Source organism: Hyla sarda, chromosome 1, assembly GCF_029499605.1.
Source record: "Hyla sarda isolate aHylSar1 chromosome 1, aHylSar1.hap1, whole genome shotgun sequence".
NCBI classification, from domain to species: Eukaryota; Metazoa; Chordata; class Amphibia; order Anura; family Hylidae; genus Hyla; species Hyla sarda.
The window spans coordinates 202,400,977-202,977,692 of record NC_079189.1 but is presented as its reverse complement, the minus strand read 5'-3'; the positions used below and the strand labels follow the sequence as shown (position 1 = coordinate 202,977,692).

The following is a 576,716-nucleotide window of genomic DNA, read 5'->3' as shown; positions in this document are numbered from 1 at the left end:
GTTAGGCAGACCCATACACTATTTAGGAAAATCGCAAATTTGCAACAATTATAACTGCACCTCCTGCACTTACAACCAATGCGGTCTGCTGCATATCTGCTCAGTTTGCTTTAGGGCTCATCCTAAGACTGCATGCAGCCAAAAAACTGAGAAGTCCTGACTAGCGGTGGTGGATTCGGATCTCTTGGGGCATTTTCCTGTTAAAGTCCTCCGTGAATTGTTGAATACCTGTGCTAACTTGTCGACTGACGATCCTTTACTCCTTTTCAGATCCAACCCACTAACTACTTCTCAATTCATCAAATATTTACGCATTTTGGTCAGGTCACTGGGAGGAGACCCGACTTCGTTATCCGGTCATTCCTTCCGTATTGGCGCAGCAACAGCCGCTTCTAAGAACGGAGTCCCAGCCCATGTGATCAAGAAATTAGGACGTTGGAAGTCCGGATGTTACATTCAGTATATTCCTAACCCTCGCAAAGAAATGGCTCTCGCATTCCAGTCTTTAGTTCTGTAATATTGCAATAAACAAATGTTTGTTTAAATCTGGGTTTTGCCCTCTTTTTTCAGGCATATTCTTTACGCCGCAGTTATGGCACATTTCAGACTGCTTAGTTAAGGTAAGAGTTGGTAGATAGGTTATTGCTAGGGTCATTACGTATATCAGTCATGTAGCATCGACCACAAATGTTCATTAAAGTGGGATGTGAAAAGGAACATTTTTATTTTTTTACACTAAAATACTGGGGTTACCCCACATTTTTCATTTTCACAAGTGGTAACAGGAGAAAATGTCACCGTAAATTTGTAAATACATTTCTTTGGAGTAAGGACATACAGTCATGGCCGTAAATGGTGGCACCCTGAAGTTTTTCAAGAAAATGAAGTGTTTCTCACAGAAAAGGATTGCACTAACACATGTTTTGCTATACAGTACACATGTTTATTCCCTTTGTGTGTAATGTCACACCAAACTCCAAAAATGGTCTGGAAAAAATTATTGGCACCCTTTCAAAATTGTGGATAAATAAAATTGTTTCAAGCATGTGATACTACTTCAAACTCACTTGGGGCAAGTAACAGGTGTGGACAATATAAAAAAAAAAATTAAAGCAGATAAAAAGGAGAGAAGTTCACATAGTATTTGAATTATTTGTCTGTGTGTGCCACACTAAGCATGGACAACAGAAAGAGGAGAAGTGAACTGTCTGAGGACTTGAGAACCAAAATTGTGGAAAAATATCAACAATATCAAGGTTACAAGTCCATCTCCAGAGATCTAGATTTGCCTTTGTCCACAATGCGCAACATTATCAAGAAGTTTGCAACCCATGGCACTGTAACTAATCTCACTGGGCATGGACAGAAGAGGAAAATTGATGAAAGGTGTCAACGCAGGATAGTTGGGATGGTGGATAAGCAGCCCCAAACAAGTTCCAAAGATATTCAAGCTGTCCTGCAGGCTCAGGGAGCATCAGTGTCAGTGCAAACTATCCGTTGACATTTAAATTAAATGAAACGCCTTGGCAGGAGACCCAGGAGGACCCCATTGCTGACACAGAGACATAAAAAAGCAAGACTACATTTTGCCAAAATGAACTTGAGTAAGCCTTCTGTGAAAATGTCTTGTTGACAGATGAGACCAAGATAGAGCTGTTTGGTAAAGCATATCATTCTAATGTTTACCAAAACGACAAGAGGCCTAGAGAGAAAAAAACACAGTACCTACAGTGAAATACGGTGGAGGTTCAATGATGTTTTGGGGTTGTTTTGCTGCCTCTGGCACTGGGTGCCTTGAATGTGTGCAAGGCATCATGAAATCTGAGGATTACCAATGGATTTTGGGTTGCACTGTGCAGCACAGTGTCAGAAAGCTGGGTTTGCGTCCAAGATCTTGGGTCTTCCAGCAGGTCAATGACCCCAAACATACATAAAAAAGCACCCAGAAATGATGCCAACAAAGCGCTGGAGAGCTCTGAAGTGGCCAGCAATGAGTCAAGATCTAAATCCCATTGAACACCTTTGGAAATTTGGTCCAACATTCCAGCTGAGATGTGTAAGAAGCTTATTGATGGTTATAGGAAGCAACTGATTTCAGTAATTTTTTCCAAAGGGTGTGCAACCAAATATTAACCTCTTAAGGACCGGGTTTTTTTCAGTTTTTGCACTTTCGTTTTTTGCTCCTTTCCTTTAAAATATCATAACTCTTTCAATTTTGCACATAAAAATCCATATGATTGCTTATTTTTTGCGCCACCAATTCTACTTTGTAATGACGTCAGTCATTTAGCCCAAAAATCGACTTCATTTTCTTGAAAAATTTAGGGGTGCCAACATTTGCGGCCATGACTGTACCTCATATTGGGATGTAAACAGCTCTGCAGGTGCACACTAGGTCTCGGAAGAGCAGGAGCACAGTCAGGGGCCTTGAGCATTTACATAGCTGGAGCCAGAACAGCGGGACCCCTCCTCAAGGAGCGTAACATGGGGTACACTAAGTTACTAAAGTGGGGTGTAGGGGGCCGTAAAATAATGAAATAGGTTATGTTCCCAGAATGATGACCCAGAGCATAGCTAAAACAGAAAAATATGCCCACCACAAACCCTATGCTCTGAATCATCATTCTGGGAATGTGATGTGTGTGGTCATCCCTAACCTGTTGCCTCAAATGTGCACCCCGCATAGGTGGAAAGAGAGCGCTGTGCAATTGAGGCAACATAAAAAAGTCCACAACTCGGTGACCCATGACCCATTTTTGGAAAAAATACCCCCAAAGGTATTATCATTTTTTTTTTTTTTTTTTTATGAAACATTTTTTTCGGGCAATTTAGAGGTTAAAATTTGGTATGTACTCTGGACTTGGTACATTGGGGTCAAATTATGGGAAATTAAAATAAATAGGGAAAATTTAGTACTGCATGGAAGTGTAATTCTCCCTGAAGCAGTTTTCAATGCAGAGGCCTGGATGATCGGGGCAATTGTTACATTGAGTGGTGGTGTCTTCCTTATCTTCCTCTTGTGACACACTCTGCATTTTTTCGGGGATTGTCCTTTCTTTTCAGTGTGGGGGACCTCGCTTGGAAAGTGCTGGCCTGGGATGATCCTGGCACCTATAACTCCAGTTTCTTGGGAAGTGCTGTCTGCTCTTTCCTGGTCGCCAAAGATCAGGGCCCTTAGGACTTCTTCTTGGAACTGCAGGAATGTCCCTGTGTTGCCAGCTTATTGGGACAGTACATAAGAGTTGTACATGGCAACCTGTACCAAGTAGAACTCAACTTTTTTGTACCATACCCATGTTTTCCTCATGGCCATTGTTACGCCGAGCGCTCCGGGTCCCAGCTCCTCCCCGGAGCGCTCGCGGCATTCCTCTCTCTGCAGCGCCCCGGTCAGACCCGCTGACTGGGAGCGCTGCACTGACACTGCTGGCGGGGATGCGATTTGCATAGCGGGACACGCCCGCTCGCGAATCGCATCCCAAGTCACTCACCTGTCCCGTTCCACCGACACGGTCCACGCCAATCCCTCGCTGACACAGAGGATCCACATCCAGCCTGCCGAATCCTAACACTATATCCGGCCATGGATCCTGCTGAGGTCCCGCTGCCAGTTTTCGCTGACCTTACCACGGTGGTCGCCCAGCAGTCTCAACAGATGGAGCAACTTGGACAACAGTTCGCCCAACAAGGACAGCAGCTGTCGCAGTTGACCGCCATGCTACAGCAACTTCTGCCACAGCTACAGCAGCAACCATCTCCTCCGCCAGCTCCTGCACCTCCTCCGCAGCGAGTGCCCGCTCCTGGCCTCCGCTTGTCCCTGCCGGACAAATTTGATGGGGACTCTAGACTTTGCCGTGGTTTCCTGTCACAATGTTCCCTACATTTGGAGATGCTGTCGGACCAATTTCCTACAGAACGGTCGAAGGTGGCTTTCGTGGTTAGTCTCCTGTCTGGGAAGGCCCTGTCATGGGACCGCAATGATCCTATCACTGCCACTGTACAGTCCTTCTTCACTGAGGTTCGTAGTGTCTTCGAGGAACCAGCCCGAGCTTCTTCTGCCGAAACTGCCTTGCTGAACCTGGTCCAGGGAAATTCTTCTGTAGGAGAATACGCCATCCAATTTCGTACCCTCGCCTTTGAATTATCTTGGAACAATGAGGCCCTCTGCGCGACCTTTAAAAAAGGCCTATCCAGTAACATCAAGGATGTGCTTGCCGCACGAGAAATTCCTGCCAACCTGCATGAACTTATCCATTTGGCCACCTGCATTGACATGCGTTTTTCTGAAATACACCAGGAGCTCCGCCAGGAAAAAGACCTTGATCTCTGGGCACCTCTCTCACGGTATCCTTTGCAATCTACCCCTGTGCCTCCCGCCGAGGAGGCTATGCAAGTGGATCGGTCTCGCCTGACCCATGAAGAGAGGGCTCGCCATAGAGATGAAAATTTATGTCTGTACTGCGCTAATACCGAACATTTCTTGGTGGATTGCCCTATTTGTCCTCCGCGTCTGGGAAACACACGCACCCAGCTCACGTGGGTGTGGCGTCTCTTGGCCTCACTGTGCCCGTGCGGATTTCTCCTTCTGCCAACTCTTCCTTCTCAGCTATGGCCTTCTTGGACTCTGGTTCTGCGGGAAATTTTATTTTGGCCTCTTTTGTTAATAAGTTCAACATCCCTGTGACCCGTCTCGTCAAGCCGCTCTACATTTCCTCGGTCAACGGAGTAAAGTTGGACTGCACTGTGCGTTACCGCACAGAACCCCTGCTCATGAGCATTGGACGGCATCACGAAAAAATTGAATTTTTTGTTTTGCCCAACTGCACATCTGAAGTCCTCCTCGGTCTGCCATGGCTCCAACGCCACTCTCCTACCCTTGACTGGACCACCGAGGAGATCAAGAGCTGGGGTGCTTCTTGCCACAAATAATGCCTCACGTCTGCTCCCAGTCCCGTCAGTTAAACCTCAGTGTCTCCTCCTCATAGCCCCCGTCCTGGTAACACTCTGCCCCGTGCCAAGCTTCACCCTCTGCCCCCCTCCCCATTCCCACTCCTTCTGAACTGCCTGCCGTTGATGTGTATACCCAGGACTTCTCTGTCCTCCAGAAGGAGACTCTACAATCGCTCCCAATGTCCTCGTCCCTTGTGGAGCGACAACCAGACAAAAAGAGGGGGAGACCTAAGGGGGGGGGGTACTGTTATGCCGAGCCCTCCGGGTCCCTGCTCCTCCCGGGAGCGCTCGCGGCGTTCCTCTCTCTGCAGCGCCCTGGTCAGACCCGCTGACCGGGAGCACTGCACTGACACTGCCGGCGGGGATGAGATTCGCATAGCGGGATGCGCCCGCTCACGAATTGCATCCCAAGTCACTCACCTGTCCTGGTCCCCGGCTGTCACGTCCTGGCGCGTGCGGCTCCGCTCCTTAGAGCGCGCGCGCGCCAGCTCTCTAAGATTTAAAGGGCCAGTGCACCAATGATTGGTGCCTGGCCCAATCAGTCTAATTAGCCTCCACCTGCTCCCTGCTCATATAACCTCACTTCCCCTTCACTTCCTTGCCGGATCTTGTTGCCTTGTGCCAGAGAAAGCGTTTATAGTGTTTGCCTTACCAGTGTTCCTGACCTCTTGCTATCGCCATTGACTACGAACCTTGCCGCCTGCCCCGACCTTCTGCTACGTCTGACCTTGCCTCTGTCTAGTCCTTCTGTCCCACGCCTTCTCAGCAGTCAGCGAGGTTGAGCCGTTGCCGGTGGATACGACCTGATTGCTACCGCCGCAGCAAGACCATCCCGCTTTGCGGCGGGCTCTGGTGAATACCAGTAGCAACCTAGAACCGGTCCACCGACACGGTCCACGCCAATCCATCGCTGACACAGAGGATCCACATCCAGCCTGCCGATTCCTAACAGCCATGTATGGCTTGATAACTTGATCAGAGAGATCAAGTCCCCCCATATACTGATTGTAGTCCAGAATACAATCAGGCTTGAGGACTGTTGTTGTGGTACCTCGCACAGGGACAGGTGAGCTGCCATTACCATGAATTCTGGACAGCATAATGACATCCTTCTTATCCTTATACCTGACCAGCAACAGGTTTTCATCGGTAAGGGCACGGGACTCACCCTTGGGCATAGGTGTCTGAACAAAATTTGGAGGGAGTCCTCTCTGGTTCTTCTGCAAGGTCCCATAAGTGGACGTGGATCTGGCGTCAAGGGATGCTGGTATAAAAGTTGTCCATGTACACGTGGTAACCCTTATACAGCAATGGATGCACCAGGTCCCACCAACACCCAGAATATGGGGACATTCTGTAGGTTCAATACGGGAATCCCCTCCCTCATATACTCTAAACTTGTAAGTGTACCCGGAGGTACTCTCACAAAGTTTGTGGAGTTTCACGCCATACTGCGCCCGTTTCGAGGGAATATACTGGTGGAAGATGGGTCTCCCCTTAAAACTGATAAGAGACTCATATACTGAGAGCTCCCTGAGCGGTACGTAGGCCTCCAAAAATTTGGCCCCAAAATGATCTATGACCGGCCTCACTTTGTAAAGCCGGTCATAGGCCAGTTTGTCCAGTTTCGGGTTGTACGTCCTCGCCGGAGTCGGCGTAGGCAGAACCATAAACCATTGACTGCTGCTAATAAGTGCCTTAAGTTAATTGCTTACAAGTTATTTAAGAAAAGCTGTGGCCTGCTCAACTCACTTTAAGTTATTTTGTTATTTGGTGTATTTATTAAGGGAAGGGGGGGGATTGTGCACATCAATAATGCTGGTAATCTCTGCAGTCTGCACGTCTTCTGTGATTTGTGCCCTAAAGTTAAGTTTTTTACAGCATGCAAAATTAGTGTCATCTCAGGTTTTCCCAGGTTGCAGTGTGGCCCAAGACATTACATCACTAGTCAGGTGATGACAGGGAGCCTGTCCTGCTTCAATGGGTTGTTGCAACCGCTGGGTGGGAGGGAGATCATTCTGCAGCTGGAAGCACCTGGTTAGAAAATACTGGTCTTTTGCATGGAATGCAGTACATTTGTGCTTCAATGGGTGTGGTGGCTGATGTGTGGGAGGGAGAAAAGTGACCTCACGGTTACAAAGAAGAACTCATGGGACTTGTAGTTGAAGGAAGGAAACTTCAATGGGAAATAGCAAGTTCACAAAAAGATAACCAAAGCAATATAGTAATCTCACAACATAGCCATTTAGCTCCAAGACAAGCATGGATCCTTCCTAAAAATATCCATCACTGTCTGGCATGTACGAAAATCACCTTATGGTGGATAACCCCTTTAATCATGCCCTAGAACAGGCATAGGTGACCTTTTTTTAGTCTACATGTTTTGGACTACATCTCTCATGATGCCTTTGCAGCATTTTGGGTGTAAGAGCATCAAGGAAATTTAGTCCAAAACATCTGCAGTGTCAAAGGTTGCCTATATCTGCGCTAGAGACTTACACTGCCAGTGGCTTACTTGTAGCAGACATACCAGCTATTTTGATCATACTATCATTTCCCAGCCTTCACCCATTCTCAGTCTTCTAGTCCCCCCTGTGATCTTTTACTCTTTTACAGTCTTTCAATGGCTCACCAGAACAAGTCCTAGATCCAATGTTGCATTAGGTCTTACTGTCTTTAATGTGCTTATGTTACTTGGTAAACCAAACACATGCTTACATGAAGGCATCTCAGCTGCAACAGGACAGAAAAGGTGTCACCACTGACACTTTGGTACTCTGCCCCTAGACATCATATCCCCTATCCAAAGGATAGGCCTCCTCCCATAGACTTGCATTGAGGGGGTGGGGCGTGACATCACGATACTCTGGCCCGTGTATCATGGCTAATCAGACACGGAGCAAACGTAGCTCTGTGCTGCTGATGACTGGGGCGGCTGCAGGAGAGATTGCGGAGGTTCCCAGCGGCAGGACCCCCCTATCAGACATCTTATCTCCTATTCTTTGGATAGGGGATAAGATGTCTAGGGATGGAGTAGCTAACAGTTTATCAAAGTATTTACACTCATATAGCAATGGTATTTATCAACACTAAGCATCAGCAGATGCCCTGCCAAGTGAAATAAAGACCCCTTGGAGTAGCAGGAAGGAGTGAAGACATGTTATGTTGTGACTTGTAACACAAAAGATAGGAGCAAAGAGTATTGTATTTAAAGAGAGAGGGGAAAGGGAGAGAGGACAAGGAGGTGTAATAGAGCTGGAAGTGGATCCTCTACCTATGTGGCTGATGACTTGGCACGGCTCGACCACACAGGTAACTGGTGAGGTACCAAAGGAAGAGGAAGTAGCATAATTAACGTAGCAGAAGGTCAAGGCAGGCGGCAAAGGTTCGTAGTCAAAAAATGTAGGAGGAAGGTCTGGAAACATGGGTATGGCAACAGGCAATAGGAATGCTTTATCTCAGGCAATAGGCACTGAAGATCTGGCATGGAAGTGTGGGAGGTGCAAACAACTTATAATGTGGTGTCAGGTGTATTCACTAATTATGGGCGTACTGGCTCTTTAAATTTCAGAGCTCCGGCACGCGCGCGCCATAAAGGACTGAGACGCACGCGCCGAAGCTGAGAGAGAGAAGGAGCTGCAGGACGGGAGTGTGGTGAGAGACGGGCCGGGATTCGCATCGCGGGACGAGCCCGCATGCGAATCCCGGCCCCGCCGGCGGTCGTGGACACGGATAGTGCGCTCACGGACGGTGCTTGCAGACGGAGCACAGTGTGTAACAGGAAGGTTGATGGCAAAAGCAACAATGCTACAGTACCTATACCCTGTGAGACAATCTAAATCTAAAACAGCCTTTTCAGAAGAGATACATACAGTACAACACCGTAGAAAAGAACTTAATGTAAATTTGCAGGTTTAGCATACTTTTCTGTTGCTCAGGATTGAACAATATGGTTTGTGCCAATTGGCTGTCATTAGCTCCCATGCTGAAGAGGAAATAATTCAATTATTACTAATAATTATTAGTCATCGAAGCTGAGAGACTGTCATTATCTCCCATGCTGAAGAGGAAATAATTCAATTATTACTAATAATTATTAGTTGCCGAAGCTGAGAGACAGAAGGAGCTGCAGGATGGGAGTATGGTGAGAGACGGGCCGGGACTTGCATGGGGGAGCATCCCGCGATGCGAATCCTGGACCAGCCGGCTGTCGTGGACTAATAATTATTAGTCATCGTCAACTAATAATTAGTCAACTAATAATTATTAGTCATCGAAGCTGAGAGACTGTCATTATCTCCCATGCTGAAGAGGAAATAATTCAATTATTACTAATAATTATTGGCAAAAGCAACAATGCTACAGTAACTATACCCTGTGAGACAATCTAAATCTAAAACAGCCTTTTCAGAAGAGATACATACAGTACAACACCGTAGAAAAGAACTTAATGTAAATTTGCAAGTTTAGCATACTTTTCTGTTGCTCAGGATTCAGCAATATGATTTGTGTCTGTTGGCTGTCATTATCTCCCATGCTGAAGAGGAAATAATTCAATTATTACTAATAATTATTAGTCATCAATAATTATTAGACTCAATTATTAGGGCAATCTGTCACAAAGACCGGGATCGCCAAACAGTGTGTTGTCTTACTGGTGCTCGAGTTTGGCACATTGCAGATCGGGTTGACAGGTTGCTGGGTGGGGCTGGAGAGGATCCAGCAGTCATGGTACAGTACATATTGGCACCAATGACAAAGTAAGAGGTAGGTGGAGTGTCCTTAAAAATGATTTCAGGGACTTAGGCCGCAAGTTTAAGGCACGGACCTCCAAGGTAGTATTTTCTGAAATATTACCTGTACCACGAGCCACACCAGAGATGCAGCGGGAGATTGGGGAGGTAAACAAGTGGCTCAGAAGCTGGAGTAGGAAGGAGGGGTTTGGGTTCTTGGAGAACTGGGCTGACTTCGCTGTCGGTTACCGGCTCTACCGTAGGGACGGGCTGCACCTCAATGGGGAGGGTGCAGCTGTGCTTGGGGAGAAGATGGCTAGAAGGGTGGAGGAGTGTTTAAACTAGGCACTAGGGGGGAGGGAACCTACAACATAGAGGGGGAATATAGTGTAGATAGAGAGGGGGAACTAAGTAATATACCTGGGGGTGGAGTGGTGGGATGGGGTTAGAATAATTAATAGGCTTCATAGGAAGAAAAAACAAACACCATTGAATTGCATGATGACAAATGCCAGAAGTCTGACCAATAAAACTGACGAACTGGAGTGGTTGATGTCTGAGGAGAATTATGACATAGTGGGTATAACAGAGACTTGGTTGGACGATACCTGTGACTGGGCAGTCAACATACAGGGTTATAGTCTATTCAGGAAGGATCGGACAAAACAGAAAGGGGGAGGAGTTTGTCTGTATGTGAAATCGAGTCTGAAGGCCACACTATGGGAGGATATAGGGGAGGGAAACGATAATGTAGAGTCATTATGGGTAGAAATATATGGAGATAAAAATAAAAAAATCCTGATAGGGGTTTGCTATAAGCCACCAAACATAATGGAAGAGGCAGAAGATCAATTACTGAGGCAAATAAACAAGGCAGCAAATCAAAATGACATAATAATAATGGGGGACTTTAACTATCCTGATATAAATTGGGAAACTGAGACCTGTCAATCTCATAAAGGAATTAGGTTTCTGACTATAGCTAATGACAATTATCTGGCCCAAATGGTGCAGGGCCCGACCAGAGGGGGCGCCCTACTAGACTTAATATTAACCAGCAGACCTGATAGAGTAATTAATGTGCAAGTAGAAGGATACCTAGGAAATAGTGACCATAATATAATAAATTATAACTTGTTCTTCAATAAGGGAATCTCTCGAGGGGCCACAAAAACAATGAACTTCAGGAAGGCAAAGTTCGATCAACTCAGAGAAGCCCTTAACAATATGAAATGGGATAGTGTCCTCAAAAACAAGAATACTGACACTAAATAGGAGACTTTTAAAAATATTTTAAATTTCCACTGCAAGATGTATATACCTTATGGGAATAAAAGGGTCAGAAATAAAAGAAAACCAATATGGATGAACAAAAATGTTAAGGGGGCAATAAATGACAAAAAATAATGCATGTAAACTACTAAAACAGGACGGCAGTGAGGAAGCATTAAAAAGCTATAGAGAAAGAAGTAAAATATGTAAAAAACTGATAAAAACCACAAAAATAGAGACAGAAAGGCTCATTGCCAAAGAGGGTAAAACTAACCCCAAAATGTTCTTTAACTATATAAACAGCAAAAAGATCAAAAATGAAAATGTGGGCCCTTTAAAAAATGATGAGGAAGAAATTATAAACATGGATCAGGAAAAAGCAAATATATTAAACAAATTCTTCTCCACTGTGTTCACCGAGGAAAATGAAATGCCAGGTCAAATACAGCAAGATAAGGTAAACTCCACAGTACAGATCACCTGTCTAACCCAGGAAGAAGTACAGTCCCGCCTACAAAAAATCTAAATAGACAAATCCCCAGGTCCAGATGGCATTCACCCCTGTGTTCTAAAGGAATTAAGTATATTAAGTGATAGACAGACCCCTATTTTTAATATTCAGGGACTCTTTAGTAACAGGGACTGTTCCCCAGGACTGGCGCAAGGCAAATGTGGTACAAATATTCAAAAGGTGACCCCGGAATTAAAGACCTGTTAGTTTGACCTTCGTTGTATGTAAATAGTTTGAGGGTTTTCTAAGGGATGCAATTCTGGAGTATCTTAATAAAAATAAATGCATGACTCCATATTAGCATGGCTATATGAGGGATCGGTCCTGTCAGACTAACCTGATCAGCTTTTATGAGGAGGTGAGCTCCAGACTGGACCAGGGTGAATCACTGGATGTCGTATATCTGGATTTTTCCAAAGCATTTGATACAGTTCCACATAAAAGGTTGGTGCATAAAATCAGAAGGATGGGGCTGGGGGAGAATGTGTGTAAGTGGGTAAGTAACCTCGCTCAGTGATAGGAAACAGAGGGTGGTTATTAATTAAATCCGGGCTGGGATTATGTATTAAATGGGAGAATGCTTGGGACAACTGATGTGGAAAAGGACTTAGGGGTCTTAGTTAATAGAAAATTTAGCTGTAGTGACCAGTGTCGGGCATCTGCTGCCAAGGCAAATATATTCATGGGGTGCATCAATAGGGGCATAGATGCCGGCGACAAGGAAATAATTCTACCGCTGTACAAATCACTAGTCAGACCACACATGGAATACTGTGTACAGTACTGGGCACCAGTGTACAAGAAAGATATAGTGGAGCTGGAGAGGGTTCAAAGACGGGCGACCAGAGTAATTCGGGGAATGGGAGGACTACATTACAGGTTATGGATTTTAGATTTATAGGGACAGAATGTTGATCCAAGGATTTATTCTGACTGCCTTATTTGGAGTCGGGAAGGAATTTTTACCTCTAGTATGAGTTTTTTTTTTGCCTTCCTCTGGATCAATTCAGTAGGGACTCATTAGGGATATAGGTTGAACTTGATGGACTTTGGTCTTTTTTCAACCTTATGAACTATGAACTATGCAGGAGTCAATTTATGCAGGAGTCATATTCAGTCTGGGGTCTGATTGTTTAAGGGGTCTGGTGTATGGCCTATTAAATTCAGAGTCTGAAGTCTATTAAAGGGGTACTCCGCCCCTAGACATCTTATCCCCTATCCAAAGGATAGGGGATAAGATGACAGATCGCCGGGGTCCCGCTGCTGGGGACCCCGGGATCGCTGCTGCGGCACCCCGCTATCATTACTGAGCAGAACGAGATCGCTCTGCACTTAATGACGGGCAATACAGGGGCCGGAGCATCGTTACCTCACGGCTCCACCCCTTGTGACATCACGGCCCGCCCCCGTCAATACAAGTCTATGGGAAGGGGGCATGGCGGTCGTCACGCCCCCTGCCATAGACTTTCATTAAGGGGACGGGCCGTGATGTCATGAGGGACGGAGCCATGACGTCACGCTGCTCCGGCCCCTGTATCGCCCCTCATTACGCACAGAGCGAACTCGCTCTGTGCAGTAATGATGGCGGGGTGCCGCAGTGGCGATCCCCGGGGTCCCCAACAGCGGGACCCCGGCGATCTGACATTTTATCCCCTATCCTTTGGATAGGGGATAAGATGCCAGGGGTTGAGTACCCATTTAACCCCTTAAGGACCAAGGACGTACCGGTACGTCCTTGGTCCTGCTCTCCCGATATAACGAGGGGTTACACAGTAACCCCGCGTCATATCACGGCGGGCCCGGCGTCATAGTGAAGCCGGGACCCGCCTCTAATAGCGCGCAGCGCCGATCGCCAATCAACCCTTTAGCCGCGCGCTCAGAGCTGAGCCGCACGGCTAAAAGTGAAAGTGAAAGTTGCCAGCTAGCTCAGTCGGGCTGTTCGGGATAGCCGCGGCTAATCGCGGCATCCCGAACAGCTGACAGGACAGCGGGAGGGCCCCTACCTGCCTCCTTGCTGTCCGATCGCCTAATTACTGCTCAGTGCCTGATATCCAGGCATGAGCAGTCATGTGGCAGAATCGTTGATCTCTGGTTTCTTATGAGAAACCAGTGATCAGCATAGAAGATCAGTGTGTGCAGTGTTATAGGTCCCTATGGGACCTATAACACTGCAAAAAAAAAAGTGAAAAAAAAGTGAATAAAGATCATTTAACTCCTCCCCTATTAAAAGTTTGAATCACCCCCCTTTTCCAATAAAAAAAAAAACACAGTGTAAATAAAAATAAAAATAAACATATATGGTATCACAGCGTGCGGAAATGTCCGAATTATAAAAATATATCATTAATTAAACCGCTCGGTCAATGGCGTGCGCGCAAAAAAATTCCAAAGTCCAAAATAGTGCATTTTTGGTAACTTTTTATATCATTTAAAAATGAATAAAAAGCGATCAATAAGTCCTATCAATGCAAAAATGGTACCATTAAAAACTTCAGATCACGGCGCAAAAAATGAGCCCTCACCCCATACACGGAAAAAAAATAAAGTTATAGGGGTCAGAAGATGACAATTTTAAACGTATTCGTATTAATTTTCCTGCACGTAGTTATGATTTTTTCCAGAAGTCCGACAAAATCAAACCTATATAAGTAGGGTATCATTTTAATCGTATGGACCTACAGAATAAAGATAAGGTGTCATTTTTACCGAAAAATGTACTACGTAGAAACGGAAACCCCCAAAATTTACTAAATGGCGTTTTTTTTTCAATTTTGTCACACAATGATTTTTTTTTCCGTTTCACCGTAGATTTTTGGGTAAAATGACTGATGTCATTACAAAGTAGAATTGGTGGCGCAAAAAATAAGCCATCATATGGATTTTTAGGTGCAAAATTTAAAGAGTTATGATTTTTTAAAGGCAAGGAGCAAAAAATGAAAATGCAAAAACGGAAAAAACCCCGGTCCTTAAGGGGTTAAAGTTAAGGGGTCTTATTAATTTAGAAGGCCTGGTCTGAAGTCTGATTTAATACAGGATCCATTTCTAGGGTCTGAATAAATTTTGAGGACTGGTCTGGGTTCTGGTCTGAATTTTTTGTTCTGTTATAGTTCACAAAAATGTAATGGGCCTGGTCTAATTTATTGAATCTGGTCATAAATTGAAATTATATTTAGGATCTATATCTGGGTGCCTAAACTAGCTTTATAGTGTGGGTCATTAAATTAATTCAGGGGTTTGAATTAATGTCTGGTGTCTGGTCTGAAGTCTAAATTTCTATAGTTGTCTGATCCAGGGTCTTATTTAATTCTGAGGTCTTCTTTGAAGTCTGAATACATTTTGAAGTCTGGGCTGAAGTCTAAATAAATTGAGAGGTTTGGGCTGGAGCCTGAATTAATTTAGGGGTCTGGGGGTTTGAAAATGTTTGCTATAGAGGACGGAGTTGGCTGTAGAAGTAAGCAGCAAACTCAGCAGTTTTGGAAGAAGCTATCATGCCAGTCTAGACTAAATAGAGAAAAAAGTAAAAATAATTCCATTCAGAGAAGAGCTCCAATTTTTTTTTTTTTAAGGATTCAAAAGCAGAGCCATCTGTGCTTTTAAATCTAACAATGGCAACATGTATAATGGATATACTGTATGCAGGTACATAACAGAAAAGAAAGGTTAAGCTTTTTCGATTGCAATCTTGGTATTTTACTTCAATCCAAGAGAGATGTCACATGGTATGGTAAAGTTGACATGGTCGACTGAAACGCATCACTCTTTTGTCTCCACTTGTGTCCGTGTCTTTTGGATTAAAATAAAATAACAAGCTTTTAATTGATCAAGCCGCACTGGACCTTTTCTCCTATATTGCAGGATCATTATTGGTATTTGTCTACACCAGTTCGGGTGCTGCTACGACAATCAGGGGGTGAGCTGCATATCTTTTGCTACAGTATGCAGGTGCATGTCAGAAAAAACCTACTTTATGGTTCTTAAAAATATACTGTATTAACTATGCTATCAATGGTATCAATGGCCATATACTGCACTGTACATTATATATTATTTTCACTTAGATTTTTTGCTCTCATCTTAATCAATTGGAGTATGTAGTAATTAGGAATTCTTTAAATTGTTTATGGAATTTGGCACATTTTATAGCTTTTCCTGCCAAAATAAAGCTGGAAAGTGACTTCTCTGCTAAAGCGTAATTGAAAGGTAGAATGCTCATCTTATTACAGAGATATGAATGACATTGAATCTCAAGGATCTGTGAGGTGTCAGAGACTTCACAGTAGGGTTTGAAGTGAGGTGTTTCTGTAATCTTAGTATCAGGGGTTCATTATAATGGCACGACAAACCTCAGGAAAGTTTAAAAGCCATTTCTGTATAATGGTCGGGATTTTATATATTTCAGGTCCAGGTAGTAATGAGGATATAAGTGAATAATGGGATTTTAGAAACCATATAAAACATATCTTAAGAGACTCACCAAAGAAACAGCAAAAGAAGGCTAACTCTGTATAGCAGAAATTCAGTAGCTAAAAATATCAGCCATATGATTTTAGGAGCATGAATATAATCTATAGCATATGTATTTTATTGGTATATAGAATAAAAAATTATAATATTTAATATACCCAGCATAATAGCAGTTTTCCACTGCCCTGATTTTCTTAGGGTCAAAGACATTGGTCCAGAATTTCTATTGTTCTATTTTTTTTTTCTTCCCTATTCGTATTTTATATGACTGGGTTTTTTTCCGCCAGGTTTACTAATTTGGTACATGTCTCAGGAAACTTGTGGTGCATTAAGTGGCTCACTGCTCTCCAGTTTGGTTTAACCACATAGGGACCCAGGGCGTACGCCTTCAGTCCCTGGTACTTAAGGACCCAAGGCGTACCTGTACGCCCATGGGAATTTCGGTCCCCGCTGCGCGCCAGGCGGGGACTGGACCGGGGTGACTGCTGATATCGATCAGCAGGCACCCTGCGCAAATGCCCAGGGGGGGTCATCAGACCCCCCCATGTCGGCAATCGGCGCAAATCGCAAAAGTTTGGGGGCGGGGGGGGGGGGGGGATGGGGGTTAACTTTAGTTTTCCCCGTCCTGCCCACCCACAATAGGCTGGGCAGGATGGGGAAACCGACAGGGACGGGGTGCCAAAGTCCACTTACCCATCAGCGACGGCTGCGGGCTGCGATCGGGATGGGGAATGGCGGAAGAAGAGGACGGCTATGCGACTCATTGCATTCTACGGAAGCCGGTGAGTTGCCTAGCAACATCCGGAGGGCTACAGTCTGAGACCACTTTACAGTATAGTGGTCTCAGACTGTAGCCCTCCAGATGTTGCAAAACTGCAAATCCCAGCATGCCCAGACAGCAAACAGCTGTCTCGGCATGCTGGGAGTTGTAGTTGAGTACCTCCAGCTGTTGCATAACTACATCTCCCAGCATACCCTTCGGCGATCAGTACATGCTGGGAGTTGAAGTTTTGCAACAGCTGGAGGCACACTGGTTGGAAAATACTGAGTTAGATAACTGAAGGTTTTCCAACCAGTGTGCCTCCAGCTGTTGTAAAAGTACAACTCCCAGCATGCACGATCTGTCAGTAATGCTGGGAGTTGTTGTTTTGAAATAGCTGGAGGTTTGCCCCCCCCCCATTTGAATGTATAGGGTACATTCACACAGGCGGGTTTACAGTAAGTTCTCTGCTTCAAATTTGGGCTGCAGCCAATTTTTCGCCACAGCGCAAACTCCTAGCGGGAAACTCACCGTAAACGCCCGCCATTGTGAATGTACCCTAAAAACACTACACTACCACATAATAAAGGGTAAAACACTACATATACACCCCCTTACACTGTCCCCCCCAATAAAAATGGAAAACGTATCGTACGGCAGTGTTTCCAAAACAGAGCCTCCAGCTGTTGCAAAATAACAACTCCCAGCATTTCCGGACGGCCACTGACTGTCCAGGCATGCTGGGAATTTAGCAACAGCTGGAGGCACCCTGTTTGGGAATCACTGGTGTAGAATACCCCTATGTCCACCCCTATGCAATCCCTATGTAGTCCTCAAATGGGCATGGCGCTCTCTCACTTCGGAGCCCTGTCATATTTCAAGGAAACAGTTTAGGGTTACATGTGTGGTATTTCCGTACTCGGGAGAAATTGCACTTCAAATTTTGGGGAGCTTTTTTCCTCTTACCCCTTATGAAAAGGAAAAGTTGGGGGCTACACCAGCCTGTTAGTGTACAAAAAATAAAAAAATTTACACTAACATGCTGGTGTTGCCCGATACTTTTTGGTAAAAGGAAAAAAAGACCCCCAAAATTTGTAATGCAATTTCTCCTGAGTACGGAAATACCCCATTTGTGGGCATAAAATGATCTGCGCACGCACAACAAGGTTCAGAAGTGAGAGTGCACTATGTACATTTGAGGCCTAAATTGGTGATTTGCACAGGGGTGGATTTTACAGCGGTTCTGAAATGCAAAAAAATAAATACCCACATGTGACCCCATTTTGGAAAGTACACCCCTCTTGGAACGTAACATGGGGTATAGTGAGCCTTAACACCCCACAGGTGTTTGACGAATTTTCATTAAAGTTGGATGGGAAAATGAAAAAAAAATGTTTTTTCACTAAAATGCTGGTGTTACCCTTAATTTTTCATTTTCACAAGGGAAAATAGGAAAAAAGCCCCCAAAATTTGTAACCCCATTTCTTCTGAGTAAGAAAATACCCCATATGTGAATGTAAAGTGCTCTGCGGGCGAACTACAATGCTCAGAAGAGAGTGAGCGCCATTGGGATTTTGAAGAGAAAATTTGTCTGGAATTGAAGGCCACGTGTGTTTACAAAGCCACCATAGGGCCAGAAAAATGGACCCCCCCCCACATGTGACCCCATTTTGGAAACTACACCCCTCACAGAATGTAATAAGGGGTACTATGAGCATTTACACCCCACAGGTGTCTGACAGATTTTTGGAACAGTGATCCGTGAAAATGAAAAATAATTTTTTTCATTTGCACAGCCCACTGTTCCAAAGGTCTGTTAAACGCCAGTGGGGTGTAAATACTCACTGCACCCCTTATTAAATTCTGTGAGGGGTGTAGCTTCCAAAATGGGGTCCCATGTGGGGGGGGGGGGGGGGTCCACTGTTCTGGCACCACGGGGGGCTTTGTAAACGCACATGGCCCCCGACTTCCATTCCAAACAAATTCTCTTTCAAAAAGCTCAATGGTGCTCCTCCTCTTCTGAGCATTGTAGTGCGCCAGCAGAGAACTTAACGTCCACACATGGGGTATTTCCATACTCAGAAGAAATGGGGTTACAAATTTGGGGGGTCATTTTCTCCTATTACACCTTGTAAAAATGTAAAATTTGGGGAATTTTTTTTTTTCATTTACACATCCAAATTTCACAAAAAGTCGTCAAACACCTGTGGGGTGTTAAGGATCACTGTACCCCTTGTTACGTTCCTTGAGGGATGTAGTTTCCAAAATAGTATGCCATGTGTTTTTTTCGCTGTTCTGGCACCACAGGGACTTCCTAAATGTGACATGCCCCCCAAAAACCATTTCAGCAAAATTTGCTTTCCAAAAGCTAAATGTGACTCCTCTTCTGAGCATTGTAGTTCGCCCGCAGAGCATTTTACGTCCTAACATGGGGTATTTATATACTCAGAAGAGATGGGGTTACAAATTGTGAGGGGCATTTTCTCCCATTACCCTTTGTAAAAATGATAAATTTGGGGGGGAAAATGCACTTTATTAAAAAAAAAAATTTTCATTTACACATCCGACTTTAATGAAAAGTCGTCAAACACCTGTGGGGTGTTAAGGCTCACTGGACCCCTTGTTACGTGCCTTGAGGGGTGTAGTTTCCAAAATGGTATGCCAGGTGAGGGTTTTCTGCTTTTCTGGCACCATAGGGGCTTCCCAAATATAACATGCCCCCCCAAAAACCATTTCAGCAAAATTCACTCTCCAAAATCCCATTGTCGCTCCTTCCCTTCTGAGCCCTCTACTGCGCCCGCCAAACATCCGCATCCGCATATGAGGTATTTCCTTACTCAAGAGAAAATGGGTTACAAATTTAGTTTTTTTCTTCTTCTATTACCCCTTGTAAAAATTCAAAAACTGGGTCTACAACAACATGAGAGTGTAAAAAATGAAGATTTAGAATTTTCTCCTTCACTTTGCTGCTATTCCTGTGAAACAGCTAAAGGGTTAACATACTTTCTGAATATCATTTTGAATACTTTGAGGGGTGGAGTTTTTATAATGGGGTCATTTATGGGGTATTTCTAATAAGAATCCCTTCAAATCTACTTCAAAGCTTAACTAATCCCTGAATAATTCGATTATGAAAATGTTGTGAAAAATTGGAAAATTGCTGCTGAACTTTGAAGCCCTCTGATGTCTTCCAAAAGTAAAAACATGTCAACTTTATGATGAAAATATAAAGTAGACATATTGTATTTGTGAATCAAAATATAATTTATTTAGAATGTCTGGTTTCCTTACAAGCAGAGAGCTCCAAAGTTAAAAAAGTGCAAAATGTTCTATTTTTTCATAAAATTTTGGAATTTTTCACCAAGAAATTATTCAAGTATCGGCGAAAATTTACCACTAACATAAAGTAGAATATGTCACGAAAAAACAATCTCGGAATCAGAATGAAAGGTAAAAGCATCCCAGAGTTATTAATGCTTAAAGTGACAGTGGTCAGATGTTCAAAAAATGACCAGGTCCTTAAGGTATAAATGGCCTGGGTCCTTAAGGGGTTAAACAAACCAATAAAGTGGTATTCCAGATTTTTTTTTAAATTTGACTATGCTACAGTGGCTGTAAAGTTAGTGTATTTCACAATATAGTGTCTGTACCTGTGTGTGATGGTTTTTTCTCAATTCTCCTTTGATTTTCGCCCCAATATTTATTTTTAAAAGCATAAAGAATTACTCAGGTCTCGAGTTTTTCCAGGTTGCAATGTATCGAGACAGGACATCACTAGTAAGGTGTGCAAAAAAGGAGCATGTCCTGCTTCAATGGGTTGAGCAACCGCTGGAAGGGAGAGAGATAATTTTGCAACAGCTGCAGGCACCCTGGTTAGAAAAACACTAGTCTTTTAAATGCAATGCAACTCATTTGTGATTAATTGGGTGGGGTGGCTGATTTGTGGGAGGGAAGAATGTGACCTCACACTTACAAACAAGGAACTATGGGATGTGTAGTTTGAGGGAATGAACTCCAACAGGAAATACCCAGTTCACAAAAGATCCTTAATGTTATGGTAATCTCACAATATAGAAATTTAGCCCCAAGACAAGCACAGATCCAGCCCATTACTGTCTGGCAGGTACGTACTAACATCACCTTATGGTGGATGACCCCTTTAAAGTTAGGTTTCCACACAGGTTAAACAGGCATTTTTTGGAATACTGTCACAGTAGTTTTGGAGTAAAAGCCAGAAGTGTATTCAAAAGAAATAGAAAATATAAAGGAAGGACATATACTTTTTCTTCCTACTGAATTCACTTCTAACTTTGTCTCAAAAACTGCAGAGGCAGTTTTTAAGAAAACATCAGAAAAAAACCTGTAAGGAAACCTGGCCTTACAGAATAATTAAAATATAAAAGAAGAGAAAAACAAAATGTCCATTTTCCCTACCTACACAATTCTGTTGGATTGTTCTGACCCCATAAAGATTTGTAAAATTACCCCAGCATTTTTGTGTAGGTTTAAATAATAAATCTGCATGGTTTTATGAAAAACCTGTGGACACATCTATTTTATTGAGTAAAAAAATACAATTTGTGGTCTTGTTCAGTGTTGCAATTTGCTAAAATTTTGTGCGCCTAAATTGTGTTGCAAAAGCCGACACTACACTAGGAACAGGAATAGTACATTTGGGCCATTGTGGGGAATTTACTATTGATTTATGAGGGACCAACCTGCTTTATTTTTTGAGGTATTTACTATTTTCAGTCGACCTTTGTCGATACATTTGGGACTCTTCATATGTCCATATGCACAAGTACATCCCTCTAGCCATGACTCCTTTTATATGCCCCTTTTTTGGACCCTGTGGAAAAGTTGAAAATGTAAAACTCATGAAAAATATGATGCAAAGTCATGTGTGCCAGTTTTTGCTGCAAGTTGGCTATAGTTCTGTATACTCTGTAAATAGTAAATCTGGCCCATTTCCTTCTCATTTTTAACCCCTTAAGGAGTGGGGGGTTTTCCGTTTTTGCATTTTCGTTTTTTGCTCCTTGCCTTTAAAAAATCATAACTCTTTCAATTTTGCACCTAAAAATCCATATGATGGCTTATTTTTTGCGCCACCAATTCTACTTTGTAATGCCATCAGTCATTTTGCCCAAAAAGCTACGGTGAAACGAAAAAAAAAATCATTGTGTGACAAAATTGAAAAAAAAAACGCAGTTTTGTAACTTTTGGGGGCTTCCGTTTCTACGTAGTAAATTTTTCGGTAAAAATGACACCTTATCTTTATTCTGTAGGTCCATACAATTAAAATGATACCCTACTTATATAGGTTTGATTTTGTCGTACTTCTGGAAAACAATCATAACTACATGCAGGAAAATTAATACGTTTAAAATTGTCATGTTCTGACCCCTATAACTTTTTTATTTTTCCGTGTATGGGGCGGTATAAGGGCCCATTTTTTTGCGCCTTGATCTGAAGTTTTTAACGGTACCATTTTTGCATTGATAGGACTTATTGATCACTTTTTATTCATTTTTAAATCATATAAAAAGTGACCAAAAATGCTCTATTTTGGACTTTGGAATTTTTTTGCGCGCACGCTATTGACTGAGCGGTTTAATTAATGATATATTTTTATAATTCGGACATTTCCGCACGCGGTGATACCATATATGTTTATTTTTATTTTTATTTACACTGTGTTTTTTTTTTATGGGAAAAGGGGGGGTGATTCAAACTTTTAATAGGGGAGGGGTTAAATGATATTCATTCACTTTTTTTTGCAGTGTTATAGCTCCCATAGGGACCTATAACACTGCACACACTGATCTTTATCATTGATCACTGGTGTCTCATAGGAAATCAGTGATCGACGATTCTGCCGCATGACTGCTCATGCCTGGATCTCAGGCACTGAGCAGTCATTCGGCGATCAGACAGCGAGGAGGCAGGTAGGGGCCCTCCCGCTGTCCTGTAAGCTGTTCGGGATGCCGCGATTTCGCCGCGGCTATCCCGAACAGCCCACTGAGTTAACCGGCAGCTTTCACTTTCGGTTTTAGCCGCGCGGCTCAGCTCTGGGTTAATAGCGTGCGGCGCCGCGATCGGCACTGCGCGCTATTAGCGGCGGGTCCTGGCTTCACTATGACGCCGGGCCTGCCGTGATATGATGCGGGGTTACCGTGTAACCCCGCGTTATATCACGAGAGCAGGACCAAGGACATACCAGTACATCCTTGGTCCTTAAGGGGTTAAATCCTTTAAGGGATTTTTTTTTATCACAAAATGTTATGGAATATCGCTAGAGTATGCCATAACATTTTAATCATTTAGGGTCTATCCACTAGCATCCCTATCCGATCCTGAAAATAACACATTATAGTAATGACTGCACCTATACATTCATTTCATTTTGACTGAAGGTGTTGATCAACTTTGTAATGTGAAAATGTGTGTGTGTCTGTAATGTGTATATTTGTGTGAAAGGCTACATTATAAGTTGTTTAATACTTCCATCGGAGGTTTATGTCAGGAGCAGGGGCGGACACAGACAGCATAGGGCCCCTGTGCAAAGAACGTGCCTGCCCCCCCCATACATCAATTGTTCAGGTAGGAGATAAATATGAGATATGAGATAGATAGATATGCGATAGATATGAGATAGATAGATAGATATGAGATAGATAGATAGATTTGCGATAGATATGAGATAGATAAGAGATAGATAGATATGAGATCGATAGATAGATATGCGATAGATATGAGATAGATAAGAGATAGATAGATAAGAGATAGATGGATAGATAGATATGAGATAGATAGATAGATAGATATGAGATAGATATTAGATAGATATGAGATAGATAGATAGATAGATAGATAGAAAGTTCATATAAATCCGCAGCACACAGGTCCAATATGGTGAAAAAGAAAAAACTTTATTCCATCATGTGAATGTCATACAGCGACGTTTCTGCTGGCTCTCCCAGCCTTTCTCAAGCTCATACAAGTGTTCCAAATCACCCATTTTATAATGGCAACAATTACAAAGTCAATTACAAAAAAATCAGTGAAAAACATAAAATACACAAAGTAAGGTATACATCATACAATCCATAGTATACATAAACACGTGCTCATTATAACCATATATAATATTCACCTACATAGTGAAGTGATAACACACCGTTCTACTATATCCTTAATAAGGTTCTGATTGCAGTCTCAGAACATATGTGCACGTGTATTAAAAACAATTAAAATCGATACTTGCAGGCTATAAGGGAATCCCCACTCACCGCTATGTATATGTAAATCAGAGTGGAGGTATTCTACAGCGCATATGCGCCGGAAATGTGTAGTTTCAGAACGAGGGTTGGGAGTGCGGAAGTTGCCATAGGTATACCAGACGCTGGGTTCCACTCATGGACGTCACGCTGTGCACGCGCACAGTCGGCCCGGCCGTGATTTTCATGCGGACAGCGCCGGCATCACCGTGGCAACTCAACTTCACCAATATACAAAAGGTAATTCTTAACAAAAAATAGATAAAGACAATAAAGAGTGAGAAATAATAAAAGAAAAAAAGAAAAATAATAAAAAAGAAATAAAATCAAATCAGGACTGCCTGGATTTGAACTCACAGTACTTGTGGTGGCACCATATTCATTCACTCCTCTCCTTCTGCTCTGTGCTATTCAGGAAACCCCAGTCAGGCACAATGAAGTTTCCGGCCTTGGTTCTCATGTGGTCCTGTCCATGCCGAAATCCATAGTCTGAGGACTTCAGCAAGTCCTGGCCACTAGTGTGCACAGAGCCCTACAGAGAATTGGAGCTTTAACCCATAACCAGGGATAATATTGCACTCAGTACACCGGCTTATGTCCACAAATCAAATAAAGTCATAATGAATAAATGATGTAAAAGTAAAATGAAAAATTAAAAATGAAATAACAAAAAAAAAAAAACATGAAAAATTATTTTTAAAGAATAAGATTGAAGGTGAGAAAAAAGAAAGTAATCCAATAGTCAGAGGCTACTGATGATAGTCGTGATGTGCACTCCCATATCCCCTCTGAAACATATACACATGCAAAAAATATGAATAATAATCATAATTTATTAGATCAAAGCAAAACAATATGTCTTGTGTTCAGTGAGTGATGAAGTATTCCCATATGGCCTCTGCAAGACAAAGGAAGAGAGAAATATTATTAGTTATTATGTCTTTAACAGTAAAGATGTATATAGCACACTTGTAATAACCACTCTGATGCTAGTTAGTCCCCACCCTCAGGCTGAAGCATAGGGTATCTCATCTCCCAACCACCCTCTGTGGTGTTTTAAATTCAACGTTCAATCCAGAAGGTTTTAAGGTGTTCAGATCATAGATCCATTTCAGTTCCAGTCTCTTGAGTTGGCCCTGTCTATCCCCACCTCGTCTCATGGGTGGCACAGAGGGAACAAAAACAAGGAGCCGCACAAACAGGAGTGTACAACACAAGGGATCACAAAAGAAGTAACCAATATTGTGAATATTTCTTCAAAAGAGCTGTCTATGGAACAAAAGCAAGTATTAAGTAAAGGGTTAACTTTTTGCCAACCTTTCTTCAGCCCCTTGGTGCTTTACAAAATTGTTAAAACCAGTGGTGGCAATTTTAAGATCTCAAGGCATACGCTTGATAATTTATCTGGACGATATCCTGATCATGGTGTCCTCAATTCATCTAGCTCATTTACACATGGAATGGAGTCTTTCTCTTTTAATGAACCTTGGGTTCATTATCAATTAGGACAAATCCATTCTGATTCCTTCTCAAGAAGTGGAATTCTTAGGATTCCTGATCAATACCAACTCAACCTTACTGAGTCTTCCTTCAAAGAAATTGAAGATCATCAGAAAGGAAATTTGTTCCCTACTCAACAAAGATCTTATATCTCTTCGAGCTATAGCTCAAATCGTGGGGCTTCTCTCAGCCTCTATTCAGGCTCTACTCCACTACAGAGCTCTCTAACGGTTGAAGATTCAACACTTCAGAGAGGGTCTGAGATACTCAGATCAAATCCAACTCTCTTCCGGAGTGAAAGAAGAGCTTCTTTGGTTGTCCACCATATCCGAGACTGGAATGGCAAAAAAATGTTCATTCCAATCCGGATCTGATTCTGGAATCAGATGCGAGCCTCATCGGTTGGGGCATTCGATGTGGCTCCCATTGTACAGGAGGCAAATAGTCCCCTTCGGTATCGTCTCTTCACATCAACTGTTTAGAGCTTTTAGCAGGATTTTTTTGCCTTGAATAGTTTTGCAAAAAATATTTTGAATTCCTGCATCTTGATTCCCATGGACAATTCCTGCAGTACAATATATAAATCGTTTGGGAGGCACAAAATCAGAACTCCTATCCAATATCGCCAAAGATCTTTGGCACTTTTGTCTAAAAAGGAATATTATGTTGAAAACACAGTAGCTTCCAGATCTATCCAACATGGTTGCAGATTGGAACTCTCATCTAATCAATGCCAGTGATTGGAAACTAGACCCATTGATTTTTGGTCAGATCAATCTCCTTTGGGGTCCTCTTCAACTGGACCTCTTTGCTTCCCGCCTCAGTCATCAGCTTCCTCTATTCTTCAGCTGGTATTTGGATCCGATAGCCTTAGGAGTGGATGATCTCCTTTAATTTTGGCCTCTTCAAAGACTTTATGCATTTCCACCATTCATCCTCATTCCCAGAGTCTTGTTTCAAGTGTCCATTCAGAAATCAACTATAGTTCTAATAACTCCTTACTGGCCAACTCATTCCTGGTTTACCCAAGTTTTGAGTATGTCCATAAATTATCTGAGAATACTTCCATCCCTTCCACGTCTTCTATTGAATCCCTTGGCGAATCAGCATCTTCTCATCCTATCACGTCAACTTCTTCTAGTTGCATGGTTAATATCGGGTCACTCAATCCTGAGTCAGAATTTTCTCACTCATCTAGAAATAGAAATAACCTCACAGAGGCCTGGGCTCCAGGCACCAGGACTGCCTACCGCTCAGCATGGAAACTCTGGTCTGATTGGTGCATACAGCTGGGTTTGGATCCCATACATGCATCTATCTCTCACATATTAAACAATTTATCGGCTTCTTTCAATTCAGGTAAAGCTTACTGAACTTTGGCCATCTCATTCTATTATTCCCCTACCGACTCTATCCCTATTGGCAAACACACTCTGGTTTGCAAACTTCTTAGAGGTATACATTTAAATTGTCCTCCTCTTCCCAAATATCACTCAACTTTGGATGTTAATTTACTTCTTCAACTTTTCTCATCCTGGGAAGATGATGATGATCTTACTCCTAAACTTTTATCTTTCAAACTCACCACCTTACTATGTCTTATATCTATTAAGAGGGTTTCTGATGTCAGAGCTCTGGATATATCCCGTAGGTGCTATTCTCCTCAAGGTGTTATATTCGACATTCATAGACGAAAAAAAGATTTACAAATAATCTTTTATCCTTCCTTCCCTCACCATGATAAACTATGCGTGGTCAGATGTCTTAAATCTTAGGAAGATAAAACTAAATCTCTTTGTCATCCTTCTCATTCTCAACTCCTCATTTCCTACTGTAAATCTCACTTACCTGCTTCCTCTACTACTCTTGCAAGATGGGTCAGACAAGGTATGATTTTTGCTAATATTGATGTATCTATATTTGGATCTCACTCTACTAGAGGTGCCGTTTCTACAAAAATTGCTCAATCCGGTGTTTCCTTGTCAGGTCTTCTTAAAGCGGCTGATTGGTCATCTGATTCCACCTTCAAGACCTTTTACTATACACTTGAAACTAATTTCTCTATGTCTCTTCTTGATTATGCCTAATTATTTAAATTTATATACTTTATTGTGTACAGTTATAACTTTAAACCTGCATAATGCGAGGCCTCCTGTCTTGCAATAAAATTGGAGATTTTCCTACTGTAGGTGATGGAAAATATGGATTTTATAAAAGACAGGAGGCAAGCATTATCCCTCCCATTACCCACCCTTATGTTTCTTGTTTTCTTTTTCAGCATATTGATTCTCTTCAGATACGACCTCATCTAATGATTCAGTTCCTGTCGTTCCTGGTTTGTGACTACAACTCTACTCACCTGCTGGATACCGGAGAAAGTTATGATTTCTTCTTTGTTCCTGGACCTTCTTCTGTGGACTTCAGGAAATAATTATATTTTGAGACTTTAATACGTTATACAGTGGTCCCTCAACATACGATGGTAATTCGTTCCAAACGAGTCATCGTTTGTCGAATCCATCGTATGTTGAGGGATTCGTGCAATGATAAGTATAGGAAGCTGTACTCGCCTGTCCCTGCTCCCGATGGTGACCCTGGGCCTCTGCTGGGCTCTCCTGGTCTTCTCCGGTCCTCTGCTGGGCTCTCCTGGTCTTCTCCGGTCCTCCGCTATCTTCTGCAAGGCCTTATTGGGCCTGCGTAGCGATATCATTATGCCGCTGAGTACGCCGTTCCTATTGGATGACGGGATGGCGTGCGCAACAGCGTATTGACATCACCGGAGAGGGCTGAGAAGACAACGGGGGACCAGCGCTGGACCTGGAGGGCACCCCGGAGCATCGTGGAGGGGTAAGTAATACTCACCGCACCACACGGGGAACAATAAGCTGCTATCCGGCAGCAGCTTAAGCATTTTGCGCTGCCGGATAGCACAACATAAAAAAACATCGTATGTCGATGCTGACATCGACATGCGATGGCCTCTGAGAGGCCATCGTATGTCGATTTGATCATATGTCGGGGCCATCGTAGGTCGGGGGGTCACTGTATTTTATTGTAAATAAAGAGGAAGTTACCTCAGTTACAGCTCCTTTAATGACATGGGAGATGCTTTCATTTGTTGTCAACAGTACATTGCATGTTTGATTACACCTTTGTACCTAAGTTTTTTCTTATTATTATTGTAAAAAACTTTTCAAATATTAACTACCAATTTTCTGCAGTAAAGAAAGTTCTGCATAATACTCGCCTCCTGTCTTTTATGAAATCCATATTTTCCGTCACCTAGGGTAGGAAAATCTCCAATGATAAGACACATTGCTCTTTACTTGCTGTTAAAATTCTCAAGCTTTATAGGTTTTTAACCCCTTCAGGACCAAGCCCATTTTGGCCTTAAGGACCAGAGCGTTTTTTGCACATCTGACCACTGTCACTTTAAACATTAATAACTCTGGAATGCTTTCAGTTATCATTCTGATTCCGAGATAGTTTTTTCGTGACATATTCTACTTTAACATGGTGGTAAATTTTTGTGGTAACTTGCATCCTTTCCTTGTGAAAAATCCTAAAATTTTATGAAAAATTTGAAAATTTTGCATTTTTCTAACTTTGAAGCTCTCTGCTTGTAAGGAAAATGGATATTACAAATAAAAAATTTTTTTATTCACATATACAATATGTCTACTTTATGTCTGCATCATAAAAGTGACGAGTTTTTACTTTTGGAAGACACCAGAGGGCTTCAAAGTTCAGCAGCAATTTTCCAATTTTTCACAAAATTTTCAAACTCACTATTTTTCAGGGACCAGTTCAGGTTTGAAGTGGATTTGAAGGGTCTTCTTATTAGAAATACCCCACAAAAGACCCCATTATAAAAACTTCACCCCCAAAGTATTCAAAATGACATTCAGTCATCATTTTAACCCTTTAGGTGTTTCACAGGAATAGAAGCAAAGTGAAGGAGAAAATTCACAATCTTCATTTTTTACACTCGCATGTTGTTTGTAGACCCAATTTTTGAATTTTTACAAGGGGTAAAAGGAGAAAATGTATACTTCTATTTGTAGCCTGATTTCTCTTGAGTAAGCACATACCTCATATGTCTATGTAAATTGTTCGGCGGGCGCAGTAGAGGGCTCAGAAGGGAAAGAGCGATAAGGGGATTTTGGAGAGTACGTTTTTCTGAAATGGTTTTTGGTTGCATTTAGGAAGCCCCTATGGTGCCAGAACAGCAAAAATAACCCACATGGCATACCATTTTGGAAACTAGACCCCTTGAGGAACATAACAAGGAATAAAGTGAGCCTTAATACCCCACAGGTGTTTCACGACTTTTGCATATGTAAAAAAAAAATTTTTTTTTTTCACTAAAATGTGTGTTTCCCCCCAAATTTCACATTTTTCCAAGGGTTAATAGCAGGAAATACCCCCCAATATTTGTAACCCCTTCTCTTCTGAGTATGGAGGCACCCCATAAGTTGACCTGAAGTGCACTATGGGCGAACTACAATGCTCAGAAGAGAAGGAGTCATATTTGGCTTTTTGAGAGCAAATTTTGCTCGGGGGGCCTGTCACATTTAGGAAGCCCCTATGGTGCCAGAACAGCAAAAAAAAACACATGGCATACCATTTTGGAAACTAGACCCCTTGAGGAATGTAATAAGGAATAAAGTGAGCCTTATTACCCCACAGGTGTTTCACGACTTTTGCATATGTAAAAATAAAATAAAAAATTTTCCACTAAAATGTGTGTTTCCCCCCTAATTTCACCTTTTTGCAAGGGTTAATAGCAGAAAATACCCCCCAAAATTTGTAACCCCATCTCTTCTGAGTATGGAGGTACCCCATAAGTTGACCTGAAGTACACTATGGGCGAACTACAATGCTCAGAAGAGAAGGAGTCATATTTGGCTTTTTGAGAGCAAATTTTGCTCGGGGAGCATGTCGCATTTAGGAAGCCCCTAAGGTGCTAGAACAGCAAAAAAAAAAAAAAAACCATGGCATACCATTTTGGAGACTAGACCCCTTGAGGAACGTAACAAGGGGTACAGTGAGCATTTGCCCCCCACTAGTGTCTGACAGATCTTTGGAACAGTGGGCTGTACAAGTTTTCATTTTCACGGACCACTGTTCCAAAGATCCGTCAGACACCTGTGGGGGCTAAATTCTCACTGCACCCCTCATTACATTCCATGAGGGGTGTCGTTTCCGAAATGGGGTCACATGTGGGGTTTTGTTTTTTTTGCGTTTGTCAAAACCGCTGTAAAAATCAGCCACCCCTGTGCAAATCACCTCAAATGTACATGGTGCACTCTCCCCTCTGGGCCTTGTTGTGCGCCCCCAGAGCACTTTGCGCCCACATATGGGGTATCTCTGTAGTCGGGAGAAATTGCGTTACAAATTTTGGGGGGCTTTTTTCCCTTTTACCTCTTGTGAAAATGTAAAGTATAGGGCAACATCAGCATGTTAGTGTAAAAAATAAAACATTTTTACACTAACATTCTGGTGTAGACCCCAACATTTCCTTTTCATGAAGGGTTAAAGAAGAAAAAGCCCCCTAAACCTTGTAACGCAATTTCTCCCGAGTACAGCGATACCCCATATGTGACCCTAAACTGTTGCCCTGAAATACGACAGGGCTCCAAATTAAGAGCGCCATGTGCATTTGAGGATTAGGGATTAGGGATTTGCATAGGGGTGGACATAGGGGTATTCTACGCCAGTGATTCCCAAACAGGGTGCCTCCAGCTGTTGCAAAACTCCCAGCATGCGTGGACAGTCAACGGCTGTCCGGCAATACTGGGAGTTGTTGTTTTTCAACAGCTGGAGGCTCTGCTTTGGAAACAGTGGTGTACCGGACGTTCTTATTGGGGGAGGGGGGCTGTGTAGGGGTATGTGTATATGTAGTGTTTTTAACTTTTTATTTTATTTTGTGTTAGTGTAGTGTAGTGTTTTTAGGGTACAGTCACATGGGCGGGGGATTACAGCGAGTTTCCCAGCGCAAAATTTGCTGCATCTCAAGATGCGAGAAACCCACTGTAAAAGCCTCGCCCATGTGAATGTACCCTCGCCCATGTGAATGTACCCTGTAATCCTCAAATGCACCAGCTGTTGCAAAACCACAACTCCCAGCATGCATGGTCTGTTAGTGCATGCTGGGAGTCATAGTTTTGCAACAGCTGGAGGCACACAGGTTAGGAAACACTGAGTTAGAAACAGACAATGTTTCCCAACCAGTGTGTCTCCAGTTGTTGCAAAACTACAACTCCCAGCATGCCCAGACAGCTGAAGGGCATGCTGGGAGTTGTAGTTCGGCAACATCTGAAGGGCCAGATGTTGCTGAACTAAAACTCCCAGCATGCCTAGACAGTCAGTGCATACTGGGAGTTGCAGTTTTGCAACAGCTGGAAGAGCACAGATTGGAGACCATTATACAATGGTCTCCAAACTGGGGCCCTCCAGATGTTGCAAAACTACAACTCCCAGCATGCATGGTGTTTTAGTGCATGCTGGGAGTTATAGTTTTGCAACAGCTGGAGGCACACAGGTTAGGAAACACTGAGTTTCCCAACCAGTGTGTCTCCAGTTGTTGCAAAACTACAACTCCCAGCATGCCCAGACAGCTGAAGGGCATGCTGGGAGTTGTAGTTCGGCAACATCTGAAGGGCCAGATGTTGCTGAACTAAAACTCCCAGCATGCCTAGACAGTCAGTGCATGCTGGGAGTTGTAGTTTTGCAACAGCTGGAAGAGCACAGATTGGAGACCATTATACAATGGTCTCCAAACTGGGGCCCTCCAGATGTTGCAAAACTACAACTCCCAGCATGCCCAGACAGCCAAAGGCTGTCTAGGCATGCTGGGAGTTGTAGTTTTCAGACTCCTAGAAGCAGCAGTGAAGATCTTCACTGCTGCCTCTGAGGACTACATACTTACCTGCCGGTCCCGTCGCTGCTCGTCCACGTGGCCGGTCCTGCCGCTGCTCCAGGTAAGTCCGCCGGTCCCCACGTGTTCCCCCCGTGTGCCGCAGGTCCCCGCGAGCCCCCGCAGCCATCGTCCCCCGTTCTGTCCGACTTCCAGGGGCGGGCAGTGCGGGGGATCTGAACTTTCACCCCAGATCACTGTGATTGGTCCACAGGGACCAATCACAGTGATCGCTGACCAGGACCATCAATGGATGGTCCTGGGGGGTGAAGCAGAAGTTGTCCCCTGCTGGAAACAGCGGGACTTCTGCCAGTTAACCCGTGCAATGCTGCGCATCGCCGGGTTAACTGAATGTCATTTATAAACGCCGGGATGCGCGAACGCACTGCCCAACCCGGCGTTTATATATGACATTCTGCGGGAAGGGGTTAATGTAATTGAAAAAATGGCCACTATGTGGCTCTGTTCTGTTCCCTGCCACTAGTCAAACAGTTAGTTTGGTGTCCTCCCAGCCTGGAAGGAAACCAAACTCAGGAATGCACATGGGGGCATGGCTACACTTCAGTAGGTTTCCCAAGACACAATGGTTTACAAATTACCATTTTAATATTTTTCATTATTTTTGCAATCTTAATACCTACCACAGTTTGCTTACTTCACATGAATATTGACATGATGTAAACATTGCAGCCTCTAGTCTTATAATATCTTTAGATACGTTTTCTACCCACAGGAATCTAATACATGACATTGCCAACAACAAATTTATGAAGTGTTACAACAATGCAATATCTAAAGTGTTGTAACAGAAATTCTTACTTTACAGTTATTATTTACAAACGGCTAGTAACCCATCAATGTTGTTAAGCTACAACAATTATGTAAATCTACATCATAGGGTTTCAAAATAGTAAAGTAATACAGCACTCCTAAATAGATATGATGCTGACAAACTTGACCTTGATCAGAGTTCACATATTCAATTAGAAAAGCACTAGAATAATGGTACAATGTATTCACTCAAATTTCCACAGCAACATTTCAACCCTACATTAGGACTTTTCTTACATATCTGGATATACATATGCTATCATAGAAATTGGCTAAAACTGACTTTATACGTACCTTTATGTAAGGTGCAGAAGTTATTATGATGTTGTAGCCCCCTTATTCTTTTTGTGACACTTTATCATAACAACAGTGTATAATGTTGTTTTATTTACCAATTTACCATTTCATTATATATATATATATATATATATATATATATATATATATATATATATATATAGAATTGTTCAGAATTGTTGCAGCACTCCTGACAAAGGTATCTAGGGCCAGCTAGCTAGCGTCTGTGGTATCCACGGTAATGTGTCATGTGATTGCTGCCGATCACTTGACTGAGTCACGTGACCTGGAGTTCAGGATATTGGCGCAAGCGCACTGCAGAATTACACAAGCTGTTGGCGCCATGTTAGTATACAGAGCTGGTGAGTTCGGAATGAGGCTAGATCATAGCCAATAGTAAAACAGCCTTGTGGATGCCATGGATACTCAGATCACGTGTTCTTGCGCAGACTCAGAGGTGAATCTCTGTCATCACAGCGCCAATTTTGAACCGGGAACAGTTCATAGAGGTCAATAATGTTCTGCCCATCACATAGATCATCGGGCGAAGGATGAACTGGTGTACCATACAGCATTCATATAATCAAGCAGACTCATCGGGGTTCCTCCGTAAGTCCACAATCGGGCAACTTACTCAGGTCCTGTGCTTTCCCCAAATGGGGGGTTAGCGCAGCCAAAATCAGCAAAGCGTAAAGGCGCATAATTTCACACCGATCCATTATACTGACAAGCATGTACCTGTTAGGACCCCAGTGCAGGGGAGGAATTTGCCCTATAAACACATCATATTGATATTCATTCATCCATCACAAGTTTAGTAGAAACAGAAAAAGCACTGTTAGGCATCACAACATAGATATCAATATTCAATACATAAACATTCTCGACTCCTGATCCTGATACAGTATTAAGTGTAAATAATTACACTGTTCAGTCAGAGGGGGTGTACTTCCCATGGTCAAAAATCCAATCTAATAGGGGGGGCGGAGCCTGATTGCAGAGCTGGATGGCAGCTTGAGACAGCAGCTCTCCACGACTGAACCCTGACTTGCTTCATAATCCCTACCCACCCTCCTCAAAATAGGCAATAAGGACAGACAAAAGACCCTCGGAGAACCCTCGGGCCTGGTGAAACCCATTAAAAGCCGAGCGGATACTTCGGCAAAAGATCTACGCAGAGTCCGTCATGCGCTTCCAAGATGGCGCCTGCACCTATGACTGCAGCAGGCAGAGGACTCGGATGCTGACAGCCTCCATAGCAGCCGGGTAGACTCCGGAGGTGAAGAGACTTGTGCCCTCCTCTCCCGCTCTGCCACAAAGAAGACGGTGCATCAGGCGGTGGCGAAAGCGCTGCAAGTACTTCAGGAGCTGGCGGAGATCAAGACAGACGTCCGACAGATAGGCCACCGCACCAAATTTTTGGAGGGGGCCATAATGGAGACGGTGTCTTTTTTGTGATGAAACGGCCCATCAGCTACGGCACCAGGAGGACCAGCTCAATAGAGCTTTCCTACTTCTAGAAGATCAAGAAAACCGCAGCCGCAGAAAGAATGTCCGCATTAAAGGCTTACCTGAATCCTATGCTGCAGAGACCTTGCCGTCGGTGTCGCAGCAGATCTTTGCTTCACTCTTGGGTGAGGATAGGGCGGCCTCCATCGTGGTGGAGAGGGTGCACCGGAATATGCGGCCAAAGCCCCCGCCTAAAGAACCGCCGAGGGACGTGATTTGCGGCCTACTCAGCTATGTGGACACTGCCGCTGTGATGTCCGCTAACATAGATGCCAGAGAGGTAAGCTTTGAAGGCCACACTCTCCCCTGCGACCCTTACCAAGCGCAGGATTCTGAACCCGTTGCTGCAGCAGCTGCGAGACATGAAGGTGCTGTATACCTGGCTCTATCCTTTTGGCCTTTCAGTGGTGCGGGAGGGCAAACGCCTGGCTGTCCGCTCCCAGGAAGACCTGGATAAACTTTGGATTCTGCTGGGAATGCCTCCGATGGATATCCCGTCCTGGCTGCCGGTGCAGCTGAGCCACCGCTTACCTCGCTTGTCATCCTTGTCGACAGTAGAGAAACAGAAGTCGCCCAAACCACGCAAGTCGTCTCAGAAGGACCATGGTCCAGTGGTGAAGGACCCGACATGAGGTGACTTTTTGCATCCATCTCTACATCTTCCTATGCGGATGCTGAGCGCACCGTCTTCACTTTGACCGGAAGGTCCTGAGTTGTGCTCCCTGTGCACCACCTGTTTGTTTTTTCATTTCTCCTTTTTGACTGTTTTTTTGGTTCCTGCCCATATTGAGCATGTGTATGGCCCTCTCTCCCCTCTCATAGGCTGGACCTTCATCCTCCCCCTACTTCCTCATGCCCTCTCCCCTCATACTCATGTTGCTACCATCCCTCCTCCACTCCGGGGACCCCGTGCAGCTCGACGTTCAGGAACTGATTTTGGCATCTCTTGGACTGTCGGAGGGCACCTGCTTGGCTTGACAGCTCACGCCTCCATGATCCTTTCACCTGCAGGACTATTGACCTAGTCCACGGCTGATGCATGCAGGACTCGTCCACACTTGGGGACCTTTTGGATATTAATTCGCTCCTAGGTTCTAGATGCTGCTGTTTGGCCGGTGCTGAGCAATGTTTTACGTCACTGCACTGGACTGGATGGGACTCTTTTGGCATGTTGAGATGGTTTGGTATCTGGGGATGTGATATGTTGTATGGGAGTTGTTTTCAGTTGCCTCTCTTTTTGTTATCCCCCACATATTCTGCCTTCTAGTCCCAAGACCGCTGTCTTGCATCCCTCCCCCAGTGCTATATTCTTTGCCTTTTGCATTTAATGGTGGGGAGGTCGGGAATATGGCATGGCTTTATAATGTATTGATGGTGCAGCCTCAAGGGATACGTATTGCTTGATTACCACTGTCATTATCTCCTGTAGGGGTCCCCCCCTCTCTCCCTCCCACATCGCCCATGCCCTTCCCTCCTTCCCTTCCTCCCCTTCCCCCCCCCCTCTCCTTCCCTTTCCCCACCATACACTCCCTACCAATTTGGGTATTGGGTTCCATTTAGTTTCCTTACGCCTAAATGAGATTTCATAGTGAAATTTTGTTCCTTATTGCAAGTCTGGGCCGGCTGTCTGTTCAGGATCAATACCGTACCCCATTGAGTGCATCTCCCATAGCTGCACTTATTGACTCATTGTTTTCTATTTGATCTTCCTCTCTTCTGGTTTCCTTTTACACCTGCTACTCTTCCTTTCCTTAGTCTGTTCTTACGCTATTCTTCTTCTGTTCCTTCTTGCTAGTCCTCCTTTGCTGTCACTTTTTCTCTGTTTCCTTCCGTCTTGCCCCCCCCCCCTCTCCTCTCTCGTCTTTCTTTACTCTTATGCTCTTTATCTGTACTCAGGTCTGGTTCTTCTTTCTTATGATATTTGTTATTTGTGTCTCCCTCCCCCCCCTTTCCCCCCTCCTCTTCTACCCTCCTATATAGTTGATTATGGCCTCCTTGAAATTTCTAACCTACAATGTGAAGGGTCTTAATTCACCAGCCAAAAGGCATAGCATTTTTCCCTTCTACAGAAAGCTAAAGTATCAGTGGCCTTCTTGCAGGAAACTCATTTTAACTCAGGTCGTATTCCAAAACTGCCTACTAACGATTTCTCTCTTTGGTATCACAGTGGAAGTGGGAATTCATCCTCCAAAGGCATCTCCATTGCTCTTCAAAAGGATGTCCCTTTCCAGCTCCTGGCTCAACACCATTCAGGGGACGGCAGAGCCTTGTTCTTGAAAGGTAGGATTGGCTCCCGGACATACACACTGGCTTCGCTTTACCCCCCTAATAAACGGCAGGTTTGCTGGCTGCTGAGGATCCTAGAGGAGCTAACAGGTTTTGCGGAAGGCCCTATCATATTGGGAGCCGACCTCAATGTGGCACTTAATCCCAAGTGGGATACGTCTTCTAGGCGCTCTGCCATCTCCTCGGTGGCCCTCAGCACCCTGAGAAATAAACTTCAATCCTTGGAACTAGCAGACATCTGGCGCTGTGTGCATCCGGGCGACCGCTTGTATACTTTTTTCTCTGCTCCACACCAGTCGGCACAACATCTGGACTATCTCCTTTGCCATGACAGTATCCTTTCCTTGGTCACCTCGGCAGACATAGGCCCCCATACTCTGTCAGACCACGCTCCTGTTCATGCCTCTGTCTCCTTCTTGCATTTGCCCCTTAGAGAGTGGACATAGAGGCTGAACGACTCGCTACTAGACAATCCACAAGAGGTCACTACGCTGACTGACCGCCTGAGATCCTTTTCTGACATCAACACCACACCAGATGTATCCCTCACGACAGTATGGGAGGCGCACAAATGTTACATGAGAAACCTTTTAATAGCGCTAGGAGCTAGGGTCAAGAGAGATAGGGCTAGGGCCATTGACACACTTTTGAAACAAATTGCTCTCCTGGAAAATAGGGATCACACTCACCTCGATGGGGCCACTGAGAGTTCGCTGGTGTCGTTGAGGGAAGAGTTGAGGCAGTTGCTCCATAGCAAGTATGCTGTGAATGTAGTTCATTTCAAACAGAAACTCTTTCTCCACGGAGATAAAGGGGGCAGGCTAATGTCTGCCATGATCAAGAAGCGGAGAACTCCGTCTTACATGCACTCTGTCAGGACACCGGAAGGCCGCCATTATACTGATACTGCTTCTATTGCCTCAGCTTTCTCAGCCTATCACACCTCTTAATGTAACATACCTATTGCTGATGGGTCGTTACCTGACATCTGCTATACATTCCTTTCTAGATAAACTGGACCTCCTGGGTCTTTTCGGGGGAGGAGGGCGAAGCGTTGTTGGCTCCCTGCATGGAGGTGGAGGTCGAGAAGGTCCTTTCCTCCTTTCTCATGGGGAAGAGCCCGGGGCCAGATGGCCTCAGCCTCTCTTACTTTAGGACATTTAAGGACACCCTCCTTCCACGTCTGACTATGTTGTGTAACGCACTGCTATCAGCGGTGCCCTTGCCACCTCAGGCCCTAGAGGCACACATCACTGTCCTCACTAAAGAGGGCATGGATGCTGTGCTCTGCTCCAATTACAGGACCATCTCTTTGTTAAATTTAGACGTGAAAATCTGGGCCAAGTTGCTTTCAATGAGAATTGGGCAGTTCCTACCGAGGCTTATCCCCATTGACCAGACGGGATTTGTTAAGGGAAGGGAGGGTAGAGACAATGCCCATGGGGTGCTTCACTTGATTCACCAGGTGAGACACACCAACACTCCCCTACTTTTGTTGGGGACAGACACCGAGAAGGCTTTCGATAGGGTAGCCTGGGATTATTTGCAGTGTACTATGCTGAGATTTCATTTTCCCCAACCTTTTGTCCAAGCTATTATGCCCCTTTACTCTGACCCAAGGGCTCGCATCAAGATCAATGGCACTCTGTCTCCCTCTTTTCTGATTAGAAATGGGACTAGGCAGGGTTGCCCCCTGCCCCCGACTCTGTACATCCTTGTGATGGAGACGCTTTTACAGGCCCTACATAATGGATACATGGGTAGGGGGTCGGACACATTTCGTGGCAGCCTTTGCAGACTTACTGATTATGACCACCAATCCCCAACACTCACTTCCTAAAATACAAGCCCTCATAGAACAGTATGGTGTCTTGTCCAATTTTAAAGTAAACTATACTAAATCTGAAATTTTGAATATTACTCTTCCCTTGTCTTTGGTTGCTTCTTTGCGTGCCTCCTCCCTTTACTGCTGGCCACAGACTGGAGTGAAATATTTAGGTATTATTATCCCCTGCTCCTTAGACAATTTGTTTACAGCTAGCTACGCCCCCCTACTCACCAAATTGAGGACATAGATAGAACAGTTTAAGCTACCTTATCTTTCCTGGATTGGTAGGCAGAACCTACTGCAAGCATACATTGTTCCGTCGGTGTTGTACATTTTGAGGATGGTGCCTCTTGCTTTAACGCAGGGCTACCTTCACCAGTGAAAGCGGCTGTTTCACACATTCTTGTGGTCTGGTAAAAAGCTGCATCTGCCCTACACCCTCCTCATACGGGACAGGGGCTCCGGTGGCTTAGGAGTCCCGGATGTTTCCCGCTTATACACTGCAGTTCACTTGCAGAGGTGGGCAGAGTTGGTGGCTGAATTGAAGCTTCCCTTTCAGGACAGGTCTATAGAACACTACCAGCTGACACAGATTACGGGACTGGCCTCCCCTCCGCTCATTTTATTAGGCAAGTGGCTAACCCATTGACGAGGGCAACCATGTCGGTTAAACAGATTTATGATAGGAGACGCCCTGACAGTTACTTGACCCACAAGCTTTTATCTCCGGCGATGCCAGGCTCCTTAGTTCCCATTCTCACTCACCCGCAGACGAACATGGTCGATGACATTTGGTTGCAGTTAGATCAAGTCACTATCCGGGACTTATGCCCTGATAATACGCCCCCATCCCATGGACATGTCCACACGTTGCTGCCGACCACCAAGTTGAATTTCTTTCATGGCTATCTGATCAGGCGGGCGTGTGCTGCGATGCTTAAGGTGTATGTCCTTGGAGTCGATCTTGACTGGCTGGAGGGAGTGGCTTTAGCTACCTCCCCATTGAAACTTACTTTGCATTTGCTACGCTCTAACCTGGCGCAGGAGGTTGAATCCATAACCTCGCTGTTCTTACTCTCCTGGGAGAAGGAGCTAGGGGTGTCCTTAACGAAGGAGGAACATGGAGAGGTTCTTAGGCATTCTCATGGCTTTTCTAGGTGCGTTAAACTGCAAGAGGGTCACTACAAACTCCTTACCAGATGGTACCACACACCTGATTTACTGTATCACAGGGGTCTGGCTACTAGCCATACATGCTGGCTTTGCAGGAACGACAGGGGCACCTTCTTAGATATCAGGTGGTCATGCTTGGCCATAGTGCCATTCTGGGAAGATATTGGCAGGCTTTTCTCCACCGTTGTTCGGAAACAAATTAAGCTGACACCTGCTCTAGTACTTCTGGGACTCTCTAAAGCTGATTGTAACCTTCACAAAATATCGTTAGTTGCTCATCTGCTCTCTGAGGCAAAGGCCTTAATACCTCTACACTACCTACAGTGGCACAGTGGCGACAAAAAGTGTGTGATTTATGTAGAATGGAGGAGTTGGTGGGCTAGAGCATGGACACCCATGGTAAATTTCTGAATGTTTGGTCACCGTGGTTACCATACTCTGAGACACAACTCCGAAACCAAGCCCTTGCCTTGCCTCCCTCCCCTCTGACTCCTCCTCATGCACTTCCTTCCCCATGCTCTCCTGATGTCTGTTGATTTACGCTTCCCCCCTTTTTCCATCTTTCCGAGTTGTCCCTTCATTCCCTGGCTTTTTCCCTTAGACCAGACCTCTCCTCTCCTCCCCCCTCCCTTCCTCCTTCTCCTTCCCCTTCCCTCTCTCCCTCTATCCTTCCCTTCCCTCTCACACTCCCTTCCTTCCCCCCTCCTTTCATCTCTGTTTCTTCTTTCTTCTGCTCTCTCTCCCTGACTCCCTTTTTCCCACCTTGCCTTTCCTTCCTCTCTACCCCCCCTACTTTCCCCCGCTTAGTTTGTTTTATTTTCTTGTTTAGTCTCTCTTAGTTCTATACTCCTCTGATCCCCCCCCCCCTTCCCCTATCTTCCTGTCTGCTTCCCCCTCTCTTTCTGATCTTGATTCTGGTTTACCTGGTAATAGAGTATTGAGCTTTTGTGGTGTAGGACTGTATTCATGCCTTTTGACCGCCTGCCGGCAATGGTCCAGTGGGTGCACCCAGTTTTAATGCAGTCTAATTCCAGGATGAATGCTTACTACCCATTCTGTGGAACATGGAGCTCAATGTGAGTTAGAGCCCTGCAAAGCTCTCTTTATGTTCTATTGTTTATTATGAAAAATTTCTTGAAAATAAAGAATTGAAAAAAAAAATCCAATGTATAAAAGAGTAGAAAAATGTATTAAAATAAATTCACTAAAAAGCATCCTCATCCCTGATTGAAGGTTAGTCCAGAACAATCAGAAATATAACAGCAATTAGTAGTATAGAATAGAATAATTCACCTGGTGGACATTTTATTATATGTCTTGAATTCTATTCTATGCCCCTGATGAAGTGACAAGCAAAAACGCGTTTGGGGTAGATGAGATATCCCCTGATAGGGTGCATGACTGGGCTACGTGTTACCATTTACTGTTTATTATTCTGTCAGTCTCTCCCTTCCAAGCAACTGCATTTGTATTTAAGATGTTTATGTTTCTTTGTTGCCTCTATCTGTCCATGCACTTTATTGGAGACAATCTCCTTATACTAATTCATGCATAGTGATATTGAGTTGTACTACTGTTCCTAAACTATTGGTCATGCAATGCAGTCTTTCTAGATATACTTGGATATACTCCCCTCATTTTTCAGTATGTGTATTCTGACCACCTACTCATTTCTTTTGTGATTTTATGTATGTCATTTTTCATATGTTTTTTCAATAAAAATTTATATATTTATTTTTGCCTTATTTTGGCCTCAGTTTTTTGTGAGAGTAGTTACACACTTCTCTCAAGAGTTAGTACCCCAGGGTAAAAAAAAGTCAGGCATCTGTATGAGGTGAGTCGTACTTAACTGCCCTAACATTGGACATGTGGGACAACCTAGAACAGTGTTTCCAACTAGGGTTCCTCCAGATGTTGCAAAACTACAACTCCCAGCATGCCTGGACAGTCTTTGGCTGTCCAGGCATGCTGGGAGTTATAATTTTGCAACACCTGTAGGCACCCTGTTTGGGAAACACTGACCTAGAAGCTTGTGTGTCTGAGGTGAGAGGAGAGAGAGCTGCCTGCATGGTGCACCAAGTGAAAAAGCCTCTTTTTTGAGTCCCTCACATACAGCATATGTTCATAAAATAGACTGAACATAGTCACAATTAGACTATATTCGACCCATTAAATTCTATGGGCCCATTAGCTACGGTTAGGGCCTCCCATCAGAATTACATTTTTTGACAGGATGTCCACGTACATCCTGGCAGAGCCATGAAAACACAATGTGAGTGTAGCCTAAGGGACAAGCAGCAGCTTTTGTTAGGAATTCTAAAGTGAGTGCGTTAAAGAGGTACTCCGGTGAAAACCTTTTTTCTTTTAAATCAACTGGTGGCAGAAAGTTAAACATATTTGTAAATTACTTCTATTAAAAAATCTTAATCCTTCTAGTACTTATTAGCTGCTGAATGCTACAGAGAAAATTCCTTTCCTTTTGGAACACTGATGACATCACGAGCACAGTGCTCTCTGCTGACATCTCTGTCCATTTTTAGCAACCATGCATAGGAGATGTATGCTAAGGGCTGCATGATGGCTCAGTGGTTAGTACTGCTGCCTTGCAGTGCTGGGGACTTGGGTTCAAATCCCACTAAGGACAACAATAAATAAAGCATTATTGTTATAATAATGTCAGCATAGAGAACTGTGCTCGTGATGTCATCAGAGAGCATTCCAAAAAGAAAAGAATTTCCTCTATAGTATTCAGCAGCTAATAAGTACAGGAAGGATTAAGAATTTTTAATAGAAGTAATTTACAAATATGTTTAACTTTCTGCCACCAGTTGATTTAAAAGAAAAAAGGTTTTCACCGGAGTACCCCTTTAAGGTTGGCTGCTGGTTAGGCCTTAAAATGTGAGTTACTGCCGCTGTATACTGCTGAGTGTCGACACAAGAAAGAAATACCAGACAAAATGTTGGTATATATCTCCTTCTCAGCATACTGGCTAAGGAGCTGTCCCAAGGAGTTATGTTTATTATACGGAAGAACAGGGTTGGCCATTTATATGGATACACCTTAATAAAATGGGAATGGTTGGTGATATTAACTTCCTGTTTGTGGCACATTAGTATATGTGAGGGGGGAACATTTTCAAGATGGGTGGTGACCATGGCGGTCATTTTGAAGTTGGTCATTTTGAATCAAACTTTTGTTTTTTCAATAGGAGGAGGGTCAAGTGACACATCAAACTTATTGGGAATTTCACAAGAAAAACAATGATTTGCTTAGTTTTAACTGAACTTTATTCTTTCATTAGTTATTTACAAGTTTCTGGCCACTTATAAAATGTGTTCAATGTGCTGCCCATTGTGTTGCATTGTCAATGCCACCCTCTTCTCCCACTCGTCACACACTGATAGCAACAAATGCTAGCACAGGCTTCCAGTATCCGTAGTTTCAGGTGCTGCACATCTCGTGTCTTCACAGTATAGACAATTGCCTTCAGATGACCCCAAAGATAAAAGTCTAAGGGGGTCAGATCGGGAGACCTTGGGGGCCATTCAACTGGCCCACGACAACCAATCCACTTTCCAGGAAACTCTTAATCTAGGAATGCATAAAGAGGGAAACACTTAATGCATAAAGAAGGAAACACATAATCATGTAGCAATATCCAGTGGCCTTGAGGTTTCCATTGATAAAGAATGGCCCCACTATCTTTGTACCCCATATACCACACCATACCATCAATCTTTGTGTTCCAACAGTTTTTGCGGGATCTTTCCAATGTGAGTTAGTGTCAGACCAATAGCGGTGGTTTTGTTTGTTAACTTCAGCATTCACATAAAAGTTTGCCTCATCACTGAACAAAATCTTCTGCGTAAACTGAGGGTCCTGTTCCAATATTTGTTTTTCCCATTCTGCAAATTCAGTGCGCTGATCTGGATCATCCTCGTTGAGATGCTGCAGTAGCTGGAGTTTGTAAGGGTGCCATTTGTGAGTAGCTACGAGTGCTACGCTGTGGGCTCTTGCTGAATGAAGCTAGGACAGCCACTGATGTTTCTTCATTAGTGACAAATTTCATGCGTCCACATTTTGGCAAATCCAACACTGTACCAGTTTCAAGAAACTTAGCAAGCAGTTTGCTAACTGTTGTATGGGAGATGGGTGGTCTCGTAGGGTTTCTTGCATTGAAATCTGCTGCAATGACCTGGTTGCTGCGTTCATCAGACATCAACACAATTTCTATCCGCTCCTCACGTGTTAACCTCAACGACATGTCAATGGCTGTAAACAAAGAGAAACTTGTAAATAACTCATAAAAGAATAAAGTTACGTTAAAACCAAGCACATCATAGTTTTTCTTGTGAAATTCCCAATAAGTTTGATGTGTCACATGACCCTCTTCCTACTGAAGAAACATACGTTCGATTCAAAATGGCCGACTTCAAAATGGCCACCATGGTCACCACCCATCTTGAAAAGCTTCCCCCTCACATATACTAATGTGCCACAAACAGGAAGTTAATATCACCAACCATTCCCAGTTTATTAAGGTGTATCCATATAAACGGCCCACCCTGTACATTGTTTTTTTACAGTTGACAAAAAGGGGAGGTATTGTTATATTTTGATTGGTTATTTGAGTATTGCATCTGTATATATTAGCATTTTAAGAATTCATTTGTTTCTCAACCATAGGTCACTTTTATTGCCATTTCCCTATTATACCAGAAAATTCCGGATGTATCTGTCCTTCTGCACAGTCTATATGTTTTGTCTCTAGCTTCCAACTTCTTCTTTATCTTGCGTCTTTTGGCCTCGTCCCAAGGTCCTCATCTTAGTTACAAGCAAATAGCAAGCTGATATATAGGTTAAGGGTAACAAATATCTTTCTTTAGCATTGGCAAAGGCATATAAGTATTAATATATATTGATCAACAATCAGAATCATTATAATTTATTTCAACAATTCCCCCCTAAAGATATTTGTTGAACGAATAATAGTCTCAATTTCAGGTGGAAAAAGGGGTATGGGATGCTTCACTTGTTTGAGATGAGTGGCTCCTTATGAACCACCCCCCTTTGTACCCAGACTGAGGTAAAAGTCAGGGTGTTACAGTGTTAGACAGAGTCATTAGCAAGACCACTTGTACCAGAGACCTTAACTTACATAATTAGAGTCAAGGCAGTTTACATGCAAGGCAGTCCAGCCACGGCCCCAAACTCTCAAAAACTTATTATGACAACGTTCTGATCTACTGGACATCTCCTCGAACCTGCACAGCTGACGGACCTTACCCAGCCAGTCCGCTATAGAGGGCGGAGAGGGATTGAGCCACTTCACAGGGATTAGAGACTTTACGGCAGTCAGTAGTATGCGATCAATGTGTCCTTATGAGGGCGGAAAGTTAAGGAGGGCCTTCCCAGAAGGACCAGGTCGGGGGTGAGAGAAATCTGATCAGGGAGAATGGAGTTAATAAGCGACTCCACTTCTCTCCAAAATTCCTGGATGACCGGGCAAGTCCACCAGATGTGTAGGTGCCCACCCACCTGGGTCCCGCATCGCCAAGAGGAAGCGCTAGAGGATAGACCATGAGCATATAGGAATTCAGGAGTCCTGTACCAACGAGATAACAGTTTAAAATGGGATTCGTGAAGGCGAACGCAACGGGAGTAACCATGGAATGGCTTAGGATATAGTCGATCTCCGAATCAGAGAATTTGAGGTCCAGCTCCTGTTCCCATGAGGCTATGTAACCCGGATGGGAAGAGTGTGTTGGCCCAAGCCATAAATTCTTGATAAAGGACAACTTGCGAGCGTTACTAGGAGGTGACACCAGCTTAGATTCGAAGTTTGTTAAGTCACGTAACTGGCTCAGGTGTTTGAGAAATGGAGAACAACAATGTTGGATGTGGCTGACATGGAGAAAGGACAACGGCACATTGGGGAGGAGTGTATGTAGCACATCAGCTGTCGGAACCCCTGCACCCAGTAACAGTTGGCGGATAGGTATGTGAGCCAGCTTGGACCAAAGGGAGGTATATGCAGGGGAGATGCAATGAACAATCTCAGGGACAAGAGCCGAAGGTAGGAGAGGAGAAATGGGAGGGGACAGGGAAGCCAAGTGTGTAGACCTCACTGAGAAGTTGCCCAGAAAAAGTAGAGAGGGGTCCGAGTGGGAGTAACGCCTCCTTTTGGGTATCCAGAGTTCTCTCAAAAAGTGAGGACCAAACGCCCACTGGGACCACGAGAGTTAAGAGAAAGGGGACCAAGACATAGTGGAGGGGAAGGAAAGGAGCATAAGAACCACCTGCGGAGCTGAACCGACTTGTATATAGTTAGTACATCAGGGACACCAAGTCCTCCACTGGCTGCTGGCCTAGTCAAAAGGGAGTGTGCCATCCTGGGTCTCTTATGCCTCCAAAGGTACGATGAGAGGAGCCCTCTGACCAATGAGAAAAAAGGATGAGGGAAGTGCAATGGGGAGCATCTGAATCTTGTATACAACCTTGGGGCCAACATAAAATTGGAGCACGTTACGTCTACCCAGCCACGAGATAAGGAGGTTATCATAATCTGCAAGAAGGGTTCGAATTTCATTAAGAAAGGGATGGAAATTTGCTTTATAGAGTGCCTGAATGGTGCTAGTGATGTTAACCCCCAGGTACTTCAAGGACAACTGCGCCCACGGGAAAGGGGACAGGTCCTTCAGTTTAGTGACACGATCAGAGGAGAGAGTAACGTTAAGCAATTCCGACTTGGTAACATTGACCTTGAAATTGGAAAGATGGCCAAACTCCTCAAACAAAGATATCAGGCAGGGCAAGCCCAACTCGGGGTTGGTGAGAAGGAACAGCAGGTCATCTGTGAATGCTAACATTTTCAATTCACCTGAGGGAGTATGAACCCCACTCAGCGATGGATGTTGACGCACTTTCTGGAGGAGGGACTCCATCACTAGCACAAAAAGAGTCGGGGAGAGCGGGCTGCCCTGCCTGGTACCATTGGTGATGAGAAACGGAGGTGAGAGTGTGTTATGGATCTGAAGGGATGCATAAGGGTGGGAATAAAGGGAGAATATAGCATATTGATTAACTTTTATCCCATGAAATTATCTATTTTGTCACTCATTAAAACATTATTTATAAAAAAAATGAAAAAAAAAAATCTATCAGGAACATGGTGTAGGAACCCTCTTGCAGTGCAAGGCTGTATCCATGTTAATTTTCCTTCCAGCTTCACTGATGTGGGTGTAATATGCACCCACATCTTGTCTCTTCCTTGTCTCTTCCATAGCTTCTCTCAGTTTGCTTTTTAGTATACCATTATGTCTTTCTACAAACCCTGCTGACTGGGGGTGGTATGCACAATGATTTTTTATTTCTATACCCATTACTTCTATTAGGTGTTTGGAAAGGATCTTTCACCATACATACTAATTGGTATAATTTTCATCCATATTGTAAAATGATCACAATCAAATAAGAACTAGTACATTACCAGATATATGTGAGGCCTCTATCTTTAAGTAATGGGAAAGAGAAGCTAAATGTGACATATAAAAAAATAAGAGGATAATTTGACCTTGTTACAACTAACAACACAATATTGTTTATAGCTAACGTCTGACTATGAAGGGCATATGTAGCTAGGACCTTAACCCTTTAAGGACCAGGCCAATTTTCACTGTAGGACCAGAGCGTTTTTTGCATATCTGACCACTGTAACTTTAAGCATTAATAACTCTGGGATGCTTTTACCTTTCATTCTAATTCCGAGATTGTTTTTTCGTGACATATTCTACTTTATTTTAGTGGTAACATTTTGTCGATACTTTGATCATTTCTTGGTGAAAAATTCCAAAATTTGATGAAAAAATTTAAAATTTTTAATTTTTCTAACTTTGAAGCTCTCTGCTTGTCAGGAAAATAGACATTCCAAATAAATTATATTTTGATTAAAAAATACAATATGTCTACTTTATGTTTGCATCATGCATTTGACATGTTTTTACTTTTGGAAGACATCAGAGGGCTTCAAAGTTCAGCAGCAATTTTCCAATTTTTCACAAAATTTTCAAAAACAGAATTTTCCATGGACCAGTTCAGGTTTTAAGTGGAATTCAAGCGCCTTCCTATTAGAAATTCCCCATGGGATTTTGGAGAGTGAGTTGTTCTGAAATGTTTTTTGAGGGGCATGTCGCATTTAGGAAGCCCCTATGGTGCCAGAACAGCAGAAAAAAATCCACATGGCATACCATTTTGTAAATTACATCCCTCAAGGCACGTAACAAGGGGTCCAGTGAGCCTTAACACCCCACAGGTGTTTGATGACTTTTCGTTAAAGTCGGATGTGTAAATGAAAAAAAAAAAAAAATTTCACTAAAGTACAGTTTTTTTTCCCAAATTTACAATTTTTATAAAGGGTAATGGGAGAAAATGCCCCCCAAAATTTGTAACTCCATCTCTTCTGAGTATGGAAACACCCCATGTTGGGACGTAAAATGCTCTGTGGGCGAACTACAATGACAGAGTCATATTTGGCTTTTTGAAAGCAAATTTTGCTGAAATGGTTCTTGGGGGGCATGTCGCATTTAGGAAGCCCCTATGGTGCCAGAGCAGCAAAAAAAACACATGGCATACTATTTTGGAAACTATACCCCTCAAGGAACGTAACAAGGGGTACAGTAAGACATAACACTTCACAGGTATTTCACGACTTTTTGTTAAAGTTGGATGTGTAAATCCCCACATGTGACCCCATTTTGGAAACTACACCCCTCACAGAATTGAATAAGGGGTGCAGTGAGTATTTACACTCCACTGGCGTTTGACAGATCTTTGGAACAGTGGGCTGAGCAAATGCTAAATTACATTTTTCATTTTCACGGACCACTGTTCCAGAAAACTGTCAGACACCTGTGGGACGTAAATGCTCACTGTACCCCTTATTACATTATGTGAGGGATGTAGTTTCCAAAATGTGGTCACATGTGGGAGGGGTCTATTGTTCTGGCACTATGGGGCTTCGTAAATACACGTGGCCTTCAATTCCGGACAAATTTTCTCTTCAAAATCCCAATGGCACTCCTTCTCTTCTGAGCATTGCAGTTCGCCCGCAGAGCACTTTACATCCACATATGGGGTATGTTCTTACTCAGAAAAAATGGGGTTACAAATTTTGGAGGGCTTTTTTCCTATTTTCCCTTGTGAAAAAAAATTTTAGGGTAACACCAGCATTTTAGTGAAAATGTTTTTTTTTTTTTTTTTAATTTTCCCATCCAACTTTAACCCCTTCAGGACCAAGGCCATTTTGGCCTTAAGGACCAGAGCGTTTTTTGCACATCTAACCACTGTCACTTTAAACATTAATAACTCTGGAATGCTTTTAGTTATCATTCTGATTCCAAGATAGTTTTTTCGTGACATATTCTACTTTAACATGGTGGTAAATTTTTGTGGTAACTTGCATCCTTTCCTTGTGAAAAATCCTAAAATTTTATGAAAAATTTGAAAATTTAGCATTTTTCTAACTTTGAAGCTCTCTGCTTGTAAGGAAAATGGATATTACAAATAAAAAATTTTTTTATTCACATATACAATATGTCTACTTTATGTTTGCATCATAAAAGTGATGAGTTTTTACTTTTGGAAGACACCAGAGGGCTTCAAAGTTCAGCAGCAATTTTCCAATTTTTCACAAAATTTTCAAACTCACTATTTTTCAGGGACCAGTTCAGGTTTGAAGTGGATTTGAAGGGTCTTCATATTAGAAATACCCCATAAAGACCCCATTATAAAAACTGCACCCCCCAAAGTATTCAAAATGACATTCATTCATCATTTTAACCCTTTAGGTGTTTCACAGGAATAGAAGCAAAGTGAAGGAGAAAATTCACAATCTTCATTTTTTACACTCGCATGTTCTTTTAGACCCAATTTTTGAATTTTTACAAGGGGTAAAAGGAGAAAATGTATACTTATATTTGTAGCCCAATTTCTCTCGAGTAAGCACATACCTCATATGTCTATGTAAATTGTTCGGCGGGCGCAGTAGAGGGCTCAGAAGGGAAAGAGCGACAAGGGGATTTTGGAGAGTACGTTTTTCTGAAATGGTTTTTGGGTGGCATGTTGCATTTAGGAAGCCCCTATGGTGCCAGAACAGCAAAAACCCCTCACATGGCATACCATTTTGGAAACTAGACCCCTTGAGGAACATAACAAGGAATAAAGTGAGCCTTAATACCCCACAGGTGTTTCACGACTTTGGCATATGTAAAAAAAAAAATATTTTTTTTCACTAAAATGTGTGTTTCCCCCCAAATTTCACATTTTTCCAAGGGTTAATAGCAGGAAATACCCCCCAATATTTGTAACCCCTTCTCTTCTGAGTATGGAGGTACCCCATAAGTTGACCTGAAGTGCACTATGGGCGAACTACAATGCTCAGAAGAGAAGGAGTCATATTTGGCTTTTTGAGAGCAAATTTTGCTCGGGGGGGCATGTCGCATTTAGGAAGCCCCTATGGTGCCAGAACAGCAAAAAAAAAAACACATGGCATACCATTTTGGAAACGAGACCCCTTGAGGAACGTAACAAGGGATACAGTGAGCATTTGCCCCCCACTGGTGTCTGACAGATCTTTGGAACAGTGGGCTGTACAAGTTTTCATTTTCACGGACCACTGTTCCAAAGATCCGTCAGACACCTGTGGGGGGTAAATTCTCACTGCACCCCTCATTACATTCCGTGAGGGGTGTCGTTTCCGAAATGGGGTCACATGTGGGGTTTTGTTTTTTTTGCGTTTGTCAAAACCGCTGTAACAATCAGCCACCCCTGTGCAAATCACCTCAAATGTACATGGCGCACTCTCCCTTCTGGGCCTTGTTGTGCGCCCCCAGAGCACTTTGCGCTCACATATGGGGTATCTCTGTAGTCGGGAGAAATTTTGTTACAAATTTTGGGGGGCTTTTTTCCCTTTTACCTCTTGTGAAAATGTAAAGTATAGGGCAACATCAGCATGTTAGTGTAAAAAATTTAATTTTTTTACACTAACATTCTGGTGTAGACCCCAACATTTCCTTTTCATGAAGGGTTAAAGAAGAAAAAGCCCCCCAAACCTTGTAACTTAATTTCTCCCGAGTACGGCGATACCCCATATGTCGCCCTAAACTGTTTCCTTGAAATACGACAGGGCTCCAAAGTGAGAGCGCCGTGCGCATTTGAGGCCTAAATTAGGGATTTGCATAGGGGTGGACATAGGGGTATTCTACGCCAGTGATTCCCAAACAGGGTGCCTCCAGCTGTTGCAAAACTCCCAGCATGCGTGGACAGTCAACGGCTGTCCGGCAATACTGGGAGTTGTTGTTTTTCAACAGCTGGAGGCTCTGCTTTGGAAACAGTGGTGTACCGGACGTTCTTATTGGGGGAGGGGGGCTGTGTAGGGGTATGTGTATATGTAGTGTTTTTAACTTTTTATTTTATTTTGTGTTAGTGTAGTGTAGTGTTTTTAGGGTACAGTCACATGGGCGGGGGATTACAGCGAGTTTCCCAGCGCAAAATTTGCTGCATCTCAAGATGCGAGAAACCCACTGTAAAAGCCTCGCCCATGTGAATGTACCCTGTACATTCACAGGGGGGGGGGGGTGCACCAGCTGTTGCAAAACCACAACTCCCAGCATGCATGGTCTGTTAGTGCATGCTTGGAGTCATAGTTTTGCAACAGCTGGAGGCGCACAGGTTAGGAAACACTGAGTTAGAAACAGACAATGTTTCCTAACCAGTGTGTCTCCAGTTGTTGCAAAACTACAACTCCCAGCATGCCCAGACAGCTGAAGGGCATGCTGGGAGTTGTAGTTCGGCAACATCTGAAGGGCCAGATGTTGCTGAACTAAAACTCCCAGCATGCCTGGACAGTCAGTGCATACTGGGAGTTGTAGTTTTGCAACAGCTGGAAGAGCACAGATTGGAGACCATTATACAATGGTCTCCAAACTGGGGCCCTCCAGATGTTGCAAAACTACAACTCCCAGCATGCATGGTCTGTTAGTGCATGCTGGGAGTTATAGTTTTGCAACAGCTGGAGGCACACAGGTTAGGAAACACTGAGTTAGAAACAATGTTTCCCAACCAGTGTGTCTCCAGTTGTTGCAAAACTACAACTCCCAGCATGCCCAGACAGCTGAAGGGCATGCTGGGAGTTGTAGTTCGGCAACATCTGAAGGGCCAGATGTTGCTGAACTAAAACTCCCAGCATGCCTGGACAGTCAGTGCATGCTGGGAGTTGTAGTTTTGCAACAGCTGGAAGAGCACAGATTGGAGACCATTATACAATGGTCTCCAAACGGGGCCCCTCCAGATGTTGCAAAACTACAACTCCCAGCATGCCCAGACAGCCAAAGGCTGTCTAGGCATGCTGGGAGTTGTAGTTTTCAGACTCCTAGAAGCAGCAGTGAAGATCTTCACTGCTGCCTCTGAGGACCACATACTTACCCGTCGCTGCTCGTCCACGTGGCCGGTCCCGCGCTGCTCCTCGTTCCCGCCGCTGGATCAGGTAAGTCCGCCGGTCCCCACGTGTTCCCCCCGAATGCCGCAGGTCCCCGCGAGCCCCTGCAGCCTTCGTCCCCCGTTCTGCCCGACTTCCAGGGGCGGGCAGTGCGGGGGATCTGAACTTTCACCCCAGATCACTGTGATTGGTCCACAGTGACCAATCACAGTGATCGCTGACCAAGACCATCAATGGATGGTCCTGGGGGTGAAGCAGAAGTTGTCCCCTGCTGGAAACAGCGGGACTTCTGCCAGTTAACCCGTGCGATGCTGCGCATCGCCGGGTTAACTGAATGTCATTTATAAACGCCGGGATGCGCGAACGCACTGCACAACCCGGCGTTTATATATGACATTCTGCGGGAAGGGGTTAATGAAAATTCGTCAAAGACCTGTGGGGTGTTAAGGCTCACTATACCCCTTGTTACATTCCGTGAGTGGTGTCATTTCCAAAATGGGGTCACATGTGGGTATTTTTTTTTAGTTTATGTCAGAATCGCTGTAAAATCTGCCACCCCTGTGCAAATCACCAATTTAAGGCCTTAAATGTACATAGTGCGCTCTCACTCCTGAGCCTTGTTATGCGCCCACATAAGGGGTAATTCCGTACTCAGGAGAAATTGTGTTACAAATTTTGAGGGTCGTTTTTTCCTTTTACCTTTTAAAAGGTAAAGGACAACACCAGCATGTTAGTGTAAACATTTTTTTTTACACTAACAGGCTGGTGTAGACCCCAACTTTTCCTTTTCATAGGGGGTAAAAGGAGAAAAAGCCCCCCAAAATTTGTAGTGCAATTTCTCCCAAGAACGGAAATACCCCATATGTGGCCCTAAACTGTTTCCTTGAAATACGACAGGGCTCCGAAGTGAGAGAGCTCCATGCGCATTTGAGGACTAAATTAGGGATTGCACAGGGGTGGACATAGGGGTATTCTACGCCAGTGATTCCCAAACTGGGTGCCTCCAGCTGTTGCTAAACTCCCAGCATGTCTGGACAGTCAGTGACTGTCCGGAAATGCTGGGAGTTGTTGTTTTGCAACAACTGGAGGCTTCGTTTTGGAAACACTGCCATACAATACGTTTTTCATTTTTATTGGGGGGGAGGGGGGACAGTGTAAGGGGGTGTATATGTAGTGTTTTACCCTTTATTATGTGTTAGTGTAGTGTAGTGTTTTTAGGGTACATTTGAACTGGTGGTTACAGTGAGCTTACCGCTTGGAGTTTGTGCTGCAGCTCATACTTGAAGCAGGAAACTTACTGGAAACCTGCCTGTGTGAATGTACCCTGTACATTCACATGGGGGGAGGGGGGGCGGACCACCAGCAGTTTCAAGACTACAACTCCCAGCATGCACTGACAGACCGTGTATGCTGGGAGTTGTACTTTTGCAACAGCTGGAGGCACACTGGTTGGAAAACCTTTAGTTAGATTCTGTTACCTAACTTAGTATTTTCCAACCAGTGTGCCTCCAGCTGTTGCAAAACTACAAATCCCAGCATGTACTGATCGCCAAAGTGCATGCTGGGAGATGTAGTTATGCAACAGCTGGAGGTACGTAACTATAACTCCCAGCATGCTGAGACAGCTGTTTGGGCATGCTGGGATTTGCAGTTTTGCAACATCTGGAGGTCTACAGTTTAGAGAACACTGCACAGTGATTTCCAAACTGTGGACCTCCAGATGTTGCAAAACTACAAATCCCAGCATGCCCTGACAGAAAACTGCTATGTGGGCATGCTGGTAGTTGTAGTTTTGCAAGATCTAGAGGGCCACAGTTCAGTGTACAGTGATCTCCAAACTGTGACCCTCCAGCTGTTGTAAAACTACAAATCCCAGCATGACAGCTGTCTGGACATGCTGGGAGTTGTAGTTTTGCAACATCTGGATGGCAACAGTGTAGAGACCACTGTATAGTGGTCTCAAACTGTAGCCCTCTAGATGTTGCTAAGCAACTTACCGGCTTCCATCGGATCGTCGCCCGCAGCCAACATATCCTTGATCATTTCCCCTAGTGGCTACCAAAAAGTGTTTCCTTGTCATGAACAATATCAAGCTTTCCCTATTTTATGATGACCATTCCAGCAAAGAGTTTGACTGCTGTGGCACCACCTGTAACCGATTTCCAATTATTCAAAAGGGAGAAATGCAACACCTTCACCCCTCTGCCTTAGGGACAACTTACATCCACTTTAAGCTTTAACATTTGCCAAAATGCATTAGACATACAGGCATGATGATGATGATGACAAAATTGTTGGTACCCTTCTGTTAGAGACAGAAAAACCCACAATGCTCCTTGAAATGACTTGAAACTCACAAAAGTAATAATGAATAAAAGATTTACTGAAAATTCACAGATAAAATCAGATATTGCTTTTGAATTGTGGACAAAAATGATGGTACCCTAAACCTAATACTTTATTGTACAACCTTTTGAGGCAGTCACTGCAACCATGCGTTTTTGGTAACTCTCAGGCTACATTTCTACTTGTTTTTATTTTTTTTTTTGTGTGCGTTTGGCCCCCCAAAAAATGCCAAATGGCCCAATGGCATTTTTTTTCAGTGACAAAACGCTGTGGCAAGATGTTAGCTGTAAATCATTGAGACAAGACAAAATTCCTATTCCACTTTACGTTTTTCAGTTTGGTGATTTTTAAATTCTTTTGGCGTTTTTTTCACTCCTTTTTGGTGTTTTCTTGCTCCTTGGCAGCTTTTCAAAATAGCAGCATGTTGAGCCTATGGTGTTTTGCCCCTGAAATTGTGGCCCAAAAAATGCCAAGTGGGTTTGAACTTTAGCATTTTTGCAGCCGGTGCATTGCCGTGGAATGAGATTTGCCATAGAATGAGATGGTCCGCCTCCATCACATCCTATTGGCTCACTCTTGTCACGTGACATATTTAAACGTCACGCATCGATGCGCACAGTAGTGTCAGTTTGGCTATCACAGGGAGAGGGTCTCCTCTCCCTGTGATAGCTGAAGCTGTACGGAGCTCTCATGGCCTCTGTGGCTCGACAGAAGTTCACACATGTACGCAGCTCATACGGCTGCCTCATATACACTTACTCTATTATTACATGTACTGTTGATCCACAGCGCTATCGGGATCCCTATGCCCGATGGCGCTGTCATCAGTGTGCGTCCCCGCGAGCGCCCCACGCCCGCAGCTCTACTCCCCGTCCCCCGCAGCTGTACTCCCCGTCCCCCGCCCCCCGCAGCTCTACTCCCCATCCCCCGCAGCTCTTCTCCCCGTCCTATGCAGCTCTACACCCCGTCCCCCCCATCTCTACTCCCCGTCCCCCGCAGCTCTACTCCCCGTCCCCCGCAGCTCTTCTCCCCGTCCTACGCAGCTCTACACCCCGTCCCCCACAGCTCTACTCCCCGTCCCCTGTGAACGCTCAGGGAGCGATCCACAGCGCTATGGGGATTCCTACGCCCGATGGCGCTGTCATCCGTGTGCGTCCCCGCGAGCGCCCCACGCCCGCAGCTGTACTCCCCGTCCCCCGCAGCTCTACTCCCCGTCCCGTTAACGCTCAGGGAGCGGGGAACAGAAAGTAGAGCATCTGGCGCAGGTAAAGTAGTACTGCGCATGCGCAGCACTACGCGAATAACTTGACCTGCGCCCGATGCTCTACTTTCTGTTCCCCGCTCCCTGAGCGTTAACGGGACGGGGAGTAGAGCTGCGGGGGGCGGAGGACGGGGAGTAGAGCTGCGGGCGTGGGGCGCTCGCGGGGACGCACACTGATGACAGCGCCATCGGGCATCGGGATCCCGATAGCGCTGTGGATCAACAGTAAATGTATATGAGGCAGCTGTATGAGCTGCGTACATGTGTGAACTTCTGTCGGGCCACAGAGGCCATGAGAGCTCCGTACAGCTTCAGCTATCACAGGGTGAGGAGATCCTCTCCCTGTGATAGCCAAACTGACACTGCTGTGCGCTTCGATGCGTGACGTTTAAATATGTCACGTGACAAGAGAGAGCCAATAGGATGTGATGGAGGCGGACCATCTCATTCTATGGCAAATCTCATTCTACGGCAATGCACCGGTTTTAGCGATCCAAAAAAGGGATGGAGATACCAGTTTAAAAAAAATATAGTATTTAACAAAATTTATATTTTTTACAACAAAATTTTTATAAATTTTTAAACAGGGATCAATTTATGTGGGTGGTCAGGGAACTAAAAATGTAGCCGGCAATATAAAAAAATGTAGAAAAGGGACATTTAAATGTAAAAATAATATATTTTTTGTAATTCATTTTGCTAAACTTTTTGTTAGTAATGTATTTTAATAATGTGTTTAATAAAGTGTGTGTTTTTAACTTTTTTCTTAATTTTTTAAATTTTTTAGGTGGTACTACTGCTCCCAACATGGAACAGACTGTTCCATGATGGGAGTAGTAGTTCCTGTACTAATAGACAGATCGCCCTTGGTGTCACTTCTGACACCCATTGGGATCCTCCTATGTATAGAAGAGGGCGGCACAGCCGCTCTTCTCTGGTCCCCGGCATTGTATTCTGCAATGTGAAGTTCTTCACATCACAGATTCAAATTTCCTGTAGAGAGCTATGATTGGCCAGATGGTTCCAGCCAATCACAACTCTCTGTGGGAAATATGAATAGGTGTATATATATACACGGCATATACTACAGTGCAGGATACCAGAGAAGAGAGGCTGTGCTGCCCGCATCTATACATTATACAGGATAATCGCAGCGGGTGTCAGGAGTGACACCTGCTGTGATCTGTCCGTAACTGCAGGCACTACTGCTCCCAACATGGAGAACACTCTGCTCCATGCTGGGAGCTGTAGTACCTGCATTAATAGACAGATCACAGTGGGTGTCACTTCTGAAACCTGTTGCGATCTGTCTATTAATCCTTCTAAGGCTTTTTCCTACGCTCCACATCCTCACTATACTCTGGTGGGCCAGTGATGTTAATCTAAATTCACATCACTGATTCATATTTCCTGCTCAGAGTGGTGATTGGCTGCCACCATCCGGCCAATCCCCACTCTGGGCAGAAAATATGAATCAGTGATATGAATTCTATTCAAATCACTGGCCGGCCTGAAGTACAGAGCAGAGATGCGAGTGCAGGAGAAAGCCGCTCCACATCTCTTCAATATAAAGGACGATTGCATCGGGTGTCAGTAGTGACACCCGGGCGATCTTTCTATTTGTACTGGTACCACTAATACCAGCATGGAATTTGAAAAACAAAGAAAAAAAAGGAAAAAAAAGTTCACACACACACACACACACTTTATTAAACACATTATTAAAATATGAATTCAGGTAGAGAAAACAGACATGATCGCACATCTACATATTGTATTTTGATCTACTTGCTTCTCAGCATAAATTCAAAAACTAACAGGTTGTTAGTATACATTTTGATCAAAAGGTACAAGCCCACTCGCCACGTCAAGGCCACCTATTTAGAGTGGGCCCCTAACATCCCTAGCATAAAATGGCGTAGCACTGGGCGGTGACCACCACCACCGCAACACCAGTGCCCACAGGGGGAATGACCCACTGGCAAAGCGGCCCTAATGCCACTCAAACCAGTCCTAGGGCCGCGCCTCCCCACAGACACGGTGCCACGGCAGCAATGGACGCCGCACAGCACCCCACCTGTGTGAACAAGGTGTAAAAGCTCACTTACCATGTGCTCCAAGTCAGACTAGGAGGCTGCCAGAAATGAAAGGGCCCTGTGTAGCTACCTGTTACTTTATATAGGGTTGTGCTGAGGGGGTGGGGTAGAGTGCAGACCAGGTGAAACCAACAAAAAAAAGAGGGGATAGAAAACACAATGTGAATTCGCATGTCTACATTTTGTATTTTGATCTACCTGCTTCTCAGCATAAATTCAAAAACGAACAGGTTGTTAGTATACATTTTGATCAAAAGGTACAAGCCCACTCGCCACGTCAAGGCCCCCTATTTAGAGTGGATCCCTAACGTCCCCAGCATAAAATGGCATTAAATTACAAAATGTAGAAATGCGACCATATCTGATTTCTCCACCTGAATTCACATTGTGTTTTCTATCCCCTCCTTTTTTTGATGTTGCTTTCACTTGGTCTGCACTCTGCCCCACCCCCTCAGCCCAACCCTATATAAGTAGCAGGTAGCTACACAGGGCCCTTTAATTTCTGGCAGCCTCCAAGTCTGACTTGGAGCACATGGTAAGTGAGCTTTTGCACCTTGTTCCCACTGGTGTGGTGCTGTGCGGCATCCATTGCTGCAGTGGCACTGTGTATGTGGGGAGGTGCGGCCCAGGGACTGGTTTGAGTGGCATTGGGGCCACTCTGCCAGTGGGTCGTTCTCCCTGTGGGCACTGGTGTTGCAGCGGTGGTTGCCACCCAGTGCTACGCCATTATATGCTAGAGATGTTAGGGCCCACTCTAAATCGGTGGCCTTAACGTGGCGAGTGGGCTTGTACCTTTTGATCAAAATGTATACTAACAACATGTTAGTTTTGGAATTTAAGCTGAGAAGCAATTAGATCAATATACAAAATGTAGATGTGCAATCATGTCTGTTTTCTCCGCTTAAAATCCATTACTAAAAAAAGTTTAACAAAATTAGTTATAAAAAATATCTTATTTTTACATTTAAATGGCCCCTTTCTACATTTTTATTATTGTCGGCTACATTTTTAGGTCCCTGCCCGCCCACATAAATTGATCTCTGTGTAAAAATTAATAAAAATGTTGTTATAAAAAAATATAAATTTTGTTAAATACAATTTTTTCCATCCCTACTGCATCTTTTTTTTTTTTTTTTTGGTACCGTACAAAGAGACCAAAAATGCAATTTCGCCTCAAAGGCATTTTTATGGGCCAGAAAAAAAAGTCGATACTTAACCTGAGTGAGACTTCTACTCAAAAAAGCTCCAGTTTTGTGTCATCTCCCAAAGAACATCCTGCCAGAAGCTTTGTGGCTTGTCCTTTGGACAGATGAGACAAAAGTGGAGCTATTTGACAAGTCATATCAGCTCTATGTACGCAGATGCAGAAATTAAGCACTGTACCTACTGTGAAACATAGAGAAGGAGGCTCAGTTATGTTTTGGGGCTGCTTTGCTGCATTTGGCACAGAGTGTCCTAATACTGTACAGGGTACAATGACTATAAAAGCATTCTGCAGTGAAATATGCTGCCCAGTGTCAGGAAGCTTGGTCTCAGTAGCAAGTCCTCCAACAGGATAATGAATCCTATTGAACATCTGGAGAAGACACCTTCACACCCGAGACAGCTGAAGCAGTATCTTATGAGGAGTGAGCCAAGATACCGGGAGACAAGAGTAGAAGTCTCAATGAGAGTTACAGAAATCACTTGACTGCAGCGACTGCCACAAATATTAAGCTTAGGGTACCATAATTTTTGTCCAGAACAGTTCAATTATTTTGTTTTTCAACATGATTCTGTTGAACCACAATTTAAAGGCAATGTCTGATCTTCATCAATTAATTTTAAGTTAAAGGCGATCTGTAGCCCTAGACACTTATCCCATAGTGTCTTAGCACCGGCTCTGCCACAGCACAATGCCACAGCCAACACGTCCACTTCATGTATCTTTATGGGAGGGGGAGATGCAGCGTTCCTGCATACATGCCTCCCCCATAGAGCTGTATGAAGAGAGCATGACTTCGACAACAGTGAAGTCGATGACTTTTTGTTTTCACCAGAAGAGTATCAACAATTGTATCCATATCTGTATAGCATATATGGTTTCTGAGCAAAACAATTGCATTTTTTACTGATATTTTACTGATATGAATGCATTTCTTATTTAAGTAAGGGATTAAAGGGGTTCTCCCTTGTTTATACTGTTTTTTGTTATTATAATTGTGTGTTATGTGTGTATAAGTATGTGTTTTTTTTTATGTGTGTTGTGATTATGGATATATGTATTTTCTTACCTTTTGTGAAGATCCGGAAGCTGGCCCCTTTTTCTTCCAGTGGCTTGCTGTGTAACCTCAGCCTCCGCCATGTTGTGTTCGGTAAGTGGGATGTCGGGGGGTGTGTTCTTACTTCTGTCCTTCCTATCCTCTGACGTCCGAGGCAAATATTTTCTTCCTGTTTCTTCCGTGGCTCAGCGACAAATCTGCGGCCTCTTCCGGCGCATGTGCAGGTAGGCAATTAAATATACAGTATGTCAAATTGATTGAATAGACCTGCAAAGACATAGAATATATTAAGATAAAAGTAAACCAAAGATGAGTTTAAAAAGTCTGTCAAAGTATATCTGACAGCCAACTATATATATATATATATATATATATATATATTTAACCTGTCAAGGACACAGGGCGTACAGGTACACCTTGATGTCCCGGTACTTAAAGGGGTACTCCGCTGCTCAGCGCTTGAAACAAACTGTTCCGAACCCTGGAGCCGGTACCGGGAGCTTGTGACGTCATCGCCCCACCCCCCTCTTGAATTCACGCCCCAGCCCCTCAATGCAAGTCTATGGGAGGGGATCAATAAATGTAACATACAGTTCATACAAAGTGGCTCTCTGTAAGAAAGAATCAATTATGAAACACAAATATTTATCAAATTAATTACATAGAACTCCTGTGGAGAAATCCATTGCAAGGGGGTGGGGGATACTGGCATCGGCTGGTATTAACAAAGATGAGCTAGTTGGATCTTTTTGGGTTGAAAAGGGACGCAAAAACAACTCCCAAACCTACTGACAGTTCTTAAAAGATTCTTTCTCAAAGCAATAGTACAGAAAAAAGTCTGTATCTTTTATGATTTTTAATGAAGGACAGTGCTCCATCACATCCTTCTGAATCATTCAGATGTTCATTGGCAGACTTCAGACAGTGCTGTACATGTGATTTCTTAAGTGGGGGGGACCTTGTGGGAACTACAGGAATTCATTCCTTAATGGCATATTGTGTTACCAATTGTTTTCTTGGTGACTATGGTCTTTAGATCATTGACAAGATCTTCCTGTGTAGTTCTGGGTTGATTTCCCAATGTTCTCATGGTCACTGAAACTCCATGAGATGAGATCTTATATGGAGCCCCTGTGTCAGGGAGATTGACAGTTACTTTGTATTTCTTCCATTTGTGAATATTATCACTAACTGTTGTATACTTCTCACCAAGCTCCTTGGTGATGGTCTTGTAGCCCATTCCAGCCTTGTGTAGGTCTACAATCTTGTCCCTGATATTATTTGACAGCTCTTTGGTCTTGGCAATAGTGTAGTTTGAAATCTATTTAATTGGCTGCTTTTGTTGACAGGTGTCTTTTACATAGGTAATAAACTGAGATTAGGAGCACTCCCTTTAAGAGAGTGATCCTAATCTGAGCCCATTACCTGTATAAAAGACAACTCGGAACCAGAAATATTGCAGATTGATCAATTCATGACTTATTTGAAAAGGGTTTTCAGGATTTGTTGTTATTCTGTCTCTCATTGTTCAAATTAACACCTTAAAGAGGCATTATTTTATTTGACTATGCTACAGGAGCTGTAAAGTTAGTGTAGTTCATAATATAGTGTCTGTACCTGTGTGTGATGTTGGACTCACAATTCTTATGTGATTTTCACCCCAATACTTATTTTTAACAGCATACAAAATGACTTTGGTCTCAGATTTTTCCCAGGTTGCAATGTGGCCGAGACCTGACATCACTAGTCAGCTGATGACAGGGAGCCTGTCTGCTTCAATGGGTGGAGCGATTGCTTGGTGGGAGAGAGATCAATCTGCAACTAATTGTATTTTTGCAACAGCTGTAGGCTCCCTGATTGACAGTTTCAATAGGTGGAGTGGCTGATGTGTGGGAGGGAGGAAAATGGAATTATGGGATGTGTAGGCAAAGAAGGAAACTCAAACAGGAAATACCAGTTCACATTAAGATAGCCACAGTGTTATGGTAATCTCACAACATAGCCATTTAGCCCCAAGACAAGTGCAGATCCTTCCTATGCATACCTGGCAGGTACGCACTAAATCAACTTATGGTGGATAACCCCTTTAAGGTTGAAGGGCGTACCTGTACGCCCTCGTCCCGCTCCCCTTCTATGACGAGGGAACTGACCCGTAGCTAATACCGGTCATCACCACTCATGGTGATGCCTGGAATTAACCCCTTTAAAGCTGTGATTGAAGTTGATTGCAATGTCAAAAAAAAAAAAAAAAAACTGTCCCGGCAGCTCAGCAGAGTTGTTCGGGACCATTGCGGTAAAACTGTCCCTTACCTGCCTCCTCGCCATCCGATTGTTGCTAGGATGCTCCAGGAGGCCTCAGCAGCCTGGAGCTATCGAGCACCGATAACACTGATCAACACTATGCTATGGCATAGCGTTGAACAGTGTATGCAATCCAAGGATTGCTTGTAATAGTCCCCTATGGAGACTATAAAATAGTGTAAAAAGAGTTAAAAAAAAAGTTAATAAATGTGAATTAACCCCATTCCTAATAAAAGTTTGAATCACCCCCTTTTCCCATAAAAAAAATGTAAACAAAAATAAACATATGTGGTATCACTGAATTCCTAAACGTCTGAACTATAAAAATATGATGTTAATTAAACTGCATGGTCAATGGCGTTTATGTAAAATAAAAACTATCAAAATCCCAAATTGCGTATTTTTGTTCACTTTGTGTACCCTAAAAAAATTATAAAAAACGATCAAAAAGTCCCATCAAAACATAAATGATACCAATAAAAACTACAGATCACAGTGCAAAAAAAGAGCCCTCATACATACCCATATACCGAAAAATAAAAAAAATTATAGAGGACAGAAGAGGACATATTAAACTTACTAATTTTGGTGCAAAAAGTTTTTTGACAGAAGTAAAACAAAATCAAAATCGAACCTATATAAGTTGGGTATCAATTTAATCTTATTGACCTACAGAATAAAAATAAGGTGTCATCCTTTTACCGAAAAGTGCATTGCATAGAATCGGAAGCCCCCAAAAGTTACAAAATGGCTTTTTTTTTTTTTTCAATTTTGCCCCACAAACATTTTTTTTCTGGTTTTGCCATAGATTTGTGGTGAAATAATTGATGGTATTACAAAGTACAATTGGTGGTGCAAAAAAAAAAAAAAGCCCTCATGTGGGTCTGTTGGTGGAAAATTGAAAGGGTTATGAATTATAGAAGGTGAGGAGGAAAAAATGAAAGTGCAAAAATGAACAAAACCGTGATCCTTAAGGGTTTAAACCTATCATTAAAATTATAGACTGAGCATTTCTTGTCAGCATTATAAATATTTTTTTCCATCACAGAATATATTAATGGAGCACCAAATCCAACTCCATTTGAATATAGAAATTTGACTAAAGAATAGGTTTGGCATGTTTCACTAAGCGACACACTGTGCAATTGTTTGAATTTTATATGGATACTGATTTGATGAACTCTAATTTGATGAATGTTAATTTTGACTTTTTATGAGTTTATATATAGACTGTATTTGATGGACTAGGATTTATGAATTGATCACATACAATGAATAGCTCCGCAGGAGTTCTATGCAATCGATTTGATGAATTCTTGTGTTTCTTACTTGCGTCTCTCACAGGGAGCCACTTTGTATCAACTAGATGACAGATTTATTGACTTATTTACTAATATGTGTTTTCACCTTTAACTGTAAGAACTATTGTTTTATTAACCCCTACTTCCAGTTTGGATAATATAGCGCAATGGGCCCTGCGGTTGTAAGATCTCTTTCTTTAATTTGCTTTTATCACAATAATTCCATTCAAAAATACATTGATTCCTAGCATCCTTTTCCTCTATGTTATACACAACATACATTTAATTTATATGAACACCTTGAGGATGGCCTACTTTTTGAAAAATTTGATTCTGCCCATTCTCCAAATCTTCGCTATTAAAAAAGGCTATTTCTGGCCCACAAAGAGCCTTAATAGAGGTGTAGAACACTTTGCCTTTAACTGTAAGAACTATTGTTTTATTAACCCCTACTTCCAGTTTGGATAATATAGCCCGATGGGCCCTGCGGTTGTAAGATCTCTTTCTTTAATTTGCTTTTATCATAATAATTCCATTCAAAAATACATTGATTCCTTGCATCACATTCCTCCATGCTATACACAACATACATTTAATTTGTATAAACACCTTGAGGATGGCCTACTTTTTGAAAATTTTTATTCTGCCCATTCACCGAATCTTCGCTATTGAAAACGGCTATTTCTAGCCTACAGAGAGCCTTAATAGGGGTGTAGAACACTTTGCCTTGCTGTAACACGCATATGTTGTGTGCTGGGTTAGTGAAATAATACTGTTATTCATTATAACATGCAGATCAGAGGAATCACTAATAGAATCACTGTAGCAGAGCAGCACAATGACAGAGCCTGGAGGTGTCATCAGTATGAGAAGACCATATAGTGGCTGAATGACACAGCCTGGAGTTTGCGGCAGCATGAGGAGAATATATAGTGGCTGAATGACACAGCCTGGAGTTTGCGGCAGCATGAGGAGAATATATAGTGGCTGAATGACACAGCTTGGAGGTGGTGGAAGCATGGGGAGACCATATAGTGGCTAAATGACACAGTGGGGAGGTGGTGGCAGCATGAGGAGACCATATAGTGGCTGAATGACACAGCCTGGATGTGTGGCAGCATATAGTGGCTGAATGACGCAGCCTGGAGTTTGCGGCAGCATGAGGAGAACATATAGTGGCTGAATGATACAGCGTAGAGGTGGCGGCAGCATGAGGAGACCATATAGTGGCTGAATGACACAGCCTGGAGGTGGTGGAAGTATGAGGTGACCATATAGTGGCTGAATGACACAGTGTGGAGGTGGCGGACGCATAAGGAGATCATATAGTGGTTGAATGACACAGCATGGAGGTGGCAGCAGCATGAGGAGACCATGTAGTGGCTGAATGACACAACCTGGATGTGGCGAAAGTGTGAGGAGACCATATAGTGGCTGAATGACGCAGCCTGGAGTTGGCGACAGCATGAGGAGACCACATAGTGGCTGAATGACATAGCCTGGAGTTGGCAGCAGCATTTAGTGGCTGAATGACACAGCCTGGAGTTTGCAGAAGCATGAGGAGAACATATAGTGGCTGAATGACACAGTCTGGAGGTGGCAGCAGCATGAGGAGAACATATGGTGGCAGTACGAGAGATGTTTGAGCTGGCATCAGCATGAGGAGAACACATGATGGCTTTTCTCTGTTCGTATAGTCGATCCAACATATGGAGGGTGGAATTCCAATGTGTGGAAACATCGCAAATCAGACTATGTTGGGGAGTGCCGTTCCTACGCTGCAGCTCAAGGAGGGTGTGCTTTGTGGTGTACGAGTGGCTGAAGTACATGCAAAGTTTCCTTCCCATTGTTAGGTTGTCTTGCAGATGGGGGAAACACTTCAGGAACCGCTTGACAACCAGATTGAACTCGTGTGCCATACAGGGCACATGTCTCAGGCTTCCTTTTTGCAGCGCAGACAAGATGTTCTCGCCATTGTCAGTCACCATGGTTCACATTTCCAGTTTTCATGGAGTAAGCCATGATTCGATTTCTTGATGAATGACTCTTAGCAGTTCCTCCCCTGTATGACACCGTTCGCCAAGGCAAACCAAGTGAAGAACAGTGTAGTGCCCTGCACACATGGTATGCTGGAGGGGCACTGAAACTTGTCCATGCAGTGGAGGCTGAGGACACGGTGGAGGATGAGGAGGCGGAGTTCCTAACTGTCACAGTACCAATGGCCTGAGACCATGGAGGCGGAAGTGGCGTGGCCTATCCAAGTTGCTGTTCTGGCTGTGCAGGAACCACATTCACCCAGTGGGCCATAAAGGACATGTATTGTCCCTGACCGTAGTTACAGCTCCACACGTCGGTGCTGCCGTGCACTTTGGTACACGCCGACAGGCTGAAGGACTGGTCCACCTTCTGTTCCACAAAACTGTGCAGGGCTGGTACTGCCTTCTTCACAAAGAAATGATGCCTTGGGACTCTCCACCTCGGCTCGGCACAAGCCATCAGTTCTCTGAAAGGTGCAGAGTCCACCCCTTGTAAAGGGAGGGACTGCAGCACCTGCAACTTGGACAGGAGCACATTCAGCTTCTGCGCCGTAGGATGAGCGGGTGCACACTGTTGTGGGCGCATACTGTTGGACATGGCTTCGCTGATGGATTGCTGGCGGAATCACTGACTCAAAGTAGGAGGAGCAAGAGTATCTGGAGCGACAAAAGATGGGTATGACACACAGCTTCCTTCGGCTGAGGTGGTGGAGCCTTGGCTGGCTGAGACTGGGAGCGGCATGCCACTGGGTGATGCAGCAGCCTGGACCACCACATCAGAGCCACGGTTCTCCCAGGCCGCTTTATGGTGATGCTGCAAATGTTGACCCAGAACCGTGGTGCCAACATTGGGACCCTGGCCACGCTTCACCTTCTGCCAACACATCTTGCTTGTGGCCAGGTTAACATCCTCCGGATGCTTGATGAAAAACTGCCGCTGAGTAGCTGATTTTCCAACCAACAGTCCACTCTAATTGACTGCTACTGCCACCGACTCCAGGAACCCCTCTTTCCACTACCATTCCAGGGAAGGTAGGCTGCTGTGAAGCAGGTGGTCTACGCTGGGCACGTTTGGCTTCAGACTTTCCACTTTTGCCTCCATGCTGAATGCCAACCATGCTACCACCTTCCTGGCTCAGCTGCTGCCTCACTGGCAACCTGCAACCCTTTTCTCCTGATGATGATGAAGCCCCTTCTGCACCGGCTCCCAAGTGTAATCATCGAGTTGTGTCTTCACGTCACTGATGTCCTTCTCAGGTTCCTCAAAAGTGTCTGCTTCAGGAGCCTAAATGCTCGCAATACCACCTCCCACAGCACTCTCCTCAACACTACTTGCCCGCCTAGCAGAGGAAGCGGCAGATGTCTCCTCCACTTCTTGGCTGGGCAGTAGCTGCTGACTGTCCTCTAGTAGATCGCCCTCACTAATAGTGGAGCTGAACCCACAGAATAAGAAACTTCTGTGGGGACGGAACAGCATAGGACAGAGGCAATGGGAGGACAGAGACTGCTCCCGGGCCATGACGACTGAGGTTTGTGTCTGAGGAACCCGTTGACTGGGGGTGTGAGATGTCACGTGTGATGAAGTGATTGAACGTGTTAACCAATCAATGATGGCAGATGGGTTGCTGGTCGAGATACGACCGCTAGCTGCTACCGGGAGCTCAGGCCTCTCGCTGCAACTCATGCTGCCACTCGCCCCTAGTATGCTGCGACCCCTGCCTGATGAATTTCGGCCTCTGCCACTCCTCTGTGCACGTCCTGGCACTTCTCTGCTTGACATACTTAGTGCGTATATGAGGGGAGTACAATGCACTTCACTACGCTTAAAACAATATTTGTCTACAACACCAGCAGGTGTGTACTTTTGGCTGGCCTTTCACAGTATCTAGGCCCTTAACACTTTAACCCCTTAAGGACTCAGGGTTTTTCCGTTTTTGCACTTTTGTTTTTTCCTCCTTACCTTTTAAAAATCATAACCCTTTCAATTTTCCACCTAAAAATCCATATTATGGCTTATTTTTTGCGTCGCCAATTCTACTTTGCAGTGACATTAGTCATTTTACCCAAAAATGCACGGCGAAACGGAAAAAAAAATCATTGTGCGACAAAATCGAAAAAAAAACGCCATTTTGTAACTTTTGGGGGCTTTCGTTTCTACGCAGTGCATATTTCGGTAAAAATTACACCTTATAATTATTCTGTAGGTCCATACGGTTAAAATGATACCCTACTTATATAGGTTTGATTTTGTCGCACTTCTGGAAAAAATCATAACTACATGCAGGAAAATTTATACGTTTAAAAATGTCATATTCTGACCCCTATAACTTTTTTATTTTTCAACGTATGGGGTGGTATGAGGACTCATTTTTTGCGCCATGATCTGAAGTTTTTATCGGTATGATTTTTGTTTTGATCGGACTTTTTGATCACTTTTTATTCATTTTTTAATGATATAAAAAGTGACCAAAATACGCTTTTTTGGACTTTGGAATTTTTTTGCGCGTACGCCATTGACCGTACTGCTTAATTAATGATATATTTTTATAGTTCGGACATTTACGCACGCGGCGATACCACATATGTTTATTTTTTATTTTTTTTACACTGTTTTATTTTTTTTATGGGAAAAGGGGGGTGATTCAAACTTTTATTAGGGAAGGGGTTAAATGACCTTTATTAACACTTTTTTTTTACATTTTTTTTGCAGTGTTATAGGTCCCATAGGGACCTATAACACTGCACACACTGATCTCTAATGCTGATCACTGGCGTGCATTAACACGCCTGTGATCAGCATTATCGGCGCTTGACTGCTCCTGCCTGGATCTCAGGCACGGAGCAGTCATTCGTCGATCGGACACCGGGGAGGCAGGTAAGAGCCCTCCCGGTGTCCGATCAGCTGTTCGGGACGCCGCGATTTCACCGCGGCGGTCCCGAACAGCCCGACTGAGCAGCCGGGTCACTTTCACTTTCACTTTAGAAGCGGCGGTCAGCTTTGACCGCCGCTTCTAAAGGGTTAATACCGCACATCGCCACGATCGGCGATGTGTGGTATTAGCCGCGGGTCCCGGCCGTTGATTAGCGCCGGGACCGATGCGATATGATGCGGGATCGCGGCGCGATCCCGCTTCATATCGCGGGAGCCCGCGCAGGACGTAAATATACGTCCTGCGTCGTTAAGGGGTTAATAGGAACAAAATGGTACGCCACTTAGATGTACGTATGTGGTATGCACTTATGAGGGGAGGACAATATGCTTTTAGTGCTCTGCTCACCCTAACTGGCTGGCTCCTATTAGCTTTTCAGTTGTTGTACACACCAGTGCTGTATACTACACCAAAAATTGCACTTCTCTCTATCAATCTCATTCCCTTTCCTATCTGTGCTTCTAGGCTGGATTTGGGCTTGAGGTAAATCATTGCTGTAAAAAAGCTTTTCTGTGCAACACACTGCTCTCTGTCCCTCTACAAAAGAACGCTGATGTGACTGGGAGGTAAATCGCTGCTGTAAAAATGCTTTTCTGTGCAACACACACTGCTGTCTGTCCCCCTTTCTCTCTCTCTCTCTCTGCAATAAAAGGCTGACGTGACTGACCACAAGATGGCTGCCGATTATATGGGGCTGTGACATCATAAGAGTGGCTGGCTGCTGATAGGCTGCATGCTGCATGTTGTTAAGGGTCATCTTGCCTACCCGCCTTCCCAGGATTCCTTGCCCCATGTCCTCACATGTGTATCCACCATTTTAGATGCCTTGGAGCCTGGACAGCACTAAATGGAGTTTAATGAAGCGATATTCGCATTCGTTGCAAATCAAATTTTTCCTGAAATTCTTAACAAATTCAGATTCGTCAGATTCAATTCGCTCATCCCCACCTACTTTATTGGATACCAGTATGCTAATGCAACAAGGCAATAAAAACTTATACACATGGCAAGAAAGCAAATCCAGGCTGGGATTACACACTAAATGGGAAAACACTGGGTACAACTGACATGGAAAAAGGCTTAAAGGGGTACTCCAGTGGGGAAAAAAATCAAATCAACTGGTGCCAGAAAGTTATACAGAATTTAAATGACTTCTATCCAAAAATCTTAACCCTTCCAGTACTTATCAGCTACTATTTACTACAGAAAAAGTTGTGTAGTTCTTTGCAGTCTGACAACAGTGCTCTTTGCTGACACCTCTGTCCATGTCAGGAACTTTCCAGAGTAGGAGAGGTTTGCTATGGGTATTTGCTTCAACTCTGGATAGTTCCTGACATGGACACAGCCACATGCATCTGTTGCCGATAGCGCAGCAGGGAGGAGTGCAATTAATTTACTAATTCAGTAGACTACGTTCATGACTGGTGGGTTCTCGCCCCAATAAAATGGTCAACAAGGGATGTGCCACCATAATGGCAGAAAAGTTGTCCCGGCATTTGTTGTAGTTTTGCAACGGCTGAATGTAGAGTGTTTGTAAAACACTGTGTTAAAGCACTGTTGCCTCCAGCTGTTGCTAAAATACTGCTGCCAACATGCCATTCATGCAATACACACTGTTCTCGTTACATGATTCTATTTCAATTTTTTATTACAGAAGAAAGGAAAGAACAGCACATCCAAGAAACATGAAAATCATCAGTCGGTGCACACCATCATCTGGGCCTTGGTTAGAGATCCCCAAACAAGCTTGAGGAAGATGATGTGAGATCGTTGAAACGTAGCACCTTTGAATTGTGCCTGGGGATGAAATAAACTTCACCTGGATTGATATACTTTTGTGTGCTGCCGTCTTTTCCTACGGATATTTTTTATTACAACCGTATAATATCTCAACCATTCATCCTTTCATCCTTTCATATGTTATTTTGTGGGACAGTTCAGCCGAATTTTTTTTTACACCCTGCAAAGGCAAAATATCTAGGTGGTGTTTATTATGATGCACAGCACACTGTCACTGCTTCAAATGTCTCAGGGCCTGGAATCATTGATTAAAGTTATTGATCTCAACATAACTGTATGAATGATTCCAAAGTCAGTCCTACTAGTATCAGATATGTGGAATTCCATTGTCAAAGCTTTTCTCTTTGGCACAGTTGTTATCTTCTACCAGAATTCTAATGTGCACAGGGATGTCAAAATAATGCCACAATATAGTATTATTATTGCACACAGTGAGAACAGAATAGTATGATAATTCACAGAGTAATGTCATAGCATAGAGATGCCAGAAAAACTACTTTTTGTTAAATCCACCTCTAAAAAAAAAGAAATAAAAAATCCTCACATATATCCAAAAGTAGTAACACTAAAAACGTCAACTCTTCCACAAAAAATTAGCCCACACACAATTCTGTTGGTTTAAAAAGAAAAATACAGCCCTCAGAATATATTGATGCACAAACACACTTTTTTTAATAATAGTTTTTAAACTATAAATATAATAAACTATTGAAAAAAGGACAAAAGTTAGGTATCACTAAAATCATACGAAACTGCAGGATAAAAAGGACATGTCAATTATATAATATGGTGAACACCCTAAATAATAGTAAATAAAAAACTAGTCAAAACTACATTTTTTTTTCTTTTAGTTAATGCTTCCTCCCTAAAATATTAATAAAAAGAAAGCCATATCAACCCAAAATGTTACCAGAACAAACGTTAACTGATTCCCTCAAAATTAAAGACTACCCCCCCTTACCTTTGCTGTCTGGTCTGATCAGCGCTCCAACACTGCTGGCAGCCTGTAGTAATAGAGTGCAGATAACACTGATCAATGCCATGCACAATGCACAACATTGTTCAGTGTATGCAATTGACTGTGTAACCACACAGTCAATAGAATATATGGAGTGAAGTTCAGAGTATTCCACTCACTTGTTAGGATCGCGATCTGGTGCCTAGGAGGAGCTGTCCTATTATAGATGCACAGAGGGCAGCAGATGTAAGTCCAAATAAGTTTATTGATAGAAATACAATAAAAACATGTGCAATAAAAAGCGTTTCGCGAGGGAGGCCCTTGCTTTGTCAGGTCTGGGGTGTCGTACTGTTGCAGAGCCTTAAGTATTTTGAAAAAGCGTGGGAGTGTTCACAGAAGAATGACGTCACATTCAGGCCGGAAACATACAGAGCTGTCATTCAAACATATACATTTACATCTTGTAATTAGAATAATAGCAAGCCGACTTAAAGCAGTGAAAGTTCTGATTGAAATGACCATTACAACCATAAGTAACAATAGTAATGTTATTAGACAGTATATTTTGTATATTCAGTAGGATTGAATGGTGCTTGGCATTAATGCAGACCGAGTCCTCCAGCGCAGCTGTAGTTAGGGAGAGAACCTGTCAATCCAGATGTTGCCCTGGCCGCGGACAGCATTGGGGGACACATTGGGATAACTCAGGAGGCCTGGACAGCACCAAGCCACCACAGTGAATATTATATTATATTGGCAATAAGAATCACAATATGTACAGTATATTATAGTGTAAGCTGGAGCTCTGGCTCGGCACGGAGCGCTCCTTGTACATAGTTTCTGAGTGTACATTCACAGCGCAGAAAATGAGCCCTCATATAACCCTGTTTATGTAAAAATAAAAGCATTATAGGAGTCAGAAGAGGACAGTTTTAAGCATACTAATTTTCGTAGAAAAATTTATAATTTTTTAAACTGGTAAAATAAAAAAAACTATATAAATAAGGTATCCTTTTAACTGCATGGACCTACAGAATAAATAATAATAAAAAGAATGTGTAATTTTTACTAAAAAGTGCACTAAGTAGAAACGGAAGTTGCAAAATGGCATTTTTTTTTCAATTTTGCCTTACAAATAATTTTTTTTGTTTCAGTTTGTGGTAAAATTAGTAAAGTCCTTGCAAAGTACTATTGGTGTCACAAAAAAACAAGCCCTCATAAGGGTCTGTAGGTGAAAAACTAAAAGAACAATAGCTATTAGACGACGAGGAGTAAAAAATTATGTAAAATCCTGATGTCCTTAACAAGTTAGGAAAAATAAATTAGAAAAACATCACAATACCTATTTTTCATTTGTACCTTCTCACCTGTACCCCAGAACAGTACCAATGAGTCAACTTGTCTCACAAAAATGTTTGGCATGCCAAGGCATCTGCAACTTGATGTGATGTCCGCAAAATATCGCAAATAAAAGGAGGCCCCAAAATCCACTAGGTACTCCTTTATATCTGAGACCTATGGTTACAAAACTTTTTAGTTTTTCCCCAAAAATTGCTGAATGTATAAAAAAATTTACAACTTACAAAGAGTCACAAAAAACATTCTTAGAATCACTTGTTTCTGGTACTTAAAGGGGTACTCCGGTGGTCAACGTGTTTTTCCGTTTTTGACTTACCCTATTTGTTTTGTTTCATTTCTATTCTTGTTGTTTAGCCTACTCTATTTTCGTTCTTTGTTGTCTTTTTATCCCCACTTTGTTTTCCTATCTTTGCTTCTATTTCCTGTTTCTTGCTGTGCTTACTGGTTTGGGGCGGCCCCTTTTTTTTTTGTTTGTTTGTTCCGCCCTTTACCCACCCTACTATGTTCCCGGGTCAGCCCCCTTATACACAGCACACTAATATAATCAGCCTTGGTTGGGATACACTGTCATACACACACAAAAGGGACTACAACTCCCAGCATGTGTCATTCAGGAGTCTTCAGTCTGTGGTATAACACCAGCATGCTGCCTCTGTAGTCTCTGTGGGTTGTAGTTCACCACACCTCTGTAGGGCATACACCAGTGTTTCCCAACCAGGGTGCCTCCAGGTGTTGCAAAACTACAACTCCCAGCATGCCCGAACAGCCTTTGGGCATGCTAGAAGTTGTAGTTTTGCAACAGCTAGAGGCACACTGGTTGGTAAACACTGGTGTAACATGATGTGTATGCTGAATAGGCTAGAACAGTGTTTCCCAACCAGTGTACCTCCAGCTGTTGCAAATCTACAACTCCCAGCATGCCCAAAGTCTGTTTGCATACACACACACACACACACACACACAACAGGGACTACAACTCCCAGCATGTGTCATTCAGGAGTCCCCCCCCTCCCCCTTCACATATAGGGGGAGATTTATCAAAACCTGTGGAGAGGAAAACTTGCCCATTTGCCCATAGCAACCAATCAGCTTGCTGCTTTCATTTTTATGAAGGCCTGTGAAAAATGAAAGAAGCAATCTGATTGGTTGCTATGGGCATCTGGGCAAGTTTTCCTCTGCACAGGTTTTGATAAATCTCCCCCATAGAGATCATTCCCAGTATGAGATTTATTCCCCTGCAGTCCATACATCCCCAGCCCGTGCACCTTCTCATCCTCCCCTTCAGATAACACTTATCTTCTCTGTGAGGTCCTTCTCCTGTGCAGACCTGCGTCCTTAGAATACAGAACAGGGGGGAGGGGAGGTTAGGAGCTGTGTACTCAGCTGGATGAGATGAGGGGGCGTGGCTTATTTTTCTCATGCAGACAGAGAAAAAAAAAAAGCTGTGACATCTTGTCCACAACAGACTCAGAACTGTGGACAACAGTAAAAGAAAACCCTCTGAACTACAGAACTTCCTGCCCAACTAACAGGTAAGAAAAACACACACATGCTGCCAAAACATATAACACATGTATATTGCAAAAAAACTAAACTTACAAAGAAGATGCCATATAGTCAAAAAAATTTAACACCGGAGTACCCCTTTAAGGATCCGGCATTTCTGTTCAGTGAATAGAATGGGATGCCTGCTGAAATTGTTCAGAAGGCATCCTGTGACAACGACTGGGGGAGTCCTGAGACCCTCCATATCGGCGGCGGAGAAGGTCTCTTACCTGTCTGATGGGCGGCAGGGATCCATTGGCGGCAGTGGCGGGGTCCATTGGCTGAGGCATAGGAAGAATACAGCAGGAAGTGAGTCCTGTCTGCCTCTTGCTGTTGCTGTTGTACAACTTCTAACTAAGGGTTTCTGCACCAGTGTGCCTCCAGCTGTTGCAAAATGCAACTACCAGCATGTTTTAGTTTTGCAACCGCTGGAGGTTTGCACCCCCCCCCCCCCTTCCCTATGTAAATGTACAGGGTAGATTCACACAGACGGGGGTTTAAAGTTTCCAGCTTCAAGTTTGAGCTGCAGCAATTTTTCCGCCACAGCTCAAACTCCCAGCGGGAAACTTGCTGTAAACCCCTGCCCGTGTGAATGTATCCTAAAAACACTACATTGCACTACACCTACACAAAATAAAGAGTAAATCACTACATATATACAAACCCTTACACAGTTACCCCTCCCCCCATAAAAAGGTAAAACGTCTCGTACGGCACTGTTTCCTATACGGAGCTACCAGCTGTTGCAAAACAACAACTCCCAGTATTGCAAAAGAACCATTGACTGTCCAGGCATGCTGGGAGTTATGCAACAGCTGGAGGCACCCTGTTTGGGTAACACTGCTCAGTAGTGAGAGCGCACCATGTACATTTCAGGTCTAAATTGGTGATTTGCACAGGGGTGGCTGATTGCAGTTGCAGTGGTTCTGATTTAAACGCAAAAAAATTTATAAATAAATAAACTACACCCCTGAAGGAACATAATAACGGGTGTAGTATGACTTAACACCCACAGGTGTTTGACAATTTCCGTTAAATTTGGATGTGAAAATGCAAAAATTATTTTTGGAGAGATAATTTGGCTGGAGTTGAAGGCCATGTGCGTTTACAAAGCCCCCATGCTACCAGAACAGTGGACCCCCCCATATGTGACCCCATTTTGGGAACTACTTTGAATACTTTGAGGGGTGCATTATGGGGGATTTCTAACATAAAGACCCTCAACTTCCCTTTAAAACTGAACTGGTCCCTGAAAAATTCAGATTTTGAAATTTCTGTGAAAAATTTAAAAATTGCTGCTAAACTTCGAAACCCTCTAATGTTTTCAAAAAGTAAAAACATGCCAACTTTATGATAACAACTAGAGATGAGCAAACTTACAGTAAATTTGATTCGTCACGAACTTCTTGGCTCGGCAGTTGATGACTTATCCTGCGTAAATTAGTTCAGCCTTCAGGTGCTCCGGTGGGCTGGAAAAGGTGGATACATTCCTAGGAAAGAGTCTACTAGGACTGTATCCACCTTTTCCAGCCCACCGGAGCACCTGAAAGCTGAACTAATTTATGCAGGAAATATATCAACTGCCGAGCCGAGAAGTTCGTGATGAATCGAATTTACTGTAAGTTCGCTCATCTCTAATGCCAACATAAAGTAGACATATTGTTTATGTGAATCAATATATAATTTATTTGGCATGTCTATTTTCCTTACAAGCAGAGAGTTTCAAAGTAAAAAAAATGCAACATTTTCTAATTTTTCATGAAATTTTGGAATTTTTCACCAGGAAATGATGCAAGTATCAATGAAAATTTACCACTAACATTAAGTACAATATGTCATGAAAAAACATTCTCAGGATCAAATTCATAAGTAAAAGCATCCCAGAATTAGTAATGCATAAAGTGACAGAGGTCCAAATTTCCATAAAAGGCTCTGGTCCTTAAAAAAAACCTGTCACCAAATAAACTTTTCTAAACTAACTCAGGCTATGCTTATCTATGCTTCCCTAACTACTCCTAACACTCCTCCCTCCCTTAAAAAATTTTCAGAGCTTTAACAAGCTTTGTATCATACCTTTATTCTCAGCAGGCATGATTGAAGCCTGCCAGGGGACCACATCCGCCCTCACATGGTTGCAGTGCTGTGATGAATACAAGACCTTAGGCTCTATTCATATGTCAGTGAGGCCCTATGCATGTTTCAGTGAGGCTCTGTGCAGCTGTCAATTAAGCTCAAGCAGTTCCTGAGTTTGGTCTCCTGCCTGGCTGGGAGGAGACCAAACTCACTGTATTAATTGTGGCAGGGAACAGTTTTTTCTATTACACTTTAAACATATTTATGTTGATAATTTTAAAAACAAGTGTGGTGTCCTGGTACCGTATTGCATACCGTACCTAGTGTGGACGTCCCCAAAGTCAGAGTAACTACGTTCAGGTAGGGTTCCTCAGGTGAGACAGCGCCTAGTCACCTCTCCTCAAGTCTATCTTTAATAATAATAAATGTATATGTTTAATAATTATATATATTCTATAGTAATGTATAGTACTTACCTTGTTCAGCGTCGCAGGACCTTCGGTCATGTGACCATGCTAGTAACTGCTATGGTATGTTGTAGGAGCTTAGGAGGTCCTTGGGTCATATGTTACCTACAAATCTCTGTAATGGTGATTGACATCAGTATGGACCAATTATCATTAGTCCAGCCCCTGCCCATGTAAGGGAACTGCGTCCAATTATCGTTCTCTTGGGTTTCTGCTCTTTTGGATGCCGGACTAACAGGACGGTGCTATGCAACTTTCAAAGATGCGCTAGGCCTAAAAAACCTGCCGGCCTCAGCGGAACCAAAACCGTGAGTTCACATTTAAATCCCCGCTAATGCTAGCGTGACTGCTGGACCGCAACTAACCCCTAAATCCAGTGGAACAACGCATAGTACTAAAAGACTCTAAATGCTAAAGTCCCAACCTTTGACAATCTCCAAGGAAAGCCGTTGTTATGCTGAGAGACTGTTATGTTATTGAAGCTTGCAGAAAACCTTCAGTAAAAGTTAATACTGTTTCAGAAACTCTCCGGTTGTGGACAATCTATTCTTATTATCTACCTCCCTATTGCTCTTGGGAAGGGTGGTGGTAGGAAAATCATTATTGAGGAGCCCTCACCCTGGCGTCATGAATAGCAAGGGTTAACAAGCACCCTTTAATTACTGCACAGCTACACTCCCCATACCCTACATCCTCCAGGCTATCACACAAGTGAATGGGAATGTGTCTGCTAATTACACAAGGGACACTATATTAAAAGTTTTATTTGGTGACAGGTACTCTAAGGTCAAAATGGGCTTCGTCCTTAAGAGGTTAAGGTAGGGTCACATGTAGCGCATCAGCAACATGTTTCATAGCAGATTCTGCTACGAGCAGACATATAGGGCTGCCCTGCTGAAGCCCTCTATGTACAGAAAGGTTTGGAGGCTAGTCCCAGCACACCATTAGGACTTGGGGGCCCACTTTCAAACCTTAGGTTTGTGGCCGGGTAGCCCTGTGTGTTTGCTCATAGCAGAATCTGCAGCATAAAATATGCTGTTCCTGATGACTGCCATTTCTTAATTACATTCCGAACAAAGGATATTGACATCTGAAAACATTTTGCTATCTTCTTATAGCCTTTTCCAGCTTTGTGAGTGTCAATTATTTTCAGTTTCAGATTTCTAGACAACTGCTTAGAAGAACCCATGGTGCTGATTGTCGGGGAAAGGTCAGATGAGTCTGGGCATTTTAAACCTTTGAAATTGACATCACCTGGTCTTCCCAGATGATGATTGAGAACAATCCATGACACTGGCAGGTCTCAGCTTTGCAAAGGGGGCAGTGCATGCTATAAATTCTGCAGGGTGCCCAAACTTTTGCAGACGCCATTTTTTTTGTTTTCTGTTATTTTGAAAGTGTAAATGATGGAAATAAAATCTAACTTTTGTTGACATATTATAAGAATGTCTAATCAGTAATTTGATGCCTTTTGGAGATTTTTCCATCTTTCCTTGGCTTCTTTATGCACATTCATACAAATTTTTACCTGGGGTGCCCAAACTTTTGATCCCCACTGTAGGTAAGTATGTATTTTTTAACTGTCATTGCTGCTCTAGCAACATTTAAAAACTGTTCTAGGAACTAGAATACCCCTCTAATCTAATAATTGACCAGTTTTAAAGGGGATAAAGGTTAAGTTTTAAGTAAATTATTTTCATTTTTAATAAATGTTGAACAGGGGGCTGCCATCTATGATGGCATCTGTGTAGTGTATGACTGCATGAGAGGTGCACAGATGCTGTTCAATGTCTAACAGTGCATAGAAGAGTGGAGTCAGCTGCTGGTCCTATTTCTTATGCTAAAGCCCTGTCAGCTGTGAACTGCACATATTATATGACATACCCAAGAAGACTAGAGAGAGGCTGTAATCTCTGCCAAAGGTGCTTTGGTTAAGTACTGAGTAAAGTGTCTGAAACCCTCTTCTATAAATTAATAAATATTTATAACATTCTCTTTTCACTTTGTCCATATGGGTACTGAGTGCAGAATGATGGGGGAAGCTTACAAAATGTGAAAAAGGTAAAAGGGTCTGAAAACCTTTCGAATGCAAGATATCCTATTCTCATGTCCTACCCTCTTATCTAGTCTTCATATCCCGACCTCATATTTTGACCTCATACACCCAAACTCATGTCCCGTTTTCATATCTCATCCAACACACTAATTATTATATGCACCTGCCTGCCAGAGAGTGGAATGTTTAAAAATCCCAGCCAGTCTCTGGAGAGTAACGCGATCAGGAGATGTACCATAAGTCCTGAAGACTTGCATGGGACTTCGGACAAAAAACTCCACTCTCACAAGGGGGGTGTCTTAGGGTTGATTTAACTCTCTTATATGTTAATTTGCCATATAAGTAGCATGTGTACAAAATGTTATTGAAACATCTCCAGCCATTTGGAAGTGATGTTGGAACATACATTTCCCATAGACTTTACATTTTAGTAACGTGTACTAAGTTGAATAAAGGCTCAGAAGCATTGTAGTGTACAGTACTCCACATGGGTAAATAGTTCATGCATTAAAAGTGATTTCATGTTGTAGGAGGGGCGTGGCTTTTCCTATCCAATTTACATATTCATTGTCTGTGACTCCACATCCTAGCGCACGATTCACTGAATTTAGCAGAGGACCTTCTGGAGGACAAATCTCAGGACCTACTGGATATATTTAATTAAGTGACCCCTCGTTGGACTACTGTTCCCCCACACCATAACTCAGTGTTTTGGGTTTAGTGTGGGTGAACAGGCTGACAGTTTTCCTTTAAATTTTATATATTTCTGCATAAATTTGACATAACCAATTCAGTCAAAAGAGTAAAAAATATCAGACTTTGTAATTGATTATTGAGGAAAATTATCTAATATCACATATCTGTGAGTGGTAAAAGTATGTGAACCGTTGCTTTCAGTAGTATGACTTAAGTATGACCTCCTCGTGCAGAAATAACTGAATCAAGTGCATCAAACTGATCAGTGCTATGCATAGGCATGGCACTGAGCAGTGTTATCTGTGATAACATGATGACGGCAGGTGAGGAGACCTCTGTATACCACCAAAACGTCATTTTGCCTTACGTGCTGTGATCAACATTGATCATGGCATCTAGTTGGTTAAAGAAGGACATCAGTGTGAGCTTGGAAGAAAGACGAGGCAGAGGGATTATGATAAAAAGGTATAAAAACAGTCTACTCCTTTACCACGTTGATTCAGTTTATGTATTTAAAAGAAGAAAAACAACCACAAGAGGGCATTGTTTTAAATGATAGGTGAAAGTTTAAAGTGATATTCTGGTGAAAAGCATTTTTTTTTAAATCAAATGGTGCCAGAACGTTAAACAGATTTGTAAATTACTTCTATTTAAAAATCCTAATCCTTCCAGTACTTATCAGCTGCTGTATGCTGCACAGGAATTTCTTTTCTTTTTAAATGTATTTTCTGTCTGACCACAGTGCTCTCTGCTGACACCTCTGCCTGTCTCAGGAACTGTCAAGAGCAGGAGCAAATCCCCATAGCAAACCTATCCTGCTTTGGACAGTTCCTGACAAGGACAGAGGTATCAGCAGAGAGCACTATGGTCAGAAAATAAATTTAAAAAAGAAAAGAGCATACAGCAGCTGATAAGTACTGGAAAGATTACGATTTTTAAATAGAAGTAATTTACAAATCTGTTTAACTTTCCGACAACAGTTGATTTAAAGTACCCCTTTAATGCAGTAATATCAGGAAGTATTACTTTACTGAGATAGTAGTGGATGCATGGAATATCCTTCCTGCAGAAGTGGTAGCTGCAAATACAGTGAAGGAATTTAAGCATGCATGGGATAGGAATAAGACTATCCTTCGTGTAAGATAGGACCAGGAACTTTTGATAGTGCGTAGAATATTGGGCGAAGGAGAGCACAGGCTAGTCAATTGTTCCCACCACAGTAATGCTGAATGTCTGCTTAACTTCATATTGGACGTGGGAACAGTGAATAGTAATAACCTTGTGAGAGTGATTTATGGTTTTATTTAACTAGGACATCCCATAACTAATAATTGTAAATCATTTTGAAAGGGTACAATGATAGAATACGCATATCACTAGGGATTAGTGTAGACACTGTTAAGAGTCACTTCTTTGGTGCATGTGTTCAGGGATGTTAATTTCTTATGCATTATAGAAAAAAATCATACTAAATTGCAAACATCTGCATAAGTGTGAAATATTTTCTATGTGCCAATATTTTTTTGGGATTATACATTCAGGAAAATTCTTGGAAAGCCATTTTATTCTAAATTGGAGGTTACACTGAGGGTGGAGGTCATTCTGAGTGCACGTATAAAACCATTTAGCTCATGTGTCTTATACTGAGTTAATAAAATGACTACATTTATGTGTTACCTGTACCTGTAATCAAACCATATTTTCCAAACTAACTAAGATTATATTCCCTAACTACTTCTAATACCCCTTCGCTTAAAAATGTTTTCTGAGCTTTAAAAAGCTCCCAGCAGGAAAAAGTGGCCGTTCCCCAGCAGGCACAATGTCACTGAAGCCTGCGAGAGCTGTGCCTTGCCTTGCCCCCCATGTACTGCCAGGTCGGGAAGAGACCAAACTAACTGTTTGACAGAGACATCTAGTGGCTGTTTTTTCAATCATATTAAAATCATATAATGGTTGAGAATTTTAACAGCAAGTAATTAGCAAAGTGTCTTATAATTACATAAGGAACAATATATTAAAAGTTTAGTTTGGTGACAGGTACTCTTCATGGTAAGCTCCATACTGAAAAGGTAGAAAGTAATTTATTCACAGCCCAAAAACACATTGTATGTTTAATAAATTAATTTGTAGCAATCAAGTACGAGCTTACCTAATTTCTGGCAGCGTGGAAAATACTTTCACAATTTGCTTGCTCTCTCCTTTCTAATATGAGAGATAGCCTGTGTGGAAGATGCAGATAAATCTCATTTATTGAGCATAAAAGTCAAAGACACAAAGACAGTGCTCACAGTCACATGTTTCAGGTGTTACTACCATAATCCGTATGACTATGGAGGTAACACCTGAAACATAGGACTGTGAGCACCGTCTGTGTATCTTTGACTTTTATGCTCACTAAATGAGATTTATCTGCATCTTCCACGCTGGCTATCTCTCATCTTGGAATTCACATATTGGTGTGGCCCAGCACCTGCTGTGACATGGATTGAGTTATGGAGTGAGCTGAATAAACTCTCTTCTCCTTTCTAATACTACAAATATGTCAGAAAGGCTATCAGGCAATGAATGGGTTAACACCGCCCAGAAATGCAATGCTTTTCCATCCTAATCCTTGTTGGGGAGGAAAATCAACAAAGGAGGAAGCTTTTAACTTTATATCCCATCCTAACATATTGTTGTCATATCCCAACCCCATATCTTGTCCCCATATCCCATCCTCATATCTCAACCTCATATCCCATCCTCATATCCCAACCTCATATCCCGCCCTTATATCCTGTCCTCATATTTCAACCTCATATCCCGACCTCATATCTCTTCCTCATATCCTGTCCTCATATCCTATCCTTATATCCAATCCTCATATCCCGACCTCCTATCCCGACCTCCTATCCCGACCTCCTATCTCGACCTCATTTCCCGTCCTCATATCCTGTCCTCATATCCCATCCTCATATCACGACCTTATATCCTGTTCTCATATGCCGACCTCATATCCCGTCCTCATATCCTGTCCTTATATCCCGTCCTCATATCCCGTCCTCATATCTTGACCTCGTATCCCATCCTCATATCCCGTCCCCATATCCAGTCCTCATATCCCGTCCTCCAATCCCATCCTCTTATCTCAACCTCATATCCCGTCTTCATATCCTGACCTCATGTCCCATCCTCATTTCCCAACCTCATGTCCCATCCTCAAATCCCGACCTCATATCCTGTCCTCATATCCTGTCCTCTTATCCCGACCTCATATCCCATCCTCATATGCTGTCCTTATGTCCCATCCTCATATCCCATCCTCATATCCCATCCTCATATCCCATCCTCAGGTGGGACTGATTTGTGATGAAGATATTGTAATCTGAAAATAGAAGGGGATGATGCTTTGTGGAACTGGGCATGATTTGCAAGCCAGATCGATGCACCAAAAGGGTAGATAATAAAAGGGGTGGGGTTTAAACAGTGGGTGTGTCTTTGTGAGATGAGGTGTGGCTTGCAAGCCGGACTGACATATTCACCAGGAGATGCAGAGCGGAGCTTGTGGAGTAAGGTACTGGAAGTCCCATATACTTGCACTTTAACTATCATATATTTTTATTTGACATATAAGTAATATGTCTACCAGGTATTATTGAAATATCTCCAGCCGTACAGAAGTTATGTGGGAACATATATTTCCCATAGATTTGCATGGGACTTTAAACAAAAACCCCGACCCTTGCAAATGGGGGTAGTTAAGGGTGAAATTTACTATCATATATTTTTAGTGGACATATAAGTAACATGTGACCAAGTATTATCAAAATATCTCCATCCGTTTGGAAGTTATGCAGTAACATATATTTCCCCTAGACTTGTATGGGACTTTAAAAAAATAAAAAATAAATAAAAAACGACCCTAGCAAATGGGGGTGAGTAAGGGTTAAATCACCTATCCTATGTTTGTTGTTGAAATATAGTTAACATGTGTGCCAAGTTTCATGTTAATATCTTTAGCCATATGGACGTGATGCTGGAACATACATACACACACACATTGAGCAAGCAGGGTTTTTTGCGCCTTTTTTGCGCCTTTTTGTTTACACATTTCTGCTGATTTTGAGTTGCAATCCACTGATTTTGGCAATACACATGATATTGAAGGGTTTTATCAACTGCGTCTTTTTGTGAAAAGGAGCAAAAAAGGCGCAAAGCCACTAAAAAGTCTCTAAAATTATCAAGGGGTTTAGTCAGGTTTTCTTTACTATAATTGACGCAAAATTGTCGCAACTGCGACTACGTGTGTTTTCGTGCGACAATTTGCGTGAAGAACAAGAAAAGCAAGAAAATTCAAACTTGCTTACGTAGTAAATTTTTCAAAATGGATTTGCTTTAGTCAGGTATTTATTAACTGCGACAGTCGCAGCTGCGCAATAAAATGGCGCAACGGCTGTAAAAATTGACTATATTTACTCCAGCTCCAACATGGAGCAGGAAAAGCTACTGCCGCCCGGGCTCCGACATACTTTCTCCCTGCTACCCTCACTTCGCTACAGGGACACTGCAGTGATTTACATCCCCCCTCTCAACTGCCAGCGCCACACAACTCCCATCTGTCTGCTAACTGTTGCAAGACTACAAGTCCCAGCATGCCCTTACAGTGAGGACATGCTGGGAGTTGTAGTCTTGTAGCAGCGGGAGCTGAGTGGTACGGGCAAGGGGGGGTGTATATCAGAGTCCCCATCATTATTAAAGGGGTATTCCAGGCCCAAACTTTCTTTTTATATATCAACTGGCTCCGGAAAGTTAAACAGATTTGTAAATTACTTCTATTAAAAAAATCTTAATCCTTTCAATAGTTATTAGATTCTGAAGTTGAATTGTTGTTATTAGATTCTGAAGTTGAATTGTCCGTCAGCACCCCCCAACCCCCCCCCCCCCCGGCTTTCACCTCCGCTGGGCCTGTCATTAACAGCCAAATCCCCCCCAGCCTTCACCTGCACTGTGCCCGGCCTCCGCTCCCACGTCTTCGGTTGCGCCGGCCTGACGTCCCTCCGTCAGTGATGTCACTCGCAGGGCACCCGGAGAGAAGGAGTGCTGCGCTGGATGGGTGAGTGTGTGTGTCTGTCTCTCTGTCTGTCTCTTTCTCTGTCTGTGTGTCTCTGACTGTGTGTGTGTGACTCTGTGTGTGTGACTATGTATGTGTGACTCTGTGTGTGACTCTATGTGTGTGTGTGTGTGACTGTGTGTGACTGTCTGTGTGTGTGTCTGTGTGTCTGTCTGTAAGTGTGTTGTGTGTCTCTCTGACTGTGTGTGTGTTTGTGTGTGTGTCTCTCTGTGTGTCTCTCTTTGCAGGACTACAACTCCCAGCATGCCATTACTGTAAGGACATGCTCGGAGTTGTAGTTGTGAAGTGCAGGCAAATGACAAGCTTGTCCCCTGCCCCCAGCTGCAGGACTAAAACTCCCAGCATGTCCTTACTGTAAGGGCATGCTGGGAGTTGTAGTCTTGCAGCTGGGGGCTGGGGACAAGCTTGTCACTTGTCCACACATCTCCTGCACCACACAACTACAACTCCCAGCATGTCCTTGCTGTAAGGGCATGCTGGCAGTTGTAGTTGTGCAAGGCGGGAGATGTGCGAGCAGGTGATAATAAATGTACTAACCCATTTTTTGTGGTTTTTTTTTCTCTTCTCATTTCAGATCGGTGTATCCTGTGGACTCCTTCCGATTCGGTGGACTACTTCGATGACCAGCGTTTTTCTTTGTTTGATTTTAATAAAATGGTTAACGAGGGCTTGTGGGGGAGTGTTTTTTGTAATCATTTTTTTTTAAACCTGTTGTGTTTTTTCCTTACTTTACTTGACAGGCTTAGTAGTGGAAGCTGTCTTATAGACAGAGTCCATTACTAAGCCGGGCTTAGCATTAGCCACAAAAACAGCTAGCGCTAACACCCAATTATTACCCCGGTACCCAACGCCACAGGGGTGCCGGGAAGAGTCGGTACCAACAGGCCCGGAGCGTCAAAAATGGCGCTCCTGGGCCTAGGCGGTAACAGGCTGGCGTTATTTAGGCTGTGGAAGGCCAGTAACAATGGTCCTCTCCCACCTTGGTAACGTCAGGCTGTTGCTGTTTGGTTGGTATTTGGTTGGCATAGGGGACCCTATGCATTTTTTTTAAATAAATAATTAAATATAAAAAAACAACGCATAGGGTCCCCCCTATTTTTATTCTCAGCCAAATACCAACCAAACAGCAACAGCCTGATGTTACCAGGGTGGGCGAGGACCATTGTTACTGGCCCTCCTCAGCCTAAATAACGCCAGCCTGTTACCGCCTAGGCCCAGGAGCGCCATTTTTGACGCTCTGGGCCTGTTGGTACCGACTCTTCCCGGCACCCCTGTGGCCATGGGTACCGGGGTAATAATTGGGGGTTAGTGCTAGTTTTTTTTTGTGGCTAACGCTAAGCCCGGCTTAGTAATGGACTTCGTCTTTAAAACAAATTCCACTACTAATCCTGTCAAGTAAAGTTAGAAAAAAAACACAACAGGTTTTAAAAAACTTTTTATTACAAAAAAAACTCTCCTCCACAAGCCCTCGTTAACCATTTTATTAATATTGAGCAAAGAAAAACGCTGGTCATCCCATTAGTCCACCGAATCCGAAGGAGTCCACAGGATACACGGATCTGAAATAAGAAGTAACAAAAAATAAAATAAAATGAGTAAGTACATTTAGGTAGAAAAATCAGTGGTAACAAAATGTAATAAATACACACACGTGTAAATATATATATATATATATATATATATATATATATATATATATATATATATTGCTGCAAAGTGGTGTTCTGTAGTCATTATTTGGTTTTTGCTTATGTGTGCTAAAAAAATGATATTTAAAAGTGATTTATTGGTTTTTGCTCATGTAAGCCAAATTTAACCCCTTAACCCCTTAAGGACCCAGGACGTACGGGGACTTCCCCGCACCCTGTGCTTTAAGGACCCAGGAAGTCCCCGTACGTCCTGGCATTTTCCGGTCTCTGCCGCACACCTGGCAGAGATCGGAACGGCATGTCTGCTGTAATCGTTCAGCAGGCATGCCGTGCAAATGCCGAGGGGGGTCCCGGGACCCCCACATGTCGGCGATCGCCGGAGATTGCTTGCGAAATCACGTCACTTGTGACCCGATGATTTGAAAATAAATGGTGATCGGCGGTGTACAGTACACCGCCAATCACCTGCCGTTGCTGGGGAGCGGTGACAATACTGTCACCGCCCAAGCAACGCTACTATTGGCTGGCGATCGTCCAGCCAATAGCAGAGAGGCAGAGGAGGGGTTAACTGTCCCTTCCCGCTGCTGCACCCGCTCTCTTCGTTCAGTCAGCGGGTGCAGCAGTGAGAAGAAGCCAGTGATCCCCCCTCGGAGCTCCGAAGCCCCCTCAGGAGCCTTAGAATAGGGAAAGTGGATTGCAGGGACAGGTAGGAGTAAATAAGTAAAAAAATGAAATAAAAGTAAAAAAAAAGTTTAAAAAAGTACCCCCCCTCCCCCCTAATAGGTCCCCAAGGGTCCTATTAGGGTCTGATCCCTGACCCCGGGTCCTATTAGGGGTTCAGGGAGCTGCATGTGCAATCCCCCTTTTTTTTTTTGGCCGCAGCATTTTATTATATTTTTTTAATAAAAAAAATCCCCCCCCTGACCCCGTAATAGGTCCCCCAGGGTCCTATTGGGGTCTGAACCCTTACCCCGGGTCCTATTAGGGGTTCAGGGAGCTGCGCGCGCCACCCCTTTTTTTTTGGCCGCAGCTTTTTTTTTTCTATTACTGTTATTACACTTTTTACACCAAGCACCACACACTACATACTTCCCCCCCCCCTCCCGCCACCGTAGAAAGATCATACTTTTTTGTGTTCTTCCTCGCCCCCCTCATCATCTAGTAGTGATGATGAGTACCCTGTACGTCGGCAGAGACGCCGCCAGGCGAGGCCACGCACCCCCCATGAGAGTTACCCAGTGGCCGACACTAGTACGAGTGGCAATGCCGCTCGTAATAGGAGTCTGGCCCCCCAGACAAGTGCACCAGAGCCCCCTTCCGTTGACCCTGTCTGGAGCCCCCCAGAAGGTTATCAGCCACAGATTCCTGAGTTTGTTGGCGACTCAGGAATCCAGATTGACACGGCTGGCTTCACTGATCTGGACTTTTTAAAGTTTTTTTTCAGTGTCAGCCTGGTCAATCACATGGTGGAGCAAACGAACTTGTATGCCCACCAGTTCATTGCCCACCACCCCGATTCCTTTTTGGCCAGGTCCAATGAATGGTGCGCCATTGATGCAGCGGAAATGAGGACATTTTGGGGCCTCACGCTGCATATGGGCCTGGAAAAAAAAACAAGTGCTCGTCATTACTGGAGTGGGGACGTCCTCTACCAGACCCCGCTTTACAGTATGGCGATGACACGGAAGCGGTATGAGGCAATTCGGAAATGCCTGCATTATGCAGATAATGAGGCATTTCCGCCCCGAGGTGATTCCGCCCATGACCGGCTTTACAAAGTGAGGCCGGTCATCGATCACTTTTGGGCCAAATTTTTGGAGGCCTACGTACCGCTCAGGGACCTCTCGGTAGATGAGTCTCTCATCAGTTTTAAGGGGAGACTCATCTTCCGCCAATATATTCCCTCGAAACGGGCGCGGTATGGCGTGAAGCTCTATAAACTCTGCGAGAGTACCTCCGGGTACACTTGCAGGTTTAGAATATATGAGGGACGGGATTCCCGTTTTGAACCCCCAGATTGTTCCCCCACTCTGTGTGTTAGCGGGAAACTCGTTTGGGACCTTGTGCACCCATTGCTGGATAAGGGTTTCCACGTGTACGTGGATAACTTTTACACCAGCATCCCTCTGTTCAAATCCCTTTCCGCCAAATTCACATCCGCTTGTGGGACCGTGCGGAAGAACCAGAGAGGCCTCCCTCTAAATTTTGTTAAGACGCCTATCCCCAAGGGTGAGTCCCGTGCCCTCACCCATGATAACCTGTTGTTGGTGAAGTATAATAATAAGAGGGATGTCCTTATGCTGACCACTATTCATGGGAACAGCAGCACCCCTGTCCCTGTGCGAGGTACCGTGGGAACGGTCCTCAAGCCCGATTGTAATTTGGACTACAATCGGTATATGGGGGGAGTTGATCTCTCAGATCAAGTCCTTAAGCCATATAACGCCATGCGGAAAACACAGGCATGGTACAAAAAAGTTGCGGTCTACTTGGTACAGGTTGCCATGTACAACGCTTTTGTACTATCCCAGTATCCTGGCAACACAGGGACATTCCTCCAGTACCAAGAAGAAGTCCTAAGGTTCCTGATGTTTGCTGACCGGGAAAGATCAGGGCGGAATTCCCAAGGGTCTGGAGTTATAGGCGCCAGGATCGTCCCAGGCCAACACTTTCAAGGTGAGGTCCCCCACAGTGGAAAGAAGGGGCGATCCCAGAAAAATTGCGGAGTGTGTTACAGGAAGGGGATGCGGAAGGACACCAGGTATCAATGTGACACTTGCCCAGATAATCCGGGCCTCTGCATAGGCTGCTTCAGGGAGTATCACACTTCCATGGAGCACTAAATTTTCCCTTTTCATTAGAATTTTCCATAATTTGACCAATGTACCAAGTCCAGAGTACATTCCAAAATATAACCCCCATAAATCACTAAATTGCCCAAAAAAACCTGAAAAAAAAAACCTGATAAGACCTCTGGGGGTGTTTTTTCAAAAATGGGTCATAGGTCACTGAGTCACTATCATCGGGGACTTTTTTATGTTGCCTCAAATGTGCAGCGCTCTATCTCCACCTGAGCGGTGCGCATTTGAGGCAACAGGTTACGAACGGCCACACACATCACATTCCCAAAATGATGACTCAGAGCATAGGGTTTGGGGCGGGTATTTATTTTTTTATTTTTAGTTTTGGCTTTGCTCTGGGTCATCATTCTGGGAACATATCCTGTTTTATTATTTTATGATTTATAGTTTTCTGGCCCACTGTACTCCATATTACGGGCCTCTGTACCCCACCTGTCTACCCCAGTTACGGCCCATTGTCTCCCATAGTGTTTCCCTATTTTAGGGCTCAGTGCTCCCCCCATTAATGCTCCTTGAGGGGGGGTCCCACATCCTGGCTGCTATAATAAGCTCAAGGTCCCTGACTGACCTCCCACTCCAAGACGTGGTGTGTATCCGCGGAGCGAAAATCATCAAAAATTAAGGTATGTCCTTATTCCAAAGAAATGTATTTACAAATTTTGTGGGGTCTTTTCTGCTATTAACCCTGGTAAAAATGTAAAATTTTGGGGAAAACCCACATTTTATTGACATTTTTTTAACCCCTTGGGGACGGAGCCCATTATGACCCTAAGGACGGGAGCATTTTTTGCAAATCTGACAACTGTCACTTTAAGCATTAATAACTCTGGGATGCTTTTACTTATAAATTTGATTCCGAGATTGTTTTTTCGTGACATATTCTAATTTATGTTAGTGGTAAATTTTCGGCGATACTTGCATCCTTTCTTGGTGAAAAATTCAAAAATGTCATGAAAAATTTGAAAATTTTGCATTTTTCTAACTTTGAAGCTCTCTGCTTATAAGTAATATGGATATTCCAAATAAATTATATATTGATTCACATATACAATATGTATACTTTATGTTTGCATCATAAAATTGATGAGTTTTTACTTTTAGAAAACATCAGAGGGCTTCAAAGTTCAGCAACAATTTTCCAATTTTTCGCAAAATTTTCAAAATCGGAATTTTTCAGGGACCAGTTCAGGTTTGAAGTGGATTTGAAGGGTCTTCTGGTTAGAAATACCCGATAAATGACCCCATTATAAAAACTGCACCCCTCAAAGTATTCAAAATGACATTCAGTAAGTGTGTTAACCCTTTAGGTGTTTCACAGGAATAGCAGCAAAGTGAAGGAGAAAATTCAAAATCTTCCATTTTTTACACTGGCATGTTCTTGTAGACCCAGTTTTTGAATTTTTACAAGGGGTAAAAGGAAAAAAATCCTCTCAAAATTTGTAACCCAATTTCTCTCGAGTAAGAAAATACCTCATGTGTGTATGTCAAGTGTTCGGCGGGTGCACTAGAGGGCTTAGAAAGCGAAGGAGCAACAATGGGATTTAGGAGAGTGAGTTTTTCTGAAATGGTTTTTGGGGGGCATGTCCCATTTAGGAAGCCCCTATGGTGCCAGGACAGCAAAAAAAAAAAACACATCGCACACTATTATGGAAACGACACCCCTCAAGGAACGTAACAAGGGGTACGGTGAGCCTTAACACCCCTTAACACAGGTGTTTGACAACTTTTTGTTAAAGTCGGATGTATAAATGAAAAAAAAAAATTTCCACTAAAATGCTGGTTTTTCCCCAAATTTTACTTTTTTACAAAGGGTAATAGGAGAAAATGCCCCCCAAAATTTGTAACCCCATTTCTTCTGAGTTTGGAAATACCCCATGTTTGGACGTCAAGTGCACTGCGAGCGAACTACAACGCTCAGATGAGAAGGAGCGCCATTGAGCTTTTAGAGAGATAATTTGTTTGGCATGGAAGTCGGGGGCCATGTGCATTTACAAAGCCCCCCGTGGTGCCAGAACAGTGGACCCCCCACATGTGACCCCATTTTGGAAACTACACCCCTCACGGAATGTAATAAGGGGTACAGTGAGCATTTACACCCCACTGGCGTTTGACAGATCTTTGGAACAGTGGGCTGTGCAAACAAAAAAATTTAATTTTTCATTTTCACGTACCACTGTTCCGAAAATCTGTCAGACCCCTGTGGGGCGTAAATGCTCACTGTAACCCTTATTACATTCTGTGAGGGGTGTAGTTTCCAAAATGGGGTCACATGTGGGTATTTATTTTTTTGCGTTTATGTCAGAACCGCTGTAAAATCAGCCACCCCTGTGCAAATCACCAATTTAGGCCTCAAATGTACATAGTGCGCTCTCACTCTTGAGCCTTGTTATGCGCCCGCAGTGCATTTTAAGCCCACATATGGGGTATTTCTGTACTCAGGAGAAATTGCGTTACAAATTTTGGGGCTCTTTTTTTCCTTTTACCTCTTGTGAAAATAAAAAGTAAAGGGCAACACCAGCATGTTAGTGTAAACATTTTTTTTTTTTACACTAACAGGCTGGTGTAGACCCCAACTTTTCCTTTTCATAAGGGGTAAAAGGAGAAAAAGCCCCCCAAAATTTGTAGTGCAATTTCTCCCGAGTACGGCGATACCCCATATGTGGCCCTAAACTGTTTCCTTGAAATACGACAGGGCTCCAAAGTGAGAGAGCACCATGCGCATTGCATTTGAGGACTAAATTAGGGATTGCATAGGGGTAGACATAGGGGTATTCTACGCCAGTGATTCCCAAACAGGGTGCCTCCTGCTGTTGCTAAACTCCCAGCATGCCTGGACAGTCAGTGGCTGTCCAGAAATGCTGGGAGTTGTTGTTTTGCAACAGCTGGAGGCTCCGTTTTGGAAACACTACCATACAATACGTTTTTCATTTTTATTGGGGGGGACAGTGTAAGAGGGTGTTTATGTAGTGTTTTACTCTTTATTAGGTGTTAGTGTAGTGTAGTGTTTTTAGGGTACATTCACACTGGCGGGTTACGGTGAGTTTCCCACTAGGAATTTGTGCTGCGGCGAAAAATTTGCCGCAGCTCATACTTGAAGCAGGGAACTTGCTGTAAACCCGCCCCTGTGAATGTACCCTGTACGTTCACATGGGGGGGGGGGGGGGGGGGGGGGCAAACCTCCAGCTGTTTCAAAACTACAACTCCCAGCATGCACGGTCTGTCAGTACATGCTGGAAGTTGTAGTTTTGCAACAGCTGGAGGCACACTGGTTGGAAAACCTTCAGTTAGGTTCTGTTACCTAACTCAGTATTTTCCAACCAGTGAGCCTCCAGCTGTTGCAAAACTACAACTCCCAGCATGCACGGTCTGTCAGTACATGCTGGGATTTGTAGTTTTGAAACAGCTGGAGGCACACTGGTTGGAAAATACTGAGTTAGGATCTGTTACCTAACTCAGTATTTTCCAACCAGTGTGCCTCCAGCTGTTGCAAAACTACAATTCCCAGCATGACTGATCACAGAAGGGCATGCTGGGAGATGTAGTTATGCAACAGCTGGAGGTATGCAACTACAACTCCCAGCATGCCGAGAAAGCTGTTTGCTGTGTGGGCATGCTGGAATTTGTAGTTTTGCAACATCTGGAGTGCTACAATTTAGAGACCACTGAACAGTGATCTCCAAACTGTGGACCCCCAGATGTTGCAAAACTACAACTCCCAGCATGCCCAGACAGCAAACAGCTGTGTGGGCATGCTAGGAGTTGTAGTTTTGCAAGATCTAGAGGGCAATATAGAGATCACTGTGCAGTGGTCTCTAAACTGCAGACCTCCAGCTGTTGCAAAACTACAAATTCCAGCATGCCCACACAGCAAACAGCTGTCTGGGCATGCTGGGAGTTGTAGTTTTGCAACATCTGGAGGGCTACAGTCTAGAGACCACTATAGTGGTCTCAGACTGTAGCCCTCTAGATGTTGCTAGGCAACTACTCACCGGCTTCCATCACATCCGGGAGCCGTCTCTTCTGCCGCACGCCGCCGCAGATCTCCGTCGCCGCCCGCCGATCCCCGTCGCTCCGCTGCCTCTGGAGGGGTAAGTGGACTCCGGCGCCGCTCCTCTTCGTTTTCCCCGTTCTGGCCCGCCTATTGTGGGAGGGCAGGACTGGGAAAACGAAAGTAACCCCTCCCCCCGCCCCAGATCTGCTATTGGTGGTCGCGTCTAGACCACCAATAGCAGAGATAGAAGGGGTGGCAACTCTGCCACCTCACTCCTATCGCTTTAGGGGAATCGCGGGTGTCTTAGACACCCGCGATCCCCCTTCTATTCCGGGTCACCATAGACCCGTAATGACCCTGAATCGGAGCAAATCGCAAGTGTGAATTCACTTGCGATTTGCGCCGATCGCCGACATGGGGGGGGTCTAATATAGATATCAGCAGTCACCCCGGCCCGGTCCCCGCCCGGTGTGCGGCGGGGGCCAAAATTCCTACGGGCGTATGGATACGCCCTTCGTCCTTAAGTACCAGGACGCAAGGGCCTATGCACACACCCAACAGGTTAATTTATTTTACATATGCAAAAGTCGTGAAACCCCTGTGGGGTATTAAGGCTTACTTTACCCCTTGTTACGTTCCTCAAGGGGTCTAGTTTCCAAAATGGTATGCCATGTTTTTTTTTTTTTTGCTGTCCTGGCACTATAGGGGCTTCCTAAATGCGACATGTCCCCCCCATTTCAGCAAAGTGCAAATGTGACTCCTTCTCTTCTGAGCATTGTGGCGCTCCAGCAGTGCACTTGACGTCCACTTATGGGGTACCTCCATACTCAGAAGAGATGGGGTACAAATTTTGGGGGGTATTTTCCGCTATTAACCCTTGCAAAAATGTGAAATTTGGGGGGAAACACACATTTTAGTGAAAAATTTTTTTTTTTTTACATATGCAAAAGTCGTGAAACCCCTGTGGGGTATTAAGGCTCACTTAATTCCTTGTTACGTTCCTCAAGGGGTCTAGTTTCCAAAATGGTATGCCATGTGTGTTACACCGAGCGCTCCGGGTCCCCGCTCCTCCCCGGAGCGCTCACGGCGTCTCTCTCCCTGCAGCGCCCCTGTCAGTCCCGCTGACCGGGAGCGCTGCACTGACATGGCCGTCGGGGATGCGATTCGCACAGCGGGACGCGCCCGCTCGTGAATCGCATCCCAAGTCACTTACCCGTCCCGGTCCCCTGCTGTCATGTGCTGGCGCGCGCGGCTCCGCTCTCTAGGGCGCGCGCGCGCCAGCTCTCTGAGACTTAAAGGGCCAGTGCACCAATGATTGGTGCCTGGCCCAATTAGCTTAATTGGCTTCCACCTGCTCCCTGGCTATATCACATCACTTCCCCTGCACTCCCTTGCCGGATCTTGTTGCCTTGTGCCAGTGAAAGCGTTTAGTGTTGTCCAAAGCCTGTGTTACCTGAACTCCTGCTATCCATCTTGACTACGAACCTTGCCGCCTGCCCCGACCTTCTGCTACGTCTGACCTTGCCTCTGCCTAGTCCTTCTGTCCCACGCCTTCTCAGCAGTCAGCGAGGTTGAGCCATTGCTAGTGGATACGACCTGGTTGCTACTGCCGCAGCAAGACCATCCCGCTTTGCGGCGGGCTCTGGTGAACACCAGTAGCCTCTTAGAACCGGTCCACCAGCACGATCCACGCCAATCCCTCGCTGACACAGTGGATCCACAACCTGTAAGCCGAATCGTGACAGTAGATCCGGCCATGGATCCCGCTGAGGTGCCGCTGCCAAGTCTCGCTGACCTTACCACGGTGGTCGCTCAGCAATCGCAGCAAATTGCCCAACAAGGACAGCAGCTGTCGCAGTTGACCGCCACGTTACAGCAACTTCTGCCTCTGCTACAGCAGCAACCATCTCCTCCGCCAGCTCCTGCACCTCCTCCGCAGCGAGTGGCCGCTCCTAACCTCCGCTTGTCCCTGCCGGACAAATTTGATAGGGACTCTAGACTCTGCCGTGGATTTCTGTCTCAATGTTCCCTGCATATGGAGATGTTGTCGGACTTGTTTCCTACAGAACGGTCTAAGGTGGCGTTCGTAGTGAGCCTTCTTTCAGGAAAGGCCTTGTCTTGGGCCACACCGCTCTGGGACCGCAATGATCCTGCCACAGCCACAGTCCAGTCCTTCTTCGCTGAAGTCCGTAGTGTCTTCGAGGAACCAGCCCGAGCTTCTTCTGCCGAGACTGCCCTGCTGAACCTGGTCCAGGGTAATTCTTCAGTGGGCGAGTACGCCATCCAATTTCGTACTCTTGCTTCCGAATTATCATGGAATAACGAGGCTCTCTGCACGACCTTTAAAAAAGGCCTATCCAGTAGCATCAAGGATGTGCTGGCCGCACGAGAGATTCCTGCCAACCTGCAAGAACTTATCCATTTGGCCACCCGCATTGACATGCGTTTTTCTGAGAGACATCAGGAGCTCCGCCAGGAAAAAGACTTAGATCTCTGGGAACCTCTCCCACAGCATCCTTTGCAATCTACGCCTGGGCCTCCCGCCGAGTAGGCCATGCAAGTGGATCGGTCTCGCCTGACCCAGGAAGAGAGGAATCGCCGTAGGGAAGAAAATCTTTGTCTGTACTGTGCCAGTACCGAGCATTTCTTGGTGGATTGCCCTATTCTTCCTTCACGTCTGGGAAACGCACGCACGCACCCAGCTCACGTGGGTGTGGCGTCTCTTGGTTCAAAGTCTGCTTCTCCACGTCTCACGGTGCCCGTGCGGATTTCTCCTTCAGCCAACTCCTCCCTCTCAGCCGTGGCCTGCTTGGACTCTGGTGCCTCTGGGAATTTCATTTTGGAGTCTTTGGTGAATAAGTTCTGCATCCCGGTGACCCGTCTCGTCAAGCCGCTCTACATTTCCGCGGTCAACGGAGTTAGATTGGATTGCACCGTGCGTTATCGCACAAAACCCCTCTTAATGTGCATTGGACCCCACCACGAAAGGATTGAATTTTTCGTCCTTCCCAACTGCACCTCTGAGGTCCTCCTCGGTCTGCCATGGCTCCAGCTTCATTCTCCCACCCTTGACTGGACCACCGGGGAGATCAAGAACTGGGACTCTGCTTGCCACAAGAAATGCCTCTCCCCCCCCTCCCAGTCCCGTCAGGCAAGCCTCAGTGCCTCCTCATGGCCCCCGTCCTGGTGTCACCCTGCCCCGTGCCAAGCTTCACCCTCTGCCCTCCCTCCCCATTCCCACTCCTGCTGTACGGCCTGCCTTTGAGGAAACCCTTCAATCACTCCCGGTGTCCTCATCCCATGGGAAGCAGTTACCGGACAAAGAAAGGGGGAGACCTAAGGGGGGGTACTGTTACGCCGAGCCCTCCGGGTCCCCGCTCCTCCCCGGAGCGCTCACGGCGTCTCTCTCCCTGCAGCGCCCCGGTCAGTCCCGCTGACCGGGAGCGCTGCACTGACATGGCCGTCGGGGATGTGATTCGCACAGCGGGACGCGCCCGCTCGCGAATCGCATCCCAAGTCACTTACCCGTCCCGGTCCCCTGCTGTCATGTGCTGGCGCGCGCGGCTCCGCTCTCTAGGGCGCGCGCGCGCCAGCTCTCCGAGACTTAAAGGGCCAGTGCACCAATGATTGGTGCCTGGCCCAATTAGCTTAATTGGCTTCCACCTTCTCCCTGGCTATATCACATCACTTCCCCTGCACTCCCTTGCCGGATCTTGTTGCCTTGTGCCAGTGAAAGCGTTTAGTGTTGTCCAAAGCCTGTGTTACCTGAACTCCTGCTATCCATCTTGACTACGAACCTTGCCGCCTGCCCCGACCTTCTGCTACGTCTGACCTTGCCTCTGCCTAGTCCTTCTGTCCCACGCCTTCTCAGCAGTCAGCGAGGTTGAGCCGTTGCTAGTGGATACGACCTGGTTGCTACTGCCGCAGCAAGACCATCCCGCTTTGCGGCGGGCTCTGGTGAACACCAGTAGCCTCTTAGAACCGGTCCACCAGCACGATCCACGCCAATCCCTCGCTGACAGAGTGGATCCACAACCTGTAAGCCGAATCGTGACAATGTGTTTGTTTTTTGCTGTTCTGGCACCATAGGGACCTCCTAAATGCGACATGCCCCCCGAGCAAAATTTGCTCTAAAAAAAACAAATATGACTCCTTCTCTTCTGAGCATTGTAGTTCGCCCGTAGTGCACTTCAGGTCAACTTATGGGGTACCTCCATACTTAGAAGAGATGGGGTTACAATTTTTGGGGGGTATTTTCTGCTATTAACCCTTGCAAAAATGTGAAATTTGGGGGGAAACACACATTTTAGTTAAAAAAAATTTTTGTTTTACATATGCAAAAGTCGTGAAACACCTGTGGGGTATCAAGGCTCACTTAATTCCTTGTTACATTCCCCGAGGGGTCTAGTTTCCAAAATGATATGTCATGTGTTTTTTTTTTGCTGTTCGGGCACCATAGCGGCTTCCTAAATGCAAAATGCCCCCCAAAAACCATTTCAGAAAAACGTACTCTCCAAAATCCCCTTGTCGCTCCTTCGCTTCTGAGCCCTCTACTGCGCCCGCCGAACACTTTACATAGACATATGAGGTATGTGCTTACTCGAGAGAAATTGGGCTACAAATATAACTATACATTTTCTCCTTTTACCCCTTGTAAAAATTCAAAAATTTGGTCTACAAGAACATGCGAGTGTAAAAAATGAAGATTGTGAATTTTCTCCTTCACTTTGCTGCTATTCCTGTGAAACACCTAAAGGGTTAAAATGCTGACTGAATGTAATTTTGAATACTTTGGGGGGTGCAGTTTTTATAATGGGGTCATTTGTGGGATATTTCTAAGATGAAGACCCTTCAAATCCACTTCAAACCTGAACTGGTCCCTGAAAAATTGTGAGTTTGGAAATTTTGTGAAAAATTGGAAAATTGCTGCTGAACTTTGAAGCCCTCTGGTGTCTTCTAAAAGTAAAAACTCGTCAATTTTATGATGCAAACATAAAGTAGACATATTGTATATGTGAATAAAAAAAAATATTTGGAATATCCATTTTCCTTAAAAGCAGAGAGCTTCAAAGTTAGAAAAATGCAAAATTTTCAAATTTTTCATCAAATTTTGGGATTTTTCACCAAGAAAGGATGTAAGTTACCACAACATTTTACCACTATGTTAAAGTGGAATATGTCACGAAAAGAGCAATCTCGGAATCAGAATGATAACTAAAAGCATTCCAGAGTTATTAATGTTTAAAGTGACAGTGGTCAGATGTGCAAAAAATGGCAGGGTCCTAAGGTGTAAAATGGCTGGGTCCTTAAGGGGTTAAAGGGGTACTCCCGTGGAAAACTTTTGTTTTTAAATCAACTGGTGCCAGAAAGCTAAACAGATTTGTAAATCACTTCTATTAAAAAATCTTAATCCTTCCAGTATTTTTTAGGGGCTGTATACTAAAGAGAAATCCAAAAAGGAAATGCATTTCCATTTATGTCATGACCACAGTGCTCTCTGCTGACCTCTGCTGTCCATTTTAGGGACTGTCCAGAGCAGGATAAAATCTCCATAGCAAACATATGCTGCTCTGGACAGTTCCTAAAATGGTCAGCAGAGAGCACTGTGGTCATGACATCAGAGGAAAGGCATTTCTTTTTTGGATTTCTCTTTTGTTTACAGCCCCTAAAAAGTTCTGGAAGGGTTAAGATTTTTTTAATAGAAATGATTTACAAATCTGTAACTTTCTGCCACCAGTTGATTTAAAAAAAAAAGTTTTCCACGGGAGTACCCCTTTAGGGGCTTAAATAACACGTGATCTACTAACCATAGAATTATGTAACCAATAGGAACAACGAAATATAGTTAAAACCATCTCTAAAAAGTGATCAGAGAAAGAACTGACAATAGTAATGCATTTCATAGTGATCATTGAGGCCAAGAGGTCGGATGGCATCAAGTCGCAGGATTCACCTGGCCTCTTTTTTCCTTAGAAGATGATGCCAATCCATACCATTATTTGAGTATTCTACTCTCTCCAGGGCTGTGAATTGGAAAGCATTTTTCGCCTGGGCATGTGTTTCATTTATGTTGTGACCCATTTTATTCAAAAATGAATGAAACACATGCTTAGGGGGGTAAATGCTTTCCAATTCACAGCCCTGGAGAGAGTGGAATACTCTTGTGGCTCTCATTGCACAACATTCTTAGGCTTCTTTGACACTATGAGCATTCATCCGTTATTAAATGTCAGTTTTCTGTGTGAAAACGGATGTATAATAACGGATTAAATAACGGGTGCTAATGGATGAATAAATATTCATCCGTTAAGACCTGTTATAACAACCCTCATGTATGGCCATAACACCTCTGTCTACAGACTCCCACAGCCGGGACTACTACTGCTCCCATTTTGGAACAGACTTGTTTCCATGATGAGAGTAGTAATTCCCTGGCTGCGGGAGTCTGCAGACTGCTGGGGAGGCTACATTAGTGTTTGTACTACTACCCCCTTCATGGAACAGGGTCTGTTCCATGATGGGGGTTGTAGTACAGGGGCTGAGGGAGTGATCAGAAGATATTAAGCAGGGGAGCGGGCGGCATGCTCCACAACCCTACGATGTATGATGTGTTTTAACTTTCATTTTTAAATCCCCAGCTGGGAGCCCTGAATGGCCGGTATCGAGGAACCAATCAGGGCTCCCACGGAAGATTTATAAATGAAAATTGTGAGTAGCAGGGAGCTATGTGTATATTAAAAGCACTGTGGGGGGTAAGATATATAGTGCTGCTGGGGGGGGGGGGGGCAGACATATAGCCTATATATCTAGCCCCCAAACAGCGCATTAATAAAGTTATGACCCCCGCCAGTTCATTTATAAATATATATCCCCCGCCAGCGAATTAAATATATGTCCCCTGCCAGCGCATTAATAAATGTATACTCCCGCCGGCGCAAGTAACCCCCCGCAGGGCATGTATAATGTACTGTCGCAGGCTGCCATCTATATGTCGGGCTACGCTATAAATGAAAAGCATTCTAGCAGCACCATCGGCTGGCCGATGCTGCTGATAGAAATACTTTTCATTCATAGCACAGCGCCAGCAAATGTATATAGAAGCGCTGTGGGGGGCAGACAACGCTATATGTCTGCACCCCCCAACACTTCTATATAAATTTGCCAGGTGCTGCGCTATGAATGAAAGGTATATTAAAATTATCAGCACATATAGTGCCGGAAGCCGGCACTATGCACTGCTAATAGAAATACCTTTCATTTATAGCTCAGCGCCGGCAAATGTATTTAGAAGCATTGGGGGGGGGGGTGCAGACATATAGCGTTATCTGCCCCCCACAGCGCTTCTATATGCATATGCTGGCGCTGTGTCATGAATGAAAGGTATTTCTATTAGCAGCGCATAGTGCCGCATAGTACCTTTCATTCATAGCGCAGCCCGGCAAATGTATATAGATGGCAGCCTGCGACAGTACATTATACATGCACTGTGGGGGGTTACTTGCGCCGGCAGGGGGTATACATTTATTAATGCGCCGTCGGGGGGTATACATTTATTATTGTGCCGGCGGGGGATATATATTTATAAATGCGCTGGCAGTGGTCATATCTTTATTAATGCGCTATGGGGGTGCTAGATGTATAGGTTATATGTCTCCCCCCCCCCCGCTATATATCTTGCCCCCCACATTGCTTTTAATATACATATGGCCCCCCGCTACACACAATTTTCATTTTTAAATCTTCCGCTGGGATCCCTGATTGGCTCCTCGGTACCGGCCATTCAGGGCTCCCGCGGGTATTTAAAAATAAAAGTTAAAACACACTGATACATCGCAGGGTTGCGCAGCATGCCGCCCGCTCCCGTGCTTAATATCTTCTGATCGCATCTGGTCTCAGAAGTGAAACCCGGTGCGATCAATCCCTCAGCCCCTGTACCACAACCCCCATCATGGAACAGACTCTGTTCCATTATGGAGGTAGTAGTACAAACACTAATGTAGTCTCCCCAGCTGTCTGCAGACTCCCGAAGCCGGGAAATACTACTCCCATCATGGAATCAAGTCTGTTCCATGATAGAAGTAGTAGTAGTCCCTCAGCACTGCAGGAGTCTGCTGATGTTACTTCTTCTGAGCATGCTCAGAGGTAATAACAGATTAATAAACCAGGTGCAAACGGATGACATAAAGGCTCATCCGTTTGCCACAGACTTCAATGTTAAAAATAACGGCAGTTAATTTACCCGTATCTTGTGACGGAAAAAAAATTTGTGCATGTGCAGTTTTTTCTTCCGTCACAAATAACGTCCGTTATTCATGATCTGCTATAACGGGTCATAACGGATAATCAAAAGATCCCATAGACTTGAATGGGATTTTGTAACTGAAGTTTAACATCCATTATTAAGGCTTTTCTAACGGATGTTTCTAATGGATGTTTTAACGGATGAATTTTATAGTGTGAAAGGGGCCTTACGTGAGTGCATACGTACCCACCCCTACACCATCAGTAACACCTTGATTTCAACACAGGGGAGTGCTCTGTGTTTCTTGTGCTCTTCGTTTCTTACACTAGTTTGTTCTGAGCAGCTTGCTATTTGCCCTGGATAGGGAATAGTTAATGCTCTGAGCCAATGAGAATGGTTTGTGCAATACACTTCCATGTCTACTTGAGCATGCACCTTGTCTTCATCTTGTGATATTATCTGAGTTTTAGCCAAGGTTACATAGTCTTGTTTATATAGCTTTTAGTCTGCTTGGTTTTATAGGACCTCTGTCGGTTTTTAGGATTTTGGGGTTAATAACTAATTTATGAAATATGAATCATTGTTACAGTGGCGCTCCGGCCGGACTCTCCGGCTGTGAGTGCTCCCTGTCCCCGCTGCCGGCAGGGCTGAGATTCGCATTGCGGGACGCGCCCGCATGCGAGTCTCAGCCCGTCACTCACTTTCTTTTGTCTCTGCTCCCTGGTGTCCCCGCAGCTCCGGCGTGCGTGTCCCCACCACCTAGGGCACGCGCACGCTGGAGTTCTGTTTCTTAAAGGGTCAGTACCAATTAATTAAAGTGTCTGCACCTCTGTCCCTTGTCCATAAGTATCTGCTCCTCCCTGTTCCCTGTGCCAGATCTTTGGTAGTCTATGCCATTGTGAAATCCTGTGTCCCTGTGCTCCTGTTACTGTGAATCTGTTCCTTGCTATTATATATTATTATATATTATTTATTATATGTATATTATATGCTTTATATTATATATATAATGACATTATATAATGAATACCTACCTTCCCTTTACCTGTTTACCTGTATTACCTGCCTGACCTTCTGCCATCTTGCCACATCCTGCCAGTTACCTTCTGTGCCACGCCACCCCCCCCAGCTACCTGTGTGGACGAGTCGTGCCAGGGGTAGCGAAATTGGTGCCACCTGCCGCAGCAAGACCATCCCGCTTTGCGGCGGGCTTTGGTGAAAACCAGTGGCACCTCAGACTCTGCTCCCTGGCATGGCTCAAGTCTCCATCCACACAGGCCCAGAGGATCCACCACCTGCTGTTCACCTGCCGTGATTCCTAACAATTATTAATTATGGACAACAAAAATATGAAAAATATTATGACCGTTATGAATTGACAAAAATATACATACAATGCAATTCACCATATCTGGGCGCAACTATTTTCCCAGATATGAGTTCTTTGAAGTGGTGTTAGAAGTAACTTTTGCAATATAATACAATGATAACGCAGTTATTATAAAAATGATATGTACATTTATTGGTTACAATTGATCAACATTAAAGAGTAATAAAAACAGACCGGGATAATAAATGAAATTATATAAACAATATCAATGACATTATGTCAGATATAAACGAATGAGGTATTAGTAAGTTATTTAACCACTTAAGGATGCAGGGCATACCTGTACACCCTGCGCCCAGTCCCGGTATAAAACGCGAGGTCACACAGTGACCGCGCGTCATACCGGGTCGGTCCCAGTGGCTAATGACAGCCAGGACCTGGGTTAATAGCACGCGGCACCGAACGTTGTGCCCTGTGCAATTAACCCTTTAGACATTCAAAGTTGAACGCCGCTTCTAAAATGAAAGTAAAAGCTTCCCAGCAGCTCAGTTGGGCTGATCGGGACCATCGCAGTGAAATCCCGATGTCTCGATCAGCTAGAACGCGAGCGGAGGTCCCCTCCCCTGCCTCCATCGCGTCCGATCAGCGATTGCTCCAAGCCTGAAATTCAGGCTTGAGAAATCGACCGCCGATTACACTGATCTTTGCCGTGTCAATGCACGGCAATGATCTGTGTATGAGATCGGTATGTGCAGTGAAATAGCCACCAGGGGGGGCTATAACACTGTAAAAAAAAGTGAAAAAAAAAAAAAAGTTAATAAAGATCATTTAACACCTTCCCTAATAAAAGTAATTATAAAAAAAACCTGTGTAAATAAAAATAAACATATGTGGTATCGCCATGTGCGGAAATGTCCGAACTATAAAAATATATTGTTAATTAAACCGTTCGGTCAATGGTGTACACGCAAAAAATTCAAAAGTCCAAAATAGCGTATTTTGGGTCATTTTTTATATCATGAAAAAATTAATAAAAAGTGATCAAAAAGTCTGATCAATATAAAAATGGTACCAATAAAAGCTTCAGATCACGTCGCAAAAAATTAGCCCTCATACCGGCCCGTAGGGGTCAGAAGAAGACAATTTTAAACGTATACATTTTCCTGCATATAGTTATGATTTTTTATACAAGTAATACAAGATCAAACCTACATAAGTAGGGTATCATTTTAACCGTATGAACCTACAGAATAAAGATAAGATTGTCATGTTTACCGAAAAATGCACTGCGTAGAAGCAGAAGCCCCCAAAAGTTACAAAATGGCCTTTTTTCTTTAATTTTGTCGCACAAGGATTTTTTTTTTCCGCTTTGCCGTGGATATTTTGGTAAAATGACTGATGTCACTGCAAAGTAAAATTGGTGGCGCAAAAAGTAAGTCATAATATGGAATTTTAGGTGCAAAATTTAAAGCGTTATGATTTTTACAAGTTGGTGAGGAAAAAATGAAAATGCAAAAACAGAAAAACCCTGCGACCTTAAGGGGTTAATAATTAAAATTTGTCACAGAAGTAGGTTAGTTCAGATATCAATTATATACATGATATCTAATGGGCATTTTACATGCATAAAATAGGAGTAAACCCCCCCCCCCCAGTTCTAACCACAACTATCTCTGGTAAGATATACGGTATTAACTATATCATTTACAGTATGCTACTAATTAGGAAGACTTCAATTAAGTTTCCTTGTGGGTATTATTATATCATGGGGGGGAGCAGAGGAAAATCCCATTAGACTATGTCAATATTCGATATGATCATTGCATTGATGCCCATAAGACAAACCCCATTCATCTGCAGTAGAAGGGTGTGTGGCTTATAAACTACTATTACCATCTCATAATTGAGGTTATATATAAGCCAGGTCTGCTCCTCCCCATAAGATAATTATGTCCACATTAAAATGAGGTAACTTAATCAAATAAGAAACCTGTCTATCTTACCGAGAGTACTTCTGGATGAAAGAAAGATGGCTGCCTGCTCCATGGGAACGCCTGTAGTCATAACCGGTTAGCATAGAAGAATGGGCTTATTGAATCAGGTTTTCCCCCTGACTCTTCATGACTCAGCCCCTTCAGGTAGCCTCTAGGAACTTCAGTAATGAGGATCTGTGATGCTTCCTCTTCCTATGTCTTGCAGTTCCCTCTTTCTGTGTTCTGCAGTCTTCTCCTGATGCCTCTCTCACCCAAGTTTTAACCTATTTTCTATACTTAGTATCCACCCAAACAATATGATGTCATCCAATGATGACTGGTGGGTGTTAACTATGTAGGTTCAGAGTCTAGTTACACAACATCACAGCTAAACAATAATTTACTATAATTTTGTTAGAGATGCAAAAGATTATTGTGGCCACCTTATCACCTATATACACATAAGACAATGCCACTGATACTTCTCAGGCATCTCAAATAGATGGCCAGAGATATAGAAAAATAGAATGCAAATATAACCCATTGTTAAACACACACACACACACACACACACAAGGTATCCAGGTGTACAGAGCAGGCCCCCCCCCTTATTGGAGTAAAAAATGACAGACAATGAGTATCACTCTCCAGGACTTTCCTTGGAGACTTGGTAAAAATTCATTAAATTGAATCATTTTGATTCAATATGGATGCTTTGGCCATGTTGTATCTTTCATATATCTTTCATATTATAACATCTTATTATATCAGTACCAAAAAGCCTGACAAGGATTATGTATGTTCATTCTTCTTATTCTGTGTTCACACTGTGTTAGTCTTTCTGTACCTGTGCTCTGTTTGTTATAATTCCTGTTTGGTATCCTGGAGTCTATTCAGACTAATCCGCTTCTGGTCAAGTGTTCCATGTTTTCTATTTCTGTTTTCTACTAGGTCAGCATCCTGATCACATGGTGGAGTGTGCCCGCTGGCTAGTAGTCTATTTGGCTTTATTATGCTGTCTACTCCTTTTGTGGAGTGGGGTGTCCAGTTTGTTTCTGTTCTGTGTCCCAGTGTGAACAGTGTCCTATGTTCCTAATCAGTTTAGTGTGTTTCATTCAGTTCTCCCGTTCCTCCCCTACATCTCCTGGATTCCTCTGCATACCTGTTCCATACCTAGTCTTGTTCATTGTATCATTTCTGCTGTTTATCTGGATTCCAGTTTATGAACTGTTTGTTAGTACACTATATTCTGCCCTTTTAGTATTTGTATCCTGTCTTGTTTATCTGTTCTGGTTTTTTGTATTCCTACTCTGTTTCTGTCCTATGACCGACTATGTATATTATCTGTTTTTACGCCACTGCACTTTAGCGCAGGGTGGGACTGGCTCCAAGTTGCCGATCCACCATTTAAAGTGGATGGGCAAGTAGGCAGGGAGAGTGTATATAGGGACAGCTTGGGGCTCACTCTCCCTGTCCACCTCTGGTCATGACAGAATATCCAGCCTACCCACTTTCTCTGGTGACTCTTTTTTTGTTTTTGTTTCTGAATCCTGTTGAAGTGGACCAGATGCAATAACCTATTTGGCCTGTCTGCTGCAGTGTTGGGAATATCAATTTTTTCACTTATAACCATCAAAAGAAAGGTACCACAAAAGTAGCCCCCGAATATGCTAATCTATTCATGGGAGCTTTTGAAACCCAGTATATATGGGATAATACCGCCCTCAAGGAACACATTGTCTGTTATTGCCGGTATATAGATGATCTGTTCTTGTTTGGAGAGGCCCTGACTCCTTAACCAACTTACTGTCAGAACATCTTAATGATAACGACTGAGGGATCTCCTTCACTATCCATACCAGCCATGAATCCATAGATTTTTTGGATCTGGTGATTTCCTACGATCAAGAACTGTTCCTAACATACCCATTTTTTTTTCAAAAAATTTGACACAAACAGCTATATAGATTTTTCCAGCAGCCACCATAAGAAATGGCTACAAAATGTTCCTTACTCTCAACACAAGAGAGTGAGGAAGAACTGTACTGATTAGAGATGAGCAAACTTTTGAAAAATTAGATTTGGCCTATCCAGTGAATTTTTCAAAAATATTCGGTTTGATCTGAATTTATTTGCGATGAATGTATATTAAAAATGGCTATTTCTGGCCTACAGAGAGCTTCAATAGGGGGTGTAGAACACTTTGTTGTGTTCTAACACGCATGTGGAGTGTGCTGAAATAAAACAGTATGACATGCAGATAACCGGCATCGCTTTTAGAATCACTGCCGCAGAGCGGCACAATGACAGAGCCTGGAGGTAGCATCAGTATGAGGAAACCGTATAGTGGCTGAATGAAACAGCATGGAGGTGTTGGCAGCATGAGGAGACCATATAGTGGCTGAATGACACAGTGTGGAGGTGTTGGCAGCATGAGGAAACCATATAGTGGCTGAATGACACATCCTGGAGCTGGCAGCAGCATGAGTAGACACTAGGGTTTCCCAATCCCTAAGATTAAAAGATTAATTTTGAAATTTAAATTAAAGATTTAAGGTAGCTAGTGCTACACCCAGACCCAGGCCCAGCAGCATCAGTAAACCATATATTGGCTGAATGACACAGCCTGGAGGTGGCTGAAGCATGAGGAGACCAAATAGTGTCTGAATGGCACAGCCTGGAGTTGGCAGCAGCATGAGTAGACACAAGGGCTTCACTATCCCTAAGAAAATAAGACGCATTTTGAAATTAAAATTTAAGATTTAGGGTAGCTAGTGCTACCTTAAAAAAGTTTTAGGCCCAGACCTAGGCCCAGCAGCAACAGTAAACCATATATTGCCTGAATTACACAGCCTGGAGTTGGTTGAAGCCTGAGGAGAACATATAGTGTCTGACTGGCACAGCCTGGAGTTGGCAGCATCATGAGTAGACACTAGGGCTTTACAATCCCTAAAATTAAAATATGAATTCTGAAATTCAAACTGAAGATTTTGGGTAGCTAGTGCCAATCAAACAACATTTTTGTTCCCAGACCAGGCCCAGGCGCCTCAAAAAAACATATATTGGCTGAATGGCACAGCCTGGAGTTGGCAGCAACATGAGGCTTCACAATCCCTAAGAGTAAAAGACAAATTTTGAAATTTTAATTGGAGATTTAGGGTAGCTAGTGCTACCATCAAAAAAATTTAGGCCCAGACCCAGCAGCATCAGTAAACCATATATTAGCTGAATGGCACAGCCTGGAGTTGGCAGCAGCATGAGGAGACCATTGAAATTTATGATTTTTAAATTTAAGATTTTGAAATTGAAATTAAGGATTTTGTAATTGAGATTTCACTACTCTGCCTGACATACTTATTGCGTATATGAGGGGAGTACAATAAGCTTCACTTCGCTTAAAACAGTATTTGTCTAGAACAACAGCAGGTGTGCACTATTGGCTGTCCTTTCCCAGTGTATAGACCCTTGACAGATTAACAGGTGCAAAATAGTACACTACTTAGATGTAGGTAAGTGGTATGCACTTATGAGGGCACAAAAATGTGCTGTAGTACGCTTATCCTCTTAAGGATGCAGGGTGTACTTGTAAGCCCTGCGCCCAATCCCGGTAAATAACGCGGGGTCACGCCAATCGTTGTGCCGGGAGTTATTCACCCTTTAGACGCAACGTTCAAAGTTGATTGCCGAGTCTAAAATGAATGTAAAAGCTTCCCGGCAGCTCAGTCGGGTTGATCGGGACCATCACAGTGAAATTGCGATATCCCGATCAGCTAGAACGCGAGCGGAGGTCCCCTTACCTGCCTCCGTCGCATCCGATCGGTGATTGCTCCAAGCCTGAAATCCAGGCTTGAGTAATCGACCGCCGATAACACTGATCTATGCCGTGTCAAGGCACGGCAATGATCTGTGTGTGAGATCAGTATGTTCAGTGTAATAGCCACTATTACACTGCAAAAAAAAAGTGTGAAAAAAAGTGAATAAAGATAATTTAACCCCTTCCCTCATAAAACTAAGAATCACCCCACTTTTCCTATTTAGAAATTAAACTGTGTAAATAAAAATAAACATATGTGGTATCGCCAGGTGTGGAAATGTCCGAATTTTAAAAATATATCGTTAATTAAACACACGGTCAATGGTGTACGCACAAAAAAAATTCCAAAGTCCAAAATAGCGTATTTTTGGTCACTTTTTATATATTGAAAGAATTTATAAAAAATGATCAAAAAGTCTGATCAGTATAAAAATGGTACCAATAAAAACTTCAGATCACAGGGCTAAAAATTAGCCCTATATCGTCCCGTACGCGGGAGTTATAGAGGTTAGAAGATGACAATTTGTAAAGTATAAATTTTCTTGCATGTAGTTATGGTTTTTTTTTTAGAAGTAATTCAAAATCAAGCCTATATAAGTAGGGTATCATTTTAACCATATGTACCTACAGAATAAAGATAATAATAATAACCACACCAAAGAATGAATGACTTAAAGCCTACTGGAACTGAGGAACTTCAAAATGGTAAATCTACCACCTGGGAAAGTCAATTACAACAGCCTGTGGTCAGTATCCCCAGTTCCCTGTTTATGCTAGTCCTTGGCAATATTCCTTTTATTACTGGCATCACCATGGCAATAATGCTGGGAGAGTGACTCAAGGATACCCACATGTTTCTTACAATACACAGTCAACATATGGAGACCATATAGTGTCTGAATGGCACAGCCTGGAGTTGGCAAAAAGCATGAGGAGACCATTGAAACTTAAAAATTTTTAAATAGAAATGTAAGATTTTGAAATTGAAATTGAGGATTTTGAAATTGAACTTTTAACTCCCGAGTTTTAGTGTCCTGGGCCCTGACATGTGGGTACAAAGGACCAAATCTAACAAGGAGTCACATGTCACATGGCAGGACAATGACAGAGCCTGGAGGTGGCATCAGTATGAGGAGACCATATAGTGGCTGAAAGACTGCCTGGAGTTTGTGGCAGCATAGGGAGACAATATAGTGTCTGAATGGCACAGCCTGGAGGTGGCTGAAGCATGACAATACCATATAGTGGCTGAATGGCACAGTCGGAAGGTGGCATCAGGAAACCTGAAAGTGACCTTAATGCAAGGAATTTCAGAAACTGGGGACCAGCACCTTAATTATGTTTTGCACTATCCATGGCAGCACAATGAGGGAGCCTGGAGGTGGTAGCATCAGTATGAGAAGACCATGGAGCAGCACAATTAGAGAGCCTGGAGTTGGTAGCATAAGCATGAGGAGACTATAGAGCAGCACAATTAAAGAGCCTGGAGGTGGCAGCATCAGCATTAGGAGACCATAAGGCAGCACAATGCCAGTGCCTGGATGTGGTAGCATCAGCATGAGGAGACCATAGAGCAGCACAATGAGAGAGCCTGGAGGTGGCAGCATCAGCATGAGGAGACTGTAGAGCAGCACAATTAGAGATCCTGGAAGTGGCAGCATCAGCATGAGGAGACCATATGGCGGCACAATGACAGATCCTGAAGGTAGTAGCATTAGCATGAGGAGACCATATGGTGGCACAATGGCAAAGCGTGGTGGTGGTAGCATTAACATGAGGAGACCATAGAGCAGCAGAATGAGAGAGCCTGGAGGTGGCAGCATCTGCATGAGGAGACCATATGGTGGCACAATGACAGAGCCTGTAGGTGGTAGCATTAGCATGAGGAGACCAAAGAGCAGCACAATGACAGTGCCTGGAGGTGGTAACATTGGCATGAGGAGACCATAGAGCAGCACAATGACAGAGCCTGGAGGTGGTAGCAGCAGCAGGAGGGCCATGCCAACTGAGGGTTGAGTCTGAGGAACCCACCGACTGTTGACTGGGTAGTCCAATGTCACTTGGGATGAAGTGGATGACCGAGTGAACCTCACTTGGGATGAAGTGGATGACCGAGTGAACCGATCAATCACAGCTGCTGTGTTACTGGTCGTGACACTACTGCTAGCTGACACCGGGAGCTCAGACCTCTTGATGCGACTCCAGCTGCCACACACCCATACTCTGCTCCGACCTCTACCTGCGCCTGATGAATTTAGGCCTCTCCCACTCCTCTCTGCACATCCTGGCACTACTCTGCCTGACATACTTATTGCATATATGAGGGAAGTACAATGCACTTCACTACGCTTAAAACAGTATTTGTCTAGAACAGCAGCAGGTGTGTACTATTGGCTGTCCTTTCACAGTATCTAGGCCCTTGACATATTAACAAGTACAAAATAGTACACTACTTAGATGTAGGTGTGTGGTATGCATTTATGAGGGCAGAAAAATGCGCTTTAGTAAACTTAAAAAAAGTATCTGAGAACAACACCAGCCGGTGAGTACTTTTGTCTGTCCTTTCACAGTATGTAGGCCCTTGGCAGATCAACAGGTACAAAATAGTACACTAGTTAGATGTACGTATGTGGTATGCACTGATGAGGGCAGAAAAATGCGGTACAGTATGCCTAAAAACTCTGTATTTTTGTAAAACACCAGACGATTATTAATTTTGTCTGTCCTTTCACAGTATGTAGGCCCTTGATAGATTAACAGGTATAAAATAGTACACTACTTAGATGTACGTATGCGGTATGCACTTATGAGGGCAGAATAATGCGCTACATTACCCTTAAAGGGGTAGTCCAGTGCTGAAAAACGTATCCCCTATCCTAAGGATAGGGGATAAGTTTCAGATCGCGCAGGGCCCCCTCAATACATCGCTATGGCAGAGCCGGAGATTTCCGGATGCAGCGCTCCAGCTCTGCCATAGAGTTGTATTGAGGGTGTGTGTCAGCCACCGATTCGTGCGGTGGTCAACATGCCCCCTTCCCACGGGCTACCGGGGCCCCGTACAGGAGATCTTGAGGGGCCCCAGCGGTCAGACCCCCCGCGATTTGAAACTTATCTCCTATCCTTAGGATAGAGGATACATTTTTCAGCACCGGATATCTCCTTTAAAAAAAACTTATTTTTGTAAAACACCAGCAGTACACAACAGTGCTGCAGCCAAAATAAACTGTGTACTAAACACAAAATTGCACTCTGTCACAGACTATTAGGAATGGACTGCTGTGTATCATACCGTCTACAGACTAGTATAACCAGCAGATGTTTTTTTGTGGAACAAAGACACAGAATTGTGCTGAAAAATTATTCCTGCCTCCTCTACTAAGGTTCATGAAGTTGAGGCAGCTTGATGAAATGTATGGGGCAACTGCCCCTTTCTGTAATACTATGCCGAAGAAAGTGACTGGGAGGTTAATGCCTGCAGCTGCAGTAAAAATCCTTTTCAGTGAAAAAAACAATGCTCTCCGTCCACCAGAACGCTGATGTGACTAGGAGGATGTTAAACGCTGTTGGAATGCACTTTTCTCTGCTGTAACACACACAGGCTCTGCGTCCTATGAGCCTTCTGTAGTGTATTGTAATGAAGTGAGGAGCCCGAATTATGGCTGCCGATTATAGGGCTGTGACATCACAGGGGTGACTGGCTGCTGATAGGCTGCATCCTGCATGTGATTCAGGGTCATCCTGCCTACTTCCCTTCCCGCCTTTCCTTCCCCCCTTCCCAGCATTCCTTGCCCCCTGTACTGACATGTAGATCTGCCATTCTGGATACCCTGGAGCCTGCACCGCAGTAAATGGAGTTTAATTAAGCAATTCGCGCAATTGAATCGTGGCGATATTCATTCGTTGCAAATCGAATATTTCCTGAAATTCGTAACGAATTCGGGTTCGTCAGCTTCGATTCGCTCATCTCAAGAACTGATAACAAAGTCTTCCTGGAACAAGCAGGTATCCTGAAAATGAGATTCATGGCTAAGAAATATCCCCCTTAATTGTTTGTTAATGCCTTTAAAAGAACGAAAGACCTTTCTGAGGAGGAGTACCTAAAACCCTGTTTAAAATGTAGTAACACTATGGATAAATAGGATTGCAATTTTGTGACAACATACAGTTCATCTTCACAGGCAATTAAGAAGATTCTCAAAAAGAATTGGTATATTTTGGAAGACGACAACTTCCTAAAAGAAACATTGCCTCAACAGCCTTTAGTTACCTTTTGGAAGACTCCGTCTCTGAAGAACTTGCTAGCTCCCAGTCAGCTGAAGCAACATCAAATTAAAGAAACAGGGGCTACAAGACTAGGGAGCTTCCGATGCAGAAAAAAAACATTGTTTAAGTTGTCATAAAATTCTGCATAATTGTCAATCCTTTCAGTCACAAGTAACAGGGGAAACCTTTGAAATCAAATACCATCTCACCTGCGAATCTGAATTTGTTATATACCTGATCCAGTGTTGTTGTGGTTTGCATTATATAGGCAGGACTACACAGAAACTAAGAAACAGAATAAATAAACATTGTTTTAATATAAAAACTGGATTTCTCCTGCATAGCTTGTCTAGGCATTGTGCCACCAGCCATAAAGAAGTAAAAAATCCATTTATGATGGTTTCCATTGACTTTGTCTCTAAGCAAAAGTCCAATCGTTTTGAGCTCCTCAAAAGGTTGGAAGTTTTTTGGGATTTTTAAATATAGCTCTTTACACCCCCAAGGTCTTAATGAAGTGTCAGAAACAATTTTAATGTAGTAAAACAAGAGCCACCACTCTGGCACAAATGAATAGTCCTTAAAGGGGTACTCCAGTGAAAAACTTATTTTTTTTAAATCAACTGGTGCCAGAAAGTTAAACAGATTTGTAAATTAGCCTAAAACCACTGGAGGAGGAGAGAGCACACCGTGCAGCTGAACATGCAGATATACGATACTGCTGGTGTACACTGGCAGCCTCCGGACCCGATAAATTACAAGGCAGCACCTGCGGGGTGCACACACTAGATAAAATATCTAATAATACAATGAAAAAGAGGTAGCGTGCACTCACCGCGGGTAAACAGCTGCAGGCCCAAGGTCCAGGATCACCGCGGCATAGACGGAGACGGTAAGGGGCGCTCAGAGGCTACGCCAGCTGTTTCGGACGTAGGAACGTCCTTCTTCCGGCCTCAGATTTGTAAATTACTTCTATTAAAAAATCTTAATCCTTCCAGTACTTATTAGCTGCTGAATACTACAGTGGAAATTATTTTCCGTTTGAAACACAGAGCTGTCTGCTGACATCATGAGCACAGTGCTCTCTGCTGACATCTCTGTCCATTTTAGAAACTGTCCAGAGTAGGAGAAAATCCCCATAGCAAATATATGCTGCTCTGGAAAGTTCCTGAAATGGACAGAGGTGTCAGCAGAGAGCACTGTGCTCGTGATGTCAGCAGACAGCTCTGTGTTTCAAAAAGAAAATAATTTCCGCTGTAGTATTCAGCAGCTAATAAGTACTGGAAGGATTAAGATTTTTTTAATAGAAGTAATTTACAAATATGTTTAACTTTCTGGCACCAATTAATAAAAAAAAAAAGTTTTCCACCAGAGTACCCAGAGTAATCCTGCCCAGATCATAATTTTTAACAAATGCTCGAAAAATTTTAGCAACTAATAAGATTCACTTACTGTGATCTATGTGTAATTTTATCAGACTAAACTCATTTTAACTCCATATTCCAGACTAAAATGTTAAAGGGCCTTATATGCCCTCCACTGAATCCCTAGGGGTTTCGTACCTAACTAGAGCATATTTAGGTTGTCATGCATATAATGTGTATCTGAAAAGATCTCTTGTTTTTAATCATTTCTGCCATTTTTTAATCATCCAATTCTTTTTTTAAACTTGGGTCTGTTATACTAGCAAGAATACCGAGAGTCCCACCAACTAACCCCCCCCCCCCCCCCCCAAGCTTCTCTCTATGGCATGACAGTGCTATTGGTATAACTAGCCACTGAATGGTTCTTCAATGGCCCTTTTAGTCACCAATAAGTTTTTTGCCCCCTCTCATTTAAATAAGGTGACAATTGTCCCATGTACCATAGTGTTCCCATGTTTTAATTGCAATATCTCTCAAGTTCGCCATATTTTTTTACTGCCATACACTGTCAGTTTTAAATTCAATACTAGACCATTTCTCTCCTCTAAATAACATTAATCAATATTTCTCATTAGGGATCATTACTTTTTAGAGATATCGGAAATTCCTTATGTTCCGTTGTAACTCAGTTATAAAGATACTGGCGCTTGTAGGTACTTAATAGCTTTGCTCTCCTTGAGTCCGCCCCTTTTGAACTTCGCCACTGCACTATAGCGCTGATAACGTTCCAGTCAAGTGCAGCGCTCCATACAAAGCATGAAGAAAGGGTAAGGATCCGGCTACTACTAGTGAGTGGTAAACACGGGGAAAATATAGCAGGAGGCAGTATGTATGTGCTTCCTGGAGGTGCTCTGCTTGTTACATGTAGAGACAATGGGGTCCTAGGTGTGATCCTAGATCCATGTAAAACTTCAATCTTAAGAAAGGTTATATGAAAGGGGCACTCACCGGGTCTTGCTGGTTAAAATCTTGAATGTTTCATTAGTTCATATTAAAATCCATTCCATAGATGCAAGGTGGGTAGAGAAACAGACAGGCGGGGACGGCGGTAGATACTTCACGCGTGTCATGCTCTTCATGACGTTCATCCCGGGATTCCGAGCGGTGAATACCCTTCTTCTTAGGCGAATCCAGCTAAGTAATAAGGAAAAACTGGAATGGCACAGTTACTGAAAGTGATAGATGAAGCTAGAGAATATATGTACTATATCAAAAAGAGAGGACAGATACATAAAGAAAATACATTAAAATACAAATAGGTGAGTAAGTGTGGATTATGTCAATATCAATGTAGTTCATCTGATAAAAACACTAAGGTCATTCTTGTCATTAATCCCTAAGCCTCTCTGAGCCAGGGTTGGGATAATCCATTTGGCTTCTTGTCTGTATAGCATAGTCTATTTGTCAATGCCTGGTATTGACTCTTTATATGCCAGTAATCAAATTTGATTTTAGCATCTAAAATGCAAGTAACAATGTCACGGCAGCTCTGTGAAAGTAAGTAAAAACACCTAACCTGCAGAATTCATGACCCGGAAAAGTGTCTACTTCCCTCCCTCACAAGCATCTAGAAAAATATATGTAGTAGAGCTTTTCCCACCACAGCAGAGCTGCACAAAATTCATCATCCTGCTGCACCTTCTTGATTAATAAGATGCACGCTAGTCAAACCCACCACCCAAATAAACGTGGCAAAATAGCTCTACCGTGGACATTCTTTGATAAATCTGGGCCCATATGTATATTTTTTTGTCTGTAAAGGGGTCTTGAGGGGTCTTGAGGGGTCTGGCCTCCAATTGAGGGGTCTTCATATTAGAAATAACTAGAGGTGCACCGAAATGGAAATTTCAGAACCGAAACGAAACCGAAATAAAAAAAAAATGTCCGTCCGAAACTGATCCCGAAACCGAAAATGACTTCTCCCCGTCTTCTGGTAAAATGCAGCGCTCCGCTCATTAGATTAGATTCCCCCACCTTAGATTGCCAGCTCCCCCACATTAGGTCGGGAGTTCCCCCACATTAATAGGCAGCTCCCCCACATTAATAGGCAGCTCCCCCACAATAGTAGGCAGCTCCCCCACATTAATAGGCAGCTCCCCCACAATAGTAGGCAGCTCCCCCACAATAGTAGGCAGCTCCCCCACATTAGGTCAGCATTCCCCCCACATTTGTAGGCAGCTCCTCCACAATATTAGGCATCTCCCCCCTCCCCAACAATATTAGGCAGCTCCCCCCAACAATATTAGGCAGCTCCCCCCCACAATATTAGGCAGCTCCCCCCCACAATATTAGGCAGCTCCCCCCCACAATATTAGGCAGCTCCCCCCCACAATATTAGGCAGCTCCCCCCCAAATTTGTAGGCAGCTCCCCCAACATTTGTAGGCAGCTCCCCCCAACAATATTAGGCAGCTCCCCCCACATTTGTAGGCAGCTCCCCCCCAACAATATTAGGCAGCTCCCCCCCAACAATATTAAGCAGCTCACCCCCACAATATTAGGCAGCTCCCCCCCACATTAGGTCAGCAGTTCCCCCACAATAGTAGGCATCTTCCCCCCACCCCACAGACATACAGCTTCCAGCCATATACAGTGTATGGCTGGAGGCTGTATTTCTGTACTGCTGCCCCCACAGTGATCCGGTCACCGCTCCTCCAGCCCGGGGTCACATCTACTGCTATGGCCTATGGACCATAGCAGTAGGTGCCGGGACTAGAGGAGCGGTGACCGGAACACTCAAGAAGATGACGCGGACACTTACCAGGCCCCGGCCAGCGCACGTTCTCCTGCGACAATCCTGCGGTCCTCCTGCGTCTCTATGGTTGTATGCACGGGACGTCAGTGACGTCCCGTGCATACGACCATCGAGGCGGAGAAGAGAGGGACCGAAGGAGGATCGCAGGAGGACGCCGGGGAATGGTGAGTGACCGGCGGACATCCTTATGTCCCGAAAAGGGACACAGGGATGTCCGGGATAGGATTAGGAATACTTCTTTTTATGTGCCCGGGCCGACTCCCGTGTGTGGCTGCAGGCGGGGGCCGACCAGAGCATATAAAAACTAATACTGTATACTAAAAACCAGGGGGCCTACAGCTGTTGTGAAACTACAACTCCCAGCATGCCCGGACAGACTTTGCCGGTCCGGGCATGCTGGGAGTTGTAGTTTCACAACAGCTGGAGGCCCCCTGGTTTTTAGTATACAGTATTAGGTTTTATATGCTGTGGTCGGCCACCGCCTGCAGCCACACACGGGAGCCGGCCCGGGCACATAAAAAGAAGTATTCCTATCCCGGAGAGCGCGCCCCCCCCCCCCCCAGATGTTGCGGCCGGCCCCCCCTGCACCGCCCACGAGTGCCTCTGCCACTGGCAGTGTTTGCAACTTGTGCTGTGGGCGGGCAGGGGAGGTGGGTCATTATCGGCACATTTTTTGTTGTTTCGGCATTTCCCCGAAACAGCTATTTTCGGCCGATATGTATCGCCTGCCGATATATCGGTGCATCCCTAGAAATAACCCATAAATTACCCCATTATAAAAACTGCAACCCCAATAGTATTCAAAATGACATTCAGAAAGTGTGTTAACCCTTTAGGTGTTTCACAGGAATAGCAGCAAGGTAAAGGAGAAAATTCAAGATCTTAATTTTTTTACACTAGTTCTTGTAGATCCAGTTTTTGAAAATTTACCAGGTGTAAAAGGAGAAAAAGCCTCCAAAATGTGTAACCCAATGTCTCTTGAGTAAGGAAATACCTCATATGTGGATGTCAAGTGCTCTGTGGGTGCACTACAGGCCTCAGAAGGGAAGGAGCGACAATGGGATTTTGGAGAGTGAGTTTTTCTGAAATAGCTTTTAGGGGGGCATGACACATTTAGGAAGGTCCTTTGGTGCCAGAACAGCAAAAAAACAAAACAACATGGCAACTATTTTGGAAACTACACCCCTCAAAGAACGTAACAATGGGTCCACTAAGCCTTAACACCCCACAGGTGTTTGACGACATTTCGTTAAAGTTGGATGTGTAAATTTTTTTTTCCACAAAAATGCTGGTTTTCCCCAAAATTTTACATTTTTACAAAGGGTTATAGGAGAAAATGCACCCCAAAATTTGTAACCCCATGTCTTCTGAGTATGGAAATACCCCATGTGTGGACGTAAAGTGCACTACGGGCGTACTACAATGCTCAGAAGAGAAGTCACATTTGGCTTTTGGAAAGCAAATTTTGCTGAAATGGTTTTTGGGGGGCATGTCGCATTTAGGAAGCCCGTATGGTGCCATAACAGCAAAAAAACAACAACATGGCATACTATTTTGGAAACTACACCCCTCAAGGAACCTAACAAGGGTTAAAAGTGAGCCTTAACACCCCACAGGTCCTTGACAAATGTCCGCTAGTTGGACCCGAAAATGAAAAAATTGATTTTTTTTTCACTAAAATGCTTGTTTTACCCCTCATTTTCACAAGAGGTAATTGGAGAAAAAGCCTCCCAAGCCTCTCCAGAAGTCCAAAGGCGCTCCTTCTCTTCTGAGCATTGTAGTTCGCCCACAGAGCACTTTACATCCACATATGGGGTATGTTCTTACTCAGAGGAAATGGGGCTACATATTTTGGGGGGCTTTTTTTCCTGTTCTCACTTGTGAAAATGAAAAATGTAGGGTAACACCAGCATTTTAGTGAATTTTTTTTTTCATTTTCACATCCAACTTTAACGGAAATTAGTCAAACACCTGTAGGGTGTTAAGGCTCACTATACCCCTTGTTACATTCCGTGAGGGATTTAGTTTCCAAAATGGGGTCACATCTGGTTACAGAACCACTGTAAAATCAGCCACCCCTGTGCAAATCACCAGTTTAGACCTCAAATGTACATGGCACGCTCTCACTTCTGAGCCATGTTGTACGCCCGCAGAGCACTTAACGCCCACATATGGGGTATTTCCGTACTCAGGAGAAATTGTGTTACAAATTTTGGGGGTCTTTTTTTCTTCTAACTGCATGAAAATTAAAAGTATGGGGCAACACCAGCATGTTAGTGCAAAAATATTTTTTTTTACACTGACTTGCTGGTGTAGACCCCAACTTTACCTTTTCATAAGGGGTAAAAGCAGAAAAAGCCTCCCAAAATTTACGGAGATACCCCATTTGTGTCCCTAAACTGTTTCCTTGAAATACGACAGTGCTCCGAAGTTAGAGAGCACCATGCGCATTTGAGGACTAAATTGGGGATTTGAATCCATCACAAAAATACCCTACGACAGTGTTTCCCAAACAGGGTGCCTCCAGCTGTTGCAAAACTCCCAGCATGCCTTGACAGTGTGTTATACGGCAATACTGTGAGTTGTTGCTTTTCAACAGCTGGAGGCTCCGTTTTGCATTTTGGAAACAGTGCCGTACAAGACTTTTTTTTTTTTATTGGGGGGGGGGGGATGTGTAGGGGTATGTGTATATGTAGTGTTTTACTTTTTATTTTGTGTAGGTGTAGTGTAGTGTTTTTAGGGTGCATTTACATGGTTGGATTTACAGTGAGTTTCTCGCTGGGAGTTTGAGCTGCGGCGGAAAATTTGCCGCATCTCAAACTTGCAGCAGAACATGGGGGGCAAACCTCCAGCTGTTGCAAAACTACAACTCCCAGCATTCCCAGCATGCACTGACAGACCATACATGCTGAGATTTGTAGTTATGCAACACGTCGAGGCACATTGGTTGCAAAACACTGAGTTAGGTAACAAACTCGGTTTCACAACCAATGTGTTTCCAGCTGTTGCAAAACTGCAACAATCAGCAATCATTGACAGTCGAAGGGCATGCTGAGAGTTGTAGTTTTGCAACAGCTGGAGGCACACTGCTACAACTCCCAGCATGCCCTTTGGTAGTCTGTGCATGTTGGGAGTTGTAGTTATGCAACAGCTGGATGCACACTTTTTCATAGAAAAATGTGCCTCCAGCTGTTGCATAACTACAACCCCTAACATGCACAGACCACCAAAGGGCATGCTGGGAGTTGTAGTTGGAACTCCAGCTGTTGCAAAACTACAACTCCCAGCATGCCCTTTGGCTGTGCATGCTGCGAGTTGTTGCTTAGCAACAGCAGGAGGTGAACAGGCCGCCGGGACCGCCGCCGCTGCCGCCAATCCTGCTGCTTCTGCCGCCACCACCGATCACGAGGGAACCCCCGCCAGACCCGGCCAAGGTAGGAGACCCCTGCTGGCCCCGAACACCGCCATCTTCGCCACCCAGCAGGGTCGTGATTGGTCGGTCGTTCCGACCGATCAATCACGTGATCGTGAGGCGGCACCTGTGCCACCTCACTCCTGCTGGGTAAGGGTGAATGGGGCTGTTTCGGACAGCCCCATTCACCCCTTTTTTCCGGGTCACCAGAGATCTGATTAACCCGGAATAGCTGCAAATCAATGGTCTGAATTGACCGGCAATTTGCATTGATCGCCGACAGCAGCCATCCCTGGGCGATATGCCGGGATGGCTGCTGATAGATTTACGGCGCAGCTTTCCTGGATCACTGCATCTCCAGACGCGGTGATCCAGGAAAGCTGCGCTGTAAATGTACTGCTTAGCAGCACCGTACATTTACGGCACATGTCCTTAAGGGGTTAATGATCATTGTGGATGTGTTTGATTATTTAGATGCGTTCCTTGTCTTTCTGAATAGCCTAATGCACGTAACCTTTACAAACACATATGGAGCATATTTAAGTTGGCCTTTTGTTTTAGTATGCATGTACTTGCCTGACGAAGAGTTCATTACGGACGGGAAACGTGTTGTTTTGTGCTAATAAAGTTCATTCCATGGGGAGAGCCAAACTTCCACCTGTCGAACTACAGCAGCAGGTCTATTTGTGATATTGAAGGCCCTTCAAGGTGTTGTGCTCTGAGCACAACACAACTTGGTAAGTGCAAGTCTATGCACTTTATCTTCTGCATGTTTATGAATGTAATACACTAGGGGTGCATATTCCCATTTTTTTTCTCCTTTTTATGTCCTCTTCTATAGACCTTTTGGGAGCACCATCAATTGAGCTTGGCTGGCCTAATGCTGAATTATGCTTTCTTAATTAATTTGGGCTATAGGGCTGTTGTTTTTATAAGGTACCCCTTTATGTCAGCCTCTATATGCAGGGTCTCGTAGTTTTCCTTCACTTAGGTGCAGTGCTTCCATAAAAATTTCACTGCAAGGACTCTAGGAATGTAAGAGGTTCTTTTTTTTTTTTTTTTTTACTGTCTGGGGTCAAATCACGATACCCCCCCCCCCCCCCCCATCTAAGCCCCAAAGCATGAAAAAGAATATTGCTTGACTTTATAAATTATCAATTTCTAAAATTTGCTGATATGTTTTGTAAAGTAACTGGAAAACAGAGTAAAAGAAAAACAGCTGAAAAGATTCTGGGGGAGATTTACTGCAGTTGCTAATAGCAAGTTTTAGAGGCCTTTTTGAATTTACTGTATTTTTCGCTCCAAATGACGCACCTTACCATAAGATGAACCTAGGTTTTAGAGGAGGAGAACAAGAAAAAGAATATTCTGAACCAAACCCCCCTTGTGGCCAGCAGGACCCCCCTTGTGGCCAGCAGGACCCCCCCCCCCCCTTGTAGTTGCTTACTGGTATATCACAACTGCTGCCCTGTTCTTCTGTCCGCATAATGGAGTCTATGGAGAAGCATGTGACACACACGTCACTCCCCTGCGCCCAGCGTAACGTTACGCTGGGCGCAGGGGAGTGACGTGTGTGTCACATGCTCCTCCATAAGAATGGGACAGCGGCAGTGGTATGAATCAGATGCAGCGGAGCAGCAGAGCACTACAGACCCAGGAGCATGTAAGCTTAGCAGCCTTCCCTGCACTTCATTCGCACACACACTTCATTCGCACACACACTTCATTCGCACACACACTTCATTTGCACACACACTTCATTCGCACACACATTCGCTCCATAAGACGCGCAGACATTTCCGTCCCACTTTTGGGGGAGAACAAGAGTGTCTTATGGAGCAAAAAATACGGTAATTTGAAAAAGAGATCTGATTGGTTGCTAGCCTCAAATAATAAGCCTTAGCGAATGTGATATAATTTGTGGGTGATAAAAATTGTGATATGAAGGTTTTAGAAGCCTACCCAGGAGTTACTGTGAATAAAAAATGTCACCCAAGGTATATCGTATATGACATACAAAACCTACAGATACACATTCTCGTTCAACTCTTCAGCGATGGCCCCATTTCAGTGCTCCTCTTCTGGTCCCAGGCAGCTGTCTTTCAGCAATTGCCCCTACACAGGCAGTTCATCAGCTAAGCAAACTCCTTCTCTGTTTTTAATAAACCCACTGTTACAAAGAAGGGAGTTGGCTTAGCTCTTATGGCAGATATGCTGCACATTTCTTGCAGTGACATTGTGCAGCACATATTGCAGTATGTATTACAGCAGCAAACATGTAACTGGAGTTTGTAGAAATCCTGCCTACACACATCATAAATAGAAAATCTGTACATAAATGGACCTGTGGTGCGAAAATAAAATCCACAGCATGTCAATTCTAGCTGTGGATACACTTCAGATTTATTGCAGATTTTTTCAAAGTTAAAGGGGTACTCTGGCCCTAAGACATTTTATCCCCTATTCAAAGGATAGGGGATACGTTGTCTGATTATGGGGCTCCCGACGCTTGGGACCCCCGCAATCTAGCATGCAGCACCCACCTGTTAGCACTGCAGGAATCACTGGAGGCTCCAAGTTTTATGCCTCCCGACCACAGGGACAGAGTATCATGATGTCACGACTCTGCCCCTGTGTGACGTCATGCACCGCCCCCCTCACAGCAGCTCCTGTGCTCGCTTCATAGATTGTAAATGCTTCATGGTGTAAATATACACCCCCAGTGCATTAGGCCCTGCATCCCAGGACGAAGGACAACCCGAAACGTACGTTGGGGTGGCGTCTCTCCAGCGGTCCCTCTTGTATTTGCACCTTGATTCTATTTATTGGTATGTATACTGTCTCTAGGCACTTTATAGTTGTTGAGGTAATTCCTCTATGGGATTGTGCAATAGAATGAGCAGTAGTACAACTTATGAAATGTATTTAATACTATAGTTTACATTGTGGACTTTCTGGAGTGATGCCCTCTTTTCCACCACAAGTTATTTTCTCCCTTTTTATGATGTCTTCTTTTGTTTTTAATATGTAATGAATTATTAATAAAGTCATATTTTTATCCATTTATTACTCCATCCGATTCCTTTGTATTTATTCTATAGGGGTTAAAAAGTGAGGATTGAAAAATTAAAATGCAAAAAGAAAAAGAAAAATTTGAAATAAAACCACAGGATTTGATGGCTTTATGGAGAAAGGTTGCAGATCTTCAGTAAAATACACTACTGTAGATTTCAAAAACATAGATTTTTTTCTAAATCTAAGGTGTCAAATATGCAACAGATCCACACCCAAATCCACATGATTTGGTGCAGTTTTGATTATTACTGTTTTTGGTGCAGCTTTTCTACTAATAAAATTCTGCTGCATGTAGGTCCTATGTAAACATAACCTAAAGCTAAGCCTAACAGCACATCAGTACCAACAGAGAAAGGAATATCTCTATGTGTATCAGAATGAAGGTGGAAGTTACCAGGACTGGAAAAGTGGTACTGGAACTAGGTTATTGCTGCAAGGCCTAACAATAATGTATATTGATTTTACATGACATAACATACACTCATTGACTAAAAATTATTAAAAAATAATGCACTCAGATAAAAATGTTGGATTGCTGCTAAAGGCCGAGTTCACACAGGCGAAAAATGTACTGAATGTGCAAAAACAAGTGCGGACATTTCACACATTTGACTAAGCGTCAGGCACTTGGACTGCTCAGCAATGCGCTGTCTCATAGAAAGCAACACCTTTTCTTGCTTTATTCACAGAAATTCTGCCCCAGAAACATCTGGCACAGAAATTCTTCCATATGAGCCAAACTCGGCATGCAATTATGTCTCAGGCAGATATGTAAATGATTACAGGTCTGGTGATGATTATACACTGGCCAAGTCTTGCCAAAAGGGTGTAGAAATTCTTTCCCTGCTGCCCTGTATAAAGGCTCACAGAGACTACTGTGGCCTGGGGCCTGACGAAGCACCAAAGGGTGCAATACAGCTGTGGCCCTGACGTCTGATTCCCACTGTAACACCTCAGCCTCCCCGTCCTTCTGTCACCTGACCGCGATGTCACAGACCTGATCCCTTGGAATTGGTGAGCTGCTCCGCAAATTTTTTTTCTTATGTGTGTAGATATTAAAATATATCGTTAATTAAACCGCACAATCAATTGTGTACGCGCCAAAAAATTCCAAAGTCCAAAATAGCATATTTTTGTTCACTTTTTATATTATGAAAAAAGGAATAAAAAGCGATTAAAAAGTCTGATCAATATAAAAATAGTACCGATAAAAACTTCAGATCACGGCACGAAAATAAGCCCTCAAACTGGCCTGCGATAAAAAAAATTAAAAAGTTATGGGGTCAGAAGATGACAATTTTAAACGTATACATTTTCCAGCATGTAGTTATGATTTCTTTTAGAAGTAATACAAAATCAAACCAATATAAGTAGGGTATCATTTTAACCGTATGGATCTACAGAATAAGTATAAGATGTCATTTTTAACGTAAAATGCACTGCGTAGAAACAGAAGCCCCCAAAATTTACTAAATGGCATTTTTTCTCCAATTTTGTCACACAATTAATTTTTTTCCCGTTTTGCCGTGGATATTTTGGTAAAATGACTAAAGTCACTTCAAAGTAGAATAGGTGGCGTAAAAAATAAGCCATAATATGGAATTTTAGGTGCAAAATTAAAAGCGTTATGATTTTTAGAAGGTGATGAGGTGAGGAAAAAGTGAAAATGCAAAAAGGAAAAAAAAAACTTAAGGGGTTAACTTTCTGTCCCCAGTTAATAAAAAAATATATATATTTTCCACCGGAGTACTCCTTCAAGACAGGTTGTAAGCAGAGGGAATGTATGCACTGTGAAGGTTCCCTATGGCTAAAACAGACCACCTGTAGGCAGGATCTTTCGATCCCCTGACAGCTCTCACATCCAAACACACATCCATCCATTACTGCCCAGACCATTTCCAGGGGCTTAGCAGAAGGAAATATGTGGTTACAGTGCCTATTATCTGTCATGCCATTGAAAGTTATCCACTAGAGATGAGCGAATCGAAGCTGACGAACCCAAATTCGTTACAAATTTCATGAAATATCCAATTGGCAACAAATGTGAATATCACCGCGATTCTATTGTGCAAATCACTTCATTAAACTCCATTTACTTCCGTCAAGGCTCGCGGGCATCTAAAATGGCGGATCCACATGTCAGTGCATGGGGCAAGGAATGCATGGAAGGCAAAGTGGGAAGGGAAATAGGCGGGATGACCCTGAATTACATGCAAGATACAGCCTATCAGCAGCCAGTCACCCCTGTGATGTCACAACCCTATATATTCGGCAGCCATTTTGCGGCTAGTCATATCATTCTTTACACTGCATAGCAATAGGACGGACATCGCTGTATGTGTGTTACACAGAAAAGCTCATTCCAGCAGTGTTTCACATCCTAGTCACATCACCTCCATAAACCTCCCATTCTCTTTCTTCAGCATTGTATTACAGAGAGGGGCAGATAGCTTTGTGTTGCCTCATACATTTCAACAAGCTGCCTCAACTTCATAAACCTTAGCAGAGTAATAATCTTTCAGCACAATTCAGTGTCTTTGTTCCACAACAAATCATCTGCTGGTTATTTTAGTCTGTAGAAGGTATAATACCCAGCAGTCCATTCCTAATAGTCTGTGACAGAGTGCAATTTTGTGTTTAGTACACAGCTTTTTTGTGCTTGCACTGTTGTGTTCTGTAAGTGCAAATTACTGTGAAAGTCCAGGCAAAAGTAATCATCGGCTGGTGTTTTACTAAAATACGTTTTTATAAGCGTACTGTACCGCATTTTTCTGCCCTCATAAGTGCATAACTGCATACCACATACCTACATCTAAGTGGTGTACTATTTTGTACCTGTTAATCTGTCAAGGGCCTAGATACTGTGAAAGTCCAGGCAAAAGTAATCACTGGCTGGTGTTTTAAAAAATTACAGAGTTTTTAAGCGTACAGTAGTGCATTTTTCCATCCAGGAGTCCAAAGTCTGAAAAAGTCTGAAAAAGTCTTGTAGGGAGAAATATGAAATTTAACAAGATCATGACAGGCACTCTTTAATGCAAGATGACCAAAGACAATACAAATTACATAGCTTGGAGTCATTTTGTCAAAACAAAAGGAGAGCTGTAACACCTGCAAGAATTCTCGGCTTCATAGACAACTTTTAAGACTGTACAGTGTCCTTCATGCTAGAGGGGGCAATATACAATATTAAAGGAGTACTCCGCTGCTCAGCATTTGGAACAAACTGTTCCGAATGCTGGAGCCGGCGCCGGGAGCTCGTGACGTCCTATCCCCGCCCCCTCATGACATGACGTCCCGCCACCTCAATGCAAGTCTATGGGAGAAGGCTTGACGGCTGTCACGCCCCCTCCCATAGACTTGCATTGAGGGGGCAGGGCTATTTCATCACGAGCTCCCGGCTCGCGCATTCGGAACAGTTTGCACCAAATGCTGAGCAGCGGAGAACCCCTTTAAGAACTAAAGATATGCAGTCTTTAGAACAGCTGTTATTTCATTTTATACTTTGATAACATTTTTTTTATGATTGTGTCATCCTCCTTTAACCTAAAGTTGAATATGAATTCCATAAGAAATAAAAGAAACGTGTTTTGCCCGCTCACTCTATTCTTTAAAAAATTGTTTGTATGCAAACCTTTGACCACAACTGTGTCTAATTTACATTCTTGGTCTTATTTGTAGACATTCTTTGTACCCCTATCTCCCTGCAACCCCCATGCTACTCCATTCCTCCTGCCACTGGGTAGGTCACCAGTGGTCAAGGTGAAAAATGACCTCTCACGCTGGTGCCATGTAAACAGTCCAGCCACATAGTCAAATGCTAAATACTGTATAATTAGTGTTGAACACAGCATATAACATTTCACACTTAAATGAACAAATAACAATATGCATAACAAAACATTACACATAATATCCATGACTTTGTAAGCTGACCCAAACTACCTTCTACCACCTTACAGAAGTGTGCTGTACTTGTTATATAACACATTTTTCATTGTGTTCTTTTAATGAAAAAGTGTTATTACAGCAAAAGGCATTTTGCGTCTACATTGTCCTATTTTAATGCAGCTATATTTATTCTATTTCCCAATTTCATGTCTCTTTTTTGTGTGTGCTTTTAATTCACATTCTGTAAATGTGTCACAAGGTTAGTGTAAATTATTCATTTTTGAGATTATGTATGTTTCTTGAGGCTGATATACAGTATATTCAAAGACTTCGAAGTGTCCAAGCTTTTAAGCCCTTAGTGTTGAGGTTTATTTATGTGTAAAAATGACTTATTTAACATGCAGAAAGGCCCTTAGCAAGTCCAGACAGAAATTTTGCATTCAGGATGTCATATACCTAGTTATGTTATAGGTGATATGTGTTATTACTCCAGACAAATGAATTAGTGTGCATATCATATACATTCTCACTGACAGTCCTGACAATAGTATGCTGACGCCTCATAAAGGAATGTAAGTCATCTCAGAAGAAAGACAGAGATCAGATATTTTACACCATATTGCTTAAACATACATGCAGGATTCCTGTAGCTATGCCACATAAAATTCCTTTTGACTGTGCAAAAGAAAAAGTGAGTAAAAGACTATGGTTTTAGTCTCCATTTAGTGTGCACAGGGCACTTTTACCATGAAGTGAATTGAGTTATGAGTCCCAAGTGGTGCCATCTTATGTCAGAAGGAAGTGGCATGGAAGTTGACATACAAATCCCAGGCCAGAACATGGTACCAAGACTGAGCACAACCCATCATGGGCTGGTTTTTCACAGTGAACAGGCCCAGGGGCAGTGGGGAGCTGAAGATGTAATAAATCCATTCATTAAATGTGCATCACAGTCAACCATGAAGGCTGGCTGGACCATGAGTATGGCACATATCACAGCATCACCCACTGCATGCAGATAGCAGGGTGGCACACAGCAGTGTGAGAATAACTTTTCCTCCTTCTGCCTGTGAGAGCTTCTGAGCATACTTCCTTTCTTGTGTGGTAGAGAGAGAGAGAGAGAGAGAGAGAGAGAGAGAGAGAGAGAGAGCATGCTCATAGGTTAAGGAACTGACTATGCCTCCACATACTTCAACTCTCCCTAGTCTCAGACATGACATTAGGACTCATTGTCTAAAGGTTACCCATGTACTGATCTAGACATGCAGCATCAGTTTGAAGAACCAAACAAATGCAGCTTTATTCCAAAACTCAGTGACACAGGTAAAATAAACTACTCCAGCATCAAACACGTTTTGAGTGCTTGCGCGCTCTTCCTCGTGATGTCCAGAAATTCTCAGGTGCTGGTTAAAATACCAGTAAGCAATGCAAAGCTTAAGTGAACTCTGTTACCTAACCCTAACCAGTTAATATAGTATAATTGCATAATTGCACGTATGGCAAATTATACGTCCACATCTAAAAAAAAAAAACTCTCTGCGCTAGCCAATTGCCTTCAGATATTGTTTGGGTTAAAACTACACTAGGTGATAATCGATCGCCCAACATAGGGGCCCTCTTGGATATTATATGACCCCCATTTTGTAATACCCTAGAAAGAATCTCAAAAAATGTAATGTCACAAAATAATGCTTTTAATACGAATAAAATGAGGGGAATACATAAGGGCAAGAGAGGGTCTGTCAATAAATTATCTGCTATTAGGTAACGAGTTAATTAACATACTCAAGTTTTTGTTGGCTACGATCTTATAAGCTCTAAGTAAGGTGTGGAATGAATAACCTCTATTTTTAAATCTGCACATCAAATATTAAAAACCTCAGGATCGGAACAGTTCCTTTTTCATTAAGCTTTCAAACTGGTATAGCCCGGGTTGTGTGAGGGGGATGGTTGCTGTTGGCCCTCAGTATTGTGTTCCCTGAAATGGGTTTTCAATGAGTGGCCACAGCAATGATGTTATGAGCAACCCGATAACTACAAAACCAAGAAGACCATGGAGGTGATATTAACTTGGTAAGTAAATCTCAAATTATAAAGATTAGTATGAAGATATTCAGCAAACATTGGTGTGGAAGCAAGATTCCCCCGCCCCTAGCCCCCCCCCCCCCCTGCTGCAAAAAAGGAGGAGGTCATCCACAAATCTTCATCATACCACTGTACAGTATGTTGTCTCAAAAGGGGTTCAAAGATAAAAAATAAATAAATTGGTATTCCCAGAATGAAATCAAATCAAATTTGCAAGCGATGGGGAATGCCTCGCCTTCATAGAAACTCTACTTGTTTGAACGTAATAGACTCTGTCAAAGGTGAAATAGTTATGAAACATAAGGAACCAAACAGCCATTCTAACAACTTCACAGAGATTGAGGGAATAATTACTGTGGTTTTTAAGATTTTTTGGAAGGTGAGCTGGACTTTGTGTTTGCTTATTACCTGGATGGTGTTACCGGCCAGTTCATGCTCCTTCCCTAGCAGCTGGAATCCAATTAGTCACAGAGTTTGCTTACTCCTATACACACAGTGTTTTCAAGTCGGCTACTATTGGAATTGATCTCATTGCATGTTTTGTTATCAACATGGATCGCACACAGAAAGCTGTCAATTTATTCTCTGGTTCAGGTGTGTAGGAAACAAACTCAGTTAATCTGAGGATCTTAATGCACCATCTGGAAAAGCTTCAATCCCAGGAAATGAAAATTTGGTGGGATTGTACAACCTTGACTAATTACATTTCCAAAGACATTATTCCTTGGGGTTTAAGAATTAAAGGGGTACTCCGGCCCTAATACATCTTATCCCCTATCCAAAGGAGCTGGAGGCTCCAAATGTGTAGCATGACGACCATGGGGCCGGAGTATCGTGATGTCACGACTCCGCCCCAGTGTGAAATCACACCCCGGCCCCTATAGGAGGGGGCATGACGACATTGAATTGAGGGGACTGGCATTGAGGGGGCGGGGCATGACATCACATGGGGCGGAGTCGTGATGTCACGGGCTCCAGCCCTGTGGTCGTCATGCTACAATTTGGAGCCTCCCATCGCTGCGGAGAGTTCACAAAGGTGGGTGCACAATGACAGATTGCGGGGGTCCCCAGCGGCAGGACCCCGTGACCAGACATCTTATCCCCTATCCTTTGGATAGGGGATAAGATGTATTAGGGCCGGAGTACCCCATTTAAAAAAAAAATTCTTTGAGGAAATGGTCACAGAATGGAATGAAGCTATTACGGACTGTTCCATGAGCTTTTTGAAAATAATTGTCAAGTATGAAACTATTAACCCCTTAACGACGCAGGACGTATATTTATGTCCTGCGCCGGCTCCCGCGATATGAAGTGGGATCGCGCCGCGATCCCGCATCATATCGCGTGGGTCCCGGCGCTAATCAACGGCCGGGACCCGCGGCTAATACCACACATCGCCGATCGCGGCGATGTGCGGTATTAACCCTTTAGAAGCGGCGGTCAAAGCTGACCGCCGCTTCTAAAGTGAAAGTGAAAGTGACCCGGCTGCTCAGTCGGGCTGTTCGGGACCGCCGCGGTGAAATCGCGGCGTCCCGAACAGCTGATCGGACACCGGGAGGGCTCTTACCTGCCTCCCCGGTGTCCGATCGACGAATGACTGCTCCGTGCCTGAGATCCAGGCAGGAGCAGTCAAGCGCCGATAATGCTGATCACAGGCGTGTTAATGCACGCCAGTGATCAGCATTAGAGATCAGTGTGTGCAGTGTTATAGGTCCCTATGGGACCTATAACACTGCAAAAAAAATGTAAAAAAAAAGTGTTAATAAAGGTCATTTAACCCCTTCCCTAATAAAAGTTTGAATCACCCCCCTTTTCCCATAAAAAAAATAAAACAGTGTAAAAAAAATAAAAAATAAACATATGTGGTATCGCCGCGTGCGTAAATGTCCGAACTATAAAAATATATCATTAATTAAGCCGTACGGTCAATGGCGTACGCGCAAAAAAATTCCAAAGTCCAAAAAAGCGTATTTTGGTCACTTTTTATATCATTAAAAAATGAATAAAAAGTGATCAAAAAGTCCGATCAAAACAAAAATCATACCGATAAAAACTTCAGATCACGGCGCAAAAAATGAGTCCTCATACCACCCCATACATGGAAAAATAAAAAAGTTATAGGGGTCAGAAGATGACATTTTTAAACGTATACATTTTCCTGCATGTAGTTATGATTTTTTCCAGAAGTGCGACAAAATCAAACCTATATAAGTAGGGTATCATTTTAACCGTATGGACCTACAGAATAATGATAAGGTGTAATTTTTACCGAAATATGCACTGCGTAGAAACGAAAGCCCCCAAAAGTTACAAAATGGCGTTTTTTTTTCGATTTTGTCGCACAATGATTTTTTTTTCGTTTCGCCGTGCATTTTTGGGTAAAATGACTAATGTCACTGCAAAGTAGAATTGTCGACGCAAAAAATAAGCCATAATATGGATTTTTAGGTGGAAAATTGAAAGGGTTATGATTTTTAAAAGGTAAGGAGGAAAAAACGAAAGTGCAAAAACGGAAAAACCCTGAGTCCTTAAGGGGTTAAATTGGAGTCTCTCAGTATGGACATTGCAACATGAATTGGAACTGTTTAAAGGCTTGTCTGATTAGATAGAAAGGACTTTAACTTTTGATCAATTTCTTTGCTTTCTTAAGGATTGAATTTTGCCCCCATGAACAGGTTATATGTGTTTGGACTTTGTGTGAAATAAATTGTTTTGTTTGCAAACTTACTGTGAAACGGCACTTTTTTTATGTCAATAGCAGTGATGTTGGTGATAGGGGTTATGCAACACGGGTACAGCAGAATATTTTTAATGAATTCCATAATTTGACATTTCCTGAACAACTCGCTGTGTGTAATCTACAGGAATTGAGTGGAGATGTGGAGGTATCGAATGACACTACTTATGTTAATAAGTTGCACACAAATAAAACCCCACACTTCTACCCATTACCCTCTAAAACTGAAGGTATTGAATTGTTTCAAAATACTGTTGAACGAGATTTGGTTGCCATGGGTGACAGCATTCCTTGTATTGTCCAAGCATCTGACAATTTGTCCAATAGGGAAGAAGGGGTCTGATGGAGCTTTCCTCTTAAGGGACATTATAATCGGAATTTCTGTGGCATGGTAACTGTTATGAACAAAGACATGTACATCACACAAATTCGGGACATGTAATGTGACATGTCAGTGTACAAAAAACTGAGCTCTGATCCTACTTCTAAATTTAGATAGGAATTGTCAGATCTTTTGGCTGAAGGTTTGGCCTTGGGCGTGATCACTGAAAGGAACAGGGATTTTCTCTTTGTGGAGGAACCTGTCATTCCGATGATGTACGCCCTCCTTAAAACTTATAAAGGGGTCTTGCCCCCACCCATGAGACAGATAGTATCCAGCAACGGTCCTCTATTAGAGCGCTTGTCTAAATGTGTGGACCAATTGCTCCAACCATTGGTCCAGCGAGCACAAGGATATTTTAAGGATTCCAGAGATGTGTTGAGAGCATTTGAACCATGTCGGTAGGATCTGGAACTTGCATGGCTATTATGTGCACACAAGGTATGGCACCTCCCTCTTAGTTGGTGTCCAAGTAGGAATCTCAATCCTCTTAACCACTCTGAATTTGATGCAAGGGTTTTTATTATCACAGTCCATAAATCAATTGACTTTTCGGTCCCACCAGGACCTTCCTCAGAATAATACTAGAAGTATCAAAAAGAAAAACACAATAAATACACAAATAGATGTGATGTCACAGCAAAAAATATACAGAAAAATCAACAAAATAAAATGAAGAAAAACAAAATAAAAAACAACATAAAAATTCCACGTATTACACATGTCCTCTGATACAGAAACATAAGTTACATTCAGTTGTATCTTAAAGAAGAAGTATCATGGACCAAGTCACAATTTTTTTTTTCTATCATGTGAAAGTGCATCAGCTCACCATTCTGACAATCTGCTCCTCATGTATCTCACCCTCTCCCTTCTCCTGCAATCCCCTCTGAAAGATCGGTACTTCCTGGTCCATGGAGGTCCCTGACTTCCTGTCTCCCATAATGCCTTTCAGTTCATCATAGAAGTAGCCCAGCCTAGACCAGTGCTTCCTAACCAGGGTGCCTCCAGCTGTTGTGAAACTACAACTCCCAGCATGCCTGGGAGTTTTAGTTTTGCAACAGCTGAAGGCACCCTGGTTGGGATACACTGACCTAGACACTGATCACTTTCCTAACAGCAGGCTCAGTGTTTCCCCTCCCCCTGCCTCTATTCTCAGGACATTGTTCTTTCAGACTGACCTGCTGTCAGATTGTGATCAGTGCAGGGCAAAGCAGGGATCTCCCCCTCCCCCTCTGCTTCTTCTCGGGACATCGTTCTTGCTCTTATAAACACTGAGCTGGCTGTCAGATGCTTCCCTGCCGAGGAGATGAAGACACGTGCTCAGCTAACTGGGGCTTCTATGATTGGCTGAAGCTGCACATGGGAGGTTCCCTTGCCGTGCACAGAGCTGGCTAAGCTGCAGAACTATGGGAAATTGTGACATCACGACCCCCAGCATAATGCAGCTCAATGGGGGGTCGCAAGTCATCAGAACAGGGAGCTGCTGACCTTCCTCTCTGAACAAAGAAGCTAGAAAAACAGGTTTTATATACAAGATGGGTAAAGTCAGTGATTTACAAAGTGATATAACTTTTGCTTCTGCATTTAAAACACAATACTTTTTCTACATGGGACTTCTCCTTTAAATAAAACAAAAGTACTTTATGTGTTAGAACAGGATATAATATATTCATAGTATATAAAGATCCCGCTGTAGTTGGGCCTGAAAGTAAGGGGTCAAGCAGTGACTAAGGAACAAAATAGTAGGTAATAGGAGCATATATGAAACCCAGATAAATAGTGATAATGCAAACCTAAAAAAAGGAGGGGGTACATGAGATATGTGTAGACATTACACTATAAGAATGAAATGAATTGGATATATGGCAGAGCTGCAGAATGCACAGTATATGGCATATATTTCAACCAACAGTTGTAGTAAGTAATTGCAGATGTTGTTCAGTAAACCAGGGTAGTTCTGAGCAGAAATGAAGGCTTATACACAAATCCAATAGGTTAAAGAAAAGGTTAAAAAAGAACAGTGATATGAATCACAATATTATGCTTACCAGGACTGGTGCGGAGGAGTATATAGTGATAAACGGCCAGGTGCCTTGCAGGTAGGACAATATGTAGCGTGACCGAAGCCACAGAAGCGGTATGAGGTAGAAGGAAAGTGACTGGTGTAAGTATCCAGCCGGAGCGAGGCTGTTGTCTGCGGGCGGAAGTGACGAGACGGACTTGCGCCAGGCCTGAAATTACGTCAGGTAGAACGCAGATGCGTCTCCCGCCTAGAGCTCCGGGTTGCAATCCAGAAGAGAGCTAGTGGAATGCAAGTTGCATTTAATAGAAGCATAGAAAGTGGGGAATTATAGAACAGATATGTAGATAAAAAATATAATGTACAGCGGCATACATGAAAAGGTGGATGACTGATACATAATAAACATATGGGCAGAGAAAGGAGAATATAAAAGGAGGGAAAACAGGAAAATAAAGTAAAGGGAAGAAATAGAAAATAGAGAGGAGAATTAGCGTGATGAAAAGGATACTATGAAATAGTAAACCTCTGTCAATCCTGGGTTAGTTAGCCTGTGTGAAATAAAACATGTATCATAAGATAGAAATCACATGTATAATTGAACAAACATTATATAATTTATAAACCCAATTGAAGAATTTCGTATTCCCTTTTGAGACCTTTAGGTTCTAGGGACTGCAAAGAGTGGATCTAAAAGGCCTCCCTGTTTTTCAGTAATTTAATACGATCTCCACCACGTCTAGGTTTGGGGACTTGTTCCAAAACCTGGAAACAAAGTTGGGCTACAGAATGTCCTGCTGTGTGGAAGTAGTGTGGAATGGGTAGCAGGAGGCTTTTCCTCCTAATTCTCGATTTGTGCTGTGAGATTCTGTCACGTATATGTTGTGTGGTTTCACCCACATATGCCAGGCTACAAGGACATTTTATCAGATAAGCCACAAATGAAGAGTTACATGTGAATGATTTGCCCTAGAGGGGATGTGTGGATTTCCCGCCCTTTGTGACACTGTTGCATTGGGCACAGTGTAGACAAAGGAAGGTACCTCTTCTTGGTGTTTGTAGTGTAAATTGGCGCATTTAGGGGGTCTTTTAAAACATGGTAGAAATGGATTTTGGAACTCCCATACATTGGGGTAAGCTTGTCTCAGTAGGGGTCAGTGCTTACGTATAATTCCATGTATTTTGAAGGCAAATGGATGATATGTGTGTGCCAAGGGATTCTGTTTTGATTAGTATGTTTCTGTCTTTGTGGGCGTGTCTGTTTCAGGACCTCAAAATACAATCGGGATAGCCCCTGTTTTGGAATTTCATGGACATGTCTTGCAAGCGTTTCTCCCATTGTGTGTCATCAAATACTATCCTGTTAAAGGGGTACTCCGGTGGAAAACTTGTGCCAGAAAGTTAAACAGATTTGTAAATTACTTCCATTTAAAAATCTTAATCCTTCCAGTACTTATTAGCTGCTGAATACTACAGAGGAGGATTTTCTCCTATTTTGGACAGCTCTTAAATGGACAGAGATGTCAGCAGAAAGAACTGTGCTCATGATGTCAGCAGAGAGCTCTTTTGTTCCAAATAGAAAAGAATTTCCTCTGTAGTATTCAGCAGCTAATAAGTACTGGAAGGATTAAGATTTTTTAATAAAAGTAATTTACAAATCTGTTTAACCTTCTGGCACCAGTTGAGTTAAAACTAAAGTTTTTCACTGGAGTACCCCTTTAACTCTGTCGAATTGTGAGATTGATAGTGACCGTAATGTGGCTGGGGGATGAAAACTGGAGAAATGTAGGAGGTTATTTCGATCAGTGGCTTTAGTATAGAGATCAGTGTGGATGTAACCCAAAGTGTCAATCTGGACAGTGGTGTCGAGAAAGTTGACCGATGTTTGACTGTAATGGGTTGTAAACTGAAGGTCTGGCCATCCTGCATTGAGTTGATTGTAAAAGGTGAGTAGGCAATCCAATGGGCCACCCCATATGCAGAACATGTCATCTATGTACCTCTTCCATATCATGGCATGGTTTCTAAATAGTGCATTAGTATAGACAAAGCGTTCCCTGAAATTTGCCATGTACATGTTCGCATATGGTGGTGCCACATTGGACCCCATAGCTGTGCCCTGAGTCTGAAGGTAAAATATGTCTTGGAAAAAAGAAGAAAGTATTTTGTTATTGAGTACAATGTCGAGTAAAGATAGACAAAAATCAATATACTGTGGTTCCAGCTTTAATGTAAAGAGTTGTTGTGAAACTGCAAATAGACCCTTATCGTATTGGATTGACATATACAGACTGTTGACATCTAACGTGACAATATAGGTGGATTGAGGGACCTGTTTGATGTCTCTAATTAGTTACAAAAAGGTGCCAGTGTCCAGTAGAAAAGATTTGGTGTTGCATACAAGAGGTGTCAATATTATTTCTAGACAAATGGACAGAGGGGAGGAAATTAATTGGTAGATTCCACAATTGGCCTAACGGGTGGTTTATTGAGGTTTTTGAGAATTATTGGTAGCGTGTATAGGACCGGTATGATGGGGTTGGGGTTGAAGAGGAATTCTCTCATTTTAGTACCTATCACTAGTGTTGAGCGGCATAGGCCATATTCGAATTCGCGAATATTCGCGAATATATGGACGAATATTCGTCATATTCGCGAATATTCGCATATTCGCAATGTTCTCGTTTTATTTTCGCATATGCGAATATCCGCGTGCGCGAAAATTAACATATGCGAAAATTTGCATATACAAAAATCAACTTAAGCGAAAATACGCATATGCGAAAATTAGCATATGTAAATTTTCGCATATGCGAAAATTCGCACGCCAGTCTCACACAGTAGTATTAGAGCCTTCTTACACCACATATGCTGGAAGCAGAGAGGGATTATCACTGTGATGTGTACTGTGAAAAAAAAAATTACAAAAAAAAAAAAAAAAGAATATTCGTAATTACGAATATATAGCGCTATATTCGCGAATATTCGCGAATTCGCGAATATGCGATATTCGCGAATAAAATTCGAATTGCGAATATTCGCGAGCAACACTACCTATCACCCCTACAGTCATGAATCGGTCAACAACTTCAGTGATTTTTTTGGCTATAGTACTTGTAGGGTCAATATCAAATTGTCTATAAATCCCAGTATCTGATAGTTGAGACTGGATTTCCATGATGTAGTCACTCCTGTTTTGCACAACTATCGCTCCCCCTTTGTCTGTAGGTTTTATAATGATGGATATATCCCTTTGTAGGTCTTGAATGGCTTTTGACTCGTTTAGGCTGAGGCTATGGGGAAAGTGTAACATGCCCTTTTCAACATTTATTCTCAGGCTAGCTACTTCTTGGGTCACCAGATTCACAAAGGTTTCTAGGGGTGGAGATCCTCTTGGTGGCATAAGTTTGCTTTTAAGTCTGAGACCCAATCATTTAAATTAATCAAACTGGGGTTAGCAGTAGTGTGCTCAACAGGTGTGTGTTCATCAAAAAACACTTTTAAGTGGACATTTCTGAAAAACCTCTGTAAATCCAGGACCAAGTGAAAAAGGTCATATTTACTTGATGGGCAGAATGAGAGCTCTTTTTGGAGGACATTCATTTGAACTGGACTTAGATTTTTGGAAGAAATATTAACAACTAGTGGCGATGATGCCTGTGTTGAATTCTCCATACCTGAGAACGGGTCATCATGGGCATTCTGTCTTTACCGGAAACATTGTCCACCCCCTCCTCCTCATCTTCGAAGGTTTCTGTGTTTTCCTAACAAAAGGAACCCCTGTACTATTATGTGATGTAGTATATTTGTATATGTGCATACCCTGGACGGTTTCCATGCAGGCTCTGGATCAAAATCTTAAAAAAAATTCCCTCAATCTCTGTGAATTTATTAGAATGGCTGTTTGGTTTCCTATGTAGGTAACTATTTAACCTTTGACAGAGTCTATTAGGTCCAAACAAGTGGAGTTTCTATGGAGTGAGGCATTCCCCATCACTTGCAAATTTGATGGTATCATTCTGAGAATCCCAATTTATTTTTTCATCTTTGAACCCCTTTGGAGATTTATGGGAGATTTTTTGATGACCTCCTCCTTAATTGAAGATGGGTCTTGGTTCCGTACCACTGTTCACTGAATATCTTAATACTAATCTTTATAATTTGAGATTATCCTAACAAATTAACATCACTTCCATTGTCTTCTTGGATTTGGAGTTAACAGGGGTTGATCATAACATCATTGCTGTGGCCACTCATCAAAAAACATTTCAGGGAAGACAATACTGAGAGCCAAAAGCAATCATCCTCCTCACACTACCTGGGCTATACCAGTGGGAGAGCATACCCAATTAAAAAAATAACTGCACCGATCATGAAGTTTTTAACACACAGGCTAATGATTTGATGTGCAGACTTAAAAATAGAGGTTATTCCTCCCACACCTTACTTAGAGCTAAGAAGATCGTAGCCAACAAAAAACAGAATATGTTAATTAACACGTTATCTAATAGCAGAGAACTAATTGACAGACCCACTCTTGCCCTTACATATTCCCCTCATTTTAATTGTATTAAAAACATTATTTTGAGATTTACATTTTTTGAGACAAGATGAGATTCTTCCTAGGAAATTACAAAATGGGTGTCATATCATATCCAAGAGGGCCCCTACGTTGGGCGATTGGTTATCACCTAGTGTAGTTTTAACCCAAACAATATATGAGGGCAATTGGCTAGCAGAAAAAGATTTTTTAGATGTGGGCATGGAATTTGCCATACATGAAGTCATTCAATGCCTACCAAACAGTTTGAAAATGCTGATGGCACAACCTTTACATTAAACAGTATATTAATTGTAATTGCAACAATGCTATTTATTTTCTAAAATGTATATTTAATTTAAAATACGTTGGTTGCACAACGCGTAAATTGAAGGTTTGTGCCTTAGAGCATTTGAACAATAGCAGTACTACTGTGCTACAAAATACGTCTGCTGCATCACTATATTTTCAAACTGTTCATGGCGGCAGTGTACAGGGTTTTAAAATCTATGTTATCAAGTGCATCCATGGATACTCCGTTATCAGAAATAGTAGATTCACCCCTGAGTATGCAATGGTGGTATCCAGCAAAAAAAAGGACAATGTGCAGAATTTGTTTGTTGACACGGGGACTGTATGCACTTACATCAAACAGAAACCTAGAAGCCAAAATATCTGTATAAAGCCAATATATCCCTAAAAATAAAGAATAAAGAAGGGGATATTCAGGGGGGAACACAATTTGTTACCGATATAACTGTTTTGCATTTACATTGTGTAAGAATATTTATGCATGTTAGTAATTTAATTGCCAACAATGTGCACTTTGTTTATATGCGTATATATGATGAATAGTTTTTGTATGTGCACACTTTGGTGTTCATATTATATATTAAAATATATGTATGTTTTTGTTTCATGTGGGATCGTATTTACAAATTTACATGAGATGACTATGTAACCTATTATAATAAAGGGAAATTACTTTACATTTTACAGGTGAAACTCAAAAAATTAGAATATCGTGCAAAAGTTCATTACTTTCGGTAATGCAACTTAAAGGTTACTCCACTCCCCAGCACCCGGAACATTGAGTTCCGAATGCTGTGTGCGGGCTTCCGTGTTTACGCCTGCCCCCCCGTGATGTCACGACCTGCCCCCTCAATGAAAGTCTATGGGAAGGGGGCGCGACGGCCGTCACCCCCCCCCCGCCCATAGACTTGCATTGAGGGGTCGGGACGTGACGTCACATGACGTGGTGTGATGTCACGAGGGGGCGGGCGTGAACACGGAAGCCTGCACACAGCAATCGGAAGTTAATGTTCCGGACGCTGGGTAGCGGAGTAACGCTTTAGCTAAAGGTGAAACTAACATATGACAGACACTCAATACATGGAAAGCAAGATTTGTCTTAATTGTGATGATTGTGGCTTAAATTACTATGATTTGGGGAGCCGTGTCATCTGCCGGTGTTGGTCCACTGTGCTTAATTAAGTCCAGGGGAGATTTTGTAGCACTTCATGCTTCCTTTCTTTTAAAGTTGCATTAAGGAAATACAATGGACTTTTGCACGATATTCAAATTTTTCATCTTAACAAATAACATATTAAACCAAGGGTATGTTCATGCTATCGAATTGCTGTTACATGTTGTAACATTGGCAGAAAGGTATGTTAAGATAATATACTAGTGACTACCAAAACTTTTTCTCTCTCTTTTGTTAGCTCTGGCCAGAGCAAATACTCAGGAACAGGCATCAGGAACAGGCCCTGAACTTAACTCCACCCTCCTTGCTCTCCTTAAGAGGCCAATAACCATGCCAGGTCTAGGATCACATCACGAGTGATGACAGAGTGATAGGGAAGATTGCAGAAAAACACATCACCCACTCCTGCCACAAGGTATACAGCTCTCAATGAGCTGTTGTCATATACTATTATCCTAAATAATATAGTATAAAACAAATAAATAAAAATAAAAACACATGTATGACTATGTGTAGAATAAACATCTAAACACATTCCACTAAGGTTGTGTGTTATATGTTTTATTTTATTATAGTACTAGCTGAGTACCCGGCGTTGCCCGGTTTTTCCTTCCTAATCCTTGTTGGGGAGGAAAAGCAACAAGGAGGAAGATTTTGACCTCATATCCCGTCCTCATATATGCTCCTCATATATTGTCCTCATATCCCGTCCTCATATCCTGACTTCATATTCAGTCTTCATATTTTGTCCTCATATCCTGACCTCATATCCCATCTTTACATTTCTATTTCATATGCCGTCCTCCTCTCCTGTCCTCATATCTCATCCTTATATCCCGACCTCATGTCTCATCCTCATGTCCTGTCCTCATTTCCCATCCTAATATGTTCTCATATTCTGACTTCCTGTTCAGTCCTCATATCCCAATCTTTTATCCTGTACTTATATCCTTACCTCATATCCTGTTCTCATATTCAGTCCTCAGGTGGGACTGAGTTGTGATAAGGATATTGTAAGCCGAAAATAGAAGGAGATGTGGCTTTGTGGGTGTGGGTGTGATTTGCAAGCCAGACCGGTGCAAAAAAAGGGTAGAACATAAAAAGGGTGTGGCTTAAAGGGTGGGTTTGTCTTTGTGGGATGGGACATGGCATTTGTGGAAGAGTGGCTTGCAAGCAGGACTGTTGCATTCACCAGGCGGTGCAGAGTGGAGATTGTGGAGTATGGTCCATATATATAGCAAAAAACTTCACACCACACCATATTTCTTTTTCGTTATGCCATTTTTAATATTATTTCTTCATATAAATAGACAGTCCAGAGCCGCACCTAGAGGAATGGGCAGATCGCAGAAGCTAAATGAATAGCCAAGATGCCGGTCCCTGATGACTGATGGCAAAGGAAACGCGTAGGACCCCTGCTCTGGACATGCAAATGATATGTAACTATGCTGTTTGACAATGCATGTGTTATTGGACTAGATGAAGGACAGCTGCTGCACATAGGGCAAAGTGCAATGACTATGCAAGTGCAATGACTATGATATCACTTTGGTGCCAGTCGCTTGTACTGCCGCTCACTGCAAGAAACCTGCAGCTATTGGGATAAGTGCAATATTTAACTGCTGCAGAACTGAAGGGCAAAGTGCAATGACATTAATCTCGTTTTGGTGCTAATTCAATATACTGCTGCCCTTTGTAAGATATTTGCTGCTATGTTGGAAAGTGCTAAATTTATTGCTGCAGAACTGAGTACATTAATGGTATGCTGCTAAGACTTGTTTCATATATTGCTGACTACTGGAAGAGATATAGTGCAATATATTTATGCTGCTATTGAGATACATTATATGAGCAGTGTCACTACTGCATGATGGCAAATATGAATTCTGTTGGAATATGCACCTTACATGAATGAACTGTGGTAATATGCACCTTCGCGGAAGGAGGATCAGTTGATGTTGATATAGTGAATACTTATCTACGTAAGCCCTGTGACAACAGTATACATAAAAAATATAAGGACTGCCCATTAGCAGATATTTATGCTTCTACTAGCGATATCTATAGCAAATGGTGGCAGTCCGTAAATATTTTGTGCACTACCTATTTTTTGTTTGTTTTTGTTTGTTTATTTTATAAGCTACAATTAAAAGTGAAGTTTTAATCATATTTCCATTATAAGGTTCCCTTTCGCTTTGATGATAAATAGACAGTCCATATATCAAAAATTAAGTATAAAATACATTAACTTCTCCCAGGGTGCTCAACTAAGGGAATCAACTAAGGGCATTTTTCACCCGCTTCTGGGCATAGCACAGCCGAGGTTCCTTCCTTTCACGAAGGAGACAGCAGCTAAGACAGCGTTGAACACTGTCGATTCAAGTTACATTACTGGCCGGCCCGAAGTATAGTGCAGAAATGCTAGTGCTGTATAGAGCTGCTCCGCATCTCTGCTATATTAGGGATGATCACATCGGGTGTCAGGAGTGACACCCAGGGTGATCTGTCTATTAGTATAGGAACTACTACTCCCATCATGGAACAGTGTGTTCCATGCTGGCAGTAGTAGTACTACCTAAAAAATATAAAAAATAATGAAAAAAAAGTTAAAAAAAAAAACACACACACACACACTATATTTTTATTATTATTGGCTACATTTTTAGGTCCCTGCCCAACCCACATAAATTGAACCCTGTTTAAAAATGACCAATAACTTTCAATTTTCGGGAACGGGCAGGGACCAGAAAATTCAGTGCTCAATATTAAAAATGGGGCTAAGGGTACGTTTACACGTGCAGATTTTTTAGCGGGTTTTCCACTGCGTATTTGAAAGTGGGCGGGCTCTTCTCGGCTGTTAGCAGCAGATTTTCCGTGGCGGAATTTACGCTGCAGAAAATCCGTCACAGTCCCTACTGACTTCAATGGGGCTTGCGGCAGATTTTCCGCAGTGTACATTCCGCCACGGAAAATTGGCTGCGGACAGCCGAGAAGAGCCCGCCCACTTTCAAATACGCAGCGGAAAACCCGCTGAAAAATCCACGTGTGTGAATGTACCCTTAAATAGTAAAGTGAAAATAAAAAAATTATGATTTAGAATGTAAACTAGAAAAAAAAATTATGAAATGCGCTCCTCATTTATTTTTTATATTGAGTGCTGAATTTTCTAGTCCTAGACCTAAAAATGTAGCTAACAATAAAATAAATGTAGAAAGGGGCCATTTAAATGTAAAAAAAATATATATATTTTTTTTATAATGAATTTAATTTTTTTTTATATCAGTAATGTATTTTAATATTGGGTTTAATAAAGTGTGTGTGTTTAACTTTTTTGTCTCTATTTTTTACATTTTATAGGTAGTACTACTACTCCCAGCATGGAACAGACTGTTCCAGGATGGGAGCTGCATTACCTGTACTAATACGGGGCACTGATATTACTAGATATGTAAATTAGGTCTCACGGAAAAAGTAATAGAAAAATTGTGACTGTTCAGGGAACCTTAAAACTTAGCTTTTATTATGCTAGTATAAAAATAGCAATATTGTGTCAAAAATCAAGACAAAATAGCAAAAAACATAAACAAATATTCAGATTAGGTTACCTGAAGCATTCTGAGGTCATAGAAGTATTCACAATTAGTGTTGAGCGGCATAGGCCATATTCGAATTCGCGAATATTCGCGAATATATGGACGAATATTCGTCATATATTCGCGGATATTCGCATATTCGTTATATTCTCGTTTTATTTTCGCATATGCGAATATTCACGTATGCGAAAATTATCATGTGTGGATATTCGCATATGCGAAAATTAGCATATGCTAATTTTCGTATATGTGAATTTACGCGCGCCAGTCTCACACAGTAGTATTAGAGCCTTCTTTACACCATACAAGCTGGAAGCAGAGAGGGATGATCACTGTGATGTGTACTGTGAAGAAAAAAAAACAAAAAAAAACGAATATTCGTAATTACAAATATATACGCTATATTCGCGAAATTCGCGAATTCGCGAATATGCGATATTCGCGAATAATATTCGAATTGCGAATATTCGCGAGCAACACTATTCACAATTAGTGTTGAGCGGCATAGGCCATATTCGAATTCGCGGATATTCGCGAATATATGGACGAATATTCGTCATATATTCGCGAATATTCGCATATTCGTTATAGTCTCGTTTTATTTTCGCGTATGCGAAAATACGTGCATGCGAAAATTAGCATATGTGGAAATTCGCATATACGGAAATTAGCATATGCTAATTTTCGCATATGCGAATTTTCGCACGCCAGTCTCACACAGTAGTATTACAGCCTTCTTTACACCACACAAGCTGGAAGCAGAGAGGGGTGATCACTGTGATGTGTACTGTGAAGGAAAAAACAAACAAAAAAAAAAAAACGGATATTCGTAATTACGAATATATAGCGCTATATTCGCGAAATTCGCGAATTCGCGAATATGCGATATTCGCGAATAATATTCGAATTGCGAATATTCGCGAGCAACACTATTCACAATCACTGTTGGTGAATTTTACATACTGTAAGATGCGAGAAAGCTGGCCGCATGTATACATTATACAGGACAATTGCAGCAGGTAACACTCGGGGCGATCTGTCTATTAGCACAGGCACTACTAGTCCCATCATGGAACAGTCTGTTCCATGCTGGGAGTAGTAGTACTACCTAAATAATAAATAAAAAATAGAGAGAAAAAAGTGAAACACACACACACACACACTTTATTAAACAATTATTAAAATAAATTACTAATAAAAATTTGCCAAGAATTTATTCGGATCAAATCAATTTTTTAATTTTTTATTCAGCGAATCGGCCAAATCAAATTTTTCAAAATTCGCTCATCTCGAATTCTTAGCATTGATTGCACACGGCACTTTACCTTTTTGAGACTTTCATCTATTTATTTGTTCTACATGCCGTTTTCTGCACATCTTAGTTTACTACATCAGCATTAGTATTACCCCTTGATTACCATCACGCTTTATGCAGGATGTCCGGTGATGCCGCATTTTCTTGATGCTTTAAGCCTCCTTTTTATTATGCAACTTGGTTTTCATGTAAACTAATAAAATATATTTTTTTACCATGATCTAAGTGACTCCATTGTAGTTTTTTGGTTTTGCAGTTAATTGGGAGTTTATCTTATACTAGAGGCTTATTGTATATAGGGGGTATTACAGTGGGTTTAAATGACCACGTACCTACATCTCTGTCTTTTATTTGGTTAACCCCTTAAGGACGGACCCATTTTTTTACCTCAATGACCAGGCTCTTTTTTTTTTTATTTGACATGTATCTCTTTAAATGGTAATAACTTTAAAATGCTTTTACTAAGCAGAGCGATTCTGAGATAGTTTTTTTTGTGACATATTGTACTTTATATAAGTGGTGCATTTTTGTTGACACTTGCAGCATTTTTTGTGAAAATTTTTTTTTTTATGGTGTACTCTGTGCGGTAAAAGTGAATTCTATATTTATTTTTTTTGGATAGGGGATAAGATGTTTAGGCACTGGAGTACCCCTTTAATTCCCTCAAAAAAAAAAAAAATTCCACGGTATTTACTAAGGTTTCCCTACATTTTGCACTTTTCTCTACATTTAGCTTTTTTTTTCACATGCTCTGATCTGTGGGGTTTTCCTCAGTTCAAATCCACCACATTTTCTGTGGAAACCTTAGTAAATATGTAGTTTTTTTTTGTGAAAATGTAAGGGACATACCCCCTTTTTGGCAAGCACACCCACTTTTCTTGAAGGTCACACCCCCTTTTCAGGTTTTCTCAGTAAAATGGAGAGTTAGTAATTTTTATTTTATTTTGGTGCAAATTCTGGTGCACATTCTGTTGCAGACAGAATTTCTGGCGCAATGTGCACAACCCGACAAAACATATTATTGAGGGCCATTGAGTTTTATATATATATATATATATATATATATATATATATATATATATATATATAGATATATATATAGATATGGTTATTCTACAGCATACCTGCCTATTGAATTCAGTGGACTGAAAAAGTCAACTAGTGCCTATATTCAGTCCATTTCCAAAAGAATAATTTTAATTTGCAGGACTTAAAAGCATACAATTTCATGATTTGTGTCATTAAAAATAAAAATACATGTTTGGAAATGGATCAGCGTTAGTCTTTAATAAATTGTGTTCAGTCTATTCAGTATGCTGTGGTATACGTCAGCATATCTTGCTGCTGGTATGGTGACATATACTTAACATGTACTGTATAGCACTTTAATGGGGTGAAGAAAATAGGAGTTGAAACTAAAGATACCATTGTCTCCTCCTATTGTATGAGAATGTATGTTGAAGTTATTCACCACCCACAGAGAATGCTCGGCACATAACCTTGCGAAATAAGAGCCCAAGAACTAATTGACTAATTTGTAGTGAACTATTTATTCTTCCAGAGAGCTACCAATTAGTGACATGTTCTATTGAAAGTTCAATACAAATATAATGGATGTTTGCTCATCCCCTGCTCCTATAGTCATTGTTTCTCACATACCCAGTCAATTAACTGAACTTGATGTAAGTGACCTGGACACACAGCATGCATTCTTCTAGCATAGGTTTGTGGAATGCTTTTCATTTGAATACAGATGTAAAATTAGACATAGAGAGATAAAATGCTGCTAATGCTGTGTATTTTGCTTGTTAATTAATTCTCAAATGAGTATCTAATGGCACCTAATTCCAAACCAGTTATAGCCCTTTAGGCTTTAAATTGGCATTGTCAGATAGAAAAAATTTTTATGTGTTGTACATCTTGGCAAAACATTAACCTTTCTAATACTTGATAAGAAAATGTTATCTCCTTTTTATAGAATTCATGGCTTATAAAATCATGGCTTTGTCCAAGCTGAAGCACAGGTAAGGGTGGGGTTGCACTCCTCTGTCTGATAGGGCATGAGAGAGCACAGGGAAGTCCTATCAGACAAGAGAGAACTCAGAGGAGTGCTATCAGACATGAGAGAGCACAAAGGAGTACTATCAGACAGAAGAGAGCACAGAGGAGTGCTATCAGACAGGAGAGAGCAAAGAGGAGTGCTATCAGACAGGAGAGAGCACAAAGGAGTACTATCAGACAGGAGAGAGCAAAGAGGAGTGCTTTCAGACAGGAGAGAGCACAGAGGAGTACTATCAGACAGGAGAGAGCAAAGAGGAGTGCTATCAGACAGGACAGAGCACAGAGGAGTACCATCAGACAGGAGAGAGCACACAGGTGACTGTCAGACAGGAGAGAACACAGAGGAGTACTATCAGACAGGAGAGAGCGCAGAGGAGTGCTATCAGATAGGAGAGAGCCCAGAGGAGTGCTATCAGACAGGAGAGAGCACAGAGGAGTGCTATCAGACAGGAGAGAGCACAGAGGAGTACCATCAGACAGGAGAGAGCACACAGGTGTACTGGCCAGACAGGAGAGAACACAGAGGAGTACTATCAGACAGGAGAGAGCGCAGAGGAGTGCTATCAGACAGGAGAGAGCACAAAGGAATGCTATCAGACAGGAGAGAGAACAGAGGAGTCCTATCAGACAGGAGAGAGCACAGAGGAGTCCTGTCAGACAGGAGAGAGCACAGAGGAGTACTATCAAACAGGAGAGAGCACAGAGGAGTCCTATGAGAAAGGAGAGAGCACAGAGGATTCCTATTAGACAAAAGAGAGCACAGAGGAGTACTATAAGACAGGAGAGGGCACAGAGGAGTGCTATCAGACAAGAGAGAGCACGGAGGAGTACTATCAGACAGGAGAGAGCACAGAGGAGTCCAATCACACAGGAGAGAGCACAGAGGAGTACTATCAGACAGGAGAGAGCACAGAGGAGTCCTATCAGACATGAGAGATCACAGAGGAGTCCTTTCAGATAGAAGAGAGCACAGAGGAGTACTATTAAATAGGAGAGAGCACAGAGGATTGCTATCAGACATGAGAGAGCACAGAGGAGTACTATCAGACAGGAGAGAGCAAAGAGGAGTGCTATCAGACAGTAGAGAGCACAAAGGAGTACTATCAGACAGGAGAGAGCAAAGAGGAGTGCTATCAGACAGGAGAGAGCACAGAGGAGTACTATCAGACAGGAGAGAGCACAGAGGAGTGCTATCAGACAGGAGAGAGCAAAGAGGAGTGCTATCAGACAGTAGAGAGCACAAAGGAGTACTATCAGACAGGAGAGAGCAAAGAGGAGTGCTATCAGACAGGAGAGAGCACAAAGGAGTACTATCAGACAGGAGAGAGCAAAGAGGAGTGCTATCAGACAGGAGAGAGCACAGAGGAGTCCTATCAGACTGGAGAGAGCACAGAAGAGTCTTATCAGACAGGAGAGAGCACAGAGGAGTACTATCAGACAGGTGGAGCACAGAGGAGTACTGTCACACAGAAGAGAGCATAGAGGAGTCCTACCAGACAGGAGAGAGCACAGAGGAGTACTATCAGACAGGAGAGAGCACAGAGGAGTACTATGAGACAGGGGGAGCACAGAGGAGTACTGTCAGACAGGAGAGAGCACAGATGAGTGTTATCATACAGGAGAGAGCTTAGAGGAGTACTATCAGACAGGAAACAGCTTAGAAGAGTACTATCAGACAGGAGAGAGAACAGAGGAGTCCTATCAGACAGGAAAGAGCACAGGGGAGTACTATCAGACAGGAGAAATCCCAGAGGAGTACTATCAGACAGGAGAGAGCACAGAGGAGTACTATTAGACAGAGGAGTGCAAGCCCACCCTCACTTACTGGACTTTGTCCATGCCTGTGCTTCAGCTTAGACAAAGCCATGATTTTATAAACCATGATTTCTATAAAAAGGAAATAACATTTTCTTTTGCGGTATATTAGAAAGGTTAATGTTTTGCCAAGATGTACAACAAATATATAGAGTTTTTTAATTTGACATTCAGTGCCCATTTAAGTTCTAAAAGAAGTAAGGGAATCCTGGCACTCAAGAATGCTGAAGAAGTATTTCTTTATTCAAGCATAAACTTTAAATAACATGGCAGCGCGCTTTCCGGCTAGCATAGCGTTTATCAACTTTGTATCATTATAACAGAAACGGGCGCTGTTTATATGCGCTAGATCCATACAATATTCATCATCACGTTCCCAGAAACACCCCCCCCCCCCGTATGTGCACATTCAAAACACACAAGATACATTTTATGAATGGGAATAAGACCGCAGTGCTGGAGGCGGTATCTCAAGTTGGTCGCTTCAGCTACGAAGTAAAGGAGAGATAGGTAAGTAAAACATCATGACACTGTTATCCAATAGAGCAATTTGGACAATTTATACTTACCTGTCATGATGTTTTACTTACCTATCTTTCTTTTACTTTGTAGTTGCAGCAACAGACTTGAGATACTGCCTCCAGCACTACGGTCTTATTCCCATTCATAAAATGTATATTGTGTGTTTTGAATGTGCACATACGGGGGGGGGGGGGGGGGGAGGGGGTGTTTCTGGGAACGTGATGATGAATATTGTATGGATCTGGTGCATATAAACAGCGCCCGTTTCTGTTATAATGATACAAAGTTGATAAACGCTATGCTAGCCGGAAAGCGCGCTGCCATGTTATTTGAAGTTTATGCTTGAATAAAGAAATACTTCTTCAGCATTCTTGAGTGCCAGGATCCCTTAACTTCTATTGGATGTTCCTGATCCCTGGGCACCTACTTCTACAGTGCAGACCTATCTACATTCTGCCCATTTAAGTTCTAACCGCATGATTGACAAAGCTGTCAATGTACATCTTGCTTTAAGTATTCACTTCTATTGAAGGTTATGTTCTTTCGGTGTAATTTCTGTGCGGATATACGCTGGTAATTCAGCCAGAATTTACTTCACTTTGGCCCAGATTTATCAAACTGTGTGAGAGAAAAAGTGAAGTGACTTTTCTACAGCAACCTATCACAGCTCAGCTTTCACTTTATCAGAGCTCAATAGTTGAGCTTTGGTTGCTGGGGGAAAATAACATTATTGTCACAACCAACTGCAAGGACAGGGAGAGTGAGCCCTAAACTGACCCTTAAAACACTCTCCCTGCCTACTTGCCCATCCATCCTAAGCGGTGGTATCAATAATAAAGAGGATAAATCTAAAATAATAATAAATCCCTGGGGAGGTGCATATAGTACTTAACTTTTAATAAGTAAAGTTAAAATAATCACCAAATAATAGTGCTCAAATAACCCAAAATAATGAATATAAATGTTCTAGTGGTGATTTGGATCTCACCCCAGATACAAAATCAAGCATACAGGGTGTCGCTCTCAACGCATTTCTGCCATCGATAAGATTGCGTCCTCAGGAGAGACAAAGGCCAAAGCTTGAAATACCTTAATTAAATCGTGGTACTATGAGCACCCTATAAGTAAACAAGTATGGCTAAAAGATCATGGCAAGAACTGTCTGTATCAGGCCACCTGCAAAGAAAGCACAACAAAAAAGGTACCGGTATCAGTTATATGCTCCAGGCATGATATAGCATATGGACAATTGGTACGGTGCATACACTCACTGTGCCGTGGATATTTTCCAGTAAACCTAAAAAGGAAAAGCACACAGAGAAAAGCCCCTATCAGTAGATGTCCAGCCAGTACCTGAAAGAGAAATACACTCTCCGTAATATGCGGCAACTCACAGTTCCAGTCTGCCGGTTTTGTGATCCCAGGACAGAGCGCTATAACCCAGTTTTGGGCACCTGTCCATAAAAGGGACACTGCGGAGTTGGAAAGGGTGCAGAGACGCGCGACTAAACTAATATGGGGAATGGAACATCTTAGCTATGAGGAGCGATTAAAGGAGTTACAATTGTTTAGTCTTGAGAAGAGACGTTTAAGGGGGGATATGATAAACGTATATAAGTATATTAATGGCCCATACAAAAAATATGGAGAAAAACTGTTCCAGGTTAAACCCCCCCAAAGGACGAGGGGGCACTCCCTCCGTCTGGAGAAGAAAAAGTTTAGTCTCAAGGGGCGACACGCCTTCTTTACCATGAGAACTGTGAACTTATGGAACAGTCTACCTCAGGAACTGGTCACAGCAGGAACAATTAACAGCTTTAAAACAGGATTAGATACATTCCTGGAACAAAATAAGATTAATGCTTATGAAGAAATATAAAATCTCATCCCTTCCCCAATATCGCGCCACACCCCTACCCCTTAATTCCCTGGTTGAACTTGATGGACATATGTCTTTTTTCGACCGTACTAACTATGTAACTATGTAACTATGTAACTATGTAACCCGCTATGGCGGGTAGCCTTGCAGCAATTGCCGGCTGCTAATGCGCTTCTGTACCTGGGATCCCGGCGTGTGACGTCTTATGTGCTGGCCGAGCCGCTCGTCACTTCCGCCCCTAAATGACGTCACAGGGGGCCGGCGATAGTATTGCAGCGTGCGGTCAGGTGACGGCCGCGATGTTAGTAAACACAGAGTCAAGTGGGGGGTCCACTGTTTTGGCAGCACGGGGAACTTTTTAAAAGCACATGGCCCCTGACTTCCATTACAAACAATTTTTTCCCCCAAAAGCTTAATGGTGCTCCTTCTCTTCTGAGCATTGTAGTGCGCCAGTAGAGCACTTGACGTCCACACATGGGGTATTTGCATACTCAGAAGAGATGGGGTTACAAATGTTGGGGGGCATTTTGTCCTATTATCCCTTGTAAAAAATTTTACTTTGAGGGAAAACTAGCATTTTAGTGAAATTTTTTTTAATTTACACATCTTTAACGAAAAGTCGTCAAACACCAAGTCAATCAAGATCAATCCACTTTGAAGGGTTAATAGCTATTAGCCCAGGGTCACAGCACCGGCATCGGGCGCAGGGCATACAGGTATGCTCTGCGTCCTTAAGAGGTTAATAATACTGCCCTGTTACCACCCTAGCCTCAGAGTGCAATATGGGGGCCTAAACCCGGCTCTACCCAGTAACCTTGTGGTCGGTGGGTAGTAGGGTAATAGGCAGAGGTTAGTGTTGACCGTTTTCTATCAAATTACTCCACCACTAAGTCTGTATTGATAAGTGAATAAAAAAGTGATAAAAAAAGAAACCCATAAAAATGTCTAAATTAAAATAAAAACACTTCCACACCCCTTGCTGACCATTTTGTAAATAAATAAATAAAAGTCAAAGTCAATCAAATTCATAGTTCTCTGCATGCCGAATCTGAAAAAAAAAGATATATTTTTTTTTCACTAGTCAAATTACTTATGCTACAAGCTGAAGGACATAGTACATGGAGCAGGTCAGCCAAGGAAGTTCATATTCTTTAATTACTTTTAGAGCTCATTTTATTCATTACTTACTCATGGACTCCTATTTAGCTCATTGTTTCATTTTCTTACAAGGAACAAGCAAGAAAAAGATAAATTTAGCTATTGAACATTAGGGAATTGGATATGCTACATTGCAGCCCCCTTGTCATTTATATAGGATGCCTTCTAGTTATAGAATCAGTTAATAGCATAAATAATACATAAATAAATCGCAATTTTACATTTCATACATACATAGATATACAAAAAGTTGCATTCATGCATACAAGACATTTGCAACACTTCCATAGAACCGAGAGAGTTACATCAACAAAAGAGTATAAAATACATATGCCTAAAAGAACATTATTAATACATATTTTCCTTTTTTATTCCCCTACCCCCTTTTTCCACTTTCCCCACAAGACAGGGGGGGGGGGGGGGGGGGGGAAACAACTCACTTAATAGATCACCCTATTCATTCTCCCCATATTTTCCATATTTAGCTCTTTTTATGTTACTTCCTCCACCTTTATCATTCATTAAAGTGATCTCATACTTTTTCATTCTTTCTAGCAATTGCTCCCATGCCTGAATAGGGGGAATCTTGCTAGAAAACAAACCAATTCCTAGCTATTAATAACACTCCTATAAAGACAAGTTTAGACACCAATTTGCATTTTGAGTCTTCTCTCCCTTCCAAATACCCCAAATGACCATAATTAAATTACCTTCCAGGTTTACATTTATCCGATCGCTAATTTTTTCAACAATTGCATATTGGAGGGCCTTTGCATGTGAACATTTCCATAAAAGATGTTCAAATCCTGCATCACTTATTCCACATCGAGAACATTCAGCAGAGGCTCTCACACCACATTTAAATAGACTCTTAGGTGTATAATATAGCCTGTGAATGATTTAAAATTGAATTATTTTATTGTTCTCATTGAGTGAAAATTTTCGGGTTTTTTACCTTAGTGTTCCTTTCCCTTTCCTATTTCTTCTTACTCCGAAACTCAATTTGAGAAAATATTGCTGAAAATTTTATAAAAAAGAATTTACTTCTAATTATACTTCCCATGAGTGTTTTAAAAAAATTATGTGACTTTACTAATAACCTATCTTTATTAATAGGGGCACTAAAAGTGTGTTGAATTTGATACTCTTTGCTTGTTTTAATCCTGTGTATTCTTACCTCAGCTTTTGACATTACTATTCTCTGCTTACTGATTTGGTACCTTTGCTGCTATCTCAGGTTGAATATTTTTAGACCTTGTTACTCCCCTGCACTTATGACCGGGAATGCCTTTCAGTTGAGGATTCAATATTTAGGAAGGATACTTTAATAGACAGGGAAAAGTGGCTGTGTTTGAACTAAGGGCTGCACGTATTCCTGCCCGACATGACATGTAGCATATGAGTTATTGTAAAAGGCAGGGAACATGAGACTTCCATATTAATCAGAAATGTTTACTATATCCTATGGAATAATCTCTTCTAACTCTTAAATGATCCAAGCTGTTTGGTCTTAAAGTGTTGTTGCCATTAAAAACAACTTTTGACATGTTGATCAGACAAGTTGTTTTTAATGACAATAATGCTTTAATGACTGAGCCAATTTAATTTTTTGTGTTTTGTTTAAATATTATTTTTCTACAGTGAGGCCCAAAAAAAATCTTATTGCGGGGCAAAATTGAAGAATGACTATTTTGCAACTTTTGACTGGTTTTGTTTCAACGCAGTGCACTTAACGGTTAAAATGGCATGTTGTGTTTATTCTGTAGGTCTAAAATACAAAATTTATATAGGTTGTTTTTTATTTTATTTAATGAGCATGCTTAACCACGAGGATGGGGCCATTTTTCATTTTTGCACTTTCATTTTTTTTCCACCTACAGACACATATGAGGGCTTATTTTTTGCGCCACCAATTTTACTTTGTAATACCATCAATCATTTTACCACCAAATCTATGGTGAACCCAGAAAACATATTTGTGAGGCAAAATTGAAGAAAAACAAAAACGCCATTTTGTAAATTTTGTGGGCTTCGGATTCTACGCAGTGAACTTTTAAGTAAAAAAAGACACCTTATATTATATGTATGAAAATCTCAATGTTTAAAATTGTCCTCTTCTGACCCCTATAACTTTAAAAAAATTTAGTATACGGGGTTTCAGACATTTACGCACTTGGCGATACCACATATGTTTATTTATTTGTGTTAAAAAAAATGTTAAATATGAAAAGGGGTGATTCTAACTTTTGTTAGGGAAGGGGTTAATTGACATTTATTCACTTTTTTACACTACTTTAGTCACCAATAGGAGACTATAACATGCAATCCTTGGATTGCATACACTGTTCAATGCTATGCCATAGCATAGCATTGATCAGTGTTATATGTGCTTAATTGCTTCAGACTGCTGTCAAGAATGGGCAGGGAAAGAGTTCAACACTATTCTCACCCACTCCCCCTTTCCCTGCCTACTTGTTTATCCACCCTAGGCAGCGGATCGACAACCACATTGATGGACCCTATCCTAAATAAGTGAGGGGAGTAAGGGTGAACAAAACAAACTATAATACAGTCCAAGTTAGGATACTGTAAAGACTATCAGAAATAATATCTCAACACACACAATAAGTCACAGTCCACAAGCCTAGGCAATACCAAGAGATCACAGAAGTGCCAAGTCACAGAAACAGGAGAAGGGTGTGAGAGCGGAGCCAATGGGTCAGATATCCCAGAAATACAGGATACAATATACACGCTAGCTAGGAGATGCAGCTCTTTCGCAGGCAGGGTGTGAGAGCAGACTGTAAGCTTAGGCTGCTTTCACACTATAAAATTCATCCATTTTAAAGATCCGTTTGAGGTTCTGTTATGAAAACCCTGAAAATCGGCCATTAAACGTCCGTTAGAAAATCCCATACGTCCGTTAGAAAATCCCATTATAGTCTATGGGATTTTTAAATTATCGGTTTTAATCCGTTACAGTCCATTATTAATAACGGACGTTATTTTGTGATGGAAGATAGTAACAGGAGAAATAGTACATGCACTATTTCTTCCGTTCATCCGTTATTAATAACGGACTATAACAGATTAAAACGGATAATGTAAAAATACCATAGACTATAATGGGATTTTCTAACAGACGTATGGGATTTTCTAACGGACGTTTAATGGCTGATTTTCAGGGTTTTCATAACGGAACATCAAACGGATCTTTAAAATGGATGAATTTTATAGTGTGAAAGCACTATTTATTTAGAAGCCAGAACAGGTGCTCCAATCAAGGTCAGCTGACGAGTCCAAACAGCTGGGTGTAACCCAGCAACAAAAAGTAAACAAAAGAATGGATTAACCCTATGGGTACTGACAGTACACCCCTTTTAGGGTGGCCACTGGAACCCTAAATTGGGATTTGGGTTTGTCCGGATGAGAATCGTGGAATATCTTGACCAAGATGGAAGCATGAATGAAAGAAGCTGGAATCCATGATCTTTCCTCCGTTCCATACCTTTTCTAGTGAACCAAATATTGGACAGAGTTTTCTACCCAACGACTGTCTTATATTTTGGAGACCTCATACTCCAGTTCTCCATTGATTTCAACAGGAGGAGGCACAGGGACAGGGGATTGTGTAGGAACATACAATTTTAGAAAAGAACTATGAAAAACATTATGGACCTTAAATGAAGTAGGCAATTTTAATCTGTAACAGACTGGATTAATAACTTCAATTATCTCATAAGGCCCAATAAACCAAGAAGCTAGCTTTTTAGATGGAACCTTGAGACACAATTTTTTTGTAGACAGCCACACTTTATCACCTTTTTTTAAATTTAATGCCATAAGTATGTCTCTTGTAGGCAAATTTACTTTGTACCTCTTGGGCATTTCTTAGATTCTTTTGAACCTGGGCCCAAACTTTGCACAGTTTAATCAAAGTAGTTTAAACCTCAAGATTATCACTAACGGTATTCGTACAGGAAGAAAACCATGGATGAAATCCATATACACAGAAGAATGGTGACATACCAGTAGAAGAATTCTCTCGATTATTCAAAGCAAACTCAGCAAGAGACAAAAAAGAAACCCATTATTCCTGTCTATCTGACACGTAGCATCTTAGGTATTGTTCAACATTCTGATTCATTCTTTCTGTTTGACCATAAGATATTGGATGAAAAACAGATGAAAAAGACAATCCAACCCCCAACTGTTTACAAAAAGCTTGCCAAAATTTTGAAACAAATTCTACACCTCGATCAGACACAATTTCCATAACCCCATGGTACCTAACAACATGTCAATTCCATAACCCCATGGTACCTAACAACAAATTAATTAGAAACAAAGAAATTTGGCCAAAGGGAGATTTTTCAGATGAACAAGATAACACTGTTTACTGAACCTGTCTACCACTGCCCAAAGAACAGTCTTTCCTTCAGATGGAGGCAAATCATAGAAATATGAGTCCAGGGCCTATTGGGAATAGACAACGGACATAACTCCCCTGCGGGACATTTCCGAGGAGTCTTTGCTGAAGCAAAAATTTCACATGCAACAACAAAAGTACCCAAACGATAAGTAATGACAAAATTAAATTGCATGAAAAAAAAAAGGCCCAGCGGACTTGACGAGGATTGAGACATTTGGCAGAATCAACGAAGGTAACATTTTTGTGATCAGTTATTACTGTAACCTGATGAACTGACCCTTCGAGAAAATGTCTCCATTACTCAAAAGCCCACTTAATTGCCAAAAGCTCTCGATTACCAACATCATAGTTCTTTTCTGCAGCAGAAAATTTTCGAGAGAAAAAGACACACGGCCATAATTTAGTCAAAGAAGCCGTTCCCTGCGACAATACTGCTCCAGCACCAACTTCAGAAGCATCAACTTCAACAATAAAGGGCTTGGTCTTATATGGTGAAGTGGAGATAAAACAACCTTTGAAATGTTCAAAAGCTGCCTCTGCCTCTGTAGACTAGTTAACCAGATCTGCCACTTTGCGAGTTAAATCAGTCAATTGGCCAATTTTAAGCCTCTTGACAACACTGTTGTTATGGCGAAACATGTTGAGGGTGGCAAGGTGTTGAATTTTTAACCAGCACACTGTAACGGCACTAGTGTAAGGTGTCTGCAGCACCATCACTAAACAAAGAATAAAGGGTATATCCCAATACAAATATCATATTATCACTACAGTGCTGTCACAGACTATTTTAACTCACTGTTATTAGGGTTTTCTTTAAACAAATAAAAGTAACATTTTATATAGGGGCCACACTAATTAGGGGTGTTAGTTCTCCGGGCTTCGGCTCAGGAGTTGGTGTCATTGTCCTTGATGACCCCTTACCCTCTTTTGGGTGCTTCTTTGTTTTCTTGGAGTTAGGATATACCCCAAAAATTGTACTTTTCTTGTTTAACGAATAATTTGTTTTGAAGAAGTACCTGGAGGACAGAATGTACATGATTTACATGAGGGGACCAATCTTGAGAGAAAATTAGAATGTCATCTAGATAAACCTCTAGGAATTTTCCCAAAAATTCACAAAAAATATCGTTGACCAAATTCTGAAAAACTGCTGGTGCATTACTGAGACCAAAAGGCATTACCAGATATTCCAACTGACCTTCAGGATTATTGAATGCAGTTTTCCATTCATCTGATTAGGTTATAAGCCCCTTGAAGTACAAGTTTAGAAAACCAACATGCACCCTGTATTTGATTAAACAAATCTGAAGTAAGAGGCAATGGATATTGATTTTTAACAGTAATCTTGTTCAGATCCCAATAATCAATACACGGCCTTAACCCTCCATCCTTCTTTTCCACAAAGAAGAAACCTGCTCACATAGGAGATACAGGAGGACGAATATGGCCCTTTTGCAAACTTGACTAAATATAATCCTTCATAGCTCCCCTTTCAGGACCAGACAAATTATAAATTTGCAATTTAGGATACTTGGCATCAGGTACAAGTTCAATAGCACAGTCATAATCTCGGTGTGGGGGCAAAGCAGAGGTCTCCTCAAAATAAAACTTCATAAAAATCAGAAATAAATTCGGGTAGATTACTTTGGGCCAAACTGAATGTTGCAACACAAGTGGAAATACATTTGTTAATACAATCAGAACCCCACTTGATGAGTTCCCCGGAGGACCAATCAAAGACAGGATTATGTTTTCTTAACCAAGGTGAACCCAAAATCACATTCACTGACAAATTTTCCAAAACTAAAACTATGATTTTTTTCAAAATGCAATGGCCCCATGAGTAATCCCACCTCTGGAGTGGAAGAATAAACACAACCCCCAGACAACTGTGTGTAATCCACTCCAGCAGTAGAGAAGATTCAAAGACAATAACATTCAGATCTCTAAAATTTGCAGCAGAACCTGAATCAACAAAGGCATTACCAGAAAAAAAAATTCAAGAAAAAATATTTGGACTGATAACAAGAGTTTAGAACACAATTTCGGAGATACCTGAGCGCCTAAATGATCTCCCCGATTATCATTTAGGCGCTGGCGTTTCCCGGCTGCTGACATTTGGAACAATTCTGTATCCGATGTCCCATCTCTCCACAAAAGAAGCATGAGTTGTTCTTCTTCCGGATCGATTTTCTCTCCTGGGACGACAATTTCCCTATCTGCATGGGTTCCTCAGAAGAGACATGAAAGATAGGTGAACCCCTTAAGGACCTAGGGCGTATGGATACTCCCTGGCTTCCTGGTACTTAAGGACCCAGGACGTATCCATACGCCCGGGGGAATTTCATTCCCCGCCGTGCCGGGGGTGGGGGGGGGGTTCGGGGGACCAGAGCGGGGTGACTGCTGATATCTATCAGCAGGCACCCCGCGCAAATGCTGATTGCGTCGGCGATCAACGCAAATCGTTGCTGAATTCAAACCGGCGATTTGCGCCGATTCGGGGTCATTACGGGTCTATGGGGACCCGGTGACCCGGAATATAAAGGGGATTGCGGTTGTTCAAGACACCTACGATCCCCCTGGAGGGATAGGAGTGAGGAGGCAGGGGTGCCACCCCTCCTATCCCTGCTACTGGTCGTCAAGGAGCGACGACCAATAGCAAATCAGGGACGTGGGGGGCTTACTTTTGGTTTCCCCGTTCTGCCCACCCACAATAGGCAGGACTGGAAGGGGAAACTGACAGAGGACCGGCGGCAGAAGATCCACTTACCCACCCGGAGGCTGCGGGCGACGGTGATCGGCGGGCGGCGATGTCATGCGGCTGGCTCCCTGGATCCTACAGAGGCCGGTGAGTTGCCTAGCAACATCTGGAGGGCTACAGTTTGAGACCACTATACAGTGGTCTTTAAACGGTAGCCCTCTAGATGTTGCAAAACTGCCCAAACAGCAAACAGCTGTCTCGGCATGCTGGGAGTAGTAGTTGCGTACCTCCAGCTGTTGCATAACTACGTCTCACAGCATGTGCTTCGGCGATCAGTACATGCTGGGAGTTCTAGTTTTGCATCAGCTGGAGGCACACTGGTTACTTAGTTAGGTAATAGAACCCAACTGAAGGTTTTCCAACCAGTGTGCCTCCAGGTGTTGCAAAAGTACAACTCCCAGCATGCACGGTCTGTCAGTGCATGCTGGGAGTTGTAGTTTTGAAACAGCTGGAGGTTTGCCCCCCCCCATGTGAATGTACAGGGTACATTCACATGGGTAGGTTTACAGTGAGTTTTCTGCTTCAGCCGCAGCGCAAACTCCTAGCGAGAAACTAACCATAACCTGCCAGTGCGAATGTACCCTAACAACACTACACTAACACAAAATAAAAGGTATAACACAACATATACACCCCTTACACTGTCCCCCCCCCCCTCCAATAAAAATGAAAACGTATTGTATGGCAGTGCTTCCAAAACGGAGCCTCCAGCTGTTGCAAAACAACAACTCCCAGCATTTCCGAACAGCCACTGACTGTCCAGGCATGCTGGGAGTTTAGCAACAGCTGGAGGCACCCTGTTTTGGAATCACTGGCATAGAATACCCCTATGTCCACCCCTTTGCAATCCCTAATGTATTCCTCAAATGCGCTCTCTCCCTTCGGAGCCCTGTCGTATTTCAAAAAAACAGTTTAGGGCCACATATGGGATATTTCCATACTCTGGAGAAATTGCACTACAAATTTTGGGGGGCTTTTTCTCCTTTTACCCCTTATGAAAGGGAACAGTTGGGGGCTACACCAGCCTATTAGTGTAAAAAATTTTACACTAACATGCTGCTGTTGCCCATTACTTTTTATTTTCACATGAGGTAAAAGCAAAAAAAGACCACCAAAATTTGTAACGCAATTTCTCCTGATTACGTAAATACCGCATCTGCGGGCGCACAAAAAGGCTCAGGAGTGAGAGTGCACCATGCACATTTGAGACCTAAATTGGTGATTTGCACAGGGGTGGCTGATTTGACAGCGGTTCTGACATAAACGCAAAAAAATAAATACCCACATGTGACCCCATTTTGGAAACTACACCCCTCACGGAACGTAACAAGGGGTAAAGTGAGCCTTAACACCCCACAGGTGTTTGAAGAATTTTCATTAAAGTTGGATGGGAAAATGAAAAAAAATGTTTTCACAAAAATGCTGGTGTTACCCTAAATTTTTCATTTTTACAAGGGAAAATAGGAAAAAAGCCCCCCCAAAATTTGTAACCCCATTTCTTCTGAGTGAGAAAATACCCCATATATGAATGTAAAGTGCTCTACGGGCGCACTACAATGCTCAGAAGGTGTGCCATTGGGATTTTGAAGAGAAAATTTGTCCGGAAATGAAGGCCACGTGTGTTTACAAAGCCCCCCCCCAACATGACCCCATTTTGGAAACTACACCCCTCATGTAATGTAATAAGGGGTGCAGTGAGCATTTACCCCCCCCCCCACAGGTGTCTGACAGAATTTTGGAACAGTGGTCCGTGAAAATGAAAAATGTAATTTTTAATTTGCACAGCCCACTGTTCCAAAGATCTGTCAGATGCCAGTGGGGTGTAAATACTCACTGCACCCCTTATTAAATTCTGGTGGGTGTAGTTTCCAAAATGGGGTCACATGTGGGGTGGTCCACTGTTCTGGCACCATGGGGGGCTTTGTAAACGCACATGGCCCCTGACTTCCATTCCAAACAAATTCTCTTTCCAAACGCTCAATGGTGTTCCTTCTCTTCTGAGCATTGTATTGCGCCAGCAGAGCACTTGACGTTCACACATGGGGTATTTCCATACACAGAAGAAATGGGGTTACAACTTTTGGGGGTCATTTTCTCCTATTATCCCTTGTAAAAATGTAAAATTTGGGGAAAAACAGCATTTTTGTGAAATTTTTTTTTTCATTTACACATCCAACTTTAAGAAAACGTTGTCAAACACCTGTAGGGTGTTAAGGCTCACTGGACCCCTTGTTACGTGCCATGAGGGGTGTAGTTTCCAAAATGGTATGCCGTGTGGGGGTTTTCTGCTGTTCTGGCACCATAGGGGCCTCCTAAATATGACATGCCCCCTAAAAACCATTTCAGAAAAATTCACTCTCCAAAATCACATTGTTGCTCCTTCCCTTCTCAGCCCTCTAATGTGCCCGCTGAACACTTGACATACACATATGAGGTATTTCCTTACTCAAGAGAAATTGGGTTACAAATTTTTGGGGACTTTTTCTCCTATTACTATTTTCTCCTTCACTTTGCTGCTATTCCTGTGAAACCCCTAAAGGGTTAACACACTTACTGAATGTCATTTTGGATACTTTGAGGGGTGCAGTTTTCATAATGGGGTCATTTATGGGGTATTTCTAATATGAAGTCCCTTTAAATCCACTTCAAAACTGAAGTGGTCCCTGAAAAATTCCGATTTTGAAAATTTCGTGAAAAATTTGAAAATTGCTGCTGAACTTTGAAGCCCTATGATGTCTTAAAAAAGTAAAAACATGTCAACTTTATGATGCAAACATAAAGTAGACATATTGGATTTGTGAATCAATATATCATCTTTTTGGAATGTCTGATTTCCTTACAAGCAGAGAGCTTCAAAGTTAGAAAAATGCTAAACTTTTTTTCATCAAATTTTGGAATTTTTCTGCAATAAATGATGCAAGTATCGACAAAAATTTACCACTAAAATGAAGTAGAATATGTCAAGAAAAAACAGTCTCGGAATCAGAATGAAAAGTAAAAGCATCCCAGAGTTATTAATGCTTAAAGTGAAAATGGGCTGGGTGAAAATGGGCTGGGTCCTTAAGGGGTTAATGCAGGAGCAGAGGGAGGTAAAGAGAATACCCATTCCTGGGGATCCCCTTGCAGCAAAGACATGACAATTCCTACTCTCTGAACTTCTGTGCTAGTTGACTGGGGTCTTAGGCAAAAATACAGCTTACACCTCTCCCTGAACACAACAAACTTCTTTCGGTCACCAGAAAAGCAGTCAGGAAGACTTTTTTTTTGTTAACTCAAAACAGCAGGAGGACTGACCACTGCCTGAACTTTAGCTGATTCCTGAGCTTCAACCCTTTCGGCAAGAGATTGTACTAAATGTGTTAAACCCTACATTTGCTCTACTAGAGCAGTCATTTCTTTCATCTTGTTGCAATGCAGGTATTTAGGCCTGTGAAAATGTCACGTATGGGCAGGGAAGGAGTGCAACACTGTTCTCCCCCACTCCCCATTTCCCTGCCTACTTGCTTATCTGCCCTAGGCAGCAGATCAACTACAACGTTGGCGGACCCTATCCTAAATAAGTGAGGGGAGTAAGGGTCAACAAAACAAACTATAATACAGTCTAAGTCAGGATACTGTAAGGGAGCACACAGACTAACAGAAATAATAACTAAACACACACACACAATAAGTCACAGTCCACAAGACAAGTCAGTACCCAGAGATCACAGGAGTGCCAAGTCGCAGATACAGGAGAAGGGTCAGAGAGCAGAGCCAATGGGTCAGATATGCCAGAAATACAGGATACAATATACACGCCAGCTATGAGATAAAGCTCTTTCGCAGGCAGGGTGTGAGAGCAGACTGCCAGCTTATATAGGAGCCAGAACAGGTGCTCCAATCAAGGCTGTCCAGACAGCCGGACATAACTCAGCAAAAGTAAACTAAAGAAACTGTCAGAACCTTTTAACCCTATGGGTTCTGACTGCTGCTGAGGCTTCCTGGAGCATCGAGCAACAGATCGGACATTACTGCAATGGTCCCGATCAGCTCTGTGATCAATTTAGTTTCTTTGTAGATGCATTAATGCTGGGCATTAGACTCCTGAGCGTGCGTAATAGGAGCGTACAGGTAGGCTCTTCCTCCCCAATAGCTTAAAATTGTCCTTTTACTCCATATAACCCTTTTTTTTCTGTCCATAGGGCTGTCTGCCATTTTTTTATGTTTACACCATTCACCATGAGGTTTCTTTCACATTATATTCTAATAGTTCTGACATTTGCACACCAGCTATACCAAGTATGTTTATTTTTTTATTTACAGTATTTTATGGAAAAACAATGGAAAAAGGTGGGTGATTTTAACTTTTATTAGAAGTACTATTACTATTTAGTCCCCATAGTTGACTGTTACCTACAATTTTTTGATTACAAACACTGTTCAATGCCACAGCATAATGAGATTATCTATCAACTGGCATGAAGACAGGTAAAGACCCTCTGGTCCTCATCTCAACTGATCCGGGCCCAACGTTTACCTTGTGGAGGTCCCGATCAGCCCTACTGAATCCATCAGCATCGGAAATTTAGACTTTTAGATCCTTGTGATTAGCAGGATCTAAAGGGTTAATGCTGGGCATTGTCATGATCGCCGAAGCCCAACATGAGTCCTTGCTGTTAATAGCAGCCATTACTTACTGTCTATGAAGCGATCTCAGCCCCTGCACTCGCTTTATAGACCGTTAAAGCTTCTTGGCATAAACATACACCATTTTGCGTTAACACATTCCCGCCCATGATTCAACTACAGGTCATAGGGCAGGTAGGGGTTAAATAATGATGTAATTTTTTTTTTTTTTTTAAAGACAAACCATTTTGTTTCTTAATTATTAGTCTGAATCTGTTCCCATTCTGTTTATGCTTAATCAGAACATCACAGAACCAAATGCCTGCACTTAATATAATTCCTATAAAAAGTCCAAGCAGGCAGCGGGAAGACAAGATATAGTATAATGTAGAAAACACAGTAATTTCTTCTATTGTAAAATTTGATAAGATAGTTGTAATTGAATGTTACAATTATCTTTTTTCAAGCGTGGTGACCCTTTGATCCATGCTTGTACATCACAATGAAGTATTTTAGAATGATTTGTTTTTTGTGAGCAACAGAGCACAATGTATCTCTTAATCAGGAGTTACACTAATACATATGCTAAGCAATAAAGCTTGGATTATTTCCATAGCTTCAATCCCCAGAATAATTCAATCAATCTTTTTGGCTTTTATTAATTAGCATTGCTGTTTTATTGTTGACGATTATGAGAAAAATATCAGGATTCTATTTGTGTTGTTCTCTTTAAAAGAAGCCATTGCTGTGGAATATAAATGTGCCTAGACAGATATTAGATACTTTACAATTGACAGAAGAGCCCTACTAGACAATTTTAATAAATGGAGAGCTCAGGGGCTAGAGGTCTTAAGAGGGAAGGGATTACATCTGTTTAATGCTGGTGCCATCAACTTAAGATGGTTCTTCTCAGTGTACCACAACTGTATAGAACAAACAGATAAATACCCATTGCTTAGGGGGTTATCTAATTCTCTATAATGAAATTGCACAAATATGTCTGTCTCAGGTTATCCAAACTGGTAATAGACCAGGTTATATAAAAGTGATCATTTTCACATATATTGAAGAATGTTAATAGTAAACGTAAAAGTACACAAACAGGCCGAGTCAATGCATTAAAGGGTGTCACTTGTAATCTTGTCTCTGCAGACCTTGTAGCACTACAATCCATTTTTGGTATTGTTTATGACGCACTTATTCATGTTAAACAGTCCAAACATATAAATCATGCTTAAAATTTCCTGCACATCATCTTCACAGATTAGAGGACATTATAAAATATAGAATATAACTGAAATAAAAAATACACAATCATGAACAAAATGGCAGGCTAACATTACTGCTAACTCAGCTTCCAACCAATATATCCCCAGTGCCAGAATAGCAGGACATTGAAGAGTGATCAGAATAAAAAATGATTGCTGTTTTACAACAATATCAGAGCATCATGACATACTGCTCCATCATGCTGAAAAAGAAATGTTTATTACTAAATTGCTCATAAAATGTTGGCCCATGGCCAGAAGATTCCCCAGATTTCAATCCCATTGAGAAACTGTGGTCAACCCCAGGGACGTGCACAGACATTTTGAAGGGCAGGGGCTCAAGTAAAAAAAGAGGGCACTTTTCATAATTTAAAAAACATCTGCCAGACTTAATGGGCAGATGTGCTACGGCCCAGGGACACAGTGGACTCCCGCCAGGCCTCCTCGACATTCCTATCCCCATAAAAGTTGGTGTTTTTGTAAAATAAAGTCAAGAACAGTTTCTCTGAGGTCTGCCATGTGTATATGCACTTTGGCTGTGCTGTCAGTCTTATTTACAGAAAACATGTGACAATGACAGGGTAAGTGGTGCCCCCTTGCTGCAGGGAGGGCACAGCATCCTCCATTAAACCACATACAAATCTCCACAGCAATGGATCCTTTTTACTGAACCTGTCACCCTGAGTCTGCAGCTCCTTTTGTGAGGGCACTAGAGGGGCAGGTGAGGAAAAGGGCAGGGGCTCCAGCCCCGTGTCACTCCTATGTGGGCACGTTCCTGGTCAACCATCAAAAAGCAGGTGGATAAACAAAAACACAGAAATTGTAACATACGGTAGTTCATAAAGCTGAAAAAAGTCCATCAAGTTCAACTTACATGCCTACTGTGTCCCTTCCGTGTTGATCCAGAGGAAGGCAAAACATCTTTATTAGGCTGATGCCAATTGCCCCATACCAGGGGGAAAAATTCCTTCCCGACTCTGAATCAACATTCTCTCCATATAAATCTAGTATTCATAACCTGCAATGTTATTATTCTCCAGACACATGTCCAGGCCCCTTTTAAACTCTTTTGTTCACCATAACCACTTCCTCTATCAGAATGTTCCATAGTTTTACTGCTTTTGCAGAAAATAACCCCCATCTGTGCTGGTATAGAAACATTGAGACATTTGGGACGCCTACGTGTTGTAGATACTGTATCTCACATAAGTAAGTATACCTCTCCCATTTTTATTAATATGTTCTTATATCTTCTCATGTGACCACACTGAAGAAATGACATGAGTACACAGCTTGTATAAAGCCCCTTTCACACTACAGGTATCATCCTACTTTTTTACTGCCGTTATTTTACAATAACAGATGAAAAAAAAAAGATGCAATAACTGGTAATAATGGATGATAACTGATGACCATCATCCATTATTTTAATGGCTTTTTTCTTAAAAAACTTGATGTTGGTCATCCGTTATCCTCCGTTATCATCCGTTATTACCAGTTACAACCGTTTTTTAATCATGTTTTTAACCATTTTATAACCTCTTCCTATCTGTCACAAACTTGTTTTAGTCCTCCAACTCCACCTCCCACAAACATCCAAAGGTATAAAAGGCTTCCACCGCTAAGGACCTACACCAGTCTGATTGCAAGCATTGAGAAGGAGAGTGCTGTTGGTAATTTTTGGCTTCCAGACTTTTATCATTGCGATTTTTAACCATGTTGCCTACCCATTTTTGTTACAGTTTCGCCATCCTGGTGATGCGTGCCAGAAAAATAAGAAGACACCTAGTAGAGGAGAGACGTCACCGTGGATTCTGGATCCACCCGATTACAGCGGCCCGCATGACTCGTGGGGTACATAGTCAACTGTATGTTAAGCTCTGTCAGCACCCTGCAAAGTTTGTCAACTATTTGCGAATGTCGGTGGCCAGTTTTGATGAGTTTCTTCAGCGAGCAGCAGGAAGAATTCAACACCAGGACACCTATCTCCGTTGAATCATCTCTCCAGAGGAACGCCTCATTGTTACCTTGAAGTATGTCGCCATGTTCCTTTGTTGTACTATTTTCAGCTAAGGTTTTGCATGAAAAACTAAATCTGTGTTTTGTTATTACAGGTTCCTGGCCACTGGAGAGAGTTTTTCATTACTCCACTTGAAGTGGTTCTAAAAGGAAAAAAGGAAAAAAAAATTGATTAAACATTTATGATTAAAAAAAAACGAGTACCCTACAAAAATGTACTTACAGACGCATGTCAGCACACTTTTTAAGAAAGTCCAGTAGTCTTGCATACTTGCATTTCTTTTTCTTTTTTCCACCAGAGCCACTGGGTAAGGACCCCTCCTTCTTCAGGTCCTTCATATGTATGTTTCTGATACTATGCCACTTAGTTTTCATTTGTTCTGCTGGGGAAAAAAAAGGAAAAAAATATATACACACACCACAAATCTTGTGAATAATGATTTGAAAATAAATAAAAATCTACTTACTGCTTCCTTTAGATAAACAGGTGGGACACATGCTGGCATACAATTCATCCCATAGAGCGTTGCCGTAGGTCTTCTCGGCATGGAGGGGGTCAGATGCATCCCAAAGAGCAGGGCATTCCTGGGTCATGATATTAAAGGGGTATCCAAAGGATAGGGGATAAGATGTCAGATCGCGGGGGGCCCGCCGCTGGGACCTCCCTGCTATCTACCTGCAGCACCCGCATTCTATGCGGGAGCTGTGTCTCCAGTTTCAGAAACCTCCGGGTTTCCAGGACTGGGGACGTGACGTCACGCCCCCTCCATTCATGTCTATGGGAGGGGGCATGACGGCTATCACACCACCTCCCATAGACATTAATGGAGGGGGCATGGCGTGACATCACATCCCCAGTCCCGGAAACCCAGAGGTTTCCGAAACTAAAGACACAGCTCCCGCATAGAATGCGGGTGCAGCAGGGAGATCATGGGGTTCCCAGCGGCAGGCACCCTTTGATCAGACATCTTATCCCCTATCCTTTGGATAGGGGATAAAATGTTTTTGCTCGGGATACCCCTTTAACTTCTCGTTATCCATGACGAGGATTGGTTCGCCCTGCTCATCAGTAACTGGCATCCGATACCCTTTGGAACCCTGAAATCATAATAAAAATGTATACGTACAAAACATTCTGTTGTCATAACAAATTGTCTCTCACAAAAAATTTTGAATGTAAATTTGAAAAAAAAAATCTGATTGGTTGCTATGGGCAACAACAAAATGAAACATAAGTACATCAATCTACATTTTCAGATATTAACCAACCAAAAACAAAATATACAAATACTCACATGACCATGTCCTGCAGATTTCTTAGAGGCTGCTGCAATTCCTCTTGGCTGTCTAAAAAAAATTGGAAGGTTACAGAAGATATACTATAATATAAGGGAAGCTACAAAGGTTTGGACAGTGTCTAATAGAGGTAACAATACTTACTGGTTCAGGCTCCATGGGTGGTGTATCCTGGGAGGCCTCTGGAAAATTACTTAATTCCTCCTCTACCTCCACCATTTGGATGCTCACCGACTCTTCAGACTGGTTGGAAAGAAAAAAGTTTTAGAAAAAAGTAATACTGACAGATGAACTTTGGCTAGACGTCTCCTCTTCCTCCTCCATCTCGTAATGAACGATTGGCTGAAAAAAATACATTATGATATTAAAACATGTTCAGCAGGATCAACGGGTAAACAGCACCCCACCTACTATAGCATTCCAGTTCTAAGATAGTGGAAGGGTACCATCTCTTGGTACTGAACAGATAGCAAGGGGGGGGGGGTTGTTTACAATTTGAGGACATTTTCACAAGCGTTTGCAATGTACACATCAAAACTCACCTGCTTCTTCTGTTTCTTCTTTTGGGCAGGAGCTTTTTTTCCTTTTGAAGACATGTTAGTCAATCGATAAATGAGAAAATGCAGAAATCCACATAGTTTGCAAAGTGGCAGCCACATGCGGTGGAGACACTTGCACAAAGTGGCAGTACGTGGCCCAGCATGACCCAAAACACATGCCTGTTACCCCCCTCACCCACATATATGACCTCATTGCAAAAATTTGCCATAAATATTAAATAAGCCCACAATCACTACACACATTTCCCCAACCAACATGCAATAAGTTCACAATCCAGCGTTAATCACAGCCATCACTGTACCTACATTTAATTAAACACGATGGGATGAAGGATTACTTCTCTTTGCTTTTTCGGCACGGAGGTGCTCAGGTTCTGCCCTTGTATTAGGAAACGAAGTGGCAGAAAAGACCTCCCCTCCTTTTTATTTGTGACATTCTGTTTGTAAAGCTGTACTGAGCATGCTCAGTAAAAAAAAAAACGGATGTTAAAAAAACTGACAAAAACAGATGATAATGGATGTTTTTTTTATCATCTGGTTCTGATTTTTTGACGCCCGTTTTCAGGAATTTTTGCCGTAAGTAACAACTGAGAAAGCATGCCTGTATATTGCCTTGCCGTGTATCATACCCTTGCTCTGTGACCTGACCTTGCTCCTTTGCCGTCTGCCTACTGACCATTTGCTACATTCCTGACTACACTACTGTGCTGCCTGCCCTGACCTCCTGCTATCCAGACCATGAGTTTCCTAATCCCACCTGTGCCTCGAATCTCCTTGGCCACCTGTGTGGTCGAGCTGTGCCAGGGGTAGCGACCTAGGTGCAGCCTTCATACTTCTAATGCTTCAGACAGTTCCTGAGACAAGCAGAAGTATCAGCAGAGAGCACTGTTGTCAGAAAGAAAAGAACAACTCAACTTCAGCAGCTGATAACTACTGGAATGATTAATATTTTTTAATAGAAGTAATTTACAATTCTGTGAATTCAGGTAGAAAACAGACATGGTGCACATCTACAATCTTGTATAATGATCTGATTGCTTCTCAGCATAATATCAAAAACTAACAGGTTGTTAGTATACATTTTTGATCAAAAAGTACAAACCCACTCGCCACATCAAGGCCACGTATTTAGAGTGGGTCCCTAACATCCCTAGCATAAAATGGCATAGCACTGGGCGGCGACCACCACCACCGCGACACCAGTGCCCAGGGGAGGGGAAACGACCCACTGGTAGAGCAGCCCCAATGCCACTCAAACCAGTCTATGGGTCGCACCTCCCCGCAGACACGGCGCTACGGCAGCAACGGACGCCGCACAGCACCACACCAGTGTGAACAAGGTGTAATAGCACACTTACCCTGCTCTCCCAGTCAGACTGGGAGGCTGCTAGGAAAGAAATGGCCCTTGTGTAGCTAACTACTACTTATATAGGGTTGGGCTGAGGGGGTGGGGAAGAGTGCAGCACATATTCAAACAAAAAAAAGGAGGGGATAGAAAACACAGTGTGAATTCGGGTAGAAAACAGACATGGTGCACATCTACAATCTTGTATAATGATCTGATTGCTTCTCAGCATAATATCAAAAACTAACAGGTTGTTAGTATACATTTTTGATAAAAAAGTACAAGCCCACTCGCCACATCAAGGCCACCTATTTAGAGTGGGTCCCTAACGTCCCTAGCATAAAATGGCGTAGCACTGGGCGGCGACCACCACCGCCGTGACAATATCCCCTCCTTTTTTTTTGTTTGAACATGTGTCTGCACTCTTCCCCACCCCCTCAGCCCAACCCTATATAAGTAGTAGTTAGCTACACAAGGGCCATTTCTTTCCTAGCAGCCTCCCAGTCTGACTGGGAGAGCTTGGTAAGTGTGCTAATACACCTTGTTCACACTGGTGTGGTGCTGTGCGGCATCCGTTGCTGCCGTGGCGCCATGTCTGCGGGGAGGTGCAACCCATAGACTGGTTTGAGTGGCATTGGGGCCGCTCTGCCAGTGGGTCGTTTCCCCCCCGTGGGCACTGGTGTCGAGGCGGTGGTGGTTGCCGCCCGATGCTACGCCATTTTATGCTAGGGACATTAGGGACCCACTCTAAATAGGTGGCCTTGTCGTGGCGAGTGGGCTTGTACTTTTTGATCAAAAATGTATACTAACAACCTGTTAGTTTTTGATATGCTGAGAAGCAATCAGATCATTATACAAGATTGTAGATGTGCACCATGTCTGTTTTCTACCCGAATTCACACTGTGTTTTCTATCCCCTTCTTTTTTTTTGTTTGAACATGTGTCTGCAATCTTCCCCACCCCCTCAGCCCAACCCTATATAAGTAGTAGTTAGCTACACAAGGGCCATTTCTTTCCTAGTAGCCTCCCAGTCTGACTGGGAGAGCTTGGTAAGTGTGCTATTACACCTTGTTCACACTGGTGTGGTGCTGTGCGGCGTCCGTTGCTGCCATGTCTGCGGGGGGGGGGGGGGGGGGGGGGGGGTGCGATGCATAGACTGGTTTGAGTGGCACTGGGGCCGCTCTGCCGGTGGGTCGTCCCCCCCCCCCCCCCCCCCCGTGGGCACTGGTGTCGTGGCGGTGGTGGTCGCCACCCGATGCTACGCCATTTTATGCTAGGGACGTTAGGGACCCACTCTAAATAGGTGGCCTTGGTGTGGCGAGTGGGCTTGTACTTTTTGATCAAAAATGTATACTAACAACCTGTTAGTTTTTGATATTATGCTGAGAAGCAATCAGATCATTATACAAGATTGTAGATGTGCACCATGTCTGTTTTCTACCCGAATTCACACTGTGTTTTCTATCCCCTCCTTTTTTTTTTTTTTTTTATATGTGTCTGCACTCTTCCCCACCCCCTCAGCCCAACCCTATATAAGTAGTAGTTAGCTACACAAGGGCCATTTCTTTCCCAGCAGCCTCCCAGTCTTACTGGGAGAGCTTGGTAAGTGTGCTATTACACCTTGTTCACACTCGTGTGGTGCTGTGCAAGATTGTAGATGTGCACCATGTCTGTTTTCTACCCTAATTTACAATTCTGTTTAACTTACTAGAGCCGGTTGATATAAAAGAAAAAAAAAAGTTTTCCCTGGAATACCCCTTTTAAAATGCATATATAAACAGTGGCCATAAGGATGACAACCAGAAGAGGCATGTGAAACTGATGGTAAAAAAAAGACTGTTTCATGCTCCAATAATTGAGATTTTCATCACATTAGTTTGTCTATTATGCTGGGACATGCACTGCACATTTACATTACACTTTTTATCCAATTTTCAAATACAACATGAAATGTTTCTGCTGCTCATGAAAAAGGCTGCATTGGCAGCTGAAATGTTGCCTGTTATATTTGAAAATCAAATAAAAGCACCTGCTTTTTGCATTTTGGCTGCAGCTGCCTTTGTTCTTGGATATATATATATATATATATATATATATATATATACATATATAAATATGTATATATACAAAGAGGTTCCGCAGCACTCCAAGTGAATTCAAAAAGGTGATTTATTTATTCCATGCAAAAAAAGGTTGATACAATTCACTTGGAGTGCTACGGACCCTCTTTGTATGCATCGATAGACAGACTGTGACCAAGTCTGCTCTGACGACACCCACCTCACCTCTTCACCTTTGGGTTGTGCTGCTTTCCACTGGTGTATATATATATATATATATATATATATATATATATATATATATACAAATAAATAAATGGACCATAAGAATGCCAGAGGTTAAAATCATTGCAATTTTGGCACTTGCAGCAGCAGTTTGATACATTTGTGTCAATATTTTGCCTTGCACTTATCCAGTTATAACTTTGACCCAGTTGACATTGTCCAAGGGAAGATGATTGCTAATGCTGACATTTTGCACAACTAGTGCAAAAGAGTTTTAATTGTGAGACTGATAATTTTACCAATATATTATCTTTATTATGAATTTATTGTGTTTCCTGAAGAGTTTGATGAACAGTTTTTAATATACTAGATATAAGACCTATGACTAATTTTATATATTGTTTACATTGCATCTATGTGTCAATCAAAATACAATATTGATCTTAATAATATGACTGGTTCAATTGGTAAATAGTTCAAATAGCTCTTTCTGGACTCTTTTTATGTTATACAAATTATATAATTCCAAAAGTGATATTTTTAAACCAGGCGGTGATGACACAAAGAGGCCACTATGTGCAGGGTAATGTGACTTTCGAGGTAAATGTTGTTTTTCACAACATACTGAATATTACAAATCATCCAGTTGCAGCTGTGGGATTAAACAAGTAAAGAAGGCATTGTCTCGTTGGCAATACACCTATTAGAGGTGTTGATTCAGGACAGGATGTGAATGTGCAAAAAGAGGTGAGATGTCTCCCACATGCCACAATAAGGTAATGTGTCATTGTTTTTGAAAACCTGGTTGTTGATATGGTGGAGGCAGTTGATGTTGGTTTTAAAGGGGTACTCCGCTGGAAAACTTTTTATTTTTAAATAAACTGGTGCCAGAAAGTTAAACAGATTTATAAATGTATTCTATTTAAAAATCTTAATCCTTCCAGTACTTATTAGCTGCTGAATACTACAGAGGACATTCTATTCTTTTTGGAACACAGAGCTCTATGCTGACATCATGACCACAGTGCTCACTGCTGACATCTCTGTTCATTTTAGGAACTGCCCAGAGCAGCATATGTTTGCTATGGGGATTTTCTCCTACTCTGGAAAGTTCTTAAAATGGACAGAGATGTCAGCAGGGAGCACTGTGCTCATGATGAAGTCATCATCTCCAAGAAGAAGTTATCTTTTAGTCAGAGGAAAATAACAATGATCATGGTTCCTCCTGAGTTCACTTTTCTATTCAATGACCTATTGTTGGTGTTAATGTTGGATTGCATGCCATTGAAAGTTTCCTGCATACGTCCCTCCGGGTGTTGTGCTGCAACCAGAGTTTGTAAGTAAAAGTGCAAGTATTGCACCGCAAGTATTACAACCTATGTAGATCCTCATCAGTAGATAACAAGCTAATTGTGTAAGAATTGTGTAACATTTGTGAAACATCAGCAAATAATTTAGTTACTACACTTGTACATGCTAACTGAGCCTTTAGAGACGTTTCCATTCACTAAGTCTGCTGCAAAATCAACCTTAATAGGGACTGTGACCAAATGCACTTTCATTTGCAGCAAAGCAATAGAGCAGAAAAAGAGGGCAGCTCACCATGGAATTCAACGCAAGCTTCTTTATTGACCAGCGAGTGCAGGTTACAAAACTTGAAGTGCAGGTGCTCTACCCGTTTCGCACTAACTGTGCTTCTTCCGGTTCGTTGTCGTACTATCCCCCCTCCCCTTATATAGTTCCCCCCAATTAGGATTTCAGACAGGGTAGGAGCGTCATACAATTGCGACCATCTCAACTACATCACATCCGTTATAACATCATATCAGTGTGCGGTCAGATGACGCCGTTGCCGTAGATACAGTCAGGACGCGGCCGCCTATGCCGGAAGTTGCATTGATGTAAACTTCTTCAGCTGGTCCGCTCAAACTTCCTACGTATCCAAAGCAACCCGGCATCACGTGACTCTCTCCACACTGTTGGGGAAGAAACAAAGCGAAAAGTAAGTACAACTATGTGAATGAGTGATTAAAACAAAGTACAAATCAATGATTAAAAACAATATAAGCTGCCTTACAGAAAAATGCTCATATCTATTTTTTCATTTAAACCACCTGCGCCCATAGCTCCTGTTCTTAGAATCCACCTACTTTCTCGTTGTATGAGGAGCTTATTTATGTCTCCACCATTGACGGCATTATCCACTATTTCCAACCCAGAAAATTTCAGGACCGACTGATCCCCTTTATGTACCTCCTGAACGTGCTGGATTAGTCTGGGACAGCCCACTCCGGTGGAGACAGATCTAAGATGCTCTCTAATGCGGGTGTTCAGGTTCCGTATCATTCTCCTGATATAAAAAAGTCCGCAATCGCAGACAATCACGTATACCACATACCTAGATTTGCAGGTAATGAAATCACATATTGACCAAAACATCCCCCCGAGGTTGATGCTCTTATTCTCTGCATTAAAAGGGCATAGTTGGCATTGCCTGCATTTAAAATTACCCTGGGGTCTCGATTTTTGCAGCCAGTTGTCAGATTTCTCTCTAAACTGATTCGGGCCCAGCACATTTCCTATGGTCTTAGTTTTTCTGTATGAAAAGAGGGGACAGTTGACAGCAGTATCCCCCAAGTCACAGTCCTCCTAAATAAGCCGTTTGCACGGCCTGGTCCATGGGACTGTGCTTGAAGGAGAATACAAATCTCTCAGACGTCCCCTTCCTTTTCTTTTTCCTGGAATATCTGGCTGCTGCATATCCTACCTTACGGGCTTTGTTCAGGGCCAGTTGGACAATGTCTCCAGGGTACCCCCTATTAATGAATCTCCTTGCCAGTTCCTCTGCCTTTTTCTCGAAGGATTCATCTGTATTGTTTAGTCTCCTAAGCCGGAGGAACTGGCTGAATGGGATGGACTTCTTGACGTGAGGGGGATGGAAGCTTTCATAATGAAGTAACGCATTCACTGCCGTGGGTTTGCGAAACCCGCTCATTACGAAACACTCCTCAGAAATCTCTGCCCTCCCGTCAAGAAAGTCCAATGACTTACCCACAAAGACATAAGTAAATCTCATGTTCATGTCACCCTTATTGTTAAGATAGTTAACAAATTGGATGAACTCTTCTTCATCCCCCGTCCACACGATGAACACGTCGTCCTTATATCTCAATATGTACCGAGTGAACGGGTTCCTTTCCGTGAAGATGAAGCGCTTTTCGAAGATGGCAAGGTACAGGTTTGCCAGGGAACATGCGACGGGGGTCCCCATCGCTGTCCTACTGACCTGCCTGTACCATTGCTCTCCGAACCTAAAGGCATTATGCTCTAATACAATTCTGAGGGAATCACAGATGAAGTTCACTAGGTCTGCCTCCAACTTTATTTCCACCAGGAATTCTCTAATTACCCGGACCCCCACATCTTGGGGGATCCGGGTATAGAGACTTTCCACCTCTACTGATGCCAAGCTGGCTCCTGGTAGACAATGGACATTATCCAGAGCTGTCAGAAATTCTCCGGAGTCCCCAAGGTACGTGGGTATCTCAGATAAAAGAGGGCGCAACAACCAATCAAGGTACTTACTCAGGCCCTCCGTCACCGAGCCGATCCCCGAGACTATAGGACGCCCCGGGGGTCGACTCAGTGACTTGTGCACCTTCGGGAGATAGTACCAGTAGGGCTTCCTGGGGAATTTGGGCAGTAGTCTAGAGGCGGTATTTTCGGACAACACTTTTTTCTCCACATAACCCCTTAATAATGTCTGCAATCTAGATACATAACCATTGGTAGGGTCACTGGGCAATTTTGCATAGGTGGAAACATCGCTAAGCTGTCTCAGGGCCTCCTCCCTATATTGTTCTCTAGACAGCACGACAATGTTTCCACCCTTATCTGCTTTCCGGAATATCAATTCCTTTCTATCTCTTAACTACTTCAGTGCCCTCTGTTCTTTACTGGATACATTTTCTTCATCTTTAGGATATAATAACATTTTGACATCCTTAGTAACCAGTGAGGTAAATAGATCTAGGGTGCCACCCGGTTGTACTGGTGGACAAAAAGTGGAGCTCTTACCCCCAGAAAAAAACGTTGGCTCTATCTCTTCAACTAGGCCACTACTTTCTAAATCGATAAGCACTTGAGCCCCCCTCAACACATCATCCCCCATATCGGTCATGACACTGAACCCCAAAGGGCCAATCTGGATGGGTGTTTCCCCACTTAATGTGTTGGGTACTGGCATAACATTTTTACTGAAAAATTTCTTTAAGCCCATTTTTCTGACAGCTTTAAAAAAGTCTATCTGGAATTCTACCTCATCAAAAGGTTCTACTATGCTAAAGTTCAGTCCCCTAGACAGGAGCTTCACACAGTCTTCCGGTATGGTAACATCAGTCAGATTTATAATGTTAATAGGGTCTGTCTTACCCATGTCCGTTATCGCCAGGAGACTTGCTCCCTTTTCTGGCTCTTCTGCCTGTGATTTGGACCCCCTGCCCCGCCCCCGCCTTGTCCTCCTTCCATTGGTCCCCCCGTTTTTTGGGACTCCTGCGGGGAGGGTGTTGGCATTTCCACTGGCAGGGTCATCCGAACGGCTCGAATCAGAGTCAGTAGTCCATTGATCATTATTCTTGTTTCTAGGACGACTTCTTCTTCTAGATGGCTGCTTGCGATTCCCCCAGTCGTGAATGCGGCCGGTTTCAAAGTCCAACTTATCCCTGAGGAATTTGTCCCTCTTGCGATCCTTAGTCTCGGCTTGGGTGGTCAGCAATTTCTTTTCAAGCTTCTTCATGAATGCTGTGAACTGTTCCTCGAAATGACGTGATCTCAACTCTAGCCTTGCACTGCACAGTTCCTGTGCCACTAGATTATATTCCACCTCATTCCTTTTTAAGACAATTCTCATTAGTCGAAGCGAATGTTCAAGATGTGCTTGCTTCCATTCATCCAAGAAGCTGTCGTCTTCTAGGACTTGGGACGGTTCCTTGTACATCCGCAAACCCCTCGGTGCTCTATTACATTCGTCATACGAGCGCAGGGAATTAGCCGTCCAGAATAGACGGACCTCATTTTCAGAGAGTGACATAACTCTTTGCGCTTAAAGTGCAACTGTAACCATTTTTGTACCCCCCATGCCTAAGCTATCATAGTATTGTTGATAATAACTGCAATGCAGCCATGCCTTTGGCTGCACATTCCCATGTTTTATTAGCCAGAAAATCCTTTTTTCGTCAGCAACAGTTGGATAGGTATGGCCGGGGGTTTTCAATGCCCCACCTCCATCACGTCTATCCCCTGTATGTGAGTGTTGGGACTGCTGTGTGAGTGACACACAGGTCTTCAGGGCATGGGCCCCTGATCTGCTCCTCAGGTTTTACGGTGTGAATCCATAGAGCCAGGGCTCGTTCCCTCCGTGAGTGAGCTCTATGCTTCTAGTGACTGGAATACCATCCAGTGAGTTTCCGGCTTGCACTGAGGATTCACGCCGGTGATGTAAAGCTGCCGCGCACATCAAGAAGATCAGGGGCACATGCGCTGAGGACCTGTGTGTCAATTGCACAGCGGTCCCAGCGCTCACATACAAGGGATAGGCGCGGCGGAGTCGGGGCATTTCAAACCCTTGGCCATATATATATATATGTGTGTAAATATATATAACCTACACTTAATCTTTTATGTAATGGAATAGAAAACCAACAACCAATATGGTTCATATAATTCAATTTTATTATTTCCAAAATTATATTTGCAAAATATAAAAATTACACAAGGACATAATTCACCCTCCCCATAAAAACATTTGCCCCAATAAGGCTCCCTGTCACGATCACACCCTATCGGTCCAGCCAAGACGCTAGAGAGAGTGTGATGGTGCAAGGGTTAAAGCCGCCAGACCTCTGGGTATCCACTATTAGTCCCAGCAAGTCACCAAATTACCCCTGAGATAAACGGGTTTCCACCAGAGCTGCCTTCAGAAAGGTGAGCTCATATATTTAGAGATCAAAGACCAGAGCTGATTAATTAAACATTTAATCTGATAAAAGGGTATCACAGTGCTGACTATATAAAAATACAGAAACAAATGACATACAGGTATAAATATATATAAAAGAGTTTTGCAAGGCAAGTTCAGAAAACAAAAGATGAAGTTCTCTTGTCAGTGAGAGTCCAGCTCTTGTCAGCTTTTGCCACAGCCTTGAACAACAGTTGAGTCCAGCATTTTAAATCTTATCTCTGCTTCTTTGGAGGGAAACTCCATTCCCCCCCTCCCCTCTGATCCCACCAGGTGGGGCATCTCTCTTCCTGACCCCTTATCTGTTTGATTATATGATGGGACCAGAGTGCATGACTTCAAAGGAGATACCAGATCCCCAATAAAATGCAATACACAAACACACAGTCTGAATGACCCTCACCCCCAGATACAATTATAAAACACTTGCATGTTTCCATAATCAGGCCTTGGGCCTGACACCTCCCCCTTAAGATGGAGACAGAGAGATCTAGCCTCTCCAGGATGATAGATCTGTCTCCCTTAACCATCTATTTATTTTCTTGACACCACAGGCCCTGCATTCAAAAATGGCACTGAAGGGGCCTATTTCCTCATTTAGCTGCCTTTTCTTTGCAGCTAAGAGCTGTGGATTGATCTCCACATCCTGAAGGGACCCCTGTCTCTTAGCTTCCTCCACTAGGTCCAGTAGGGGATCACTACCCAGCCCTTCCTCTGGTGCACTGCATACACTGATCACCACCTCCTCAGGGTCATAGTATCCCATATTAATGTGGTATTGTCTCTGCCTCTGACCTTTCTCATCAAGGGCAACTACATATGTGGTGGGTTCTAGGCACTGCAGAATGGGGAAGGGACCCTCCCAGGCGGCCTGCAACTTATTCTGCCTGATGGGGTTCAGAACCATTACCTTCTGTCCCACTTCATAGACCCGGTCCCTTGCATTGTGATCATACCAGTACTTCTGCCTGGACTGTGCTGCTGTGAGGTTGTCCTGTACCAGCCCAGTCAATGCCTGCATCCTGTCCCTGAACTTCAGAACATACTCCACCACAGAAGTCTCAGGGGCAGGTAGCCCCCCTTCCCATTCTTGCGTAACTAAATCTCGTCTAAATCTCTTTGTGACCATATAATAACTCAAAGGGAGAGAAACCTGTAGGCTCTTGGTGTACCTCCCTGTAAGCAAATAACAGATGGGGTAAATACTTTTCCCAGTCTCTGCCCTCCGATTCTACAAATGTTTTTAGCATTTGTTTAAAATTTCAAACCTTTAATGCTTCGAACAGATCCGGAAACAAGCAGAGGTGTCAGCAGAGAGCACTGTTGTCAGAAAAGAACAACTCAACTTCATTCTACTGGAATTATTAACCCCTTAAGGACAATGGACATACTCCTACGCCCCCGTTTCCGAGTCCGTAAGGACCGAGGACGTATGAGTACGTCCTGTCCCTTCCCGGCCCCCCGCCGCTAGCTGAGGTGAGCGGGTGCCCGATACCTGCTAATATCGATCAGCAGGCATCGTGGCATATCGTCCAGGGGTCTCATGATGACCCCCCATGTCGGTGATGGCCGCAGATCGCTGAAGAATTCAGGCCAGCGATCTGCGGCGGATTCCGCGTCAATCGGGTCTCCAGTGACCCTGTGACCCGGAATTACTGGCTGATAAGGGCCGTCTCTGAACAGCCATAGCCAGCAGGGGTGAGGTGGCACTGGTGCCACCTCACGATCACCCTGATTCGTCGGCCAGTTTACTGGCTGACCAATCAGGGCACCTGCTGCGGGTGTCACTCCTGCAACCCGCTCCGCCCCTCTTCCTGAGGACGTGATCGGGTGCGGGAAGAGGACCCTGGCAGCTGGGGACCACGATCCCTGGCGTCCCTGTTGGGATCGGGGCCCCAGGAGTGGCGGCGGCGGCGGCGAGGGACTGACCTGAAGCGGCGTGGATCAGCAGTTGGACGTGAGTGACAGCCTCCTGCTGTTGCTTAGCAACAGCTCCCAGCATGCAAAAAGGGCATGCTGGGAGCTGTAGTTATGCAACAGCAGGAGGCAGACCACCACAACTCCCAGCATTCCCTTATGGGCATTTTTAACAGCTGGAGGCACATTTTTTCTATGGAAAAGTGTACCTTCAGCTGTTGTATAACTACAACTCCCAGCTTGCACAATCAGCTAAAGTGCATACTGGGAGTTGTAGTGGTGCATCTGCTGGTTGCATAACTACAACTCCCAGCATGCCCGTTGGCTGTTGGTGACTTCTGAGAGTTGTAGTTTTTCAACAGTTGAAGGCACACTGGTTGTAAAACACTGAGATAAGTAGCAAACCAGTGTGTCTCCAACTGTTGCATAACTACAATCCCCAGCCAAAGTAGTATGCCTCCAGCTGTTGCATAACTACAAGTCCCAGCATGCCCTTCCACTGTCCTTACATGCTGAGGGTTGTAGCTTTTGCAACAGCTGAAGGCACACTGGTTGCAAAACACTGAGTTTGTTACCAAACTCAGTGTTTCACAACCAGTGTGCCTCCAGCTGTTGCAAAACTACAACTCCCAGCATGCACTGATAGACCATAAATTCTGGGAGTTGTAGTTTTGCAACAGCTGGATGTTTCTCCCCCTCCCCCCCCCCCCAATGTTAATGTACAGGGTACACTCACATGGGCGGAGGTTTACAGTAAGTATCCGGCTGCAAGTTTGAGCTGCGGCAGAAACTACTGTGAACCCCCGCCCGTGCGACTGTACTCTAAAAACACTACACTACACTACACTAACACACAATAAAATAAAAAGTAAAAAACACTACATATACACATACCCCCACACAGCCCCCCCTCCCCAATAAAAATGAAAAGCGTCTGGTACGCCACTGTTTCCAAAACAGAGCCTCCAGATGTTGCAAAACAACTACTCCCAGTCATGCCAGATAGCCACTGACTGTCCAGGCATGCTGGGAGTTTTACAACAGCTGGAGGCACCCTGTTTGGGAATCACTGGCGTAGAATACCCCTATGTCCACCCCTATGCAAGTCCCTAATGTAGGCCTCAAATGCGCATGGCGCTCTTTCGCTTTGGAGCCCTGTCATATTTCAAGGCAACAGTTTAGGGTCACATATGGGGTATCGCCGTACTCGGGAGAAATATTATTTTTTTTTATATATATATGCAAAAGTCGTGAAACACCTGTGGGGTATTAAGGTTCACATTACCCCTTGTTACGTTCCCCGAGGGGTCTAGTTTCCAAAATGGTATGCCATGTGGGGGGTTGCTGTTCTGGCACCATAAGGGCTTCCTTAATGTAGCATGCCCCCAGAGCAAAATTTGCTTTCAAAAATCCAAATGGGACTCCTCTTCTGAGACCTGTAGTGCGCCAGCAGAGCACTTATAACCCCCATATGGGGTGTTTTCTGAATCGGGAGAAATTGGGCTTCAAATTTTGGGGGGTATTTTCTGCTATTACCCTTTTTAAAAATGTAAAATTTTGGGGAAACCAAGCATTTTAGCCAAAATGTATTTATTTATTTTTTATATATGCAAAAGTCATGAAACACCTGTGGGGTATTAAGGTTCACATTACCCCTTGTTATGTTCCCCGAGGGGTCTAGTTTCCAAAATGGTATGCTATGTGGGGGGGGGGGTTGCTGTTCTTGCACCATAGGGGCTTCCTAAATGCAACATGCCCCCAGAGCAAAATTTGCTTTCAAAAAGCCAAATGTGACTCCTTCTCTTCTGAGACCTGTAGTGCGTCAGCAGAGCACTTTTCACCCCCATATGGGGTGTTTTCTGAATCGGGAGAAATTGGGCTTCAAATTTTAGGGGGGTATTTTCTGCTATTTCCCTTTTTAAAAATGTAAAATTTTAGGGAAACCAAGCATTTTAGGTAAAAAATCTTCTTCTTTTTTTTTTTTACATATGCAAAAGTCGTAAATCACCAGTGGGGTATTAAGGTTCACTTTACCCCTTGTTATGTTCCCTGAGGGGTCTAGTTCCCAAGAAGGTATGCCATGTGTTTTTTATTGCTGTTCTGGCACCATAGGGGCTTCCTAAAGGTGACATGCCCCCCAAAAACCATTTGTCGCTCCTTTCCTTCTGAGCACTCTACTGCGCCTGCCGAACAATTTACATAGACATATCAGGTATGTGCTTACTCGAGAGAAATTGGGTTTCAAATAAAAGTTAAATTTTCTCATTTTTACCCCTTGTAAAAAGTAAAAAATTGGGTCTACAAGAACATGTGAGTGTAAAAAAATGAAGATTTTGAATTTTCTCCTTCACTTTGCTGCTATTCCTGTGAAACACCTAAAGGGTAAAACACTTGCTGAATGTCATTTTGAATACTTGGGGGGGGGGGGGGGGGGGTGCAGTTTTTATAATGATGGGGTCATTTGTGGGGTATTTCTAAGATGAAGACCCTTCAAATAAACTTCAAAACTGAACTGGTCCCTGAAAAATTGTGAGTTGGAAATTTTTTTTTAAAATAAATAAATTGCTGCTGAACTTTGAAGCCCTCTGGTGTCTTCCAAAAGTAAAAATTCATACATTTTATGATGCAAACATAAAGTAGACATATTGTATATGTGAATTAAAAAAAATTTATTTTCAATATCCATTTTCCTTACAAGCAGAGAGCTTCAAAGCTAGAAAAATACAATAATTTTCATTTTTTTCATCAAATTTGGGGATTTTCACAGAGAAAGGATGCAAGTTATCACAAAAATTTACCACTATGTTAAAGTAGAATATGTCACGAAAAAACAATCTCGGAATCAGAATGATAAGTAAAAGCATTCCAGAGTTATTAATGTTTAAAGTGACAGTGGTCAGAATTGCAAAAAATGCTCTGGTCCTTAAGGTGTAAAATGGCCAGGTCCTTAAGGGGTTAAAGAGGTATTCCAGGCCAAAACTTTTTTTATATATCAACTGGCTCTGGAAAGTTAAACAGATTTGTAAATTACTTCTATTAAAAAATCTTAATCCTTCCAATAGCTATTAGCTTCTGAAGTTGAGTTGTTATTTCTGTCTAACTGCTCTCTGATGACTCACGTCCCAGGAGCTGTGAAGTTCCTATGGGGATATTCTGCCGGGATGTGACATCATCATTGAGCAGTTAGACAGAAAACTTCAGAAGCTAATAACTATTGGAAGGATTAAGATTTTTTAATAGAAGTAATTTACAAATCTGTTTAACTTTCCGGAGCCAGTTGATATATATAAAAAAAGGTTTTGCTTGGAATACCCCTTTAACATAATAAAAATAAACATATTTGATATTGCCATGTGCTAAAATGTCCAAACTATAAAAATATAGCAATATTTATCCCATACAGTGAATGGCATGAACCTTAAAAATACAAAAATCCAGAATTGTAATTTTTTTAAAAAAATGTGCCTAGCCTGCCCTTGTATCAGTAAGTGTGGCCTTTTTCCTGTGATTTTTTTTAAATATATATATTGGTTTGAGTCTCATGGTTATGATTGCTGGATAAGGGGCTTCATTTTCGGCTAGGCCTGTCACGTCCACAGGTCAATTACGGTTACAACCTGACATGGCTTCAGGTTAGCGATAATGTTATTATATATCTATGCTTGGTCTCAGGGTCATGATTGCTGGATATGTTGCCCCGTTCTCAGCTAGGCCTGTCATGTCTACAGGTCGATTATGATTACAACTTGACACGGCTTCAGGTTGGCGACAATGTTTAGTTATATATAAAAAAAAATAAAAAAAAGAGATCATGCCAGTAGCCGATGAGGCAGTGGTCCCAGCTCCACCCTTTTGGGCTCTTATCATGTATGAAATCTGCATTTAACGGTAGCCAGGGAACTGATTTACAGTTCTTTATCTGTTAACACACAGAGAATGTACAAGACAGCCTGTTGTACATAAAAACAATTAAAAAAATGTGTGTATATATATATATATATATATATATATATATATATATCCGGATATCCAGTGGGAGACCCATTTTCCATCTCTTTCCTATTAACTTTTATCAGGTTTTGCCACTCTTCACTTTATTTAGCTTTTAATACTATAAAGATTTACTTATTGGGTATACAACATTTTCTGGTTTTGTCGCATCCCGATCTCCCCTATTTAATCTCCGCTATTACGAATCCCCATGAACCTCAATTCTATGTGTAATATCCATAATAAAATATATATTGCATTTGTGTCACACCACTGCCAACCCTACCCCTGTGACATAATAAATGTTTGCTTTCAGTTATATTCTAGTTATATTCTAGTTCATTGCCTCTCAACAGAAAGAATAAATGGCTCAGATTTCCATAAGAAAAAGCAGTAATAACAGCTGAGGCATGCTGAATGAATGACTGAATTGTATATGTGATGCTTTTAGTCTTGGTTTTCCTCAAAGCTTACTGCTTCATGATCACCATAATGGCTTTTGCATAACACCAGTCTTATAAAAAAATAATAATAATAATGATAAGATTAAATGGCAAGATTTTAAGAATGTTATTATGCATTCTGTACCTGCAGTGGAAACATATTTCTTGTTGGTATGGCTGCACCATTTATTAAAAGAAAGTACTGCACGTGACAGGTGCAATTCTCCAAGGCCATTTCCTGGGTATGACACACCCCAGGACGATTTACAGGGCTATCCTCTAATGAGATATAAGGGAAATCGAGAATAAGAATAATAAAAAAATAATCACTTTCAATTTTGCACCACTCCAATATTAAATCTTGGCAGAAATTATTTTGAAGCAGCAGGGACATCCATTAAGGACACATCTAGATGAGGTGCACTATAAAAGGTATGTTATACCAAAATGTATGCACCACGTAAGAAAAAAAGCAATGAGTAATAAGAAAAGGTGAAAGGTATCGTGGTGGATGGGCGATATGTGTCACCAAGGCTCCTGACTTTGGGGAAGTAAAAGCAGGTATTCATTCAGTGTCTATGCTGCAATGCAGTCTGACACTGTGGCCGTAGTATGGCTGTAAGGCCAATCCGGGATGGCTCTTACTGGGAATGACCAAGTGCAGGGTGGAGGTCATTCCCCACAATCCAGGCCGCCTTTTGTTCGCCTTAAAGGCAACCTGTTTCAACAGCTGAGGGGGATTTGCTAGTTGCAGCTCACACAGCCAGAGAGAGCTGAGAGTGGAGAAAAAAGTAAAAGTAACACTATGTGTGGACAGCTCTCTCCCTCATGTTTCCAGCACCAGCGCATGGGCTAGCCGGCAGCATTCCCGGACCAGATCAATGATATAACAAAGGAACAAAGGAATGTCCAGCGCCAAGTGCGGTAAAACGACAGGTATTTTATTGTAGGATCAGCGGATACAAACTTGCATCAGGCAGGAGCCTGTTGCAGGGCCTTAGCCAAAAGTAAAGGCAGTGGTAGACTCCCTTAGGAAGGCCGGGTTAACTGCTAACCCCAAAAAGTGTGCCATAGGGTTGGAAGAGACCAAATACCATGGATATTTCATTAGGCTTGGAGTTGTCAAACCCCAGGTAAACAAACTAGAGGCCATTCGGAATAGGCCCCGACCTGTCACTACCCGACAGGTGAGGTCGTTCTTAGGAATGGCGGGTTACTATATGAGTTTTATCCCCCATTTTGCGATGGTGGCTGTGTCCTTAACAAACCTCCCGAAGGGACGCAAGTCCGTCATGGTGCGTTGGAACAAACAGGCAGAGCAAGCGTTTTCCGCTGTGAAGTCGGCCCTATGTGTGTCTCCGGTGTTGGTGACACCCGACTTAAAAAGGTGCAGACCGATGCCTCTGAGGTAGGTATTGGTGCTATACTCTCCCAGGAAGTCAACGGGGAAGAGCAGAGAGTGCCTGGCCATTAAGTGGGCACTCGAGTCTCTCCGGTATTATCTGTTGGGTAGGAAATAACGTCTCATCACTTAAGTGGATGTGTCAAGCTAAGGACAAAAATGCCAGGGTCACTAGGTGGTTTCTGTCATTACAGAACTTCAAGTTTAGGGTTGAACACAGAGCGGGTCATTTGCTAGGCAACGCTGATGCCCTATCACAAGTCCACTGCTGTACAAGTGTTCACCACCTCAGGCTTAAACAAAGGGGGGCGGGTATGTGAGAAGGTGAAATGTATCGTGGTGGATAGGCGATACATTACCAAGGCTCCTGGCTTTGGTGAAGTAAGAACCGATATTAATTCAGTGTCTGTGCTGCAATGCAGACTGACACTATGGCCATAGTATGGCTGGAAGGCTAATCCGAGATGGCTATTACTGGGAATGACCAAGTGCAGGGTGGGGGTCATTCCCCACAATCCAGGCCACCTTTTGTTGGCCTTAAAGGAAACCTTTTTAACCAGCTGAGGGGGATTTGCTAGTTTCAGCTCACACTGCCAGAGAGACCTGGGAGTGGAGTTCTTCCCTGTGTTTGCTCCAAGGTTGGAAGCTGGTGAACAGTCTGCCTGGAGGCTTGGAAAAGACTTGCTTGATGCCGCTTTACATGGTCTGGGGTGTGAACAAACACCTAACGAATACAGGTTGACTTTTTTTTACATTTTCCTTTGTTCTGCATTTAAAGACTGTTTGCTGTGTGACAAGTGTGAATAATATACTGAACTTTGATTTGGAAAATACTGCTTCCTTGCCTCTATACTGCAACCTCACCTATTTGCAAGAGCGAGTCATCACATTAAATACAAATTGACAGTATGAAGCATTTAAGTAAACAGAATTTATTGCTAAGCGTAGGTTCACATCCTGATTTAACCATCCGATTATCAGACCATAAAATTGGACTAAATCGGATTGCAAAAAATCGGATACAATCGTATGTAAAAATTTCTTTGCTATCTGATTTAAAATGGTATCCAAATATCGTACAGATGAAAATTCCATACGATTTTAAATAAAAATCTGATCCTGTTTTTAAAAATAATATGTATGCCAATGGCAATAAAGTTTAATATATTTGACATGTATGTGTTTTGAAGTCTACTGCGCATGCGTACAAAAAAATCATGTGTGATTAATCTGATAGAATGGCACAGTCACACGATTCCATGCAATTTACATAAACATCAATAATAAAAAAAATCAGACACGACTTCGATCTGATTTTGAATCCGGATGAAAAATCATGGTCAACTAAGATTTTACCTCCTATCTTAAATCGTGCAAAATCGGATGCGGACAAAACTGATGCATTTATTGTCTATCATTAATGAACGGAAGTCAATGGATATGACTTGGCATGCAGATTGGTATGATTTCCAAGTTAAAAATCGTGAGAAAAAGTAGGATGTTAAAATCATGATGTGAATGCACCCTAAGTATTTTCTTCTCCTTCTGTAACAGTAACAAAATAAATAGTGCAGATAATGCATTCGGTCACATCTGTCCCAGTCCTGCTGAAGGTTTAAATCTATTTTGCCTACCATGGTCACATGTGCATTTGGAAGTTGAGAGGAAATGGTACTAAATACATAAGAATAATACATTTTAAGACAAGTGAGCTCAAGAGCCAATTGTACATATTGTACATTAAAGTAAATAACCAACCTTAACCCCTTAAAGGAGAACTCCAGAATATAAAAATTGGCCTCCATACTGCCGGCAGTAAAAAAATAAAGATGTACATACCTTCCTTCGCTCGCCCGGGGCCTCCGGTAACTGGCTTCAGTCTCCTCCGCTATCCTCTTCCTGGTTACCGGTGGTCGGCGAGTCATACTGCACTCAGCCAATCACCGGCTGCAGCGAAGTCCCAACTCGGCCGGCGATAGGCTGAGCGTCAGTGTGAGAACACTTCAAGACACAAAATTCTTCACTACACCGGCACATGCTGCCGGGGCCGAAAACGTCACACTGCCGCTCAGACTATCGCCAGCCGAGTTGGAACTTCGCTGCGGCTGGTGATTGGTTGAGCGCAATATGACTCGCCGACCACCGGCAACCAGGAAGAGGATCATGGCGGAGACAAGAGCCGGTTACAGGAGACCCTGGTTGAGCGAAGGAAGGTATGTACATCTTTATTTTTTTTACTGCCGGCAGTATGGAGGACAATTTTTATACTCTGGAGTTCTCCTTCAAGGACCCAGCCCATTTTGACCTTAAGGACCCGGACAATATTCATTTTTGCACTTTTGTTTCTTTCACCTTCTCTACTAAAAATCATAACACTTTTGATTTTGCACCTGGGCTTGTTTTTTGTGTCAACAATTGCACTTTGTAATGACATCACTTATTTATAACATAATCTGAGGCAAAACAAAAATAAACTGTGTAGGTTAATGGTGTATCTTTAGCAGTCAGAGCTTTATTTTTCTCATACAAATTACAAATACATAGGCAGATTTTAAATATAAATTTTGCATTATGTCCTAGAAAGATGGATTCTCTAAGCTGTAATCCAGTTGATGCTGGCTAAAAAGGGATGTGTGGTCTAAAGATTCTTCTGGTCTTTACCCATAAAGGCTATATACACCTTTACACATTTTGTTATTGTTCATTTGAATCCTGAAAAATTAAGCAACTTTTTATTGGTCTTCATTAAAGATTTCCTACAATTTATCTGCTACTCAGAGAAATATATACTAAATCCATCAGACAGAATTTCTGCTCTGTTAGTGTCAGGGGAGGATCCTTGGAGGACAGCTCACAAAGGTTGTACATAGGAAGAAAAGCAGATACAGATGTAACTGTACACTGAGTAGCTATGTATACAGTACTGTATTACTGCAATCCTATCACTGGAATGGTTGATTTCACACTTGGCACAACACATTAGGGCAGAGAGCAGTAATGTAAACATTATGTACTCTACACTTTGTGAATATGTTTAGTGGCCTGCATCACCTTTCATCACTGGGCTGCCTTAGGCATTCACTGGGCTGAGTGCAAAGTGAGCAGCCCAGCAAAAGTAGTGAGCAGTGATGCACACAGTACGCATCACCGCTTAGAGCACAGGAGCAGTGCGGTCTCCTGCCTTTGACAGGAATTCCTTTTTCTGTCCTGTATGTACTTTCTGCAGTTCCCTACACAATTGTAGAGGGAACAGAGACCCCTATCAAAGGAGTCCCTGTTCCGGCATACTGAGTAGTACTGTAGACAGCGTTATGCTCATCTATGGATGGCCATATACTCACTGTGTAGGGTGCAGTGAATGTAGTACAAGATACAGATACAAGGACTATAAACAAATTAATCAAGAACCAACTGAACTGACTTATAACAAAAGTAGGATAGAAAAAGGCAATATAGAAATAAAAGGAAAACTTTGATTAAAAGCACGGGGCATATGCTATAGTGATGCCACTGTAATCTGCACCACACTGCTCAAGCCAGGAATATTTGAAGAAAGGGTAACCAATCAAATAATCCTATTCTAAATGATCACTAAGGTGAGCAGTCATGATTAGCTGATGCACACTAATAGATCAGCTGTAAGGCAGCTGTAACAGGAAAATATGAATGATGATCCCTGATATTTGTAAAGTTCTATTTTTCATTCAGATTTTTTTCCAATATAACATTTATAAAGCTTTAAATTTAAACATTATACATACATTCAACATGCAAAGAAAATAAGAGTGGCAAGCACTCATTTGATAGTAACAGTCGTGATACTAAACAAAAAACAAATCTGTACATAATATTCCGCATTAGTGGGAGGGAAGTCATGTGATCAGTGACACGTTCAAAGAGCAGGAAAGAAAAAAGTGTGGCATCTAGTTTCGGACATTGTCGCCAGGAATGCGTCATCAGGCGCCTGCAGATGCAGGACAATGAAGATTAACATGAAGATTTTGTGTCTTGACTGGCACAGTGAATGGCCTGAGGGCCGTGATGTGGTGAGAGGGGCTGAGGAAGAAAGAAGAGAGGAGGGGAGAGAGGAAAGATGAGAAAGTAAGGGTAAAAGAAGGTGGAGAATGGTAGGAAAGAGGGAAGGACCTAAATCATAGAACATAGAACTTACCAAGCGGCTCGAACCAATCCAGGAGCCCCACCGATACCCAGCAGCGTTTCATCGAGTGGTGGGAGATGGGGAAGTAGTCAGGTCAATAGAGAGTATAAGGTCTGGGACGATGGGATAGCCGAGGGAGGGGAGGTGTTAGGGTAGTATGGGTCAGCTGGTAAGGTATTGACGGTCATAGTCTGTGGAGGACACAAAGGTCTCCCAGGGCAACCATACAAGGCTATATTTGGCTATTTGTCTGGGAGATTCAACTCCATCCTGTGGAACCGGGAGACCTCTTGAAGCCAAGCTGACATAGAGGGAGAAGTCTGCGTCTTCCAGAGTCTTGAAATCACAGTCCTAGCAGCTAGGAGCATAAACAAAATGAGGCGAGTGGAGGCTCTGGGGATCGATGAGGGGAGTATTGAGAGCAATAGGGAACGTGTTTAATTATATCAATCATTCTGGACCAAAAGGCCGACAGGGATGAGCAGGTAAGCCAGATGTGTAGCATTGTGCCCCTTTCAGTAGAACATCTCCAACATTGGTGCGAGGTCCCCGGATAAATGGTGGCCAGCAGAGCTGGGACTCTATACCCCCTTGATAATATTTTCTAATTAACTTCCTGGGCTCTGCAAGAGACTGAGGTAGTGTGGCATCGGGTGAGTGCAGTCGTCCAGTCCGTCTCTGAGTTTGGGTGTTCAATGTCCCTCTCCCATCCAGCTCTAAAGGGGAGGGGTTTGTTCATCTGTGCTTCCAGGGCTAAGGGGTAGAACACGCTGATAGTGTGGGGTATCAGCGACATTGACACACACAGCTTTTCGAACACAGTGAGTGGGCGATGAAGATGTAGTTTGTGTTTAGAAGACAAATAGAAATGTTGTAGTTGGGCATGTTGAAAGAGCTGGGTGGGAGAGGGACGAGTGGTACAGTGGTACCTAAGTAGTGAGGTTCCAGCAGCTGCGAGTGAAAAAAAAAATATTTGTTGGTAAATATATGTGAAAGTTCATATGCAGGTGATCTAATAGTATTGGGGTATACAGCAATGCAAAACGCGTTTCGGGGGGTCCCCTTTCTTAGTAGTGGACGGGGAGGAAGGGGATCCCCCCCCCCAAAAAAAAAATGCATCACACATATTCAGCAACAATTTTTTTTTCATTCGCAACTGCTGGAACCTACAAGGAGGAGTAGGGAGCTGGAGAGTGCCCAAGTGATGGGGGTAGCTCCGGCCCCTGCTCCTGAAGCTGGCCCTGAAATTACTGAAGCCCTGGAGGAGGACGTGCTGGATGAGGAGATCAGGAGACTGGGCAAAGAGGAAGCCAATATGGCCGACTCTTCCGATTCCTCCCACTATGAAAATGTGGATGAGGAGAGTGTAGAGAAGGCCAAAAAGAAAGACAAGGGCAAAAGGAAAGGGAGAAAGAAGAGGTCCAAGCCCTCTCTCCCTTGTACTGCGTGCCAGGTCCAAAACGAAAGCTTGACTGCCCCCCCTCTGGTTGACCTGTCAAACCGGTACCTCGTCCTTGATAACATCTCCTCCCCCTCCATGGAGGGGTAAGGTGAGGGCGAGGTGCCTAGGGGGAAAGAGCCTCTGGGGGAACTGGGCCCTGTCCGGTTGAGGCACCTTCCTCGGAGGGCAGGGCTAGACTGGGGTCGGACGGAGATGGGGACCATATGGACCAAAGCGAGTCCAAAAAAAGGTGTAAAAGCGGTCCTGCCCTTTCTTCTTCTTCTGGGGATGAGGGGACAAAGAAGAAGAAAAAATATAGGTGTGGCCGTCTAACTCAATCACCCATGATGGCGGCACTCACCCCATTGACGCTGGCATCCATTAACTGTGCCAGTATAAAGTCGGAAATGGCTAGATTCGCAGCCTTTGATTTTCTCGGCCGTGATTAAGCCGACATTTTCTTTTTACAGGAGACCAGGTTATCAGATCTACCCTCTCTGGTTAAAGCCAGAAGAGAGTGGAGGCGTGGGGCCTCCCACTGGTCTCTTGCGTCTGAGCCGTATAGTGGGGTGGAGGTCCTTTTTACCACTCCGGTTGAATGCTGATGGGTTATTGAGTTAGAAATGGGGAGGTGCCTGATCTTAGATGTCATCATGAAGGGGCAAGAGCTCCGGCTCATTAACATCTACGCCCCACAAACCAAGTGCAGACACAAAGATCTCTTTATGAGGATTAAGCCCTTCCTTTTTACTAGCCGGCAAGTGATTTTTGGAGGGGACTTCAATAATGTCACGAGGTCCCAAAATAGAAGAGGTTCCAATGGTCCGCTGGCTTACGATAGCATGGCCCTCAATAATATAGTTAGGGAAGCTCGCCTAGAGGACGCCCACATCCGGAGCCCCTCGGGCCACGTGGGTTTCACCTATCATCGAGGTAGCTGCAGGTCTAGGATAGACAGGTTTTATTTAAAGGAGGAAGCAGTCTCTTCTGCAGTGTCCGTGGTTGAGGTGGAAATCTCTGATCACTGTATGATTTTGTTTTCCTTGAATGTTTCAGAGACCCCCCGGATGGGTAATGGTTATTGGAAGCTGAATTCGTCCCTCCTGGAGGAAGCGGAGATAAGACAGTCCTTTGAGGATTTTCTTCAGAGTCAGGTACCTTTACTGGACCTTTGTAGTAGTAAGTCAGTGGTGGGAGATATTCAAGCAGCGGGTTGCGGGGTTCTTCCACCAGCTCTCGAGCCTCAGGTCCCTGAATAGGTACCGCCTGTATCAGGGTCTGAGGAGGAAACTCGAGCTCCTTGTCTCGACTGGAGGTAGCCGAGAGGATATCTCCAGAGTGAAGTCCTTGCTGATGAGGTGTCAGTACGATAGACACGCATCTTTGGTTTTACGGGTGGTACCGCTCACCCGACCATTACAGGAACTGTAAGATGTCAGTGAGTAGTAAAGTGGTCTCAGGACTGATTGATAGTACGGGATCTCTGAATCGGTCCAGATCAGGGATCCTGGAGGTTGTCAGATCCTTCTACTCGCACCTCTTGGGAAGGAAGGATCTAGATCGAGACGGGATGTCGGCTTTCCTGGCTAAAACTATTCCTGAGCCAGGGGTAGACCCCTCTCTTGATGTTTTGGCAGAAGAAATCCGGGAAGAGGAAGTGAGACTGGCGATCAAGGGGCTCGCCCCCAAGAAGTCGCCAGGTCCGGATGGCTTAACATCCAAGTAGTACAGGACCTTTAACCTCCTGAGTGGTATTCCCGAGCGTGACTCGGGGTTAATTTTCCCTGCCAGGATCGGTAACCCCGAGTCACGCTCGGGGTAGAATTGCAGAGTTCCCGGCCGGGCTGCACGATATATCGCAAAAGCAATGCAATATAGCGATGCGGCCCCCGGGAAAACATGCGATTATCTGCTCTGGTTGGCTCCCGTTGCGGGGGCCGGCCAGAGCAGGGAAAGAAAAATACTAAAAGTCAGTGTTTCCCTACCAGGGGGCCTCCAGCTGTTGCAAAACTACAACTCTCAGCATGCCCGAACAGCCAAAGGCTGTCCGGGCATGCTGGGAGTAGTAGTTTCACAACAGCTGGAGGCACCCTGTTAGAAAAACACTAAGCTAAATGTAAAAGGAAAAAGTAGTAAAATAAAAAAAACTTTTGCTCACCTAGTCCCGGTCTCTGCAGCTGTCGTTCCCCTCCGTGCGCTCTGGTCCCTGCTCTCTTCACTATTCATCTTACAGGACCTTTCCCTTTTCAGCCAATCACAGGCCGCAGTGGTGTAAAGCCTGTGATTGGCTGAAGGGGAAAGGGCTTGTTCTGCAGCAAATACACTAGGTTTGAAATCTGCCCGGCAAACCTAGTGTATGCTGCTGCAGAACAAGGTGACAAGGGGGGGGGGGAATGTGACAAAGGGGGGAATGTGACAGGGGGGGGATGTAACAAGGGGGGGGATGTGACAAGGGGGGGGATGTGACAAGGGGGAGGTGAATGTAACATGAAGGGGGAGAATGTGAAAGGGGGGGATGTGACAAGGGGGGAATGTGACACGGGGGGATGTGACAAGGGGGGAATGTGACAGGGGGGGATGTGACAGGGGGGGATGTGACATGAAGGGGGGGATGTGACAGGGGGAGGGGAATGTAATATGAAGGGGGAGAATGTGACAAGGGGGGGAATGTGACAAGGGGGGAAGAATGTGACAAGGAGGGGGGAGAATGTGACGGGGGGATGTGACAAGGGAGAGGGGGAATGTGACAAGGGAGGGGGAATGTGACGGGGGAGATGTGAAATGGGCAGGGGGGGGTTTGTGAAATGGGCGGGGGGGGGGAGATGTGAAATTCAGTGCAAAAAATTGTACCGCTTTTGGTACAAATTTCCAGACAGAATCATACCACCAGGGAGGTTAAGGAGTCTTTAGCTCCCCTCTTGACTGAGGTATTCAATGAGTGTCTCTCCTCGGGCACTCTACAAAAGTCAATGAGGCGGTCAGCCCTGATACTTCTGCCAAAGGGTAAAGATCCTAGTCGGATTGAGAATTGGAGGCCCATAGCTCTTCTCAATACAGACACGAAGCTTCTGGCTAAGATACTGTTTAATCAGTTGGTGAAGTTTGCACCCCGGCTCCTTTCGGGGGCCCAGCACTGCTCTGTTCCTGGCCGAAACACCTTAAGTGCTGTCCTCAGTGTCAGGGAGGCAGTGGAGCGGAGTAGTGCGGGTCTCTGGAAGGGGTACATGCTGCCCTTGGATCAGGCCAAAGCATTTGATCGGGTGAACCACGAGTACCTCTTGTCCGTCCTCCTGAGATATGGCTTACCGAGTACTTTTGTGAATTGGCTTGTCACCTTATATGCAGGGCAGAGAGTTTCCCGCTGGTGAACGGTTGGTCTGGCCGCTCTTTTGAGGTGGGGTCTGGAGTCCGTCAGTGTTGTCTTTTGAGCCCGCTGTTATACGTGTTCGCAATCGATCCCATCGTCAGGAGGGTAGATTGTGGGCAGTTGGTAGGAGTCGGGATGACTCTGGCGGAGCCGGATGTCGCCCAGAGAGTGGTGTGTGGTGGTGGCGTACGCTGACGATGTCACTATTTTCGTCTCCTCACGGGAGGAGGTCGATGTGGTAATGTCAGAGGTGGACCACTACTCGGAGGCATCCGGGTCCAAGATCAACTGGGATAAGTGTGAAAGTTTCTGGCTGGGAGGGGGAGATCCCACGTTTGATCTCCCGGATACCCTTCCAGGGCACCAAAAGTCAGCAAAAATTCTGGGCATCACATTCGGCCAGGATGATTATCCCACCAAAAACTGGGATGGTAAGCTCTGGGATGCCACTCAGAGGGTGAGCCAGTGGAAGGGTTGGTCTATGACTCTCAGGGATAGGGTACACCTGATCAAATCGTACCTGCTCCCCTTGTTTATCTATCTGGGCAGTGTATGTATCTTACCAGAGGCTTACTACACTAGGGTCTACAGCCTGTTTTTCCAACTGTTATGGGGGAACAGGTTGAACCTAGTCAAGAGGGAGGTTACGTACCACACGAGGAGACTAGGGGGTTTATCTATGGAACACCTTCTTGAAAGCCAACATTGCAAACCTCTGGAAAGAGAGGGCTCCTCCGTGGGTACTCTCCTGCAGGGAATGGTTTTGCCCTTTCTTCCAGGAATGGGAGACAGGAGGGCAAGTGAAGGACCTCCGTACGCCCCATGGATATCTTCCGGCTCACGCTACCCCGACTCTGAAGGCGATACGTCGGTGGGGTCTGGGAGTGCGGGAGATCAGGACCCAGTCAAGGCGTTTCCTTGACAAACAGGTTCTGTTGACCCACTTCCAGAAGCCTCTGGCGTTCAGGGACTGCCCAGGTCGGGATCTGAGGGTGGGGTTGTATCTTTCAAACATGAAAAGGATCCCCCAGAAGTTTTGGGACTTGGCCTGGCGCTGCTTTCAGGGGAAGCTATGTGTGAGGGACAACCTGAAGTGCAGGAACTCTGATGACCGGGGATGTCCCCGAGAAGAGTGCGGGGACGCGCTGGAAAGCATGGACCACTTCCTGCTTCATTGTCCATTTAACATAGGGGTCTACAACAGGGTGGGCGCTTCCATCGGCTGGAGTCAACTTGCCGGCCTTGCCTACCCGGAATGGGCTTATGGGGCATTCAGGAACCTGGGTGGCCGAGATCGGGGCACTTTATTCTTAGTCAGTTTAGTGGTTAGGTACTACACGTGGAACGCACGGTGCTTAGTGTCGACCCAACAGAAAATCCGCTCCGAGGTGGAGGTCTGTAGAAACATCACCAGTGACCTCGGGAAGATCAGGTCTCTGGAGTATGGCAGTCTTGGTACCAGTAGGGCTTCTCTCCTGTGGAGAGGTTTCTCATTTCATGTGCACTAGGTACTAAACCTTTTGGGTAGGGTACCTTTTATTTTGGTTAGGGGCAGTGTTACAGGGGTAGAGATAGGGTGAGGGCAGGGTCAGATTTATTGTAGGGATAGAATTAGGGAGAATTGTAGGGGGAGTTAGGGAAAGAGTACAAAATTATTTATGTATCAGGTCTGCCATCCTTATCCCTGGTGGTGGGCTGCTGCATGTGCACATTAGCTTTTTGTTTTGTTTTCAGTTGACATGGTATGAAGGGCTTACAGGCAACCAAACTTGGGCCTAAAGGGTGTTGTGGTTCAGAGTGTATAAGTATGTAAATAAGTTGGTTGGGAGGAGTGTTAGGTGGGGAGGGTGTATTTGAGGGTGGTGTTTTTTTTTTGAGTGGTATTTTGGGGACCTGACATGGGTCAGTTAAGGACTGGACTTTGAGAACTGTATGGACGGTATGGACTCTGACCCATGTACAGGAGGGGTGGTGTGGGTGAGGGGACAGTTTTAGTGTAGGTGTTTTCTGTTGTTTGCTTTAGTGTATTTATTATATTTTTGTATATTGTCTGTGATTTTTGTATATATTGTGCTTTGTATTTATATTGTTTTATATTATATAGTTTATAGTGGCAGTCGGGCCAGTAGTAAAGTGGTGTCATATGTTTGTGTATATGCATGTATACATGTTTGTGTATTCATAAATTATTATTTTTTTTTTCTCCTTGGGGGGGCATTGCAGCCGTGTGGGGCAGTGCGTGGGGCTGGGCTCTTTGGGCCCTCTCTCCGGCTGCATCTCCGCGCTGCTTTTCCTTGCCCTTCTTTCACCTGTGGATCTCTGGCTGGGAGGCAGAGCGTTATTTTGTAGCGAGTTGTGCTGAGCAATTTATTATTATTCTTATAATTTTTTTTTTCTCCCCTGGGTAAGGATAATTTTTGAGTTATAGCCAAGTTGTGCTACTTTTATGTTCTTTTTCTTTTTGTTTTGTTTTTATAGCCAAGTCGTACTGAATTTTATGTTTATATATATTTTTTTTTTATAAGCCAAGTTGAGCTATTTTTATGTTCATTTATTTTGGAATGCGTGTTTGTGTGAGTTATTTTGATATGGGGAAAAGTGTATTTTAGTAAATTTGGGCTGGCCGGTTAGGCAGAGTTTGTTTTTGTAATTTTATTTTTGTTATGTTTGTTATAGCTGGTTAAGCTTGCTTTTGTTTTATGTTTTGTATTGGATGTGTTTTATATTTTATAATAAAAAGAGTTACAGGATATAACCCAGGATCAGTACAGGATAAGTAATGTAATGTATGTACATAATGACCTCACCAGCAGAATAGTGAGTACAGCTCTGGAGTATAATGCAGGATATAACTCAGAATCAGTACAGGATAAGTAATGTAATGAATGTACACAGTGAAAACAGAGTGGTCAAGGATGGACAGTGGGGTCTGGAGGAGAATAGAGGGTCAGGAGTGGACAGAGGGGTCTGGAGGTGAACAGAGGGGTTTGAAGGAGTACAGAGGGGTCAGGGATGAAAGAGAGGTCTTGTGAATTACAGAGAGGTCAGGAATGGATAGAGGAGTCTGAAGGAGTACAGAGGGATCGGGGAGGGACAGAGGGGTCAGTGATGGACAGGGGGTTATGGTGGATTACAAAGGGATCAAGGATGGACAAAGGGGTCTGGTAGAGTACAGAGGGGTCAGGGATGGACGGAGAAGTCTGGAGGAGTACAGGAGGGGCAGGGATAGACAAAGGGTTTGAAGGGGAAACAGTGAGCTTGGTAAAGGGGAACTAAAGGGTTTGGAAGGTACATAGGGTCTATCATATAAATAGCACTATAAGTTTCCCCTCTCCATTCTCTGGCTGCTCCTGTCAAGCTGTTTAGGGGTTAAACTTGATGGAATAAACATACCTTACTGATGAGACAGAAGCAGCTAGGGAAGGGATTCTGCTAGGCCCTGATGATGATGATTACATCTCACAGCTGAGGTCAGGATGACAAGACACTAACTCTATGAAGGAAGATAATGTGACAGTTAAAACTTACAGCCTTGTTACTTCTTCAGTGGCGGGCTCTGTTGGCTCTGTGCTCACTGACAAGGGAGGAGATTAGCCGGCCTCTCTCCCTCACTCACTTTGCTGTACGGTCCACAGCTCTTAAAGCAGCATCAGGCAACTGATGCAGGCAGGGCAGGCAGGGGTGTGGCCCCCGTGCCAGGGGTGGACGGACAACTCATGGGGCCCCCATGTGCCTTACATTATAGTATATACTGTCCACCACGTATGAATTTATACTTTATATCAGGGGTAGGCAACTTTTTGGTAGTGCCATGTCCCCAAAAATGTTTAAGTCACTTGGTGTGACTGAAATAGGAGTGTAGTCTCTTGTTGGTGGGGGTTGTGGCAGTGCGGCTTGTCACTGGGTAGGGTTTTTTTTTTCCAGAATCTTCGCTATATATTGTCCTTGCTGTAAGGACCTTAACTCCTTAACGACAAAGGACGTATATTTACGTCCTGTGTCGGCTCCCACGATATGCCACGGGGTCACGCGGTGACCCCGCATCATATCAGGTTAGTCCCGGTGGCCATCAACGGCCGGGACCTGCAGCTAATACAGGACATCACCGATCGCGGTGATGCCCTGTATTAACCCTTCAGACGCGACAATTAAAGCTGAACGCTGCGTCTGAAGGGAAAGTGAAACTATTGCGGCTGCTCAGTCGGGCTGTTCTGGACCGCCGTGGTGAAATCGCATCGTCCAGAACAGCTTACAGGACACTGGGAGGGACCCTACCTGCCTCCTCGGTGTCCGATCGGTGAATGACTGCTCTGTGCCTGAGATCCTATCCTATAACATTGCAAAAAAAACTGTTAATAAAGATAATTTAACCCCTTCCCTAATAAAAGTTTGAATCACCCCCCTTTTCCCATTAAAAAAATTAAACAGTGTAAATAAATATAAAAGTAAAAATATGTGGTATCGCCGCGTGTGTAAATGTCCGAACTATAAAAATATATTGTTAATTAAACCGTACGGTCAATGGCTTACACGTAAAAAATTTGGTCACTTTTTATACCATTAAAAAATGTATAAAAAGTGATCAAAAAGTCCGATCAAAACAAAAATGGTACCGATAAAAACTTCAGATCACGACGCAAAAAATGAGCCCTCACACCAACCTGTACGTGGAAAAATAAAAAAAGTTATAGGGGTTAGAAGAGGGCATTTTTAAACATATAAATTTTCCTGCATGTAGTTATGATTTTTTCCAGAAGTACGACAAAATGAAACCTATATATGTAGGGTACCATTTTAACCGTATAGACCTACAGAATAATGAAAAGTTGTCATTTTTACCGAAATATGCACTGTGTAGAAACAAGAAGCTCCCAAAAGTTACAAAATGGCGTCTTTTCTTAAATTTTGTCGCACAATGATTTTTTTTCCGTTTCGCCGTGGATTTTTGGGTAAAATTACTAATGTCACTGCAAAGTAGAATTGGTGACGCAAAAAATAAGCCATAATATGGATTTTTAGGTGGAAAAGTGAAAGGGTTATGATTTTTAAAAGGTAAGGAGGAAAAAACGAAAATGCAAAAACTGAAAAACCCTGCGTCCTTAAGGGGTTAAAGGGGTACTCTGGTGGAAAACTTTTTTTTTTTTTTTAATCAACTGATGCCAGAAAGTTAAACAGATTTGTAAATTAGAAAAGAAAAGGAAATGTATAAGTGCAGCTCACAATTAATAGTTGACACGATCCGAGGTCAAACAGGGCATGCAACTACCGTATATGCCAGCGTATAAGACGACTGGGCGTATAAGACGACCCCCAACTTTTACAGTTAAAATATAGAGTTTGGGATATACTCGCCATATAAGTCTACCCCTCCTACAGCGATGTATGGTACCTTGTATTTCCCCCCACATTAGGTAGGCAGCATGTTCCCCCACATTAGGTAGGAATATAGTTCCCCCCACATTAAGTTGGCAGTTCCCCCACATTAGGTTGCCAGCTCCCTCACATTAGGTTGCCAGCTCCCCCACATTAGGTCGGCAGCTCCCTCACATTAGGTCGGCAGCTCCCCCACATTAGGTCGGCAGTTCCCCCACAATAGTAGGCAGCTCCCCCACATTAGGTCAGGAGTTCCCCCACATTAGGTCAGCAGTTCCCCCACATTAGGTCGGCAACTCCCTCACATTAGGTCGGCAGCTCCCCCACATTAGGTTGGCAGTTCCTCCACAATAGTAGGCAGCTCCCCCACATTAGGTCGGGAGCTACCACATATTAGTAGGCAGCTCCCCCACATTAGTAGGCAGCTCCCCCACATTAGTAGGCAGCTCCCCCACATTAGTAGCAGTTCCCCCACATTAGTAGGCAGCTCCCCCACATTAGTAGGCAATTCCCCCACATTAGGTCAGCATTTCCCCACATTAGGTCAGCATTTCCCCCACATTTGTAGGCAGCTCCCCCCACATTTGTAGGCAGCTCCCCCCACATTTGTAGGCAGCTCCTCCCACATTTGTAGGCAGTTCCCCCCACATTAGGTCAGCAGTTCCCCCACAATAGTAGGCAGCTCCCCCCACATTTGTAGGCAGTTCCCCCACATTAGATTGGCAGCTCCCCCAAACAAACAGATTCCAGCCATATACAGTGTATGGCTGGAGGCTGTATGTCTGTACTGCCCCCACAGTGTTCCGATCACCCCTCCTCCGGCCCGGGTCACCATCTACTGCTATGGCCTATGGACCATAGCAGTAGGTGCCGGGACCGGGGAGCGGTGACCGGATCACTTAAGATAGCACGGCTAGTCACTCACCAGGCTCCTCTGCCTCTATGGTTGTACACACAGAAAGTCACTGACGTCCCGTGCTTACAACCATAGAGACGGACGACCGGACCGCAGGAGGACCGAAGGAGGATCGCAGGAGGACGCCAGGGAATGCTAAGTGACCGGTGGACATCCTTTTGTCCCGAAAAGATTTTTCGGGACACAGGGATGTCCGGGATAGGAATACCTATGATTATCTGCCTGGGCCGGCTCCCGTGTGTGGCTGCAGGCGGGTGCCAGCCAGAGCAGGTAAAAACTAATACTGTATACTAAAAACCAGGGGGCCTTCAGCTGTTGTGAAACTACAACTACCAGCATGCCCGGACAGCCTTTGCCGTGCTGGGAGTTGTAGTTTCACAACAGCTGGAGGCCCCCTGGTTTTTAGTATACAGTATTAGTTTTTACTTGCTTTGGCCGGCCCCCGCCTGCAGCTGCACACGAGAGCCGGCCTGGGCAGATGATCAGAAGTTTTCCTACCCCGGACCTCAATACCCGGTGTATAAGACGACCCCCGACTTTTCAGAAGAAAATTCGGGGTTAAAAAGTCGTCTTATATGCCGGGATATATGGTATACCTCAGTTGCAGATATAACATGGAGAAAAATGTAGAAAATTTGCCCGGACCTTCCAGGAAAGTGTAAATAATTAAAATTGTATACTCTATATCAGAATCGATCACTAAGGTCGTGCTTCAATGATAATTCAATTGTTTTATTAAAATAGCACAGTATAAAATAAGTTACTCCTCACAGGGCCCTTGTGAGAAGAACACATATAATGAAGGCAATCAAATAGTAAAATATAAATAAATATATAACACTGGTATAGCTCTAAACGTGGAGGTAGAAATAGACAATACTCGTCTTGTTATATGTTTAGATAAAATGTATCAATAATAAACAGTTCGTAGCGTGTGTGATACAATATTACTGGTGTTGACTCCGCCTGTTCAAGGTACCAGCAGTACCCTGCACCGCTCCACAAAGGACTTTGTGCCACTCATAATCTCAGCACCCAATCAACGGCATTTATTTTCCAGCGCAAGCTGGTTGAGCTGAGTGAACTGCTGCCAAATCATACAGGACCGGTAATATTGTATCACACACGCAACGAACTGTTTATTATTGATACATTTTATCTAAACATATAACAAGACGAGTATTGTCTATTTCTACCTCCACGTTTAGAGCTATACCAGTGTTATATATTTATTTATATTTTACTATTTGATTGCCTTCATTATATGTGTTCTTCTCACAAGGGCCCTGTGAGGAGTAACTTATTTTATACTGTGCTATTTTAATAAAACAATTGAATTATCATTGAAGCACGACCTTAGTGATCGATTCTGATATAAAGTATACAACTTTAATTATTTACACTTTCCTGGAAGGTCCGGGCACATTTTTTAAATTTTTCTCCGGATTTGTACATTACTTCTTTTAAAAAATCTTAATCCTTCCAGTACTTATCGGCTGTATACTACAGAGGAAGTTCTTTTCTTTTTGGACTTCCTCTGTAGTATACAGCCGCTAATAAGTATTGGAAGGATTTAGTAGAATAGAATAGTTTTTAATAGAAGTAATTTACAAATCTGTTTAAGTTTCTGGCACCAGTTGATTTAAAAAAAAAATGTTTTCCACCAGAGTACCCCTTTGAAGTAAGTACAATACAGAGGGAACAGATAAAACACAAAATTAAGTTAAAGTTTTTTTTTTTTCATGAATAGCCATTTTAGTCCACACCTGCATAATACAGACCCAAGTATTATCCTCCTCCCCCACATAATACAGACCCAGAATTACCCCCTATACAGACTCCATGATTACCCTCCCTCGAAAAATAAAGATTCCAGTATTACCCCCCCTCACCCTCCACATAATACAGACCCCAGAATCACCCTCCCCATGCATATTACCGACCCCAGTGTTACCCTCCTAGATAATACCCATACCAGAATCACTCCCACCGCATCATACAGGCCACATAATGGTGTCTTCTCTAATCAGAGTCGTTCACTCTTTCTTTTCTTCTCCATCTGACCTGGACTTCCATGGAGAGTTCTCCCAGCCATGGCTTGTCTCTGCAGAATCTGACGGACAAACATTTTAGGCTCCTTTCTCCAGCACCATCCCCACCTCAATACAAACTCCCCATCAATAGTGCCCACTTTCTGCCCCCCCACACATGCGCGCGCACAGCATCCATATCCCCTTAAAGGGGTACTCCGCCCCTAAACATCTTATCCCCTATCCAAAGGATAGGGGATAAGATGTCAGATCGCCGGGGTCCCGCTGCTGGGGACCCCGGGGATCGCTGCTGCAGCACCCCGCTATCATTACTGCGCAGAGCGAGATGGCTCTGCACGTAATGACGGGCAATACAGCGGCCGGAGCATCGTTACATCACGGCTCGGCCCCTCGTGACGTCACGGCCCGCCCCCGTCAATACAAGTCTATGGGAGGGGGTGTGGCGGTTGTCACGCCCCCTGCCATAGACTTGCATTAAGGGAACGGGCCGTGATGTCATGAGGGGCGGAGCCATGACAGCACGCTGCTCCGGCCCCTGTATCGCCCGTCATTACGCACAGAGCGAAATCGCTCTGTGGAGTAATGATGGCGGGGTGCTGCAGCGGCGATCCCCGGGGTCCCCAGCAGCGGGACCGCGGCGATCTAAAATCTTATCCCCTATCCTTTGGATAGGGGATAAGATGCCAGGGGCGGAGTACCCCTTTAAGGACACAGTTTTTTATTTTATTTTTGCACTTTTGTTTTTTTCCACCTCACCTAAAAGCAATAACGCTTTCAACTTTCCACCTACAGACCCATATGATGGCTTGTTTTATGCTTCACCAATTGTACTTTGCAATTGCATCAATCATTTCACCAACAAATCTACGGTGAAACAAAAAAAAATATTTGTGTAGCAAAATATTTTTTTTTTTTATGTATTGCAAGCAAATGGGAAACTAGTATTATGGTACTATTAGGTAGAGGGCTTATTCACATTAACTTAATTTTTATTTATTTATTTTTACACATTTTTAGACTATGTTTTAGGAGACTATTACATGCCATCTCAAGATTGCATATACTGAACAATGTTGTACATAGCACAGCATTAATTAGTGATATTGGCGCACCATTAGTGCAGGCTGCCATGGCTTACTACACTATTTGAGCATCGTCAAACAAGCCGGATGGACCCTCCACCTGTTCGCTAAGCAAGATACCGCGATTTCATCAGCTCCCCTCAGCTAACCGGCAACCCATTTTTACACTTGTAGACACTGCAATCAATTTTGATTACAGTATCTAAAGGGTTTTTGCTGGACATCACTCTAGCCCATGATGTCTTGCATTAGCCACGGGTTCTGGCTCTGCTGAACTACTGGCTATGAAGTGAGCTCAGCTCCTGAGCGCACTTCATAGTTTGGGAGCAGGCATAGGGTGTACATTTACACTGTGTCCCTAAGGTGATACACATACATAGCCCCATATACAGATACGCAGGTTGGAGACCACTGGCGTACAGAGAGTTCCATCGCCGGCTGTCCGGGAATGCTGGGAGTTGTAGTTTTGCAACATCTGGAGGTGTGCAGGTTGGAGACTACTGGCGTACAGTATAGAGTTCCGGCGCCCGGCGGCCCCCAACAAAGAGGAGGAGGGCAGTGCTTGACGGAGGAGGGCAGTGCTTGACATATGTGAGTAGTACCCCGCTGGGCTGATCATTAATTGGGGGAAGCAGAACAGTGCTGGCGGGTAACATAGGATTAGTTCCCCGATGTGGGGACAGCGCTGTGCTAGGCTGATAATACATTCCCGAGGGGGAGGGGCCCTACCGGTATTGCGGTATGGGGGAAAATCCATATCGTGCAGCCCAAAAAATTTGGTATTCGGTATGAACCGGTATACCGCCCAGCCCTAAATATACCTATGGGAAAGAGGGGGGGGGGGGTGTAGCTCTGCATATACCTATTGGAGAGAGGGGGGGTGTAGCTCTACATATACCTACAGGAAAGAGGGGGGTGTAACTCTGCATATACCTATAGGAAAGAGGGGGGGGGTGTAACTCTGCATACACCTATGGGAAAGAGGGGGTTACCTGGCTACCTACCTACCTGCCCTTTTACTGTGCAGGACACCAAGGAGGGCATTATTACAGTTTGTGGGCCTATAGATGGGAAGATTGTGTAGAGGAGGGCACTGAATATATGCAGAGTCTGACATGTTTTTCCTGCAGATGTTAAGAGATCCACATGGCGGTCTTATCCGGACAGAGAAGAAAAGGAAAGAGGACGCCACTGATCAGAAAAGATGTAATTGTGAGTCCAAAAATGTAACTGTAATCACTTATATGGTATATACATCCTGTGTACAGCTGATATCTACCGCCATATGGTCCTGTATATAATCACTTATATTGTATACAGATCCTTTATAGTATACTGGTCTGTGTATAGTGGTATTATTCAGTACATTATGGCGGTATTATCCAGTTATTGTGTGGTGGTATATATTTACTCCTTGTATACCAGTATTATTGGTCATGGAAATTTACCTACGTTAAAGTGTTTCTTATATATATAAATTTTAGTTTATTGTGTGTGGGATTTGGGTGGAATAGGAGCATGGCAGGGGCCCTTGCCTTTTTTTGGTCCGGGGGCCCCGAGTGTTGTCAGTCCGCTCCTGGGGGGAGGGGAGGGAGGGGATGTAATTAAGGGGGGGGGGGTGCGTGTGTGTGTGTGTGTGTGGGGGGGCCAAACAAAGGGTCCGCCCCGGGTGCCAAATGCTCTAGGTACGCCCCTGTCTACCAACTATCTCCCATTTTTGGGGAAGATGCAACAAGAGCTGGAGGGATTTGGGAAAGTAGAGGTATCATGGCTGGGCAGAGTTGCTAGTTTTAAGATGATGGTGCTTCCCATACTCCTATACCTATTTCGAGTACTGCCTATACAGATCCCCCTTTCTTTTTTCCGTGCAGTAAGGACTATCATAGCATGATATATTTGGCAAGACTCTAAACCTAGAGTCTCGCACTCGCTGATGACAAAAATGTGCCAAGCTGGGGGTCTCGGCCTACCGGATTTTTTCCATTACTATATTGCTTCCGGGGTTGTCCAACTAAAAATGTGGTGGAAGGGAGAATATAATATACATTGGGTTTTTACTTTTGATGCAATTTTGGAATATTAGTAAACCAGTAGAGTTGCTACCATTAACGATAGCTAGTCTACATTGCTGGGAGCTTTACCATAAGTTTAGTAATACAACCCTGGTAGATATAAGACAATATACACCAATATAATTTATCTCCTGCAATGTCTCTGATTTGGACCTACATAGATGGGCGGAGTGTGGTATTACTAGAATTGAACAATTATACAGGGATGAGGGTCTAGTGGACTTCCCTGTTTTACAAGAACAATATTCCCTTCCCCTTCGAGAAATTTTTAATTATATAAGAATACGACATTTCCTACAATCATTAACAAAAGATGTGATTACTTTAGAACAACAACCTTGAAGGGCCTTGCCCCCATATATAAAAATATGGAGAGTAAGCTTGTGTTCAATAGCCTCGGTCCATATAACACATGGGAAATAGATTTAGGCCAAAACTTCCTCAGGGAGGATTGGGAATATTCTTTTCAAATGATGCACTCCTCCCTAAAGGGGGTTTCTCACATAGAAAGTAGTATGAAGATATTTTTACGTTGGTACTATAGCCCAGATAAAGTACATAGAATGTATAACACAAATACGGATCTTTGCTGGCGAGAGTGTGGAGAGCGGGGGACCCTACTACATATGCTATGGTCATGTCACAAGATACGAGTATACTGGATAACGGTGGTGGGCCTGTTGAGTGAGTTGACTCAGGTAGAATTAAATCTAAAACCATACATGGCACTATTATTGTTGGGAATAAAAGATTATCCAATACAGTTTAGAGGGTTAGTTTGTAAGGTATTAACAGCGGCCAAATTAGTACTGACTAGGTATTGGAAACAAAGGTCCCAGGGATACAGGAAATAATCCATACATTACGACACTGCTATAAGATGGAAGAAGTAATCGCTATAGGGTCAGGAACATTGAGGGTGTTCCATCATAAGTGGAAAAATTGGGGGAAATACATATCGTTAAAAGAAAGCATTAATGGATAAAATGATTAATGTATGGTTCAGCCTGACTACCCAATGATATCTTAATAGAGAAATTACATCATATTATAACTAATGAAGATACCTGTATATAATTTGAAATAATTGTTATTTATCCACCTAAATAATCGATACACTATACATATATAACTTTTTTTTATTTTATTTTTTACCTTATATTTTCTTCTTCTATATTTTCATTTTTTTTCTTTATGAGGACGGGATATGAGGACAGGATATGGGGATGGGATATGAGGTCGGGATATGAGGACAGGATATGAGGTCGGGATATGAGGACAGGATATGAGGACGGGATATGAGGTTGGGATAAGAGGTCGGGATATGGGGTCAGGATTTAAGGATGGGATATGAGGACAAAAGCTTCCTCCTTTGTTGCTTTTCCTCCCCCACATGGATTAGGGGGGAAAAAATGGGCAGTGCTGGTTACTCAGCTAGTACTTTAATAAAGCTTAGAACTATTGCTTTTGCTTTAATTTCTATAAGAACACATTTATGTTTTGAGGTAAATTTCACATTTAAAGCAATGTATTTTAAACAAGAAACAGTTAAAACAGCACTTTTTTTACTGACTTGTCACCAAGTTTATTTTTCTCTATTAATTTATTTGCTTTTCAGCTGTTAACATTGAGGGCTTAAAAGTATTTTAAATGTATTTAGTTCAATTCCCATGCTTTTTCTTTTCAATGTTTTATTGATTATTTTGGAAGTCATGCTTTTTCTGTAGGCTTCAACACACTGCATTGTATCGCTAACAAGCGTTCATGCGTGAATATACAATTCGCCACATTCAGAATTCCAAATACAAAGACGTAATTACAGTAATGAGAATTTCCACATGGGCGTGAAGGAAAACAAATTAATAAAACTACTGTGGACAACAATAAGGGCATACTGGAGAAAAAGAGGGGCCCTCTGGTTGGTATCCAACCAAAAAGCAAGAGCCAGGGGCTATATTAGCTACAGCTCTCTGCTCTCTAGGATTGCTGTGAGTACATATTGATATTACTTGGAAGCATACAGTACTGAAATTTTGCTATAGGCAACATGGGCACTCATACTACAATTCTGGTGACACTACCAGCTTCTTTCAGCTATACACCAGATCCCTACATTTAGGTTATAGTTGAGTGTGGCAAATTTTTTGTGCCATAACCTGTATCCAAATGCAATGTATGTTTAAAGGGGTACTCCACCCCTAGATATCTTAGCCCCTATCCAAAGGATAGGGGATAAGATGTCTGATCTACCCCTGTTCTCGGCATTCGGCACCCCAGACATCCGGTGCACGGAGCAAAGTTGTCCGTGCCCGATGACTGGCGATGCGGGGTGGAGGCTCGTGGCGTCACGGTCATGACCCGCTCGTGATGTCACGGCCCCGCCCTGCTCATGATGTCACGGCCATACCCCCTCAAGGCAAGTCTATGGGAGGGGGCGTGTGCCTTCACACCCCCACCCATAGACTTGCATTGAGGGTGCATAGTCATGACATAACAAGCCTCTGGTGTTGCACCCAACGCTCTAAACGAATGTCAGGAACAGCAGGGAGATTGTGGGGTTCCCCAGCGGCGGGACCCCGGTGATCAAACATCTCATCCCCTATCCTTTGCATAGGGGAAAAGATGTCTAGGGGTTGGAGTACTTCTTTAAGGGAAAGCTTTATACCACGCTTTCAGCTTGATTCTCATCCTTATTTTCATCTAAAAGAAATGTTGAAAAAGTAAAGACAGCACTGAGGTTCTTTTTCACGGTGGGGCTTCTAATCCTACAAATTTCAAATACTGAAGCAGATCACAGCATCACATCATCTTGGGGTTTATTTATTCACGTACATCCACAAAACTGATGCAGACTCAACTGTATTTCTCATGCACAAAGTGCATATATAAATGCTTCTTTCCTAATTGTTCATTGGATAAAGTGCATGTATGCAGAATACATAATCCCTTGTCATGGTAACTACTGTCAACGATAGTATAATATACCTGCCAAAAAATGGTATACTAAACATCAATCAATTAAAAATTCATAACAATTAAATGTGAAAACCATAACCTACTGGTCAATTATGCTTTAGATTTCATACAAAGAACTTTTAAATAACCTGTCAATGCAGGCAGTATAAGTGAACCAAGAAACAGCACGTGTTCCACATCCAAAGCATCACAGCTGCAATCTGCCCACATCCAGCATGGTGCCATGTATACCACAGTGCCTACGCTTATTATATGCTGGTAACTGCAGCACTATGCCACAGACAGGGTGGCCTACAGATGTCACCATGCATCACATTCACATGGCCTTTTTCTCAAGCACTGAGAAACAGCATGGGTAATGCCAATGAACAAGCAGTGCCCTAGGCAACAAGAATAGCACTCAATGACTAATTAATAATATAATAGCATAATGTAATCCTTCTTTTTAAAGCTACAGAAGCATAAGAGGATCCCTATGATTGCAATTACATTTGTAAGAGCAGCAAGCATATTATGCCCCAAAAAAAGCAATGCTAAGAAATTGTTGTTGTGCAGAATCACCTAAGAAAAATTGTTGGGGAAATAAAAGGAAAACCAATAACTAGAAAAAGTTGGGTAAAAGAAAGAAAAGTTAAAGTAAAAAAATTGTGCACAAGGTGTGATCTGGTGAACTGAATAAAGAAGACGGAAGAACTTACTTTCATACTTTGTGCATACAGTTTGTTTTTGTTTAGTTTAGTTTTTTGGGGTTTTTTTGGAGGGGGGACAACGGACATTAATGTACGTCCTGACGTACCAGGTCGTACATTTACGTCCTGTACATGAAGAGAGCGCAGGAGCTGCGTTCGCTACAGGCACAACAGGACCCGGCTGCTATCAACAACCAGGGACCCGCCAGTGATGGCAAACATCAGTGATTGTGCTGATGCCCACCATTAACTCCTCTGATACCGTGATCAATACTGGCATCTGCATAAATAATTGTGGGGGTTCGAAGAGTCAGGAGTTCCCCTCACCTGACTCTAGCTGGCTCTTACGATCTGCTGCTCTGGTTTGCCTTGTAGCAGACCAGAGCAATAGAACGCCGATATTACTGATCAGTACTATTCATATGCATAGCACTGAACAGTAATAGCAATCTAAGGATTGCTATGTATAGTCCCCTATGGGGACATAAAAATAAGTAAAGTAAAAAAAATGAACTGTGAATAAGCCCCTCCCACAATAAAAATTTTTCCTTTTCCCATTTTACAAAAAAATTTACAAAATGAATAAAATATACATATTTTTTATCGCTGCGTGTGTAAATGTTCAAATTATCAAAATATAATGCCTGAAATTATTGCTTTTTGGTCAAATCACGTATTAGAAAAATGAAATAACAAGAAATGAAAAAGTCACATATATGTAAAAGTGTTACTGGTAAAAACCACAGATCACATTGCAAAAATGAGCCTTCATATAGCCCCGTATACAGAAAAAATAAAAAGTTATAGGGGTCAAAATGGAGCAATATTAACCCCTTAAGGGCGTTTTTCTGTTTTTGCATTTTCATTTTTTCCTCATCACCTCCTAAAAATCATAACGCTTTCAATTTTGCACATAAAATTCCATATGATGGCTTATTTTTTTGTGCCACCAATTCTACTTTGCAGTGACATTAGTCATTTTACCAAAAAATCCACGGCAAAACGTAAAAAAAAAATTCATTGTGCGACAAAATTGAATAAAAAATTTCATTTTGTATTTTTGGGGGCTTCCGTTTCTACGCAGTGCATTTTTTGGTAAAAAAAAATAACACCATTTTTGCATTGAGCAGACTTTTTGATCGCTTTTTATTCATTTTTTTATGATATATAAAGTGACTAGAGATGAGCAAACTTACAGTAAATTTGATTCGTCACGAACTTCTCGGCTCGGCAGTTGATGTCTTATCCTGCATAAATTAGTTCAGCCTTCAGGTGCTCCGGTGGGCTGGAAAAGGTGGATACAGTCCTAGGAAAGAGTCTCCTAGGACTGTATCCACCTTATCCAGCCCATGGGAGCACCTGAAAGCTGAACTAATTTAGGCAGGATAAGTCATCAACTGTCGAGCAGAGAAGTTCGTGACAAATCGAATTTACTGTAAGTTCGCTCATCTCTAAAAGTGACCAAAAATACGCTATTTTGGACTTTGGAATTTTTTTGCATGCACGTATGCCATTGGCTGTGCGGTTTAATTAACTATATATTTTTATAGTTTGGACATTTACGCACACGATGATACCACATATTTTTATATTTATTTACACAGGTTTTTTTTATGGGAAAAGGGGGGTGATTCAAACTTTTATTAGGGAAGGGGTGAAATGACCTTTTTTAACTATTTTTTTCACTTTTTTTTGCAGTGTTATAGCTCCCATAGGAGCTATAGCACTGCACACACTGAACTTTTACCCTGATCCCTGCAAAGCCATAGCTTTGCATGGATCAGCAAGATAGGGGCTCGATTGCTCAAGCCTGTAGCTCATGCTTGGAGCAATCAAACGCCGATCGGATGCGACGGAGTCCTAGATGATCGGTTAGTCCCGATCAGCCCGACTGAGCTGCCGGGAAGCGTTTACTTTCATTTTCAGCGATCAACTTTGATTGCCGCGTCTGAAGGGTTAATAGCACGTGGCGCAACGATTGGTGCAGCGCTATTAGCCCAGGGTACCGGCTATGAACAGCAGCTGGGACCGACCCGGTGTGATGCAGGGTCATGGCGTGACCCCGTTTTAAACACCGGGACCGGGTGCAGGGGGCGTACAGGTCCTTAAGAGGTAAAACATACTAGTTTTAATATATCATTTTTTTTTATAGTAATATAATAGAAAAGCATGTAAACATGGGTATCATTTTACTGACCCACAGAACTAATAAAACATTTCAGTTTGATGAAAAGTGCACTGCTGAAGAACTAAACCCTCCAAAATTTGCAACATTGCATTTTTTTTTTCTTTTCAATTTACCCACAAATTAATATTTTTTAGGTTGTGCCATATATTTTAGGGTAAAATGAAAGGTGTCATTACAAGTTACATTTGGTTACGCAAAAAAACAAGCCTTCATATGGGTCTGTGGAAGGAAAAATAACAGAGTTAAGGTGAGGAGGAAAAAACGAAAATGCAAAAAAATGAAATTGGCTCAGTCCTTAAAGGGGTACTCCGGTGGAAAACTTTTTATTTTTTTAATCAACTGGTGCCAGAAAGTTAAACAGATGTGTAAATTACTTCTTTTAAAAAATCTTTATCCTTCCAGTACTTATTAGTTGCTGAATACTACAGAGGAAATTCTTTTCCTTTTGGAACACAGAGCTCTCTGCTGACATCATGACCACAGTGCTCTCTGCTGACACCTCTGTCCATTTTAAGAACTGTCCAGAGTAGTAGAAAATCCCCATAGAAAACATATGCTGCTCTGGACAGTTCCTAAAATGGACAGAGATATCAGCAGAGAGAACTGTGGTCATGACGTCAGCAGAGAGCACTGTGTTCCAAAAAGAAAATAATTTCCTTTGTAGTATTCAGCAGCTAATAAGTATTGGAAGGATTAAGATTTTTTTTTATAGAAGTAATCTACAAATCTGTTTAACTTTCTGGCACCAGTTGATTTAAAAAAAAAAAAAAAAAATTTGCCACCGGAGTACCCCTTTAAGGGGTTAAAGTGAGTAGCAGAACCTAGGAGAAAAAAATAGTTATCAATAAGCAAGAGTGACAATCAATAAAATACAATTGTTGTGTACAGTTCCCAAATGAGTTGCTCTGCTTTCCCATATGCCATATCTGTCTAGTAATGTAGTAATACATCTCCTGTTCTTTTATTACTTAATTAAGCAGATTGGGGAAAAAATAATAATCTAATTGACTACTGGAATATTTAAAAGAAAAATACCACTTAACTCCAATTCCAAAAACAGATATAAAGAGAAAACAATATAGAATTTTGGACATGAGATGATAATTTAAGGACAAAATTTATATTATTTTACACTATATACATCAACAATGTATTTAGTAAATATACAATGCGTATGCTAATGTGTCTTTGAACTAAGTAGTCATGTGCTCTTTGTTGTTTGGTCTACATTTTTTTTTTTTAAGCCTAAGAATATAGGATTATGTTTGTTTCTAAGAGGCGACACAAAATATTGTGAACCATGAAAGATGGCACATGCCTAGAATACAAGATCTATCCAATACTCCACCTGTCTATGTAGCCCACTCCTCCTCCAGCTCTTTGAGGACCAGATGTGTCTCCCAGTAGTCAGAAGTCTGTGTTCATACTGACATGAGGGGGGAGCAAGGAGAGCTGTGCTGCTGCTGCTGCTGCTACTGTTGCTACTGCTGTTGAGTACCATGTGCTGAGCCAGATAGAAATATACAGCTCTCAACTCATTGCTGAAAGAGACCCCCCTGGTTCTCCTAGGGGCCAACCTGCCATATCCGCACCACATCTACGATTCTCATAGACAGAGCATGGCAGAGCTGGAGGTAAGGAACTGCTGTACTTTTTTTGACCATGGAATACATCAATTGTTTAATACTTTCCATAAGGATACTAACAGTATTTTACCGTCAGCTATCAATGACATAATGTAGTCTTGTGAAGGGGAACAATGTCAGGTGATGTGGAATCTGGTGACAGTTTTATAGCATCTGTCTGCTCTAGTGAGTAGAACCTGATTGTACATTATCATGATGGACAATTATCTACAATTTAGAACCTCTCTGCTATGTTGTTTGTAATCCTGAACTTTAGAAGCTAGTAATGCAATGTCTATGATAGCACTCTGCACAGGTATCTGTTTTATGATTCCAACCATTTAGATTGTTTTGGTAAGCAATATTTATATATTTACTTTAAATATAATGCTAGGTTTAGTTATTGCTGTTTGGCCGTTATGTTTGGGACACCAGGGACTCATGATGACCGGTTATACTTGTTACTTATGTATGTAATTCTATCTTTACTATGGTTATTGACAGTTGTATGCCTGCTGTGTTTCTGTGATTATGCCCACACTATTCTTGGTGGTTGTTTATTGTTTTTGCTTCTAATAAATGAAATACATTTTAAACCATAAATATAATGCTCTGCAAATCCAAATCCATTTTTACTTACAAGGAAAAGATGAAATGCATTGTGCCTTTAACGTTGTCTGCGCAAAGTCTATGTGAATAGGGTCACATTAAATAGAACCTTTACATGCATAGATTTTATTCTCAAAGGCACAGCAGGGAAAAAATATAATGAAAATGGGGTCATGTATTAAAATTCATATTGATTGTCTTTGTCCTGAAGTGAATTGTTTGGTTCTGGCTTCTAGTTGGGTAGTGTTCATATGTTTAGCAGATCTATACAGTCTTCAGTATTTCTATATACAGCCTAAGCAATAGCTCTGTTGCACACTTATTGTTGCCCACACTGATTTTAGTGAAGTTCTCAGCATAACTGGGTAATCATGTATAGATCTATCTACTTTATGTGCTTAATAAAAGCCACAGTTTTTTTTCACATTCCATTGGAGGTGCTGCTGAATCTTTTTTCCAGGACTGTGACCTGGATTTCATCAGCAGCATCTTCTACCGAGGTTGTGCTGCTTTCTTGGAGTTTTTGTATCTATCTATCTATCTATCTATCTATCATCTATCTATCTATCTATCTATCTATCTATCTATCTACCTATCATCTATCTATTATATATCATCTATCTATCTAACATCTAACATCTATCTATCTATCTATCTATCTATCTACCTATCATCTATCTATTATCTATCATCTATCTATCTAACATCTATCTATCTATCTATCTATCTATCTATCTATCTATCTATCCATCTAGCAATCCATCAATAGCAAACTCCTATATATTAGGGATAGCTGGCAAGTGTTGTAGGGCAATGATACACAGAAAAAAATGGACCTTGGGGTCACAATCTCTAACTCTAGGGGTCATTTATGAAAGTTTTGTTTTTACATTAACAATCGTGGCTGAAAACTAGCCAATAATATATGCTATAACTGGGGTCTTTTTTTTTTGCCATGACCCCTATATCTCATACATAAAGATGAAGCTCTGCATGAAACGATTTTTTAAGCCTCATGGCAGTGTGTGGTTAGCAAGAGACTGTAAGATCTACAGCAAGGCTTCAGTGAATGTTACTTGGCAAATATGGACAGTCGCAAGTGAGTATTGTCTAGGGCAGTGTTTCTCAACATTTTAACCTCTTAAGGACTCAGGACATACCTGTACGCCCTGAGCCCGGACCCGGTGTTTAAAACGGGGTCACGCCATGACTCTACATCACACCAAGTCGGTCCCGGCTGCTAGTCATAGCCGGGACCCTGGGCTAAGAGCGCGCGGCACCGATCGTTGTGCCACGTGCTATAAACCCTTCAGACGCGGCGATCAAGGTTGAGCACCGCGTCTGAAAGTGAAAGTAAACGCTTCCTGGCAGCTCAGTCGGGCTGATCGGGACATCGCGATAAAATTGCTGCAATCAAGCCCCTATCTCGCTGATTCATGCAAAGCCATAGCATAAGAGATCAGTGTGTGCAGTGTTCTAGCCCCCTATGAGAGCTAGAACACTGCAAAAAAAAAAGTGAAAAAAAAAGTTAACAAAGGACATTTAACCCCTTCCCTAATAAAAGTTTGAATCACCCCCCTTTTCCCATAAAAAAAACCTGTGTAAATAAAAATAAACATATGTGGTATCGCCGCATGTGTAAAAGCCCAAACTATAAAAATATATCGTTAATTAAACCACACGGTCAATGGCGTACGCGCAAAAAAATTCCAAGGTCCAACATAGTGTATTTTTGGTCACTTTTTCTGTCATAAAAAAATGAATAAAAGTGATAAAAAAAAAGTCAGATCAATGCAAAAATGGTACAGATAAAAACTTCAGAACATGGCGCAAAAAATGAGCCCTCATACCGGCCCGCATGCAGAAAAATAAAAAAGTTATAGGGGTCAGAAGAGGACAATTTTAAACGTCTAAATTTTCCTGCATGTAGTTATGATTTTTTTCAGAAGTACGACAAAATCAAACCTATATAAGTAGGGTAAAATTTTAACCGTATGGACCTACAGAATAAAGATGAGGTGTTATTTTTACCAAAAAATGCACTGCGTAGAAACGGGAGCCCCCAAAATTTACAAAATGACGTTTTTTCTTCAATTTTGTCGGACAATGAATTGTTTTTCCATTTCGCCTCTTTTTTTTTGTTTTTTTGTAAAATGACTAATGTCACTGCAAAGTAGAATTGGTGGTGCAAAAAATAAGCCATCATATGGAATTTTATGTGCAAAATTGAAAGCTTTATGATTTTTAAAATGTGATGAGGAAAAAATGAAAATGCAAAAACGGAAAAATGCTGAGTCCTTAAGGGGTTAAGCTAAGTACCCCCCTGGGTGCCAAAGAAGTTCAAATCACCACCCCAGGAAGAAATCAGATTTTAATACAATAAGGCATCTCTCACACTGTCAGGAGAGGCTATGGGGGGAGATTCTTCAAAACCTGTGTAGAGGAAAAGTTGACCAGTTGCCCATAGCAACCAATCAGATTGCTTTTATTTATCAGCGGCCGTTTATTAAAATAAATTAAGCAATCTGATTGGTTGCTATGGGCAACTGGCCAACTTTTTCTCTGCATGGGCTTGCATAAATATCCCCCTATGTGCAGAGTCTCTTTCAGCAGGGCTGAACATGTGCTGCCCTAGGCACCAAGTCAGAATACTCCCTGTTATGTGGGTAGCTGGCTGTCTGGACAAAAAAAATGCTGAAAAGGTTGAATATATATTATACAGATGTGTCCTGCCTTACCTTTTCTCTTGACATGCAATACACTGAGAGTTATGAAAACTCTGCCAGTTTGACTGTTTTCAGCCACTAACTCACGACTGATGATTTAGAGGCCAGAGAAGTCCTCTTTTCAATGAAATTTTGGGTGGTCTTCCTAAAGCCATTTCATTGTAGTTGTAGAGAAGTAGGTGCACAAGAAGTGGACTAAGTAAAATAAAAAAAATAAAAAATATAGAGAACTTATCAACATGACATTAATTCATTAATTAATTTGTTTTTTTTATTTTTGGGGACTGTTTATTTGCTGTTACTCTAATTACAAGTATAACTTTATTATGGTATCAAACTTTTGCCTTTATTTTCACTGTGACTGCCAGCACTGTTTTGTCTAAACTGTGAGCTCTGGAAACAGAAGAGTTAAAATAACATTTTAATGGGGTGAAGGAGTCTACTTATAACCTGCAGACTTCATCAGTTCCAGAGCTCTCCAGAGTGAACTGTGGCTGTGCATCATTAAACCCTAGAGGATGCAGGATGTACCTCTATGTCCGGGTGCCTGGTACTTGGCGCACCAGCATGTACATGTACCTGTTGAGTCTCATCCGGGCTATAAGTGAGCACAAGACCTGCACTTGTTTTATAGACTGTGGGTCCATCTGCTATCAGCAGAGTCCCGTTGGTAAAGGAAGACATCAGTGATCACACTGATGCCCCTCTTAATCCTTCAGATGCCATGATCAATACTGATCACTGCATCTGAAGTATTAGGGGGCCTTTTAGGGATTCATTGGTCCAAGCACATCAAAATTTGTATGATGTGTCAAGATGGTAGTTTGAGCTCTGCTGTCTGCTGTGCTGTTCGTGATTTCTTCATCCAATCACTACAGTATGCTCTCTAACCCCCTTCTCTCTGTTTTCATGCTGCAGTCTAACAGGACAGGATTGAGCACAGAGGAGTCCCAATCCCGCCTTTTAACTTACTGGACTTTGTCCCTGCCTGTGTTTCAGTTTGGACAAAAATGATGCTGCAGCCAGACAGATTATGTTCTGGATGGTATGGGGACCCATAGTGGTGTATTTTTTTTGTTTTTTTTTATAAACCATGATTTCTATAAAATGGAAATAACATTTTCTTATGAAATATGTTAGAAATGTTAATATTTTGAAAAGATGTACAACATATAAGAGTTTTTTTCTTTTATCTGACAGCCCTCAATATGGACTTTTGGTGTTTTTTTTATAGATATCATGACCCTATTAGGAAGGGTATTTTTATTGCAGAAAAATATGATTAATATAGTGAAATCTCCCTTAGCGGACACCATCTGCCTTACCCCTTACCCCTTGTGCCACATCCTATTTTTTTCTTCCCTCCTCCCCCTTTTGTTCTTACTTGGTCAGCAGGCTCAGGTGCAGGGGCTCTCAGTGGGTTTGATGTTCTCCTGACATCCTCTGCTCTGCACTCACTAAGAACAGTGGCTGTTGGCCGGTTGCGAATGCAGGCACTGATGAGTGACTTCAGAATAGTCAATCGTCACTGCTGGCACTGCGCTGCTTACAGCCCCTCAGTGAGTGCAGCGCAGAGGACACCAGAAGAAAATCAAACTCGCAGAGAGCCCCTGCACCTGAGCCTGCTGGCCAGGTAAGAAGACCTATAGGGGGGGGGCAGGGAAGAGGAAAAGTTCTGTGGCTCAAGGGGTCAGGATGATTTTGCACTGGGCACAGGGGGAATAAAGCGGCACTGGGGGATAAAGTGGGTGATGAATTTGCACAGAGGATAATAAAGGGGGAATGAAATAGCATGGGGGGATTAAATGGCACTGGGAGATTCTACTGTAATATTGCTTTTTATGGTGTTTTATAGGTAATTACACTCTGGAGTGAGTACTGTACAGTATTTGGTCATTTATAAAGATTTTTGAGCCTATTTCCCAATAGGTGACAGCTCTCAATAGCAGACACTTTTTTCTTCCCTGTGAGTGTCCCTCATTGGGAGATTATAATATAGTACTTTTTACTGTGCCATATAACATTTAGAAAAAAATACTTCTTACTAATGTCAACAGCCCCAATGTCATCTAGGAGTGTCAGACTTAGTGCTTATATATATGCGACAGCCAAAATGCCGGGTAACCATCTGCTCAAAAAATACTGTATGTATTTATCTCCACCACTTTTCTACACCATTCTTTCATTAGCAGGTTGCTCACAAGTTATATACTCTTTACAATCCCAAAAAAGCAAAAACGTTTTATTCAAACCATTAAGCTGTTAGGAAACAAAAATGTACAGGTGTGTACTCCTTAACTATTTATAAATCTAGGTAATGACTCCAATAACTAATGATAAAATTTCAATATAAAATCAAGACAGTCAAGCAAAACCCTCAACAGGCAGAATTTCACATCACACCTACTGCGTGGGCACACATAGACACATGGGGGGGAGATTTATCAAAACCTGTCCAGAGGAAAAGTTGCTGAGTTGCCCATAGCAACCAATCAGATCGCTTCTTTCATTTTTAAAAGCCCTGAGAAAAATGAAAGAAGAGATCTGATCGGTTGCTATGGGCAACTCAGCAACTATTCCTCTGGACAGGTTTTGATAAATCTCCCCCATGTAGTATATACTATAACTATGTATCCATTAGAGCAGGGGTCCTCAAACTTTTTAAACGGGGGGCCAGTTCACGGTCCCTCAGACCGTTGGAGGGCCGGACTATAGATAACAAAACATGAATAAATTCCTATGAACACTTATATATCTTATTAGTGGACTACCACTTTAAGTACACAGCACAGTTCCCCCCACATTAGGTTGGCAGTATAGACCCCCCCACATTAGGTTGTAGTTCCCCCACATTAAGGTTGGCAGTACAGTTCCCCCACATTAGGTGCAGTACAATTCCCCCACATTAGGTGCAGTATACTTCCCCCATATTAGGTTGGCAGTATAGTTCCCCCACATTAGGTAGTAGTTCCCCTACATTAGGTTGTAGTTCTCCCCCACATTAGGTGCAGTATAGTTCACCCACATTAGGTTGTAGTTCCCCCACATTAGGTGCAATATAGTCCCCCACATTAGGCTTGCAGTATAATCCCCCACATTAGGTGCAATATAGTCCCCCACATTAGGCTGGCAGTATAGTTCCCCCACATTAGGTGCAATATAGTCCCCCACATTAGGCTGGCAGTATAGTCCCCCACATTAGGCTTGCAGTATGTTCCCCCACATTAGGTGCAATATAGTCCCCCCCACATTAGGCTGGCAGTATAGTCCCCCACATTAGGTGCAATATAGTCCCCCACATTAGGCTGGCAGTATAGTCCCCCACATTAGGCTTGCAGTATGTTCCCTCACATTAGGTGCAATATAGTCCCCCACATTAGGCTGGCAGTATAGTTCCCCCACATTAGGTGCATTATAGTCCCCCACATTAGGCTTGCAGTATGTTCCCCCACATAAGGTGCAATATAGTCCCCCACATTAGGTGCAATATAGTCCCCCACATTAGGTGCAATATAGTCCCCCACATTAGGCTGGCAGTATAGTTCCCCCCACATTAGGTGCAATATAGTCCCCCACATTAGGTTTGCAGTATGTTCCCCCACATTAGGTGCAATATAGTCCCCCACATTAGGTGCAATATAGTCCCCCACATTACGTTGGCAGTATGTTCCCCCACATTAGGTGCAATATAGTCCCCCACATTAGGCTTGCAGTATGTTCCCCCACATTAGGTGCAATATAGTCCCCCACATTAGGCTGGCAGTATAGTTCCCCCACATTAGGTGCATTATAGTCCCCCACATTAGGCTTGCAGTATGTTCCCCCACATAAGGTGCAATATAGTCCCCCACATTAGGTGCAATATAGTCCCCCACATTAGGTGCAATATAGTCCCCCACATTAGGCTGGCAGTATAGTTCCCCCCACATTAGGTGCAATATAGTCCCCCACATTAGGTTTGCAGTATGTTCCCCCACATTAGGTGCAATATAGTCCCCCACATTAGGTGCAATATAGTCCCCCACATTACGTTGGCAGTATGTTCCCCCACATTAGGTGCAATATAGTCCCCCACATTAGGCTGGCAGTATAGTTCCCCCACATTAGGTGCAATATAGTCCCCCACATTAGGCTGGCAGTATAGTTCCCCCACATTAGGTGCAATATAGTCCCCCACATTAGGCTTGCAGTATGTTCCCCCACATTAGGTGCAATATAGCCCCCCCCCCCACATTAGGCTGGCAGTATAGTCCCCCACATTAGGTGCAATATAGTCCCCCACATTAGGCTGGCAGTATAGTCCCCCACATTAGGCTTGCAGTATGTTCCCCCACACTAGGTGCAATATAGTCCCCCACATTAGGCTTGCAGTATGTTCCCCCACATTAGGTGCAATATAGTCCCCCACATTAGGTGCAATATAGTCCCCCACATTAGGCTGGCAGTATAGTCCCCCACATTAGGCTGGCAGTATAGTTCCCCCACATTAGGTGCAATATAGTCCCCCACATTAGGTTTGCAGTATGTTACCCCACATTAGGTGCAATATAGTCCCCCACATTACGTTGGCAGTATGTTCCCCCACATTAGGTGCAATATAGTCCCCCACATTAGGCTTGCAGTATGTTCCCCCACATTAGGTGCAATATAGTCCCCCACATTAGGTGCAATATAATCCCCCACATTAGGTGCAATATAGTCCCCCACATTAGGCTGGCAGTATAGTTCCCCCCACATTAGGTGCAATATAGTCCCCCACATTAGGTTTGCAGTATGTTCCCCCACATTAGGTGCAATATAGTCCCCCACATTAGGTGCAATATAGTCCCCCACATTACGTTGGCAGTATGTTCCCCCACATTAGGTGAAATATAGTCCCCCACATCAGCTGGCAGTATAGTTCCCCCACATTAGGTGCAATATAGTCCTCCACATTAGGCTAGCAGTATAGTTCCCCCACATTAGGTGCAATATGGTCCCCCACATTAGGCTTGCAGTATGTTCCCCCACATTTGGCTGGCAGTATAGTCCCCCACATTAGGCTTGCAGTATGTTCCCCCACATTTGGCTGGCAGTATAGTCCCCCACATTATGTTGGGAGTATAGTTCCCCCACATTAGGTGCAGTATAGTTCCCCACATTAGGTGCAGTATAGTTCCCCCACATTAAGCTGGCAGTATGTTCCCCCACATTATGTGCAGTATGTTCCCTCACATTAGGCTGGCAGTATAGTCCCCCTAATTACGTTGGCAGTATGTTCCCCCACAGGCATACAGCCTCCAGCCATAAAGTATGGCTGGAGACTGTATACCTGTGTTCTGCCCCATTTCAGTGTTCCGACCACCGCTCCGGCCATAGTAGGACCGGAGGATCGGTGGTCAGAACACCGAAGGGACGCGCCGCTGGTAAACACTTACCTACTACCAGCACGCGCGTCCTTGCTTCTTCTCTTCCGCTCCGCGCTCGGTTGCCATGTGCGCACGCATGGGACGTCAGTGACATCGCTGCGTGCGCCTGCTCCCGGCGGTCCCCGCGTTTTTAAAGTTAACGCGGGCCGCAGGGATTTCAGAGGCATCCTTGTGTTCCGAAAGCATCTTTCGGAACACAGGGATGTCCTAAGGCAAAAACACTCGGCGGGCAGGGTAAATGCGCTCTGCGGGCCACATGTGGCCCATGGGCCGTAGTTTGAGGACCCCTGCATTAGAGTAACGATAACTATATCTCTATCAGAGTATCACATATTTTTTTTAAGCTTGTTACCTTGTGACATACATGTTGAAATATGTTGAACCATCAGGAAAGGTAAGAAATTACGCATCTGTATTTGCTCTAAACATTTCTCAAGCCTCAAGGGTGCTGATTCCTTGCATATATATGTGGATGCTTAATGAGGTATATGACAATTTGTCCATTAAGACCTGCACCTTTAAAAAAAAACATGTTCTTCTATTAACTTGTACAATTAAAATGAACCTATAAAGGTACCTGCTGCAGAGGCGGCTCTAGACTTTGTGAGCCCTTAGGTGAAATTCAAATCACAGGCCCTAATTGACGAGATGTTGCGACGTAGTGTGAGTTAGCAACACCTGGGGCAAGGCAAAGTATTGTGCGCCCACACCCATGTAACTGAATGGCGATACAGTGGCATACAGTGTATATATTTCCACTTACCAGGTGCACATGCAAGATTTTCTCAAGGGTTAGGATAAAGAAACCCCAATGTACCCCTCATATAGAGCCAGAATCCTCTGCTGTAAGCCCCTATATAAAGTCCTCTGCTGTCCCCCTTATAAAGAGTCCTCTTCAACCTCTTTAGCCCCTTATTTAGTACCCTCTTCCCCTCCTGTCCCTCTCAAATACCGGCCCTCCTCTCCCCCTTACCGACTTTTCCTACCCTCCACCCCATTGGATTCCCACAGCTTCTCGTATCCCTCTTTCCCACCTCCCCCCCTCTATTAGATACCTTTACTTTCCCCACAGCTTCTCCTTTCCCTCTTCTTCCCCCCCATTAGTTCCCTTTACTTTCCCCACAGCTTCTCCTATCCCCTTCTCCCCCCCCCATTAGTGGCATACAGTGAATAAATTTCGACTTACCAGGTGCGCATGCAGGATTTTCTCAAGGGTTATGATAAAGAAACCCCCATTTACCCCTCATATAGAGCCAGGTTCCTCTGCTGTACCCCCCTATATAAAGTCCTCTGCTGTCGCCCTTATATAGAGTCCTCTTTGTCCTCTGTATCCCCTTATTTAGTACCCTCATCCCCTCCTGTCCCTCTCAAATACCTGCTCTCCTCTCCCCCTTACAGACTTTTCCTACCCCTCCCCCCCCACCATTGGATTCCCACAGCATCTCCTATCCCTCTCCCCCCAATTAGATCCCTTTACTTTGCCCACAGCTTTTCCTTTCCCTCTCCTTCCCCCCCATTAGATCCCTTTACTTTCCCCACAGCTTCTCCTATCCCTCTTCTCCCCCCCCATTAGATCCTTTTACTTTCCCCACAGCTTCTCCTATCCCACTTCTGTCCCTCCCCCATTAGATCCCTTTACTTTCCCCACAGCTTCTCCTATCCCTCTTCTGCCCCCATAAGATCTCTTTACTTTCCCAACAGCTTTTCCCTTTCCCTCTTCTACTCCCCCATTAGATCCCTTTACTTTCCCCACAGCTTCTCCTATCTCTCTTCTGCCCCCCCGTATAATCATTTTACTTTCCCCACAGCTTCTCCTACCCCTTTTCTGCACCCCCCATTAGATCCCTTTACTTTCCCCACAGCTTCCCCTTTCCCTCTTCTGCCCCCCTCCCCCATTACCTTACATCTCCCTTTTACATTCCCCCCCTGCCTCCCCTACTTCCTCCCCTTTCTTCAGCCCCGATGTTAGTGGCCTCTTGCCTGCAGTCTGGTACCTGTGCTGAACTGCAGTGCTGAGTGTAACCGCTGAAGCCGCCGATTCTCCTCCTTCCGGGCTCCTGTCTATTGCAGCGCAGGGCTTCTAATGTAACTACATCAAAGAGCAGAATCACTGTAAAGAGTGCACACCACAAAATTATAGAATTTATAGCAAAACATTTTTTTATTGGTAGCACAATAAACAAACACAAGACAAAGAGGGCTAAAATCAATTAAAAAGCTCAAAACAGAGCATACCTCTACAACATGGGAGAGGGGCCATGAACCCCCTTCTCACCTAAGTCCCGTCCCTCAGATGGTTAATAATGTGGCTACTACCTAGTGGTGCTCAATAATGCATAAATAGACATGCGGGTAATGAACCTCTGCAACCTACAACCAATATAAACATAACACCAAATAATAGTATGAAAGTAGGCAAATGTGCAAAAAGGGTAAATGAATTCATATCACCAGTGCATAGCGACCACAAACTGGATGAGCCAAAATAGTATGTGGTGGGATGGGACCCCAAAGCCCCACGCGTTCCGTCACCGTTTGTGACTTCCTCAGGAGTGTTGTAGTCCGAATGCCCTCAAAGTCTTATATATACATCACATAATTAACCAAATAATACCTGTCAGGTGAGTGTATCCCGGGTCTATCACACTATGAGCAAGGAAACCGGCGTGGACTTCCGCCCACGACATCAGCTTCCGCTGATGCATAACGTCGCGCGAGAAGTGCATGTCATGTGACCATCTGATGGTCACATGATATCATTCCTTTCTCCTAGTAATACTGTCATGCGCGATATCGCCGCGCCTGGCAGTATGAGCGTCTCACATGACCACTCTGGTCACGTGAGACGTCATGTGATCACATGCTGTCAAAAAACTTTATTGTAAACTTCCAATCAACTCCATTATGCATGCGTACCTTCATATCACGATACCAGGTAAGTATATCAATATTATAAGTGCAAACATATTTTTTGCTATACATTCTATAATTTTGTGGTGTGCACTCTTTACAGTGATTCTGCTCTTTGATGTAGTTACAGTTTTAACTTTACTGAGTAGTAGCACCCACGTTATTGCCTGGTGAGCCCCCCTTTATTGTATCGGGATTCTAATGTAGGCCATGCGCGGTGATGTCATCTTATCGCGTGCAGCCTGCATAGAACCCCTGAGCCACGATAGAGGAGGAAAAGCAGCGGTAAAGTACTGGAGCAGGGATTCATGTTCCCTACTCCTGTACATTAAGTGTCATGTTACTTAATCAGTGGGGGGTGAAATAGGCGACCGCGAGGCCCTCGCGAGGCCCTTGCCACCTATCTCGCCTAATGCTGGAGCCGCCTCTGACCTGCTCCATCTTCATAGAACTTATAGCCAGTTCAAGACTCAGTGTCATGTGATTCTACACAAAAGAAGTACAGTCGGCACTGCCTCTCTATCTCTATGACACGCAGGATGGACGCAGGCTTGCCAGTGCTTATAAATTCCTTGCTCCTGTCGATGCTCAGTGGTAAAAAGACATAGCTTCAAGTAATTACCTTGTGTAGAAAGACGGCACTCAATCCGGATGCAATTAAAAGTCTTCATTCCCGCTGGAGGTACATAGACATGTCAGGAGGGGGAGAAGAGACATCTCTTCTCCCCCTCCTGACAGGTCTATGTACCTCCAGTGGGAATAAAGACTTTTAATTGAATCCGGATCGAGTGCTGTGGTTTCTTTCTACACAAGGTCATGTGATCATACGTTGCTGGGTTTTGCGCTGGCCATGGCTGCTATGGAGCAGAAGGCCCCCTTATGCAGAGTTATGAGTGGCCCGGAGCACAGATATTTCACACAGGTATTTAGATTCAGATTATTGAGCACAATGCTGCACTATAATCATTTTTCATATACAGGTACACTTTAAAGTAACAGTGGGCCAAAACGGCAACAATATTGTTATAGCAACACCAGCAAATGTTATTGTTGTCTGATACTCCAGATTGTGTATTCACCTATCTTCTCATTATGCTACAGTGCTGGAAATTATGTGCTGAGTACAAAAGCAGTGTTGTCGTATGATGATGTTGCATCCCTTTGACTGTGGATTGTTATCAGATTGTTAAAGAGCAATGGCTTCTTGTAAGGTATCTCATGCTTTTCCCCTCATGCCTTTCTTTGTTTATATAATGCATTGTTAGGGCACATCTGTACTGGGTTACACTGTTTGTGCACTTGATTGGCCTCTGGTTGTTAACAACTGGCAGACTGCTGTACACAGTAGAGCTGCCATATCCTGCCAAAGTACCTAATCACCAGGAAACATGGTTTCATGACTTTTAGCTCGCAGGAGGAGTTGCTGGCATCAGCATGGGCCAAGATAAAAGTCAGACACTGACAAAATAATAAGAACTTTACCACTGAACACCACTGAGTGTGGGAGATTCTCAAAGAATTTTGCTCCCCAAAAAATCATTTTGGTGCCAAAATTTGGGCGCAGAATGTATCTACCACATTTTCAAAGAGCTTTGTGCCGCGGTTTACACTGTTCACGTCAGTTTTGTAAAAGTGGGCGTGTCCACGTATATTGTCTGCTTTACAAGATATTTTCAAAGGGGTGAGAGTCCAGTTTACATAAAAAATTTCACACCAGCTTTTTGATAGTGTAGAAATCACAGAAATGGTTTTAGTTTTATTGTTTTTTTTTGGGTTTTTTTTTCTGTTTTTTTGGGGAAAAGGTGTTATTTAAGTAATTATTTAAAAAATGAAATAATTATTATTGAAACATGTTGTTAAGCTCAGAAATGTTTTACTTATACAGTTATTGCTTGTCTGGGCACTAGTAACCATGGAATATTTTGTTAGAGATTTCCACCAGAATTTTCTGGGATGTACAGTTTGGCGCAAAAATCGCCAATTTTGGTGCAAAAAAATCGGGTGTGAAAATAAAACAAAGGTGGCACAAAAATTAATTTTCACATATTTTCATATTTTCAAAGCAGCACAAGAGACCTTTGAAAATGTAAGGAGAAAAAAAAGGAGGTGTGAATAATATCGCTGGAACAGTAGTTTTTGAGAATCTCCTCCAGTGAGTCTGCAATGAGACTGAAATAGAGACCAGAGAGACCTGCCAGTGTTTAGAATGTAGTGTGGGAGCCATAGCTGATAGAGCAGACAAGGGGAAAAAGGAAAATAATATTGACATAAGTATTCAGATCCTTTACTCAGTACTAAGTTGAAGCACATTTGGCAGCAATTATGGCCTCCAATCTTTTTGAGGGGTGAGGCCACAAGGTTTACACACCTGGATGTGGGGATTTTGTGCCATTCTTATCTGCAGATCCTCTCAAGCTCTGTCAGGTTGGATGGGGACTGTCGGTGGAAGCCATTTTCAGGTCTGTCCAGAGATTTTCACTTTGTTTTAAGTCTGGTCTCTGGCTGGGCTACTCAAAGACATTTACAGAGTTGTCCCTAAGCCACTCCTGTGTTGTCTTGGCTGCGTGCTTGAGTCATTGTCTTGTTGGGAGGCAAATCCTGGGATTATATGAGGTTTTAATCGAGCATTGATTCAAAGTTATATTTTAGGGGTATTCTAATAGGGGTGTATTACCGCGGGCTATGGTCCTGGGGTTTGGTGAATACGCAATATATTGGGCTTGTGGCACATGTGCAGTGAGATTACCAGCTTTAGTGGCAGCTTCACTGCCTCACCCTACCGTCACTGTGTGTGCACTACAGCTCAGGTCTAGGACAGCAGGAAAAGGCACTTACAGCACAGGGCACTTACCTTGGTACTGTTTTAAGGTGTACTGGCAGTGATAAAGGAGTATTCCCATTTATGGCATGTATTGTGAATGAGAACGCCATATAAAGAAGGTAAAAGTTGCTTACTTAATTTAGTCATTGAGAAAAACTGGCAAAAGGTCCTGAAGGTCTACAGCTGTTAGGGCAAATTGAAAGTGATATATCTTCTTGCTTGTCCTTTACCTCTTAGTCTGTTTGTGAGCTCAGTGATCTGTGAGTGGACGTTAGGAACATAGGCTCATACAGGGCACAGGAAGAAACTGCAGCATTATCAGGGGCAGTTAAGAGATTTGGTTGAAACCTGTGAGCCATCTGCCACAGCAGATATTATACTTAGATGCCATCTCTGCCAGTAAGTAAGAGGACACACTGAATGAGTACAACAAGCTGTGTACTGCTAGACCTGCTTATCCAGAAATCTTTGTTAAAAATGAATAATTATTTAACACCTTAATGACTCAGCTAGTTTTGGCCTTTATGACCCAGTCCGTTTATTTCAAATCTGACACGTGTCTCTTTAAACGGTTTTAAAATTGGACTGCTTTTACTTGGCAAAGTGATTCCGATATTGTTTTTTTTTTTTTTTTTTTACACATATTGTATATTAGTGGTAAATTTTTGTTGATACATGAAGCGATTTTTCTGAAAAACTCTAAAATATTGTGGAAAAAATTGGAAACATTTTCATTTCTCTATGTTTGAAACTCTCTACTTGTAAGAGAAATAGTCATGCCAAATAAATTTAGTTATTAATTCACATACACAACATGTCTACTTTATGTTGGCATCATTTGTTAAACATTTACTTTTTTACGACATTAGAAGGCTTATAATAATATGAAATGACTTTTTTTTGGGGACTAGTTGAATTCTGAATATATGTGTGTGTGTAATATATATATATATATATATATATTTATATATAACTCAATGTGTGTGTGTGTATATGTGTGTATGTATGTTCCACAATCACGTCCAAACGGCGCACATGTTGCTTATATGTCAGCAACAAACATAGAATAGGTGATTTAACCCTTACTGACACCCATTTGCCAGGGTCGGGTTTTTGTTTAAAGTCCCATACAAGTCTATAAGAAATATATGTTACTGCATAACTTCCAAACGGCTGGAGATATTTCAATAATACTTGGTCACATGTTACTTATATGTCCACTTAAAATATAGGATAGTTATTTTAACCCTTAACTACCCCTATTTGTGAGGGTCGGGGTTTTTGTTTAAAGTCGGGATGGGAGGTCGGGATAGGAGGTCAAGATAGGAGGTCGAGTTAGGAGGTCAGGATGGTCGGGATAGGAGGTTGAGATAGGAGGTCGAGATAGGAGGACGGGATAGGAGGACGGGATAGGAGGTTGAGAAAGGAGGTCGAGATAGGAGGACGGGATAGGAGGTCGGGATAGGAGGTCGGGATAGGAGGTTGAGATAGGAGGTGAAGATAGGAGGACGGGATATGAGGACGGGATAGGAGTCGAGATAGGAAGTCAAGATAGGAGGACGGGATAGGAGGACGGGATAGGAGGACGGGATAGGAGTCGAGATGGGAGGTCGAGATAGGAGGATGGGATAGGAGGACGGGATAGGAGGTTGGGATAGGAGGTCGGGATAGCAAGTCGGGATATGAGGTCAAGATTTGAGGGCGGAATATGAGGTAGGAATATGAGGACGGGATATGAGGATGGCATATGAGGACGGGATATGAGGTCGAGATATAAGGATGGGATATGAGGTTGGGATATGAGGACAGGACATAAGGTCGGGATATGAGGATATGAGGACGGGACATGAGGTCGGGATATGAGGACTGGATATGAGGCCTAGATAGGAGGATGGGATATGAGGATGGGATATAAGGTTGAGATAGGAGGTCGACATAGGAGGTCAGGATAGGAGGTCGGGATATGAGGACAGGATATGAGGACAGAATATGATGTCGAGATATGAAGCCGGCATATGAGATCGAGATATGAAGACGGAGATGAGGTCGGGATAGGAAGTCGGGATATGAGGTTGAGATATGAGGACGGGATATGAGGTCGGGATATCAGGACGGGATATTAGGACAGAATATGAGGTCGAAATATGAGGATGGGATATGAGGTTGGGATAAGAGGTTGAGATATGAGGACGGGATATGAGGAAAGGATATGACTTGGGGATAGGAGGTCGGGATATGAGGTTGAGATATGAGGACGGGATATGAGGTCGGGATATCAGGACGGGATATTAGGACAGAATATGAGGTCGAGATATGAGGATGGGATATGAGGTTGGGATAAGAGGTTGAGATATGAGGACGGGATATGAGGACAGGATATGACTTGGGGATAGGAGGTCGGTATATGAGGTCAAGATATGTGGACAGGATATGAGGACAGGATATGAGGTTGAGGTATGAGGACGGAATATGGGAACAGGATATGGGGTTGGGTTATGACAACAATATATGAAGATGGGATATGAAGTCAAAAGCTTTCTCCTTTGTTGATTTTCCTCCCCAACAAGGATTAGGAAGGAAAAACCGCTAGGAGAGAGAGAGAGAGAGAGAGAGAGAGAGAGAGAGAGGGGGGGGGGGGAAGAGAGAGAGAGAGAGAGAGAGAGGGAGGGAGAGGGAGGGAGAGGGAGGGAGGGAGGGAGAGGGAGAGGGAGGGAGAGGGAGAGGGGGAGGGGGAGGGAGAGGGGGAGGGAGAGGGGGAGGGAGAGATGAGGTGAGCAAAGCACCTACATTTTTCATTGTAGCAATATAGCAGTTCTGTACCTTTGTGCTAGCAGTGTGCTGCTGCATTCTTCTGTTTGTGTACATTTAGCCTAGCAGCGTGCACCTGTATGCCAGGTCCATGCAATAGTTTGGTATCAGTATGTGCTGGCCAACTTATCCTTTTTTTGTGATGTGATATATATATATATATATATATATATATATATATATATATATACACAGTGGTCCCTCAAGTTACAATATTAATTGGTTCCAGGACGACCATTGTATGTTGAAACCATTGTATGTTGAGACCATATCTCTATGGAAACCTGGTAATTGGTTCTGAAGCCACCAAAATGTCATCCAAAAATAGGAAAAAGTGAGGATTAAAGAAAAATAAGTAGATAACTAATATAGATAAAGCAAGTCCTTACATATAAAAGTAAGAAAGATCTGCTGGGAGCTGTAAATCACTGTCTATGTCAGTGTTTCCCAACCAGGGTGCCTCCAGCTGTTGCAAAACTACAACTCACAGCATGCCTGGACAGTCAAAACCGCTGAAGGCAACCTCTTTGGGAAACACTGGTCTATGTAGAGGACAGGAGCTACTTCAGGGTCCTGTACAGAGCTCACAACGTCCTAAAAAAGTAAAATGGAGCCGCCCTCACCTGGTGTCCAAAGGAGCAGCTAACCCTGGCCCAGGTAAACAGTACAGAACATGTAATACCTCCCTGTACTGTAGGGGGCACTTCCAGACACCAGTCAGTGCATGCACAAGGGTTTTACCAGTGAAATATCCATTCTGATTGGTCGGTTCTTCCAGCCATTGACACGTTTCGCAGATTCCAAAGCATTGTATGTTGAGTCTGGTTTCAAGCTACAATGGTCTAGAAAAGACCATTGTATGTTGAAACTATTTATGTTGAGGCCATTGTAAGTTGAGGGATAACTGTGTATATATATATATATATATATATATATATATATATATTTAACCCCTTAATTTAACCCCTTATTTTTTTGCGCCACCAATTCTACTTTGCAGTGACATTAGTAATTTTACCAAAATATTCAAGGCGAAGTGAAAAAAAAAATCATTTTGCGACAAAATTGACGAAAAAATGCTATTTTGTAACTTTTGGGGGCTTCCATTTCTACACAGTTTTTTATTTTATTTTTATTTATCTTTCCCTATAAATTACATCTTATCTTTATTCTGTAGGTTCATATGGTTAAAATAATACCCTACTTATATAAGTTTGATTTTGTTGCACTTCTAAACAAAATCATAACTACATGCAGGAAAATGTATATCTTTAAAATTGTCATCTTCTGACCCCTATAACTTTTTTATTTTTCCACGTACATGCCGGTATGAGAGCAAATTTTTTGCACCATGACCTAAAATTTTTATCGGTACAATTTCCATATTGATCAGACTTTTTAATTGCTTTTTATTAATTTTTTCATGATATAAAATGTGACCAAAAATACGCTATTTTGGACTTTGGAATGTTTTTTGCGTGTACGCCATTGACCGTGCGGCTTAATTAATGATATATTTTTATAGTTCGGACATTTCCGCACGCGGCCATACCACATATGTTTATTTTAATTTTTATTTACACAGTTTTTTTTAAATGGGAAAAGGGGGGTGATTCAAACTTTAATTAGGGAAGATGTTAAATGATCTTTATTAACTTTTCTTTTAAACTTTTTTTTTTTTGCAGTGTTATAGCCCCCCTTGGTGGCTATTTCACTGCACATACCGATCTCATACACAGATCATTGCCGTGCATTGACACAGCAAAGATCAGTGTAATCGGCGGTCGATTGCTCAAGCCTGGATTTCAGGTTTGGAGCAATCAATCGCCGATTGGACGTGACGGAGACAGATGAGGGGACCTCCACTCGCGTTCTAGCTGATCGGGACATCGCGATTTCACTGCGATGGTCCCAATAGCCTTACTGAGCTGCCGGGAAGCTTTTACTTTCATTTTAAAGGCGGCGATCAACTTTGAATGCCGCATCTATAGGGATAATAGCGTGCGGCACAACGATCGGTGCCACAGGCTATTAGCCCAGGGTCCCCGGCTGTCATTAGCTGCCAGGACTGACCCGGTATGACGCAGGGTCCAGGGGTGTGGAAATTTTATAAAAATCTACTTGTCCCTCATGACGATCCACTTGTCCGGGCCAATTTTCGCTTTTATGCTCTGATTTTTTCCTCCTCGCCCTATAATAGCCATAACTACCTACCATAAGGATACCTTTTAATTTTTCAATAACATATTCTCTGAACAAAAAAAAAAAATAATATATATATATATATATATATATATATATATATATATATATATATTTAGGGAAGTGAAATTGAAATAGTAAAAGATAATTTTGCAGATTTGGTGGTTTTCTTTTCTACGCCATTTACCTTGTGGTTGAGGTAACATGTTAGTTTTATAATTTAGGCGCCTGATTACAGCAATACCAGATTTCTATCGTTCACGTCATATTTTACTAATTCTGGACTTTTTCAAATTTTTTTACACATACCAGGCTGTATGAGGGCTCATTTTTTGCGCCATAATCTGTTTTTTGTATCGGTACCATTTTGGTATTGATCTGACTTTTTAATCACTTTTTAACTTTTTTTTCTGGGATATTATAAAAATAGCAATTCTGTGGTTTGGTATTTTTTTTACATTTACCGTACGGGAGACATAATGTTATATTTTAATAGGTTGTACAATTACGCATGAAGCGATACCAAATATGTTTATTTTTATTATGTTTACATGTTTTTATATAGGAAAAGGGGGTGATTTGAACTTTTAACGATCGCCGCATGCTGGCTATTAGCGGCGGCCCCCGGCTACTGAGAACAGCCGGGGTTGCAGAGTATGGAGAGGGCAGGAATCTGGAGCCCGCTCCATACAGACTGCTGAGCGCCGCATGCATCTCCCCGTGCAGACGTGCCTCCTCCCCTCAGCTCTCCGAAGCTGGGGGGAGCAAGAAGCCGCGCCCCCTCATCTCCCCCCGCACGTCTGTAGAGCAGGGGAGAGAAGACAAATACACAGCTTCTCATCTCCCCTGCTCTGCTTAGGAGGACACAGGTTTTTACAGAGTATGGAGCGGGCAGGAGTTGGCAGCCCGCTCCATACAGACTGCAGAGGTCCGGGCGACTTGTCAGGTCCGACCCTGCTTGCCCAAAGCCGGGCTAAGGGCCGGACAAATTCACCCGATAGGAATTCCACATCCCAGGGTCATGGCATGACCCTGCGTTTTATACCAGGACCGGGCGCAGGGCGTACAGGTACACCCTGCGTCCTTAAGAGGATATATATATATATATATATATATATATATATATAAATATATATGTATATATTAATGTGCATATATATATATATATATATATATATATATATGTGCATATATATATATATATATATATATATATATATATATAAATATGTATATATATACATATATGTTTACGTACATATATATATATATATATATATATATATATATATATTTTATAATTTGTTTATTTATTTATTTACTTGTTTTTTTACTTCTGTACAACAGCTAGGGGGAGCTGTTGTACAACTACACAGCTCATTTACAGAAAAAATATTACTGCACTTGCTTAACCTGGAAGCGAAGCATGCAGGAGGGCACAGCTGCAGGAGCTCGGGACTTGTAAGGGACATCAGGGAAGGGGGACGGGACATTGGGGAAGGGGGACAGGACACTGGGGACCCTTAGCAGAGCAGTGAGTGCTCAGGACTTTCATTGCGAAACGCTGCCATCGGCTAGTCAGATTTGACTAGCTGATAGTAGTGATCGCGGTGAGGGGGAGGGGATGAAACCCCCTAGGTAAATACATGTACTTCATAGGTCGGGAAAATCTTCCCCGTCATGACATACATGTATGTTATGGGTCGGGAAGGGGTTAAATTCTGGCCTATTATCCACTGTTCTTACAGTGGGGCATTTATCAAGCCCCACTAGCACACAGGCCCACTCGATTTATGTAGAGACGTACGCCTCTACATAAATCCAGGGAACCATGCATCAGTGCTGAAATCTTTGCTTGCCCCCAAACCATGTCCCTTTCAGCTAAGCCATGCCCATCCGGCAGACACTAGCCAAAATACAAAATACACAACATGTGGATTTTTCTCAAAAACTGTGCGCATATTTTGCATTTTTACTAGTTCAACAAAAAACTGCTATATATATGCCTCATACATTTTTTCTACAACAATTATTAGTGCCATGTTCACAGGTTGAACATTCTGTAAGCATTTATTATCTGACATTCCACAGTCATAGGAGTTGGATCCCCTATTTTATATTCCACTCACACACAGAAAAAATAAATTCATATGGAATTATGATCACACTGAATATTTTATAATTCACTGTATGTTTTTATTACCATGGATTCCTCAGATGCACATTAAGCCATTGAATTACAATAGAGTTTAATGTATATCAGAATCGGTTGGCATATCCACTGCAGAAATCTATTAGCCTAGGATTTATCCCTTGACTTAAGAAACATGTCAATGACAGCATCCGTACATATTAAGAAGCTTTACATCTTTATTGATGTGCCTAACACATAACAGTTATTTGACCCGTGCAAAGTTTCTATCATTTCTACGGTGGATTCATTAAAAAAAACTTTCATCAGATTTGCCTGTGGCAATTTGACACGTGTAAACATAGCCTAAGTATAACAATTTTTCATGGATGAATGGATCTGTCAGAAAAAAGATCTAAATACCGAATAGAGTAGACAGCATTTGGAAATGAATATAAACTTTTTATTCACACTAATACATAAGATGTTTTGGCTATCAAAAGACTTTCTCTAGCATGGGCATTGAGGGTATATATGTGTATTTAAAAGACAAAATACAAAACATCACTCAATCTAGTGAATATCAAAAAATAACACAATGTAAAAAATGTGCACAAACATCACAATAGTGCAGCTGTTTAGTGTATAATATCTATAACCACAGAAAATCATAAATCTATAAATTTGTACTTATCTGTACCATCATTATTTCTTTGACATATCACAAACAGTATACAGTGGAGAGAACAAGTATTTCATACACTGCCGATTTTGCAGGTTTTCCTATTACAAAGCATCTGTAATTGGTCTGTATTTTTTAACATAGGTACTCCCCAACTATGAGAGACAGAATCTAAAACAAAAATCCAGAAAATCACATTGTATGCATTAATTTGCATTTTATTGTATGACATAAGTATTTGATCACCTACCAACCATTAAGAATTCTGGCTCTCACAGACCTGTTATTTTTTCTTTAAGAAGCCCTCCTGTTCTCCACTCATTACCTATATTACTGCATCTGTTTGAATTCCTTACCTGTATAAAAGACACCTGTCCACACACTGAATCAAACATATTCCAACTTCTGCAGAATGACCCAGACCAGAGAGCTGTGTCAGGACATCAGGGATAAAATTTTAGACCTGCACAAGGCTAGGATGGACTATAGGACAATAGGCAAACAGCTTGGTGAGAAGGCAACAACCATTGGCGCAAGTATTCTCACCTTGTGGGGCATCAATGATCATGAGGAAGATGAGGGATCAGCCCAGAACTACACAGCAGGACCTGGTCAATGACCTGAAGAGAGCTGGGACCAAAGTATCCAGGAAAACCATTAGTAACACACTATGCCATCATGGATTAAAACCCTGCAGAGCATGCAAGGTCCCCCTGCTTAAGACAGCGCATGTCCAGACCCATCTTAAGTTTGCCAATGACCATCTGGATGATCCAGAGAAGAAGTGGGAGAAAATTATGTGGTGTGATGAGACAAAAATAGAGCTTTTAGGTCTAAACTCCACTCGCCGTGTTTGGAGGAAGAAGAAGGATGAGTACAACCCCAATAACACCATCTCAACCGTGAAGCATGGAGGTGGAAACATCATTCTTTGGGGCTGCTTTTCTGCAAAGGGGAGGATGGATGGGGCCATGTATCGCAAGGTCTTGGTCAACAACCTCCTTCCCTCAGTAAGAGCATTGAGGCTGGGTTGTGGCTGGATCTTCCAGCATGACAACGACCTGAAACACACAGTCAGGGCAACTAAGGAGTGGCTTGGTAAGAAGCATCTCAAGGTCCTGGAGTGGCCTAGCCAGTCTCCAGACCTGAACCCAATAGAAAATCTTTGGAGGGAGCTGAAAATCTGCATTGCCCAGTATTGTTGGGCACAAATATTCACAATGTGAACATTTATTGCGAATATCGCATATTTGAGAATTCGCGAATATTGTGAATATAGTGCAAAATATTCGCAATTATGAATATTCGCATTTTTTTTTCTACAGTACACACCACAGTGATTATCCCTCCCTGCTCCCAGCTTGTGGTGTAAACAAGGCTCCAATACTAGTTACTGTGTCAGACTGACGGGCGCCCCAAATTTGCATATGCGAATAATTTCATATGCAAATGTACACGCATATTGATCCCTCCCCTCTTTTAGCCCTTATCACGCAATATTGCGCATGCAGATTTTATGGTGAATGCGCACACGCAAATTTTATGGCGATTATTAAAAAAAGGCAGTGAATATTGCGAATATGCGAATTTTGTGAATATATGACGAATATTTATTAATATATTCACGAAATATCGCAAATTCAAATATGGCCTATGCCGATCAACACTATGCCAGGTACCAGCCCCAAAACCTGAAGGAACTGGAGAAGGTCTGTATGGAGGAATGGGGCAAAATCCCTGCTACAATGTGTGCAATTTGTGTGCAAACCTGGTCAAGAACTACAGGAAACGTTTAATCTCTGTAATTGCAAACAAATGTTTCTGTACCAAATATTAAGTTATGCTTTTCTGATGTATCAAATACTTATGTCATGCAATAAAATTCTAATAATTTTTTTTCTAAATCATACAATGTGACTTGATTTTTGTTTTAGATTCCATCTATCACAGTTGAAAAGTACCTATGACAAAAATTCCAAACCTCTACCTGCTTTGTAAGTAAGGAAAACCTACAAAATCGTCAGTGTATCAAATACTTGTTCTGCCCACTGTATGTCATGGTGCCTAATGAATCGCAATAAACCCCAGGAATGCAAAAAAAAAAATTCTTAAGAATAAGTGTAAGCCCAGAGATTTGTCAAGCCGTCTCTTGTGTGTATGGCGCGTGCACAGATTAATAGAAATATTACTAGGGATGAGTGAATCTGACAAATCCGAATTTGATACGAATTTCAGGAAAAATTTGATTTGTAACTAATGCAAATATCTCCACGATTCGATTGCGCAAATTGCTTCATTAAACTTCAGTTAGTGCAGTCCAGGCTCCAGGGCATCTAAAATGGCAGATCCACATGTGAGGACATAAGGCAAGGAATCCTGGGAAGGCAGGGACAAGGTTAGGCGGGATGACCATGAATCACATGCAGCATGCAGCCTATCAGCAGCCGGCCACCCCTGTGATGTTACAGCCCTATAGAATCGCCAGCAATCTTGCTGCCAGTCATATCACCCAGCCAAGAAGTGGCGGAAACATCCACCGCTTCCTCCTCCAGGCGGGCAAGCAGTGATGAGGAGAGTGATGTGGGATGCGGTGTTGCCAGGGTTCAGGGTCCTGAAGCAGACACTGTTGAGGAACCTGATTAGGACATCAGTGATGTGCAGACACAACTTGATAATGATGATCACACTTGGGAGTCGGGTGCAGAAGGGGCTTCATCATCATCAGGAGAAGAGGGTTGCAGGTTGCCCGTAAAGCAGAAGCTGAGCAAGCAGGGTGGTAGCATGGTTGGCAGTCAGCATGGTGGCTGAAGTGGAAAGTCTGGAGCCAAACATGCCTGGGGTAGACCACCTGCTTCGCGGCAGCCTACCCTCCCGTGAGGTAGTGGAACAGGGATTCCTGGAGTCGGTGGCAGTAGCACTCAATAACTGCGGACTGTTGTGGGAAAATCAGCTACTCGATGGTGTGGCAGTTTTTCATCAAGCATCCAAAGGATGTTAACCTGGCCACATGCAAGAGAAGTTGAAGCGTGGCCAGGGTCCCAATGTTGGCACCACGGCCCTGCGCCACCATATGCAGTGTCACCATAAAACGGCATAAGAGAACCGTGGCTATGATGTGGTTGTCCCGCTTGCTGCATCACCCATGGAATGCCGCTCCCTGTTTCAGCCAGCCAAGGCTCAACCACCTCAGCCGAAGGGAGCTGTGTATAATACCCATCTTCTGTCGCTCCAGATGCTCCTGCTCCTCATACTTCGAGTCAGTCATTCCACCAGCAATCCATCAGCGAAGCCATGTCCAAGAGACAACAGTATGCGCCTACTCATCCAACAGCAAAGAAGCTGAATGTACTCCTGTCCAAGTTGCTGGTGCTGAACTCCCTCCCTTTTCAAGTGGTGGACTCTGCACCTTTCAGAGAACTGATGGCTTTTGCCGAGCAGAGGTGGAGAGTCCCAAGCCATCATTTATTTGTGGAGAAAGCAGTACCAGCCCAGCATAATTTTGTGGAACAGAAGGTGGGCCAGTCCTTGAGCCTGTCGGTGTGTACCGAAGTGTACGGCAGCTCCAACGTGTGCAGCTGTAACCACGGTCAGGGACAATACATGTCCTTTACAGCCCACTGGGTAAATGTGGTTCCTGCACAGCCACAACAGCAACTTGGACAGGTCACGCCACTTCCGCCTCCACGCTCTCAGGTCATTGGTCCTGTGACAGTGTGCGATTCTGCCTCCTCATCCTCCACTGCATGGGCAAGTCTCAGTGCCCCTCCAGCATACCACCTACAAACACTGCCATTTCACAGGGTTTTTAGGTGGAAATAGGGAGAGTTTCCTGGACAATACGTTGTTCCCTTCCACCTTTTCGAGGAAAGTGTTACTTTTCTTTAAAAGGGCGGCCCCACACAGGAACCAATCCCTATTTCCACCTAAAAACCCAGGGAAATGGCAGTGTTTGCAGGTGGAAATAGATAGAGGTTCCTGTCTGCGGCTGCCCTTTTTAGGGTGAGTAACACTTGCCAAGAAGAGAATTAATAATGCGAGTGTAGGGGCCTTACAGGGGAAGTTTTCACCCCCACCGGTTACAATGAACCATACGTTGTTCCCTTCCACTTTTTAGAGGTCTTTGAATCACATCAATACTTGGTGGTGTAGGTGGCACATGGTGTTTTTTTGCACACCTTTCCTTTTGTTTGATTTAAAAAAAAATTTGAGCACATATATTTTATCCTAAGAATATTATTAAAAGTTACGTTTTAGGTAATGTATATCCTCAATACTTACTTGTGCACACTAACACTTTTAGAAAAGAGACCGTTTTCTTCTGCCTACCTACCTCAGCTACTATTCTGATCCTGACACCTGCCTGACGCCACACATCTGATGTCAAGTTCTCCTTTTTTAACTCACCTTCATCAACTGGTACTGGTATTGCCATACACCTTCACACTATGTCACAGGGTCACTTTCAGGACTCCTGATGCTGCTGATGCCACCTCCATGCTGTCTCATACTGCCACCATATGTTCTCCTCATGCTTCCACCACCTCCAGGCTGTGTCATTCACCCACTATATGGTCTCTTCATGCTGCCGCCAACTCCAGACTGTGTCATTCAGCCACTATATGGTCTCGTCATGCTGCCGCCAACTCCAAGCTGTGTAATTCAGCCACTATATGGTCTCCTCATGCTGCCGCCAACTCCAGGCTGTCATTCAGTCACTATGTGGTCTTCTCATGCTGCCATCAACTCCAGGCTGTGTTATTCAGCCACTATATGGTCTCCTCATGCTGCCGCAAACTCCAGGCTGCGTCATTCACGCACTATATGTTCTCTTAATGCTGCCGCCACCACCACGCTGTATCATTCAGCCACAAGATGGTCTTCTCATACTGATGCCACCTCCAGGCTGTCACTGCTCTGCGACATTGATTCTAATAGCGATGCTTCTAATCTGCATGTCTTACTGAATAACAGTATTATTTCACTAACCCAGTAGACACCCTATGTGTGTTACAGCAAGGCAAAGTGTTCTACACCCCTATTGAGGCTCTCTGTAGGCCAGAAATAGCCATTTTTAATACAGATTCACCACAAATAAATTCAGACCAAAACAAATTTTTTCGGAAAATTCGGTGAATCGACCGAATCGAATTTTTCAAAACTTTGCTCATCTTTAACTATTACCATAACAGAGCAGGGAAGTTTTCTGTCTGTTAAAGTGCCACAGAGGATGTAATAAAAATAAACTCAAGGTAAGTATACCTTAACCCCTTAATGATGTGTGGTTGTTTTAACGTTGATAACGGGGCCAATTTTTGCATTTATTTTTCTCCTCACATTTTAAAATCCAGAACTTTTCACTTTTCCACCCACAGATTCATATGAGGGCTTGTTTTATACAAGGTCATTTGTACTTTGTGAAGGCATCACCCATTTTATCACTAAATATACGGCAAGACCAACAAAAATATATTTGTGCAGTGTAAGTGAAAGAAAGCAGTTTTGCTAATTTGGGGGTCTTTCAGTTCTACATAGTGCATTATAAGGATAAAAGAAAGTGTTATTTTCAGTCTGTAGATCAATACAATAACAATCATATCCAATTTATACAGGTTTTGTATTATTTTACTACTTTTTGTAAGAAAATTTGTATGCTTAAAATTGTCCTCGTCTGAATTCTATAACTTTTATTTTTCCTTACATGGGTCTGTATGAAGGCTCATTTTTGCACCATGATCTGTAGTTTTTATCAGTACCTGCTTTGATGGCACATTCTTGTAGCTTTTTATAATTTTTTTTTTTGGTATATGAAGTGACCAAAGATCAGAAATTCTGGATTTTTTTGGGTTTACGCCAATTGCTATATGTTTTTACTGATGTCATATTTTATAGTTCAGCCATTTTTTTTATTAGAGGGGTTATTTACATTTATTAATTTTTTTTTACAATTTATTTAAAAAAAATTTTTTTCTCCATAAAGGATAATTTATAGATTGCATACACTGTTTAATACTATGCCCTTGGCATAGCATTGATCTGTGTTATTAGCGCTCTACTTAAACAGAATTCCATGGCTTAGTGTATTCCCGGAGCGCCGCTTGGACAGCATGGAAGAGGGTAAATGACCTCTGTCCGTCATCCTTGCTGGTTTGGACCCCGTTATTACCTGACCGAGGTCCCAATCAGCGCCCCCTAAACCCACCAGCCACAGTAATTTTACATTAAAAAAAAAGGATTAATACCAGCCATCGACAAGATCACCGCTCCCTGGCATTGAGGTAAGTCTTGGCTGCCGTTAGCAGCTGTTTTTCACCTTCTAAGAACCAATTACCACTTCTTAGAGCATTAAAATGGCAGGACGGAAATATACATTCTGTCGCTTTAACGTGTTCCCATGAATGGGTTAAGGAAATAAACTAAATATATAGTGGAAAACTATGTGTAAACCTTTATTTTTATCTCTGTGTTTATCTTCATCACAGAATATTTGGCAGCCTTACTGTTATGTAATACAGTGGGAAAAACTCACTTCAAGATGCTATAAGACAGATGGCATGAATAATAAAAAAAAATTCCAGCATATAGTTTAATTTTTAAAAAGCTTTCATATATGTATTTACACACTGTGTCCCCTGCTAGGACAAAATGAATAATAATGCACATCCATATGGGTATATACAAGTCATTTACGATACTATAGGGACCAAAGGGAAGAACCGTTTTTAGACCCTTACTAGACAGCTATATAATTAGTGTGGTGGTGGACCACCTACACAGGCTCATTAATAATTTACTGAAGTGGGTGTCCATGGACCTCAGATGTCATATTCCTTTACCACCTCTGGGTAACACTCATATATAACATGCATTGCACAGTGGGAAAACAAGCACTGCCGGGTTCCCTGGACCAGACCCTTTGGGTATTACAGCATACTGTATAATTATATGTGGTTGCCCAGTACGGGATGGTGTTTCCCCGTACTTCTCCTGCCCTGTCAGGCAGAGTCTCTCCATGTCCCCAGGCCCCCCTTTATGTATTATCCCCTGTGTATATAGACAAGGTTGGGAGAGAGAGAGAGAGAAAAAGATCAGGAGGCGATCCCTTGTAATGTATATCAGCTTGGTGTGGGCCCTCCACCACACCAAAGTGATATACTCACCTTTCTGGTGATGGCAAACTGATCCACAGTCCTTCCGAGTAATGGTTGTCAGAGTGTGGTGGGGTAAAATTGCAGATGGATGTTGTAGAGCTGCTGCACTCCCAACCAGTAATGGACTCCCGTAGGGAGACCAGTATTAGTAGTGCGAGTGGAAGTGGGAAAAATACAGTTTTAGAGGTGCTGCTCACAGGTGGTCACTCAGGCCGGCACAGGACAATACATATTTTATTTGCAAAGAACGGACAACGCGATGAATTCCTTCATCAGGTCCAAGAAGACAGTACAAAAAAAAAAACAGATATAACACTTATTGTACACCACAAATTTCTCCCACAGCAATGTCTCTTGACATATTCTTATCTTTTTCCCTCCATTCCCCTGCACACTCCCACTTTACCAACAACAAAGAGTGATAAGTCCAGTGTGAACATTTATTTGAACATAGAAATGCGATCAGAAGGTGACTATTGTAAGACAGGAACATCGGTGGATGTAGACCCACTAAGCCTGTGTGGCAGATGACTCGGACCATACCAGGGAGTGGAGTCTAAGGTGCTACTGGTTTTCACCAGAGCCCGCCGCAAAGCGGGATGGACCTGCTGCGGCAGGCGGCACCCAGGTCACTACCCCTGGCACGGCTCGACCACACAGTCGGCTGAGGAGATGCGAGGCACAGGAGGGATAAGGCAGCTCGTAGTCAGGATAGCAGAAGGTCATGGCAGGCGGCACAGTAGCGTAGTCAGGATGTAGCAGGATGTCAGTAGGCAGGCGACAAAGGAGCAAGGTCAGGTAACAGAGCAAAGGATCAGATACATGGCAAGGCAACTCTCAGGATTGCTTTCTCTCAGGCACAAGGCAACAAAGATCCAGCAGGGAAGTGTGGGAGGAGGAGGAATTTATCAATGAGCCACAGGTGTACTACACTAATGGGCTCACTGGCCCTTTAAATCTTAAAGCTTCGGCGTGTGCACAGCCTATGGGATGGCAACACACGTGCCGGAGCAGAGAGGCAGAGACGGGGGCAGGAGAAGCACCCGGTGAGTGACGGACTGGGATTAGCATGTGAGCGCGTCCCCCGATGCGAATCCCAGCCCCGCCAGCAGCAGGTAACGGCACCCTGCGGTCACGGCCAGCGTGTTCGGCCGGGGCGCATAATGTAACAGTACCCCCCCCCCCCCTTTGGTCTCCCCCTCCTTTTACAATTCTGAAAACTCCTGAGACGGTCACGGTCCAGGATATTCTCCTTAGGCCCCCAAGATCTCTCCTCAGGACCGTAACCCTCCCAGTCTACCAGAATTTTTTTTTTTACCTCTCACGGTTTTAGTGTCAAGAATCTGTTTAACTTTGTAGACATCAGAAGAGCCGGAGACAGGTGTGGGGACAAGATTCTTTTGAGAAAACCAATTTATGACAAGAGGCTTGAGGAGAGAGACGTGGAAGGAATTGGGAATTCGTAACGTCGCAAGTAGACGGAGTCTGTAAGAGACAGGATAAATTTTTGGTAGAATCTGGAAGGGACCATGGTAGCGAGGACCAAGCTTGTAACAGGGTATCTTGAAGCGAATGTACTTGGATGAAAGCCACACCATGTCACCAGGAGAGAAGGACGGAGGAGGTCTTCTACTTTTATCAGCTTGCGCCTTCATGCGTGAAGAAACCTGGGATAGCGACTGTCAGGTCTGCTGCAAGATGGTGGAGAAGTCACGGACAAGCTCATCAACAGCAGGCACACCGGAAGAAACTGGGAGAGGAAGAGGACACTGAGATGGAGTCCGTAGACAACAAAAAAGGGAGACGACCTTGTGGACTCGGAATCCTTATGATTATATGAGAATTCAGCCCAGGGGAGAAGGTCGACCCAATCATCTTGGCGAAATGAAACGAATTGCCGAAAATAAGTATCTCGAATTTGATTAACCCTCTCCACCTGAACATTGGACTGAGGGTGGTATGCCGAGGAGAAGTCCAGATTGAAGTCCAGACAGTTACAAAGGGCTTGCCAGAACTTAGAGACAAACTGCACACCACGATCCGAAAAGATATGCTGAGGAAGACCATGGTAGAGGAAGGAAATAAGCTATCTTGGAAAACCCATCTACAACGACCCAAATGACAGTGTTATTATGAGATGGTGGCAAATCGGTGATGAAATTCATGGCGATATGGGACCAGGGAGTCTCCGGAATGTGTAAAGGCTGTAAGAGTTCTGCAGGTCTCTGTCGAGGAGTTTTGTCATGGGCACAAGTTTTACAGGAACGAAGAAAATCAGAAACATCACTTCAAGATGGGGCCACCAGTAGTGCCGGGAGATTAGAAGTAGAGTCTTGCGTATTCTAGGATGTCCTACTGTCAAGGAAGAGTGACCCCATTTCAGTACCTTGTGTCTCAATCTGGTGGGCACAAAGGATTTTCCCATAGGAACTTTCTGAATCTCGGCCAGGAGTGGCAGGAATCAAATGGTCAGAAGGAATAATATGCCTAGGCATGGAATCCAAATGTTACCATTCCTCCAATGCTAGCTTGATAGCAAGGAGTTTACGATCTCCAATGGAGTAATTCCTCTCAGCAGGAGAGAAGGTCTTGGAGAAGGACCCACAAGTTACAGTCTTTCCCTTGGCGTTTTTCTGAGTAAGAGCGGCACCCGCTCCAATAGATGAGGCATAAACCTCCAAAGCAAAGGGCCTCTCCGGATGAGGTCTTGTAAGCACGGGAAAGCAAAGGCAAATGCAGATTTTAAATGGGAGAAGGCCTCTTCAGCCTCTTGAGGCAAAGACTTAGTATTAGAAGCCTTCTTAGTGAGAGCAACAATAGGAGCAACCAAGGATGAAAAATGTGGGATAAATTGACGATAATAGTTAGTGAATCCCAGAAAGCATTGAATAGCACGTAGGTCCGAAGGACTAGGACAATCCAACACTGCAGACAATTTATCTGGATCCATCTGCAGGCCCCGATGAGAGACAATGTAGCCAAGAAACGGAAGACTAGACTTCTCGAACAGACATTTCTCCAGTTTGGCGTAGAGATGATTCTTCCGTAATCGCTGAAGAACCAGACGAGGCTCCTCTAAGTTGGAAGAGAAGATCAGGATATCATCTAGGTATGTGACAACACAGGTGAGGAGAAGATCACGGAATATCTCATTGACAAACTCTTGAAAAATGTCTGGAGCATTGCAGAGACCATGTCCGTCACGAGTATTGAAGGTCATTTGCCATTCATCTCCCTTGCGGATACGAATGAGGTTATACGCACCATGTAAGCACAACTTGGAGAAGACCTTGGCACAACGTTGATAGTCAAAAAGTTCTGAGATAAGAGCTAGAGGGTAACGGTTCTTGACCCTTGTAGTCAATGCATGGACGGTTTGAGCCATCCTTCTTCCATATAAATAAGAAACCAGCTCCAGCAGGAGAAGAGGACTTACAGATAAATCCCTTTTGAAGATTCTCCTGGATATGCTCACCCATGGCTTTGGTCTCAGGAACCGATAGAGGGTATATCCTTCCACGAGGAGGCATAGTACCAGGCAGAAGATATATAGGGCAGTCGTAAGGACGATGTGGAGGCAATAACTCAGCCGGTTTAATAAATTCTACAGTTTTCCAATCCAGTTGTGGAGAATGGTGTTGCAACCAAGGAAGGCCAAGAAGAATCTCTGAAGTACAGTGTGGCAGAACATAGAATTCAATCTTTTCTTTATGCAATACTCCCACTTGCATGACTAGAGATTCTGTATGGAAGTGAACCATACAGTCCAGATTTTGTCCATTAACAGAGGAGATGAACAAGGGCTTGACAAGCCGAGTGACAGGAAGATGATACTTGTGGACCAAAGAAGCATCAATAAAGTCACCTGCTGATCCAGAATTCAAAAATGCTGTAGCACTGAAGGAAGACTTGGCTGAAGCAAAGACTTGTACAGAAATAGTTAAGCGTGGAGGTAATATTCACACCCAGGGATGCATCTCCCACAAACCATAGGTGCGATGGTTTTCTCGGACGATGTGGGCGAGCTGTACAGTCCTTGAGGAAGTGCTCTGGGCTAGCACAATACAAGCACATATTCTCACTGACCCTCCCTGTTGTGTAAGACGAGAACAATCCACTTGCATAGCCTCTTTAGCAAGGGACGCAGGAAATTGAAGAGGTGGACGTTGAAACACGGGTGCCAGGCGAGGATATCTCTGTGTTCGGGCAGATTCCCTCTCTAAGCGCAGTTCCTCCTGTCTCTCAGCAAAACGCACATCAATGCGTGTGGCCAAGTGGATAAGTTCAGTCAAAGAAGATGGAGGATCACTTTCTGCGAGGGTATCTTTAATCCTGCTTGACAGTCCTTTTTTGAATGTGGCACACAAGGCCTCATCATTCCATGTAAGTTCTGAGGCTAGGGTGCAGAATTGAACCGCATAGTCACCAACGGAAGAATTCCCTTGACATAGGTTCAGCAAAGCCGTCTCAGCAGAATACCGGCACAGTCTTATCAGATATAGCACTGTAACAATTTTTAATATATAATGTAGTTTATTTTATTTCATTTTACTCACATCCCTTATGTATCTATGTATATATCTCGTTTTCTCTCCTAACAACTTGCTATACTACGCTATACTACATCTTATTATATTATGTGTATTCCCTACTTGTGGATACATAAACGCACCAACATTCCAAATAAGCATTTTTTAGCAATCACATATATTTATGTGTTTTATCTTTGACGCATCCATCTCTATAAAAAGCATTGTATACCTGTCCTAATAAATATTGAGTATAAATCCGCCACACAAAATATGGGCACTTCGTACCATCTTATTTGGAGAATTTGCATACAACTGTGTGCTACTCCATATCCAGTTGTTATTTTATCTATATTTTGAATAAGTTTTATATCTGTTTTTTTTTTTAAAGTACTGTCTTATTTGACCTGAGGAAGGCATTCTTTATATGCCAAAACGCATTGTCTGTTCTTTGTAAATAAAATATGTATTGTCCTGTGCCGGCCATGCCGAGTCTGTCATTTCATGACCACCTGTGAGCAGCGCCTCCAAAACCGTATTTTTCCCACTTCCACTCGCACTGTGTATATAAGTTGTGATATTAATGATGTACTGTTTCTTTAATTGTTATGACATGTGATTGTCCCTCAGGAGGCACTAGTGACCAGGTGACCCCCCAAGGGACCTATGGGTTCCTTGCACAGCCTCCTATATAACCAGGGCAGGGGAGTCAATCTCTCTCTTAGTTCTTGAGGTCCAGTGCAGTCAAGTAATCTCAGTGTGTGTGTGTCCGGAGCATTGGAGGCCTCAAGCCTAAAGTCTGCAGCCACCTGTCAATTGCAAGTAAGCCAAAGTCATCTAATTGTCAGTCATCAAGTCAGTCAAGTCAAGTCTACTGTTTAGTCCCCGTGGCCTGCACCAAAGTCTGTCTAACTACTGCAAGTCCCAGCAAGCCTAAGAGGTCCCCCTGTGTCACTGGTCACCTCCTTGGGATATTGGCTGTAGTGCATAGACTGTGTCATCTGTCTACTCTTAGTAAAGCTACCGTTTGTCTGTAACTTGACGTCGGTGTCTTCATTGCCCCTGGCCCAGGACCAGCGGTATTACCTTCGGGCGGTTAAGGCTAAACCATGCCCTGGCATCATGACAAGAAGGGGTTAATGACATCTGCCCCTTGGGTTATAACATCTACCCTGCACCTCACTGCCACATATGTATTAAAACATATGCTGTTTCATGTCATTTTGGTGCATAATCCTAAAAAAACATACAGTATATGTAATGTAATGTATTTTTAAAATGATACCAACAGTGTATCCATATAAAGAAACTATGTAACCATGTAAACAACAATTTTTTGACAGCACACAATTGGTAACTTCTAGATCCAAGCTTAAAGGGGAACTCCGTTTTTTCCTTTTGCTTTCTCTTTCAGATTTTTTTTTTTTACTTTTCTATGATTTCTTTTTAACCCCTTAAGGACCAGGCCATTTTACACCTTCGGACCAGAGCGTTGTTTGCACATCTGACCACCGTCACTTTAAGCTTTAATAACTCTAAGATGCTTTTACCGAATATTCTGATTCTGAGATAGTTTTTTCGTGACATATTCTACTTTATTTTGGTGGTAAATTTTCGGCGTTACTTGCATCCTTTTTTTGTGAAAAATTCCAAAATTTCATGAAAATTTTGAAAATTTTGCATGTTTCTAACTTTGAAGCTCTCTGCTTGTAAGGAAAATGGATATTCCAAATAAATTTTATTTTTATTCACAAATACAATATTTCCACTTTATGTTGGCATCATAAAATGGACATATTTTTACTTTTTGAAAAAATTAGAGGGCTTCAAAATAGAGCAGCAATTTTCAAAAATTTCATGAAAATTGCAAAATCTGCAGGGACAGATGTTACAGAACTACAACTCCCAGCATGCCTGGGCAGTCTAGGCATGCTGAGAGTTGTAGTTTGACAAAATCTGGAGGGCTACAGTTTGGGCAGTGGTCCCCAAACTGTGACCCTCCAGATGTTGCAAAACTACAACTCCCAGGATGCCCAGACAGCCTTTGGCTGTCTGGGCATGCTGGGAGTTGCAGTTTTGCCTTCCTAGTGGTTGCCACAGTAAAAATCCCTTTACTTTCATTTCTCCCCCCACCATCGATTCCCTACATGAGCCGGGATCTCCGGTGAATATCTGCGATGATTGCCGGGCCCCACGAATCTTCTCCCCCAGGTACCGGCCTCCATGTTCTCCCCCGTTCTGCCTGACATCCAGGGGTGGGCAGGACAGGGGGTTTCCATGGCAACCCACCGTCCTGCTCTGCCATTGGTCAGAATCAGTTCTGACCAATGGCAGGGGATGGGAGGAGATCGCAGCATTGCGACCTCACTCCTACCCTGCAGGATGCTGTGGCCTGTCACTCACAGGTCCGAGCATCCCTATTTTCCGGTTGATCGGGTCACCAGAGACCCGATCAGCTCGGAATAGGAGAAAATCGCATGTCTGAATTGATATGCGATTTTCTGCGATCGCCAACATGCGGGGGTCCCGGGACCCCCCTCGGCATTTGCACGGCATGCCTGCTGAAAGATTTCAGCAGACATGCCGTTCCGATCTCTGCCCGGTGCGCGGCAGAGACCGGAAATACAACAGGACGTTCTCTAACGTCCTTGGGCATTAAAGCCCAGGTAAAGGTCCAGAACGTCCTATGTCCTAAAGAGGTTAAAGGGAACTCCGGTGGAAAACAAGTGGGAAACAAATGTTTTTAAATCAACTGGTGCCAAAAAGTTATACAAATTTGTAAATGACTTCAATTTAAAAATCTCAACCTTTCCAGTACTTATCAGCTGCTGTATACTACAGATAAACTACAGAGACATTTGTGTAGTTCTTTACAGTCTATCAACAGTGCTCTCTGCTGAAATGTTGCACTGAAAAGGCTGAAAGAGAAGGCATCATAAAGAGTAGGCAAAAAAAAAAAAACTTTATATAAGAAAATTGTATCTCCTTTTTAATCCCTCAAGGACCAAGCGTATTTCAGTTTTTGCACTTTCGTTTTTTCCGCCTTACATTTTAAAAATCATTAGCCTTTCAATTTTGCACCTAAAAATGCATATGATGCCTTTTTTTTTAATTTGTAATGACATCAGTCATTTTACCCAAAAAATCTACAGTGAAACGGGAAAAAAAAATCATTTAGCAACAAAATTGAAGAAAAAACGCCATTTTGTAAATTTTGGGGACTTCCGTATCAACGCAGTACATTTTTCAGTAAAAATTACACCTCCTCTTTATTCTGTAGGTCCATACGATTAAAATGATACCCTACTTATATAGGTTTGATTTTGTCTGGAAGAAATTTTAACTACATGCACGAAAATTAATACGTTTAAAATTGTCAATTTCTGACCCCTATAACTTTTTATTTTTCCACGAATGGGGTGGTATGAGGGCTCATTTTTTGCGGCGTGATCTGAAGTTTTTATTGGTACCATTTTTGTTTTGAGCAAACTTTTTGATCACTTTTTATTCATTTTTTATGGTATAAAAAGTGACAAAAAATACGCTATTTTTGACTTTGGAATTTTTTTGCGCGTATGCCATTGACTGTTCGGTTTAATTAACAATATATTTTTATGGTTCAGACATTTACGCACGTGGCGATACCACATATGTTTGTTTTTATTTTTATTTACACACTTTTTTTTATGGGAAAAGGGGGTGATTCAGATTTTTATTAGGAAAGGGGTTCTATCACATTTATTAACTTAAAAAAACAAACTTTTTTATGCAGTGTTATAGTCCCCTCTAGGGGCTGTAAAATTGCATATACTGATTGCAGGCACTGTTCAATGCATTGCCATAGGATTGCATTGATCAGTGTTTTCTATGCTTAATTGCTCAAGCCTGGATTTCAGGCTTGGAGCAATCAAACGCAGATCGGACAGCCGCGATTTCACAGCTGCGGTCCCGAAAAGCTCTGCTGAGCTAATCGGCAGTGTATTCTCCCGTTTTAGATGCCGCGATCAACTTTAATCGCGGCGTCTAAAAGGTTGATACCGAACATCAGCCCGATTGGCGATGTCCGGTACTAGCCACGGGTCCCAGTTGCTGATAGCAACCGGGAACCCGTGATACAAAGCGTGCTCAGCTTCAGATCGGAAGAAGGCCACAGGACGTAAATATATGTCCGTGGTCGTTAAGGGGTTAAATAAATCATAGCTTATTAAAAAGACACAAACAAGAGAAAAGCAAATACACTATAATGCAATACCCTCTAAAAAAAATAAGCAAAAAAATGTATAACAAATAAATCTTTATTAGTACATAAAGAGTACAAAATTATAGAAAAAGACACATACAAGACAAAACAAAAACAATTAAAAGTGCTTGACCTCGAGCAACATCCTACAAACATGAGGGACAAAGTGACTCCCCCCTCAAGTGGGCACATGCGCAATAATGCAATAGTCTATCCGTCTCGAGCCACAACCCTAAATACAAAACATGTCAGAGAATTATTCAATAATATAATGCTACAATGCAATAAATGCTGCTTCATCAAATAAGTACAACATGCAATCCATCAGCACACAAACATAAAATAAGTGAAGTGTTACATAGTGTTACATATACAAACCAAAGTGCAGGATGCCAGACCATGGATCAGACAGAGACAAAAGGAAAATACTTATGACATGACACATATAAAGCCTCGGCCCATCTAAACATAATCCTGTATGGCTGCAGCATCATCTTTGTCCCAGCTGAAGCACAGTCTGAAGCACAGGAAGTAAGGCAGGACTAGCACTCCTCTGTGTTCACTCCTGTCCTGTCTGAAACCAGAGACGAGGTGGTTACAGAGCAGTCTGCAGTGATTGGATGAAGAGACCCAGCACAGTAGATTTAGGAAGAAAGTGAATTCGTGGTGAGTGTGAACCAGGGCCGGACTGGCCATCGGGCAAACCGAGCATTTGCCCGGTGGGCCGGGCCATCTGTCTTGGTGCAATGTTTAACTTATCCACCCCCTGAGACGGCCCATGTCCCCCCCCCCCCCCCCCCTGAGATGGCCCTGCCAACAACTCCTGGCACCGAGTGGCCATACCTCGGCATGAGGAAGAAGAAGTGGAGGCCGGTGCAAAGCACTCCTTAGCAGATGGGAGTCGGAGCGCCCTGCATGTGGAATGGGGGTAAGGTGACTTAGAGGGGAAGGGGGGTTGGTTGGATGTATGTATGATGTGTATTACATATGTATTATGTATGGATATATTATGTATGAATGATGTATTATAGATGTATGAGGTGTGTATATATGGTGTGTATGATGTTTGTATTTATGTATTATGTATGTATAATGTGTGTGTATGTATATTTATATATATATACATATATACCGTATGTATGATTTGTGTATGTATCATGTATCAGAATAAAGGAAAAAAGAAAGTTGCCTTACAAGGAAAACAGTGCTTGTAGTATTTAAACATCAAACATTTAATCTGCATGCATAAAAAAAAAAAAGTGGACATCAATCATAAAAGAGAAGTGTAACTCCAGCACGTTTCGTGCTACATGTAGCCATGATTAAGAGCTACATGCATCTCGAAACGTGTTGGCATTTCACTTCTCTGTAATGATTGATGTCTACCTACAGATTAAATGTTTAATGTTTTAATACTACAAGCACTGTTTTCCTTGTAAGAGCTGAAGGCAACTTTCTTTTTAAGTTGTTCTGGTACACAGGACATGGTCCATGGCCCACTCTCTGCAGTCTGTGCTCTTCTGCCAGCAAATATACTCAAAACTACTACAGCACCGACCCAGCATCCAACCTGATAGCTGAAATTACACATTTTTTTTCTATTTTTTATGTATTATGTGTTATGTACGTATTTTGTATGTATGATGTGTGTATGTATGTATGTATGTGTTATGTATGATGTGTGTGTATGTATTTATTATGTGTGTATGTATGCATTATATATGTGTGTGTGTGAAAGATGAGTATTTTTAATACAGTGGGGATCAAAAGTTTGGGCACCCCAGGTAAAAATTTGTATTAATGTGCATAAAGGAAAGATGGAAAAATCTCCAAAAGGCATCAAATTACAGGTTAGACGTTCTTATAATATGTCAACAAAATTTAGATTTTATTTCCATCATTTACACTTTCAAAATAACAGAAAAAAAAAATGGCGTCTGCAAAAGTCTGGGCACCCTGCAGAGTTAATATCTTGTACTGCCCCCTTTGGTAAGTATCACAGCTTGTAAACGCTTTTTGTAGCCAGCCAAGAGTCTTTCAATTCTTGTTTGAGGTATCTGCCCATTCTTCCTTACTAAAGTCTTCCAGTTCTTTGAGATTTCTGGGCTGTCTGTCACGCACTGCTCATTTAAGGTCTATCCATAGACTTTCAATTATGTTGAGGTCAGGAGATTGTGAAGGCCATGGCAAAACCTTCAGTTTACGCCTCTTGATGTAATCCCCAGTGGATTTCGAGGTTTGTTTAGGATCATTATCCATTTGTAGAAGCCATCCTCTCTTTAAAGGGGTATTCCAGGAAAAAAAGTTTTTTTATATATCAACTGGCTCCAGAAAGTTAAACAGATTTGTAAATTACTTCTATTAAAAAATCTTAATCCTTTCAGTACTTATGAGCTTCTGAAGTTAAGGTTGTTCTTTTCTGTCTAAATCCTCTCTGATGACACCTGTCTCGGGAAACACCCAGTTTAGAAGAGGTTTGCTATGGGGATTTGCTTCTAAACTGGGCGTTTCCCGAGACAAGTGCCATCAGAGAGGATTTAGACAGAAAAGAACAACCTTAACTTCAGAAGCTCATAAGTACTGAAAGGATTAAGATTTTTTAATAGAAGTAATTTACAAATCTGTTTAACTTTCTGGAGCCAGTTGATATATATAAAAAGTTTTTTCCTTCAATACGCCTTTAACTTCAGCTTTTTCACAGATGGCATCAAGTTAGCATCCAAAATGTGCTGAAATTTTATTGAATCCATTATACCTTCTACTCGTGAGATGTTCCCTGTGCCACTGGCTGCAATACAACCCCAAAGCATGATTGATTCACCTCCATGCTTGACAGTTGGACAGAGGTTCTTTTCATTAAATTCTGTTCCCCTTCTTCTCCAAATGGACCTTTGCTCATTCCGGCCAAAAAGTTCAATTTTAACCTCATCGGTCCGCAGAACTTGTTTCCAAAATGCATCAGGTTTGTCTATATGTTCATTTGCAAAGTTCAAACGCTGATTTTTGTGGTGAGGACGTAGAAGAGGTTTTCTTCTGATGACTCTTCCATTAAGACCATATTTGTACAAGTATCTCTTTATAGTGGAATAGTGCACCACAACTCTAGTGTCTGCCAGATCTTTCTGGAGGGATTGTGCAGTGAAACATGGGTTTTGAATAGTTTTTTCTCACAATCCTGTGAGCTGTTCTGTCTGATATTTTTCCTGGTCTTCCAGATCTTGCATTAACTTCCACTGTTTCTGATGACTGCCATTGCTTAATTACATTCCGAACAGAGGATATTGACATCTGAAAACGTTTTGCTATCTTCTTATAGTCTTCTCCAGCTTTGTGAGCGTCAATTATTTTCAGTTTCAGATTTCTAGACAACTGCTTAGAAGAACCCATGGTGCTGATTGTTGGGGCAAGGTCAGATGAGTCTGGGCATTTAAAAACTTTGAGATTGACATCATCTGGTATTCCCAGATGATGATTGAGAACAATTCATTACACTGGCAGGTCTCAGCTTTGCAAAGGGGGCAGTGCATGCTATAAATTCTGCAGGATGCTCAAACTTTTGCAGATGCCATTCTGTGTTTTCTTTTATTTTGAAAGTGTAAATGATGGAAATAAAATCTAACTTTTGTTGACATATTATAAGAATGTCTTATCTGTAACTTGATGCCTTTTGGAGATTTTTCCATCTTTCCTTGGCTTCTTTATGCACATTAATACAAATTTTTACCTGGGGTGCCCAAACTTTTGATCCCCACTTTAGATGTGTGTATGAGTGATTTGTGTATGATAGATGAGTGTATGATGTGTGTGCATATAATAGATGTATGTATGTATGATAGATGTGTATACAATAGATGTAAGTGTGATAGCTTTGTGTGTGTATGTATGATAGATGAGTGTATTATGTGTGTGTATATATAATAGATGTATGTATGTATGTATGTATGATAGATGTGTATACAATAGATGTGTGTACTTGTGTATGATAGATGTGTATATCATACACACATCTATCAAACTTACACACATCTTTAATCATACATACAATGGTCATATACAAATCTATTATACTCAGGGGTCTGGGGAAAGGGGACAGAGGAGCCTGGAGAGGACTTAGTTAGGGGTGGGGTACAGAGAAGTCTGGCAGTCATTAGGGTTGGGGAGTGTAAAAGAGGAGCTGGGTATGTTCACATGGCGGAATGTCCATGTGGAATTCTGCAGCAGTAATCCGCATGGACATTCCGCTGCAGCAGAGTCTCATTGCTCTCAATGGGATTTTGTGCCACTGTGCACACTGTGGAACCTACTCGGTAGATGTTTCTGCTGCATAAATTCCAATTCTGGCATCTGCTAGAATAATAGACATGTCTATTCTTTTGCAGATTTTGCTTGGAAATGCATTGCCATCTACGGTACATTTCTGAGCAGTCCTAGTGCCTGCCAGATTATTGAAATGTGCGGAATGTCCACATGTGTTTTCTGTGCTGACATTCCAAAATTACACAAAGTACACCATATGAATAGGGCCTCAGGAGTCGGGGGGGGGGGGCTTAGGGCTCTGGAGGAGGAGGATGGAGGAGCCTGGAGGAGTAGGGAAAAGAGTGGTATGGAAGAGGTGGAGAGAGGGGTCTAGAGGAGAGGATCAAGAAGGACAAAGAGGTCTTGAGGAGGAGGATGGAAGAAGACAGAGGGGTCTGGAGAAGGAGGATGGAGGGGGACAGAGGAGTCTGTAGAAGGAGGAAGATGGATGGGGACAGATCAGTCTGGAGGAGGAGGATGGAGGAGGACAGAGCGGTCTGGAGAAGGAGGATGGAGGAGGACAGAGCGGTCTGGAGGAGGAGGATGGAGGAGGACAGATCGGTCTGGAGGAGGAGGATGGAGGGGAACAGAGGGGTCTGGAGGAAGAGGATGGAGCTGGACAGAGGGGTCCGGAGTAGGATGGAGGAGGACAGAGGGGTCTGGAGGAGGATGGAGGAGAACAGATGGGTTTTGACGAGATGAAAGATGGAGGAGGACAGAGGGGTCTGGAGGAGGATGGAGGAGAACAGAGGGGTCTGTAGGAGAAGGGGAAAGAGGAGGACAGAGGGGTCTGGAGGAGGAGGATGAACGAGGCAAGAGGGCTCTGGAGGAGGGAGATGAAGGAAGACTTAATCTCCCTTCATCTAGAATTCAGCCAAACTGAGAAGAAACAATGTGTGTCAGTATTATTATTAGGGGTACAATGTGTGTCAGGGCACAGTGTCTGACAGTGTTATAATGATTTATTTTTTAATATAGAGGATCTGCTGACAAAGTGAGGAGCCAATGGTGTCCAAGCGTCAGACTCTGCAGAGAAGACGTAGTTGGAAGAAGACCTGGTGCCTGAACCAACAGAAAAGACATCACTCAGGTCACTGATATCATTGTGTATTCTCCTGACTGTCCTATCAGAGCTGTAGTCACTTGTTAGTTCTGCAGTGATGATGGGTGACGATGGCTGTACCCCAATCTGTGGATCTACAGCTGTTGCAAAACTACAACTCCCATAATGCCTGAGGCTCTCCAGGCATGACGGGAATTCTAGCTTTGCAACAGCTGCAGAGTCACTTGAAATTAGGTGATCGGTGGGGTCCAAGCATTTGCACTCCCACAAAAACAATGGGCTGCTTATTCTAAAATGCCGGGGCCTATTTTTGGTCCCAGTCTGATCCTGGTGTGGACGGATTTATTGCTTGTCTGGGACACACCCCTTTCTGAGCAGCGGATGTCAGAATGAGTAAGCAGCAGAACAGAAGGATTTGTGAGCCAAATACAGAAGCTAGATACATAAAAAAGACATGCAAAGTGTGGTGAGGGTGTGGTGAGGATGTGAAGAGGGCAGATGGAATTACCCTAGGGGCAGATGGTATTTACCCCTTGTGTTTGTGACGCCAATATGTGCTTTATCCTCTACAGCACAGGAAGGAATACCGCTGGATCCTGGCCTAGGCCCGGGGGTAAATAATGACTCCGATGAAGTTACGGAACAACAGCTTTACTGAGTCAGACAGATGTAACAGTCTATACAGCTTGGCTAGGCCCACGGTGGTGACCAGTGACTTCAGAGGCCTTAGGTCTTGCTGGGACTTATAGTGGACCTGGACAATTTGCTGCAGAGCCACGCTGACTGAAGACAGATTGACTTGGACTGACTTGACTATGACAGACTATGACTGACTTCACCCCTTCTGTAGCTTACCAGGCTTTGACTTGACCTGTGGGGAAATGGACTTGAGAATCCGTGGCTGCTTGACTGACTTTAGGCCTCCTCTGGACTCCAGACACACACCTAGGACTTGACCTCACTGCAACTCAGCAAACAAGACTCTAGGAGCCAAGAGAATAAGCTAGCTCCTCCCATGGCTTATATGGGGGAGACTAGGAGGGGTCCCATAGGTCACCTTTAGGTCACATGGTCACTGATACCTCACTGGGTTACAATCACATGACAGCAGGTCTTAAAGCTAACACATGTTATGTACATTATACTGCATAACATAGGCATTTAACCCCTTAAGGACTGAGCCCTTTTTCACCTTAAGGACTCGGCCATTTTTTGCAAATCTGACCACTGTCACTTTAAACATTAATAACTCTGGAATGCTTTTAGTTATCATTCTGATTCCGAGATTGTTTTTTCGTGACATATTCTACTTTAACATAGTGGTAAAATTTTGTGGTAACTTGCATCCTTTCTTTCTGAAAATTTTGCATTTTTTTAACTTTGAAGCTCTCTGCTTGTAAGGAAAATGGATATTCCAAATAATTTTTTTATTCACATATACAATATGTCTACTTTATGTTTGCATCATAAAATTGATGAGTTTTTACTTTTGGAAGACACCAGAGGGCTTCAAAGTTCCGCAGCAATTTTCCAATTTTTCACAAAATTTTGAAACTCGCTTTTTTTCAGGGACCAGTTCAGGTTTGAAGTGGATTTGAAGGGTCTTCATATTAGAAATACCCCATAAATTACCCCATTATAAAAACTGCACCCCCCAAAGTATTCAAAATGACATTCAGTCAGCGTTTTAACCCTTTAGGGGTTTCACAGGAATAGCAGCAAAGTGAAGGAGAAAATTCACAATCTTCATTTTTTATACTCGCATGTTCTTGTAGACCCAATTTTTGAATTTTTGCAAGGGGTAAAAAGGAGAAAATTTTTACTTGTATTTGAAACCCAATTTCTCTCGAGTAAGCACATACCTCATATGTCTATTTGGCTTTTTTGAAGGAAATAGACACATTTGGCTTTTTTGAAGGAAATTTTGCTCTGGGGGCATGCCGCATTTAGGAAGCCCCTATGGTGCCAGGACAGCAAAAAAAAACACATGGCATACCATTTTGGAAACTAGACCCCTTGGGGAACGTAACAAGGGGTAAAGTGAACCTTAATACCCCACAGGTGTTTCACGACTTTTGCATATGTAAAAAAAAAAAATAATTTACCTAAAATGCTTGGTTTCCCAAAAAATTAACATTTTTACAAAGGGTTAAAGCAGAAAATACCCCCCAAAATTTGAAGCCCAATTTCTCCCGATTCAGAAAACACCCCATATGGGGGTGAAAAGTGCTCTGCTGGCGCACTACAGGTCTCAGAAGAGAAGGCGTCACATTTGGCTTTTTGAAAGCAAATTTTGCTCTGGGGGCATGGCGCATTTAGGAAGCCCCTATGGTGCCAGGACCGCAAAAAAAAAACACATGGCATACTATTTTGGAAACTAGAGCCCTCGGGGAATGTAACAAGGGGTTAAGTGAACCTTAATACCCCACAGGTGTTTCACGACTATTGCATATGTAAAAAAAAAAAAAATTTTACCTAAAATGCTTCTTTTCTCAAAAATTTTACATTTTTAAAAAGTGTAAAAGCAGAAAATACCCCCCAAAATTTGTAACACAATTTCTCCCGAGTACGGCGATACCCCATATGTGATCCTAAACTGTTGCCTTGAAATACGACAGGGCTCCAAAGTGAGAGCGCCATGTGCATTTGAGGCCTAAATTAGGGACTTGCATAGGGGTGGACATAGGGGTATTCTACGCCAGTGATTCCCAAACAGGGTGCCTCCAGCTGTTGTAAAACTCCCAGCATGCCTGGACAGTCAGTGGCTGTCTGACAATACTGGGAGTAGTTGTTTTGCAACAACTGGAGGCTCCGTTTTGGAAACCGTGGAGTACCAGACGTTTTTCATTTTTATTGGGGAGGGGAGGGGGGCTGTGTAGGGGTATGTGTATATGTAGTGTTTTTTACTTTTTATTTTATTTTTTGTGATAGTGTAGTGTAGTGTTTTTAGGGTACAGTCGCACGGGCGGGGGGTTCACAGTAGTTTCTCGCTGGAAGTTTGAGATGTTGCAGAAAATTTGCCGCAGCTCAAACTTGCAGCCCGATACTTACTGTAAGCCTCCGCCCATGTGAGTGTACCCTGTACATTCACATTGGGGGGGGGGGTCATCCAGCTGTTGCAAAACTACAACTCCCAGCATGCGCTGACAGACTGTACTTGCTGAGAGTTTTAGTTTTGCAACAGCTGTAGGCACACTGGTTATGTATCACTGAGTTTGTGACCTTACTCAGTGTTTCAAAACCAGTGTGCCTCCAGCTGTTGCAAAACTACAACTCCCAGCATGTACGGTGCATGGTGTAAGGTGACTACTGGGAGTTGTAGTTTGCAACAGCTGTAGGCACACCGGTCGTGAAACACTGAGTTAGGTAAAAAAAAAACTCTGAGTTTCACAACCAGTGTGCCTTCAGCTGTTGCAAAACTACAACTGTCAGCAGTCACCGACAGCCAACGGGCATGCTGGGAGTTGTAGTTATGCAACCAGCAGATGCACCACTACAACTCCCAGCATGCACTTTAGCTGTTTGTGCAAGCTGGGAGTTGTTGTTATACAACAGCTGAAGGTACACTTTTCCATAGAAAAAATGTGCCTCCAGCTGCTGCAAAACCATAAGTCCCAGCATGCCCTTTTTGCATGCTGGGAGCTGTTGCTAAGCAACAGCAGGAGGCTGTAACTCACCTCCTGCTGCTGCTCCATCGCAGGACAGTCCCGCCGCCGCTCCTGGGGCCCCGATCGGGGATCGGGGTCCCCAGCATCCGGGGTCGTCTTCCCGCACCCACTCATGTCCTCCGGAAGAGGGGCGGAGCGGGTGCGGGAGTGACACCCGCAGCAGGCGCCCTGATTGGTCGGCCGGTAATCCGGCCGACGAATCAGGGCGATCGTGAGGTGGCACCAGTGCCACCTCACCCCTGCAGGCTCTGGCTTTTCGGAGCCGTCAGAGACGGCCCCGATCAGCCAGTAATTCCGGGTCACCGGGTCACTGGAGACCCGATTGACCCGGAATCGCCGCAGATCGCTGGACTGAATTGTCCAGCGATCTGCGGTCATCGCCGACATGGGGGGGCATAATGACCCCCCTGGGCGATATGCCGGGTTGCCTGCTGAACGATTTCAGCAGGCATCTGGCTCCGGTCCCCAACCGGCTAGCAGTGGGGACCGGAATTCCCACGGGCGTATGGATACGCCCTGCGTCCTTGAGGACTCGGAATGCAGGGCGTATCCATACGCCCTATGTACTGAAGAGGTTAAAGGAGTAGGTAGAACCCAAGTGCAGGGGGCCCCAGGGGCCCTGTATGGAGTCTGCTGGACAGGGCAGCTAGGGTACAAGGGTGCAACTCCTGTACTGGACCATCACAAAAGCACCTGTATGACCTAGTGAATAACATATATAAGCATAATATTTTTTTTTTGTAATATGACAGGTACACTTCAATATACAACTTGTGAATGCTCCATTTCCCTTGTGGTACAATGCAAGAGGAAGGAACAATTGCCTCTATGTACAATAACAGACTGTAGCTGAGAGAAGGTGGGAGAGAGAAGCAGCAGGATAACCTATGATTTTTGCCCAGTAAATAGCTTTAATAACAGGGTTACCCACACTATCTACCTGTATATTCAATTTAGTGTGGGTGACCCTGCTGTCAGTTTTCTTTTAATATTGTTTCTTATAATAGCGATGAAGAAAAGCATGGCTGCAGCACTCTTGAATGATCCAACTTCTTGAAGAAGCTTTACCTGGTGAAACAACTGTTGCCTGTGTGTTACACCTGCTTATAATAAGTGTCACACCATATTATAATAAAGAAGTTAGACTGTTCAAGAGTGCTGCAGTGATTCTTTCTCCACTTACCTTGTGGGGCTGATTATGCACCAACCAAGTTCAGCTGCACCTACCCGTAAGTCCTGCTTTTGGCATACAGTTACAGCAAAAGGATGAAAAAGGTGTATGAGTGCCACTGTCATCCTTAGCAACATATGACATCCAGCTCCCAGTGTGGATGACACCCCACTGCTCCTACGTCCATGTCATCTGTAGCAGGATCTGCATGACCTAGTGAGTAACATATATATAAGCGTTATTTTTTTCTGACATATGACAGGTACGCTTAAAGGGGTACTCTACTGGAAAACATTTTTTTAAATCAACTGGTGCTAGAAAGTTAAACAGATTTGTAAATTCCTTCTATAAAAAAAATCTTAATCATTCCAGTACTTATCAGCTGCTGTATACTACAGAGGAAGTTCTTTTATTTTTGAATTTCCTTTCTGTCTGACCACAGTGCTTTCTGCTGACACCTCTGTGCATTTTAGGAACTGTTCAGAGCAGGAGAGGTTTTCTATTGGAATTTGCTCCTGCTCTGGACAGTTCCTGACATGAACAGAGGTGTCAGCAAAGAGCACTGTGGTCAAACAGAAAGGAAATTCAAAAAGAAAAGAACTTCCTGTGGAGCTTACAGCAGCTGATAAGTACTGGAAGGATTACAATTTTTTTTTTATAGAAGTAACTGTTTAACTTTCTGGCACCAGTTGTTTTAATTTTTTTTCCAGTGGAGTACCCCTTTAAAGAATATGGAACTGGCAAACAACTTCAAAATCTAGATAAGAAACCAAGAAAAAGGGCCATATATACTTAATAGGGCAGATTTACAATGTGCAGATTCTCTAGAATTCCAGCATAATTTACACAAAAAACTGACTAATTCTTAGAAATAGACAGTGTTACTATATCTAGGCAATTGTTCATAAAGATAAAGCTAAAAATAAAGTCGATAACATAGTCAAATAATAGGCTTATATAGGCCATAATTAAGGGAATCTGTTAATATTCCTATTAAAGAAATCCAAGTTACAAACACTTTTATACTTTGTGAGGAAAGCGAAAAAATATAAATTACGGTACATATCAAGATCAATAAAGGACAATGTGTTTATGAGAATGTTTTTACCCTATACTGGTGTTACCTTTCACTGTAATCCTCTTTGTGATAAGGAGGACACTCCTGGAAAGTAATCTGTACAGAAGAGGAGGTCTCAGTTTAGTTTAAGGCTCAGTAGTGTAAATAAAAACTGCAGGCATAAAATAAAGATATATAAATGTGAATTTAAAAAAAAAAACATCACCGGAAAGTTGTTAAAAATATATTTAACATAAAAACTTGATTAAAACAACAGGTCATTGACAGATTTCCTTTATTCTCCTTTTTTTTTACAAAATGATTATCCATGTATGTCCACCATGATCACATCATCACAAGTGGTTGGATATATAGATTTAACTCTTATCAAGGACCACCATGTGAATATTGGCATAAGCTGACACTACGTTGGACCCCATGGCAGTCCCCCGTTTCTGTTTTAAAAAACAAAGCCTCTGTTATATTTCCTAAGCACAGGAGTGGACCCAGATTCCCTGCTAAGGCTGCAGTCACACCATGATTGCAGCCTACGATTGCTGTGTCCGGCTGGGGGAGGGGAAAACCGGGTGCTTTCATACCCCAGCCGGACTGGCGCTGAAATCCATTTACTTTAATGAGCAGACCAAAGTCAAACAGTGACTCATTTCTGCCCCATATCCGGTTTTCTGACCAGACCTAAAACCATAGTATACTAACAAATATGTTTTTTTCTGGTTGTCAATTACAATTACTAAAATGATCTGTTTTATTTCCATGTAAGTATGCCCGTTTTAGCATTTATTTTTCAAAGATTTAATGCCATAGTATATTATTATGTAAATCTCATGACAGAAAAAATGTGAAGCTTCTATGTGCCTGGTAAAGATAAAAAAAATTCACTTTAAAGTGTGTTCTCTTTAGGATTAATTTACCAAAAACATTTGAATATTGCTTGTCAAGAACATGGACACAAAGGAGTTTAGTAATAAATGTGATTTAAAGCTATTTCAAGATAGCGGCCAGGGTGCATGTCCGACCACCGCATGACTCGGCAGCCAACACGCCCTTTAAATACATTTCTATGGGAGAGCCATAGCGATGCATTCGGCAGTCTCCGCCATAGAAATGTATTGAGGCGGCGTGTCGGCCGCCACGTCATGCGGTGGTCAAAACACACTATTTCGGCAAAGAGCAGGGAGCCCCGTACGGGAGATCGTGGGGGGCCCCAGGGGTCGGACCCCCCGCAATCTGAAATGTATCCCCTATCCTTAGCATAGGGGATAAGTTTCATATCCCAGAGCTCTCCTTTAAAGGGGTTATCCAATTAAATGTTTAGTGTCCCGTTATGCCCTGGCTGCTGCAATTAAAAAAAATAAACATTTACTTACCTCCTGCCACTCCCCTGATGCTGCTGTTCTGTTCTCTAGTACAGTCTTTTCCCTGCTTTTGGGACCTGACATGTCACACTGTGGCTCAGCTAATCATTTTCCGCACCAATGACTCGCATCATCCAGCGATTGGCTGTGCAGCAGTGTGATGTATTGTGATGTATTGAACTTTAGCCTTCTTCCTGGTGCCCAGGAATTAGAAAGCTATACCTGTAAAAGGTACATCATTGCACCTAAAAATTTGTGTTATTATTTTCTTTAACTTTACTACTATTTTGTTATTAAAATTGACTTCCTGTTTCTACAAGTGAGATCCACAAAAGGCTGGAAATGGTTAAAAACAAGAGTATGTTCCAGGTAACAATTTGAAGCCTTCAGGGCACTATGTCTATGATTGTAAATAACATGAAGGTAAAAAATAGCCTAGAGTAATAAGGCTGACAGAGCCGATCAATGTTGCCTTACCCTATGCTGTTTAGTTACTGTGTGCCACATAACAGAGCAGGTTATTTTTTACTTATAACTAACATTCCTATAGTATTTTATAGTATGTTCAAAGTGTCAACCTTTATCAGTCAATGCAACACTGCCCTTGTATAAAGGACAAGAATTATAGTTACATAGTTACATAGTTATTTATAATTCTAATGTTAATGAAATGCCAAAATCTCAGCTTAGTCATAAAATCTAAAGTGTCATATTCAGTGTACCTTAATAAACTAGGAATAGAGATCTGCTTTCTATTAAGTTGTGGGAACATTTGATTCTAAATATATTACAAGCCTAAATGTCATGCCATGATTTTCCACATAAAAATAGATTATACGCATCATGTATAATTTAGTGAACATCTATTCACAAAAAAAAGTCTATTTAATCCTTTATCAGTGGAATAATTCTAATCATCTAGCAAGAAAAAAACAAGTGTGGCCGTTGTCACGCGATACAACCAGAGGTGAATGCTCAAAATGCAGAATATTTCTTTCAGAAATTAATAAAAAGGTGATATATCTGAAAGGGGTTTTATTTTGGCAGCAAGAGCATACACTTGTTTTAGTTTCGAAAGTTTCTGTAACAATTTTTCTTCATGTCATTATAGCTTTCACCCGTAGAGCACACACAATATACATGTGCCTTGCCGTGCCCTGGTACTTTGATGTACATATGCATTGCAGCAGGATTACCCTTCTACTGAGACTTGTTGCGGGCCTGTCAAGTAAGGAACAGACTGAGACCAAAAATAGGCCTGGGCATATTAGACCATGTTGTCTTTTTTTTTGGTGGGTGTCACAGGAGTCAGGCCCCCGTTAAAATAAAATGGTCTGCATGGTCAAAAATTACTTCAGTTCAAGTCACTCTTTCCAGCTGTTGCAAAGTTACAACACCCACAGCTTCAGGCGTTATAGGAGATGTAGTTTTGTAACAGCAAGAACCTCAAATTGGGGTACAGCGTTATCCATTATTACTGCAAAACTTAGAAGTGACGAGAGATCTAATGGGACAGTCAGGAGAATACACAAAGATAAAATGACTCACAGGAGACGTCTTCTCTGTTGTCTTTTCTTTTCTTCTTTATCTGGTCCAGACGCCAGGTCTTCTTCCAGCTCCATCTTCCTCTGTAAAGTTCGACTCCTGGACATCATTGGTTCCTCACTTTGCCAGCCGATCCTCATCCTCTGTATGAAGACAACAATCACTATAACCCTTCAAGAGACTGTGCTTCCTAAATATAATACTGCCAAACCCTGTGCACCCTGTATATTATACTGCCAAACATCATGCCCTCTAAAAATAATACTACCACACAATGTTTTCCGTAGTGTGCACAGAGCAGCAGCATCTCATTGAAAACAAGCAAAATTCTGCTGGCGGAAGTTCGTAGTGTGGACAAGCCCAAAATCCCCCAGACCCTTCTGCCCCCCCCCCCAAAACCCAAAGGCCTCCTCCAGACTCCTGCTCCCAGAGACCCCTAAGGCTAGGTTTCCCCCTTTTTTTTACCTGCAAAAACACAGAAAAACTGCTACTGCTTTTCCCTGTGTTATGGTAATGTTTGGGCATTTTTTTCTTGTGCTTTTGCCTTCTATGGGAACTTAGCCTTAGTCCTCCCTGGTCCTTAATTCCCCACCTTCAACACTCCTGGTCCTTCTCCACTATTCCACTTTTCTGCACCCCCTACCCCCCCCCCCCCCCCCTCCGTCCCCTTCACACTCCTCTGCCCCTTGTACCAAACCCACACTTACCTTACCTTACCCCCACCCCCCAAATAACCTCACTTCAGCCCCCCCATGCCCTCCTGGTCCTTCTCCACTACACTTTTCTTCACCAACCCCACCCCCAGTTCCCCCACATTAGGTGTAGTATAGTTCCCCCACATTACGTGCAGTATAATTCCCCCACATTAGGTGCAATATAGTTCCCCACATTAGGTGCAGTACCCATTCCCCCACATCAGGTGCAGTATAGTTCCCCCACATTAGGTGCAGTATAGTTCCCCCACATAAGTGCAGTATAGTTCCCCACATTAGTGCAGTATAGTTCCCCACATTAGGTGCAGTATAGTTCCCCACATTAGGTGCAGCATAGTTCCCCACATTAGGTGCAGTACAGTTCCCCCACACTAGGTTGTAGTTCCCCCACATTAGGTGCAGTATAGTTCCCCACATTAGGTACAGTATAGTTCCCCAAAGACATACAGCCTTCAGTCATATACAGTGTATGGCTGGAGGCTGTATGTCTGTGTACTGCCCCACTTCGGTGTTCTGACCACCGCTCCTCCGGTCCGAGGTCACCGCTACTCTGGTCCCGGGACCTACTGCAATGGCCATAGGCCATAGCAGTAGGTTCCGGGACCAGAGTAGCGGTGATCGGAACACTGAAGATGACGTGCTGGTGACTTACCATGCCAGCAATTCCTCTTCGATGCTCCACTCCTCCGTTACTATAGGCCCACGCATGGGACGTCAGTGACGTCCCTGTGTGCACCACCTCCTTGCGTTTTTAAAGTTAACGCGGTGCCACAGAGAGGTAACCGGGACATCCTTGTGTTCTGAAAAGATTTTTCGGGACGCAGGGATGTCCCAAATGTGAAAGGGGCCCCCTGCGTGCACGGGGCCCGGAGCAGGTGCTCCAGGAGCATCAATGATGATCTGGCCCTGAGCAGGGTCCAATAAGTCAAGATGGCAGCCTTACCTGCTCTGTGCAGCTTGATCCATTTGCATGGTCTGCCTTGTGGCAGACTATACAAGTCGATCACAGATATTACCGATCATTGATATGCCAATGCATAGCATTAAGCAGTAAAAGCGATGAGTAGAATGCAGTAAATAGTCCCCTTTAAAAAAAATGTTTAAGTTCTTTAAAAATTTGAATAAGCCTCTCCCCAATAGAAAAAAATCGCCCCCTTTTTCCCATTTTACAAATAAAAAAATGTAGAAACAATAAATAAATAAATAAACATATTTGGTATTGATCTGTGCAGAACTATAACAATATAATGGTAATGATTCCATACTGTGAATGGTGTAAAAATAAAAAGTCCAGAATTGCCGGTTTTTGGTCACATCACATCCAGAATATAAAGGTAACCAAAAAGTCACAAATATGCAAAACTGGTACCTATAAAAGCAACAGCACAAAACATATGCCCTCATACAGCTACATATATGGAAAAAAAAGTTATAGGGGTCAGAATAGGGACATTTCAAACAAAGTTATTTTGTTTAACCTCTTGTTGTCCTGTTTCCCTTCTATGACGCGTGCTCAGGAGCTGATCGTGGGTCATAGCGGGATGGTCCCAGCAGCAGATAGTGGTGATGCATTAACCCCTTAGACACCGCAATCAAAGTTGATCATCTAGCGGCATCTAAAATGCTAAAAAAAAACACTTCCTGGCTGCTCAGCAGGGATGATCAGGAACACCGTGGTGAAACCGCAGAGTCTCTATCAGCTGAGAGGACAGTGGGAGGGCCCTTACCTGCCTTCCTGCCATCTGATCAATAATCCAATGCTCCAGCCAGCCATGGTAGGCAGGAGCAGCAGAGCACCGATAACACTAAGCAATGCTATGCTATAGCATAGCATTGAACAGTAAATGCAACCTGAAGCTTGCATGTAATAGTTCCCTATGGGGACTATAAAATTGTGTACATAAAGTTGCAAAATAAAGTTAATAAAAGGGATTTAACCCCCTTCTCTAATAAAAGTTTGAACCCCTTCTCTAATAAAAGTTTTTTTTCCCATTAAAAAATTTTTTTTATATATGTTAACAAAAATAAACATAAACATATGTGATATTGTTGGATGTATAAATCTCTGAACTATGAAAATGTAATGTTACTTTAACTGCACAGTTAAGGTGTATATGTAAAAAAAAGTCCAGAATTGCTTATTTTTGTTCACTTTGTATACCCTAAAAAAATGTATAAAAAGTGATCAAAAAGTCCCATTAAAACAAAAATAGTACCGATAAAACTACAGATCACGGTGCAAAAAATAAGCCCTTACACATCCCCGTATACGGAAAAATAAGAAAGTTATAGGGGTCAGAAGAGGACATTTTTTAATATGCAAATTGTTTTTTACAAAAACGTATAATTTTTTTAATATAAATTGGGTATCATAATCGTATTGGCCTACAGAATAAATATAAGGTGTCATTTTTAACGAAAAGTGCACTGCATGGAATTGAAAGCTCCTAAAAGTTTCAAAATGGCTTTTTTTTTTTTTTTTTTGTCCCACAAATCATTTTTCATGGTTTTGCCATAGATTTTGTGCTGAAATTATTGATGTCATTACAAAGTACAATTTGTGGCACAAAATACAAGCCCCTATATGGGTCTTTAGGTGGAAAATTGAGGAAAAATGAAAGTGCGTAAATGAAAAATGGCCCGTACCTCAAGGGGGTTAAAAAGATTTTTATTACAGCAGTACAATAATAGAAAGGCATGTTAACGGGGGTATCATTTAAATCATATTGACCCACAGAATAAAGAGAACATGTCAGTTGCATCTCTTAAATTGCAAGTAGAAAAAAAAACGCTAAAATCTAAATCATTGCCTCAAGGCCAAAATGGGCTGTGTCTTTAAGGGGTTAAAGGGGGTTAAAGGGGTTGACAGGGCCAAAGTTATTTAAAAAAAAAAAAAAAAAAAACTAAATTACCTTCCTTGCTTTTCATCCCTCTGCCGGTATAATGGTGCTCTGCTGCCACTGTCTGGAACCTCCAGCTCCAGGGATGTGATCTCACACACCCACTAGTTGTGATGTCACCTAACCCCTTCCTGACCATTTCACCCAGGCAACCCCTTTAAGCTTTCATATGAATTATTATATCTTAGTTTTATTATTATAAGTTATCAAGTTGGGAAAAATACATTTATTAGAGGTTATCTCTCTCAAAGGGTTAACAAATGATGACAAGATATGTAGCCCAAAGAATGGACCTAAGCAACTGAATTACCACCTTTATAAAAAAAATTAAAAAATCTGCAGTATTAGCATGAATAACTCGCTATGACAAATTCTGAATGTTAGTTAATTCTGACATAGTGAACTCCCATGACTGAATCATTTGTATTGTTGCCATAAAAAAATGTGTTTATGAAACATTATTATTTATCTCAAATTATTTTAAAAGAGATAATTAACATCTTTTAGTTATTGTCTAATAGGATTTTATAGTAGTGTTTTAAAACAAGCAAATAGTTAAAATGAGTCAGAAATTATATAAAAAACTAAAAAAACTAAGGACATGTCCTAGGGATATGTTGTCACAGGAGGCTAGACAATTTATACTCTTGTTACCAGGATCATTCACTTGAGCAAAACAAGTAATGAAATAAATTGGAATTTATTCACTATAAATTGGCAAACATAACACATTACACAGAATGCAGAGAAGCAGACTTTATTTTTGGACCTAGGTCAACACTACCTCCCTAGGTGTCGGGGCATAGAGTCCAGTAAAACAAGCAGCCTTGTGGTTGTGAATAGGGATGAGCGAATCGAATCTGTCGAATCCAAATTCGTTACGAATTTCTGGAAAAATTTGCTTTGCAACGAATCCGAATATCACCTTGATTCGATTGCACGAATCGCTTCATTAAACTCCATTTAATGCGGTCCAGGCTCCAGGCCATCTAAAATAGTGGATCCACATGTGAGGACAAGGGGCAAGGAACTCTGGGAAGGCAGGAAGGGAAGTAGGCGGGATGACCCTGAATCACATGCAGCACACAGCCTATCAGCAGCCAGCCACCCCTGTGATGTCACAGCCCTATATAACCGGCAGCCATCTTGCAGCCAGTCACTTCAGCGTTTTATTTCAGAGAGAGTATTTCATTGCAGGGAGAGATAGAGAATTGTGTGCGTTGCACAGAAAAACTGGAGTTAAAAGCACTGACAGAGCGAGAGAGAGAAAGTTCACTTTTGGGTGCAATAGACAGCGACTCCACTGCTGCAGTGGGGTGTACAGCAACTCTAAAGAGGGGCCAGTAAGGCAGAGCAGTAAAAGCCATTGTCACCTGATATTAGTGCCTAATAATACTGTACTGGGCTCTACTACACAGAGATTCTGTATTGCTACACCCTTGTTTCTGTAGCCTTATACAGTTTTAAGCAGAGCTTATTGTCCAGCTCTCATAAGTGTAAACTGTACATACACCTACATGGTGTCGTTTGTTTTTCCCTGAAAAATGAATTTTAGCCTAGTTACTGTGAAAGGCCAGCCAAAGCTACTCATTTGTTTCCGCAGCCTCATACAGTTTGTAGTGTCTGGGGTTAATAACTCATTTATGAATTATTAATTATGGTCAACAAAAAAAATGAAAAATATTATGACCGTTATGAATTGCCAAAAATAAACAAACAATGCAATTCACCACATCTGGGTCTGACTATTTCCCCAGATATGAGTTCTATAGTAGTGGTAAAGTAACTTTTGCAATATAATAAAATAATAACGCAGTTATTATAAAAATTATATATATATTTATTTGTTACAGTTGATTAACATTAAGGAGAGTAATAAAACAGACCATAATAACAATAAAATGATATAAAGAAAATATCAATGACATAATGTCAGATTTAAACCAATGAGGTATTAGTAAGTTATTAAAAAAATAAACCTAATCACAGAAGTGGGTTAGTTCAGATATCAGTAAATTGTTATGTGTAGAGATCATCACATTATATGATATCCTATGGGCATATTATCTCTAGATATATAAAATGGGAATAAACCCCGCCCAGTCCTAACCACAGCTTTTCCCTGGTAAGATACAGTATTAAAATATACTATTTATTAGGAAAAACTTAAATTAAGTTTTCCTCGTGGCAGTTATTATTATTATGTCATGTATACAAGCAGAGTGGGATCCCAACAGACTATGCTATATATGCAATATGATCATCGCATTGATCTCCATAAGACACCCTGTTCATCTGCAGTAGAAGTGGGTGGCTTATAAACTACTGTTAACATCTCACAATTGAGAATATATACCGTATTTATCGGCGTATAACACGCACTTTTTAGGCTAAAATTTTTAGCCTAAAGTCTGTGTGCGTGTTATATGCCGATACACCCCCAGGAAAGGCAGGGGGAGAGAGGCCGTCGCTGCCCGCTTCTCTCCCGCTGCCTTTCCTGGGGTCTAGAGCGCTGCTGTCGGCCCTTCTCACCCCCTGGCTATCGGCGCCGCTGCTCATTCTGTCCCCCTGACTATCGGTGCCGGCGCCCCATTGCCGGCGCCGATAGCGAGGGGGAGAGAAGCGGCGCCGACAGCCAGGGGGAGAGAAGGGGCAGCGGCACCCATTGCCGGCGCCGCTGCCCCGTTGCCTCCCCCCATCCCCGGTGGCATAATTACCAGAGTCGGGTCCACGCTGCTGCAGGCCTCCAGCGTGCGTCCCCGGCGTCGTTGCTATGCGCTGAACGGCGCGGCGCATGACGTCAGTGCGCCGCGCCGTGCATAGCAACGACGTAGGGGACGCACGCCGGAGGCCTGCAGCAGCGCGGACCCGACTCAGGTAATTATGCCACCGGGGATGGGGGGAGGCAACGGGGCAGCGGCGCCGGCAATGGGTGCCGCTGCCCCTTCTCTCCCCCTGGCTGTCGGCGCCGGCAATGGGGCGCCGGCACCGATAGTCAGGGGGACAGAACGGGCAGCGGCGCCGATAGCCAGGGGGTGAGAAGGGCCGACAGCAGCGCTCTAGACCCCAGGAAAGGCAGTGGGAGAGAAGCGAGCAGCAACGGCCTCTCCCCCCTGCCTTTCCTGGGGGTGTATCGGGGTATACACGCGCACACACGCACCCTCATTTTACCATGGATATTTGGGTAAAAAACTTTTTTTACCCAAATATTCTTGGTAAAATGAGGGTGCGTGTTATAGGCCGGTGCGTGGTATACCCCGATAAATACGGTATATATATATATATATATATACATATATATATATAAATGTAATAAGCCGGTCTGCTCATAAACATGACATAACTGTCCACATTAAAATGAGGTAACTTAATCAAATAAGAAACCTGTGTATCTTACCAAGAGCACTTCTGGATAAAAGAAAGATGGCTGCCTGGATCCCATCTGAACGCCTTTAGTCATAACCGGTGAGTAGGGAAATGGGCTTATGGACTAAAGTATTTCTCCCTGACTCTTCATTGCTCTGCCCCTTCAGGTAGCCTTTGTGATGAGGATGGGTCCCTCTGTCTGTATGGCTGATTCCTTGGTCAGTGTCTGTCCTGGGTCTGTCTCACACCCGCTTTTTAACTCGTCCCCTATCTACAAGATCCTCCCCCACAAATATCATATTATCAAATAATGATTGATGGGTGTGTATATGGAGATCAGGGCAAGTCACATGTCTAGTCTCATGACATCACAGCTAATCATTAATTATAGCCAGTATATGTTGTATGATTAAATTCACCATAAGTGATATATATATATATATATATATATATATTTATATCATGGCTACTATATTTTCATAGTACGCTATATTATTCCTGAGATTAATAATCATGAATTTATCCATCAGACAACACCAATTATATGATTGGACATCCCACACATTATTTAAACACCTGAATACAGCATTTAGCTACATAGCTGTATACACAATAATAATGCTAATGGTTATAATGCCCCTTTCTATCAGCTATATATCAATATTGCATACTAGGGCAAGATAGCATATTCATGCGATAAAGATCATCTGTTTTTATGAAGACATAAATTAGCCTCCAATTCAGTTGAAACTGACCTCTTTCGGGGATCTAACCATTGTTTCCATTCCCCCAGTATCACTTAGCTCAATACATATGAGAGCCATTGTACTGAAATCTCAGCTAACATGGTTAAAATGTGAATACCTTGAACATTTACTTTTTAAGACTTCTGTCATTGTTTGGTAACATACCATCAATAAAACATAATCTTCCCTTCCTTTAATGTTTCGCCATTTCAAAATGGCTTTCTCAAAAAGTATGAGAAAGCCATTTTGAAATGGCGAAACGTTAAAGGAAGGGAGGATTATGTTTTAATGATCACGCTGTGCCAGTGTCCCAGATTAGTTGGTATTTCCCGAGCCCGATCTGCAGCAGGGCTCTGGAACAAACCAGACAGATTAGCCCAAATACAAGTCTGTTACACAGACACTGAGCAATTCCAATAGAATTGAGTAGCTGTGCACAGTGTTGAAGATTTTAAAACACCACTGCCATCTTGTGGCAAGAAATGTGAATTACACAAGTGAAAGAATATTTTAAAGAAACACTAATAAAAGTTATATTTTAGGGGATCTTTAGTCAGGGTTTATCCTTAGGGGATTTATTTCCCCAAGTTGGTTGTTCATTAATAAGTTGCCCCAGGGATCCCTAGGGGATTTAGCTTGTGTAGTTACTGTGAAAGGCCAGCCAAAGTTATACACTTGTTTTGTAGCCTTATACAGTTTGTAGTGAAGCATATTGTCCACCTCCCATAAGTGTAAACTGTGCGTACACCTACGTGGTGTCCTTTATAAATTTTACTGTTAAAGCGCACCCGTCAGATCCAACAAAAAAAATGTTTTTTTAATATATCACTCAGTACCTAATCCTGACCATGTATATCTATGTGTCTAGCACCTTTATTTATTTTTTCATTACACTTTTAATTTAGCTCACTAGTCTGAATTCTTCTCAAAGAGAGGGGGCATGGCCTCACTGTGCAGGTCTCCACCCTCTCCCTCAGTATGCTGTCTGCTCACATCTCCCCTAGCATTAGCAAACCTCCAACTCCCAGCTTGTCCTCACTGACAGTAGCGGGACACAAGCTGACAGTGGGAGGATTTTTTCACAGCTGTCAATCAAGGAAGTGGGTCCATGAAGCATGGACACAGCAGGTAGGGGGGGGGCAGTTGTTTGACTGGCTTTTTCAGTTTGAAATACTGAAAATTTTCTACTGAAAGCAATTGCAAAACCTATTGATTTTGCATGCTTTACAACATATCAAAAGTTTTTGTATCTGACAGTGCCCATTTAAACTAATTTGGGCCTAGTTACTGTGAAAGGCCAGACAAAGCTACACACTTGTTTCTGTAGTCTAATACAGTTTTTTTAAACATTTTTTTATATTTTTTTATTAAACATTTTCACAATAAACAAAAACATAAAGACATTTGAGTAAGCAGAAATGCAAAATTTGGTGCATCGGCAGAAACATACAATCTGTTGATAACGTCCCCACACAAGTGCATATCAGCTCCCGGAAACAGAACTCCCTATCCCAAGATAGCAAGATAAGGTAAGAGCAGGACAGGGACACCTTGCGACTCCCAAGGGATCCAGGACAGGAGCAACCATGCTCTTAAACATCAGGATTGGCACTTAATGAATTCGGTAATCGCAACGCTCCCAGAGAACCTCTCAGGGATTCCACACTGTACCAAGTAGTGTATCTGAAAAGTTTAACTATATTTATGATCCCCTGACAGTCGAAGTGGGTTACAATAAAGGATTTCCACTTTTGGAAGAAGCGCTTGGTGCCAGAATCCATGTGCCTCTCTGCATCCAAGCGGTCTACTTCCAAGAACAATTTCAGCTGAGCGATCAGAAAGGTCAAGTCTGGAGTGTTCACCTCCAGCCATTTAGAAAAAAGACATCTTAAGGCTACTAGAAGAACTACATGAATGAACTTGGGATACCGTCCTATCCCCTCCCCCCTCAGGAGGACGTGCTTGGTGGAAAATCAGCGTTTGAGGTGGAAAAGGAAGTCGTATGCCCCAGTTATCCCAAATGTAAGATTGTGTAAGACGCCAGTATGAGGGCAGTCCCATATCCCGTGATACATGTTGGTGAGCGGTAGCTTACACTTAGGGCAATGGGTGATCCTGTCTGGAAATGTGGGGGATGGCAGGATGTTGAAACCATATAAGCCTGCGTGTGCTACTTTAAAATACGTCTCCCTCCATCTTTCATTAATGACATTCTTCCGTACCGCTTCCCACCCTTGTAATATTATGTCAGTAATGTCAGTGTCGCCTGTCCACCTCTCCCAAGTGCTAAAAACATGTTTGGGATCAAGTTTAAGGAATCGATTGCCGAAAGCAGCATACAAGTCCGAGATCGACCGTCTTTGGGGTTCAGTGCCTTTAATCCCATCTAAAGTATGATTCGTAGTTCCCTCGAGAGATCACGCAGTCTGGCGGTACAAAAAACGTTGGCTTGAATGGCATAAAAAGATTGAGAACGGGGCAGGTCATACTGGTGGAGAATCTTGCTTGGTGTAAGCAATCTATGGTTAGCCTCATGCATCAAATGTCCCACCGTGTGTATCCCTTTATCATGCCATATGAGCAACCAAGAGCAGGACCCGCATTGGGGAAATTCCGGGTGATTACGCAAAGGCATTCGTTTGGACAGGAGAAATGGAAGACCAAAGATCTTTCGCACCTCCTTCCATGACATTATAGTGTCCTGTAATAGTAGGGAACCCTTAATGTCCCTCGGTAGGTTAGCATACCTGGTGTGTAAGAGTGCTGGCAGCGACCATGGAGAGGCGAGTGCCTTTTCTACCACTAAATTTGAAAAATAAGTGGAGGAGTGCAACCAGTCAAGCGCATGTCGGAAGAGGCACGCTATATTATAACCTCTTATGTTAGGGAAATTGACCCCCCCTTCTGGTCTAGATAACATGAGTTTCTGTAAAGATATCCGAGGACGTTTTCCTTGCCAGAGAAATCGTTGGAAGGCCGAATTTAAATACCTGACATCAGTGTGTTTTAGAAGGAGTTGGAGTGTTTGCAGGGGATATAACAAGTGAGGAAAGCTGATCATCTTTATTAGATGGCATCTGCCTAAAAAAGCCAAGGGCAACGATTCCCATCTCTTTAGTTCTGTGAGTATACGTTGGAAGAGCGGTGTGTAGTTAAGGGAATACAAGGTATCCGGAGTCCTCCCTATTCGGATACCCAAGTAAGTTATGTGGGAAGTTCCTACCTTCACTCCCAGATCCAGGCCCTCCGCAACCCACCGAGGAGGGGATGTATCCAGCGGTAATAACATGCTTTTAGTGGCATTAACCCTATATCCTGAAAACCCTCCCACAAGAGAAAGAAAATGTAGTATCTTTGGGACAGCTTCTTTGGCATCATGTAGATAGAGAAGCACATCGTCCGCGAACATGGACAGCTTCACCTCCTGATCCCCCACCTGAATGCCCTTGTAAAGATTAGAGGTCAGTAAATGGCGAGCCAGTGGTTCGATCGCCAGGTCAAACAATAGGGGTGACAGGGGGCAACCCTGTCGCGTACCTTTGGACAATGTGATAGGTGCTGATAGAATACCCGGGGTGTGAACTCTCGCTGTCATACTGTTGTAAAGACCTCCTATGAAAGCGCCGAAACGACCCTCTATTCCAAATTTAGTCAAGACCAGTCCCAGCGAACATTATCAAAAGCTTTTTCAGCGTCCAGGGCAAGGAGAGCGCACCGGGCAGCTGACCGGGACTGGCCCCGAACACTATGCATCACCGCCAACACCCTCCTTATGTTCGTGACCGCTGAGCGGTTTTTGACAAATCCCACCTGATGATCACCCACTAGAAGAGTCAAAAATTTGGCTAGTCTATCTGCCAGGATTTTAGACAACAACTTCACATCCTGATTAATGAGAGAGATAGAACGGTAGGAACTCGGATCCAAAGGGTCCTTGCCCTCCTTGGGTAAGACTTTGATATAGGCCAACTTCGCCGCTGGAGAGATCGTGCCCGTGTGCAAAATGTCATTAAAGTATGCAGTTAGGGGGGGGGGGTGACACCTGATCTACAAGGGTTTTGTAAAATTCCCCGGCGTAACCATCCGGCCCCGGAGCCTTCCCGTTCTCTGAAGTTCTAATGCCGGCTTCCACTTCTTCCCTAGAAACATCAGCATTGAGTTCCTGACGGTGCTCGTCTGATAAAGAGGGGAGAGTCAGCCCTTCCAAGAAGCGCGCCCGCTCATCAGTCGGGGCTGGCTGAGTGGAGTAAAGAGCTGCGCAGTAGGAACCCAGGGCTGCATTGAGTGTGTGGGGGTCATGGGTAATCCGTCCCGCCGAGTCACAGAGCTATATCACATGCGCCTGTCCCCGTGATCCTTTCGCTACATGTGCCAGTAAGCGACCTGCCTTGTTACCCTGTTTGAATAAGTCTGCCTCAAAGTAAGATCTGTAAATCCTTTCTTTCCTGTCAAGCCATAATTCGTATGAGGACTTCGCTACCTGCCATTGGTGTTTGTGTTCTGAAGTGGGATTGTCTAGGAAGCGGGTATAAGCCTCTGCCAAGGTAGCACTTGCTTTCGCATGACCCTCCAAGGTATTACGTTTGATCGAATTACTATAAGACAGTATTCTGCCCCTGAGCACTACCTTCGCCGTTTCCCAGTACAGGGAAGGGTTGTCTAAGTGTGCTGCATTGTCTGTCTGAAACTCCAGCCACCAGCCCCTGAGAAGACTCTGGAAGGATTCGTCCTTCACTAAATAAGATGGAAAACACCACAGGAAGTCCGAGCCTTTGGGGCAGGATGGCAGAAGCTCCAGCGAGACTGGTGCATGGTCTGATATAACCATATCCTGTATAGCTACCTCCCGCAGTCGGGAGCTCAATAATGGGCTGACCAGGACATAGTCAATGCGAGACCAGGAGTCATGTGTGTATGAGAAGTGTGAGTACTCACGACCATCAGGGTGCAAGTGTCGCCAAGAGTCAATCAGGTCCGTCTGTGTCAGGAAGGGGGGGAGAACTTTATCACTCTGGCGAGGAGTGGCAGGTGTTGCACTCGAACACCTGCGGTCCAGCAGCGGGTGAGCAACTGTGTTCAAGTCACCTCCCAGTATCGTCAATGGTTCACTAGTACTATTGACAGTGTCTGCTAAAGAGCGGAAGAAGGAGGAATTGTCACCATTAGGAGCATACACATTGTATACGTGATAGGGAGAGCTATTGTGTACTAATTGCAAATGAGAGAGACGCCCTTCACTATCATTAACATGTGAGAGGACCTGATGTGCAAATGACTTGTTAAGCAGAGTAATCACCCCAGACCTGCCCTCCACCGCCGTGCTGCCCACTACGTGGGCCACCCACAATTTTTTCATTCTCTGGAAATCCTGTTCCCACAAGTGAGTTTCCTGTAGCAGGACTATGTCGGGACGCAGGCGTTTCAGAAAACGAAGGACTTTCATACGTTTCTGAGGGGAACGCAAACCCTTCATATTCCAGGAAACAACCCTACACATTACCAATCAGTGAACCCCTGGGAGTCAGGGGAGAGGATACCCAGCTTGGCCAGATTGCACGTAAGGAGGGGACAGCAAGGAGGTAACATTTAGAAGAGAAATCAGAGCACTTACTGGAGGGGAGGGAGAAGAGTAGAGAAATTGTATTGTCGGTGGTCCAGGACCCACCGCTAATGTGGATCCCATGTAGGGAGAGCAACAGGTAAAAGGTGGAGGAGGACCCAGATGCAGAGGACACCAAAAACAACAAAACAGAGAGAAGGGAAAAAAACGACAACAAAAACCAAAACATCCACAAATGGCTCAAATCCCTCGATGGAAATGGAAAGGCCAAACAATGGGTAATGGACTTCACTTTTTTCAGGCATGCGGTCAGCCAGAACTCCCACCCCGGAACCCGCTAGATGGCTGAGACCAGACTAAGACCGTTAGCAACACAAAAGACTGGAGATTGTATGAACAGAAAAGACAAAAGAGAAGAAGCATTTTAAGATAATATCATGGAGCAACACAACATTAGAGAGGGAAGAACCAGTGCTGTCAGCAATATCATAACGTGTGAGCAAATAGTAACATCAGTAACAAAGAATGTAAATGAGAAACACTGCTGAAATGTTAAGGCACATCTATAACCCCCGAGACCCCCCCACAGACTTAGAGGGAGAACAATAATAGCAAAACAACCAGTATACTCAGTCTGGGGAAGAGGAACGACCGCTCCTGCTTCTGCTACATCTTCCTGTAGATGGGCGACGTCTCCTAGAGTCGCCTGGGGAGCTAGTGCGACTATGCCTCCTCCTGGGCGGAGGGTGAGAGGGATCTCCACGATCTCTGGAGGGCGGAGATTGATGTGCTGGTAAGCTAGTAACCCCAGTTGACTCACAAAGGATCTCCGGCAGGGCAGCTTCTACTGCAGCTGGGGTTAGGTAAGTGGAGAAAGAGCCATCTGACCGGAGAACTCTCAAGGTGACAGGATAGTGTAGTTGAAAGCGTCTTTTAGCCTTGAAGAGTTCCGAGCATATCTTGCCGTAGGCTCTTCGGCGCTTGGCAACATCTGCAGAAAAGTCCTCAAACAATAAAATGTTATTATTCCTGAAAGTGAGCGGTGTAGAGCGTTTCCTATAAGCCTTCAGCAACCCCACTTTATCAGTGTAATCCAGAAGTTTAAATATGATCTGCCGAGGATGGGTGGAGTCCACGGGCCGTGACTGAGAAGAAGTCGATTGTGGTCTTTTCCCACACGATGAGCTCTTTCCACTCTACATTTATGTGACAACCCCAGAGCCTTAGATAAGTCACTCTCACAAAAGTCTTGCAGTTCTGTGGGAAGGAGAGACTCGCTGACCCCGACTATGCGTAAATTGTTATGGCGGGATCTATTTTCTAGGTCTTCAAGTTTTGCGCTGACATAATAGAGATCCGTCTCCGCCCTGTGAAGTCTTGTAGCCAACCCACTGTTTTCATCTTCTAGGTTCACAATACATTGTTCTGCTTCACTCAAGCGCCCCGACTGAGCACCTAGATCAGACTGTATTTGTGTTAGCGTGGAGCGCATAGTATTTTCCAGAGTTGATTGTATGGTCGGTGTAATTAGCTTGACCAATGCATCCGCCAATGTTTGTAGGCCCATGGGGGAGGCAAAGGATACCTCTGAGTTGCCAACGACAACATGTGGCTGTACAGGCACGGAAGGCAATTGGATTCCTTCTTCTGGAGTGAAAAGAGGCTGACTGCAAGTGGTCTCCATGGCTACCAAGGGATCCCATCCCCCCTGGGCAGATGCAGAGCAAGACACTGGAGCCAAGGCTGGAACAGGCCCCAGCTGTGTAGGGGCTCCTGTAGAATGACCAGTGCATTGAGAACCATTAGATAAAAATTTCTCCATGAGGATAGGAGCCAGGGGAGTAGGGGCGATGACTGAGAGTTGAGGACTCCCTGTTGTACCAAGTGTTCCAGATATGAATAGCAGTTCCTAGAACAGGAGGAATGGTAGGTATAAAAGCAGTCCGAGACTGTGCCTCTGTTCCGTTGGTGCGGTGAGTAACGTTTGCTGTTCACCGAGCAGGAAAATGTGGGGGTGAATGATGCTGGTCCACTGCTGTGTCAGGTATAGAGAGGAACGCTTACAGGTGAGAGTCAAGGACAGGCTGAAGCTGATGCGCTGTTTTGTCAGGTATAGAGAGTAACGGATGCAGATCACAGAGCCGGGGGAGTGCAGGAGTTAATAACAGGCCGAGGCTGGTGCACTGCTTCACCAGGTGTAGAGAGTGGCAGCCACTGTTCCCAGCGCAGGAAAGATGTAAGGGTTAATGACAGGCTGAAGCTGGGTCACTGTTGCGTCAGGCACAGAGAGTAATGGTGGTAGGTCACAGAGTCGGAGGCATGCAGGGGTTAATGACAGGCTAGAGGCGATGCACTATTTTTGCAGAAACAGGGAGTGATGATGCAATTCACAGAGCCAAAGGAATGCAGGGGATGATGACAGGTAGAAACAGATTCACTGCAATGGCCTGTATAGAGACTGATGGTGCGATTCACAAAGCACAGAGTAGGGGGAGTCACCGCTCCAGCAGGCACAGGGACGGATGGTGCAGTGAGCAATGCAGAAGCTGTCCAGTAGCGTGGCCGAGGAAATGAGCTGTATGGAGGCAGCCTCTTATCAGTAGCGAGGCTGCCTGGCTTCTCCGCTATCCCCGCCGCTCCCCCGCTCACTGTACAGAGAGCCTCGGCTGCCGCCCTGCTAGCTCACTGAAGCTGCGCTCCCACAGTACCTCCACCAGGCCGGGGAAGATGGCGGCCGTCCCTGAGTGGCCGCACGCTCCTCCGGGCACCAAGTCCTTCTCGCCGGCTGCGCAACAGGGGGACTCACTCACAGCCTCCCCACGACCTCCGGGACCTCAGATGGCAAGGTGAGCAGGGCTATGCCCCTTCTAGCTTTCGGTTATGTGCGGGTAGACGGTCCGGGGTGTCGGAGCTCCGGCCCTGCGATCCTCACATGCCCGCGCCGGAACCGGAAGTCCCTCATCTAATACAGTTTTAAGTGTATTGGAGCGCATTGTCCTCTTCTCACAAGTGTAACATATATGCACTCAGCTGGTGTATAAGTATGTCAGGCAGAGAAGTGGCAGAGGCCAAAATTAATCAGGAACAGAAGCAATTGAATAGAAGAAGACCACTGTAATCCAGGCACTGCTTGATCCAAAGATGCAAGGATGTAGATAGGTATTGTTAACCAGATACTTTTATTTATTTTACAGCATACAAGTTAGCAGGATCATGACGCGTTTCGGGGTCTGCTACCCCTTCCTCAGATGATCTCATGTGCCAAAAACACCATGTGCCACCTACACCACCAAGTATTGATGCCATGCAAAGACCTCTAAAAGGTGCAAGAGAACAATGTATGGTCCATTGTAACATGTGGGGGTAAAAACTTCCCCTCTAAGGCCCTACTCTCGCACTACTAATTCCATTCTTGGCAAGTGTTACTCACCCTAAAAAGGGCGGCCTCACATAGGAACCTCTCCCTATTTCCACCTAAAAACACTGCCATTTCCCAGGGTTTTCAGTTGGAAATAGAGAGAGGTTCCTGGGTGGGGCCGCCCTTTTTAGGGTGAGTAACACTTGCCAAAAAGGGAATTAATAGGGCAAGAGTAGAACCTTACAGGGGAAGTTTTTACCCCCACCTGCTACAATGGACAATACGTTGTTCCCTTCCACCTTTTGGAGACAAGTGTTACTCATCCTAAAAAGGGCGACCCCACACAGGAACCTCTCTCAATTTCCAACTAAAAACCCTGGCAGTGTTTTTAGGTGGAAATAGAGAGAGGTTCCTGTTTGGGACCGCCCTTTGTAGGCAGAGTAACACTTGCCAAGAAGGGAATTAATTGTGCCAGAGTAGGGCCTTACAGGAGAAGTTTTTACCCCCACCTGTTACAATAGACCATACGTTGTTCCCTTCCACCTTTTAGAGGTCTTTGCATCGCATCAATACTTAGTGGTGTAGGTGACTCATGGTGTTTTTTGCACACCTTTCCTTTTGTTAGATTTCATAAAAAATTTGGGTCCATATATTTTATCCTAAGAAAAGTTTTGTTTTAGCTAATGCATATCCTCAATACTTACTTGTTCTCACCAACACTTTGCCAAAAGAGACCGTTTTCCTCTGCCTACCTGCCTCAACTACTATTCTGATCCTGTCACCCACCTGATGCCACACATCTGATGCCAAGTTCTCCTTCTTTCAGCCACCTTCGTCACTGGATACTGGTATTAACACCCACCACCCCACTCTACAAAAGTGTACCAAAGTGCACGGCAGCACCGACGTGTGGAGCTGTAACTACGGTTAGGGACAATGCAGTCCTTTATGGTCCACTTGGTAAATGTGGTTCCTGCACAGCCACAACAGCAACTTGGACAGGTCATGCCGCTTCCACCTCAACGCTCTCAGTCCGTTGGTCTTGTGACAGTGTGCAACTCCGCTTCCTCATCCTCCACCGTGTCCTCAGCCTCCACTGCATGGACAAATCTCAGTGCCCCTCCAGCATACCATGTTTGCAGGGCGCGGTGGTGTCATGCTGTTCTTCACATAGTTTGCCTTGGCGAACGGAGTCACACAGGTGAGGAACTGCCATAAGTGATTCATCAAGAAATAGAATCGTGGTTTACTCCACGAAAACTGGAAATGGGAACCATGGTGACTGACAACAGGAAGAACATCTTGTCTGCGCTGTGTCAAGGAAGCCTGAGCCATGCGACATGCATGGCACCCGTGTTCAATCTTGTTTTCAAGCGATTCCTGAAGTGTTCCCCCCATCTGCAAGACATCCTAAAAATGGGAAGAAAACTTTGCATGCAGTTCAGCCACTCATACACTGCAAAGCCCACCCTCTTTGAGCGGCAGAATGGCATCCCCAACATAGTCTGATTTGCAACGTTTCCACACATTGGAATTCCACCCTCGATATGTAGGACCGACTACACGAACAGAGAAAACCCATCACCGATTTCTTGATGATCCAAGCGGATAGGGGGACTCCTACGTGACACCTGCCGTTTGCTCAGGCCCTTTGAGGAAGCCACTTTATTAGTCAGTCATCAGGATTACGGGATGAACTACATCATTCCACTGCTTCATATACTTCAACACGTGTCTGAAACGATGGCTGTTCAGGGCAACTGAGACATAGCGCCTACGTCTTGAGGCCACATGAGCCCTGTGGGGGCTGAACTGGAGGTGGAGTGGGACAGTGGAGCAAGGCAAGGTTTTGCGAAATGGGTGGTTTTTATAGTCATCTGACTGGAGAGGAGGAGAAGGTGCAGGCTGTGGAGCGACAGGGTGATGAGGAAGACGAGACAGAGGACCCAAACACACCGTGGCCATGTGGTCTCTTCATGCTGCTGACGCATTAAATTAAACGTTATCTTAATTTATTTTAAATCTTCAATTTAAATTTTTACAAAATATCTTTAATTGTTTCAATTGTGAGGCCCTATGGTCTCGTCAGGCTGTTGCTACCTCCAGGCTGGGTCATTCTGCCACATTATGGTTTCTTCATGCTGCTGGAACATTAAATGAAACTTAATCTTAATCTATTTTAAATCTTCAATTTAAATTTTACTAAATATCTTTAATCTTTTCTATTGTGAGGCCCTACGGTCTCTTCGGCTGCTGCCACCTCTAGGCTCTGTTATTGTGCTGCCCGGTGACTCCTTGTTAGATTGGGTTTTGTGGTCATACAGTATTAGTTCAAAGTAAATGCTTCAGGCACCCTGGACAAAATCTTAAATTTAAATTTTAAAGGAGTACTCCCATGGAAAACTTTTTTTTAAATAAACTGGTGCCAGAAAGTTAAACAGATTTGTGAATTACTTCTATTAAAACATCTTAATCCTTCCAGTACTTTTTAGGGGCTATATACTACAGAGGAAATGCTTTACTTTTTAGATTTCTCTGCTGTCATGACCACAGTGCTCTCTGCTGACCTCTGCTGTCCATTTTAGGAACTGACCAGAGAAGGAGAAAATCCCCATAGCAAACATATGTTGCTCTGGACAGTTCCTAAAATGGACAGCAGAGGTCAGCAGAGAGCACTGTGGTCATAACATCAGAGAAATCTAAAAAGTAAAGAATTTCCTCTGTAGTATTTAGCCCCTAAAAAGTACTGGAAGGATTAAGATTGTTTAAGAGAAGTAATTTACAAATCTGTTTAACTTTCTGGCACCAGTTGATTAAAAAAAAAAAAAAAGTTTTCCACAGGAGTACCCCTTTAATTTGTCTTACTACTTTTAAACCTTTTTACTTTTTTACTTTAATCTGTATGAAGGAGGATTTTTTGCACTGTGACCTGCACCATTTTGTGTCAAAGGGATTTTTTGATAGATTTTTATTAAAAAAAAATGTTTAGGTGTCATGTGATCAAAATGAGTAATATCATGGCATGTCATTTGCTTGTTACTATGTTCCTTTGTTTTACAGCATTTGTTCCTCGTCATGACCCTGACCTTAACCTTGAAATGGATTTTGTTCCTGAATTGTGCTTTTTTGTTATCTCTTGTCCTGGTCCTTGTGGTTCCACTTCTGGTATTGACTCCTGACCTATGTCTTGACTACATTGAAATCATGGCCACAGCATCTAAGTGGTTTTTTAGGGGATCTGTCACAGTGTCAGCACCCAGTGACATGAATATGAGCTGCTAATGGATTTCCATGGGGCCTAAAAATTTTTAATATTAACACAATAAAAGCAAATAACATACATTTTCCCCTTACATAATATGTTTTATATTAAACATAAAAAATAAAAAAAACATATTTGGCACATATCGCCACATCTATAATGACTAGAGATGAGCGCATTTTTAAAAAATTCGATTCGGCCGGAATAGCCAAATTTTCTGAAATAATTTGGTTCAGTCCGAATTTATTTGCGGTGAATATGTATTAAAAAACGGCTATTTCTGGCCTACAGAGAGCCTCAATAGGGGTGTAGAACACTTTGCATTGCTGTAACATGCATAGGGTGTGTGCTGGGTTTGTAAAATAATACTTTTATTCAGTATGACATGCAGATTAGAGGCATCACTGTTGCAGGGTGTCACAATGACAGAGCCTGGAGTTGACATCAGTATGAGGAGACCATATTGTGGCTGAATGACCCAGCCTGGAAGTGGCAAAAACCTGATGAGACCATAGGTCCTTAATATTGAAAAGATTAAAGATATTTTTTAACATTTAAATTAAAGATTTCAAATAGATGAAGTTTTATTTACTGTGCCTGCAGCATGAGGAGACCACATGGTGGTACAGTGACACAGACTGGAGGTGGTGGAAGCATGAGGAAATCATATAGTGGCTGAATGACACAGCCTGTTGTTGGCGGTAGTGTTGAGCGGCATAGGCCATATTCGAATTCGCGATATTTCGCGAATATATGTGTCACGATTCGGCTGGCTGGAGGTGGATCCTCTGTGCCAAAGAGGGATTGGCATGGACCGTGCTGGTGGACCGGTTGTAAGTTGCTACTGGTATTCACCAGAGCCCGCCGCAAAGCGGGATGGTCTTGCAGCGGCGGTAGCAACCAGGTCGTATCCACCAGCAACGGCTCAACCTCTCTGACTGCTGAAGATAGGCGCGGTACAAGGGAGTAGACAAGAGCAAGGTCGGACGTAGCAGAAGGTCAGGGCAGGCAGCAAGGATCGTAGTCAGGGGCAACGGCAGGAGGTCTGGAACACAGGCTAGGAACACACAAGGAAACGCTTTCACTGGCACAATGGCAACAAGATCCGGCAAGGGAGTGCAGGGGAAGTGAGGTATAAATAGGGAGTGCACAGGTGAACACACTAATTAAGCCTGCTGCGCCAATCAGTGGCGCAGTGGCCCTTTAAATAGCAGAGACCCGGCGCGCGCGCGCCCTAAGGAGCGGGGCCGCGCGTGCCGGGACAAGACTGACGGAGAGCGAGTCAGGTACGGGAGCCGGGATGCGCATCGCGAGCGGGCGCCTCCCGCATCGCGAATCGCATCCCGGCTGAGAGAGGTATTGCAGCGCACCCGGTCAGCAGGTCTGACCGGGGCCCTGCAAATGCGAGGATGTTGCGAGCGCTCCGGGGAGGAGCGGGGACCCGGAGCGCTCGGCATAACAGTACCCCCCCCCTTGGGTCTCCCCCTCTTCTTGGAGCCTGAGAACCTGAGGACAAGACTTTTGTCTAGGATGTTGTCCTCAGGTTCCCAGGATCTCTCTTCTGGGCCACAGCCTTCCCAATCCACCCAAAAAATTTTTTTTCCTCTGACCGTCTTGGAGGCCAGAATCTCCTTCACGGAGAAGACGTCAGAAGAACCGGAAACAGGAGTGGGAGAAACAAGTTTGGGAGAGAAGCGGTTAATGATGAGTGGTTTAAGGAGAGAGACATGGAAGGCATTGGGAATACGAAGAGAAGGAGGAAGAAGGAGTTTGTAAGAGACAGGGTTAATCTGGCACAAGACTTTGAAAGGACCAAGATAGCGTGGTCCCAGTTTGTAACTGGGGACACGAAAGCGGACATATTTAGCGGAGAGCCATACCTTGTCTCCGGGAGCAAAAATGGGGGGAGTTCTTCTTTTCTTATCGGCAAATCTTTTCATCCGGGATGAAGCCTGTAAAAGAGAATTTTGGGTCTCTTTCCATATGGTGGAAAGATCACGAGTCACTTCATCCACAGCGGGCAAACCAGAGGGCAAGCGGGTAGGGAGGGGGGGAAGAGGGTGACGGCCGTACACCACGAAAAATGGGGACTTAGCAGAAGATTCGGAGATTCTGAAGTTGTATGAGAATTCGGCCCATGGTAGAAGATCTGCCCAGTCATCCTGGCGGGAGGAAACAAAATGCCGTAAATAGTCACCCAGGACCTGATTAATTCTTTCTACTTGCCCATTGGATTGGGGATGATAAGAAGAAGAGAAGTTTAATTTAATCTTGAGCTGTTTACAGAGGGCCCTCCAGAATTTAGACACGAATTGGACGCCTCTATCCGAGACGATCTGCGTGGGCAAACCGTGAAGACGAAAAATGTGTACAAAAAATTGTTTTGCCAACTGAGGCGCTGAAGGAAGACCAGGAAGAGGAATAAAATGTGCCATCTTGGAAAATCGATCAACGACCACCCAAACAACTGTGTTGCCACGGGATGGGGGTAAGTCTGTAATAAAGTCCATACCAATCAGTGACCAAGGCTGTTCGGGGACAGGCAGAGGATGAAGGAGACCAGCAGGCTTCTGGCGAGGAGTCTTATCCCGAGCACAGACAGTACAGGCCCGCACAAAATCAACAACATCCGTCTCCAGAGTCGGCCACCAATAAAAACGAGAGATGAGTTGAAAGGATTTTTTGATGCCCGCATGGCCTGCGAGGTGGGAGGAGTGTCCCCATTTGAGAATCCCGAGACGCTGGCGTGGAGAAACGAAGGTCTTCCCTGGAGGAGTTTGCCTGATGGAGGCTGGAGAAGTGGAGATCAGAGAGTCAGGAGGAATGATGTGTTGCGGAGAGAGCTCTACTTCAGAGGCATCCGAGGAACGAGAGAGGGCATCGGCCCTAATGTTCTTGTCGGCAGGGCGAAAATGAATTTCAAAGTGAAAACGGGCAAAGAACAACGACCACCTGGCCTGGCGAGGGTTCAGCCGTTGGGCAGACTGGAGATAGGAGAGATTCTTGTGATCAGTGTATATGATAACTGGAAATTTTGATCCCTCCGGCAGATGCCTCCATTCCTCAAGCGCCAATTTAATGGCCAGTAGTTCTCGATCCCCGATGCAGTAGTTTCTCTCCGCCGGAGAGAAGGTCCTAGAAAAAAACCCACAAGTAACAGCATGCCCGGAAGAATTTTTTTGTACAAGGACAGCTCCAGCTCCCACTGAGGAGGCATCTACCTCCAATAGGAAGGGTTTAGATGGGTCAGGTCTGGAGAGCACGGGAGCAGAAGAAAAGGCAGACTTGAGATGTTTAAATGCGTCTTCCGCTTGGGGAGACCAGGACTTGGGATTGGCATTTTTCTTGGTTAAAGCCACGATAGGAGCCACAATAGTGGAAAAGTGTGGAATAAATTGTCTGTAATAATTGGCGAACCCCAAAAAACGTTGGATAGCACGGAGTCCGGAGGGGCGTGGCCAATCTAATACAGCAGCTAGCTTATCTGGGTCCATTTGTAGTCCCTGGCCAGAAACCAAGTATCCTAGGAAAGGAAGAGATTGACATTCAAAGAGACATTTCTCCATTTTGGCATAAAGTTGATTGTCTCGAAGTCTCTGAAGAACCATGCGGACATGCTGGCGGTGTTGTTCTAAGTTGGCAGAAAAGATCAGAATATCGTCCAGATAAACCACAACACAGGAATATAAGAGATCACGAAAAATTTCATTAACAAAGTCTTGGAAGACGGCAGGGGCGTTGCACAGGCCAAAGGGCATGACCAGATACTCAAAGTGTCCATCTCTGGTGTTAAATGCAGTCTTCCATTCGTCCCCCTCCCTGATGCGGATGAGATTATAAGCACCTCTTAAGTCCAGTTTGGTAAAGATGTGGGCACCTTGTAGGCGATCAAAGAGTTCCGAGATAAGAGGTAGGGGGTAGCGGTTCTTTACCGTGATTTTATTAAGTCCGCGGTAATCAATGCAAGGACGTAGGGAGCCATCTTTTTTGGACACAAAAAAAAATCCAGCTCCGGCAGGAGAGGAGGATTTGCGGATAAACCCCTTTTTTAAATTTTCCTGGATGTACTCTGACATGGCAAGAGTCTCTGGAGCAGACAGAGGATAGATTCTGCCCCGGGGTGGAGTAGTACCCGGGAGGAGGTCAATAGGACAGTCATAAGGCCTGTGAGGAGGTAAAGTCTCAGCTTGCTTTTTGCAAAACACGTCAGCATAGTCCATATAAGCCTTAGGAAGACCGGTTACAGGGGGAACCACAGGGTCATGGCAGGGAGTACTGGGAACCGGTTTAAGACAGTCCTTGAGACAAGAAGTACCCCAGTTCTTGATTTCTCCTGTGGACCAATCAAGGGTTGGGGAATGGCGTTGAAGCCACGGTAATCCAAGAAGAATTTCGGAAGTGCAGTTGGAGAGGACCAAAAATTCAAATTTTTCGTGATGAGGTGCGATGCACATTAGGAGAGGTTCCGTGCGGTAACGCACGGTACAGTCCAATCTTTCATTGTTAACAGAATTGATGTAGAGGGGTCTGGCGAGACTGGTCACCGGGATGTTGAACCTGTTGATGAGAGAGGCCAAAATAAAATTTCCTGCAGATCCGGAATCCAAGAAGGCCATAGTAGAGAAGGAGAAGGTAGAGGAAGATATCCGCACAGGCACAGTGAGGCGTGGAGAGGCAGAGTTGACATCAAGAACTGTCTCACCTTCGTGCGGAGTCAGCGTACGTCTTTCCAGGCGGGGAGGACGGATAGGACAATCCTTCAAGAAGTGTTCGGTACCGGCACAGTACAGGCACAGATTCTCCATGCGGCGTCGTGTCCTCTCTTGAGGTGTCAAGCGAGACCGGTCAACTTGCATAGCCTCCACGGCGGGAGGCACAGGAACGGATTGCAGAGGACCAGAGGAGAGAGGAGCCGGGGAGAAAAAACGCCTCGTGCGAACAAAGTCCATATCCTGGCGGAGCTCCTGACGCCTTTCGGAAAAACGCATGTCAATGCGGGTGGCCAGATGAATAAGTTCATGCAGGTTAGCAGGAATTTCTCGTGCGGCCAGCACATCTTTAATGTTGCTGGATAGGCCTTTTTTAAAGGTCGCGCAGAGGGCCTCATTATTCCAGGATAATTCGGAGGCAAGAGTACGGAATTGGATGGCGTACTCGCCAACAGAAGAATTACCCTGGACCAGGTTCAGCAGGGCAGTCTCAGCAGAAGAGGCTCGGGCAGGTTCCTCAAAGACACTTCGAATCTCCGTGAAGAAGGAGTGTACAGAGGCAGTGACGGGGTCATTGCGGTCCCAGAGCGGTGTGGCCCATGACAGAGCTTTCCCAGACAGAAGGCTGACTACGAAAGCCACCTTAGACCTTTCAGTAGGAAACTGGTCCGACATCATCTCCAAGTGCAGGGAACATTGAGAAAGAAAGCCACGGCAAAACTTAGAGTGCCCATCAAATTTATCCGGCAAGGATAATCGTAGGCCGGAAGCGGCCACTCGCTGCGGAGGAGGTGCAGGAGCTGGCGGAGGAGATTGTTGCTGGAGTTGTGGTAGTAGCTGCTGTAGCATCACGGTCAGTTGAGACAGCTGGTGGCCTTGTTGCGCTATCTGTTGCGACTGCTGGGCGACCACCGTGGTGAGGTCGTCGACAACTGGCAGTGGGACTTCAGCGGGATCCATGGCCGGATCTACTGTCACGATTCGGCTGGCTGGAGGTGGATCCTCTGTGCCAGAGAGGGATTGGCGTAGACCGTGCTGGTGGACCGGTTCTAAGTTGCTACTGGTATTCACCAGAGCCCGCCGCAAAGCGGGATGGTCTTGCAGTGGCGGTAGCAAAAAGGTCGTATCCACCAGCAACGGCTCAACCTCTCTGACTGCTGAAGATAGGCGCGGTACAAGGGAGTAGACAAGAGCAAGGTCGGACGTAGCAGAAGGTCAGGGCAGGCAGCAAGGATCGTAGTCAGGGGCAACGGCAGGAGGTCTGGAACACAGGCTAGGAACACACAAGGAAACGCTTTCACTGGCACAATGGCAACAAGATCCGGCGAGGGAGTGCAGGGGAAGTGAGGTATAAATAGGGAGTGCACAGGTGAACACACTAATTAAGCCTGCTGCGCCAATCAGTGGCGCAGTGGCCCTTTAAATAGCAGAGACCCGGCGCGCGCGCGCCCTAAGGAGCGGGGCCGCGCGCGCTGGGACAAGACTGAAGGAGAGCGAATCAGGTACGGGAGCCGGGATGCGCATCGCGAGCGGGCGCCTCCCGCATCGCGAATCGCATCCCGGCTGAGAGAGGTATTGCAGCGCACCCGGTCAGCAGGTCTGACCGGGGCGCTGCAAATGCGAGGATGTTGCGAGCGCTCCGGGGAGGAGCGGGGACCCGGAGCGCTTGGCGTAACAATATGGACGAATAGTCATCATATATTCGCTAAATTCACATATTCATAATATTTACGTTTTATTTTCGCATATGCGAAAATTTGCGTATGCGAAAATTAGGATATGCAAATTTTTGCATATGCGAAAATTTGCACGCCAGTCTCACACAGTAGTATTAGAGCCTTCTTTAGACCACGCAAGCTGGAAGCAGAGAGGGGTGATCACTGTGATGTGAAAATAAATAAATAAATAAACGAATATTCGTAATTACGAATATATAGTGCTATATTCGCGAATATTCGTGAATTCGCGAATATGCGATATTCGGGAATAAAATTCGCATTGCGAATATTCGAGAGCAACACTAGTTGGCGGCAGCATGAGGAGACCATATAGTGGCTGAATGACACAGCCTGAAGTTTGCGGGAGCATGATGAGACCATATAGTGGCTGAATGACAGCCTGGAGTTGCCGGGAGACAATATAGTGGCTGAATGACACAGCCTGGAGGTGCCGGAAGCATGAGGAGACCATATAGTTACAGAATGAGACAGCCTGGAGGTGACAGCAGCATGAGCAGAACATATGGTGGCAGAATGAGACAGCCTGGAGCTGGCATCAGCATGAGAACATATGGAGGCAGTATAAGACAGCCTGGAGGTGGCATCAGCAGCATCAGGAGTCCTGAAAGTGACCCGGTGACATAATGGGGCGGTGGGTGGCAATATCAGTACCCAGTGACGAAGATGGGGGAAAAAAGGAGATCTTAGCATCAGATGTGTGGCATCAGGTGGATGGCAGGAGCAGAATAGTAGCTGAGGCAGGTAGGCAGAAGAAAATGGTCTCTTTTGTAAAAGTATTAGTGTGCACAAGTAAGTATTGAGGATATGCATTAGCTAAAACTTTTAATAATTTTCTTAGGAAAAAAAAAAGGTACACACTTTAAAAAAAAAAAAAATCAAATAAAAAGAAAGGTGTGCAAAAAACACCATGTGCCATCTACACCACCAAGTATTGATGTGATGCAAAGACCTCTAAAATTTGGAAGGGAACAACGTATGGTTCATTGTAACTGGTGGGGGTAAAAACTTCCCCTGTTAGGCCCTACTCTTGCATTATTAATTCCCTTCTTGGCAAGTGTTACTCGCCCTAAAAAGGGCGGCCCCACACAGGAATTATTCCTCCCTCCCTCTGATCCTCTTGCGCTTTTTTACCCACCTCCATCTTAATCCCCTTGTGCCATTATTACCCCTTCCATTTTAATCCCCTTGCACCGTTCCCCCTTCCTCTGATAACCATTTTGCCATATCTGATAATAATGGCACAAGGGGATTAAGATGGGGGGGGGGGGGCAAAAGGGGATCAGAGGGAGGGAGGAAAAATCACAAAAGGGGATTAATATGGAGGAGGGGGGAATAATGACACAAAGGGATTAATATGGGGGGGGGGTGATAATTCCCCCCTCCCTCTGATCCCATTTTGCCATTGTTCCCCTCTCCATCTTAATCCCTTTGTGCCATTATTCCCCCTTCCTCTGATCCCCTTTTTCTATATTGGACAATAATAGCACAAGGGGATTAAGTTGAAGGGGGGAAAATGGAAAAGGGGATCAGAGGGAGGGGGGAATAATGGCACAAGGGGATTAAGATGGAGGAGGAATGATAGCACAAGGGGATTACGATGGAGGGGGAATAATAGCACAAGGGGATTAAGATGGAGGGGGGGGGGGTAATCAACCGCCCCTCCATATTATTCCCCTTGTGTCATTATTCCCACCTACCTCTGATCCCTTTTGCCATCCCCCCCCTCCATCTTAATCCCCTTGTGCCATTATTATCCGATATGGCAAAAGGGAGGGAGGGGGAATGGTGCAAGGGGATTAAGATGGAAGGGGAGAGGGATAATGGCAGAGGGGGGAGGGGATGGGGAGTAATAAAGCACAAGGCATTACATTTTAATGCCTTGTGCTTTATTACTCCCCATTCAGCCTCCGCCATTATCCCTCTCCCCCTTCATCTTAATGCCTTGTGCTCTGTCCCATACATCCCCCCTCCATCCCATACAGTCCCCCCCTCCGTCCCATACAGTCCCCCCTCCATCCCATACAGTCCCCCATCCGTCCCATACAGTTATTTTTAACTTTTTTTCTTTTTACCTAGCGTCCTGAGGTCACCTGTTAGGTATTCCTTCATGCAGCGCATCCCGTTCGGCGGGGCTGCACTGATGTGTGACGCCCTCCTGTGCTGTGCGGCAACTCCGCGAAATGTCAGGGGAGGTCACACGTCACAGTATACAGGCCGGTATTTGTCAGCGCTTTCGCATACCCCCAAGCAACCCCTGGTTTACCCCAGGTTGAGAACCCAGGTTATAGGGTGTTCAGGTCCTGCTCCAGGTCTACCTGCTGCTGATGAGTTGCTTCACTATGCGGTTGAAGAAATCGGTGATGGCTTTTCTCTGTTAATCTAGTCGGTGGAAACGTCGCAAATCAGACTATGTTGAGGGATACCGTTCTGACGCTGCAGGTCAAGGAGGGTGTGCTTTGCAGTGTACAAGTGGCTGAAGTGCATACAAAGTTTCCTTCCCATTGTTATTATGTCTTGCAGATGGGGGGAACACTTCAGGAACCGCTTGACAACCAGATTGAACACATGCGCCATATAGGTCACCATGGTTCCCATTTCCAGTTTTCGTGGAGTAAAATAACTTTTAGCAGTTCCTCCCCCGTTTGACTCCGTTCACCAAGGAAAACCATGTGAAGAACAGCGTAACACCGCCGTGCCCTGCACACATGGTATGCCTGAGGGGCACTGAGACTTGTCCATACAGTGGAGGAGGAAGAGGGAGAGTCACACACTATCACAGGACCAATGGCCTAAGAGCATGGAGAAAGAAGCGGTGTGACCTGACCAAGTTGCTGTTGTGGTTGTGCAGGAACCACATTTACCCAGTGGGCCGTAAAGGACATGTGTTGTCCCTCACAGTAGTTACAGCTCCACATGTCGGCGCTGCCATGCACTTTAGTGCACACCGACAGGCTCAAGGACTGACCCACCTTCTGTTACACAAAATTGTGCAGGGCTGGTACGGCCTTCTTTGCAAAGAAATTACAGCTTGGGTCTCTCCATATTGGCTCGGTACAAGCCATCAGTTCTCTGAAAGGCGCAGAGTCCACCACTTGAAAAGGGAGGGACTGCAGCACCAGCAACTTAGACAGGGGCACATTCAGCTTCTGCACCGTTGGATGAGTGGGCGCATAATGTTGTCTATTGGACATGGCTTAGCTGATTGCTGGCGAAATTACTAACTCAAAGTAGGAGGAGCAGGAGCATCTGGAGTGACAGAAGATGGGTATGACACACAGCTCCCTTCGGCTGAGGTGGTGGAGTCTTGGTTAGCTGAAACAGGGAGCGGCGTGCCACTGGGTGATGCAGTAGGCTGCACCACCACATTGGAGCCACGGTTCTCCCATGTCGCTTTATGGTGACTCTGCATATGTTGATGCAGGGCCATGGTGCCAACATTGGGACCCTGGCAACACTTCACCTTCTGCCAACACATCTTGCATGAGGCCAGGTTAACATCCTGCGGATGCTTTATGAAAAACTGCCACACCGCCGAGTAGCTGATTTTCCCACCAACAGTCCACACTGATTGACTGCTGCTGCCGCCGACTCCGGGAACCCCTGTTCCACTGCCTCCTGGGAAGGTAGGCTGCCGCAAAGCAGGTGGTCTACCCCAGGCAAGCTTGGTTCCAGACCTTCCACTTCTTCCACTATACTGACTGCTAACCATGCTACCACCATGCTGGCTCAGCTGATGCCTCACGGGCAACCTGCTACCACCTTCTGCACCTGGCTCCCAAGTGCGATTTGCTTCATCATCATCATCATGTTGTGTCTGCATGTCACTGATGTCCTCCTCAGGTTCCTCAACATTGTCTGCTTCAGGAGCATGAACGCTCGCAACACCACCTCCCACGCCACTCTTCTCATCACTACTTGCCTGCCTAGCGGAGGAAGCGGCATATGTCTCCTCCACTTCTTGGTGGGCAGTAGCTGCTGACTGTCCTTTAGATTGTCCTCATTAAATAGTAGAGCTGAACCCACAGCATAAGGAACCCATCGACTGTTGCCTGGGAGTATCAGATGTCACTTGTGATGAAGTGGATGACCAAGTTAACCAATCGAGGACAGCAGATGGGTTGCTGGTCGAGACACGACTGCTAGCTTAAACCGGGAGCTCAGACCTTTCGCTGCGACTCCTGCTACGTATGTGGTATGCACTTATAAGGGGAGGACAATGCGCTCCAGTACAATTGAAACAGTATTTGTCTACAACACCAGCAGATGTGTACTTTTGACTGGCCTTTCACGGTATCTAGGCCCTTAATACTTTAACAGGAACAAAATGGTACACCCCTTAGATGTACGTATGTGGTATGCACTCATGAGGGGAGGACAATGCGCTCCAGTACGCTTAAAACAGTATTTATCTACAATAGCAGTAGGTGATTACTTTTGGTTTGCCTTTCACAGTATCTAGGCCCTTAAGACTTTAACAGGAACAAAATGGTACACCACTTAGGTGTACGTATATGTTATGCACTTATGAGGGGAGGACAATGTGCTCCAGTACGCTTAAAACAGTATTTGTCTACAACACCAGCAGGTGTGTACTTTTGGCTGGCCTTTCACAGTATCTAGGCCCTTAAGACTTTAACAGGAACAAAATGTGACACCACACAGGTTACACTTAATAGAGGACAATACGCTTGTAGTGTAGTGCTAACTGGCTGGCTACTATTAGTTTTTCAGTTGTTGTACACACCAGTGCTGCAGCTCACAGTCGCTGTGTACTACACCCAAAATTGCACTCTCTCTCTCAGTCTCACTCTCTTCCCTATCAATGCTTCTAGGCTGAGTTTGGGCTTGAGATTAATCGCTGCTGTAGAAATGCTTTTTTGTGTAACACACATTGCTCTCTGTCTTTCTCTGCAATAGAAGGCTGATGTGACTGGGAGGTGAATTGCTGCTGTAAAAATGCTTTTCTGTGCAACACACACTGCTGTCTGTTCCTCTCTCTGTAATAGAATGCTGATGGGACTGGCCGCAAGATGGCTGCCGAATATATAGGATTGTGACATCACAGGGGTGGCTGGCTGCTGATAGGCTGCATCCTGCATTTGATTCAGGGTCTTCCCACCTACTCTTGTTCCTGCCTTCCCAGGATTTCTTGCCCCATGTCCTCACATGTGGGTCCGCCATTTTAGATGCCCGGCCCCTGGAACCTGGACCTCACTAAATTTAGTTTAATGAAGCGATCGAATCATGGCGAAATTCACATTCATTATGAATAACATTTTTCCTGAAATTCATAACGAATTCAGATATGTCCGATTTGATTCGCTCATCCCTAATGACACAAGATAAGATTTATTGCTTACTAGAGTAGAATCTGTTTGCCATCTATTGCAAAGCTTAGGATGGATGGTCACTGTCGTTTTGGGTAACTATATGTAACTCAATAAAGCCTGTGAAAATAAACATTTTTCCAATCTACTTTGCATGCTCACAGCTGAATTTTTCTGCCAGAATCCTCTTTAAAATTCCTCTGTGTGAATGGGCCCTGTCCCCTTATTTTATCTTGTCAGAAGTACCCTATTTGACAAAAACCACACTATATTTGGCCAACCAAAATAGACTACTTATCCTTAAACTAAGAGGGCTCCTACATTCTATGCATAATCATTTTTTCCTCTTTACGGTTTAATATACAGTATATATGAACATGTTTGGATTACCGACCTATTCACATATGCTCTTAAGCGTTGTCCATCACTTACCTGCTGGGAGCTACAACTTTTCCTCTCAACCCCAGGATGTACAGTACTACGCCATTTCTACATATCAGTTTGCACCATGACAACTTCTTTGTACTTAAAACTTCTTCACTCATTTTGTTGCCTTTTAATATTGTTGGAGACTAGAATGGAAAATATTGTAAAAAATTTTAATCGCACAACTAAATAGGGGACAAAAGTCAGAGTCAGCAGACACATTACAGCCAATCAGCAGCAGTCCCTCCCTTCCAGACCCTCCTACCTCTTGCACGAATGCCATTTTACCCTCATTCAGCGTGCTGCAGGCTTAAGAAGTGGAGGGTCAGAGAAGCTGCTACTGCTGTATAGGGAAAGCGATAGCTAGGTTGCTGCTAGGTGGTGTATTCAGGGTCCAGTTTACTTCTAAAGCACTAGTGTAACATCTGCTTTAAGGTCAGCACCCAAAAAAGCCCTTTTTAGGGCTGAAATATATCAGTCCGTGTGTCTTGCAACAGCTGGAGGCACCCTGGTTGGGAGGGAACTGCTGATTAAAAGGGGTACTCCAGAATCAAACTTAAGTTCCTTCAAGCAACTAACTACTACAGTTTTCAAAGGGCTAAAAGATATCAGTCCATGTGTCTTGCAACAGCTGGAGGCACCCTGGTTGGGAGGGAACCGCTGGTTAAAAGGGGTACTCCAGAATCAAACTTAAGTTCCTTCAAGCAACTAATTACTAAAGTATTCAAAGGGCTGAAAGATATCAGTCCGTATGTTTTGTAACAGCTGGAGGCACCCTGGTTGGGGACCACTGCTTAAAAGGGGAACTCCGCTGGCAAGCTTTTTTTCTTTAAAGCAACTAACTACTACAGTATTCAAAGGGCTGAAATATATCAGTCCGTGTGTTTTGCAACAGCTGGAGGCACCCTGGTTGGGGACCACTGCATAAAAGGGGAACTCCGCTGGCAAGCTTTTTTTCTTTAAAGCAACTAACTACTACAGTATTCAAAGGGCTGAAATATATCAGTCCATGTGTTTTGCAACAGCTGGAGGCACCCTGGTTGGGGACCACTGTTTAAAAGGGGAACTCCGCTGGCAAGCTTTTTTGCTCATTGTCACACTAGTGCAAATCCCATTTGGTGTGACAGTTGTGCAAATTAAAAAAAAAGAAACCTTTTTTGGCTGTTAAATAAAATCAGTCATCACTGTCAGTTCACGTCACAGTTGTCATTTTTTTTGCCTGCAGGGCAAATTGTGTCACCCTAGTGCAAATCACATTAGGTGTGACAGTTGTGCAAATTAAAAAAAAAATACCATTTTTGGCTGTTAAATAAAATCAGTTGTCACTGTCAGCTCACGTCACAGTTGCCATTTTTTTGCCTACAGGGCAAATTGTGTCACCCTTGTGCAAATCACATTAGGTGTGACAGTTGTGCAAATTAAAAAAAAATACCTATTTTGGCTGTTAAATAAAATCAGTCGTCACTGTCAGTTCACGTCACAGTTGCCAGTTTTTTTTGCCTGAGGGGCAAATTGTGTCACCCTTGTGCAAATCACATTAGGTGTGACAGTTGTGCAAATAAAAAAAATACCTATTTTGGCTGTTAAATAAAATCAGTCATCGCTGTCAGTTCACGTCACAGTTGCCAGTTTTTTTGCCTGCAGGGCAAATTGTGTCACCCTAGTGCAAATCACATTTGGTGTGACACTTGTTCAAATTTAACCAAAAAAATGACAGGCAGAGGAAGGCCACCCCGCAGGGACCGTCATGGTGCTGGGATCCCCTTTGGCCCTAGAATGGCCAGTGTTCAGAGGCCACGTACCCTGAACCCCCAAAGTTCTGACGACTTAGTTGACTGGCTATCACAAGACACCCAATCTACTACAGCTTCTGCTCGGAACCTTGATGCACTGTCCTCCTCCTTTAGCTTAGTTTCGGGCACCTCTCATGCTACCACTTGCCCGCCTGCCGCCACCACCAACACTAGCACCACAGCAGCTTTATTTGATCCGTCAGAGGAGTTATTTACACATCAGTTTGAAGACATGATTAATGCGCAACCATTATTGCCAGAGGATGTAGTTAACAGGGATATGTCTCAGTCAGGCATTATCACACACACGGACGTACGGTGTGATGATGATGTACCCGCTGCTGCTTCCTTTCTTGGGGTGTCAGATAGCGGTGAAGGTGTTGATGATGAAGATGCGTCCGTGGATGCCACGTGGGTGCCCGCTAGAAGAGAAGAAGAGGGGGAAAGTTCAGATGGGGAGACAGAGAGGAGGAGGAGACGAGTTGGAAGCAGGGGGAGGTCGTTCCAAGGAGCTAGTGGCACAGTCAGACAGCATGCATCGGCACCCAGGGTCAGCCAGACAGGACGCCAATCAACGCATGCTGTTGCCACCACCAGAATGCCTTCATTTTTTTTTATGTGTCTGTCTCTGACAACAGCGAGGCCATTTGCAACCTGTGCCAGAAGAAACTGAGTCGTGGGAAGTCCAACACCCACCAAGGCACACCTGCTTTGCGAAGGCACATTATGTCACATCACAAACGCCTATGGGATCAACACGTCAGTACAAGCAGCACACAAAGTCAAAGCCGCCATCCTCCTCCTGGTCCAGCATCTTCAGCCAGGTCAACCACTGCTGTCCTCCTTGCCCCCTCTCAACCATCCGCCTCTCCGTCTCTCGCCTTGAGCAGTTCCTGCTCATCTGCCCACAGTCAGGTGTCTGTCAAGGAGATGTTTGAGCGCAAGAAGACAATGTCTCAAAGTCACCCCCTAGCCCGGCGTCTGACAGCTGGCTTGTCGGAACTGCTAGCCCGCCAGCTTTTACCATACAAGCTGGTGGAGTCTGAGGCCTTTAAAAAATTTGTAGCCATTGGGACACCGCAGTAGAAGGTACCCGGACGAAATTTTTTTGCACAAAAGGCAATCCCCAACCTTTACTCCATTGTGCAAAAGGAAATTATGGCATGTCTGGCACACATTGTAGGGGCAAGGGTCCATCTGACCACTGATACCTGTTCTACAAAGCATGGTCACGGCAGGTATATCACCTACACTGCGCATTGGGTAAACCTGATGACGGCTGCCAAGCATGGAATGCGTGGCTCTGCAGAGGAGTTGGTGACACCACCACGACTTGCAGGCAGGCCTGCTGCCACCTCCTCTACTCCTCCTACTCCATCCTTTTCCATAACATCCTCGGTGAGTCCTCTTCCACTGCTGCGTCTTGCTCCACATCACCGGCACCCCCCCCCCCCCAGCTCCCCAGGTGCCATTCCACATCCCGGATACGGCAATGTCCCACCATCTTGGGGTTGATTTGGCTCAAAGCGGAGAGTCACACCGCACCAGCGCTCCTGTCGGCCCTGAACGCACAGGTGGACCAGTGGCTGACTCCGCACCAACTGGAGATCGGCAAGGTGGTTTGTGACAACGGAACAAATTTGTTGGCGGCATTGAGGTTGGGCAAGTTGACACATGGCACATGCATGGCACATGTGTGTAATCTGATTGTACAACGCTTATTGCTCAAGTACCCAGGCTTACAGGATGTCCTGAAGCAGTCCAGGAGGGTGTGTGGCCATTTCATGTGTACCTACACGGCCATGGCGCACTTGTCAGATATCCAGTGGCAAAACAACATGCCAGTGAGGCGCTTGATTTGCGACAGCCCGACACGTTGGAATTCAACACTCCTAATGTTCGACCGCCTGCTCCAACAAGCAAAAGCCCTTAACAAATATTTGTATGACCGGGGTGCTAGGACATCATCTGCGGAGCTGGGAATTTTTTTTGCCTCGTTGCTGGAGGCTCATGCGCAATGCCTGTAGGCTCATGCGTCCTTTTGAGGAGGTGACAAACCTGGTCAGTCGCACCGAAGGCACCCTCAGCGACATCATACCGTTTGTTTTCTTCCTGGAGCATTTCCTGCGAAGAGTGCTGGATCAGCCAGTAGATGAGCGTGAAGAGGAAAAGTTGTGGACACCATCACCACCAGAAACAGCCTTATCAGCATCGCTTGCTGGACCTGCGGCAATGCTGGAAGAGGATTGTGAGGAAGAGGAGTCAGAGGAGTAATGTGGCTTTGAAGAGGAGGAGGAAGACCAACCACAGCAGGCATCCCAGGGTGCTCCTTGTCACCTCTCTGGTTCCCGTGGTGTTGTACGTGGCAGGGGGGAAGAAGATTATACCTTCCCTGACATCACTAAGGACAAGGAATGGGACATGAGTAGCTTGGCATCCGTCCTTGTGCAAATGTGGTCTTTCATGCTGTCATGCCTGTTGAGGGACCCTCGTATAAAAAGGATTAAGGAGAAAGACCTGTACTGGGTGTCCATGCTACTAGACCCCCGATATAAACATAAAGTGCCTGACATGTTACTGCATTACAGCAAGGCGGAAAGGATTCAGCAGGTTCAAAATAAATTAAGAAGTATGCTGTACACAACGTATAAGGGTCATGTCACAGCACAACAGGGATCTAACAGGGGAAGAGGTGAAAGTAATCCTCCTCCTCCAACGAACACGCCGGCAAGGACAGAAAGCTGTACAGGACATGCAGAGTGTTACGCCGAGCGCTCAGGGTCCCCGCTCCTCCCCGGAGCGCTCGCAGCGTTCTCTCATTCGCAGCGCCCCGGTCAGACCTGCTGACCGGGTGCGCTGCAATATTACTCCCAGCCGGGATGCGATTCGCGATGCGGGACGCGCCCGCTCGCAATGCGCATCTCGGCTCCCGTACCTGACCCGTTCCCCGTCTGTGTTGTCCCGGCGCGCGCGGCCCCGCTCCTTAGGGCGCGCGCGCGCCGGGTCTCTGCCATTTAAAGGGCAGCTGCGCCACTGATTGGCGCAGCAGGCCTAATCAGTATTCTCACCTGTGCACTCTCTACTTATACCTCACTTCCCCTGCACTCCCTCGCCGGATCTTGTTGCCATTGTGCCAGTGAAAGCGTTTCCTTGTGTGTTCCTAGCCTGTGTTCCAGACCTCCTGCCGTTGCCCCTGACTACGATCCTTGCTGCCTGCCCTGACCTTCTGCTACGTCCGACCTTGCTCTTGTCTACTCCCTTGTACCGCGCCTATCTTCAGCAGTCAGAGAGGTTGAGCCGTTGCTGGTGGATACGACCTGGTTGCTACCGCCGCTGCAAGACCATCCCGCTTTGCGGCGGGCTCTGGTGAATACCAGTAGCAACTTAGAACCGGTCCACCAGCACGGTCCACGCCAATCCCTCTCTGGCACAGAGGATCCACCTCCAGCCAGCCGAATCGTGACAGTAGATCCGGCCATGGATCCCGCTGAAGTCCCACTGCCAGTAGTCGCCGACCTCACCACGGTGGTCGCCAAGCAGTCGCAACAGATAGCGCAACAAGGTCACCAGCTGTCTCAACTGACCGTGATGCTACAGCAGCTATTACCACAGCTCCAGCAACAATCTCCTCCGCCAGCTCCTGCACCTCCTCCGCAGCGAGTGGCCGCTTCCGGCTTACGATTATCCTTGCCGGATAAATTTGATGGGGACTCTAAGTTTTGCCGTGGCTTTCTTTCGCAATGTTCCCTGCACTTGGAGATGAAGTCGGACCAGTTTCCAACTGAAAGGTCTAAGGTGGCTTTCGTAGTCAGCCTTCTGTCTGGGAAAGCTCTGTCATGGGCCACACCGCTCTGGGACCGCAATGACCCTGTCACTGCCTCTGTACACTCCTTCTTCACGGAGATCCGAAGTGTCTTTGAGGAACCTGCCCGAGCCTCTTCTGCTGAGACTGCCCTGCTGAACCTGGTCCAGGGTAATTCTTCTGTTGGCGAGTACGCCATCCAATTCCGTACTCTTGCCTCCGAATTATCCTGGAATAATGAGGCCCTCTGCGCGACCTCTAAAAAAGGCCTATCCAGCAACATTAAAGATGTGCTGGCCGCACGAGAAATTCCTGCTAACCTGCATGAACTTATTCATCTTGCCACCCGCATTGACATGCGTTTTTCCGAAAGGCGTCAGGAGCTCCGCCAGTATATGGACTTTGTTCGCACGAGGCGGTTTCTCTCCCCGGCTCCTCTCTCCTCTGGTCCTCTGCAATCCGTTCCTGTGCCTCCCGCCGTGGAGGCTATGCAAGTTGACCGGTCTCGCTTGACACCTCAAGAGAGAACCTATGCCTGTACTGTGCCGGTACCGAACACTTCTTGAAAGATTGTCCTATCCGTCCTCCCCGCCTGGAAAGACGTATGCTGACTCCGCACAAAGATGAGACAGTTCTTGATGTCTACTCTGCTTCTCCACGCCTTACTGTGCCTGTGCGGATATCTTCCTCTACCTTCTCCTTCTCTGCTACGGCCTTCTTGGATTCCGGATCTGCAGGAAATTTTATTTTGGCCTCTCTCATCAACAGGTTCAACATCCCGGTGACCAGTCTCGCCAGACCCCTCTACATCAATTCTGTTAACAATGAAAGATTGGACTGTACCGTGCGTTACCGCACGGAACCTCTCCTAATGTGCATCGGACCTCATCACGAAAAAATTGAATTTTTGGTCCTCTCCAACTGCACTTCTGAAATTCTTCTTGGATTACCGTGGCTTCAACGCCATTCCCCAACCCTTGATTGGTCCACAGGAGAAATCAAGAACTGGGGTACTTCTTGTCACAAGGACTGTCTTAAATCGGTTCCCAGTACTCCTTGCCGTGACCCTGTGGTTCCCCCTGTATCCGGTCTTCCTAAGGCTTATATGGACTATTCTGAAGTTTTTTGCAAAAAGCAAGCTGAGACTTTGCCTCCTCACAGGCCTTATGACTGTCCTATTGACCTCCTCCCGGGTACTACCCCACCCCGGGGCAGAATCTATCCTCTGTCTGCTCCAGAGACTCTTGCCATGTCGGAGTACATCCAGGAGAATTTAAAAAAGGGGTTTATCCGCAAGTCCTTCTCTCCTGCCGGAGCTGGATTTTTTTTTGTGTCCAAAAAAGATGGCTCCCTACGTCCTTGTATTGATTACCGCGGACTTAATAAAATCACGGTAAAAAACCGCTACCCCTTACCTCTTATCTCGGAACTCTTTGATTGCTTACAAGGTGCCCACATCTTTACCAAACTGGACTTAAGAGGTGCTTATAATCTCATCCGCATCACGGAGGGGGACGAATGGAAGACCGCATTTAACACCAGAGATGGACACTTTGAGTATCTGGTCATGCCCTTTGGCCTATGCAACGCCCCTGCCGTCTTCCAAGACTTTGTTAATGAAATTTTTCGTGATCTCCTATATTCCTGTGTTGTGGTTCATCTGGACGATATTCTGATTTTTACTGCCAACTTAGAAGAACACCGCCAGCATGTCCGCATGGTTCTTCAGAGACTTCGTGACAATCAACTTTATGCCAAAATGGAGAAATGTCTCTTTGAATGTCAATCTCTTCCTTTCCTAGGATACTTGGTCTCTGGCCAGGGACTACAAATGGACCCAGATAAACTCTCTGCCGTCTTAGATTGGCCACGCCCCTCCGGACTCCGTGCTATCCAACATTTTTTGGGGTTCGCCAATTATTACAGACAGTTTATTCCACACTTTTCCACTATTGTGGCTCCTATCGTGGCTTTAACCAAGAAAAATGCCAATCCCAAGTCCTGGTCCCCCCAAGCGGAAGACGCATTTAAACATCTCAAGTCTGCCTTTTCTTCCGCTCCCGTGCTCTCCAGACCTGACCCATCTAAACCCTTCCTATTGGAGGTAGATGCCTCCTCAGTGGGAGCTGGAGCTGTCCTTCTACAAAAAAATTCTTCCGGGCATGCTGTGACTTGTGGTTTTTTTTCTAGGACCTTCTCCCCGGCGGAGAGAAACTATTCCATCGGGGATCGAGAACTACTGGCCATTAAATTGGCGCTTGAGTAATGGAGGCACCTGCTGGAGGGATCAAAATTTCCAGTTATCATATACACTGAATCTCTCCTATCTCCAGTCTGCCCAACGACTGAACCCTCGCCAGGCTAGGTGGTCGTTGTTCTTTGCCCGTTTTAACTTTGAAATCCATTTTCGCCCTGCTGACAAGAACATTAGGGCCGATGCCCTCTCTCGTTCTTCTGATGCCTCTGAAGTAGAGGTCTCTCTGCAACACATCATTCCTCCGGACTGTCTGATCTCCACTTCTCCAGCTTCCATCAGGCAACTCCTCCAGGGAAGACCTTCGTTTCTCCACGCCAGCGTCTCGGGATTCTCAAATGGGGACACTCCTCCCACCTCGCAGGCCATGTGGGCATCAAAAAATCCTTGCAACTCATCTCTCGATTTTATTGGTGGCCGACTCTGGAGACTGATGTTATTGATTTCGTGCGGGCCTGTACTGTCTGTGCCCGGGATAAGACTCCTCGCCAGAAGCCTGCTGGTCTCCTTCATCCTCTGCCTGTTCCTGAACAGCCTTGGTCACAGATTGGTATGGACTTTATTACGGACTTGCCCTCATCCCGTGGCAACACAGTTGTTTGGGTGGTCGTTGATCGATTTTCCAAGATGGCACATTTTATTCCTCTTCCTGGTCTTCCTTCAGCGCCTCAGTTGGCAAAGCAATTTTTTGTACACATTTTTCGCCTTCACGGTTTGCCCACGCATATCGTCTCAGATAGAGGCGTCCAATTCGTGTCTAAATTCTGGAGGGCCCTCTGTAAACAGCTCAAGATCAAATTAAACTTCTCTTCTTCTTATCATCCCCAATCCAATGGGCAAGTAGAAAGAGTTAATCAGGTCCTGGGTGACACAGAGCTTTTTAAGTCCTAGGCTTCGCCACAGGCCTTCGGGGTCCACCATCAGAGAACAACTTGACCGACAGGTAGCAGACTACCTGGCCTTAACCGCAGATATCGACACTCTAAGGAGCGATGAACCCCTTGACTACTGGGTGTGCCGGCTTGACCTGTGGCCTGAGCTATCCCAATTTGCGCTCGAACTTCTGGCCTGTCCCGCTTCAAGTGTCCTGTCAGAAAGGACCTTCAGTGCAGCAGGAGGTATGGTCACTGAGAAGAGGAGTCGCCTTGGTTAACAAAGTCTGGATTACCTCACCTTTCTTTAGATGAATGAGGGATGGATCCCGAAGGGACTGACACTGGGCGATACATTTGACTAAACAAGGCCTGATCAGATGAGCTGCCTTGGGCTAAAAATGGTCCACACGCTGCTGTATTTGAACTCAGAATGCCGGATAACTTGCGTGACTTATCCGCCACCAACTAGGGTTCAAGCCGTAATGTTTTAGGGCACTGTAGCAGCGGCTGCGACAATACCAAATTTTCCAGCCAGGTGTACATGCCTAATTTTTCTGGCCTCTGCTGCTGCACTTGTTATGGTGCTGCAATTTTTCTGGCTGCTGTTATAGATGCGGCTGCGACAATACCAAATTTTTCATCCATGTGTACATGCCTAATTTTTCTGGCCTCTGCTTCTGCACTTGTTATGGTACTGCAATTTTTCTGGCCGCTGCTACAGAAGCGGCTGCAACAATACCAAATTTTTCAGGCATGTGTACATGCCTAATTTTTCTGGTACTCTCTGCTGATATCTCTGTCCATTTTAGCAACCGTGGATATTAGATGTATGCTAAGGGTAGCATGGTGGCTCAGAGGTTAGCACTGCTGCCTTGCAGTGCTGGGGCCTTGGGTTCAAATCCCACTATGTGCTGCCTAATATGGGGGAATCTAACTATGGGATGCCTAAAGGGGGGATCTAACTATGTGCTGCCTAAAGGGAGGCTCCAACTATGTGCTGTCTAAAGGGGGGAATCTAACTATGTGCTGCCTAATATGGGGGAATCTTTGTGCTGTCTAAAGGGGAGAATTTAACTATGTGATGCCTAAAGGGGGGCTCTATGTGCTTCCTAAAGGGGGCTAAACCACGTTATTCCAAACCATTTATAAATAATAGGTGATTTATGCCCTTTATGGGTTAAAACCAGACTCTGCATCAACTATGTAATTTTCCATGGGAGTTTTGCCATGGATCTCACTCCGGCACGCCATAGTCCAGGTGTTAGTCCCCTTGAAACAACTTTTAAATCACTATTGTGGCCAGAAAGAGCCCTTGTGGGTTTTAAAATCTGCCTGCCCATTGAAGTCAATGGCCCGGTTCGCCGATTCGCGAACTTTTACGGAACTTTTTCGCGAACCAAAAATTTTATGTTCGCGACATCACTACTGGAGAACAGGATGGGATGCCCGTGATCAGGTTAGGGATGGGAGGTAAATCAAAGTTTATTTTTCTAATATGTAGCAGCCCAGACATATGGAGAGAAAAAAATGCTGCATAACCCCTTTAAGATTCATTTTAAATGGTGTAAAAAAAAATTGTTACATAATAAGACAAGAAGGCCTACATGGAGCAAGTTGAATACTATACTGTATACAAATAATGATAGCATTGAAGAGTTTACTGACTGCATTGACATCTAGATAGGACAATGCACCACTTTCACATTTTCTCTGTCATTGTAAATAGAACATTTTCCAGTTCTCAGCTCTATTGTCATTTTCTTTAGCTTTAGAGCAGAGTTACAGGCATCTTTTTATTTCTGGAACTGAAAAGTAGAACAAAAATGTATTTGTTTCATTTGTTTGCAGTGATATAAGCACATATTTAAGTATTGGCAGACAGCTGTCCTGCCATGTGAGGATAAGCACAATCTTGTTTTTAGTATTAATAATAATGTTGGGCTGTGATATTAAACATTATCTTGTTTTCATTCATTTCCTAGTATTTTCTTACATGGTACATTTTCTGTCTGAAATTAAACCAGTCTATCATCCCAGAGGATAAATGCATATTTACATTTGCACACAATTTATCAGAAGCATAAAAGCTTAATTTTTTTTCCCTGAAACATGTCTTTAAGAATAGCAAATTGCTCTAATTATTAATATTTTATTTTTTTTACAAAGAACCGCTCAGTTTTGTATAAAAGAAATATAAATAGTGGCAAATACATCACATTTTATAGAAAATTGCTCTCAATATGGCTTTGTTACCCCTGGCACTGATATAAAGAGAATATGTCATCAGAAAATTACCTATTGCTTAAAGGAGTACTGCAGCCATAGACAACTTATCCCCTATTCACAGGATAGGTGTCTGATCGTGGGGGGTCCGACCACTGGAACCCACCAACGATTTCCCCTACGGGGACCCGGCACTGCCGTGGCTCTGCGCGGCTAATGCTCACGCCCCCTCCAAATTAGCTCTGCTGGAGAGGCGGGGATGCACGAACACTGCATCTCCACCACTCCCATAGAGGGGCAGAGCCGTGGCATTGTACAGGAGATTGGGGAGGATCTTGTGGATAGGGTATAAGTTGCATTAGTCTGCAGTACAAGGAGAAGAAAACAACATGGGCTCCTCTGAGCTCAGAGGAGCCCATGTTGTTTTCTTCTCCTCATCCCTGCCTGTATTTCAAATGAAGGATCTTTGTTCTTCTGCACCGTTTAAAGGGTGAGTGCTACGTCTCTCATTTTCTCCTATACATTGTCAACAGTCAAAAAAACTTTTTTTTATTTGGGTCAAATCTTTGGCTTTTTACAGCACAAAATACATGCAGCATTACCAGTCGAAATATGGCCAAATTTTGGCATGTACATAGATAAAAAGGGCCTCCTGACACTTAAAGAGTACCTGGCACCAAGTGAAGAGGGATTTTGTTCTTCCTTGTCTGTTCCCCTTTTCATCCTGAGTCCCCCGCACTTTTTCTTTTTAATTTCGCCCATTATTTCTTGAGTTATGCCTTTATAAAGTCTGCTCACTGCCTGTGAGCTCTTTCTGCTGTAAGGGTTTTTCTCCCGTCTGCATGATTGAAAGGCAAGGAGCGAGAGATATGCAGAGCCTGGCTCAGATCCCGCCCCACCAGCACTTCCAGAGTTCGGACTTGTGCCAGTCCGGCACAAGTTCGAGGGCTATCCAGGGCCTGCTGAACGCTACCGAACAGAGACCCCTAGTGGCCCCTTTTTCAAAGGTAAAAAACTGATGGAAAGAGTGATTTTTTTTTTAACGAAGATCTATGGCACGTAGGCATAACATTACATAAGGAATAACATAGCAGAAGTTTTACTTGATGACAGATACTCTTTAACATTTACCTCAACTTTTATTTAATCTTTGGCATGTCAGAAGCTGTTATCAGTGGGGGTCTGGCTGCTGAGACCCCGCTGATCATTAGAATAAAGGGACAGACAAGTATGCTTGGTCATATTTTTTGCCAAAATACTGTGTATGAGCATAGCCTCATCGGAATATTTTTTTTTAGCTATTTCTATCAAATACTTTGGTACAATATTTAACAGAAATTGAGTTTTGCACTATGGATCTACAATAAAGCTGTGAATTTTCAAACTTTAAACTTGGACCCCTCCCCCCATCCCTACATCATACTAAACAAAATTCAGTAGGGGAGATTTGCCAGAACTTGTGCAGAGGAAAAGTTGACCAGTTGCCCACAGCAACCAATCACATTGCTTCTTTAATTTTTTAGAAGCCTTTTTAAAAATAAAAGACGCAATCTGATGGGTCACTTGGGGGCAACTGGTAAATTTTTCCTCTTCACAGGTTCTGATATAGCCTCCCAAGTATCCTTATACCAACCTTAAAGAAATAGTCTGGTATGGACTATTCTTATTCTATCCTGCCTGGTATGCAAAAAAAAAAAGTGAAAGTAAACATTCACTTACCTTCCTACATTCCCCCGTAGCTCCGCTACAGCTGATCGGTCGGCCAGGCTGTCTGCTTTCTTCTTCCTTTAGCCCAGAACGTCACACGGCGCTTCAGCCTATTACCGGCTGAGGAGGGACATCACTGCAGCCGGTGATAGGCATGTGACGTTCCAGAACAAGGGAAGTAGGGAAGTAGGAAGCAGACAGCCCCGCCAACAAATCAGCTGTAGCGGAGCTCCAGGGGAACGTAGGAAGGTAAGTTAATTTTCAATTTTTTTGCAGCCCGGGCAGGATAGAGTAAGAATAGTCCGTACCGGACTATTCCTTTAAGTAAATTTTTTTTTTTTATTCCGCAGGGAGGGCGTGTGCCCTTGTCTTTTGAGAAGACCATGTTTTTTTCTTTTATGAATAGAGAAATCAACAACATGGTTAAATGTTCTTCAGTTTATTTTATAGCCTTATTTCAGAGCGAAGTTATATCATTGATGGTAAAATCACTAACTATATATACATTTATGCACATGAAATTATGTGAGACATAGTGCCGATTAGTGCATATTAATGCCTATTAGTGAAATACCAATAATAAAAAATTACTTAGTGTACTAATTAAAAAGCAATTCATAATATTAACAATAATGTGGTGACATGCTCTAAAATAAATATTAATAAGAATAAAACTTGTATGTGAAATGTGTAAAATACTGATAATGTGAATGTATACATGAAATGAATAAATAAGTAAAATATAATAATTCATGATGAGAATATGTGACCTGTATATATATTCATTTGATATCCCCTCATTGGCAAAAGCCTAATACTGAGCTACAGTGCACCACTTTGGATACCTCTGTAGTAGATCCCTAAAATATCATTTTAGGGACTCATGTGGGGTCACTTATTTTTGTTATTCACCTATTTTAATTGATTTAATAAAGATATATTTTAATGGACTTTTGTATAATTTTTTTGTAAAATGGGGTCTAATTGATTGGATTGTCTATTGTAAACCTGACCACAAATTCTCCCTGTGCCAACCCCTAAACCCAATAAATCAGACACAAACATAGAAAAAGCTGAAAAAGAAGTTTGGCCTCATGGTTTCAGTGCTACCCAACCTATTTACTAACAAATATGAATAGTAGTAAGTATGCGTCCCTCACCAAATCAGTAGTAATTCTTTTATTTTAAGAAGGCAATGCTCGGTACCACAACAACAGGTAGATTAATTAGAGGAAGGTGAAGGGGTGACTGGTAGAAGACGATCGTCTCTTCACTCTTTGGTCTCCGCACAGTGACTATTAATGCTCAATAAATAGCAAGCTCAAGAGGTGTCACGCCAAGCGCTCCGGGTCCCGCTGCTTCCCCGAAGCGCTTGCGGCGTGCTTCTGTATGCAGTGCTCCGGTCGGCACCGCTGACCACGAGCGCTGCTTCCATGTTCCCGGAGGGGACGCGATCCGAGGTGCGGGACGTGCCCGCTCTCGGATTGTGCCCAGTGTCTCTCACCCACCACGTCCTCCTTCACTGCCCTCCCGGCATGCGCAGCCCCGCTCTCTAGGGCGCGCGTGCGCCGACTCTATGAAATTTAAAGGGCCAGTGCACCACTAATTGGTGCCTGGCCCAATCAGTTCTAAACATATAAAAAACTCTGCCTCTCATCTCCGAACTCTTCGACCGACTGTGAGGTGCTAAGATTTTCACCAAACTAGATCTAAGGGGCGCATATAACTTCATCCGTATTCGAGCAGGTGATGAATGGAAGACCGCCTTCAATACCAGAGATGGTCACTTTGAATACCTAGTTATGCCATTTGGTCTATGCAACGCCCAAACAGTCTTTCAGGACTTTGTTAATGAAATCTTTCGGGATATGCTGTACTCTTGTGTGATAGTCTATCTTGACGACATCCTCATTTTTTCCTCCAACCTAGAGGAACATCGCCTTCATGTTCGTCAAGTGCTCCAGCGACTATGCCAAAATCAACTTTACGCCAAAATCGAGAAGTGTCTTTTCGAACACAGCAGTCTTCCCTTCTTGGGTTACATTGTGTCCGGACAAGGTCTTCAAATGGACCCTGTTAAACTTTCTGCGGTAATGGATTGGCCTCGTCCTACTGGCCTGCAAGCAATCCAAAGTTTTCTCGGATTTGCAAATTACTACCGCTAATTCACTCACCACTTCTCCACCATCATTGCTCCTATTGTAGCACTGACTAAGAAAAATGCTAATCCGAAATCCTGGCCGCCCCAGGCGTAGGAAGCCTTTACCACCTCAAAGCCGCCTTCTACTCTGCTCCAGTCTTGTCCAGACCTGATCCTCAGAAGCCCTTCTTCCTCGAGGTTGAGGCCTCCTCTGTTGGAGCCGGAGCTGTTCTCCTACAAAAATCCGCTAAAGGAAAAAATGTCACTTGCGGATTTTTCTCCAAAACCTTTTCACCTCCAGAAAAAAATTATTCCATCGGAGACCGTAAACTGTTGACGATTAAGTTGGCCCTTGAGGAATGGAGACATCTTTTGGAAGGATCCCTTCACCCCATCACCATTTTTACAGATCACAAAAACTTGTCTTATCTCCAATCCGCCCAGCGGCTAAATCCTCGCCAGGATAGGTGGTCGTTGTTTTTTGCCCGTTTCAACTTTCAGATCCATTTTCGTCCCACAGACAAGAATGTCAGAGCTGATGCTCTATCTCGTACCACCGATGCCTCTGAAGCCGAGACCTTTCCTCAGCACATCATTCCCCCTGAGTGCTGATCTCTTCTGCTCCTGCTTCTCTGGTACCTGTCCCTCCAGTAAAGAATTATGTTCCTCCCCGTCTTCGCCTCTGGATCCTCCAGATCCTTTTGGCTGGTCACGCTGGAATAAAAAAGACTTTACAGTTGATTGCCAGTGGTCCTCCTTGGAAAAGGATGTGACCGATTTCGTACGAGCCTGTACAATATGTGCACGTGACAAGACCCCTCGTCAGAAACCTTCAGGTCTTCTCCATCCGCTGCTGGTGCCTGAACAGCCTTGGTCCCACATAGCCATGGACTTCATCACTGATCTTCCTGTATCCCATGGCAACAATGTCATCTGGGTGGTCATTGATCGTTTTTCCAAAACGGCTCACTTTATTCCGCTTCCAGGCCTTCCTTCTGCGCCACAGTTGGCGAAGCAATTTTTTCTGCAGATTTTTCGTCTTCACGGACTTCCCACGCATATCGTCTCGGATAGAGGCGTTCAATTTGTGTCTAAATTTTGGAGAGCTCTCTGTAATCAATTAAAGATCAAATTAAATTTCTCGTCCTCCTACCACCCACAGTCCAATGGACAAATGGAGAGAGTGAACCAGATCCTTGGTGACTACCTGCGACATTTTGTCTCCTCCCGCCAAGATGATTGGGTCGACCTGTTACCCTGGGCTGAATTCTCGTACAATTTCAAAAACTCTGAGTCATCCGCCAAGTCTCCGTTTTTTGTGGTGTACGGCCGTCACCCACTTCCCCCCATCCCCACTTCTTCTGGAGTTCCTGCCGTAGACGAATTGACCCAGGACTTCTCCACTATCTGGAGGGAGACTCAAAAATCGCTCTCACTGGCCTCTTCTCGCATGAAGAAACATGCGGATAAGAAGAGAAGAACTCCTCCTGTCTTTGCCCCTGGTGACAAAGTGTGGCTCTCTGCCAAATATATTTGGTTTTGTGTCCCTAGCTACAAGCTGGGTCCTCCTTACCTCGGGCCATTCAGAGTCAAAAGCCAAATTAACCCTGTCTCCTACAAGCTCCATCTTCCTCCTTCTCTTCGTATTCCTAACTCCTTTCATGTATCCCTTCTCAAACCTCTCATTCTTAACCGCTTTTCCCCCAAGGTCACCGTTCCTGCTCCTGTCACTGGGTCCTCTGACGTCTTCTCGGTAAAAGAAATCCTCGCCTCCAAGATCGTCAGAGGTAAAAAAAAAATTCTTGTTGACTGGGAGAATTGTGGCCCCGAAGAGAGGTCTTGGGAGCCCGAGGACAATATCCTCGACAATGAACTCATCCATAGGTTCCTGGGCTCCAAAAAGAGGGGGAGACCCAAGGGGGGGGGGGTACTGTCACGCCGAGCGCTCCGGAGCCTGCAGCTTCCCCGGAGTGCTTGCGGCGTGCTTCTGTATGCAGCGCTCCGGTTGGCACCGCTGACCACGAGCGCTGCTTCCATGTTCCCGGAGGGGACGCGATCTGAGGTGCGGGACGTGCCCGCTCTCGGATCGCCCCCATATCTCTCACTCACCACGTCCTCCTTCACTGCCCTACCGGCGTGCACAGCCCCGCTCTCTAGGGCGCGTGCGCCGGCTCTATGAAATTTAAAGGGCCAGTGCACCACTAATTGGTGCCTGGCCCAATCAGTTCTAAACATATAAAAAAACACTTCCCCTTCCTGTCCTTGCCGGATCTTGTTGCCCTAGTGCCCTGAAAAAGCGTTTTGTGTATCCCAAGCCTGTGTATCCAGACCCTTGCCGTTGCCCCTGACTACGGACCATTGCTGCCTGCCCAGACCTTCTGCTATGTCCGACCTTGCTCTTGCCTTGTCCTTGTGTACCGCGCCTGTCTCAGCTGTCAGTGAGGTTGAGTCACTATCGGGTGGAACGTCCTGGGGGTTACCTGCCGCTGCAAGTCCATCCCGCTTTGCGGCGGGCTCTGATGAAAACCAGTAACCTCTTAGATTCCATTCCCCTGGTACGGCCCACGCCATCACTTCACTGACACAGAGGATCCACCTCCAGTGTCCTCTCCGCATACCAGTCCGGATCCTGACAAGTGGTACCTAAGCAACATGTAAACATACTGTATGTAGGACAAAGATGTAAAATGAAACAAAAATACTAGTTGCACTGTATAATCAGATACATTCACTAATATCAGCACAGTCATTAAGATCATTTGCATAAAATTTTTATGCCCACTTTATTTCACATTTAAAGAGTACCTGTCATAAAACCATATTTTCTAAACTAACTCAGATTATATTCCCTAACTACCCCTAACACCCCTCCTTAACCCCTTAAGGATGCAGGACGTAAATGTACGTCCTGGTGAGGTGGTACTTAACGCACCAGGACGTACATTTACGTCCTGTGCATAACCGCGGGCATCGGAGCGATGCCCGTGTCATGCGCGGCTGATCCCGGCTGCTGATCGCAGCCAGGGACCCGCCGGCAATGGCTGACGCCCGCGATCTCGCGGGCGTCTGCCATTAACCCTCAGGTGCCGGGATCAATACAGATCCCGGCATCTGCGGCAGTGCGCGATTTGAATGAATGATCGGATCGCCCGCAGCGCTGCTGCGGGGATCCGATCATTCATAACGCCGCACGGAGGTCCCCTCTCCTTCCTCCGTCCGGCTCCCGGCGTCTCCTGCTCTGGTCTGTGATCGAGCAGACCAGAGCAGAAGATGACCGAAAACACTGATCTGTTCTATGTCCTATACATAGAACAGATCAGTATTGGCAATCATGGTATTGCTATGAATAGTCCCCTATGGGGACTATTCAAGTGTAAAAAAAAATGTTAAAAAATGTAAAAGTAAAAGTAAAAAAAAAGGGAAAAATCCCCTCCCCCAATAAAAAAGTAAAACGTCCGTTTTTTCCTATTTTACCCCAAAAAGCGTAAAAAACTTTTTTATAGACATATTTGGTATCGCCGCGTGCGTAAATGTCCGAACTATTAAAATAAAATGTTAATGATCCCGTACGGTGAACGGCGTGAACGAAAAAAAAAAAAAGTCCAAAATTCCTACTTTTTTAATACATTTTATAAAAAAAAAAATTTTTAAAAATGTATTAAAAGTTTTTTATATGCAAATGTGGTATCAAAAAAAAGTACAGATCATGGCGCAAAAAATGAGCCCCCATACCGCCGCTTATACGGAAAAATAAAAAAGTTAGAGGTCATCAAAATAAAGGGATTATAAACGTACTGTCACGATGCCGGCTGGCAGGTAGTGGATCCTCTGTGCCAGAGAGGGATTGGCGTGGACCGTGCTAGAGGATCGGTTCTAAGTCACTACTGGTTTTCACCAGAGCCCGCCGCAAAGCGGGATGGTCTTGCTGCGGCGGTAGTGACCAGGTCGTATCCCCTAGCAACGGCTCAACCTCTCTGGCTGCTGAAGATAGGCGCGGTACAAGGGAGTAGACAGAAGCAAGGTCGGACGTAGCAGAAGGTCGGGGCAGGCAGCAAGGATCGTAGTCAGGGGCAACGGCAGGAGGTCTGGAACACAGGCTAGGAACACACAAGGAAACGCTTTCACTGGCACTAAGGCAACAAGATCCGGCGAGGGAGTGAAGGGGAAGTGAGGTGATATAGGGAAGTGCACAGGTGTAAACACTAATTGGAACCACTGCGCCAATCAGCGGCGCAGTGGCCCTTTAAATCGCAAAGACCCGGCGCGCGCGCGCCCTAGGGAGCGGGGCCGCGCGCGCCGGGACAGAACTGACGGAGAGCGAGTCAGGTACGGGAGCCGGGGTGCGCATCGCGAGCGGGCGCTACCCGCATCGCGAATCGCATCCCGGCCAGAGGCGGTATCGCAGCGCCCCGGGTCCGTGGAACCGACCGGAGCGCTGCAGTGAGAGGAGTGTAGCGAGCGCTCCGGGGAGGAGCGGGGACCCGGAGCGCTCGGCGTAACAGTACCCCCCCCCTTGGGTCTCCCCCTCTTCTTGGAGCCTGAGAACCTGAGGACCAGACTTTTGTCCAGGATATTGTCCTCAGGTTCCCAGGACCTCTCTTCTGGACCACAACCCTCCCAATCCACTAAAAAGAAGGTTTTCCCTCTGACCTTTTTAGATGCTAAAATTTCTTTGACGGAGAAGATGTCCGAGGAGCCGGAGACAGGAGTGGGGGGAACAGATTTGGGAGAGAAACGGTTAATGATAAGTGGTTTAAGAAGAGAAACATGAAAGGCATTAGGAATACGAAGAGAAGGAGGAAGAAGAAGTTTGTAAGAGACAGGATTAATCTGGCGCAAAATCTTGAAAGGACCAAGATAGCGTGGTCCCAACTTATAGCTAGGGACACGGAAGCGGACATATTTGGCGGAGAGCCATACCTTGTCTCCAGGGGAAAAAATGGGAGGAGCTCTTCTTTTCTTATCCGCGAATCTCTTCATGCGTGAAGAAGCCTGTAAGAGAGAATTTTGGGTCTCTCTCCATATGATGGAGAGATCACGAGAAATTTCATCCACAGCGGGCAGACCAGAGGGCAAGGGGGTAGGGAGGGGGGGAAGAGGGTGACGGCCGTACACCACGAAAAACGGGGATTTGGAGGAAGATTCAGAGATTCTGAAATTATACGAGAATTCGGCCCAAGGTAGAAGATCTGCCCAGTCATCCTGGCGGGAGGAAACAAAATGTCGTAAATAGTCACCCAAGATCTGGTTAATTCTTTCTACTTGTCCATTGGATTGAGGATGGTATGCAGAAGAAAAATTTAATTTAATCTTGAGTTGTTTACAGAGAGCCCTCCAGAATTTAGACACAAATTGGACGCCTCTATCCGAGACGATCTGCGTAGGCAACCCGTGAAGACGAAAAATGTGTACAAAAAATTGTTTAGCCAACTGAGGCGCTGAAGGAAGACCAGGAAGAGGGATGAAATGTGCCATTTTGGAGAATCGATCAACGACCACCCAAATAACAGTGTTGCCATGGGATGGGGGTAAGTCAGTAATAAAATCCATACCAATCAGAGACCAAGGTTGTTCGGGAACAGGCAGAGGAAGAAGAAAACCAGCGGGCTTCTGGCGAGGAGTCTTATCCCGGGCACAGATAGTGCAGGCTCGCACAAAGTCCACCACATCAGTCTCTAGAGTCGGCCACCAATAGAAGCGAGAGATGAGTTGCACAGATTTCTTGATGCCCGCATGACCTGCGAGATGGGAGAAGTGACCCCATTTGAGGATTCCGAGGCGTTGGCGTGGAGAAACAAAGGTCTTTCCTGGTGGAGTTTGCCTGATGGAGGCTGGAGAAGTGGAAATCAGGCAGTCAGGAGGAATGATGTGTTGAGGAGAGAGTTCAATTTCAGAAGCATCTGAGGAACGAGAGAGAGCATCGGCCCTAATGTTCTTATCAGCAGGCCGAAAGTGAATTTCAAAATTAAATCGGGCAAAGAACAGAGACCACCTGGCCTGACGAGGATTCAGCCGTTGGGCAGACTCGAGGTATGAGAGGTTCTTGTGATCGGTGTAAATAATAACTGGAAATCTTGATCCCTCCAGCAGATGCCTCCATTCCTCAAGTGCTAATTTAATGGCTAGAAGCTCTCGATCCCCGATGGAGTAGTTCCTCTCCGCCGGAGAGAAGGTCCTAGAAAAAAACCCACAAGTAACAGCATGCCCGGAAGAGTTTTTTTGTAGAAGGACAGCTCCAGCTCCCACTGAGGAGGCATCAACCTCCAATAGGAAGGGTTTAGATGGGTCAGGTCTGGAGAGCACGGGAGCCGAAGAGAAGGCGGACTTGAGTCGTTTAAAGGCGTCTTCCGCTTGAGGAGGCCAAGACTTGGGATCGGCATTTTTTTTGGTTAAAGCCACAATAGGAGCCACAATGGTAGAAAAATGTGGAATAAATTGCCTGTAATAATTGGCGAACCCCAAAAAACGTTGGATGGCACGGAGTCCGGAGGGGCGTGGCCAATCTAAGACGGCAGAGAGTTTATCTGGATCCATTTGTAGTCCCTGGCCAGAGACCAAGTATCCTAGAAAAGGAAGAGATTGGCATTCAAACAGACATTTCTCAATTTTAGCATAGAGTTGATTGTCACGAAGTCTCTGAAGAACCATACGGACATGCTGGCGGTGTTCTTCTAGATTGGCCGAAAAAATTAGGATATCATCAAGATATACAACAACACAGGAGTATAACAGATCACGAAAAATTTCATTAACAAAGTCTTGGAAGACAGCAGGGGCGTTGCACAGGCCAAAGGGCATGACCAGATACTCAAAGTGTCCATCTCTGGTGTTAAATGCTGTTTTCCACTCATCCCCCTCTCTGATGCGGATGAGGTTATAGGCGCCTCTTAAGTCCAATTTAGTAAAGATGTGGGCACCTTGGAGGCGATCAAAGAGTTCAGAGATGAGGGGTAAGGGGTAGCGGTTCTTAACCGTGATTTTATTAAGTCCGCGGTAGTCAATGCAAGGACGTAGAGAGCCATCTTTTTTGGACACAAAGAAAAATCCGGCTCCGGCAGGAGAGGAGGATTTACGGATAAAGCCCTTTTTTAGATTCTCCTGGACGTATTCAGACATGGCAAGAGTCTCTGGGGCAGAGAGAGGATAAATTCTGCCCCGGGGTGGAGTAGTGCCCGGGAGGAGGTCGATAGGACAATCATAAGGCCTGTGAGGAGGTAGAGTCTCCGCTTGTTTTTTGCAGAAAACATCCGCGAAGTCCATATATGCCTTAGGGAGACCGGTTACTGGAGGAAGCACAGAGTTACGGCAAGGGTTACTGGGAACCGGTTTTAGACAGTCCTTGGAACAAGAGGGCCCCCAACTCTTGATCTCCCCAGTGGACCAATCCAGGGTTGGGGAATGAAGTTGAAGCCAGGGAAGTCCAAGGAGAATTTCCGAGGTGCAATTGGGGAGGACCAAAAGTTCAATCCTCTCGTGATGAGATCCGATGCTCATTAGAAGGGGCTCCGTGCGGAAACGTATGGAACAGTCCAATCTTTCATTGTTTATACAATTGATGTAAAGGGGTCTGGTGAGACTGGTCACTGGGATGTTGAACCTGTTGACGAGAGAGGCCAAAATAAAATTTCCTGCAGATCCAGAGTCTAAGAAGGCCACAGAAGAGAAGGAGAAGGCAGAGGCAGACATCCGCACAGGCACAGTAAGACGTGGAGAAGCAGAGTGGACATCAAGGATTGTCTCACCTTTGTGCGGAGTCAGGGTACGTCTTTCCAGGCGGGGAGGGCGGATAGGACAATCCCTCAGGAAGTGTTCGGTACTAGCACAGTACAGGCAGAGGTTCTCCATGCGGCGTCGTGTCCTCTCTTGAGATGTCAGGCGAGACCGGTCGACCTGCATAGCCTCCACGGCGGGAGGCACAGGAACAGATTGCAGGGAACCAGAGGAGAGAGGAGCCGAGGAGAAGAAACGCCTCGTGCGAACAGAGTCCATATCTTGGCGGAGCTCCTGACGCCTTTCGGAAAAACGCATGTCAATGCGAGTGGCTAGGTGAATAAGTTCATGAAGATTAGCAGGCATTTCTCGTGCGGCCAGAACATCTTTAATGTTGCTGGATAGGCCTTTTTTAAAGGTCGCGCAGAGGGCCTCATTGTTCCAGGATAATTCAGAAGCAAGAGTACGGAATTGTACGGCATACTCGCCAACGGAAGATTTACCCTGGACCAGGTTCAACAGGGCAGTCTCAGCAGAAGAGGCTCGGGCAGGTTCCTCAAAGACACTTCGAATCTCCGAGAAGAAGGAGTGTACAGAGGCAGTGACGGGGTCATTGCGGTCCCAGAGCGGTGTGGCCCAAGCTAGGGCTTTTCCAGACAGCAGGCTGACTACGAAAGCCACCTTAGACCTTTCAGTGGGGAACTGGTCCGACATCATCTCCAAGTGTAATGAACATTGGGAAAGGAAGCCACGGCAAAGCTTAGAGTCCCCATCAAATTTATCCGGCAAGGATAGTCGTAGTCCAGAAGCGGCCACTCGCTGCGGAGGAGGTACAGGAGCTGGCGGAGGAGATGGTTGCTGGAGCTGTGGTAGTAACTGTTGTAGCATAACAGTCAGTTGAGACAGCTGTTGGCCTTGTTGCGCAATCTGTTGTGACTGCTGGGCGACCACCGTGGTGAGGTCAGCGACAACTGGCAGAGGAACTTCAGCGGGATCCATGGCCGGATCTACTGTCACGATGCCGGCTGGCAGGTAGTGGATCCTCTGTGCCAGAGAGGGATTGGCGTGGACCGTGCTAGAGGATCGGTTCTAAGTCACTACTGGTTTTCACCAGAGCCCGCCGCAAAGCGGGATGGTCTTGCTGCGGCGGTAGTGACCAGGTCGTATCCCCTAGCAACGGCTCAACCTCTCTGGCTGCTGAAGATAGGCGCGGTACAAGGGAGTAGACAGAAGCAAGGTCGGACGTAGCAGAAGGTCGGGGCAGGCAGCAAGGATCGTAGTCAGGGGCAACGGCAGGAGGTCTGGAACACAGGCTAGGAACACACAAGGAAACGCTTTCACTGGCACTAAGGCAACAAGATCCGGCGAGGGAGTGAAGGGGAAGTGAGGTGATATAGGGAAGTGCACAGGTGTAAACACTAATTGGAACCACTGCGCCAATCAGCGGCGCAGTGGCCCTTTAAATCGCAAAGACCCGGCGCGCGCGCGCCCTAGGGAGCGGGGCCGCGCGCGCCGGGACAGAACTGACGGAGAGCGAGTCAGGTACGGGAGCCGGGGTGCGCATCGCGAGCGGGCGCTACCCGCATCGCGAATCGCATCCCGGCCAGAGGCGGTATCGCAGCGCCCCGGGTCCGTGGAACCGACCGGAGCGCTGCAGTGAGAGGAGTGTAGCGAGCGCTCCGGGGAGGAGCGGGGACCCGGAGCGCTCGGCGTAACACGTACTAATTTGGTTAAAAAGTTTGTGATTTTTTTTAAGCGCAACAATAATATAAAAGTATGTAATAATGGGTATCATTTTAATCGTATTGACCCTCAGAATAAATAACACATGTCATTTTTACCATAAATTGTACGGCGTGAAAACCAAACCTTCCAAAATTAGCAAAATTACGTTTTTCGTTTTAATTTCCCCACAAAAATAGTGTTTTTTGGTTGCACCATACATTTTATGATATAATGAGTTATGTCTTTACAAAGGACAACTGGTCGCGCAAAAAACAAGCCCTCATACTAGTCTGTGGATGAAAATATAAAAGAGTTATGATTTTTAGAAGGCGAGGAGGAAAAAATGAAAACGTAAAAATTTAATTATCTGAGTCCTTAAGGCCAAAATGGGCTGAGTCCTTAAGGGGTTAATAAGCTCTGTACCATACCATTCCCCTTGCTCACATCGTGTGAGCTCCCGCCAGGAGAAAGTGAGCGTTCCCCATATATATTAAAGTTTAGTTTGGTGACTGGTACTCTTTAACCAATTTATTTATGTCCCTGCAAATGACTAATTACTCGCTTGTCTTGCGCAAACTATTGGGCGCTACATGCGCATCTGCCCGAAGTGCGACACAGCAAAGTATATTGTTCCTTATGTAATGTCTAATTACATAAGGAACAATATATTAAAAGTTTAGTTTGGTGACAGGTACTCTTTAACCAATTTGCTATAGTCCTCTCCCGAAGTGGGCTTATCCTCTCTCTCAATACCAGCAGTTTTAGCATTGTGGCATTACCTCTGTATGCCTTATGCATATAAGCAACTAACTATGGAGCTCCTTTGCCAATATGAATAGATATTTTCTATTATACAAATATATTGTTGTCTGTTACCTATATAAAACAGCCCACACGGATATATCATGCCATATACAACTTGCTTAGTTTTGCAAGTAAAGAACTGTTTCATTTTCACCTTGACTTCTCCTAAATTTAAATAGTTTTGAGTTTAACTTACATCACAAGTAGAGCAGTTTTTGCAGAGATTTTCCTCATTTTCACATCTTCTATTGTTTTCTTCTTTTTAAACATGGCTATAGGTTTACGTTTGGCTATTTCTGCTAAATTCTCATCTTGTTTGATCATAATCCAGTGCTTCCTTAATACCTGTGTAATGATCATATTCATGTACTTGTTTTTAGAAGACAAGACAAATCTTTTCTGTTGTTTTTGACTTGTTGGATTATTCTTAAGACATCTATCTTTCTTTCCTTTCTTTCCTTTCTTTCTTTCTTCTGCTTGCTGCAAAAATATGTCATGATCATTGTTGATCTGTTTTTGTCTGATAAACTGACCGAATGGCAGGCTTTCTTTTATGTGGTGAAGATGACAACTCTTAAAGGGAAGTAAGGAATTCCTAAATATAGGGTTTCTGAAACCTGAATGATCAAGTGTTTTGTTTCTTATCTCAACTTTACATTGAGGTGTTCCAACTCAATGTTTACAAATACATATGTGAAGAGCATATTACCTGTATTGGCTACATTCATATAATTAATCCAATCCGGAAACAATTCTTGTTTACCTTTCCATATAACAAAAATATTGTCTACAATTCTTAGAAAGAGTTTAATGTATTTTACATACACATTTTTAGGAGAGAAGAATTAATGCCATACAAGAGATGACATAATTCAAACATGGTGAAGAAGATGTTAGTATTAGGTATAAGAGATCAGTGTACTCATAGTGGTACCCTCATTCTATATGTACCAGTCCTCACTATGTTTGAAGCAATGTTTTGTAATTTTGTGGGTCTTACAAAATGAAGGAGACGAAGTTATCCGACTTCTCTGTGAAATGTAGAAACTTACCTACAGATTGCACACCCTCATTGTGTGGAATGCGAATGTACAGACTCTCAACGTCAAATGATGCCAGGTTGTAGGGATTCTGCCAAAGGAACCCCTCCAACATTTTTATTAGGTCCTCGGTGTCCCTAAGATAGGAAGGGATGTTTTTAAGAAGTAGTGGCTCCCGAGTCAATCCCCGCCACAATCAGGCAACCAGGAGGTCAGCTTGGTAACTTGTGAACCTTGTCAATATGTACCAATTAGGTTTTTTGTTGTGTGACATGTTTTTCTGCTATCCCTTTACAAATAAGTCCCATCTCCATTGAAACTCTATGAAAGGAGAAGCAGAGTGCTGATAACACTGATCAATGCTGTGCTATGGTACAGTATTGAACAGTGTTTGTAATCAAAAGATTGCATGTAAACTATTAACTAAAATCATAAAAATATATTCTAAATGTGAAATAAAATAATGTACATAAAAAACATCTTTGATGTTACTGTGTGCGCAAATGTCTGAACTATTAAAATATAATGGCGTCAACATAAAAAATAACCAATATCCAGAAATGCAACAAACAAATCATGGCACAAAAATTAGCACACAAACAGCCACAAATACAGAAAAAAAATGGTTGTAGGCATCAGAAGAGGACTATTTTAAGCATACTCCATTTTTTACATTTAGTCATAGTTTGTTAAAAGTAATAAAACATTGGGCATTGATGTATTTGTATTGACATACAGAATAAGGAGAACATGTAATTTTAAATGTAAGTGCACTGCTTAGAAACTAAAACAAACAAAAAAATGTTTTTTCTTTTCAATTTTCCCCACAAATATATATATATTTTTTTACCTCACTGTAGATTTAAATACACAAATAGGTCCTCTTGGACATGTACAATTGTCATACATTAATCTCATATCTCAATTATCTATGTCCTTCTAGCCTTACTATGAGTAGAGTACTAAGTACTCTACTTCTATAAATTATACACCAAAAAAATTTAGAGCTTACACATGATTAAAAATACCATTTTATTAAGCACATATTAAAATAACAACAAGCCTATACAGACAGGATCCACCAATAATAATACAGATGGAGTGTGTGGTTCAGTACTATTGTAATCTCAAGCACTTTATATGAGTAATATTATTGCTCAGCAAATTCTCTGAAAAATGTTCTATGCATTTTAATCTAAATAATGCAATTAAACCTAAATAATGCAGTTGGTGCTATGTGAGTATGCCTGAAATGTCAGAACTTACATCCAGTATGTCTCAACCTATTATAGCACCCTGCTATAATACTGCATAGAAAGAAAGTGTGCACAGATGTAAATTGCCTAATTTTCCTCACCCATATTGCAGGAACCGCTTCACTCCACTACCCCAACAGCTCCTGTTTCATTGCATTCCTCAGGGGGTTGCACTCAGTCTATCTCTTAAGTCTCACCTTATATATCGTGCTGTGGGCATAATTTCTGGGATACCGTGGTCACTTCCATGCGCGCTTCACTTGACTCGGCGCGCGTTGTCTAAAATGTACAATTGATCCCACATGAAACAAGCACCATGTGTTCCTGTAGGGGGATATATAAAAAAGTGATAGTGATAAAAAAAATAATAAAATAAACTAAATGCAAAAATTTAAATTGGCTGTGTCCTCAAGACCAAAACAAGGTTGTCATGACCGACTGGGTGGACAGGGAGAGTGAGCCCTAAGCTGTCCCTAGTAACACTCTCCCTGCCTACTTTCCCATCCACCCTAAACGATAGATCAACAACTTGGAGCCGGTCCCCCCCGGCTCTACAGTGCAGTGGTGTAAAAACAAATAAAATACATAGTCAGTCACAGGCCAGAACCAGAAACGGAAAACTACCAGACAACCAGATATACCAGACAGGATACAAATACTAACAGGGCAGAATATAGTGTATAAACACACAGTTCACAAACCAGAATCCAGATAAACGGCAGACATGATAAAATGAACAAGACTAGGTATGGAACAGGTATACAGCAGAATCCAGGAGATGCATGGGATGGATGGAAGAACTGAATAGAAAACACTAAACTGATCAGGAACATAGGACACTTCACACTTTGACACAGAACAGAAACAAACATAAACTTCATAAAAAAAGATACAAGAAAACCAAACTCTACAACATAGAGGAACACTGGTCAGGATACTAGACAGGATATTGATCAAGAAAAAAAACAAGATATATTACAAGATAGCAGTGCTTGGAGAAACACAGCTTCAGTCTAGCCTTCTGAAAGCACCTGCGCAGTGGACCCGCCAGCACTGCCCCGGCTTCAAACACCTAGAAGTAGAAACAAATGTCCAGCACTAGATGTTCAGGTACAACATTTTTGTGCTTTATTAGGATACAACAGGATAAAACAGGTACAAAGAAACCTCTGACGCATTTCACGCAGTAGTGCGCTTGGTCATAGATTGATTTCATTATTCACACAGCATGTTGAAAAACTCACAGAATAAAATCACGTGACAAACTTAAAATAGGCAGCTGGAAAACATAGTCTGGATTTATGCCTGGCATTATTGCATACTTTCACAGCATAGTTGCTATGCATAATATACATACACATTTTACACAGCAGAGTACAGTTTAAATATTCAATACACAGTGATAAGGTCCAATCTCTGATTCAGTCCCTGTGGGTGGATCGTTTTAAGAGCGAACATCCAGAACTTTTCCCTGTTCAACAGATGTCTTCTCTTGTCTCCACCCCGGGGTTTTCTATATATCTTCTCAATCCCTTTGACACTGAGGAAATTTGTGTAACCTCCATGGATCTCACTAAAACCTGTGTTAGGGCTAACACCCCTACTCTGAGACCCTTTATGTCTGAGATAGTGGACGTAAGTGGACGTCGGCGCCCAGTCCTCTTCGTTTTCCCCATTCTGCCCCGCCTATTGTGGGTGGGCAGGACGGGGAAAAAGAAAGTAAAGCCCCCCGCCCCCGATCTGCTATTGGTGGTCGCGTCTAGACCACCAATAGCAGGGATAGGAGGGGTGGCACCCCTTCCACCTCACTCCTTTCGCTTCTGGGGGATCGTGGGTGTCTTAGACAACCGCGATCCCCCTTTTATTCCGGGTCACCTGGTCACCATAGACCCGTAATGACCTGGAATCGGCGCAAATCGCAAGTGTTAATTCACTTGCGATTTGCGCCGATCGCCGACATGGGGGGGGTCTAATGACTGGGCATTTGCACGGGGCAGGACCGAAATTCCCACGGGCGTATGGATACGCCCTCCGTCCCGAACAGGTTAATTTTATCAATAATATTTGGCTTGTCTTTTAGTTCCTTCTTCTGTCCTCTAATTAGGGTGTTTCTGTGCTTTTCACTGACTTTTTGCATGGCACTGTTTAAGTTCTTTTTTGTGTACCCCTTCTCTTCTAGTCTCTTGCTAAGTTGTTCTGCTTCCTGTAAAAAAAATGTAATTCTGTGTACAATTCCTTTTTAACCTACACAATTCCCCATACTGTATATTCTGAGTAACATGTTTGGGGTGACATGATGTGGCCAGTAATATGGAATTGGTAGTTGTTTCCTTATGATAAGGACTAAACATGATTTTATTAGCATCAATGGACAATGTTACATCAAGGAGAAAAAAAATTTCGATGTCAGTGTGACACAAATTTAAGATTTTGATCATTTTTAATAATATATTGCACAAATGTATCGAACTGTTGCCTTTTACCCTTCCATATGATAAGCATGTTGTCTATGAAATTCCCTATCCATTGGATGCAGTCAAAAAAAGGATTGTCTGGAGAAAAAATAAAATGTGTTTCCCAAAATATTATAAAGATATTTGCCAACTACGGTGAGTACTTGGCCCCCATCGGAGCTCCCCTGGTCTGAAGGAAATATTTCTCATCAAACAAAAAAAATTTATGATTTAACAAAAATTCTACCGCTATCTGGAGATATTCGTTCAGACCAGAGGAATAAGCACTATAATTGTTCAGACAGAAAAAAAATGCATCCAACCCTGTTTTTCAGGGAATGGAAAGATACAAGGCAACTACGTCACATGTGGCCCACGCAAATCTTTCCTCTCATTGTAAATTCTCCAACATATTGATGGTGTTGCTAAAGTCCCTGATGTACATTGGGGTGATTTTTGTGAGTGGCTTTAAATAAAAGTACCCATTTGCCCAATCTCTCCACAAGGGACCATTTCCCTTTCACATAGGATGTTTAAAAGTAGAAATAGCTCAAGGCATGAGAATGTGCACTGGTTGAAATACATAGGTAATGTTGGAAAAAACTGACCAATTTACATCATATAACACTAACGTAACATATCCTATAAGAAGCTATAAAAACTGCAGAATGGATTAGGTGGTTTATTTGGCATTTTGTACACAATGCCGATTACAATATGTTGGCTCCACTTATGGTCCGCATTAGGAGACATATCTCAGACATGAATGGTCTCAAAGTAGGGGTGTCAGCCCTAACACAGCATTTTATAAAGATCCATGGAGGTAACACAAATTTACTCAGTGTCAAAGGGATTGAGAAGATCAATAGAAAACCCAGGGGTGGAGACATGATAAGACATCTGTTGAACAGAGAAACGTTCTGGATGTTCGACCTTAAAACGATCCACCCACAGGGACTGAATCAGAGATTGGACCTTATCACTGTGTATTGAATATTTAAACTATTTAAACTGGTAATACATGAATCTCAGGTACGTGGCAGGATGTGACGCGTTTCGGCCAGGTGCTGGCCTTACTCATACTATGATTACATGTTCTAAGGATCATATATATGGACGGGAGAGGGGAAAATGCAGGACAGGTGTACATACCCAGTTAACCGCATTAACCCCCCCTCAAGCCCTTTAACAAAAAAACACATCATAAAAACAAAGAACATACAATGGAAAAATATAAAAAAATATAAAAAAAATAAATACTCATTTTATTGATACATAAAACTTGAAAACATAAGTGTGTATGTTTCAGTTTGTTTAAAATATATACGACACTCGGACACAAACATACATATTTATGTTTTCAAGTCTTATGTGTCAATGAAATTAGTGTTATTTTTGTTGTTGTTATATTTTTCCTTTGTATGTTCTTTGTTTTTATGATGTGCTTTTTTGTTCTTTTTGTTAATGGGTGTGAGGAGGTTAATGTGGTTTGAATGGGTATGTACACCTGTCATGCATTTTGCCCTCTCACGTCCATATATATGATCCTTAGAACGTGTAATCATTGTATGAGTAAGGCCAGCACCTGGCCGAAACGGGTCACATCCTGCCACATACCTGAGATTCATGTAGCTACATGTGAATAAAGTTGATCATTAGATCTGCAATAGTGCTGGAGTGTTCATACTTTTTCATATTGTCTTAAGGTGCAGTTCGCACCTTCTCCATGCTCAATATCTCGGCAACAGGGTGAGACGATTCTACCTGCTATTGCTATGTATGTGTATTATGCATAGTAACTATACCTGTGAAAGTATGCAATAACGCCAGGCATAAATCCAGACCATGTTTTCCAGCTGCCTATTTTAAGTTTGTCATGTGATTTGATTCCATAAGTATTTTAACATGTTGTGTGAATAATAATACCACTCTATGACTGAGCGCACTGCTGCGTGATACGCGTCAGAGGTTTCCTTGTACCTGTTTTATCCTGTTGTATCCTAATAAAGCGCAAAGATTTTGTACCTGAACACCTATTGCTGGAGATTTGTTTCTACTTGGATCTTGGTGTTTGAAGCCGGGGCGGGGCTTCTATGGAGTCTGTGGCCTCAACACTTGGAGAAATGGGGCCCACATGAACAAAACCAAGGATTCACCCAAACGGGAAAAGAGGAGAGGCAAAATATCCCCTAAGTTCGCTTCTTACTCTCATATAAGTCCTGTATTGAATTTGTCTGCTTGTACCCTAACAGACTCTCAGATATAATTTTTAGGTAAAGGGTGAAATATAGTTCTTACTTGTAGGTTTCAGTTGTTTAAAATGATTTTGGAAGTTAATAAATTTGCGAGAGATCTAACATTACGTAAGCATTTTTTTTCATAGGAGGATTTGAGAGATGTACAGGATATAGTGAAATTACAAGATGAGATATTGATACAGTGTCATCTAACTTTATGTACTAACTTCATTGATCAAATAATCTGTTGATGTTAACCCCGGACTGAGCCCTTTTTCACCTTAACGACGTAGCCCTTTTTTTTCCAATTCTGACCACTGTCACTTTATGCATTAATAACTCTGGGATGCTTTTCCTGTTTATTCTGATTCCGAGAATGTTTTTTTGTGACATATTCTACTTTAACATAGTGGTAAATTTTCGTTGTTACTTGCATCCTTTCTTGGTAAATAATCCCCAAATTTCATAAAAATTTTGAAAATTTTGCATTTTTCTAACTTTGAAACTCTGTGCTTGAAAGGAAAATGGATATGTTTTTACTTTTGGAAGACATTAGAGGCTTCAAAGTTCAGCAGCAATTTTCCAGTTATTCACAAAAACTTCAAAATCTGAATTTTTCAGGGACCAGTTCAGTTTGAAGTGGATTTGAGGGGCTTTCATGTTAGAAATACCCCATACATTACCCCATTATAAAACTGCACCCCTCAGAGTATTCAAAATGATGTTCCGAAAGTTTGTTAACCCTTTAGGTGTTTCACAGGAATAGTAGCAAAGTGAAGGAGAAAATTCTAAATCTTAATTTTTTACACCTTTTTTTTAATTTTACAAGGGGTAAAAGGAGAGAAATCCCCCCAAAATATGTAACTCCATTTTTCTAGAGTAAGGAAATACCTCATATGTGGATATTAAGTTCTCTGTGGGTGCACTAGAGGGCTCAGAAGGGAGGGAACAACAATGGGATTTTGGAGAGTGAATTTTGCTGAAATGGTTTTTGGAGGGGCATGTCACATTTAGGAAGCCCCTATGGTGCCAGAACACATGGCATAATATTTTGGAAACTACATCCTTCAAGGAACATAAAAAGGGGTACAGTGAGGTTTAACACACCACAGGTTTGACGAATTTTCGTTAAATTCGGATGTGTAAATGAAAAAAAAAAATTTTCATCGAAATGCAGTTTTCCCCCCCAAATTTCAAATTTTTACAAGAGGTAATTGGAGAAAATGCCCCCCAAAATTTGTAACCCCATTTCTTCTGAATATGGAAATACCCCATGTGTGGACGTCAAGTGCTCTTCTGGCACACTACAATGCTCAGAAGAGAAGGAGTCACATTTGGCTTTTCGAAAGCAAATTTTGCTGAAATGGTTTTTGGGGGGCATGTCGCATTTAGGAAGCCCCTATGGTGCCAGAACAGAATTTAAAAAAACACATGGCACACTATTTTGGAAACTACACCCCTTGAGGAACGTAACAAGGGGTACAATGAGCCTTAACACCCACAGGTGTTTGACGACTTTTCGTTAAGTCGGATGTATAAATGAAAAAAAAAATTAGTTTGGAATGGAAGTAGGGGGCCATGAGCATTTACAAAGCCCCTTGTGGTGCCAGAACAGTGGACGCCAGCCCACTGTTCCAAAGATCTGTCAAATGTCAGTGGGGTGTAAATGCTCACTGCACCCCTTATTAAATTCTGTGAGGGGTGTAGTTTCCAAAATGGTTTCACATGTGGGGGGCCACATGTGACCCCATTTTGGAAACTACACCCCTCACAGAATTTAATAAGGGGTGCAGTGAGCATTTACACCCCACTGACATTTGACAGATCTTTGGAACAGTGGGCTGGCGTCCACTGTTCTGGCACCACAAGCTTTGCAAATGAAAAACACACATGGCCTTCAATTCCGGACAAATTTTCTCTCCAAAAGCACTATGGCGCTCCATCTCTTCGGAGCAATGTAGTACGCCCACAGAGTACTTGACATCCACATATGGGATACAAATTTTGGGGGGCTATTTTCCCTTGTGAAAATGAAAAATTTTGGGTAACACCAGCATTTTAGTAAAAATCATTTTTTTCATTTTCCCATCCAACTTTAACGAAAATTCGTCAAACACCTGTGGGGTGTTAAGACTCACTATACCCCTTGTTATGTTCCGTGAGGGGTGCAGTTTCCAAAATGGGGTCACACGTGGGTATTTCATCTTTTGCGTTTATGTCAGAACTACTGTAAAATCAGCCACCCCTGTGCAACCCCACCAATTTAGACCTCAAATGTACATAGTGCGCTGTCACTCCTGAGCCTTGTTGTGCGCCCGCAGAGAATTTTACACCCACATATGGGGGGGTCTTATTTTTTCCTTTTACCTCTTGTGAAAATAAAAAGTATGGGGCAACACCAGCATGTTAGTGTAAAATATTTTAATATTTTTACATTAACAGGCTGGTGTAGACCCCAAAGGGCTAAAAGGAGAAAAAGACCCACAAAATTTGTATTGCAACTGCTCCCGAGTACAGAAATACCCCATATGTGGCCCTAAACTGTTTCCTTGAAATACGACGGCTCTGTAGTGAGAGAGCACCATGCGCATTTGAGGACTAAATTAGGGATTGCATAGGGGTGGACATAGGGGTATTCTACACCAGTGATTCCCAAACAGGGTGCCTCAAGCTGTTGCTAAACTCCCAGCACGCCTGGACAGTCAGTGGCTGTCCGGAACTGCTGGGAGTTGTTGTTTTGCAACAACTGGAGGCTCTGTTTTGGAAACACTGCCGTACGATATGTTTTTTATTTTTATTGGGGGAGACGTGTAAGGTGTATATGTAGTGTTTTACCCTTTATTTTGTGTTAGTGTAGTGTAGTGTTTTTAGGGTACATTCACACAGGCGGGGGTTTACAGTGAGTTTCCCGCTAGAAGTTTGAGCTGCGGCGGAAAATTTGCCGCAGCTCAAACTTGAACCAGAAAACTCACTGTAAACCCGCCCGTGTGAATGTACCCTGTACATTCACATGGGGGGGGGGGAACCTCCAGCTGTTGCAAAACTAAAGCCCCCAGCATGAACTGACAGACCGTGCATGCTGGGAGTTGTACTTTTGCAACAGCTGGAGGCACGCTGGCTGGAAAACCTTCAGTTAGGTTCCGTTACCTAACTCAGTATTTTCCAACCAGAGTGCTTCCAGCTGTTGCAAATCTACAACTCCCAGCATGTACTGATCGCTGAAGGGCATGCTGGAAGATGTAATTATACAACAGCTGGGGGTACGCAGCTACATCTCCCAGCATGGCGAGACAGCTGTTTGCTGTTCGTGAATGCTGGGAGATGTAGTTTTGCAAGATTTAGAGGGCCACGGTTTAGAAACCAGCGCACAGTGATCTCCAAACTGTAGCCCTCCAGCTACTGCAAAACTACATATCCCAGCATGCCCACACAGCAGTTTTCTGTCTGGGCATGCTGGGATTTTTAACAAACAGCTATCTGGGCATGAGTTGTAACTTTGCAACATCTGGAGGGCTGCAGTTTAGAGACCACTGTATAGTAGTCTACGAACTGTAGCCCTCCAGATGTTGCTAGGCAACTCACCGTCTTCCTTAGTCTGCAGAACGCCGCACCAGGGAGCCAGCTGCACGTCATCGCCGCCCACTGCCAACTCCTATGGTAAGTGACCTCCGGCGCCGGTCACAGGACAGTTCCCCCGTTCTGCCCGGACAACAGTGGGTGGGTGGGATGGGGGAACCGAACTTAAACCCCCCCCGCCCTTGATCTGAAGTGACCGACCAATAGCAAAGATAGGAGGGGTGGCGCCCCTGCCACCTCACTCCTATCCCTTTAGGGGGATCGAGGGTGTCTTGGACACCCCCGATACCCCTTATTTTCTGGGTCACCGTGTCACTGGAGACCCGTCTGACCTGGAATCGCTGCAGATTGCTGGTCTGAATTGACCAGCGATTTGCGGTGATCACCGACATGGGGGTCTCAGGACCCACCTGGGCTATGTGCCGGGATGCCTGCTGAATGATTTCAGCAGGCATCCCGGACCAGTCCATGACCGGCTAGTGGCGGTGACCGGAATTCCCAAGGGAGTACCCATATGCCCTCAGTCCTTAAGGACTCTAAAATGGGGGCGTATGGGTATGCCCTCAGTCCTTAAGTGTTTACGGAGTTTAGGGAGAGTCTGCAAAGGAAAACAATGAGATTACAGGGTGTCAGTTTCACACCACCAACCCTGGTTTCTATCTTGTGGCCTCACGTACTGAGGCCCTTGATAGATACCAGGAGTTAGTGGAATGTGATCTAATTAGATTGCATGAGAGCAGTGTCCAGGACAACATGTTGGGTCATTTGAACAAAGAGGAAAAACATGCTTTTAAACAACTTAGTGAAAATCCCTATATAGTGGTGCGTGACACCGATAAAGGCGCAAACCTTGTTGTCCTGGACTCTAATCTATATTGCAAATTGAACCATGACATGTAGAGATGAGCGAACTTACAGTAAATTCGATTCATCACGAACTTCTCGGCTCGGCAGTTGATAACTTTTCGTGCGTAAATTAGTTCAGCCTTCAGGTGCACTGGTGGGCTGGAAAAGGTGGATACATTCCTAGGAAAGAGTCTCCTAGGACTGTATCCACCTTTTCCAGCCCACAGGAGCACCTGAAAGCTGAACTAATTTATGCAGGAAAAGTTATCAACTGCCGAGCCGAGAAGTTCGTGACGAATCGAATTTACTGTAAGTTCGCTCATCTCTAATGACATGCTACAGGAAAGAAAGAAAGAAAACCCCACTGAATGGGTAAAAACGAAACGTAAAAAGGTACAGAAAGAAGGAGTAACAATGGGAGTGATTGATAAAAAATTTTAAAAACATTTGTTTGTAAAGTACCCAGTAATGCCGGTCTTCCATTCGCTCCCAAAAATCCACAGAGATTGAGGTTGAAGAGATTGGGCAAATGCGTAGATTTTTATTTATAGTCATTCACAAAAATTACCCAATGTACATCAAGGACTCTAGCCACACCATTGCTATGTTGTAAAATTTACAATGGGAGAAAATATTTGCCTATATGTGACGTAGTTGCCTTTTATCCTTCCATTCCCTGGAAAAAAGGCTTGGATGCATTATTATTCTCCCCTGGTCTAAAGGAATATCTCATGATAGCGGTAGAAATTTTGGTAAATCCTAATTTTTTATGTTTGATGAGAAATATTTCCTTCAAACCAGGGGAGCTCCGATGGGGGCCAAGTACTCGGCGTCGCTGGCAAATATTTTTATGATATTTTGGGAAACACATTTTATTTTTTCTCCGGACAATCCTGTTTTTGACTGCATCCAATGGATAGGGCGTTTCATAGACGACATGCTTATCATATGGAAGGGTACAAGACAACAGTCCAATACATTTGTACAATATATCAATGAAAATCTTAAGAATTAAATTCGGTGTCACACTTTGACACCGAAAAATTTTATTTCCTTGATGTAACATTGTTCATTGATGCAAATAAAATCATGTTTAGTCCTTGTTGTTTTTTTTAAAGATGTAATTAAGCTTTTGTATTTTTAAAAGACTAAAGCTGATCACTCAAATCTGTATTTTTAAATGTAATTTTTGTCACCTATTTTTAATGGTGCGTGTTAACCATTAGAGGTTTAACTATTGTTATTTATACTTTACGCCCACTTACCTATGAAAATACATACAGTCAGGTCCATAAATAATGGGATATTGACACAATTCTAAAAATTTTTGCTCTATACACCACCACAATGGATTTGAAATAAAAAGTGCTGTAATGTGCTGTAACTCCAGACTGTGAGCTTTAATTTGAGAATATTTACATCCAAATCAGGTGAACAGTGTAGGAATAACAGTTTGCATATGTGCATCCCACTTGTTAAGGGATCAAAAGTAATGGGACAATTGGCTTCTCAACTGTTCCATGTCCAGGTGTGTGTTATTCCCTCATTATTACAATGAGCAGATAAAAGGTCCAGAGTTCATTTCAAGTGTGCTATTTGCATTTGGAATATATTGCTGTCAACTCTCAAGATGAGATCCAAAGAGCTGTCACTATCAGTGAAGCAAGCCATCATTAGGCTGAAAAAAACAATACAAACCCATCATAGAGATAGCCAAAGCATTAGGTGTGGCCAAAACAACTGTTTGGAACATTCTTAAAAAGAAGGAACACGCCGTGGAAGATCACCAAATAATGATTTTCCTGGTGAAGAAAACACCCTTCACAACAGTTGGCCAGATCAAGAATACTCTCCAGGAGGTAGGTGTATGAGTGTCAAAGTCAACAATCAAGAGAAGACTTCACCAGAGTGAATACAGAGGGTTCACCACAAGATGGTGATCCTCAAAATCAGGAAGGCCAGATTAGAGTTTGCCAAACAACATCTAAAAAAGCCTTCACAGTTCTGGAACAACATCCTATGGACAGATGAGACCAAGATCAACTGGTACCAGAGTGATGGGAAGAGAAGAGTATGGAGAAGGAAAGGAACTGCTCATGATCCTAAGCATATCACCTCATCAGTGAAGCATAGTGGTGGTAGTTTCATGGCATAGTGGGCATGTATGGCTGCCAATGGAACTGGTTCTCTTGTATTTATTGATGATGTGGCTGCTGACAAAAGCAGCAGGATGAATTCTGAAGTGTTTCGGGCAATATTATCTACTCATATTCAGCAAAATGCTTCAGAACTCATTGGACAGTCCTTCACAGTGCAGATGAACAATGATCCAAAGCAAACTGCAAAAGCAACCAAAGAGTTTTTTAAGGGAAATAAGTGCAATGGCCAAGTCAATCATCTGACCTGAATCCGATTGAGCATGCATTTCACTTGCTGAAGAAAAAACTGAAGGGAAAATGCCCCCAGAACAAGCAGGAACTGAAGACAGTTGCAGTAGAGGCCTGGCAGGGCATCCCCAGGGATGAAACCCAGCGTCTGGTGATGTCTATGCGTTCCAGACTTCAGGCTGTAATTGACTGCAAAGGATTTTCAACCAAGCATTAAAAATTGAAAGTTTGATTTATGATTATTATTCTGTCCCATTACTTTTGGTCCTTTAACAAATGGGATACACATATGCAAACTGTTGTAATTCCTACACTGTTCACCTGATTTGGATGTAAATACCCTCAAATTAAAGCTGACAATCTGCAGTTAAAGCACATATGTAACGCCGAGCGCTCCGGGTCCCGCATCCATCCCGGAGCGCTGATGGCGTCTGCCCTCCTGCAGCGCTCCGGTCTCTCACTCTGACCGGTAGCGCTGCAACAATGCTGCCGGCGGGGATGCGATTCGCATGCTGGCACTAGTCCGCTTGCGGGTCGCATCCCGTTCTGATTACCTGCCCCATCCTCTGTCTTAGCTCCGGCGCGCGCGGTCCCGCTCTCTAGGGTGCGCGCGTCGGGTCTCTCAGATTTAAAGGGCCAGTGCACCATTAATTGGAGCCTGGCCCAATCTGTTCCAAATCAGTGCTAATCACCTCCCATCTGTTTCTTTAGTGCCAAACATATAAAAACCCACTTCCCCTTCCTGTCCTTGACGGATCTTGTTGCCTTGTGCCTAGTGAAAGCGTTTTTGTGTGTGCCATAACTTGTGTTTCCAGACCTTCTGCCGTTGCCCTTGACTACAAACCATTGCCGCCTGCCCTGACCTTCTGCCACGTCTGACCTCGCCTCTGTCTCATCCCCTTGTACCGTGCCTTCCTCAGCTGTCAGGGAGGTTGAGTCGTTACCAGGGGAAATGACCTGGGGGTTACCTGCCGCTGCAAATCCATCCTGCTTTGCGGCAGGCTCTGATGAAGACCAGTAACCCCTTAGACTCCGTTCCCTTGGTAAGGCCCACATCATCACCTCCCTGACACAGGGGATCCACTACCCCTGCATACCCTGCACTCTGGTCCGGATCCTGACAACATATTGTTCGTTTCATTTCAAATCCATTGTGGTGGTGTGTAGAGCCAAAAATGTTAGAATTGTGTCGATGCCCGAATATTTATGGACCTGACTGTATTTACATAATACATTTATTCCTTGCCTCAATTTCTCTCTAGTGTATTTTGTATCACTGTTGTTCACTCATTGATGACAGAATGAATAGCAAATTCCAATGTTTTGTTATCTGTTTTCATCATCACATGACTGACATTACAATAAAACTAGTAGTCTTTATCAAGCAAACCATAGTCTTTATCAAGCACTCGAAAAAGATTCTTTATCATCTAGTAAGGAATAATAATCGTGCGGCCCCATAAACATATCGTGGTATAATGCTTCTCCCCACTCATTTACCTGATCGGCATTATGAACATTATCCTATTATGATATCCTGACAAATAATTTGTACATGGCTGCATTTTTTGATGTATAAAGTAACTTTTTTTTTAGAAAATCACTTTAAACACTTGTGAACTGTGCATAATAAAACTGGCATCAATTATTCCTTTCTGCAATTTTTACACCTTTAGATTATCTGCTTTTTGTTTAGACATGGTTAGTGTTTTTAAAGAAAGGTTATTTGTTAAGTGAACCATTCCCTGAAATATTTTTTTAACAATCTAACACATCCTGCAAAAGTAAATTTTTCTTTAATTATTAAATGAGTAAATGGAAGAATTGACTAAATAGGTAGAAAGATGATGACTTGTAGCTAAAATCTAGGCCATGATATAAAAAATATAAATTGCATAATGTTGAGGTTGTGTGGCATAAGTTGTTGTGCTATCCCTTTGGAAATAAGTCCCATCTCCATTGAAACTCTATGAAAGGATGTTCCAAAGCAAGAACACAGATGTTAATTCATGTTCAAGAAGAACTGATGTTGGTAGGGTTATTTTAAAACTCTTAGTTTATGCATATTGCTCACGTTTTAGTCCAGCTGGTTAATGGGCAGGTATGTGAGTGGCTGTCCATTTTGCCCAAACTGGAATAGAATTAGTTTAGTAAAACAACAATGAAAATTCATTAAAGCGTTAGTCTGGTGAAATGCAACTTATACCCTATCTACAGGATAGAGGATAAGTGTCTGATCAGGGGGGGTCTGATCGCTGGGCACTCGTGTCACCCCCCTAGTGCTCCAAAATGAATGGAGCATGTGTTGTCTGTAGCACGTGCTCCTCTCCCATTGCCGGGGCATCATGCAGCAGGTTGCGGGACCCCGTGATCAGACACTTATCCCCTATCCTGTGGATAGGGGATAAGTTGTATTTAGCTGGACTACCCCTTTAAGACTGCCCTTTTTTTTGCCAGTCTTAAGGGGAAATGCATGCCTCTTAAAAAATGTGTTATGCTAGATTTTAATTATAATTTGTACCAGACTTTGTTATGAAGTAAATGAACTGTCCACAAGGAACCATGCCCCCTTTCACTAAGCCTTATGCATTTTTAAAAAGTGTCAAGATTGGCATGAAACCACTAAAAATTAGCAAATGAGTGTACAATTGAACTTTGGGTCACAAGGCATAATAAATTTAACCTCCCCCCACTATGTTTAACCCTTTCCCGTAAATGGACGTATTTGTACATCCACTGCTGGCTCCCACTGTATGCTCAGCAGGTGAGCGTGCATCATACCAAGTGGGTCCCAGTTGCTATCAGCAACCAGGACCCATGGCTAATGCCGGACATTGCTGATCGGGCTGATGTCTGGCATTAACCCTTTAGATGCCACAATCAAAGTATATTGCGGCCTCTAACAGCGGTTAATTCTGTTCCTAGCTAGCTTAGTGGGCTATGCCATCCCGATCAGCTGAGAGGATGGGGGGAGGTGTCTTACCTTCCTCCCGGCCATCCGATCTGTGCTCCAGCCTTGCGTTCAGCTTTGCAAGGCTGAAGCAATGGTGCACTGATAACACTGATCAATGCTCTCCTATGGAGTAGTCCCCTATGGGGATTAAAACAAATGTAAATTTTTAAAAAAAAAGTAAATAAATATGCATTAACCCCTTCCGTAATAAAAGTTTAAATCACCCCCCTTTTCCCATTTTCCAAAAAAGTTAATAAATAAAACCTGAACATGTGTGGTAAGGATGAATGCATAAATGTCCGAACTATTAAAATATAATGTTAATTAAACCATGCGGTCAAAGGCACAAACGTAAAAAAATTCCAAAGTCCAGAAATGCGTATTTTAAAAATTTATAAAACGCGATCAAAATAAAAATGGTCCAATAAAACTGAAAGTGTTATGATTTTTAGAAGGTGAGGAGGAAAATACAAAAGTGCAAAAAGGAAAAATGGCTCGAGAGGGAAGGGGTTAAAAAAGAACTGTCAGAAGTAGAGATGAGCAAACTTAAGTAGAGATGAACGAAAGTAAAAGCTTCCCGGCTGCTCAGTGGGGCTGATCGGGACCACCACAGTGAAAATGCGGTGTCCCGATCAGCTAGGACGCGAACGGAGGTCCTCTTGCCATAACGTATTTTTGGTCACTTTTTACATCATGAAAAAAAAATGAATAAAAAGCAATCAAAAAGTCTGATCAATACAAAAATTGTGCTACTAAAAACCTTAGATCAGGGCGCAAAAAATAAGCCATCATACCGCCCCATACATGGTTAAAAAAAAAGTTATAGGGGTCAGAAAATGACAATTTTAAACGTATAAATTTTCCTGCATGTAGTTATGCTTTTTTCTAGAAGTACAACAAAATTAAACCTATATAAGTAGGGTATCATTTTAATCATATGGACCTACAGAATAAAGATAAGATGTCATTTTTACCAAAAAAATGTACTTCGTAGAAATGGAAGCCCTCAAAATTTATAAAATGGCATTTTTTCTTCAATTTCGTCGCACAATGATTTTTTTTCCATTTCGACCTAGATTTTTGGGTAAAATGACTGAAGTCACTGCAAAGTAGAATTGTTGGCGCAAAAAATAAGCCATCATATGGATTTTTAGGTGCAAAATTTAAAGGGTTATGATTTTTAAAAGGTGAGGAGGAAAAAATGAAAGTGCAAAAACCTGTGGTCCTTAAGGGGTTAAAGGACCACTACAGGCAAAACTGATACACTTTGATTTGCCTAATCAAGGGTCAGATCAGAGGGGACAGAGCATAACAAGGAATTATTTTTATTTATTTCTTGTGTTATGATTCATCCTTTTAACCCCTGCATTAGACATAACACAGTGCATCGGTTGTGCCTGGAGTGTATCTTATGCATAGTCATTCATAGCACATTTTATACATATTACTCACAATAAACAAACCATTTACTTTCATTGTGAAATTTCCTTGAAAACTGAAAATGTTTTGAGTATAATTATATTTTTAATATATACTGTGAATAAATGATGTAAAAAATAAATAAATAAATAAATAAATAAAAAATGTGAGGCTTTATTGTACAAGAACAACAAGACCCATTTATTTGTGATATAACTGAAAAAGAAAGGGTTGTCATTTTTACAGAAATTTCTATAACTGTCTAGGCTTGCAGAAATCCATGTTCTTGTTGCTAAAATACTGCAGTTCAAGTCAGATTAATGGAACAAATTTTCAGCTGCAAAAATCTCTGTAATAAATCTGCCATTAGCAATTAACCTATAGTATAGTGTTTGTTGGTTAGGGAGGGGTGACAGATATCCCAAAAACAAGTTCTAGCTATTGTATATATAAATGTCTACTGAAGTAGTTTGTTTTAGGTTGGACACGGCCTGGTAGGTTCATACTATACTTACAAAAGGATTTGGGGCAGAGAATAGTAAGAGGAGAGGTTTCTGGCCTAAGATGAAGTTTTAATATGATGAGATAGGGGATAACTTGTTCTAGGTACTATGCAAGGTCATGCATTTCTTTGAAACCACAATCTGTAAAATAAGGGATTGGTGATTTTCCAATATTCAATGACTTGATCATGATCAAAAAATTGATCAAAAAAATTGAAGAAATAAGTGAATAATTGTATTCAAAATTGTATTCAATAATTGTAAAGGGATAGGTAGATAGATCTTAAAATCAACTACCCAAAATGACTAACCTTTGACACGGGAAATCTCTTTGGTCTGGTTAAGGAGATAAACCCAATTTGTAGTTGGCCTTGCTAATATGTTAATGGTCGTGTCTCCATGGCCCTGCCTCCATGTCTGGTCCCGACCTCCATTGTTCAAAGGCAGAGATTAACATGTTAGCAATGCTGGCTAATAACAGGTCTATCTCTAGAACCGGACTGTGGATCTGGGTAACTTATACCTCATTTTAATCTGGGGTAACCCGATTTCCCTTTAAAAAAAAAAAAAATCCTGTCATATTTGTTTATTCATTTTAACACATTTCTTTGTTTTGATATTTTTTCAAAAAGATGACAAAGCTACGTTTTGGCTTTGGTTTATATTTGATATCTCTTTTGGAAAGGCAGGGACAATTTTGGCCTTTCATATTTGCAGACTGACACCAACAATTCACTAAGAACTGCTTTAAGTGTATTTAATTATATGTCAAAAACTGTCTTTGTTTTCTAGGCAGTGGAGCTTGGAACTCGCAAAGGCTTGTCCCTGCCAGAAGTTCCAGACCAAATACTATACACGGTCGGGAGCTGTATTCTAATTATTGGCTCAGTCGGTGTTGTTGGAAATCTATTAGTCCTTTATGCATTTTACAGGTACAGTATTGAAACAATCATAATGCAATTCTGCTTAAAAAAAAAAAAAAAAAGTTAATATATCATCGTTAATCTTAATAATTATCATTATTTACTATATAATTATAATTAATTATAATTATTTACACCTGTTTCTACAGATAACTGTGTTTTAGGTTCTGCATTCCCATAAGTATACAAAGTCGTTTATGATTACCAATACAGTCCATTGTACTTTTTGTGCATGCAATCAGCATTGTGCTAACAGCCATATTGCTGTGCTAGATATGAGCTTGTTGTTCATTTGGAAGCCCAGATCCTGGACCTTAAAGGATAGGGGATAAGATGTCTGATCGAGGGGAACCCACCAATCTCTCCTGCAGCACCCACTTGTCCTCAGCTTTAGGTTTGTTTTCTGTTAGTGGTGTGCCTCCAGCCTTTCCCGACCTCTTGTCAGTTTTGTAGTTTGTTGTTTTGAATTTTTGACTGTCCCTCACTTATTGCATTTTTGACCGTCCCTCACTTATTTTGTCTGTCCCTCACCGTGGTTATGGACCTGTCTATTAGGGCAGGTACGTAAGTAGGCAGGGATAGGGGAGCGGGCGAGATTAGTGTGCACTCCTTCCCTGCCCATACGTGACACTTTATGCCGGAAAACTGCTACCTAATGTGGGAAAACTGCTACCTAATGTGGGTAAACTACTACCTAATGAGGGGAAACTGCTACCTAATGTGGGAAACTGCTAACTAATGTGGGGAATCTATTCTACCTAATGTGGGGAATCTATGCTACCTAATGTGGGAAAATTGCTACCTACCTAATGTGGAGGAACTGCTGCCTACCTAATGTTTTTTTTTTGGTTTTTTTTGGAGGGGGGGCAGCATTTCACTCTGGGACCCAGGCAGCACAATGTCTTGGGCCGGCCAGGAGTACAGGGAAGGGATGCAGAGTGCTGTAGAGAGCCGCTCAGCATCTCAGGAAGATAAAGGATGATCGCATCAGGTGCCAGGAGTGACACCCAGGACGATCTGTCTATAAGTACAGGTACTACAGCTCCCAGCATGGAAGTCTAGTAGTACCTAAATAATGAATAAAATAAAGAGAACTAAGTTAAAAAAGTTAAAAAAACACACACTTTATAAAACAAATAATTAAAACACATTATTAATAAAAAGTTTCACAAAATGTATTAAAAAATATATTATTTTTACAATTAAATGGCCCCTTTATATATTTTTAATATTGTCGGCTCACATAAATTGGTCCCTGTTTGAAAATTAATAAACATTTTGATCTAAAAGATTTAAATTTCATGAACTACAATTTTTCCATCCCTACGGCATCCTTTTTTTTTTCTTTTGGTACCCAACAAAATACTTAAAAAAAATGCCCACAGGGAAACTGCCAAAGGGACCAAATTGCAGTTTCTACACAATGAAAAAAAAAGGTAGAAAAAAACGCAGGAAAATGTGTTGGCGTTTTTTTTTGCAAGAAAAAAACAAGTGGAAACGTAGCTTCACAAACAACTTGCAATATTGAAAGGCAGGAATTACATGGAAAGGAGTCTGCTGCTCACTAAGCCAGCTATCTCTGTTGCCTAGTCTGGCACAACCCAACAAGTTTGCCCAGTTGGCAGATGAGGGAGGTGTCAGTTCAGAGTTAGCAGTGCAGCAGCAAGACACTGCCTCTGACAGCCAGGGGGGTGTCTGCTCCTGTAAGGAGGGAATGAGGAGTGCAGGGCAGGCCAGATGGTGCTGGTAGTGCAGGGTAAACTTATTATGGGCACGATCTGTTACAAAAGATTGGATTTATCAAATATTGTCTTGTCTTCTTGGTGCTTGAGTTTGACATATCAGGTTTACAGATTATTGGGGCGGGAGAAGACCCAGCGGTCATGGTGCACAAGGAGGCAAGGACCTCAATATGTTTTGAAATATTATCTGTACTATGTACTATACCAGAGAGGCAGAGGAAAATTAGGGAGCTAAACAAGTGGCTCAGAAACTGCTGTAGGAAGGAGGGGTTTGGGTTCTTGGAGAACTGGACTGACTTCTCAACAGATGGGCTGTACCTCAATGGGGAGGATGCAGCTGTGCTCGGGGAGAAGATGGCCAGAAGGGTGGCGGAATGTATAAAATAGGGAGTAGGGGAGAGGGAAACTAGAATATTGAAGAGGAAGACAGTGTGGATAGAGAGCTGTGGATACTGTAAGTAATAAAACTTGTTGAGGGACAGTGGGAGGTGTTAGATCAAACATAACTGGTACGTGGAAAGGAAATATGAAGAAAAGATTGAGGTGCATGTATACTAATGCCAGAAGCTTCAATAATATGATGGAGGAACTGGAACAATTAATGTCGGAAGAAGACTATGACATAGTGGGGACAAGTGAGACATGGCAGGATGAGAGCTATTACTGGGTGGGTAACTTGCAGGGTTACAGTCTGTTCAGAAATTGCCAAACAAGTAAGAAAGTGGGGGGGTTAGTTATTCCAAAAAATTCTCATTTAGAGGGGGTAAGAATAACAAATTACTGATAGGGATTTTTATAAATTACCAAGTATAATGGAATCAGTCAAAAACCTACTAATAAGACAAATAGATAGGGCAGTCATTATTTTTAACTACCCTGATATAGACTGGGAAGCAGCAAAGGAAACAGTTTTTTGGTAATAAAAAACTAGTGCAGGACCCAAAATGGACCCAACAAAAGGCCAGACATAGTATCCGAAGTAGAGGTAGGGGGTCATCTTGGTAATAGTGACCACAACATAATAAGTTTATGTTTATTCTATAAGAGGATGTCTACTTGTGGGGTTGCAAAGACATCAATCTTCAGGAAGGCCGATTTTTAGGAGAGGACTTTAGGGACATAGATCAGGACTTTGTCCTTAGTACACAGGACATTTTTAAGAGTATCCTGAAAAGATCTTGAGAACAACACATACCCTACAGGAATAAACATGTTAGAAATAGGGGAAAACCTCTGTTGTTGACCAAAACAGTTAGCGAGATTGTATATGATAAATGTAAGCTTCTGCAGTTGAGCTGTAAAAACTAAGTGTGCAATTATGTGAAAATCATTAGGTAAAACAACTACCAAAAAAGACTTGCATTAATGGACAATAAAGTCAACTTTAGTCAGCAGTGCCAGGCAGCTGCTGCTAAGGCCAATAAAGTAATAGGATGTTTTAAGACATAGAGGCTTGTGACAAGGACATAGGGGGAGATTTATCAAAACCTGTGTAGATGAAGAGTGGTTCAGTTGCCCATAGCAACCAATCAGATGTCTTCTTTCATTTTTAAAGAGGTCTATGGAAAATGAAAGAAGCAATCTGATTGGTTGCTATGGGCAACTGCACCGCTCTTCCTTTACACAGGTTTTGATATATCTGCCCCATAGTTTTTAGGATAAGCAGGGTTCTCTGTGCTTAGGACAAGCAGGGCTCTGTGCACTGAGGACAAGCAGGGCTCTGTACTCTGAGCATAAGCAGGGCTCTGTACACCGAGGACAAACAGGGTTTTGTGTGCTGAGGACAAGCAAGGCTCTGCACTGAGGACAAGCAGGGCTCTGTGCACTGAGGAAATTCAGAGCTCTGTGCACTGAGGACAAGCAGGGCTCTGTACACTGAGGACAAGTAGGGCTTTGTGCACTGAGGACAAGCAGGGTTCTGTGCACTGAGGACAAGCAAGGCTCTGTGCACTGAGGACAAGCAAGGCTCTGTGCACTGAGGGACAAGCAGGGCTCTGTGCACTGAGGACAAGCAGGGCTCTGTACAGTGAGGACAAGCAGGGCTCTGCACTGAGGACAAGCAGGGATTTGTGCACTGAGGACAAGCAGGGCTCTGTACACTGAGGACAAGCAGGGCTCTGTGCACTGAGGACAAGCAGGGCTCTGTACACTGAGGACAAGCAGGGCTCTGTACGTTGAGGACAATCAGGGCTCTGTGTGCTGAGAACAAGCATAACTGTGAACTGAGGACAAGCAGGGCTCTGTGCACTGAGGACGTGCAGGGCTCTTTGCACTGAGGACAAGCAGGGCTCTGTACACTGAGGACAAGCAGGACTATGTGCACTGAGGACAAGCAGAGCTCTGCACACTGAGGACAAGCAGGGCTCTGTACACTGAGGACAAGCAGAGCTCTGTGCACTGAGACTCTATGACACACTTCTGGCCCACACTTGAGAATGATTGACAAGCCAGGAGTCTGCCCAGAGCCCTGCTTGTCCTGACCACACTTCCTGTATTTGGACTCCTCATAGAGACACACAGGCAATAGTGGCAGGGACAGAATTTTTTCACCCAAAAATATACACATTTTTTAACTAATGTATATTAGAAATATACATACAATGACATAATTTACATTATATAAAACGTTTCTGTTGACAACAGGTACACTTTAACCATCCATTTCTATTCCTTACACATTAATTAATGTCACTGTTTTGGCTCTAGTTTTAAGCTGTACAACCCCAAATTTATATTAATTCCACTATAGTCACACTTTTCTGATAAATGCTATGTTTTGCATTGTGAAAAAATAACAATTTGACATAAGTATTTTTTTCTTTGAATTGAAAATTGTTGTGCCCAGATTAATTGACAATTGATATAATATTTGCTGCCCAGTGCCACTTCATTCTTAATTAGGGCCCATCTACTCAGGTGGCTGTTACATTTCGAGCAGGCTTGCACATTGTAATCAAAACATATACCAGGGGCCTATCAGTTTTATAAATATGCTGAGAAGCAATGATCATTGTATAAGACGTGGATGTCTGTTTTTCTACATTTATGTTACATTATGTTTTTTACACCTGTCATTTTTTTCTTTTATTTGGGTCATTTTGCACCAAAAATAGGTGACAATTTTACATATTCTTCAATATTTTTTTTTCTGTTACCTGTGCCATTTTGCACTCAGTTCTAATCTGAACAACTCTTAATTATATTCATTTTAATTAGGGATGAGCGATTCGAATCTGACGAATCCGAATTTGTTGCAAATTTCAGGAAAAATTAGATTTGCAACGAATGTGAATCACTTCATTAAACTCCATTTAGTGCTGTCCAGGCTCCAGGGCATCTAAAATGGCGGATCCACATGGGAGGACATGGGGCAAGGAATCCTGGGAAGGCGGGAACAAGGGTAAATGGGATGACCCTCAATCAAATGCAGCATTCAGTCTATCAGCAGCCAGTCACCCCTGTGATGTCACAGCCCTATTTAATTGGCAGCCATATTGCGGTCAGTCACTTCAGTCTTTCACTGCAGAGTGATAGATAGGGACAGACCGCACTGTGTGTTGCACAGAAAAGCTTTTTTCCAGCAGTGATTCACCTCCGTGTCAATTCAGCGTTCTGTTGCACAGAGAGAGGGACAGAGAGCAGTGTGTTTTGCACACAAAAGCATTCTTACTGCAGCAATTCCCCTCCCAGTCACTGTCTACAGTGTTCTATTACAGAGAAGGACAGAGGGCAGTGTGTTGCACAGTGTGTTGCACAGAATAGCAGCGATTCATCTCAAGCACAAATCATGCCTAGAAGCACTGATAGGGAAGGGAGTGAGATTGAGAGATAAAGTGCAATTTTGGGTGTAGTAAACAGCGACTGTGTGCTGCAGCACTGATGTGTACTGCTGGTGTTGTGCACAAATACGTTTTTAAAGGGTTACTCTTCTCCCCTCCACACCCCAGCATCCGGAACCTTGAGTTCCTAATGCTGTGTGCGGGATTCCGTGTGCACGCCCGCCCCCTAGTGACGTCACGGCCTGCCCCCTCAATGAAAGTCTATTGGAAGACTTGCATTGAGGGGGTGGGACGTGACGTCACAGGACGGGACATGACTGCATGAGGGGCGGACGTGAACATGGAAGCCCGCACACAGCATAAGGAACTCAATGTTCCGGACGCTGGGTAGCGGAGTTACCCTTTAAAGGAGTAGTCCAGTGGTGAAAAACGTATCTCCTTTCCTAAGGATAGTGGATAAGTGTCAGATCGTGGGGGGGTCCGACCACTGGGGCCCCCCACGATCTCCTGTACGGGCCCTGACAGCCCATGGGAAGGGGGCGTGTTGACCACCGCACAAAGTGGCGCTTGACACGCCCCCTCAATACAACTCTATGGCAGAGCCGGAGCGCTGTCTTCGGTGATCTCCGGCTCTGCCATAACGATGTATTGAGGGGGCGTGTCGGCCGCCGCTTCTTGCGGTGGTCAACACGCACTATCTGGCCAGCAAGCCGGGGCCCCGTACAGAGAGATCCTGGGGTGGCCCCAGTGCTCAGACCCCCTGTGATCTGAAACGGATAGGGGATACGCTTTTCACCACTGGACTACCCCTTTAAGCGTACTGTAGCGCATTGTTCTCCCCGCATAAGTGCATACCACTTCTAAGTGGTGTACTATTTTGTTCCTGTTAAAATCTTAAGGGCCTTGATACTGTGAAAGGCAAGGAAAAAGTACTCACCAGCTGGTGTTGTACACAAATACTTTTTTAAGCGTAGTGGAGCGTATTGTACTCCCCTCATATACGCACTAAGTATGTCAGGCAGAGAATCCAGGACATGCACAGAGGAGTGGCAGAGGCCTAAATTCATCAGGCAGAGGTCGCAGCAGACTAGGTGCAAATGGCAGCAGGAGTCACAGCGAGAGGCCTGAGCTCCCGGAATCAGCTAGCGGTCGTGTCTTGACCAGCAGCCCATCTGCCGTCATCGATTGGTTAACACGGTCATCCACTTCATCACAAGTGACATATGACACCCCAGTCAACAGTCGGTGGGTTCCTCAGGCACAACCCTCAGTTGGCATGGCCCGCGAGCAGTCCCTGTCCTCCCATTGCCTCTGTCCTATGCTGTTCCCTTCCCTAAAGAAGTATCTTATGCTAAGGGTTCAGCTCCACTTTTAAGTGAGGACGATCTAGAGGACAGTCAGCTGGTACTGCCCAGCCAAGAATTGGAGGAGACATCCACCGCTTCCTATGCTAGGCGGGTAAGTAGTGATGAGAGTGGCTTGGGAAAGGGTGTTGCGAGCATTCAAGCTCCTGAAGCAGACACTGTTGAGGAACCTGAGGAGGACATTAGTGACGTGCATACACAACTCGATGATGATGGTGATGAAGCTGATAGAACTTGGGAGCCAGGTGCAGAAGGGGCTTCATCATCTTCAGGAGAAGAGGGTTGCAGGTTGCCTGAGAGGCAGCAGCTGAGCCAGCAAGGTAGCATGGTTGGCAGTCAGCATGGTGGCAGAAGTGGAAAGTCGGGAGCCAAACATGCCTGGGGTAGACCACCTGCTTTGTGGCAGCCTACCTTCCCAGGAGGTAGTGAAACAGGGTTCCTGGAATCGGCAGTAGTAGCAGTTAATGAGTGCGGACTGTTGGTGGGAAAATCAGCTACTTGGCGGTGTTGCAGTTTCTCATCAAGCATCCGGAGGAGGTTACCCTGGCCACATGCAAGATGTGTTGGCTGAACGTGAAGCGTGGCCAGGGTCCCATTGTTGGCACTACGGCCCAGCCTGCTGCATCCCCCAGTGGCATGCCACTCCCTCTTTCAGCCTGCCAAGGCTCCACCACCTCAGCCGAAGGGAGCTGTGTGTCATACCCATCTTATGTCACTCCAGATGCTCCTGCTCCTACTACTTCGAGTCAGTGCATCCCCCAACAATCCATCGGCAAAGCCATGTCCAAAAGACAACAGTATGCGCTCACTCATCCGACGGTGCATAAGCTGAATGGGCTCCTGTTCAAATTGCTGGTGCTGCAGTCCCTCTCTTTTCAAGTGGTGGACTCTGCACCTTTCAGAGAACTGATGGCTTGTGCCGTGCCGAGGTGGAGAGTGCCAAGACGTAATTTCTTTGCGAACAGCAACTTGGACATGTCACGCCGCTTCTGCCTCCATGCTCTCATGCCGTTGGTCCTGTGACAGTGTGCGACTCCGCCTCCTCATCCTCCATTGTGTCCTCAGCCTTCACTGCACGGACAAGTCTCAGTGCCCCTCCATACCATGTGTGCAGGGCACAGCGGTGTCATGCTGTTCTTCACATGGTTTGACTTGGCGAATGGAGTCACACAGGGGAGGAACTCCTAAAAGTCATTCATCAAGACATCGAATCATGGCTTACTCCACGAAAGCTGGAAATGGGAACCATGGCGACCGTCAACGGGAAGAACATCTTGTCTGCGCTGTGACAAGGAAGCCTGAGAGTTCAATCTGGTTGTCAAGCAATTCCTGGAGTGCTCCCCCCCATCTGCAAGACATCCTAACAATGGGAAGGAAACTTTGCATGCACTTCAGCCACTCATACACCTCAAAGCACAACACACTTGAGCTGCAGTGTAAGAACGATATTCCCCAACATAGTCTGATTTGTGACGTTGCCACACGTTGGAATTCCACCCTCCATATGTTGGACCGACTATATGAACGGAAAAAAGCCATCACTGATTTCTTGATGATCCAAGCGGATAGGGGAAGTTCCCTGTGTAACTTCAATGTCAACCAGTGGCTGCTCATACGTAACACCTGCCGTTTGCTCAGGCCCTTTGAGGAAGCCACATTATTGGTCAGTTGCCAGGATTGCGATATGAACGATGTTATTCCACTGCTTCATTTCCTACAACACGTGTTGGAAACGATAGCTGGTCAGGGCACTGAAAACGTGACGCCTACATCTCACGGCCACATGAGCCGTGTGGGGGCTGAACTGGAGGAGGAGGGGCAGGGGCACAGTGGAGTACAGTTTAGGTTTCACGAGATGGGTGGTTCTCCTATTAATCTGACAGGACAGGAGGAGCAGGAGCAGCTAGAGGAGCTAGAAAGAGAAGAACAGGGTCCAGCTCCAAGGAAAAAACGGTTAAAAATCCAATATTTTTATTCAAGCCATTAAAAATATAAGTGAACAAAAAAGGGGGGAATAAAATCATAGCAGAAACGCCTTCTGCTATGATTTTATTCCTCCCTTTTTTGTTTACTTATATTTTTAATGGCTTGAATTAAAATATTAGATTTTTAACCGTTTTTCTTTTCTGGGAGCTGGACCCTGTTCTTCTTCTCTTTCAAGTTTTCACTCCAAGAATGCAGTTGGATGTTGTCCGTGCTTCCTATTCACACTTGAAGTCCTCCTCCTTTCAAGATCGTACATGGTGGTGAGCTGGTTTTTCTTTTGCATAGACTTTGGTTATAGAGGAGCTAGAGGGTTATGAGGAAGGCGAGACATTGGACCCAGACACACTGTGGCAGTATGCAGTGGAGAAGGAGGCAGGGAGTCCCTCCTTGTCACCCGCACAAATGGCACGATGTGAACTATCCATCGACATTTACATTAAATGAAACGCTATGGCAGGAGACCCAGGAGGACCCAACTGCTGACACAGAGACATAAAAAAGCAAGACTTCCTTTTGCCAAAATGAACTTGAGTAAGCCAAAATCCTTCTGGGAAAACATCTTGTGGACAGATGAGACATAGATAGAGCTTTTTTGGTAAAGCACATCATTTTACTGTTTACCGGAAACAGGCCTACAAAGAAAAGAACACAGTACCTACAGTGAAATATGGTGAAGGTGCAATTATGTTTTGGGATTAGTTTTGGTGCCTCTGGCACTGGGTGCCTTGAATGTTTGCAAGGCATCATGAAATCTGAGGATTACCAACTGATTTTGGGCCGCACTGTACAGCCCAGTGTCAGAAAGCTGGGTTTGCGTCCGAGATCTTGGGTCTTCCAGAAGGAGAATGACCCCAAACATACATCAAAAAGCACTCAGAAATGGGTGGCAACAAGCGCTGGATAGTTCTGAAGTGTCCAGCAATGAGTCCAGATCTGAATCTCATTGAACATCTGTGGTGAGATCTTAAAATTGCTGTTGGGAAAAGGTGCCCTTCCAATAAGAAAGACCTGGAGCAGTTTGCAAAGGAAGAGTGGTCCAACATTCCGGTGTAAGAGGTGTAAGAAGCTTATTGATGGTTCTAAGAAGCGACTGATTTCAGTGATTTTTTTCCAAAGGATGTGCAAACAAATATTAAGTTGAGGGTGCGATAATTTTGTCCAGCCCAAGTTTGGTGTGACATTATGTCCAATTTGCTTATTTTACTCCCTTTTTTAGTTTAGTTCCAATACACACAAAGGGAATAAACATGTGTATAGCAAAACATGTGTTACTACAATCCTTTTCTGTGAGAAATACATCATTTTCTTGAAAAATTTCAGGGGTGCCAGCATTTACGGCCATGACTGTATTTACCTCATGCTGCCGCCACCTCCACGCTGTGTCATTCAGCCACTATATGGTATCCTCATGCTGCCGCCAACTCCAGGCTGTGTCATTCAGCCACATTATATTCTCCTTATGCTGCCGCCACCTCCACGCTGTGTCATTTAGCCACTATATGTTCTCCTCATGCTGCCGCCACCTCTACACTTTGTCATTCAGCCACAATACGGTCTCCTCATGCTGCCGACAACTCCAGGCTGTTTCATTCTGCCACTATATTTTCTCCTCATGCTGCCGCAAACTCCAGGCTTTGTCATTCAGCCACTATATGCTCTCCTCAGGCTGCCGCCACCTCCACACTGTGTCATTCAGCCACTATATGTTCTCCTCATGCTGCCACCACCTCCACGCTGTGTAATTCAGCCACTATATGGTTTCCTCATGCTGCCGCCACCTCCATGCTGTCATTCAGCCACTATATGTTCTCCTCATGTTGCCGCCACCTCCATGCTGTGTCATTCAGCCACTATATGGTCTCCTCATGCTGCCACCAACTCCAGGCTGTGTCATTAAGCCACTTTATATTCTCCTCATGCTGCTGCCACCTCCACGCTGTGTCATTCAGCCACTATATGTTCTCCTCATGCTGCTGCCACCTCAATGCTGTGTCATTCAGCCACAATATGGTCTCCTGATGCTTCCGCCAACTCCAGGCAGTGTCATTCAGCCAATATATTTTCTCCTCATGCTGCCGCAAACTCCAGGCTGTGTCATTCAGCCACTATATGTTCTCCTCATGCTGCCGCCACTTCCACACTGTGTCATTCAGCCACTATATGTTCTCCTCATGCTGCCACCACCTCCACGCTGTGTCATTCAGCCACTATATGGTTTCCTCATGCTGCCGCCACCTCCATGCTGTGTCATTCAGCCACTATATGCTCTCCTCATGCTGCCGCCACCTCCATGCTGTGTCATTCAGCCACTATATGGTCTCCTCATGCTGCTGCCAACTTGAGGTTGTGTCATTCAGCCACTATATGGTCTATTCATGCTGCCGCCACCTCCATGCTGTGTCGTTCACCCACTATATGTTCTCCTCATGCTGCTGCCAACTCGAGGTTGTGTCATTCAGTCACTATATGGTCTCCTCATACTGATGCCACCTCCAGGCTCATTGTGTCATTGTGCTGCCATGTGACATGTGACTCCTTAGTAGATTTGGTCCTTTGTAACCACATTATTTATTCAAAGTGAACGCCGGGCACGGACATTAAACTTGGTAGTGTAATATCAAATAAAAATTTCAAAATCTTAAATTTAAATTAAAAAAAATCGATGTAATCTTTTCAAGACTGAGGCCCTATGGTCGTCAACTTCATATATTAACTGTGTAATTAACACAAGAATTCAATGAAACAGGTTGGATCGATAACAATGAATCATAACTGTTTAAATGAAACATTTGCAGTTCCACAAAGAGTAAGACAGTGTGTGTGTGTGTGTGTGTGGGGGGGGGGGGGGGGTTCCGGGGGTGCTGAGAGGCATGGGCTGGAACAGGTGGGAGCTCGCCTCGAGGCAGACCACCAGCTCGGTGCTCACCAGAATGGGTGCTTAAAAAAATATTAATAATTCAAATGAAATTAATTATAATTGCATAAAAAATCTATTTATTCTCTTAAAATTTTGATGCCCTATGGTCTCCCTGCTGCCACATCCAGATGCTCTGCGGCAATGTTTCTAATAGCGATGCCTGTAATCTGCATGTCATACTGAATAACAGTATTATCTCACTAACACAGCACACTCGCTATGCGTGTTAGGACAAGGCAAAGTGTTCTACACCCCTATTGAGGCTCTCTGTAGGCCTGAAATAGTCCCAAATAAATTCAGAATGAAACACATTTTTTAGTAAAATTCGGCAAATCGGACAAATCCAATTTTTCAAAAATTCTCTCATCTCTAATTTTAATGTCAAATTATCTTTTGTGCCCAGAATAAAAAATAATTTATTAATTTATATTAGTTATACATCAGTTATTTTTGTCTATTTATTGCAATGTTTTGCAATCATACTAAATGAAACCCATAATTAAATTTTATATCCAATAACTAAATTATGAAAAGATGTAGCCAAAGACTGTAAGACTGTAATGTCTTACAGATCTCTTAGGGATAAATAGCTTTGGCGCTCCATCCTGTCCTTGGACACAATGAAGGTGTTCAACATGGTAGAATGGGGATCCTTGTGGGCCATATTGAGGAGATATGGGTTAGAAAAGACATTTATAGGAATGAGAACCTTAAAGATGCTTCCCAAGTGCAGCACTTTTGGACTGAAGGAAGATGTGCAGGTAAGATTGCACTTACCAGAGCATGTTGCGCTCAGGGCACAATACCTTGAAGAGCGAATAGATTGCATTGCATTCGGTTAGCAGCCTCTTGTCTGTGAGCTCTTTGTTGTCGCGTACCAGCATGGAAACAGCTGAAGTGGGCTTAAATCCATTCCAAGTGCTGAAGTCATGAAGGTTAAAGGGGTATTCCAGGCAAAACCTTTTTTTATATATATCAACTGGCTTTGGAAAGTTAAACAGATTTGTAAATTACTTCTATTAAAAAATCTTAATCCTTCCAATAGTTATTAGCTTCTGAAGTTTTCTGTCTAACTGTTCAATGATGATGTCACGTTCTGGGAGCTGTGCATGATGGGAGAATATCCCCATAGGAATTGCACAGCTCCTGGGACGTTAGTCATCAGAGAGCTAGACAGAAAACAACAACTCAACTTCAGAAGCTAATAACTATTGGAAGGATTAAGATTTTTTAATAGAAGTAATTTACAAATCTGTTTAACTTTCCGGAACCAGTTGATATATAAAAAAAAAGTTTTGGCCTGGAATATCCCTTTAACTTTTCCCCAACCCAGGGAGAATTAACACAAAGACTGTTCAGACATAAACAGCATGTCTGAACAGACTCTTAAGCAGGAAATATAAAACACAGATATATGGACAATAAACAAGATAGTCTTATATGCAGAAGATCTTTAGTTTTTTATTGTAGATCCAGAAAGAAAAATAGATGACATAGTGGAGAGGATACCGAGGTTTTGGTATTTTTCTGGTTTATGTCAAAACTAGAGGAAATCTACTCTGTTAAAACTGGAGGATACTAAAACTCACTCCAATATTGATGTAAGGGTTATTTGAAAGGGAGTTTTTAATAGTTCAGTGTCAACATTTCTAGAAAACTTACAGAATTTTTATTTTTTTTATAGAATTGAACGTATCTCCACTGATAAAATAAATGGTGACGTAAGGTAAAAGGGCAGATACATTTTGTCTTATTCAATCAGTTTTAGTTTCAAATTTGCTATATTTGTTTGCATCATCTCCAAAATGGATTGAAGAGAATATACATTGTGTTATTGTTTAGAAGAAATCAAAACAATTAAAAAGACATGGTGCGAGCAACCAGAAATATCTATTAACCCGTTAACGACAATGGACATAAATGTACACCATGATGACATGGTACTTACCGCACCATGACGTACATTTATGCGCCGCCATGACTGCGAGCACTGGGCGGGTGCACTCGTCATGGGCGGCAGGTCCCGGCAGCTATCAGCAGCTAGGGACCCGCCGGTAATGGCGGACACCCGCAATCGTGCAGATGTCCGCCATTAACCCCTCAGATGCCATGTTCAATACAGATCACGGCATCTGCGACAGTGCGGTACTTTCAATGGATGATCGGATCGCCCGCAGTGCCGCCGCGGTGATCCGATCATCCAGCATGGCGGCCGGAGGTCCCCTCACCTTGCTCCCGCCGTCTCCCGGGGTCTTCTGCTCTGGTCTAAAATTGAGCATACCAGAGCAGAAGATCACTGATAATACTGATCAGTGCTATGTCCTATACATAGCACTGAACAGTATTAGCAATCAAAGGATTGCTATAGATAGTCCCCTATGGGGACTATTAAAGTGTAAAAATGAAAGCAAAAAAAGTAAAAAAAAAAATTAGAAAAATCCCCTCCCCCAATAAAAATGTAAAATGTCATTTTTTTGCCATTTTACCCCCATAAAGTGTAAAAAAAATAAAATAAATAATACACATATTTAGTATCACTGCATGCATAAATGTCCAAACTATTAAAATATAATGTTTTTGATCCCGTATGGTGAACAGCATGAGCGTAAAAAAAAAAAGCGCAAAATTGCTACTTTTTTGTCACATTTTATAAAAAAATAAAAAAAAATAATAAAAGTTTTATAACCACAACTGGTATCAATAAAAAGTACAGAGCATGACGCAAAAAAAAATGAGCCCTCATACTGCCACTTATACGGAAAAATGAAAAAGTTATAAGTAGTCAAAATGGAAGGATTTTAAACATACTAATTCGGTTAAAAAGTTTGCGTTTTTTAAGCGCAACAATAATAGAAAAGTATATAATCATGGGTATCATTTTAATCGTATTGACCCACAGAATAAAGAACACTTGTAATTTTTACTGTAAATTGTACGACGTGAAAACGAAACCTTCCAAAATTCACAAAATTGCAGTTTTCTTTTTAATTTCCCCACACAAATAGTATTTTTTGGGTTGCGCCATACATTTTATGGTAAAATTAGTGATTTCTTTATGCAGGACAACTGGTCACGCAAAAAACAAGCCCTCATACTAGTCTGAGAATGAAAATATAAAAGAGTTACAATTTTTAGAATACGAGGAGGAAAAAACGAAAATGCTAAAATAAAATTGGCATGGTCCTTAAGGTCAAAATGGGCTTGGTCCTTAAGGGGTTAAAGGGGTAAATCGGGGAACACAACCGACCATTGGGTACCTCCATGATCTCCCCTATGGTGCTCTGCATTTCTCATGTGATGACCCTCTCAGCCAGTGCCCTGGTGGCCATGTGTACGCTGGCATGGTCAACTTTGATGTTAATTTCTATTGAAGAATGGGTTTATATGTGGGATGTTTTTCTTTTTATATCTCCTATTGTATAACACTCCTGTGATGGTCAGCTCAACCAATCACTAGCTGAGATGGGGTTCTGTCTGAGCCAGTGATTGGCTGAGTGGGCTATCACTCTTGCTCATCAATGAGACAAGGACTTGAATCGGCGCAGAATGGATGAGGAACAAGAAGATCACTAGGCGATTTATTTGGAACAACGCGTTTCAACGCCAGGACAGGCATCTTTTTCAAGTTCACAACATGTGAACTTGAAAAAGACGCCTGTCCTGGCGTCGAAACGCGTTGTTCCAAATAAATTGCCTAGTGATCTTCTTGTTCCTCATCCATTCTGCCCCGATTCAAGTCCTTGTGGAGTTTGGAGGTTTTTGCTACATTTGCTACACTGTTGCGGTGGTGGGACTGGCTGCATTGTGGAATACCTTTTACAGTGTTGTGCCTGACTTTGCACAACCTATTGGGTAAGCGCATCCGATAATATCGGCTTAGTTATATTACCCTTTTAATGCACTATGGAGCGCTTCTTGTCTTTTTACATGCTCATCAATGAGAATGATGGCTGGAGCGTCAGGAGTATGGTAAGTTCAGCGTGAGAGCTGGGCCCCATAAAAGGGATTGCAGTATGTCCCCGGTGGTCTGAACCCCTCCTGCAGATCATGCACTTATTCTCTATCCTGTGGATAGAATATCAGAAATAGAATCCAAGGGTAACATCAAATTTGAAGCTTTATTTAATCCATATTAAATTCCAAATGAACATAAAAACTGTCTCAAGTTAGGAACACAGAGGACTTGACGTGTTTAGTGGATAAACACTTAAAATAATTAATTTGTGTAACACTCATGTTTCAGCAGACTGGAACAAAGATGATAGTGGATCCACTGGACCTGTGTGGTAGATGACTCGGACCGTACCAGGGAGCAGAGTCTAAGGTGCCGCTGGTTTTCACCAGAGCCCGCTGCAAAGTGGAATGGACTTGCTGCGGCAGGCGGCACCCAGGTCGCTACCCCTGGCATGGCTCGACCACACAGGCGGCTGAGGAGATTCAAGGCACAGAGGGGGATTAGGCAATTTGTGGTCTGGATAGCTGGCTGTCAGGGCAGGCGGCACAGTAGCATAGTCAGGAACGTAGCAAATGGTCAGTAGGCAGGCGGCAAAGAAGCAAGGTCATGGAGCACAGGTATGATACACGTCAAAGGCAACACAAAAGAAGGCTTTCTCTATGGCTCTAGGGCAACAAAGATCAGGCAGGGAAGTGTGGGAGGTGGAGGAATTTATCAATGAGCCACAGGTGTTACCTCACTAAAGGGTGCACTGGCCCTTTAAATCTTAAAACTCTGGCGCATGCCCTAGGGGACGGGGACTCGCACGCCGGAGCAGAGAGGCAAGGCGGGGGCAGGAGAAGCACCAGGTGAGTGACGGGCTGGGATTCGCATGCGAGCACGTCCCACGATGCAAACCCCAGGCCCACCAGCAGCAGCAGGAAACGGGACCATGCGCTCACGGCCAGCGTGTTCGGCCAGAGCGCATAACGTAACAGTACCCCCCCCCCCCCCTTTGCCTCCTCCTCCTTTTACAATTCAGAAAACTCCTGAGAAGGGCACGGGCCAGGATATTCTCCTCAGGCTCCCAAGATCTCTCCTCAGGACTTTAACCCTCCCAGTTGACCAGAAAAAATTGTTTACCTCTCACAGTTTTAGTGACAAGAATCTCTTTAACTTTGTAGACGTCAGAAGAGCCGGAGACAGGTGTGGGGACAAGATTCTTTTGAGAAAACCAGTTTATGACAAGAGGCTTGAGGAGAGAGACTTGGAAGGAATTGGGAATACGTAACGTATCAGATAGATGGAGTTTGTAGGAGACAGGATTAATTTTTAGTAGAATCTGAAAGGGTCCAAGGTAGCAAGGACCAAGCTTGTAACAGGGTATCTTGAAGCAGATGTACTTGGATGAAAGCCACACAAGGTCACCAGGAGAGAAGAACAGAGGAGGTCTTCTACTCTTATTAGCTTGTGCCTTCATGCGTGAATAAGCCTGGGATAAGGACTGTTGGGTCTTTTGCCAGATGGTGGAGAAGTCACGGACCAACTCATCAACAGCAGGCACACCGGAGAAAACTGGGATAGGAAGAGGAGACTGGGGATGGAGTCTGTAAACAACAAAAAAGGGAGAAGACCTTGCAGACTCGGAATCCTTATGATTATATGAGAATTCAGCCAAGGGGAGAAGGACGACCCAATCATCTTGGCGAGCTAAAACAAAATGCTGATAAGTCTGAAGAATTTGATTAACCCTCTCCACCTGACCGTTGGACTGAGGGTAGTAGGCCGAGGAGAAGTCCAGATTGATGTCCAGACGGTTAAAAAGGGCTAGCCAGAACTTAGAGACAAACTGCACACCACGAACTGAAATGATATGCTGAGGAAGACCAGGTAAACGAAAGACATGCAACAAGAATACTTCACCAGCTGTGGGGCAGAAGGAAGACCTGGTAGAGGAATGAAATGAGCCATCTTGGAAAACCGATCTACAATGATCCAAATGATAGTGTTATTATGAGATGGTGGCAAATCGGTGATGAAATTCATGGCCATATGGGACCAGGGAGTCTCCGGAATGGGTAAAGGCTGGAAGAGTCCTGCAGGTCTCTGACGAGGAGTTTTGTCACAGGCACAAGTTTCATAGGAACGAACAAATTCAGAAACATCACCTTCAAGATGAGGCCACCAGTAGTGTCGGGAGATTAGAAGTAGAGTCTTGCGTATACCTGGATGACCTGTTGTCAAGGAAGAATGACCCCATTTCAGGACCTTGTGTCTCAATCTGGCGGGCACAAAAGAGGAACTTGCTAAATCTTGGCAGGAGTGGCAGGAATCAAACGGCCTGGAGGAAAAATATGCCTAGGTGTGGAGTCCAAACCAATAATGTTAGAGGACCTGGAGAGAGCATCTGCCCTGATGTTCTTATCTGCCGGACAGAAGTGGATGAAGAAGTTGAACCTAGAAAAGAATGGTGACCACCTTGCTTGGCGGGGGTTCAAACGCTGAGCAGATTGAAGGTATAGAAGATTCGGAGTAGATGCTGACCAGATGAGGAGAACCTTCCAATAAATGTCACCATTCCTCCAAAGCTAGCTTGATAGCGAGGAGTTCACGATCTCCAATGGAGTAATTCCTCTCAGCAGGAGTGAAGGTCTTGGAGAAGAACCCACAAGTTACAGTCTTGCCCTTGGTGTAAGAACGGCACCCGCCCAAATAGATGAGGCATCAACCTCCAAAGAAAAGGGCCTTTCCGGATCAGGAATTGTAAGCATGGGAGCAGAGACAAATGCAGACTTTAAACGGGAGTAGGCCTCTTCATCCTCTTGAGGCCAAGACTTAAGTTTAGATGCCTTCTCAGTAAGAGCCATGATTGGAGCAACCAAGGATGAAAAATGTTGGATAAATTGACAATAATAGTTATCGAATCCCAGAAAGCGTTAAATAGCACGTAGGCCCGAAGGACGAGGCCAATCCAATACTGCAGACAATTTATCTGGATCCATCTGCAGTCCCTGATGAGAGACAATGTAGCCAAGAAATGGAAGACTAGACTTCTCGAACAGGCATTTCTCCAGTTTGGCATAGAGATGGTTCTTCCGTAGTCACTGAAGAACCAGACAAACATGAGTACAATGTTCCTCTAAGTTGGAAGAGAAGATCAGGATGTCATCTAGGTATATGACAACACAGGTGTAGAGAAGATCACGGACAAACTCTTGAAAAACGGCTGGAGCATTGCAGAGACCAAAAGGTATTACAAGATACTCAAAATGTCCGTCACGAGTATTGAAGGCCGCTTTCCATTCATCTCCCTTGCGGATACGAATAAGGTTATACGGTCCACGTAAGTCCAACTTGGAGAAGACCTTGGCACCACGTAGACGGTCATAAAGATCTGAGATAAGAGGTAGTGGGTAACGATTTTTGACCATCATTTTGTTAAGTCCCCTGTAGTCAATGCATAAATTCCGCCATGGACAATCTGCTATGGACAGCCGAGAAGAGCCTGCTCCTTTCAAATACGTAGCGGAAAACCCACAAAAACAAAGAGCGTGTGAATGCACCCTCAGGTTAGGTTTTTTGGAAAACTGCCACTGAAGTTTTTGAGCCAAAGTCAGAAGTGGATCCAGCAGGACAAGGAAGTATAAGTCCTTTCTATATATTTCCTATTCCTTTTCAATATGCTTCTGGTTTTGGCTCAAAAACAGCAGTGGTAGTTTTCCAGAAAAAAAAAACCTGTGTGGAAGCCAATTTAAATCCCCCTATGAATCAGCAAGATTTCTGGCTCCCATGTGTCTTTTATATAGGTAACAAGCTGTGATTAGAAGTACTCTCTTAAAGGTAGTGCTACTAATCTCAGCTTGTAACCTGTAGAAAAGACACCTGTCCACAGAAGCAATAAATCAGATTCCAAACTCCTTACCATGGCCAAAACTAATGTACTGTCCAGGCATATCAAGGACAAGTTTGTAGACCTAGACATTGCTGGAATGGGCTACAAGACCATTAGGTTGCTGAGAAATTTACAACAGTTAGTGCAAATATTTGCAAATGGAAGAAACACAAAATGACTATTAATCTTCATCAGTCAGGGGCTCCATGTCACCTCATGGGGTTTCAAAGATCATGAGATCGATGAGGAATCAGCCCAGAATTACACTGGAGGATCTTGGACACACACTACGCTGTGAAGGAGTCACAAACACGGAAGTCCCAAGGATCTGTGTTCAGAACACCACCATAACCGGCCCCCTGGAGATCACAGGGAGGTCCCAGCGGCCGGATCACCCACAATCAAACATCTTATCCCCTATCCTTTGGATAGGGGATAAGAGGGATTTCAGAATATTGTAATCCCAAAACAAATTAAGTTAAATAAAGTGTTTTATTGTGTAGAAGTAGTAAAAAAAATAAAACTTTGGTACGGCTATAATTATATTGAGTTGCAGATAAACATTAACATGTCATTTATACTGCATGGTGCATGCCGGGGGGAAAAAAAAAGGTCCTAAATCTGACTGGTAGAAACCAACTCTTGGCATTACCATCAATCAACCTGTTGTGGTTGCCACAGTGTTCAACTGATCCCACAATAAACAAGCCCTTATATAACTACTTAAGGAGGCACTCCCAGCTAAAAAGGTAATTCTGTGGCATGTTAGCCACCCCTGCAGTGTACAATCAGACTCTCTGAAACTTACAGGGAATGGTGTAAAAAGTAATTTTTTCTATTCACTAAATGGTATTATTGGAATGAATAGAGAGTGTGTACAAGTTTCAGTGAGTAGGAACACCTCAAACATGGTCCTTTGGCAGGATGGAACAGAGCTAATAACTGGCTTATGAAGGCGCCAGTAAATAAAGTGACAACATTGGGGGTGGCTATGGGGATGGCTACATTTTTGCTGTGATGGATTCTTTAAAAGGTTACTCTGCCCCTACACATGTTATCCCCTATCCAAAATATAAGGGATAACATGTCTGATCATGGGACGTCCGGTCGCTGGGACCCTCCGCAATCTCTGGGCTGACCCTGCGGCATTAATGTACACAGAAGCCTTTGGCTTCATTCATGTTTATGGGATGGGGGAATGGCAGCTGTGTACTAGCTGTCACACCCCCTCCCATACACATGAATGGAAGGGGCATGGCGTGACATAACGAATAGTGGTGAGCAACAGAGGCCATATTCGAATTCGCGATATTTCACGAATATATTGACGATTATTTGTTCTGTGTTCGTGAAATTTGCATAACATTTGCACAAAAATTTGCATGTGAAAAAAACTAAAAAAACAGACCCACGTGATAGACCCATGTGATAGACCCCTATTCTCATGGAAAATTTGCATAAAAATTAGCATGGAAAAAAAAAAGGAATATTCGTCATTACGAATAAATAGCACTATATTCTAAATATTCGCGAAATCGCAAAGTGCCGATATTCACAATAGAAATTCGCATTACGAATATTCGTGCTCAACACTAATCACGAACACGGAAGCTCCAGGCTTCTGTGTTCATTAACGCCGCAGTGGCGGCCTGGAGATCGCGGGAGACATTTTATCCCCTATTCTTTGGATACGAAAATAACATGTCTAGGGGCGAAGTACCCCTATAAGCAAAAACAAAAAATGAAAAGATATGCCTCTTCAAATTCAGTGATGAAAAAAAAAAAAAAAGAAAATCAGTGTCCTAGTGTTCCAGTGTCCCTGATCTGCAACCCTTTCTAATTTGGTAAACATTGCATAAACTAGAGTGTCATAATAAATCATGCACATAGTCTTCAAGTTAGTTTACACCTATTTTGACTTGGAGTTTCTTGCACCAAATATGTGCACCTCATCTTTGCCTTTTAGAATAATAAATCTGCTGTTTGACATACATTTTTTAGGAACACAGACACTTGTTTTTTCCACACTTAGACTATGTTCACACAGCAGAATTTCCGGAGATTCCACTGCAGCAGAGTCCCGCTGAATTCAACGGGATTCTGCTGCTCTGTGCACAGGGTGGAATTTCTGTACCAGATGTTTACAGCATGAAAATGACATTTTCCATGTCTGCACGAATGCCTAGACGGCTATGAGACAGAGCATTCCTGTGCGGTCCTAGCCCCGGCAGATTGTGGCAGCGGCCCACAGTGTCCAGAGATTCTCTGTGTGGACATTCCAGCGTGTGAACATAGCCTTAATGTTAAGTGGCTTGCATTTGGTTTTTCTCTTTGGTGCAACAAGGTAATAAATGTGTCGCAAAGTTTGTGCACCACATTTTGTTGTGCACTATACTCCACAATCAGGTAGCAATTAATGTTATATTTTTAGTTTTGTTAAGGTTGTCACATTCCTATAATTTTACTGCTGATATTATTAATGTTTTTTTTTCTATTTTCAGTAACAAGAAGCTGAGAACAGCACCAAACTACTTCATTATGAATTTAGCAGTAAGTGACTTGCTAATGTCTGCTACCCAAGCGCCAGTCTGTTTCGTGAACAGTTTCAACAGGCAGTGGATCCTTGGTGGAATAGGTAATTGAACTGATTATGAATTGATATGTAAATTAGTCTTAAAAGCCCAACGGGATATTTCCCTTGGCCCCAATAGCTCATCAGTTCATCCCATCCACTTGTTGGTAATGCTTTTTGTGGGAGGTTACATGTAACCTAAGCATGTAGCAATTAGAAAAAGAAATGACTTGCCACTTGCTCATCTGTATGCCTTTTAAGGATATTTTTCATCTAGTCAATACATTTCGAGAAACAGCAGTTTCCAAAATGTTTTTGGTATTGAAAGATAAAAAGCCTAGATGTACAGTAGCCTCAAAGGCTTATATCTGAGTTGCTGTCATTTAGTACACATATGTTGAAAATTTTCTTAAGTGGTTTGACCATAAAAGAACATAGGGAGATACCAGAAACATGTAATGATAAAAGAGTTATACTACGTTAAAATCATATACTCCTTGCTTCCAGTGCTGTCAAATCCCACTGTTTCACTGTATCAGTCTATAGAGTAAAAGAGTCGAATCAGGCGGCCGGTAGGGAAGTAAAGATTGCTGCCACACACTTTACTGGCTTAGGAGTGAAACATGGTGTCTTATAAACTTATGACATGTCTGGACAATATGTCAAAAGTTTTTTCCAATGACAGTAAGGCTTTAAGGCTACGTTCACATAATGGAATTTCCGAGTGAAATCTGGAGAAAAAATTGGGCTCCGAAATTCAGTTGCAGCAGAGTCCCATTTCTTTCAATAAAAAAATGCTGATAAAAATTGGCCCTATGACCTTTCTAGTGTTTTCTAGCCAAGGCCATCATCCATCTTTCACATCATATTCATGATCATAGGATAAGCATCATATAGTTGGGTTTGGAAGATATTTGAAGTGAAGGTACTGTACGGATTGTAAAATATATCTATCTATATCTATCTATATCTATATATATATATCTATATATCTATATATATATATATATATATATATATATATATATATATATATATATGTATATATATTATCACTCAGTGTGATTTTCTTAGGGTGGATAGGAATAGTTTGGTGCATGGCATTGATCTAATTATTATGTTAGTGTGATGCCTTCAATAACTGACCATCTTCTGACGTCACTCCTTTCTTATTTGGCAGCTTCTTGGATTACTGTTGGCACTCCAGCCAGCTGTCTACACCAAAAAGCTGCTTCTGGATGTGACGTCATGAAGATGGCAGAAGTCTGCACCAGGTAGGTCAATCTAAATCATAAAGGTATGCTATCTTTAATTCTGTATAATATATATATATATATATATATATATATATATATATATATATATATATATATATATATATATTAGCCCTACTGTGGAACTGGAATGAAATATGCCCAAATACAGCTGTGGGAAAAATTGCCTGCTACCCCTTCAGTTAAAGACAGAAAAACCCACAATTCTCCCTGAAAGTAATAATGTATAAAAAAAAATTGCTGAAAATTAACTGCAAAAAGTTGTTCAACAGAATAATGGTGAACAACATTATGAAATTGACCTGGAGAAAAATGATGGTACCCCTAGAAAAGATAGGAAATAATTTAACAATAGGGACATAGTAAACTAATGTGTGTATTACAATTAGCGTCAGAAGCAGGCCCGGATTAATATCGGGGCTAATGGAGCTGCAGCTCCAGGCCCCTACCTGAAAATAGGCTCTGTTTTGAAATGAAAGGAAACAACAATTTAGTCTACGGCCCTATGTACAATCACTGGTGACTTTTTTAGGCACACCTGTTTAATTGCTTGTCTGTTGTCAACACAACTTGCTGAAGATCAAACCAGGCATCAGAATAGGGAAGAAGTGGGGGAAGGGGGGGGGGGGTTAAGTTACTTTAAACGTAGAATGCCTGTTCATGCCAGAGAGGCTGGTCTGAGTATCTCAGAAACAGCTGATCTGCCGGGATTTTCACGCACAACCATCTCTAGAGTTTACAGAGAGATACTAAAAAGAGAAAATATCCATTGATTAGCCTTGTTGATGTCAGAGGTAAGAGGAGAAAGGACAGACAGGTTTGTCATGACAAATAGGCAACAGTAACTCAAATAACTATTCCAACAACCAAGGAATGCAGAATACCATCTGTGAATGCACAATACATTGAACCTTGAAGCAGATGGACTACAGCAGCAGAACACCATATTTAGTGCGACTACTGTCAGCTAAAAACAGAAAACAGAGGTAACGATTCGCACAAGCTCATTAAAATTGGACAATTAAAAAGCATTGCTTGGTCTAATGAGTCTCTAGTACAGATGACAGGGTCAGAATTTGTCATAAACAACATGAAAGCATGGCTCTATCAACGGTTCAGGATGGTATTGGTGGTGTAATTGTGTAGGGGACATTTTCTTGGCACAATTTGGACCCCTTAGTACTAACTGAGTATTGTGTAAATGCGACAGCCAACCTGAGCATTGTTGCTGACTATGACCACAGTGTACTCATCTTCTGATGGCTACTTCCAGCAGGATAAAGCGCCATGTTACAAAGCTCACATCATCTTAAATGGGTTTCTTGAACATGACAATGAGGTTACTGTATTCCAATGGCCTCCTTAGTCACCATATCTCAATCCAATAGAGAACTTCTGGGATATGGTGGAACGCGAAATTCACATCATGGACGTGCAGCCAACAAATCTGCAGCAACTGCCTGATGCCATCATGTCCAAATTGACCAAAATCTCTGAGAAATTTCTCTAGCACCTTGAAAAAAGTATGCCATGAAAAGGGGTCCCAACGGGTTTTTTGCAAGGTATACCTAATAAAGTGGCCAGGGAGTATATACACTGCTCATAAAAATAAAGGGAACACTTAAACAACACAATGTAACTCCAAGTCTATCACACTTCTGTGAAATCACACTGTCCACTCAGGAAGCAACACTAATTGACAAATCAATTTCACAATCTGTTGTGCAAATGGAACAGACAACAGGTGGAAATTATAAACAATTAGCAAGACACCCTCAATAAAGGAGTGGTTCTGCAGGTGGTGACAACAGACCACTTCTCAGTTCCTATGCTTCCTAAATGATGTTTAGGTCACTTTTGAATGCTGGCGGTGCTTTCACTCTAGTGGTAGCATGAGACAAAGTCTACAACCCACACAAGTGGCTCAGGTAGTGCAGCTCATCCAGGATGGCACATCAATGCGAGCTGTGGCAAGAAGGTTTGCTGTGTCTTTTAGCATAGTGTCCAGAGCATGGAGGTGCTACCAGGAAAGAAGCCAGTACATCAGGAGATGTGTAGGAGGCCGTAGGAGGGATACAACCCAGCAGCAGGACCGCTACCTCCGCCTTTGTGCAAGGAGGAGCAAGAGGAGCACTGTCAGAGCCCTGCAGCTCCAGCAGGCATGTGACCACTCAAATGGTCAGAAACAGACTCCATGAGGGTGGTATGAGGGCCCAACACAATGCAGGACGTTTGGCATTTCACACTGAGCCCATGTAACAGATGTGACAGAGTCTGGAGATGCAATGGAGAACATTCTGCTGCCTGCAGCACTCTCCAGCATGACTGGTTTGCCGGTGGGTCAGTAATGGTGTGGGGTGGCATTTCTTTGGGGGCAGCACAGCCCTCCGTGTGCTTTCCAGAGGTAGCCTGACTGACATTAGGTGCTGAGATGAGATCGTTAGACGCCTTGTGAGACCATATGCTGGTGTGGTTGGCCCTGGGTTCCTCCTAATGCAAGACAATGCTAGACCTCATGTAGCTGGAGTGTGTCAGCAGTTCCTGCAAGAGGAAGGCATTGATGCTATGGACTGGCCCGCCCATTCCCCAGACCTGAATCCGACTGAGCACATCTGGGACATCATGTCTCGCTTCATCCACCAACGCCATGTTACACCACAGACTGTCAAGGAGTTGGCGGATGCTTTAGTCTAGGTCTGGGAGGACATCCCTCAGGAGATCATCTGCCACCTCATCAGGAGCATGCCCAGGCGTTGTAGGCAGGTCATATAGGCACGTGGAGGCCACACACACTACTGAGCCTCATTTTGACTTGTTTTAAGGACATTACATCAAAAATGGATCAGCCTGTAGTGTGGTTTTCCATCTTGATTTTGAGTGTGACTCCATATGCAGACCTCCATGGGTTGATAAATATTATTTCCATTGATAATTTTTGTGTGATATTGTTGTCAGCACATTCAACTATGTAAAGATGAAAGTATTTCATACGATTAGTTCATCCATTCAGATCTAGGAGATGTTATCTTAGTGTTCCCTTTATTTCTTTCAGCAGTGTATATATTGTGATGACTCACTCTTGCAGATAGGTGCGATTGCAGTATAGAGGCAAGGAAACAGTACTTTTCAAATCAAAGTTCAGTGTTTTATTCACACTTGGCAAGCAGCAAACAGTCTTTAAATGCAGTACAAAAGTAAGTCTTTAAGTGCAGTACAAAAGTCCATCTGTATTCCTTAGGTGTTTTTCACACCTGAGTCCATGCCATGCGGCATCAAGCAAGTCTTTTCCAGGCCTCCAGCCAGTCTGCTGACCAGCTTCCAATCTCTCTGGGAAGAACTCCACATTCAGCTCTCTCTGGCAGTGTGAGCTGCAACTAGCAAATCCCCCTCAGCTGGTGAGGCAGCCTAGCTTTAAGGCCAGCAAAAGATGGCTTGGATTGTGGGGAATGGCCCCCACCCTACACTTGACCATTCCCGGTAAGAGCCATCCCGAATTGGCCTTCCAGCCATACTATGGCCACAGTGTCAGTCTGCATCGCAAGACACTGAATAAATACTGGCTCTTACCTTGGTGACACATATCGCCCATCAACCACCTAGCCTTTCACCCGCTCACAATATATATATATCTATATATATATATATATATATGATACATGATTACATGAATAATATTTTATCTCAATTATTTATGTCACACAGGATGATATATACAGATAAATTTTAAATGATTCATAAAATATTAAACATAAATTAACACTGACAGTCTGTTATGGTTCAGTAAGCTGTGAAGATACAGTGCATGTTTTATTTCAACTGGCTACATACAGTCCCAATTTAATATTTAACCTGTGACTGAACAATGTCATTGAGTGTAAAGTAAATTATTGCAGTACAGTTAAGCAATTTTTCCCAGTAATTTAGCAAATGAAAAAAGCCAAGACTCAAACACACACACATATATATATATATATATATACACATATATATATATATATATATATATAATGTTTATATGTGTGTGTGTATATATATATATATATATATATATATATATATATATATATATATATAAAATGTTTCTCCTTACAGCCATATCATTGCCTTAGCTTCCACTGAGCATTCTAGGAATGGGAAATATGCAAATCAGCTATCTTGACATCAGTTTTCGACTCTAGTTACAGAGTTTTAGGAACTGTTTGGGACTTAATGCCAAGCCAGAAATTCCCCAGTATGTCAGTAGATACCAACCAAGCAGGAACAGCCTGACATTAACAGGGTGGATGAGGACCATTGTAATTGACCCTTCCTAGCTTAACCCGATAACAACCACGAACGAGTATAAACGTCCAGGTTGGCGGCCGTTCTAAACCCGTCCATGCTTCTCGTAGGTGCTGCCCAGTGCACCCACGAGATCGTGGCGGGAACTCAGCTGTAACACACAGCCGGGACCCTGCAGCACCTCTGTCACCCCTGCAGCACCCCGCAGTGCGATTTCGGGGTGCTGTGTGTAATCCCCGGTGGGGGGGGGGGGGACCTGCGTTACTGCCGGGACAGAAGAAAACTTCGGTCCTGGCAGTTTAACCCTTACAGCCGCGGTCGGAAGCGACCGCGAGCTGTAAGGAGTCTTGACAGAGGGAGGGGGCTCCCTCTGTCTCTCTCCTGTAGCACCCCGCAACTATCGCGGGGTGCTGCTGCTGCTTACCTGGGCAGCCGGGGGTCTTTACAAGGACCCCCAGATCTGCCCCGGTTATTGCCTGTGAGGACGTGCCAGAGGCAAGTCCTCATATGCTGCCTGCTAGTGTAAAACTAGCAGGCAGCATATATCTGCAATGCTTTGGAATACTAATAAATAAAAGTGTAACAACAATAGGTATAAAAAAAAGTGTAAAAAAAGTGTAAAAAAAGTGTAAAAAAATAAAATAAAAATACATTTATTAAATAAATATAATGAAAAATAAAAATGTATGTGTAGGATCACACGGCGCACATCTGCAGCATATTATGTGCTGCGGATGCCCGCCAACAGTCACAATAATGAGCTCCCTGCTGCGGCTGGGTAGCTTTGTGTGTACATTAATAGCGTCGGATTTCCTGCCGGAAGTCATGAGTGGACACACTGAGCTACCCAGCCACAGCAGTGATCTCGCCCTTGTGACTGCTGGGGGGCATCTGTGGTGTGAAATATGCTGCGGATGCGCTGTATGTGACCCTACACTGCGTCCCATTCATACTGCGTTTCCGCAGTGTTAGAGGTATCATGTCAAAAAGAGTGATGCTGACGTATACTGTAGCAGCTCCATTCATTTCTGAATGAGACGGTACAATATATATTGGCATCCCTCTTCCCGGATGGGTGCGAGGGCAATAATTTAGGGTTAGCGTTAGCATTTTTTGGGGCTAACACTATGCCCCAATTAGTAATTGACTCTGTCTATAAAAAAAAAAGCTTCTACTACTAAGCCTAAAAAATCAATAACACGTTGAGAAAAATATTTATTACAAAAAAAAACACTCCCCTACAAGCCCTTGTTAACCTACACAGATATTGCGCTTAAAAGTTTAAGCACTATAGAGGAGCATGTATTGGTGCCACCTATTGTATAGCTCCTAAATTATATTTCCTATGTGCTTCTGCATATAACTATATTGTATTCAACACTTACTACAAATGATAACTACTGCACTAATCTGTTCTATCATATGGAATTATTATTTTTTTTTTATATTACATTACATAGCCCAGGTTTGTGTCAGTAATAACATTGCAATTTATTAATCTTTGGTGAAATGGTCTGTTTGTTGTTCAAACTAACAGAATTGGAAGAAATTCGTGTCATGTAAAAAAAAATTTCAGGAGAAGGTCTAAAAAGTTAAACAGAGTTGTCTTGTTTGAAAATAACGCAATATGTGTTTATCTATAGACTGGTAAAATTAGCCAAGTCTAACCAAGACGTACGTTTACTTTTAGACTGAAAGTCTATTCTGTATCTGGTCTAACCTTCACGCAATTCTCAGATTCTTACAGGCCTCTAGGAGGACTGACCAACACCTAGACAGTCTCCATATTTCATAATTTGGAGTGACAATAACATCTTTCAAGGAACACTGTTAACTCTGTTGACTAAAATTATTTTGATAACACAGGGAAATATTTATTAAGACTATCATTTTGGTGCTAATGTTAAAAAAGATAGTAGCAATATATTTTTTTTAGAAGCTTAGTAAACTTGGTGCACACAGAAAAGAACATATGTCCCTGCTGTGAGTAGCTGTAGATCTCCACCAGTTTCCTGTCTTTAAAGTGAATTTGGCAGCTGTGTAGGCACCATTAGAGAAGCATAAGGCCATAAGGATATAAGAGCAACCTGTACCTTTCCTGGAGTTGATGGTGGTGGGCAAACTAATAAAGTTGCTTTTTTATTTCTCAAGTGTCAAGAAGGCAGAGCTGAGTTGCTCAAGTGCCACATCCCAGCATGACTCCTCACTTGCCCTCATCTCCCAGCCTCTCCAAGATTGATGTACCGTGCTTGGTATTCAATCAAGGAAAGGCTGGCAGGTGAATGGCATTTTCAATGTGTTTTAGCTGCTTTTAACATAATGTTATTGTATTATTACTATAGTCATACCATGTTTGCATGCTATTAAGATGTTTTATGCTAGATTTATTCAGATTCTAATCCTACTTCTTTATGTTTTTTTTTATTTTAGCATGTAATATCTACGCATTCTGTGGGGCGTTATTTGGGATAACCTCAATGATGACATTATTGGCTATTTCTGTCGATCGCTACCTAGTTATAACCAAACCGTTACAATCCATACAATGGTCTTCAAAAAAGCGGACAATGCAAGTCATTGTTCTCGTTTGGCTCTATTCATTGATGTGGAGCATGGCACCGATTCTTGGTTGGAGTAAGTGCAATCATGTTGACATTTCATTGAGGATGTGTAATTGATAGTGAAGAGGCACTCAGGATGATTAACACAAGGTTTATCACTATCTCAGATTAAAACCAGATTTCATATTATGTAATATTACTTAAAGGGGTACTCTACTGGAAAACATTTTTTTTTGTAAATCAACTGGTGACAGAAAGTTAAAAAGATTTGTAAATTACTTCTATTAAAAAATCTTAACCCCTTAAGGACTCAGGGTTTTTCAGTTTTTGCACTTTCATTTTTTCGTCCTTACCTTTTAAAAATCATAACCCTTTCAATTTTCCACCTAAAAATCCATATTATGGCTTATTTTTTGCATCACCAATTCTACTTTGCAGTGACATTAGTCATTTTACCCAAAAATTCACGGAGAAACGGGAAAAAAAATCATTGTGCGACAAAATCGAAGAAAAAAACGCCATTTTGTAACTTTTGGGGGCTTCTGTTTCTACGCAGTGCATATTTCGGTAAAAGTTACACCTGATACTTCTGTAGGTCCATACGGTTAAAATGATACCCTACTTATATAGGTTTGATTTTGTAGTACTTCTGGAAAAAATCCTAACTACATGCAGGAAAATTTATATGTTTAAAAATGTCATCTTCTGACCCCTATAACTTGTTTATTTTTCCACGTACAGGGCGGTATGAGGACTCATTTTTTGCGCCATGATCTGAAGTTTTTATCGGTATGATTTTCGTTTTGATCGTACTTTTTGATCACTTTTATTCATTTTTTAATGATATAAAAAGTGACCAAAAATAAGCTTTTTTTGACTTTGGAATTTTTTTGCGCGTACGCCATTGACTGTGCGGTTTAAGTAATGGTATATTTTTATAGTTCGGACATTTATGCAAGCGGTGATACCACATATGTTTATTTTTATTTATTTTTACACTGTTTTATTTTTTTTTTATGGGAAAAGGGGGGTGATTCAAACTTTTATTAGGGAAGGGGTTAAATGACCTTTATTAACACTTTTTTTTTACTTTTTTTTTGCAGCGTTATAGGTCCCATAGGGACCTATAACACTGCACACACTGATCTTTTACACACATCACTGGCATGTATTAACACGCCTGTGATCAGTGTTATCGGCGCTTGACTGCTCCTGCCTGGATCTCAGGCACGGAGCAGTCATTCGTCGATCGGACACAAAGGAGGCAGGTAAGGGCCCTCCCGGTGTCCTGTAAGCTGTTCGGGACGCCGCGATTTCACCGCGGCGGTCCCGAACAGCCCGACTGAGCAGCCGGGTCACTTTCACTTTCACTTTAGAAGCGGCGGTCAGCTTTGACCGCTGCTTCTAAAGGGTTAATACCGCACATCGCCACGATCGGCGATGTGTGGTATTGGCCGCGGGTCCTGGCCGTTGATGAGTGCCGGGACCGACGCGATATGATGCGGCATCACGGCGCTATCCCGCTTCATATCGCGGGAGCCGGCGCAGGACGTAAATATACGTCCTGCGTTGTTAAAGGGGAACTCTGGTGGAAACAAGTAGAAAACGAATGTTTTCAAATCAAATGGTGCCTGAAAGTTAAACAGATTTGAAAATTAGGAAATGCAGATATGTGTAGCTCAACCACAAAAAATGAGCGAGGTTAACTAAAAGCTCTCCCCCACAGAGAGATATAGAAAAATGATAAAAATAGGATATTAGTCCTCAGTTCAATATCAAAAAAGATTAATGGGGGATGTCTGGTATCAATAATAGAGAAAAAACATAATTGGTATATAAATGATATTTAATAGATATTAGATATTAAATAGTGCGTTCCCGCAGGGCCCTACGGTGGCGCACAATTAGTTAAAAAGTAATAAATATAAAAAATGCAACAAGTTATTACACTACAGAGCGAATGATACTCCTAATAACAAATGTATCTATTATGGCTAACAGCCGTATAATGATACACTGGGTGATGATCTGACATACAATGTTACTCTGATCAGAATGGTGGTAAGTTCAATGTGCACAGAAAATAAAAATAAATATAAAACGTTCCTCCTGGAAAGGAAATGGCTTAATAGAAAAAATAATAAAAAATGCAAAAAAGTCCTGTAAATAAAAAGTGACAGTGCAAAAAGTCCTGTAAATAAAAAATGACAGTCCTATAGATGATGGAATTGTGTCCTGTAGGGTGGATCCTACAATTAACCTGAAATAATGTCCTGCAAAAAAATCGTATGCTGTATATGATTATAACATATGAATTAGTTGGAAATGGATCGCTGTTGCCGGTTTCTCCACTCCACAGCCAGATGGCCTGCAAATAGAAATATAGTCGCTGGCACAATTGTGCCACTCACCGCACCGCTGGTGGACAGATGGACGATGGACAAATGCGCTCTAGCCGGGGCGGCGTAATGGTCACAGGATATACAGCCGTTCTCACCGGCGAGCTGTCCCTTGGCGTCAGGTGTACTCTAGCCGGGGCAGAGTGTTGGTCGCAGAATATCCAGCCGCTCTCACCGGCGAGTTGATTCTTGGCGTCTGACGTAGCAGGTCAGCTGATGGCAGGTCAGCTGACCTTGTGCGGGAGGTTAGTTGATACTAGATGACGTTGAATATCAATAATGCATGCAGATGGAGATATTAATCCGATGATGGAGGGCTCTGCACCGGTTCAGCAGAGGGATTGGAATACAGGACCATGTAATGGATGAATAGTAAATAAGATCTCTCCAGAGAGGAACTATCCGATCAGTGCTTGTATAACCGCAGCTGTAGTGTGAACTAGACCAATATAAAAAGGCTCAATCACAGTCACCAAACGCGTTTCGGGGTTCAAAGCAGATTAGTAGTGCCCCTTCCTCAGTGGTGTACACCATCATCTATAGGACTGTCATTTTTTATTTACAGGACTTTTTGCACTGTCACTTTTTATTTACAGGACTTTTTTGCATTTTTTATTATTTTTTCTATTAAGCCATTTCCTTTCCAGGAGGAACGTTTTATATTTATTTTTATTTTCTGTGCACATTGAACTTACCACCATTCTGATCAGAGTAACATTGTATGTCACATCATCACCCAGTGTATCATTATACGGCTGTTAGCCATAATAGATACATTTGTTATTAGGAGTATCATTCGCTCTGTAGTGTAATAACTTATTGCATTTTTTATATTTATTACTTTTTAACTAATTGTGCGCCACCGTAGGGCCCTGCGGGAACGCACTATTTAATATCTAATATCTATTAAATATCATTTATATACCAATTATGTTTTTTCTCTATTATTGATACCAGACATCCCCCATTAATCTTTTTTGATATTGAACTGAGGACTAATATCCTATTTTTATCAGATTTGAAAATTAGTTCTATTAAAAAATCTTAATCCTTCCAGTACTTATTAGCTGCTGTAAAAAACAAAGAAATTTGTGAATTTCTTTTCTGTCTGACAACACTCTCTGCTGACACCCCTGTCATGAACTGCCCAAATTAGAATCATAACCCCATAGAAAACCTCTCCTGCTCTGGAAAGTTCCTGACACGGACAGAGGTGTCAGCAGAGAGCACTGTTGTCAGGCAGAAAAGAAATTCACAAATCTCTCTGTAGTTTATCTGTAGTATACAGCAGCTGATAAGTACTAGAAGGGTTAAGATTTTAAATAGAAGTGATTTACAAATCTGTTTAACTTTCTTGCACCAGTTGATTTAAAAAAAAAAAAAATCTACTGGAGTTTCCCTTTAATCCTTCCAGTACTTATCAGCTGTTCTATGATCCACAGGAAGTTCTTTTCATTTTGAATTTTATTTCTGTCTGACCACAGTGCTCTCTGCTGACACCTCTGTGCATCTTGGGAACTGTCCAGAAAAGTAAATCCCCAGAGCAAACCTCTCCTGCTCCTTACAGTTCCTGATATGGACAGAGGTATCAGCAGAGAGCACTGTGGTTAGACAGAAAGGAAATTCAAAAAGAAAAGAACTCCCTGTGGATCATACAGCAGCTGATAAGTACTGGAAGGATTAAGATTTTTTAACAGAAGTAATTTACAAATCTCTTTAACTTTCTGGCACCAGTTGATTAAGAAAAAATAATAATTTCCAGTGGAGTACCCCTTTAACCCCTTAAGGACTCAGCCCATTTTGGCCTTAAGGACTCAGACAATTTAATTTTTACGTTTTCATTTTTTCCTCCTCGCCTTCTAAAAATCATAACTCTTTTATATTTTCATCCACAGACTAGTTTGAGGGCTTGTTTTTTGCGCGACCAGTTGTCCTTTGTAATGACATCACTCATTATATCATAAAATGTATGGCGCAACCAAAAAATACTATTTTTGTGGGGAAATTAAAACGAAAAACGCAATTTTGCTAATTTTGGAAGGTTTTGTTTTCACGCCGTACAATTTCTGGTAAAAATGACGTATGCTCTTTATTCTGAGGGTCAATACGATTAAAATGATACCCATTATTATATACTTTTATATTATTGTTGCGCTTAAAAAAAATCACAAACTTTTTAACCAAATTAGTACGTTTATAATCCCTTTATTTTGATGACCTATAACTTTTTTTTTTTTCCGTATAAGCGGCGGTATGGGGGCTCATTTTTTGCGCCATGATCTGTACTTTTTTTTGATACCACATTTGTATATAAAAAACTTTTAATACATTTTTTATAATTTTTTTTTAATAAAATGTATTAAAAAAGTAGGAATTTTGGACTTTTTTAATTTTTTTTCGTTCACGCCGTTCACCGTACGGGATCATTAACATTTTATTTTAATAGTTCGGACATTTACGCACGCGGCGATACCAAATATGTCTATAAAAAATGTTTTTACGCTTTTTGGGGGTAAAATAGGAAAAAACAGACGTTTTACTTTTTTATTGGGGGAGGGGATTTTTCACTTTTTTTTTACTTTTACTTTTACATTTTTTTAATTTTTTTTTTACACTTGAATAGTCCCCATAGGGGACTATTCATAGCAATACCATGATTGCTAATACTGATCTGTTCTATGTATAGGACATAGAACAGATCAGTATTATCGGTCATCTCCTGCTCTGGTCTGCTCGATCACAGACCAGAGCAGGAGACGCCGGGAGCCGCCCGGAGGAAGGTGAGGGGACCTCCGTGCGGCGTTATGAATGATCGGATCCCCGCAGCAGCGCTGCGGGCGATCCGATCGTTCATTTTAATCGCGAACTGCCGCAGATGCCGGGATCTGTATTGATCCCGGCACCTGAGGGGTTAATGGCGGACGCCCGCGAGATCGCGGGCGTCGGCCATTGCCGGCGGGTCCCTGGCTGCGATCAGCAGCCGGGATCAGCCACGCATGACACGGGCATCGCTCCGATGCCCGCGGTTATGCTTAGGACGTAAATGTACGTCCTGGTGCGTTAAGTACCACCTCACCAGGACGTACATTTACATCCTGCGTCCTTAAGGGGTTAAAATTAAAAGACTAAAAATCTAAGACCATATTGCTTACAATGACATTCAGGCTTATTGTTTGGTTTTTACATGATCTTATTATTGTTTTATTTCCAGGAACATTTTGATGTAGTGTTAGTTATTATAATTCAAATTTAAGCTTCACTATAATAAAATATTTTCATAAAATGTATTGTTTGAGGAACAATATGCATCTAACTTCTGATACATGTAGGTTTCTAATACTTGTTTCAGCAAATGAAACGCTGTCATTATGTATAAAAATATTACTTGAATTTATTGTTCATATACTAGTATCCTGGCATGTTGAACGTGCCAGCTTCTTAACTGTTTATCCTTTTTATTAGGTTCTTACGTGCCTGAAGGTTTAATGATATCCTGTACTTGGGACTATGTCACATCTACAACTGCAAACAAAAGTTACACAATGATGCTGTGCTGCTGTGTCTTCTTCATCCCACTTATCGTGATATTTTTTTGCTATTTGCTCATGTTCCTGGCAATAAGAAGTACTAGTAGGTAAGACACTAATAATAAAACAGTAATTGTCGACCTTGTAAACCTTTTTTTTCTCCAGGTGGAGAGAGTACACACCAGTCTATTTAGAAGTTTTACCTTGAACAGATTCTCCTAATATTTTTGTATGGGCTATCAGTATACTTAAATAAGTTGACTAGATCCCTTAACCCCTTGAAGGGGTACACAGCCCCTAGACATCTTATCCTAAGGACCCCCATGATCTCCCCCGCACCCCGATGTTCTGAACATTTTTGCTCAGAATGCCGGGTTCGGGCACCTGTGGTTGTGACGTCACCCCACACCTCCATTTATGTCTATGGGTGCACCTTCACATTATCAGCACACAAAAATGAAAGATGTACAAAAATGCTTCTCCTACATCTAAAATGATAAATTCCCCCCACAGTATGTGCAACTCTGAGTTGCATCCTATTTTTAAATATAGGATGTAATTCAGGATTAGTAGCAACATTTGGTATACTCCAGGGCTGAACTCACTTTTCTCAAGGGACACCCGCCAATCGAAATGTTTGTATAAAGAACACACTCCCTTATTGCCGTATACCCCTATATGCAGTACACAAATATTGCACAATTTCTAGAAGCCACCAGGATGTAAACTAGTATACACAAGTAAATGCAATAAACAAAGTCCCTATGCAGGCAAAGGTAATTATTATAGTAGGTATGGCCGGAAGAAGCACTTGCTAAGTGCGAAACGGAGCTTGTTGCCTTTTGTATCCCCCCCCCCCCCCCCCGCTCCTTCCCTCTCCCCTTTTTGTATCTGTGAGTATTACATGTTGCAATAAAGCCAGAAGATGGACTATGGTGAGTGGCCAGCTTTTCTTTTCTTCACATGAGTAATAATTATAGTAATGCACAGTAACTTGCAGCAAAAATGTTAACAATAGTACCAAAGCACATACGGTCAAGGATATAAGAATAAGCAATATATCACACTGTAAGTACAAGAGCGGGTGTCCCCCCAAAAAAGGTTCCCACGCATTCTGTCACTCAAAGTGACTTCCTCAGGGGCACATGGCTTAGTAGTATTCCTATCCCTGTTATATACACATACATTTAATTACCTCAGTGCCAGCAGGTGTGATGAGCACATTTAGGAACACGCACATTCACTCACGAACGCCACTCAATTACTTCCGGTATCGCTTATCTATGAGCATGGATGTCGGGCTGACATCTACTTCCGATGCGCTACACCTGCTGTAAGCAGAAATATATAGAAAAAATCAGAGGAGACACAATGCGCATCTAAGCGTAGTAAAATAGATTTTCTAGATGTAGAAAAATTATAATAGATGTCGGCTCCAAAAAGGAGCAGCAGTTTCAGAATGATATATTGGGATTGCTCACCTTTTTGTGTTGTACCGTGAGCACAACACCAATAGACGCCCATTTCCCACTATTCTGGGGGACGCAGAATGGAGGAGTGCAGCCGGCACTAGACCCGCTCTCACTTGCGAAGGACGGTCACTTTAATGGAAGAACATCGGTCCCATGGTCCCGAGGAAAAAGAAGTGCTTCTATAGGCGCTCACCTCCGTCACAGATGTGTTCCGTCACAGGTGTACTGATGTTTCCAAGAACTTGATAAAATAAAACCGCTTTGGCACGGATGTATTGGAAAATAAAAAGAAGGTTTATTCCTTTAGCGCGCCCGTCATATCGCACATGCGCACGTGAGCATCTTCCAATACTAGCCATGGCGCACACGCACCATGTCTGTTTATTAGTATATCAGCGAGCGGCGTGTGGATATCTCGGATGTGGCCGCAGGGTCGGGAGACCATATGCATCACAATTGAAGAGATTAAAGAGATTTTTTTAATGTCATTTTTATTTAATTTAATTTTAATTTATTTAATTTTTTTCTTTTTTGAGGACCCATTCTGGTGAGCATCTAGCTGGTGGTCTGCCATGAGGAGAGCTGCCACTTGTGCCAGCCCCTGCCTCTTAGCACCCCTGCCCCTCCCCCCCGACTGTCTTACTCTGTGTGGAACTGTAAATTTTTCAGTTAATCAGTTATGGTTCATTGTTATCGCTCCAACCTGTTTCATTGCATTCTTGTGGTAATTCCAGAGGTAATATATGGCGACGACCATGGGGCCTCAGTCTTGAAAAGATTACATAGTTTTTCTTTTTTAATTTAAATAGAAGATGTTGAATAGATTCACTAGTTTAATGTGCCAGCAGCATGAGGAGATCACATGACGGCACAATGAAAAAGCCTGGTAATTGGAATGAGCAAATTTTAAATCCTTTTTTGAGGACCCATTGGAAGGCAAGTCTGGTGCCAGCAGCTGCGGTAATTCCAGCTCCAATAGTGTATAGTTGCTGCAGTGTAAACTATGGCAAAGCTCCTAGTTGTATCTTAAAATCGAGCTGGCGGTCCACTGCATGGCCAGCTACCACCTGTCTCAGCTCCTGCCTCTCAGCACAACCTCATGCTCTGACTGTCCACTTGAAAAGAGAGGGACTGCAGTACCAGCAGCTTGGACAGGAGCATATTCAGTTTCTGTGCCGTTGAATAGGTGGGCGCATAAAGCTAGAAGGGGCTGCAGGGAAAAAGCTCATACTTGTATCTTAAAATCGAGCTGTCGGTCCTCCGTGAGGCGAGCTACCTCCTGTTCCAGCCCCTGCCTCTCAGCGCCCCCCAGACTGTGAAAGTGCGAATGATTCATTTAATCACTTATGGTTCATTGCTATCTCTTCAACTTGTTTCATTCCATTCTTGTGGTAATTCCACAGTTATTATATGACATCGACGACCATAGGGCCTCAGTCTTGAAAAGATTACATCGATTTTTAGAAATTTAAATTTAAGATTTTGATTAGATTCACAAGTTTAATGTCCCGGGTGCCCGAAGCGCTTACTTTCAAATAATATTTGGTTGTGACCAAAAAATAAACCACATGATATATATTAACGTCAATTAGGAATAAACTTAATTGTTTAAAACCGCAAACAAGAAATACAAAAATAAAATAAAAGGGACTAGTATTTTCCTCAGGGAGAGGCACCACTCCCGGTGTAAAACAGAGATTCACAAAGGCCATTAGCACTCCGCGGGCTTTCTGGGTATGAAGTATGCAAAGTAAGTTTCTCATCACACCACCATATAAAGTAGCATGCCCTCTGATCAGCACTGGCTCTGCTCTTTTCAATATGCCAGTGCTGATCAGAGGGCATGCTACTTTATATGGTGGTGTGATGAGAAACTTACTTTGCATACTTCTTACCCAGAAAGCCCGCAGAGTGCTAATGGCCTTTTATAATCTCCGTTTTACACCGGAAGCAGTGCCTCGCTCTGAGGAAAATACTTGTCCCTTTTAGCTAGTCGCTACAGGTCTCTCATCCTCAGCCAAACCAGAACACCCTGCACTGTACTGACGAGGGGCAAGTACCCCGAAACAGCTGGCTCTGCGGGCAGATACCTTGGCTTACACCAAGGGGAATGCTGGGAGCATTTGTGGTCCCTTAGTAGCTTCGGCGAAAAGGGACATCGAACCTGGAACCTCGCAGGTACCTTTTGGTCCGCAGGCGAAGGGTAAGGTTTGTTGGGGGGGCCTCTCTCCTATCGAAGAAGGGCTTGCGATAGACCACATTCTTTGTGCACGTTTTTTTAGTGTAACACGTTTGCACTTTTTCTTGCACTTTGGGTGATTCGAGAGCACGTTCCTCGGCTCTTAGATAAAAAAAAAGTACCCTGAAACAGCTGTCTGCAGATGGGTTCTCTTCCCTTCTGGGGAGATCTCTGAGTTGGCATTAATCCCAATCAGCTTCTGAGACTTTGTAACCAGAGCCAGTGCTTATCAGAGGGCACGCTATTTTATATGGAGGTGTGATGAGAAACTTACTTCTTACCCAAAAATTAAATTAAAATACAAAAATAGACATATATTCAGGTACGGTAATTGGCACAAACAGAAAAAACGGAAGGATGTCGCAAAATTACATAGATGGTAAGGCACAATATTATAAAGATATAGGTGTAGGAACATACAGCATATTGAAAAGAGCAGTATAAATGCATAGAAAAAGGGGAAAGGCTGATTATCTACAAGGTTTAATAAAAAAAAAAAAGGCAATGGAATGGACTGTGCTCCTAAGAGAGAGACATCTCACCTCCAGCCCCAAACGCTCGTTTTCGCCCTGTGCATACTGTATAACCACAAGACCTAATATAACAAGGAGTCACATGGCGGCACAATGACAGAGCCTAAAGGTGGCAGCAGCCCGAGGAGACCATAGGGACTCACAATAGAAAAGATTAAAGATATTTTGTTAAATTTATATTGAAGACTTAAAATAGATTAAAATGGTAAAAGTTAAATTTAAGGTGCCAACAGCATAAGGAAACCATATGATGGTAAAATGACACAGCCTGGAAGTGGCAGCAGCATAAGGAAACCATAATGTGGCAGAATGACACAGCCTGTAATTGGCGGCAGCAAGAGGAGACCATAATGGGGCAGAATGCCCCAGCCTGGAGGTGGCAACAGCCTGACGAGACCATAAGGCCACACAATTGAAAAGATTAAAGATATTTTGGAAAATTTTTATTGAATATTTAAAATAGATTAAGATGAAGTTTCCTTTAATGTGCCAACAGCATGAGAAGACCACATGGCCACAGTATGTCTGGGTCCTCTGTCTTGTCTTCCTCATCACCCTGTAGCTCCACAGCCTTCTCCTGCTCCAGTCAGATGACTATAAAACCACCCATTTTGCAAAACCTTGCCTGTGCTCCACTGTCCCTCTCCCTCTCCTCCTCCAGTTCAGCCCCCACAAGGCTCATGTGTTCTCAAGATGTATGTGCCATGTCTCCAGTGCCTTGACCAATCATCGTTTCCAACATGTATTGTAGGATATAAAGCAGTGAAATGACTAATAATGTGGCTTCCTCAAAGGGCCTGAGCAAACGACAGGTGTCATGTATGAGCTGCCACTGGTTGACATTGAAGTTACATAGGGGAGTCCCCTTATCCGCTTGGATCATCAAGAAATCGGTGATGACTTTTCTCTGTTCGTACAGTCAGTTCAACATATGGAGGGTGGAATTCCAACACGTGAAAACGTCGCAGATCAGACTATGTTGGAGAATGCCATTCTGACACTGCAGCTCAAGGAGGGAGTGCATGCAAAGTTTTCTTCCCATTGTTAGGATGTCTTTCAGATGGGGGAAACACTTCAGGAATCACTTGACAACCAGATTGAACATGTGTGCTATGCAGGGTGCATTGCTCAGGCTTCCTTGATGCAGCGCAGACAAGATGTTCTTCTCGTTGTCGGTCACCATGGTTCACATTTCCAGTTTTCGTGTAGTAAGCCATGATTCCTTTTCTTGATGAATGACTTTGAGCAGTTCCTCCCCTGTGTGACTCTGTTCACCAAAGCAAACCATGTGAAGAACAGCGTGACAACGCCGTGCCCTGCACACATGGTATGCTAGAGGGGCACTGAGACTTGTCCGTGCAGTGGAGGCTGAGGACACAGTGGAGGATGAGGAGGTGGAAATCTAACAAAAGGAAATGAGTGCAAAAAACACCATGTTCCACCTACACCACCAAGTATTGATGCAATGCAAAGACCTCTAAAAGGTGGAAGGGAACAATGTATGGTCCATTGTAACAGGTGGGGGTAAAAACTTCCCCTGTAAGGCCCTACTCTCCCACTATTAATTCCCTTCTTGGCAAGTGTTACTCGTCCTAAAAAGGAAAGCACCACACAGGAACCTTTCCCTATTTCCAACAAAAAACCTGGGAAATAGCAGTGTTTTTGAGTGAAAATAGGGGGAGGTTCCTGTGTGGGGCCACCCTTTTTAGGGCGAGTAACACTTGCCAAGAAGGGAATTAATAGGGCAAGAGTAGGGCCTTACAGGGGAAGTTTTTAGCCCCACCTGTTACAATGGACCATACGTTGTTCCCTTCCACCATTTAGAGGTCTTTGCATCGCATCAATACTTGGTGGTGTAGGTGGCACATGGTGTTTTTTGCACACCTTTCCTTTTGTTAGATTGAAAAAAATATTTGTGTCCATATATTTTATCCTAAGAAAAGTTACGTTTTAACTAATGCATATCCTTAATACTTCCTTGTGGTCTAATGCGGAGGAATATCTGTAACTGGACCAGCACCTTAATTATGTTTTGCACTATCCATGGCAGCACAACGAGAGAGCATGGAAGTGGTAGCATCAGCATGTGGAGTCCATATGGTGGCACAATGACAGAGCCTGGAGGTGTAAGCATCAGCATGAGGATACCATATAACAGCACAATCAGAGAGCCGGGAGGTGGCAGCACCTGCACGAGGAAAAACCATTTGGCAGCACAATGAGAGAGCTTGGAGGTGGCAGCATCATCATGACAAGACCATATATCAGCACAATGACAGAGCCTGTCAATTGAGGGTTGAGTCTGAGGAACCCACCGACTGTTGACTGGGGGTGTCAGATGTCACTTGGGATGAAGTGGATGACCGAGTGAACCAATCAATCACAGGTGTTGGGTTGCTGGTCGAGACATGACTGCTAGCTGACACCGGGAGCTCAGACCTCTCGCAGCGACTCCTGTTGCCACACGCCCCTACTCTGCTTATGAGAGGAGGACAATGTGCTCCACTACGCTTAAAACTGTATTAGACTACAGAAACAATTGTGTAGCTTTGTCTGGCCTTTCACAGTAACTAGGCCCAAATTAGTTTTTCAGAAAAAAAACATGTAGGTGTACCTACAGTTTACACTTATGAGAGCTGGACAATACGCTCCGCTTAAAACTGTATAAGGCTACAGAAACAATGTGTAGCTTTGGCTGGCCTTTCACAGTAACTAGGCCCAAATTAGTTTTTCAGGACAAAAAAAAACATACACCACATAGGTGTACCTACAGTTTACACTTATGGAGCTGGACAATACGGTCTGCTTAAAACTGTATAAGGCTACAGAAACAAAGGTGTAGCTTTGGCTGGCCTTTCACATCAACTAGGCCAAAATTCTTTTTCAGGAAGAAAAAAAACGTACACCACCTATGTAAGCACAGGTTACACTTATGAGAGGACGATAAGCTCCGCTACGCAACCTGTATTAGGCGCTGTAATCAGGTGACTATGGCGTTCACCCTTACTGGCCTCTGTTAGCTTTACAGTTGTTGTACAACCAACTGCAGCAGAACAGTATCGCTGTGTAGTAGAGCCCAGTTCAGTATTATTAGGCACTAATAGCAGGTGACAATGGCTTTCAGTGCTCTGTCTAACTGGCCCCTTTAAGCTTTAGAGTTGCTGTACACCCCACTACAGCAGTGGAGTCACTGTGTATTACACCCAAAAGTGTTCTTTCTCTCTGTCAGTGCTTTTATGCAGTGATTTGGGCTTATGGTGAATCGCTGCTGTCAAGCTGTTTTTCTGTGCACTGCACACAATGCTCTATCTCTCCCTGCAGTGAAATGCTCTCTATGAAATAAAAGGCTGAAGTGACTGGCAGCAAGATGACTGCCAATTATATAGGGCTGTGACATCACAGGGGTGGCTGCTGATAGGCTGCATGTGATTCAGGGTCATCCCGCCTATCTGCCTTCCCACCTTCCCAGAGTTCCTTGCCCCATGTCCTCACATGTGGATCTGCCATTTTAGATGCCCTGGAGCCTGGACCGCACTAAATGGAGTTTAATCAAGCGATTTGTGCAATCAATTCGCAGCGATATTCGGATTCATTGTGAAGCGAATTTTTCCTGAAATTTGTAACAAATTTGGATTCGTCAGATTCGATTCGCTCATCCCTAATTACATTACTAATCCTGTATTACATCCTGCTTTATACTGTACAGCTGCACTCATTATTCTGCCACTGTTCTCAAGACCTTAATTTACCTATCAGACGTGGGACAGTGTTAGGCCCCTTACACACTGTCGTTGCTCCCCATTGAGAATGGACGTCAAAGCCTCTTTTCTCCGTTCTCATGACGGGGAGCATCGGCAAACTATGGGTCCCGGCGACTCCCATTTACTATTATGTGGTCCGCCGGGTGCCGTTATGAATAGCGAGAGAAAAAGACAGCACATGCCGTAATTTTTCTTCCGCTAATCTGCCCGGTTCTCCTAGCGGCCGGCACACTGCCGTGCACAAACGGCAGTGTGAAAGCAGCCTTAAATGCTTAATTGTAAAGTCTAAAAATACTATATCCACAGTCGCCACCTCATTCATAGTGATGAGCGACATAGGCCATATTCGAATTTGCAATATTTCGCGAATATATGGACGAATATTCGTCATGTATTCGCGAAATTCGCATATTCGTTATATTCAGGTTTTTTTGCGCATATGCAAATATATATGCACATATTCGCGCATATTGAGCCCTCCCTTCTTTAATGGTATAGGGAACTATGACTAGTGCATTAACTCTGTGATTTTTTGCCCATTGAAACCAATAGGCCCATTATGGTCTATGGGGATCTCATAGCATGTAAAACAGTAAGATAAGCAGGACTGTCTCAGCAGCACAGTGAAATGGGAGACCCCCACTGGTTCAAGTCCCGGGGTGGGACAGAGTGTTACAGTGCTGTCGTTAAACTTTACTTTCCTGGAAAAGCTGTTGAGTTGCCCATAGCAACCAATCAGATCGCTTCTTTCATTTTTCACAAGGCCTCTGCAAAATGAAAGAATCAATCTGATTGGTTGCTATGGGCAACTCAGAAATTTTTCCTGGAAAAGTTTCTGAGTTGCCCATAGCAAACAGATTGCTTCCTTCATTTTTCAGAGGCCTTTTCAAAAATGAAAGAAGAAATCTGATTGGTTGCTATGGGCAACTGAACAACTCTTTCTCTACACTGGTTTTGATGAATCTCCCCCATAGAGGGAGATTTATCAAAAACTGTCCAGATGAAAAGTTTCTGAGTTGCCCATAGCCGTTTCTGAGTGGCCTCAGAGGCCTTTTCAAAAATTAAGGAAGCAGTCTGGGATCAATCTGTGATCAGACAGAAATGAACAACTCAACTACTGGAGCATACAGCAGCTGATATATACTGGAAGGATTAAGATTTTTTAATAAAAGTAATATAGAAATCTGTTTAATTTTCTGGAGCCAGTTGATATGAAAAAAATTGTTTCCCACCGAAGTGCCCCTTTAATTTACCAAGAATGATTCCTTACCCCATGAAAACAGTTCTAAAATTATGGCCACTAGGTGTCTCTCTACCCTGCAGTCTGCTGTCCACTATCTGTTGTCTTCATATCAGTCCAGTAAGTGAGGGTGGGCTACCACTCCTCTGTGCTCTTTCCTGTCTGATAGCACTCCTCTGTGCTCTCTCCTGTCTGATAGCACTCCTCTGTGTTCTCTCCTGTCTGATAGTACTCCTCTGTGCTCTCTCCTGTCTGATAGTACTCCTCTGTGATCTCTCCTGTCTGATAGCACTCCTCTGTGCTCTCTACTGACTGATAGGACTCCTCTGTGCTCTCTCCTGTCTGATAGTATTTCTATGTGCCCCCTTCTGGCTGATAGTACTCCTATGTGCTTTCTCCTGTCTGATAGGACAAGAGAGAGCACAGATGAGTGTTATCAGACAGGAGAGCGCACAGAGGAGTGCTATCAGACAGGAGAGAGCACAGAGGTGCGCTATCAGACAGGAGAGAGCACAGAGGAGTACTATCAGACAGGAGAGAGCACAGAGGAGTGCTAACCCACCCTCACTTACTGGACTTTGTAAGCCATCATTTCTATAAAAAGGAAATAACATTTTCCTTATGATACTTGCATCATTTCTTGGTGAAAAATTCCAAAATTTGATGAAAAAAATGAAAATCTTGCATTTTTCGAACTTTGAAGCTCTCTGCTTGTAAGGAAAACAGACATTCCAAATACTTGATATATTGATTCACAAATAAAATATGTCTACTTTATATTTTCATCAAAAAGTTGACATATTTTTACTTTTTGAAGACATCAGAGGGCTTCAAAGTTCAGCAGCAATTGTCCAATTTTTCACAACATTTTCTAAATCTGAATTTTTCAGGGACCAGTTCAGTTTTGAAGTGGATTTGAAGGGACTTCCTATTAGAAATACCCCACAAATGACCCCATTATAAAAACTGCACCCCTCAACATATCCAAAATGACATTCAGTAAGTGTGTTAACCCTTTAGGTGTTTCACAGGAATGGCAGCAAAGTGAAGGAGGAAATTCTAAATCTTCATTTTTTACACTCGCATGTTCTTGTAGACCCAGTTTTTGAATTTTTGAGTAATAGGAGAAAAAGTCCAAAATTTGTAATCCAATTGCTTTCGAGTATGTGTATGTCAAGTGTTCAGCACAGTAGCGGGCTCAAAAGGGAAGGAGCAACATTGGGATTTTGGAGAGTGAATTTTTCTGAATTGGTTTTTGGGGGCATGTCGCATTTAGGAAGCCCCTATGGTGCCATAACAGCAGAAAAACCCCACATGGCATACCATTTTGGAAACAAAACCCCTCAAGGCACTCAACAAGGGGTCCAGTGAGCCTTAACACCCTACAGGTGTTTGACAACTTTTCGTTAAAGTCGGTAAATTCACTAAAGTGCAGTTTTTCCCCCCAAATTTACCATTTTTAAAAAGGGTAATGGGAGAAAATGCCCCCCCCCCCCCCGCAAATATTGAACCCCATCTCTACTGAATATGTAAATACCCCATGTTAGGACGTAAAATGCTCTGCAGATGAACTACAATGCTCAGAAGAGAAGGAGTCACATCTGGCTTTAGGAAAGCAAATTTTGCTGAAATGGTTTTTGGGGGGCATGTTGCAATTAGGAAACCCCTGTGGTGTCAGAACAGCATAAAAAAAAAAAAAAAAAAAACACATGGCATACTATTTTGGAAACTACACCCCTTAAGGAACGTAACAAGGGGTACAGTGAGCCTTAACACCCCACAGGTGTTTGACGACTTTTTTTAAGTTGGATGTGTAAATTAAATATTAAAAAAAACTTCCACTAAAATGCAGTTTTTCCCCCAAATTTTACATTTTTACAAGGGGTAATAGGATAAAATGAACCCCAAAATTTGTAACCCCATTTCTTCTGAGTATGGAAATTCCCCATGTGTGAACGTCAAGTGCTCTGCTGGCGCACAACAATGCTCAGAAGAGGAGGAGCGCCATTGAGCTTTTGGAAAGAGAATTTGTTTGGAATGGAAGTCAGGGGCCATGTGCATTTACAAAGCCCCCTTGTGGTGCCAGAACAGTGGACCCCCCCATGTGACCCCATTTTGGAAACTACACCCCTCACAGAATTTAATAAGGGGTGCAGTGGGTATTTCCACCCCACTGGCATTTGACAGATCTTTGGAACAGTGGGCTGTGCAAATTAAAAATGACAGTTTTCATTTTCACAGACCACTGTTCCAAAAATCTGTCAGACACCTGTGGGAGGTAAATTCTCACTGCACCCCTTATTACATTCCGTGAGGGGTGTAGTTTCCAAAATGGGGTCACGTGTGGGGGTCCATTGTTCTAGCACTATGGGGGCTTTGTAAATACACGTGGCCTTCAATTCAGGACAAATTTTCTCTTCAAAATCCCAATGGCGCTCCTTCTCTTCTGAGCATTGTAGTGCACCTGCAGAGCACTTTACATCCACATATGGGGTATTTTCTTACACAGAAGAAATGGAGTTCCAAATTTTGGGGGGCTTTTTTCCTATTTTCCCTTGTGAAAAGGAAAAATTTAGGGTAACACCAGCATTTTAGTGAAAACATTTTTTTTTTCATTTTCCCATCCAACTTTAATGAAAATATTTCAAACATCTGTGGGGTGTTAAGGCTCACTATACCGCTTGTTACGTTCCATGAGGGGTGTAGTTTCCAAAATGTTGTCACATGTGGGTATTACATTTTTTGCGTTTATGTCAGAACCGCTGTAAAATCAGCCACCCCTGTGCAAATCACCAATTTAGGTCTCAAATGTACATGGTGCACTCTCACTCCTGAGCCTTGTTGTGCACCCGCAGAGCATTTTACACTTACATATGGGGTATTTCCATACTCAGGAGAAATTGCGTTAAAATTTTGGGGGTCTTTTTTTGCTTTTACCTTTTGTGAAAATAAAAGGTATGTTAATTTTTTTACACTAACAGTCTGGTGTAGCCCCCAACTTTTCCCTTTCATAAGGGGTCAAAGGAGAAAAAGCCCCCAAAATTTGTAGTGCAATTTCTCCCGAGTACGGACATATCCCATATGTGGCCCTAAACGGTTTCCTTGAAATACGACAAGGCTTTGAAGTGAGAGAGCACCATGCGCATTTGAGGACTGCATTAGGGATTGCATAGGGGTGGACATAGGGGTATTCTACGCCAGTGATTCCCAAACAGGGTGCCTCCTGCTGTTGCTAAACTCCCAACATGCCTGGACGGTCAGTGGCTGTTCGGAAATGCTGGGAGTTGTTGTTTTGCAACAGCTGGAGGCTCCGTTTTAGAAACACTGCCGTGCAATATGTTTTTCATTTTTATTGGGGGGGGGGGCAGTGTAAGGGGTATATATGTAGTGTTTTACCCTTTATTTTGTGTTAGTGTAGTGTAGTGTTTTTAGGCTACATTCGCAGTGGCAGGTTACGGCGAGTTTCCCGCTAGGAGTTTGTGCTGTGGCGAAAAATTTGACGCAGCCCAAACTTGAAGCGGAAAACTCACTGTAAACATGCCTATGTGAATGTACCCTGTACATTCACATGGGGGGGAAAACCTCCAGCTGTTTCAAAACTACAACTCCCAGCATGCACTGACAGACCGTGCATGCTGGGAGTTGTACTTTTGCAACAGCTGGAGGCACACTGGTTTGAAAACTTTCAGTTAGGTTCTATTACCTAACTCAGTATTTTCCAACCAGTGTGCCTCCTGCTGTTGCAAAACTAGTATTGATCGCTGAAAGGCATGCTGGGAGATGTAGTTATGCAACAGCTGGAGGTAAGCAAATACAACTCCCAGCATGCCCAGACAGCTGTTTACTGTTTGGGCATGCTGGGATTTGCAGTTTTGCAACATCTGGAGGGCTACAGTTTAGAGACCACTGCACAGTGATCTCCAAACTGTGGCCCTCCAGATGTTGCAAAACTACAAATCCCAGCATGCCCAGACAGTAAACAGCTGTCTGGGCTTGCGGGGTGCCTGCTGATATGTCCTGGCTCCTTAAGTACCAGGAACCCATGGCGTATCCATACACCCTAGGTCCTTAAGGGGTTAATTAAATTTTGGAAATTTTGGAAGGTTTTGTCTTCACGTTGTACAATTTATGATAAAAATTACATGTTTTCTTTATTCTATGGGTCAATGTTTTTGGGGGTAAAAGGGGAAAAAGGGACAATTTATATTTTTATTGTTGGAAGAGATTTTTCACATTTTTTTTACTTTTATTTTTTACCATTTTTACTTTTTTTTTTACACTTTAATAGTCCCCATAGGGGACTATTTATAGCAATCATTTAATTGCTAATACTGTTCAGTGCTATGCATAGGGCATAGCACTGATCAGTGTTATAGGCTATCTTCTGCTCTGGTCTGCTCGATCTCAGACCAGAGCAGAAGACACCAGGAGGCGGATGGAGGCAGGTGAGGGAACCTCATTACAGATGATCAGATAGCTGTGGCAGCGCTGAGGGCGATCCAATCATGCATTTTTCTGACTACACTTCCACAGATGCCGTGATCTGTATTGATCACGGCATCTGAGGGGTTAATGGCAGACATCCGCACAATCACAGTTGCCAGCCATTACCAGCGGGTTCCTGGCTGCTATCAGCAGCCGGGAACTGCTGCGCATGACCCGAGCATCGCTAAGTACCACCACACCAGGACATACATTTGCGTCGTTAAGGAGTTAACAAACCATGCTTTACATTTACATCATGCAGTAGAGGAGTTCTATGAAGCGAGCACAAAAGCTGCACTTGCTTTATAGAATGTGAGTGATAGCTGCTATCAGCAGCTGGCACTTACAATCAATTATGTACAGTGGGGCAAAAAAGTATTTAGTCAGCCACCAATTGTGCAAGTTCTCCCACTTAAAAAGATGAGAGAGTCCTGTAATTGTCATCATAGGTATACCTCAACTATGAGAGACATATTGAGAAAAAAAAATCCATAAAATCACATTGTCTGATTTTTTAAGAATTTATTTGAAAATTATGGTGGAAAATAAGTATTTGGTCAATAACAAAAGTTCATCTCAATACTTTGTTATATACCCTTTGTTGGCAATGACAGAGGTTAAACATTTTCTGTAAGTCTTCACAAGGTTTTCACACACTGTTGCTGGTATTTTGGCCAATGCCTCCAAGAAGATCTCCTCTAGAGCAGTGATGTTTTGGGGCTGTCGCTGGGCAACACGGCCTTTCAACTTCCTCCAAAGATTTTCTATGGGGTTGAGATCTGGAGACTGGCTAGGCCATTCCAGGACCTCAAAAATCTTCTTACAAAGCCACTCCTTTTTTGCTTGGGTGGTGTGTTTGGGATCATTGTCATGCTGAAAGACCCAGCCATGTTTCATCTTCAATGCCCTTGCTGATGGAAGGAGGTTTTCACTCAAAATCTCATGATAGATGGCCCCATTAATTTTTTCCTTTAAACAGATCAGTCGTCCTGGTCTCTCAGCAGAAAAACAGCCCAAAAGCATGATGTTTCCAACCCCATGCTTCACAGTAGGTATGGTGTTCTTTGAATGCAACTGAGCATTCTTTCTCCTCCAAACACGACAAGTTGAGTTTTTACCAAAAAGTTCTACTTTGGTTTCATCTGACCATATGACATTCTCGCAATACTCTTCTGGATCATCCAAATGCTCTCTAGCAAACTTCAGGCGGGCCCGGACATGTACCGGCTTAAGCAGGGGGACACGTCTGGCACTGCATGATTTGAGTCCCTGACGACATAGTGTGTTACTGATGGTAGCCATTGTTACTTTGGTTCCAGCTCTCTGCAGGTCATTCACTAGGTCCCCCCGTGTGGTTCTGGGATTTTTGCTCACAGTGCTTTTGACACCACAGGGTGAGATCTTGCGTGGAGACCCAGATCGAGGGAGATTATCAATGGTCTTGTGTGTCTTCCATTTTCTAATAATTGTGGAAATCCTTGTAGCAAAAAGGACACTTATCTGGTGCTTGCTGGGTCAGGAGCAAATGATGGCAGGTAACTCCAGGTAAGATGAACAGAATTCCTTTATTTGGGTTGACAACGTGTTTTGAGGGGGTCTGCACCCCTCTTCCTCAGGTCAGGGAAGGGGAACATGCACATAGGGGGGGGGTTTATATACATGTACAGTTTGAAATAAGCCCACTAGTGAGACCTGATCTGTGGGCAGGTCGGGTGACGTCACAGGAGGCGTGTGCATACACAGTAAACAAAGAGCATCTGGTTTGTATATTGTATTGTATTTTGTCAATCAATAAATAACCATAACGTTTTAGTAATCTCCATGGTCAGGGACAACTGCAGTGTTCAGTGTGTGGTAGTGAGTGCAGGTGATCGGGAGAGATCCCGTGTACTGCGCTGCTAAGGGATCTTTGCGAGTGCAGAGGATCGGGAGAGACCCCGTGCTCTGCGCTACTAAGATCATTGCTAGTATGTGTGCTGCGCCCTGGGTGCTGTCAGCGGCTCCGGCAGCTCTGATCAGAGATCGGGGTGCTGTCCTGGACGCTGGCAGCATCTGCAGTACCCTGGTGTCGGGACCGCTGTGTGTGTGCGCCTGCGTGAGCCGTGGATGTCATCGTTTCGTCCGGCTGGGGATGGCTGACATGCTGCGCTTGCGCAGAAGACCCGTGCGCTCGCAGCAGCTCCAGACCACTGTCCCGGCTAGATGAATATAACCTGTATGGTAGGATGGTTGCGTGTGAGGCTGTGGGAACCAGCCTTAACAGAATGTGGGCGTTTGGCTAATACACCCAGTGGTAGGTGTGTAGTATGTACCTGACCTTTTGGGCATGGTATAATACTAAGGGGACATGTAGGATAGGTATTAATTTATTGACCAAAGGAGCGTGATCAAGATACAGATTTTAATACTATAATATAGGGAGGGCACATGTGGTGGGTAATAGTATATGGGGTTTCTTGGCTGACGTATATGTAATGATACCCGTAGGGTCGGTGGGCTAGTGTTGGGGGGGGGAGGGGACGGGTGGGAATATGGTATGGGTCTGGGGGTAGGTACTGTGGAAGATATGGGGTAGTAAGGAGGGGGGGAGGGGGACAGATGAGTGGTGGCGTGGATTTAATGGATGAGTTCAGTCATTTCTTTAAGGCCTTGGGGTTTGAGTGTGCCCAGGTTGTAGATCCAGAACATTTCTTATACACTGCCACCACGAGGTAAAGGCACAGGGTGTGCCAGTGCTTGTCCCAATTATCTTTCCATATATATTTTCTAATAATTGCTTTCACAGTTGATTTCTTCACACCAAGCTGCTTGCCTAGTGCAGATTCAGTCTTCCCAGCCTGGTGCAGGTTGACAATTTTGTTTCTTGTGTCCTTCGACAGCTCTTTGGTCTTGGCCATAGTGGAATTTGGAGTGTGGCTGTTTGAGGTTGTGGACAGGTGTCTTTTATACTGATAACCAGTTCAAACAGGTGCCATTAATACAGTTAACAAGTGGAGGACAGAGGAGACTCTTAAAGAAGAAGTTACAGGTCTGTGAGAGCCAGAAATCTTGCTTGTTTGTAGGTGACTGAATACATATTTTCCACCATAATTTGCAAATAAATTCTTTAAAAATCAGACAATGTGATTTTATGGATTTTTTTTTCTCATGATGTCTCTCATAGTTGAGGTACACATGATGAAAATTACAGGCCTCTCATCTTTTTAAGTGGGAGAACTTGCGCAATTGGTGGCTGACTAAATATTTTTGCCCCACTTTACATCAGCGATCTAGAAGATGGGCTATAAACAATAGCCTTAGGTAGACTCTTCAAAATATACCCCTCACTCCCAAATAAAAAAATAAAATCAAACTCATATTCCATTTTTCAAATGAGAAAAAATTAAAATAAACATATCTGGTATCACTGCTTGTGGAATTGACCAAACTATTAAAACATAACATATCGATCCTGTATGGTGAATGGCATAAATAGAATAATAAAAAAAAAAAAAAATGAAGTTCAGATTTTTGATGACATCTTATATTAGGAAAAAACTAAATAAAGATTAAACAGTCCCAACTAAACCAAAATGGTACCAATAAAAACTACACATCGTGTCACAAATAAAAATTAGTTTAGCTTCACACAATGTTTTTTTTTGCATATTTAATTTGTACAACTTGTGTCCGCAAAATGCATCTTCATTTTTATGATTAATGTGATTAATGTAAGTCTATGGCAAGGTTCACACTGCTTAAAGTTCTGGGCATATTTTAATATATTAAAATGTAGTATTACAATGGCAGCCACAATTTGCAGGAAATCCACTCGTAAACCAAAATACGAGCAGAAAAATGTACGCAGTGGGAAAGTGATTTTCTTTACATTCAATATGTAAAACTTAACTGATTTTTCACTCATTTACGCAGCTGAAAAAAATGCGGCAGCATTTTATACATATTGGGGGAATTTATCATTGGTTTTACCCTGGTTTTGTGGTATACATTTGTCTCACATTTTGTCTCAGATGCTGTTTTGAGATTTTTCTTTAGAAGTTCAAAAAGAACATACTAAGTCATGATTTCAGTTGATATAATGCAGTGGTAAGGAATTTATTATGTGCAACTTTTCAGTTTGTCGCATCTGCGCTAACGGGCGCAAATCTACACCAGTGCTGACAGGGGTGTGGAAATAAAAAAAAAACTACTTGTCCAAGGGACTAAAGCGGAACACAATCTACTTGTCCCTCAAGAAAATCCACTTGTCCTGGTAGATGAAATAATTTCAACCAAAATAGTACAATCCACCCCACTAGACCACCAGGGATGGATATAAGATCCCTTTAGACACTGCTGTCAACTTAGACAGCGCTGATCTAATGGTTTAATAGCGTCCACAGTAATTGCAGCATGCCAGGCTATTAGCGGCCGGAGAGCTGTAGCTAGCTCCTTTTACACCCGAGGCAAGCCCCCCCCCCCCATCTGACCCCTATAACTCCAATTTTTCCATATACAGGGATGTATGAGGGTAATCTTATGTGCCGTGATCTGTAGTTTTCATAGGAACCATTTATTAACAGAACTTTTATTAGGAAAGGGGCTTATTCACATATATATGCACTTTTTAAAATGTTTTAATCACTATTTTTCAGTCTTCATAGGGACTTATATATGGAGTCTTTTTTTATTGGGTAACAGTGAACGCCGCTGTGTTACTGGGTGTTCTGCTTCTCCAGTTTGTGTGGTGCATTTTATTTACTCTAATTATGTGTCAGAAAATTCTGGAAGTTGCATTTAGTTACTAGATAACTACAACACCCAGCATGCCCTGATACAGCCTGTGGCTGTGTGGGTGTTGCAGCATGTCGCACTGTATAGTAGTACAGTTAAGGTTATTGTGTAACATGCTGGGACTTGTAGTTTTGGTTTGTGCCATAGGCAGAGCCATAGGCTGTGTGAAGGAATACAGGGAATTACAGTTAGTAACTACAACACCCAGCATGCCCTGATACAGCCTATGGCTCTGCAGATGACCCGAACGAAAACTACAACTCCCAGCATGTTGCACTTTATAGTTCTACAGTTTAGGTTAATGTGTAACATGCTGGAAGTTGTAGTTTTGGTTCGGGCATGTATGCGTGCATCTGTGGGGCTCTTGGTCGTCGGGTGAGTATGAAGGGGGTGGGATTCTAGTGGTGCAATTTAGTGCGGGTGGCCAGAAACCACTTTAAAAAAATTAGCACAACTGGCAGCAGCACTTGTCAGTCCGCCCCTGTACAAAACATACATGCATACACATATCATACATACACATATACATACACCGGCCACTGCTCCCTATATTATACATTACATACGTACATACATCATAAATACAGACACATCATACATACATACACCCGCCGCTGCCCCCCCATCATATATTACATACACATACATCATACACATACACACATCACACACAGACATCATACACACATCACACATACACTCAAATCATACATATACACCCGCCGCTGCCCCCCATCATACATTACATACACATCACACATACACAGACATCATACACACATCATATATTCACACACATCATACACTCACACCATACATATACAATATACATATGCACACATCATACATACACCCGCCGCTGATACACCCCCCCTAATTATACATTACATACATATACAACCACCCTTCCTGTCGCCTGCATGCTCGGCCTCCACACTTGAGCTTCACACCCCCCGCTCTACATTACACAAGAAGCAGGGGAGAGCGAGGACGAACACAGCTCCTCCCCCTGCTCTGTCTCCACAGGACCTAATCTACCACGGAGAGGCTGCAAGTTTGCACGTGGAAAACACAGAGCAGGGGGGGAGGGGAGAGGACGCACTGCACGGGGCTGGGGAGGATTTCTTTGTGTGAAGGAGGACAGACTGCACTGCACGGGGCTGGGGAGGATTTGTGTGTGTGTGAAGGAGGACGCACTGCACTGCACGGGGCTGGGGAGGATTTCTGTGTGAAGGAGGAGACTGCACTGCACGGGGCTGGGAAGGATTTCTGTGTGTGAAGGAGGACAGACTGCACGGGGCTGGGGAGGATTTCTGTGTGTGAGGAGGACAGACTACACTGCACGGGGCTGGGGAGGATTTCTGTGTGTGAGGAGGACAGACTGCACTGCACGGGGCTGGGGAGGATTTGTGTGTGTGAAGGAGGACAGACTGCACTGCACGGGGCTGGGGAGGATTTCTATGGTGGTGAAGGCGGACAAACTGCACTGCACGGGCTGGTTCGGAAATCTCACCTCACACGGGCACCTCTGGGGCTATGAGCAGACGTGTGCGTGCGCAGCGCACGTCTGCAAATCTGCTCCCAGCTACAATCACGAAGACTGGCAGAAACGCCAGCGGGGGGTTCTCTGAGCAGCGGCCCCCGGCTACTGAAATCAACTGGGGGCCGCCGCCCCCTCCATACACCCTGAGCGCCGGTGTGAAGGGCAGACTTGCATCGGCTCCTGCGCCTCACACCGACATTAAAGAAAAATAAGGGGGAAGTCAGTCTGTCCCTGCTTTCCCGATACAGGGCTAAATCTATGAAAAATTCACCTGCCCGGCGCCCAAAACTACTTGTCCCGGGCGTCGGGAGATAGGATTTCCACATCCCTGCCTGACTTGGCTTACAGAACTGACTGTGGACAGCTTTATTAAAAAGTCATTTTGTTGCATGGGATAAAAAGTTGCAGAAAAAGTCGCAGAGAGGTAACATACAAAGTGGAATACTGAAGTAAGAAATGTGATCAGCACCATGTAATAAATCTTGTGCAGGTACACAGTTTCCACCACATGAATTAATGGGGTAAAAAGACGTTCACCTACAACACTCTTAATTGTGTGCACAGACAACCCCTTTGCCAGAGACTTACATAGACTTATTTCTCTAAATCTATTAAGGACACAGGGCGTACAGTCCAGTACTTAACACACCTGAGCACATATATGCACACCCTGGAGCATTTTGTGACTTTGAAGCGAGCACAGAATTGCCAGACACTCATCGCTAATGACAGGGATCAGAAAGATGCCAGTAAGCTCAGGGGGCTCATCAGAGAAATAAAGGAGAAGGAAAAAACAAAAACGTTAAAAGTAAAATTGGACTCAAGGCCAAAATTGACTGTGTCCTTAACCCCGTAAGGACCTCGAGCATAGGGGTACGCCCTGACATCCTGGTACTTAAGGACCAATGGCGTACCTGTACACCTGTGGAAATTTCCATCCCCGTCCATCGCCCATCGCCAGGCATTCAGCAGGCATTCTGTGACAACGCCGAGGGGGTCCTGAGACCCCCCATGAATTCACACTGGCTATCCGGTCATATGGGTCACGTGTGACCCGATGATCCAGAATTGGAAGATGATCAGCGGTGTATACACCGCCAATCATCTCCTGTTGAGGGGGAGGTGGAGATCCCGTCACCCCCCCAAGAGTACTGCTATTGGTCGGACCAATAGAGGCTGGCAGAGGAGGGGTTAATGTCCCCCTCTCTCAGCTCTGCTCGCCCACCACGCTCAGTCAGCGGGCAGAGCTGAGAGAAGGAGCCAGGGACCCCCCCTGTCAAGATCTGTGCTCCTCAGGGCAGAAGAAGTGGCCTCCAGCCTCCTGTAATCAAGATGAGTTTACAGTAAAGGGATAGTTTAAAAAATAAAAGCAAAAAATGTTTAAAAAATTAATGGTACGCCATTAATGCAGCCAAAATTAGGACATTTTGGGGCCTCGTGCTGCATATGGGCCTGGTCAAAAAACCAAGTGTCAGGCAGTACTGGAGAAGGAACGTCCTCTACCAGACCCCGCTTTACAGTATGGCCATGGCACAGAGGCGGTTCGAGGCATTTTGGAAATGCCTGCATTACTCTGATAATGCGGCATGCCCCCCCTGAGGTGATCCCACCTATGACTGGCTTTACAAAGTGAGGCCAGTCATAGAGACTTTGGGGCCAAATTTTGGAAGGCCTATGTACCCCTCAGGGAGCTCTTGGTAATTGAGTCTCTTATCAGTTTTAAGTGACTCATCTTCTGCCAGTATGTTCCCTCGAAGCGAGTGCGGTATGGCGTGAAACTCTACAAACTTGCAAGTTTAGAGTACATGAGGGACGATTCCCGTATTGAACCCCCAGAATGTCCTCCCACTCTGAGTGTTAGCGGGAAACTCGTTTGGGACCTTGTGCACCCATTGCTGGATAAGGGTTACCACGTGTACGTGGATAACTTTTATACCAGCATCCCTCCATACACATCCCTTGCCGCCAGATCCATGTCCGCTTGTGGAAATGTGCGGAAGAATTTTGTTCAGACACCTATGCCCAAGGGTGAGTCCCGTGTTCTTACCCATGAAAACATGTTGCTGGTCAGGTATCAGGATAAGAGGGATGTCCTTATGCTGACCACAATTCATGGTAACGGCAGCTCACCTGTCCCTGTGCGAGGTACCACAAAAACAGTCCTCAAGCCTGATTGTATTCTGGACTACAATCAGTATAAATCAGTATATGGGGGGAGTTGATATCTCTGATCAAGTCCTCAAGCCATATATGGCCATGTGGAAAACCTGGGTATGGTACAAAAAAAGTTACGGTCTACTTTGTACAGGTTGCCATGTACAACTCTTTTGTACTGTCCCAGTACGCTGGCAAAACAGAGACATTCCTCCAGTTCCAAGAAGAAGTCCTAAGGGCTCTGCTCTTTGGCAACCAGGAAAGAGCAAGCTGGAATTCCCAAGGAACTGGAAATATAGATGCCAGGATTGTCCCAGGCCAGCACTTTCCAGGTTGTTATGGTCACAGCAGGTGATGGATTGTCTGCGCTTGTATGGATCATGACGTGAGCCGCGCCAGGGAGCGGAGTCTAAGGTGCCGCTGTTTTTCACCAGAACCCGCCACAAAGTGGGATGGTCTTGCTGCGGCAGGCGGCACCCAGGTCTCTACCCCTGGCACGACTTGTCCACACAGGTAGCTGGGAGGTGGCGTGGCACAGGAGACTGGCAGGACGGCAAGATGGCAGTAGGTCAGGGCAGGAACAAAGGTGAAGGGTAGGAAGGTAGCAAGGAACAGTTACACAGCAACAGAGACACAGAACTTTCACTATGGCAATAGACAACCAAAGATCCGGCAGGGAACCATAGGAGGAGCTGATATTTAAGGACCAGAGTGCACGTGTAGACCCTTGACTAAATGAGCACTGGCCCATTAAGAGTGAGAGCTCCGGCGTGCGCTCCCCAGGTGGCGGGGGCATGTGCACCGGGGGTGAGAGGACAGGGAGGAGAGGGACGGGCTGGGATTCGCATGCGGGAGTGTCCTGCAATGCGAATCCCAGCCCCACCGGGTAGCGGGGACATGACAGAGCGCTCACGGCCAGCGTGTCTGGCCAGAGCGCAGATGTTACACAGGTGAGGTCCCCTACACTGGAAAGAAGGGACGAGTGAGGGGGATACGGAAGGACACCACCACTCAATGTGACACTTGCCCTGATCATCCGGGCCTCTGCAATAAAAACTGCTTCAGGGAGTATCACACTTCCATGCAGTACTAAACTTTCCCTTTTCATTTTCATTTTTCATAATTTGATCCTAATGTACCAAGTCCAGAGTACATTCCACATTTTAACCGCATAAACGACTAAATTGCTTAAAAAAAAAAAAAAAAAAAACCTGATAAGACCTCTGGGGGTATTTTTTCCAAAAATGGGCCATGGGTCACTGAGTCACTATCATCGGGGACTTTTTTATGTTGCCTCAAATGCGCAGCACTCTCTCTCCACCTGAGCGGGGGCAACAGGTTAGCGTATTTGGGGCAACAGGTTAGGGACAGCCACACACATCACATTCCCAGAATGATGATTCAGAGCATAGGGTTTATGGTAGGCATATTTTTTAGTTTTGGCTATGCTCTGGGTCATCATTCTGGGAACATAACCTGTTTTATCATTTTACGTCCCACTGTACCCCATTTTAGTCATTTACCCCATGTAACACTCCTTGAGGGGGGGTCCCACTGTTCTGACTCCACAGGCAGCTATGTAAATGCTCAAGGCCCCTGACTGCACTCCTGCTCTTCTGAGACCTGGTGTGCACCCGCAGAGCTGTTTATGTCCAGATATGAGGTATGTCCTTACTCCAAAGAAATGTATTTACAAAGTTACGTTGACATTTTCTCCTGTTACCACTTGTGAAAATGAAAAATTTGGGGTAACCCCAGCATTTTAGTGTAAAAAATAAAATATTTCCTTTTCACATCCCACTTTAATGAACATTTAACAAACACATGTGGGGTATAGTTTCCAAAATAGTATGCCATGTGTTTTTTTTTTGTTTTTTTTTTTGCGGTTCTGGCACCATAGGGGCTTCCTAAATGCGACATGCCCCCCATTTCGGCAAAATTTGTAAATATGACTCCTTCTCTTCTGAACATTGTAGTGCGCCCGCAGTACACTTGTCGTCCTCACATGGGGTATTTCCATACTCAGAATAGATGGGGTTACAAATTTTGGGGGGCATTTTCTCCTATTACTCCTTGTAAAAATGTAAAATTTGGGAAAAAACAGCATTTTATTAAAAAAAAAAAAAGAATAATTTACAAATCCAAAGTCGTCAAACACCTGTGGGGTGTAAAGGCTCACTGTACCCCTTGTTACGCTCCTTGAGGGGTGTAGTTTTCAAAATAGTATGCCATGTGTTTTTTTTTGTTTTGTTTTGCTTTCATAGCACCATAGGGGCTTCCTAAATGGGACATGCCCCCCAAAAAACACTTCAGCAAAATTTGCTTTCCAAAAGCCAAATGTGACTCCTCTTCTGAGCATTGTAGTGCGCCCGCAGTGCACTTGATGTCCACACAAGGGTTATTTCCATACTCAGAAGAAATGGTATTACACATTTTGGGGGGCATTTTCTTCTATTACCCCTTGTAAAAATGTAAAATTTGGGAGAAAACCAGCATTTTAGTGAATAAAAAAATAATTTACACATCCAACTTTAATGAAAAATCGTCATACAACTGTGGGGTGTTGAGGCTCACGGTACTCCTTGTTACATTCCTTGAGGGGTGTAGTTTTTAAAATAGTATGCCATGTGAGTTTTTTTTTTTTTTTTGCTGTTCTGGCACCAAAGAGGCTTCCTAAATGTGACATGCCCCCTAAAAACCATTTCAGAAAAACTCACTCTCCAAAATCCCATTGTCACTCCTTCACATCTGAGCCCTCTACTGCGCCTGCCAAACACTTTACATACACATATGAGGTATTTCCTTACTCGAGAGAAATTTCTCTCTTTTTACCCATTGTAAAAATTCAAAAACTGGGTCTACAAGAGTCTACATGTGAGTGTAAAAAAATGAAGATTTTGAATTTTCTCCTTCACTTTGCTGATTTTTATAATGGGGTCCTTTGTGAGGTATTTCTAATATGGAGGCCCTTCAAATCCACTTCAAAACTGAACTGGTCCCTGAAAAATTCCGATTTTGAAAATTTTGTGAAAAATTGCTGCTGAACTTTGAAGCCCTCTGATGTCTTCCAAAATTAAGAACATGTCAACTTTATGATGCAGATATAAAGCAGACATATTTTATATGTGAATCAATATATCATTTATTTGATATGTCTATTTTCCTTACAAGCAGAGAGCTTCAAATTTAGAAAAATGCTAAATTTTCAAATTTTTCATGACATTTTGGAATTTTTCAACAAGAAATTATGTAAATATCGGTGAAAATTTACCACTATGTTAAAGTAGAATATGTCACACAAAAAAACTATTCTCAGAATCAAATTCATAAGTAAAAGCATCCCAGAGTTATTAATGCTTAAAGTGACAGTGGTCAGATGTGCAAACAATGCTCTGGTCCTTAAAGGGGTATTCCAGGAAAAAACTTTTTTATATATATCAACTGGCTCCAGAAAGTTAAACAGATTTGTAAATTACTTCTGTTAAAAAATCTTAATCCTTTCAGTACTTATGAGCTTCTGAAGTTAAGGTTGTTCTTTTCTGTCTAAATCCTCTCTGATGACACATGTCTCAGGAAACGCCCAGTTTAGAAGAGGTTTGCTATGGGGATTTGCTTCTAAACTGGGCATTTCCCGAGACAGGTGTCATCAGAGAGAATTTAGACAGAAAAGAACAACCTTAACTTCAGAAGCTCAAAAGTACTGAAAGGATTTTTTAATAGAAGTAATTTACAAATCTGTTTAACTTTCTGGAGCCAGTTAATATATAATAAAAATTTTTTTTTTCCTGGAATACCCCTTTAACCCCTTCCCGACCTATGACATACCTGTACGTCATGGGTGGCAAGGTGTTCCCGACCCATGACATACAGGACATTACTGCCGCTACTCGCGGCACCCCGCAGCGCCCGGAAAGATGGTGGCTATCACTGATAGCCAGCCATCTTACTGTGCGACCACGGGGGGTTTCGTCCCCCACCCCCCCCAGCGATCGCTGCTATCAGCTGGTCAAATCTGACTAGCTGATAGCAGCGTTTCGCTATGAAAATACTTAGCAGCGCGGTGTGTAAGTCCCGATCACGGGGATCGGGACACACACCGCTCTGCTAAGTGTCCCTGACCCGTCCCCCGGCGTCACTTACCCGTCGGAGCGGTGTCCCGAGCGGTCCCGGCGTCCTCCGTGCGGTCCCGGCGTCCTCCATGCGGTCCCGGCTGCGCTGCGTCCCGGAGGTGAGTTTCCGGCAGCAGTGCGGCATCTTCATTGGCAGCAGTGAGATCGCCGTAAAGCGATCTCACTGCTGCCTCTGGGAGTTTCAAAACTGCAACTCCCAGCATGCCCAGACAGCCTTTGGCTTTCTGGGCATGCTGGGAGTTGTAGTTTTGCAACATCTGGAGGTCCACAGTTTGGAGACCACTGTATAATGGTCTCCAATCTGTGCTCTTCCAGATGTTGCAAAACTACAAATCTCAGCATGCTCAGTCTGTCCAGGCATGCTGGGAGTTGTAGTTCTCTAACATCTGGAAGAGCACAGATTGGAGACCATTATACAGTGGTCTCCAAACTGTGGACCTCCAGATGTTGCAAAACTACAACTCCCAGCATGCCCAGACTGCCCAGGCATGCTGGAAGTTGTAGTTCAGCAACATCTGATCCTTCAGATATTGCCGAACTACAACTTCCAGCATGCCTTGGCAGTCTGGGCATGCTGGGAGTTGTAGTTTTGCAACATCTGGAGGCACACTAGTTGGGAAACATTGTCCGTTTCCTACCTCAGTGCCTCCAGCTGTTGCAATTGTTGCAAAACTATAACTCCCAGCATGCACTGACAGACCATGCATGCTGGGAGTTGTAGTTTTGCAACAGCTGGAGGCACACTGGTTTGGAAACACTAAGTTTGGTTGCAAAACACTTGAAAGTTTATTACTTAACTTAGTGTTTCCAAACCAGTGTTCCTCCAGCTGTTGCAAAACTACAACTCCCAGCATGCACGGACAGCCAAAGGGCATGCTCGGAGTTTGCAACAGCTGGATGTTTGCCCCCTCCCCCCAATGTGAATGTACAGGGTACACTCACATGGGCGGAGGTTTACAGTGAGTGCTGCAAGTTTGAGATGGCGCAAATTTTGCGCTGCAGCTCAAACTTCCAGCGGCAAACTTGCTGTGAACCTCTGCCCATGTGACTGTACCCTAAAAACACTACACTACACTAACACTAACCTAAAATAAAAAGTAAAAAACACTACATATACACATACCCCTACACAGCCCCCCTCCCCCCAAAAAATGAAAAACGTCTGGTACGCTACTGTTTCCAAAACGGAGCCTCCAGCTGTTGCAAAATAATAACTCCCAGTATTGCCGGACAGCCATTGACTGTCCAGGCATGCTGGGAGTTTTGTAACAGCTGGAGGCACCCTGTTTGAGAATCACTGGCGTAGAATACCCCTATGTCCACCCCCATGCAAATCCCTAATTCAGGCCTCAAATGCGCATGGCGCTCTCTCACTTTGGAGCCCTGTCGTATTTCAGGGCAACAGTTTTGGGACACATATGGGGTATCGCCGTACTCGGGAGAAATTGCCTTACAAATTTTGGGGGGCTTTTTCTTCTTTAACCCCTTATGAAAAGGTGAAGTTGGGGTCTACACCAGCATGTTAGTGTAAAAAAATAAATTTTTTACACTGACATGCTGGTGTTGCCCTATACTTTTCATTTTCACAAGAGGTAAAAGGGAAAAAAGACCCTCTAAATTTGTAACGCAATTTCTCCTGAGTACGGAGATACCCCATATGTGGGCGCAAAGTGCTCTGGGGGCGCACAACAAGGCCCAGAAGGGAGAGTGCACCATGTACATTTGAGGCGATTTGCACAGGGGTGGCTGATTGTTACAGCAGTTCTGACAAACGCAAAACAATAAATATCCATATGTGACCCCATTTTGGAAACTACACCCCTCACGGAATGTAATAAGGGGTGCAGTGAGCATTTACACCCCACTGGTGTATGACAGATTTTTGGAACAGTGGTCTGTGAAAATGAAAAATAAAATTTTTGATTTGCACAGTCCACCGTTTCAAATATCTGTCAAACGCCAGTGGGGTGTAAATGCTCACTGCACCCCTTATTACATTCCATGAGGGGTATAGTTTCCAAAATGGGGTCACATGTGGGGGGGTCCACTGTTCTGGCACCATAGGGGCTTCCTAAATGGGACATGCCCCCCAAAAACCCTTTCAGAAAAACTCACTCTCCAAAATCCCATTGTCGCTCCTTCCCTTCTGAGCCCTCTACTGCGCCCACCGAACATTTTACATACGCATATGAGGTATTTCCTTACTCGAGAGAAATTGAGTTACAAATTTTAGGGTGATTTCTCTCCTTTTACCCCTTGTAAAAATTAAAAAATTGGGTCTACAAGAAAATGCGAGTGTAAAAAATGAAGATTTAGAATTTTCTCCTTCACTTTGCTGCTATTCCTGTGAAACACCTAAAGGGTTAAAACACTTACTGAATGTCATTTTGAATACTTTGGGGGGTGCAGTTTTTATAATGGGGTCATTTATGGGGTATTTCTAATATGAAGATCCTTAAAATCCACTTCCAACCTGAACTGGGCCCTGAAAAATTAAGATTTTGAAAATCTTGAGAAAAATTGGAAAATTGCTGCGGAACTTTGAAGCCCTCTGATGTCTTCCAAAAGTAAAAACTTGTCAATTTTTTTATGCAAACACAAAGTAGACATATTGTATATGTGAATCAATATGTAATTTATTTGGAATATCCATTTTCCTTTCAAGCAGAGACTTTCAAAGTTAGAAAAATGCTAAATTTTCAAAATTTTCATGAAATTTTTAGATTTTTTACCAAGAAAGGATACAAATATCAGTGAAATTTTACCGATAAAATAAAGTAGAATATGTCACGAAAAAACAATCTCGGAATCAGAATGATAAGTAAAAGCATTCCAAAGTTATTAATGTTTAAAGTGACAGTGGTCAGATTTTCAAAAAATGCCCAGGTCATGAAGGTGAAAATGGGCTGGGTCATGAAGGGGTTAAGGTGAAAATGGGCTTGGTCCTTAAGGAGTTAAAGGAGAATTATCACGTAGAAATATGTATCCCCTAACCAAAGCATAGGGGATAATTTTAGATCACGGGGGGGGGGGGGGGTGAAATCTGAATTCTGGGACCCCCGCGTCCTCCTGGACAAGACCCCAGCTATCCCTGGGAATGGAGCGAGTTGACCCCAGCATAAAGCGTCGGCCTACATGCCCCCTCCATGTATCTCTATGGGAGATAGGCAGGGTTGCAGTGGTCAGACCCACAGCTATTTAAAACTTATCCCCTGTTCTTTGGCTAGGGGATAAGTATTGCTGGATGATAGATCTGCTTTAAGGGGTTAAAAGTCAAGGAGAAAACTAAAATGCAAAAATGAAAATTGGTCTTGCCTTTAAAGCAAAAATGGGCCTGGTCATGGTTAATATGTAGGCATGCTTTTAATTAGGATCTGGAACTGATAAAGGAGTAAAACAGGTGGAAAGCATTTTTTTTAATGAACTGGTGCCAGAAAGTTATACAGATTTGTAAATTACTTCTATTAAAATCTTAATCCTTCCAGTTCTTACCAGCTGCTGTATACTACTACTTTTTGAATTTATTTTCAGTCTGACCACAGTGCTCTCTGCTAACACCTCTCAGAGATGTCAGCAGAGAGCACTGTGGTCAGACAGAAAAGAACTTTCTCTGTAGTATACAGCACCTGTTAAGTACAGGAAGGATTAAGATTTTTTTAAATAGGAGTAATTTACAAATCTGTTAAACTTTCTGGCACCAGTAGATTTTTTTTTTTTTACCACTGGAATACCCCTTTAAATCATAGCCCATATGTTGCACTTTAATAAGTTTTGTATTTATTGTACGTTTTTTCTCAGAAATGTCCAGAAGCTTGCATCGTGTGGACGGCAAACCTTCTTGTCAACATCCATGAGGAATGAGTGGAAAATGGCAAAGATTGCATTTGTCATTATAATTGTCTACGTGTTGTCTTGGTCCCCTTATGCTTGTGTCACATTGATTGCATGGGCTGGGTAAGCAAAACTGCAGCTCTTTAAATTGTAAGTTAGACATTATGGTGTATTATGTGATATTGTGTTATTCTCTATATCAAGTTGTTTTTATGTGCACTTGTTTGAGATTTCTGGTTTATGAATAGAAAATAGTTATATAATCTAAGTAGAAAGTTTTCCATTACATTAGATGGCTCCAAAGTGAGTAGTAATGCAGGTTTGTTTTCCATTCTGAGTGTTCCAGAAGGCAGTTTCTCTCTGTTATATGAATGTATATGAATGCATGTATTTGTAGTATGAATTGTAACTCTATTCCTTAGCAAAGAAAAAAAAAACCTATGGCCTTAGCTATTTTTTCATTTACTCTTGTGCTTTTTGTGCTTAGAATACTTCTGCACTATGTGAATTTTCAGTCTATTTCTTTTCTCCTTAGTTTAGATACAGAAGAATCTGTTTATCTATCTATCAATCTACCTATTCATCTATCTATCTCCATCTCCTATCTATTCATCTATCTTTCTATTTAGCTAATTATCTATTTAGCACCTCTGCATGATTCTTAAAATGAGCTTAAAAGGTTAGATAAAAATTTTCTAATTGTTTATTTATTTTTACATTTCTATTATAGCCATGGGAAATCCTTAACACCATATTCCAAGACTGTTCCTGCAGTTATAGCTAAAGCCTCAGCAATATATAATCCTATTATCTATGGAATAATACATCCAAAGTACAGGTAAATCTTTTATCACATCAGGTTATATATAAAGTTATATGATTTATTTGTCTAATTTTCTGTCCTTTTTTTTATTTCCAACAGCCTGTATTCCACAATGATCAAATCCTCACACACACAATTGATTCACAGACACTAACCTTGTTTCCTCTAAAGAACATTTTTCCTTATGACAAATATATGGCCATCAATATTGCTGCCGGGCTAAATTTTCCTAAATTTTCCTAAATTGTGCATTGATTATCCTTTAGGCCATGATCTCATTACATTTTTCACTGAATAAAACTATATATATTCGACTAGTGACTAGCACCGAACATACTAATTGATTACAATGGTCCATACATTGTTAAATTATAACCCAAGACCTTATTAAGGATTACAAATTTTTCCAAAAACATCTAGAATAGCTAATAAATAAATATATATATATATATATATATATATTTTAGAATGACAAGTCATTGACTTATAAGGAGGCTGAAATTGTTTCCTCAGTAATCTAGTAATTTTCATCTTTTACAGGTATAGATTTTCAGGAAATACGCTGCAGCTCCAGATAACTGGTTTTCAGTAGTAGCATAGACTGCTCTGGGAAAGCTGAGACACATGGGAGCCCGAGGCATAGATATGTAAAAATGACATATTGCTTGAGTGTTAAGTCTGTAAATGTAGCTGTCAGTATAGGGCAAGTCTCTCAGCTTGATTCATTATTGATTGATTTCTTTATCTACCATATACAGATTTACGCATTTTCCTTATTTTTATTTTTAAAAATATCCCTTGGTTTTTTTCTGTCAGTTTTTGGAAAACTGCCACTGCAGTTTTTGAGCCAAAGTCATAAGGGAGGAGAAGTGTAAGTCCTTCCTTTATATGTCCTATTCCTCTTGAATACACTTCTGGCTTTGGATCAAAAATGGCAGCGTCAGTTTTCCAAAAACTGCCCAAGGCTAAGTTACCCCTCGCTTTTTTTCTGGCCAACAAAAAAAAAAAAATGCCAGAAAAAACGAAACGGCAATTTCTTGTTTTTTTCTGGCATTTTTTCTGAAGTATTTGCCTTTGTGTAGAGATTGACTTTTTTTGGCCCCTTTGGTGTTTTTTTAAGAATTTTGTTGGATACCAAAAAAAATAATAATATTAATATATATATATATATATATATATATATATATATATATATATATTGTGGGAAGTGTCAGGGATCGCCCTTTGCTGAGGGAAAGGGACACGTGTCTGTCTTTATCCAAATCAGGCAAACAGCAGCAAGTTCATGCAATCTGACTCTTGGTCAGGTTTATTAGAAAGGTTGCAAGCCAAATAAAAATAACAATACAGGAACAAAAGAAAAACCTTGCCTGTCCGGCACTAAATATACAAGTGATGACCCTCACTACCAGCTGGAGAGCTTCTCTCTGCCAGCTAACAAAAATACTTTCAGCAACCTTTACTCACATAAGTCTCTCCACAGACAGGCGTTCTGTGTCCTCAGCCAGAGAGAGAGATCTGACCTCCTGGCTTCTCTTTTATATCCACCCTCTCATTCACCTTAATCAATCACCTGGCAGGTGAGAGGCTCTGGAGTTACCTCACATAGGAAAGGAACCTGGGAGAAATATACCTGCCTTCCACAACCAAACCTGCATGAGTGTCACATATCCCCCCCCCCCCCTCTGCTCAGGCCACTGGGGATGAGCACCTGTAACCAAAAGGCAGTGAACACGTGACAGTGCATCTGCATTTCCCTGCAGCCGACCAGACCTATGCTCTACTGTAAAGTTGTAGGCCTGCAGAGCTAGAAACCATCTTGTTACCCTGCTATTTTTATCTTTACTTAGGTACATCCACTTCAGAGGGGCATGGTCAGTTACTAACTTAAACTTTCTTCCCAACAAATAATATTTGAGGGACTCAAGGGCCCACTTGATGGCCAAACATTCCTTCTCTACAATTGCATAATTTCTCTCATGCTTATTCAGCTTCCTGCTTATATAAAGCACAGGATGTTCCTCTCCATTCCTGATTTGTGACAGGACAGCCCCTATTCCTGTCTCAGAGGCGTCTGTCTGCACCACAAACTCCTTTTTAAAGTCTGGCGTGACCAAGACTGGCTGGGAACAAAGGGCCAATTTCAATGTTTGGAACGCTTTTTCTGCTTCAGGGTTCCACCATAACATTATTGAGTCTTTTCCCTTGGTGAGATCAGTCAGGGGATTAGCTATGGATGCAAAATTAGGTATGAACCGTCTATAATAACCTGTAATTCCCAGGAAGGCCCTCACCTGTTTTTTATTCAGAGGTTGGGGCCACTTCTGGATTGCTTGAATTTTGTCAATCTGGGGCTTGATTATACCTCTTCCGATTATGTAGCCCAAATATTTGGCTTCTTCTAAACCAATGCAACATTTTCTAGGGTTAGCTGTCAGACCTGCTACCTGTAAACTGTCAATTACTGCCTGTACGTCCGAAAGGTGAGTCTCCCAGTCAGGGCTATGTATCACTATGTCATCGAGATAGGCCGAAGCATATTTCCTATGTGGTTTTAAAACTCTATCCATTAACCTTTGGAAGGTCGCGGGAGTACCCATGTAAGCCGAAGGGCATATTTACATACTGAAACAACCCGTCAGGTGTGGAAAATGCTGTCTTTTCTTTGGCAGATTCAGTCAGAGGAATCTGCCAATAACCTTTCGTTAGATCTAGTGTGGTGATGTAGCGAGCTGTGCCCAGCCGGTCTATAAGCTCGTCCACCCTTGGCATAGGATATGCATCAAACTTAGACACAGAATTAAACTTTCTAAAGTCATTACAAAATCTTATAGTACCATCCGGTTTTGGAATTAATACAATTTGGCTGGACCACTCACTATGAGATTCTTCAATCACCCCCAATTCCAGCATCTCTTTCACCTCCTTAGATACTGCCTCTCGCCTAGCTTCAGGGATTCTATAGGGCCTTACATGTACCCTTACTCCAGGTTCCGTTATAATGTCATGTTTTATGAGAGGTGTCTGCCCTGGTTTGTCAGAAAAGAAGTCTTTGTTATGAATCACCAATTGTCTAGCTTCTTTCTTTTGCTTGTCAGACAGAGACTCAGCTATATTAACATTAGGTATCCTAGTACCATCACAGGCTGGCAAAATGACCGTCGTAGCTAGAGCTTGCCTGTCTTTCCAAGACTTGATTAGATTCACATGGTAAATCTGCTCAGGTTTTCTTTTATCTGGTTGGTGAACTTTATAATTCACCTCGCCTACTCTTTCAATAATAGAGTACGGACCCTGCCATTTGGCCAGAAACTTACTCTCTACAGTAGGAATAAGTACCAACACTCGATCTCCTGGCGCAAAGGTACGAACCTTAGCACCCCTATCATAAATCCTTTTTTTGCATACCTTGAGCCTGTTCCATGTGTTTCTTAACAATTGGCATCACGGCTGAAATTCTATCTTGCATTTGTGAAATATGTTCTATCACACTTTTGTAGGGAGTGACCTGCCCTTCCCAAGTCTCTTTTGCCACATCTAACAACCCACGGGGATGTCTACCATATACCAGCTCAAATGGGGAGAACCCTGTGGACGACTGAGGCACTTCTCTTACTGCGAACAATAAATATGGAAGCAAAAAGTCCCAATTTTTCCCATCTTTGTCCACTATTTTCTTTAACATCTGCTTTAGGGTCTTATTAAATCTTTCCACTAAGCCATCAGTCTGAGGGTGATAGACTGAGGTGCGTAATTGAGTCACCTTAAACAACTTACAAAGTTCCTTCATCACTTTAGACATAAAGGGAGTTCCCTGATCTGTAAGTATTTCTTTTGGAATGCCCACTCTACTGAACACCTGAACCAACTCCTTTGCAATGGTCTTAGACGATGTATTACGCAAAGGTATAGCCTCTGGATAGCGTGTAGCATAATCCATTATGACTAATATATGTTGGTGACCACGGGCTGACCTTACCAGGGGACCAACTAAATCCATCCCAATCCGTTCAAACGGTACCTCAATTATAGGTAAGGGAACTAGGGGGCTGCGAAAATGGGGCTTAGGAGCAGACATCTGACACTCAGGGCATGATTCACAATACTCTTTTATATCATGATGTAAACCGGGCCAGAAGAATCTAAGCAAAATTCTCTCTGTAGTTTTCTGGACCCCCAGATGGCCCCCTACAATGTGCCCATGTGCCAGATCCAAAACTGTTCTCCTAAATGCCTTTGGAACCACTAGCTGCTGTACGGTATCCTCCCCTTTTTTTATCTATCTGGTACAGTAAATCATTTTCCAGGGACATATAAGGGAAAGCAAGCCTAGCTCCAGGCTCGACCTGTACCCCATTTATTACTTTTACATTTTCTCTGGCTCGAGCTAGTGAGGGGTCCTTTAACTGCTCACTTTGAAAGTCATCTTTTCTGACCTCTAAATCAGGTATACATTGTTGGGGTTTCTGTCTCTGGTTGGGGTTCTCCAAAATCCCCTGTCATAACAGAAAAAGGAAAGGTTAAAGGCCTTTCTGCAGACACCCCAACTACATCCTCCACTGGGGAACTCTCAATTGGCTCAGGGCTTAAGTCAGGTGTTGCGGGCCTACCAGGTGTACCCTCTTTAATTACCAGATTGTATTCCCACAATTTCCAAAAATATGGAAAATCCCTACCAAGTATAACATCATGCATTAAAGCTGGGACTATCCCCATCTTGTGACACACAGAACCATAAGGAGTTGAAATACAAGCAATAGCAGTTTGGTATTCACAAGTATCCCCATGCACACATGTTACAGTGAAAGTGTCTGGATGCCTGTTAGAAGAACCTATGATGCTGGCCTTTACCAGACTTACCACACTCCCTGAGTCTAACAAAGCAACCGCCTTTTTATCATCTACTGTCAGCTCACACAGGTGTTTTTTAGACCCGACTGAGCTGGCAGCAGTACACACTACTTGAGCAAACATAGACATTCGTTTTTTCAAAAATGTAGCATCACATTGCATAGGTTCAATAGTCAAAGGACAGTTCATGGCAATATGTCCCAACTCATGGCAACGAAAACATCTTATGTTATCTTTGCACAGTCCATAGTCCTGCATTTTAGGCTTTCCTAAGCCCACAGTCTCATACTTCTCATGTGAAGTCTTTACATTCTTCCCAGTTCCCATGAACCCCAGAACAGTCTTACCAGGAACTTTTGCTGTCCGGATGATTGAGGATTGGGACTGGGTGTTACTCAACAGCTCCTCCGCCGCCGAATACCGTTCAACAAGATCCACAAGCTGGTCTGCGGTTTTGGGATCTCCGTGGCTTACCCACTTCCTTAATGCTGGTGGTAGAGCCCTTAGGTATCGGTCCATAACAACACGTTGAACCACCTCAGGTGCTGTTAAAACATCTGGTTGTAGCCACTTCCTGGTCAGATGGATGAGGTCAAACATCTGGGAACGTGGTGGCTTACCCACATTGTATGCCCACTGGTGCACTCTCTGGGCTCTGACCGCTTGGGTTACACCCAAACGGGTCAGGATCTCTGCTTTCAGTTTATCAAAGTCCTGGGCTGCCTCAGGTTCAAGATCATAGTAAGCTTTTTGTGCTTCTCCTATGAGGAATGGGGCCACCAAGCCCGCCCAACGCTCCTTAGGCCACGCTTCTCGTGTAGCTGTCCTCTCAAAGGTTGCAAGAAATGCCTCCACATCATCTTCCGGCGTCATCTTTTGCAGATATTGGTTCGCACGGATATCTCTTTGTGTGGACTGTGGCTGCACATACTGCATCATCTCCTGCAACATCTGGCGGTCTTTATTTGAGGCCTCTGTTAAAGCAGTCAGCTGGGCCGCCAGCAGGCGATTTGTATGCTGCTGTTCTCTGGTAGCCTCTTGCTGAGTTGCATTTGTACGCTGTTGCTCTCTGGTAGCCTCTTGCTGTGCAGCAACAGACTGCACCAAGGCCTTCACAACGTCATCCATTATTTGTCACTTTAACACAGTTCGCTCCTGCTGTGGCACACTGTGCAGAACCCTCTGCTGTGGTGACAGCCGCTTGCTGTCCAAATCTGTGGGTCCCAGAAACAACTTCACCTTTAACGTGTTGCCCGCATCCGACACCAATTTGTGGGAAGTGTCAGGGATCGCCCTTTGCTGAGGGAAAGGGACACGTGTCTGTCTTTATCCAAATCAGGCAAACAGCAGCAAGTTCATGCAATCTGACTCTTGGTCAGGTTTATTAGAAAGGTTGCAAGCCAAATAAAAATAACAATACAGGAACAAAAGAAAAACCTTGCCTGTCCGGCACTAAATATACAAGTGATGACCCTCACTACCAGCTGGAGAGCTTCTCTCTGCCAGCTAACAAAAATACTTTCAGCAACCTTTACTCACATAAGTCTCTCCACAGACAGGCGTTCTGTGTCCTCAGCCAGAGAGAGAGATCTGACCGCCTGGCTTCTCTTTTATATCCACCCTCTCATTCACCTTAATCAATCACCTGGCAGGTGAGAGGCTCTGGAGTTACCTCACATAGGAAAGGAACCTGGGAGAAATATACCTGCCTTCCACAACCAAACCTGCATGAGTGTCACAATATATATATATATATATATATATATATATATATAAGGATGCAGTAGGGATGGAAAAAATTATGTACATTTTTAAACAGGGACTAATTTATGTAAGTGGGCAGGGACCAAAAGATGTAGCTGACAATATTAAAAATGCAGAAAGGGGCCATTTAATTTTTAAAAATACATTTTTTATAATTCATTTTGTGAAACGTTTTATTAGTAATGTATTTTAATTGTGTTTAATAAAGTGTGTGTTTTTCACCACATCTCTACTATGAAGCTCTACTATGAGCTGCATATATGAATCAGTGATGTGGATTTATATTCACATCACTGGCGGACCGTATAGTGCAGAGATGCAGAGCGCAGAAGAAAGCCGCTTTGCATCTCAGAAGGATTAAGGACGATTGCAGCGGGTGTCAGGAGTGACACCCACTGTGATCTGTCCTTAACTGCAGGTACTACTGCTCCAACACGGAGCACACTCTGCTTCATACTGGGAGCTGTAGTACCTGCATTAATAGACAGATTGAAGCAGGTGTCCCTTCTGGCACCCATTGCAATCATCCTGTATGATCTATACTCCGCTCCCCTGTCCGCACTATATCCTTCTGTGATGTGAAGTTCTCTTCACATCACAGATTCGTATATGCTGCTGAGAAAGGTGATTGGCCAGCACCATCTGGCCAATCACCACTCTGAGCAGCCAATATGAATCTGTGATGTGAAGAGAACTTCACATCACAGAGAAGTATAGTGCCGGGCAGGGGAGCGGAGAAGTGCGGCTGTGTGGCCCACTTCTATAGAGTATACAGGAGGATCACAATGGGGGGTAAGAAGTGACACCCAGAGAGATCTGTCTATTACTACAGGTAATACTACTCCCAGCATGAAAGGAAAAAACACACTTTATTAAGCATATAATTAAAATACATTACTAATAAAAAGTTTCACAAAATTAATTATAAAAAATATACTATTATTACAATTAAATGGCCCCTTTATCCATTTTTAATATTGCCGGCTACATTTTTATGTCCCTGTCCGCTTACATAAATTGGTCCTTGTTTAAAAATTTATAAAAATGTTGTTCTAAAAAATATGAATTTTGTTAAATACAAGTCTTCCATCCCTATTGCAACTTTTTTTTTTTTTTTTCTGGTACCCTACGAAATGTAAGAAAAAAAAAAGGTATCTCCATCCCTTTTTTGGATAGCTAAAGTCCAAAAAAGAATAAAAAAACACCTGCAAAAACGCCAAAGTTAAAACCCACATGGCGTTTTTCTTGGTGTCTTCTCACTCTCATAGATTTCTATGGTAGAAAAATGCCACAATTTTGGTAAATAAAACGCCCTACCTAAGCATGTATTCTGCCGTGGAAACTCCACAGTGGAAAGCCCACTGAAGTCAGACTTGCAGCAGGAAACTCTCCCATGTGAATGTACCCTTAGGTTGGGATTCCACTTGGCTCTTTTGGAAAAAAACACCATGCCATACTTGCCACCCCAGCTTATGATTTGCCCCCGCAATTAAAATGGCCCTTTTAAATAATATGGCGGTATTTGCTACCTGCAGTTGCATAGAGTAAATGGAGTAGACACAACTATATGACATCATAACCTCTGCCGGGGATCCTGTTGGGTCTCCCTTAGGCTGCAGGCATGAGGACAAAGAAGCTTTAGTCATCATGTAAACAAAGAATAGGTAAGTTCTATTGTTATAACTGACCCCAGGTGGAAACAAACTTGTTGTGGGTCCCGTTGGCCCAGCAGATAAGCTCCTCTAACCTGCAGATTTGATTAGGTCTATCAATTCATTGGTGGATGGATGGAGCTGAGGTATTGAGCCACAGGAGAAGGACAATCAGCTTGGCAACCGTGATCATATGGTATGTAAGTGGCAGGGTTACAGTATAGTGTGTGGTAGGGTTATAGTATATTCAACAGTGTGTGGCAGGGAAATATTCAGAGGGTGCATTGTGTGTCGGGGTTATAGTAACTGTTTGTAAGTATGAATGAAGTTGCACTCACCTGGATTTTCTTCAACAATTCATAGGATTCTTATTCCTTGATCAATGCAGTGACACAAATGAAACAATATTCCCTAGCGGGGAGCGAGAGCCGGCAAGTTCTCAGACACGGGGCACACCAAAAAGAGGAAACTAGTTTCACGTCACCTGCAGACACTTCTTCCACCATGCCTCTGCCTCTAAGGAGAGGGAGGGGGGGTCGACGGTTAGGGACTTGTCACATTTTTTTTTAGACAGGTGATATGGGGGTGGAGGGAGGGTGCGGGTGGGGGGAGGGGGTGAATCCCTACATAATCAGTTTTTTGGGAAAATAAATGGAGGTGTGTGTTTTTTTTTTTTTTTCTTTCCTCTCTCTCTCTCCCATCATCGAGCTTCCTCCCTGATATGGACAGAATTTATAATCAAATTAAAAGATAGGATGTGTACACGCATATATGTTTGGAACATAAGGGGAATAGGGGACAAGTACAAAAGAATAGCTATAGGGATATAATAAAACATAAACAACTACCAGGGATTATTTGTTTATTGGAAACACATTTAGTGTTCAGGCAACTGCATATTTCCCTAAAAAAATAAAAAAATTTTCATTATTTTTCACCTCATGTTCAAGAGGAGTTACAGTTACGATTCACAAGAATAAAAAATGGGAGATGTATGATAAATGAACTGACATGGTGGAAAGGTGTTATATGACATAGAAAGGTGGATAAACAAATATGTATAAAGGCATTTGTATACATACCTCCGCCGTACACGAAGAAGCATCCACAGGTGATGTGAAACTAGTTGCCTCTTTTTGGTGTGCCTGCATCTGAGAGCTTGCCGGCTTTCGCTCCCCACTATGGAATATTGTTTCATTCATGTCACTGCACCGATCAAGGAATAAAGATCCTATGAATTGCTGAAAAAAATCTGGGTGAGTGCGACTTCATTCATTTTTACAAACATTTACTATATGTATCCTTATATCCATTAGAAGTCTGCACCAACGTGAACAGCACCAGTGTAACTGAGTTACTGTTGGGGAGAGCGTATAAAAGGCAGTGCCTGATCTGTTTTCTGCATCTTTCACAATAGTGTGTCAGGATTGTATTCAGAAAGTACAGTGTCCATTATATTAATAGGACACAGTGTGTAGCAAGGTTATAGTCAGAGGGTACAGTGTGTGGCAGGATTAAATTCAGAGGGTACAGTGTGTGGCAGGATTATATTCATAGGGTACAGTGTGTAGCAGGGTATAGTCAGAGGGCACAGTGCGTGGCAGTATTTTATTTATTATTGTCTTTATATAAAGCAGTGTTTCCCAAACGCGGTCCTCAAGCACCCCCAACAGGTCATATTTTCTGGATTTCCTTGGTCTTTCACAGGTGATATAACTGTGCTGATGCCTGATGCACTGACCATAATTGTATCTCCTGTGAAAGACTAAGGAAATCCAGAAAACATGACCTTTTAGGGGTGCTTGAGGACTGCCTTTGGGAAACATTGATATAAAGGAAGAGAATCTGCTAACAAAATGAGGAACCAATTATATCTAGCCGTCACACTCTGCATTGAAGATGCAGCTGGAAAAAGTCCTGCCAGTCTGGACCAGATGAAGAAGTAAAAGACTGTAGAGAAGACATCACCTGTGAGTCACTGATATCATGTTTTATTCTGCCCTATATCCTATCAGAGCTTTAGTCACTGGTAAGTTCTGATTAGTGAAATGCCAACTCACCCTTATTAACAGGGCTCAAGTCCTGCTGGAACATGTGGTAACTGAGTTCCTGCACTTTTTCCACAGCAGGATCACCATTCACATTAGAAGGAATCCTGCAGGACCAGTGGAAATTTAGGGTGACTTTTTTCCCCAGGACTTGACCCCCACCTATTACTAATTAGATCATGCTCAGATCTGTACTTACAAAAGGTAAAAACTTCCATAGCACATTCCTTTTACTTGGCAATTGGTAGTTGTAGTTGAAATCATTTTCCACAATGTGCTACACTGGTTCACATCCATTCATGTTTATTTCGGCCACTAGGAAACCTATTGATTAAAATTTTAACCCCATCCCCTTCTGCTTTCCTGGCTTCCAAAGTTGCCCCCCCCCCCCCACTCCAAAAAGAAAAGAAAAAAGAAAAGAAAAAATCAATGCTGAAGTGCTGACATTTCTGCTGATTTTACTTGAAAATGATCTACAATAATTATTCTAAAAAAATGCCTACTGAAAAAGTGAAAGCCTGAGTAAAAATGCCCCTATCTTAAACATCCCCCACCTCTCCACTATCACTGGTCCAGGTTCTTTGTCAGTCATTTACCATGCTGAAGCAATGCTTGGTGTCTTTTTATGTGTGTGTTATAACTTTTCTAGCCGTATATTATTGTTTTATTATACCAAAATACCTCAAGGCCGTACAGGACCTACCTAGTTTTACCACAGGAAGTAAATCTGACATGTTCAATTATCCTGTAAGACAATAAAAAGACCAAAAGAAGTGTCCACTAGTCAGCCTCACACGCTGCTGCCATAAAATGATGCATTTCTGCAATGCATGAGTATAAAGAAAACTGTATAAAAGGACTGTCATTACATGCGTGTCCTTGCAAAAGTTTAATTTAACACTTCACACTCTAATAGTTTTAACTCTTTATGCTGTCATTCCTTTATTTTAGATAAACACTGGAGTTAATAGACAAGAGAGTGGAAGTATAAACTTTTGTATTGTATGTCTTCTTTTTGGATCCACTTTTGTGCTTGGCTGTAAAAACTACATAGCTACCTATATACACTGCTCAAAACAAATAAAGGGAACACTAAGATAGCACATCCTAAATCTGAATGAATTAACTAATCGTATAAAATACTTTTGCCTTTACATAGTTGAATGTGCTGACAGCAAAATCACGCACAAATTAAAAATGGAAATGAAATTTACCAACCCATGGAGGTCTGGATATGGAGCCACACTCAAAATCAAAGTGGAAAACCACACTACAGATCCAACTTTGATGTAATGTCCTTAAAACAAGTCAAAATTAGTCTCAGTAGTGTGTGTGTGGCCTCCACGTGCCCGTATGACCTTCCTACAATGCCTGGGCATGCTCCTGATGAGGTAGCGGATGGTCTCCTGAGTGATGTCCTCCTAGACCTGGACTAAAGCATCCACCAACTCTTGGACAGTCTGTGGTGCAACGTGGCATTGGTGGATGGAGCGACACATGATGTCCCAGATGTGCTCAATCAGATTCAGGTCTGGGGAATGGGCGGGCAACTCCATAGCATCAATGCCTTCCTCTTGCAGGAACTACTGACACACGCCAGCCACATGAGGTCTAGCATTGTCTTGCATTAGGAGGAACCCAGGGGCAACCACACCAGCATATAGTCTCACAAGGGGTCTGAGGATCTCATCTCGGTACCTAATGGCAGTCAAGCTACCTCTAGCAAGCACATGGAGGGCTGTGCACCCCCCCCCCAAAGAAATGCCACCCCACACCATTACTGACCCACCACCAAACCGGTCATGCTGGAGGATGTTGCAGGCAGCAGAACATTCTCCACGGCATCTCCAGACTCTATTACATCTGTCACATGTGCTCAGTGTGAACCTGCTTTCATCTGTGAAGAGCACAGAGCGCCAGTGGTGAATTTTCCAATCTTGGTGTTCTCTGGCAAATGCAAAACGTCCTGCACGGTGTTGGGCTGTAAGCACAACCCCTACCTGTGGACATTAAGCCCTCATACCACCCTCATGTAGTCTGTTTATGACCGTTTCAGTGGACACATGCACATTTGTGGCCTGCTGGAGGTCTTTTTGCAGGGCTTTGGCAGTGCTCCTCCTGCTCCTCCTTGCACAAAGGCAGAGGTAGCGGTCCTGCTGCTTGGTTGTTGCCCTCCTACGGCCTCCTCCCCATCTCCTAATGTACTGGCCTGTCTCCTGGTAGCGCCTCCATGCTCTGGACACTACGCCAACAGACACAGCAAACCTTCTTGCCACAGCTCGCATTCATGTGCCATCCTGGTTGAGCTGCACTGCCTGACCCACTTGTGTGGATTGCAGACTCGGTCTCATGCTACCACTAGAGTGAAAGCCCCGCCAGCATTCAAAAGTGACCAAAACATAAGCCAGGAAGCATAGGAACTGAGAAGTGGTCTGTGGTCACCACCTACAGAACCACTCCTTTATTGGGGGTGTCTTGCTAATTGCCTATAATTTCCACCTGTTGTCTGTTCCATTTGCACAACAGCATGTGAAATTGATTGGCAATCAGTGTTGCTTCCTTGTGTAAGTGTTCCCTTTATTTTTTTTGAGCAGTGTATTAGATGCCCCGGTAATTTTTATTTTTTATGTTTTTTTGATGCTCTAATACTGTTTATATCCCAAATGTTACACAATGATACAGATTGTTATTAAAACTGCATGTCATTAGTAAAATAAAGATAATTTTGTTCCTAGGGAAACCATTCACAAGACTGTACCATGTCTTCGATTCCTCATCAGACTACCTAAAAAAGACAGTACATCGACATGCAATTTCGACTCCTCATTTAGAGGATCGGTCTACAGCCGCCAATCGATAGCTTTAAAAAAGAAGAACAGTTGCATTTCTACAGTATCTACTGCAGAAACAGTGAGTACAACTTCTTGGATCACACCACACATTGGACATTGTAGGTACAGTACAGACCAAAAGTTTGGACACACCTTCTCATTCAAAGAGTTTTCTTTATTTTCATGACTATGAAAATAGTAGATTCACACTGAAGGCATCAAAACTATGAATTAACACATGTGGAATTATAGACATAACAAAAAAGTGTGAAACAACTGAAAATATGTCATATTCTAGGTTCTTCAAAGTAGCCACCTTTTGCTTTGATTACTGCTTTGCACACTCTTGGCATTCTCTTTATGAGCTTCAAGAGGTAGTACCCTGAAATGGTCTTCCAACAGTCTTGAAGGAGTTCCTAGAGATGCTTTATAGAATTATATAGAATTTTAGGTGAAAATTTTTTTAAGTTAAGGAGGAAAAATTGAAAATGAAAAAAAAAAAAAAACGGAAGAAGCCCGGGTCCTTAAGGGGTTAAACATTTATTCCTCAATGTACATCATTTTTTTTTTCCAATTTTTATACATTAATTTCAGACACTACATAAAGCTCTTAGCAACCTTGACAAAGGCCAAATTTGTGATGGCCAAATGGCTTGGTTAGAGCATCTCCAAAAAGTTAGGTCTTGTGGAGTGTCCCTAGTATGCATTGGTTAGTACCTACCATAAGTGATCCAAGGAAGGATAACAAGTGCACTAGCAACAGAGGCATGGACACCTAAGGCTCATTGATGCATGTGGAGGGTGAGCGTCAATCCATCTCGTCCAATCCCAGAGAAGTGTAGTGTAGTATCATGTAACACTTATTATTAGCAATGACCACATTTCCCAAAGGTTGCAAGTAATGAATGGGTCCTCAGGAATTTGTATGTATAAAGTAGTACTGGCTGATAGGTAGGACAGATAGGGTGGATGTCCTGTTGCTCCTCCACTCTCCCTGCCATTCTGAAATTGGTTCTCTACTGCTGATCATGTGTCTCCTTGTCTCACCATTAATCTTTTAGGTCAAAGGCTAATTTTAGCATGTGACCTACCAGGCACCCTCTATTCTTCTAAAGTCAGTGTAGTAACGTAATCACTTTCATCAGGGTAAAGCCAAAAGCAAACTGGGGCACAGACTAAAATACACCACTGCATGTTGATGTGAGAACAGGAAAGGTTAAGAATAATAATTGCCATTTATGGGGCATAAGTGTGGATCAAATATATGCATCTCTTATATGTGGAGATATTTTTCTTAGGGGCCACCACCAACTTCAATCTCGTCACCACCAACTTCAATCTACTTACACACAAATACATGTTCTCATACATCTCATGGCAACTTACTTTTCACTCATTCTAGATGTCCATTTATTATTGTAAAACAAATTCCATAGTCTCCCACCATTGACAGAATGTCCAAAAACACTACCCTTGCCTCTATAGTTCTTAATTTGTATTCACAAGCAGCGGAGTGAACCATCACTGGACTGTCAGGGTTTTGCTCTAGAGAAAAAAGTTCAAACTCTCATAAAATAACAAGTCTGTGGTATTCAAGTTCTATAAATTATGTTAAGGTTAAAAAGTTGAAGCCTTTTGTAGCAAAGAATAGATATATCAGTTTCCAGTCTCAGAAAAGAATGATAAATAATTCCTTTTTGTTTTCATTGTTTATACTGATATGTATTTAAGTATCCACACATGGAAGTAGAATAATGCATGATATGGGCTTTAATTATATATAAGTAGGGAATTGATTGGATGGATTGGATGGATTTTAATTATATGTAAGTAGGGAATTTATTGGCTGGATACATTTTATCCATCTAACAAGTATAGGCCAAAACTCTTAAAAGTTGTTTCAATAGTATTATTTTTTTTATTTTTTTTTTCTATAAAGTAATAATACAAGCACTGATAAAAAAAAAAAAAAAAAAATTAAAATACAACATTGTAATATATCTTATTACAGAAAAATGGCTTTTGCTCCTTCTTTGACTTTGTTCCTCCTGTTCCTATGGAAGACATAATAGTAGCTAGTTTCTGCAGACTCTGGCGCCGAATTCAGGGAAAACTGACAATTAGAGAAGGAGGCTAAAGAGGGGTTAAACTTTTCATAGATGTCATGTAATGACAATTAATAGTCTTGTGTATATATACATGTACAGTATATACATAAAAGCTACAAATAAACCTATTTAAAGTTTAAAATAACGCCTAATTTATGTAAAAAAGTATTCAGACCCTTTGCTATGACACTTAAAATTAAGCTTAAAATTTTTCTCTTGATTATCTTTGAGATGTTTCTACACCTTGATTGGAGTCACATGTGTTAAATTCAGATTGGACAGGATTTGAAAAGACACAACCCTGCCTAAATAAGGTCTCACAGCTGACAATGCATATCAGAGCAAAAATCAAGTCATGAGGGGGAAAGAACTGCCTGTAAAACTCAGAGACAGGATTGATGTGGAGGTACAAAGGGGTACAAAAAAAATTCTGCTGCACTAAAAGTTCTCAGTGGTATCTATAGTTCTTAGATAGAAGATGTTTGGAACAACCAGAACTCTTCCCATCAAACTAAGCAATCAAGGAAGCAGGGTGTGAAAGAGAGGTTAGAAATCTCTTCTCAGTAAGAGACACATGAAATCTGGTCCGGAGTTTGGGAAAAAAACACCGAAAATACTCTAAGGGCGCGTTCACACTAAGGAATTCCTGCAGAATTCCATGAGCGAAACTCCGCGAGCGGAATTCCGCGGTGTGAACTTAACATTAGTGTGAATGGGTTTCCGTGAGACCCATTCACACTGCGGAATTTCAGCGGCGGCCAATTCCGCCGCTGAAATTGTTCTGTGCAAAGAAAGAACGTTCATTCTTTGCGCGGATTCCGCGAGCACTGCATAGCCATCAATGGTGACAGCTCACTGCCCCGTGGCGCTAGCGTCGAAGCATCCTCGCCGGCAGCCACCAGGCGGAATCTCCGCTCGCAGGATTCAGCGAGCGGAGATTCTGCAGTGTGAACACACCCTAAGACTGTGAGAAACAAGATTTTCTGGTCTGCTGAAACCACAATTGAGCTTTTTGGCAGGCACTGCTTAACCCCTGCCCAATACCATCCCTGCAGTTCAACATGGTGGTGGCAGCACCATACTTTTGGGTGTTTTTCAGCGGCTAGGACAAGGAGATTGGTCAGACAAGCTGAATGGTTGTCCCTACGCCACAGGAGTGGCATAGGGACAACTCTGTGAATGTCATTGAGTGGCTCAGCCAGAGCCCATTTGACTTGAACCTAATCGAACAACACTCCCATCAAACCTGACAGAGCTTGAGATAATATGCAGAGATGAATGGCAGAAAACCAGGTGTGCAAACCACATGGTATGATACCCAAGAAGTTGGAGGCTTATTTGCTGCCAATGGTGCATCAACTAAATACTGAGAAAAGGGTCTGAATGCAATATTTTAGGTTTTCCTTCTTAATAAATAAGCAAAAATTACTTAGATTTGGCCTCACTTACTAAGGATTTCCAAACAGATTTTGCAAGTTTTTTTTGTGCCGCATGTGTCGTGTGCCAGAATTTGCATCAAAAAAATCCAAAAAACCCTACTAACTCTCCACTTTACTCAGAAAAGGGGCATGGTCATCGGTGAAAAGGGCCATGTCTTCAAAAACAATCTACCTTTTCAAAAAAGATTTTAAAAAATTTAATAGTGTTTCCACATAAAATGCTGTGGATTTGAGCGCTGGAAAACCAGAATCGTTAATTTCTAACGATAATTTGTTTTCCCTTAGTCCTAACAGTAGCACAGATGGGGTATTCCACCCCCCGCGAACTGGTAGGACAGATGGAAGTTTTATTGAACCTAATTAAACAATCAGTAAAGACACACCCACAACCCCCTGTATAAGTAAGAGGGTCATCCTCTGCTCCATTGTGTAGTAACAAGAAGAACTAAAGGCAAATAATAGAAGAAAATAACTTAACTAGGGAGGGAAAGTTGTGCTACTGTTAGGACTAAGGGAAAACAAATTATCGTTAGAAATTAACGATTCCCTTACGTCCTAACCAGTAGCACAGATGGGGAAATGGCAAGCAGAAACCCTATGAGGGAGGGCTCTCATGCCTGACGGCAGATAATACTGTCCGTCCAAATGAGGAAAAATCGGCCAATCTACTGTCAAGTCTGTAGTGGGTGATAAATGTGGAGAGTGAACTCCAGGAAGCAGCTTTGCATATATGTTCCAAGGGAACAAGACTCCTTTCCGCAAAAGAGGTAGATACAGACCTGGTGGAATGAGCTTTTACAAACTCAGGAGGCTCCTTACCTTGGGATACCATGGCAAAACGAATGGCATCTTTTACCCATCTACTGATGGAGGGCTTTGAAGCTTTAAGACCTCTCTTGGGTCCTGAAAAGAGAATTAGCAGATTTTCATCCTTCCGAAACTCCAAAGATCTTCTTATATAGATCTGGAGACATCTCGAGATATCTAGGCAATGAAGAGCCCTATCTTCATTGGAGGATGGAGGAGGAGAAAATACTGGCAGGGATATAACTTGATTTATATTTTGGAATGATGGAACTTTAGGTATAAAGGATGGCATGAATCTGAGTAACACTCGATCCGGCAAAAATTTAGTATATGGTTCAAGTGCCGAGAGCGCTTGAAGTTCCCCAATCCTTTTGGCTGAAGTGATTGCCAGTAAAAAAGTTATTTTAATGGTAACAAACTTCATGTCCACCTCCTCCGAGGGCTCAAAGGGGGGAGATGCTAACCCCTTGAGCACCATCGATAAGTCCCATGCTGGGACAGGTTGTATAATTGTAGGTTTTAACCTTGAGGATCCCCTCAAGAATATTTTGACTAGTGGGTCTTGAGACAATGGTTTATTGAGAAAGGCAGAGATGGCTGATACCTGAACTCTGAGTGTGGAAGGAGATAGATTCTTGTCTAATCCCTCCTGGAGAAAGTTGAGGATTGTGGCAACAGCTGGATTCTGTCCAGGTAGTTGTTTCTTGGAGCACCAAGACTGAAAAGTTGTCCAAATTCTTTTATAGGCTCTGTTAGTGGACTCCGCTCTGGAATGCGAGAGGGTATTCAAGACCGCACTAGAAAGCCCTTCTAGATGTGGAAGGGACTGGTCAACCTCCAGGCTGTCAGGTTGAACATTTGAAGATTTGAGCAGCTGTGAGTGTCCCCCGACACTAGTGCTTGCTCTGGGGGAAGCCTCCAGAATTGTCCCCGACTCATTTGCAAGAGTTGGGTAAACCAAGCTCTCTTGGGCCAAAATGGAATTATGGCTATGACAGAGGCTTGGTCCTGCCTGATTTTCATCAATATCCTTGGGATCAAGGAAATTGGAGGGAAGATGTAGGCCAGCCTGAACCTCCATGGGATTGAGAGAGCATCGATTGCTACTGGGTTGTCTTCCCTGTACAGGGAACAAAATCTCACCACTTTGGTGTTGAACCTTGTTGCCATAAGATCTATTTCTGGCATACCCCACCTGAGTGTTATTTGTTTGAACATCTCTGGATGGAGAGACCATTCTCCAGTTGAAAGTCCTCTGCTCAGGCGGTCGGCGATCACATTGAGAGATCCCCGAATGTGAACTGCCGACAGGTGGGTGAGGTTCCTCTCTGCCCAATCCAAGATCAGACCCACCTCTCTGAGGAGGCTTTGTGATCGAGTGCCTCCCTGCTTGTTGATGTACAATACAGCCGTCATGCTGTCGGATTGGATCTTTACTGCTTTCCCTTGAAGAAGAGAAGCAAAGTGGAGGAGTGCTAATCTGATGGCTCGAATCTCGAGGAGATTGGAGGTTAACCCTCTCTCCTGAGGAGACCAAGATCCCCGCACTAACAGATCCAAGAGATGCGCTCCCCAACCTACAAGGGACGCGTCGGTAGTAAGTATGATCCAAGGGGGTTGGATCATTGACTTGCCGTCCTCGAGGTGAGACCACCATCTGAGAGAGGACTGGACTCGATAAGACAGGGAGTGGCACTTGTTTAGGCCCGAGGGCCTGAGATTCCAAGTGGCGAGCACCTCTGATTGAAGAGGGCGTAGATGCCAAAGAGCCCAAGGAACCGCATCCACGGTAGCGGACATAAGTCCCAACATCCGCATGAGAGTGCGAATGGAAACTCTCCGGGGTACAGAGAGAAAAAGGGCCGATTCCTGAACCCGAGATTTCCTCTCGGGAGAGAGGTAAAGTGTCATGGAGATTGAGTCGACTATGAAGCCGAGGAACCTCACTGAGGTCGTTGGGAGGAAATTGGATTTGGCCCAATTGACTATCCACCCTAACTGGTGAAGGAAGGATACTGCTAGTTGCAGATGTTGGGACAGGATCGCAGAAGAAGGAGCTCTGAGGAGCCAATCGTCTAGGTAGGGAACGATGCTGAGCCCCTGGAGCCTTAGAGCAGCAACTACCGCTACCACCACTTTGGTAAATGTGTGTGGGGCCGAAGAAATTCCAAACGGGAGGGCTACAAACTGGAGGTGTTTTAGAACTCCCCCTACCCGAACTGCGATCCTTAGATACTTTCTGGATACCGGATGAATAGGAATATGAAGGTAAGCATCCTTTAGATCCAGAGTAGCCAGGTAATCCCCTGGCGAGATGAGGTTGACCACAGATTGAATAGTTTCCATACGAAAGCGTTTGTGCTTCACATACTGATTGAGATATCTCAGATCTATAATCATCCGCCAGTCTCCTGTTACCTTGGGAACTAGGAAGACTGGAGAATAAATTCCTGACCCCCGCTCTGCAAGAGGAACTTCCTCTAAGGCATTCTTCTGGATGTATTCCAGAATGTAGGTTTCTAGCGCCCCCTGTTTGATTGGTGAAAGAACTCTTGTCTCCACATAATTGGATGGGGGAATTGATTCGAGGTCTATCGAATAACCATCCGAGATTAATCTCAGGACCCAAGGATCCTGAATGTGGAGGGACCAGGCGCTTGAAAAGTGGTGAAGACGACCACCAACTGGAATCTGGGGGGCAGGATGGGAAACTGGAAAGGTCACCTCGGCAAGGAACCCAGAGCTTCGTAGAAGCCCGCAGTCAGAGCTTTCTGTTGTCTTTAGGGCCACGGGAGCGTTTTTTTTTTTTTTTTTTAGAAAGTCCCTCCATAATGCGGTCCAGCTCAGCTCCGAAAAGAATGCCGGGTTCGTAAGGCATAGCACATAAGGTGTTCTTGGAAGAGTTGTCAACCTTCCAAGGTTTTAACCATAGAGGACGTCGTCCAGCGGAAGCCAGGGCCATAGACTTGGAGGCCAATTTAAGATGCTGGGTGGAAGCATCGCACAAAAAAACAACGGCCAGATTGGACGTCTTGAAGGATGAAAGAATTTCATCTCTAGGAACCCCCTGGTCCAAATCCGACTGGATGTTAGAAAGACGGGTCTTCAAAAAGTTTGCTACCTCAGAGCAAGCTATCGCCACTGATGCAGACGCAGAAGCAGTGGAGTAGGAGCGCCTCATGGCACAGTCAGCCTTCCGATCCATTGGATCCTGCAAGGAAGACCCATCCTCAGCAGGGGCCACTGTCCTCTTGGACAGTTTGGCAACTGCCATGTCAACCTTAGGGACAGGGCCCCAGGAGGAAAGCTGAGATTCCTGTATAGGAAACATGGTCTTAAATCTTTTAGTTAAGACCGGACCCTTTTCTGTTTTTTTCCATTCCGTTCTAAGCACGGACAGAAGGGTATCATCCGCTTTAAAGACCCTAGGTCCCTTAGAGGCGGAGGTAGAGGCTTCCCCGGGATCAACATCCTGGTCCCCCGACCGGATGGATCTCAGAAGACGCTGGGTCTTTTCCAGCGGAAAGAAATAGGAGGCAGCGATCTCCTCATCCTTAGAGGAGGACTTGGAATCTTCTCTCTCCTGATCCACAGACGTCTCCATTCTGGGAGGTGAAGAAGGTCTGGCGCGTTTCTGAGAGACAACGTGTTTCAGCTCCTCAATAGAGGCTTGCATAGCCGACATGTTAGAGGAGACCCACACATACATATCTTGGACTGTAGGTTCAGTCTGGTGGGAAGGTAGAGACTTAGCCCTACAAGGAGGGCACCTGGAAAATTCATAATTATCCTCAAGGGGAGTATTGCAGTCATGGCAAGAGAGGTGCTTGCGCTTGGCGGATCTTTTTGCCAAGCCTTCACGATCCCCTGAGCCCTCGGTCGACATATCTAGGTAAATATGAGAGGAGGATTAGATAATGTAGCGGCAAGAAAAAAAATTGCGGCTAGCTAAAATATAATTAAAATACCCAAAGTTCTCAGCAAGAGACCAGGTAAGATAGAGAGATAGGGAAACAGTAGTATCCGCAAGGATGCACTACTAGACTCAAAAAGACAGGACTGTGGAAGTACCAACAGCTCTGCGCTCTAGGAGGCTGAATGACAGCCTAGGGGGAGTTTAAATATCCTCCTGGCTGGCGCCAAAACAAGACTCCGCCCACAAGGCGGAGTTACAGATAAAGAAATCCTGTCTTAAAAAAACAGGAGAAAAAGGAACCCTATTAGTTAGAGGGTTATGGAAGAGGCTCCTCGCTCGGTTTCGCCGCATTATTCTAGCAAAAACGGCGCAAAAAAACGAGCCGGGAGCGAAGAGAGAAACAGGAAGTGACGTCAGACGCCGCTGACGCACTTCCGGCCTGGGCCGCGATTGGAGTCGCGGCTCCGAGGAATAGAAGCAGATGGGCGCAAACTATGCCCAAATTTGCAAGTAAGAAAAAAAAAACCCTCCTACTCATATAACAGGAGTAAGGGGGTCACCATCTGTCCCACTGTCCGGGAGGACAGAAAAAAACACAATGGAGCAGAGGATGACCCTCTTACTTATACAGGGGGTTGTGGGTGTGTCTTTACTGATTGTTTAATTAGGTTCAATAAAACTTCCATCTGTCCTACCAGTTCGCGGGGGGTGGAATACCCCATCTGTGCTACTGGTTAGGACGTAAGGGAATACCTTAGAGCATGTGTGGAAAAAGGAAAACGAAGGGAAATGGATAAATCCAAGATACAATAGTAAATACCGTGGAAAAATACCTGTCAGAAAAAACCCACAAAGAAAACTTTACTCCACTCTTAGTAAATGAGGGTAATTCTGAGTATTGAGTGCAAAATGAAGGGGGAAACCTTAACTCCTTGGGGACAGAGCCCATTATGACCCTAAGGAGCATTTCTTGAAAATGTGACCTCTATCACTTTATGCATTAAAGGGGTATTCCAGGCAAAAACTTTTTTATATATATCAACTGGCTCCAGAAAGTTTAACAGATTTGTAAATTACTTCTATTAAAAAATCTTAATCCTTTCAGTACTTATGAGCTTCTGAAGTTAAGGTTGTTCTTTTCTGTCTAAGTGCTCTCTGATGACACCTGTCTCGGGAACGCCCAGTTTAGAAGAGGTTTGCTATGAGGATTTGCTTCTAAACTGGGCGTTTCCCGAGACAGGTGTCATCAGAGAGGACTTAGACAGAAAAGAACAACCTTAACTTCAGAAGCACATAAGTACAGAAAGGATTAAGATTTTTTAACAGAAGTAATTTACAAATCTGTTTAACTTTCTGGAGCCAGTTGATATATATAAAAAAGTTTTTGCCTGGAATACCCCTTTAATAACTCTGGGATGCTTTTACTTATAAATTTGATTCCAAGAATGTTTTGTCATGACATATTCTACTTTATGTTAGTGGTAAATTTTCGTTGATACTTTCATCATTTCTTGGTGAAATATTCCAAAATTTCATGAAAAATTTTGCATTTTTGTAACTTTGAAGCTCTCTGCCTGTAAGGAAAATAGACACGCCAAATAAATTATATATTGATTCATATATACAATATGTCTACTTTATGTTGACATCATAAAGTTGACATGTTTTTACTTTTGGAAGACATCAGAGGGCTTCAAAGTTTCCAATTTTTCAAGAACATTTCAAAATCGGAATTTTTCAGGGACCAGTTCTGAAGGGAATTTGAGGGTCTTTATGTTAGAAATACCCCATGAATGACCCCATTATGAAAACTGCACCCCTCAACGTATTCAAAATGACATTCAGAAAGTTTGTTAACTCTTTAGGTGTTTCACAGGAATAGCAGCAAAGTGGAGGCGGTGTTTTATACTAACATGTTCTTGTAGGCCTATACTTTACATTTTTACAAAGGGCAAAAGGAAAAAGAGCCCCCCAAAATTTGTAACCCAAGTTCTCTCGAGTAAGGAAATACCTCATATGTGGATGTTAAGTGCTTTGTGGGCGCACAAGAGGGCTCAAAAGGAAGGAGCGACATTGGGCTTTTGGAAAGCGAATTTTGCTGAAAATGGTTTTTGGGGGGCATGTCTCATTTAGGAAACCCCCATGGTGCCAGAACAGCAAAAAACACCCCACATAGCACACTATTTGGGAAATTACACCCCTCAAGGAACATAACAAGGGGTGCAGTGAGCATTTACACCCCACTGGCGTCCGACAGATCTTTGTAACAGTAGGCTGTGCAAATGAAAAATCATATTTTTCATTTTCACGGACCACTGTTCCAAAAATCTGTCAGACACCTGTGTAGTGTAAATGCTCACTGTACCCCTTGTTACGTTCCGCGAGGGGTGCAGTTTGCGAATTTGGGTCACATGTGGATATTCATTTTTTTGCGTTTTTGTCAGAACCGCTGTAACCAGCAGTCACCCCAGTGCAAATCACCAGTTTAAGCCTCAAATGTACATAGTGCGCTCTCACTCCTGAGCCTTGTTGTGCGCCCGCAGATCATTTTACGCCCACATATGGGGTATTTCCGTACTTGGGAGAAATTGTGTTACAAATTTTGGAAGTCTTTTCATTTGGGGCATTCATTTTCAAGAGGTAGTGTAAAAATAATGGGTAACAGGAGAAAAAGCAACCAAAAATTTGGGATTTTCATAGGGGTGTATCCGGATGCAAGCGTTACACTTGCCTCTGATACCAAAAATACTGTACATCGATTTTCCCCAAACAGGGTGCCTCCAGCTGTTGCAAAACTCCCAACATGCCTGGACAGTCAATGGCTGTCCAGCAATACTGGGAGTTGTTATTTTGCAACAGCTGAAGGCTCCATTTTGTAAAAACTGACGTACAAGATGTTTTTAATATTTATTGGGGGGGGGAGGCGACAGTGTAAGGGTGTAGAGTATATGTAGTGTAGGGTACATTCACATGGGCGGGGGTTTACAGTGAGTTTCCTGCTGCAGCGGAAAATTTGACGCATCTCAAACTTGAAGTGGGAAACTTACTGTAAACCCCCGCCCGTGTGAATGTACCCTGTACAACTCCCAACTCCCTGTACAAAACTACAACCGTTCATGCTGGGAGTTGTAGTTATGCAACATCTAGAGGCACACCAGTTGGGAAACACTGTGCTAGGTAACAGACAACCGCAGTGTTTCTGCACCACTGTCTGTTTCCTAACTCTGTGTTTCCCAACCCATGTGCCTCCAGCTGTTGCAAAACTACAACTCCCAGCATGCATGGTCTGTCAGTGCATGCTGGGAGTTATAGTTTTGCAACAGCAGGAGGCACACGGGTTGGGAAACACTGAGTTAGAAAACAGACAATGTTTCCCAACCAGTGTGCCTCCAGTTGTTGCAATACTACAACTCCCAGCATGCCCAGTCGAAGGGCATGTTGGGAGTTGTAGTTATGCAACAACTGGAGGAGAACAGTTTGGAGACAACTGTAGGAGAACAGTTGTGTAGACAACTCCAGATGTTGCAAAACTTCAACTCCAAGCATGCCCAGACTGCCCAGGCACGCTGAGAGTTCGAAGGGCCAGATGTTGCTAAACTACAACTTCCAGCATGCCTGGACAGTCTCGGGATGCTTTGAATGGACAAACTGTGGTGCTCCAGATGTTGCAAAACTACGATTTCCAGCATGCCCAGACAACCAAAGGCTGTCTGGGCATGCTGAGAGTTGTAGTTTTGAAACTCCTAGAAGCAGCAGTGACGATCACTTTATGGTGATCTGACACTGCCGTCGCTGCACCACTTGCCTGCCGCTGGTCCCTGGTCCCTGTGTGATCCCAGGTAACTGTCACCGGTCATCATCCCCGCATCCACGGCCCCCGCACCTCGCCACCATCTTCCCCCACTCTGCCCGACATCCAGGGGCGTGCAGAGTGGGGGAAAATAACTTTCACCCCACCGCTGCCCTGCGATTCGCTGGTTACTCCTGACTGGCCAATCGCAGGGGATAGGAGGAGGTGGTACCCCTGCCACCTCACTCCTATCCTTCAGGCAGCTCCAATCATCCCTATTTTCCGGGCTGTCGGGTCATCAGAGACCCGATCAGCCCAGAATCACCGATCTGCATTGATCTGACTTGATTTGCGTCGATCGCCGTCATGGGGGGTCTTTCAGCAGGCAACCCGGTCCAGTCCCCGCTGTGCGGTACCAGGGAGCAAGGGCGTACCTGTATGCCCTTCGTCCACAAGAGGTTAAACATTAGCAGGGCATTGTGTAGTGAGGCTCTGTGACACACTCCTGGCTCACACATCAGAATGACTGACATACCAGGAGCCTGCACAGAGCCCTGCTTGTCCTGCCCTCACTTCCTATATTTGGTCTCCTCACAGAGACACACAGGCAATAGCTGCAGGGACAGCATTTTTTTCACCCAAATATATACAAATTTTTTAAACATTGCATATTACAAATATACATTTAAAGGGGTACTCCGGTGAAAACCTTTTTTCTTTTAAATCAACTGGTGGCAGAAAGTTAAACATATTTGTAAATTACTTCTATTAAAAAATCTTAATCCTTCCTGTACTTATTAGCTGCTGAATACTACAGAGGAAATTCTTTTCTTTTTGGAATGCTCTCTGATGACATCACGAGCACAGTTCTCTCTGCTGACGTTATTATAATAATGCTTTATTTATTGTTGTCCTTAGAGGGATTTGAACCCAAGTCCCCAGCACTGCAAGGCAGCAGTGCTAACTACTGAGCCATCATGCTGCCCTTAGCATACATTTGCTATGCATCTGCTATGCATCTGCTATGCATGGTTGCTAAAATGGACAGAGATGTCAGAAGAGAGCACTGTGCTTGTGATGTCATCAGTGTTCCAAAAAGAAAGGAATTTCCTCTGTAGCATTCAGCAGCTAATAAGTACTGGAAGGATTAAGATTTTTTAATAGAAGTAATTTACAAATATGTTTAACTTTCTGCCACCAGTTGATTTAAAAGAAAATAGGTTTTCACCAGAGTACCCCTTTAATGTTATTATCTATATGATATAGGACATTTTTGCTAAGGACAGGTACACTTTACATTTTTCATTTTAGTACAAGGCTAAAGAGTTTCCAAATAAATTGCACCTACAATATTTATTGTGGTGTTTTTCCTTACTTGGGGTGAGCTTTTTGGGTCTATGGCAGTTTGTTGCGTTATTTTTTTTTCTGTTTATAAAAATGCATGTGTAAATGTGTGTTTCATTATTTTGTTGTATTTTTTAGGCATTTTTTTTTTTGCAAGTAACAGTACAAACACAGCAAAGAAAATTGCAACCAAAAAACACAAGTACTAAATCGCAATGGCTCAGATCATGTGATCTGTGCTTAAGATATGTTATAGTATAATCTGCATTATTACATGTATCATAGATAAATTATGTAAAGTGGGGGGAAAAAAGTATTTAGGTCGCCAGCAATTGTGCAAGTTCTCCCACTTAAAAAGATGAGAGGCCTGTCATTTACAACATAGGTATACCTCAACTATGAGAGACAAAATGAGAAAAAAAATCCATAAAATTACATTGTCTGATTTTTAAAGAATTTATTTGCGAATTATGGTGGAAAATAAGTATTTGGTCAATAACAAAGGTTCATCTCATTTCTTTGTTATATACCCTTTGTTGGCAATGACAGAGGTCAAAGGTTTTCTGTAAGTCTTCACAAGGTTTTCACACGGTTTTCACCCACTGTTGCTGGTATTTTGGCCCATTCCTTCATGCAGATCTCCTCTAGATATTTTGGGGCTGTTGCTGGGCAACATGGACTTTCAACTCTTTAGGCCACTCCAGGACCTTGAAATGCTTCTTACGAAGCCACTCCTTCATTGCCCGGGCAGTGTGTTTGGGATCATTGTCATGCTGAAAGACCCAGCCACATTTCATCTTTAATGCCCTTGCTGATGGAAGGAGGTTTTCACTCAAAATCTCATGATACATGGCCCCATTCATTCTTTCCTTTACATGGATCAGTCGTCCTGGTCCCTTTGCAGAAAAACAGCCCCAAATCATGGTCTTTCCACCCCCATGCTTCACAGTAGATATGGTGTTCTTTGGATGCAAGTCAGCATTCTTTCTCCTCCGAACACGATGAGTTGAGTTTTTACCAAAAAGTTCTACTTTGGTTTCATTTTAACATATGACATTCTCCCGAACCTCTTCTGCATCATCCAAATGCTCTCTTGCAAACTTCAGAAGGGCCCGGACATGTACTGGCTTAAGCAGGGGGATAAGTCTGGCACTGCATGATTTGAGTCCCTGGCGGTGTAGTGTGTTACTGATGGTTGCCCTTGTTACTATGGTCCCAGCTCTCTGCAGGTCATTCACTAGGTCCCACCGTGTGGTTCTGGGGTGTCTGCTCACTGTTCTTGTGATCATTTTGACACCACGGGGTGAGATCTTGCGTGGAGCCCCAGATCGAGGGAGATTATCAGTGGTCTCATTTTTTTATAATTGCTCCCACAGTTGATTTCTTCATACCAAGCTGCCTATTGCAGATTCAATCTTCCCAGCCTGGTGCAGGTCTACAGTTTTGTTTCTGGTGTCCTTCGACAGCGCTTTGGTCTTGGCCATAGTGGAGTTTGGAGTGTGACTGTCTGAGGTTGTCGACAGGCGTCTTTTATACTGATAACAAGTTCAAATAGGTGCCATTAATACAGGTAACGAGTGGAGGAGAGAGTAGACTCTTAAAGAAGAAGTTACAGGTATGTGAGAGCCAGAAATCTTGCTTGTTTGTAGGTGACCAAATACTTATATTCCACCATAATTTGCAAATAAATTCTTAAAAAATCAGACAATGTGATTTTATGGATTTTTTTTTCTCATTGTGTCTCTCATAGTTGAGGTATACCTATGATGAAAATTGCAGGCCTTCCAACTTTTTAAGTGGGAAAACTTGCACAATTTGTGGCTGACTAAATATTTTTTTTACCCATTGTATTACTGTTGGAAGTGATGAGGCTGAGTTTCTCCATTTAGCAGCACATCTTATATTTATCTGGAATATGTATCTTTACTAACAAGGTATGAATAAAAGGAATACAATTTTAGATATCTAGTAAATATACTACAGATCATAAGTACTGTATATATGCCTATACCGCAATAAAATCTATGCTCTATGCTCAAAATAGGTCATCAATATTAAATCGGTTGCGGTACAACACCCATCAACCATGTTCTTAATGGTACCATGGTGCTAGATCAAGCACCACAGTGTCTTCAATGCTTACATGTGTTAAAGGGGCACTCCCATGGAAAACATTTTTTTTTTTTTTTTTAAATCAACTGGTTCCAGATAGTTAAACAGATTTGTAAATTACTTCTATTAAAAAATCTTAATCCTTGCAATACATTTTATGGGCTGTATACTACAGAGGAAATGCTTTTCTTTTTGGATTTCTCTGATGTCATGACAACAGTGTTCTCTGCTGACCTCTGCTATCCATTTTAGGAACTGTCCAGAACTGTCCATATGTTTGCTATGGGGATTTTCTCCTGCTTTGGACAATTCCAAAAATAGACAGCAGAGGTCAGCAGACAGCACTGTGGTCATGACATCAGAGAAATCCAAAAAGAAAAGCATTTCTTCTGTAGTATATAGCCCCTAAAAAGTACTGGAAGGATTACGATTTTTTAATTGAAGTCATTTACAAATCTGTTTAACTTTCTGGCACCAGTTGATAAAAAAAAAAAAGTATTCCACGGGAGTACCCCTTTAAATTCCTACACTCACCATATGTTTAGTAGCAGCAGTGCAAGGCACTGCAGTGTTGTTCCATTTAAGTGAACAGGACGGCACTGGAGTTCTTACACCATTGTTACTAAAAGTACAGTGAGTGCAATTACACTGCTTAACCCAATAGATTTCAAGAGGGAGAAGGAAAAAGACATTATGTATATCAGTCTCGGTGTGAACCCTCCACCACACCTCAGTGATATACTGACCTTGTGGGGTATGCGTAATTGCAATCCGTAGGTATGTATGAAAGATTAGGGTATTTAGGTTAAGAATGTGTGGGGCTGCTGCACTCCTTACCGTCACTGGGCTCCCACAGGGGGTCCAGTATATATAGGCAAATGGAAATGAAAAAACAACGGTATTCAGGGGAGGCTCCTTATGAAGAACAGTAAAATGAACAGTGCGTTTTGGCATTAAGCCTTCCTCAGGTCCATAACAAGGATACTATAAAACAGTATTAAAAAATGTATATATATATATATATATATATATATATATATATATATATATAAAAAATACGGCCACTATTTTTAGTTAGTGGAAGAAAATTGAATAAATTACATGTTTAAAATGATTATTTAGAATGTTTTTTTCTTTTTACCATATGTATCTTTCTTGCATACATATCTCTAAATGCATGTACATACATACATATACATATGTGAACTCATCATAAAGCAATATACAATTCATGTTCCGGTTAAAAAGTAATAACAATAAACTTCTAAAACCATAGCAAATAAATGTGGATAAAATAGTTGTGGATAAAAAGTATATATTATATATATATCTCTAAGGTATAACTCGACAAGTATAATACATAGGGATATGTTGACTCATTAAGGTACAGATGTGATTCTATTTTAAAAATTGACTCAAATTATGTATGTACATTAGAGTATATTAAAATTTGTAGATGAGGTAATACATCATAGTGAACAAAAAGCAAAGTAGGTTACTGGTTATCAAGCCCCTTTTTTTGTTTGATGCATATATTATACATAGAACGACAGCAGAAGATAAGGACTTACCACTCTTCGTTGTAGGTATTGTGTGAGTGTACTATGGGGGGAGAAAATAGCCTTATTAGAGAAGAGATTCAGGAAAGATATGCAGGGTTTTCCTGTTTGAAGAGGGGTTACCTGGTCTTGGTCCTGTGTGTGCGCGGTGCCGGCGTGATGTGTGAGCGCGGGCTGGGAGCGCACTTATACAGGCAGGGAATCCCGACGCGTAACTTCCGGTCCCGGCGATAGTGGTTACTATGGAAGTGCAGACACCGCTGGTTAGCGGCGCGCAGCATGTAAAGTTACGTCGTACTGTGGATGCTCTCCGGTTGCCAAGGAGACCCAGATGCTTATACGCTGTGTCTCCCTGTAGACCGGGTGTCAGCGTGAAAGAGCAGCGGCATATACCTATGCCGCTGTGCTGCGGACAGTATATGGGTTAGCAATAGGTACTAGATGAGCTTTAGTTAGATAGTACTGTGGGGAAAGAGGAAATACCAATAAGAAAGAACACCTTCAGGACCTAACACTTGTGGAAAAACAAGAAAACCCTATATCACAGAAGTTGACACCATCACTCGAACACCCTAAAGTCCCCTTGGAAAACCAGAAACAAAACACTCCCTCGAGGTACCAAAAAACATCGGAACACACAAGGTACAACAGACATCCAGGAAACTCAAGGACCTTCCGAAATTCAAACTTCAACGGAAAAAAGAATACAGAACCCAATCAGAAATCGATGACTAAAACATCGGCGAACCCAAACAAGAAGGACACTCCACATCATAGCAGACTACACCCCAATGTAATCATGGAATCATTCACCCCCACCAAACCGGTATCCCTTACAGATTCCATTCTCACAGTCCATGATTATTCTCCTCCGGGTACACAACAGCCAACAAGAGATACCCCAAACTCTTCATTTGATCAATATGAAAATGAGGACATCACTATCATACCAAACCATATCCACACCACAGATTGGCAATTACCGGTACTAAACTCTCCAGCAGAGGTATTATCCCCACTTAGCATCATATCTGAAACGTCTTTTTTAGTCCTTCCCCCACAAAGACACCCCCCATCATTACCGGACTAACCCCCAACCAATAAGATTACCAAATTCTTTCAACCAATAGCAATGGGCACACCAAACATCAGAACATCACACAAAAGAAAAGGAAGACCAGAGGAACTAGAGGAGGAAAAAAGAGAAGGAGAAAATCCAAAACAATCATTACAGACTCCCAAGAAAAACAAATTGAATTGATTAAAATATTTAATCTATCCTCACACTTTTTGTCAACAGCAGAAGAATCACTCCTAGCCAAAGGGCTATCTTTCTGCCCAACACAGACAATAAATGACTTCAACATTTTTGTGGACTTAAATTCTTATATTCGGAAATTAACCTTTAAAGAGACATTTTGAAATTGACAAATCCAAACCTCCACAAGCTCTACCAAGGGCGGATATTTCTGAGGATCAGTACATACATCAAGACGTAAAAGGAAAATCAAACTTCTACTCCCATCATCATAAGGGTCACCATCTACATACCTTTTACAGTATTGTGCTCAAAGAGTTGACAAATTTACCCACAAAAACCCCGTACAGTAATAAGAAAAACAATCTGACCAAAGAAGAAAACCGTGCCTTGAAAACCTTGAAAAATAATCAAGATTTGGTGTTACGTAGCGCCGACAAAGGAGGAGGAATAGTGGTCCAAGATAGAGAAGACTACTTAAAGGAAGCCAATCGCATCTTGTCAGACAATTCATACTATACAAAATTAACAGAAGACCCCTCCCCAAATTTTCATTAGGATTATTCTCAACTTATCGCCAATGCATACAGGTACTTTTTACCAGTACCTACACCCCAATTGGCATTCCTCTACCATTTACCCAAAATTCACAAAAATTTACAAAAACCCACCAGGAAGACCAATAATCTCCGGTATTGGATCACTTACCAGCCAATTATCACATTTTATAGACCTATACTTGCAAAAAATTGTCAGAACTCTTCCCTCCCACCTGAAAGATTCAGCGAGTCTAATCCGGGATCTCATAGATTTCCGCTGGGAACCTCACTATCTTTTTCTGACCTTGGATGTAACGTCCTTATATTCTAACATCCGCCACGATCTCGGCCTCAAAACCACAGCTGATTTTCTCCAAAGGGAGAACTTGGAAAAGGAACAAATCAAGTTCCTACTGGATGGCCTTGAATTCATCCTAACACATAATGTGTTCAGCCATGAAGGCCAACTTTAGTACCAAGAAAAGGGAACAGCAATGGGGACCCGTGTGGCCCCCAGTTACGCCAACCTCTTTATGGGGGGGTTCAAAGCGGAATATATACATGGATCTGTTGACTACAATAAAGATATTCTCTATTACAAGCGTTATATTGAGGACTTGTTCATCATTTGGAAGGGAAGCAAAGAAGGAGCCGAAAATTTCATCCGTCATCTCAATAATAATACATGGGATTTGGAGTTCAGCCCAAATATGAACCCCGATACTATAGTGTTTCTGGATATGGAAGTTAGCCATGAGGAAAACCGAATAACAACACGTACACATTTTAAACAAGTAGACACGAACAGTTTTTTTGGATTTCAAAAGTGGTCATTATAAAAATTGGCTGAAAAATATACCTTTCAGCCAATATCGTAGGGTACGGAGAAACTGTAACAAAACAGGGGACTATAAGTTACAGTCCAAAATACTACAGGATCGCTTCAGACAAAAAAACTATCCCGAAGCTATCCTAAAAGATGCATTCACCCGTAACCTGTAAAGCAACCAATCAGCACTGCTCCCTCCTACTTCTAATCAAGATCTGGACCCGACACTCAATGCTGTCACCATAGTTAAAAAGAAAAAAAACATGAATTTCGGAACAAACTTTATCACAACATTCAATAGCCAACACAAAGAAGTATGGAGAATATTCAAAGAAAATTGGCACATCCTTCAGCAAGATTCTATCCTAAAAATAATTCTACCAACAGCTCCCACATTCACATTTCGGAGAGCAAAGACCTTGAGAAATATGTTAGCACCAAGCAGTTTAAGAAAAAAGAATCTGAAAACTTTAACATCTTCCCAACAGAAAATAATCCCCCTTCCTAAAGGTTCATATAAATGCGGGCAAAAGGGCTGCCTATGTTGCCAAAACATCTCTCATAAAAAGATCTCTATCACTTCCAACATCACCTCTGTTAATTTTCCTATCAAAACTCATCTGGACTGCAGTTCTAATTTTGTTATCTATCTGATTGAGTGCAAGTGTGGGAAACAATACATTGGATGTACAACACAGACCCTTAGAAGACGTCTATACGGACACCGGTACAACTGCACAAGAGGACTCCTCAAGCAAAGTGTCTCCCGTCACATCACCGAGAAGCTTAATAAGGACTTCTCTTTCATTAATATTACTCCGATAGAACAGATTTCAGCTGATTGTGACAATAGGACTCAGATACTGAATAAACGTGAAGCTTACTGGATTTTTAAATTGCATTGTCTTTATCCAGGTGGACTCAATGAGTGTACAGAACTTTAATACTACTTAATCTTCTGGCCAACACCATCCCAATGGGTGTATTACTATAACCATCTATTCAACACTGTCTCTATCCAGTATCAATTACATCTATAGTACACACCATCCAACTCCCTGACACTGTATGACAACCCCTATCCTCTTCATCCCTTCCCCCCTTTCACCTCTCTAATTCTCTTATTCTTATATCCCCCCCTTCCCCCCTCTATCTATATTCATACACCTTCTCTATATTCCGATACCCCCCTATCCTTTGTCTACCTTAGTTATATCCCGGGATGACGGAGCTTCATAAGGCCATTTTGCACTCCGCGGGCATTCTGGGTAGGGGAATATGCAAAGCAGCTCATTACACCACCTTATTCGGATAGTGTTCCCTGGTATCAGCTTAGCTCCTGTTAAGGAATATGAAAAGCTAATTGGGATTTATGCCAAGCCAGACTACTTCCCAAAAGGAAAGTTTCTAGCCATCTGCAGACAGCTGTTTCGTGGTTTTTGCCACTCGTCAGTACAGAGCAGGGTGATCTGGCTTGGCTGGGGTAAGAGGCCTGAGAGCAGCTAAAGGGGATGAGTATTTATCTCAGGGAGAGATTACCACTCCTTTAGATTACCTGGAGAAAAAAATGTGTAGCAAAAGGAAAGGGAAAAAGAGCAAGGGAGAGGGGATGAGAAGAAGAGAGGTGGAAAAGGAAGGGAAAGAATCGGACACTCCCACCACAGAGTTAGGGACTAGTCTTGCAGAATAAAAACATACAAGAAAAAAAAACACCTAAATAGGAAAAGCACACCCAAAGGCAACTCCAATCAATTATGCATGAAATATGATAGAAATGAACAACCATCAGTGTAAACCAGATACGTGAATGACAATTATAGTAGTAAACATGAATGACTAAATATAGTTACATAGTTAGTACAGTTGAAAAAAGACATATGTCCATCAAGTTCAACCAAGGAATTGAAGGGAAGGGGTATGGTTGGATAAAAAGGAAGGGATGTGATTTTATATTTCTACATAAGCAAATATGATCCCCTGGGTGGCAAACACATTAATATGTAATCCAAATAATCCTGTCTGCTGGTCTACTACAATGCTTTATGGCCAAGAAACAAAAATGAAAAATATATGGGTTCAATAGATATGTATGGTCCCTGGCTTAGAACTAAGAGACGCAGCAAGACTGAAACAGATGAAGAATTAGAGAGCAAGACAATACTTTACCCACAGGCATGTGCCCCCAGAACAGCATTTATATTCATCTGATTCATGGAAGAATGTCCAGTAGAACTGGGTCCTGAAAAACACATCTTGATGATTATAATGATGTGTCATCAGGTCTTTGTGGATACACAGTATAAAGGAAGGCATCTCCCGGTGCCTTTAAACTGCCGAGATGCTGGCAATGGCCACATTAACTGGATGTTGCAGGATAGAGATCAGGTAAGTTTTTTGCTTAAAAGATTAAATAAGAAAAATATAGGGAAAAATGGGATGGCGTAGTCAGAAGAAAGCAGCAACCTTCCACACTTTAATAAAAGATAGTAACCAACCTTGGAATTAGCTAGCTATGGAGGAGGAATGTTCCCAGCGGAACATCTGTAGCCTTTGTTTGTTAGAGAACATAAGGCTGCAATCATGTTCCAAAGCAACTAGAAAAGAGGGTGGAGGAAAATTGGAAGGGGAGCCCCACATGGCATAAACCAGAGACCAGCATGGTAGGACCACATATGGTGCACAAGCATTTGAGAAGTTTTGGAGAATGGTGAAGGGGAAGGCAAAGTGTTGAAGTAATGATGGATCAAGAATGATATCCTGTGCTTGAAACCTACCAGCGTGTACCCAGCAAACAAATATCATATCACGCAGGCTAGGTCAGAAGGCAGGGTTCCATAGGATAGGTAACATGGGATACAGATTATGGGCTAAATGACCTTTATCTGGGAATTTGTTGCATTTTTTAACCTGTTAAGGACGCAGGGCATAAATTTACACCCTTGACGTCCAGGACCTGAAGAAGTCTCATCCAGAAAATTCTCTAAATCTTATCCCCTATAAGTTTTAGATCGCGGGAGGTCTGACCGCTCTCGCCCCTGCAATCCCCTTTACAGAGCCCTGGCTCTCCCTAGGAGTGGCGCATCACAACCCCCGCCTGAAGCGGGGGCCGCCACTTCCCCCATATAGCTCTATGGGAGAGTCAAAGATATCTGAATGGCTTTCTCATAGAGATATACAGAGGGGGCTTAGCGGACCCTGCTTTGGGAGGGGATGTGATGCGCCACTCCTGGGGCAAGCTGGGCTCTGTACAGGAGATCGCGGGGGGCCTTAGATATCAGACCCTCACAATCCTACGGATAGGTGATACGTTTTTCAGAATTTTTTAGCATGAGACATCTCCTTTAACGCACCAGGGTGTAAATGTCTGCCCTGGAGCATTAAGTCTTTGAAGCGAGTGCAGGAGCTGCACTTACTTCATAGCTTTGAGTGACAGCAACTATCAGTAGCCAGAAAAACCACTGCTAATGACGAGGAGCGTATCTTTGGTCACATCCCAGAATTTTTTTTTATTAAAAGTGATCAAAAAGTCTAATCTACGCATAAGCGGTACCGATAAAAACTACACAAAAAAATCACACATCATAACTACAAGTCAGGTATCAGAATATGGCAATGGAAAGTCATTTTTTCATTTTTTTTGCAAAGTAATAAAACCTAAAAAAAATCGTAGAATGTAATCATAGAAATGCATTCTGTGGAATGATTAATTTACTTCCCTATCTGACAGTCTGATGGACTAGGCTTGGAGAATACCAGCGGTAATTCACCAGCCTAACTGCATTGTGCCACCTGTAAAGTTTTGTAGAGAAGAGATAATGCTATGGGGTTGTTTTTCAGGGGTGTCCTAGGCCCTTTAGTTTCACTGAAAAGAAGTCTTAAAGCTTCAGCAAAATGAGACATATTGTATGCTACAAACTTTGTGGTGACAGTTTGGGGAAAGTCCTTTTCTGTTTCAGCATGACTGGTCCTCAGTGCACAAAGTAGGGTCCATAAAGGCATGGTTTGGTAAATCTGCTGTGGAAAAACTTGACTGGTCCCCACAGACCCCTGACTTCAACCCCATTGAAAACCTTCTTGATGAAATAGTATGGTGATTGAGTGCCAGGCTATTTCTCACAACATCAGTGTTTGACATCACAAATGCTTTTCTTGTAGAAAGTCTTACAAAAGAATGGAAGCTTTTATAACTGCAAAGAGGAAACCAACTCAATAATATTACCTATGGGTTTAGAATGGGATTTCCTAAAAGGTGCCCCAATACTTTTTGTACTATAGTGTATGTAAACCAGCGATAACATGCAAATGCCAACCTATTGTTTATTTTTGACCACCCAAAAAAGTCCAATCTGACATAAAAACATATCAACATTACTTTCATGGGTAAAACACTAACAATGCTATTCCCAGATAAATTGACGCATGCATTTGCCTTGAAAGCCTAAACTGTGACTTCAGTAGAGTCACTATACTGTATTATTAACCCCTTAACGACGCAGGACGTATATTTACGTCCTGCGCCGGCTCCCGCGATATGAAGCGTCGGTCCCGGCGCTAATCAACGGCTGGGACCCGCGGCTAATACCACACATTGCCGATCGTGGCGATGTGCGGTATTAACCCTTTAGAAGCGGCGGTCAAAGCTGACCGCCGCTTCTAAAGTGAAACTGAAATTGACCCGGCTGCTCAGTCGGGCTGTTCGGGACCGCCGCAGTGAAATCCCGGCGTCCCGAACAGCTGACCGGACACCGGGAGGGCCCTTACCTGCCTCCCCGGTGTCCGATCGGCAAATGACTGCTCCGAGCCTGAGATCCAGGCAGGAGCAGTCAAGCGCCGATAACACTGATCACAGGCGTGTTAATACACGCCAGTGATCAGCATAGGAGATCAGTGTGTACAGTGTTATAGGTCCCTATGGGACCTATAACACTGCAAAAAAAATGTAAAAATAAAGTGTTAATAAAGGTCATTTAACCCCTTCCCTAATAAAAGTTTGATTAACCCCCCTTTTCCCATAAAAAAAATAAAACAGTGTAAAAAAAATAAACATATGTGGTATCGCCGCGTGTGTAAATGTCCGAACTATAAAAATATATCATTAATTAAGCCGTACGGTCAATGGCGTACGCGCAAAAAAATTCCAAAGTCCAAAAAAGCTTATTTTGGTCACTTTTTATACCATTAAAAAATGAATAAAAAGTGATCAAAAAGTCCGATCAAAACAAAAATCATACCGATAAAAACTTCAGATCACGGCGCAAAAAATTAGTCCTCATACCGCCCCATACGTTTAAAAATAAAAAAGTTAAAGGGGTCAGAAGATGACATTTTTAAACGTATAAATTTTCCTGCATGTAGTTATGATTTTTTCCAGAAGTGCGACAAAATCAAACCTATATAAGTAGGGTATCATTTTAACCGTATGGACCTACAGAATAATGATAAGGTGTAATTTTTACCAAAATATGCACTGCGTAGAAACGGAAGCCCCCAAAAGTTACAAAATGGCGTTTTTTTTTCCGATTTTGTCGCACAATGATTTTTTTTTTCGTTTCGCCATGCATTTTTGAGTAAAATGACTAATGTCACTGCAAAGTAGAATTGGTGATGCAAAAAATAAGCCATAATATGGATTTTTAGGTGGAAAATTGAAAGGGTTATGATTTTTAAAATGTAAGGAGGAAAAAACGAAAGTGCAAAAACGGAAAAACCCTGAGTCCTTAAGGGGTTAAGAAATATGTTTTCTTTGACATTTAAATGAAATTCTATTTTAAGAATAAGATGTCAGATCACATTGTACAGGATATATGTCTAGTTCTCTAATGTACTAAGTACTAATGTACAATAATGAAAAAATTTAAAACTTAGCGAAACAGAGCCACGCTCAACAGGAATTCTTTAACAGATAGTGTTGTCTACTTAGGTCACACACTGAACCACTTTAGATTTTTTTATCCTGTTATTATCAATGACTACGAGTGCAATCTTTTGTTTATAATGGTGCCACATCCACTGATACTCTTTAACCAATTTCACAGTTGAAGTATAATGTCATGAAACATTCAATGAGTATGTGTGATGTTTAATAACTGAGAAGGACACAGTGTGATTTCCTCTTTTCCCTTTAATGAAGAGGCCAGATTGTAATCGTGCCCATATATTGAATTTCAGCTCCCGGTCAAATAGACCCTTATTATACAGCTGCAAAGGTATGTAAATGCTAAGTTGTTTTGTCTGTTAGATTGAAAAGCAGACATTGCAGCCTTGAAGCAGAGACTACATGTTGCTTTATGTTTGGAGACTATTTCTTGAAGATGCTACTGTCCGCTACAATTAATCAACAGCCGCTTGCTTCAAGCTAAAGACAGTACATATGACATACAAGCATGGATGTGTTAAAAATAAACATGCTTCAGTTTAGACAGATTGTGCATATATTTTGGGATTTATGAGAAAAGACATGAAGTCAAATGTAATTAAAATTCTAGTTTATCTTGTTAAAAGATCATCACGTATTGGAGCTACATTTACTATATATGTCACCAAGAAAATGCTGTACACTATACTGGCATCATGTTATAGAGCAGGAGGAGCATGATATAAACATTTATATATATATATATATATATATATATATATATATATATATATATATACCGTGTTTCTCCGAAAATAAGACTAGGTCTTATATTAATTTTAGTCACAAAAAACACACTAGGGCTTATTTTCAGGGTAGGGCTTATTTATTTATGGTATGTACCTTGAACAACATGGGGGGCTGTAGCAGTGTGGAGGATGGGGGGCTGTAGCAGTGTTGAGGATGGGGGGCTGTAGCAGTGTGGAGGATGCCACACCCCCCATCTTCCCCATCCTCCCAGCCCCCCATCCTCCCGCAGCCCCCCATCCTCCACACTCCTGCAGCCCCCCATCCTCCACACTCCTGCAGCCCCCCATCCTCCACACTGCTACAGTCCCCCATCTTCCCCTTCCCCCATCGTCCTCCACACTCCTACAGTGCCCCCCACCCCTCTGCCATGATAAACTACGGTACACATTTTATCCCCAGCGGAGACTAGCACTTCCCTACCTTCATACGGTAGCGTCAGCAACTTGTACTGTACGGAAGCTGCAGCTCTCGGCGGCAGGATCTCCTTCTGTTGCTTAGCAGCCGGGGGCAGGGACACGTCCGTGACGTCAGCCGTGCATACGCGCGGACGTTTTAAAGCGACAGAGTCCCTGCCCCGGCTCAATTACGGTAACTTGCCAAGGGGGGGGGGGGGGATTGGTGTTCTGCCAGTTGATTACCCCTGGCCTAGGTCTTATTTTCGGACTAGGGCTTATATTGCAGCCCACCCTGATAATCCTGCTAGGGCTTACTTTTGGGGTAGGGTTTATTTTTGGGGAAACAGGATATATATATATATATATATATATATATATATATATATATATATATATATATATATATATGCTTCTCTGGGCCTAGGAGTACAATAGTTGGTCCTACTAAATGACTGCCAACTATCTCTATGCACAGTTATACATGGAAGAAAGTCAGTCACTTATTAGGACCGCCCAGTGGACTCCTTTTGAGCAGAGCTTTAAATGAATGAATTACTATTTTTTTATACATTTTTTCTCAAAACTGTACATCAATGCTCAAAGCTTTTACAATTCTCTAAATGCTGCTGCCAGATGAAATAATTAAATCACCTATGTTAATCTAAAAGATGTAAATTAGTCCTACACACAAAAACAAAGAACCAAAAACCTATAGAAAAATGTAAAGGACAAGTAGAATACAATTAATAACACTGTAATTACCAAACTATTGTAATGAATCCATCATGCATTTAGTAGTCTAATGCATGTAATAAAATGCAAAAACAATATAAAGTGCAATAGTATTGTTAAAAAAAAAGAATACAATCTAATGTATATCATGACAAAATAGTGAAAAAAATTTGTAAGGTACGCTGACAAGAAGACAAAAAAATTATCCAAAACCAAGAAAAGAGAATAAATAATATAGTTCAAGTGCAGCAAAACCTGTGTCCAACTTACCGAACACTCAACAAACACTTTACATGAAGCTTTCCCAAGGGCTATGGTCCAATATATGTGATGTGGGTTTTGCTACACTGCATGCCCTGTACCATACAATATACTGGGCATAAACAAAGCATCTAAATGAGAGTGTTCTGATAATGCTAGTAAATTCCATGCACTTCTTGGTACTTCCTGATGTGAGAAGGATCCAGTAGGTCCTTGCTTGTTGACCCTTGATCACCCTCACCTTTAGGTCCAGATTAAGCCAAAATAGGCTGACAATTGAAAAAAATTATTAAAAAATAAATAAATGTTTTTTTTCCCAATATAAAACTTCGCTAGAGAAATCCTGAGATCACAATAATGTTAGTCAGGCATGCTATATAACCCCTTAAGGACACAGCCCATTTTGACCTGAAGGACACAGCCAATTTTCTTTTAGTGTTTTTGTTTTTTCCTCCTCGCCTTCTAAAGTCTATAACTCTTTTATATTTCCATTCACAGACCCATATGATGGCTTGTTTTTTGCGTGACCAGTTGTACTTTGTAATGACATCACAAATTTTACCCTAAAATGTATGGTAAACTAAAAAAAAAATTTGTGTAAGAAAATTTTAAGGAAAATCATAATTTTGCAGATTTGGGGGGTTTCATTTTTACGCTGTTCACTTTACGGTAAAATTACATATTTTCTTTATTCTCTGGGTCAAAGCGATTAAAATGATAGCCATAGTTACATACATTTCTATTATTGTGCTGCTTTTAAAGAATCTCAAATTTTTTTTTACAAAATCAGTACATTTAATATTGCCCTATTTTGACCACCTCTAAATTTCTTATTTTTCCGTATTCAGGGATGAGTGAGGGCTAATTTTTTGTGCCATAATCTGTATTTTGTTTTAGTAACACGTTTGCATATATTTGACTTTTTGATAACTTTTCATTAAAAAAAATTTCAGTTTGATGTGACAAAAAAGCAGAGATTTTTTTTTTTTACGTTTACGCCGTTCGCTGCAGAGGTTCAAGAATTAAAGTTCTGACATTTACGCATGCAACGATACCAAATATATTTATTATTTTTATTTATGCTTTTTTGCATTAATATGGGGAAAAGGGGTGATTTAAAACTTTATTGGGGGGGGTCACATTTTTTTCACTTTTTTTAAACTTTTTTTTTTTACATTTATATTACATGTTTTTAGTCCATTTATTTATTTATTTATTTTACATTCATTTTACACTTATTAGATTGCTAATACTGTTCAATGCTATGCATAGGGGATAGCACTGATCAGTATTATCGGCAATCTTCTGCTCTGGTCTGCTGGAAGGCAGATCAGTGCAGAAGACCCCAGGAAACAGATTGAAGCAGGTGAGTGGACCTCTGTCCACCATCTTGGTTGATCTGATCCCCACGGCAATGCCGTGGGCGACCAGATTAGCCATTTTAAGTGCAAAAATGTCCTTGGCAATTAATATTTCAGTAATACTTTCTTTATTGTAGAGATTTTCACATTACACTGGATCACAGCATAAGCTAATTCATATGGAACTGAAGAGGTTGAAAAGATTAATGGGTTCCATTACATATATTTTTAATCTTTTATTCACAAGGCTATGATAAACAGAAAACAATCCTACTTGCTATGGGTTTGTCACGTTATCTGTCCAGGGTACTCATGTCTTGCATGTCACAGTAGACAAAAAAATTGTGATGTTTTCTGCATTTGTATGCATTATAAATAAAGAGTAAATCCTTTGGATTAGATATGAAATTGAAATTCCATTAGAAAATAAGCTACCTGGTTTGAAGTATTGTTTACAATATTAAAGTATAAAGTACTATATATACTACTTTATTCTTAGATTTTGGATTCCAACTCTTCTTTTATTTTTAACTTTAGTTGCATGAATAGAAGTCTCAGGGTTTATGTTCTAAACCAGGACCAAATGATGTCAATTTATTACTTTGATGAAGAGGACATATTCTATTGGTAGCACTGTATAATATAAACCTTGTAACTATTTATAGCCTTCCTTTCAGCCAGTATATCTACTACATGGAAAACTAAAAACTTAAAACATTCTTTGAAATAATCAGTAGGGAAAATAAACTTAATAAAAATATAAACTAGTAGATGTGTCTAAATATTTTCTGATTTATTTGTAGAAAATATAAAGGTAGAATTTAATAATTTATTCCAATAAAGCCGGATAAAGGCAATGCCTTAAAACAAATAGAAATGTATGGAATAGAACAACTATGAAGAAACATGCTCCCTTTAATTTTTGACTAAGATTCATAAAAATTATAGTTTTAATCTTTTGAGTGGAAAACACCAAAGAGAAAGTACATATTTCATGTGCTGCCCTGAATTTACAATAGCAGTAAGTCAGTAGCTCCAGGCATGTAGAATTGCTTCCTATAAAATGTAACAAAGAAATTGGAAAAGCTTTTCAGATCAAATGATAAAAAAGGTTAATTGACCTGTTTGCATGGGGTCACGGTGCAAATGTGCTTTCAATGTAGGGTAACAAGTGAAATATTTTGTTGCGTGTTTTGCTGCATATTTTCTGCAGCTTATTTTGAATATGCAGCAGCAAATATCCAGCAAAATATGCAGCAAAATACTGCACTTGTGACCCTATCCTAAGAGTTGGTCAGCAATCAGCAGATATGGCTATACCGGACATGGCAATACCTCCTATGTATATGATTTCTGTTTTTGATCTTTTTTGGTGATAATACAGGGCTTTTAATGGGAAAGGGGCATTTTTTATTTTTATTTTTTTACACTTCATACTTTTATTGAAGAACTTTTTATTAAATTTTTTACACTTTTTACAGGTTATACTATGCTGCAATACATTTGTACTGCAGCACATTATGACCTGATCATCTGCACACTGTACAGCCTGGGCAATCCAGCCTGTGGCTGGATCTCACAGGCTTTCGTAGCAGGCAGACAGGAGGTCATGATCTGACATCTTGCTGCCATAGCAACCAACGGCGACCCGCTATCTTATCACAGCGCCGCCATTGGTGAACAGGGGAGCGTGCTCCCTCTATGATCACGGCATCTATGGGGTTAATGCTGCCGGGACTGCTCTGGCAGCTGCGGCGGGACTCTGGCTGTGATTGACAGCCGGGTCCCGCAGTCCATCTCTTTCGCTGCCCGCAGCAGTGCCGGAGATCTCTAGTTTGTATGCATACGTCCAGGGGAGGACTGACATCACTCAGGGCCCCCGACTAAATAAAAAAAGGGCCCCAGCAAGACTCCGACCCTGGCCCCACCTCTTCCCCACCCCTATTCTCGCAAGTATGTATATGAATATTTGCCATAGAAAGGAATAGGGGGTGCAGTGCGCTTGAGGCTATGGTGTACTTTGAGGGATAGAAATTCCAATCACCTTAACTACACCAAGTGCCTTAAAACACTGAACTCCTCCTTTTTGTGCCAACTTGGGATCTCTGTCTGTGATACCCATTCCAAAAAAACACATAGTCTCGAGGTGATAACAGGTGCTCAACCCCAAGTGCAATTGTGCACATACATTGGAGTGGAGGACCCGCACCTTTGGACCAGAATGTGGTTTCACTCCTGTGGTAGATATATACAATGATATTAACTAATCCTCAAAACTGATGTAAAATGGAGACATTAGCCAGTATATCCTTATATGAAGGACATACCTGGCGTAGAATACCCCTATGTCCACCCCTATGCAAGTCCCTGATTTAGGCCTCAAATGCGCATGGCGCTCTCACTTTGGAGCCCTGTCGTATTTCAAGGCAACAGTTTAGGGTCACATATGGGGTATCGCCGTACTCGGGAGAAATTGTGTTACAAATTTTGGGGGGTATTTTCTTTTACCCTTTTTAAAAATGTAAATTTTTTGGGAAAACAAGCATTTTAGGTAAAAAAAAAAAATTTTTTTTACATATGCAAAAGTCGTGAAACACCTGTGGGGTATAAAGGTTCACTTAACCCCTTGTTACGTTCCCCGAGGGGTCTAGTTTCCAAAATGGTATGCCATGTGTTTTTTTTTTTTTGCTGTCCTGGCACCATAGGGGCTTCCTAAATGCGGCATGCCCCCAGAGCAAAATTTGCTTTCAAAAAGCCAAATGTGACTCCTTCTCTTCCGAGACCTGTAGTGCGCCAGCAGAGCACTTTTCACCCCCATATGGGGTGTTTTCTGAATCGGGAGAAATTGGGCTTCAAATTTTTAGGGGTATTTTCTGCTATTACCCTTTTTAAAAATAAAAATCTTTTGGGAAAACAAGCATTTTAGGTAAAAATTTTATTTTTATTTTTTTACATTTGCAAAAGTCGTGAAACACCTGTGTGGTATTAAGGTTCACTTTATCCCATGTTACATTCCCCGAGGGGTCTAGTTTCCAAAATGGTATGCCATGTGTTTTTTTTTTTTGCTGTTCTGGCACCATAAGGGGTTCCTAAAGGTAACATGCCCCCCAAAAACCATTTCAGAAAAACGTACTCTCCAAAATCCCCTTGTCGCTCCTTCCCTTCTGAGCCCTCTACTGCGCCCGCCGAACACTTTACATAGACATATGAGGTATGTGCTTACTCGAGAGAAATTGGGCTACAAATACAAGTAAAAATTTTGTCCTTTTACCCCTTGTAAAAATTCAAAAATTGGGTCTACAAGAACATGTAAGTGTAAAAAATGAAGATTGTGAATTTTCTCTTTCACTTTGCTGCTATTCGTGTGAAACACCTAAAGGATTAAAACGCTGACTGAATGTCATTTTGAATACTTTGGGGGTGTAGTTTTTATAATGGGGTCATTTATTGGGTATTTCTAATATGAAGACCCTTCAAATCCACTTCAAACCTGAACTGGTCCCTGAAAAATACTGAGTTTGAAAATTTTGTGAAAAATCGGAAAATTGCTGCTGACCGTTGAAGCCCTCTGGTGTCTTCCAAAAGTAAAAACTCATAAATTTTATGATGCAAACATAAAGTAGACATATTGTATATGTGAACCAAAAAATGTATTCGTAATATCCATTTTCCTTACAAGCAGAGAGCTTCAAAGTTAGAAAAATGCAACATTTTCAAATTTTTCATCAAATTTACGGATTTTTCACCAAGAAAGGATGCAAGTATCGACAAAAATTTACCACTATGTTAAAGTAGAATATGTCACGAAAAAACAATCTCGAAATCAGAATGATAACTAAAAGCATTCCAGAGTTATTAATGTTTAAAGTGACAGTGGTCAGATGTGCAAAAAACGCTCCGGTCCTTAAGGCCAAAATGGGCTCCGTCCTGAAGGGGTTAAAGGGGTACTGCGGTGGAAAACTTTTTTTTTTTAAATCAACTGGTGCCAGAAAGTTAAACAGATTTGTAAATGACTTCTATTAAAAATTCTTAATCCTTCCAGTACCTATTAGCTGCTGTATACTACAGAGGAAATTCTCTTCTATTTGGGATTTATTTTCTGTCACGACCACAGTGCTCTCTGCTGACACCTCTGTTTATTTTGGGAAATGTCCAGAGCAGCATATGGGGATATGGGGATTTTCTCCTACTCTGGACAGTTCCTAAAATGGACAGATGTGTCAGCAGAGAGCACTGTGGTTGTGTCAGAAAAGAAATCCCAAATAGAAAATAATTTGTTCAGTAGTATACAGCTGCTAATAAGTACTGGAAGGATTATAAAATTTTAATTTACTGTTTAACTTTCTGGCACCAGTTGATTTTAAAAAAAAGTTTTCCACCTGAGTACCTGTCTTTCACCGCTCACTACATGATGGCACAGTCAGATACTGTATATAACTCATCTCTGACTGTGCCATCATATACGTTTCAAAGGTTTTTATTGGATTTTGTACAAAACAATAGGGAGCATTGTATGACATAATGCAATACATTAAATACATTAAATATAAAATACACAGCTTAATACAGATTAAAGAAAAGCCAATGGCCAAAAAGTCAGGAAGGCTGCATTCCACCACTACCTCCCGCTTCGATGTCAGCAGAAACTCGGTTTGACACCTCTGCCCAATCACGGAGGGAGTGGCTGCTCCTCGAAACATCTGATCATGTAAGCCAATAAAAGAAACACAACAAACTAGTAACAATAAAGGTGGTGTTCAAATATGTCAGACAAGTAGTGGAAAAGCTTGTCTTTAAACCCTTTGTAATATAGATGTGGCTTGATTCTGTGGCTACAGTCGAATACCATTCTGGTCTTCCCATACTCTAAGCACTATTTAGCAATGTATCATCATTGAGTGTCCCCGTTTAATCCCCTACTCCCTCTGTTGAAATCTCCCGGACATTCAGCACCCCTCTATCTACCGGTCAGTATCCTCCCCCACCCCGATAAGGGGAGGAGGAGGAGGGGCAGAGATGAAGAGACCAATAATCCTACTGGTAGAGCCGTGATAGTTTACGCTGGTCCTCCCCTAGATGTAAAGACAGTCCACGCATCCCATGTCACCCTATGGGCAGGAAAATTACCCTGTCCTGTCGCCCAGACCTCCTCCAATGTGCAGACATGCTTAATCATAGTCACAAGTTCTTCCACCCTGGGGGGGGCTGTGTTTCTCCAGTTACGAGTAATTAAGATCTTTGCCAAAACCAGAATTTTACAGAAAAGGACTCTCACGAAGGGAGGGAAGTCTTGCATGTCAATTAGTAATAAAGCTGTCTGAGGGGTAAATTGGACAGGTTCCCCTAGTACATCACTCAACAAACTCCCTACCTCTTCCCAGTATTGGGCAAGTTTCGGGCACGCCCATAACACATGCAGTAGAGTGCCTCTCTGAGAACAATCCCTCCAACACCTATCTGAGCTCAAGGGGTACATAACATGGAGTCTAGCAGGGGTGTAGTACCACCTAAGGTGCGTTTTGACTACAGCTTCTAGATGGGAGACAGCTTTTAAAGACTTTTGAACCAGTTTAAACGCCCCAATCCACTTCTCAACAGGCAGTTCCAGGTTCAACTCCAAATCCCACGCCCTCATATACTGTGTCTTCTCCAGTGGGCCATTAGAGGACAAATCCTCATACAAGGGTTTGAGCCCTTTAAGTTGTTTGGAGAAATATTCCACTAAACTAAGGCTCATTGGCGGAACAATGCGGCCTGCTTCAACTAAAAAGCTTTTAATACGTAGATATGGGAATATTAGTTGAGTAGGGAGGCCAAATTTAGCCTGTAGATCAGAATATTGCAACAACTGGTCATTCTCATATAGGTCTGACACTCGAAGAATACCCCTGTCCACCCATTTCCTCACATCAAGATCTTCCACCACCAAAGAAAGTATAGAGAATGGGGCCAATGTATTCCCAGTAAATGACGTATCGGTCATATTCTGTTGTGCGTAAGCGTAACATTGTTGAGCTGCAGATGTAAACAAAGATGTCCTGGGCGAGGTGGGAACTCGCCAGGCGTGTAAAAATATCATACTGCGAGGGTCATGTATAGACGCCAAGAAGCACTCAATTTGTACCCAATGAACATCAGTTCTCCTTTCCCAACTAGGTCTCAGCAGGGAGATTATCGTAGCTGTATGGTATCTGCGTATGTCAGGTATCCCCAAACCTCCCATCTTCCTGTGTGTAGTCGCCACGCAATACGGAGTCCGTGGCTTTTTATTGGCCCATACGAAAGACGATATTAGAGTGCGCACCGTGGTGAAAAAGGATAGAGGAGGCTTGATGGGTAGAGTGCGGAATAGATATAGCAGCTTAGGGAGAACCGACATTTTAAAAGCAGCTATTCTACCTAGCCATGAGATTTCTGCTTTGCCGATGGATTGTAAGTCACTCTCCAGGACTTTGAAATACGGGACATAGTTGGTTAAGTATAGGGAGCGTGCATGGGAGGTTAGGGAGATCCCTAAATATTTGATATGATGTTGTTGCCAGTCCAGTGGATAACGGAGCTTTAAATCATTTAATAACTGAGGGGGTAAATTTAAAGGGAGGACTTGGGATTTTAGTTCATTCAGCTTATAATAAGAAGTAAGACCAAATTTATGTAATAGTGACAGCGCGGCCGGAAGGGACACCTCAGGGTTGGACAGGGACAAGATGATATCGTCTGCATATAATGAGACTATATGGTCTACATGTCCCACCTTGATGCCAGTTATGGTATCTGCCTCCCTCATCGCCTGTGCCAACGGTTCTAAGGAGATTATAAAAAGTAAGGGGGACAATGGGCACCCCTGTCGGGTCCCGTTGGACAGGCGAAAAGGGTCAGACAGGGTCCCATTAGTGAAGACCTGGGCAGAAGGGTGTGAATAAAGTGCTCTAATGGCCTTGACTATATCGCCCTGAAACCCTAGTTTACCCAGGACTGCGAACGCGTATTCCCAGTGAAGGCGATCGAACGCCTTCTCGGCGTCTAATGCTACCATGACAGCTGGCAAGTTATAGTGATTAGCATATTGTATTAGATTAAGTACCCTCCGGGAATTATCAGACGACTGGCGTCCTACAACAAACCCTGTTTGGTCCTGGTTGATTAGACTAGGCAATATAACAGCCAAACGTTTTGCTATTAATTTGGCATATATTTTGGCATCACAGTTTAGCAAAGATATGGGCCTAAAGTTTTGGGGGATGTCCGGCTCCTTCCCAGCTTTTGGAAGAGTCACAATAAGAGCCCTCTGGTTTTCTTCTGGAAAGGACCCGGACATAATCGCTAATCTAAAAAAGGATAACATAGGAGCGCGCAAAATAGGGGCAAATGTCTTAAAGTATTCGTTGGTAAGCCCATCTGGTCCAGGTGATTTACCAGATGAGAGGGAACGTATCACATTATCAAGTTCCATCAAACTGATGGGCTCATTTAGACTATTAATTTGGGTGGACGTAAGCTTTGGCAGGTTAACAGATGTTAAAAACGCATTAATGGTCTCGTCAGAAGGCTGAGGAGTGGATCCATCCGAGGCCAAATTATACAAAGACGCATAGAATTTTTGAAACCTATTTGCTATTGCTTTAGGGTCTACCAATTTCCCTTTTTTGTCGCCATCCCATAGGAATGGAATAGTGGATTTGAGCTGTTTAGCTTTAATGCGGGACGCTAATAGTTTCCCAGCCCTGTCAGAACAGGCATAAAAGGTCGCTTTCATTTTCCTGGCTTTCCTTTCATAGTCTACAAATAATCGCTCTCTAAGAGTGCGCCTCAGATCCTTAAGGCTGCTTGCCAGCAAATCAGACGGGGGCGTTTTATTAAGGACCTCACATCTATGTATGTCATCCAACAAGTTATTAATTTCTACCCTTCGGGTCTTCTTAAGTTGGGCACCTAGTTTGATGAAAGTCCCTCGTATAAATGCCTTGTGGGCATTCCACACTGAGAACATGTTAGTCTGCGAGTTTTCATGAACCCGGAAGTACTCCTCCAGGTCCCTGCCTATTATTTTAGAGAAAGCCGGATGGTTTATTATATATTGATTGGCCCTCCACAAATATGTTAGCGGGAGCCTATCACTCTCTTTCAGGGTCAGAGCAATAGCAGCATGATCAGACCACTTAATTAAATCTATGGACGATGACATAGCGTCAAGCAACACATTTCTGTCCACCAGAAACATGTCGAGTCTAGCGTAGCTATTATGGGCCGCTGAGTGGAAAGTAAAATCTTTTTCCGAGGAATGGTGCGCCCTCCACACATCATGCAGGTCTGAGGACAATAATATGTCTTTTATATTAGAGGGCCTAAGGTGTGACCCCCCAGTACAGTCCCATTCCCTGTCCACCACTGCATTAATGTCTCCGCAGAGAATAACTCTTCCTTGGCGAAGTCTGTCAATTCTAGATAGCACTTTGCGAAGAAACCTCTCCTGACCCCTGTTAGGGGCATACACTGAGGCCAATGTGTAGAGAACATTATTGAAATAACCTATTACTATAACATATCTACCTTGTGAGTCCGTTACTACCTCTTTAAGCTGAAATGCAATAGTATGTTTAATAGCAATCATCACCCCTCTAGTTTTACTGTTAGCATGTGCCTGAAATATGTGGGGGTAAAACCTATTGCACAATCTATGCGCATCTTTCTTAATTAAATGCGTCTCCTGCACACACAATACATCACTCTTTAACTGCTTGGCTTCATTCCACAAATAATTTCTCTTTTGTGGGCTATTAAGCCCATTAACATTAATGGATGAAAAATAAATCACCATAGTAAATACCCATTAACGCTAGAGACGAAGAGCATAAGGAATACCATACAGAAAGCCACATCTCAGGGTCCATGCTGGAGTGAAGCAGTCCACCTAGAACAGAACAAAAAATAACAAAAAACCACGGCAGGTAAGTGCCATCAAAAGAAAAAAAAGGAAAAACTGGGAAAACCTGTTGAGAAAAACAGATAATACCGTCTTGGACAGGGAGCATAGTTCACTTGAGCCAGAACAGCCCTATGACCAAAGGCCAGCACTGCGACTAAACAAAAGGCCCTCAGGTTGCAGCTCCAACTCTTTTCCATTCCTCAGCGATTCTAGAAGGAGGTTTCTTGGTGGTGAGCGGATCTCTCGGCTGCGGTAAATTCCACCGCTGTAGAAGGTTGGCACCTTCCTCCACGTTGCGCACCACGTGCATGCTGTTATCTCTCTGTATCAGGAGGCGAACTGGAAACCCCCAGCGATACAAAATTTTATGATCCCGGAGCACTGCAGTAATGGGCGCTAAGGTGCGCCGTTGCTGAAGGGTTGCTGCAGACAAATCAGTGAACAATAAAATCTTGTTAAAGTCTCCAGATAACTCCAAAGGCTTCCTCGTAGCCGCCATAAGCTCTTCCTTAATATGGAAGTAGTGGATCCGGGCCAATACATCTCTTGGTACATCCTCAGCGAGGTGTTTGGGTCTCGGGACCCTATGTGCTCTGTCAATCACTATATCAATCTCAGTGCTATGAGGAAGGACCAGTTTGATAAAGTCCTGCAAGAACTTCTTCAATGCTGAAGGTGGTATACTTTCAGGTACACCCCGGAATTTAATATTGTTCCGGCGGGACCTGTCTTCCAGGTCCGCCATCTTTGCTCTCATTAGCTGTATCTCGTCCTCCACCTCATAGTGTGCATCCAGCAGCTCATTATGCGAGGACACCAACTCTCCCATTTTATTCTCGATATGATTAACCCTGGATTGCACCTCCACCAGGTCCTTTTTAACTGGAGACAGCATGGTTGCAACGTCCACATGTATAGACTGGTGGAGAGCCATAAGCATGTTCTTTAAAGTCACTTCAGTAACTGGGGCATTAGAGGAGGGATGACTCGCCAGACAGTCAGCAATGAAAGTATCAGTCCCACTCACCTCCACCCCTTGCTGTTCGTCCTCTGAATGCAGTCGCTGTCTCTGCTTTGCAGGGCTGCCCGAGAGTGGTGAAGCAGGCGCAGAGGCCGGCAGCCCCGTACCGTGTAGTCCACGGCCGCGTCCTCCGGAGCTGAGAGGTGAGCCTCCACCTTCCCGAACATCAGGTAATGGGCTCGGGGGTGCAGACGCGCTCCTCCGGTTGTCATCTCGGGAGGAGGGTAGCGCTTCTTTGTGTCTCCGGGAGCCCGTTGAGTCCACACTAGCAGGAGAGCGCGGGGCCGCGCCATCTTGGAAATCCCCCGGGTCGGCCGCGAGGTAAAAATCCGTTAGTTTGCGGAGTCTGGGGTTCGCTTTTCCTCTCCTTCTCGTTCTAGATGCCATTGTGCGATGGAGTAGGTGGGTTTAGCGCAGTTATCTTCCTTAAAACGGGCAGTGAGTCGCTTTAGTTGCTTGCAGTGCTCGGAGCTCTCTGATCAAGCAGCCATCTCCGGCAAGCGCCAAGCCACGCCCCCTGTGCCATCATATAATGAGTGGTGAAAGGCAGATAGAAAATAGCAACTGGTCCATTAATAAGCCACACATTTGACCTTTTTTGCCCTCTGCTTGGGTGAGGCTGAGGCCTCTTAGATTTATTACAGAAATACACTGAAGACAAGCAGGGCTCTGTACACTGAGGACAAGCAGGATTCCCGTACACTGAAGACAAGCAGGGCTCTGTACACTGAGGACAAGCAGGATTCCCATACACTGAAGACAAGCAGGGCTCCGTACACTGAGGACAAGCAGGGTTCCGTACACAGAGGACAAGCAGGGTTCCGTACACAGAGGACAAGCAGGTCTCCGTACACTGAGGACAAGCAGGGTTCCGTACACAGAGGACAAGCAGGGCTCCGTACACAGAGGACAAGCAGGCCGGGCGCACAGGTCTTCGGCGGCAGCAGTAAACTCCGGCACTGCCGGACGCGAAGTTCACGTGACCTAAGCGCCGCTCGCAGGCAGCCACTGCGGTTCTCTTAAAGGGCTGCTGCTACAATGGCTTTCTGGGAGCGGTATAACTGTAAAATGTATTTATTTTTTTAAATAGCCGGGCCCGACTCCGACCTAGCGCCCGCGGTGGGCCCTTTCCACGTGCTGGGCCCGCCTATTCAAAAAAAAAAAAATACATTTTTTTAAAGATTTTGTATGACAGGCGGCGGACAGCGGGCCCTTTTGCGGGCCGGGCCTCGGACCACGGCCGAATGGACTGGCCGGTCAGTCCGCCCCTGCATACGTCCTAGCGCGCAAACATGTGGGGTGCTGGGTTGTATGCATACGTCCTATAGCAGGAAGGGGTCCTCTTCATGCAGAATTCAGTGCAGAAATTCTGCCGTGTGAGACTGGCCTTATAGTTAGATAAACCAATGGTTATACTGTATTGAAATTTTGGCTTTTCTATGTTCTTCTATAGCATTCCGTAATTTTTATGCTTCCTAATACTAAAAAAAAATTGCATATGCAAAAATGTCCTTGGCAATTAATATTTCAGTAATACTTTCTTTATTGTAGAGATTTTCACATTACACTGGATCACAGCATAAGCTAATTCATATGGAACTGAAGAGTTTGAAAAGCTTAATGGTTTCCATTACATATATTTTTAATCTTCAAGGCTATGATAAACAGAAAACAATCCTACTTGCTATGGGTTTGTCACGTTATCTGTCCAGGGTACTCATGTATTGCATGTTACAGTAGACTAAAAAATTGTAATGTTTTGTGCATTTGTATGCATTATAAATAAATAGTAAATCCTTTGGATTAGATATGAAATTGAAATTCCATTAGAAAATAAGCTACCTGGTTTGAAGTATTGTTTACAATATTAAAGTATAAAGTACTATATACTTGTATGGAATATAACAACTATGTTGAAACATGCTCCCTTTTCATTTTGACTAAGATTCATAAAAATGATAGTTTTAATCTTTTGGGTGGAAAACACCAAAGAGAAAGTGCTTATGTCATGTGCTGCCCTGAATTTACAATAGCAGTAAGTCAGTAGCTCCAGGTATGTTCTTATAGTAGAATTGCTTCCTATAAAATGTAACAAAGAAATTGGAACAGCTCTTCAGATCAGATGATAAAAAATGGTTAATTGTCCTGTTTGCATGGGGTCACGGTGCAAATGTGCTTTCAGGATAGGGTCACACGTGAAATATTTTGTTGCGTATTTTGCTGCATATTTTCTGCAGCTGATTTTGCTACCTATTGACTTCAATGGGTAGAAAAATATGCAGTAGCAAATATCCAGCAAAATATGCAGCAAAATACTGCACTTGTGATCCTATCCTTAGAGTTGGTCAGCATTCACCGGATATGGCTATACCGGATGTGGTAATACCTCCTATGTATATGATTTGTGTTTTTGATCTTTTTTTGGTGATAATACAGGGCTTTTATTGGGAAAGGGGCATTTTTTTCTTTATTGTTATTTTTTTTCACTTCATACTTTTATTGAAGAACTATTTGTTTTATTTTTTACACTTTTTACAGGTTATACTATGCTGCAATACATTTGTACTGCGGCACAGTATGACCTGATCAGCTGCACGCTGGATCTCACAGGCTCACAGGCTTCCGCATCACGGCGCCGCCATCACGGCGCCGCCATTGGTGAACAGGGGAGTGCGCTCCCTCTGTCAACACCATAGATGCGTGATCTGGATTGATCACAGCATCTATGGGGTTAATGCTGCCGGGACTGCTCTGGCAGCTGCGGCGGGACTCCGTCTGTGATTGGCAGCCGGGTCCCACCGTCGATCTCCTACGCTGCCCGCAGCAGTGTCAGAGATCACAAGGACGTATGCATACGTCCCAGCGTGCAAAAGTGTGGGGTGCTGGGACGTATGCATACGTCCTATAGCAGGTAGGGGTTAAATTCATGCAGAATTCAGTGCAGAAATTCTGCCGTGTGAAACCGGCCTTATAGTTAGATAAACCAATGGTTATACTGTATGGAAATTTTGGCTTCTCTATGTTCTTCTATAGCATTCCTTAAAGCACAATTGCTTCCTATAAAATGTAACAAAAAAATTGGAACAGCTTTTCAGATCAAATGATAAAAAATGGTTCATTGACCTGTTTGCATTGGGGTCACAGTTCAAATGTGCTTTCAGGGTAGGGTCACACGTGACATATTTTGTTGCATATTTTGCTACATATTTTCTGCAGCTGATTTTGCTACCCATTGACTTCAATGGGTAGAAAATATGCAGCAGCAAATATCCAGCAAAATATGCAGCAAAATACTGCACTTGTAACCCTACCCTTAGAAGTGCTCAGCATTCACCAAATATGGCTTGTGCAAAATATAAAATGAGAAAAATTTGGACTCACCATCTTATTGTTTATTGTTTCTGAACAAAACAGTGAGGGGCGAGCAATAGACCAGAGCTTGGGTGTCCTCCATTGCTCAAGTCCTCCTGCTGTGTTGTACAGATGTGTCAATAAAGAATAGGAAGGTTTTACTATGGCTGGTGAGTATCATAGTTTTCTGCTTTAAATTTTAAAATGCCTTTTAACCTTGATCCAAAGTTCTTTACTCTAGCTTCAGGAATGGAAAAAGTTTTTGGGAGGAAATGTATTTACAAACCAGCATTTCATATACCAGTCTCTTAATACATTGTGCTAGCACAAGTTGTATCCATTTACTTTAGAGATGCTGCCATCTTAATAAATCTGGTGCATCAGTGATTTTCCTTACACTACACTTTAAAGGAAATCTGTCACCAGTGTCACCTGCACTAACCTTTTGGTAACGACAGAGTGCAGGTGACACTGATGACAACGGTACTTACCTTGTCCCATTCCATGGCAGGGATCTCCGGTAATCTCCTCCGTTAGCTCCAGATCCGGGCACCTTGATTGGGGTATGGGCGGAGCTTAGTGATGTCACCGCTGCTGTTCTCTAGCAGCGGGACCCAGCAGGGAGCAGCAGCAGTGATGTCACTAAGCTCCGCCTGTGCCCCAAGCCACTGCTGCTCTCTGCTGGGTCTCACAGCAGCAGTGATGTCACTAAGCTCCGCCCGTGCCCCAAGCCGCTGCTGCTCTCTGCTGGGTCTCACAGCAGCAGTGATGTCACTAAGCTCTGCCAGTGCCCCAAGAAGATGGACAAGATTACCGAAGATCCCCTGCACGGAACGGGACAAGGTAAGTACCGTTGTCATCAGTGTCACCTACACTATCTGTCGGTACCGACAGGTTAGTGCAAGTGACACTGGTGACAGATTTCCTTTAAAATCTATGCTAGCTGTGGGCTGGGGTAAAAGTCAGCTATAATTTATGTTAGGTTCTGACATAATTTATAGTAAATGGTCAGGGCCCCTTTATGCTTTCTAAAATGTGGCAAGCATGGAGTAAAATTGCAGAAAAGTCAAACATTTTTATGCACATACAGCTTTTTGCAAATATTTTTTGGCTTTTTTTGGCCAGGAAAGTGGCATACATACTTTGATAAATGCACACCCTTTGTCTTTAAAGGGGTACTACCGTGCTGACAACTTATCCCCTATCTAAAGGATAGGGGATAAGTTGCCTGATCGCGCGGGGTCCCGCCGCTGGGGACTCCCGCGATATCGCACACAGCACCCCGCTCTCATCAGGCCCCGGAGCGTACATGTGCTCCAGGTCTGATGACGGTGGCGGTGATCGTGATGTCACAGCTCCGCCCCCATGTGATGTCACGCTCCACCCCTCAATGCAAGTCTATGGCAGGGGGCGAGACAGCTGTCTCGCCCCCTGCCATAGACTTACATTGAGGGGCGGAGGGTGACGTCACATGGGGGCGGAGCCGTGACGTCACGATACTCCGGCCCCGTTAACGGCAGTCATCAGACCCGGAGTGGATGTTCACTCCGGGGCCTGAAGAGAGCGGGGTGCTGCGTGCGAGATCGCGGGGGTCCCCAGCGGCGGGACCCCGCGCGATCAGGCAACTTATCCCCTATCCTTTAGATAGGGGATAAGTTGTCGGCACGGTAGTACCCCTTTAACTCAACTTTAGTCAGAAATTCAAATATATTTTTAACATGTTAGTTTTGTCAGTAAACACTTCGTTAAAAAAAAAGTCAAAACTTCAAGTTACTTCTTAGGTACGCTATGTGAACACAGCTTTGGTATTTTTAAAAATAATATGGTATTTTTAAGTGCCTGCGAATTCATAGTAGGCAGAAAGTCTCATCCTTAGCTACCATCTCAGTTAACCTGTATGATTAATAATTGATAGGAAGAAGAGATAATGTATTGTAATACACTTCATAACTCATAACTGTTATTTCAAATGTAGATATTAAGTGATGTGGAGCAAGAAGCCATCTTCAAGAATATGTGTTTTCAAAGAAGCAATTCATTTTCTTCAAGTCAAAGACAAGAACAAAAAGGACAGAGTCTCTTGAAGGCATGGAGCTGCAATGCTTTACCTGGAGAAAAGGTATACACAGAGGTTATGTTAAAGGAGTATTCCGGGATTATTTTTATTTCACTATGCTACAGGGGCTGTAAAGCTGTATAATATAGTGTATGTACCTGTGTTTCATGGTGTTCTCGCTCTTTAATATTAACTGGTGCCAAAAAGTTAAATAGACTCGTAAATTACTTCTATTTTAAAAGTCTTAATACTTTCAGTACTTACAGTCATGGCTATTAATGTTGGCACCCCTGAAAATTTTTCAAGAAAATGAACTATTTCCTACATGAAGGATTTCAGTAACACATGTTTTGCTACACAAATGTTTATTCCCTTTGACTGTATTGGAACTAAACCAAAAAAGGGAGGAAAAAAAAGCTAATTGGACATAATTTCACACTCCACAAATGGGCTGGACAAAAATATTGGCACCATTATCTGAATATTTGGTTGCACACCCTTTGGAAAAAATAACTGAAATAAGTTTCTGCCTATAACCATCAATAAGCTTCTTACACCTCTCATGTAGGACCACTCTTCCTTTGCAAACTGCTCCAGGTCTCTCTTATTGGAAGGGCGGCTTTTCCCAACAGCAATTTTAAGATCTCTGCACAGGTGTTCAATGGGATTTAGATCTGGACTCATTGCTGGCCACTTCAGAACTCTCCAGAGCTTTGTTGCCATCCATATCTGGGTGCTTTTTGACATATGTTTTGGTCATTGTCCTGCTGGAAGACCCAAGATCTCAGATTCAAGGCACCCAGTGCCAGAGGTAGCAAAACATCCCCAAAACATAATTGAACCTCCACCATATTTCACTGTAGGTACTGTATTCTTTTCTTTGTAGGCCTCATTCCGTTTTCGGTAAAAAGTAGAATGATGTGCTTTACCAAAAAGCTCTATCTTAGTCTCATCTGTCCACAAGATGTTTTCCCAGAAGGATTTTCGCTTACTCAAGGTTGGCAAAATGTAGTCTTGCTTTTTTTATGTCTCTGTGTCAGCAGTGGTGTCCTACTGGGTCTCCAGCTATAGAGCTTCATTTAATTTAACTGTCGACAGTTTGCGTTGGCACTGATGCTCCCTGAGCCTGCAGGACAGCTTGAATATCTCTGGAACTTGTTTGGGGCTGATTAACCCCCATCCGGACTATCTTGCATTGACACTTTTCATCAATTTTTCTCTTCCGTCCAGGGAGATTAGCTACAGTGCCATAGGTTGCAAATTTCTTGATAATGTTGCGCACTGTGGACAAAGGCAAATCTAGATCTCTGGAGATGGACTTGTAACCTTTAGATTGTTGATGCTTTCCACAATTTTAGTTCTAAAGTTCTCTGACAGTTCTCTTCTCCACTTTCTATTGTCCATGCTTAGTGTGGCACACACAGACACACAATGCAAAGACTAAGTTAACTTCTCTCCTTTTTATCTGCTTTCAGGTGTGATTTTTATATTACCTACACCTGTTACTTGAACCATGTATATTTACGTCCTCCGCCGGCTCCCGCGATATGCCGCCGAGTCACATTGTGACCCCGCATCAAATCGGGTCGGTCCCGGCAGCTATCAATGGCCGGGACCCATGGCTAATACAGGACATCACTGATCGCAGTGATGCCCTGAATTAACCCTTCAGACGCGGCGATCAAAGCTGACCGCTGAAGTGAAAGTGAAAGTATCCCGGCTGCTCAGTCGGGCTGTTCGGGACAGCCGCTGTGAAATCGCGGCGTCCCGAACGGCTTACAGGACACCGGGAGGGCCCTTACCTGCCTCCTCGGTGTTCGATCGACGAATGACTGCTCCGTGCCTGAGATCCAGGCAGGAGCAGTCAAGCGCCGATAACATTGATCACAGGCGTGTTAATACACGTGTAAAAGATCAATGTGTGCAGTGTTATAGGTCCCTATGGGAGCTATAACACTGCAAAAAAAAGTCAAAAAGAAGTGATAATGAAGGTCAGTTAACCCCTTCCCTAAGAAAAGTTTGAATCACCCCCCTTTTCCCATAAAAAAAAATAAAACAGTGTAAATAAAAATAAAAATAAACATATGTGGTATCGCCCCGTGCGTAAATGTCCGAACTATAAAAATATATATCGTAAATTAAACCGCACGGTCAATGGCGTACACGTGAAAAAAAATCCAAAGTCCAAAAAAGCATATTTTTGGTCACTTTTTATACCATTAAAAAAGGAATAAAAAGTGATCAAAAAGTCCGCTCAAAACAAAAATGGTACCGATAAAAACTTCAGATCACGGCGCAAAAAATGAGCCCTCATTTTCCTGCATGTAGTTATGATTTTTTTCCAGAAGTAAGACAAAATGAAACCTAAATAAGTAGGGTACCATTTTAACCGTATGGACCTACAGAATAATGATAACGTGTCATTTCTACCAAAATATGCAATGCGTAGAAACGGAAGCCCCCAAAAGTTACAAAATGGCGTTTTTTCTTTGATTTTGTCGCACAATAATTTTTTTTCCGTTTCAGCGTGAATTTTTGGGTAAAATGACTAATGTCACTGCAAAGTATAATTGGTGACGCAAAAAATAAGCCATAATATTGATTTTTTGGGGGAAAATTTAAAGGGTTATGATTTTTTAAATGTAAGGAGGAAAAAACGAAAGTGCAAAAACTGAAAAACCCTGCTTCCTTAAGGGGTTAAAAGAGCATCATATGCTTGAAACAATCTTATTTTTTCACAATTTTTAAAGGGTGCCAATAATTTTGACCAGCTCATTTTTGGAGTTTGGTGTAACATTATGTCCAATTTGATTTTTTTCCTCCCATTTTTGGTTTAGTTCCAATGCAGTGACCTATTGGACTAAGATATGGTGGCAGTTAATTTAATTACAAATATTTCTGCCTTGGAATATGCACAGCCTAATGGGTAAAATCAAACCTTTTTGAGTAATGTTTCCTCACTACCAGACTTTAGGAGGATATCTGGCAGTTCTTACCAGATTTGATCAGAATTCAGTTAAACAACAGTTTAGAGGAAGACAGGCTTAAGATCAGCTAGGGAATTGACAAAATTGATAAAAAATTGTATAGGGCAGCTTGTATGTATTTCAATGCATAAAAGCTGCAGATACAAAACTTTACAAAACCTGATAAACAACAAGATAATTTAAAAGTGTATCGCATAATTATTTCATATCACTTGATAGACACCAATGCAATAAAAAACCAAATCAACACAAAGGTGTGAAAAGGTGTCTGGAATCAAGGCTCAAGTGCACCGGGGGTATTTCTTAGCATGGCAAGCACACCCCATTTTTTACTGGCTAAACCTGAGCTTTTGCAATACTGGAAAAAGACTTATTTACATATGAACACAAAAGGCAGTGAAGGAACATTTTGTTTTTATGTCCTGCTGATTTTTTATGTTTGTCTACTGACAAAGAGATGATCAGGCTATAATTTTAATGATAGGTTTAGACAGCAAGAGACAGAATAACGACAAAAAGTTAGAAAAGAGCATTTCAAATAAGTTATGAATTGATTTGTATTTATTCAAGTGAAATAAATATTTAATCCTTTATCAATCAATCAGCCTCCAAGGTGTCTTTTATACAGGTAACTAGTGTTGCTCGTGAATATTCGCAATGCGAATTTTATTCGCGAATATCGCATATTTGGGATTTTGCGAATATTTGCGAATATAGCACCATATATTCGTAATTACGAATATTCGTTTTTTTGTTATTTTTTTCACAGTACACATCACAGTGATCACCCCTCTCTGCTTCCAGCTTGTGTGGTGTAAGAGGGCTCTAATACTACTGTGTGAGACTGGCGTGCGAATTTTCGCATGTGCAAAAATTTGCATATGATAATTTCCGCATATGCAAATTTTCACTTATGCTAATTTTCGCATTCGCATATGCAAAAATAAAATGCGAATATTACGAATATGCGAATTTAGCGAATATATGACGAATATTTGTCCATATATTCGCGAAATATCGCAAATTCGAATATGGCCTATGCCGCTCAACACTACAGGTAACAAGCTGAGATTAGTAGCACCCTCTTTAACCCCTTAAGGATCGGGGGGTTTTCCATTTTTGCATTTTCGTTTTTTGCTCCTTGCCTTTAAAAAATCATAACTCTTTCAATTTTGCACCTAAAAATCCATGATTGCTTATTTTTTGCGCCTATAACTTTTTTATTTTTCCGTGTATGGGGCGGTATGAGGGCTCATTTTTTGCGCCGTGATCTGAAGTTTTTAAAGGTACCATTTTTGCATTGATAGGACTTATTGATCACTTTTTATTCATTTTTAAATGATATAAAAAGTGACCAAAAATTCACTATTTTGTACTTTGAAATTTTTTTGCGCGTACGCCATTGACTGAGCGGTTTAATTAACGATATATTTTTATAATTCGGACATTTCCGCATGCGGTGATACCATATATGTTTATTTTTATTTTTATTTACACTGTGTTTTTTTTTTATGGGAAAAGGGGGGTGATTCAAACTTTTAATAGGGGAGGGGTTAAATGATATTCATTCACTTTTTTTTTCACTTTTTTTTGCAGTGTTATAGCTCCCATAGGGACCTATAACACTGCACACACTGATCTTTATCATTGATCACTGGTTTCTCATAGGAAACCAGTGATCGAGGATTCTGCCGCTTGACTGCTCATGCCTGGATCTCAGGCACTGAGCAGTCATTCGGCGATCGGACAGGGAGGAGGCAGGTAGGGGCCCTCCCGCTGTCCTGTAAGCTGTTCGGGATACCGCGATTTCGCCGCGGCTATCCCGAACAGCCCACTGAGTTAACCGGCAGCTTTTACTTTAACTTTTAGCCGCGCGGCTCAGCTGCCCGCCCGCCGTGCCCGCCGTGATATGATGCGGGGTTACCGTGTAACCCCGCGTTATATCACGGGAGCAGGACCAAGGACGTACCTGTACGTCCTTGGTCCTTAAGGGGTTAAGAATGTGCTCCTAATCTCAGCTTGTTACCTGTTTAAAAGACATCTTTTCACAGAGTAATCAATCAGATTCCAAACATACCATAACAGGCCAGCACTAGGGCTGCATGGTAATGCGCTATGTCATAGACGGCTAAGCATTCAGTGCGGAGTCTGCAGAAAGAATGGACTGGTTTCATCTTTCTGCAGACATAGACATAGGAATTTCCACTGTGTGTACAGTGGAACAGAATCCCATTGAATACAATGGAACTCTCTTGTTGCGGAATCTCCACATTGGAATTCCACACAGGGATTCTGAGGTGTGAACATGGTCTTACTGTTCCAAAAAAACGACCATTAGAATTTGAAACTGATCATTTCTCTGACAGTAGAAAAATGAACAAAATCAGCAGGGGTTTAAAGGGGTACTCCGGTGCTTAGACATCTTATCCCGTATACAAAGGATAGGGGATAAGAAACCTGATCGCGGGAGTCCTGCCGCTGGGGACCCCCGTGATCTTGCATGCGGCACCCCGTTTATAATCAGTCCCCGGAGCGTGTTCGCTCCGGGTCTGATTACCGGCGACCACAGGGCCGATGGCGTGTGACATCACGCTCCACCCCTCAATGCAAGCCTACGGTAGGCTTGCATTGAGGGGCAGTGGCGTCACACGCCGTCGGCCCTGTGGTCGCCTGTAATCAGACCCGGAGCGAACGTGCTCCGGGAACTGATTACAAGCGGGGTGCCATGTGAGATCATGGGGGTCCCCAGCAGCGGGACTCCAGCGATCAGGCATCTAGGGGATAAGATGTCTAAGCACAGGAGAGAACCCCTTTAAAATACTCTTTTCTTTCACTGTATATCCCAAAACTGGAAATGAGTATGGACAGAAACAATTCCAAAAGACGTGCTAAGAGAATAAGACAGTAATTTAAACTCATAACTCATAACTGAATATACATGTTTTTTGTACACATTACCTTCCACTGTAGTTAAGTAAAGGTTAGCACAGACAGCATTCCCCGTTCTTAAAGGGGTACTCCCATGCCCCAGTGTTCTGCACATTTTGTTAGCATTAGCATGAGGACACCATAGAGCAGCACAATTAGAGAGCTTGGAGGTGGCAATATCAGCATGAGGAGACCATATGGCAGCACAATGACAGCCTGGAGGTGGTAGCATCATCATGAGGAGACCATATGGTGGCACAATGACAGAGCGTGGAGGAGGTAGCATTAGCATGAGGAGACCATAGAGCAGCACAATGAGAGAGCCTGGAGGTGGCAGCATCAGCATGAGTAGACCATATGGTGGCACAATGACAGAGCTTGGAGGTGGTAGCATCAGCATGAGGAGACCATAGAGCAGCACAATGACAGAGCCTTGAGATGGCAGCAGCAGCATGAGGGCCATGCCAAGTGAGAGTTGAGTCTGAGGAACCCACCAACTGTTGACTGGGGTTGTCGGATGTCACTTGGAATGAAGTGAATAACCGAGTGAACCGATCAATCATGGCTGCTGGGTTGCTGGTCGAGACATGACTGCTAGCTGACAAAGGGAGCTCAGACCTATCGCTGCGAATCCGGCTGCAACACGCCCCTACTCTGCTGTGACATCTGCCAGTGCCTGATGAATTAAGGCCTCTGCCATTCTACTGTGCACAGCCTGGCACTACTCTGCCTGACATACTTATTGCATATATCAGGGGAGTACAATACACTTCACTACGCTTAAAACAGCATTTGTCTAGAACAGCAGAAGGTGTGTACTATTAGCTGTCTTTCACAGTTTATAGACCCTTGACATTAACAGGTACAAAACACTACATTACTTAGATGTAGGTATGTGGTATGCAATTATTAGGGCAGAAAAATGCGCTACAGTACACTTAAAAACATACCCAAGTACAACACCAGCCAGTGATTACTTTTGCATGGACTATCACAGTATGTAGGCCCTTGACAGATTAACAGGTACAAAATAGTACACTACTTATATGTAGGTATGTGGTATCAGATATGCACTTATGGGGGCATAAAGATGTGGTACAGTACGCTAAAAAAAAAAAAAAAAAAACCATTTTATTAAAACACCAGCCGGTGATTATTTTTGCCTGGACATTCACAGTATGTAGGCCCACGACAGATAAGCAGGTAAAAAATAATGCAATACTTAGAGATGTAGATATGTGGTATGCACTTATGAGGGCAGAAAAATGCGGTACAGTACACTTTTTTTTCTTATTTTTATTTTGTAAAACAATAAACATATACAATATACATTCAGAATACAAAAACATAATATCTTCTACAATGACAGAATATTACAACATTAGTGGGGGGCATTCAAGTTCTGCCCATAGTCTCTAATGGCCTGGGACGGGGGAGAAAAAAAAAAAAATGGGAAGGGGGGGAGGGGACACTCTTAATTTGTGGAATAGTATTACTGTCTTTCAATCCACTTATTCCAAGTCAAACTAAATTTTTCTACTAGCCCTCTCTTTGTATATATATCGCCTTCTCCCATGAAATCACCTTCTCCATTTTCTTAAACAATTGTTCTTTCCTAGGGGGGGGGCGGGTCCTTCCAAAGCTGTGCTATTAATTTTCTAGCGTTATATAGGAGTCTCTCAACTGTTGTATTGATATAAGATGATATATTTAAATTACCTAAATGTCCTAATATACTGTACATGTTTTAAGATCTAGAGGAAGATCAATATCCCATACAGTCCCAATATACTGTATAATTTCTGTCCAGTATTGCTGGATATATAAGCAGCTCCAAAACATGTGTATAATGTCCACGGAGGGCATTTTGAGTCTTTTCCATACCCAATTTTAAAAAGAAGAGCCGGGGTTCTATATGCTCTATACAGGATAAATCATTGTGTTTATCTCGCCTCCTCTCCTAGTGCCTAACAGGGAATACTATTAAGTACTGAGTTCCACTGTTTACTGCTAATACCCGCTTCCCCCTGCCATTTTAAGAAAGCCGGTATCACCTGTATTGACCAGCCTTTAACAGCAAGGAGTTGATATATTTTGGAGATAAATCCCCCTTGTTTCTTTTCTTTTATTATTGCATCAAAGACTGGATCTTTATTTACCGTTAAAGGAAAATATTTTTGTTGTGCAACAATAACATGCCTCAACTGAAATATTGAAAAAGCGCTTTAGCAGGGATATTTAAATCTTCCTGAAAGTCTCTAAAAGTCCGAAAACTGTCAGATTTAAACAAATCTTTTACCCACACTACCCCTAGCTTCCTCCAATTTGTAAAGCCTTTCAGTTTTTGCGTTTCTGGGAGCTGTGGATTGTCCCATAGGGGAGTACATTCATTAACTTTCCCCAGCCCCCTGATATCTTTAACTTTATTCCAGATTTTGTGTATTAGATTAAAAGTTGGAAGGGTAGAGTTTTTACTCTTTTAAAATTTGTCTGCTTCTAGAGCCATTATTAGATTATTACCTGATAAAACTCATATTATCATAACCATACTAGGATTTCGGGAATCCACATTATCCCATCCTCTGAGATGTTGGCATTGTGCTGCAAGTAAGTATAACCAGGGGTTAGACAGAGCCAATCCGCCCTCCTGCTTTGGACGATATAGATAATCTAGTTTTAATTTGGGCTTTCGCCCATTCCAAATCAACTTACAGAATTGAGTATTAATTCTTTGAGAAAGGCTAAGGTTTATCCAGATAGGGGAGTTGTGTAAAAGATATAATAAGCTGTGGCATCACTCTCATCTTGATAAGGTTCACCCTACCCATTGACGAGAGATTGAGTTTCCGCCATGCCCCCACTTTTATACTTAAAGGGGTATTCCATGAAAAAACTTTTTTAATATATCAACTGGCTCCATAAAGTTAAAACAGATTTGTAAATTACTTCTATTAAAAAATCTTAATCCTTTCAATAATTATCAACTGCTGAAGTTGAGTTGTTGTTTTCTGTCTGGCAACAGTGTGCAGTTCCCGAGACCAGCAGAGAGCAGAGTAGAAGAGGTTTGCTATGGGGATTTGCTTCAAAACTTGGCGGTTCCCGAGACACGTGTCATCAGAGAGCACTTAGACAGAAAAAAACAGCTCAGCTTTAGCAGCTCATAAGTACTGAAAGGATTAAGATTTTTTAATAGAAGTAATTTACAAATCTGTTCAACTTTCTTGAGCCAGTTGATATATAAAAAAAAGTTTTTTCCTGGATAACCCCTTTAATGTGATTAAGCAGAGGTATCAGGTTTAACTTTTCATAATCATAAATAAAGGGTGATATTTCTATCCCCAAGTATTTAATTTGAGTCACGCATTCTAAACTTACTTTCTCATTAATCTTTATATAGGATACTCGTCTGTCCAAAGACATTAGGTAGGATTTGTCCCAATTTATGGTAATTCCAGAGAGTTTACTGAATCGAGTAAATATATCTTGTGCAGTTTTAAGGGATGGCCCCATATCATTCAAATACAATAGGGTGTCATCTGCATATAAGGAGATCTTATTTATATAATTTCCATACTGGAAGCCTTTTATCTCCGGGCTGCCTCATAAAAACTCAGCAAGAGGCTCCATTACAATCGCAAATAGCAACGGGGAAAGGAGGCAACCCTGTCTTGTTCCGCGATGTAATGGGAAACTCTGAGAAGTCTGTCCATTTACTCTAATGCGCACTATTGGATCCTTATAGAGCAACCGTATCCAAGCTATAAACCTTGGGCCAAATCCCATAGCCTCCAGAGTCGCCTAGAGACAGGGCCATTTCACCAAATCAAAAGCTTTTTGTGCATCCAAATCTAATATGGCCCTGTCTATGGGGGAGCCGGAGGAACCTGTAGACTTAGAAAAAGGCGTCTAATATTTATTGATGTTGATCTAGTTGGGATAAAACCTGTTTGATCAGGATGAATCAACTTCGCAATTATTTTTAGTCTTAATGCCAAAACTTTAGCCAGAACCTTCACGTCACTTGTCAATAAAGAAATCGGTCTATAAGATGAAGGGTCTGTCGGGTCTTTACCTTTTTTCAATACAACTACAATAATCGCCTCTCGCATTGATGCGGTAAATGAACCATCATCCAGAGATTGATTGAAAAGATCTAGAAGTTTTGGCAGTAAAACATCCCCATATTTCTTATATAATTCTGCAGGGAGACCGTCAGTACTGGGTGCCTTGTTATTAGCGGATGTATTAAGTGCCTGTTCTAGTTCTCCTATCGTAAGTTCGGCCTCCAAGGACTCCAAATCCTCCCTTGAGAGTTGTGAAAGTGTAATTTGTTCAAGGAATTCTAGCATATCCGTATGGGAATATTCACCCCTCGACTGACATAACCGTGAATAAAATTCCACAAACACATTTCAGAATTATCCCTCAGCTTGTTGCCTCCTCTATCCACTATAAGAGAAATATGCTGCAGGGGATCTTGTGCTTTAACCACATTGGCTAGTATATGCCTGGCTGCCTCTCCCTCTGCATATGCTAATTGCGAATTCATCATTCTCCTATTATTGGCTGCTGCCAGCAAATGCATTCTTAATTCAGTCTGAACTTTAAGCATTAATTCCCCGGCTTGAATAGATGGTCCTGTTACAAATCTAGATTCTGCCCAGCGAACAGAGTCATATAAAGCATCAGTTGTTGAAGAAAATGCACGCTTATGCGTAACAATAGCTTTGAGCAGAATCCCCCGGAGGAAAGCCTTCATAGCCTCCCATATAATTTGGTACAGTACACTTAAAAATATGTATTTTTGTAAAACACCAGCCGGTGATTACTTTTGTCTGGACTTTCACAGGATGTAGGCCCATGACAGATTAACAGGTAAAAAAAACAGTATACTACTTAGAGAGCTAGGTATGTGGTAGGTACTTATGAGGGCAGAAAAATGTGTTACAGTACACTTAAAAACTCTGTATTTTTGTAAAACACCAGCCAGTGATTACTTTTGCCTGGACTTTCACAGTATCTAGGCCCTTGACAGATTAACAGGTACAAAATAGTACACTACTTAGATGTAGGTATGTAGTATGCACTTATGAGGGCAGAAAAATGCGGTACAGTACGCTAAAAAAAAACAAAAAAAAAACTATTTTAGTAAAACACCAGCCGGTGATTACTTTTGCCTGGACTTTCAGAGTATCTAGGCCCTTGACAGATTAACAGGTACAAAATGGTACACTACTTAGATGTATGTATGTGGTATGCACTTATGAAAAAAACACTGCTCTCTGTCCACCAGAACTCTGATATGACTAGGATATGAAATGCTGCTGGAATGAGCTTTTCTGTGTAACACACAAACACAGCGATGTCCGTCCTATCTGTACATAGTGTAATGAATGATATGACGAGCCGCAATATGGCTGCCGAATATATAGGGCTGTGACATCTCAGGGGTGACTGGCTGCATCCTGCATGTGATTCAGGGTCAGCCCACCTACTTCACTTCCTGCCTTGCCTACCCGCCTTCCCATTGTTCCTTGCCCCATGTACTGACATGTGGATCTGCCATTTTAGATGCCCTGGAGCCTGGAACTCTGTAAAATGGAGTTTAATGAAGCGATTGGCACAATAGAATTGTCGCGATATTTGCATTCGTTGCGAATAGAATATTTCATGAAATTCGTGATGAATTCGGGTTCGTCAGTTTCGATTTGCTCATCTCTAATTTGATTGTCTTTCTGTTACATCCATGTGAACATTATTGATTTAGAAAAAACCTGATTTGTTTGATGTCAAAATATTACTTATATTTTCACTTTATAGATTATGCCAAACATGCATTCAGTATATCATCCACTGAAGAGGTCCGAGAAAAAGAACACACAAGAGATTCTTCTATCAAATTCCCTCAGCACAGTTACCTATCCACTTGGCTTCAGTTCCATTGTGAAAGACAAAATTGTAAGCAATCCAAAATTGAAGGAGAATGACATAAGCGGAAGCCTAGACTGGATCATTAATGCTACAATTCCACGTATTGTCATCATCCCTACCTCAGAAAGCAGCATCTCCGAAGGACAGGAGGAGATTGACAAAGGCAGCGATGAAAGAAGTGAAAAAGAGTTGGATGACGATGACTTCTTAAACTTTAAGATTGATACAAGTTTATTGGACTTTGAGGGACTGTCCTCAACTGCTGACCTTTTTGAAATAGTTGAGAAGTTTTTGTCATAAATGAAGTAGAACATAGATATTTCAATTACTGCTATGGGTAGTTTGTATGCATTAGCTTGAACACACAGAGTGAAAATATTCTGGTAGAATTGCACAAAATTTAGTGTTCAGTAGTGGATTTCAAATTCTATAATAAGGTTAAAGTTACATGGCAAACAGCATTGAAAGCATGAGTCTCACCCATAGAACACTGCCAGAAAACAAGAAAATCTTTAAAGGGGTATTCCAGGCAAAAACGTTTTATATATATATATATATCAACTGGCTCCGGAAAGTTAAACAGATTTGTAAATTACTTCTATTAAAAAATCTTAATCCTTCCAATAGTTATTAGCTTCTGAAGTTTTCTGTCTAACTGCTCAATGATGATGTCATGTCCCGGGAGCTGTGCATGATGGGAGAATATCCCCATAGGAGCTGGACAGCTCCTGGGACGCGAGTCATCAGAAAGCAGTTAGACAGAAAACAGCAACTCAAATTCAGAAGCTAATAACTATTGGAAGGATTAAGATTTTTTAATAGAAGTAATTTACAAATCTGTTTAACTTTCCGGAGCCAGTTGATATATAAAAAAAAGTTTGGGCCTGGAATACCCCTTTAACATTTATGATAGATTTGATGTGACTATAGTATGATAAATCTCTGACAGTTGAAGTAACATTTCTATGGATCCATATATCCTTACCCTGATGCAGCAATATACAACTATTGAGAGCAACTGTCCCTGTCTGTGGACTGTCATCAAAATTCGGGGAAACCAAGCATTTACAGTTTTTTTCTGTCAAGGAACTAAAATAATTTTAAAAATATTATTATTATTATTATTATTATTATTGTTACGTACCAAAAAGAGTACTTATTTTGAAACAATGGACCTCATTTATCATAATGATATGGAAGCTGAGCTCTGATTGGTTGTTAAGGGCAAATCAGTCTAGATTTTCTGTCACACAGATTGGTAAATCAGGGTGAATGTTTTACTGCATCCGTAATTTTAGTTTGTATGTAAACATTAAAGGAGTTATCCAGTAGCTGTTTTTTTTTTTTGTTTTTTTTTTTCAAAAGTAGTCCCATGTGTGATATATAACAAAATAAACATTTACTTGCCTACAATGCTCCCGAGGTGCCTCCGGTGTCCTGCTCTGGTCCCCGCATCAATCGTCTTCTTGAGCAGCAATGTGACATGTCAGGCCAGGGTGCAAATAGTTTTTTTGATAGTTTGATTTGCTGAGTGGCAGTGTTTCACACTGGGCTCTGGGGTTTCCTAGGCCCTATAGTCATGTTGCAGCTCAGAAAAAGGATTGCTGCGGGGAACCGATGCAAGACACCAGAGGCATCGTAGGAGTGCTGGAGGTGCGTATATACCACACAATGGTACTTTTTAAACCCCCCTCCCCCCAGCCCCTATATCCCATTTAAATAGATTATCAGTCAGGGCTCAACTTCTGCAGGAACTTGTTGGAACTGAGTTCCTGCACTTTTTCCCAGCAGGAACACCGTTCCCATTACAGGAGTCCTGCAGGGCCAGCCCTTGAGTGGAAATCTTGGGTGAGTTCCCACACTTTTTTCCCAGGACTTGACCCCTGTTATCAGTCATCAGGGTTTAGCAAGTACACAGTATGCTGCCTATACATTTATTAAAGCAGCAAAATTACTGGTTAATCTTTTATGACCATGTGATTTATATAAGAAAACCTACATTTTCATGTAGATTTTACACTGGAATAAACAAGTGAATAGAAAATTTGATGAAAAGGGCTTGTGAGTTAAGGGGACAAATATATCCTTTAAAGGCCGTCTGTCAGCTCTATTTGATACTAAGAGCTGCAGACACTATTGGATAGATGTTAGGGTATAAAATCAAGCTGTACTTTTGACACTTGGCTCAGAAATTAAAACGGAATTTTATAAGGTTGGCCACCATCTTTAGCTGCAGAAAAGGTACAGTTCACTTTTAAACCTTAGCAGTAGTGTTGAGCGGCATAGGCCATATTCGAATTCGCGAATATTCGCGAATATATGGACGAATATTCGTCATATATTCGCGAATATTCGCATATTCGTTATAGTCCCGTTTTATTTTCGCATATGCGAACATTCGCGTATGCGAAAACTATCATATGTGCATATTAGCATATACAAAATTAACATACGCGAAAATTCGCATATGTGAAAATTCGCATGTGCTAATTTTCGCATATGCTAATTTTCGCATATGCGAATTTTCGCGCACCAGTCTCACACAGTAGTATTAGAGCCTTCTTTACACCACACAAGCTGGAAGCAGCGAGGGATGATCACTGTGATGTGTACTGTGAAAAAAAAAAAATAAAAAATAAAAACGAATATTCGTAATTACGAATATATAGCGCTATATTCGCGAAATTCGCGAATTCGCGAATATACGATATTCGCGAATAATATTCGAATTGCGAATATTCGTGAGCAACACTACTTAGCAGCTATCCAGTGGTGTCTGCAGCTCTTAGCAGAAAATAGAGCTGACAGATTCCCTTTAATGTATAAAGTTTCATCTATTCATTTTCATCTCTTGGTCACAATGGAGAGCAACTACAAAGTTCTGACTTTTATGGAAATGACAATATCAATTATGTTTGTTTTTATTTTTTATTGCTTTAATATGATAAATAATAAGAGTTTTTTAATATATTTAAATCGTTTTTTTTAACATGTATGATCACTTGTCCAATACAGTGTGATTCTTCAGTATTGCAGCATATTGTACTATAGTTAATATACATTAAATAGTATAGGAGCCTTCTTTAGACCACAAGCTGGAAGCAGGGAGAGATGAGATCACTATGATGTGTTCCATGGGGGGAAAAAATTATGAATATTTCGTAATTGCGAATATATAGTGCTACATTCGCCATATTCGTGAATATGCGAAATTCACTATTTATGAACACTTTATTTTCATAGGGGACTATAACATAGTGCACAGTGCACACACTGAGTTCCTACAATGATCACTGCCATGTAATAGCATGGCATTGATCAGTGTTATCGCAGCTCGACTGCTCCTGCCTGGATCTCAGGCACGGAGCAGTCAATCAGCGATCGGACAGCAAGGAGGAAGGTAGGGATCCTCCTCGCATCCTGCAAGCTGTTCGGGACGCCGTGATTTCACAGCGGTGTCCCGAACAGCACCACTAAGCTGGCAGGAAGGTTTCACTTCAGACGCTGCGATCAACTTTGATCGCCGCTTCTGAATGATTAATACCGGACATCACCGCGATCGGTGATGTCCTGTATTAGCCGCAGGGACCGACCCGATATGATGTGGGGTTACCGCGTGACCCCGCATTATATCGTGGGAACCGGCGCAAGACATAAATGTATGTCCTGCGTCGTTAAGAAGTTAATAGAAATAATTTACTAATGTGTTTACATTTTTTTTCCTGGAATACCCCTTTAAAGTATTTTCTTTCATGCTTTCTATTCTAAGTAAGTCAAAAATTAGACACCATTTGACACCATTTACAGAAAAACTGAAGTGTATATTTTTTGCACCATAGACCATTTTCACATAGATGGGACTTTTGATTGCATTTTATTCAATTGTTTATGACATTTGATATTTTTTTTTCTTTATAAATAAAAAAAAATATTTAATACAATACCACCAATTGCATTTACTCTATGTTGGCTCTTAACGGCGGCTGCCAGCTGGCTCCAGATATGGAGCAGGTTTAGCTCCCAAGCCCACTCTATACTCACTTAAATGCACCATGATATATATTTACATAGCATGATACAGAGCTGACAGTTTACCTCCATGAGGTACAGTATATATATATATATAAATCTCCGTGAGGTACAGTACATATATATTTATATATATATATTTATATACTGTACTTCACGGAGAGTTAAAGGTAAACTGTCAGCTCTGTATCATGCTCAGAGTTCAAGTGTCAAGGAGGTGCTGCTGAAATGCAGAATGCATGCCTTTTTCCTCCCCCACCCTTTCCTGCATGGCTACCTGCCCTGTATGTGCATCAGTCAAAGCAAGGAAGGATGGGGATGGGAGGAGGAGGCATGCATACTGAAGCTTGACACTTGAGCATGGCATAAAGCTGACAGATTTGCATGGGGTTAAAGGGGATGTCATATCAAGAGATCCCTTTTCAGACTAAAGTCATCAATCAACTATGGGTTTGACATAAAAAATCCCTGGTAGATACAATTTTCCCTGCGTTGGTTGCTGCGCGGGGGGGGGACAGGGGACGGGAGTGTCGGAGGGGGGGGGCATGGAATTACATGCCAGCCAAAGAGCCAAAACCACTCATCTCCCTTATCTGTCTGATAGGCAAGGGTCTTCCGTTGTTATATCACATGTCCTAATAGGGAACATAATCACTAATTTCTTCTTGACTTTTTCTATTTTATGGGTTGGTCTTAGCTACAGGGATGAGCTACTGAGACAGACTAGTTGGAGAATTTTCCATCTGCAGCCATTTTTCACAAAGTCAGACACAGAAGAAGAAGGGAGACATGAAGGATTTAACTCTGTCTGTGAGCATTATATCGTCCCTTGGAGAGCAATGCATTTTTAATAAGCACACCAATGCTTACTTGGCATCCACCAGACCAGCTTGAACTCTATCAAACACGATCCTTTCAAGAGAGGTGACCTCTGTTTGCTTCTTTGATTGCAGAGAGGTCTCAAACTCTTTCAAACCAACTTTCATACAAAGCATTTTATGTACTTGAGCAAATATACCTCTTTATTGTATAAATATTGTAAAAGCCAGCACTGAAAGTTTGGGTCATATGGACCCGCCAGTAAGCACACGTTTTTTCAGATTTCTGACATGATCCTGGATGTTACATTGCACATGACCTTAATGTGCATTAGTACATATAATGCATATAAATTGCTGAATGTTTTATATGTAGTGTGAACGGATAAGTCAAAATGGATCTGGCAAAATTGAAATAAAATAAAGCTTTTCATTTTTGACAGGACATACAAGCAGATATACACCAATCAGCCATAACATTGGAACCTCTGACAGGTGAAGTGAATAACATTTATAGTCTTCTGACAGTTGCACCATTCAAGGGTTGGGATATTTCAGGCAGTACGTAAATAGTCAATACTTCATGTTGGAAGTAGGAAAAATGGACAAGTGTGAAGATCTGAGTGACTTTGACCATAGCCAAATTCTGAAGGCTAAATGGCTGGGTGAGAGTATCTCCAAAACACCAGATTTATGTCGTGGATGGATCTCTTTTACACATTGTTGAAAAAGTTGATAGAAAATGTCCGAGCTCACAGTGCATCATGGCTTCCTGCATGTGGGGCTCCTTAGCTGCAGACCAGTCAGAGTGTTCATGCTGCCCCTACAATGGGCACATGAGCATTAGATCTGGACAATGGTACAATGGAAGGAATAGCTTTCTCTAATGCATAATATATATATTTTTTTACAACGTTTGGATGGTCATACTGCAAAAATAGTTCAGGAATGGTTTCAGGAACATGACAAAGAGTTCAGGGTGTTGACTTGCCCTTCAAATTCCCTAGATCTCAATCTGAGCATCTGTGGAAAAAGCATAGAAAGGAAGTCTGATCCATGGAAGCTCTACTTCTACAGGCTAAGTTTACACCTCTATTAGAAGAGGCTCTATTGCAGGTTCTGTCAACAAGTACTTAAAGGGGTACTCCGGCCCTGAGACATCTTATCCCCTATCCAAAGGATAGGGGATAAGATGTCTCACCGCGGGAGTCTCGCCGCTGGGAACCCCCGCAATCTTGTATTCGCCACCCAACTGTTTGAGCTGCACACCACGGTGCCAGCTCACAAACAGCTGGGTGGCGACCACGGGGCCGGAGTATTGTGACGTCACGACTCCGCCCCCGTGTGATGTCACCCCCCCGCCCCCGCTATGCAAGTCTATGGGAGGGGGCGTGACAATACTCCGGCCCCGTGGTCGCCACCCAGCTGTTTGTGAGCAGGCGCCATGGCGTGCAGCTCAAACAGGTGGGTGGCGAATACAAGATTGCGGGTGTTCCCAGCGGCGGGACCCCCGCGGTGAGACATCTTATCCCCTATCCTTTGGATAGGGGATAAGATGTCTCAGGGCAGGAGTACCCCTTTAACAAAATAGCACAGCAAGGTGTATTATATTGTCTGGTAAATTGCCAGACACCATACTGGAAACCAGAGGGCTGTCATTAAAATCAAAGGGGGTATCCACAGTGTCATGGCTATTGAGTGTAGAAAACTCATCTGAAGGGTACATTCACACATACAGGATCTGCTGCATATTTGTGCTTCATATTTTGTGCAGCTGATTTTGCTACACATTAAGGCCCCTTTCACACTACCGTTGTAACCTGCAAATACTCCCATCATGAACTCCTGTCTGAAAGTCCCTAATACGACCATCAAAAAATCAAATTCATGTCAATGGGATTTCTGGACCATCCTGCAGCACCAGTTATGTCCCATTTTGACATGCACTAATTTTTGTCCATTCAAAAACAACAGTGGAATAACGGCCATTAAAATTTAACATTGAAGTCAACGGGTGATGGATGTTCCCCATTGACATCTGTTAGTGCCCATTATTTTAACATCCGTTATGATCCGTTATTTTTACTGTGCATGCTCAGAACATGGAAATAAAATAACGGACATAAAATAGGGGACTATAACGGATGAAGGGTGATAATGGATGGAACATGTCTATTTTGACAGAATGTCAAACATCATCCATTATGTTCAGTTATATGGTCTATTTTTTCGCGACCTCTTTCAGCAGAAAAACGGCTGTTAAAATGCAGGAACATGATAGTAGTGTGAAAGAAGCTTAACTTCAATTAGTAAAAAAAAATCAGCTGCAGAAAATATGCATCAAAAATATGCAGCAGGTCCTGTACGTGTGAACATACCCTTAACGTTCATTTTCTACATAATTAATTTCTTCAAACTGCCAAAAGGTTTATTAGGAACTGAATTCTATTCACAATACGTAAATGTTATATTTAAACTGTTGTTTTGTAAAATAATATAATAAGTTCTTTATATTAAAGGCAGCAACCTATTTTTAAAGCTTTATCCCTGTGTTCTTTATTTATTCAGATTATAAAAAAGAAACTGTAAAGAGAAACTCTGAACACTTATCAGTCACATGTACAAGATCTGGTGTAAAACCCCCTATAGAATACGGGGAGGGGATGCAGCTGCAGTTTTTCGTTTATTGAGCTTCAATAATACAGCATGATGTGGTGAGGGAAGGTCGAACAACAGGGGAAAAAACATATGACTGGTTTAAAACATTCAGCACAGTTCTTACAGAACCCGCCAACTCATCAATAATGGAAAGAAATAACGTGTATGTTATAGAAACTAGAGGAAAGAGAAAAGCCTTTGGAGAGATTGTGATTTATTGGGGCAAGTTTGTTGCAAATATAACATGCACATACTGGAGAGACAAAACTCATACATTGACAACATACAGTATCTCACATAAGTGAGTCCACCCCTCATATGTTTGTAAATATTTTATTATCTTTTCATGTGACAACACTAAAGAAATGACACCCTGCTACAATGTAAAGTAGTGAGTGCACAGCCTGTATAACAGTAGTTAAAGGGGTTCTCCGGTGATTACACATCTTTTCCCCTATCCAAAGGATAGGGCATAAGATGCCTGATCGAGGGAGTCCCGCCGCTGGTGACCCCTCTGGATAGGGGAAAAGATGTGTAAGCACAGGAGAACCCCTGCGGGGGTTCCGCAGCAGGTAATTTTTTTTCTTTTAATCTCCTGCCCCAGCCTGCGCGTCTCGGCAGTGTAGGGGGGAAAGGAACCCTGCGTGCACATCGTGTGTACGTGCCCACTGCGCACACAGCATCACAGCATCCCCCGACTGGCAACCCCCCCCCCCGTGGCTCCATGAGTGAGTCACCGGTACGCAGGTCGGGAGGGGTTGAATGCAATGGTGATAGTGCGCCGGATTGTTCCCAGCCCCCCGGATTGTTCCCGGCCTGATGTTACCTGGCCCCCCGCAGAAGGACAGCTCAGCTCAGCTTAATTAAGGTAGTGCACCCTCTCCCCTCTGTCACCTCTGTCCACCCCCCTTTGTCATTCCTCTGTTACCCCCTCTCACCTTCGTCCACTTTCCTGTAGTCCATGTCCACCTTGTCTGCCTCTGTCACCCATGTTCACCACCCCTCTGACCACTCCCAATCTACCCCCTATCACCAATGTCCAACCCCCACTATTCACCCCTCTGTCCCTTTGTCACCCCTCTGTTACCCCCTTTCACTCTTATTCACTTTCCTGTCATCCATGTCCACCTTGTCTGCTCTTGTCACCCATGTTCACCACCATTCTGTCCCTTTGTCACCCCTGTCCACCCCTCTGTAACCACATTGTCACCCCATTTGTCACCCCTCTGTTACCCCCTTTCACCCTTGTCCAATTTCTTGTCATCCATGTCCACCTTGTCTGCCCCTGGCACCCATGTTCACCCCCCTCTGACCACCCCCCAATCTACCCTTTATCACCAAAGTCAAACCCCCACTATTCACCCCTCTATCCCTTTGTCACCCCCTGTCTACCCCTCTGTTACCACCTTGTCACCCCTGTCCACCCCTCTGTTACCACCTTGTCACTCCTGTCCACCATTATTTTACCCCCAACACCCCGTCACCCATGTACACTCTTCTACACCCCCTCTGTCACCCATGTACACCCCTCTGTCACTCCCTATGCCGCTGTCACCCATACACCCTTCTAAAACCATCTGTCACACTGTACCCTCTGTCACCCCTGTACACCCCCTGTCACCCATGTACACTCCTCTACACCCCCAACACCCCTCTGTCACCCATGTACACTCTTCTACACACCTCTGTTACCCATGTACACTCCTCTACACCCATCTGTCACCCATGTATACTCCTCTACACCACTCTGTCACCCATTAACACCCCTCTACACCCCTCTGTTACTCATGTACACTGCTCTACACCCCCTCTGTTACCCATGTACACCCTTCTACACCCCTCTGTGACCCATGTACACTTCTCTACACCCCTCTGTCACCCATTTACACTCCTCTACACACATCTGTCACCCATGTTCACTCATCTACACCCCTCTGTCACCCATGTACAACTTTCTGCAACCCTCTGTTACCCCTTAACACCTATACACCCCTGTATTCCTCCTCACTTCTAAAAGGAGAATCTGGAGGCTGATGCTGGTAAAGTGTGGAGCCTAATAGGTTTGTTTTGTGGACCAGATGGAGAAGAGAAGAAAACTACACAGATTTTTATTTTAAAAAATAAATAAATTCTTGTCAACTTCGGTAGAGGTTCCCCGCCCAAAAATTTTTTTTGAAGGGTTCCCCGAGCCGAAAACCTTTATTTCATGTATTACGCTTTACCAGAGAAATTGGTAATTTAGACTCTGATTCTTCAAAAGTAGTCACCTAACTCTCCGAAACTTTAGCTGTATTAGAGGATCCCCTGGTGGGCCCTGGCTTTACCAAAATAATGGGCCACTAATTCACCAGGGCCCCAAAAATCCTAAACTTTACAGGTAACTATGGAGCCAATCATCTTTAACTAGGGTATGTTACTATTAGAATTGATGATTTTTCCTATAAATTCAATGATGACAGCCAAGACTATGATGAAGATAAAAGTATATAGCTGCAGGTTTCCAACATTAAGTGAGAGAGTGTTCAGAATCGTTCCTTTGGTGTGCCCAAGGAGCCACAGTTCATCACTGAGAAGGTGCACTGTTACATAACAATGCACACCTATATTCAGGATTCTAAGAAGAAATTCCAGTGATATGTAACAATGATTTAGATTCTGTTCACATCTGTGTCAGAACAGATGCTGTTAAATGGGATGCAAATAGTAGCGCTGATTTGATTGCAGCATTACTTTTCATCTTAAAACAATGGACAGCACAATGATACACAGCAAACCCCATTGTACGTAAGTGGTCTAACAATTGTATTGTATTTCAGATCAGAAACTGTGTTGTAGCTTTAAATGGGCACTGCCACCAAGCTTTTTTTTTAATATGTTGTAGTACTTTCTACAACATATCTCTAATATGGATTCATAAATTTTTTTTTTTCATTAAAATAGTTTATTTTGCATTTGAAAACCGGCCACTAGGGGTCTCCCTCCTAGTGGCCGGCTGCAGCCTGGCGTGACGTCACGCTTGAATTCGGACCGATGACGGCCGGGCAATCAGTCCTAATTCATTCAGCCTGCGCTTGCTCCCCAGGCGAGAGCGAGCGCTGAGCACACATTGGCTCCCTGGCCTCACACGCTGGCAGTGGCCATAACGGTTATTGTTATAAATGGGGGGGGGGGGGGACTGTGCTCTTCCCTGTGCGGGCAGCAGCTGATCGGGAGGAAGCTTGTGAGAGTTGCTGTGTGTGGATGGGGAAATATGCGCCCTGTGGCAGTGTTTGTGTGGCTCGGTGCCAGCCTGCTCGCTGATCTATCCCTGCAGCTGAACGGGCTGACCTCAGCACTAGAAACCCTTTTATCAGGTCAGTGTGTATTGTGGCCATAACAAAGTTATTGTTTTCAACGCAGGGTACCTAAAGTTGTTTCACCACTACAACTCCCAGCATGCTCTGACAGCCTATAGATGTCAGGGCAAGCTGGGAGTTGTAGTGGTGAAACAGCTGGAGGCACCCTGTATAGATGAGCTAAGTGCGGAAGTCGGCCCCCCCAGCAGGCATCAGTGACGTTGCGCCTGCTAAGGAAGTCTGCCTGGTAAGTGAGCCCACTACCAGGCAGACAAAAAGGCATTTTTCAGATAGTAAAAAAAAATTTAAGGCAGGGAGGAGTTAGGGATAGATGGGCAATGGGCAGGGACAGAAAAAAGGATGGTGGGAGCATCTAAATCAGAGAAGAAACCACAATGTAAACATGCACATAGCCCTATTCTTCATTATTATTTAACTTCTACACACCTGTACTTATCCCATACAGAAACACAGCCTTGACAGTAAAACTCTCATCAGTATCAGCTTTACACATTGCTATGCACATACCATCTACTTTAGGAGGCTTGGGAAGCAATAACTCGGTGCTGATCCATGAGATTTCTCTGAAGAGCAGAGGAAACAGTTTACAGTTTATTAGATGCAGTTGCTAATGCAGATACACTTTTCACATACAATTTCAGATCACTGTAGGAAAATGTTCCATACTGTACTGCGTTCCTTTGCAATTGTCAATAAAAGACAATGATCTGTTATATTCTGTTATCTTTCAAGGTGCCCTTAAGAGATTCAACATGGAAAATAAGCATTCAATGTTTTCATAGCAGCATCTTCCTGGGATGTAATACTATTCTAAAGCAAAGGATCCAGGCAATATGAAGTTTATTAAGGAAAGAAACACATAAGAGGCAACTACACTTTTAGAATAGAAACAGAAAATTGCATAAACACATATTGAATTTCTCACTATACAATCTCTATATATTTAGGTCAGCAGTTGGCTTGTTCCTCTCAGTTGCACTCTGCTGTTCCTTGAATTAGTTTGTCATGACAATAACTTGACTAATGTGAAAACGCTGAAATAACTATGCACTTGTAAATGAAACAGCATAACAATAGTGCCAATGTAAGTGCTATATTTCAAAAGTAAAAAAAGCAATTTGGATTTTTTTTTTTTTTTTGCTGATATACTGCAGCATAAGCTAATCTTAGAGAATAATGTAGAGGTTCTTATGAATGCCTTATGCTTACCTGTTGTAGCTAATGTTGCAGGCATGTGTTAGGCTCTATTTTGGATAAATTCATCATAGAAATTGTTCTGTAATGCTGCCTACATTTCCCTTTGGCTTTGCAGAGAGAGTGGTGTGGTGTTTGATCACACTAACTGGTCATTTAATTAAGCTGCTGAAGCTCAGCCAGGTAAACTCATTACTCTTACAGAAGGTGAAATTAATAATGAACACCTCACCAGTTTCCTCTCTAAATATATTTCCAAAGGTGCTCTTGACATGAAATTTTCACCAGATTTTGATAACAACCCCTTTATTCTATACACGAAGAAACTACAAATAAGCTCATACATTAAGTTATGTGCAGTAATGTAAAATAGCACAGGGAAAAAGTATTGAACACATGGCAGATGCAAAAAGGCATGAAAAGCTAAGACAACAGCAAAATAACTCCTTAAGAATGCAAGGGCGTACCTGTATGCCCTGCGCCCGTTCCCCTTCTATGACCCGGGCTCAGGAGCTGAGCCCGCCTAATAGCAGTGTGGCCCCAGTGGCAATCAGCTGCCGGAACCCATGTCTAATGACGGACATCACTGATTGCGGTGATGCCTGGCATTAACCCATGAGATGCCTTGATCAAAGTTGATTGTGGCGTCTAAAATTTAGCAGGAGGGCTCTTACCTGCCTCCTCACCATCCAATTGGTGGTTCAATGGTTCGGGAAGCCTCAGCAGCCTGGAGCAATCGAGCCCCGATAACACTGATCAATGCTGTGCTAGGGCATAGAGTTGATTAGTGTATGCAATCTGTCTCCAGTTTCACCTGCACTAACCTGTCAGTACCGACAGGTAGTGGAGGTGACACTGATGACAACAGTACTTACCTTGTCCCGTTCCATGCAGGGGATCTCCGGTAATCTTCTCTGATAAGCTTCAGCTCCGTCCTGGCTTGAGGCATGGGCGGAGCTTAGTGAGGTCACCACTGCTGTTCTCTAGCAGCGGGACCCAGCAGAGGTGACATCACTAAGCTCCATGAATGACCCAAGCCGCTGCTGCTCTCTGCTGGGTCTCGCCGCAGCGTTGATATCACTAAGCTCCGCCCGTGCCCGGAGCCGGGCCCGGAGCTGAAGCTTAATGGAGAAGATTACTGGAGATCCCCGTCACAGAACAGGACCAGGTAAGTACCGTTGTCATAAGTGTCACCTGCACTATCTGTCGGTACCAACAGGTTAGTGCAGGTGACACTAGTAAAAGATTTCCTTTTAAAATAGTGTAGAAAAGTAAAAAAAAAAAAGAAAAAAAAAAAAAAAGTTCATGAATGTGAATTAACCCCATCCCTCATAAAAGTTTGACTTACCCCCCTGCCGCCTGCATAAATGTCTGAACTATAAAAATATAGAAGGAGATGTATCATTCTTTTCAAATGTATGGCTTATATATATGACACTTTTTTAAACTTACTTTTGCTTACATGCGACCTATTTATCAAATAGTCACACGACCTTGATAAACAAATCGCATGTAAGCAAAACCCTGAAAACCCGCTTACAAAAGCATTTTTTAAAGCAGAAAATTTTCCCTTATGTTAATAGCTGAAGTTATTTATCTACCCTTTATTACCAGTAGTGTTGCTAGAGAGTGACGGGGAGGGGGGCATACCGCATCGTGTGACACCCTGACTGGCCTGCCTGGCACTAACTAGCTGCACTCCAACTATCCTGCAACAACCCATCCACCCTCCTCAGAAATTAAAAAATATAAAAAACATTCTATGCCGCACCATGAATATCCGTACTCTGGAGGCTTTTTTGTTTAATCTTGAGCCCGCATTTTATGACGTTGGTGGGCGGAGTCTTGCTTCGCTGTGCTGATGCCGGAGTTTACGTCAGGTAGGAAGACAGTGCAGCACCAACAGGCACATAAACAATACTTGAAGCCAAAAAAAAAAAAAAAAAAGAAACGGCTCTGTAAGTTACCCACCCCAAAATGTGCATGAAGCTGTAATACTATAGATGTTTCTTTTTTTTAAGGAAACATTTTTGTGCCACATATGGGTTATTTACGTAGTCTGTGAAAATTCTTGCACAATTATTTTGTACCTTATTCATTCAACACAACATTCATTTTAATATTTAGTGGGTACGCCAGTATGTACGTGTCCTAAAATTAACAAGGTGTGCAATGTGTATTTTCAACCTTAAAATTAATAGAGCTATTAGTTATATAATACATTTTTTCTATAATTAACATTAACATTAACACCTTAAGGACCAGGCCATTTTACACCAGAGCGTTTTTTGCAATTCTGACCACTGTCACTTTAAACATTAATAACTCTGGAATGCTTTTAGTTATCATTCTGATTTTGAGATTGTTTTTTCGTGACATATTCTACTTTAACTTAGTGGTAAAATTTTATGGTAACTTGCATCCTTTCTTGGTGAAAAATCCCCAAATTTGATGAAAAAAATGAAAATTTTGCATTTTTTTAACTTTGAAGCTCTCTGCTTGTAAGGAAAATGGATATTCAAAATAAAACATTTTTGGGTTCACATATACAATATGTCTACTTTATGTTTGCATCTTAAAATTTATGAGTTTTTACTTTTGAAAGACACCAGAGGGCTTCAAAGTTCAGCAGCAATTTGGAAATTTTTCACAAAATTTTCAAACTCGCTATTTTTCATGGACCAGTTCAGGTTTGAAGTGGATTTGAAGGGTCTTCATATTAGAAATACCCCATAAATGACCCCATTATAAAAACTACACCCCCCAAAGTATTCAAAATGACATTCAATAAGTGTATTAACCCTTTAGGTGTTTCACAGGAATAGCAGAAAAGTGAAGGAGAAAATTCACAATCTTCATTTTTTACACTCTCATGTTCTTGTAGACCCAATTTTTGAATTTTTGCAATTGGTAGAAAGGAGAAAATTTTTGCTTGTATTTGAAACCCAATTTCTCTCGAGTAAGCACATACCTCATATGTCTATGTTAATTGTTCGGCGGGCGCAGTAGAGGGCTCAGAAGGGAAGGAGCGACAAATGGTTTTTGGGGGGCATGTCACCTTTAGGAAGCCCCTATGGTGCCAGGACAGCAAAAAAAACCACATGGCATACCATTTTGGAAACTAGACCCCTCGGGGAACGTAACAAGGGGTAAAGTGAACCTTAATACCCCACAGGTGATTCACGACTTTTGCATATGTAAAAAAAAAAAATGTTTTACCTAAAATGCTTGGTTTCCCAAAAGTTTTACATTTTAGAAAGGATAATAGCAGAAAATACCCCCCAAAATTTGAAGCCCAATTTCTCCCGATTCAGAAAACACCCCATATGGGGGTGAAAAGTGCTTTGCTGGCGCACTACAGGTCTCAGAAGAGAAGGAGTCACATTTGGCTTTTTGAAAGCAAATTTTGCTCTGGGGGCATGCCGCATTTAGGAAGCCCCTATGGTGCCAGAACCGCAAAAAAAAAACACATGGCATACCATTTTGGAAACTAGACCCCTCGGGGAACGTGAAAAGGGGTAAAGTGAACCTTAATACCCTACATGTGTTTCACGACTTTTGCATATGTAAAAAAAAATTTTTTTTTTTTACCTAAAATGCTTGGTTTCCCAAAATGTTTACATTTTAAAAAAGGGTAATAGCAGAAAATACCCGCAAAATTTGAAGCCCAATTTCTCCCGATTCAGAAAACACCCCATATAAGGGTGAGAAGTGCTCTGCTGGCGCACTACAGGTCTCAGAAGAGAAGCAGTCACATTTGGCTTTTTGAAAGCAAATTTTGCTCTGGGGGCATGCCGCATTTAGGAAGCCCCTATGGTGCCAGAACAGCAAAAAAAACACATGGCATACCATTTTGGAAACTAGACCCCTCGTGGAACGTAACAAGGGGTAATGTGAACCTTAATACCCTACAGGTGTTTCACGACATTTGCATATGTAAAAAAAAAACATTTTTTTTACCTAAAATGCTTGGTTTCCCAAAATTTTTTCATTTTTTAAAAGGGTAATAGCAGAAAATACCCCACAAAATTTGAAGCTCAATTTCTCCCGATTCAGAAAACACCCCATATGGGGGTGAGAAGTGCTCTGCTGGCGCACTACAGGTCTCAGAAGAGGAGGAGTCACATTTGGCTTTTTGAAAGCAAATTTTGCTCTGGGGGCATGCCGCATTTAGGACGCCCCTATGGTGCCAGGACAGCAAAAAAAAAACACATGGCATACTATTTTGGAAACTAGACCCCTCGGGGAACGTAACAAGGGGTAATGTGAACCTTAATACCCCACAGGTGATTCACAACTTTTGCATATGTAAAAAAAAAAAAAAAAAATTTTACCTAAAATGCTTGGTTTCCCAAAAATTTTACATTTTTAAAAAGGGTAATAGCAGAAAATACCCCCCAAAATTTGTAACACAATTTCTCCCGAGTACGACGATACCCCATATGTGGCCCTAAACTGTTGCCTTGAAATACGACAGGGCTCCAAAGTGAGAGAGCCATGCGCATTTGAGGCCTAAATTAGGGACTTGCATAGGGGTGGACATAGGGGTATTTTACGCCAGTGATTCCCAAACAGGGTGCCTCCAGCTGTTGTAAAAGTCCCAGCATGCCTGGACAGTCAGTGGCTGTCTGGTAATACTGGGAGTAATTGTTTTGCAACAGCTGGAGGCTCCGTTTTGGAAACAGTGGCGTACCAGACGTTTTTCATTTTTATTGGGGAGGGGGGCTGTGTAGGGGAATGTGTATATGTAGTGTTTTTTACTTTTTATTTTATTTAGTGGTAGTGTAGTGTAGTGTTTTTAGGGTAGAGTCGCACGGGCGGGGGGTTCACAGTAGTTTCTCGCTGGCAGTTTGAGCAGCGGCAGAAAATTTGCCGCAGCTCAAACTTGCAGCCGGATACTTACTGTAATCCTCCGCCCATGTGAGTGTACCCTGTACGTTCACATTGGGGGGGGGGGGACATCCAGCTGTTGCAAAACTACAACTCCCAGCATGTAGGGTCTATAAGTGCATGCTGGGAGTTGTAGTTTTGCAACAGCTGGAGGCTCCGTTTTGGAAACGGTGGCGTACCAGACATTTTTCATTTTTATTGGGGAGAGGGGCTGTGTAGGGGTATGTGTATATGTAGTGTTTTTTTACTTTTTATTTTATTTTGTGTTAGTGTAGTGTTTATAGGGTACAGTCGCATGGGCACAGTTCACAGTAGTTTCTCGCTGGCAGTTTGAGCTGCAGCAGAAAATTTGCCGCAGCTCAAACTTGCAGCTGGATACTTACTGTAATCCTCCGCCCATGTGAGTGTACCCTGTACATTCACATTGGGGGGGGGGGGGGGGGAACATCCAGCTGTTGCAAAACTACAACTCCCAGCGTGTACGGTCTATCAGTGCATGCTGGGAGTTGTAGTTTTGCAACAGCTGGAGGCACACTGGTTGTGAAACACTGAGTTTGGCAACAAACTCAGTGTTTTGCAACCAGTGTGCCTTCAGCTGTTGCAAAAGCTACAACCCCCAGCATGTACGGACAGCGGAAGGGCATGCTGGGTGTTGTAGTTATGCAACAGCAGGAGGCATACTACTTTGGCTGGGGATGCTGGGGATTGTAGTTATGCAACAACTGGAGACACACTGGTTTGCTACTTAACTCAGTGTGCCTTCAGCTGTTGCAAAACTACAACTCTCAGCAGTCACCGACAGCCAACGGGCATGCTGGGAGTTGTAGTTATGCAACCAGCAGATGCACCACTATAACTCCCAGCATGCACTTTAGCTGTTTGTGCAAGCTGGGAGTTGTAGTTACACAACAGCTGAAGGTACACTTTTCCATAGAAAGAATGTGCCTCCAGCTGTTGCAAAACCATAAGTCCCAGCATGCCCATAAGTGAATGCTGGGAGTTGTGGTGGTCTGCCTCCTCCTGTTGCATAACTACAGCTCCCAGCATGCCCTTTTTGCATGCTGGGAGCTGTTGCTAAGCAATAGCATGAGGCTGTCACTCACCTCCTGCTGCTGATCGACGCTGCAGGTCAGTCCCGCCGCCGCCGTCGTCGTCGCTCCTGGGGCCCCGATCCCAACATTAACGCCGGGGATCGGGGTCCCCAGCACCAGGGGTGAACGTCCCGCACCCGCTCACGTCCTCCGGAAGAGGGGCGGAGCGGGTGCGGGAGTGACACCCGCAGCAGGCGCCCTGATTGGTCGGCCGGGAATCCGTCCGACGAATCAGGGCGATCGTGAGGTGGCACCAGTGCCATCTCACCCCTGCAGGCTCTGGCTGTTCGGGGCCGTCTCTGACGGCCCCGATCAGCCAGTAATTCCGGGTCACCGGGTCACTGGAGACCCGATTGACCCGGAATCGCCGCAGATCGCTGGATTGAACTGTCCAGCGATCTGCGGCCATCGCCGACATGGGGGGGCATAATGACCCCCCTGGGCGATATGCCGCGATGCCTGCTGAACGATTTCAGCAGGCATCGGGCACCGGCTCCCCTCCGGCTAGCTGCGGGGGGCCGGGAATGGACAGGACGTACTCCTACGTCCTCGGTCCTTAAGGACTCGGAAACGGGGGCGTAGGAGTACGTCCATTGTCCTTAAGGGGTTAATGTAGTAGCTTTGTATCATGATGCAGAACAAGAACAGTTGTTAAAGTGGGTGTTAATTTCCTTTTCTGGAGACGTCTGCACTTTCTGTAAGCCAGGTAGGACCTGGAATATATATGCAACTTTTAAATGGAGATGCAACTTTTTTTTCTTCATAAATAGCGACTATCGCATTTGATAAATACATGACCACTGCAAAGTAAAAAAAAAAAATTACTGCATGAGCAGATTTCAGAAATGTGCTTTTGAATAAGTAAAAATCAAAAAAGTCACAGCATGTATAGAAAAGTCGCACGTGCACCAGTACGTGCAACTTTTTTACGCAGAAAAATCTACTACGGAGCTTGATAAATCTCCTTCATAATGTTAATTAAACCGCACGGTCAATGGTGTAAACGTAAAAATTTACCAAAGTCCAAAATTGCATATTTTCATAATCGTATGGACCTACAGAATAAATATAAGGTGTCATTTTTACTGAAAAGTGCACTGCATAGAAACGGAAGCCCCCAAAATTTACAAAATGGCTTTTTATTAAAATTTTGGTCTGTAGGGGGAAAACTGAAAGCGTTATGCTTTATAGAAGGTGAGGAGGAAAAAACCAAAGTGCAAAAATGAAAAAAGTCCTTAACCTCTTAAGGACCAAGGACTTATGAGTACGTCCTTTGTTCCGCTCCCGTGATATAACCCGGGGTCCCACGGTGACCCCGCATCATATCACGGCGGGCCCGGCGTCATGGTGATGCCGGGACCCGCCGCTAATAGCGCGCGGCACTGATCGCGGTGCCGTGCTCTATTAACCCTTCAGCCACGCGCTCAAAACTGAGCCACGCGGCTTAAAGTGAAAGTAAAAAGTGCTGGTTAGCTCAGTGGGCTACCTGCCTCCTCACTGTCTGATCGCCGAATGACTGCTCAGTGCCTGAGATCCAGGCATGAGCAGTAAAGCGGCAGAATCATCGATCACTGGTTTCCTATGAGAAACCAGTGATCAATGTAAAAGATCAGTGTGTGCAGTGTTATAGGTCCCTATGGGAGTTATAACACTGCAAAAAAAAAGTGAAAAAAAAAAGTGAATAAAGATCATTTAACCCCTCCCCTATTAAAAGTTTGAATCACCCCCCCTTTTCCCATAAAAAAAAAAACACAGTGTAAATAAAAATAAAAATAAACACATATGATATCACCGCGTGCGGAAATGTCCGAATTATAAAAATATATCGTTAATTAAACCGCACGGTCAATGGCATACGGGCAAAAAAATTCCAAAGTCCAAAATAGTGCATTTTTGGTCACTTTTTATATCATGAAAAAATGAATAAAAAGTCCTATCAATGCAAAAATTGTACCGTTAAAAACTTCAGATCACGGCGCGAAAAATGAGCCCCCATACCGCTCCATAGGCAGAAAAATAAAAAAGTTATAGGGGTCAGAAGATGACAATTTTAAACGTATTAATTTTCCTGCATGAAGTTATGATTTTTTCCAGAAGTACGACAAAATCAAACCTATATAAGTAGGGTATCATTTTAATCGTATAGACCTACAGAATAAATATAACGTGTCATTTTTACCGAAAAATTGACTACAAAGAAACGGAAGCCCCCAAAAGTTACAAAACAGCGTTTTTTTTTTCAATTTTGTCTCACAATGATTTTTTTTTCCGTTTCACCGTAGATTATTGAGCAAAAGGACTGACGTCATTACAAAGAAGAATTGATGGCACAAAAAATAAGCAATCATATGAATTTTTAGGTGCAAAATTGAAAGAGTTATGATTTTTTAAAGGCAATAGGCAAAAAACGAAAGTGCAAAAACAGAAAAAAAAACGGTCCTTAAGGGGTTAAAGGGAACCTGTCACTAAGTTTTACCCTATATAACAAGTGGCAACACATAATAGTGGCTAATATCATGTGTCCTACCATGCCTGGATGTCTGCTAGCACGTCTGTAAATGTGGAGAAAACAACTTTTATAAATGTCACACGCAGTATGTAAATGTTCAATGCTTATTTCCCTATATTATTTCACCTTATTACACATAACTTAATTGATGAGCTTATATATTTTGGTTTCTTTGTATGTATGGATTACTTGGGCTGTTACCAACATCTGGTAAAAAATTTCATATCAATATTGCACCAATGGAAAAACATTTAGTAAGAAAAAAGAGTTTAATACTTACTTCACCTGTATAAGTGGGTTGAAGTCAGTTCACAATGAGGGGCATTTACTAATCTTTTACTATGTAGTCTGGTTTTTACCCTGTTTTTTTCTACTTCATTTTTGACTATGTGCGACAAATTTACTAAATTGTTGCACGGCATTAATAAATTTGGCACACATAGGCAAAAGTGGGAAATTTACTTCATGTAGTAGAAAAAATAGTCTGTTCCTTTTTCCAGCTGTCTGAATAGGTTTGGCTGCTGGTTTCCTTCTGGATCTTTTGTTTTTGAGTTTTTTTTTTAGCTATTTCACCACATCTAAATAATTCAATAACTACAGTGGTCCCTCAAGTTACAATATTAATTGGTTCCAGGAAAACCATTGTAAGTTGAAACCATTGTATGTTGAGACCATAACTCTATGGAAACGTGGTAATTGGTTCTAAAGGCACCAAAATGTCATCCAAAATAGGAAAAAGTGACAAAGAAAAATAAGTAGATAACTGATATAGATAAAGCAAATCCTTACATATAAAAGTAATAAAGATCTGCTGGGAGCTGTAAATCACTGTCTATGTCAGTGTTTCCCAAGCAGGGAGCCTCCAGCTGTTGCAAAACTATAACTCCCAGCATGCCTGGACAGCTAAAGGCTGTCCGGGCATGCTGGGAGTTGTAGTTTTGCAAAAGATGGGGCCACCCTGCTTGGCAAACACTGGTCTATGTAGAGGACAGGAGCTTCTTCAGGGGTCCTGTACAGTACAGGCAATGTCCCAAACAAGTAATGGAGTCGCCCTCACCTGGTGTCCAAAAGAGCAGCTAACCCTGATACAGGTAAAGAGTACAGAACATGTAATACCAGACACCAGTCAGTGCATACACTTCAGTAATACAGGGGTTTTACCAGTGAATGCCCATTTTGATTGGTTGGTTCTTCCAGCCATTGACACGTTTTACAGATCTGGACTGTCTGTAGCATTGTATGTTGAGTCTGGTTTCAACTTACGATGGTCCAGAAAAGACCATTGTATGTTGAAACTATTGTATGTTGAGGCCATTGTAAGTTGAGGGATCACTGTAAATTGTAGTCATGGCTCAGAAGTGGTAAACGGCGTTTAGTGTGTGTGTGTGTGTGTGTGTTTATTACATTTTTTTAACACAGTTTTTTTCTCCCTAAATGTACTTACACTTTTTTTTTTTTTTGGTTACTTCTTCTACAGATCTGTGTATCCTGTGGACTCCTTTGGATTCGGTGGACTACTTCGATGACCAGCGTTTTTCTTTGCTTGATGTTAAGAAAATGGTTAACGAGGGCTTGTGGGGGAGTGTTTTTTGTAATAAATTTTTTTTAAAACCTGTTGTGTTTTATTTTTATTTTACTTTACTAGACAGGCTTAGTAGTGGAAGCTGTCTTATAGACTGAGTCCATTACTAAGCCGGGCTTAGCGTTAGCCACAAAAACAGCTAGCGCTAACCCCCAATTATTACCCCGGTACCCAACACCACAGGGGTGCCGGGAAGAGCCGGTACCAACAGGCCCGGAGCGTCAAAAATGGCGCTCCTGGGCCTAGGCGGTAACAGGCTGGCGTTATTTATGTTGGGGAGGGCCAGTAACAATGGTCCTCGCCCACCCTGGTAACGTCAGGCTGTTACTGTTTGGTTGGTATTTGGTTGAGAATAAAAATAGGGGGACCCTATGCGTTTTTTTAATATATTTAATTATTTATTTAAAAAAAAAAAAACGCATAGGGTCCCCCCTATTTTCATTCTCAGCCAAATACCAACCAAACAGTAACATCCTGACGTTCCCAGGGTGGGCGAGGACCATTGTTACTGGCCCTCCCCAGCCTAAATAACGCCAGCCTGTTACCGCCTAGGCCCAGGAGCGCCATTTTTGACGCTCCAGGCCTGTTGGTACCGGCTCTTCCCGGCACCCCTGTGGCGTTGGGTACCGGGGTAATAATAGGGGGTTAGCGCTAGCTGTTTTTGTGGCTAGCGCTAAGCCCAGGTTAGTAATGGACTCTGTCTATAAGACAGCTTCCACTACTAAGCCTGTCTAGTAAAGTAAGAAAAAAACACAACAGGTTTAAAAAATTTTTTATTACAAAAAACACTCCCCCACAAGCCCTCGTTAACCATTTTATTAAAATCAAACAAAGAAAAACGCTGGTCATCGAAGTAGTCCACCGAATCCGAAGGAGTCCACAGGATAAACGGATCTGAAATGAGAAGAAAACAAAAAAAATGGGTTAGTACATTTATTATCACCTGCTCACACATCTCCCGCCCCGCATGACTACAACAGCCAGCATGCCCTTACAGTAAGGACATGCTGGGAGTTGTAGTTGTGTGGTGCAGGAGATGTGTGGGCAAGTGACAAGCTTGTCCCCTGCCCCCAGCTGCAGGACTACAACTCCCAGCATGCCCTTACAGTAAGGTGGGGCGGAGGCCGGGCACAGCGTTTCCCAACCTGGGACTTGTAGTTTTGCAACATCTGGAGGCACACTGGTTGGGAAACACTGTTTTAGGCCAGTGTTTCCCAACCAGGGTGCCTCCAGATGTTGCAAAACTACAAGCCCCAGCATGCCTGGACAGTCAAAGGCTGTCTAGGCATGCTGGGAGTTGTAGTTTTGCAACATCTGGAGGCAACCTGGCTGGGAAACACTGGCCTAAAACAGTGTTTCCCAACCAAGGTGCCTCCAGATGTTGCAAAACTACAAGCCCCAGCATGCCTGGACAGTCAAAGGCTGTCTAGGCATGCTGGGAGTTGTAGTTTTGCAACATCTGGAGGCAACCTGGCTGGGAAACACTGGCCTAAAACAGTGTTTCCCAACCAGGGTGCCTCCAGATGTTGCAAAACTACAAGTCCCAGCATGCCTGGACAGTCAAAGGCTGTCTAGGCATGCTGGGAGTTGTAGTTTTGCAACATCTGGAGGCAACCTGGCTGGGAAACACTGGCCTAAAACAGTGTTTCCCCACCAGGGTGCCTCCAGATGTTGCAAAACTACAAGTCCCAGCATGCCTGGACAGTCAAAGGCTGTCTAGGCATGCTGGGAGTTGTAGTTTTGCAACATCTGGAGGCAACCTGGCTGGGAAACACTGGCCTAAAACAGTGTTTCCCAACCAGGGTGCCTCCAGATGTTGCAAAACTACAAGCCCCAGCATGCCTGGACAGTCAAAGGCTGTCCAGGCATGCTGGGAGTTGTAGTTTTGCAACATCTGGAGGCAACCTGGCTGGGAAACACTGGCCTAAAACAGTGTTTCCCAACCAGGGTGCCTCCAGATGTTGCAAAACTACAAGCCCCAGCATGCCTGGACAGTCAAAGGCTGTCCAGGCATGCTGGGAGTTGTAGTCTTGCAACATCTGGAGGCACCCTGGTTGGGAAACACTGTTTTAGGCCAGTGTTTCCCAACAAGGGTGCCTCCAGCTGTTGCAGAACTACAACTCCCAGCATGCCCGGACAGCCAAAGGGTGTCCAGGCATGCTGGGAGTTGTAGTCTTGCAACATCTGGAGGCACCCTGGTTGGGAAACACTGTTTTAGGCCAGTGTTTCCCAACAAGGGTGCCTCCAGCTGTTGCAAAACTACAACTCCCAGCATGCCCGGACAGCCAAAGGGTGTCCAGGCATGCTGGGAGTTGTAGTCTTGCAACATTTGGAGGCACCCTGGTTGGGAAGCTTGCGCAACTTACCGGCTTCCGTAGGATCCAGCGCTGCACGACACTGCCGCGCGACACTGCCGCGCGACAGTGCCGCGCGACGATCTCCGTCAGCGATCGTCGCTGGAGCCTCGGAAGGGTAAGTGAACTTCTTCGCCGGTCCCCTTCAGCTGTTTAGTTTTGCAACAGCTGGAGGACTACAGTTTACAGACCACAAACCAGTGGTCTGCAAACTGTGGCCCTCCAGCTGTTGCAAAACTACAACTCCCAGCATGCCTGGACAGCCAATGGCTGTCCAGGCATGCTGGGAGTTGTAGTCTTGCAACATCTGGAGGCACCCTGGTTGGGAAACACTGTTTTAGGCCAGTGTTTCCCAACAAGGGTGCCTCCAGCTGTTGCAAAACTACAACTCCCAGCATGCCCGGACAGCCAAAGGGTGTCCAGGCATGCTGGGAGTTGTAGTCTTGCAACATCTGGAGGCACCCTGGTTGGGAAACACTGTTTTAGGCCAGTGTTTCCCAACAAGGGTGCCTCCAGCTGTTGCAAAACTACAACTCCCAGCATGCCCGGACAGCCAAAGGGTGTCCAGGCATGCTGGGAGTTGTAGTCTTGCAACATTTGGAGGCACCCTGGTTGGGAAGCTTGAGCAACTTACCGGCTTCCGTAGGATCCAGCGCTGCGCGACACTGCCGCGCGACAGTGCCGCGCGACGATCTCCGTCAGCGATCGTCGCTGGAGCCTCGGAAGGGTAAGTGAACTTCTTCGCCGGTCCCCTTCAGCTGTTTAGTTTTGCAACAGCTGGAGGACTACAGTTTACAGACCACACACCAGTGGTCTGCAAACTGTGGCCCTCCAGCTGTTGCAAAACTACAACACCCAGCATGCCCTGACAGCCAAAGCCTATGGCTCTCAGGGCAGGAGCCCGGGCTGACATTACAGTGCAGCCGCCCGGGCTCCTCATACGGTCTCCCCGCTACCCCCCTTGTCTCCCGCCCGGGCTCCTGATACGGTCTCCCCGCTACCCCCCTTGTCTCCCGCCCGGGCTCCTCATACGGTCTCCCCGCTACCACCCCCCGTCCCCCCCCCCCGGTCTCCCGCCCACGCCGCTCAGCTCCCGCTGCTACAAGACTACAACTCCCAGCGTGTCCTCACTGTAAGGGCATGCTGGGACTTGTAGTCTTGCAACAGCAGACAGATGGGAGTTGTGTGGCGCTGGCAGGTGAGAGGGGGGGATGTTAATCACTGCAGTCTCCCGGTAGCGCAGTGAGGGTAGCGGGGAGAAAGTATGTCGGAGCCCGGGCGGCAGCAGCTTTTCCTGCTCCATGTTGGAGCTGGAGTAAATTTAGTCAATTTTTATGGCCGTTGCGACAGTTTATTGCGCAACTGCGACTGTCTCAGTTAATAAATTCCTGACCACTGCAAGTAAAAACTGAAAACTTGCGTAAATTAAGCGGGAATTTTTTTTTGACTTTCTAGCTCTTGCTAGGGAAAGTCGCACAATTTATAGGGTAGGCGCAATTGCGACAATTTTGCGCCAAAAATAGTCAGAAAAAAATGACTAAACCCCTTAGTAAATGCCCCCCAATATGTACAGCATTGAGGTGTTTTATTATTTAAATAGCATTTTTTAGGGAAATATTGCCATGAGAAAAAAGTGATTTGCCTTATTAATAATAATAATAATAATAATAATAATAATAGATATTTGCTAAAGATTTGTAGATATTAGGCTGTTTCCACAATAAATTTTTATTGCATTTTTCACACCTTTATGTTGCATTTTTGCAATTTCTGCTGCAATTTTTCAAAATCGGAGTGTGATTTGCACAGTTGCAGTAAAATAGCACCTTTTCGGGTAACTGTCTAACATGTTAATGATGTTTTTTTTATCAGGTTTTGTAGGTAAATTTTGATGCATTTTATACACCCAAAAAATCCAATAGACCCAACAAGAAAATCCAAAAAGTGGGTGTATCCTTCTGAGAAAAGGGGTGTGTCCCTGTCAATAAAGGTGTGACCCCGAGAAAAGGGGTGTCCCCGACAAACGGGGCATGCCCCTACATATTTATTCAGGTTTCCACATAAAATGTAAATCTTTATAGAAGATACGGAAAAAATAGGAGCACTCACCCTGTATCTTGAACTTGCTTTATTTTATCATTACAACGTCATGACACGGTAGGAGCAGGGTAGACAGGTGCGGACAGAGGACTGTGGGGACAGGCAGGTGGGGGAGCAACAAATGTCTCACGCCGTATAGTGCTTCCTCAGGCTCCAACCTTTGAGGTTGGAGCCTGAGGATGCGCTATACAGCTTGAAAAGGTAAGTAGATACAGCATCCAAGACATGAGCAACCATATCAAAACTAGAGGTACGAGGAACAAGGATGATGGAAGCCTGTAGGAGGGAGAGTGAAAAGAAAAGAAAGGCAGAATGGAGGAGGAGGAGGGGGAGAAAAGAGGGGGAGGAGGGGGTCGTAAGGCACAACCGGGAAGAGGGGAGTAAGGAGAGGTAGTAGAAGGTAGGATAGTGAAAGCGTGGCATACATGCCGTGTCATGTGAAGGGGTCCGCACCTCCGCGAACTCCAGGGAGTCTATGACAGTGAAGTGAGACAATCAGGGCTGTCAAATTGGTCGAGATGGGCGCGCTACGGGAATTGGGGGGGGAGGGAGCTGGCATTCGGCAGGTGCCATGGGAGGGGTTCTACCCGAGGAACCTAGGGTCTCAAACTCATTGGAGGATAGGAAAGTCAACCACGGGGACCAAAGGGATTTGTATTTCCCAATCTGAGAGGGAGAGGTAGCCATCAGCTCCTCCATTCTATATAATCTAGTCACTTCCTGAAGCCAGGAGGAGATGGAGGGTGGTGTAGGGGATCTCCACAATCTGGGTACAACTGTCCTCGCTGCCAGGAGCAGGAAGGAGATCAGGCGGGCAGTGGGGGCCGACATATTCGGGGGAAGAACAGAGAGCAGTGCTATTTCTGGAGTAAGTGGGAGGCGGATCGAGGAGATATGGGCAATAACATTAAAGAACCCGGACAGAAGTCTGAGAGCGCAGGACAGGTCAGTCAGATGTGTATCATGGAACCCCCAGGGGCTGAGCAGCGCCAACAAACGTCAGGGAGATCCGGATAGAAAGACGTTAATAGAGTGGGGACCCTGTACCATCTAGTAAGAACTTTGTAGTTAATTTCCTGTGCTCTACAAGAAACCAAAGTCTTGTGGCAGTTGCGGAGGGCCTTCTGCCAGTCGCTATCAGATATTTCATGTCCGAGGTCTTTTTTCCATCCAGATCTAAAGGGTAGCGGTTTGGTGGTTGACTCATCTAATAGGAGAGCATAGAGGGTCTTGATGGAGCGGGGGAGAGGTTGGGGGGCAACACATAGGATCTCAAATTTAGTGAGCTGCCGATATAAGTCTAGTTCTCCCTTCGTAGAGTGGTAGAAGTGACATAATTGTTTGTATTGGTAGTGATGTAAAGGGAAAGGTGGGATGTCCTGTAAGAGGTCTGAAAGGGATTTTAAGGAAGTGGGTGTCAGAAGATCCCGGAGGGATACTCTAAAATCTCTGGTAAGTAAGAGGAAGGGTCTGCGGGAGGAGGTAGGAATGAAGAATGGATTGTCAAAGAGGGGAGTTAGGGGGCCAGTGGGAGGAAAAAAGGGATATGCGTGACATGTAAAACCTCCTAGCCTGGTGTATGGAGAGGAGAACCAGTGGCAACAGGGAGACAGTGAGACAGGTTGTGGGAGAGCGAGGCCTCCAGAAAAATGTTGCAGGATCAGAGTCTATTGTTTGTCCCTCTAGATTCACCCACTGCTTATCGGCCGATCACGTGCGGCAGTCAAGGACCCTCGTCAGAGGGCTAGATAGTAGGACAGGAAATCGGGAAGGGCTAGGCCACCATCCAATTTCCGTCTGATGAGGACGTGTTTCGCTATTCGGGGATGTTTTTGGGCCCAGACAAAGCCAGACTGGAGAGCAGACAGATCTCGGAAGACGGTCCAGGGGAGGTGAATGGGGATGCACAAGAACAGATAGAGCAGACGTGGAAGCACGTTAATTTTGAGCACATTCACTCTCCCCAGCCAAGACAAATCTCTGCGCTCCCATCTGGCCAGGTCCGACTTCAGGGAATGGAGAAGTGGGGGGAAATTAAGTCTGTAGGTATCAGCAAAATTAGCTGGTACCTGTACCCCTAGATACTTGATTGCCCGTGTCTGCCACTTGAAAAGGTAGGAACCTTGAAGGGAGTGTAGGAGATGTTGTAGGAGGGAGATGTTACATTTGGTGACATTAAGTTTGTAATTACTGTAGGAGGAGTATAGGCGAATGGTAGCCATTAGGGAGGGAAGGGAGACTAGTGGGGAGGAGATGTAAAGTAGCAGATCGTCCGCATAGGCCGAGCGTTTGAACTGACTAGAGGGTGTAGACAGTCCTTTGATGTCAGGATTATTGCGGATTGCCACCAACAAGTGTTCCATGCATAGGGTGTACAATAGCGGGGAGAGCGGGCAACCTTGTCTTGTACCATTTTGGATATTAAAGGGGGAAGACAAACAACCGTTAATACGTATGCGCGTCTGGGGGTTGGAATACAGGGCCATTATACATAAGATCATCCGCTGCCCAAGGCCCACCTGGGAGAGAGTTGACTCCATGAATTCCCAGTTCAATCGGTCAAAGGCTTTTCAGCATCAAGAGATAAGAGAATCAGAGGAGAGTTAGACTTTTTGGCATAATGTATGGTTGAGAATGTCCAAAGGGTATTATACCTGGCTTCTTGACCTGGGATGAAGCCCACTTGATCCGGGTGAACTAGGAATGGCATGTGTGGGGCCAGTCTAAGGGCTATCAATTTCGCAAAGATTTTGACATCGGTGTTGATGAGGGAGATGGGTCGGTAGTTGGAACATAGGAGGGGATCTTTTCCTTCCTTTGGAATGACTGTAATGTACGCCTGTAAGAAAGTTGGGGGAGGGGGTGAGTCAGAGGAGATGTGGTTGAATGCTTCAAGTAGAGGGAGAGACAGTTCAGGGCGGAGTGACCTGTAGAAGCTGGCGGTATATCCGTCAGGACCTGGGCTTTTGCCAGGGGGCAGGGACATTATGGCACGTTCCAATTCCTCCACTGTGAACGGTCGTTCCAGGTCTTGAATAGTGAGGTCGGGCAATACGGGGAGGGCTGTAGAAGAAATGTAGTGGGATAGTGATGGGATCTCGGGGTCTGGGGGAGAGAGATTGTATGGGTTGGGGAGATTGTACAAATCGCTATAGTAACGGTGGAAAATGTTTAGAATGTCCGTTGTAAGGGAGAAGGGGGAGCCAGAGTGGGGTTTGATAGATGGAACAAAAAGGGAGTATTTCCTGTCATGGCCCTCGCAAGTAACTTCCCTGATTTATTTCCCCATTCATAATATAGCTTCCCAGTGAGTTGGGTGAAGTATCTGTGTTGGGCAGAGAGGTGTTCCAGGAGCTCACTACATGCGCGGATCAGTTCCCGGAAGACATTGTCTAGTTGGGAGCATTTGTGTAGGGATTCTAGTTCTTGTAGGCGGGAATGGAGTGCCTTCAGCTTCGCCGACCCTTCCCTTTTGAACCTGGAACCGTGCTGCATCAGTATCCCTCTGAGAGCACATTTCAGTGCTTCCCACTTGATCACGGGAGAAGATGTGTCTGATGCATGGTCCTGTTGAAAATGCAAGATCGAGTCCTTAAGATCTTGGAGACAGAGAGGATCACGAAGGAGGGAGTCGTTCAACCTCCATGTGGAGTGGGGTTTGGAAGAATTAGGAAGGGTCAGCGAGCAAAAGACTGGGGCATGATCAGAGAGAGTGATTGTGGGCGTGAGAGATGGATGGGAGGAGGTAGTGGAGGCAAAAAAAAAATCTATTCTGCTGTATGTCTGGCAAGGGTGGGAGTAGAACGTATAGCCCCTCTCTTGTGAGTGTAATTTCCGTCTGAGTTTGCCATGCGACAGTTCAGAACAACCTGAGGATGTGTCTAATTGGGGGAACAACGGGAGGTTAAAGTCTCCACTAAGGAGGAGAGGGCCAGTGGCAAACGATATGAGCGTGTCCAGAGTCCTGAGAAGGAAGGGAATCTGATTGTGGTTCGGGGCATATATTGCAGCAAAAGAGAGGGGACGTCCCGCTACCTCGCAGTTGGCGAAGACGAAGCGGGCCTGCGGATCGGTCATGGTGGAGTGAATCTGGACAGGGAAGGATCTGTGAAAAGCTGGTGATATGCCCTTTGTTCGGGCCTCAGGATTGGCGCTATGGATCCATTGCGAATAGTATTTAGTGGAAACTTTCGGAATGTGGCCCTCCTTAACCCCTTAAGGACCTTGCCAATTTTCACTGTAGGACCCGTCCATTTTTTGAACATCTGACCACTTTAACTTTAAGCATTAATAACTCTGGGATGTTTTTACCTTTCATTCTGATTCCGAGATTGTTTTTTCGTGACATATTCTACTTTATGTTAGTGGTAAAATTTTGCCGATACTTGCATATTTTCTTGGTGAAAATTTTCAAAATTTGATGGGAAAAATTGAAAATATAGCATTTTTTTACTTAATTATATATTTATTCACATATACAACATGTCTGCTTTATGATTGCATCATAAAGTTGACATGTTTTTACTTTTGGAAGACATCAGAGGGCTTCAAAGTATAGCAGCAATTTTCCAATTTTTCACAAATTTTTCAAAATTGACATTTTTCAGGGACCAGTTCTGTTTTGAAGTGGATTTGAAGGGTCTTCTTATTAGAAATACCCCACAAATGACCCCATTATAAAAATTGCGCCACTCAAAGTATTCAAAATGACATTCAAAAGGTATGTTGACCCTTTAGGTGTTTCACAGGAATAGCAGCAAATTGAAGGAGAAAATTCAAAATCTTCATTTTGTACATTCGCATGTTCTTGTAGACCCAGTTTTTGAATTATTACAAGGGGTAAAAGGAGGGAAATCTTCCTAAAATGTGTAACCCAATTTCTCTCGAGCAAAGAAATACCTCATATGTGTATGTCAAGTGTTCGGCGGGCGCAGTAGAGGGCTCAGTATGGAAGGAGCGACAGTGGGATTTTGGAGAGTGAGTTTTTCCGAAATGGTTTTTGTGGGGCATGTCGCATTTAGGAAGCCCCTATGGTGCCAGAACAGCAAAAAAAACACATGGCATACTATTTTGGAAACTACACCCCTCAAGGGGTACAGTGAGTCTTAACACCCTGCAGGTGTTTCACAACTTTTTGTTAAAGTTGGATGTGTAAATGATTTTTTTTTTTCACTAAAATGCTAGTTTTCCCCAAAATTTAACATTTTTACAAGGGATAATGGAACAAAATGCCCCCCAAAATTTGTAACCCCATCTCTTCTGAATATGGAAATACCCCATGTGTGGACGTCAAGTGCTTTGCTGGCGCACTACAATGCTCAGAAGAGAAGGAGTCACATTTGGCTTTTGGAAAGCAAATTTTGTTGAAATGGTTTTTGGAGGGCATGTCGCATTTAGGAAGCCCCTATGGTGCTATGACAGCAAAAAAAAACATATGGCATACTATTTTGGAAACTACACCCCTCAAGGAACGCAACAAGGGGTACAGTGAACCTTAAAACCTTACAGGTGTTTGACGACTTTTTGTGAAAGTCGATTGTGTAAATAAAAAAATAAAAAATTTCACTAAAATGCTGGTTTACCCCCAATTTTTTTTCTTTTTACAAGGGGTTTTAGGAGAAAATGACCCCCACAATTTGTAACCCCATTTCTTTTGAGTATGGAAATACCCAATGTGTGGATGTCAAGTGCTCTGCTGGCGCACTACAATGCTCAGAAGAGGAGGAGCGCCATTGATCTTTTGGAGACAGAATTTGGTTGGAATAGACGTCGGGGCCATATGCATTTACAAAGCCTTCCATGGTGCCAGAACAGTGGAACCCCCCACATGTGACCCCATTTTGGAAACTACACCCCTCACAGAATTTAATAAGGGGTGCAGTGAGTATTTACACCCCACTGGCGTTTGACAGATCTTTGGAACAGTGGGCTGTGCAATTGAAAAATTACATTTTTCATTTTCACGGACCACTGTTCCAAAAATCTGTCATATACCAGTAAATGCTCATTGTACCCCTTATTACATTACGTGAGGGGTGTAGTTTCCAAAATGGGTCACATGTGGGGGGGTACATTGTTCTGGCACTATGGGGGCTTTGTAAACACACGTGGCCTTCAATTCCGGACAAATTTTCTCTTCAAAATCCCAATGGCGCTCTTACTCTTCAGAGCATTGTAGTTCACCAGCAGAGCACTTTACATCCGCATATGGGGTATGTTCTTACTCAGAAGAAAATGGGGTTACAAATTTTGGGGGGCTTTTTTCCTATTTTTCCGTGTGAAAATGAAAAATTTAGGGTAACACCAGCATTTTAGTGAAAATTTTTTTTTTCATTTTTCCATCCAACTTTGAAGACTTTTCATTAAACACTTGTGGGGTGTTCAGGCTCACTATACCCCTTGTTACGTTCCGTGAGGGGTGTAGTTTCCAAAATGGGGTCACATGTGGGTATTTATTTTTTTGCGTTTATGGCAGAACCACTGTAAAATCAGCCACCCCTGTGCAAATCACCAATTTATCAGAGGTTTGTGAGTCAGAAAACTGTGACCACCCTTGAAGAGGGTCTACCCAGGTCCGAGAAGGTCCAGGAAGACCTATACACCTGGAAGACTCTACAAGACGAAAGTCGAGTCATGGGGGATCTGTTAGACTACCTTCTGATTAAAAAGTGACCAACCCGTCTACGCAGGGCCCAGTGTGACTACGAGTTGAAACATCTGTGGCGACAGAGGAAATGACTATTTGTGCACAAAGGATTGTTGTACCGAAACTGTTTGGATCCGGTTTCTGGTGATCAACTTCATCAGATTCTGGTTCCACGAAGAGACACAGCAATTGTCCTCAACGCATATCATGATCAGTCAGGACACTTGAAGACCGAGGCTACTGTCAGACGAAGGTTCTACTGGATTGGGATGTGGAGTGACATCGAGAAATGGTGCAGCGAGTGTGCCGTATACAACGTCACCAAGAATTGGCACAAAGACGCAAGAGCACCCCTCCGTTCCATCCAGAATGAAAGGCCTAACCAGTTGGTCACGCTAGACCATGTCAAGTTGTATCCTACCCGGTCCAGGTACACTCATGCTCTCACCATGGTGGACCACTACTCCAAGTGGGTTGTCGTAGTGACCGTTAAGGACCTCACAGCCAAAACCACGGCCCAGATGTTCTACACTAATTGGGTACAAATCCTTGGGTGTCCTAACGGACCGAGGAACGGCCTTCGAGGCCCAACTCTTCCAGGAGCTATATCAGTTCCAGGCTTGCAAGAAACTCCGGACTACTGCTCACCACCCTCAAGGGAACGGGCTCTGTGAGCGCATCAATCAAGTTTTTATCCACATGCTGTGAGCAGCGTTTGTGTCAAAGCAATAATTTAAAATTTAAAACATTTATAATAATAGAGTCCACTGTTCTACTGGATGCACCCCATTCTACTTGATGATGGGACGACACGGGCAGCTGACAAAAAATCGGACGTTTGGACTTCAAGCTCCCTTCAACAACTGTCTGCAAGCTTCTATGGAGTGGGTCTCAGACCATCAAAGAAGGATCCAGGAAGCAAAAGAGATTGTCAATAAAAAGATGGGCTCAGCAAAGGTAACAGCAAGACTACAACCGTCATGCCTCCGCCAAACCCCTCCAGTTAGGCGACAAGGTCTGGCTGCGGAAATTCCCGAGGACCCACAAACTGGATTCCACATCATGTACAGTCAAAGTTTAATACAGATTAAAGTCTAGTACTACACATAGTCCATAAGTACACATAAAGTCATGTACACATATCTATTGGAAATTAGGGCTGTAGCACTCACTACATCACAGTCCATTCAAATGCAAACATTTCTGCCAACACAAGCGAAGCTCCATTTTGGCGCCCCCCCCCCCCTCCCCAAGTCGACTACTACACTCCACCACCGGCCACCAGAACTCCCACATGCAAGTACATATAATGTAGTAGATGTGACCTGCAGTCCTATGTAACACCACAGATAACACAGTGATAACTCTCTGAGTACAGATAATGTAGTACATGTCACCTGCAGTCCTATGTAACACCACAGATAACACAGTGATAACCCTCTGAGTACTGATAATGTAGTAGATGTGTCCTGCAGTCCTATGTAACACCACAGATAACACAGGTAGCATCTACTACATTATCTGTACTCAGAGGGTTATCACTGTGTTATCTGTGGTGTTACATAGGACTGCAGGTCACATCTACTACATTATATGTACTTGCGTGTGGGAGTTCTGGTGGCGGGTGGTGGAGTGTGGTAGTCAACTTATCCATCCCCCCGCTTCCATTATCCATCTCCCCGCTTCCATTATCCATCCCCCCACTTCCATTATCCATCCCCCGCTTCCATTATCCATCCCCCTGCTTCCATTATCCATCCCTTCCACTTCCATTATCCATCCCCCTACTTCCATTAGCCCCCCTGCTTCCATTATCCATCCCCCGTTTCATTACCCCCCTGCTTCCATCATCCACCCCCCTTTCCATTACCCCCCTGCTTCCATTATCCATCCCCCTGCTCCTTCTTCCATTATCCCCCACTGCTTCCATTAACCCCCCACTCCTTCTTCCATTATGCCCTCCTGCTTTCATTATCCACCCCGTCTCCATTAACCCCCCTTGCTCCTTCTTCCATCATCCATCCCCCCTGCTCTGCTTCCATTATCCAACCCCCCCCTGCTTCCATTAACCCCCCCCCCTCTGCTTCCACTGTCTCCTCTGCTTCCATTAAACCCCCCCCGCTCCTTCTTATATTCACCCCTCCTGCCCTTGCTTCCATTAACACCCGCACTTCTATTAATTACCCCTTCTATTCAACCCCCCCTCCCGTTTGCATTAAAAATCCCCACTCCCCACCCTCACCTGTGCAGCGTTCTGTCTGCAGGAAGCGTCCCTCATGTTATTGCTGATCGGGCGCAGGATCCTCACTGGCGGAAGCGTTCAGCACATGACGCTGACGCTTCCGCCAGAAGGGAAATTCAATTGGTCTAAAGTTCCTGCGGCGCATAATAGCGCAGCGGGCACTTAAGAACAGTGAGCAGCGGCGGTGCAGCGCCGCTGCTCATATGTGTTTTGTGAGGGGCCCTTCACTGGCTGCACAGGGCAGCTTTGATTTATCTGCGGGCCCGGGGGGAGGTGTGAGGTTGCACTAGAAGCAAGTGAAGTAGCAGTGAAGCCTGTTCATGATGCCCAGGAGAGTAACTGTTCTGCTGCCGTAGGCGCCGCTCTATAAGTGAGCGACACACACGGCACAAACAACACAGCCCAGCGGGCGACGGGGCGCAACGCGGCTTAAAAAAAAAAGTCCTTGATTTTTCCGCCCTCTGGTCCGTGCGCCCTTAAGCGACCGCTTGGTCTGCCTTATGGAAGCGCCGGGCCTGCAGCCACAAGTCAGTAAGTCAAGTCGTCTTTATCATCTGTCATCATCTGCAGTCAAGTCAAATCAAATGTAGTGAGCATGGCCTGCACCTATAGTCTGTCAAGTCACTGCAAGTTCCAGCAAGCTGCAAGGTCCCCCATGTTACTGGTCACCTCTCTGGGATGCTGGCCGAACTGTATAGACTGCACCATCTGTCTACCTCAGTAAAAGCTACCGTTAACCTTAACCTGGCCTTGGACTATTATTTGACCCTGCCTAATCTAGGGCTAGCAATGCTACCGTTGGGTGATTAAAGTTAAATCACGCCCTGGCATCATGAACACAAAGGGGTTAATACCATCTACCCCTGGGCAACACCATCAGGTTTACACTGATGATGGGTGCAACAACTCCCAATATGCCTTTGCTATTGTTCAAGTCATGTTGGTAGCAGTAGTTACACATAGTTAAACCTTTTATAGTGCAATATCCTGGCCAAATTATACACTGCTCAAAAAAATTAAGGAAACACATAAACAACACAAGTTAACTCCAAGTCAAACACACTTCTGTGAAATCACACTGTCCACTTAAGAAGCAACACTGATTGACAATCAATTTCACATGCTGTTGTGCAAATGGAACAGACAACAGGTGGAAATGATTAGCAAGACACTCCCAATAAAGGAGTTGTTCTGCAGGTGGTTCATTTCTCAGTTCCTATGCTTCCTGGCTGATGTTTTGGATACCTTTTAATGCTGGCGGTACTTTCACTATAGTGGTAGCATGAGACGGAGTCTACAACCCACACAAGTGGCTCAGGTAGTGCAGCTCACCCAGGATGGCACATCAATGCGAGCTTGGGTAAGAAAGTTTGCTGTGTCTGTCAGCGTAGTGTCCAGAGCATAAAGGCGCTACCAGGAGACAGGCCAGTACATCAGCAGATGTGGAGGAGGCTGTAGGAGTGCAACAACCCAGCAGCAGGACCACTACCTCCGCCTTTGTGCAAGGAGGAGCACTGCCAGAGCCCTGCAAAATGACTTCCAGCAGGCCACAAATGTGCATGTGTACACTCAAACGATCAGAAACAGAGTCCATGAGGGTGGAATGAAGGCCCGATGTCCACAGGTGGGGGTTGTGCTTACAGCCCAACACTGTGCAGGACGTTTGGCATTTGCCAGAGAACACCAAGATTGGCAAATTCGCCACTGGCTCCCTGTGCTCTTTACAGATGAAAGCAGGTTCACACTGAGCACATGTGACAGACGTGACAGAGTCTGGAGATGCCATGGAGAACGTTCTGCTGCCTGCAACATCCTCCAGCATGACCGGTTTGGCAGTGGGTCAGTAATGGTGTGGGGTGGCATTTCTTTGGGGAACCACACTGCCCTCCATATGCTTTCCAGAGGTAGCCTGCCTGCCATTAGGTACCGAGATGAGATCCTCAGACCTCTTGTGAGACCATATGCTGGTGCGGTTGGCCCTGGGTTCCTCCTAATGCAAGGCAACGCTAGACCTCATGTGGCTGGAGTGTGTCAGCAGTTCCTTCAAGAGGAAGGCATTGATGCTATGGACTGGCCCGCCCGTTCCACAGACCTGAATCTGATTGAGCACATCTGGAACATCATGTCTCGCTCCATCCACCAACACCATGTTGCACCACAGACTGTCCAGGAGTTGGCTGATGCTTTAGTCCAGGTCTGGGAGGACATCCCCAAGGAGACCATCCGCCACCTCATCAGGAGCATGCCCAGGCGTTGTAGGTCATACGGGTGAAGGCCATACACACTACTAAGACTCATTTTGACTTGTTTTAAGGACATTACATCAAAGTTGCATCAGCCTGTGGTTTTCCACTTTGATCTTGAGTGTGACTCCATATCCAGACCTCCATGGGTTGATAAATGTGATTTCCATTGATAATTTTTATGTGATTGTGTTGTCAGCACATTCAACTATGTAAAGACGAAAGTATTTCAAGCGATTAGTTTATTCATTTAGATCTAGGATATGTTATCTTAGTGTTCCCTTTATTTTTTTTGAGCAGTGTATATTTGATTATTAGAACACGATCATTCTGTATGCAAAATAGGAAACCTGTTAAAATGATGTATCCCATGCTGAGCAACATAACATCCTGCCGCATCAGGTTTGTGTGCTTTAGGAGTTTTCATATCCCAACCATTTGTATGTCCTGCTGTTCTACAAAATTCAAACCTATAAGGTTAAAGGGATACTCTCGTGGAAACCTTTTTTTTTTTTTTTTAAATCAACTGGTGCCAGAAAGATTTGTAAATCACTTCTTTAAAAAAAAAAAAATCTTAATCCTTCCAGTACTTTTTAGGGGCTGTATACTAAAAAGAAATACAAAAAAGAAATGCATTTCCTGTGATGTCATGACCACAGTGCTCTCTGCTGACCTCTGATGTCCATTTTAGGAACTGTCCAGAACAGGAGAAAATCCCCATAGCAAATATGTGCTGCTCTGGACAGTTCCTAAAATGGACAACAGAGGTCAGCAGAGAGCACTGTGGTCAGGACATCATAGGAAATGCATTTCTTTTTTTGTATTTCTCTTTCGTATACAGCCCCTAAAAAGTACTGGAAGGATTAAGATTTTTTAATAGAAGTGATTTACAAATCTGTTTAACTTTTTGGCACCAGTTGATTAAAAAAAAAAAAGTTTTCCATGGGAGTACCCCTTTAATGCTTCTCTCTTTGGTTGCATAAATGGTGCACTAGAGAAATTGGAATAAAAACAGCATTTAGATACACTGTCCCATCCAAGATAAAACATTAGAGCACCTTCCATCACGTTTACTCACCTAGAGTGAAAAGTATAGAGGAAATCCACATAGAATTTGTCGTTTGTTTGCTAATTTTTACAAAAAAATTAAAAGTGGAAACTTAGCCTCATGCTGCCTAAAGCATCGTCATCTGGGTAGTTCCCTGAAGTGAAACAAGGAGAGATCTATCAGTAAAGGCTGGAGGGGCAGGGACAAGACAACGTGACCACCATGTTGAATTTTCATGAAAGTAATGACAGATTCCCTTTAATAAACCAGTATGAATATTTCAGCCTCTACAATTCCAAATGACCAGGTAATCCTCATAGTTGTCAGCCTAGATTCCTGTCTTTATAAACCACATACATATTAAGATGAGAGGAGGGGTATCTGGGCACCTTAGTGCTCTCCTCTTCATTTTTTCTTTATATGCACATGACTAGTTGTGTCAAGGTTCATGTCAAAGCCACGGTTATGGTTATAGTCATGCAGCTTTATTTTTTCTCTTTGGGGGTGGAGAAGGGGGGGGGATAAAAAATAATTCTAATTGCTTGATGTGCAATCCTTTGTAATGTACAGAGATATGTTTAATATTTAGCAATTTGGTGGCTAGAGTATTAATAGACATGAAGATGTTTTCACTAGAGAATACCACTAGATGTCCTAAGTGAGCTATATACTTATGTACCCACCTTATGATTACTGAGGTCTTTATGTAACCTTGATTAAATCAGATTCATAATATACATACACTTCAAAAAATGGGTGTATGTGTATATTCAAGTGGCAGATTAACTGTACTATAGCCATCCTCACACACACACAATGTCCTAAAATAATGAAATAAAAACTATCTTTACCTCTGATCCAGTGCAGGTGACCTGGTGAGTGTTCAGACTTTGTTTACAGGCTGTGAGGCATGATAACTTGCCTTAGTGGTCATGTGCCATTGTTACTGTCATTACCACTAAGGCATGTGACTGCTGATGACTGTGACTGCTTGCCATATGCATGTGCCTCTACAGCACCTTATTGTTGACACTAACATCTGTGCTCGATTGGTGGGGGGGGGGGGGGGGGGGAATTGAGTGCTGTTATTTTTGCTTTTTTTTTAACCTCTGTCATGTAGATCTGGAAATAAGTTATACAGTTAACAAATAAGACCAGTATACAAGGAGCAAATACTATGACTATACATATTACCACCATACTGTTACTGAACAAAATATAGTATAGCAAGACCAATATTACCAATAATCGCAGTAAACAAGGGACAAATACCACCACCACACCGTGACCACATATTGCCACCACATAGCAAATAAATAATGCTGTCAAACTGTTACTGAAAAAAAACATAATTACCAAGGATAATACTACCAATGATACCTCTATACAGAAGACAAATAATACAGCTACACTATGACTACTTATTTTTACCACTTAATAACTAAATAATATTGCTATACTGTTAATACATACAAGTCAATATATTTAGACCAACATAACCCCACAGAGTGACCATGTAGTAATTACTGTGTAGCTACATCCAGTGACTCACAGGTCAGTTATACTCTTCCTTTTCTATTCCATTCAGACCACACTGCCATGATGTTTTCCAATCATAACTCATCTCGACAGGATCTGCCAGACAAACATCTTAGGTTATGTTCACACAATGTTTTTTCAGGAGTATTTTAATAGTAAATAAAAAGTGTTCTCAAAATAGTGTTCCTATTTTTAACACTAATGTGCCCTATGTAATTCTATGGGAATGTGGTTTTCTGTGCACAAAATATATTTAAAAAAAAAACGAAATGAATCCTTATTTTTACATATTATGTGCACAGAGAACCACTTTCCCACTGACTTACCGATTTTGCAGGCACATTTTTGAAAATGACTTACGCCAAAGCACTGTGTAAACATAGCCTTATGCTTGTAACATAATGGCATACTCTCCACCTTTATACAAGCTCCCCTATGCACAGTGCCCCACACAGTGAAAATATCCCCTTTTGTGTCCCTCAAACAGTGTGCCCTCACACAGTATTTAGCCCTCCAATAGTTCCCTCTTAATACTACTCTAAACAGTAGCTACCAATGTAATAGCACATTCACACATTAGTTTCCTCACTATTAGTGCCTTCTGCATATTTATAAGTGCCCTAATTATTTTCTAAACAGTATCTACCCATGTAGTAGGGCGCCCAAACAGTAGTTTTGCCCTTTCACAGAGCCTGTATGTCTTTGTAAAGAGACCAAATACAGGAAGTGTGGGTAGACAAGCAGGGCTCTTTACACTGAGGACAAGCAGGGCTCTGTGCAGTGAGGAGACAAGCAGGGCTCTATGTACTGAGAACAAGCGAGGCTCTGTGCACTGAGGACAAGCAGGGCTCTGTACACTGAGGACAAGCAGGGCTCTGTACACTGAGAACAAGCAGGGTTCTATGCACTGAGGACAAGCAGGGCTCTGTACACTGAGGACAAGCAGGGTTCTGTGCACTGAGGACAAGCATGGCTCTGTACATTGAGGACAAGCAGAGCTCTATGCACTGAGGACAAGCAGGGCACTGTGCACTGAGGACAAGCAGGGCTCTATACACTGAAGACAAGCAGGGCTCTATACACTGAGGACAAGCAGTGCTCTGTACACTGAGGACAAGCAGGGCTCTGTACACTGAGGACAAGCAGGGCCCTGTACACTGAGGACAAGCAGGGCTCTGTACACTGAGGACAGTCAGGGCTCCGTACACTGAGGACAAGCAGGGTTCTGTACACTGTGGACAAGCAGGGTTCTGTGCACTGAGGACAAGCAGGGCTATGTGCACAGAGGATAAGCAGGGCTCTTCACAGTGAGGTAAGCAGGGCTCTGCGCACTGAGGACAAGCAGGGCTCTGCGCACTGAGGACAACCAGGGCTCTGTATTGTGAGGACAAGCAGTGCTCTGATCACTGAGGACAAGCAGGGATCTGTACACTGAGGACAAGCAGGGATCTGTACACTGAGGACAAGCAGGGCTCTATACACTGAGGACAACCAGGGCTCTGTGAAGAAAGGCTCTATGACACGCTCTCAGCTCACACATCAGGATGATTGACAAGCCAGGAGCCTGCACAGAGCCCTGCTTGTCCTGCCCTCACTTCCTGTATTTAGTCTCCTCACAGAGATGCACAGGCAATAGCTGCAGGGACAGCATTTTTTTTTCTCCCACAAATATACACATCTTTTTTTACCAATGTGTGTTACAAATATACATATAATGACATTATCTACATTATATATATATAAACAAAAGTTGTTTTGTTTAACCTCTACCCGACCCATGACATACCTGTACGTCATGACCGGGAAGATTTTCCAGACCTTTGTCATGCAGATACTGGCCGCTACTCGCGGCATCCCACCGCACCCGGTAAGATGGTGGCTATCATTAATAGCCAGCCATCTTGCCTCGGGACCTAGGGGGGTTTCATTCGCCCCCCCCCCCCCTCACAGCAATCGCTCGGGACACACACAATGCTCTGCTAGCAGTCCACAGTGTCCCTTACCTGTCCCCCTTCCCCCGGTGTCCCGTACCCGTACCGAGCTCCCGACACTGTGCCCGCTGTGCATACCTGCATGCTTCACTTCTAGGTGAAGCAAATGCAGTATTTTCTTTTTTGTAAAGGAGCTATTTTGTTGTACAACAGCTCACCCTAGTGTCCTAAACGTGTTACTGCATCTTTTGTGCACTAGACACTAGGAGGAGCTGTTGTACAGAAGTAAAAAAAATTGAAAATAATAATAAAAAAATATATATATATATATATATATATATATATATATATATATATATATATATATATATGTGTGTGTGTGTGTGTGTGTGTGTGTGTGTGTGTGTGTGTGTATATATGTATATATTGTGAGAGGGACAGCATCAAATGTCGCTTGGCAGCCTGGGCTTCACAAGTAGAGACAGGGACACTGTAGGTAAAGTCCAAGTCCAGGCTGTGCCTGGGTTTATTTTAAGTGTCAACACAATAATACGGCCTTAACATCAGGCCAAACATACAAAATAAATACCTGCTCGGCTGAGCTCTGACTAAACAAGGTACGACCCTAACTATACTAGAGACACACTAGGTGCCCCCGAACGTGAAACAAAACAGTAGAACACGGCCACTTACATCATGGTTCTTAGCATCCCAGCAGCCGCACACAGGCCTGCAGACCCAGGTTTATGGAGCCTGCAATCAGCCTCATCTGGTATATGGGATTGACCTCCCACCCGGCACTTGGTCACTCCAGGAAAAACCGACCCGGATTAAGCGGGTTGGATCCGCTATACTACAACTAGAATGTGTCAGTAACATAGTATCACTGACACACATAACTTCGGTTTTCCTTCACCGAAACCCAGGCATTTCGGTGACACGTATCTGTCCACAAGCTGCCTAAAGCAGCATAGGAGAGCATCCTAGGAGAAATATACATTCCCTCAATAAATCTGCCTGTCACTGTCTCACATACCTGTGGGATCGACATTTTTAGCCATCAAACAGTGAACTCTTGAAAGTGCGTTGACATTGCCCTGTAGTTCTCCTGCCCTGTGTTCCACTGAAAAGCTAAAATTTTGTAGTGTCAGGAACCACCTCGTGACCCTGGCATTTCTTTCTTTGGCTTGAGACATCCAAGTTAGCGGAGAGTGGTCTGTGATTAACCTAAAGTAACGACCCAGTAAATAGTACTTGAGGGACTCAAGGGCCCATTTGATGGCCAAACACTCCCGCTCAACAACACTATATTTCTTCTCTGCAGGTGTAAGCTTCCTACTTAAGTACGTGACTGGATGCTCTTCTCCACCTACCTCCTGGGTACTGCACCTAGTCCCACATCAGATGCATCTGTCTGTACAATAAACTCTTTTTTAAAGTTAGGGGTGATCAGGACTGGCTCTTTACAAAGGGTTAATTTTAACACCTGGAATGCTCTTTCTGCCTCTGGATTCCAGGAGACCATGACAGACTTACTGTTCTTTGTCAAATCTGTAAGAGGTGCTGCTATACTTGCGAAGTTCGGGATGAAGCGACGATAATAACCCACAATACCTAGAAAGGCCCTCACCTGTCTTTTTGTTGTGGGTTGTGGCCAGCCCTGTATAGCCTCAACTTTATTGACCTGATGCTTTATGATGCCCCTACCTATTATATACCCCAGGTACCGGGCTTCTTCCAGACCTAAAGCACATTTTCTAGGGTTGGCTGTCAGCCCTGCTTCTCTAAGAGAATTAAGTACAGCCTGTACCTTCGCTAGATGGCTATCCCAGTCCTCACTAAAGATAATGATGTCATCTAGGTACGCTGATGCATAGTGACGATGGGGCTTGAGGATAATATCCATCAACCTTTGAAAGGTGGCAGGAGCCCCATGCAAACCAAATGGTAGGCAGACATATTGGAACAGTCCATCTGGCGTAGCAAAAGCTGTCTTTTCTTTGGCCCTATCGGTTAGGGGAACCTGCCAGTAGCCTTCAGTCAGGTCGAGGGTAGAGAAATATCTGGCATGACCGAGTCTCTCAATTAGTTCGTCTACCCTCGGCATTGGGTATGCGTCAAACTTTGATGCCTCATTCAGCTTCCGGAAATCATTACAGAAGCGTAATGAGCCATCCGGTTTTGGGATGAGCACAATAGGACTTGACCATTCACTCTTTGACTCTTCAATCACTCCGAGGTCCAACATTTTCTTAACTTCCTCTGATATAGCTAGTCTACGAGCTTCTGGGACCCGGTAAGGTTTCAAATTGGCCTTTACACCTGGCTCAGTCAAAATGTCATGCTTTATGACGTTGGTATGCCCTGGCAATTCAGAGAACACATAATTATTTCTCTGTATGAACTCCAGGGTCTTCTGTTTCTGCGACTTTGACAGGGACTCAGACACATACACATCTGGGGCCTTACTATGGGGTATGCCCACTGCACTCAGGGTCTCCCTGTTCTTCCATGGCTTAATTAAGTTAACGTGGTACAACTGTTCCGGCTTACGTTTATCTGGTTGGTACACCTTGTAATTCACATTTCCCACCTTTTCAATGATTTCATAAGGCCCTTGCCACTTGGCCAGGAATTTACTTTCTACAGTAGGTACCAAAACTAATACCCGATCACCTGGGTTGAAGCATCTTATTTTGGCTGACCTATTATACACTCTGCTTTGAGCTTCCTGGGCTTGCTGTAGGTGCTCCCTGACTATGGGCATAACTGCAGAAATCCTATCTTGCATCTGAGAAATGTGTTCGATCACACTCCTATGGGGTGTGGACTCTTGCTCCCAGGTTTCTTTGGCAATGTCAAGGAGACCCCGTGGACGTCTACCATAAACTAGCTCAAAGGGAGAAAAACCTGTGGATGCCTGGGGAACTTCACGGACTGAAAACATTAAATAAGGCAAAAGACAGTCCCAGTCCTTCCCATCCTTCCCAACCACCTTTTTTAACATACTCTTTAGTGTCTTATTAAATCTCTCCACAAGACCGTCAGTTTGGGGGTGATATACTGATGTACACAAATGTTTGATGTTAAGCAACTTACATAACTCCCTTGTGACCTTGGACATAAAGGGGGTTCCTTGATCAGTAAGGATCTCTTTTGGTATGCCAGTACGGGAAAACATATGGAACAGCTCTTTGGCAATAAGCTTGGAGGAGGTATTTCGTAAAGGTATGGCCTCAGGGTAACGCGTGGCATAGTCTACCACCACCAATATATACTGATGGCCCCTGGCAGACTTCACTATTGGGCCAACGAGGTCCATTGCGATCCTCTCAAACGGTACCTCTATGATGGGCAATGGTATCAGGGGACTTCTGTAATGGGGCATAGGAGCTGTTAGCTGACACTTGGGGCAGGACTCACAATACCGCTTTACATCAACATGTACACCTGGCCAGAAAAACCTTTGAAGGATGCGCTCCTTTGTCTTTTCGGTCCCTAAGTGACCTCCTAACACATGGTTGTGGGCAAGGTCTAAGACCATTCTACGAAAAGGCTGTGGCACTACTAGCTGTTCCACTATCTCCCCACGACCTTGTCAACCTGATACAATAACTCCTGGTTTACTGCCATGTGAGGAAACACTGTATCAGCCCCGGGATATTGAGATTCTCCATTCACAACCTTAACATTTTCCCTAGCTTTCACTAAGGTGGGATCTCTGAGCTGGGCAGTCCCAAAATTATCCCGTGAGACCCCCAGTTCAGGCATAGCAGCCACCTCTTCCTGTTCCTCAGTTTCACCTGCAAGAACTGCTAGGGGATAATTATCACTATTTTCCTGAGTCACCCCTACAGTCTGAACCATAGCATCGGGGTCAAACGGTTCTGGATCAACAACAGGGCGTGCATTACCTACATTATTATTTTTCATAGTACATGAAGCCTTGGTTTGCCACAAGTTCCAAAAGAGGGGAAAGTCTCTTCCCAGGATTACTGTGTGCATTAGGGACCTCACAACACACACCTCATGAGAGGCGAGTCCACATGGAGTCTCTAGCTTTACTAGGGCAGTGGGGTACGCCTTGGTGTCCCCATGGATGCACAGAACCCCAATAACATGTCCGGTGAATGATGTAGGGTCCACCAGGCTGGCGTGCACCAGTGTGACCAAGCTCCCAGAGTCCAGTAGAGCCTCTACAGGATGGTCATTCACTTTGATATGACACATTTGTTGTTCAGTTTCTAATACAGTCCCTGCCGAGCAAACCGGCCGTGCAAACAAAGACCTCCGCCTTGCTGAGTCACACTCCATTGGCTCGACGGTAAGGGGACAGTTTGCTGCAATATGCCCAGGTCCACGACACCGCCAACATATTATGTGGCCCCGATCCCCTTGTGACACTGGCCTGGTCCGTACTGTCCACTTAATTCCCATTTACTCCTCTGTGCCCTCCCCTCGTGAACCACCTCCCTTTGGGACATTTTTCACCCCCCTTATGCATGGAACAGTCTTACCGGAGGTTCCGGACGATTTGCTGTTCTCGGAGTTGGACCGTCCAGGAGGTGTGGTCTGGAGTAAATCCTCGGTTGCTTTATATCTCTCAACGAGGTTTACAAGGTGCTCCGCATCTTTGGGGTCGCCTTGTCCAACACAGCGCTGGATCTCCGGGGGCAAAGAGCGGACAAACTTGTCCAAAACCACCTTTTCCACTATCTGTGCTGGCGTAGACTCCTCTGGCTGTAGCCACTTTTTAACCAGGTGGACTAGGTCGTACATCTGGGAGAGTGCTGGTAGGTGATCAAAGAAGGTCCAATTATGCACACGTCGGGCCCGGACATTGGTGTTCACCCCCAAACGAGCCAGGATCTCACCCTTTAATTTTGCATAGTCCTGGGCATCTTGCTCGCCGAGGTCAAAATAGGCTTTCTGTGGTTCACCGGTCAGGAAAGGTGCCACTACCTCAGCCCACTGTGCCACGGGTAATTTCTCTCGCTCTGCCACTCTTTCGAAGACCATGAGATAAGCCTCAACATCATCGGTGAGCGTCATTTTCTGCATGGACGACTGTACAGCAGCACGAGTGGTGGGAAGCGAGCTTGGCGGCCTCTGCACATTTTGCGCCACAGCCAGGACTTGCTCTTGGAGTTGCTTGTTAATGTGCTGCTGCTCCCTTAATGCAAGCTGGTTAGCCTCTATCAGCAGGGCATTGGTTTCCACCTGGGCCCGCATGGCCTCCTCATGTACCTTCTGCTGGTTTGCTGTCATCAGCTGGAGGTTACTGTTAGCTTGGATAAGCTGTTTCAAAAGTTCATCCATCCTGGCTGTCTCTGATTGCTGCGCAGCTGCAGCTTTTATCCAGGACATAGATTTTCCACACTTTTTCCAAGCGCCTGTTGTCCTTAGCAACGGTTGCTACAAATGTCCATTAACACGTGTATGTCTCTTTAAGAGTCTCTTTGCTCGCATCCGAAACCATATGTGAGAGGGACAGCATCAAATGTCGCTTGGCAGCCTGGGCTTCACAAGTAGAGACAGGGACACTGTAGGTAAAGTCCAAGTCCAGGCTGTGCCTGGGTTTATTTTAAGTGTCAACACAATAATACGGCCTTAACATCAGGCCAAACATACAAAATAAATACCTGCTCGGCTGAGCTCTGACTAAACAAGGTACGACCCTAACTATACTAGAGACACACTAGGTGCCCCCGAACGTGAAACAAAACAGTAGAACACGGCCACTTACATCATGGTTCTTAGCATCCCAGCAGCCGCACACAGGCCTGCAGACCCAGGTTTATGGAGCCTGCAATCAGCCTCATCTGGTATATGGGAGTGACCTCCCACCCGGCACTTGGTCACTCCAGGAAAAACCGACCCGGATTAAGCGGGTTGGATCCGCTATACTACAACTAGAATGTGCCAGTAACATAGTATCACTGACACACGTAACTTTGGTTTTCCTTCACCGAAACCCAGGCATTTCGGTGACACGTATCTGTCCACAAGCTGCCTAAAGCAGCATAGGAGAGCATCCTAGGAGAAATATACATTCCCTCAATAACTCTGCCTGTCACTGTCTCACAATATGCATACACACATATATTTTCAAAATTTGATTTTGAACTTTTGTAGAAAATGTGAAAAAATTCTCATAATAATATAAGCCTTCTAATGTCGTAAAAAAGTAAAAGAATGATTAACAAATTATGTCAGCATAAAGTAGACATGTTGTAGATGTGAATTAATAACTAAATTTATTTGGCATGACTATTTCTCTTACAAGTAGAGAGTTTCAAACATAGAGAAATGACATTTTTTCCAATTTTTCACAATATTTTAGAGCTTTTCACAAAAATCACTTTATTTATCAACAAAAATTTACCACTTATATAAAGTACAATATGTCTCGAAAAAAATATCTCTGAATCACTTTGCCAGGTAAAAGCAGTTCAATTTTAATACCGCTTAAAGAGACACATGTCAGATTTGAAAAACGGACTGGGTCATGAAGGCCAAAACTAGCTGGGTCAAGAAGGGGTTAAATAGAAGGACATAACAGGAGATGTAAACAGCAGATGAATGAAGGAATCCATGAGAAGGTCTTTTCAGCCAGGGACTTCTTATACTTCTCTCTGCTCAAAATGGCAGTAAATTATGTTGTGGGTGTTTCGAAAGAGTAATGCAGAATCCTCTGAAAAGCGGCAGGGCACATGAAGGCATATGTAAAGTTGTTTGAAAGGGTCCTCTATCAGGTTATGAGTGAAATACTAATACATATACTGAAAATCCAGTGTCTATACAATCCTGGACAACAGGCTATATGTGAATCATGGATAAAAATGCATTAAAATTTAGAAGGAATAATTAGTTCACTTAATTGACCTGCTCTTAACCCCTTAAGGCCTCAAAACAATTTTCGTTTTTGCACTTTCGTTTTTTCCTCCTCCCCTTCTAAAAATCATAACACATAAAATTTTGCACCTACAGACCCATATAAGGGCCTGTGTCACCAAATGTACTTTGTAATGACATCACTTATTTTATAACAAAAAAGAAAACGTATTTGTGGGGTGAAATAAAAAAAATTCCATTTTGCGACTTTCTAGAGCTTCAGTTTCTACGTAGTGCCCTTTTTGGTTAAAATTATATCTTATCTCTATTCTGTATGTACATACGATTACAAGGATACCAAATTTATGTAGGTTTTATTTTTATTTTACTACTTTAAAAATGATAACTACATGCACCAAAATTTTAATTTTTAAAATTGGCATCTTCTGACCCCTATAACTTTTTTATTTTTCTGCATATGAGGCTATTTGAGGGCTCATTTTTTGTGACGTGATTTGCAGTTTTTATAGGTACCATTTTGGTTTTGATGGGACTTTGATCACTTTTTATTAATATTTTAATGGTATATGAAGTGACCAAAATTGCCCACTTTGGACTTTGGTATTTTTTTACGTGTACGCCATTGACTGTGCACCATAGCTACCCTTATATTTAATTAGTTCAGACATTTACACATGATTATTTTTATTTTTTATTACATTATTTTATTTTAAAAATGGAAAATGGGGGGGTGATTCGAACTTTTAATAGGGAAGGGGCTTATTCGCATTTATTAACTTTTTTTTTTTTTTTACACTATTTACAAAAAAATTTAACCCCCTTAGGGGGTTATACCATGCAATCTTCTGATTGCATATACTGATCAATGCCATTAGTGTGAAAAACTCCAAAATATTGTGAAAAACTGGAACATTTCTTGCCTTTTTTAATATTTTTTTATGGTGTACACTGTGCGGTAAAAGTGATGTTATATTTATTCTGTGGGTAAGTACGATTATGGCGATACCCATGTTTTATAGCTTTCAATGTTATTTTTCCTTTTCTGAGCAAAATTCCTTTTCTGCCATTCATTTTCCAACAGCCCAACATTGAGTTTTATAGTACACGTCATTACAGATGTGGCAATACCTATTATGTATATGATTTGTGTTTTTGATCTGGTGGTTTTGAATGGTGTGTGTCTGTGTTTGTTTTTGTTTACTTGGGCCAGTTCTACTCCAGAGGTTGCGCAGTTTATGCCTCTCTCCTAAACCACTGCTATTGTGACTGCCTTACTATATGCACATACTGTTCCTGCTGTTTTGTTTTCTGGTGGCTGCTTCACTGTGGCATATTATTCATGTCAACTTGGTGATGGGGCTTCGCTTATGTGGATGCCTGGAGTTTTGTTGTTCTCTTTTATTTGTAAAATGCATAAATAAAATACTTTAACCCCTTAAGAACCAGGCCAATTTTCACTGTAAGACCAGAGCGTTTTTTTGTACATCTGACCACTTTCACTTTAAGCATTAATAACTCTGGGATGCTTTTACCTATCATTCTTTGAGATAGTTTTTTTCATGACATATTCTACTTTATGTTATTGGTAAAATTTTGTCAATACTTGCATTGTTTCTTAGTGAAAAATTCAAAAAATTTGATGAAAAAATTAAAATTTTTGCATTTTTCCAACTTTGAAGCTCTCTGCTTGTAAGGAAAATAGACATTCTAAATAAATTATATCTTGATTCAAAAATACAATATGTCTACTTTATGTTTGCATCATAAAGTTGCCATGTTTTTACTTTTGGAAGACATCAGAGGGCTTCAAAGTTCAGCAGCAATTTTCAAATTTTTCACCAAATTTTCAAAATCTGAATTTTTCATGGACCAGTTCAGGTTTGAAGTGGATTTGAAGGGCCTTCATATTAGAAATACCCCACAAATGATCCCATTATAAAAACTGCACCCCTCAAAGTATCCAAAATGACATTCAGTAAGTGTGTTAACCCTTTAGGTGTTTCACACGAATAGCAGCAAAGTGAAGGAGAAAATTCAAAATCTTCATTTTTTACACTCGCATGTTCTTGTAGACCCAGTTTTTGAATTTTTACAAGAGGTAAAAGGAAAAAAATCCTCTTAAAATTTGTAACCCAATTTCTCTCCAGTAAGGAAATATCTCATATGTGTATGTCAAGTGTTCGGTGGGCGCAGTAGAGTGCTCAGAAGGGAGGGAGCGACAATGGGATTTTGGAGAGTGAGTTTTTCTGAACTGGTTTTTGGGGGGCATGTCACATTTAGGAAGCCCCTATGGAGCCAGAACAGCAGAAAACCCCACACATGGCATACTATTTTGGAAACTAAACCCCTCAAGGCATGTAACATGGGGTCCAGTGAGCCTTAATACCCCACATGTTTTTGATTACTTTTCATTAAAATCGGAAGGTATTAATGAAAAATGAAATTTTTTTCACTAAAGTGCAGTTTTTTTCCCCAAATTTACCATATTTATAAAGGGTAATGGGAGAAAATGACCCCCAAATTTTGTAACCTCTTCTGAGTATGGAAATACCCCATGTATGGACGTAAAATGCTCTGCAGGCGAACTACAATGCTCAGAAGAGAAGGAGTCACATTTGGATTTTGGAAAGCAAATTTTGCTGAAATGGTTTTTCTGGGGGCATGTCACATTTAGGAAGCCCCTATGGTGCCAGAACAGCAAAAAAAAAAAAAAAAGAAAAAACACATGGCATACTATTTTGGAAACTACACCCCTCAAGGAATGTAACAAGGAGTAAAGTGAGCCTTAACACCTCACAGGTATTTCACGACTTTTTGTTAAAGTTGGATGTGTAGATGAAAAAAAAATTCACTAAAATGCTGGTTTTTCCCCAAATTTAACATTTTTACAAGGGGCAATAGGAGAAAATTACCCCCAAAATTTGTAGCCCCATTTCTTCTGAGTATGGACATACCCCATGTGTGGACGTCAAGTGCTCTGTGGTCGAACTACAATGCTCAGAAGAGGAGAGTGCCATTGAGCTTTTGAAGAGTGAATTTGTTTGGAATGGAAGTCAGGGGCCATGTGCTTTTACAAAGCCTCCAGTGGTGCTAGAACAGTGCGCCTCCCCACATGTGACCCCATTTTGAAAACTACACCCCTCACAGAATTTAATAAGGGGTGCAGTGAGCATTTACACCCCACTGGCATTTGACAGATCTTTGGAACAGTGGGCTGAGCAAATGAAAAATTAAATTTTTCATTTTCACAGACCACTGTTCCAAAAATCTGTCAGACCACTGTGGGGCGTAAATGCTCACTGTACCCCTTATTACATTACGTGAGGGGTGTAGTTTCCAAAATGGGGTGACATGTTGGGGGGGTCAACTGTTCTGGTACCATGGGGCTTTGTAAACACATGTGACCTTCAATTCCGGAAAAATTTTCTCTTCAAAATCCCAATGGCGTTCCTTCTTTTCTGAGCATTGTAGTTCTTTACATCCACATATGGGGTATGTTCTTACTCAGAAGAAATGTGGCTACAAATTTTGGGTTGCTTTTTTCCTATTTTCCCTTGTGAAAATGAAAAATTTAGGGTAACACCAGCATTTTAGTGAAAAAAAAATATTTTTTTTCATTTTCCCATCCAACTTTAATGAAAATTCATCAAACACCTGTGGGGTGTTAAGGCTCACTATACCCCTTGTTACGTTCCGTGAGGGGTGTAGTTTCCAAAATGGGGTCACATGTCGGTATTTATTTTTTTGCGTTTATGTCAGAACTGCTGTAAAATCAGCCACCCCTGTGCAAATCACCAATTTAGGCCTCAAATGTACATGGTGCGCTCTCGCTCCTGAGCCTTGTTGTGCGCCCGCCGAGCATTTTACGCCCACATATGGGATATTTCTGTACTCAGAAGAAATTGCGTTACAAATTTTGTTTTTGTTTTTTCCTTTTACCTCTTGTGAAAATAAAAAAGTATGGGGCAACACCAGCATGTCAGTGTAAATTTTTTTTCTTTTTACTCTAATAGACTGGTGTAGACCCCAACTTTTCTTTTTCATAAGGGGTAAAAGGAGAAAAAGCCCCCAAAATTTGTAGTGCAATTTCTCCTGAGTACGGGAATTCCCCATATGTGGCACTAAACTGTTGCCTTGAAATACCACAGGGCTCCAAAGTGAGAGAGCACAATGTGCATTTGAGGACTAAATTAGGAATTGCATAGGGGTGGACATAGCGGTATTCTACGCCAGTGATTCCCAAACAGGGTGCCTCCAGCTGTTGCTAAACTCCCAGCATGCTTGGACAGTCAGTGGCTGTCCGGAAATGCTGGGAGTTGTTTTGCAACAGCTGGAGGCTCCGTTTTGGAAACACTGCCGTACAATACATTTTTCATTTTTATTGGGGGGACAGTGCAAGGGGGTGTATATGTAGTGTTTTACCCTTTATTATGTGTTAGTGTAGTGGAGTGGAGTGTTTTTAGGGTACATTCACACTGGCGGCGGTTTACAGAAAGCTAGGAGTATGCACTGTGGCGAAAAATTTGCCACAGCTCATACTTGAAGCAGGTAACTTACTGTAAACCTGCCCCTGTGAATGTAGCCTGTACGTTCACATGGGGGGGGGGGGGGGGGAACCTCCAGCTGTTTCAAAACTACAACTCCCAACATGTACTGACAGACCACTGAAGAAGCGGCATAATAGCGAAACGATCGTTGGGGTTCAGGTGTAGGTATGGTTTGGCACCATTTATTGTATACTTTTGGGAGGTATTATTCTTGTACCCTACCAGCTACTGTGGCATTTACTCTTTATACTTGTATATTTTGATGTACTTGGGTCCTACCATTGTCCTATATCTTTGTATGTCTACTAGTGCCTATTTATTGCTACTACTTCTTTGTTTTTCTTTTATTATTTTCTTCATTAAATTGCATTAATAAAGTTTATTTTTTATATCCTATTACTTTCTTGCTTTTTTGTTGTTGTGGTATGGTTCTCTTTTTGGTGTTAGAGATGTAGTTATGCAACAGCTGGAGGTACGCAACAACTCCCAGCATGCAGAGACAGCTGTTTGCTGTAGGGCTACAATTTAGAAATCTCCAAACTGTGGACCTCCAGCTGTTGCAAAACTACAAATCCCAGCATGCCCAGACAGCAAACTGCTGTTTGGGCATGCTAGGAGTTGCAGTTTTGCAACATCTGCCAGTGCCAGTGATATCCAAACTGTGGCCCTCGACCTGTTGCAAAACTACAAATCCCTGCATGCCCAAACAGCTGTCTGGGCATGCTGGGAGTTGTAGTTTTGCAACATCTGGAGGGTTACAGTTTAGAGACCACTGTATAGTGGTCTCAAACTGTACCCTCCAGATGTTGCTAGGCAACTTACCGGCTTCCGTCGGATCCAGGGAGCCAGTCTCACGACATCGCCGGACTCCGATCTCCTCCACCGATTATCGCCCGCAGCCTCGCCCGCGGGGTAAGTGGACGTCGGTGCCGGTCCTCTGTCGGTTCCCCGTTCTGCCCCGCCTATTGTGGCTGGGCAGAACGGGGAAACCAAAAGTAAAGCCTCCTGCCCCCGATCTGCTATTGGTGGTCACGTCTAGACGCCCTTGGTCCTTAAGGGGTTAAAATTGTTAGAGTGTCTGTAAATTCAACCTAAAATAGAGCATCTACAAAAACAGTTTGCCATTTTACTGTGCAGTCTGTTTTGTAAAAAGGGAACAGACACTTGTATGTGCTATAACACAATAATTTAAAACAGACACATTTGGGGACATTTACTAAGATGTGTGTGATTTAGTACATTTTTTAGTTATTTTTTTTTTGTGTGTGTGTGTTTTTTTTTTGTATGACTTCACCAAATGTATTACATGGTTGCTGGGCATGTGATAAATTGAAAAGGCGCAAAAAATAGCCTGAAGCGCAGTGCTGCGCCTAAATAGAGACAAATTTACACACAAAAACAGCTCTAAAGACAATGATAAATGCCCCCAATTATTCCCAGGAGTAACTAATGCATTTCCATGTCTGTATCATTGGTTTGAATGGTTTGCTTCACTTTCAGGTCCATGTCCTGCTCTGTGAGTATAAATAGACAAGAGATAAACAGCTCAAGTAAAACACGTTTAGAAGCAATAAACACTTTCAGTCCTGCATGGCTTATCAAATTTTATGCTGGTGCTGAAACCACAGTGTGGACATAAGCAATGTGAAAAATGCAAAATACAACTATTAATCTTACAGATAAATGCATGTGTAGTGACTTCGCAGCCAGATAGAATATGACCTGGAGGAGAATCTTTAAAAAGTAAAAGGCATTTTTCAGCTCATTTGCGGGTTTTATGCCCTTTTTTCTTTTGTTTCACTATTGTGATATTTTAACATGAACCATTACTTTTTGTTATCTGGATCTACCTACATTCTGAGAAACAGCTCAGGTGTTCCTACTCATAGGCGTGTGCACGGGGTGTGCCGGGTGTGCCCAGGCACACCCTAATCTAGTGGCGTTGCGACCCGGGTGTGGCCCGCACCGGGTGACACCAAGACGCTCCGCAGCACCCCCCATCTGTGCCCGACCGTCCTTCACCAGCCCAGACCCCCGCCCCCCTCCCCCCCCCCCCACGCTGTGCAGTGCGCGTGTCCGTCAGGCGCACCGCACAGCGCTTACTCCTGCTCCTGTTTGTGCCCCGCCCCGCTCCGCTCTGGCTCACCTTCAATTGGTCCGGTCATGTGACGGCGCGTTACTGCCGTCACATGACCATCAGGACGTCACGCTGTATTCAAGGACGCCGGCCCCAGAGCATGACGTGACGGTACGCGGTTTGCAGGATTATCGCGCTGAGTGAGTGAATGTTATTTCAACCTGCCTACTGGGTCTGGGGGGATGGGGTTAATCTGGGGCACTGTACTATCTTCCTACGGGGGGGGGGGGGGTACTACCTTCTAACAGGGTGGAAGGATAGGGTTAATCTGGGGGGTACTGCATTCCTACAGGGGGGGAGAGGGGGTTAAACTGGGGGGTACTACCATCCTACTGGGGGGGAGGAGGTCATCAGGGGGGTACTACCTTCTAACAGGGTGGGGGAATAGGGTTAATCTGGGGGGTACTGCATTCCTACAGGGGGGGAGAGGGGGTTAAACTGGGGGGTACTACCATCCTACTGGGGGGGAGGGGGTCATCAGGGGGGTACTACCTTCTAACAGGGTGGGGGGATAGGGTTAATCTGGGGGGTACTGTATTCCTTCAGGGGGGGAGAGGGGGTTAAACTGGGGGGTACTACCATCCTACTGGGGGGGAGGGGGTCATCAGGGGGGTACTACCTTCTAACAGGGTGGGGGGGATAGGGTTAATCTGGGGGGTACTGCATTCCTACAGGGGGGGAGAGGGGGTTAAACTGGGGGGTACTACCATCCTACGGGGGGGGGTCATCAGGGGGGTACTACCTTCTAACAGGGTGGGGGGATAGGGTTAATCTGGGGGGTACTGCATTCCTACAGGGGGGAGGGGTTAATCTGGGGCCCCGAGTAGGCAGGTAGTACCCCCAGATTAACCCCCTCCCCCCAGTAGGATGGTAGCACCCCCAGATTAACCCCCCCAGTAAGAAGGCAGTACCCTCAAATTAACCCCCTCTTCCTGCCAGTAGGAAGGTAGCACCCCCAGATGCTGGTGGCCTCCATGTCTATTTTGCTTTTGTAGGGAACTGTACTGCACCTAATGTGGCGAATTATACCGCACCTAATGTGGGGGAACATACTGCACCTAATGTGGGAACTATACTGCACCTAATGTGGGGGAACTATACTGCACCTAATGTGGGGAACTATACTGCACCTAATGTGGGGGAACTATACTGCACCTAATGTGGGGGAACTATACTGCCAGCCTAATGTGGGGGAACTGTACTGCACCTAATGTGGGAGAACTGTACTGCACCTAATGTGGGGGAACTGTACTCCACCTAATGTGGGGGAACTGTACTGCACCTAATGTGGGGGAACTGTACTGCACCTAATGTGGGGGGAACTATACTGCACCTAATGTGGGGAACTATACTGCCAACCTAATGTGGGGAAACTGTACTGCACCTAATGTGGGGGAAGTATACTGCACCTAATGTGGGGAACTATACTGCACCTAATGTGGGGGAACTATACTGCACCTAATGTGGGGGAACTATACTGCACCTAATGTGGGGGAACTATACTGCCCCTAATGTGGGGGAACTATACTGCCAACTTAATGTGGGGGAACTATACTGCACCTAATGTGGGGGAACTATACTGCACCTAATGTGAGGGAACTATACTGCATCTAATGTAGGGGAACTGTACTGCACATAATGTGGTGAACTATACTACACCTAATGTGGGGGAACTGTACTGCACTTAATGTAGGGGAACTGTACTGGTGCAGTACAGTTCCCCCACATTAGGTGCAGTACAGTTCCCCCACATTAGGTGCAGTACAGTTCCCCCACATTAGGTGCAGTACAGTTCCCCTCCATTAGGTGCAGTACAGTTCCCCCACATTAGGTGCAGTACAGTTCCCCCACATTAGGTGCAGTACAGTTCCCCCACATTAGGTGCAGTACAGTTCCCCCACATTAGGTGCAGTACAGTTCCCCTTCATTAGGTGCAGTACAGTTCCCCCACATTAGGTGCAGTACAGTTCCCCCACATTAGGTGGAACCTAATGTGGGGGAACTGAACTGCACCTAATGTGGGGGAACTGTACTGCCAACCTAATGTGGGGGAACTGTATTGCAAACCTAATGTGGGGGAACTGTATAGCAAACCTAATGTGGGGGGACTTATACTGCCAACCTAATGTGGTGGGACTTATACTGCACCTAATGTGGGGGAACTATACTGCACCTAATGTGGCGGGACTTATACTGCACCTAATGTGGGGGAACTATACTGCACCTAATGTGGGGGAACTATACTAACTGTGTGCGTATATATACATATATATATATATATATATATATGTATGCACGCGTGCGCGGAGTGAGTTTGTGCTTTAGGGTGCACACCCTAATGCAATAGGCTGCGCACGCCTATGTTCCTACTCCGTGCCTCCAAAACACCATTCACTTCACTTGGACTACAGCTTCAATGGTGGTGAGCTGATCCTGCTTCTTTATTTTTCTTTGCGGGCCATGGTAAACCCAGTTTATTAATAGTTCCTTAAAGCTGTTTTGCCATTTTAGCATTAGGTAATATATATTATTGTGTCATTTAAGATTGAGATAGCTGACTAGATGTTTAGTAACTCATAGTATTTTGTACTGTCATTGTTAGGGTATGTTCACACAATGGAAGTTCCCTATGGAACTCCACATTAGAATTCTTAACTGAGATTACGCAGCAGCAGAGTCCCAATGATCAATGGGATTTTGATGCGCTATGCACACGGCAGTAGTTCATGGCAGATGTTTCTGCTGCGGAAATCCCGATTCCTGAGTCTGCAGAAAGAATTGACTGGTCTATTCTTTCTGCAGAGTCAGTACAAAAGTGCATATCTGTCAATAAGACATTTCCGAGCAGTCCTTGCACCAGCATGCTCAGAATTCATGCTCTTGATCTAGGCCTACTTCCAGTCTTCCATCTTAGTGTCTTTGTTACTAGAGACATAATTCTCCTAACAGGCAGTGAACAGCAGTTTGTAGTAGGCTTAGGCCTAATGGCTAAGACTCTTTTGGCATACACATGTTAGAGATCCGTCTGGCCCATGTTTTGAAACAATTAGGGCTCATAAAGGTCTAGCAGCTGAATTCCCTATTTGGAGTGGATGTTTGTTTCAATTTTACTTTAACCTACTATAATGTATTAGTCCTTTGTGCACAATAGCACAGGATAATTTGCATGCAAATAAAGTGAACATGCATGTATTCTGTATATATCAATTGCGGGTCTCTTAATTTATTGGAGTTGTTGTGTCCAAGGTAACTGCTTACAATGTTTACACGGGGGTTAACATTTATTTGAACATCAATAAGTCAACAAGAAACCTAAATATGTTCTTCAAGTTGTTTAGGGATGTATTACTGTATTACACAGGGAGATTGTTGGTTTAACAAGTCGATAATGCCCTGTTTAAAGGGGTACTCTAGTGAAAAACAAATCAGAAAGTTAAACAGATTTGTAAATTACTTATATTTTAAAATATTAAGCCTTCTAGTATTTATCAGCTGATGTATGCTCCAGAGGAAGTTGTGTAGTTCTTTCCAGACTGACCACAGTGCTCTCTGTCCATGTCTGGAAGTGTCCAAAGCAGGAGAGGTTTGCTATGGGGAATTGCTCCTACTCTGAACAGTTCCTGACACAGACAGAGGTGTCAGCAGAGAGCACTTCCTGTGGAACACAGCAGCTGTTGGGTGTGTCTGATTTCCAGGGCTTTCCAGAGAGAGGGGATTGAAGCAGATTTTCCTACAGCCTTTTTCCCAGGAGGGTGGCAGCCTCCTTGGGAGAACCTCCTGCTATGGAGCCCCAGACTTCCACCCCTCGAACTAGGCCGGAGGGGGGTGGGAGTGAGAGAGCTACGGCCGATTCTCAGGACGGGGTGAGAAGATCCAGCAGGCTCCGCAGTAATGTGGAGCCCACTCCCCCGTCCGTCGCTGGAAACCGCAAGGCGTCCGGTAAGAAAATTACAGTTATGTCTTCAGGGACTGTTGTTATGGAACCCCAGCAGTGGGGGGTGAAGGGACCCAGGGAGTCGCTTGCCACCTTTGGATCCCGCATGCAGGCAAAGCTGGTGGAATATGAGCAGCTGGGAAAGAAGCTGAAGGTGTTAAGGGAAGATCTGAAGTTTGCTCGCTACCAGACAGATAACTCTGCCAAGGCCATGAGGGCTAAGTTTGCTGCCAGGGTGTGTGAACTGAAGGCAGAGGAGCAGGAGGTGGTGAGAGCCCGAATGCAGATCGTAGAGGGAGCGGGTATATTTAAGGAAAAGTTAAAAAATAACGACCGCTATAAAATCATGAAGACCCCTGTGAAGGAGGAAGAGGATAGTCAGGGGGAGGAAGAATGCCTGTTTGATACAGAGGAGAAGATGGAGGAAGGTGGTGAGGGAGATGGCGGCAGTGAGGGTGATGAGAGTGAGGGGGATGTGTGTGATACCCCGTGTACCCCTAAGACCTCTGTCACCCCAAGTGCAGAATATATTAACCCTGCCCAAGTCGCCTTACCAACCACCTCAGAGGAAAGTGACAGCAGTGATGGCGGTGACAGCAGCCCGGTCGGTGGGGGGCTCCTGCGGGCCATAGTGATGCAGGAGTCACCCACCCGTCTGGAAAATTTCAGTTTTGGCCAGGACCTGGGCCCTGAGGAGAATAAAAGGAAGAAAAAGAAGAAGAAAAAGGCTGGGAAGCAAGTGAAGTTTGTTTTCTCTCCTATCCAGCAGTCTGGGCTACCTGAAAAGTTGGTTCAGGCTGCTGGGCCCCCCACCCTGCCAGATCCCGCTTCTGCTGTGGAACGGGACCAGCACGGGGGGTACAGTGCTGCATCCAACATGGCCGCGGGTGCTACAGTCATGCGTCCTGCTGGTAGGGAAGAGCAGGACGGGCTAATGGTGGGCAGTAGTTATGCGGCAGTGTGCAAGGGGAGCGGTTCCCCGAGTATTGTGGGCAATGTCACCAGCTCTGCAGGGCACTCCCCTGAGAGGGGGGGGAGTGTCCAGGCACCGGGACCTACTGCTGAGCCTGTGCGGTCGGGCGCAGTGTGTAGCGCGGATGCTGCAGGGATCTCCCCTGATAGGGAGGGGAGTCCCTGCACATCAGTGGCAGAAGGAGGGGTGGAGGTGCGCCCGGAGGGGCAGCCTCGGGATTTGACGTCTACGGTGGCGTCTCGTATAGAGGAGGAGTCAGTGTCGGCAGCCGCCGGTGACCTAAGAAGGAGCAAGAAGCCCAAGCTAAAACACATCCAGGCCAGCCCAGAGGTAGTGGGTGAAGCAGCTGCTGATCCCATATATACTGTAAATGAAAGCAATGTAAATACAAAGAGTGTGAATGATGAGAGTGGTAGTGCTGTGGATGAGAGGGGTGTATGTGGGAGTGGTAGTGGTGTAGATGGGAAGAGTGGTAGTGGTGCAGATGGGAGGAGTGGTAGTGGTGCAGATGGGAGGAGTGGTAGTGGTGCAGATGGGAGGAGTGGTAGTGGTGCAGATGGGAGGAGTGGTAGTGGTGCAGATGGGAGGAGCGGTAGTGGTGTAGATGGGAGGAGTGGTAGTGGTGCAGATGGGAGGAGTGGTAGTGGTGTAGATGGGAGGAGTGGTAGCGGTGTGAATGGGTGGAGTGGTAGTGGAGTGAATGGGAGGAGTGGTAGTGGAGTGAATGGAAGGAGTGGTAGTGGTGTGAATGAGAGGAGTGGTAGTGGTGCAGATGGGAGGAGTGGTAGTGGCTTTTGTGGCAGTACAGGTGGCCTAGGCAGGGACATAGGGACGGTGTCTGGTCCGGCTGCCCCCCCGGTCGCCAGGAGTTATGCGAGTGTGGCGGCTGGGGGTTCAGTGGGATCTTTACCTCCTGCATCTGGTGACGGTCAGATGCAACGGCGCCTCCTGGAGGCACTGAAGAGAGGAGAAAGGACGCTCCAGGTAGAGGGAAAGGAGATGGACCTGTCTTTTTGGGTGGAGAGACATGGTCTGGGAGCGTTCCGAGAGAGGAATGGGGAGACCGTATGGTCCCTCCAGACACCCGGGCAGGAGATAGGTCGCAGGAATGTGGCCCGTCTGGTCTGGAAAGGCGAAGATGCGTGCCCCCAAAGGGGCAAGGTGGTGGAGCTTCTTTTCCAGATGGGTTTCAGGGCTAGGGACATCTTTGCCCTGATTCACCCCTTCGGCTCCTCCGAGTTTGACGTCAGCTTTGTTAGGCCGGAGGGACTAGATCTCTTTTGGTCTAATTATGAGCTGATGAAAAACGAGCCCGGATGGCGAGATTTCGCTGTAAAAGCGGTATCTCGCCAGAGTATGGTAAAGAAAGTGACCGTTTTGACACGTAACGAGTCACTTTCTTGTTATGACATTATGACCTGGTTGGGCAGGTACGGGGAGGTGACGGACATCCCCCGGAAGAACTTTGATGAGCACAATATATGGTCAGGGGCCTGGACGTTTTCCGTCCGTCTCAGGCGTTCAGGGAACACGGTCACCCACATCCCTTCGGCCGCCTTCCTGGGACGCGACAGGATTCAGATCTTCTACCAGGGGCAGCCGAAGCTGTGCCACAGGTGTGGTGACCCAAACCACTTTAGTGCCAACTGCACTCAGCAGATATGCGCCCTCTGCTGTGGGGTGGGTCACCTGGCGGCCACCTGTGGACAGATTCGGTGTAACTTGTGTGGTGACTTAGGTCACCCGTTCAGCCGGTGTCCGCGCTCGTTCTCTAATGCTGTGACCGCCCCGGCTGGGGAAAGCCTAACGGTTGCCCCGGCGGGGGAAGGGACCAGTGGAGGAGAGGGGGCACCAAAGCCAGTGAAGGAAAAACATAAGACCCCCTCTATGCGGAGGCGAGAGGAGAAGCGCAGGTTGGAGAGGGCCCTTGAGAATGCCCAGATGCCAGGGGTAGCTCGGGGTCCCACTCCAGACACTGGCTCAGAAGGAGGTCAGAATAACTCTGAGGCTTTGGGTGAGGCCAAACTGGACGAGGAGATGGGGAGACTGCGTAGGGAAGAAGGTCAAGATGCTCCTTCCTCCAGTCATGCCTCTGAATCCGAAACTGTGGATGAGGAGGAGGAGGAGGGGCAGACAGTAAATGGTGGCCAGAAAAAGAAGAGGAGGAAAAAGGGTAAGAGTAAGGTGGCGCCATCCTCCTCTTCAGTTGTAGCCTCAGACCATAGAAGGAACAATTCAGTCTCCGACCCTCTGATCGTCCATTCAAATCGGTATGAGGCCCTCGGGGATACTACCTTCCCTCCTCCTCTTGAGGTTCAGGAAGCAGTGCGGCCTCCAGGAGGTGCCGAGCCTCCTTCCTCTGGGACAGTTTCCTCAGGGGTGGAGGTAACACCAGATGCCAGAGGTAAAGATCCTGGGATGGATATGTCTCTGAGCCTAAAAAGGGGTAAAGGGTCTTCCTCTGATTCAGATGGGGATAGAGGGAAGGAGAGGAAGAAGGTATAAGGGGTGAGGCCATCTAACTCAATCACCCAGGATGGCGGCACTCACCCCACTGACGCTGGCATCTATTAACTGCGCCAGCATTAAGTCGGATACGGCTAGATTCGCAGCCTTTGATTTTCTCGGCCGTGTTGAAGCCGACATTTTCTTTTTACAAGAGACCAGGTTGTCAGATCTAGCCTCTCTGGTAAAAGCCAGAAGAGAGTGGAGGCGCGGTCCCTCCCACTGGTCTCTTGCGGCTGAGCCGTATAGTGGGGTGGCGGTCCTTTTTACCGCTCCAGTTGAATGCAGACGGGTTATTGAGTTAGAAATGGGGAGGTGCCTGATCTTAGATGTCCTCATGAAGGGACAAGAGCTCCGGCTCATTAACATCTACGCCCCACAAACCAAGTGGGGCCGCAAAGATCTCTTTATGAGGATTAAGCCCTTTCTTTTTACGAGTCGGCAAGTGATCTTTGGAGGGGACTTCAATAATGTCACGAGGTCCCAAGATAGGAGAGGCTCCAATGGTCCGCTGACTTGCGATAGTGTGGCACTGATTAGCATAGCTAGAGAAGCTCGCCTAGAGGACGCCCACATCCGGAGCCCCTCGGGCCACGCGGGTTTCACCTATCATCAAGGTAGTCGCAGGTCTAGGATAGATAGGTTTTATTTAAAGGAGGAAGCCGTCTCTTCCGCAGTGTCCGTGGTTGAGGTGGAGTTCTCCGATCACTGTATGATTTTGTTTTCCCTGAATGTTTCAGAGACCCCCCGGATGGGTAAAGGTTATTGGAAGCTGAATTCGTCCCTCCTGGAGGAAGCAGAGGTGAGACAGTCCTTTGAGGATTTTCTTCAGAGTCAGGTACCTTTACTGGGCCTCTGTAGTAATAAGCTGGAGTGGTGGGAGATATTCAAGAAGCGGGTTGCGGGGTTCTTCCGCCAGCTCTCGAGCCTCAGGTCCCTGAACAGGTATCGCCTGTATCAGGGTCTGAGGAGGAAACTCGAGCTCCTTGTCTCGACTGGAGGTAGCCGAGAGGATATCTCCAGAGTGAAATCCTTGCTGATGAGGTGTCAGTACGATAGGCACGCATCTTTGGTTTTTGAGAGGGATTTCAGGAAGTACCGCTCGCCCGACCCTTACAGAAACTGTAAGATGTCAGTGAGTAGTAAAGTCATTTCAGGACTGATTGATAGTACAGGATCTCTGAATCGGTCCAGATCAGGGATCTTGGAGGTTGTCAGATCCTTCTACTCGCACCTCTTGGGGAGGAAGGATCTGGATCGAGACAAGATGTCGGTTTTCCTGGCTGAAACCATTCCTGAGCCAGGGGTAGACCCTTCTCTTGATGTTTTGGCAGAAGAAATCAGGGAAGAGGAAGTGAGACTGGCGATCGAGGGGCTCGCCCCTAAGAAGTCGCCAGGTCCGGATGGCTTAACATCCGAGTGGTACAGGACCTTTAAGGAGTCTTTAGCTCCCCTCTTGACTGAGGTATTCAATGAGTGTCTCTCCTCGGGCACTCTGCCGAAGTCAATGAGGAGGTCAGCCCTGATTCTCCTGTCAAAGGGTAAAGATCCTAGCCAGATTGAGAATTGGAGGCCCATAGCTCTTCTCAATACGGACAGGAAACTTCTGGCCAAGATACTGTTTAATCGGCTGGTGAAGTTTGCACCCCGGCTCCTTTCGGGGGCCCAGCACTGCTCTGTTCCAGGCCGAAGCACCTTAAGTGCGGTCCTTAGTGTCAGGGAGGCAGTGGAGCGGAGTAGTGCGGGTCTCTGGAAGGGGTACTTGCTGTCCTTGGATCAGGCCAAAGCATTTGATCGGGTGAACCATGAGTACCTCTGGTCTGTCCTCCTGAGATATGGCTTACCGAGTACTTTTGTTAATTGGCTTAAGATCTTGTATGCAGGGGCAGAGAGTTTCCCGCTAGTGAACGGGTGGTCTGGCCGCTCTTTTGAGGTGGGGTCCGGAGTCCGTCAGGGTTGTCCTTTGAGCCCGCTTTTATACGTGTTCGCAATCGATCCCTTCGTCAGGAGGGTAGATTGTGGGCCGTTGGCGGGAGTCGGGATGAGTCTGGTGGAGCTGGATGTCCCCCAGAGAGTAGTGGCGTACGCTGATGATGTCACCATTTTCGTGTCCTTGAGAGAGGAGGTCGATGTGGTGATGTCAGAAGTGGACCGCTACTCGGAGGCATCCGGGTCTAAGATCAACCGGGATAAGTGTGAGAGTCTCTGGCTGGGAGGGGGAGATCCCACGTTTGATCTCCCGGACACCCTTCCAGGGCCCCAAGAGTCAGCAAAAGTTTTGGGCATCACATTCGGTCAGGATGATTATTCCACCAAAAACTGGGATGGTAAGCTCCAGGATGCCACTCAGAAGGTGAACCAGTGGAAGGGTTGGTCTATGACCCTCAGGGAAAGGGTACACCTGATCAAATCGTACCTGCTCCCCTTGTTTATCTATCTGGGCAGCGTATGTATCTTGCCAGAGGCTTACTACACTAAGATCTACAGCCTGTTTTTCCAACTGTTATGGGGAAACAGGATGAACCTAGTCAAGAGGGAGGTTACGTACCGCACGAGGAGACTAGGGGGTTTATCTATGGTAAACCCTGTGGTGTTCTTAACAAACACCTTCTTGAAAGCTAACATCTCAAACCTCTGGTCAGAGAGGGCTCCTCCGTGGGTACTCTCCTGCAGGGAATGGTTTCGGCCTTTCTTCCAGGAATGGGAGAGAGGAGGGCGAGTGAAGGACCTCCGTACGCCACACGGATATCTTCCGGCTTATGCTACCCCGACTCTGAAGGCGATACGTCGGTGGGGTCTGGGAGTGTGGGAGATCAGGACCCAGTCAAGGCAGTTCCTTGACAAACGGGTTCTGTTGACCCACTTCCAGAAGCCTCTGGCGCTCAGGGACTGCCCAGGTCGGGATCTGAGGGTGGGGTTGTACCTTTTAAACATGAAAAGGATCCCCCAGAAGTTTTGGGACTTGGCCTGGCGCTGCTTTCAGGGGAAGCTATATGTAAAGGACAATTTGAAGTGTAGGAGCTCTGATGACCGGGGATGTCCCCGAGAAGAGTGCGGGGACACGCTGGAAAGCATGGACCATTTCCTGCTTCATTGTCCTTTTAATGTAGGGGTCTACAACCGGGTGGGCGCTTCCATTGGCTGGAGTCACCTTGCTGGCCTTACCTATCCGGAGTGGGCTTATGGGGCATTCAGGAACCTGGGTGGCCGAGACCGGGGCACTTTATTTGTAGTCAGTTTAGTGGTTAGGTACTACACGTGGAATGCACGGTGTCTAGTATCTACACAGCGGAAAGTCCTCTCCGAGGTGGAGGTCTGTAGGAACATCACCGGTGACCTCGGGAAGATCAGGTCTTTGGAGTATGGCAGTCTTGGTAACAGTAGGGCTTCTCTCCTGTGGAGAGGTTTTTCATTTGATGTGCCCTAGGTACTAGACCTCTTGGGTAGAGTACCCCTGTTTCTGGTTAGGGATAGCAATATAGGGACAGAGAGAGGGTGAGTGCAGTGTCAGTTTGTTGAAGGGATAACGGTAGGGTGAGTCGAAGGGAAACGTTAGTGGAGAGAGTTTAAAAAAGTAATATCAGGATTGCCATCCTTCTTCCTGGTGGTGGGCTATGCATGTACACCCTAGTCTTTTTGTTTTGTTTTCAGAATATGTATTGCCTAAAGGGCTTACAGGCGACCGAACTTGGGCCTAAGGTGGGTTGTATTGTTTTGTATTTGTATATGATGTTATGTTGTGTTTTGAAGTTGTATTTGTATAGTTGGTTTGGGTATAGATTAGGTTGGGTGGGGGAATTGGTGGGTTGGTGGATGTTTGGAGGGGCTTGCATGGGTCAGTTATGGACTGGACTGGATATCCATGGACTATGGACTCTGACCCATGTCAAGGTGGGTGGTTGTGTGGGTGATGGGTTAGACTAGTGTAGGATGTCATGTGTTTTGTAGATGTATAGTTTGGTTTTTGGTGTATATGGTTTATGTATATATTTGCATTTAGGTTATGTATTTGTATTTTTATATTTGTATTGTATATATTATTATATAGTATGGATTGATTATTTTATTTTATGAGGGGATGGGGATAGGCAGTCGGATCAGATTTAGTTAGCATTTTTATGTATGTGTAGATGTGTGTATGTATATATATATATATATATATATATATATATATATATATATGTGTGTATGAATAAAATAAAAAAGTTAAAAAAAATAAAAAAAATTATAAAAAAAAAAAAAAAGTGTGTATGTATGTATATATATATGTAGATATGTGTATGTATATATATATATATATATATATATATATATATGTGTGTGTATGAATAAAATAAAAAAGTAAAAAAAAAAAAATTATAAAAAAAAAAAAAAAAAAAAAAAAAAAAAAAAGGGTGGATGTTAGTTGTGAATGTAATGTGCAGTTGAGTTTTTACCAAGTTTGGTTGTTTAGTTTAAAGCTAAGTAAAGCTATTTTTATGTTTATGTAAAGAATGCGTGGGTATGTGTGTGTGTGTGTGATAGTATTTTTCATAATTTATATGTAGGTAATTTATATGTAGGTATAATGTTATGTGTTTTGTTAGATTAGCTAAGCTGGGCTGGCCGGTTAGGCAGGTTTTGTTGTGTTGTGCTTTGTTATTGCTAGTTAAGCCTGTTTTTCGGTTTTGTTAAGTTTTATATATTTATAATAAAAAGAGTGTCAGCAGAGAGCACTTGTAATGCAGGTGGTTGGTGTCTGCCGACATGTACCTCGATACACTGTCTTCTGGGGATGTGCAGCACACATGACTCGGCTTTCTCGCTGCAGACTGAGAACTGTGACTTTTCATCTGCTTCTGTTCCTGATGCGGATTGTTCCAGCAGAGGTTGCACTGGGTCAGTTGCTCTGAAGCTCTGTGCACGGCCATGATCCAGCCCTGTCACAAATCACACACTAGTTCCTGCCATATAAGGAGCCTCTGAACTTCCTGTCTTTGCCTGATCTTCTAGTGTATATTCCTTGAGCTAAAGCACCTGCTACCTGACCAGCTGTATCCTGTTTATAGACCTCGGCCTGTTCCTGACCTACAACTCTGTTACTTCCACTGTTCCTGTTTGGCCACTACTAGATTGATTCGGACTGCCTGACCATTCTATTGCTGTTTGGAGCTGCTACTTCTCCAACACTTGAACACTTGCAACTCTTCTACATCTAGCTGTTCCAGGTTCCCAGACCTGGTGCTCACCAGCGCCATCTGGTGTCAGCCGGCTCCTTCTGCAAAGATCTCTACTTTCAAGTTCCTGATCTGCTGAAGCCAGCCGTCACAACCGAGGCCGTTCCACCACCAGGATCTGGATAAAAAGAAATCGGTAAGTGACACAGAGGGTTCAAACCCTGTGGAGTGTTACAGCACTATAGTAAGACTAGAAAGAACTACACAACTTTCTTTGTACCATACAGCAGCTGATAAGTACTGGAAGGATTAAGATTCTTAAATAGAAGTAATTTACAAATCTTTTTGGCACCAGTTGATTTGAAAACATTTGTTTTCCAGAGGAATACCCCTTTAACAGGACCACCAATAAGGAAATACTTGTTTGGTGGCTGATCGCATCTTTTCAAATATATAAAATTCATTGATTGCTGGCTGCATATCTCCCTGTGTAATAAGGGATGTATAGTCAACAATTATGGAAGAAGCCCTCCCTGCAATAGTTGAACCATGTAATAGTCAAGAGGCTGTTGGAAAAGTGCGGCATCTAAGATGTTTGTCTGTAGAGAGGAGTTTTTGCTATGACGGTCCGGTCCAGGTGCGGAAGAAAAGGGAAATTGAATGACTCCGATCAAAGAAGACGTCACCTGTGAGTCACTTATAACAGCACTATTATATACATAGCTCACAGAGATATATAAGCATAGCTTTTTTTAGCCTTCATTTATCTTTTGTAGAAAATTATTCAGTAGCAGTGAGGTTTCCACACAGGTTTTTTTCTAAAAAAATTTTTAAAACTGCCAATGGTGTTTTATGAACCATAGTCAGAACTTTATTCCAAAGGAATATGTAATATAAACGAAGGACTTCTCCTTCCTTATTGATCTACTTCTGACTTTGGTTTAAAAACTGCAACGTCAATTTAAAAAAAAAAAAAAAAAAAACGCCAGAAAAAAAAAACCTCTGTGGAAACCTAGCATTAAACACATTTTCAGATGGGTTCCCCAAGGTGGTCTAGATATTAGTCTAGATCTGTCCCATTGTTTTTGTTGAAGACCCAGGCCCTACTACAATCCATGTACAGTACAATGAGAAGAGACCAGAGTAGTAAACAATTTTACTTATTAATTGATTCAAATAGATATGTATAATATGGGAACTTGTATTTTTGGGGCTGGTTATGGGTTTATTGGCCCCTAAGCCATCTAATTACTCCACCACTACTATAGAATTTTTAACAGAAAGATCTGTTATATGTGAATAGTTCACATTACTATGTTTCAAATCTTATGATATAAGCAGTAAAATCTGAATTTTATTTATAGACCCAAAGGCTATAAAACATTCATAACTAAACTGTGGTTTCTACATGTGTTTATAAAAGTAACTTCATATACTATAAATCTTCTACTGTTAGGCTGAACATTTTCTATCAAGGGAAAATGAAACAAGACAAAGTGACATTATAAATCTCAGGAAGCTGCCAAGTTTCATCTCCTGTGACAATTAAACAAGGGCACATGAACACTTGAAATAGTTTAGGAATGCCAATTTAATCTTAATTGGAGTCAGAATGTTCTTGGATTCTAAAGAACATGGAATGCTTTATACAGTGCAGGTCCAGAGCTGAGAAGTACATGACATGTTAAAAACATGAATAAATGAATAATAACCCTAACTATAATATTATGCTGTATGGGATATGTTTTCAATGAAATCTTTGTAACTCCTGATGAGTAATTTAACCTCTCATTTCCGGCATGAGTATGCAGACACAGCCCTTTTCCTTTTTGAGATGACTGTACCGGTTACACAGAAGTGAAACATCAATCTCTTTGACACTATAGTTTGTTTTGGTTGGTAAAAAATGATTTGGAACATTTCATTTATCCATTGGCAGTAAGTAGAAAATCTAGTTTTTATAATGGTGTCATTCACCATATATGCTAGACAAGGTAACCATTACACAGCCAGGTTTTAGGTCCATAAAACAAATATTGGGAAAAATAAATATTTCCTCAATATCTACTTACTGCTCCATATTAGACAAGACTACCTATAGTTGTAGGGGAAATAAAGTGCATTGCTACTTCTATCATAGGTCACAAGGAAGAGGAACCTGCCGTGTATTGTGGAAATTGGTTTGGGTATCAGTTTATCAGTTGTTTTATACGTGCTGAAAAGAAAACAACTATTGTATGGGGTGCAAAAAACATAATTGTATTCCTTATTTTAATGGGCACGAAGGAGACACTATTAATGGGGGAGGATGTGAAAAAATACTATAGGGTTGCACAAAAGAGGACAACTACTATAAGAGGACTACTACTGTGGACACAAAGGTGGACTACTACTGTGTTGGGTAAAAGAGGTGACTAATGAGCCCATAAACTAGTGTTTCCCAACCAGCGTGCCTCCAGCATTTGCAAAACTACATGTCCGGAAAGCTAGAGGCTGGTAAAAATAGTGATTGTTAATGGGTCCAGTCCCCATTTTTTGCAGACAATAATCTATGAGGTTAGGACAGCATGAGGTTTCCGACAGGTCCCCTTTTAAACTCACAGTGCCAATTCTAGAAAATGCTTTAAAAAAGTGTCATGGACAATGCAGAATGGAAATGGCTATGACGTTTTTTTTACCTAGTTTGTGGATTTTTCTTCCTATTAAATAAGCAGAAGCACAGGCAATATGGCTGCCCCTATTATAATACACAAAAATAAATAAAAAAATTCACCAACAGGAAATAGAAACAGATTATACAAAAAGAATATTTCGGTCCATGTCTCTAATCAGTAAAAAATACATTTGGGACAGATTCTCTTTATGGTTCTTCCTAGAATTAAGATTTAACCAACAACAGGAGCCACGAGAATCACTGTGACTGAGGTACAATAATTTAAAACACATTTATAAGAAAAGAAGTTTTTTATTTTATATCAGTTAACAATATGATGACATGCCGTATAGGAAAATAACATAAATTACACAAACTATAAGTACCACACCCTGTCTGCTGCTTAACTATTCTTCTGCCAGTTGATATAAAACAAAAAGACAGAATTTGGAAATGTGCATCCATACAATGTCTGTTCCTTTTACAAATCCTAAAATATTTGGCAGCTATTTCTATGGAAATGTGTAGCATAACAGTTTATAGTACCATTTATGTGGGCTTACCAACAGCTGTTCTAAACATATAGAAGATTGATACTTAGGATTAACAAAGGAATGCTGGAGGAGAATGTAATGCAGAGTTTACACGATGTGGTCCAAGAACAATGCACTTTTCAATTCTCTGTGGGTATGGTTTTAATTAAAAAGAAGATGTACTCTTTTTTAGAAGCTACAGAATGAATTGTACTTTTTTATTTTAACATAGCAAAGTGTCTTTGTTTATGCTGAATAATCTTTGGATGTATCAAGGGTGGTCTGGGACTATTCAATAAAATAATATTGCATTGGTGTTGTAAGTTCTATATTCACTGACTCTGACATCCTGTTCTTTCCATTGAATGGGATGCAAATGATGAGGTATCAGGTGGGTGGGGGCACGCATCCCTTCTATGGACTTACTAAAGAGCCAAAACCAGGAGAGCCATACAGAATCAGAACCAGAACATGGGGCAAGCAGTGATCAAACTAAGAGGACAGCATAGTACAAAATCAGTAGGCTTGAGCATTAACAGGCAAAGGGTTAGGACAGGTAAGAATATAGTAACAGAGAAAGAATAAAAACGACCACAGGAAGACATCCACAATTACGCCAATTCAGCTAGTGAGCTGCCCATTTAAATATCTAAAAAACTGGAGGTATAAGTGCCGGCATGGCAGGCAATTTGCCAAGCACTCCCATCAGGAGGCTGAGGTGGCCATGTCGTATAGTGACAGGGCCATCGTCAGGATAATGAGAGGCATTGGCAGCTGTGAGTACTGGAGACAGGTATGTATTTTACAATAAAAAAGTGAAGAACATGATATGAGCACTGTCCACAACAAGGGGACATAACAACAGTCAAGAATGAGACTTTAATTAACAAAACAGAAAACATAGGGATATGCTCATGAAACCTCCTCCACGCCATTTCAAAAGTTAGGATCATTCAGGGTCTCAGTGCGGAGACCGCCTATGAACATTAGTTATAGACAGATGAAGCACCCTAAAACAGCACCGCAGCCCCTTTGTTTCAAGAACCTGACCTCTGGTATCCCACTGATCATAAAGTATAGTAAAACTCCCTTTATAGAAATGTTTTAAAATGAAAGTCCTCTTATAAGATTAAATAGACTATAATTTAAACTTTATACAACATTTTTAACATAATTAAATACATTTCATAATCATGAAACATTTTATAAGTAAATGTATATATATATATATATATATATATATATATATATATTTTTTTTTTTTTTTTCTATTAGAAAATGGCCTATTGCTCAAATCAAGTTTTTATGTTAACCAATTCTTAAATGGCTAACAATTTTTTTTTTCTAGTTATGCATTTTCCTATATACATTTCAAATAATACTAGAATCTGGCAGATTTCATTCTGACCACTAAGTCTAAAACCAAGCTAAGACTTTCTGTTCATCACAGACAGCAGTACAATAAAAGGTGCTGCCAGTGTATAGATAAGACACTGTTTACAATAGCTGAAGCTCAGTGCTCACCCTCCCCCACCCTATGAAAGGTCATAGAACATGACCAGGATTCAGATTATTGGGCAGACTAGATGGGCCAAATGGTTCTTATCTGCCGACACATTCTATGTTTCAGGCAAGATGGCTACCCCCATGTAAATTTACTAAAAGTGAATTAAGAAAAAAAAAACTTTTGTCACAAAATTAAAACCAATTAAAGAAAGTTGATGTTAGCAAATAAAATCAAGGCACTAAATTCACTTTAAGAACTAGCTTATTTTGGGCCTTAAATAATCATTCTATAGATCATAAGAATGAAAAATGTTTGCCCTTTATATATTGTAAAAAATTATCCGGTAAAGATTCAAGAAATGTGTTTACTGTGGAACCACCTGGTGTTTAAAGTAAATAGTAATGTTCATGTGCCCTAATGGGCTGACTGCTAATGGGCACACATTATCAATCACTCTTCACACAGCCAGGTCTCCTTCACTGCAGAGCAATCAATAAAAATAGCCCCTTTACCTGCACCCTGTAAGTAGTTGTCCCCTGTAGGAAGATCTCTTGTAGATAGTTGTCGCCTGTAGGTAGGTCCCCTGTACATAGTTGTTGCCTGTAGATAGCAGCCCTCTGTAGGTAGTAGCCCACTGTATGTAGTTGTCCTCTGTAGGTAGCAGCCCCTCTGTAGGTAGTGCTCCCCTTTAGACAGAAGACCCCTGTAGGGGGGGCGGGGCTATTATTGCCTGCAGGGTGGCTACTATCTACAGGGCAAAACTATCTTTGGGGCTACTATCTATGGGGGGGGGGGCTAATACATACAGGGGACAACCATCTTCAGGGAGGCTATTACATATAGTGGGTTGCTACCTACAGGGGGATTCTACTTATGGGGGGGGTTGCTTCCTATCAGGGGCTACCTCCCTTAGGGGCCTACTACGTACAGGAGATAACTATCTACAAGGGGCTTCTACTTGCAGGGGACAACTATCTACAAGGGATGTAGGTTGTAACCCACTGTAGATAGTTGTCCCCTGTAACTAGTAGCCCCCCTGTAGATAGTTGTTCTCTGTAGGTAGTAGCCCTCTGTAGACAGCAGCCCCCTGCAAGTAGAAGACTTTGTAGGTAGCAGACCCCCTGTAAGTAGTAGCCCCCTAAAGGTAGGAGCCCCATGTAGGTAGCAACCAACCTATAGGTAGTAGCCTGCTAAAGGTAGCAGCCCCTTGTAGGTATAAATCCCTGTAGGTAGCAGCCAACCTGTAAGTAGAAAACCCCTGAAGGCAGCACCCTCCTGTAGGTAGTAGCCCCCTAAAGGTAGCAGCCCCTCGTAGGAAGAAACCCATGTAGGTAACAGCCCTCCTGTAAGTTAAGACATGTTTATTGTTAATTGTGCCACTGGAAACCACAGCGGCCCTGCAGCCCTACTGGGGGGACCAGCCCAGCCCACCCCTGGTGAGTTGTTGTACACTTATGTATTGAAATGAAGCTAAGAAAGGCTACAGAAGCATTGCTAAAGACCGGGGTGTATATCCTGGAGAGTAAGAGAAAAAATGTCGTGCGGCAGAATGGGCTTTTTTTTTCGGCGTTTTTGCATGAAAAACCTCAATGGAGAGTCTATCTCGACTGCTACCCTGGTAGTCTCTACAGAGCTGCATTTTGCCTGAACACCATTATTTTCACTGCAGTGCACCAGATAATGACTATAAAATAGTTATACAACAAAGGACTAATTTTTTTCTAGATAATAGATGGGCACTTTCCATTACATAACTCATGTAATCACATCAAACAAAAATAATGACTTCATGCCTGCTAACATACCAACTGCTTTTTATATGGCAAGAAGTAATGCCAATGTAATCTTCATTATCCTTGGAGCTTGGCTGTAAAGGACAAAGAAGCAGAATATAAAAAGCTTCCAGTTGTTAAATATAAATTACTTAATATTATTGTGTTTGCCTAAATGAGTTCCGGCAAACAGTCCAGGTTCATATTTATAGTAAATTGCTAGCACATAGACCTACACTTGGCATTTTGGAAGAGAGATATGCAATGAATCAGGATGCACACAATGGCGTAGCTGTTGGTTGCAACAGTCAATGTTTTGACTACTGTCCAAACCCTAGGGAAATAGACCACCTGTGACATGTAGACCTTCTAGGTCTGTCTCACAATCTTCTTACTGGCATCAAAGCCTTGTGTACAGAGGTGCCTGGTAAAGAAAAAAGTTTTTAACATCTGGAGGTCCACTGTTTGGAGACCACTGGAATAGAGAAACTCACTTCCTGTAAAAGAGACCCGTTAGATCCAGCAAGTCTCTTTGCAATCGTGGTAGAGCCAGGAACTAGAACAGAGCAGATAAAGACACCAGTAAAAAACATAAATACTAAATATTGACACAATTTAGTTTAGAAGTGGGCTAGTCACACAATACAATTTTTTATGGTAGTGCTTCTTTAAGGGGGTGCCTGATTTACCGTATTTTTCGTCCTATAGGACGCACCGGCGTATAAGACGCACCCAATTTATAGGTGCAAAATCTAAAAAAATAAAGATTTTGAACCCAATAGTGGTCTTCAACCTGCCGTTGGCTGTCCGGGCATGCTGGGAGTTGTAGTTTTGCAACATCTGGAGGTCCGCAGATTGAAGACCACTGCATAGGAGGTAATACTCACGTGTCCCCGCCGCTCCGGACCCGTCACCGCTGCCCTGGATGTCGCTCCATCACTGTCGCCGTCGCTCCGGAACATTTCTGCTGCCGGCCGGGTATCCTTGCTCTCCTTCTCCGCCATCACGTCGCTACGCACGCCGACGCACGTACGCGATGACGTGATGACGAGGAAGGAGAGCGCCGGCCATACAGGGGATCCCTGAACGGAGAAGACACCGAGGAGGAAGGTAAGGTCCCTCCCGGTGTCCTGTAAGCACTAACCCGGCTAGTCAGTCGGGCTGTTCGGGACCGCCGCGGTGAAATCGCGGCGGTCCCGAACAGCACGACTGAAAAGCCGGGTTAGTGTCACTTTCCCTTCAGACGCGGCGGTCAGCTTTGATCGCCGCGTCTGAAGGGTTAATACAGGGCATCACCGCGATCGGTGATGTCCTGTATTAGCCGCAGGTCCTGGCCGTTGATGGCCGCAGAGACCGCCGCGATAGGGGTGTATTCGCCATGTAAGACGCACCAACTTTTTCCCCCCAGTTTTGGGGAAGAAAAAGTGCGTCTTATACCCCGAAAAATAGGGTATAAGGCAGCAGGCAGCTAGGGGTGTAAAATATAATAAAAGTATGCCAAACTAACCTCTCCCAGTCCAGCATTTGCACTCCATTCCTCCACGGTGGTTAAGTTTGCTTATCTCAATGATGTGCTAACCAAACCCACTGTAGTGTCATCAGGAGAGTTGGGACAGTATGCCATTGAGATAAGAAAGTAAAAGCATCAGGGTGGAACAGAGCGGGCTGGGAGAGGTGAGTATGGCATAGTAAGTTAAGATATTTATACCTCTAGCTGCCTGCTCCGGACTTTTTAACGTACATTTACGTCCTCTGCATAACCGCGGGCATCGGAGCGATGCCCGTGTCATGCGCGGCTGATCCCGGCTACTGATCGCAGCCAGGGACCCGCCGGCAATGGCCGACGCCCGCGATCTCACGGGCGTCCGCCATTAACCCCTCAGGTGCCGGGATCAATACAGATCCCGGCATCTGCGGCAGTGCGTGATTTAAATGATCCAGGGATCCGATCATTCAGAACGCCGCATGGAGGTCCCCTCTCCTTCCTCCTTCCGGCTCCTGGCGTCTCCTGCTCTGGTCTGAGATCGAGCAGACCAGAGCAGAAGATAGCCGATAACTCTGATCTGTTCTATGTCCTATACATAGAACAGATCAGTATTAGCAATCATGGTATTGCTATGAATAGTCCCCTAAGTAAAAGTAAAAAAAAAGTGAAAAATCCCTTCCCCCAATAAAAAAGTTAAACGTCCGTTTTTTCCTATTTTACCCCCAAAAAGCGTAAAAAATAAATGTTATAGACATATTTGGTATCGCCGCATGCGTAAATGTCCGAACTATTAAAATAAAATGTTAATTATCCCGTACGGTGAACGGCGTGAACCTAAAAAAAAAAATGTCCAAAATTGCTACTTTTTTAATACATTTTATAAAAAAAAAAAATTATAAAAAATGTATTAAAAGTTTTTTATATGCAAATGTGGTATCAAAAAAAAGTACAGATCATGGCGCTAAAAATGAGCCCTCATACCGCCACTTATACGGAAAAATAAAAAAGTTAGAGGTCATCAAAATAAAGGGATTATAAACGTACTAATTTGGTTAAAAAGTTTGTGATTTTTTTTAAGCACAACAATAATATAAAAGTAGGTAATAATGGGTATCATTTTAATCGTATTGACAATCAGAATAAAGAACGTATGTCATTTTTACCGTAAATTGTACGGCGTGAAAACGAAACCTTCCAAAATTAGCAAAATTGCGTTTTTCTTTTTAATTTCCCCACAAAAATAGTGTTTTTTAGTTGCGCCATACATTTTATGATATAATGAGTGATGTCATTACAAAGGACAACTGGTCGCGCAAAAAACAAGCCCTCATACTAGTCTGTGGATGAAAATATAAAAGAGTTATGATTTTTAGAAGGCGAGGAGGAAAAATGAAAACGTAAAAATTTAATTGTCTGAGTCCTTAAGGCCAAAATGGGCTGAGTCCTTAAGGGGTTAAATAAATCAGACAACCTGTTTAAAAAAAAATTTGTGACATGTTTTAATGTTTATTTTTATTTTCATCTTTTTTATTGCAACGTCAAAAGTCTTAAAGCAATAGTAAAACATAGAACACACCATATACAAATGCCAAGACTTATCAGTCTCCCTGAAACCAAAGCTGGCTGGTTTTGCCCAAAGCAGTTTTTTAATAGCCTTCTCTGTATGATTTTATAACCACCATAAAAATGCATTTTCATAAAAAAAAATGCTGGTGATTTAATACGCAAGAAAACACTATATGAAAGAGCTTTAAATTATGAACAACTGGATTGAAGGGAAATCTCTGTGGGAAAAGAATGGATTTGCAAATCAAATAAGAATCAATAATACATAAGCTTTGCTACTAGCATTACGATCTTCAGACTTACCCTTAAAACAATACACTCATTGACTAAGATAGCTTTTCTTGATATTTATGTAGGCAAATAAAATTTAAAAAACAAATTGCACACATCTATAAAACTAGCACAAAATAAGGGGAAACAAAAAAAGCACAAATTAATTTCTTCTTTTAGGGTACGTTTACATGGGTGGATTACCTGCCGAATTTCTGCAGCATATTATCCGCAGCGCATTTTGCTACCATTGACTTCAATGGATCAGCATAAAATCTGCAATAGAGGCAGATTTGCAGATTTTCCTTCAGACCTATTGAAGTCAATGCTAGCAAAATCTACTGCGGAACTTCCGCAGGTAATCCGCCCATGTGACCGTACCCTTATTCTGGTTAAAAATGAAAAAAGTAATCTAATTGGCTCCTAATGTTACAAATAGTTTTATGCTTTCTTCATAAAATCATTTTAAGAAAACATCTGGTGTGGAAACAAATTTCCACTAATAGTTTTTTCTCTCTCGCATATCAGGCTGAGACCGTGAGACCGTCCAATGGGATGTTCATGGCGCTGAAGTCTGGGTGACCTATGTCAATATAAAACATAGAGTCCCCCATAGAGTAAATGTTTCTCAATGCCTAGTGCAAACTTCGAAGAACAGCCACAAACATGCTGAATGCTGCACACTAGCTGTGGCTCAACAACTATGCTTGCTTCATAGCCATGCCGTAAATGTATGGCGCTGCTTGTGAAGAAGCATGCTGAAGTAACATTTACAGTGAAGTAACATTTACAGTGCATGTTCTTAAGGGGTTAAAACAGCCTATTCTGACCCCTATAACTTTTTTATTATTCTGTCTACGTAACTATGTGAGGGTTTCATTATTGTTCAGTATGCCCTGAGTCCCAACTGAACTAAGAAGGAGCCGCTTATGGTGGACATCAGCGATCACACTGATGCTCGCATTAACTCTTCAGATTCAGATATCATGAATTATGGGGGCTTACAAAGACTCACCAGACCACTCGCTGTGCGATCCCTGGGGTCCGAAGAGTCAATATGGGGGGTTGGAGGTCTCCTTACCTGCTCTACGGCCAACGATCACTGATCACTGAAGTAGATCACTGATATCACTGATCATTGCTATGCCTATGCATAGAACAGAACAGTATTAGCAATCAAAAAGATTGCAAAAAATGGTCCTCTATAGTAAAAAAGTTTTAATACAAGTACATAAACCCATTCCCAATAATAAAATGAAACGACCCCCCTTTTCCCGATTTACAATTAAAAATGTAAAACCATAAAATAAATCAACATATTTGGTATCGCCGTGTGCAGACATGTCTGAACTATTAAAATATAATGTTGTTGATCCCGTATGGCAAATGGCGTAAACATAAAAAATATCAAAGTTCAAAATTGCTGATTTTCGGGAATGAAAGGTGCCTGCAATATGATCTTACCACACCACCTTCTGGCACCTCTTGACCTGTTCTTCCTTACCATCTATTCTCTCCTGTGTGCATAAATCCTGCCCAACCCACCTCCGCCCTTTCTTCTCTCTTTCCTACCCATACCCTCCCCACCCGTCTTCTGGTTCTCATTATCTTATGTTATTCCCTGTTTTTTGTCTGTTTACCTGGCTAGTTCTTTGTTGTCTTTGAGGAATGTGTACACCCCCAGGGAGTGTTTACTCGTGTACTGACTGTATACATTGTACATGCTCGCTGTATTTTGTACTCCTGCCTGCTCCATTGCATTTCACCTCTTGTCGTGGGAGACTTAGTACATTTACCTTCCTGTGTATGTTTTTGCATTCCTCCCCAGTTGTTTTCTGTATCCCAGAGTTTGATTATTACTTAATAAACCTTTGTTGAATACGAAAAAAGCTATAATAAGTGATCAAAAAGTCACATTTATGCAAAGTCACATGTATGATAAAAACAGCAGAACATGGCACAAAAAAACGATCCCTCTGTTGTTGACCACAGCCACGCTGCTTTACGGACTACTAATATCTGTATTTCATGATTCCTGAGCTGCCTATTACCTGAGAAGGATGGGAGATGTCTATTGTTTCTCTGCAATTGGTAATGATGGAGCAATCACCTTCTGCTATGATGTATTTTACAATGGTGCAGTCCTGCGTGGTTGCCTCCCTGTGGCACCCTGTACATTTGGTCTACTGCTTCATTCACATTGTTGTTTCTACTGTTTTTCTTAGATGAAGTTTTCAATAAATACAGATTTGCAATAAAACTGATCCCTCACACAGCCCTGTATAAGAAAAAATAAGAATAAATAAGAATAGAGCAATTTCAAACATATTTATTTGTGTTAAAAAAAAGTTAGGTTTTAACTTTTTAAAAGCAGTACAATAATAGAAAAGCTTATAACCATGGGTATCATGTTAATCGTATTGACCCCCAGAATAAAGAGTTTTATTGTTAAGTGCACAGCATTAAAACGAACCCCAAAAATCAGCAATACTAGCGTATGGTATTTTTTTTTATTATTTACGCTGTTAAGGCAGAATCATAAATATTATATTTTAATAGCATGGACAAATCCACATGAGGCCGTACCCTATATGTTGGGGGGGGGGGGGGGCATTTCTATATTTCCGTAAAAACATAGCATTTATAGCTGGGTATAGCATAAATATTAGTTGTGTGGTTTCAGAGGATATTACGACCCTTGTGGACTGGTTGAGTTGTTTGAGGTCTTCTCAGGAGGCTACTCAGGAGTTCTCCTTTAAATGAGGAGGATGAGGAAATGGGACCTGAGGAGGATTTGGAGATGGAACCTGTAGAAGGAATAGAGGACAAGGAATCAACACAAGGTGAAATAATGATGATGACATCGAGGACCATGATGACCGACCTTGGCAGTATGGGATGGAGGCGGAACAAGCTGGGGTCTCGGAAAAGCTGGCAAGGATGGCAAGCTGTATATTCTCTTGTTTTGCAGTAATAGGCATATTGTGCACATAAGGGAAATAGATAAGTACTGAATAGCCACATTCTTAGACCCTTGGTATGAAGCCAAATTGTGTGATTTTTTTTTTACCTTCCGAAAAGGAGATTAAATTAGATTTTCATAGGGAGAAGCTATGTAGCCAGCTTGCCATGGCTTTTCAGCACCACAACTTGTGCTAGCATTACCACTGCCAGAGGAAGGAGAAGCAGTAGCATCTTCACATTGGAGTACATTTTGAAGATATTTTTACATTTGGTATTCCATCCTGACATGAATCATTACTAAAGGGAGGTACACCACAGCCTAAACAACGAGGTTGATACTGACAGACACCATGAGCCCAGACCCCAATGGACTTCTGGGTCACCAGATTAGACCAATGGCCAGCATCAGTGTATTCAGCGTGGCAGATGGTGTTATCACCTCTAAGTGAACATAATTGTCTGCTAGCAACATGGAAAAACTCCCTTTAGTTAAAATGAATCAGGCAAGGATCAGAAAGAAATTTAAACCTCCCGTGCCAGATGCCACTGATTAGACTACCACCACTCCTGCTGTCCACTGGCTGCTATAAATCTGACCATTTCTGCCTGCTTTCCTGTCCAATGGCTATTACGATTCCCCCCCCCCCCCCCCCCCCCAGTCCAGCACTGCCTACTGTACGCTGGCTACTACTACTCCAACCAGTCCACCACTGGCTGCTGTCCACTGGCTTTGGAACACTTGGAAAAATCCTTTGTGTGTTCACTTGCCAGACTTAAAACTTGTTGCAACCACCAAAAAGGTAGAATTTTTGATAATTCTTTTCAACTTTTCAATGCCTATGAAAGCTATTTCTTTACTATTTACTGTTTCTTCAATATTTTGAGACATTATCAGCAATCCTGTTGCAACTCCCAAAACAGAAGAATTTTTTAAACATTTTTTTCAACTTTTTCAATATTTACAAAAACTATTTATTTTTAATTATCTACAAGTTCTGAACTATTTTGACAAACTGTCACCAATACTGTTGCAACTCCTAAAAAGGGCGAATTTTTGGAACACTTGGAAATAGCATCTTTTAATATCTACATGTGTATTTAACACCAGCAGGTATCTGCCAACAAAAAAGGATGCACCTTTATTTTAACGTTAAAAAGCATAAATAATCTGCTAGTGTAGTGTGTTTGTAAACAAGCTGTTAGTTACCATGGGTTATCGCATGTCACTGTAACTTTAACATTAACTTAGACTTAAAATCACTTTAAAACTATGGGAATGCATTCCGAGGTGCCCATAGCAGTGTTTTACGGTGATTTAGAGCTCTTCGGCAGTGTTATACACATGTTTTGAGGCTGATCTCATTACCAGTTCGCAGAGAACTTGTTTGGTATAAACTAAACTTTTTCGGAAGGTTTGGGGGCATGCCAAACCAAACTTTTGGAGAGTTCACTCAACTCTTCTAGTTATTATGAGTTGTTACCTTTAAACCCATTGGCCAACTATTTGAAATGATTTAATCTATGTATTTAATATTCAGTTGATTATAATATCCAAGATAATAAAAAATATGAATTATTATGGATAAAAGAGTATCAGCTTCCAATCTTATTTTTTTTCCCTAAGTGTGAAAACGATCCTTTATCATTATTGTGACCTATTTTACAGCAATATATGTGTTCTTTGCCTGCTTTTCTAAAAGATTAAGCTCAATTTATATATAAGTTAAAGGAGTACTCCCGTGGAAATTAATTTTTTTTTTTTTACATCAACTGGTGCCAGAAAGTTAAATAGATTTGTAAATTACTTCTATTACAAAATTGTAATCCTTCCAACACATTTCAGGGGCTGTATACTACAGAGGAAATGCTTTTCATTTTGGATCTCTCTGATGTCACGACCACAGTGCTCTCTGTTGACCTCTGCCGTCCATTTTTTGGAACTATCCAGAGGAGCATATGTTTGCTATGGGGATTTTCTCCTGCTCCGGACAGTTCCAAAAATGGACAGCAGAGGTCAGCAGAGAGCACTATGGTTGTGACATCAGAGAAATCCAAAAACAAAAGCATTTCTCCTGAAGTATATAGCCCCTAAAAAGTACTGGAAGTAATTTACAAATCTGTATAACTTTCTTGCACCAGTTGATTTAAAAAAAAAAAAAAAAAGTTTTCCACAGGAGTACCCCTTTAAGTAATTGTTCTTTCCCTAGGAAATTCTAATCATTGACTTCAGACATAAGTGCCTGTATTCCAATATTCTGGACAAATAGGATCTTCAAGCTTTGTCACATTTTTTGAATGATGAGCTATGTCCTGGTGAGGGTCAATTGAGTTTTTTATTGGGCAGTATCAAATATTTCTTAAGGCACAATTTTTTTTCCTTTTGATGACTCCATATGCTGTCAGACCAGAGCCTGTGCAATGGGGACTCAATTAACCCCAAGTTATGCAAATTTGTACATGGCACGTTTAGAGTCCCAGTACATCGCACAGTCTCACTTTTTTTTTTGTCCGATATAATATAAGAGGTTAATTGACAAAGTATCTTTTATCTGGTATGGATTTAGAGGTGAAAGCTCAGTCATTTTTGCAACATCTAAATTGTAATGATTAATTGTTACTAGAGATGAGATCATTTTTGAAAAATTCGATTCGGCAGATTCACAGAATTTTCCCAAAAAATGTGTTTTGGTCCCAATTTATTTGCGGTGAATTGCTATTAGAAATGGCTATTTCTGGCCTACAGAGAGCCTCAATCGGGGTGTAGAACCCTTTGCCTTGCTGTAACACACATAGGGTGTGTGCTCGGTTAGTGAAATAATACTGTTATTCAGTGTGACATGCAGATCAGAGGCGTCGCTATTAGAATCACTGTCGCAGAGCGGCACAATGACATAGCGTGGAGCTGGCGGCAGCATGAGGAGGCCATATAGTCGCTGAATGACCCAGTGTGGAGATGGAGGCAGCATGAGGAGATCATATAGTGCCTGAATGACACAGCGAGGAGGTGACGGCAGCATGAGGAGACCATATAGTGGCTGAATGACCCAGCATGGAGGTGGTCATAGCATAAGGAGACCATGTAGTGGCTGAATGCCACAGCGTGGAGGTGGTCGCAGCATGAGGAGACCATATAGTGGCTGAACGACATAACGTGGAGGTGGCGGCAGCATGAGGAGACCACATAATGGCTGAATGACACAGGGAGAAGGTGGTTGCAGCATGAGGAGACCATATAGTGGCTAAATGACACAGCGTTGAGGTGGCGACAGCATGAGAAGAACATACAGTGGCTGAATGACACAGCCTGGAGTTGGCGGCAGCATGAGGAGACCACATAATGGCTGAATGACACAGCAATGGGTTGGCGGCAGCATATAGTGGCTGAATGACACAGCCTGGAGTTTGCGGCAGCATGAGGAGACCATATAGTGCCTGAATGAAACAGCGTGGAGGTGGTGGCAGCATGAGGAGACCATATAGTGGCTGAATGACACATCGTGGAGTTGGCGACAGCATGAGGAGACCACATAGTGGCTGAATGACACAGCCTGGAGTTGGTGGCAGCATATAGTGGCTGAATGACACAGCCTGGAGTTTGCGGCAGCATGAGGAGACCATATAGTGCCTGAATGAAACAGCGTGGAGGTGGTGGCAGCATGAGGAGACCATATAGTGGCTGAATGACACATCGTGGAGTTGGCGACAGCATGAGGAGACCACATAGTGGCTGAATGACACAGCCTGGAGTTGGTGGCAGCATATAGTGGCTGAATGACACAGCCTGGAGTTGGCGGCAGCATGAGGAGAACATATACAGTAGTAGCTGAATGACACAGCCTGGAGGTGACGGAAGCATAAGGAGACCATATAGTGGCCGAATGAGACAGCCTGGAGCTGGCATCAGCATGAGGAGAACATACGGTGGCAAAATGAGAAAGCCTGGAGGTGGCATCAGCACGAGGAGAACATATGGTGGCAGAATGAGACAGCCTTTAGGTGTCAGCAGCATCAGGAGTTCTGAAAGTGGCCTCGTGACAGAATGGTGCAGTGGGTGGCAATACCAATACCCGGTGACAAAGGTGAGTGAAAAAAGGTGAACTTTCGCATCAGATCTGTGACATCAGGCACGTGGCAGGATCAGAATAGTAGCTGAGGCAGGTAGGCAGAAGAAAATGGTCTCTTTTGTAAAAGTGTTAGCACGCACAAGTAAGTATTGACCCAATGCATTACGTAAAACTTAACTTTTAATAATATGCTTAGGATAAAATATGTGGATCCAAATTTTTTTTAAATCAAACAAAAGGAAAGGTGTGCAAAAAACACCAGGTGCCACCTACTCCACCATGTGTTGATGTGATTCAAAGACCTCTAAAAGGTGGATGGGAACAACGTATGGTCCATTGTAACCGTAGGGGGTAAAAACTTCCCCTGTAAGGCCCTACTCTCGAATTATTGATTCCCTTTTCTTGCAAGTGTTACTCGCCCTAAAAAGGGCAGCCCCACACAGAAACCTCTCCCTATTTCCACCTACAGACACTGCCATTTCCCAGGGTATTTAGGTGTAAATTGGGATTGGTTCCCGTGTGGGACCGCCCTTTTTACCCCTTAAGGACCAGGCCATTTTACACCTCAGGACCAGAGCGTTTTTTGCACATCTGACCACTGTCACTTTAAACATTACTTACTCTGGGATGCTTTTACTTATCATTCTGATTCCGAGATAGTTTTTTCGTGACATATTCTACTTTAACATAGTGGTAAAATTTTATGGTAACTTGCATCCTTTCTTGGTGAAAAATCCCCAAATTTGATGAAAAATTTGAAAAATTTGCATTTTTCTAACTTTGAAGCTCTCTGCTTGTAAGGAAAATGGATATTCCAAATAAAAAAAATTTTGATTCACATATACAATATGTCTACTTTATGTTTGCATCATAAAATTGACGTGTTTTTACTTTTGGAAGACACTAGAGGGCTTCAAAGTTCAGCAGCAATTTTCCAATTTTTCCCAAAATTTTCAAACTCACTATTTTTCAGGGACCAGTTCAGGTTTGAAGTGGATTTGAAGGCTCTTCATCTTAGAAATACCCCACAAATGACCCCATTATAAAAACTGCACCCCCCCCCCAAAGTATTCAAAATGACATTCAGTCAGCGTTTCAACCCTTTAGGTGTTTCACAGGAATAGCAGCAAAGTGAAGAAGAAAATTCACAATCTTCATTTTTTACACCCAATTTTTTAATTTTTACAAGGGGTAAAAGGAGAAAATTTATACTTATATTTGTAGCCCAATTTCTCTCGAATAAGCACATACCTCATATGTCTATGTAAATTGTTCGGCGGGCGCAGTAGAGGGCTCAGAAGCGAAGGAGCGACAAGGGGATTTTGGAGAGTACGTTTTTCTGAAATGGTTTTTGGGGGGCATGTTGCATTTAGGAAGCCCCTATGGTGCCAGAACAGCAAAAAAAAAAAAAACACATGCCATACCATTTTGGAAACTAGACCCCTTGAGGAACGTAACAAGGAATTAAGTGAGCCTTAATACCCCACAGATGTTTCACGACTTTTGCATATGTAAAAAAAAAAAAAAAAATTTCACTAAAATGTGTGTTTCCCCCCCAAATTTCACATTTTTGCAAGGGTTAATAGCAGAAAAGACCCCCCATAAGTTGACCTGAAGTGCACTACGGGTGAACTACAATGCTCAGAAGAGAAGGAGTCATATTTGGCTTTTTGAGAGCAAATTTTGCTCGGGGGGCATGTGGCATTTAGGAAGCCCCTATGGTGCCAGAACAGCAAAAAAAAAAAAAACACATGGCATACCATTTTGGAAACTAGACCCCTTGAGGAACGTAACAAGGAATAAAGCGAGCCTTAATACCCCACAGGGGTTTCACGACTTTTGCATATGTAAAAAAAAAAAAATTTCACTAAAATGTGTGTTTCCCCCCAAATTTCACATTTTTGCAAGGGTTAATAGCAGAAAAGACCCCCCAAAATTTGTAACCCATCTCTTCTGAGTATGGAAATACCCCATGTGTGGACGTCAAGTGCTCTGCTGGGGCACTACAATGCTCAGAAGAGAAGGAGCGCCATTGAGCTTTTGGGAAAAAAAAATTTGGAATGGAAGTCAGGGGCCATGTGCGTTTACAAAGCCCCCCGTGGTGCCAGAACAGTGGAACCCCACACATGTGACCCTATTTTGGAAACTACACCCCTCACAGAATTTAATAAGGGGTGCAGTGAGTATTTACACCCCACTGGCGTTTGACAGATCTTTGGAACAGTGGGCTGTGCAAATGAAAAATAATTTTTTTCATTTTCACGGACCTCTGTTCCAAAAATCTGTCAGACACCTGTGGGGCGTAAATGCTCACTATACCCCTTATTACATTATGTGAGGGGTGTAGTTTCCAAAATGGGATCACATGTGGGTATTTATTTTTTTGCGTTTATGTCAGAACCGCTGTAACAATCAGCCACCCCTGTGCAAATCACCAATTTAGACCTCAAATGTACATAGTGCGCTCTCACTCTGAGCCTTGTTGTGCGCCCACAGAGCATTTTACGCCCACATATGGGGTATTTCTGTATTCAGGAGAAATTGATTTACAAATTTTGGGGGTCTTTTTTTCCTTTTAACGCTTGTGAAAATAAAAAGTAAAGGGCAACACCAGCATGTTAGTGTAAATTTTTTTTATTTTTTTACACTAACAAGCTGGTGTAGCCCCAACTTTTCCTTTTCATAAGGGGTAAAAGGAGAAAAAGCCCCCCAAAATTTGTAGTGCAATTTCTCCCGAGTACGGAAATACCCCATATGTGGCCATAAACTGTTTCCTTGAAATACGACAGGGCTCCGAAGTGATTTGAGGACTAAATTAGGGATTGCATAGGGGTGGACATAGGGGTATTCTATGCCAGTGATTCCCAAACAGGGTGCCTCCAGCTGTTGCTAAATTCCCAGCATGCCTTTACAGTCAGTGGCTGTCCGGAAATGCTGGGAGTTGTTGTTTTGCAACAGCTGGAGGCTCCGTTTTGGAAACACTGCCATACAATACGTTTTTCATTTTTATTGGGGGGGGGGGCAGTGTAAGGGGGTGTATATGTAGTGTTTTACCCTTTATTATGTGTTAGTGTAGTGTAGTGTAGTGTTTTTAGGGTGCATTCACACTGGCGGGTTACGGTGAGTTTCTCGCTAGAAGTTTGAGCTGCGGTGAAAAATTTGCCGCAGCCCAAACTTGAAGCAGGAAACTTACTGTAAGCCTGCCCATGTGAATGCACCCTGTACGTTCACATGGGGGGGCAAACCTCCAGCTGTTTCAAAACTACAACTCCCAGCATGTACTGACAGACCGTGCATGCTGGGAGTTGTACTTTTGCAACAGCTGGAGGCACACTGGTTGGAAAACCTTCAGTTAGGTTCTGTTACCTAACTCAGTATTTTCTAACCAGTGTGCCTCCAGCTGTTGCAAAACTACAACTCCCAGCATGTACTGATCGCTGAAGGGCATGCTGGGAGATGTAGTTATGCAATAGCTGGAGGTACGCAACTACAACTCCCAGCATGCCGAGACAGCTGATTGGTGTTTGGACATGCTGGGATTTGCAGTTTTGCAACATCTGGAGGGCTACAGTTTTAGAGAACACTCCAAAGTGATCTCTAAACTGTGGTCCTCCAGCTGTTGCAAAACTACAATTCCCAGCATGCCCTGACAGCAAACAGTTGTTTGAGCATGCTAGGAGTTGTAGTTCTGCAAGATCTGGAGGGCTACAGTTTAGGGACCACTATATAGTGGTCTCAAACTGTAGCCCTCTAGCTGTTGCAAAACTACATATTCCAGCATGCCCAAACAGCTGTCTGGGCATGCTGGGAGTTGTAGTTTTGCAACATCTGGAGGGCTACAGTTAGAGACCACTGTATGATGGTCTCAAACTGTACCCTCCAGATGTTGCTAGGCAACTCACCGGCTTCCGTCGGATCCAGCCGCACGTCATCGCCGCCCCCGCCGATCTCCGTCGCCCGCAGCCTCCGTCGCCCGCCCGGATCGGTAAGTGGATCTTCGGCGCCAGTCCCCGTCGTTTCCCCGTCCTGCCCCGCCTATTGTGGGTGGGCAGGACGGGGAAAACGAAAGTAAAACCCCCCGCCCCCGATCTGCTATTGGTGGTCGCGTCTAGACCACCAATAGCAGGGATAGACACCCGCGATCCCCCTTACATTCCGGGTCACCGGGTCACTATAGACCCGTAATGACCCGTAATCGCGCAAATCGCAAGTGTGAATTCACTTGCGATTTGCCTCGATCGCCGACATGGTGGGGGGGGTCTGATGACCCCCCTGGGCATTTGCACGGGATGCCTGCTGAATGATTTCAGCAGGCATTCCGCTCCGATCCCCGCCCGGCGCACGGCGGGGACTAGAACTGCCCATGACGTAAATGTACGTCCCTGGTCCTTAAGACCCAGGGTGTCGGGACGTACCGTTACGTCATGGGTCCTGTAGGGGTTAAGACAAAACACTTTCCTCGAAAAGGTGGAAGGGAACAACGTATTGTCCATTGTAGCAGGTAGGGGTAAAAACTTCCCCTGTAAGACCCTACTCTTGCCCTATTAATTCCCTTCTTGGCAAGTGTTACTCACCCTAATTTCCCATTCAAGAAACTCTCTCTATTTGCACCTAAAAACCCTGGGAAATGGCAATGTTTGTAGGGGGAAATAGGGAGATGTTCCTGTGTTGGGCCACCCTTTTTAGGGTGAGTAACACTTGCCAAGAAGGGTAGTAGTAATAATGCGAGAGTAGGGCCTTACAGGGGAAGTATTTACCCCCACCGGTTACAATGGACCAAATGTTCCCTTCCACCTTTTAGAGGTTTTTGCATCACATCAATACTTGGTGGTGTAGGTGGCACATGGTGTTTTTTGCACACCTTTACTTTTGTTTGATTTCAAAAAAAATTTGGCTACATATATTTTATTTTTATCCTAAGAATATTATTAAAAGTCAAGTTTTACATAATGCATATCCTCAATACTTACTTGTGGTATGATGCAGAGGAATTTCTGTAACTGGGGAGCAGCGCCTTAAATATGTTTAGCACTATCCATATTTGTGAAGTGTTGGTGTGGCACCATGGTTAATCTACTCTGATGCATCAGGCATTGGTGGGTGGAAATCCTGGCTGATCCATGCCAGATTCATCTTCACAAAGGTCAGTCTCTCCACATTTTTTGTGGACAGATGAGTTCTCCTTGGGGTTACTATGGCCCCCACCACACTAAACACCCACTCTGATGGCACACTACTGGCCGGGTAGGACAGCTTTTCCAGGGAAAACTCTGCTAATTGCTGCCAAAAATCAAGTTTGGTTGCCCAGAAGTCCAGCGGATCTTAAAGGTTTGTTGGCATGGTCATGTCAAGGTATGCCACCACCTGCTGGTTCAGGTCCTGCTCCAGGTCTACCTGCTGCTGATGAGTTGCTTCACTATGCGGGTGAAGAAAGCTACTCATTAGCGACTGTAGACTTAGGCAGCTGCTGATGGAGCTGGTACTGCTCCTCCGATCCCATGCCTCCCCAGCAGCCATGGCAGTGGAAGGTGAATGCAGAGGGCCCCCCAAGTCAGACCTGCGAGAGGATGGACGATGGCGCAAATAGCCATCGGCCAACTGACTAAGTGGGATGTCTCTGTAGTAGGTCAGTTTGTCATCCCTTTCAGTGGGTATAAAAAAATGGCCCCCATTTTGTGCCGGAAGCGAGGGTCCATTAAGATGGAGAGCCATAAATCATCCCGCTGCCGAATGGTGACAATTGGCGGTCACTACGCAAGCAAGTGAGCATGCATCGTGCCATTTGTGCAAGTGACTCTGAGGGACTCCCTGCCTCCATCTCTACTGCATATTGCCACAGTGTGTCTAGGTCCTCTGTCTCACCTTCCTCATAACCCTCTAGTTCCTCTAGCTGCTCCTGCTCCTCCTCTCCTGTTAGATGACTAGAAAAACTGTCCATCTCGCAAAACCTAAACTATGCTCAACTCTGCCCCTTCCCCTCCTCCAGTTAAGCCCACACAGGGCTCATGTGGCCGTGGGATGTAGTAGATAAAGCAGTGGAATGAGGTTGTTCATCCCATAATCCTCAAAGGGCCTGAACAAACGCCAGGTGTCACGTATGAGCTGCCATTGGTTGACATTGAAGTTTCACAGGGGAGTCCCCCTATCCGCTTGGATCATCAAGAAATCAGTGATGGCTTTTCTCTGTTCGTATAGTCGGTCCAACATATGGAGGGTGGAATTCCAAAGTGTGGAAACTTTGCAAATCAGACTATGTTGGGGGATACTATTCCAATGCTGCAGCTAAAGGAAGGGTGTGCTTTGCGGTGTACGAGTGGCTGAAGTGCATGCAAAGTTTCCGTCCCATTGTTAGGATGTCTTGCAGATGGTGGGAACACTTCAGGAACTGCTTGACAACCAGATTGAACACGTGTGCCATGCAGGGCGCATGTCTCAGGCTTCCTTGTCGCAGCACAGACAAGATGTTCTTTCCATTGTCGGTCACCATGGTTCCCATTTCCAGTTTTTGTGGAGTAAGCCATGATTCGACTTCTTGATGAATGACTTTTAGCAGTTACTCCTGTGTGACTCCGCAAACCATGTGAAGAACAGCGTGATACCGCCGTGTCCTGCACACATGGTATGCTAAAGGGGCATTGAGACTTGTCCGTGCAGTGGAGGCTGAGGACACGGTGGAGGATGAGGATGTGGAGTCACACACTATCACAGGACCAATGGCCTGAGAGCATGGAGGCGGAAGCAGCGTGACCTGTCCAAGTTGCTGTTGTGGCTGTGCAGGAACCACATTTACCCAGTGGGCTGTAAAGGACATGTATTGTCCCTGACCATAGTTACAGCTCCACACTTCGGCGCTGCCGTGCACTTTGGTACACACCGACAGGCTCAAGGACTGGCCCACCCTCTGCTCCACAAAATTGTGCAGGGCTGGTACTGCCTTCTTCGCAAAGAAATTATGGCGTGGGACTCTCCACCTCGGCTTGGCACAAGCCATCAGTTCTCTGAAAGGTGGGAGAACTTGCACAATTGGTGGCGGACAAAATACTTTTTTGCCCCACTGTATAATACAAAGAAATATAAAAGGAATACTGTTACCTTGTTAATATAACTTTATTACAAATTATAATTGAGAAACTTCTCAAATAAAAAGATTAATAAACACTGGTCCTTTTGGAAAAAAAATAAAATAAAATATATATATATATATATATATATATATATATATATACCTTCCAGGCCAGTCATTACACTTTGTTGAGCAAAAACATTGAAAAGCAATTTGGCTCCTGTAACAGTTGCTACACACTTGATTCTCCCTCCTCGCTGTAGGCTCCAGACTTTTCCCTCTGCACTGTCACATACCCCATAGGGGCAGCATGCAAGCACGGGCTGTCAAGGATCCATCCTGTCCTCCTGTCTGTCTGTTCTCCTGTGATTCTGAGTCCTGACCAAACCTGTTTCTTGATTATTCATCAGCCTTATCCCTCAGTACCTGTCTGTTTCTCCAGTGCATGACCTGGATTGTTGACCTGTGTCTGCTCATCAAGCCTGCTCCACCTGGCTGCATCTGAGCTCTTCAGCTATGCTTTCTAACAGCTCCAGCTCAGCTATAGACCAAGATGGCTCTGCTTTATCAGACTCTGTTGCTGCATGTATATCATCTAGTGTCAGGTTGACCTAACTGCCTATAACCTCTGCCTGGCCAGCTGCAGCTCAGCTGGGACCACTCTTACGGTAGCGACCTGGTGTCTCCCCTGCAGCAGAAGCCCAGCTTCCACATACTGGAGCAGGATAAAGGGAGAAAAACTGTGAAAACTAAGATTCCGCTCTCCAGTTTGGTACAAAGCAAACTGGAATCAAGATAATGTGTTAAGGGCGTAAAAAAGAAGCCACTCCAATTTTTTTTTTTATGTTTCGGAGCATATGTTATGGAAAAATAAAGGAGGTCATTACAAAGTACAATTGGTCCCGCAAAATACAAGCCCTCATATGGGTGTGTAGATGAAAAAAATAGAATAGAAGAGTTATAGCTATTAAAAGGCGAGGAGGAAAAAAATAAAGTGGAGAAACTAAAACTGGCAAAGTCCTTAAAGGGGAACTCCACTGGAAAAAAAATGTTTTTAAATCAACTGGTGCCAGAAAGTTAAATAGATTTGTAAATTACTTCTATTAAAAAATCTTAATCCTTCCAGTACTTATCAGCTGCTGTTATCTTTCTGCTTGACCACAGTGCTCTCTACTGATACCTCTGTCCATTTTAGGAACTATCCAGAGCAGGATAGGTTTTCTATGGAGATTTGCTCCTACTATGGACAGTTCCTAAAATGGACAGAGGTGTCAGCAGAGAGCACTGTGGTCAGGCAGAAAGGAAATTCAAATAGAAAAGAACTTCATGTGGATCATAACAGCAGCTGATAAATACTGGAAGGATTAAGATTTTTTAATAAAAGTATTTTGCAAATCTGATTAACTTTCTGGCACCAGTCTATTTAAAAAAAATGTTTTCCAGTGGAGTACTACCTTTAACCTCTTTGGGACCCAGGGCGTATGCATATGCCCAGCATCACCGATCCTTAAGGTCCCAGGGCGTACCTGTATGCCTGTGGGAATTCCGGACCCCACCTCTCGCCGGACCGTGATGCCTGCTGAAATCATTCAGCAGGCATCCCGTGCAAACCCCTGGGGGAACCACCCCACCCCCACCCATGTTGGCGATCAACGCAAATCGCCAATCAATACAGATCGGCGATTTGCGACAACTCTGGGTCAATCAGGTCCCCAGTAACTTGGTGACCCGGAAAAAAAGGGTGATATGTGCTGTCCAAGATAGCACCTATAACCCTTTAGCAGCAGGAATGAGGTGGCACTGGTGCCACCACACAATCATAATGATTCATCTGCCATTACCGGCCGATGAATCAGGATTCCTGCTGTGGGGGTGTCCCTAACGGCACCCGCTCCACCCCTACTCCGGGGGGTGGGCGAGAACGGTTGCCAGGAGTTGTGCGGTGCCAGTACCTGAAGCGGGGCCCCCAATCCCCGGTGGGATCGGAGACCCTGGTGCGCAGTCGGTGGCGGCAGCAGGGAGGAGGACGGAGTGAAGCAGCAGGAGACCGTTCCTCCTGCTGTTGCTTAGCAACAACTCCCAGCATGCACAAAAGGGCATGCTGGGAGTTGTTGTTATGCAACAGCAGAAGGTACAACTACAACTCCCAGCATGCCCTTTAGTAGTTTGTGCATGCTGGGGGTTGTAGTTATGCAACAGCTGGAGGCACATTTTTTCTAGGAAAAAGTGTGCTTCCAGCTGTTGCATAACTACAACCCCCAGCATGCACCGACAGCCAAAGGGCATGTTGGGAGTTGCAGTAGTGTGCCTCCAGCTGTTGCATAAGTACAAGTCCCAGCATGCCTTTCGGTTGTAAGTGCATGCTGAGAGTTGTAGTCTTGCAACAGCTGAAGGCACACTGGATGCGAAACACAGAGTTTGTTACCTAATTCAGTGTTTCACAATCAGTGTGCCTCCAGCTGTTGCATACTACAACTCCCAGCATGCACTGATAGACCGTACATGCTGGGAGTTGTAGTTTTGCAACAGCTGGAGCCACACTGGTTGCGAAACAGTTAAGTATCAAACTCCCAGTGTTTTGCAACCAGTGTGCCTTTAACTGTTGCATAACTACAACCCCCAGCATGCACGGGCAGCCGAAGGGTATGATGGGAGTCTTAGTAGTATGCCTCCAGCTGTTGCATAACTACAAGTCCCAGCATGCCCTTCGGCTGTCACTGCATGCTGAGAGTTGTAGCTTTTGCAATAGCTGAAGGCACACTGG

The 576,716-nt window shown here is 43.3% G+C and overlaps 1 protein-coding gene and 1 long non-coding RNA gene across 2 annotated transcripts; both read left to right on the top strand.

Annotated features, from left to right (window-relative positions):
* Positions 1 to 54,814: 54,814 nt before the first annotated feature.
* On the top strand, positions 54,815 to 71,110 carry LOC130362629 (uncharacterized). Its single transcript, XR_008891497.1, has 3 exons — positions 54,815 to 54,952; positions 60,789 to 60,858; positions 70,988 to 71,110. It is a non-coding gene; the product is annotated as an uncharacterized LOC130362629 (long non-coding RNA).
* Positions 71,111 to 215,776: 144,666 nt separating this feature from the next.
* LOC130362622 (melanopsin-B-like) lies at positions 215,777 to 482,300 on the top strand. Its single transcript, XM_056567421.1, has 10 exons — positions 215,777 to 215,952; positions 344,935 to 345,074; positions 367,181 to 367,314; positions 375,237 to 375,440; positions 381,229 to 381,400; positions 411,422 to 411,577; positions 412,185 to 412,292; positions 425,328 to 425,502; positions 469,811 to 469,954; positions 481,627 to 482,300. The coding sequence occupies exons 1-10, from the start codon at positions 215,938 to 215,940 to the stop codon at positions 482,035 to 482,037; spliced, it is 1,659 nt and encodes a 552-aa protein (XP_056423396.1). The 5' UTR covers positions 215,777 to 215,937; the 3' UTR covers positions 482,038 to 482,300.
* The last annotated feature ends 94,416 nt before the right edge of the window (positions 482,301 to 576,716 follow it).

Bases quoted from the DNA above. Each gene is read 5' to 3' on its own strand.
- LOC130362622 (XM_056567421.1), top strand. The intron at 367,315-375,236 runs GTAATTGAACTG...TTTTTATTTTAG, and splicing joins GTGGATCCTTGGTGGAATAG to CATGTAATATCTACGCATTC. The intron at 412,293-425,327 runs GTAAATCTTTTA...TTTTGTTCCTAG, and splicing joins ATAATACATCCAAAGTACAG to GGAAACCATTCACAAGACTG.